The sequence below is a fragment of the Acomys russatus genome, chromosome 32, assembly GCF_903995435.1.
Source record: "Acomys russatus chromosome 32, mAcoRus1.1, whole genome shotgun sequence".
Lineage (NCBI taxonomy): Eukaryota > Metazoa > Chordata > Mammalia > Rodentia > Muridae > Acomys > Acomys russatus.
The window spans coordinates 36,131,671-36,696,987 of NC_067168.1; the positions used below are offsets into that span (position 1 = coordinate 36,131,671).

Consider the following 565,317-nt stretch of genomic DNA (forward strand, 5'->3'; position numbering starts at 1 on the left):
TGATCCCAGCACTTGGAAAGCAGGGGCAGGTGGATCTCTGTGAGTTCGTAGGCCAGCCTGGTCTACAATGGGAGTCCAGGACAGCCAAGGCTACACAGAGAGCCCCTGCCTCAAAAAAAAAAAAAAAAAAAAAGAGGCGGCAGGGGGTGGGGGGTGGGGGAGCTTGACACAGTGGCATTTGCCTGTAATCCTAGCACTCAGGAGGCAGAGGCAGAGGGAATGTAGGTTTTGAACTTTTATAAACCTACTTTATGTCTCTACCTTTAATGTCTATATACTCTTTAATGTCTATACCTCTTTTCCAACCTATCTACCCTAGAAAGGAGAGAAAAGAGGTTAATGAGGACAAGAGAAATAGAGCTTTTTATTTTTATTTTTATTTTTATTTTTTTCAGTTTTTCCAGACGGTATTTCTCTGGGTTATCGTAGCTGTCCTGCACCACCATGCCTGGCTGAAGTAGACTTTTTTTAGACTTAGTTCCTTGGGGTGATTTAAATCTTCATCATCAGGATTCCAGAAGACCCGTTAAACAGCAAACCAGAAATTCAGCAGAAGTGACTGCAACCGCAGCATCCGGAGCCCGAAGCAGCAGCCGGAACCTGGGACCTGGAAGTGTTCCCTGGAGCGGTTCTCTCTAGGAGTGTCTTGAAGTGACGCAATGTGAAGTGATGTAAAAGCCAAAAGCCAGCCGGGCGTGGTGGCGCACACCTGTAATCCCAGCACTCGGGAGGCAGAGGCAGGCGGATCGCTGTGAGTTCGAGGCCAGCCTGGTCTACAAGGTGAGTCCGGGCCAGCCAAGGCTACACAGAGAGACCTTGTCTCGAAAAACCAAAAAAAAAAAAAAGCCAAAAGCCAAGCCTCTGTCTGGGGCTCATATATATCCCCTCTCAGAGCCTTACCAGGATGTTTATCAGCTGGCAAAGACCATGCTCCACACACGAGGCAGTTCTTCTAGCAGACAAACACCATGTGTCCTCTCACGAGTCTGTTTTATATCCTACACTTTGGATCAAAACATAAACACGTTTACATCCATTACAGGGAAAGGGGTTCTTTGCTTCAGGCCATCATGTTCAGAGACTCTCTCTCTCTCTCTCTCTCTCTCTCTCTCTCTCTCTCTCTCTCTCTCTGTGTGTTGTGAAAATAAAAGTTTTACCAGGTGGAGGACATTTTTTTTACTTTTCGAGACAGGGTTTCTCTGTGTAGCCTTGGCTGTCCTGGACTCACTTTGTAGACCAGGCTGGCCTTGAACTCACAGCGATCCGCCTGCCTCTGCCTCCCGAGTGCTGGGATTAAAGGCGTGTGCCACCACGCCCGGTGACATTAAAAGATCTTAATTCTCTACATATAAGTTTTACAAGGTGAGGAGATTTATGGAATATTAGCCCTTAGAGGGCAGGTTACCTTTGAATGAAAACAAACAAACAAAAACCCCCCCATTTCTCACATTTGAGGCCCTGGGCTTGGATTCCCAGAATGGCAAACCAAGAAACAAACAGCCCTGACGAACTAAGTGGGGCTCAGTCCTAGAGCATTCATATAACAGATGACTTAGGTTTGAGTCCAAGCACCCAAAACCACACACCCAACTAAAAAAACTAGAAAGATTTTACATACATTAACGAGGAAGTGAGACAGCGAGAGCTGTGAGAGAAGGAGAAGTGAGTCTGGCGCTTCCAGGCAGATGTGGCCTTTGAAGGGACAAGATTTGGAGGGAGTGATTGAAGCTAGGGCAGGAGTGACCGTAAGCTTCCCTGCTTTCTACTGTCGTGTCTAATTTAAAAAATGAAACAACAACAACAAAATCATTTTCTTTTGGTTTTTAAGACAAGGTAGCCCTTGAGCTGTATAGCCCCAGACCTCGTGATGGATTCACATCCGTTCCGCCTCAGATTGTTGCATGCCTAGCATCGCAGGCATTTGCCGTGTGCCACCTGCCCGGGTGTTTTCCTTTGCTTCTCTGTTGCTATGATAAAAACACTAAGCCTGGGTGTGGCGGCGCACGCCTTTATCACAGCACTCGGGAGGCAGAGGCAGGCAGATTGTATGAGTTCCAGGCCAGCCTGGTCTACAAAGTGAGTCTAGGACAGGCAGGGCTATCACACAGAGAAACCCTGTCATGAAAAACAAACAAACAAACAAACAAAACCCCACTAGTCCAAATCAACCTAAGTTTGGGAGTGGGGCTGGAGAGAGCTCCCTGGTTAAAAGCACTCATTGCTCTCACATAGGACCTGAGTTCTTTTTCCAGCAGCTGCACAGTGACTCAATAACCGTCTGTAACTCCAGTTCCAGGGGGAGCTGAAGCCCTCCTTTGGGGCTTCTCTATCTTTTTTTGGGGGGTGGGTGGGAAATGATAGTGTCCCATGTGTACCAGACTGGCCTCAAACTAGTAGCCTTGGATTTCAGTTCCTCTTGCCTGCACCTCCTGAGGGCTGAGATTATAGGTGTGAACCACCACAGCCAGTTTCCTTGGTGCCAAGGGTGAAACTCAGGGCTTTGTGTTTGCTAGGCAAGCTGTCCACCAACTGAGCTACATCCCTCCTGGAGACCTGCATCCCTCCTGGAGACCTGCATCCCTCCTGGAGACCTGCATCCCTCCTGGAGACCAGCTTTATAGAATGACTCTCAGTCCAAAGCCGAAGCCTGAACACAGGCTCTAATTCCAAAGGTCACCTGGGGCGGAAGACATTTGATTTTGGGTCAGGGTCTCACTGTGTAGGCCTGGCTATCCTGGACTCGCTATGTAGATCCAGTTACCTCCGCCTCCTCAGTTCTGGGATAAGATATTTGTCCTTGATGGTGCTTTATTGGCACAAACTAATAGAACAAGAAGGGAGGCCAGTCTGACATCTGGAAAGGAAATCTAGTTTGGTGCAGAGAGACTGAGAGCCCACTAAAAACTTTTTGAAGAAAGCCTGCGCGGATCATTGGGGTTACCTCCAATTTCTGTTTTGCATGGTGGCTGAACCTATGTTTTCCATTCCCCTACCACTGGTGCCCATGAGTCCAGGAACAGGCTCTATTTTACCTAGGTAGGCCTTGGGGGTGAGAGTGAAATGAGTGACAGGAGCATGTTTAGGGTAGCGAGATGGGGTGGGGGGAGATGCTGACCTCTGACACTCAGAGAGCCAAGAGCCAGGCATTGCTAGTGTGCTCAAGATCTTCCCACAGGTGGGCCAGAGGAAAGGTGGAAAGGCAACAACCAGGGTTAGGGCTACTGCTGGGTGTCTGGGGCCTGCCTCACTTTCCCCTTCTGTGAGAGTCTCCTCTATTTGCAAGGTCAAGTGACAGAAGACACAACACATGCTTGGCTCAGCACTTGACCAGGGTAACCTATTACATGTGCATAATCTGTTCCATGTGCAGGTCGATTGATGGCAGGTCAGCAGGTGGAAGAGCCTCGACCCACTCTAATCCTTTCACCTAGGAATAAACATTGAGTATACATCACTGTCGTCTTCCACCCTACCTTAGGCGTTGTATTTTTTTAACAAAAATGGAATCATATTCGAGCTTGTTTTGAATCATCTTTCATTCCCAGCACGTGCTCATTAAACATCCTTGGTGTGGGTGGCTCTTGTACTTAGTTCATTAACTACATGCGTTTACTACTTAGTCGCTTCTAATTCCATTTTTTTCTTATTGATGATGCTGTGGGGTCCGAGGTAAGTGCACTACCACTGAGTCACACACCCAGCCCCGCTTCTAATCTTCTGCTACCATAAAGCGTGGAACGCGAGCCTCTTGTGCCTCCATGTTCTTGGTTACATTCCGGGAACGTGCTGTCCAAACTCCTAAGCGCTACCTTTTTTCATCTTCAGGCCACAGGCAGCTCCAGTACTTCCTCCCGCGGAGGTGTGGCAGGGGACCACCAGGGGGCGAACCTAAGCCGCCGGCGAAGCCAGACTACGCATGCGCACGCCGCTGGGAACACGTGTGGAGGGCGGTGGCGCGGGAGGGGAAAGGTAGGAGTTGAGAGGTGAAGGGGCGGGGAGCTGCGCGGCGCCGGGCGGCCGGGAAGGAGAGGGAGGCTTCCAAACACCGGACCGAGGGCCAGGAGCGCGCAGGCCGCGCTCTGCCGCTTCGTCGCCGCCGCCTGGGAGCTGCCTCGCTGCCACAGGTACCTCTGCGCGTGTCTCCACGGCGCAGCAGGGCCCGGGCTCCGGCCTCGCGCCGCTGGTGCCAGGGAGTTCCGGGATGGGGGCGAGCCCAGGCAAGGGCGCGCGGGCGTGGGCGCTGTCCAGCAGCCCGAGGGAGGCTTCGGGAGACCGCGCCCCAGCCCGGGCCGAGCTGGCTGGGTCGCGACGGGTTCAGGCTCAATGGGCTCGGGCAGCCTCAGCGCTGGAAACCTGCTTTGGGGGTTGTCTGGGGTTTCCAGAGTGAGGGCTAAGACCCTGTGACTCAATCCATCCCCCCTTCCGAAGATCCGATAGCCAGGCAACATGTGGACTCTGCTGGGCGTGTTCTGTTTCTGGTTTTACGCGTTGCTTCCATCTAAACTTTGCTGGTTTATGTTGCTCGTGTTTACTTCTAGGTGGGTTTGTTGCCTCAGGGTTATAATGTGATAGCGCTAGCTGCAGGGAGCCCCGGGTCCACACTGCATCGGGTCCACACTGCATCACCGAAAGTTGTGCAGATGGAGGCGGTGAAGAGGGTAGTGAGCCCCTGGTAGGGGGTGGGGAGGCTCCGGCTCCGGCTCTCCTCATTTACTCATCTCTTATGGTAACAGAGCTGATGATTAAACTTTTATCTGGTGATCTTGCAATCGTTTTTGTGAAGTCGACCTAAGAACAACAGTCTTTAATGATGTTATCTTTGTGTGCGTTTGTAGAGTTCGCTTATGCAGTGTGCTGCCATCTCAGGGTGTTGTGCTAAAGACTTAAGCTTTTACTAGAGAGTCAGGCTCAAGTGTATCTAGTTAGTGCTGAATGCATTTCAGGTGTTTCCTGAATGTATCTTTTTGTTTTTGTTTTTTCGAGACAGAGTTTCTCTCTATGTATCCTTGGCTGTCCTGGACTCACTTTGTAGATCCCGTTGGCCTCGAATTCACAGGGATCCACCTGCTTCTGTCTCCCGAATGCTGGGACTAAAGGAATGCGCCACCACACCCGTTCGATTGTATCTTTTTAAGTATGTGTTAATGTATTTCAGATCAAAAGTGTGTGTGTGTTTTGTTTTGTTTTTTAAATATATTTGCAACCGGGCATGGTGGCTCACGCTTTTAGTCCCAGCACAAGGGAGGCAGAGGCAGGTGGATAGCCGTGAGTTCGAGGCCAGCCTGGTCTACAAAGCGAGTCCAGGACAGCCAAGGCTACACAGAGAAACTCTGTCTCGAAAAACCGAAAAAGCAAAAAACCAAAACCAAACCAAACCAAAACAAAAACAAAAAACAAAAATAGTTTGCAGTGTTTCTGCTTGGCATATGGTCTTTAAAAAACGTATATACAAGTATAAACATTATTTCTACACTTACTAAATTATTTGGAGATGTAGAACTAGGGCATTGGCCTGCCACTGAGCAACATCTGTAGCTTTTTATTTTGAATTAGGCTTTGTTGCCCAGGCTGACCACAAAATTTCATTCTCTGGCCTCAGTTTCCTGAATATGTGGGGTAGCAGATGGGTGTTACTGGGAGAAGAGGAAGGGAGGGAGGGAGGAAAGAGACTGACTTTCTAGAGCTTTCCATTTCCATTTAGCTACTAGCTAGGGAACTCTACCACCAATTTGGATTACTGTTCTGAGGAGGGTTAAAAAAACAAAACAAAACAAAACAAAACAAAGTCCAAAATAACCTTGTCCTAATTTGTGGCTAGAACACAGCCATAAGAATTGTGATTTGCCTGAGGCCGTATGTAAGCTGCCTAACTGTCCAGTTGGGAAAGGAGCCATGTTTGCTGTACAAGTGTATTTGTTTACGTGGGTGGTAAACTTCAGGGTTGCCACAATTCAGGATTGCTTCACGTGAGTGTGTCTCGGAGAGCCTGGAAGACTCTTAGGATCATGTGCTGTTTGCTCACTCTGACTGTGGGTATCCGTTTATTGGCTGTGACAAGTACTGTATGTGTGGTTTTTGTTATCTCTCCCGTCGAACCAGTGTCCAGGGCCATCCAGCTTAGACATGGAGGATCAGGCCTTCAAACCATGTTTTCCAGATCGCCACATGCCCCTGTGGCTTACAACTGCCCTGAGTTTGCTAAAGAAACAAGATCCAGGTGATTTTACCACCTGAGGTGACACTTGTGGGTAGTATTTACTGATTTTTTTTTTTTTTTTTTGAGTACTTGTGCTGTTGGGCACTGTGCTAGGGCCCAGAGTTAGCTTATCTCAAGCCCCATAATGATCGGATGACATGATAGTGTTGACTCCTTCACGGGTGAATTCAGGCAGGTTTTCTCACTGGCCACGGGTCACTAGCCAGTTACGGGCTGTGCCTGCGTGCAAACTTGCTTGCCTGACAGCAGCCTAACCCTGAGTCTTCCGCAGATGTACCCGCTGACTTCATAGTCTCTATTGTTCTGTTAGCACATGGGGGGTAGTGGGGTGGAGGGAAAGCGGCCTGTGTCCCTGAGCTGAGTCCAAGATGGCAGAGTTCAGAAACAGAAGGCTCTCATCCTGCTTCCCACTCGACTTACGCTTTCCTAATTTAATTCTTTTTTTTTTTTAATTTGGGAAAATAACACATAACATAAAATTGAAAATTTTAATGAATGAATATAGAGTCAGGGAGACTGACTATACTCAGTGTTGTGTAGCTGTCGTTATTATCTGAGTCCAGAACTTCTAATTGATGCTACACAGAAGCGGCACCTCATTTCCCCTGTCTTCCGGTCCTGGCAGCGCCTCTCCTACTTTCTGATTCTGTGAGCTTGCTTATGATAAGTTCTCTCGTCTGAGGGGAATTGTAATATATACTCTTTAGATTATTTCATCTTGTGTGTATGAGTGAGTGTTTTGTTTTTGTGCTTGTATGTGTACCATATGCGTGCCTGGTGCCCCCGGAGGTCAGAAGAGGGTGTCAGATCCCTGGGAACTGGAGTTAGGGGTAGTTTGGAAAAACCATTTAGGTGCGTGAACCAAACCCTAATTCTCTGCAAGAGCAAATGCCTTTAACTGCTGAGCCATCTCTCTAGCCCCATATCTTTAAATTATTTAAAAATTTTTTTACTTTATGTACATTGCAATTTTGCCTGCGTGTATGTTTGTGTGAGGGTGTCAGATCATCTGGAGCTGGATTACAGACAGTGTGAGCTGCCATGTGGGTTTTGGGAACTGAACCCTGGTCCTTTGGAAAAGTAGCCAGTGCTCTTTAACCACTGAGCCATTTCTCCAGCTTCTATCTTTGAATTCTTTTTTTTTTTTTCTTTTAAGATTTATTTATTTATTATGTATACAGTGCTCTGCCTGAATGTACACCTGCAGGCCAGAGGAGGGCACTAGATCACATTATAGATGGTTGTGAGCCACCATGTAGATTGCTGGGAATTGAACTCAGGACCTCTGGAAGAGCAGTCGGTGCTCTTAACCTCTGAGCCATCTCTCCAGCCTCTCTCTCTCTCTTTTTTTTTCTTTAAGATTTATTTATTTATTTAATGCATATCCATGCTCTGCCTGCATGTACACCTGCAGGCCAGAAGAGGGCATCAGATCCCAGTATAGATGGTTGTGAGCCACCATGTGGTTGCTGGGAATTGAACTCAAGACCTCTGGAAGAGCAGTCGGTGCTCTTAACCTCTGAGCCATCACTCCAGCTCCTGTCTTTGAATTCTTACTTTTAGTTCATTGTATACATTCTGCATGTTCATTTGTATATACAGTTGTCCCTCAGTATCCTAGGGAGATTGGTCCCAGAATGCCCTTTAGGCACTAAAATCTGTGGGTTTTTGACAGTTTTCTAGAACTAGCATGTAACTGGGGCTGGAGAGATGGCTCAGTGATTAAGAGCACTGGCTGCTCTTCCAGAGGACCCAGGTTGAGTTCCTAGCATTCACATGGCAGCTCACAACCATCTGTAACACCAGTTCCAGGGGACCTGACACTCTTACACCAGTGCACATAAAATAAAATAAATGAAATAGCATGTAATTTGTAATTTGTATATGACCTGCCTAAATCCTTTCTTATACTTTAAACCATCTGTAGGTTATTTGTCACACTGACCATAAATGAGATTTCTTTGCACATTTTTATATGTATTTAGTTGTAAGGTTTACTTTTTTTTTTTGTTTTTTGTCTTTTTGTTTTTCGAGACAGGGTCTCTGTATAGCTTGGCTATCCTGGACTCACTTTGTAGGCCAGGCTGCCTTGAACTCACAACTATCCACCTGCCTCTGCCTCCCGAATGCTGGGACTAAAGGTGTGTGCCACCACGCCCGGCAGAGGTTTACTTATTTTTATACATATGGGTGTTTTGCCTATATTTGTGTCTGTGCACCATGTACTCATACACAGGGGCAAAGGGGCTGTCAGATGTTTTGGAACTGGAGTTACAGATGGTTGTGAGTTGTCATGTGAGTGCTGGAAACAAACCTCGGGCCTCTGAAGGAGTAACCAGTGCTCCTAACTGCTGAGCTGCGTCTCCGCCCCCTAGGTTTCTTTATATTATTTTTAACTACACGCAGGTGTCTGCGTCTGTGTGTGGGCATGTTCTCACAGTGCAGAGGCTCGAGGTGAGAAGCTGGAGCTGGGGTTGCAGGAGCTTGTGAGCTGTCTAATGTGAGTGCTGGAAACTCAGCTCAGGTCCTCTGCAAGAGCAGTGTACAAGAGCAGTGCACACTCTTCTGAGATAGTTCTGCAGCCCTGCTTATGAATTGTGTTGATTTCTCTTGTTGGGTCATAAAGGTTCTTTATACATTCTAGATGTTAATTTTCTGTCAGATAAACAATATGCAGATATTTCCCTCCCCCCATCTTCCTGGCTGTCCTATGTTCTTGGAGAGGACCTGAGTTTGATTGCAACACCCACAGAGTGGTTCATAACTGCCTGTGACTCCAGCTCCGGGGAGTCCAGTAACCTCTTCGAGACAGATTCCACAGCTCCTGAATTCATGTGTCTCCTATACGGTCACAGTTAAAAATAAAAGCAAAGTTTTGTTTCGTTTTTTGGTACAGGGTTCCTCTGTTTAGCGCTGGCTGTCATGGGATTTGCTCTGTAGACCAGGCTGGTCTTGAACTCAGGGATCTGCCTGCCTGTGCCTCCTGAGTGCTGGGATTAAAGGCATGTGCTACCACACCCAGCTTCAAAAGTAAATCTTAAAAAGAAAATTTATAAGCCAGTTGAAGTTTATGTGTTGGTGGAATGGAGACTAGGAAATAAATTATAGATATATTGCGTTTTGGGATATGTCTTCATATTTAGGCCACCAACACACCACTCTTTCTTTGCCTCCTAGTGTTTAGAAGAAGGGGTTGAGAAGAAGGTGGTGGTGGCGCGGCAGGCGGATCACTGTGAGTTCCAGGCCAGCCTGGTCTACAAAGTGAGTCCAGAACAGCCAAGTATACACAGAGAAAACATGTCTCGAAAAAGCAAAAAAGTTGGGATCTGGAGAGATGGCTCAGTGTTTAAGAGCACTTGCTGCTCTCATAGAGGACCAAAGTTCGGGTCTCAGTGTCCACATCAGACAGTTCACAACTACTTGTAACTCCAGTTCCAGGAAGTGGGCACCATACCTCCTCCTTTGTTCCTTGGGCATCTGAATACATGTCTTCACACACACACACACACACACACACACACACACACACACACACATTTAATAAAACATTTAAAAAGTAAAGTATGTCTTCAGGCTAGCAGTGATGACTCAGTTAATTCATTTTACTAGTACTTCTTGACAAGGTCACAAAGGAATAAAAATGCACCCTTTGTTGTTACTTGATTGTGAAGATGTGTGTGTGGCCGTGACAGCCATCACAGTTAGTGAGTACAGTTAGTTCTTCCTTTAATGGAGGTGTTGCTGTGCCATCTCAGCAGCGACTACAGTGTGGCGGAAACCATCCTCTTTAGTGCTTGTGCTTCAGGCTCTGAAATCCATTTTATTCATTAGCTGAAATGAAAGGAAATTCCTTTCTATTTTCAGTACATTTAGCTTGGTCTGCTGAAAATTCCTCTAGATTATTTGGCTGACTTTGATGCTTAGAGAACCTAAGTTTCCTGCCCTGGGCATTGCTACTTTGCAAAATAACTGTAAAAAAAAAAAAAAAAAAAAAAAAAAAACCAACCCAACTTTTTTCTTCCTGAAGATGAATTGTTTGTACTGGTGGACTAGTTTAGCTCAATGGGAAAGTGGAAAGAGCTGCAGTGACTTTCCATCCTGGTCCAAAAGAGGCACCAGGTGCACGCAGGGAACACAAGGTGACTCACCCGTGACCTCCTCCCTCGAGGGACTGTAGTCAGGAAAGGGCGCCGAGAGTCTCTAAATGAACACTGAGCTGGAGATACAGCCGCAGAAGCTCAGCGGGAGGCTGCTGCACCTACAGGAAAGCTTCCTTTATTATTTTTAAATCTTAGCTCTTGTAATGCAGAACTTTATTTACAGAACACAAAATTCAAGAGTTGTAACAGTTGCCCAGGAAAGTTTCTTGTAGCTGCTCTTGTTATAGAGCTTCTTCCTAGTGACAGTGTAGTCTTCCCTGTGCATTCAGGGGTATTTTATGCACATACAGACAAGTACAGAGAACTCTTCTTTATTTTTTTATTTTTTTGGAGATAGAATGTCTTTATGTAGCTTTGGCTGGCCTGAAACTCACTGTGTAGACCGGGCTGGCCTCATCTCACAGAGATCACTTATCTCTGCCTTTGCAAGTGCTGGAATTAAAGGTGTACAACATCATGGCTTGGCTTCCTTCTATCTTTAAGGTGTGTGCTGGGGATCAAGCTCAGGCCATCAGACAAGTGCCACTGAGCCATCTTCCTAGCCCTGTCTTGTAATTTATCCTTAGATTTATATTTTAAATTGTCATTTAGTATTTTACATATTTTTACCATTACATTTGTTAATATATTTGGGGTTTGTTTTAGTGTAAAATATATTTTTTTCCAGATGTGTACCTATTTGTGGCATATCTGTTGCTGAACAACAAGTCATCATTGAATTGCTTAAGATTTCTCCTTATCCCCAGGTTCAATTCCCAGCACCCATTTGACAGCTTAATACTGTCTGTAACTCCCTTTCCAAGGGATCTGACATGCATGTAGGCAAAACACCAGTACAAATAAAATAAAAATAAATCATAAAAAATGATTTTTCCTTATCATGCTTTATATGGGGTATACCTTATGCTTGTAGTTCTGTTGATGGCCTTTTGTTCTGTTACAGAACTCTGGATATTTATGTGTTAGTGCCCACTTTTTTTTTTTTTTTTTTGGTTTTTCAAGACAGGGTTTCTCTGTGTAGCCTTGGCCATCCTGGACTCACTTTGTAGACCAGGCTGTCCTTGAACTCACAGCAATCCACCTGCCTCTGCCTCCCGAGTGCTGGGATTAAAGGTGTGCGCCACCACGCCTGGCAAGTGCCCACTTTTAATACTCTATAATATGTTTTGATCTTTGGTAAACTTAGTTGCACATACATGCAGACAAAGCACCCATACACATAAAATTAAGTGACTCAAAAAAATGTTTTAAAAATTAAGACCTATATATTTTTTGTTTGTTTTATTTTTGTTTTTTGAAAAAGATTTCCCTCTGTAGCCATGGCTGTCCTAGAACTTGCTCTGTAGACCAGGCTGGCCTCAAACTCAGAGATCCACCTGCCTCTGCCTCCCAAATGCTGAGATTAAAGGCATGTGGACTATGTTATATTTTTAGGTTAATGTAGGAAGAACACTTTCTTTTGAGATAGTGTCTCACTATGCAGTGCTGGCTGACCCAGAATTTTATGTGTAGATCAGGCTGGCCTCCACCCAAGTCTGTGGAGCTGGGACTAAAAGTGTGCACCACCACACCCAGTATGTGATGTTCTTACGAGACCAATCCTTATTGTGAACAGGGCATGACTTTTCTCTTTAAGTCTTTTGTGCTTCTTAGAGTTTGAAAGAACTTTATTTCTCATACCTTTTTGTTTTGCTTTTTTAATACTTTGAATTGTTTATATCTTCTGCTTCTTGTGATAGATATGAAAGCATAGGTTTCTTTTTAAACTTTGCAGATTTATCATGTGTGTGTGCGCGCGCGCGCTCTCACATGTGCTGCCTTTGCTGTGTGTAGGTCAGAGGACAGTTTATCTCTTTCCACCCAGTGAGTTCTGGAAGCCAACTCAGGTCATCGGGCTCAGTGGCAAACACCCTTACCTGCTCAACCATCTTGCCAGCCCTGGCACAGATTCCCTACATGTTGTTTTTCACGGACTATGTGATTCTTTTACTAAATGTAAAAGATTTTTCAGTTGATTTTATTGGATTTTCTAGAGATATGATAATATCTACAAAAATGTTGATTTCACCATTCCTTTTCAGTTGCATAATTAGGAAAGGGTTAGTTTTGTGTGTCAGTTTGATTGAAGTGAGATAGGCACCTAGATTATTAGAACACCTCTGTTTGTGTCTGTGAGGTTTATTTCTAGAGAGGATTAACTCAGGTTGGCCTGTTTAGACAGGTCCACCAAATAGTGCCTGGACTGAGTAAAACGAGGGAAAGGAGCAAGCTCGCCACTGCAGGCGTGCTCCCGAGAAACCCTGTCTCGAACCCCAGCAAACAAACAAATAAATAAAAGTTTGGAGAGCTGGGAATGGTGGTACACACCTTTAATCCCAGAGGCAGGTGGATTCCTGAGTTTGAGGGCAGCCTGGTCTACATAGTGAGTTCCAGCCACAGCTATACAGAGAAACTGTCTCAAAAAAAAAAAAAAAAAGAAAAAGGAAAAAGGTGGTGGTGCTGGAACTGTGGACTAGGGAAACCCTATAGTACTGTCTATAGAACTTGGCGGGTGAATCTGATAGGAACGTAGATGAGATAGAAACATGAACAGTAAGGACCATGCTGGGAGGTTCCGGGTGGGAGTAAAAACCCTGCTGGAATTAGACTAGAAGGCGTTTATGCTGTATCCTAGCAGAAAATTTGTCTACAGTTTGGTTAGGCCGGGTACAGGCTTGTAGTCTCATCTCCTGACGAAGGCTGAGACAGGAGGATGGCAGATTCATTATCTGCCAAGGCAGCTTACTGAGGACTTTAATCTCAGCACTCAGGAGGCAGAGGCAGGCAGATGTCTGAGTTTTGAGGCCAACCTGGTCTACAGAGTGAGCTCCAGGACAGCCAGGCCTACACAGAGAAACCTTGTCTCAAAACAAACAACTCAAAAATCTCACAAAAACCATAAGAAAAACCAAAACAGCAACAAAAAAGGAAAGCTTGAAAGACCAAGGAAGTTGTGTCGGGATCAGGATCCCCCTGGGTGACCTTGAGAGTGGGGTGACTACAACAGTGATGCACTGGCGACCCCAGGAAGTCAGAGATGCCAAGAGCCTGGAAATTTTCCCAAGGAAAGACATGGGAGTGAGCAGAGCCAGCTTGAGAGAGAGAGGTTTGTGGGCTGCGGCCAGCAAGCCTGCAGAAGCAGGTTGCTTTTCAGAGCCAGATTACATCCTGGTTTGAAGCTACAGGGTCTGATATTTAGCCTTTCTCCTTTTCTTTTTTCTTTCTTTCTTTTTTGTTTTTGTTTTTTCGAGTTGAGGTTTCTCTGTGTACCCTTGGCTGTCCTAGACTGACTTTGTAGACCAGGCTGGCCTCGAACTCACAGCAATGAGTGCCTCTGCCTCCCCAGTGCTGGGATTAAAGGTGTGTGCCACCGTGCCCGGCTGTCTTCCTTTTATATACTATAGTTTTTCCCTTTTAGAATGGGAATGTTGGGGCTGGAGAGATGGTTCAGCAGTTACTGTATTTTTCAGACCAAAAGTGGGGCGGTGGGGGGATTAGAGCGCACCTTATGGTCCAATTGCTGTTTTTACTGTTTTTATTTTACTGCTCTAAACACTGGGTGGGTCTGATGGTCAAGTGTGTCTTATAGTCCAAAAAATATAGTAAGAGTACTACTTGTTTTTGCATAGAATGCAGTTCCCATCCTAGCCACTCAGATGGTGACTCATACCATCTATAGCTCCAGTTCTAGGGGATCTGACAACCAAAGGCACGAGGAACACTTGTGGTAAGAGACAAACATGCAAGAAGAACACTCATATAAAACAATAAGTAAATATAAAATACCTATTAAATTAGAATGGGAATGTTTACTCATTGGGGATGTGTGTGCATGTGTGTAGCATATAAACACCCCTCCTCCCTTCCACCAAGGATATGTGTTGAGTGTCAGGACAAGTTTTGAACTTGGCTTTTTGTGTATCTTGGTTTGTAGCCAATTGTGGCCTCAGTCTAGTTCAGGGCAGTCTAGAACAAAGCTTCCTGTCTCAGTCTTCCCAGTGCTTGATTGTAAGCATGTGCCGCCATGTATGAAGTGTTAGAACAGTAAAGACTGGCTACAGCTGAAACGCGTTTTGGTTTATAAGATGCACATGAGCCTTTTGGAGGCTGGGAATGGGCTTTTGTGGGACAGGAGATATGTTTGTTTGGGTATCAGATTGACAATAGTTAACCTTGGTATAGTTAATTGTTATTCTTGATTGAATTAAGAAGCACCAGGATGCATAGTAAAGTACACAGGTGGGGTAGTCTGTAAGGGTTTTCCAGAGTGGGTTAACTATGAGGTGGGGGAGATCTGCCCTAAATGGAGGGTACCATCCTATAGGCTGGGGCCCAGTGGTGTGAAAGGAAAAAGGGCAAAGCCTGGAGTGCATGTATTTTCTCTGCTTCCTGGTTGTGGTGATGTGAGCTGTTCTGCTCAGTCGTACCCTTCCTGCAGTGGAGGCCAGAATCTCTGAAACTGTTGTTTTTCTCAGGTATTTGTCATAGGGGCAGAAAGGGTGACCAATACACTGTTTCCTTCTCTTATGTAACTGTGATGGCTAGAGACTCCACGACAGCAGTAGATAACAATGAGTGAGTGAACATCCTTGTTTGGCTCCTGACTTAGTGAGTGGTCTTCTATTAACAGTATGCTCCATTAGGAGTGACTTTAGCTCTGGGTTGAGAAAAATATAGTTATGTTCTTGAAGTCTGTGTTGTGTGTATATGTTTATGTATGTATATATGTAAATCAAATATAAATATTTCTTAACCTTCTATTTATATTACTACTTTTTTTTATCTATCTATCTCTCTATCTATCCATCTGTCTTTTTATTTTTTTGTTTTTTGAAACAGGGTCTCTCTGTAGCCCTGTACTCACTTTGTACACCAGGCTGGCCTTGAACTCACAGAGCTACCTGCCTCTGCCTCCCAAGTGCTATTAAAGATGTGTGCCACCGCCGCTTGGCCTATTTATTTTTTGAGACAAGGCCTCACTCTAGCCCTGGAACTCACTATATAGAGCAGGCTGACCTCCAGCTTACGAAAGTCCTCCTGCCTCTGCCTCCTGAGCACTAGGATCAAAGGGGTGCATTACCATGCCCAGCCACTCACTCATTCATTCATTCATTTATTTATTTTGAGACAGTGTTTCTCTGTGTAGCCTTGGCTATCCTGGACTCCCTTTGTAGACCAGGCTGGCTTCAGACTCACAAAAATCTGCCTCTGCCTCTGCTGGGATTACAGGTGTGTGCCACTGTGCCCGGCTCAGCCATTTTTTTTTAAAAATGCCAGTTATTTTTATTTGAAACAAAGAAAGTAGGGTTCTCAGTACATTTTGAACATATAATAAAAAAGTGTGACCTCAGACATACAGGCAGTAGACAGCCATTTAAAGCTTTTGTACAAGCAGTGACTGATATTAGCAGATCTTTAATTTTGGAAGCTGTTCCTACTGGTATGGATGGAAGATGAAGCAGATATAGGGGCAAATATAGTCAGCAAAATTAGTAACCGTTAGGATTGTGCTTCCGCTGGGGTGGCACATGTCTTTAATCCCAGCACTTGAAGGCAAAGGCAGGAGGATCTCTGTGAGTTTGAGGCCAGCCTGTTCTACAAAACAAGTCCAGGGAAAAAAAGCCAAAGACAAGCAAGCAAACAAACAAGGTGAAGGGGATTTTAGGCTGGGGCATTTGTGACAGACAGAATGGATGAAGCACTCCCTTTATTAGTTTGTCTATTTAATTTATTGTAGTTCACATGTGTGTATGTTATGTGTTATGTGTGACATTAAGTGTGTGTGTAGGTCAGGGAACAGTGTTTGGTAGCTGGTTCTCTCCTTCCACAGAGGGTTCTGAGGATAGAACTCAGTCAAGCTTGTATGGCAAGCATTTTTACCCACCCAGCCATCTCACTGGCCCAGGAAGTATTCCTTTTTCTTTTTCTTTCTTTCTTTCTTTTTTAAACACAGGGTTTCTCTGTGTATCCTTGGCTGTCCTGGACTCACTAGTAGACCAGGCTGGCCTCGAACTCACAGTGATCCGTCTGCCTCTGCCTCCCAAGTGCTGGGATTAAAGGCGTGCCACCACACCCAGCTCTTTTTTTTTTTTAAAGACAGGTTCACACATAGCCAGGCTGGCCTCAAACTCAGCATGAAACTGAGGCTGGCTTTGAACCCCTGATCCTCTTTCTAGCTTTGAAATGTTGGGGTTATGGCTATACACTACTTAACACAGGAAGCTTTTATTGTACCAAGAACTGTTCTAGGCACTGGTGTACAGTCATGGACAAGGAATCTGTTTATAGCCTTATCGAGGCACAGACCACTCATAATTACAAAGTTCTAAATGCTCCGAAGGAGAATAGGCTCTGTGAGAACAGTAGAGGGACTTACTGGAGAACATACGGCCCTGAGACCTGGTAGGTGTAAAAGAACCAGCCTATAAAGGCAAGACAAAGAAGCAGAGAGAACAGGGTGTGCGGGGCCTTGATGGAAATGAGGCTGGCACCTGGCTTGGAAGAGGACAGAATCAGGGAAGTGATGTGAGGTGAAGTTGGGGAGGACCAGGGCGGGCAGTGCAGAGCCCTTGCAGACAGGGACAGACAGACATCTGGGGTTTATTTTAAGTGTACAAGGAGACTGGCAAATGGTTAAGGTATAATCTTGGGCTTTTTGACCATTGAGAGAAGTAGCTCAGAAGAGGACAGGAAGGGCAGCAGAGGGAACAGTTCAGCTGGAGAGTTGGTGGGGCTTAGAGAAGTTTTGGGAAAGAAGGGTTGAGAAAAACTACCAAGTTCTGTAGTGGAGTCTGTGCAGATGGGAATACAGGATGAGCAGTGAGATTAGAAAGTGTGTTTGTACTGTGAGGTAGAGAGGAGAGTGGAGTTCAGATGAGAGCGACAGAAGATGCATCAGATGTGGTCTGTCAGCGTGAATTAGTTCATTTACAGTAGTAAGCTGAGGAGCAGTTCAGCAGCATGGTGATTGGTGACCTCGTAAATTAGCAGTAGAGAGATTTTTAAGAGTAAAAGCAGCTAGGCGTGGTGGCGCACGCCTTTAATCCCAGCACTCGGGAGCAGAGGCAGGCGGATCTCTGAGTTCGAGGCCAGCCTGGTCTACAGAGTGAGTCCAGGACAGCCAAGGCTACACAGAGAAACCCTGTCTCAACAACAACAACAACAACAGTAAAAACAGCTGAGAATTCTACAGAAGTAAATTTCTGTAGTGCGAGGAGTGAGGAGTGTGGCAGCATTGTCCAGGTCAGGGTTCCTAGGAAGGTGAGTGCAGTGTAGGTGCAGATCCTCCCTCCCTCCCTCTCTCCTTCCCTCCCTCTCTTTCCTCCTTTCCCTCCCCCTCCCTTTTAAAGTTTTACCTTATTTTACGGAGGGATCAAACCCCATGCTTCCACAGCAAGCACTTACACCTGTTGAGCCATTTCTTGGGTTCTAATCACATTTTGTCTTTATAAATAAATGTGTTAGTGAGCTTTCTGTCACTATAACAAAATACCTTAAATAACTTGTTTTATAAAGAGCCAAGTGTTTTCCCTCCTTCCCTCCTTCCTTCCCTTTCTCCTTCCTTTCCTTTTCCCCTCCCTCCCTTTTTCTCTTTTCTTTTTCTTCCAACATGGTCTCCTTCAGTAGCTGTGGACAGACTGGAACTCTGGATCCTTCCGGTTCAGCCTCTTTGAGTACTGGGGTTACAGTCACCAGCCACCATGCCCCACCCCCATTTTTACAGGTCCCATTCCACAACTGAGTTGCTTTGTGGCCTGTAAAGAGGCAACACACAACAGTGGAAGCACGTGGAAGAGCACACCTGTTTCCTTTATTACCAGGAAGCAAAAGAAAATAGAGAGAGGCCAGGGTCCCATAATCTCCTTCAAAAGCCTGCCCCAGTGACCGGAAGACTTTCCATTAGATTCCGTGTCTCAAAGGTTCCATCACTTCCCAGTATCACTGTCCTCGGGCCACAGACATGGGCCTTTGAGACACCTTCAAGATCAAATCGTAGTAAAAACAAAAACAAAAAACCCAAACCAAGTAAACAAGAATTTGTTTTCTATTAGCTGTAAATGTCTTCTAGGAAGAATTGCAGATGCCTGAGTTTGCTGACTGATAATGCAGAGATGGTACTGTCATTAGTTTTCATTAGGATACCACTATTGGGTTATCCTGCCATTCATTGGATTCTGTAGGGTTCTGTGGCCTGCCCCAGTACTGTTGTTTCCTTGGGCTCTGTTTTTGGTGCTTGATTTTGCAGCATGTAAATCTTATTCAGGAATGTGTGTGGTTGCATAGCTGAAATGCTACAGGTAGTGAAATAAATGGTATTAAAACTAGGAGAGGGAAGTAAGGTCAGTTGGTAAAATACTTGTGTGAGCACGGGAACCTGAGTTCAGTCTCTAGCCCCCGTGTGAAAAGCTGAGTGTAGTAGCTGTGCTTTTAATCCCACTGGGGAGGGGAGGCAGAGCAGGTGCATCCCTGGGGTTTAGCCTCATCTTGGCTCTGTTCTGAAGGCGCTAACAGGAGGAAAGGAGAGCACAGTGTGTGCAAAGTGCTTATCCTTGTATTTGGTACAGGATAATCTCCTAGTAAACAGTGGTGGCCTTAGCCCTTAGGCTGCTGTTACTTTGACCTCACTACTTAGTTACTATGCTACTGTTGCTACTTTGTATTGTTTCTTTGGGGAGAAAATATGGACTGTAAAAGCAAAATAAAAACTGCTCATAATTCTACTACCCAGGAGTAAATCCTGCCCATATTTTGAAATTTAAAAATTTTAGTACTATTGTGAACATGTTTGTACATTTAAATAATCTTTTCCTTCCTTTCCTCCTTCTTTCTTCCCCTCCCTCTCTTTTTTTATCTTATGTAGCTGAGGTTGGTCTTACAGTCAGTGTGCAGTTAGAAAGTGACCTGATCTCATCGTCTGCCACCATCTTCCTAAGTGCTAGGGCTATAGGCATGAGCCATCCTGCTCAATACTATTTTCTAAGATGTGTGTGTGTGTGTGTGTGTGTTTGTATACACTTGTGTGTGAAGAAGCACAAGCAAGCATGTGTATACAAGTCTGTGTGAAGGCCAGAGGACAGCTCTGGATTCAGTTTTCTCTTGGCACCTTGTAGGATCCCAGGATCTAATTCACATCATTGTCAGGCCTGTGCAAGCACTTTACCCTCTGAGCCATCTTGCCAGTCCATAAAACATCACTTTTATGATAGATTATTTTAAAATATTTTGTTACGGAATATTTCATGTAGAGAGCTATATAAAACTCCCAAGTACCTGTCACCATTCATCATTTACTAACCGTGCCAGCTCTACCTGAAGCAGCAGCTTCTTTTTATTTGTCTTATATTTTATTCATAAAGGTTTCCAGAGGTATGATCACTTTAATATTCTGAAGTTTATGTATTTTTCCCACATAACCTATACTGTGGGTTCAGTTTTTTATTTTTCTCTTTTGAGATAGGATATTGCTCTTGTGCCCCGGCTGGCTTATATCTTGCTGTTAGATCAGGCTGGCCTCAAACTTGCTATGATCTTGGCCTTTTATTTTGTTTTGTTAATTTTTTTTCATTTTTTTGTCTCTTTGTTGTTGGAGACTATGTAGCCCTGATTTGCCTGGAACTTTGTAGACCAGGTTGGCTTCAAATTTACAGAGCTGTGCCTGCTCGCCTTCTGAGTGCTGGGATTAAAAGCTTGTATCTTGTCTCATATGTATTTGTTGTTTTTCAAAACAGAGTTTCTCTGTGTATCCTTGGCTGTTCTGAACTCACTTTGTAGACCAGGCTGGTCTCGAACTCACAGTGATCCACCTGCCTCTGCCTCCTGAGTGCTGGGATTAAAGGCATGCGCCACCACTGCCTGGCTCCAAATTTATATATTTTTAAATATATTATTTATTCCTTGGGAGTTTGATACATTTATGCAGTGTATTGTGACCATAGTCACCATTCAACTTTTCCAAGAATCTCCCCATATCCTCTCTTAATTTTATCTTTTTGTTGCTGTTCTTTCTTTTTAGTAACTCACTGAGTCTGATCAGTGCTGCTGATATGTGTATTGGTTGGGGCCATCCATTGGAGCATCATGGTCAACCTACTAGGGCCCAAACCCCAAAAGCCAACTGACTCACCCTTCCTTAGCAGCCAACAGCTATCAATAGCTCCTCAGCTGGGGTGGGGGCTCATATGCCCTTTCCCCATCCATGCCGGAATGTTGGTTGGCTTGGTCTTATGTAGATTTTGTTCAGTCAGCCATAGCTGTTGTAGTTCATGAGTGCAACGGTCCTGTCATGTCCAGAAGACACTGTTTCGCCTTAGTCCCATGTGACTTCTGGCTCTTATAATCTTTCTGCTCCTACTTCTGAGATATTCCCTGACCTTTGGGGTATGGGGGAGGAGAGTATGTGATACGGATGGCCCATTTATGCTTGAGCCCCTTGACCAGTTGTGAGTCTCTCTACTATTCACTGTAAAAGGAACTTCTCTGATGAGGACTGAGCGCTGCACTAATCTGCGGGGCAGAGATACTCATTTCAAGGTAATTTGTCACTGTTTAATATAACAATATAATAACGGTAGATTCTACCCTAGGACAGTTCCCCTGCCATAGGTTCTTGGACCATATTTATAATATCAGGCACGATTTTCTCCCTGTTAAGTGGGCCTTAAATTGAAGAAAGTAGGTGGTTACCTCATAATATTCAGGCCATTTGCATCTTCAGGCGCATCTTGCCAGGGCATTGTTCTTGCAGCTCCCAGGCTGCATAGCTGGTTAAGACTGTTGATGAGGGGCTGAGGAGACGGCTTAGTAGGTAAAGGGCACTAGTTGCTCTTCTGGAGAACCCAGGTTCAATTCCCAGTTCCCACATGGCAGCTCACACCAGTCTCTAACTCCAAGATCTAACACCCTCATCTAGACATATGTGTAGGCAAAACACCAATGCACAAAAAATAAAAATGGATTATTTTTAAAAGACTGTTGATAACTCCTACTCCCCCAGCGACCTTCAGAGCACTTTCTGGTGCTGTGAAAGCTGGCCGTTAGGGAGGAAGCTTCTAGGTCAGTGCCAGCTTGGTTTCTCTATATCCTGTCACCAAAATCTGTGATGTTTTCAGCAGAAGGATTTCACATCACGTCCTGGTGAACAACCAAGAGCAATGGTACTAGCCCATGTTGTTTTTGGGGTCTGTGGCACCCATCCTTCCCCTGGCCAACACGAGGAAGGATTCCATACCTGGGACTAAGCTTTTTATTTTTAATTTTTTGGCTTTTTATGACAGGGTTTTTTTCTCTGTAGCCCTGGCTGTCCTAGAACTCACTCTGTAGAACAGGCTGGCCTCAAACTCAGAAATCTTTCTCTGCCTCCTGAGTTCTGGGACCAAAGGTATGCATCAACACTGCCCAGCATAATTATGTATTTTTTAAATATATACTTTTTATTTTTTAATTTTTGTTTGTTTGTTTTTCAAGACAGGGTTTCTCTATGCAGTCTTGGCTGTCCTAGACTTGCTTTGTAGATAAGGTTGGCCTTGAACTCACAGAGATCCTTCTGTCTCTCCCTCCCTGAAGGCTGGGACTAAAAGTGTGTGCTACCATGTCCAGCATAATTCTTATTTTTTAATTTAATTTTATGTTCATTCTTTACTGCATGCACATCTGTGTGAGGGTATTAGAAGCCCTGGAACTGGAGTTACAAGTGTGAGCTTTCATGTAGGTGCTAAGAATTGAACGTAGGTCCTCTGGAGAAGCAGCCAGTGCTCTTAACCACTGAGCCATCTCTCCAGCCTCGTAATTTTATATTTTTAATTTAAAAATGTATTTAAAAAGGAAACTTTAAACAATGTATAAAAAGAGAGTCAGAAGGCAGGCAGTGGTGGTGCACACCTTTAATTAAACCTAGCATTCAGAAGGCAGAGGCAGGCAGATCTCTGTGAGTTCAAATCCAGCTTGGGCTACAGAATGAGTCCAGGCCAGCTAGGGCTCTCTTAAACAGAGAAACCTGTCTCCAAAATAAATAAATAAATAAATAGCCAGCTAGGGCTCTCTTAAACAGAGAAACCCTGTCTCCAAAATAAATAAATAAATAAATAAATAAATAAATAAATAAATAAATAGCCAGCTAGGGCTCTCTCAAACAGAAAAACCCTGTCTCCTAAATAAATAAATAAATAAATAAATAAATAAATAAATAAATAAATAGCCAGCTAGGGCTCTCTTAAACAGAGAAACCCTGCCTCCAAAATAAATAAATAAATAAATAAATAAATAAATAAATAAATAAATAAATAAATGTATGAAAAGAAACGAAAGCAAACCAACAAGCAAACCAACCAAAAGCAGCCTGTGAGCTAAGTGTAGTTCCCTGTTCTTTTTTTTTTTTTGTTTGGTTTTTTTTGTTTGTTTGTTTTTTTGAGAGAGTTTCTTTGTGTAACCCTGGCTGTCCTAGACTCGCTTTGTAGACCAGGCTGGCCTCGAACTCACAGTGATCCACCTGCCTCCCGAGTGCTGGGATTAAAGGCGTGAGCCCCCACTGCCCGGCTAGTTCCCTGTTCTTATCGTTAAGGTTTTATTGGGATGAAGTCATGTTTATTTGGGTACACATTGTCTGTTTTCCTGGTCCAGGGTCAGAACTGAAGTTGAATAGTTGTAACAGAATGTGTAGGTGTCATAAAGCCTAAGTTTTTAAACTTAAAAAAATTATTTTTCTGTGTTGGCACACACCTTTAATCCTAGCACTCCAGAGGCAGGTGGATTGCTGTGAGTTTGAGACCAGCCTGGTCTACATAGTATGTCTAGGACAGCCAAGATAACACAGAAACCTTGTCTCAAAAAACTAAAAAACTAAAAAAAAAAAAAAAAAATCAGATTTATTTACCTATGTTTTTTAATGTATACAGGTGTTTTTTCTTCATATGCACCTGCAAACCAAAAGAGGGCATTGGATCCCATGGGACTATAGTTATAGATTGTTGTGGACCACTGTGTGGGTGCTGTGCTGGGAACTGAACTCAGGACCTCTGGAAGAGCAGCCATCTCTCCAGCCCCAACAAATTACTTATTTTTGTGTTGTGGACTAGGTTCAGGGTCTTGCACAAGTTAAGGGTCATTTTAAGCATATACCCTAAGGCAACAAAGCCTAAAGTATTTTCTGACTGGCACTTCGTTGCAAAGTGTGGTAGCTTTTCATTTAGGTTGAACAATTTAATATTTTACCAGACTGGCTATATCTCTTAAACTGTCTTACTGTGTAGCCCTGGCTGGTCTGGAACTTGCTGTGTAGAATAGACTGGTCTTGAATTCAAAGAGATCCACCTATATTTGCCTCCCAAGTGATGGGATTAAAGGTGTGAGTCACCATGCTAGGTCAAGCAATCATTTGTTTGTTTGTTTGTTTGTTTTGAGGCAGGGTTCTGTGTAGCCTTGGCTGTCCTGGACTCGCTTTGTAGACCAGGCTGGCCTCAAACTCACAGCGATCCGCCTTCCTCTGCCTGATCCCAGTGCTGGGATTAAAGATGTGTGCCACCATGTCCGGCTAAAATGATCTTATTTTTAATGATGAAACTGTATATCATTTCAACATTTTAGTGAACTTTCTCATAGTTAAATCTATACCCACCCACCCCCTCTTTCTCTCTCCTCTTAGCCTAAATGATTAGAAATAGTTACTTTTGAGACAGCTTTGACTGTAGCTAAATAGCCTTGGACTCAGGGGAATCCTCTTTCCTTAATGCCTGAGCACTAGGACTGCAGGCATGATGGGTACCTGAGTCATGACATACTTTTTTTTTTTTGTGGTGCTGGGCATCAAACCAAGGGCCCTGCTGTCCACACCAGGCAAGTGCTGTACTGTTGATACTGTTGGTACTGTTGGTACTGTAGGCTTTGAAATTTTGGGACAAAGTCTCCCAAATAACTCTGGCTGGCCTTAACTTGAACTCTTCCTGCCTCTTATCTCTTTACTTCTGAGATTACAGGCATGTACCACTTATATTTGGCTTGTCCTACTTTATCTTTGTTTTGTTTTAGTCTTTTTTTTTTTTTTGGTTTTTCGAGACAGGGTTTCTCTGTGTAGCCCTGGCTGTCCTGGACTCACTTTGTAGACCAGGCTGGCCTTGAACTCACAGGGATCCACTTGCCTCTGTCTCCCTGCTGGGAATAAAGGTGTGCACCACCACACCATGTTTTAATCTTTTAGAGGAAGGTTTTTACTATATAGCTCAGGCTAGTCTGGAATTTTGCTATGAAGCCAGAGCTGGACCTTAAACTCTCAGCCCTCTTGCCTCTGCCTCCAGAGGACATGCTTTTCTTAACTAGATGTCTTAAAGAGATGTTCCTTGAGTTTCAAGACACTGCATCCTACAGAGGCAGGCATCTCCTCTGTTTTTTTTTTTTTTAAACCACTATCCAGAAGGCTGTCACAGTGTGTGTGTGTGTGTGTGTGTGTGTGTGTGTGTGTGTTACTTTTTGTCCTCTGGGAAGCTGGAAATTGACCCTGCTTGAATACACATGTGCACATAATCTCTCTGTCTGTCTGTGTCTGTCTGTCTGTCTGTCTGTCTCTCTTTCTGTCTCGTGTGGTTGGGGGCTGGGACAAAGGCAGGCCAGAACTCTGAGTTTAAGGACAGCCAGGGACATGTAGACAGATCTTGACTCAAAAAAAAACTAAAATGGGCCAGACATAATGGTGCATGCCTTTAATCCCAGTACTTGGGAGGCAGAGGCAAGCGGATCTCTTGAGTTGGAGTCCAGTCTGGTGTGCAGAGTGACTTCCAGAATAGCCAGGGCTATGCAGAAAGACCCTGTCTAAAAAAACAAAACAAAAATACATTTAAATTTGGAGTTTTTATAACAAAAAATTGGTCAAACTTATTAGATGTTCTAGCAGTGTGGGAAAAAGGGCGTGTCATTGAACTTGAAGATGGCACAATGGGGCTGGAGAGATGGCTCAGAGGTTAAGAGCACTGGCTGCTCTTCTAGAGGTCCTGAGTTCAATTCCCAGCACCCACATGGTGGCTTATGACCATCTAAAATAAGATCTGGTACCCTCTTCTGGTGTGCAGGTGTACTTGCAGGTAGAATATTATACATAATAAATAAATAATTCTTTAAAAAAAAAAAAAAGATGGCACAAGGGAATTATTAGGGCTGTTAGGGGAGATGAAAGTGAAGAAAAGTTAATAGCTCTTGAGGAACCAATAGGATGATGGTAAAAAGCTATTTTGTAGCTAGGCATGGTAGTGCTGGCCTTTAGTCCCAGCACTCAGAGAGGCAGATCTCTGAGGCAGGGAGGCAGGCCTCACAGAGATCCATTTGTCTCTGCCTCCCAAGTGCTGGGATTAAAGGCATGTGCCGCCACACCTGGCCGTCCCAGCATTCTTACTTCTAGGCATTTATTCCAGAAAATGGTTAAAGGAAATGAGGCATTCTAGAAGAGGATAGCAAATGAATTGCTTAATATGTTAATAGACTTGTGTATATGTGTTTCCCCAAACTTCTGTATTTAACAGTCTCACTTGGGGGATAGGTTCGCGGTCATGGGGAGTGATGACTCTTCCTCTTCGCTCACACACCTAGTTCTTTTCTTAGCGCCTTGTACCTTTTGAGCTCTTTAGTGTGAATTGATCTGGGCTTGTCCTCTCCTCAGCCTCTTGTGCAATCCTGTTCTGTGCTAGCAGTGCTTTTCCTTTACACAAACAACTCTAATTTGGGCTTGTAGTAACAAACTCCTTTGTTTTTGTTTATATATAGTTGAAGGCATAAGCAGAATTGCTTATGTTTTTGTTGTTGATTTGTTTTATTTTTTCAAAATAGGGTTTCTCTGTAACCCTAGTCTTCCTGGAACTCACTCTGTAGACCAGACCAGTCTTATTTATCTGTCTCACGAGATGGAACTCAGAGATCCATCTGCCTCTTCCTCCTAGATGCTGGGATTAAAAGCTTATGCCATCATGCCCAGCTTTTTGTTTTGTTTATGTTTTTATGTAACATGGTCTACTTAGGCCCACAGGGCAAGATTGTCTCTTCAAATTCAGGGAGAAGGGCTGTAGATTTTTATCTGAAGCCACCTGTAACTCTGGGGCAACATAGGAAAAACAGGTTAGTGGTTGAGGTTGGGTAAATTTGCTTTGGAATAGCTTTGAGTTACAATCTCTACTGTTTGGTAGAGATGCGGAGTGTCTCCTCTTTCTAGGTTCAGGTAGGTGGATTGTGCCATGAACTAAAATTTAAAGTTGTTTTCCATATGCTCTGATAGTTAACAATTAGTGTAAGGGATAGCCATGAAAGTTGAGAGAGATTTGTATTGGGTACAGAATGGAAGTGAATGTTAGCTTTATTGCTCATCCCATGTTATTCTAAGTGTGAGAGCTGGACAGCAGAGATGGGCCCCTTTCCTGGGTAGCTGTTGTGTGGACAAGAGAGGCAATGGAAGGAGACAAGGATTAGAATTTCCTGGAGGGTTCAGTCTTGGAAAACATTTAAGGGAAGAGACTTGGCCAGCGAGTTAAAGTAGCCTGTCTCCAGGAACCTCTTCCTAGTGTGTGTCCCGCAGGTGTGCCTCTTTGTGTTTGCTTTGCCTTAGGGGCTGGAGGGAGGATAGAGGGATGCTGGAGCAAGAGGTTGCTTCCTCAGGGGTCTTTGTATGTCCCCACTGTTGATCAGGTCTTTTGTTGGAGACTTCACTGACCGGACTTTGAGGGTGAACCACTTGAACAGTTGTGAGCACTTTTGCTCCTTGTATCAGCAGCACCCACCTGCTGCCCCATTTCACTCCCTAGTAAAGAGACCTACAGAAACCTCAGCTCCTAGACTAGAAAGTCACATGTGCACCTTTAAGTCTAGTGCTGTTAGGAAGGTAGAGGGACTGGTGGCCATTCCTACTGAATTGTGAATTGCTTAAGACATGAGTCCCTTTGCTTTTGGTTTCTGGTCTTGGCACTTGAGGAGTCATCTTTATAACCTGTTTGTCATCAGTTAGCTCAATCAAGCCAAGACGCATGTCTGAGCAAGTTCCCAATAGCACAGACCACGGAAACAGCAACATGGAACAGAAATGATCTTTTTGTTTGTTTGCTTTTTTTTTTTTTTTTTTGAGACAGGGTTCCTCTGTGTAGCCTTGGTTGTCCTGGACTCTCTTTGTAGACCAGGCTGTCCTCGAACTCACAGCGATTCACCTGCTTCTGCCTCCCGAGTGCTGGGATTAAAGGCATGCGCCACCACACCTGGACCTTAAACTAAGTTAAGACAAGAAAAAGGATTTATTGGAAGGCTATGGGGTGGCTTATAGGCTGAGGGATAAAAAGTTGATGAGCCAGTCTTCAGAAAGGCCTGGAGCCAAAACAGCTTGGGGATCTTGGGAGCAACAATCTCTGTGAGGGTAAATAAGAGCCACCATTAATAGCCAGCTTCTCCTCTGCTCTGTTCAGAAGCCAGTGTCCAGGGAGTACAGCCCAGCTGGTGTGGCCTGAGTCAAGGCAGTGGGCTTTGACTGAGTCCGTGAGTCCCATTGGGCTGCTGTTACTTGGAAAAGGAGACATCTGACAGTAGGGTTCCTCTGCTGTTGGCTCGTAAGGATCAGCTGTGGGCCCAAGAACAGAGACTGTGGCCCAATACCTTTGAGTAAGTTTAGTTTGGTGACTGTTATTTCAAGGTCCTAAGCTTTTTAGTGTTCTATTTTGAGGACAGACCTTACTGAACAGTCCTTACTAGTAATCACTGTTTGTTCAGGAGTGTGTTTGGGGGTGTGCGTTTCTTTGCCAAGGTTTTTCTAAGGATTTCTCTCAGTATGGCCTGTGCACAGGAGTGTGGAGGGGAGGCGGTGTTCAGGGCAACCATTTGGTAGAGCAGCTGAAGGTGATGTCTGTTGTGTAGGCATGCTTTCCTGTACCCCCTGGGGAGTGGTCTTTCACAAATGCCTAAAATGGGGCTGGACGTGTGTGGCTCAATGGTTGAGCATTTGTGAGGGCCTGGGTTTGATTCTTAGCATCTGCAAAAATGAAAGCAAAAATCCTAATATGGGAAAAAGGTTGAAAGTTGATAGCTAGAGCTAGAAGGGATGCTCTTTGGCTGCTTGGTTAGACTGGCGAGAGTGATTCAGTGTTAGAGAGCAACAGGGCTTTTCACAGTCCTGCTATTGATGACCCAGTGACCTATGATGCCAGACACTCAACAGCCATTTAAAGATCCACTTGAAACAGTTGGCTCCAAGTTGTCATCTCATGCTGGTGAAAATGAAAGAGGTGGATTCTTGGGGGAGTTTGCAAAATAGAAACAAGCGTTATTAACAATTATTACAGAAAAGTAAGACAATGAAGAAATGTGAGAAATTAAAGAAAGTGATGGAAATTCCCAAAAGAGGGAAGGGTTCTTGAGAGAGGAAGAGGCTGCGGAGCTTCATAGTTTAGAGGTTTTATAAGGCCATGGTGAAGACTAGATGAAGACCAAGGGAGCTGCTGTGAGGTTGGTTGGTTCTCTGGGCTACTGTGGATAGAGTCAGTGGAGGGTCCATGGGATCCATGCATGTCCCCAGGCCTGACCAGGGAGATAGTTATGCACTCCCTGACCATGTGCTGCTCCTGAGGAGTAGGTGCAGCCCCTCTCTATCCATCTCCTTTGTTATTGACCTTGACTGTCTACTTGCTGTTAGTTATTTAGCCTGTTACTACCCTCCAACCTTGCAGGTATCTAAGTGCTGTTAATAGTACTAAGCTGAGTTTTCACATTTAGATGGTAGCCTGTAGTTTTACCATACCAGAGTGCTGCCTCTGTCACAGCCACTGTAGCTGCAGTCTTTCTTGGTTGACTCAAGTTTAGGTCCTTGTCTGGGGTGCTCTGAGGTGATCTTTTAGGCAGGATCCTCTTGTTAGAAACCATCCTTACTTACCATTTAGTCTGTTATGATTAGCTGCATTAGACGCAAGACTGTATGGAAGGATCATGGTGTCTTACCTGTACTTCTCACTTGCTTCAGAGGGCTGGGGGTGAAGAGCTGGCTAGGAGCCCCATTCCTCCTCTTAGTGTCTAGATTGGTTATCTTGTACCTAACTATAAGCTCACTTACTTAACGTCCTCAGTGTTGCAGACCTATGCTAACCCTCAGTCTTCTTTTTAATCCTAGCCTCTGTTCTCATTGCAACATAAATGAGCAAGTTGCAGTTTTTACCATGAGTGCTCTTCTCTTAGTATCTACAGAGAGCTAGCTCCTGAATCAAGAGGGCAGCCCATATTCACAATGGTACCAGGGCTGTGTGTGTGCATGTGCCTGTATTGAGACTCATATCTCCAGATCCTACATATTTTGAAACCAGCCTCTAGCCACATAACTGCCCCCTCCATCCCATGGCAGTCCTGGTATACAGGACTAAGTGCTTCTTTTTTTTTTTTTTTTTAAATGTGCATTGGTATGTATGTCTGCTTGCATATATATCTGTGTGAGGATCCTGATTCCCTAGAACTGAAGTTACAGACAGTGGTGAGCTGCCATGTGGGTCCTGAGAATTGAACCTGGGACCTCTGGAAGAGCAGCCAGTGCTCTTAACTGCTGAGCCATCTCTCCAGCCCCTATGTACTTAATGTTAATCGACTTTCTCCCTTCTGGTTAGGTACCTGCAGATGATGTTCATTGTCATTGGTATCCAGCATCTTCCGGGCTGATCCATGGTCACTTTCCGGGATGGCAACAAGGTGACTTAGCTGAGGATGACCCTGACTGAAAGGCTTCGTGAGAAGATATCTCAGGCCTTCTATAACCATGGGCTGCTCTGTGCCTCCTACCCCATCCCCATCATCCTCTTCACAGGACTCTGCATCCTAGCTTGCTGGTATGTTTCTGTTTTGCCCTCTCTGGTAGAACAGTGTGGTGTGACGGTAGATTTCACTAAACCTAACTGTGATGGGGCTCTTGGATGCTGTAGATTTTATGTAGTGGGGACTTAACAAGGATACTCATTGGCGCTGCATAGTAGAGAGTTCTGGGATTCGTTTGTAAAAGCCAATAAAGGAATCTTTTTTATTCTTCTTTGAGACAAGGTTTCTCTGTGTAGCCTTGGCTGTCCTGGACTTGCTTTGTAGACCAGGCTGGGCTCGAACTCAGAGAGATCCGCCTGCCTCTGCCTCCCTGAATGCTGGGGTCACAGGCGTGTGGCACCACACCCAGCAAGAGAACATTATTTAAGAAAGAAAGAAAGAAAGAAGCCAGGCAGTGGTGGCACGCGCCTTTAATTCCAGCACTCGGGAGGCAGAGGCAGGTGGATCTCTGTGAGTTCGAGGCCAGCCTGGTGTACAAAATGAGTCCAGGACAGCCAAGGCTACACAGAGAAACCCTGTCTCGCAATGGCGGTGGGGGAAGATAATATAGTCCAGTGATTTTTTTTTTTTTTCCTTCTAAGAAACTGCAAGAAAATTGAAAGGCATAATCTTCTATTTTTCTTTCCTATCAATGGCAGTTCCTCTTTAGTATTAGTAGCAAGAACCTTTAAGTATTAAAAGATAGAGTGTGTTTGAACAGCTCCTTGGGCACCTTCTACAGGCTGACCCCAAAGACTTGCTTCTCCACACTCTTGTCATTTTGTCATGTTCATATGGAACCTTCTTCTGATCCCTTGTTAATTCTTGGGTCCTGCTGTGTTGCCAGGGTTTGTAGTAAAAGCCATGTGTTTCTTGCCTGTCTTTCATAGACCTCGCAGAAGCCTGAAGACTGACTATGACTTGAAAAATGAGGGGCTTGTTTGTAAGGCAGCCTCTTTAACCATAAGACATTGTCAGCCATGCAAAGGGCCACCTTAATATCATTTATCTAGAAAAATTTTGCTTTCCAGGCTTGGGTGTAGCTCAGTGGTAGAGCTTTGTCTGGCATGCTCAAGGCTCTAGGTTCAATTCCTAACACACACACACACACACACACACACACACACACACACACACACACACACACGAGAGAGAGAGAGAGAGAGAGAGAGAGAGAGAGAGAGAGAGAGAGAGAGAGAGAGAGAGAGAGAGATTTCCCAGATTCACTGTATACAATGCTATGCTAGAAGTCTGGCTCAGGACTGAACCTTTTGTCTTTTTGTGTTTGGTTTGTTTGTTTTTTGAGACAGGGTTTCTCTGTGTAGCCTTGGCTGTCCTGGACTCACTTTGTAGACCAGGCTGGCCTCGAACTCACAGTGATCCACCTGCCTCTGCCTCCCGAGTGCTGGGATTAAAGGCGTGTGCCAGCATGCCCAGTTAGGACTGGACCTTTTGTTCAGATCTGTTGTAAATGATCTCAGACCTCCCCTAGTTTTTACAGTAAGAAAAATGAGTATCATTCATTGAGAGCTTTCTCCCCAGTGCCATGTCTGGAATATAATTTTCTCATTTGTTCTCACAATACTTAGGAAACGGTCCAGTTATCTCTTCTTTCCTCAAAGGGGTAGGAGTTTAGTGACTTACCTGGTCCTTACCACTGCTAAAGATGGAAACTAGGGGGCTGGAGAGATGGCTGAGCCATTAAAGGCTAGGCTCACAACCAAAAATATAAGATGCAAACTAGGCCTCGAGATCTCTGATGCCTTGTTCCTGTGGCCTCTGTTACTGGCCTCTTTATATTCTGGCTCAGTATATATTGGTGTGTAAAATCTACCAGTCTGTGTTGCATGTGATAAAATGCTTACAGTGAGACATGCTACGTGAGGAATTAGGAGTGCTGTGAGAACCTGCTGTTTTAAAGACACAAGCCAACACAATTCTCTGTTAACTGATCTGTCTCTGTAGTGTTTTACTTGTCTAGGCCTGGTCTGTAGGCTAAGGCAGGCTCTCAGATGTGCAGGAGTGTCAGAAACACATGGAAGGTGAACTAAACACAGACTTGTGGGCTCTCATTCATCAGGCTTTCGGTGAACCTAAAAGTGTGCTGCTGTGGCAGATTCCCAAGGTTGGGGACCACACACTGGGAAGCACTAAGATTTTTCCATCTGTGTGTGCTTGGAACTCACTGATATCTGCCTGCCCTGTCTCCCGAGTGTGGAGAGTAAAGGTGTGTGCCACCATACTATGACCCCCCAAAATGCTTTTTGAAGATGAACTACTTCCCACCATAGGAGTTTTAACTAATGCACGCGCGTGTGTGTGCGCGCGCGCACACACACACACATGCATGCACATACACACACACACACACACACACACACACACACACACACACACACACACTATGCCCAGTAGTTTCTTAAGCAGCTTCTCCATTTATATAGCAAGCTACCTGGGTATATAAAAATTATTTGCCTCATTTTTATTCAGTTTGTGTGCTTGTATAGAAATCAAAAGAAAACTTTCTGTCTACCATGTGGATCTGATACATGGAACTCAAGGCCACCTTTTCAGCAAGTGTCTTGACCCACTGAGCCATCTCAGCAGCCTTAACTGAATGAATGTCTTTTGGCGTATTATTTGACATGTTTGGCATGAATCACACACAGGCTGGTGCCTTCAGAAGGCTAACCAGTTAGGCCTTCTGTAAAGTGCCAGTGTTTGTATTCTGGAAACAGATCTGTTTTGAAGCCCTGGGCAATTTCTCACACCTGACACCAGATAAGAAGAGGAGCTTGAGTCAGGAGTTCAGTGGCCTGCTGGTAGCATCTAATCTACGGGGTGGCACTCTGTCAGCCTGTAGTAGTGTGGCCTTGTCACCCTTAGAGTACAAGGTACACTCTAGGGAGGGGATTTAGAAGTCATTGTTCCCTGCGTGCTTTGCCATGGAGGGATTTGGAGATAGTCTGCTCTGTCTGAGCTATGGCATGGAGATAGATGTCCATACTTCTTCCCCTCTGACAGGAGCTCATTGGGACATAAACCTCAGTGTCATTTTCTTTCTTTCTTTCTTTCTTTCTTTTTTTTTTTTTTTTTTTTTTTTTGGTTTTTCGAGACAGGGTTTCTCTGTGTAGCCTTGGTCATCCTGGACTCACTTTGTAGACCAGGCTGGCCTCGAACTCACAGTGATCCACCTGCCTCTGCCTCCCGAGTGCTGGGATTAAAGGCGTGCGCCACCACGCCCGGCTTCTTTCTTTTTTTTTAAAGATTTGTTTACTTAATGTATATAGTGCTCTGCCTACATATACACCTGCACACCAGAAGAGGGCACCAGATCACATTATTGATGGTTGTGAGCCACCATGTGGTTGCTGGGAATTGAACTCAGGACCTCTGGAAGAGCGTTCTGTGCTCTTCACCTCTGAACCATCTCTCCAGCCCCTCAGTGTCACTTTCTATTCTGGAAACTTTTTCTTTTCTCTCTGTCAGAGCCTTGAGTTTCCTAGAGGGGACAAAGCATGGATAGCAGCCAGCGTTTAGTAACTCTGTTAGATATTCAGGCTCCATTTAACTGTTGCTTTTTCCCTTAGATGAGGTGTGTTAAGTTTAGGCCAGATTCAGTAGCTACCTGAGCTATGGCAGTATAGCTGTGTTTACCCCAGGTCATCACCAAGTCCCTCTGGCCCCCTCCAAAAAAAAAAAAAAGAGCAGAGCAGGACTAGATGGGGTGGTGACTAATGACAGTTTAGGAGTGTGCCTTTCTCCATCCGACTAAACAATCAGGGATTGAGAGGCTGTGTAGTGGGACATGGTGGCACAGGCCTTAATTCCAGCACTCAGGAGGCAGAGGCAGGCCAATATCTGAGAGTTGAAGCCAGCCTGGTCTAGAAAGTGAGTTCCAGGACATCCAGGGCTACACAGAGAAACCCTGTCTTGAAAATACAAAACCAAAAAGAAGAGAGGCTGTATGTGTGGGAGTCAGAGTCCTCTCCCACAGCACCAGGGGTCTGATTTTCCTCTCTAAGCTGGTGCCGAGGCTCTAGGTGACAGTGATGGAGAGCCGAGGACACACCTTCGCATAACCCGAGAGCTGAGCCTTGTAAGTGGGCTTTGGTAAATTTTCTCCTGCCTGGCTCATAAGTATAGTAACTGTTACTCCCTCCCCTGGGAAAATCTGATGAAACTTGTAGCAAATAGGCATTGTAGAAAAAGTTGTGTTTATATTTCCTAGAGGTTAGCCTCCTGGGACTCAACGGGGTGGCCCAGCAAGGATGAGGACTTGGCCTTAGACGTTCGCTGTAAGCGTGCGTGCGTGTTGTACTATGAAGTCAGGGGAAGGGTACAGGAAGGTGGAATTCAGCTTAGGAAAGAAGTTGGTATCATGATGAAGTCATACTAACCCTCTTGAGGATGACATCCTGCAGGAATTTGAGAACAGACTTGCTCCCTTTCTCTCTTGCTTTTCTTTTTAGGAGAGTGACTGGCACCTTCAGCTGAGGCTGTGCATCTCAGCCGTGGTCTGTGTTTCTCAACCTCTTTCTCCCTTTCTGCCTACACCTCAGTTTGTTCAATGATTACCCTTGGGATCACACAGTGGGCTATGTAGCAGCTTGTCTGTTTGTCTGCTTAGACACATTTATATGTTCTTTTCATAAATAAGAAAAAAAATTGAGCTGGAGAGATGGCTCAGCCATTAAAGGCTGGGCTTACAATCAAAAATATAAGAAAAAAAATCAGAGTAACTTAAGCCAGTCTGTGCATATAGTTAGGTGAGCCAGATAGGCTGAGATGGAAGTTTCAAAACACTTGTAGGGCTGGAGAGATGGCTCAGCAGTTAAAAGCACTGTCTGCTCTTCCTGAGGTCCTGAGTTCAATTCCCAGCAACCACATGGTGGCTCACAACCACCTATAATGTGATCTGATACATACCGTATACATAATAAATACATCTTAAAAAAACAAAACAAAACAAATAAAGCAAAGGGTATGTGACCTTTAAAAGAAAAAGAAAAAAACAAACAAACAAACAAAAAAAAACAACAAAAAAAACCCCACCTCTAACCTCTGCTCTAAAGTTTGGACTCTGGAGAGGCCCAGTGGCCAGCTCCTTGCATGTGTTCCATGACACTGCCTGGTTGACCATTGAAAGCAAGAGCCTCCTCTTCTGGTCTTATATACAAACCCTGTAAAAACTACCCCCAAAACAGGAAATCAAAGCCTGCTTTATCACCCACGATTCACTCAAGTAGAAGGAAAACATTTCTGTCTTTTACTACCCAACTCTGCTAGTCTAGTGAGTGAGCTTGGTTTGGGGGTACACTTAGGAACTCTGAGTTCAAGGCTAGCCTACTTTACATAGCAAGGCTCAGGCCATCCTGGGCTGTGCAGTGAGACCTTGTCTCATAAACAAAAGCAAAGGGCTGTAGAGATGGCTCAGCATTTAAGAGCACTTGCAGAGAACCCAGGTTTGATGCCCATTACTCACATGGCCGCTCACAACCACCTGTAACTCCAGCTCCAGCAACTCTTTGGCTTCTCTGGGTACCACGTACTCAAGCACTGCATGGACATATATGCAGACAAAATGCCTATACATGTAAAATAAAGTTTAATTTAAAAAACTGGAGAAATGGCCAGGCAATGGTGGTACACACCTTTAATCCCAGCATTCAGGAAGCAGAGGCAGGGGGATCTCTGAGTTCGAGGCCAGCCTGGTCTACAGAGTGAGTCCAGGACAGCCAGGGCGACACAGAGAAACCCTGTCTGAAAAACACACAAACAATTAGATAATGAGAATATGAATCTTTCACCTCTGATATCTCCAAGATGGTGTCTCATGTGACAGCTTCTCGATCATCTCTTGGCCGCAGTGTGTCCAAATCTTCCCAGCAGGGATGACTGGAGGGTGAGAATGGGAGGAGTGAAGAGCTAAGAAGGCTGTGTGGTTGATGGGGCTCACTCTTACGTGAACATGCAGGGCTGCTTATTCAAAAAGCACGAGAAAAAAATACCATGGGTAGTATTAAAATTCGCTTGAATGGGAGCAGGTGACAGACTAAAATGTCTGCCCAGTGTACTGTGGTGCTGCTGCCCTGGAGGCCCATCATTTTTGCCAACTCTGCCTTGCTTTTGTACTCAGTCCTCTGCTGGAGTGTCACAGCAGGAGCAGTACCTGGACAGGAAGAAAGTGGGGACAGGGGAGCTGGTGGCTGAGACCTGAGCTTGAGAGGAGGAGGGAGGCTTGAACCTGTACTTCAAGGCCACAGTGTACCCTGTTGTTCTACGTGCCCTCATTTATAAAGCAGAAGTTTTAGTCTGTGCTTCCTCTGAGACAAGCATTTGAATTTGAGTAGCTTATATACAAGATGAAATGAGCACTAGCCAGGGTAGGAGATAGCAGGGAAGGCCTGTCATCCTGCAGCTTAGCACTCTGAGCAGCTGGGACACTGTCAGACATCTCACAGCACTTCCACCTGGGGGCCCAGCTAGGGATCTCCACTCTATAAAGGGCCAGATAGGAAATATTTTAAGCTTTTCAGGATACATATAGTCTGTTATATTGTCTTGTTTTTTTTTATCATTGCTTTTTGTTTGTTTTATATACGTCTCTAAAAATATGAGAAAATACTTTAAAATATTCTCAACTAAAAGACTGAAAATTAGCAGGCCATGGTAGTGTGTGCTTAGTGTGCATCGAGTACCAAAAACCAAACAAAACCAGGACATGGCCAGATTTGACTTCTGGGCTGTACTTTTCCAACTCCTAGTCTGTGTAGTAGCAGCAGCAGCCACTGGTTGGGGCCTGCGTCCAGTTAGCACTGGCCTCCGGAACTCACGCCTGTCTCACGGAGACAGTGCCCTCCAGCAGCAGCAGAACACTTTCAGCCAAAGAGGGGCAAGTAGTGGCTGTTGAAAGTTGGGCCAGCGTACCCAGAAGAGCAGAAAGGGTGAGTTCATGGTCTGCCAATCCCTGGAGGTGTCTTAGCTGGCCAGATGTAGGCATGAGGCTACACAGGCAGAGCAGCAGAAACAGGTGGCCCCCAGGGGTGCAGGGTGTCAGTCAGGACAGAATAAGGGAGAGGGCTGTAACCTGTAAGCCATACAGAGGAGTGTGAACTTTAGTCCAAACCTGCTTATATACAAGGAAGGGATTTGAAGGCTACACTTGGAGTCTAGTTGGGTTGATAAACCATCAAAAGTTCAAAGCCAACCTGGGAAACATAGTGAGACCTTGTTTCAGAATAGAAAGTAAAAAGAGGGCTGAGGATAGAGTTCCATGGTAGAGCACTCTGCTGCTTTGTACAAGGCCCTGGGCTCAGCTCCCAGCACCACCATTATAACAACAGGGAAAGAAAAACTAAAGCATTTTTAGGAAAACAAAAACTGAATGATCACCTTACCAGTTCTAGTTTCAGTCATTTTACCTTTAAGTCAGCCGATAGTTTCTTATGCCTGCCATATCTGTTGTTGAATTCCGTTTTAAAACATTATTCTGTGTTGGGTATAGTGGTACATCCCTTTAAGCCCAGCACTTGGGAGGCAGAGGCAAGCGAATCTCTATGAGTTTGAGTCCAGATATGTTGAAAGAGCCTGTCTCAAAAAACAAATATTATGGGCTAGCAAAATGACTCACAGGTAGTGGTGTTTACCAACAAGCCTCATAATCTGAGTTTAATCCCCAGGTCCCACATGCTACAAAGAAAGCACTGTCTCCTACAGGTTATCCTCTGACCTACACAAACGTGCGCGCGTGCATACACACACACACACACACCCCTGCACACTGCCACACACACCATTATATACTTAAGATGGCAATTGTAAGCCTCTAGGGTGTCTGCCAATAACTTTTAAGCATAGATGCAGGACAGAGGATGTAGCTAGCGCAGGGGTAGAAGCACATGTGAGGCTCTCAGTTCAATATCTTATACTATAAAAACAAAAACTGCAAATCAGTCTGAGCCAGATATGGTGGTATATACCCATAATCCTGCATTCAGGAGGTGGAGATAGGAGGATCAAAAATTCAAGACCAGGGCCTTAAAAGCACTTGTTCTTACAGAGGACTCAGGTCAGTTCCCAGCACCCACATGGCAGCTAACAGTTGTCTGTAACTTCAGTTAGAGCTCTTCAGGCACCACACACACACACACACACACACACACACACCCCTATATACAAACAAAACACTCATACACATAAAATAAATCTTGGAAAAATGAATTAAAGACCATCCATCCTCACTATGCAGCAGTTTTGAAGCCAGCCTATGTTACTTATCTCTTTTTCAACCTCCTCAGCCCAAACATCTATGGAAAGGAAAGAAGGGCATTAGAATAGCTCATTGTGAGAGTCAGTAAATAAATAGGGGTTTGTTTCTTTCTGGTTTGGTCGGTTTGGTTTGGTTTTTCAAGAAAGGGGTTCTCTGTGTAGCCCTGGCTAATCTGGAACTTACTCTGTGGACCAGGCTGGACTTGAACTCAGATATCTGCCTGCCTCTGCCCCCCCACCCCGAGTGCTAGGACTAAGCTTGCTCCACCACAACCCAGCTAAATAAGTGATTTTTTAAAAAAAGATTTATTTATTACATATACAGTATTCTGCCTGAATGTACAGCAGCATGCCAGAAGAGGGCATCAGATCACATTGTAGATGGTTGTAAGTCACCATGTGGTTGCTGGGAACTGAACTCAGGACCTCTGGAAGAACAGGCGGTGGTCTTAACCGCTGAGCCATCTCTTTAGCTCCAATAAGCAATTTTTAAAGGGAAAAAGTAATGGAAGAATTAAGGAACAAAACCCAAATGATATATATAAAATAAACAATGAAATGGCTGAAGTATATCCTTTATGAGTAATTTTATTAAGTGAACTCAATTAAGCTTTCCTATTAAAAGGAGAGACGGGGGACTGGAGAGATGGCTCAGTAGTTAAGAGCACTATCTGTTCTTCTAGAGGAAACAGGTTCAATTCCCAGCACCCACATGGCAGCTCACACTTGCCAAATGACTTCAGTTCCAGGGGATCCGGCACCCTCACACAAAATATACAGGCAAAACACCAATGCACATGAAGTAAATAAATAATAAAAAAAAATTTTTAAAGGAGAGACTGGTAGATTAAAACATAAGAGTTATCTAAATGCTATCTGTCTACAGGACACTTTAGAAAGCACTATAGGGGCTGGAGCAATGGTTCAGTGATTAGGAGCACTGGCTGCTCTTCCAGAGGACCAAGGTTCAATTCCCAGCACCCACATGGCAACTTACAACTATCTGTAACTCCAGTTCCAGGGGGTCTAATGTCCTCTTCTCTTCTGGCCTCCATGGGCACTGCACATTACACTGAGTGGACATGCATGCAGGCAAAACACAATATACATTAAATTAAAAATAAATTATCTGGAGGCTGGAGAGATGGCTCAGGGGTTAAGAGCACTGGCTGCGCCAGGCATGGTGGTGCACGCCTTTAATCCCAGCACTCAGGAGGCAGAGGCAGGAAGATCGCTGTGAGTTCGAGGCCAGCCTGGTCTACAAAGCGAGTCCAGGACAGCCAAGGATACACAGAGAAACCCTGTCTCGAAAAACCAAAAATAAATAAATGAATAAATAAGCAAGCAAGCAAGCACTGGCTGCTTTTCCAGAGGACCTTGTTTGAGTTCCCAGAACTTGCCTGTGATGCACAGAAATATGTTAGGCAAACACTCATATACATAAAATAAAAATAAATCTTAAAAAATTAAAGTAAAGATAAATTACCTTATAGATAGACATTATAGTTTAAATATAAGATCACAAGGGAGATAGAAAATGATATATTGGAAAAAAGAATTACCTGCAAGTAATAACCCAAGGAGAGCTGGAAGGACTTTATTATGAACTTAAAGTTACAACAGGCAAAGGACATAAAGATGACAAGATGCTGGTGGCCGAGAGTCCCTATGGGCAGTTCCAGCCCAGCTGCTTCTACCGTGTGAAGATGGGCTTTGTCATGGGTTGTGCTGTGGGCATGGAAGCCAGGACGCTGTTCGGCACCTTCTCCTGTCTCAGTATGGGGATGCAGGGTCGGGAACTGATGGGTAGTGTTGGGAAAACCAGGATGCAGACTGGTGGCACCTTTGGCGCATTCATGGCCATCAGAGTGGACATACAATGCTAACCAGGGCACTGATTGCCTCTACATCTATCCTTCCCCATCCAGTTCGACCCTTGTACAATAATAAAGTTTTTCTTCTTTAAAAAAAAAAAGAGGAGGACGTAATAGCAATGAGCATACATAGTGACAGAGAGCCCCAGACAGACCATGTGTAATAATGGATGGATGTGACATCCAGACAGGAGCCAGGCATGTGGTACATGCCTATAACCCCAACACTTACAGGGTAAAGGTAGGAGGGTCAAGAGTTTAAGACAGCCTAGGCTATATGAGACGTACCTCAAAATAAACAAACAGCACACAAAATAAAAAGCAACAACCAGCTATGGTCACTAAGGAAACAGAGGCTCAACACAACTGTTAGAACAATAAACATAACCATGAGCACTGCACCTGACAGCCATACTATCTTTATCGCTGAGTGCACATGTTCCACAGGTAGATAGGGGTTAGGCTTCAAACAAATCTTAATTTAAAACGTTCCCAAAAGTCCCTTTTCTGATCACAGTGGAAACAAACCAAAATAAGATCAGTAACAGAAAGAAAAAAGGAGAATTCACAAATATGTAGAAATTGAAACCAATCGGTCAAAGAAGTGAGGAGTTCGATAGAAAATACCTTTAGACAATGAAAATAAGCATTACAACACACTGTCAGGTGGTGGTGGCATACTCAGGAAGCAGAGGCAGGCAGATCTGTGAGTTCAGTGCCATCCTGGTCTACAGAGTGAGTTCCAGGTCAGCCAGGGCCACACACAGAAACCCAGTCTCAAAAAATCAGAAAAAAAAATTACAATACACCAAAATACTGTACACAGCAAGCAAGTCTTTTTGAATCTCAGTCCTTCCCTGGGGCAGTACTGCCCCCAGTCACCTTATACTGATAAGCAAATGCCTCACGCTGAAAGGAGGTAGTATTTGGAAAACCTGTTTCTGGGGACCTATATGACAGAGCATGTGCGTAACATGTATGAGACAACAAAGGGTAAGATTCAGGCTGGAGAGACAGACACTGAGGCATCCTGACTGCCTGGTGCCTAAGGGTCCTGACACTAAGAGAAACTAACAGAAGGACAGACTGACCGGGTTAAGGTGCTTCTGCAACAATGACCCCTGGGACTAAAGTGACCATTAGACTGGTGACTGGGTGGCCTAGCCCCAAGGACTGTGGTGGTAGGTGATAGACAGGCACAAATGAAGAGTGTAGGACTCAAATGAACAGGAAGTAGTCAGGGAGTATATAGCATGCAGTAACCTGGCCTTAATTCCCAGTTCAGAATTAGAACACACAAGCCCTTGGGTGTGGCTTGGGGTCTTCCCTACTTTCTGAGAAAGTCTCCTGCCCCCTTGCCTTCTGAAGCCCACTGCTCCCTGCTGGATTGTAAGTTTCGAGAGCAGAGATCTCGTCTGTCTTGTGCACCTCTGGGCCTTGCATCATGTCTGGCCCTGAGTTGATGTTCAAATATTTGTTGAAAGAGTGACTACCAGGTCAATTGCCTATTGGTGACACAACTGCCGAGACTGAGCAGTTAGGAAGCCATGTCCAGAAAGGAGGCAGAAGCAAGCTAGGCACAGAGTTCTCGGCCAAGGAAACGTCACTCTAGCCAGTTGCATCCCCCTCGGATAGACATGTCTTGGGTTGTAGGATAACAGCTAGGGGGGAAAGCAGATCTCTATTTCTCAAAGATGCTTTCTTCCTCTTTAGTCCCTTTAAAATAAGGTTGTGCTATGTATCCTAAACTGGCTTGGAACTTACTATGTGGCCCAGGCTGGCCTCAAACTTACCATCTTGTTTCCTGCTGGCTGTCAAGTACTGGGCTTACAAGCGTGTGGCATCATCCTCAACCCCAAAGATGCTGTCATGCAGTGTTGGTCTGTAGTTCCATTTAAATAGTGTATCGTTTTGAAGCTCACTACCTGGATTGGGATTGGTTGGTTTAGCTGGATGATCTCCAGCCAGTTACTTGATCATTCTTGTCTTCTCTATAAATGGAGGGAAGGATGGTGGCACCTGCCTTCTACAAAGAAGTATTTACATAGCTAATACACTTAAAATACAGCTTAGAATGGTTCCTGGCACAGGGGCTGGAGAGATGGGCCAGCAGCTAGGAGAACTTGCTGTTCTTCCAGAGGACCCATGGTTGGTTCCCACGCCCACATGGCAGCTCACAGCCATCCGTAACTCCAGTTCCAGCGGATCCAGTGCCCTCATCTAGGTTCTGCAGGCCCTGTGTGCATGTGGTGCAGAGACATACATGCTGGAAAAACATGCATATACATAAAATAAAAATAAATCAATCTTTTAAAGAAATGGTTTCCAGCACATATTAGCCTCATGTAAGAGGTTCCATTATTATTATTTACTTTCTCCCTGGGCTTCTGTCTCTATGGCCTAAAATTAAAAGTAGATGGAAAAATACATATGTGTAAACCAAAACTCAAGAACCGCAGACAACATCAACACTATATAAAACACTCAAAACCACCCAGCTAGCCAGGCATGGTTGTACACATCTATAAGCTTCAGCAGTGGAAGGCTGAAGGATGTGAGTTCAAGGCCAGCTTGGACTTCATAAGAAGATTGAGTCACTCGGGAGGCAGAGGTGGAGGGATCTCTGTGAGTTTGAGGCCAGCCTGGTATACAAAACTAGTTCAGGACAGCCAAGGCTAACACAGAGAGACCCTGTCTGGAAAAACAAACAAACAAACAAAAAACAAAACAAACAAAAAAAAAGATTGAGTCTTGAAACAAATTATCAATGATTGTAATAACCTTATTTTTTAAGCTGTGGTAAGCAAGATTACCTCTAGATTTTTTTTACCTATAATACACACACACACACACACACACACACACACACACACACACACACACACACACACACACATCTGCGTTGAGTGTATGGCACATGTTTGGGTGCCAGAGTAATAAGCCTCAGACAATCCCCTGGAGTTGAAGTTACAGATGAATGTGAACCACCCAAAATGAGTGCTGGGGACTGAACTAAATTCCGCTAGAAAAGCAGAAAACACTGTTGAGCCATCTCTCCAGCCTGCATAGCTTTATTCGCAATTGTTTCAACTAGAAACAGCCAAGTGTCCCTTAACAGGGAAGTAGACAAATGTACTATAGTATATTCATTCAGTGGAATACTACATATAACATGTGATATCAGGATTTTTATTTTTATTTTTATTTTTATTTTTTTATTTTTTGGTTTTGTAGTGCTAGGGGTTGAACATATGCCTTAGACATGCTAGGCAAGCTCTCTACCACTGACTTACATCTCCAGCCGTAATATCTGTCCATAAAAATGAGTGGCTCACCACCAGGCAGTGGTGGTGCACACCTTTAACCCCAGCACTCGGTAGGAAGAGGCAGGCAGATCTCTGTGAATTTGAGGCCAGCCTGGTCTACAGAACAAGTTCCAGAATTGACAGCCAAAAGCTATATACAGAGACAGGGCTTCTCTGTGTAGCCTTGGCTGTCCTGGACTCACTTTGTAGACCAGGCTGGCCTCGAACTCACAGCAATCTGCTTGCCTCTGCCTCCTGAGTGCTGGGATTAAAGGCGTGCACCGCCACGCCGGGCAACATACATGAATATAATAGATACTTATCTATTGAACCACTTACAACAGAGTACATAAATAGGGTAGATCATTTATTTTATATTTTGTTCAAAAATAGGCAAAGCTGGCCTGACAAGATGGTTCAGTGGGTAGAGACACCTTGAGCTCAATCCTTGGACTCTACATAGTGGAAGAGGTGAAAGAGCCAACTCTGCAGGTTGTCCTCTGACCTCCACACATGCTCTGGAATGTGGGCCTCCCTATGCTAAACACAGGTACATAGACATCAAAACAGAAAAGTCAAAACTGTGGCTGGTGTGTAGCTGGAAGGTAGAAGAAATACATAGAAGCATGAGGCTCAGCACAAAAACAAGTGAGAAAAGCTGAAAGAATCTGTAGCGGGAGAGACTGTAGTACTTCCTGTCGGGTGTGAAGAACATGGGGTGTGTGTTGACTGGCCGCGTCCTTAGGGCTGTCTTCCGAGGTTCTGTAGATGAGAACTCTGTATATCTCATGTGTATGCAATATACTATATGCAAGTTGCTGCCCTTTTTGTTTGTTTGCTTGTTTTCAGGGTCCCATCAGTATTTCAGCATTAGCAGGCCTTAAATTTGCCACCCTTCCGCCTCAGCCGCTTACACAAATTATTTCTGAATATTAACAAATATTTTAAGTGAAACTTCAAACAAAATATACATCCATTTTATAACTTGCTGATGTGAGGCCGGTTTTTCCTTTTCATGTGATGGATCCCTTAACTTCTGTTCAACATGGTCCTGTCCTTCCCAATTGTCATGATCTGTCCCTTTAAGTAGAGCAGCCACTCTGCTATCTGAATCAGAATTCCCCTGGATTTGTATCCTCTCCCCTAGTTCTATTTATTTATTTATTTTTTAAACCTGCGTCTGATCGATAAGGTTCTACTTTGTTTTTAGCATCTTATATCAAGTCTCACAAAACATTCAGCCAGCCTGTTATACTAGCCGGGCTTCCTTTGTAGGGCTTTGTGACTAAAATAAGTTTGAAAAATTCTGATTTAGATGACTTGTGAATTTCAGCTCTGGAGTTTTATGGTAAGTAAATGATGTTTTCCTACAGTTCCAGCAAAGGGGATGCCGTTGCCGCCGCAGCTGCCTCACGGCCGACTCTCCTTCTCATCCCTCCTTCTCTCCTTTCCCTTCTCCCCAGCTACCCGCTGCTGAAGCTCCCCTTGCCTGGGACAGGACCCGTGGAGTTCTCCACTCCTGTGCGGGATTACTCGCCCCCACCTGCGGACTCTGACCACAAACAAGGAGAGCCCAGTGAGCAGCCAGAGTGGGTAGGTGCTCAGCTTGTCACTGAGGAGAGCCCAGACAGAGAGCTGATTGGTGGAGGCGGGCTCTGCAAGTGACAGCAAGAGTGGTCAGCTTCAGCCTAGTGCACATCCATGTACAAAGGCACCAGAAGGATTTAGTTATACATTTAATGAGTAACCTTTATTGAAAGGAAACACTTAATGACGCAAAAGTGTGAATGCCCTAGAAACGCGAGGATTTTCAGTTGCCCTAGCAGTGCCCAGCTGAACCTGGCTTCCTCCCTGGCTGACTCCCACACCAGGCTGTCTTGTCTTTGATCCTGGGTGGTCCTGAGAGCAGCCAAGCATTGCTAGAGTGAGCCTCATTGTCTCAGATTAGTCAGGCGGAGTTTTGATTTTTGTTGTGTTTGTGTTTTTTTTTCTTTTTCTTTTTGAGACAGGGCTTCTCTGTGTAGCGTGTGCTGCCATGCCTGGCTCTTGTTATGTTATCTTATACTTCAACAAGGCGCTTTTTCGTTGTTGTTTTCGAGACAGGGTTTCTCAATCAAACAAACAAAAGTAACAGATGAACAGCCAAAGTTCCTGATCACAGGCACTTATGTGTCACCGTGTGATGAGGTCCTAGGGCTGTTAATGTCAGCTCCTAACAAACAGGGACCCTTTGGACCACAGGAAAGGCCTTTACTGTGATTTCCACAGTGGAATTTGTGATGTCTTGTACAAACTGACCCTTCTCCGTGTCCCTCTGATGTCCTAGTCAACTCCTGCAGGCTAGTGTGTGTTTCTGTGGCACACTGCGCTGCACACCCTCCTGTCTCTGGTGGTGAGCCCATAGCTTCTGTTTGTTGTCCACTTACTGCATCACCCTTGAAGGAAGAATCACTGTTACCTCTTCTCTGACTGCTTAGTGACGACATGCCTGAGAGCTAGACACAAGTCCAGGGTCCCCTGTGCCACACATAAGCCCCCCTGAAATCCTGACTACCCAGGGTCTAGATTCCCATACAACCTCCCACCCTGTGTAAAGCCTCATGAGACATAAGCAGCATGACAGGCTGCCTGACTCAGGGCTCCACATCCGATGCTACAGAAGACTAAAGGGGAGCTGGGGCTGGACAGGGAAGAGGAATGTGCTGGACAGCTGCCACTTTTCAGGTACACACAGCAAATCCAGCTACAGCGACAGACCCTCTAACCTGCCCCAAGAGGACAGAGCCTTGTTTTAAGCAAGGTCACTAAGAAAAATGACTTTTTGTTTGTTTTCGTTTTTGTTTTTTGAGACAGGCTTTCTTTGTGTAGCCCTGGCTGTCCTGGAACTGGCTCTGTAGGCCAAACTGGCCTCAAACCCACAGCCTCCTGAGTGTTGGGATTAAAGGCATGTACCACCACTGCCCAGCCCAATCAAAAGTACGGGTTTTATTATTTTTTAAACAGGAAACAAGGTTGGGACCCAAAGTAACTAAGTGCCTCAATTACTTAGTTCATGAGGGTAATGCTGGGTTAGAATTCTTTGCTTTCCCAGGCCTACTGACTGGATGTACTAGTGACTGGACTGTTGCTAGCTGACTAGCACTGGACTGAGCACTGATGCATATGAGAAAAAATAGTCCCTCTAGCTGCAGGGCCCAGACTTGGGATTCCACTCATTGTGACCTCTGTACTCTGTATTCAAAGCTAGAAGCTTGACCAGCTCATGTCTGGATATTGTACTCAGTCACGTAAGAACAGTGCCTGCTTTTCATGTGTGGTGCTTTGCCCCTGTAGGTTGGTGATGGACTTGCTGGGTTTCTTGAGGAAAAGCAAAGCTTGGCACAGAGCTTCTCTTTTCCACCTGTGACAGAACAGCACCTTCTTTCTACCTCCTTTCTGGTTAATGCCAACTAACTAGTTAGGAGTTCGGCTCTCCTGTTGCTGAACTAGGACACCCTGGTAAGATGCGCATTATAGCTACATACTATGTTGATGATATCTATGCACCCATGTTTACCAGGGCTCTGCCTGCGATCACCAGAGGACGCGTGGCTGAGCCTGGCAGAGCTTATTCTGGGCTAGAGAGATAGTTCAGTGGTCAGAGTTCCTAGCAGGTTTGGTTCCTAGAGATACATCAGGTGGCTCACAACCACCTGTAACTCTAGTTCCAGACAATCTGATGCTCTCTGGCCTCTGAGGGAACCCTCACACATGTGCTGCACATAAACTCATACAGGCATGCACATATATAGAATTTTATTGTATTGTATTTTTAGTTTTTTGAGACACGACAGTTTTTTTCCGAGTAGCTTTGTATGTCCTTGTCCGGACTTGCTCTGTAGACCAGGCTGGCCTCAAACTCAGAGATCCCCCTGCTTCTGACTCCCAGAGTGCCACCACGCCCAGCTATAGTTTTTTTTTAATTAAAAAAAAAAAAGAATGAAATCATTTTGAGCTTCATATCCAAAATTGGCCATTGGTTCACAATGGGTTTTTCTTGATGCAGATATTTTTACCATCATTAACTGCTTAATATAGTTCTACTATATATTGAACTGACTAGCAGAGTTCAGTGGGCCTGTTTATACAGGACAGATGTGTTTGTGGGCTTCCCTTTGTACCTTTCTTTGGCCTTGGGTGCAGACAGTGAGAAGGTGTGTAGAGCAGCTGTTGAGAGGCCTTGTGGGATGGGGGAGGCTTGGGGCTGTGGCCCAATAACACGTACTTGGAGATGAGTTACCAGACTCGTGGCCTCTGTATGATAACGTGTGAGCCCACAGTAGAGTGAGAGCCATTCAGTTATAAGGAACAGAGAACCCAGCTCTAAGCAGAGTAAGTGAGACAGAAGGACCTCACTTAACTCCTGGGCAGGGGCAGAGATAAATGCCCTCTGCACTCCACGGCCAGTTCCTTAGAAATCCATCTCTCTTTATCTTCCTACCGGCCTGTGTTTGTGCAACAGCAAATCCAGTGGGTGACGGGAGTTCATTCCCAAAACAGTCCCCAGGGCAGCCACACTGTGCTGATGTCACCACCAGGGTAGCTGCACTGTGTTGATGATGTCACCGCTAGCCATGAAGGGCAGACTGTGGCTTCTGGAGACAGTTGAAGGCCTGGGGTTAGTGGCCACCACCCACCCGCACCAGAGACCTGCAGCGTCTGCCTTCCTTCTTCTGCTCTGCTGTTGCTTCTGGGGTACACCAGGGTGCTATGGGGACAGCTAGAGGCGCTCGTCCTTGAGGAGATAAGACAAAGGCTTTACAGTGTGAGATACGTGTCAGAACAACATGGTCAGGGTGGGGAGCTGAAGGATGGCTCAGTGGTCAAGGATGCTTACTGTTCTTGAAGATGACCTGAGTTCTGTTCCAGCACCGTGTGTAACTCCAGTTCCAGGAGATTGAACACCCTCTGGCATCTGTAGCAACCTTCACACACCTGGAACACACAATCTCATGCAGATACACACATTCACACTGCACACACAAAGAAAGAAAAAAAGCTGGGCAGTGGTGGTGCACACCTTTAATCCCAGCAATCAGGAGCCAGAGACAGGCAGATCTCCGTGAGTTCGAGGCCAACCTGGTCTACAGAGTTTTAGGACAGCCGAGGCTACACAGAGAAACCTTGTTTTTGTTTTGTTTTTTAAAGTGCTGGATCTACAGACTTGCACTACCACGCGCAGCTTTTGTTGTTGTTGTCTTTTAGAACAAGATTTAGTGTTGCCTAAACTGCTTCAGCCTGCTGTGTAGCTGAGGCTAGTCTTGAACTCCTGGTTCTTCTGCATCTACCCCTGAAGTACTGGGAAAAGGCACGTTCTGCGGCATTTCTCTGCTTCTGACGTGTGGATAGACTTCCTTCCACAGAGCACAGGCAGGGAGGGGTATGTGCAGTGGGAAACTTGACAGGAAGTGCTCAAGAGGGTGATGGAGGTTGGAGAGAATGATGGTAACCTCTGACGTCTTCCTCCCAAGTGTAGAGCTCCAGTCTACTGAGTAAAACATGAAGCAGTCGCAGCTGAGGGGCACCCCACAAAATACCTGACGAGCACTCCTCAACACTTCAAGACCGCAAAAACAAGAAAAGTTTGAGAAACTGTCACAAGCTATAAGAAGCCCTTTTTATTGCTTTGGGTCTTAGATGAGGCAAAACATCATGGTGGCAGCAGAGTGTGCTGGAGGAGCCTATTCACCGCATTGTGGCAGGAAGCAGAGGAAGAGAGGTGTGAGTGTGTGTGTGTGTGTGTGTGTGTGTGTGTGTGTGTGTGTGTGTGTACGTGCATGGGGTAGGGGTGGGGCATTGTATCTGCAGAGGAAGAGGCAGAAAGGCAGGAGCAAGTGTGTGGCAGCCTGCCTGTCTAGCTTCCTGCTGTTTGGTTTGGTTTGGTTTTTTGAGACAGGGTTTCTCTGTGTAGCCTTGGCTGTCCTACACTCACTTTGTAGACCAGGTTGGCCTCGAACTCACACTGATCCACCTGCCTCTGCCTCCTGAGTGATGGGATTAAAGGTGTGTGCCTGGCTCTAGCTTCCTGCTTTGTGAGCTTCCCAGCATGGGTGTCAGGAACGGAACCGTCTTCTGAAAGAGCAGCAAGTACACACAGCCATTAAGCCATCTCTGTAGCCTCACCACAGAGTCCACTCTGTAGTAGACTTAGTGTGACCTATGGCCTTGTAGGGTTGGCAAGGGGCAGTTCCTTCTGGGCAGAGGGCTGTGGTTACAGAGAAAGAAAAACAAAGCAGGAACAGTAGAGACTTTATTTCTCAGTACATGGCCTTGGGCAAATGGCTGTACACTTTTGCACCTTGGTTTCCATGTTTATAAAACAATGGTGATAATTATACCTTTGTTACACATTGTCATAAGGAGTAAATGAGAGAATGCAGACTTAGTGCAGTGCCTGGCCCACCTTTAGCTTTCAGAAAAAGTTTGTGGCTGTCTCCATGCGTCAGGTCTGGCTAGCCTGAGCAGAGAGGAGAAAAAGGAAGGTTTGTATGCTTGGACTGCTCGCAAGGTCACTAGGTGTGTGGGCCTTAGGCCTGTCCTCAGCTTAGTGGATCTTTCTTCAGGAAGCTCATCCTAAGTGCCCTGCTGGTCCTCTGTGCTTGCACTGCCATACTTTTGAGTTATGTTCACTCAGATTTACATAAATGCCAATGTTTTACACACCACAGATGCTCAAGAAAGGGTTCTTGTTGAGTAAGTAAAGAGCAGGATTATTTAAGAGACAGTGAATGTGCCTGCTATTTTATTTTGAGCACTGTGAGAAGGTTGGTGGCTCCAAGTTGTTTTTGCATTCTTGAGTTCAAATCTGTGTAGCTCTGGCTGTCCTCCAGGAGGAAAGAAATGCAGGCCCACGTGATTCTGGGTGGGAAGAAAGGTAGATATGTACTGGGCATGAGTTTTAGCCTGGAAATGGACTGAGAGGTCAGTAGTTCAGATTCTTTGGGACTGAGCAAAGAAGTGCAGATCTGAGAAAGGCAGTGAGCAAAGGTGGCTTGACACAGCTTGACACCCAGAAGGATTAAGCCTGGGGCTGGAATCTCCATGGTGCCATGAGGCTGCTGTGCCCTTCACAAGTTTGGGGATGAGCCCCGAATGGGTGCTCTCCGTCTCTGGGAAGAAGCTCCCTTCACTCAGATAAATTGAGTCAGTGAAGTGCTTTCAAGTTAGAGCCGGTGGCAGCTTCAGTCAGGCTGTGTGTCAGAGCCCTCCCTAAGCTAGCATTGTGAGCAACTCACAGTGCAACTACGTGGCACATACCTGTAATGCCAACACTTGGAAAGCAGAGGCAGGAAGATTGCTACAAGTTCCAGGCCAGCTAGGACTACACCTAAGACTTTGTCTCAAGCAAACTTAATCTGAGCTTCATGAACTTTGCTTCCAAGTTGTTCCTTTGAGCCTAGAAGATGGTTCAGTGGCCTCCTCATCCACTCACCTGCCCTGTGGAGTCCCTGAGTAAGGCAGGCTGTGGCTTGAAAGCAGCCCCTCAGCCCTCAGGCAGGGCCAGCACCCTTGAGCATGCCTGCTTGTCTGTCTCTAGTTACCATTGGACCTCCAGGGCTTTCATTAGACAGCCCCTCCACCTCAAGGACATTTGGACTTTTCTCTGTCATCACTTTAAAGTCCAGAAGGTTTGGCTAGGGTTCCAAGCTGGCTTTCACTTACCCTGACCACCCTGACCACCTTCCAGGGTTCCTCAGTGTCCCTTGCTTCTCAGATGCTCTCCCTGCCTTTCTGCTACCCAGCTTCTCCATTCTCATGGCTGTTCTGCTATGACTGACATAATACACACTTGAGGAATATTCCATGGCACGTTTGTCACTGGGAATTGCACATGTGAATGCTCTCATCTGTACTTTGGGCTTGGTCCCAGTGATGCCAGCATCAGTATGGAACAATTCTGCCAGCAGTTTCTGAGGCCGCTAGCTGGCATTCTCGGGGAGTGAGACAGGAACACATCAAGTTCTAGTAAGAAAAGTGTGCAACGTGTGAAAAGTGAGACTTGAGTCTGAGACACTGCGAGGTTATGAAACTGCCTGAGCAATCCTTGCTTCTTCCTGCTGTTTAGTGCTACTATTTCTATTAAAATTCTACTCTGGGGGCCAGGCAGTGGTCACGCACACCTTTAATCCCAGCACTTGGGAGGCAGAGGCAGGCGGATCGCTGTGAATTCGAGGCCAGCCTGGTCTACAAAGTGAGTCCAGCACAGTCAAGGCTACACAGAAAAACCCTGTCTCGAACCCCTCCCCCCCCAAAAGAATTCCACTCTGGGTGCAGGTGGGCAGAAGACACTCAGAGGCCCACCTGCCACCATGCAGCACTGGGGGCAGGGGCACGCACAACTATGATGAGCAAGTGTGTATTGGGAGAGAAAGAGAAGTGGAACTGTTTGTACCTATGAAGAGAGGTGGAACCGGAGACTTGAGTAGCCTGTCACCTGAGGCTGTAGTGATGTCCTGGCCTGTGCTGGTGCTACTGACAGCCATGGCTGGGCTCATGGTGCTGTAGCAGCAGGGGTCTGTGTCAATGTCTGTGGCCCGTGTTACCAACCAAAGGCCATGGGGATGTCCCTGGTGCTGACTGGGGCCATGCTGATGTCCAAGGACTGCTCAGAGCTGGCTCTGCCCCTCACCTGGGCAAAGCTAGAGAGCTGCCCCAGTGGTGGGAGGGTACAGGAGAGCCGGTGGGCTGACCAGCTCAGCTACCACCCAGGTCCAGATGCAAGGCTTTGAGTTGTCCTACCCCAACATCTACTCCGTGAACTGCTGGAGCGTGTGGAGGGGCTGGTCCTACAGACCCAAAGTGGCAGGATCTTCATGATTCTGGGTAACAACAGCACATTTGAGAGGAGTCCCGGTGAGGATCCAGTGTTCATAGTGTAGCAGAACCCAGAGGCCTCGAACCAGACCAATGAGTGATCGATTGCAATGAACGTTTGAAGGAAAGCCCTTTGGGCAAAGGGTATATTGTATGACATATTGTGATACACCACAGATTCCATGGCGAGATTGATTTTGTTTGTCTTTTCTTTCTTTCTTTCTGTTTGTTTTTTTCTTTTTAGATTTTTGAGACAGGGTTTCTCTGTGTATCCTTGGCTGTCTTTGACTCACTTTGTAGACCAGGCTGGCCTTGAACTCACGCTGATCTGCCTGCTTCTGCCTCCCGAGTGCTAGGATTAAAGCCATGCCCTACCATGCCCAGCTCTGTTTGTTTTCTTTTGCGGGCGAGGTTACAAGGGTGGACATGGAGGGATGGAGAAATGAGTGGAGTTGGGGTGCATGGTGTGAAATTCATAAAGAATCAATTAAAAAAAAATAATAAATGTGCTGAAGGAAGGGAAAGAAAAAAATATCTGGGCTAGATGGTGGCGCACTCCTGTAATCCCAGTATTTAGAAGGCAGAAGCAGGCAGATCTCTGAGTTTGAGGCCAGCTTGGTCTACAAAGCAAGTTTTAGGCCAGCAGGGCAGTACAGAGAAACCCTGTCTCAAAAATGAAATAAATAAACAATAAAACCCATCTCCGCAGATGGGCAGAGCATGTGTGCTCAAACACACGTTCTTGTGTGAGTGAGGTCAGCACACATCTGGATGCTACAGGGTGGCTGTTGTTCTTTTCTTTCAGTGAGGAACCTGGAACTTAGGGAGGTCAGAAGCACTTCTGGTGCTATAGAGTTGGAGAGCTGGGATTGAACATTTTTGTTTGCTGTTTTTGAGACAGTCTGTTGTTTATGTAACCTGGTTGGCCTGGAACTTGCTATTTAAACCAAGCTGGTCCTCAAACTTGGGGCAGTTCTCTCAGTTGTTAGGATGATATCATGCATTATCATACCCAGCTAAAAACTTGGCCTTGATTTTTTTTTTTAAGATGTATTTATTTATTATGTATACAGTGCTCTGTCTGCATGTAACACCTGCCCACCAAAAGAGGGCACCCGATCTCATTATAGATGGCTGTGAGCCACCATGCGGTTGCTGGGAATTGAACTCAGGACCTTTGGAAGAGCAGACAGTGCTCTTAACCTCTGAGCCATCACTCCACCCCTTGGCCTTGATCTTTTAAACACAGTACAGAGTAGTAACTCTGTGGGGCAATACCTGTATATCACTGAGACAGTTGCGTGCTTCTAGGAACTTATAGTTTGGTGCAGCCAGCAGCTGTGCTCTATAAAGGGCTAGACAGGACAGGATTTAGGTTAGGTAGTATGGTAGTCCAGACATCTCTCTTGCAGACACTCAGCTCTGCAATGGTAGTGTTGTGATAGCGTGGGTATAGCCAAAGACCAGTGGTGGTAATAATGGACATAGCTTTCCTTATCCCAGGAAGCGACACAAAATAAACCTGGGCTTTGCTTTGGCCTGTGGGGGCCAGATTTTCCTGATACCCAATTCATTAATGTTTTCCCCCTAGCACATGCTCAGTGCTTCCTTTCCTTTTCTTTTTTTCCCTTTCTTTCTTTAGTTTTTTTTTTGTTTGTTTGTTTATTCGTTTGTTTGTTTGTTTTTTAGTTTTTTGAGACACCACACCTGGCAGTTGAGTCCTTCCTTTTCTACCCTGTCCTATTTCTTCTACAGTATGTGGGTGCCCCAGTGGCATACGTCCAACAGATATATGTGAAGTCATCAGTGTCTCCCTGGCACAGAAATCTTCTGGCTGTAGATGTGTTCCGATCCCCTCTGTCCCGGGCATTCCAATTGGTGGAGGAGATCCGGAACCACGTGCTGAGAGACAGGTACTCCACCTCAAGCCTGCCAGCTTTGCAGCTCTCGGGGTCCTCGTGGGTTCGTTGTGGCTGCATCCTCACAGCTCACAGAGTGGGTATGAATGGGCCTGACGGTAGTGGGGTAGCTGAGAAACAGCTGACCCGTGGCTCCTGCCTCTGTGCTCTGCCAAGATTAGCAGGCTGTACCTGGGGGTACCTTCTGGAACATGCTGGCTTAACAGACTGTCACTGTCAGGTTTTAGTTAGCTAATGACATTGACAAGAATTTTGATGAACTAAAACCCCGTTTTCTTCCTCTCCCACTTGTCCACTAAACTGTCTAAGGTGTTGAGTGAGGGGACAGGGGTTGCATGCTCTCACACTTGCCTTTCCTGGAAGGAAATGGGCTTTATGGCTCCAGTACACTCCAGGCCGGGCAGATGCATGATCTTCTTTTTGACCACTTGGAAGCATTTCCCACAGTGCCCTACTCGTCAGGCTCTTCCAAGGGAGCAGGGGCCAGTAAGGCGTTTAGGAGCCTGAGGACAGATGAGGCCCTGTAAGTACAGTGGGTTGGCCCTGCGCTGGCAGAAACAACAGAGGCCTCCTCCTGTCTTCTGCATAGCTCAGGGACCAAGAGCCTGGAAGAGGTTTGCCTGCAGGTGACAGACCTGCTGCCAGGCCTCAGGAAACTCCGGAGCCTGCTTCCTGAACATGGCTGCCTGCTGCTGTCCCCTGGGAACTTCTGGCAGAATGACTGGGAACGGTTCCATGCTGACCCTGACATCATCGGAACCATCCATCAGCACGAGCCCAAAACTCTGCAGACATCAGCCACACTCAAAGGTACCATCAGCACTCAGAGCCCGTGTGTGGCCGCTGTCTCTCCTAGTGGCTGCTTACCCCTTGCTTCTAACAGAAAGGGCAGAGAAGGGGTCTGAGTAGCCCCACTGCCACTCCATCTCAGTGACTGTCACCCTCTGACAACAGTGCTTGCTTGTTTCTGCCCATAGATTTGCTGTTTGGTGTCCCGGGGAAGTACAGTGGGGTGAGCCTGTACACAAGGAAGAGGATGGTCTCGTACACCATCACCTTGGTCTTCCAGCGCTACCATGCCAAGTAAGGTGCTCAGGCTCCCAAGCTCTGGGGAGACGTGGGCTTGAGTGGTTGCTTCTCTGACCAGCATGGCTCCAGGCCTCCTGTTGAAATGTCTGTGTTCTTTACACCAAAGAATTCTGATAATTTGAACAAGGATGACCTCTAGGCCTGAGAGCAAGGGAACTAAGGCATGCTTGACAACTTTCATGGCGTGGTGTTTTCCTCTGGTTTCTTCTTCCTCAGCCCTGGGCTAGTGGCCTCAGCTAACGATTGAGCTCCATGCAGCCTATGGCTTCCATGTGAGCCACTGCAGACAGCTCTCCACAAGTGGCCAGGGCACTTGAGGTGCCTCTGATGTGCTCTTCTGGGCCTTTGGCACCTGGAACCGTGTATTAGGTCAGGAAAGGAGGTTTGCAGCTTCGTCATCCTTCTGGTGTCTGTGGAGACTAGAGACGATGAGACACCCCAGAGAAGCTTCTGTTCAGCAGGTGGGAGGAGGAGACCCTGCTGGGCCCCTCTAGGGACTTTTTTGTCCTCAGGTTTCTGAGCAGCCTACGTGCCCGGCTCATGCTCCTGCACCCCAGCCCTAACTGCAGCCTCCGAGCAGAGAACCTGGTCCATGTGCACTTCAAAGAGGAGATTGGCATTGCTGAGCTCATCCCTCTCGTGACCACCTACATCATCCTGTTTGCCTACATCTACTTCTCCACACGTAGGTCTCAAAATGAGCTTTTCCATGACACCCACTTCCTTGCTGTCACAGATGGGTGGAGCCGAGGTGTCACTAAATCCAGGCCTTCATTCCCCCACAGATTCTCAGGGGCTTCTGAGGAAACACACTTTGTGGATTAGAGCTCCCAAAAGATGTGCTCCCTTTTCTTCTAGTTAAGCAGGGACTTTCCCTTCCTCAACTGTTGGCATATTCTCCACTCAGGAGCTCGGTTAGGAAGGGCTCCGGGGGCTGCGGTAGGTACTGCCCTAATGTGCCCTCTCTGCTCTTTAGGCAAGATCGACATGGTCAAGTCCAAGTGGGGACTCGCCCTGGCAGCTGTGGTCACAGTGCTTAGCTCACTGCTCATGTCTGTGGGGCTCTGCACTCTCTTCGGCCTGACGCCCACACTCAATGGCGGGTAGGTCTCCCAGGGCCAGGGTGAGCCATCAGGCCCCGTGCATATCTGAGCACTTGTTGACCGTTGGACTAGACGTTTGTTGTTTCCCATTGTCTTTGCCTTACTATTTTTGACATTAAAGAGGTACCTTTCCTTCCTTTTTTAAGCATACATATATGTATGACATGTATATATACAGATACACACACACACACATATATCATGTAGTTATGTGCGTGTATATCTGTGTACATGTGCACACATGTTTGTTGTGTGCTTTAAAGACTTGATATTTGCATATATATATGGATGTTGATGTATATTTTAAATCCGTATGTACACAGCTTTTTTTTTGGATATTTATTTATTAGTTGTTTGTTTTGTTTTGTTTTTTTTTTGAGACAGGGTTTCTCTGTGTAGCCTTGGCTGTCCTGGACTCATTTTGTAGACCAGACTGGCCTCCAACTCACAGAGATCTGCCTGCCTCTGCCTTCCTAGTGCTGAGATTAAAGGTGTGTGCTACCATGCCCAGCTTATTTTTATTTTTATTTTTTAATATGATGGGTGTGCATGCATATATACATACATAAATGAATATATTGAAAGACTTTTTAAAAGAAGATTTACATGCCCAGATAGAGTCTGTAGAGTCCGTGTTGTCAGTGTATGGGGATATACATTTTGCCACCTTCTTCACTGATGCTCCTTTCCCTTCACTCCTCAGAAAATCAGTTCAGGAGCCCTTCCCTGTGTCTGCCCACAGGCTTTGGTCTCTGTGGCTGCCCTGCCTGGTGTTACCATTGACTGGCCTGTCCCTGATCTTGACTTCTCCCGCAGTCATAGGAAAAACCACTTTCCCCTTGTGCTAGACAGTGGTCCACAGCTGTGCAGAAAAGCTACTTCATATTTCTCCTGTTTGGTTCCTCGTCCTAGCCTGCCTGCTTCCTCTTCTGAGCCGCTTTCAGAGCTTCATTTACATGGCTGAGGCTCGCCCAGCAGCCTGAGGCCCGATGGGAAAAGTTACTCTTCTCCAGACACAGCTTCTCAGCAAGGGTGCAGTCAGTTGGGCTGGGGTCAACCCTCCCATTTAGATGAGTGTCTTGGCCTGGAGTGATATGTGTAGGGTCCTAGAAAGTGGTCATTCCATCAGGTGTTGGAGTCTAGTGTGGGAAGGGTTAGGAAACCTGTGGTCTGGCAGTGGGGCAGTTTCCCTTCTACACTGGGTAGAAGAGACACAGGATGGTAGCTGGGGCCTTGGCAGAGCTTTGGTGCCTCCTAAGAGCTAAGCTGTGTCAATAAGAAGCCCTGTTGGATGAAGGCGTGTTAGGGAAGGTGTCCACCCTGTGCTGGAGAAGCCACTTGGCAGCCTCTACTGTGGGCTGGAAGCCCCACAGACTGCCCAGGGCTCAAGCCTGGTAAGAACAAACCCTGTGTTGGACCTGATGGTGCCACCATCCCTTACTGTCTCTTCCTCTGTCCCCAGGGAGATTTTCCCATACCTGGTGGTGGTCATTGGGTTGGAGAACGTGCTGGTGCTCACCAAGTCAGTGGTGTCAACCCCAGTGGACCTCGAGGTGAAGCTTCGGATCGCACAAGGTAACACTGGGCTGATGGGCTGTTCCTCTTATATTTATGCCCAAAGAGATAAGGACCCCTCAAAATGCATCTTTCAGGGTTGTCATCATAGCTCAGTCAGTAAAGTGCTTGCTGCACAAGCACAAGGACGTGTGTTCAATCCCCAGACCGGGGAAAAGGCTGGGCATAGTGCTGCACAGTTTTACTCCTAACAATGGAGGGACAGACAGGCGGGTCTTTAGCTGGCCAGCCAGTTTAACCTAGTCAGCGAGCCTTGGACCAAAGGAGACTCTGTCTCAAAATACAAGATAGATGGCTCCTGATACAGCCTCTGACCTCTAACCTCTACACACCCTTGCATACATATGCACCCACACAACCCTACAACAAAAAATCCTGCCTTGCTTTGGCCTTCAGTGTAGTATGTAATTGGTCACTAGGCCCTGGCAGCCTGTTAGCTTATGTCCCAAAGAACCATGAAGTCCTTACAGTACACTTGGTCCTGGCCCATGTGTCAGTAAAAACGCTAGCCAGCCACTAGCAGCTCTCCGCTGCAACCTGACAGGGTCTCACTGTGTCGCCTTGGCTATCCTGGAACTTGCTATATAGACCAGTCTGGCCTCAAACTTACAGAGATCTTCCTGTTCCTGCTGGGGTTAAAGGTGTGCGCCACCATGCCCTGGTAAAAGGAGGTGGATCGCTTGAGGTACTTTATCCTAGGCCCATTTCTGTGAGAAAAGCCATTCCACCTACCCTTGAATGAACTTCTGTGCTTTGTTACACCTTGCTCTGGGTGTGGGGTCATGAAGAGGTGAGGCAAAGTCTCTTGTGAGTTCATACACACTGTAAATGCAGAGACTCTTTCATATGGCAGCTATGGCAGGGGACATGCTGTCCCTGGGGACAGCATGGGGGAGAGCCAGGTAGCTCCTGCATTGCTCTGGCCTGTGCAGTGCAGACCAGCAGGTCAGGAGTAGCTGTGGTTGCAGTGGGTGGCACTGGGCCTTCTCAGCTTGTCACCTGCTTCTTTACCCTGCTGCATCCCACCGTTCCTGTGTGGCAGCTGCACCGTGCTGGTCACTCCCTAGAGTCTCCCATTGAGTGGAACAGTTGCTCCCTCTTCATGCCTCTGTCTTCTGAGGTATACAGGGTTCAGGGGCAGACATGTAAAACAGTTCGGTCCTCCATGCCCTCAGTGCTCTGATTTTCCCCCTGCAGGCTTAAGCAGTGAGAGCTGGTCCATCATGAAGAACATGGCAACTGAACTGGGCATCATCCTAATTGGCTACTTCACCCTTGTGCCCGCCATCCAAGTAAGGCCCCATGTATGGAAGAGAGGGGGGGGGGGGGGTGTGTGTGTGTGTGTGTGTGTGTGTGTGTGTGTGTGTGTGTGTGTGTGTGTGTGTGTGTGTGTGTGTGTGTGTGTGTGTGTGTGTGTGTCTGTGTGTGTGTGTGTGTGTGTGTGTGTGTGTGTGTGTGTGTGTGTGTGTGTGTGTGTGTGTGTGTGTGTGTGTGTGTGTGTGTCTCGTGTCATCTCGTGTAAGATTTTAATATAGTCTATGTTGCTATGCCAGAGATCTCAAACAAGGCTGGGGAAGAAAACCTAACTCTCAGCAAGTTCTCCTCCTTAAATAGGCCTAGGATGCAAACACCCCTTTCCCATGTGGGACAGATCCCTTCCTCTTTCAGTGGTAACTGGCCAGAAAGGCATTTGAACAGGTCAGGGCTTGTGGAGAAGGGCTCTCTAGGGAGCACGCTGGTGGGCTTAAGGTTTTCCAGTTTGGATCAGACCCTTGTACCTTTCTCAAGGGACTAGAAGATTCTGGGGAAAGCACCTCAGTCAGCTCTGGAGACGAGTTTGCAGACTCTGCTGCCCTCTGGTGAGCTGCTGTCCTGACTCTACTACTAGTCAGCTCCTAGTCTCCAGGCTGGTGGCTGAAGAATGTTTTCCTTTGTCTTTGCCGTGCCCTGCTAATTCTGGGGCGTCTGCTTCCCAGGCATACAGCCGTGCAGCCACAATGCCCCTGCTGTGCTCTCATTCCAGGAGTTCTGCCTCTTTGCTGTTGTGGGCCTCGTGTCTGACTTCTTCCTCCAGATGCTGTTTTTCACCACTGTCCTGTCGATTGACATTCGCCGGATGGAGGTAAGAGTGGCCCTGCCCACTCTCTTGCTTGGTGCTGGCTCTGCTCAGATGGCCTCTGAGTAAGAGAGTGTGGCCCCAGGCAGAGGCAGCACTCCCATGCAGGCATCCTCGGAACAACATGGGATCTGACCACTGTGCACTTGACAGCTAGCGGACCTGAACAAGCGGCTGCCCCCTGAATCCTGCCTGCCCTCGGCCAAGCCTGTGGGGAGGCCAGCACGCTATGAGAGACCCCTAGCTGTACGGCCATCCACACCCCATACCATCACACTGCAACCATCTTCCTTCCGAAACCTGCGCCTTCCCAAAAGACTGCGTGTCATCTACTTCCTGGCCCGCACTCGCCTGGCACAGCGCCTCATCATGGTACCCGTCACCCCTGTTCTGCCTTACAGAAGACAGCATTCAAATCCCAGGGGAGCCCTACAAAGCAGCTCTCTGATATGCCTTTCTGCCTCGTGGCCTGTCTGTGGGGGAAGTAGCCCTAGGGTCAGCAGGGGAGGAGCCCAGGACAGGGATTCTCTAGGAGGAAGCCACTTTGTATGGTCAGTTTTCCTGGGTTGATAAGCAGCAAAGACCAGTGGAAATTTGCTGGCTGCTGGGGTAGCAGGCTCTCTCCTAGGCAGTTGAAAGGAGAGAGGGGCATACCACTGATGAGGCCCTCTGGACCAGCAGCAGGTCAGGTGGTCGGTCCCTGTGACCAAACTGACCAGGGAATAGCATCAGCTTTCTGGGCCCAGCTAAGGAGGGGAGGGGAAGTTCTGTCATACTAAAGGGGTTCCAGTGATTTCTAGCCATGAAACGGTTCCCAGGCATGAAAAGGGAGCCAGGCTTCTAGTGACAAATGTTGGTAGATGAGGAGGTAAAAGAAAGCACAGCTTGGGGGCCATGTCCTGCCTGCACATCCAGGTCTTCCCAGTGTGCAATGCAAGACTGCTAGGGCCCGGGGCTGCCCGTTGCCTACAAGGCCCTACTGAGCACCTGACACCCCACTGCAGGCTGGTACCGTTGTCTGGATTGGCATCCTGGTATACACAGATCCAGCAGGGCTGCGCACCTACCTCGCTGCCCAGGTGACAGAACAGAGCCCACTGGGTGAGGGTTCCCTGGGCCCCATGCCCATGCCTAGTGGAGTGCTGCCTGCCAGCCACCCGGACCCTGCCTTCTCCATCTTCCCACCTGATGCTCCTAAACTACCAGAGAACCAGACATTGCCAGGTGAGCTGCCTGAGCATGCCGTTCCAGCAGAGGGTGTCCATGACAGCCGAGCCCCGGAGGTAACCTGGGGGCCTGAGGATGAGGAGCTGTGGAGGAAGCTGTCCTTCCGCCACTGGCCCACGCTCTTCAACTACTACAACATCACACTGGCCAAAAGGTAAGCTGAGCTGTGCCGACTGTCACCCCGCTCGCGGTGTCAGCTCACCGTCCCCAGAGCATCTCCTCGACTAGGTGAGGGAACACTAGTCTGAATTCTGCATTGAATTTGAAATAGTTGAGAGCGATTCATGAGGTAGTGGTACGGGAGCTAGCACTCCCTTGTTCTCAGGGGTGCTAGTGACAGCAAGATTGGGTGCCAGATCCAGTTTGGGGAGGGGGCTGCAGGCAGTGAGCAGACTACACTAGGAAGGCATCCCTGCTGAGGCAGGGCATCCCTGCTACTCACAGGTACATCAGCCTGCTGCCTGTCATCCCTGTCACGCTGCGCCTGAATCCGCAGGAGGCTCTGGAGGGTCGGCACCCTCAGGATGGCCGAAGTGCCTGGGCCCCACCTGAGCCTTTGCCTGCTGGTCTCTGGGAGGCCGGACCTAAGGGGCCAGGTGGAACACAGACCCATGGCGACATTACCTTGTACAAGTAAGGCCTTGGTGAGACTAAAGGGTCAGAGTGGAGCCAGTGTTGGGATACATACCCTGCTCACACTTTTGCTGTCCCGCACAGGGTAGCCGCCCTTGGCCTGGCAGCGGGCATCGTCCTAGTGCTGCTGCTGCTCTGCCTCTACCGGGTGCTCTGCCCGCGTAACTATGGGCAGCCGGGTGCTGGTCCCGGCAGACGTAGACGCGGGGAGCTACCCTGCGATGACTATGGCTATGCACCGCCTGAAACAGAGATCGTGCCCCTGGTGCTGCGAGGGCACCTCATGGTGAGTTGGGGGGGTGGTTCAGTGGATGGCAGGTCATCGCGGCCTTGGCCTGTGCCAACACAGCACCCTCACGCAGGACATAGAGTGCCTGGCTAGCGACGGGATGCTGTTAGTGAGCTGCTGCCTGGCAGGCCAAGTCTGCGTGTGGGACGCACAGACAGGAGACTGCCTCACGCGGATCCCGCGCCCAGGGTAAGCACCGGTTGGCCCGCCCCTCGCCTGTTCTTGCTGGCTCTGTCCTCAGCTCATACTCTTGTGGTCCCTCACCCTGGCCAGGCCACGCCGGGACAGCTGCGGAGGCGGGGCTTTTGAAGCTCAGGAGAACTGGGAAAGGCTGTCAGATGGCGGCAAAGCTAGCCCTGAGGAGCCTGGGGACAGCCCTCCACTGCGACACTGCCCCCGAGGGTCTTCACCGCCTTCCCTCTTCGGAGACCAGCCAGACCTCACCTGCTTGATAGATACCAACTTCTCAGTGCAGCTGCCCCCAGAGCCCACTCAGCCCGAGCCTCGTCACCGGGCGGGGTGTGGCCGCTCTAGGGACTCTGGTTACGACTTCAGCCGACTGGTGCAGCGTGTGTACCAGGAGGAGGGCCTGGCTGCTGTGCACATGTCTGCCCTGCGCCCACCCTCCCCGGGACTTCCTCTGCCCCAGGCCTCTCAAGAAGAGGGGACTGCTCCGGAGAAGGGCTCCCCTCCTCTGGCCTGGGCCCCCAGCACAACAGGCTCCATCTGGAGCTTAGAGCTGCAGGGCAACCTCATCGTGGTTGGACGGAGCAGTGGCCGGCTGGAGGTGGGCTGAGGGGCTGCCCACACTTAGCTGCGGGGCTCCCACAGGGAGTGGTGCTTACAGCTGCTGCGTTTGCAGGTGTGGGATGCCATTGAGGGTGTGCTCTGCTGCAGCAATGAGGAGATCTCCTCAGGCATCACAGCCCTTGTCTTCCTGGACAGAAGGTGAGAGTCCCCAAATGCTTGCCTCAGCCCATGTTTCATGCCACCTGTCAGGGTCAGACCACTCTTTGCTGAGGCTTGATGCTTCTTTCCTTAGATTGGTGTGGGATTTGGCATATATTTACTCAGTCTGTTACCTGTTGAGATGAATGGTTCAAGTAGTGACCACTTTAAAAATGAGAAGTGTTTGTAGCTGGACCAGGCATGATAACCCAGAGTACACTGGTACATTTTCTTTCTACCCTTCTAAGTCAGTATCTCTTACTGGATTGTGAATACTGACCCCTCTGGATATCTCACTCTTATTTTCAGTTGCAGAAAAGGCGTGTGCAGGTTCTTTGTTTTTGAAACGTGGTCTCATTTGGGTACTCAGAAACCAATAATTGTTTTTCTGAACGTGTTCAGGGTTTTTATTTATTCTTTATTTGTATTTTTTTTGGTTTTTCAAGACAGGGTTTCTTTGTGTAGCCTTGGCTGTCCTGGACTCACTTTGTAGACCAGGCTGGCCTCAAACTCAGAGATCCACCTGCCTCAGCCTCCTGAGTGCTGGGATTAAAGGCGTGCGCCACCACCATCCAGCTAGGATTTTTGTTTATTTAAACAGGTATTTTGCCTGCATATATGTGACTGTGCACTGCATGTGTGTCTGGTGCATACAGAGGCTAGAAAAGGATATCAGGACCCTGAGCTGTTCAGTAGGTGCTGCGAGTGTAACCTGGGTTCTCTGGAAGGGTGCCTCTGAGGGCACTTTACCAGCATTTGGGAAACTCAACTATATAGCCCAGACTGACCTTAAAGCCTCAGCCTCTTGCCTCAGCCTCTCAAGGGTCAGGATTACATGTCTGTTCTGCCCTGGGCTCAGAACATCTTCCTTGTTTAAAGTCTGTACTAGTTTAATGCTGTTCCTCTCTCCTGTGCTGCTTGCCCCTCACACTGTCTTGGGATTCTGCATATAAATTGGGTTGGAGGAAGGGGTATACTACTTCCTCAGTTCACCTGCCTGCTCCATAATGGCTCTTCAAGGGTCCTGGCTATCAGTGCTCTCACCATTTAAGCTAGACGGGGGCCTTTGGGGGAGGTGTGAGGGGAACTCTGGATCTCCATTTTGTCTGCTACCATCTCTTCTGCCACTTCTGGACCCTTGAACAGGCATTTGCTCCATCCTACTCATAACCTGGCCAACCTTGTCAGGTCCCTTCTCTTCAGCTCTGGGAAGAGCTTCCATGTCTCTTGCCTTCAGAGTCCCTGGTTACATGCACTCTCCTCACTCTCCCCTTCTATGCAACATGGGAGTCCCAGATGAGTCTTTTTGATGATGATGGGCAGATGTAGATATCCACTGCCTTTTGCTGGAACAAGATTTCAGAATCCCACCAGATTTGTGATTGTAAGGACCATTGGCAAATATGCCTGCCTGTGCCTAAGAATTCTTGGGAACAAAGAAAATCTCTTGTGGATAAAGGCAACAAGTTAACTGTATACTTAGGTCAAACTTGACTTCTGTCATGAAGATTGCAGGCCCCTAGGCCAGGCGTGGCAGCACGCGCCTTTAATCCCAGCACTCAGGAGGCAGAGGCAGGTGGATCTCTGTGAGTCAAGGCCAGCCTGGTTTACAAAGCGAGTCCAGGATAGCTAAGGCTACAGAGAAATCCTGTGGGGGGAGAAGGGGATTGTAGCCCCCTATAGTGGTTCCATGGCACATCCTCACCCTTGCTCCTTTTCCCTTCCTCAGAATTGACCGTAGTTCTGACCTTAAAAGCTCCAGGCTACAGGGGAACCTTCCATTTGTTACATATATTTTTTAAAAAATAAAAAATAAAAATTTAGATTTTATTGTTCTTCTGTGTACGAATTTGCACCATGTGCCTGGTGCCTGTGATGAAGGTCAAAAGAGGGCATCAGATTTCCTGGAGCTGGAGTTCCAAATGGTCATGAGCTGCCATGTGGGTGCTGGGAACTGAACTGAGGCCTCTGCAAGAGCAGATGCTTTTAAAAGTGCTGAGCCGTCCCTCCAGCCTTGTTTTTGTATTTACCGGGTACCAGGTACCACATTATGAGTTATTAGCTCGTGTAACCTTTACAACCACTTTGAGGTACAGACAGTTAATCTTCATGTAACAGGAAGAGGCTGAGCTGTACTGCACTCGGCAGCTCTAGTGTCTTTTTACAGCACTTTGCGCATCCCTGGTGGCTGTAGTTTCCTGTCTTTCCCTTCTAGGATTGTAGCGGCTCGGCTTAATGGTTCCCTTGATTTCTTTTCCTTGGAGACTCACACTTCCCTCAGCCCCCTGCAGTTCAGAGGTCAGTGGGGCTGGGCTGGCAGGCATTCTAGATGGTGGTGGCAAGGATGCCTGAGAGATGCCTTTTCAGACTCTGCTCACTGAGCCTGTCCTCCTTAGGGACTCCAGGCCGAGGCAGCTCTCCTTCCTCACCCATGTACAGCAGCAGCAACACAGTGGCCTGCCATCTGACCCACACAGTGCCCTGTGCGCACCAGAAACCCATCACAGCCCTGAGAGCTGCTGCCGGGCGCCTAGTAACAGGGAGCCAAGACCATACTCTAAGAGTGTGTATTGTGTGCTTGTTTGTGTGCTGGTGAGCTGGAAAGGGGGTGCGGGATGCGGGGGGGCTAAGCTGGTGGAGTCCCAGAGGAATGATGGAAGACATTTCATAGCTAAAACATGTGACTTGGAAGGTCACAGAGAGCCCAGAGCCTCTCCTCCCTGTCCTAGGTCTTCCGACTAGAGGATTCGTGTTGCCTCTTTACCCTGCAGGGCCACTCGGGGGCAATCACAGCTGTGTACATTGATCAGGTGAGGGACCTGTGGTGGTAAGCTGCCCCAACTCAGTCTGGCCCTTGGAGGATGGGAACACCATTGTCAGTAAAGGCATACCACCCATGATCCAGTTCCCTTGGGCCTCTTTCCCCAGACCATGGTACTGGCCAGTGGAGGACAAGATGGAGCCATCTGCTTGTGGGATGTACTGACAGGCAGCCGGGTCAGCCATACATTTGCTCACCGTGGAGATGTCACCTCTCTCACCTGTACCACTTCCTGTGTCATTAGTAGTGGCCTGGATGACCTCATCAATATCTGGGACCGCAGCACCGGCATAAAGCTCTACTCCATTCAGCAGGTAAGCAGGTGGGGAATAGGGTTGGGTTTTTTTTTTTTGGAGGGAGTGCACCCACATTAAAGACCTCTTCTGGCCTTCCTCCAGGACCTTGGCTGTGGTGCAAGCTTGGGTGTCATCTCAGATAACCTTCTGGTGACCGGCGGCCAGGGCTGTGTCTCCTTTTGGGACCTAAACTATGGGGACCTGTTACAGACAGTCTACCTGGGCAAGAACAGTGAGGCTCAGCCTGCCCGGCAGATTCTGGTGCTGGACAATGCTGCCATTGTCTGCAACTTTGGCAGTGAGCTCAGCCTAGTGTACGTGCCCTCTGTACTGGAGAAACTGGACTGAAGGCAGGCCGACTACACAACCCCCTGGCCCCCACCCCAAGGTGGAGTACTGGGGGCAGCAACTCTTGGACCTAGACTGGAGGCAAGAGCTAAGGCATCTTCTTTGCAGCTGACTCTGAACTGTTGTCTCCTGACTGTGATATTAAACTTTTCTAAAAATCACATTTACTAGGAGCCTGGGCTGCTTGTGTCATTCCACTCTTCCACCCTTCTTTTGAGCACGTGGTGATACGCACAGAGAAACCCTTAAAAAAAAAATGTGATAAGTACAGCAAAGGGAGAGGAGTCTTTGGCATTCTTGAGGCAGCATGGGGGAACTCAGACATTGGCCACAGAATACGTTTATTATTTCAGTAGCCCAGAGCCGAGACGTGTCAGGTTTCACAAAGGAACAGAACCTGACCTGAGTGAGGCCTGCAGTGCATCTCCATCTGGCAGAGCTGAAGGCAGCAGGGATGGGAGATGTAGTGTAAGGACCAGATAGACAAAGCCTGCTCAGGTCTTGTTAAGTGTCCAGAGTGGATCCAGGAGGCTGAGGGGGTCATCCGTAGGCTGGGCAGCCCTCAGACCCTGCCCATTGTGGGCCTGCAGAAAGTTCTGCTTGCTCATCCGCTGCTTTCCCCGTAAAGAGCTGTCCAGTGAAAAGGCCTCTGGAGTCAGAGAGGCCAACAGCTCCAGAGATGAGGAGGGGGGCCCTAGGCTGGGGGCTTCAGGCACTGGTGGCTCCTCCTCTGGCTGGGGGGCTTCAGGCAGAGGTGAAGAGGGTGGGGGAGGAGAGGAGGATGGGACAGGAGTAGGCTCTGGAAGGCTGGCTGGTGGAAGACCTGGGGGTTCTACAAAGCCTGGAAGGCTGGCAGCTGGGGAATCCAAGCCCCCTAGAGGACGGATGCTGAGCTTGGCAATGGTAGCCTGAATGGAACTGATGGATACGTCTCCACCAAGGACCAGATCCTGTGAGTCCTGAGGAGGGTGGTTCTGAGAAGGTAGAGCTAGTTAAGGGTTTCACCGGGTTGTGACCGTCCCAACAACCCTCAAGGAACTGCCCTCACCTTCTGGCTGATGCTCGCACTGGCCACAGGCTTGCCTGGAGGGGGCACGCCATGGCGCTGTAGGACCTGCTCCACATGCCTCACCAATGCCTCATGGCAGAACCTGAGGTGGAGCTGGAGAGAGACATTTGGTCTAGTAAGCTGGGCAGAGGCCAACCTCACCAAGGGCAAGACCCAGCTCAACCCAATCTACCCACTCACTTTTTCCTGCAGCATGTGTTTTCTCTGCTGCCGCATCCGCCTCACCAGCTGAGGTAACTCAGGAATCCCATTCCCAGCCTCGACCTCCTGCACTGCTGCATACAGCAATGCAAAGGCTCCTGTGCGGCCCACCCCGGAACTGTGGCAAGAAGGAAGTGTAAGGCCAGGCTAAGAACCCAAGGGTAGAAAGGCTCACTCAGGTGGCTGCCGCTCCATACCTGCAGTGTACAACAACAGGTGTGTGCAGGGGTCGCTGGTGCAAGTAATGTGCATGCACCTCCTGGATGAAGCGCAGCAGGTTGCCGGGACTATCTGGCAGGCCTCTGTAGGGAAAGGGCACGTATGAACCAGGCCTGAGGTGAGGCCTTCACCCCTAAGCACCCAAGGAGTTTGCCCTCGACCCCACCATCCAGAACAGTGAACGCACAGCTCAGGCCAAGTAGGAAAGTGGAGATGCACAAGAGAGCGCTTGAGGCTCTGATCGCGGAACTGCAGACTCATCACCCGCTCCACATGGGTTTCAGTAGTGCGAACACTGCTCAGTGCCACACTCAGGGCTCCGTGCACCATAGGCTGGCCCCTCTCAGTGGGGAAATAGCGTGCCACCTTTTGCTGAAGGGTAGACAAAATAGTCAAGGGTAGCTTTCTTGGACTCCCTGCCTCCCGACTCCACAATTCTCCCCCGAGGGCCTGTCTGGGCGCTTACCTTTTCCATCTCGGCCTCAGACACCAGCATGACAATGACTGACACTTTCTGTTCATGCACCATGAGCCAGAAATCAGCAGCTGTGCCAGGCAGTGGGGCTTGGGTGGCCACTAAGGGTGGACAGTATGGCGAGAGCCCCTCCACACAGCTAGCATTAATGTAGTCATCTTTGCCTGAGCGCAACACCACACGGTTACTGTCATAGGGCATGACATCCTGGTGCCGGTTCTTCAGGGAGTAGCAGCGGGCAATGGCAATGGATCGGCCTCGGGCATCGTGTTCCTGTGCCTCTTGCAACTCTCTCCACACAGCATCCAGTACTCCTGTGTCCCCGAGCTGGCCCCGAAAGGTCTCCAGCTCCTGCTGCAACTGCTGCAGCCTCTCTGGATGCTCATAGGGGTCCTGCTCAATTAGCCGCAGGGCCTGTGGCCGACGGCCCTCAGCTGCATCCACTTTGGTAGGCTGCAGCAAGGGCTGCCCACCCCCAGGAGGCTGAGTACCTCCATGCTGGCTCTCAGGGCTAGAAGACAGCAGGTCTGCAGCTGCAGCGCCTCGGCGCAAACATGGTGGTGGCTCTGCTGTTGGGGGCCTTGAAGGTACTGGGCCAGGCCCTGGCGATGGGGCAGGTGAAGGCACCAAGTGGGGACTAGGGGTGGACTGACTGGTTGGTGGGGGGCCTCGAATGGAGACAGGGGTTGCCTGAGGACCCAGGGGCCTCGGGGAAGGGGCAGGACCAAATGCCAGGGGAGGATGAGGATGAGGAGGTCCAGGGCTGGGGAAAGGCAGAGGCCCTGAGTGTGGGGGAAGAAGGTCTTGAGATGGGCCAGGATAGAGCTGGGTGTGCAGGGTGGGTGGTGGCTGTCCCAAGACACCAGGCTGAGGGGTAAAAGGGTAGGGGGGTGGAGGGGGGGGGGGGTGGCGGTGGAAGAATTCCTGGGGCCTGAGATGGGAAGAGATGTGGATGCTGGAATGGAAGGGGCTGCTGTGTGGGTTGTGTCCCAAATGCTGGTCGCTGGGGCTGGGGCTGGGACCCAATCCTGGGGGCTGGAAAGCTTGTGGGGATCCCAGGAGGAAAGTGGTGCTGTGGTGGAGGGCCTGTGAGGTGTTGCTTGGTCCCTATAGAGTAAGTATAGGGTGTGGGCAAAGGCTGTGGTTGGGGAACAGGTTGGGGCACTGGAAAGCAGGGCTGGGGAAGAGCTGGGGTAGGGTTTGACCGTGGTGCTGTGTGGCTAGAGATAGGGGCTTGGACACTATCTACTGTGGTGGTAGCTGGCCGAACTGCCATGGCTAACTCAGGCCCTGAGAACTGGGGAGGCGGAGCAGAGGGAAGACCTACAACTGGTGGGGGTGGCCCTACCCCTGCATAAGGACTGCTTACAACTCCATGCTGGGGAGAGGATCTGGGTACAAGGCCCAACTCTGATGTGTAGGCAGAGGCTGGGTAGAGGACCGTCCCAGGTGTCATGGGCACTGTAGCCCTAGGCTGCATCAGTTGAGCAGGGCCTGAATAGGTTCCAGGGGGTAAGGGTCCTGAGAGATAGTGGGTTGCTGGGCCTGTGGAGGTGGGGAAGGGGCCAGGAGAAAAGTGGAGCGGGGCAGTAGTTCCTAGGAATGGGTCAGGCAGTCGTGCGCCAACCACCATGTCAGGGGGCAAGCTACGCAGCTCCTCAGGTGGGTCCCCAACCTCTACTGCCTCACCCTCCTCACGGCGGGACAGCAATGGCTTTGGGGCTGTGGGTCGAGGTGGCGGTGCCTTCTTCTTCAGCTCCCTATGGGACAGGCAGGGAAGTAAGGCCAGCCTCCATAAGCCAGGCTGGCTTGGGCTGGATCCACTATGAAGCCTAAAGCCTACACCCACCTGTCCAGGAGCTGCTGGCGGGCAGCCTCTTGGGCACGGCAGATGGACTGCGCCCTTTCCAGTAGGCTGGCTACCTTGCTTTCCAGGTCTGCATAAAAGTCCTTGCCTTCCTGGGACTTCTTCATCAGGTCCTCATAGGCTTCATAAGAAGCTACCAGGGTCTGCAGCGTGGAGTTCCACCTTGGTGGGCAAAAGAAAAAGCCAGGTTGAGGCAAGCTATGGGGACAGAGCTCCTAATGGAGCCTGGGGTAAGAACAAAGGCAGGTACTGACTTTTGGTCCAGTTCACTAAGCACCCGCCGCACGGCTGCATACTGCACATTGGCCTCAGTCAGTGCGCGGAGGACGTTGTCCTGGGCAGCCAGGTTCTGCTCCAGGTACACCTTCAGCTGGTCATACTTCTTCAGCTGCTCCTCAAACAGTTTCTGAGGGAAGATGGGATCACAATGCCTGAGGGAAAGCCCAGAGACAGAGCCCTTCTCGCTGCTCATCCAACTCACCTTTATCTCTGAGTGGTCAGTGGTGACCAGGGAAGCAGTGATGTCATCCTTCTGGATCAGCTCTCGGAGCTGCTGTTCCAGGGACACACGCTGGTCCCGCATCTCCTGCACCTTGGCTAGGATGCGCTTCAGGTTTTGCAGCACAGCCTTGTCCTCTGGGGGCAGCAGCAGTGAGTGAGTTCAAAGAACTCCCAGCTCAAGCCTTTCCCCAAAGCCAAGGGCGGGACTCACCTGGGGTGAGGGCTGGCGTGGGTAGGGCAGCCCGCACCTGGTCCAGCGGTCCACTAAGCAGGCGCAAGTTACCAACATGCAGATTCATAGCACGATGCAGCTCACTGTTGGTGAAGGAAGCCTTTTCATGCACTTCCATGTACTTGGCCCACTCTCGCCTCACCTCTGCGAGCTCAGCCTTGGCAACAGAGGGGCCAGGGGCAGCCCCAGTCTGGCCCAGGCTCTCCTGCAATTTCTGCTCTTGTAGCTCATCTTCCTCAAGTAGATCCCTGATGTCTTTCAGGGAGGCCTCCACATCCGTGAACACGCCTGACAGCACTGAGGGGTAGTGAGGGTAACCACTGAGGTAGGCAGACCAAGCACCACTCTGCCCTCTGTCCCCAAGATACAGAAATGTCCACTTGGATCAGAGCTTGATTCCCAGCACTTGCTAAACTCTACAAATACAGGAAGTCCATGGTTCAGTGATCCATAGAAGCATTTGGGTGGTACATGCCTGGGTCAAGGCTTCACCAGCATCCTCAGTGGAGGAGGCCATGACAGGTAGCTTGCCCTGCATCTGTCTGCTCTGTGCTTTGCTCACCCTGCATAGACTGGACAAGGTTCTTGACGGTGTCAGGCCGGACACTGAGCGCCGCGCACTTCTCCATGAGCTGGGGTGGGATATGGTTGTAAGCATCTAGGTTGTCTACCGTCTCAGGGTCAAGCTGCATTGAGTCCATGAACTGACTAGGGAAGGGAGAGGGATGATGACAGGATCAGATGGATGCTGGGCTGACCAATTCCTTCCACATAAAGAGTCTGCTAAGTTGATTCCCTCCACTGAGACTATATGAAGATTTAGCAGAAAGAAAATTATGACCTCTATCTCATCTGCTACCACATGCCCAGGCACTGACAGATCGGTGGGCTGGACCGATCCACAGCACCCTGACATTCACCATTCAGATCTAGACTCTGGGCAGGGGAGGCAGGAAACCTGGTGTGTGGCCACCTCCCACTGCTTATTCCACACTTACTCTAGGACCTCATTCTTGTCTTCAATCTTGGCCAACATTTCCCGAAGTAGCTTGGCCTTCTCCTCGCTAAGGAATAAACAGAGCAGTTGCTGCAGACCTGTATTCTTGAAAGACCCCAAGGCTCTCTGACCAAAGAAAGGGCCAGTCCCTCCTACACACCTGTACAGTGATGAGGCCTCATGGGCAGCCATGGGTACCAATTTGGCGAAGATATCAGGACCCGTAACAGCTGGGTCTGTGGGATTTACTGGCAAGGGTTTCACCAAGGGGGCTCCTAACAGCAGGGAGCATCACAGAGATTAGGCCCATATGAAAATGAAAGGCAGCCTCCTCCCTATTCCATCTTCCTCTGCCAACCCCACTCCTCAGCTTCCCCTTGGCTGTCAGACCTTTCACAGGCTGAAGGGTGTCCAGTGCTGGCACAGCCTCATGGTAGATAAAGTCATTATCCTTCTTGGCAGAATTATATCTGGGAGTCAGGAATGCGGAGGGGACAAGGAATCACAAATTACCAAGGCTCCACAAACTAGAGTCCGTGTAAGCCATTGCTCTCTGGCACTGTTAGCTTCCCCACAACAATGCAGGCAGAGGAACAAGATATTTAATAAGGAGCCTGACCACCCTAGCCCCACTCACTCACTTTCCCCCAATGACATCCATAGCAAAGCGAAGTGCATCTTGTACAGTGTCGGGCTGGCCCTGTGGAGTAGAGATAAGAAGAGATAAATAACCAAGGCCAATGTCGAGATCTTTCAGGTCAGCTAGCTTTGCCATCTACCTTCACGGCTCCAAATGCAGCCACACTCACTCAGCTTTACCTTGGCCAACTTGATGGCTTCATTAAGCTTGTCCAGGGCACTCTGGAAGTAGGCCACCTGTGGAGGGCAAAGCCTGGTCTGTCCTAGCCTGCTTGAACCCTAGTGTTCCATCTCCCAACTTTGTCCTACCGGATGACCGGATCATTGAACATAAGGCCAGCAGCTGAGTTAGCAGATGTCAGCCAAGACTATAGCCCCAAAGCAGCTCCACTGTAGCTTACACCTCCAAAGAGCCATCCTCCCTATGGGGAGCCCACCACGCCTCCTGAGACCCCTAAGAATGAGGCTGCAGGGTGGGGAGATGAAAAGCCTGCAGCAAGGCAATGATGACCTGGCACATGGTGTGGGGAGGAAGATGAGGGGACAGGTGTGGGCAGAGAGGATGTAAAGACAGATTCTTAAAAGCACGAAACATGTACTGAGTGCCCCCCCCCCCCCCCGCCTACAGCCCACTCACCCGTTCCCCAAATTTCTGTTGCTCCTCAGCCTGCTTCCCCATGTGCAGCTGGGAAAAAAGAAGAGACATCATGACTTGTCTTCTAAGCTTACAGCCACCTGGCCCAGGCCACACCCACAACCCCTCGGCTTACATGAGCCACAGCCGCAAAGTAGTAGATCTTCATTTGGACCAGCTTCTTCCAGTCCTTTTGGATACGGCCCAGCAGGGAAGCGGTGTCAGGGTTTTCCAAGGCTCGGCACGCCTCCTTATAGTAATCTACTACCTAGGAATTAGCATGAGTCCAGTCATCGAGGGTCAGGGGCAAAGTCCACGCTCGCCCTCAGCCCTGTTCCTACCTGTGCACTGATGCGGGCCACTAGAAAGCTCTTCCGGTTGTCCAGCATGGACTTCTCCAACAGGCACTCCTGAGCCTGGCCCTGGGGCAACAAGTGCAGGTCAATACCCTGCTCACTTGAAGGTCTTTCCCTTCCTGGGAGTCAAGAGAAAGACCAAAATATCCCTTCCTCTAGTCTCCCTACCTCCTACAATTACCACCTGGTGGATCTAGAGCGCAAAAGAACCAGTGCTGAGGCGGCCTCCTTCCTGCCTCTTTACTACCTGCACATGGCTGGCCCAGGATCGAGATGTAACTGCCTGCATGCGCCCCCAGTCATTGCTTCTCCAATACAACCTAAAGTCAGGGGTGATTCATGATTTACCCCAAAAACACTGAGGCAGGAGGACTGCCCTTGATGCTGAAGCAAGCCTGGGCTACACAGCAAGTTCCAGAGCAGCCTGAGCTATGGAATGTGACCCCATCTCAGAACAGAAACAGAAACAGTTCATCTCCACTAGGGCAGCTCCTGCTCACCAGCATGAGGTTGACATTGAGAGTGAGGACCTGGCGACTCATGTCCACACTGAAGGCCTGTGGGAAGTGCTCGCGCAAGTAGGCAAAGGCACCTGCTGCACACTGGAAGTGGGTGCAGGAGACTTTCATGCCCTGGGAGGGAAGAGGGGGAAGAAGGTCACTTCCATAAGGCAGGAACCATTCAAACTCTGGTGGATGAGGGCACTCAGTGCCCTCCATAGCACATCCACATGTCTACACTGCCCTGTGCTCACCTCCTCAGACACCCGTTTGTCCATAGCCCCCAGCATGGAATGCAGTGCACCTAGAGAGGCAGGAGACTTTCTGTTAGGAGAGCCTGGCCGCCTAAAGATGCTTCCCAGGCCGCCTTGTTGGGGCTGAAGCAGAGGCGCACTGTGGTCATCCAGTCAGACAAAGGCTGGGAACTGGGCAGTCAGTGCAAGGATACTCAAGGAAGAACAACCACAAACCCAGCCACATCCTTTCTCCTGTTAGGCACCTGGCTGGGGGGTAGAGGAGGGAGGAACCCCATGCTTTCCCCTCAACCAACAGTAAGATTGACTTGAAGGGCAATCTAAGACCAACCTCGTCCTCCCTTCCTGAAGCCATCTGAAGCCATTAACTGGGGAGTGAGGGCGATACTATCGAAGCAAAGGCATGGCACCCTACTGGAGTGCAGAGCGTCAGCCCAGCAGAGTGAAGCCCTGACTTCCCAAGCCCCCAGAAAACAGCAGAAGCCTGGGTAACTGTGGTAGGCGCAGGGAGGGGTCAGAACCCAGGCATCTCCCTGTCATTCAACCATAGCCTTTTTGGCCATCTGACCTAAGGAACTGAGGCCCTGAGCTGGTAGGGCTTGGAGGAGGGCCCAAGGAGAGCTCAAGCAGCTTACCAAGGTTGTAGAGAATACAGGCCTGCTCATACTTGATGTCCTCATGTGCCACAGACTTGCCGGAGAAGATCTCAGTCCTGCAGGCATGCCATCTCAGTCATCTAGAGGGTAGGAGCTGGCCTGGGCCCAAAGGGTTTATGGGAGCTCACACTAACCCACTCCCTATCCTGTCAGCAAGGAGGGAGGAGAGGGAAAAGGATCACGCCTACCGCCCAAGCCTCCCAGCTGTCCAAGTACCTTCCAAGTTCTCAACTTCCCGCCCTGCCTACCAGCTCTCACCAGGTGACAGATACAGCAGCCTCCTGGCCTGAGCCCATGGGCACCCGACTCTGCAGGTAGTGTAGCTGGCCAAGGTACTTTCGAAGGACACTGCAGCCCTCAAAGTCCCGTGCAACACGAATAGCATTCTGGGAAGCAGATGGAAGAAGCAGGCTCACCATCAGAAAGCCCTGTCTCCACCTACAGCTGTTGGGTATACCACTCACAGCCAAGACTGAGTCAGTCCCACATTTCTAGAAGATACGCTACAAGATGCTTTAAATCTCTTTAAAAATATTATCTTATGTGTACCGGTATTCTGCCTGCATGTATGTGCACCTCATGTATGCCTGGTGTTTGTGGGGACCAGAAGAGGAAAATGCTTCCCTGGAACCGGAGTTATATATGGGTGCTGGGAATTCAGCCTAAGTCCTCTAGAAAGGCAGCCTGTCCTCTTCAGTGCTGATCCATCTCTCCAGCTTCTGTGTTTAACTTTTGACCCATGGTTCTACATCTAAAACTGTACCGTTAGAGACACGCAGGATAGCTAGGCAGGATAACACACAGTTGTAATCATAGAACCCAGGAGGCAGAGGCGGGAAGATCAATCATTTAAGGCCATTCTTGGCTACAAAGCAAGTTTGAAGTCAGCCTGAGTTACATGAGACCCTGCCTCAAAAAATGATGTGTGGGAGGGCAGATATCCAGGAGGATTAGAAAATATATACCCTTGAATGTACATACAAGGACATTTCTCATACCATTATCAGATTAAAACACTGGATGCCAGACTTTCCATTGTAGACTATTTACATAAAGTATGTCAAAGCTACTTACATAAGAAACTGTTCTCAGCTAAACTAAAAACAAAGGTTGCTATGGATATACTAAGATTTCCATGACTACTAGGCAAAAAAAAAAAAAAAGTAATAGATGAATATAGTATGATCTCACTTCTGTAAAAGCTTAGGATCTGCAAATAAACATACAGACCAAAAAGGGGGAAGAGTCAGATGACTGTATCGCACAAAGCTGACACTGATTACTGAAGTGACTTCTGTGTGCATGTACCGTGTACACGCGTGCACATCTGTACAGGTGCGCATACCAGAGGTTGACATCAGGTATCTTCCACCAGCACTCACCACCTTATGTTCTGAAACAGGGTCTCTTAGGAAACCCAGACTCTCCAACTGATTAAACTGGCGACCTATCTCCACTCTCCCAACTGTTTACACACACCACCACCACCACCACCAACTAGGGCTGCAAATGTGCATGACCACGTCTGGTATTTTATATGGATGTTGGGGATCCAAAGCCAAGTTCCTATGCTTGCATGCCTGGCACTTTACCAAATGAGTCCCAGTTTCTTTTAAGTATCTGTCTCTGATATCGTTCTCATCTCCCCCACCCTCCCCCCCTCGCAGCAGGTGCCCAGTTAGGAACTCTCTCTTGTCCCATTCAGCAGAAAAGACCAGAGGCCTCCCTAGGATGGTAATAGACCAGAGGCCTCCCTAGGATGGTAACAGACCAGAGGCCTCCCTAGGATGGTAATAGACCAGAGCCTCCCTAGGATGGTAATAGACCAGAGGCCTCCCTAGGATGGTAATAGACCAGAGGCCTCCCTAGCATGGTAATAGACCAGAGCCTCCCTAGGATGGTAATAGACCAGGGCCTCCCTAGGATGGTAATAGACCAGAGGCCTCCCTAGGATGGTAATAGACCAGAGCCTCCCTAGGATGGTAATAGACCAGAGGCCTCCCTAGGATGGTAATAGACCAGAGGCCTCCCTAGGATGGTAATAGACCAGAGGCCTCCCTAGCATGGTAATAGACCAGAGGCCTCCCTAGGATGCTAATAGCTACAGGGCCCAGAATCAAGGCCAGGCATCCCCAGCTAAAAGAGTACTACCAGTGTGACTGGGATACCTTAGTAAAGATGCTCTCAGCAAGCACACACTCACCCTGTGCCTGGCACAGGCCTCATCCTTTACCTAATACTGACTGGAATGACTATTAGTAATTAAAAAAATAAGATAAGCCAGGCATGGTAGTACATGACTGTAGTCCTAACACTTGACAGGCAGAGGCAAGAAGATCAGGATCAAGTCACATTTCACTACAGAATAAGCTGAAGGTCTGCCTGGACTAATGAAACCCTGTTGTGGGGGAACCCTTCCCCAGATAACAATCAGCAAGGCCTTGGGCTGCATCCTTGTAATTCCAGCACTCAGGAGGATGGAGGATCACAAGTTCCAGGCCAGCCCCAGGCCACACAGTGAGACTCTCAAAAAACAAAAAAGAACATTGGAAGAATAGAAAAATGAGGACTCTTGTGTACTGCTAGTGAAGATGTAAAATGGTTAGCCACTGTGCAAAATTACACAGTGGTGATTCTTCAAAAATCTAATCTCTTAATTAATTCAGTAACTCCATCTCTGAGTATATACCAAAAAAACCCAAAAGCAGGCTGTTGTAATTAATTCCTACCCCTGTTCACACCAGTTTTGCTTTAGCTTTTTTATTTTTATGTTCGTTATTTGTTTTTAGTTTTTCTTTTCTTTCTTTTTTGGTTTTTCAAGACAGAGTTTCTCTGTGTAGCCCTGGCTGTCCTGGACTCGAGGCTAGCCTTGAACTCAGATATCCTCCTGCCTCTGCCTCCACAAGTGCTGGGGTTACAGGTGTGCACCACTGTGATCAGCTTGGTTTTGGTTTTTCAAGACAGGGTTTCTCTGTGTAGCCTTGACTGTCCTGGAACTCACTTTGTAGACCAGGCTGGCCTTGAATTCAGAGATCTGCCTGCTCTGCTTCCAGAGCACTGGGATAAAAGGTGTGAGCTACCACTGCCAGCAAATAGTAACTTTTGGCATGAGGGATGGGGGGTGGGGTGTTTCGAGACAGGGTTTCTCTGTGTAATGGCTCTGGCTGCCCTGGAACTTGCTCTGTAGTCCAGGCTGGCCTCGAACTCACGGAGTTCCCCCTGCTTCTGCCTCCTGAGTGCTAGGATTAAAGGCATGCGCCGCCACAAGTAACTTTTAAAGGCAAAAAATTAGTAATAGAAGAATTAAAAAACAAAAACCAAATAATATATAGAAAACAAACAATGCAATGTTTACTAAAATGAAAGCTGTATCTTTTATGAGTAATCTCATTTAATGAAACCAAGTAAGCGCTCCTATTAAAAGGAGAGACTAACAGATGAAACACGGAGAGCAGCTGGGGTCACAGAACACTGCACCATCAACTCCCAGCACAGCAGCCTCCACTTGTAGAGTTGGCTCTGGACACAGAACCATGGCCTTTCTGCACCCCTTCATTAGGTCATAGCTGTCAGCGGCCATATGTAGCCAAAGCACTTCATTCCAAGCAACAGACACCAATACTGGCTGATTTGAAATGAAAACCAAATGTTATGTATATTTGTTTAAAAATCTATTTTTTACTGGCTGTGGTGGCATTTGTCTTTAACCCAGCACTAGGGAGACAGATGCAGTCAGAGCTCTCTGAGTTCAATACTAGCTTGGTCTACAGAATGAATTCCAGGCTAACTAGGGCTACAAAGTGAGACCTTATCTTAAAAGGGGGGGGGGGTCACTACATGCTCTTAGCTAGTTTGGAACTCACTAGAAGACCAGGCTGGCCTTAAACTTGAAGTCACAGTGACCTGTCTGCCTCTGCTTCGGTTTTTATTTTTTAGTTATGTGCTTTCCCCGCAGAGCGGTTACTATAGGCTGATATGGTGCTGAGAACCAGATTCAGGTCCTTGGAAGCAGTGTGTACTCTAACCGCCGAGCCATCTTTCCAGCTCCAGCAAGTGTTTAAAAAAGAAAACTGCCGTGCATGTCTGAAATCCCAGTGCCTTTGATAGCCCAGGTTAGCCTCCACGTCATTCCACTGAAAATGATCTTGACCTCCCCCTGCCTCCCAAGACAGTTTCTTTATAGCCTGGCTGTCCTGGAACTTAGTCTGTAGACCAGGCTGGCCTAGAACTCATAGACCCACCTGCCTCTGCCTCCTCAAGCACTAAGATTAAAGGTGTGTGCCACCTTTGGTGTGGCTTCATCCTGCTTTAGTTAAGGTAGTTTAGCAGGTAAAAACACTTGCCGCCAAGCCTTCAGACATGTGTTCAATCCCCAGTACAGCAAAATAATTAAGATTTAAACATAAAGGAATAATGCCTATAGTCCCAAAACTTTTGGGACTGAAGCAAGGCCAGCCTGAGCTACTTTGAGACCCTATGTAAAAATTAAAAGAAAAAAAATTAAATTCAAATACGACCACTGTAGACGGTAGACTGCTAAACAGTGACTACATAAAAGTCCTGTCTCCTACCTGCCTGAGTAAGTCCAGCTTCTTCAGCTCCTCGCGGTAAGCTTCCGGGTCCTCTCCGTAGTTCTTCAGGACAAACTGGAGGGGAACAGACGTAAGCAGGATGAGCCGCAGACCTGCCCTGAGGCCGAGGTAGTCACTGGGGAGCACAGCCCCAGCTACAAGCAGACACAGATGCTAATTATGGCGGCCTTCTCTTCCTCTGTTGAAAATTAAGACTGAAGCTGGGGGTGGTGGCACATGCTTTTAATCCCAGCACTTGAGAGGCAGAGGCAGGAGGATCGTTGTGAATTAGAGTTCCACAAAGCTAGTCCAGGACAGCCAGGGCTACACAGAGAAATTCCGTCTTGAAAAACTTAAAAAAGAAAGAAAGAAAGAAAAAGAAAATGAAGGCTGAAAACCCTGTGCAAATACCTCAGCAGGCCCCTCTGTGCTACAGCCTTCTCAACAGACAACAGGATTCTACCAGTTTAGGAAGCAAGCTGAAAATTCTTAAAGGGTCACTAGTGGAAACCTCCTTCAAGGATCCTGTGTGTTCTAGAGTCACAACTCTAACCCTGAACTCAGAGGCACAAACTCAGGAGGCAAGAGGCACAAAACAGGAGAAAGAGAACAACCGTTGCCTACCAGCCCTCCTAGCAGGGAAGGCACTGATGGAAACGGTGCTCCACACTTCCCTCCTCAAGAAAGGCCAGAGGGAGTGCACAGAGAAACAAGCCAGCAAGGAGTGAGTGGCTGTCCAAATCAAACAACAGGGTGAGAGAGATGGTTTGGCAGTTCAGAGAATAGGCCCCTCTTCTAGAGGAACATGGGTTCAACTCCAGTACCCACAGGACAGCTCACAACCATTTGACTTTAGTTCCAGGGGATCCAGTGCCCTCTGCAGGCCTCCATTCACAATGTGGTGCACAGACACACATGCAGGCAAAATACTCACACACATAAATATAAAATTAATAAAAAGAGTAAGCCGGGCGTGGGGGTGCACACTTTTAATCCCTGCACGGGGGGGGGGGGGGGGGGTGGAGGCAGAGGCAGGCAGGTCACTGTGAGTTCAAGGCCAGCCTGGTCTACAAAGCGAGTCCAGGATAGCCAGGACTATGCAGAGAAACCCTGTCTTGAAAAATCAAAAAAAGAAAAAACAGCAACAACAACAAAATAATAATTAGCTGGGCTGTGGTGGCGCACGCCTTTTAATCCCAGCACTTGAGAGGCAGAGGCAGGTGGATCACTGTGAGTTCGAGGCCAGCCCGGTCTACAGAGTGAGTCTAGGACAGCCAAGGCTACACAAAGAAACCATGGGTCAGAAAACCAAAATAAATAAATAATAAACAGTAGGGCTGGGGAGGTAGCTCAGCAGGTAAAGGGCTTCCCTGTCTCCCATGAAGGCCTGCATTTGATCCCAAGTACCTCAAAAAGCAGTTATGGAGGCTCACACTTATGACTCCAGAACCCAGGATGGAGAGAGATCTGTCTCTCATCATAGAGCACTGGTGGGAATACAAATTAGTGCAGCCACTACAGGAATCAGTATAACCTCCCCACCCACCAGAAAATGCCTCAGAACTTGCTGCTCTTCCTGAGGACATCGGCTTAGCCTCCAGCAACTACATGGTGGGCCACAAATGTCTCTTACTCCAATCTCAGGGAGCCGCTGTCTTCTCATCTCCACAGGCAGCAGACACACACTGTGGTACACATAAATGTATCCAGACAAACATTCATAACCATGATATAAAAAATAAAACAACTGCTGGGTGTGGTGGCGCACGCCTTTAATCCCAGCACTCGGGAGGCAGAGGCAGGTGGATCACTGTGATTTCGAGGCCAGCCTGGTCTACAAATCGAGCCTAGGACAGCCAAGACTACACAGAGAAACCCTGTCTCAAAAAACCTAAAAAACAAACAAACAAACACCACTACCAACAACAACAACAAAAAAAACCAAAATAGCTGGGCGTAGTGGCGCACGCCTTTAATCCCAGCACTCAGGAGGCAGAGGCAGGCGGATCGCTGTGAGTCTGAGGCCAGCCTGGTCTACAAAGTGAGTCCAGGATGGCCAAGGCTACACAGAGAAACCCTGTCTCGAAAAACCAAAAAAAAAACAAAAACAAAAACAAAAACAAAATAAAATAAAATAAAAACAACTAAAAACAGGCACAGCAAGTTGGTTTAGTGGGTGGTATCAGGTCCTTGCCATGAAAGCCTAGTGATCCAAGTTCGATCCCCAGAACACAAAAGAAGGTGGCAGGAGAGAATGGACACTACAAGTCGCTGTCTGACCTTACCCTCACAGCCCACATACCTAATTAAAAATAAATAAATAAGCCAGCGCCAAGGCACACACCTTTAATCTCAGCACTCATAAGGCAGAGGCAGGCAGATTACTATGAGTTCGAGGCCAGCCTCGTCTACAAAGTGAGTTCAGGATAGCCAAGGCTACACAGAGAAACCCTGTCTCAAAAAAAAAAAAAAAAAACCCAACTAAATAAATAAATAAATAAATGTGGGTAATAAGAACTTCAGTGAACATTCATTAATCTTTCAATTCTTTTTCAGTATTTCAAATGTGGAAAACAAATGATTTAAGAACTGCTGAAGAACTATGCTATCTGAAAAGATCTCTGTTAGTGGTCTTTTGTTTTGTTTTTTCTTTTTTTGGTGTCTAGAGTTATAGACAGTTGTGAGCTGCCATGTGGGTGCTAGGAATTGAACCCGGGTCTTCTGTAAGAACAGCCAGTGTTCTTAACCGCTGAGCCATCTTTCCAACTGAGAATGTGGGTTTTACTCCCAACATCCACATATTCTAATGGATCCAAAGTCCTCTTCTAGCCTTCGAAGGGCAGGTATGCACATGGTGCACCTATATGGTAAATATAGGTAAGTAATAAGTAAATAAGTAAATAAAATTAAAAAAGAAACAGCTCTCAAGTGAAAATAAATTGAGAGATCAGAGCTACTGAGGGAGAAAAAGAAAAGGAATTGTAGGTGACAAATTCTTCTTCATTTATTTATTTATTTATTTATTTATTTCCCTAGACGGGGTTTCTCTATGTAGCCTTGGCTGTCCTGGACTCTGTAGACCAGGCTGACCTCTGCCTCTGCCTCCTTTCCCAAGTGCTGGGATTAATGGCACCACCGCCCAGTTTTTCTTCTTTTTTTCAAATAATAAAAGCGTCTAGGGCCGGGCGTGGTGGCGCACGCCTTTAATCCCAGCACTCGGGAGGCAGAGGCAGGCGGATCGCTGTGAGTTCGAGGCCAGCCTGGTCTACAAAGTGAGTCCAGGATGGCCAAGGCTACACAGAGAAACCCTGTCTCGAAAAACCAAAAAAAAAAAAAAAAAAAAAGCGTCTATTTCCAGTCTGGTATGGAGGACATACCTATAGTCTCAGCACTTGGGAGGCAAAGCAGGAGGATCATCCTCTGAAGCCACCAGCTACATGAGACCCTGACTCAAGCACACACACAGGGGGTGGGGGGGGGGGAAGGAAGAGAAAAAGAGAAATAAAAAAGAGTGAGAGAGAAATGTTTCATTTCAAGAACCAAAAGGAAAGCCACTTCACTTCTAGTAAGTCCTAGGAGAGCCTCTGAGTCACTTCAGATTTAACGAAACTGGACTTAAAAACTGGGTTGTATCCAGGATGGTATGTCACATAGACCTGTTCTGAATCTAGGCTTGATTTTTCATTGCTTTTACATGTAAAAGTGGTCAATATTACCTGCTACAGGCCAGGTGTGGTGGCGCACGCCTTTAATCCCAGCACTCAGGAAGGCAGTGGCAGGCGGATCCTGTGAGTTCGAGGCCAGCCTGGTCTACAAAGTCCAGGATAGTCAAGGCTACACAGAGAACCCCTGTGTCAAAAAAAGGGGGGAAATTACCTGTTAGGCCTATCTCACAGAGCTGTCATAAAGACTTGAGCTAGCTGCTAAACAAAGACACAGCAGAAGAGGGTGCTCTGCTGAAAACACCCTTATGGTGTGGCCAGACGCACACCAAGACTCAGAGTTAGGAATGCTTCTCAGTGCTAATGTGTTAATCTTTTCAAAATTATAAGATTCCATATTAGAGCCAGGCATGGTGGCGCACACCTTTAATCCCAGCACTTGGGAGGCAAAGACTGGAGGGTGGCTGTGAGTTCGAGGACAGCCTGGTCTACAAAGCAAGTCCAGGACAGCTAAGGCTACAGAGAGGCCCTGTCTCCAGGGGCAGCAGGTGGGGGGCGGGGCGGAGAATGATTCCATATTAGAGCTGGCCATGGTAGTACAAGTCTTTAGTCTAAGCACTAGTGAGACAGACGTGTGATTAGTGCATGATCATTTGCACTGCCGAAGGTCACTCAGCACCGAGGGGACAGGTCACACTTGTTTTGTGCTGTCACTCTCTTATAATAACAAACAACACAATACTGTGCAACTAATGACTCCTGGAAAGAAGAATTCTGAATCATGCTATTGTTTGCGGACTAGAGAAATGGAAAATCGGCGACTAACAATGGGGCCAGTGGGACCCCAAGCTAGACTCCCTGACCCCTGACCTCAGAAACAGTCCCTCTACCTCAGTCTCTTCTAGCCTGTTCTCACCCTGCATTACTCTTAATCTGACATAATGACTTCAAGTTTCACCATGGTAATTACAGCAATAAGCAAAGAAGGCATTAGGAGGTGTCACATGGAACTTTTTAGAAGACTGCCTCACTGTTGTCTAGGCTGGGCTTTGAGTCCTAGGCCCATGTGATCCTCCCACCCCAGCCTCCCACATGGCTGGACTGCAGGCATGCACCCAAACTGCATCAAATATACCTGGATCATCACAAACAATGTTTCTTCCTTTTTCTTTTCTTTCTTTCTTTTTTTTTTTTAACTTCCCTTTCATTTCCAGAGTTGAATCAAATCTAGGTCATTCAGTGGGTTGTACTACAAAAATGCATGTAAAATTGAGTCCTACATATAATGTTGTTATTTTATACAATATATATTCAGTTGCTGAATTTCAAATGAAACAAAACTTTCTTTGTTGCTTAGTCCATACTGGCAAGCCTGAGAATTACAGGTTACTGGTGCAGGGCACTAGCACAGCCTTCTTAATCTCCTAGTCTGACCACACAAAACCCTTTTGTTGTTGTTTTGTTTTTCCGAGGCAAGGTTTCTCTGAGTTAGCCTTGGCTGTCCTTGGCTTTATAGACTGGGCTGGCCTCCAACTTTCAGAGTGACCCGCCTGCCTCTGCCTCTGCTGGGATTAAAGATGTGCACAACCACGCCCGGCCAACACAAAACTTTTAAAGCCTCCCTCACATCCTTCTGACTGGCTCCTTGGTCTGTCTGAACAGCATGAGGAAGATGTAAGTTACAACTCCCAGGGGATGCTAGAAGTAAACTGCTTACTTATTCAACCAACTTCAGGCCCTCTTTGCACACAATAATCACTACTCTGTAAGCTGAGGGTGCTTGCTTACTCCTATAGAATCCTAGCATGAGGGAGGTGGTGACTATATTGAATATATTGAAATTTTGAGTTCTACCTGTATTTCAAGACCCTGTTTCAAAAAGCAGGGTGGGGGGGGGGGAGCTAGGTAGAGACACTTCAGTTGGTAAAGTGTTTGTCTCACAAGAAAGCATGAGGGCGTGAGTTCAATTCTCAGCACCCACATGAACAAAGTACCACAAGTCTGCAATCCCAGCGCTAGAGAGGATATAGATCCTTGGGGTTTGCTGGTCAGCCAACCTAATCAACAAGCCCCAGGTACCAGTGAAAGACCCTTTCTCAAAAGCTAAGGTAGACAGCTCCTTAGGAATGATACCTGAGGTCTGCCTCTGGCTATCACATGCACACATGTGCACCTGCAGACACAATAACATGTACACATGCACACACCAAATCATTTATTACTTTCTTATTTAATTAATTTATTCAGATTACATCTCAATTGTTATCCCATCCCTGGTATCCTACCGTTCCTCCCTCCCCCCACTTTCAGTCTATTCCCCTCTCCCCCATTTATGACTCTGTAAGAAAAGAATCTGGTTTAAAGCTGGACCTGGTGGTGCACACCTGTCATCTCAGCACTCAGGAGGCGCACACCTGTCATCTCAGCACTCAGGAGGCGCACACCTATCATCTCAGCACTCAGGAGGCGCACACCTGTCATCTCAGCACTCAGGAGGCGCACACCTGTCATCTCAGCACTCAGGAGGCGCACACCTGTCATCTCAGCACTCAGGAGGTGCACACCTGTCATCTCAGCACTCAGGAGGCACACACCTGTCATCTCAGCACTCAGGAGGCAGAGGCAGGTGGATCACTGTGAGTTTGAGGTCAGCCTGGTCTATGGAGCAAGTCCAGGACAGCTAAGACTACACAGAGAAACCCTGTCTCAAAAAACAATAAATAAATAAATAAATGAAATGAAAATAAGAAAGAATCTGGTCTAAACCCTGCGTGAAATGCATCCAGGTTTCTGGTGTTTGAAATTAGGTCAGGAAAGACCACGCCCATCCAAGTCATCTGTAACGGGGCCATTCTGCATTGTACACAAGTAGAGAGACAAGTTCAGGCATATCAACCGAGTCCTTCCATCTGTGACAAAAGATAAAACAGATCAACACTGCTGATAACAGACACTATTGTATGTCCTCCACTGGTGAGCATCTAGGGAGAGGTTTTTTTTTGGGGGGTGGCTTCTGTTCTTCTCATTTACCTGTCCTGTGGGAATTCAGGAAGAAAGAAAAACTCCACAAAGCTGAAAAACCAGATGTGAACAAGATGAGGAGGAGGCAGAAGCAATGAGCATGTGCTTTCTTCAGTCAAGTCACCGGACAACACAAAGGACAGGCCTCAACACCAGGCAGTTTTCCAGAGGACAGTGATAGGAAAATGAGCATTTAGAGATCAACTCAGCCAGTGTGAGAGGAGAAAACAAATGAGAAGCATACTGGTACCCAGAAGGCACACCTGCAGTGGATGGGTCACTCTGTCAATCATGAGAAGGTAAGTTCCACAAAGGCTGGACTTTTCAAAACCGTTGTACTCCTAGCTCTTGTTTATACACCAGGCACTCAGGGAAAGAATGAGGATGGATGCACCATATCAGTCTAAGCCAACTTCTTCTCAGTGTAGCTGGTCATGAGTAAGTGTGTGGGTAAGAAATGACTCTCAGTATTAACACATATGGCCAAACTGGTAAAGAGCACAAGAATCTTCCACTCTGAGTGAGTCAGCCCTCTAGGCCTCCAAAGGGTAATACAGAACACAGGGATTGATGATGTAACTCACTGATAAAGTGGTTGCCTTGTTTGAACCCCTGGGTTCAATCTCTAGTGCTGAAAGGGGGAGATGAGGGAGTAACAGCTCAAGGCCAGAGCTTGTCCACTAAAGGCCAACCTAGTGTGGGACTGCAGTTCAAAACCAGCTATTGGGGATGGAGAGATGGCTCAGTAGTTAAGAGCACTGGCTGCTCTTCCAAAGTCCTGAGGTCAATTCCCAGCAACCACATGGTGGGCCCTAACCATCTATAATGAGATCTGGTGCCCTCTGCTGGTGTGAGGGCACACATGCAGGCAGAACTCTGTATATATAATAAATAAATCTTGTCTTTTTTCTTTCTTTTTTCTTTTTTCTTTTTCTTTTTCTTCCAGAGCTGAGGACCAAACTCAGGGCCGGAGCTTAATCCCTAATCCCATAATAAATAAATCCTTTTTTAATTTTTATTTTATTAATTTATTCTTATTACATCTCAATGGTTATCCCATCCCTTGTATCCTCCCATTCCTCCCTCCCTCCCATTTTCCCCTTACTCCCCTATGACTGTGACTGAGGGGGACCTCCTCCCCCTTTATATGCTCATAGGGTATCAAGTCTCTTCTTGATAAATAAATCTTAAAACAACAACAAAAAGAAAACAGCTACTCTTCTCCTGGCTCCTATTTCACGTCCATTAGGAGTGATAGTCAATACTGTTAAAAGAGAAACTAACCTTAAATTTAATGGAGTTTATCTGAGCAAAAGCAAAGACAATGGTTTGTGAGCAGGGCATTCCTCTAAAGAGCTGCTCCAGAGAACTACAACCTACACTGAAGCACAGAAAACCACTCAGTTACAGCATAACCAACCAGCTAACAGTTACTCCTTAACTAGTTGAATGTTTACTGCTTAGGTAATTAGCCACAGGCTTCCTACCAACAACCAAAGCTAATGTCACTGTGATTACCTGACACTGTAGCTGGGGGTGGCTGAGTACACAAGGCCCAGAGTGCGCTCTCCAGCACACCCACCAACCCTAACCCTGACTGTTGGAGTCCTTTGGGTGCAATGCCAGTGCCCACACAATCCTCTTCAGGTGGTGCTTCCTACTCTTACATTAAACAGCTCAAAAGTCCACATCCCCACCAGACTATGGGCTCCTTGTGTCAGTGGTGAGGGCTGTCCTACAGGCATATAGCTCAGTGACAAAGCATGCCTAGCATGCCTAGAAGGCCCTGGGATCAAACCCCAGCTCCATCCCCACCTCAGGACTGTGGAAGACTGTCTGCATTGCCAGGGTTCGGCATAGTTTCACAGGCTGATGTACAGATCCAATCTCCTGCCTGAGATTGAATACAACCATCACCATCAAGTCAGCAATAGAGCTTTGCAATTTAGAGCACAGACAGAGAACAATCAGACCAGAGGCAAAAAGGAGGGCGAGGGCTCTACAGTTCAGGAAGAGTTCCGAGGCTCTCGAGTGGTTTATGCAGCATCCCGTCTAATGTTCAGGGAGGTGCGTGTGTGTGTTTTCTTTTGAGGCAGGGTCTTACTATATAGTTCTGGCTGCCCTGGAACTCACTATATAAACTAGGCTGCTCCTGAACCCACAGAGGTCCCCCTGCCTCTACTTCCCACATGCTGGGATTGAAGATATGTGTGGCCATGCCCAGTAGAAATCATGTTTCTGGAGCAGTACCTCTCACTGCAAGCATATGCTCTGAGGGTCATTCCTAAATACCTTTTTTGGAGTACACGTGAGTGACCAGAAGAAGAAAGTCGCCGGGCGTGGTGGCACACGCCTTTAATCCCAACACTTGGGAGGCAGAGGCAGAGGCAGAGGCAGGCAGATCGCTGTGAGTTTGAGCCCAGCCTGGTCTACAAAGCAAGTCCAGGACAGCCAAGGCTAACAAGGAGAAAGCCTGTCTCGAAAAACCAAAAGAAAACCAAAAAGAAAGTCTACATTCAAACAAAAGTCTCCCGGGCCTGAGTGTGGAGGCACTTGACTGTATTTGGAGAGGTTGTGGCAAGAGAATCAGGAATTCAGGCTTAGCCTCTGCTATATAGCAAGTCTTAGGCCACAACTGTCAAGGTCCTGTCCCTTTTTTTTTTTTTTTTAATATGCAATCACCATATCTAACTAGGCTATCTTTTATCTTCATCTTCATCCTCTTCATCATCATCATCATCATAGTGAATGTGGGTATTACACGCACTACATCATCATCATCATCATCATCATCATCATCATAGTGAATGTGGGTATTACACGCACTACATCATCATCATCATCATCTTCATCCTCTTCATCATCATCATCATCATAGTGAATGTGGGTATTACACGCACTACATCATCATCATCATCATCATCATCCTCTTCATCATCATAGTGAATGTGGGTATTACATGTACTACATCATCATCATCATCATCATCCTCTTCATCATCATCATCATCATCATCATGTAGGTGGGTACTGCATGTGCATGCAGGTGTCCTCAGAGGCCAGAAGAGGGAGTGTGATCTCCTGGAGCTGGAGTTACAAGCAGTTTTGAGCTGGCCACCTATGAGGGTTGTGGGAATCAAACACCAGACTTCTACAAGAGCAGATTTTCTGGGTTTTGGTTTTTTTTTTTTAACTGGCCATCTGTCCAGCCCCTGGGTCAAAATTTTCCCATGTATGTAGGGTCAACATGATCTAAATCTAATTGAAATTCCCTCTAGACCAGCAGTTCTCAACCTGTGGGTCACAACCCTTCGGGGACTGTTCACAGGGTTGCCTAAGACCATCTGCATATCAGATGCATTTATGATTCATAACAACTTTACATTATGATTCATAACAGCAGCAAAATTATAGTTACGAAGTAGCAACAAAAATAATTTTATAGTTGGGGCCACTACACCATGAAGAGCTGTAGGAAAGGTTGCAGCATTAGGAAGGTTGTGAACCACTGCTGTAGACTGTCAGGTATTTGAGAAACATTTTCCTGCCATAAATATTAGATTAAAGGAACATGGAGATGGCCCTCCGGTATCCCAACTGCATATGGGTTAAAATACGGCACATATAGGAGCAGGATGGAGTGGAGCACACCTTCAACACAACCACCTACGATGCTAAAACAGGCCTGTGAGTTTGAGGCCAGCTGGTCTACACAGTAAGTCCCAGGACAGCCAAAGCTACACAGTGAGACCCTGTCTAGAAACAAACAAACGAACAAAACCCAACACATACTGGCCAGAGCAGCAGGGTGGGAGAGGAAGACACTCGCTGGCAAGCCTGACCACCTGAGTTTGGTTCCCTGAACCTCCCTAGTGGAAGGAGAGCACTAATTCCCGCAAGTAGCCCTCTGACCTCCACACAAATGCAGTGCCACACCCAAACGCACACATCCAAATACACATAAATATTACAAATACACATACAGCTATTGTCAAAGGGTGAAGGGAAGGAGATTCAGAAAAGGGAAAAAACTAACTCAGATAAAAAGATTAAGGGAGGGCTGGAGAGATGGCTCAGTGGTTAAGAGCAATGACTGCAAAAAAAAAAAAAAAAGAAAAAGAAAGAAAGAAAGAAAAAGAGCCCTGACTGCTCTTCCAGAGGACCCAGGTTCAATTCCCAGCTACCACATGGTAGCTCACAACTGTCTGTAACTCCAAATCTGACATCCTTACTGAGACATATATGCAATGCAGGCAAAACACCAATGCAGATAAAATTTAAAAATTAAAAAAAAAAAAAAAAAAGATTAAAGGAGGCTTTGTGGAAGTCAGAGCCTCAACTGGACCTCGAAAGCTGGATAGAACCAATTCACAGAGATTTAAAGAATGTCCCTGTCACCACTCTATGGGATGGAAATGAGAACTGTTTTAGGTGGAATAGAGGTCTCAACTTGTAGGCCGCAACTCCTTTTGTGTCAGATATATCAGATGGCCTGTATCTTTATCTATTACCAGATATTTACAATTGATTACAGTAGCAAAATTAACAGTTATGAAGTAGCAACAAAATTATTTTATGGTTGGGGTCACCACAACATGAGGAGCTGTATTAAAGGGTTGCAGCATTAGGAGGGTTGGGAACCGCTGAGGTAGAAGCATTTCCACAAGCAACGGCACATTAAGGAGAAAAGGCCTGTTAAGCCTGTTAAGGAACGGAGAAGCAGTAATTATCAACAGATGTGGAATACCCACATTAGAAACACAGATCCAACATAAAATACAACAGGACTGTGACAAATGCTCAAAGAATGAGGTTCTGTGAGAGACAGTTCCAGAATGAGAAACTAAAGACACTAGCTTTACTCTGCCAGGCCTCAGCATACTGAGTCTATTGTTCTCCGTTTTAATATGTTCAGTAAAATTCACCTTTTTAATGTATTTGCATTAAAAAGAAGATGGGGGGAGAAGATGGGTAAGAATTAGTAAAATTCTGTAAATTTAAACCAACTGGCTTAATGTGCTGGCCTTACAGATGAGGAAGCAGCCTGGGCTGAGGAGCGTAGCACTTGCCTAGCTTCCTGTGCCAGGCTCTGAGCCTGATACCCACCACTTGGATAACACCACACATGCACACCCAGAGCCGGGCGTGGTGGCGCACGCCTTTAATCCCAGCACCTGGGAGGCAGAGGCAGGTGGATCGCTGTGAGTTCGAGGCCAGCCTGGTCTACAAAGTGAGTCCAGGACAGCCAAGGCTACACAGAGAAACCCTGTCTCGAGAAAACAACAACACCACATACACACCCAGCACCTGAACCCATCCAACCCCACCCACATGCATACAACCAATTAGGCCCTGAACTGATGGCGTGGCGCTTAGGAGAATATGAGAGGCAAGTCCATTGGAAACTACTCCCAAACCCACTCACTTTCTCCTACTTCAGAGTGCTAAAGATTCTAGACTGAGCCAGCACTGGTGGCACATGCCTGTAATCCCAGTACTTGGGGAGGAAGAAGGCGGATTTGTGAGTTCGAGGCCAGCCTGATCTACAGAGCAAGTCCAGAACAGCCAAGGTTACAAAGAAAAACCCTGTCTCCAAAACTAAAAACCCAAACAACAAAAAGAAAAACCTAAATAAGAGTGTCTACCCTAACAGCTGCTGTGCTAAAACCCCAAGATTCCTTAGCTATAACTTCCCACTTGTCCATTTCTGCTATAGCCCCCAATGCTATTTAGGGGCCTTTTCTAATGCAGGTACCCAATTCCCCATCGCCACAAAAACCCCTTTCTACAGTGAACACCAAACGATTAGTCTACCCAGCACAATGGCTAGCAGGATGCCTTCAAAAGCTCTAGCGTGACTCAAGCCCTCTTTCCAACGACAAGAAACCGTGTCTTCTGGTCCACAGGAACTTTGGAACAGAAATTTTTTTAAGGAGGCCACTCGAATTGAAGGGTCAGGCAGACCGACTGGACACAGACACACAATCACTCACACATTTCAACTCTCTAGGAGGCCGGCATTCCCGTGAGCCACAGGGGTTCCGGTCTTAAACACACATCCTTTGCTAGTCCGGTCGTGAACTGGGGAGCCCACCAGAGCTCGGCCCTAATGTGGACTCTGCACAACCTGCACCGCCATCGCTCCCCGCGGGAGCTCCCTGGCCGTGGAGGAACAGGGCAGAGCTGGTCCCCTACAGCGTCATACCAAGGAAGCGCTGAACCTCAGTAGGAATGCAGGTGGTCCAGGACAGAAGTCGGAAAGAAGGTTCCCACAGGGATGCAGTCCCAGTCGGAGATAAGGATGATGTGCCGGCAGGGGAGGGGAGAGCAGCCTAAGGAAAAACGCCTGGCCCGACCTGCGACGGAACCCGGGGAGGGACAGGCGCGAGGGGGCGTCACGCGAGGGCAGACGACAGAGATACGCGGCGAAGGTGTGCTCACCTTCTTCACCGCTGACTGGAAGTGAAAGTCGCCGGCCTCCTTCAGGTCCAGCCAGATCATGGGCATCCGGGGCACGGCCTCCATGGCGGACAGCGACTAGCGGCCCCTGGGCCGCTCCCCTCCCAGCTCCAGCAGCAGCCTCTACCGCGCGCGCAACCCCGCCCCTCCACGCCGGATGTTTCCCGTCACGAGGAGCTGACGCACCCCCTACAGCCTGCTGGGAGGTGCAGTCCGCGCCCCTGTAGCCGTCTGCACAGGCGCAGTCCTCTTTGCGCATGCCCAGTCTTCTTCGCGCAAAGGGTCTTGGGTTGGGGGCAAAGAGCCAATCCACGGTGAAGGGGCTTCTGGGAATGGTGGTCTTGTCCATTAAACTGTAGGCTCCGTAGTGGGAATATTGGTCTTCTCCACTAAAATCGAGGCTCCCCTGGGATTTTCTGTCTTGCGTAACGCTGTTCTCCCTTCTGGGAGGGCCCTTCAAAAACTCACCCATGAATTTGTAATCCCAAATCTTGAGATGGGTGAAGGACGGGATGGGTGCTGCAGTAGGAATATGGCGAGTGTGACGCTGGGGAGAGGTGACATGAGGACAGCCTTGAGCGAAGAGTGCAAAATGTACGGCCGGATGGAACCCAGACTTAAAATGCTAAAGGCTTCATTCTGTCAGAGCTGAGGGGACAGGGACACCACCAGCCTCTGCCGCCTGAGGAGTTGATTTTTAGTAGGGTTCATTTAATAGCCAAGTTAACACCTGGGGAGGCTGCGATTCTGGAAGGAACTATACAATGACGAGTATTTGTCTCTGGAGATATCTGTAAAACAGGAATTTTAAAGCTATATGTGTGTGTGTGTTGCTAAATTTTAGACACAAAGAGTGGAGTCGTAACTATAATCCGAACACCCCGAAGGCTGAGGGGGGAGGCTAGGGTCATTTCCAGGCTGCACTAGGCTACATAACAATACATTGTCTCAAATAAAGTTTAAAAATAAGGAAACAGAGACTAGTGAGTGGCCTTTTGTAGTCTTCTAGGAGGCCAGTGATTGGCTTTGGGTGAAAGGTTTAAAAAAAAAAAAGTGGGGGGGGGGGGGCTGGAGAGATGGCTCAGAGGTTAAGAGCACTAGCTGCTCTTCCAAAGGTCCTGAGTTCAATTCCCAGCAACCACACGGTGGCTCATAACTCATCTATGAGATCTGGTGCCCTCTTCTGGTGTGCATGCAGGCAAAACACTGTATATATGATAAATAAATAAATCTTTAAAAAAAAAAAAAAGTGGGTGTGGTAGCACACACCTTTAATCTCAGCACTCGAGAGGCAGAGGCAGGCAGATCATGGTAAGTTCGAGGCCAGGCTGGTCTACAAAGTGAATCCAGGACAGCTAAGGCTACACAGAGAAATGAAGAAGAAGAAGAAGAAGAAGAAAAGAAGAAGAAGAAGAAGAAGAAGAAGAAGAAGAAGAAGAAGAAAAGAAGAAGAAATTGGGTAGATAACTCGCTCTGAGCAACGTCTGAGAAATATTTTGAAACAAAGGCATACTAAATTGGGGTGGGTGGATGTTAGGGAACGAGACCAAAATTTATTTCCAAGTTCCTGCCTGGTGTATGTAGGTGGATGGCTGCCAGGCTGTTAACTGATGAGGAAGCTGGGAGGAAGAGTTTAGAAGGGAGAGTAAAGGTTCAGGTCTAGTTTGTGTAAAGGTGGGGATAGAGGCATGTAGAGGCTAAGAATATAGAATCTGATTCATAAGACAGGTTTCCCTGACCCAGGTAGGGCCCACATCCTTTTTGCACAGGAATACCAAAACCTTTCCATATTCAGTAAAGGGCTTACCTTCATGCCATACGGAGACAGTAAAACGTGTGTGTGTGTGTATATTAAGGATTAAGGACTGGAGAGATCCTTTAGTGGCTAAGAGCACCAACTGCGCTTCCAGAGGACCCGGGTTTGATTTTCAGCATCTACATGGCAGCTCCCAGCCCTCTGAAACTCCAGTTCCAGATCTGACGCCGCCTTCTGGCCTTCCAGGGCACTGCACATGTGTGGTGCACAGACATTCAGGCAAAACACCAGTGCATATACAGTAATAATAAAATGAAATGTAAAGAGCATGTTAGGGTGGGGAAATGACTCAGAGGGTAAGGTACCTGCCACACAGACATGGGGAACCTGAGTTCAATGCTGAGGATCCACCTAAAGGGAGAAAGACTGAGCGCTAGCTCTACAGAGCTGTCCTTTGACTTCCACATGTGCCATCCATCCCGCATACAGTGTGCACACAATAAAAATAAGTTTCGAAGCCAGCCATGGTGGCGAACACCTTTAATCCCAGCACTCGGGAGGCAGAGGCAGGAGGAACTCTGAGTTCAAAAGTTCAAAGCCAGCCTGGTCTACAAACCAAGTCTAGGACAACCAGGACTGTTACGCAGACAGAAACCCTGTCTTTAAAATCCCTAAAAAAAAAAAAGCTGGGCAGCCGTGGTGGTGGCACACACCTTTAATCCCAGCACTTGGGAGACAGAGGCAGTTGGATTGCTGTGAGTTCGAGGCCAGCCTTGTCTCCAAAGTGAGTCTAGGACAACCAAGGCTACACAGAGAAACTCTGTCTTGAGAAACAACAACAACAACAATAATAATTTGAAAGTAAGAAGCCAGCTAGTGCAGGTATCCACTCTCTTTGTCTCTGCTTCCTGGTTGCTGTGAGGTGAGCTGCTCTTCTGCAATCATGGTCGTCCTCCCTACTATAATTTGTTGGAACCATTGAAGCTGTGAGGCAAAATAACCCTTCCTTTAAAGCCTCTCTCAGGTATTTCGTCATAGCAATTAGGTCTGAGAACAGAGGGAGTGACTGCTTATGGGGAGCACTTCATTATGGATTATGACAATGCTCTGGAGGTGGATGATGGCATGGCCGTACGACAGTGTCAGTGCTTAGTACCACTGAGTTGTATACTTAAAATGGCCAGAATGGTAACGGTGACGTTAGATATGCTTTACTACAAGAATAAGAAAGACACAGAAAAAAGAAAAAAAAAGAAAGATGCGAAATCTTGCACTAAGCCAGGGGTGGGTAGCATGCACTTAGAATCCCAGCATGTGAGAGGTGAAGGGTCAGACAGGTCAAGCCTTGGGCTTGGGCTACACGAGAGCCTGCCTACTAACACATACACACAAGCAGACATTGCAGATACTTTTTCTGCAAAGCTTGGGAACAGCAGCTGGGGTCCGGCTGAGAGGAAGCCTGGTGAGCACAGTGCTGCTGGGCAAAGAGAGAGGCAGCAGCTTAGATCCCAAAAATGAGGCCAGGAAGAGATCAGTGTGGGCTGGAATAGGGAGGGGACAGGAGAGTTTCAGGGAGTCTTAATCCTTGTAAGACAGATCATCTACTGAAGGGGCATTCCAGTGCATGGAACCACAGGAAAAGCCCTAGGATTCCAAACATCCAGGTAGCAAGCAGAGCCTTCCTTCCTTTTTTTTTTTTTTTTGTTTTATGTTTTTTTTTTGTTTGTTTTGTTGTTCTTGTTGTTTTGTTTTTCGAGACAGGGTTTCTCTGTGTAGTCCTGGCTGTCCTGGACTCGCTTTGTAGAACAAGCTGACCTCAAACTCACAGCAATCAAACTGCCTCTGCCTCCTGAGTGCTGGGATTAAAGGCATACGCCACCACCGCCCCGCGGAGTGTGCATCTTGAGCATGCTAGCCCTACAGTCTGTCCTTCCCTGGCCCTCAGTACTTACTTAGCAGTGCCAGGCCTTGAAGCCAGGGTATTGTGTATGCTAGGCAAGCCCTCTTACCACTGAGCTCTACCTCTAGCCCTCTCTCCTCCGTAGAATGGCTGCCCCTAGTCCCACATGGTTAAACGGCTACAGGTTAAAGTACTACAGCACAGGTGTGCATCCTAGGGCATGTTGATTTTCTGCAGGTGCCACAACAGAGCACAAAGGACTGAATGAGTCGGATATAAGGAATTTAGGGCTGGGAATGAGGCACAACTGTAGCATCCTTTCCAAGAAAGCATGAAGCCCTGAGCTCAATCCTCAGTTACAGTGATTGATATGAACCTATCAGAGAGCAAGAAATCCTTCACAGATGTCAAATGCTGGGGCCGAGGGCAGGATGGGATGGGGAAGATGAAGCATCAGTGAGACGCCCCAGTTCTGTCTCATCTTTCCTGTGTACCCACTTCCCCAGCAAAGCAGGAAGTTAGAGGGAGGTAGCCTGAGTTCCAGTGGGTAAGAGTCAGCAGGTCAGTCACAAGGGGGCAGCAAACACCACATTAAGCCAGGTGGCTTCCTCGCAGGACCTTCACCCCCAGTAAGCTGCTGACACACAGCCAAGCCTTCTTGTTACCAACATGGAGTCTGGGCTTGTGGATTTGACACCCAAACCTCCCCCAACAAGTGAATGTAAGTGCCCAGGCTGGAGGGTTGATCCTTATTCAGCCAGTTTTACTTGACTCTCTCAGAGTCCCACAAAGTGTTCCAGGTGCTATTGAACAAAACAGGTGAACATCTCTGCTCCCAAGAAAGACTACATAATAGAAAAATGGGCTCAAGGTGAGGTAGTGGTGGAGGCAATGACTCAGCATTTGGAAGGCTGAGGTAGGTGACTTGTGAGTTTGAGGCCAGCTTGGGCTTCTTAGGACAACCCTGTCTTGACAGAAGCAACAGAGGAAGGAGAGAAAGAAAATGGAAAAAATTAGGAGAAGACAAATAGAAAGAGGTGGAGGAAAACCAAGGGAAGGCCAGGCGGTGGTGGCGCACGCCTTTAATCCCAGCACTCGGGAGGCAGAGGCAAGGGGCTCACTGTGAGTTCGAGGCCAGCCTGGTCTACAAAGTGAGTCCAGGACAGCCAAGGATACACAGAGAGACCCTGTCTTGAAAAACAAACAAACAGGGCTGGAGAGATGGCTCAGAGGTTAAGAGCACTGCTTGCTCTTCCAAAGGTCCCGAGTTCAATTCCAAGCAACCACGTGGTGGCTCACAACCATCTGTAATGAGATCTGGTTCTCTCTTCTGGTGTACATAAAAGAATAAAATAAAATTTAAAAAAAAAAAAAAGAAAGAAAAACAAACAAACAAAAGCAAGGGAAACATACCAATTCCCACTAGTAGTTCTATGATCTCTGTAGACATGCTGTGGCAAATGTACACATGTACACACAGACACACACGCACACACACACACACACACACACACACAGAGACAGACTAGGGCGGTGGGGGGGAAGTATACAAGCATATACAATGTGAATAGAAATTTACATGATGACGCACTCCTTTAATCCTAGTACTTGGGAGGTAGAGGCAGGTGGATCTCTGTGAGTTCAAAGCTAGCCTGTACAACAGAGTGAGTTCCAGGACAGCCAGAGCTGTTATACAGAAAAGCCCTGTCTCAAAAAACAAACAAACAAAAAAGAAACTTACATGGACATTCAAAACTATATGGAAAGAGGCCCCATCTCATTTATAACCAGGGAAACGCAAACCAAACTACACTGAAATGCCATTTGGTGACTATGAGCCAGTTAATAATGCATATAGTCCTTGCCAGGAGTGAGTTGCTTTCATGGTATAACTAAACTAACCTAAACCTCGCGCCCCCCCCCCCCCCCCCGCAGCATTGTTTATTTTATTTTTTTTCCGAGACAGGGTTTCTCTGTGTAACAGCCCTGGTTGTACTAGATTCACTTTGTAGACCAGGTTGGCCTTGAATTCACAGAGATCCACCTGCTTCTGCCTCCCAAGTGCTGGATTAAAGATTTGCACCACCACTCCTGCCACCTAAACTAAACTTTTGTTTTGTTTTTTCGTTTGTTTGTTTGTTTTTTTGTTTTTTGTTTTTTCGAGACAGGGTTTCTCTGTGTAGCCTTGGCTGTCCTGGACTCACTTTGTAGACCAGGCTGGCCTTGAGCTCACAGCAATTTGTCTGCCTCTGCCTCCCCATTGCTGGGATTAAAGGCATATGTCACCAGGCCTGGCTCTTTTCTTTTCTTTTTTCTTTTTAAGATTTATTTATTATTATGTATACAGTGCTCTGCCTGCATGTACACCTGCAGACCAGAAGAAAGCATCAGATCACATTATATATATGGTTGTGAGCTACCATGTGGTTGCTGGGAATTGAACTCAGGACCTCTGGAGGAGCAGTCAGTACCCTTAACCTCTGAGCCATCTCTCCAGCCCCTTGTTTTTGTTTTTTCAAGATAAGCTTTCTCTATGTATCCCTGGTTGTCCTGGAACTCACTCTGTAGACCAAGATGGCCTCAAACTCCCGAGTGCTGAAATAAAAAGGCAGATGCCACCATCACCCAGCTCAAATTGGCACTCTTGATTCTCTGGCCAGAGTTTCCTGCCTTCTTGTCTGTGGGCTCTGGACTGGGTGCGAACCACTCCAACCTGGAAGCTTTGCTCCTTCTCCCTGAAGCCTCCCTTGGCTCAAATTCCTGAATCGCTTCTTTATCAGTCAGGGAAACAGGGGCACAAAAGATGAAAGTGACTTCCCAAAACACACACGGTTCTGAGTAGGGCCACCCAAGAGAGAGGAAAGAAAAGAGGGCAGAGTAGGGGTGAAGGGTGGGGGTGAGGATGACAACGCAACAGGACACAACTCTCCTAGCACCCACAGGGCAGCTCACATCTGTCTGGTCTCCAACTTGGCAAAGGGGAGGCTGGAACAAGAGAGTCCACCTTGCATTGCTCCTCTTCCTGCCATCTTCCAGGCTCTTGAAGCTTGGGAGAAAGGCTTCTCCCTTATGTCTAAAAAGAGAGAGGACTTGCCCCAGCAGGAAGCAAAGGAGAGGCTTCTCCCTGCTCCTCTTCCTTCCAGACAGTCCTGAGCCTTTGAAAAACTAACAAATGTTGGAAAAGACTCCAACATCCAACACAGGAGATTTTCAAGGACCTTTGACCCACCCAGGGGAACCAGAGTATGGTCCTGGTGCCTGGGGTCAAGTGGTGCAAAGGCCACAGGAACACTGTAACTCACAGCAGCCTCCTAATTTTGTACAAAGAAGCCCAGCAGATTAAAAAAAAAAAAAAAAAGCCTGGTATGGTTTCTTTTTCCTTTTTTTTTCTTTTCTTTTTAGCTTATATTTTGAAGCATATTTTCTTTGTGTGTGGGGTGCGAGGGTGTATTCACATGTGTCACAGCCTGAGTGTGGAAGTCAGAGCACAAGTTGGGGAAGTTGGTTTTCCCCTTCCACCGTGTGGGTCCCAGAACGCAGAGCCACAGACTTGGAAAGCAAGCTCCTTTCTTGTTTTTCATTTTGAGACTCTGTCTCAGTTGGCTCAGGCCAGTCTCAACTTGATATGGAGCAGAGGATGATCTATAACTCTGATCCTCCTGCCTCCACTTCCTAAGAGCTGAGATTACAGGAGTGGTTAGCTTATCTGTGGGATTCTTTTGGTTTGGTTGGGTTTTTCGAGACAGGATTCCTCTGTGTAACAACCCTGGCTATCCTGGGTTATAAACTCACTTTATAAGCCAGGCTGGCCTCAAAATCACAGAGATCCACCTGCCTCTGCCTCCCGAGAGCTGAGCATCAATGGGATTCTTAAGACTTCGTTTATTGGGCTGTAGAAATGGCTTTGTGGTTAGGAGCACTAACTGCTTTTCCAGAAGACCTGGGTTCAATTCCCAGCACCCACACAGCAGCTCACAATTGTCTGTAATTCCAAGATCTGACCCCTTCACACAAACATACATGCAGGCAAAACTTGCAGAGTTCAGTTGTCCTTCCCCTGTGTTGTAGGTCCTGCAGAGCAAACCCAGCTTGTCAGGTTTAGTAGGAAGTGTCCCTAATCATTCCACCCAAAATCCTGGTTTTGTTTGTTTGTTTGTTTTGGTTTTTGTTTTTCGAGACAGGGTTTCTCTGGCTGGCCTGGGACTCACGGAGATCTGCCTGCCTCTGCCTCCCAAAGGCTGGGATTAAAGGAGCTCACTGCAACCACTCAGTTCCCTCTCCCCACTTTTTTAAAGGACTGTTTTATTTGGGGATAAGGGGTACTTTTGTATTAAAATCTCTGCATGGAAAGAAAACAACAGGGGATTTATCCCTCTCCTGCCTAGAACATAGTTGCAAATTTAAACCACCAATGGGCAGGACCTTCAGGTTCCAGAGCCTTCAATGTTGTCCTCCCCGCCCTCCCCCCTCCATCTGCCTGGAGCCAGGTAGCAAAGAGTAGCTCTGTCTAACATGGCAGAACCTCAAGACATCCTGGAGTTAGCAGGGTCTGCCTACAGGTTGGATAGGACCCTGTTGGGGTGCCAAAGCTACTGGGTCAGCCTGGGATGGGGTTAGCCTGGGATCTCTAAAGTGTAACTAAGGCCTATGCCTGTGGATAACAGCAATCTTATGCCCACACACTGGTTTAGAACATCAGGAATATATTGGGGGGGAGGAGAGAACCACTCTACTGGTAGTTCTGTGATCTTCTTAGACATGCTAGACATGCTATGGCAAAATGTCCACACAACACATAACACACACACACACACACACACACACACTGAAATGTGAGGATGTGAGGAAAAGGGGAAAAAAGGAATATCAGGTATATGTCTCCTTGGGAGCACTGTGCCATCTTCACTTTCTCCACCCCGCTCACCTTACTCAGACCACTTGAGCAAGGCTTCCGGAATCTGTGTTCACCACCTGACCACACATTACAGAAATGAGGAGGGGAGCCCTGAGAAGGCAAAAGGCTTTCCCAAAAGCCTACAGGAGGTGAGATGGGTCTTTCTTCATAATTCATTAGCCCTTATGAAATCTTTTGACTAGGCCTGACATTGTGTGTTATGTGTGGAGTCACTTGAGCTCATCTTCTGAAGTTCACAAGTGGACGACTTTTTTCTGGAGGTGGGGGTACACTTCCTGCAAGTGCCCTTGACCACTGAGCCTCTCTTCAGGCCTTATTTTCTCTGTCAATTTTGGAGACTACACGAGTGTCTCAAAGTTGTGGAGAGCCACGTCTTAGAAATCTGCAAATACTGGTGGTGTATTTCTGTAATCTCAGCACTCAGGAGGCAGAGGCAGATGGATTGATGTGAGTTCGAGGCCAGCCTGGTCTACAAAGTGAGTCCAGGACAGCCAGGGCTACACAGAGAAACCTTGTCTTGAAAAACAAAATAACACAACAACAAAACAAAACAAAAACAAAAACAAAGAAAGAAAGAAAGGAAGGAAGGAAGGAAGGAAGGAAGGAAGAAAGAAATCTGCAAAACCACTAAGTTATCTAAACCCTTGAGATTCTCTTTGAGTCCTGGGGATTGGAACCCAGAATCTTCACATGCCAAGCAAGCGCTGTAGACCAGGCTGGCCTTGAACTCACAATGATCCGCCTGCCTCTGCCTCCCAAGTGCTGGGATTAAAGGTGTGCACCACCACACCGGGCCATACATTATACTTTTTAATTAAAAATTTAAATATGTATTTATTTTATGAGTATGCCTGAGTGTATATAGATGCCCTTGGAAGCCAGAAGAGGGCATCAGATGAGTTGTGACCTTCCATGTAGGTGCTGGGAGTGAACCTGGGTCCCTTTTGTTGTTGTTTTTCAAGACAGGATTTTTCTGTGTAGCCTTGGCTGTCCTGGGCTTGCTTTGTAGACTAAGCTGGACTTGTACTCACAGTGACCTACCTGCCTCTGCCTCCCAAGTGCTGGGATTACAGGTGTGTGCCACTGTACCCAGCCAAATACTTTTCTTTTTTCTTTCCCGTCCCCACCCCATCCTATTCCCTTTTCTTGATGTCCTTTTTTGTTGTTGTTGTTGAGTTCTCCTATATGCATGTACACCTGCATGCCAGAAGAGGGCATCAGATCGCATCATAGATGGTTGTGAGCTGCTATGTGGTTTTTGGGAATTGAATTTAGGACCTCTGGAAGGGCAGCTTGTGCTCTTAACTGCTCAGCTATCTCTCCAGCCCCTCTAAATGTCTTTTTAAAACTATTATTTTGTTTCATATGTATGAGTGTTTTGCCTACATGTATGTCTCTACCACCACATGTGTTGTGGTAGCTGAGGGCAGAAGAGGGCACTGGTTCCCCTGGAACTGGAGTTCCAGAGAGAATCCAAGCATTCCACAAGAGCAGCCAGGGTTCTTAACTGCTGAACCGTTTCTCCAGCCCCCATCTGCTCGCTTTTCTAAATTCTAACTCAAAAAGCATAGCTTTTCCCTTTCCGTCTCTTCTTTGGCTATCAGCCAAAATCTTAAGCCCTGACCCCCTGGCTTTCACAGTGTTTTCTCTGAAAGCTCTCTCCACCAGCACACAGACACGTTCTACAGCTGCTTGCAGACCCTAACTCAAAAGGAATGGCTTTCTCTCTTCTTCTTTTGGGTTTTTGGTTTTGTTTTGTTTTGGCTTGGGTGTTTGTTTGTTGGTTGGTTGGTTTTTGTATTTTTGTTTTGGTTTGGTTTTTGGTTTTTTGAGACAGGGTCTCTCTGTGTAGCCTGGGCTGTTCTGGACTCACTTTGTAGACCAGGCTGGCCTTGAACTCACAGCGATCCGCCTGCCTCTGCCTCCTGAGTGCTGGGATTAAAGGTGTTTTGCCACCACGCTCGGCTTCTTTTGTTCTTTTGAGACAGGGTTTCTCCGTCCTGGACTCACTTCATAGACCAGGATGGCCTTGAACTCACAGAGATCCACCTAACTCCGTGTCGCGGCTTCTCTCTTCCTCTTCTGAGCCTTTTCTTTCTTCCTTCTCTTGGCAGTTGCAGAGACTCACAGCTTGCCTGCCCTGTTGTTTTTCTCTCAAACTCTAGCTGTAAGAAATAAATTGATTGATTTATTTAAAAAACAGAAACTTTGCAAGGATTTGCATAAACATTTCTCTAAAGACAAGCAGGAAGACACTAAGCACATAAAAAGACACTAAAAATTATTAAGCGTTAGGAAACCATAAATCAAAGCCACACTAGAGTAACATTCCATTGCCAGTGCGCCACTGAAGAAGCTGAAGCAAGAAGCCCTTGAATTTAAGGTCAAGATAACCTTTTGAAACAAAGACAGGATTGCAAGATGCTTATTACACTTTTTGAAATAAAGACATGGTTGCCCTTTCCTTGAACAGGCAGTACAGAACCTTTGAGGTTAAGGTTAAAGGTGGTGTGTAGCCCACTCCTTGAGAAACAGGAGTGAACCTAGTCTGTCCTCACTGTAAGATGGCTTTTAGCTGGGTGTGGTGATGCATACTTTTAATCCCAGCACTTGGGAGGCAGAGACAAGCAGATCACTGTGAGTTCGAGGCCAGCCCGGTCTACAAAGTGAGTCCAGGACAGCCAGGGCTACATGGAGAAACCCTGCCTTAGGGTGGGGGAGATGGCTTTTAAGCCTAAAGTGGGGGCTGGCTGGAATATCATCTGCTTTCTTATCTCTTTCAGGGGAACAGTAGCTCCTTGGCCATGAAAGCTAATGGTCGCTCTCACTAGCAAGAAGTCTCCAGAAGAAAGGTGGGGCATGTTCGGTCCCCTTTCAAGCTGCTTCCTAAGACTGCCTATACCTGAAAACAGGAATTTTTGTCCCTCTGGGCCATGAGCTGCTAGAGGCAAAGCACAGTGAGGATACTGATGTCAAAGCTGTGAGGGACCGGAGGGCCATGGACTATCAGGTCTTAATTTTTCAAAGTTTTATGCTTGATCTTAGCCAAAAGACCAAGAACGGCCAACCAGATGGCTCGGTGGGCAATGATATTTGCTGCGCAAGCCCGATGATCTGACTTCTGTCCTGGGACCCAGATGCTAGGAAGCAGGCGCTCTCCCAGCCCACCTTCAGTGGGTCAGCGCCAGTGCCACAGCATCACCAGCCACCAAGTGCGACACATTTCCACTGTTGCTACAGGTTGTTGTGCCCTTTACAAACTCTGTCATGGCTTGCTCTCTCTGTCCATCCCTCCCTCTCTCCCCTTTCTTTCTCTCTCTAACTCTCTCTCTTGTTCCTGCTCAGAGGGCCTCTCCCCTCCCCCCAATAACTCTCCCAAATGAGATTTGTAGTACGGTGTGACTTTACGGCATTCCCTAGCCCTGACCTGCCATGAAACTGTAGCAAGAACTAGCTCCACAAAGTTGTCCTCTGACTTCCGTACTCATGCCATGGCTATGGGTGCATGGGCATATACTAAGTGGTAAAGTTTAATAAGTGAATAAATTTTATTTTATTTTACTTATTTATTTATTGAGATAGGGTCTGACTATGAGTCTTCATGAAACTTCTCATGTAGAACAGGCTGGCCTTGAACTCACAGAGACCTTCTATAAGTCCCTAAAGGTGCAAGTGGCCAGGTCCCCACCCCAGACTTCCACCCTCTTGAGATGCAGGTGGCCAAGCTCCATCCTACAGGGGGGAAAAAAAACCCCAAGATCAGGGCACAAAATTCCACCAGTCCCACGCCACCCTGGAAAGCTCTGCTTCCACAAGAAACTCTATATAGCTGGGTGGTGGTAGCACATGTCTTTAGTCCCTGCATTTGGGATGCAGAGGCAGGTGGATCTCTGTGAGTTCGAGGCCAGCCTGGTCTACAGAGTGAGTTCCAGGACAGCCAAGGCTACACAGAGACACCCTGTCTCAAAAAAAAAAAAAAAAAAAAAATGCAATGAAAGAAAACAAAACCTACCTCCTGCTCAGTTTTTTTTTGCTGTTTCTCCCTCATCTCCCAACAGAGGCAGCCATTTTAGTGTGTCTTTCCCAATAAATCTTTTGCATGAGGTTTGTTGTCCCGTGTTTCTGGCTCCCTACTGCGAGGATATCTTTCCCCTCAGAGCTATACCACCTGTACCCTCTTGCCTCTGCCTCCCAAGGGCTGGGATGAAAGGTGTGCACCACCACACTGTACCTTTATTTTATTTGTAGGAACCAGTCTTACTATGTAGCCCTGGCTGGCCTGAAACTCACTTTGAAGAACAGTCTGACCTTGAACTCACAGAGTTCACACTTGGCTGTGTCTTCCAAGTACTGGGATTACAGATGTGTGCCACCATGCCTAATTTATAAACAAATTTGAAAGGCCAAGAAGTGATGACATTCAGAATTTTTAAACTCGATGCATTTTTAAAATGTATATGACACCATGGGTGTCACGCTGAGTATAGCCTCGAAATGACGGTCCCTTTGTGAACCTGGATGATTAACTTATATGTGGAGTCCATGGGTTCTGGGCAGCTATTTTTGGGGTCAAAACAGAAGAGCCAGGTAGAGAGGGAAGAGCTGTGAACTAGGAGATCTGGAGGAGGCCAGCAGGGACACCGAGGCCCAGAGTAAATAGATGTGCCCACCTGCCCACAAGTCTCTTGCTTCTTGCTTAGGACTGGCTTCGAAGGCCTGGTCTATTGCCCAAACCTTGCCTCTCTTGGCCAACAGTGTTTCATAACATTGGCCAATACTTGATTTCTAGCCAAGTAAAGAAGGGGCCCCCTTTCTGGGGACACCAACCTTTGATGTCGCCAGCCATCCTTGAGCAAGGCAGCCTCAGTATCACCTAAATAAAAGGGGATAAGAGTGGTAATGTGCCAGACACAATGGCAGGACTGTGGAAGGCCTTTGTATTGGTGGTGGCCTTGGCTGTGGTAGCCTGTGAGGCCCGTCGCCGCCTACAGAGTTATGATGATATTGTTGACCTGGCCGTAGAGACTTACAACAAAGGGCAGCGAGGAAAGCCCCTCTTCCGTCTGCTAAATGTCACCGTGCCGTCTAGTCAGGTGAGTGTCTGCCACTCCAGCCTGGGAAATAGGCAGCGTAGAAGGTTTCTTTTACCTAGACACTAGGGATGTAGCTTAGATGGTAGAGTGTTCGCCTTGCATGCATGAAACCCCGGGACTCGAACCCTATCAGGTAGAGGCAGAAGGATTGGAAGTTCAGGGTTAGCCTCAGCTATGTAATGAGTTCTAGGCTCAGCCATTTCTGCTGTCTGGACTGTCAGCCTGTCTCCTGGAGTGAGACATGAAGGGAAGGAATTTGTGTTCCTAGTCTATACAAGGGGATACTGGAGAGCACTATATACATAATAGTAAATAAAGAAATCTTTAAATAAAACGGGGATCCTGAAGTGCAAGCACAAGAGTATCATCGAGCAACCCCTCCCATTTTTTTTTTTTTTTTTTAGACAGAATGGCACATAGTCCAGGCTGCCTGGACCTTGCTACATAGCTGAGAATGGCCTTGAACTCCTCATCCTCCTGCCTCCCCCTCCCAAGGGTTGAGATTACAGGTGTGTGTCACCAGGCCCGATTATACCCTTTACTTTATGTCACCCTGGCTGGCCTGGAACTCACAGAGATCTACGTGTCTCCACCTCCTGAGTGCTGAGACTCAGGTAGGTATTACAATACTCACTGACTTTACCCTTTGGGTCTCGTGTTATTTAATAAAGCCCCAGACTTTGGTGGGCAGTGGAGACCCAGACTAGACTGATGCAGGCAGTATCTTGTAGCTTCTTTCTGCTTTGATGCCTCATCTATAAAGAAAAGATGGTCATGAGTTCTCTGTTGCGTCTTTAGAATCCGACGAGCAATATGCCACTCGAGTTCGTCATTAAGGAGACAATGTGCATCGCCGCGCCGGGGACACGGCCTGAGGACTGCGACTTCCTGGAGGATGGGGTGAGTCTCCTTCCAGCTCCCAGAGTGCCGTGTGGAGGAAGAGAAGTTCTCTCTCCTTCTCCAACATTTCCTGACCATTTCACTGGCCATTTTAATGTTGGGGCCTTTCTCACAATCAAGAGTTTTGGGCCGAGAGATGGCTTAGTGGGTATAGGAAACCTGGAGACAACAAGGTAAAGAGAGCTGACTCCCACCGGCTGTCCCCTGATCTTTGTGGCACCCATTCTCACATACCCCAAATAATTTTCAGAAAAAAAACAAAACAAAACCCTAGACTTTCTTTAATATCTTACTTTAAATGATTGCAATCACTTACTACAACAATATGTGGCTCAGCGGTGGAGTCTTACTTAGCACATCCAAGGCCCTTGGTTTGATTTTTAGTGTCAAAAAAAAAAAAAAAAATTGTGGAAGGAGGCATTACACGCTCAAAGCTACTATATGTATATGTATGTATATATGTATATATGCAAAATGACAAAGTATATCTGTAATCCACCTAGAGATGCTGCTTGGTTTTTTTCCACTGTGTAGTCTTGGTTGTCCTAGACTTGCTTTGTAGACCAGGCTGGCCTCAAACTCACAGCAACCCACCTCTGTGCCTCTCTGAGTGCTGGGATTACAGGCATGCGCCAGCAAACCCAGCTTGAGATGTTGGTTTTTACAAATAGAACTAGAAAGTAACATATTTTAAATGTTCTTTTACCATTCATATTTAAAGCAATGGTTAAATTTACTGATTCACGCTGGGTGTGGTGGCGCACGCCTTTACTCCCAGCACTTGGGAGGCAGAGGCAGGTGGATTGCTGTGAGTTCAAGGCCAGCCTGGTCAACAAAGCGAGTCCAGGACAGCCAAGGCTAACTCTGTCTCAAAAAACAAAACAAAACAAAAATTTACTGTTTCACAACCTCATGACCCACCTGTCGACATGTCTTCACCCACACATCTTCACCTTCAGCAAACATGGTTTTCTCTTGGCGTGGTAGCTTATGGGTGCCCTCTCCTGTAATAATTTTGTATGGGTGTCCTGTCGTTTATGGCGATGGGTGTGCATCTGTCCTTCCTGGTTGCTGTCTCATGTTGCTGGTTCTGGCTTGCATCTCTGGTTTGAGGACATCTCTCCTGAAATGTAGCAAGATGCCTCTAGCTCTTGTCCCATCCACCTGCAGGAGGAGCGGAACTGCATAGGGGAATTCTTCACAAGGCGGAAGTCAACCTCCTTGACCTTGACCTGCGACAGGGACTGCAGAAGAGAGGTGAGCAGCTGCTGCCCTAAACTACTCAGGGCCCAGTCCTGAGGTTAACCATCCGTTCCTGCTGGGCTCTTTCCTGGACTCCAGGAGACACTGAGTTGACTGTGTGTGCTACATATACACGCACGCACATGCATGTATACACACGAATCATCTGAAAAATAGAACCAACCAAGCCCCTTTTAGCAAAAAGTGAGGAGGTGCTGTACCAGCACCAGACCTTCGACCTTCCCACTGTTCGGGGAGGAGAAGCCCGGAAGAGTTCTTGAGGGGACTCTGGTGCTCAAGACAGCCCATGGAAGCTCACCCCCCCCCCCTCCTAATTCAGATCTGCTCAGGCCCTGTGGGCTCCAGTGGATGGAGGCCAGGCCTTCATGTTGTAGCTGATGCCTCTGTCGCCTCACCCTCCCCTTGAGGGAAAGATGACAGGCAGGTTGGGAAAGGACTCTGTCTACTGTTGATGGTGGTGACTGACTTGCATCTCTCCCACAGGGTGCCCAGGTGAGCAGTTTTGCTGATTACGTTGCCTCAAAAGAGGAGGACAAGTTCAAAGGTCTTCCCCCTAGGGTCAGGGACATTTATGAAAACGCCAAGTATGACATCATCGGCAATATCCTGCGTAATTTCTAAGTCTGGCAGAAGGAGAGGAGGCTCTGCCTGCCTACTGTGACCTTCCTCTACCTCCCTCTGCTGTCTCCACGCCCTGGCCCCGCTTCCCGCACTTCCCACGTATGCCCCTCTCTAGAAAACCTCCAGCTTCCAAAGCATTCATACCTTTACACACTGGCCTCCATTTGCCGGGACTTCTTGCCCTACCCTGTATCTGAAACTCCTATTTACTCTTCAAGGCCCAAGCTCAGAAGTCCCCTCCAGCGGGAAGCCTCCTTCCTCACTTTCCCAGAGCCAAAGTGTCCTTCCCGCGTGTGTTTACTCACAACCCTCAAACCACGTTGGTATCACGTGCTGTGTCCCCAGCCAGACAGCACTGCACCTATTCCCAGCTGGGCCTCCGGGCCAGTTGCAGGCGGCTAGAGAACAAATTGTTTGATGATGTCCTCGTGGCATCCTAGCAGGACAGTTCCTTTTGTACCAGACTCTTCGTACCCCTGCCCCCTGCCCAGTCACTGTGACACCAAATGCCCCTTTACATATGGAGACACCTTACCTGGGACGTGTGGAGATGGGGTGGGGGAGGGGTGGTCAGATCACCTTGAGGGAAACATATGAGAGGTTCAATAAAACGCTTCTGAGATTAGTGAGGCTGGGAATGAATGATGAGCTCGGAGCTGGACTGCCTGAACTTGGGGTGAAGAGACAAATGTGTCAGGCCTTGAGAAAATCTGTGAGGTCAGAGAAGGGGCCATAGAGGGAAAGTGAGGGGTCAGGTAGATGGCTCAGTGGGCAAGGGCACTTGCCACCCAACTAGAAAACCTGAGTCTGATCCCAGGACCTACATGATAGAAAGAGAAAACTACTGTAGGTTGTTTCTCTGACCTCTATGCATGTGCTGTGGCATCCATGTAAAATGCACACATGCATGCATGCTCTCTTGCACACACACACACACACACACACACACACACACACACACACACACCTTTTAAAAGTATAAACTTTTCCCCTAATTTTTAAGAGAGGGACTGGGTATGGGGGCCGAGGAGCCCAGGGAGGCAGAGTAAGTTGTCTGTGGCTGCCTTTAGTTCCTTAGCATAAAGTTTCTGTCATAACTTTAAACTTTCACATGCACACCACACTACCTCTTGAGCGCCCCTCCTGTGGGTATCAAAAAGGTCACTATAATCATCATTATCTGAAGGCCACTGCTTGTGTGTGAGAGACAGGATCTTGCTGTATAGCACAGGCTGACCTCAAACTCACACTATTCCTCCTACTTTGGCCTCCCCAGTGTCTGGGTTTCAGGTATGAGCCACCACGCCAAGCTTTACTCCTTTTTTTCATTGTCAACTAACTGTGAATAATGCATCTTGATGATATGTACCCCTTCTTCCTTTTTACTTCCTCCAACTCCTCCCTCCACACCCCCAAAACACCTTCAACATGTTCCCCTCCCCACCTCATGCCCTTGCTTTTTAATGTGTTAATAATAACTCACCAAGTCCAGTCAGTGCTGCCTGTTGGAATGTTGGTTGACCTTTGCAGACGTGAGCTCGTGCAGAGGTAATCACAGCTGCGGTGAGTCCAAGGGTGACGTGGCCAGGCCATGTCCCAAAGACAGAAGTTCACAGCGCTCAGCCCCATCCTGCAGCTCTTAGGGTTATTCCATCCCTTGTCAGCGATGTTCCCTGAGACTGGGGTGTGGTGTGTGTGATACAGATGACCCACTGAGGACCGAGCACTCTGTAGACACTCATTCTAAGCACTTTGACCAAGTGTGAATATCTGTACTAATGCTGACCTCTGGCCAAGGTTGGAAACAACATTAATCCCTGAGTATAAGCATAAATATTTAGAAGGCAGTTCGACAAAATGTCTTTAAGAAGATCGGGCGGTGGTGGTGCACGCCTTTAATCCCAGCACTCGGGAGGCAGAGGCAGGTGGATCACTGTGAGTTCTAGGCCAGCCTTGTCTACAATGTGAGTCCAGGACAGCCAAGGCTACATAGAGAAACCCTGTCTCAAAAAAACAAAACAAAACAAAACAAAACAAAAAAAAAAAAAAAACAAAAAGAAAAACAACAGTAGAAGGGTGTGTGAACTACTGAGCCACGCACAGCTCTTTGACCAGTTTTACAGTACCAGGCCTGAGCTCCTGCAGATCAGGCCTCAACCCAACCCAAAAGCAGCTGGTTACACACATGACCTCTATGCCACTAGAGCAGCAGAGGACATATCTTGCCTGCTAGGTCAGTATTGCGGCATGCGGGGTTGGATGCAGGGACACCACTGATGTCTTTTCTCCCCTAGTGGCCTGCATGGCATGGCACTTTCTGCTAGTGTGAAAGGAAGTTTTAAGGTCAGTTCCAACTTTCTTTCTCTGTGTCCTAAAACCAAAGTGTATTATGTCTTCAACAATGGGGCATCAGCCTGTGTTGTTTGGGGGCCCCTGGGGCTTCCCTGACCGTGACGTGTAGAGAGTTGGTACTGAAGCTTTCATTTAATAACTCGTGGCTCTCATGGGGATCGTTATCTGCCCATTCAACAGCATCTGTGTTCAAACTACTTCCACTTTTTTATTCATAATTTTAGATTAGTTTATAAAGTAGTGAGCTTCCAGCTAGGCAGTGGTAGCACATGCCTTTAAATCCAGCACTCGGGATGCAGAAGTGGGAGAATCTCTGAGTTCAAGACCAGACTGATCTGTAGAGCAAGATCCAGGACAGCCAGGGCTATGCAGAGAAACATGGCCTCCACAACAACAACAACGATGAAAATGACGCAGTGGGTTTCCTTAAGGGTTTCTCATACATCCCACCACCTCTTTGCCTCTTAACACATAGCCTAATCCCTGCTTAAGCCTTTAAATATCACTATTCACACACACCCCTCATGCCGTTATTATCATGTGCTCTACTATCTTCTTTTTGGGAGGCGGGGAAGGTTGTTTTTTTTTTTTTTTTTTTTTTTTGAGACAAGGTTTCTCTGTGTAGCCTTGGCTGTCCTGGAGTCTTTGTAGACCAGGCTGGCCTCGAACTCACAGTGATCCACCTGCCTCTGCCTCCTGAGTGGCTGGGATTAAAGGCATGCGCCACCACGCCCAACCCTATCCTCTTTTCTTTTTAAGTATTCACTTGATTTTGGTTAAATGAGCCTCAAAAAAAACAAAACAAACAAACAAAAAACAAAACAAAACAAAACAAAAAAACTGGTTCTCAGCCAGGGCAGTGGTGGTACAGAGGCAGGTGGATCTCTCTGAGTAAGAGGCCAGCCAGGGCTACACAGAGAAACCCTATCTTGAAAAACCTAATTATTTATTTAAAAACTTGGTTCTCTGTCAACCTCTAACACCCTTGCCACCTAAATCCTGTCATTTTGTTTGTGAAGCAAGTGCTTTAACTACTGAGCCATCTCTCCAGCCCATGAAGCCTTAAAAATATTTTTAATTTTAAAAGCCAGTGTGTGTGTGTGTGTGTGTGTGTGTGTGTGTGTGTGTGTGTGTGTGTGTGTGTGTACCACATGTGTACAATGACCGTGGAGGGCAGAAGAGGATGTTGGGTCATCTGGAAGAGTAGGAGGCTCCCTTACTGCTGAGCCATCTTTCCAGCTCTCTCTTTCTCTTCTTTTTCCTTTTTTTCTTTTCTTTCTTTGGAATAGAATCTCATTATGTAGCTCTGGCTCTCCTGAAACTCACTACATAGACCAGGCTGGCCTTGAACCCACAGATATCCACTTGTTTCTGCCTCTCAAGTGCTGAAGTTAAAAGTGTATGCCAAAAAGAATAAATAAAAATAAAATAAATAAAAGTGTATGCTACTGCACTCAGGAGGCAGAGACAGGTGGATCTCTGTGAGTTTGAGGCCAGCCTGGTCTACAAAGACAGTTCAGGACAACCAAGGCTATACAGAGAAACCCTGTCTCGAAAAACCAAAAGGAAAAAGAATAAAAAGTGTATGCCACCATGCCTGGCCTCACACATCTCACACACTTTTTTTCCATTGACTTTTCATAGTTTTTTTTTTTTTTTTTTTTTTACCACCCCACCCCCTCCTTTTCAGTGACTTTTCTGTGTACTGAAGTTAAAGACTTTCTGCTTGGGCATTTATGGATATGCTGGAGTGGAGGGGAGATGCTAGCTTTATGCAGACAACATGGCAGATGCATCCCATGGGAAACTAGATCTATAGTTTTGTGGCAGTTGAGGAAAGGGAAAACTTGAAAGCTGTGGCAGTCTGGACAGGAGCAAATACACAGCAGTGACAGAGAATCTCTGCATATTTTCCACCAGTATTCAATTGTATGAAATAAAACGCACAGATAACTTGTACTGGCTGCTGCTTTGTTGCTGTGATAAAACACTGTGAGCAAGGCAGCATACAGAAGGAAGGGCTTATACTTCCAGAGGGACAAGAGTCTATCATGCCAGGGAGTTGTGGCAGCAGGTGGCAGACATGACAGCAGGGACAGCTGAGCGCTCACATCCAGGTCTGACCAAGAGGCAGGAGGCAGAGACCTAATGCAAAACTTTTAATACCTCAAAGCCCGCCCTCAGTGGCACACTTCATCCAGCAAGGCCACACCTCCTAACCCTCTCCAAACAACCACCACCCTGGGACCCAGTATTCAAAAGCCTGAGATGTATAGGGGACATCTCGTTCAAATCACATCTCTCAAAGAGTGCTCTTGCTAGAGGTTCATTTGGCTTTCCCCTTATTTTCATGAAAACGTTTGTAATTTGTCCAATATACTTTTCTTATAAACCAAATCAAATAAAAATATAATTTGCAGGCAGGCAGATCTCTGTGAGCTCAAGGCCAGCCTACAGAGTCCAGGACAGCCAAGGCTGATACACAGAGAAACCCTGTCTCAAAAACAAAACAAAACAAAACAAAATTTTACTGGGGCTGGAGAGATGGCTCAGAGGTTAAGAGCACCAGCTGTTCTTCCAAAGGTCTTGAGTTAAATTCCCAGCAACCACATGGTGGCTCATAACCATCTATGAGATCTGGTGCCCTCTTCTGGTGTGGAGGTATGCATGCAGGCAGAATAATGTATAAATAATAAATAAATCAATCTTGAAAAAATATAATTTACTTCGAATACTTAAAAATGTTAGGAGGCCCGGTGTGGTATGCCTTTAATCCCAGCACTTGGAAGGCAGAGGCAGGCAGATCTCTGTGAGTTCAAGGCCAGCCTAGTCTACAAAGTGAGTTTAGGACAGCCAAGGCTACACAGAGAAACCCTGTCTCAAAACAAACAAAAACAAAAAATGAAAATGTCAGGAGAAAACACAAATAGCCAAAACACAAAGAATGTACATTTATATAATTCCTGATTGTGTAATGGTTCTTTTTGCTATAGGTAGTTTATTGTATATACGTGTAATAATATAAATGTATATGTAAAAAAAATGTTAAAAAAAGATGACTGACTTAATTGGTCAAGTACAAAACTGAGGAGCTGTATTTGATCCCCAGCACCTAGGTAAAAGCAAAAACAAAAACACTGGATGGAGCAATGTGCCACCTACAATCTCAGTACTTGGGGACAAAAGTTTGGCAGATCCCTAGGGCTTGCTGGCTAGTCATTCAAATCAAATTGGGTGAGCTTCAAGCTCAGTAAGAGTACCTGCCTCAAAATCTAAGGTGGAAAGCAATCAAGAAAGACACCCGATGTCAACTCCTGGCCTCTACACACATACCCAGAAGAGAGACAACGATCAGGAAAAGGCAGGAGAAATAGGTGTGTTCTCTTTATTTCTCTTTGGTTTCATAACACAAAAGACATGCAGTTTATAAATAAAAAGTTTCCTGTGAAGAGGGACAGCATTCCTACTTATTTCCATCTTTTGTTCCATCAGGAGGCTGGCCTTCAGCTGTCTTCGGCTTGCCATGAAACCCAGAAGAGAGCCAAGACTGAGAAGGACAGTGGCCAGATCCCACGGCCCACCAAGTGGCCTCTGACCTATCTCCTGGTTACATTCCTTCCACAATGTCCTTGGGTGATGTCTGTTTTCCCATGATCCTACTGTTCCAACACTACAGAGTCAGATCAGCCATCTGCCCTCAGACAGGGGAGTATGAAAATGTTCCTGTTTGCTCAAATGTGCTCAGAACCCAAATCAAAACACTGGCTTGATGTGTCTTGAAAACACTGTGTCTGTGTAAGCGCTACACGAGGAGGTGGGGGTGGACTCAGGAAGGCTACTCTGACAGCAGCAGGCCAGGGGAAGATGATGTCAACTCTAGTGACGCAGTCTGCTAGCACCCTAAGGACCAGGAGGCCCACCTGGGAGCCCACTGAGGGTCTCGGCACCTTCATGGTCGGGGCTGGGCAGCACATTCACAGAAGGACTTAAGAAGACGAGTACGGATATACCATACCCCCCCTAACAAGACTAACAGGGAACTAAGACCCATAGTGCCCCGGAGTCTACCTCAGCTGGCAAACTGAGGGGCAGGGAGAAATGCTGGCGCTCCACGGGGAGCCTCGTTAAAATTTATCAGTATCAGATTGTTCAGTCTTTTAGAATAAAAACATTATTTTCAAGTGCTTATAGCAGAGGCCCAGCTCTTCAGCTGCAGGGAACGGAAGCCCTTCCTTCTGGATCCATGGCAATTACACACACTGGTCACCCTGAGGGCCTGGGGCAGGGGATGCCCCCAGGCTTCACACGGCGCTGCTCTGAGCTGGCTTCCAGGCCGCTCCAGGCAGGCCGCAAAGGGGAAGAAGCCAATCAGGTGGAAAGCAGGACCCCAAGACCCAGTTTGGGGCTAAAAATAATTATACCTTTCTAGTCTCTACTGGGAGAATTTTAGAAAACCAGATTTTGGCAGCAGCAGTTGGAGGTCAGGCCCACTGCCCAGTGCACTGGAAACAGAAAATCTCCACCTGGGTCCTTCTGTGCTGTGTCAGGACCCATCAGAGCAAGAACGAGCATGCGTGGCCTCTCTTCACGAGGTCATTTGCCAAGATTAGAGGAAGAAATATAAAATCTCTTCTTTGCAGCAGCAACAGACATGTTTTAGTCTTTAGGCCTTTACATAATGGAGCCAGCGACGCTTGAATGCAAAGGCCCATCTTGCTAGTCACTCTGCCAAGGGCTGGAGGGAAGAGGGACCGTCGGGGTTGGCGAGTGCATGGATGGAAAAGCAGGGGAACAGCAGGGCAGAAGAGTCACCTGACCAGGCTAGCCCATGGCTGGTGGGAGCAAGGCCTTGGTTAGGTCTCAGAGCTACCGATGGTCAGTGGGCTCCAGAAGTGTCACGATGAGGGAGGGTTATTCAAGGATGGCAGACGGGTAAGATGGCCAGACATGCTGTTTCCTGCCGGCCAGAGAGGGAAGGGATGTGAGTGGGAGTGGGGCTCTGGAGGAGCGCTGAGCGGCAGTGGGATGTAACCAGGGGCGACAGACAGCTGGGAGCTCCGGTGGAGATGACTGGCAGCATTCAGCCTCTGATGGTGAATGAGGAGATGAACCCATGAGCACCTTGCTACAGGCCCAGTCAAGAATGTCCTGATTTCAGAAACACTGGGGCTCAGAGGGAACCCCAACTGCTTTAGGACTCGGGACCCTGGGACTCGAATGTGGGAGTGGATACCACTGTTGTCATGTTTGATGGTTTTCCATTTGAACGTGTATTTGCTTTTAGTGTCATTTATGTTTTCTTCCTGTGGAAAATGTTCACTTAAAAATGTCTTTTCCTTCCAGTTTTTCTTGAACATTTTCTTGTTGCCGTTTCCTCCAGTTTCTCTCAAGCATCTCTATTCTCCTTGTTTCTCCAGGACAAGTGGAGAAAGACCTCACTGAATTCCCAAAAAACAATCAGGCATGGCGAAGTCTTCTGTCCTCCCTGCTTGCTGGAGACAGGGACAAAGTCCTCTGTGCTCGCTGCGGAAGGAAAAGCCATATACGCATGCGCACGCACGCGCACCACCACAGGCAGTCGGAACACCAGGGGCTCCCTTCTCTCCCAGCTTTATCCTACACTTCCCAATAGGCTTGGGCACTGCTGCTCCTCGTGGCAAATGGGCCACAACAAGGCTGCAGATAAGCAGGGAAGGAGGAGCGTCGGATGGAAGGCCTCCTGCGCATGGGCACTCATAGCTCTCTGGCAAGTGGGAGCTGGGCCAGCTGCCGCAGGCCTGCATGCTGGGCTTGGATGGAGCCTGTGTGCGCATGGGCCAGCAAAGCACTCCCGCCTTACCGGCTGTGGGACCCAGAGGGACGCTTGCCTTGTGCTATGCACCTTGATAACCTAAGGTCACAAGGGCAGCACAGTGAGGGAAGACTTAAGCACCTGGAATAACTGTCCCTCTGGCAGGCTCACATCTCACCCTGTCTTCTGGTCCACCACTGCCTCTTCCGAGAGCACTTTCCCCTGGAAGGAAGCGCCTATGCTTGTACCAGATCCCTAATCCACCGCATCCCACCCTCTCGTTAGATGGTGAGCAGAGGGATGCAGCCCACACCAACCCCTCCCTCATGGCATGCCATGGGGGCCATAAATGTCCAGCGGTCCGTCTCTGGGTCGTACATCTCCACCGAGCTTAGGTTTGACTGTCCATCGTAACCCCCCACGGCATAGAGGCGCCCACAGCTGGCCACGAGGGAGACCCGACTCCGGCGTGTGTGCATGGGCACTATGAGGCACCACTGGTCTGCCACAGAGTTATACATTTCAGCAATACTGAGGAAACCAGAGCCATCGTAGCCCCCACACACAAACATCTTGCTTCCCAGGGAGGCAGCACCGTGTCGGCAGCGCTTGTTGAGCATGCTGGCTGCTGGGTGCCAGGTGGCCGTGTGGTGGTTGTAGTGTTCCACCTGCAGCAGGGAGAGAGGCGCAGGTATGACATGGTGAGAACCAAGGCCTGGTCTGTGGGGTGACCCTGCAGGGCACAGAAGCCCACACGATGCCAGACTGGGAGAGACTGGGGAGAGGGAGCTCAGTTAGCACGTGCCCTAGCTCTGAAGCCATCTCTTCATATCTGCTCATATCTGCGTACCTGCTGCTCTTCTACTAGGCTGATGCCTTCTGGGCACATGCAAGGAAATGAAGAAAAGATTTTCCCAAGGAAGGGCTTCTGGGTGATGGCGGGGCTGGAAGGAGAGTACTGTCTCATGCAACTGTCACAAGCATTTTCTGTCTCAGTACTCACTAAGCACCACTGCATGGCTGCTGACAATTTTTTCCCCCCGTGAGGCAGGATTTCTTTGTGTTGCCTTGGCTGTCCTGGACTTACTTTGTAGACCAGGCTGGCCTCGAATTCACCGAGGTCCACCTGCCTCTGCCTCCCCAGGTGCTGGCAACACAGGTGTGCACCACCATGCCCAGCTGGATGCTGAGTCTTTTAAAAGAATAACCGCCGGGCATGGTGGTGCACGCCTTTAATCCCAGCACTCGGGAGGCAGAAGCAGGTGGATCGATGTGAGTTTGAGGCCAGCCTGCTCTACAAAGTGAGTCCAGGACAGCCAAGGCAACACAGAGAGTCCCTGTCTCGAAAAACAAAAAACAAAACAAAACAAAAAGAATAATCGTAGTTTCCAGCAGAGTGTACAGAAGAACACAGTAGCTGGTATTCACTCCTCACATGATGGGCTTGTTCTGGAGAGGGCTTTCGCAGGCTTTTCTAGCATCCCGTGGACACCGAATGGGGCAAGTTCAGGATGACTACACCCTCCACTTCCTTGTGTACATGGGCTCTCTGGATGCTGTAGGACACAGGCTGAAACCTCAGTAGATAACCTTAACCCAGTAATGGCAGGGTTAAAACTTTTTTGTTTGTGTGGTGCTGGGGTACTGAGCCCAGGGCCCTATGCTTACTAGACAAGCAATATACAAGTGGGCTACACTCTCAGCCCAGGGCTGAATTAAAAACAAAACAAAAACCAAGGATGGAAGAAGTCACCCGGGAGGGGCCAGACTCACACTGCTGAAGATCTGCAGGCCATCGTGGCCACCTGACACGTATATCCTGCCCTCGAAGACGGTAACCCCAGCAGCACTGCGGTTTGAGCTCATTGGAGTCACTACTGTCCACCTGCAGAGACAGTGGAGACAGGAGGGGGCGTGAGATTCAGAGTTGATGACCTCCCAAGACAGCTTAGCCAGCTTCAGGCGAATTTTTCTATGTCCTCTAGTGTCCTGATAGTTTATCACTTCTCTTATCGCCTCTGCAGATAACGCCGACTACTGCTGCTGCCTCTCGACCGAGCCTCAGATCCACAGCCAGTCACCACGGCATACAAAATCAGCACATCTCAAACAACTCTGCAACTGCTCTGCCTTCCTTGGCCACCTAGCTACTCTACTTATAAAACTTGAGTGAGTGGGGCTGGAGAGATGGCTCAGAGGTTAAGAGCACTGGCTGTTCTTCCAGAGGTCCTGAGTTCAATTCCCAGAAATCACATGGTGGCTCACAAGCATCTATAATGTGATCTGATGCCCTCTTCTGGCCTACAGCGTACATGCAGGCAGAACACTGTATAATAATAATAAAAAATAAATCTTAAAACAAACAAACAAAAAACCCACTTGAGTGAATGGTTCCTTTGGCTTCTCCCTCTCTCAGCATTCTTGTGGTCCCCAAGTCCTGGTTGGTTTATTTCCTGGTCACTGCTTGTTCCCATCCTAATACCACTTGCCTAGCTCTGGCCTCCCACCTGGACCACTGCAATGGTGGTCTTGCTTTTAGGCTAGCTTTACCACCATCCCACACAGGCGGCAGTTATACCGTGGCCCTGAGCTGGAGGCTCACCGCCTTCTTTAAGGCAGTGCACAAGTACTTCAGTGTAGGTTTTGTTTTGCTGGGTTTTCAAGACAGGGTTTCTCTGTGTAGCCCTGGTTGTCCTAGAATTCACTTTGTAGACCTGGCTGGCCTCGAATCCTCTACCTCTGCCTCCCAAGTGCCAGGATTAGAGGCATATGTCACAATGTCCATCTCTGTTTGTGTTTTTGAGACAGGGTCTCACTCGGGTTGGCTTTGAAGTAGAGGCAATCCTCCTGTCTTAGCTCTCAAGCCCTGAGGTGACAGGATGAGCTACCATGCCCAGCTTCTTTATCGTGTGGCTTTTATCCACCAAGAAATGCCCACACCATACAGTGGGGAATTTCTTTTTTCTTTTGTTTCTTGCTTTGTTTTTCGAGACAGGTCTCTCTGTGTTAGCCTTGGCTGTCCTGGACTCAATTTGTAGACCAGGCTGGCCTCGAACTCACAGCGATCCACCTGCCTCTGCCTCCCAAGTGCTGGGATTAAAGGCGTGTGCCACCACACTCGGCTCCAGTGGGAATTTATTTGGACCCCTCCCTGCCTGCTGTCTCCTTGTCTAGGATAAGCAATTACCACTGTTTAACTTTTTTTTAAAAAAGTGTGTGTGTGCAGGTGCACATGCATGTGTGAAAGTGCGCATAGAACCAGATGGCTGTTATCCTCAGCACCGTGTCCACCTCCTTTCCTTGAGACAGGGCACCTCATTGGCCTGGAACTCATCTGTCAGGCTAGACTGGCTGGCCAGCAAGGCCTGACAGCTCCTCCTGTCTCCACCTTCTCATACAGGATTGTGAACAGGAGCCACCACGCCTGGCTCAACTCATGCTTGCAAGGCAAATGCTTTATAAACTGAGCCATCCTCCTGCAGCCTCACTGTCCGTCCTTGTTGTATCTCACCTTGCACCCCTGCCCTAGGGAGAGGAGTGTTCCCAACTCTGCACCTAGAGATCCAGACACAGGCCTCCAGGGAAAGGGGATGACGATGCACTCACAGCCTGCCAAACTGAGCACTGGGAGGACCAGCCTCCTTCCTGCCGGATGATAACCACAGTCAGTTGTTAGGCAACGGGACATTGGGTTTAGAGCATCCTGATAGGTCTGTTCAGCCCATCTGCCCACGTTGTGTTATCTAAGATGGGGGATTCAAACACTAGCATGAGCAATCCAGCCTAACGTTGCCAATGTTTTCTAGTGTTCCACAAGGGCATCCTACAAGATTGCAATGGGTGTCACAGAAAACGTAGGTTTGAACAGGCTTCCTCGCTGCCAGATTTTCTAGAACATTTGATTTGTCACATGTCAATGGAAAGACAAGGGCTTTGATGGAACAGATACCAACTTTCCCCAAGCTTTTCTGACCATATGTTTTCTTGCTTCTGCATTGGCCTCACTGCCTTGGAGCATACTGTCCACGATGCTCCTCACTCCTGCGTTTGCACTTACATCACAATAGAACAACTTAACTAAGACACAGACCAATAAATAAGTGTTTTGGAGCATCACCACCATTTGCTTGTTTGTTTGTTTGAAATGGGTTCACAAGACCTTGAACTCCCAAGCCTCCTACCTCCACTTCAAGTGGAAGTATCGGCATGGATCACCATGCCTGGCTTTAGCTCTTTTGAAATTTAACCAGAAGATTTATTTAACCAAGAATTTTTGTTTTTCTTTTTTGAGACAAGGTTTCTCTGTGTAGCCCTGGCTATCCTGGACTCAGTTTGTAGACCAGTCTGGCCTCAAACTCACAGAGATCCCCCTGACTCTGCCTCCCGAGTGCTGAGATTAAAGGCGTGCTCCACCATGCCCAGCTTGTTTTGTTTGTTTGAGACAAGGTCTCATTTTGTAGCCCAGTCTGTCCTAGAATGTACTATGTAGACCAGGCTGACTTTGGAGTCACAGAGATGCACTTGTTTCTGTCTTCAAGTGGAAGGATTAAAGGTATATACCATCATGTCTGGCCTTTAACCAAAGACGTTTAAAAATCTATGACACGCAAGTATTGTTAAAGTTCCTCCCTGCCCGGAAGAAGCTTCAAGCTGGGCGTTCCAGCGTGTCCCTGGGCTGAGGTGGGATACTGGAGTCCTTGAGTTGGTGACCTCTTCTCCCACAAAGCAAAGCAAAAGTAAACAAAAGGTGGTGGTGGTGGGAGTGGGGAGGGTTGGAAGCCTGACAAGCACAAAGTCTGATCGTGGGGAAAGCTTAGCTGAGTCCATGGTTTATGTCCATAGTTCTAGCACCCAGGAGGCTGAGGCCCAAGGACTGCTGAGTCTCCATCTCAGAAAAGCCGAACCAAACAAACTCAGCTTAAGGAGCAAGCTGTAGCTCTAAGATCCGTACTGGGACTGAAGTCACCCTTACTTGTCTGTCTCGGGTGAGTAGGTCTCCACAGAGTTGAGGGAGGAGTTGCCATCGTAGCCTCCACAGACGTAGATCTGTCCATCCAGCACGACGGTCCCCATGGCACTGAAACAGACAGAATGGTCATTCCAGCAGCCTGTCACACGCATGAAGAAATTAATCTGCCAACTGTCTTTTTCTAGAATAGACCCAACCCCTGGAGCACACCCAGCAAAGGGCTGAGAATTAAGAAGCTGCTAGTGGGTCCTCGGCATCCGCTCCCCCGACATTCCGGCTCAGGACAAGCTACCTCCCTTTCAGGCACTTAGTCCTTGACACGCTCACCTCATGTATGATGGTTTCATGTACTTTTTGTTTAGGTAGCTGAAGATGACTCTGAGTTCCTAACCCTCCTGTCTTGTTTCCCAACTGCTGAGATTTCAGGTGTGCACCACAGCAACTAGCCTGGTTTACTCCAGACTGTTTTTAGGGTAGAGAGATGGCTCAGAGGTTAACAGCACTGGCTACTCTTCCAGAGGACTGGGTTCAATTCCCAGCACCCACACAGTTGCTTACAACCATCTGTAACTCTAGTTGCAGGGAATCTGATGCTTTCTTCTGGCCTCCTCAAGTACCAGGTAGGTATATGGTGCACAGAAATACATGCAGGCAAACATCCATACACATAAAAATAAGTAATACAAATTAAAGTGCTGGGATTAAAGGTGTGCATCACCATTGCACGGCAAAAAATTGTCAAATTTGTTAGGTATTGATACCCTTCTAGACATGGACATGAAACACACATGAAGTAACCATATTTCCCTTTTCTTGGTAATGCCGGGAATTGAACCTATGGCAGTGCTCTTGCTGGAGCAGGCATCCTACCACTGAGCTACAGCCTTAGTCCCAAACACAAGGCAGTTGAGTCAGGAGTTGAATAATGACATGAGAACGAGTCAAAAGGTGCTCCCAAACCATTAGCCACAGTCAAAGAAGAGGTAAAGAAAGCGCAGAGAGAAGGGAAGGTGCCGACTAGTGTGGGCTGGAACAATCTGGTACAGCCCTGGAAGAAGGTGGCCTGCAAGACAGAAACAAGATGGAAGAGAGCAGAAAGGAAGCTGCCACTCACTGGCAGGATGGAGAGCTACGTGGGATGTCAGAACAGATGTGACTAAGAACATTTTAAAGTAACCTGTAATTTAAAAGGGACAAATGGACGTAGGCCCATGTTGCTAATACCAAGGCATTAACCACAGCGAGAGGAACACCCAGAGAACTTTCCTCCCAAATAACACACCAAACCCATGGCCATCAACGCAGGACAGTCTCCCAGAGGAGACACACAAGCACAGCCAACTGACTGCCATGGAAGTAAAAGCCGCCTGTGGGGGGGATGTGGGGGAATGAGCCCCTTGTTCACAAAATGCTGCAAAATATCCAAGGGCAGAGGGGAACTCAGCAGGGTGGGGGAGGGAGGAGAGACTCCGAGAGCATCCTCGGAAGAAGCACATCCTTGCACACGCTGTTTCTTCCAAAAGGCACGAGCACAGACGCTCTGTGTCTCTGGTGTCTGTGCTGCAGGGCAGATTCCTCCCAGCCCATGGCCGCCTGCTAATATAGCCGAGAAATGTGGAATGTGTGTGTCACCTTTATGTGGCAAAGGCCTCTACACTAACTCCTTCCTCGCCACTTAGGCTACCGTTTAGCCTCTTTCCCCACTTCCCAGTCACATGCTCTTCCAAGTAGAGACCCAGAAGTATGGCAAGGAGGATGGGTCCGTGAGGAAAAAGTTAGATCACAGAATTATACAGAAAAAGCATTAAAGAGCAACCGGTTAGTAGGTTTCAAACTATGCTTTAAAAACTGCACAGAATTCTCCTCCCTAAAATTGGGTACATGTCATAGAAGGTCAAAACACAGGCAGATCTGTTCTGGTTAAATGTGCAGGGACCTTGGGCTTCTTTCTGTCCCAGTCCCTATGAGGAGAGCCAAAAGAGCAACATTTGCAACTGTTCATCTGCTGCGGCCGGATGGGACCCAAGAGTGGAAGAACCTGTCCAGTGACACCCTGTAAATGGCATGGGCCCTCCTGCCACTGCAGCGCATACCTGGTGTAAGGGACCATGCTGCCTGTCATCTCTGGACTAAGAAGGCTAAACACGGGCACTACCGTGATGTCTTCTAATTATGTTTCTCACGCCGGGAACGTGAGCGGGCAAGTGGTGGGGGACACGGATAGCTAGACTGTGCTCGGCGATGTATGAGTTCGGTCCACCCTGAGAATGCCCTCACATCTGGGAATGTGGTCCACCCTGAGAATGCCCTCACATCTGGGAATGTGGTCCACCCTGAGAATGCCCTCACATCTGGGAATGTGGTCCACCCTGAGAATGCCCTCACATCTGGGAATGTGGTCCACCCTGAGAATGCCCTCACATCTGGGAATGTGGTCCACCCTGAGAATGCCCTCACATCTGGGAATGTGGTCCACCCTGAGAATGCCCTCACATCTGGGAATGTGGTCCACCCTGAGAATGCCCTCACATCTGGGAATGTGGTCCACCCTGAGAATGCCCTCACATCTGGGAATGTGGTCCACCCTGAGAATGCCCTCACATCTGGGAATGTGGTCCACCCTGAGAATGCCCTCACATCTGGGAATGTGGTCCACCCTGAGAATGCCCTCACATCTGGGAATGTGGTCCACCCTGAGAATGCCCTCACATCTGGGAATGTGGTCCACCCTGAGAATGCCCTCACATCTGGGAATGTGGTCCACCCTGAGAATGCCCTCACATCTGGGAATGTGTGTGACATCACCTGGTTCACGCACCTCCAGGGCAGTGAGAGGGTACGCATAGCAAGAGGAAGAAGGCACAAGGGAAACCTCCCTGGGTTTCCTCCAGTACTAGTGAGGTTAAATCTCCTCAGCCTCAGGTTTCAACTTTAATCCCACCTCTTCCCTGAGGTCTTCCAGATGCTCCAGTCCAGTTCCTCGCCCTCCTGGAATCTTCCATAACACACATTTTCAGTCCTTAGCTGGCACTTACATAACAACACAACTTCCACATGTCCATGTCTTGGCTCCCCAAGTTCCTCAAAGGACAAGGCAGGTATTTTATGCTTAAGCAGATGGGGGCTTGCTCTCAGGAGGTGCTGGCAGTGGCTGGCCTGGCAGCAGGACTTCCCCAGGACAAGACTTGCATTTTACTTTATTATGAGCCCCTACATGGGGCTCCCCAGATGCTCAGTGTGTGTGTTCAGCCTGCATGTGGCGTCCAGAATACCTTCGCTTGCTATTCATGCTCCCCACTCTGGTCCATGTGTCCGTCTCAGGATTGTAGGCCTCCACGGTGCTCAGCCGCAGCTGACCGTCGTATCCGCCAATAGCGTAGAGAAGACCGTTCACCACAGCCACACCCACGCGGCTGCGGGCCGTTGTCATGGGATGGCACTTTTCCCAGCGATTGGCGATGGGGTCGAACACTTCTACCACATTCAGGGAATCACCTGCATAAAAATTTGCTACTCAAATTAAAACAAATGAGACCACTTGTTTAGATCATAGTTGCTGGGTATTGACTTTATGGGACATTGGACTCCGTTCTATTAACTCTTCCCAGTGGGCCCACTAAGGACTCTAGCTATGGTAAAGACGTTAAACATTTGCTTTTTCGAGAGAGTAGTTTTCAGTTATATCAGGTAAGCCTCTTGCTTGAAATCGACATTAAAGGCAAACGCATAGAATGTTTGGCCAGCGCAGGAAGCATGCACAGAGAGGAGGGCAAGGGTCCTCATGCTAACTGCCACTTATTCTAAGCTGCTTTGTGTCCACATCTGGCTTTGAATGTGAAATTAAAGGCTAGCAGAGTTGCCGGGAGGATCAAATGACATCATGGACACAGCACCCAGCACGGCTCTAGAATATACTCAGAACTCAGTGAACAGTAGTCACAGTGACCAGGAATGATGACTTGAACCCTTTCATCCTCCTCAGATTATGATTAGTTAAGCAAACAATTCCCTCCCAGCGCCCCGGTGGGCCAAGCACTTGCTATGCTCTTGTGCTTGTTACTCAAGACTCACCTTTTCTAGGTCATACTATTGCCAAGCAGGAGGCTGCTGGCTACCATTCCTAACCTTAACTGAAACAGAACTGAACTTCCCTCCAGGAGGCTTTCCTAGAAATGTGACTGTATAGAATACAGAGCTACTTTAAGGGGAAAAAAAAAAAAAAAGAGGGTAAAGGGCTGGAGAGGTGGCTCAGCAATTAAGAGCACTGACTGTTCTTCGAGAGGTCATGAGTTCAGTTCCCAGCAACCACATGGTGGCTCACAACCATCTATATAATGTGATCTGATGCCCTCTTCTGGCCTGTAGGTGCACATGCAGGCAGAGCTCTGTATACATAATAATAAATAAATAAATCTTTAAGAATACAGAGCTATGCATAATGGTGGATTTGTGCTGTTTTGTTTTGGAGGCGGAGTCTCGATACCTGTAGCCCAGGCATGCCTGAAACCCAAGAGCCCCTGCCTCACCCTCTGAAGTGCTGGGATCACAGTGTGTGACCAAGCTGCTGACAATGGGTGGGTGTAGGATGTGTTGGGACTTCCTTCCTGGAGGCAGTAGGAAGAACTAGAAAGAATTACAGACCGGGCTCAGCGGCCTGGGGTACTGGATTATCTCAGTCTGTTCCACGTGCAGCTGTGGGCAGTGTCACTGCTGCCCTCGCTCTAGAGCTGAGTGAGCGCGCCGAGGATAACAACCACCAGGAGGTGGGCCTGCTCAAGCATCAGGAAGAACCCCAGTCCTTGCTCCGACAAAGGAGAGTGTATACACTGTCCAGGTTCCCTGGGCTTCAAGTTCCTTCCCTATTTGTAAATTATGTGGCCTAGGCTGCCCTGGCCTTGGGATCCGTCCAAGTGCTGGGTCAGCAGGTGTGAGTGGTACTGTGCCCAGCCCCTCCCTCCCCCCTCTGTTGCTGTTGACACACACAGTAATCTTCCTGCCTCTCATTATTAAGTACTAAGATTCTAAGTGTGTGCTACACTGCTCAGCTTTGTTCTTTCCTGAGGCAGTCTTACTGTGTAACTCAGAGTAGCCTCAAACTCACAATCCTCTTAGCTCCATGACCCAAGTGCAGGGATCACAGACATATGTCAGTGTCCCTGGACCGTCAAGCCCAATTCTTTAAGAAGCCTTTAGCACTGACGTCAGTTCATTATTGTAAGTACATAGCAAGCTCCCCTCTAGGGCAGGAGACAGAACAGCATAAAGAAGAATTCCAACAACCAGGCTAGCTTGACTGCTTCTTCACTCAAGGAGTCCTGGCAAGGGCTCTCCACAAAGGGGAGCTGCAAGGTACCTGCTGAGTTGAGGCCCCCCACGGCGTAGATGAGCCCAGCGATGGATGTACAGCAGCGAGGCCGAGTCCTGAAGGCCGGCAGGTGGGGCCGACGCTCTGGCATGAGGTGATAGTCCTTTGCTTCATCTACCAGGTCTCTGCAATAAGGTACACGATGCTAAGAGAGGAGAAAAGGAGGTACCCTCCCACCTTGGTCCACATTTACACTCTGAGCCTAGCTCCTCCATATATCAGTGTAGGCACATCGAGTCTTCTGGAATATCTGGCCTATCAGTGTCTGTCTGTCTGTCTGTCTGTCTGTCTCTCATGCTGGGGATTGAATGTTCTACTACTGAGCTATAGCCCCAACCCTTAGGTGAGGTTCAGTGTCAAAGAACTCAGGTGAGATCAGGGGAAATCTATGCAAGGCTACTGAGACACGCTCAAAAGTGAAGGAGCAAAATGAGCAGTGGCCACCTCAGCTAGGATGACAGAGCAACTACCTTCTAACAGGTGTGACTTTGAAAAACAGTGTGGGGGTTAAAATGGAAGTGTTGGGGGCTCACAACCTCCAATCAGTCACCCATCTCCTGCACTAACTGCTGCTAAGTGCTCCAGCCGGATTTCCCACCTCGAGCCTGCCTCTCTAGCCCCTCCAAACCACTGACCACTTTGATTTTTCTTTTTTTTCTTTTTGGTTTTTCAAGACAGGGTTTTTTTCCGTGTAGTGTAATGGCCCTGGCTGTCCTGGAGACCAGGCTGGCCTCAAACTCACAGAGATCTGCCTGCCTCTGCCTCCTGAGTGCTGGGATTAAAGGCATGCGCCACCATGCTTGGCCCACTTTGATTTTTCTTTCTTTCTTTCTTTCTTTCTTTCTTTCTTTCTTTCTTTCTTTCTTTCTTTCCTTTTCAAAGACAGGGTTTCTCTGTGTAGCCTTGGCTGTCCTGAACTCACTTTGTAGACCAGGCTGACCTCAAACTCTCAGCAATCCACCTGCCTCTGCCTAAGTGCTGGGATTAAAGGCATGCGCCACCACCTCCTGGCTCCACTTTGATTTTTCTAAGAACCTTCTTTGGTAGCTACTTACTGCTGACAGAATAGTTCCTATGCCCCAATACTACCCTTCAGACTGCTTGTCACAGGGCTCCAGCTCCCTCCAGCTACACATCCCCACTTGCTGACACACTGTCACAAAGCCTGCACCACACCACTGACTTCCCCCTGAACCGGCTGATCCTAACTAGGGGTGAATTAACGCAGAACTGAATGTGTGCAAAAACAATCTTGTTTACAAAGGAAACAAAACAAAACAAAACAAAAGGCAGAATTGCACTGTGACTGCAGCAAGCATCTGAAAAGACAGACCTTTTCTCTGCCTAACTTTGCTGGTGGCTCTGGTAGAGCCTGCACACACTGGTACACAAGACCTCCCTTTTCCATCACTCATCAGAGGCTAGTGCACTAGTTACTCTTTATTGAAGAAGGCGCGGAGCCCCAGGAAGTTTCATTTGTACAATCAAGTCAGCTGCCAGTACGGGCAAGGTCCAGCCAGGGTCATAGGCAGGACACAAACTTTCAGTGGATGAAGATGAAGAACACACGGAGGGGAGGAAAAGCCCCCCTGCTCCTACATGGCATCTCTCTCAGCAATGTGTGCGCATCTTATGCAATTCATGCACCATGAATTAAGACTGACTGCTCCAAATCCTTCCTCCCCTGAGCTAGGACAGTGGTCAACTCTTCTTCTTTGCCTAGACCCCGGGCGGTGTCCTCAGACACACTTACCTGCATTTGTGGCAGCACCGCACCAGGTCATCTTGCTGCACTCGGTCTGATAGGAACTGGGGCCGGCAAAGAGGCAGGCGGATATTAGACAGCAGCTCGGGCAGGCACGGTCCCCTCTGCTCCTGGTCATATCTGACCCAGGCCAATGCAGCTTCAAAAACCTATGGGGCAAAGAGCAGATGCTGTCACAGCTGCACAGAGACCACACTCCTGCCTCCGCAGTCTCCATTCTTCCGCTGCCTACACTGAGACTGGACCTCGGGCGATTCTTCTTCCCTCCTGCTCCTTTCTGGAATCCATAGCTTTCTTTACACTTCTCCAGCTATGCTCTTAGGTCCATTTTTGTTTGTTTGTTTTGTTTTTGAGACAGAGTCTTCTATGTAGCCCAGGCTGCCCTACAAGAACTCAAGATCCAAGGGCTGGAATTACAAGTGTGTGAGACCAAGGCAAGCTGAGGTCCACTCTTTTGTAATGTAAGCCTATGTTACTGTAAAAGCTTCCTGGCTTTCACTGTCCTTTCTTTTCTGCATCACAATAAAATGTCTCCTTCTCTTTCTGCATGCTGCTCTTGGACCCCACCAGCTCTACATTTTCTATACCCTGGCAGGCCAGGCCGGTTCCTCTGCTTACACCATCCAACCTCCAATGGCCATTTTTCTCCCTCTTTTCATTTAAGCCTATCCCCATTCTCTAAACTCTAGCTCGAGATGTATGTTCTCCTAGGAGCCTTCCTTAACACCTCCAATCGCAAGCACATCACCGTCGGAAGCCCCTCAGACCTTACAGGCTGCCATTCAGATGATGGACTGTGAGCTGCCCCAGGACACGCAGGTTACTAAGGAAGCTAGGAGGCAGACACTGATCTTAGGATGAGGTCCATGCTGCCAAGCTCAGGATCCATTTCCCTACTGGTCACTAATATTCAGGGGTGGGACAGAATATCTTCAGATATTTTTGTGCTAACACCTCAATGGCTGCTTCCTAGTGTTGGGAGCAAGGCCAATCCGAGACTTTCTCAGAGGCCCTGATGAAGGGACAAAGGGAAGTCTACTTCTGTCCTTGCCCAGGGGCAGACTTGGCAAAGTCCAATATGGGGCTGGGGCAAGGCCAAGGTATTGAGGTTTTGGTTCCTGGGGAATCGACTTTCCCTCTGAAAGACTGTGGTTGTCAGCCCTGAGGCAGCTGTGTCTGAGGTACCCTGTGTTCTCTTGCCAACACTGTCTGATTTAGCCTTCTGCTGACTGTGGCCCATTTCCCCCTGTAAACAATACATAAGATATTATTCTTGTTTGTTTGTTTGAGACAGGGTTTCTCTGTGTTGCTCTTGCTGTCCTGGAACTCTCACTCTGTAGATCAGGCTGGCCTCAAACTCAGAGATCCACCTACCTCTGGCTTTCCAGTGCTAAGCTTAAAGGTGTGTACCACCACTGCCTGGCAGAATGCTATACTTCTTAATAAATCTGGCATAAGCCATCAGTTTATGCAAAACCTCTGGTCCCAGCTTTCTGTCTTTTTTATTATCTCATCTCCAATCCTCCCCACTTGACACACTCACAGCAGGCCCACTCCCCCCTTCCTGCATTGTGTGCATACATGTGTGTGTGTGTGTGCCACAGCAACATATATATGGAGGTCAGAGGACAATCTTGGGTGTCAGTCCTCGTCTTCTGCTTGGTCTGAGACAGGGTCTTTGTTTTTGCTAACTGTGCACACCAGAGGAGCTGGGCCCCAAGCTTCTCGGGACTTTCTGTCTCTGTTTCCCATCTTACGGTAAGAGCACCAGGACTACAGAGGTCACTGGGGTACCTAGCTTGATGCGGGCTCTGGGGATCCAAATTCAGGCCCTCATACTAGTAGAAGAAGCTCTTCACCACCCACTGAGTCATTTCCTTAGTCCAGGCTAGGGATCTTGGTTGCAAGTATCCTAAGTGGCTCAGATTCTGATTGAACTTCTCAATGGATCAAAGGCAGTAGTGATGCCCCAGGTGTTTACTGTACCAAACTTCTGACTCTGTGTTCACTGTCCAGTCACTGGCAACCCTGGCTATCCTGTCGCAACAGCATGCACTGCCCTGCTAAGCCCACTTGCACTACACCCTTATTGATAAGGAAGAACATCCTTTGCTCTTCTCTGGCTGATAATGCTCTGCTTTTATTTTTTTCCTGACCACTCCAAGAAGGTAAGACTTTTACTTCTCTTTACCAATAGCTCTGCTATGTATGACAGTTATAAACAGCATTTGAGAGCATCCCAATATCATAGTGGTGTGTGTGTGTGTGTGTGTGTGTGTTTTGAAACAGGGTTTCAGATATGAAGATGACCTTAGAGTTCTAATTCTACTGCCTCCATCTCCCCAGATGTGCACAGCCACATCTTTATGTAGCACAGGGCACTTGACTGAGGGCTTTGCTCGTGGTAGGTGAGCACTCTACCAGCGGATCTACAGCCCTAACCCTGATTCCACAGCGTTAAGTCCACCCATGCCCCTTCCAGCTCTCCCAGCTCAGAAATTCCCATCATCTCTCACACTGCCCCAGCTCCATTTCAGCTCTTTGGATCTGATCTAGTTCCTCTCCTCTCTGCTGACCTGTGCTCCAGGGGTTGCTACATGGGTGTCCTCCATTCCTGTGCCAAGCTCCTGCTTCCTTTGATCATGCTTACTTGAAAGAAGAAAAAACTCTAACCTCAAGGCCAGCATTAGCCGGGTGGTGGAGCACCCCTTTAATCCCAGCAGAAGCAGGTGGATCTCTGTGAGTTCGAGGCCAGCCTGGTCCTGAACAAAGAGCGTTCAGGACAGCCATAGCTGTTACACAGAGAGACCCTGTCTTGAAAAACCAAACCAAACCAAAAAAAAAAAAAAAAAACCCTCCCAAAACCCAAACAAACAAACAAATCCAGCATTAAAAAAAGATTTTGTTTGTTTGCTTATTTGTGTGTGTGTGTGCGTGTGCACGTGTCTGTGTGGGTACCATAGGACAGAAGAGGGTGATGGATGGACCCCCTGGAGCTATAGTCAGGTTGTAAGCCACCTAAATTGAGGAAACAAAGCATGGGTCCTCTGGAAGAACAGAAAATGCTCTTAACCGCTGAATCATCTCTCCAGCCTTCAAAGCCCAGCTCTTCAAATTCAGTGTGCCTTTCACTCTCTACCTGCACCACGATATGATGCCAACAGAGAGCACAGCACAAAACTAAGAGCTTTCAGCTTAAGCGTAATGTCAGGCCCTGCTCCCTAGTAAGCCCTCTCCATCTCCCGACCACTGTGCATCTCATACACTTCGTTTCCCCACATTTCTAACCTTCTTCCCCCACGCTCATTCTAAGCTGAGAAGACAGAAACAAACCAGAGAAGAATGTCAATAAGAGACGTCTCCTAGCACCTCCCTGCTGTGTGCACACTGGCTCTCCCATGGCCGCTATGGACGGAGACGGCTTTTGCTCCTATCTAATACTGCTCGAGCCCTGTTGTCTTAGACACTGATTCTTCTGACTTCTGAACACCGCCCAGCCACCATTTTCTCACTTCCCTGTGTCATCAATTTTCCCCGTTTCTCTGGAAAGTCCCATCAACAGCCAGCGATGTATAATTTCTCTTGGCCTTAAAAAAAAAAAAAAACCACCTCCTCCAAATTCAAGTGCTTGATTTCCAGCTTCTAGCAATTATTGTTTCTAATAATAAACATTGGAGGGCTGGAGAGATGGCTCAGTGGTTAAGAGCACTAGCTGCTCTTCCAGAGGGCCTGGGTTCAATTCCCAGCACCCACATGGTGGCTCACAACCATCTATAATGGCATCTGATGCCCTCTTCTGGCCTGCATGTGTACATGCAGACAGAGCACTCATAAAATACATACATACATACATACATATTTAAAATATTGGAATTAACTCAAGCTCTAAGAATAAAGGAAATATAGCTGATAAATATACTATTATTTAGATGCTAAAACATAGGAAAGATGTTAGGAAAAATACATGGAACAAAACAAAACTCCATAATACATAAAAACCATATTCATCATTTGTTGGAAGGAAGGAAGGAAGGAAGGAAGGAAGGAAGGAGCAAGCGTGACCTCTGCTGTGCTCACCCACCTGCTCCTCTGACTTCACGTTCAGCTCGTCCCGAGACACCAGCTCAAGCACGTCTTCCAAGGGCAGGGCCAGGAACTCTTCGGACAGAGACACCTCCACAAAGTGCTGGTGGATGAAGCTGTTGGCTGCGCCATACAGCGCAGCGCACATCATCGCCTCTGCAAACTGGCGCACGCCCAGGCAATTTTTGGGGTGAAGCCTTTGGCATAAGACGAGAAGAAAGGTTAGAGGAAGGAATCATGTTATCTTCGATCATTCTCAAGATGGTTTTGAGCCTCCCCGGAAACCCTCTGTGGTGTCAGGTACCCCCTCCATGACTCAGCTTCTAAAGGTATTAACTGAAGATGGGCTCGCTTCCTGGGTCATGGTCCTGCCATGTCAAAGTGGAATGGACGGTCGGGAAGTCCTGTGAGGTGACTTCTCCCACAGTTATCTTCTTCAATGACAGCACAATTTTTGTCTGTAAGGAGACTGGGGATGTGAATGAAGTCACTGCCTGGTTTCACTGATGCATTTGATTTTTGGTCTAGCTGCAGACTGGTGATGAAGCTCGCTGGTAGAGCACTTGGCATGTACAAAGCCTTGCGCTTGACTCTCCAGTACTCCAAGGGGGAAAATCCCACCAAAAGCAGTCCAGCTCTGGGAGAGGAGTTGGAGAAACTCACTCCAGTGTCTAAAAACCAGGATGCCCATATGGCTCCAGGCTGCAGAAAGGGTCACACCCACACAAGTCAACCTCAACTGCAGCCTCTGGGTGGGAGGAGGCATCAGGTAGTAGAGCCAATAGGCCAGGCAAGCTCAGAACTAGGCTGCCATTGCATCTCTCTGAGCCCTTATGCCCCAGTTGTTTTCCTCAAGGCACTGGCAACCAAACCTTCAAACAAGGAAGCTCACACATTTGTCCTCAAATGTACATGGAAGAAGGGAGCTAAAAGCCGAGCGTGGTGGTGCATGCCCGTAATGTCAGCACTTGGGAGGCAGAAGCAGGCAGATCTCTGTGAGTTCGAGGCCAGCATGGTCTACAGAGCAAGTCCAGGACAGGCAAGGCTATACAGAGATGCCTTGTCTTCGAAAAAAAAAAAAAACCAAAAAAATGTGTGAGCCGAAAAAGCCTCACACATTCCACACCTAAGCTGAAGAAACAGAAACAGTAATTACTGGAGAGAAAACAGAAGGGAGACCAAGCTTCCGGGGCTTATGGCAGGGGGAAAGGCAGTAATGAAGTAGGGGCCTGGGGCCTGGGTAGGTGGGAATAAAAAAACACTGAGGATAGACTCAAAGTATCAGGTTTTATGCTTGGGCACTTGTTCCTCAGATGTGGCCCAGACAAGTAAAAACCACACTAGTCTAAATAAAGTAACTGTTTCTCCAGGTGAGAGGCACACATAATCCCAGCACCGAGGAGGTGGAGGCAGGAGGACTGTCACAAGCTGAAGGCCAGCTTTGGTCACACGGTAAGACCTATCTCAAAAAGAAAAGGAAACAACTGTTTAGCATCTTTGTTGTTTGTTTAAGGTAGAGTCTCACTATGTAGCTCTGGCCTGGAACTGGTATGCAGGTCAGGCTGGCCTCATACAGCTCCACCTGTGCCTGTCTCCTGGGCGCTGGGACTAAGGGTGTGCACTATCACCTCTAGCCAGGAATAGTGGCGCACGCCTTTAATACCAGCACTTGGGAGGCAGAGGCAGGTGGATCTCTGGGTTTGAGGCCAGCCTGGTCTCCAGAGTGAGTCCAGGACAGCCGAGACTATAGAGAAGCCTTGTCTCGGAAAAGCAGGGACAAAAACAAACACAAACAAAACAAAAGAACGGCAACTGGAAAAACCCACTGCTTCTGAAGCCATTTTCCAATCCTATGGAAACAAAGAGCTCAATCAAGCTCAGTCTCTCCTTAGGCCTACCAATGAATAGGAGTGGCACACTTGTGTGTGCGAGTGCATGCGTGCCCATAAATGATTAAGAAAGTGTGTGTGTATGTGTGTGTGTGTGTGTGTGTGTGTGTGTGTTGGTGCGTGTATGTCTGTGTGTGTGCATTTGTGCAGCTGTGTGAGTGTGTGTGTGAGTGAGTGTGTGCATGCGTGCGTGGGAGTGTGTGTGTGTGTGTATGTGTGTGTGTGTGTGTGTGTGTGTGTGTGTGTGTGTGTGTTTGTGTGTGTCCCTCCAGCCTGCTCTGGAGGGTATCCCAAGGCAGGGACAAGCCTGGCTGTGGAGCTGCACTGCTACTAACCACAAGGTTTCCACCTGCAACACCTAACATGGGGCACTGACCTCAAGCTGAAAGTGTCTACTCTGCAGCTAGCTGATGCACACCTCTACAGTTGACGCATCACTACCATGGACATGCAGGTGTGCACATAACAGTGCTCAGTGGTGCCTTGGGCACCATAAAGGTCACACGTGGACAGCCTGCAGGGGCCACAGTCTCATTAAGTAGGACTGGTAGAGTGGGACTGGGGAAGGGAGGTCAGCTCTCAGAGGACGATGTTCTTGAGGTAGCGCTAAGTGGAAGGAATGCTGATCAGCAGGCTGAGTGTGGACATGGGGCCTGGAGGAACAACATATATACAGAGGAGTTCTTCAGGCTTTTCCATGCTTGGGTATGGCCCAGCCCTAACTCTCAGCTCCAAATCTCCGGTGATTAAAAGGGCTTTTGCTTATGACAGTCCCCGTAGGGAAAGAAAGAGCCTTATCTGACCAGTTAGAAGGTCAGAGAAGAACCCATGAAACCCTTTGTCAGGAAGCAGAAATAGTGGGAGTGAAATCCATGGTCATCATCACGCTGCTCCCCATGGACAGAAGTGTAGGTGGCTCCGAATGAGCTGCGGTATAAAAAGGTCAAGAAACTTGTGAAGGCTTAAGTAGCTAAGCAAACATGGAGATGGCGATGGAACAGCTCAGGAGTGCCAAGTAAATGAATAAATTAGTTTGGTGAGAAATTAGCAAAGTTATGAGCAACACTAAATGGACTTACCAGGCTGTATTTAAACACACACACACACACACACACACACACACACACACACACAAATAATATAAGAAAAAAAAGTCATAATTTGAGAGGGAATTGGGGGACATGAGAGGAGTTGCAGGGGGGAGAGGGATGGGAATTATGTAAATACAGAACCGAAATAAGAAATTCTCAAAAAATTTTTTAAAATTTAAATTTAAGGAAAAGAGACGGCATGGTGGCACACGCCTGTAATCCCAACACTCAGAAGACAGAAGCAGGTGGATCTCTGTAAGTTAGAGGCCAGCTTGGTCTACAAAGCAGGTCAAGGACAGCCAGGGCTACAGAGAAACCCTGTCTTGAAAAAAAATTAAGAAAAAGAAAAAGAGAAGGCGGGTGTGGTGGCACATGCCTTTAATCCCAGTGCTTGGGAGGTAGAGGCAGGTGGATCACTGTGAGTTCAAGGCCAGCCTGGTCTACAAAAGTGAGTCCAGGACAACCAGGGCTATACAGAGAAACCCTGTCTCGGGGAAAGAAAAAGAAAATGAAAAAGAAAAAAATGAAAAAGAAGGGTAAATTAGCTAAATTAACAGCTGGTTAGATTGGAGAGGGATGGTCACAAAGGGTCTATATTGTGCCACAAGAGTGTAAGCAGGGCAATGTAAATGCCAAAAGAGATGGGTCCTGCACAGTACTGATCCCAAGAAATGCCATCTCTACAGAGTAGTATTCCTACCTAGTTGTTCAAAAACCTCCAGATACACCATTAACTCAGTGAACTGGCAGGCAGTCCAGAATGGAGCATGGTCCCCACCATCTGCTTTGCTCACCTTTCTCGGAGGAATGTACAACAAGCATCTTTGATGCTCTGCAGCTGCAGGAAGCTTGCTCCCATCAGCAGTGACTGCACATTTTGTTGGTCTATAGCAAGGTTGCCATTATAAGCGAAGTTGATGAGAGCCTCCAGGGCACTAGAAGGAAGAGGAAAAGCATAGGCAGCTCTTCAGAGATGAGCCTTGACCCATAGGGCGCTTGGCCCACACTGAACTGACATGACTCCCTATGGTGGTTTGAATAAGAATGGTCCCACAGGTCCATAGATTTGAATGCTTGGCCATCAGGGAATGGCTCTACTTGAGAAGGATTAGAGGGTGTGGCCTTGTTGGAGGAAGTGTGTCATCGGGGGGGGGGGGGGGGGGGGTGGAGGGCTTTGGGGTTTCAAAAGTCTTTCTCTTCCTGCTGTCTGCAGACCCGGATGGATGTAGCATGTCTGCCTGGCGCCACCATGCTCCTGCCATGATGAGAATGGACTAAGCCACCGAAACTGTAATAAGTCCCAATTAAATGCTTTCTTTTATAAGAGTGGTGGTGGCCATGGTGTCTCTTCACAGCAATAGAACAGTGATGGAAAAAACTACCTGAAGAATAGACGAGCCCTGTTCAAAAATTCATCTAGAGGCTGGAGAGATGACTCTATGTAAGAGTGCTTACTATGGCTGGGCATTGTGGCGCAAACCTTTAATCCCAACACTCAGGAGGCAGAGGTAGGCAGATCGATGTGAGTTTGAGGCCAGCCTGGTCTACAAGGCGAGTTCTAGGATAGCCAGGGCTACACAGAGAAACCCTGCCTTGAAAAAACAAAAAACAGAAAATCATCAAACATTAAAGCCGGGTATGTCGGTGTACACGTAGAATCTCCGCACCAAGGAGGCCATAACCAGAGGATCTCTGCTGAGCTGAAGGCTACTCTGCGCTACAGAACAAGACTCTGTCTCAAAAACCAAGCCAGCAAGCACACGGAGCCCCATCACCTCGCTCACCCGCCTGCTCATCACCTACAGTGTGTGTGAAGCTACCCTATCACATCGCGTGCTCTACGCTTCATACGATCCAAAGCTCAGGTTGAAACCAGCCACGGGAAGCCTAATGGTTTGGTACCTTGGGTCCATCCCTTGCATCACAATTTCGTCCTGCTTGCACTCCATCATGTCATTCGTAAACATAGCGTGGAAGTACGGGATGGAGGCAGCTAAGACGATCCGATGAGCACTGAACTTGTGGTCCCCGATCTGTGGGCCAAAGAAAACACAAAGACAAATATTGAGGAACACAAGTGTAAAAGCCCAATCCTGCCCTTCCAGAACTGACTGCGGTGACAAGGGAGCAATCGCAGGCATGACAGACAAGGCTTATCATCGAGACTCTGAGTACTTAAAACTTAATCTACTCGGTTACGGTGGGGGAACGTAAACACAGTTTAATGAGCTGTAAAGGTGGTAAGACAAATATAAGCCTGGATGAATCAAGTACCAGGTTTTGTTTCCACAGCAGTCTTCAATGGCCCCTGACAACTCCTCCCATTAGTTGAAATACACACTGCTTCAACACTTTATCGGAACTCGAGTTTTATTAAAAGGCAGAATAGAAAATGTCTCAAGCCTAAAAGCATATTTCCCAAGAAAAGCAGAAACAGTGACAAGAAGGGGAGAGGAAAAGTCAGGCCTGACTTGAGCAGGGTGAGTGGGCGGATAGGCCTGAGGACACAGGGGCTGTGGGAGACGACAAGCAGCCCGTGTTGTGTCTAGGGAAAATCCCTGGGTAAAGCTAACAGGAATGACTTAGCTGCAGACAGGCTGGTCCAACAGGTCAGAGTTCATTTTTCTCATGGTCCAAAGGCCAGACGTCATTTCTTTCCCCAATGTGCTCTTAGCTACTGAGCCGTCTTCCCAAGCCTATTTGTTTTTGAGTCAGGGACTCACTATGTAGCTCTAGATGGCTCGGAACTTTCTATGTAAACCACTAACCTTGAACTCGCAGACATCTGCCTGCCTGAGTGTTGGGATTAAAGGCATGTACCACCATGGCCAGCTCTAATGGATTTTAAAAAATATTTATTTAAAAAAGAGTTTTGCCAGCCAGGCAGTGGTGGTCCACACCTTTAGTCCCAACACTTGGGAGGCAGAGGCAGGTGAATCTATGTGAGTTTGAGGCCAGACTGGTCTACAGATTGAGTTCCAGGACAGCCAAGGCTACATAGAGAAACCCTGTCTCAAAAAACTTAAAAAAAAAAAAATTCTGAGACAGAGTTTCTCTGTGTAGCACTGGAACTCACTCTGTATAGACCAGGTGGTCTTGAACTCAAGCAATCTGCCTACCACTGCTTCCCCAGTGCTGGAATTAAAGGTGTGTGCCATTACTGCCTGGCTTCTAGTTTTTTGTTTGTGTATGTATGTGTGCACAGGTGCCCGTGGTGGTCAGAAGAGGGCATCAGATCCCCTGGTGTTGGAGTTACAGGTGGTTGTGAGCTGCCCAATGTGGTCCTTTAGCTTAAGAACAGTGAGTGCTGTTAACTGCTGTGTCGTCTCTCTTGTCCCTGCTATCAGATATTTTTGCAAGAAGGATTCTAGTTTGCTATGTTGGAACATTTTGTGGCTTTCTGAGCACTAACCCTGAGTGAACAGCTATTCACTGTTTTAGACTTTCTCTGTTTCTGGAGTTCTGACATTCCAGGTGTTGCACCTTAGTGCTAGTTTCTCTTGTACATTTTCTCTGCCTTATCAATCTGGAAACATTATTTTAAATTCTGGAAGAGTACTTTTGGTTTTGTTGTTGTTGTTGTTTGAGACAGTGTTTCTTTGTGTAGCCTTAGCTGTCCTCGACTCACTTTGTAGACCAGGCTGGCCTTGAACTCATGTCAATCCACCTGCCTCTATGTCCCAAGTGCTGGGATCAAAGGAGTGTTTCGTACTGCCCGGCTTGGAAAAATATTTTCATAGCATTTCTTTTATTTTTCTTTTTATGTGTGGGCATGTATGTAATGTGTATGCATTTGTTCAGGTGTGTTTGACCATGTACACACATATAGAAAACAGAGGTTGACAGCGGATGGCTTCCTAGACTGCTCTTTATCAGCTTTTTTGAGACTGACCCTTTTACTGAATCGGAAGTTATTGATCCAGCCAGCCTGGCTGGCCAGAGCCACGGGGATCTTCCTGCCTCTGCACCTAGCACAGGGTTACAGATGTACATTGCCACCCTGGCAATGCTGGAGATGCACACTGAAATCTTCATGGCCGCACAGCATACGTTTCGCTCACCACGTCACCTCCCTGCCCCTCATACCACTCCCTTGTTTGTTCACTGTTTCACCATTCTGCATGTGAGTGCTGGTATGCACATGCCACAGTACATGTGTGGAGGTCAGAGGACAGCTTTCAGGAATCAGTTCTTTCTACCTTGGGTTTTACAGCACAACACTCAGGTGGTCAGGCTTGTGTTATAAGCATCTGACGGTGAGCCATCTGGCCAGCCTCTCATGCCATTCCCTTGATGGTTTCCTCCATTTTCTAGTGCTGTGCATGTGTTCCTTAATGTGGGCACATGTGTGTGGAAGCCGGAGGTCAATGCCGGGTACCTTCCTTAATCACTGTGTATGTGTTCATGTATGTATACGTATGTGTGTGCATGCTTGTGTGTGTGTGTGTGTGTAGCCAGAGGTTGATGTTGAGTGGCCTTTTTTTGGTTTTTGGAGACAGGGTTTCTCTGGGTAGCCTTGACTGTCCTGGACTTGCGTTGAACTCACAGACATCTGCCTTCCTCTGCCTCCCAGAGTGCTGGGATTACAGGTGTGTGCACCATGCCCGGCTATTGGATGTCACCTTATTTTTTGACAGTCTTTCTTAGGGAACTTGGAGTTCACAGATCCAGCTAGACTAGCTAGCCGGCAAGCTCCAAGGATCACCCTGTTTCTGCTTCTCCTGCACTGGAACTGCATTTGAACATACACCGCAGTGTACTCATAGAGGACAGGAAACAAAACAAACACTACAAAACTATCCTTTTTCCTCAAAATCCCATGTATTGGATTTAAGGAATTTCATCACCAGGAAGAGCCTTTAGTCAACACAGGTTTTATTTTTTGCTTTTATTTTTGTAGTGTTGAGTGAATTCGGAGTCTCTCTCATGCCAGGTAAGCACTGTAGCACTGACCTACATCCGCAACCTAAGCTGAGGACTTGCTGTGTTGCTCAGGCTAGCCTTGAACCTCCTGTTACACCTACATGCCACCACGTTCAGCCTTGCTCTTTAATATTTATTTGTCAGTGAGGCAGAATGGGTTTTATGCTTTGCGTCCTTAGGGTTTTTTTTGTTTGTTTGTTTTTTGTTTGTGTGTGTGTGTGTGTGCGCGCGCGTATGTAAGAATCTCCTAGAGCCAAGCTGGGCGTGGTGGCGCAAGCCTTTAATCCCAGCACTCGGGAGGCAGAGGTAGGCGGATCACTGTGAGTTCGAGGCCAGCCTGGTCTACAAAGTGAGTCCAGGACGGCCAAGGCCACACAGAGAAACCCTGTCTCAAAAAACCAAAAAAAAAAAAAAAAAAAAAAAAGGATCTCCTAGAGAGTCAAGGATGGTCTTGGACTCCTGATCCTTGTCTCCACCTCCCAAGGGCAGGATTATAGGCGTGCACCACCACCACTCACAGTTCAAAGGAACAGTATGTTTGTGATTTCCAAAACTATGAATAGTGGAGCTACAGTGCATGAGCACATAGGTTACCCATTGGTTTTAGATCCTGGTCTCACTCTCCTTTGGGCAACTCCATCGTTTCTTTTAATTTTCCAAACAGCACATTGACAAGCATGGGAACTGGAGGTTCTTCAGGCTCAGTCTTCAGGGTATATTATGGCAAAGCTTCCCTCAGACACTCAAGGAGTGTCCACTTTTTGTGTAAGTCAAGGGCGGGAATGTCTGCTGCGGCTTTGTTAGAAGGGGTTTAGAATGTCTAGCTTCAGTTCCCTTAGAAGCTGCTAAGAGGATCAAACACTCAGTATCATCCCATGCACATCTTTAAGCATGTGCTCCAGTTGGCAGCCATGGCAGGCAAGTTCTAATTACGGATTATTTTTAGAGCATTTTTTTTCTTCTGGTGTTGGGGATTGAACCTGGAGCCTTATACATGCCAGGCAAGTACTCTACCACTGAGCTATATCACCAGCCTAGTAGCAGGGTTTTGAGGCCAGATTGAACTATACATGTAATACATTCCAGAAATTGTTTCAGCTATGTGGTAAGATCCTATCTCAAAAAAATCCAGGAGCAAGCCAGGAATGGTGGCGCACACCTTTAATCCCAGCACTCGGGAGGCAGAGGCAGGAGTATCTCTGTGAGTTCCAGGCCAGCCTGGTCTACAAAGTGAGTCCAGGACAGTCAAGGCTACACAGAGAGACCCTGTCTCAAAATAAAAATTATAAGAAGTGTGTTTTCATTGTAATCCCAGGCGTGGGGCTACGGGGCTGCTTTGAACTGTCTGCAGCAGCTGACTATGATTTGCCTCGTGCTGTAGCAGAGGCGTGGTTGCCAGCTGTGGATAGTTTCTGCTATTGTATGACATTTGGAATTCTGGGAACTTTTCAGAGGTCCCAAGAGGTGAGGTTGGTGGTTGTTGACCATTTAGGGGGGTTGGTTGCAATTTGTTAGTAGTTGTCTCAAAGAAGAAATAAGAAAGAAATTAGATTCAGGAATCTCTCTCTCTCTCTCTCTCTCTCTCTCTCTCTCTCTCTCTCTCTCTCTCTCTCCCTCCCTCCTTTCTATCCTTCTTTCTCTCCTCTATTGACAGGGGGTGAAACCAGGGCAGGGGGAAGAGTGGGAAAAAGAAGAACCCACAAAGCAGCAAAGACAGGCAACATAAAAGCATCTGCACAGTTTGCAAAGTGGCTGTTGGCACACATCAAAGATATTTACGCAGCCTACAGACTAGTGTACATGTGGAGTTCAGAGACCTGAACCCTTTATCAGAGGTTCCTCCCTGGGTAGTGCAGTTGGAGACTGTGAGTAAACCAAAGCAATCTGGACCACCTGCTGGTCTCCCTCAGATTGGTTTTTACCCACATAAACCTTGCCACGTTTCCTCTTTGGAAAGATGGGGAAACTACATTCCTAGTTCTGAACTGGTGGTGTCTTAGTATCTACTCGGGCACGCAGTCCACACAACCAACAGGGAGGTGCAACTCAACACTCAGCCGGCTGGGTACTCAGGTGGGAAGGACGGAGGGGCAGAACCTGAGTTGGGAGACAGGAGTTCCTAGAGAAAACAAGGGACACACCCAGACCAGATGTCTCTGATGGGAACATCTTGATACTATTGCTTGAATGAGCTCACAATGAACACAAGTGAAACAAACTGTTATGTGCCTCATTAATGTAGGCAATAATAAGCACCCTTGGGGTCAGTGGGGTTAAGACTGAGCTTTTAGGCAGACACAAGGGATGCTGTCGATGCATGACAAACAGCAATCCATAATTGTACTGAGGCACTGAGTCACACAGATTTAAGTTGGTGTTTAAGAATGAATCTAGCGGGGGCTGGAGGGATGGCTCAGTGGTTAGGAGCACTGACTGCTCTTCCAGAGGCCCTGAGTTCAATTCCCAGCAACCACGTGGTGGCTCACAACCATCTATAATGTGATCTGGTGTATACTGTATACATAATAAATAAATCTTTAAAAAAAAAGAATGAATCTAGTTGGGCGGTGGTGGCGCACGCCTTTAATTCCAGCACTGGGGAGGCAGAGACAGGTGGATTTCTGTGAGTTCAAGGCCAGCCTGGTCTACAAAGTGAGCCCAGGACAGCCAAAGCTACACAGAGAAACCCTGCCTTGAAAAACCAAAATAAATAAATAAATAAAAATAAAAATAAAAAAATATATCTGTTCTATGAAGATTCACCCTCACCAGGGCATGGTGGCACACCCTCACCAGGGCATGGTGGCACACCCTCACCAGGGCATGGTGGCACACCCTCACCAGGGCATGGTGGCACACCCTCACCAGGGCATGGTGGCACACCCTCACCAGGGCATGGTGGCACAAGCCTAGAATTCACCCTTAGCCCGGGAGGTGAAGGCAGGAGGATCAGGAGCTCAACCCTGACCTTGGGCACACAGCAAGTCTGAGGCCAGCTTAAGCTATAGGACATTAATTCAAAATATGGAGGATGGAGAAGCTGCAAAGACCTAGGCATGAACCAGGTTTTTGTAGTGCATACCTGTAATTTTCATGCTTAGAAGGCTAAGACAAGAGTATTGCCACAAGTTCAAGACCAGCCTGTATTCTCAGCTACTTGGAAGGTTATAAGGATAACTTGATCCCAAGAGTTTGAAATTGTCCTGGCAACACAGGTAGCGCAAGGCTCAAATCAAAACAAAACAACAAAACGAAGCTTAGCCAAGTGGCACAGGCCTGTAATCTTAGTACTCAGGAATTTGAAGCAAGAAGATGGCAAACCCAAGCCTGGTTTGAGCTTCACAGAAAGTTCAAGGCTAGCCAGGGTAATGTTCAGAGACCTTATCTCAACATGACATGTAAAAAAGACAGCTGATGACATAGCTCAATGTCCAGGAGCAGACATACGCACAAACACGACATCAAAAAGACAAAAACAAAAACCCAAAACAAACAACAACGACAGATATTCTTGAGGCAAACTACCAGGTTCAAATCTAGGTCCTGCCATCTAGTTACATCTACATGTATTAATTATTCATTTGTAAAATATAGAAAACAGCATCTCTCAGTGGTTGTTGTATTAAATTAGCTAGCGTCTGCAAAACATTTTAAACAATGTACACCCCTACTTGATAAATAAACTAAAAGGATGTTTTATGAAAGTTATTTTGATGACTTTCATGGGGAAGTTGTCAAACTATGTCCCGAGTGTCAAATCTGCCTCCTGTTTCAGTATGGCCTGAGGAAAGAGCAGCTTTCTAGACTTTTAAGTAGCTAGGAGTAGGCTGGAGAGATGGCTCAGAGGTTAAGAGCACTGTCTGCTCTTCCAAAGGTTCTGAGTTCAATTCCCAGCAACCACATGGTGGCTCACAGCCATCTATAATGAGATCTGGTGCCCTCCTCTGGCACACATGTGGGCAGAATACTGTATAAATAAATAATGTTTAAAAAAAAGACAAGTGTCTCTGCCAGGCGGTTGTGGTGTATGCCTTTAGTCCCAGCACTGGAGGCAGAGGCAAGGGGAATCTCTGTGAGTTCAAGGCCAGCCCAATCTACAGAGCAAGTTCCAGGACAGCCTGGGCTACACAGAAACCTTGTTTCAAAAACAACCAAATAAGTAGCTAGGAGTAAAAACTAAAAGAAGACTAACACTTCAGGAAGCTATGGACACGAAGCATGGCCCGTGGCTCGTATGGAGGCTTGGTCTTGAGCTCATGGTGCTTTCTGGAAAGGTTCCGGAAGTTGAGATGAGGTCTAGCTGGAGGAAGTGTGCACAGGAGAGTGTTCCTAGGGACAGTGTCTTGCCCTGGCCCCTTCCACTTCCACTTCCTGCTTCCTGTGTACCATGGGGTGAGTGGCACACTCTCCTCACCATGATGGACTAAACCCACCTCTTTCAAGTTGCTGCTGTAGGTGTTTTGTCACAGCAATTAAAAATCTGACACACTGGATGCCAAAGCAGAAAGAAATTCAAATTTTGGTGTCCATATATGGTCTGCACTGTGCTCACACCGTTGCTTCTTTCCTGTGTGGTCTCACACACACTACACAGGCACTCTGCAAACTGGCAAAGTCCAGTAGCTGTGAGTGGCCACTGGTTTACAAAGCCAAAAATAGTTACTATCCGCCCTTTTATACAAAGTATTTGCTCCAGAGTCACAGGGAACAGATACCAAGAGGGAAGTGAAAAGAGGAAGTGGTGATTCTTATTTAAGACCCTCAGCCCTGGGCACTCCTCCCTTAGGACCTCTCCGTACTGTAGTTTTCCTTGGTTTCCCTTAATAAATTATATGTGCTCTGCTAAAAACAAACTAATACCCCTAACCTCATCCCAGTTTCCTGCTGGTGTCATGGACTCTCTTAGCTAAATCAGCAAAAATCATCTGTAGTCTGTGGAATTTTAATCTGACTTTATACAAAATGCCTGTTTCTTTGTGAAGGCAAATAAGCTGAGCCTGAAATAAAGGCATTTATACCTAGACGTGCCTTTTTGTCTAACAGTCTCATGTGGCCCGAGCTGGCCTTGAACTTGCTGTGTAACTGAGGCCAACATGGACTTCGCATTCTCCTGCTTCAGCCTCCCAAGTGCCAGGATTATTGGGTTACCACCGTGCCTTTGCTTTTTGAGACAGGGTCTTGCTATACGGCCCTAGCTGGCCTACAGACTCTAGCCTAGGCTGCCTTCAGCTCACAGTAATCCTCCTGCGTCAGTCTTCCAAGCACTAGGATTATGGGTATGTGTCACCATAGTCACTTCACTGTTTTACAGCCTTCTTACAAACTGTGCATGCACACATCAATATAGATGTCCACAGAGGCTAGAGACATCGTTCCCCCTGGAGCTGGAGTTAACGGTAGCTGTGAGTCACCTCATGTAGCTGCTGGGAACTGAACTCAGGTCCTCTGCAAGAGTAGCATACGTTCAACCTCTGCCCATCTCTCTATTCCTATTACAGTTTCTTTTTATTTTTTAAATGCTATAGTATTGAGCCTGAATATGTATGGCAGCAAACAGAAAAGGCATTCAGGAATGTTTCTTTCTTTCTTTCTTTCTTTTTTTTGGGGCGGGGGGGGACTTTTCAAGACAGGGTTTCTCTGTGTAGCCTTGACTATCCTGGACTCACTTTGTAGACCAGGCTGGCCTCGAACTCACAGCGATCCGCCTGCCTCTGCCTCCCGAGTGCTGGGTCTAAAGGTGTGCGCCACCAGGCCCAGCCTCAGGCACATTTCTATCTTTAATTCCTGCTCCTATCATGTCAGTGCTGAGGCGTGACCCAGGAACATGCTAGACACCATTCCTACCACTGACCACAAGCCTAATATTTACTTTTGCGGGGGGGGGGGGGGGGGGTGCCCTGGAGATATGGCTTACTGGTTAAGAGCATTGCCTGCTCTTCCAAAGGTCCTGAATTCAATTTCCAGCAACCCACATGGTGGCTCACAACCATCTATAATGAGATCTGGTGCTCTCTTGTGGCGTGCAGGCATACATGCAGGCAAAACATTATATACATAATAAATAAATAAATCTTTTTTTAAAAAATTTACTTTTTTGCTGGAAATCGAACCTATGAACTTGCATATACTAAGTAGCCACTCTGTAACTGAACTACATCTCTGTAATCTTGAGATAACACAGCTTCTTTGGGAAGCCTCAAGTTTTTCTCTTAAACTTCAGACTGGGGCATATATTGCTCTTACAAATGGCCTGAGTTTGGTTCCCAGCACATACATCAGGTGAATTCACAACTGTCTGTTTTCCAGCTTCTAGGGATCTGACCACCTCATCCAGCCTGAGTAGTGTACTCATGTGTAGATACACACAAATACAAATAATATTTAAAATCCAAAAGACAAGCCGGGCCTGGTGGTGCATGCCTGTAAACCTAGCACTTGGGGAGACAGAGGCAGGTAAATCACTGCGGGTTTGGGGTCAGCCTGCTCTATAAAGCGAGTCCAGGACAGCCAAGGCTATACAGAGAAACTCTGTCTTAAAAAAAAAAAAACAAAACCCCAAAAAAAACCCAAACAAACAAGCAAACAAAAAGCCAGGCATGGTAGTGCACATCTTTAATCCCAGTACTCAGAAGTCAGAGTCAGGCGGATCACTGTGAGTTCGAGGCCATCCTGGTCTACAAAGTGAGTTCAGGACAGCGAGGGCTACAGAGAAACCCTGTCTCAAATAACCAAAAAGAAAAAAGAAAAAAAAAGGTAATTTAAAAAAATAATTTGTTTAATTTTATCTTATGTGCATTGGTGTGAGGGTGTCAGGGCCATTGGAACTGGAATTACAGACAGTTGTGAGCTGCCGTGTGGGTGCTAGGAACTAAATCTGGGTCCTTTGGAAGAGCAGACAGTGCTCTTAACCACTGCACCATCTCTCCAGCCCAAAAAAGCTAATCTTAAAGTGGCATGCCTGCTATGATTCCACTGATAACACTATTAAATCAGAGATGAATAAATGGAGCTGACTGTGATGGTGACCACCTGTAGTTCCAGACACACTGGATGAGGCAGGGGAATTACCTGAGCTTAGCATGTAATGACTGACTTGAACAACATAGCAAGGCATGAATGAAGCAAGAGAGAGAGCGGCTGGAGAAATGGCTTAGAGCCTAAGGGCACTTGCTGCTCTTCCCGAAGAGCCAAGTTTGGTTCCCTGCACCCATGTTAGGCGGCTCAGAGCCACCTGTAACTCCAGCTCCTGGCAATCATCTCCACCACGAGGGTCCCAGGGATCGAACTCAGGCTTTTCACCCTCTGAGCCACCCTGTCAGTGTAGCAGCAGCTGCTGGGTGAACGCACTCAATATGTAACTGTGTCTGCTCATAGCAATTCCCATTATTTTGGTCCAAACTCAACCTACCCTACCTGTTCTACTGGGCTCTACCCACCCCCATATCTCTCCTTTAAGCTGCTGGCAAGTCCCAAAAAATGTCTCTGTCGCCTCGCCTGGATCTTTATTTCCCAGCTTTCTGTTTAGTGAATTACTCTTCAGTTTTGAAGGTTCAGGTCAAATGCATCAAGGCGCCCTGGGATTTCTAGGCCATCAGTGCTCTCCGTTGTGCGGGAGTGGCACACACCATATTATCCCTTATGAATATCCCTCCAGCCGAGCTGAGCCTTCTCCCCACACAGGAAAGAGTGTATATAGCCCATAACACCCCACAGGGTGATTCGTGTATAACTGTACTTAACGAAGCCTAATGCTTGTTGTATAAAAAGGCCTGCATCTGAGATAAGTAATAGAGTTGTTAATAAACCATCTTTTTAACTGGCCTCTTCTGCTCCTGACTGGTGGAATCTTGCGAAGTCGGAGTTACAGGAGGCATGGTGGAGGGAGTGCTGCTCTTCAACGTCATCTGAAACCTCAGTGGGCGTGGAAGGGCCAGGTTGCAGACAGCCTGAAGAAAGCAAAGAGCTACCCCAGCTCCTTTGCTCAGGTGGGCTTCTAACAGGCTAGTTAGCACATAAGAAACTGTCTGGGGAGAGCGGGAGGCCATTTCTCTTAAGGGCTGGTAATCTGCCCTTGTCCAGACGCAGAAACAAGACTAGCCCTCCAAACTCACAGGGCTGGGAAGTGGGGGTGAGTGTCTTTCAAATACACTAGGTTCAGCCTGAGGTGGTGTCAGTGTTTTAAAGTACATTCCACCAAAACGTGGGCGGTGGGGCACTTGGGAGGCAGAGGCAGAGGCAGAGGCAGAGGCGGGTAGATCTCTTAAGTTTGAGCTCGCCTGGTCTACAGAGTAGCCAGGGCTACACAGAGAAAGCCTGGCTAGAGAAAAAAATCACTAGTTGAGGAGGGTTGAGGTGGGCCCCTTAAACTCTGCGTGTCAAACAGGCTTCGAAGCAATGCGGACGCTACTGGTCCAATGACAAGCGTTTAAAGGCACCTTCAACAGAAGGTGCAATAGAAGATGTGACTGATTACACCGGAAGGAAAGGGAGACTCACAGAGACTCAGCTTTACATAACAACCCACGAGGCTGGGACAGGGCAAGAGAAGAAAACCAAGCGCGGGTCCCTTCCAAACAGAAACACATGGGTCGGGCAGGGAGAGAAGTGTGTGAACCTGTGACCACAGCCAACATAAACACAAGTGCAGAGTGCTTCAGGACCCAGTGGCTGCACATGCCTATGGTCACAACACTTGAGAGATGGTGGCTAGGTCATCTGTGACAGAGCTAGTTTGAGACTGGCCAGGGTGTATGAAACCTTGCCTCAAAAACAACCGTGGAGAGGGAAGGAAGGAGGGGAAGCTGCCATTGGGATGTAAAGTTAATTAATTAATTAATTAACGGGGGGAAAACGGGCAAAGTATGCTCTACAGGGTGGGTAAGGTTTGGTTGTTTTCTGTCTCCTTGAGAACAGATGAAGGGGCCCTGAAGCATGGACATGACCCTGCCCAACAGATGTGTCTGTCATTCCCAGAGCATGACAAACACAAGCCCTGGAGGATACACAGCACAGACCACAGCCAGCCAGTTACTGCAGGAGACTGTGGGCAACCAGCGAGGAAGAGCAAGAGGGGCAAGCGAGAGAGTCTGAGTACGGAAAACACAGCTGGCAGTACTAGAAAAGTCAGCAGGCTGCCAGCCAGCAGGTCCATCCTAAGGGCTGGCCTTATGCTTACTTACGATGAGTCAGCAGGGGCAGAGGAGGATTTTGATGAGCAGCTTAGAATAATGGAGCAGTCATTTCAATCAGCAGATCTTTACTAAATCCTCCCAGCTGCTAGCTGCCACCTGCCGCTTCTGCATTTCCCGCTGCCTCTGGGCAGAGTGATAACTTATCAGCTTACCCAAAATAAGGTGGAGGTACCTTAGAAGCACTGATTGTCCCTAGCTCTGCTCCACCCCCTGCTCCCCTCACCAGTCCGTAACCTGATTTTTAGCATGCAGAACACATTTTCCTGGGGTTGTGGGGATAGCTCAGGGGTAAAGTGTTTATGGTACAGTTACAAGGACCTGAGTTCAGATCCCAGCACCACCTAAAAACCAAGGTGAGGTGGCATGGCATGTGTCTGGAACCCTTTGGGGGAAGGCAGGAGGATCCCAGGAGCTCATTGGTCATTCAGTCCAACCCAGGTAAGAAGCTCTAGGTTTGGGCTGGAGAGATGGCTCAGAGGTTAAGAGCATTGGCTGCTCTTCAAAAGGTCATGAGTTCAATTTCCAGCAACCACACGGTGGCTCACAACCATCTATAACAAAATCTGGTACTCTCTTGTAGCCTGCAGGCAGAATGCTGTATACATAATAAATAAATTAATCTTAAAAAAAAAAAAAAGAAGAAGAAGCTCCAGGTTCACTGAGAGAGCTTGTCTCAAAAACGTACGTAAATAGCAGCTGAGAGAGATTTCCAGTGTTGGTCTCTGGTCTCCATATGCATACACACACACAGGGACAGGTACAAATACACCATACACCGGGCACACACGAATGAACGAAATGAAGTAAGTTAAAAACATAAAAGACCTACCCAGATCTAGCCAATGGTCAGATCATTCTCCCCAATGGTCAGAACATTCTCCACAGTTGAGTGGAGAGTGGGATATGACTTTCTCACGTACTCTGGTGCCTCACATTTGACCATGTCCCCTGGAGGGGGAGACCTGGTGGCACTCAGAGGAAGGACAGCAGGTTACCAAGAAGAGACTTGATACCCTATGAGCATATACAGGGGGAGGTAATCCCCCTCAGGAATAGTCATAGGGGAGGGGAATAATGGGAAAATGGGAGGGAGGGAAGAATGGGAGGATACAAGGGATGGGATAACCATTGAGATGTAACAAGAATAAATTAATAAAAAAAAATTAAAAAACAAGCAAACATAAAGGAATTGCCTTCTTGAGCCAGGTGTGGTGGCTGTGAGTTCGAGGTCAGCCTGGTCGACAAAGTGAGTCCAGGACAGCCAACACTACAATACAAAAAAAAAAAAAAAAACACAAAAAACCCCAAACCAACCAAACAAAAAAGAATTGCCTTCTAGCTCTGGTTATTACCACCATCTCCCCTGAACAAAAAAAGAAGGAAGTGCAGGTAAAATCCTGTGCTCTCCTCATGGAGAAATCCTACCTTTTATTAGGTTTGCCCCTAACACTCTGCCTTGACTCACAGGTAAGTGTAATTACTGCATGGCTTCATTCATTTATTCATAAAGCTGTGGTGGTTTGAATAGGCGTGGCCCCCATAGACTCATGCTTCTGAATGTTTGACCCAGAGGGAGTAGCACTATTAGGAGGTGTGGCCTTGTTGGAGGAAGTGTGTCACTGTGGGGGCAGGCTGCCTGGGGATGAAGATAAATAACTCTCAGCTTCTTCTCGAGCACCAGAGCTGCCTGTTTCTCACCATGATGATAATGCACTAAACTTCTGAATTGTAAGCCAGCCCCAATTAAGTGTTTTCATTTATAAGAGTTGACACGGCTGGGCGGTGGTGGCGCATGCCTTTAATCCCAGCACTCAGGAGGCAGAGGCAGGTGGATCATTGCTATGAGTTCGAGGCCAGCCTGGTCTACAAAGTGAGTCCAGGATAGCCAAGGCTACACACAGAGAAACCCTGTCTCCAAAAAGAAAGAAAGAAAGAAAGAAAAAAAAGAGTTGCCATGGTCATGGCGTCTCTTCCCAGTAATAGAAACCCTGTGTAGCCTTGGCTGTGCTGAAAATCATTCTGTAGACTAGGCTGGCCTTGAACTCACAGAGATCTACCTGCCTTTGCCTCCCAAGTGCTGATATTAAAGGCATGCACCACCACTGCCTGGTGGAACTCTTTAATGAATTAATTAATTTGGTTTTTTTGAGACAGGGTTTCTCTGTGTAGCCTCGGCTGTCCTGGACTCACTTTGTAGACCGGGCTGGCCTCAAACATAGATCCACTTGCTTCTGCCTCCAGAGTGCTGGAATTAAAGATATGCGCCACCACACCTGGCCTGGAATTCTATTTTTATTTTATGTGTATATGAGTATTTTGTCTGCATGCATGCCTGTGTACTCTGTGCACAAGTGGGGTATGCATGTGTGTATGCATGGGTGTGAGGTAAGAGAACAGCCTTGGTGCCACTCCTCAGGTTCAGACTGTTTTTCACTGTCCTGGAACTTGCCAGATAGGCCAGTGAGCCCCAGATATGCACCTGTCTCTGCCTTGCTGGTGCTGGGAGTACAGCACACGCCACCTTGCCCAACCTTTGGGTCTCATGCTTAAAAGTCAAGCACTTTACAGCCGAACCATCTCCCTTGCCCCATTTCAAACACTTCTGCCTATAAATGCCTATTATTCTGCAAGTAGCTTGGCATCCTCAGTTCCAAATGAGACAGAAAGGGAGTTTGGTGCCTTTCATTAGCAATGTGGAAATATTCAGCTTCTTGTGCTAATAGAGATATGACACTTTACTAACAAACTTCAAATGTTAATAGTAACTTCTTCTAGGTGGGTTATTCATTCACCGGCCAGAATAACAGACTTAGGTTCACCTGCAGTAGCCTGGAAATTGAGAGTTTTTCATGAAGTCATCTTTACTGCTCTTCTTCCTGTGGCACTAGAGACAAAGCAGGCCTTTCTTATGCTAACTGAGTGTTCCACAGTTGAACTCCATCCCTAGCGCCTCAGCCACACTGTTTAGAAAGAGATGCTTCCAATTCCTAGATACTGTATGTAGGGCTTGCACAGCAATTGTAACTGTAACCTACAAAGGTCCATCAAAGCACACCGAGGCCAATCAGCTAGAGCCAAACTGTGCTGCACTCGTGCTGTTGCCAACAGCTTTATTAGAACGCAGCCACACCAGTTCTTTTTTGTTTGTTTGTTTGTTTTTGGTTTTCAAGACAGGGTTTCTCTGCATAGTCTTGGCTGTCGTGGACTCACTTTGTAGACCAGGCTGGCCTCGAACTCACAGCGATCCACCTGCCTCTGCCTCCCGAGTGCTGGGACTAAAGGCGTGCGCCACCACTGCCCGGTGCCACACCAGTTCTTAAGTGTATTGTGCATAGCTGCCTTTCAAGCTATGAGGAGCCACGACTGAAACTTACCTAGAAATCCCCACATACTCACTGGGTTTGCTAACTTGTAGCTCACACACATTTTGATTCATTCATTTTGTTCCCATCTAGAATAAATGGCGCAGTCAGCTGCTTGGGCATTCTCTCTACGGTCTTGCTGGCACATAAGCTAACCACAAAGAAGCTGGACGGCTCCATTCCAAAGAGACGAGAGTGCCAAAAGTCAACAAGCCGAAAGTAGGAAGGTAGGGGCCATGCTTGTAACTTAGGGAAGTCTAGGAATCCACTTTTAAAATTTGTTTTATTTTGGTTTTTTTTTTTGAGGCAGGGTTTCTCTGTGTAGCCTTGGCTGTCCTGGACTCTGTAGATCAGGCTGGCCTAGAACTCACAGAGATCTGCTTGCCTCTGCCTCCAGGGTGCTGAGATTAAAGGCGAGTGCCACCATGCCCGGCGGCGTTAGGAACACACTTTTATAAAAACAATGTGGAGCTAGGTTTGGTGGAGCTGGGCATGGTAATGTAAACCTGTAATCCCAGCACTCAGGGAGGCAGAGGCAGGAGGATGTCTGTGAGTTTGAGGCCAGCCTGGTCTACAAAGTGAGTCCAGGACAGAGAAACCCTGTCTCGGGAAAAAAAAAAAAGAAAGAAAAACAAAACAAAAAATAAATAAAAAGAAAGAAAGACAATATGGTTTCATTCTCCCATCATGAAGCTAAACCAGGTGGTGCTAAGGAGCAAACACTGGAGTCTAGTGCAAAAAACAATAAAGTAACTGTCTATAGTGTGACACCCCCCCCCCCCGCAAACATGGGCTTCTGATAGTCACCCAGCCGAGCTCTATAGCATCAGAGAACCCCATGGATGGCACTCCACTGGCAACAGGTTTTCCAGACTGTTGCACCTCCAGCTTTCCACAGCCCCACATGTCAACAGCATTAAGGGCTCTCTCTCTTCCTCTCTTTCCCTCCCTTCCTCCCCATGCCCCTCTTACTCAGTACTTGGGAGACGGAGGCAGGTGGATTGCTGTGAGTTCGAGGCCAGCCTGGTCTACAAAGCGAGTCTAGGACAGCCAGGGTTACACAGAGAAACCCTGTCTTGAAAAACCAACCAACCAACCAAACAAACAAACTGGAGGGAGAAAGTGTTGGGGATAAACTAATCAATGACTAGTCAGAGCTTAAGTTTTCCCATATAACACCTTTTCAAAATCAAAAAGAATCCAAAACAAATGTCTACAGCTGGGCATGGCAGCTCATACCCTAATCAGCCCTCCAAGGCTGGAAGATCACCAAGTATGAGGCAGTCCAGGCTACACAGAGTTTCAGGCCAGCCTGAACTACAGAGTGAGGCTCTGTCTCAAAGCCACCCCCCCCCCGCAACGTACCCACAAAATAAATAAATAAAATACATTTAAAAAGTAAATAAATTCCATCTAGAAAATAGCCTTTATTTTCTTTTCTGCTGCACCAGGTCTATGGTGTTGAACGTAAGACACACTCACCGCCTTCCAGGCTTATAAGTGACACTAAAGGTGGGTTGGTTGTACCCTGCTCTGCTTCATGCCATCCACAGTGCAGGTGAGTAATCTGACAGAGGGCGTAAAAGCATTGCTTCCACCCATACAAAAATAGCTATGTTGGCTCTCGGCTAATACAGGTTTGGGCCTTGGACAAATCCCTTAATAGCTCTAAGCTTCAGGCTTTTTGACCTACAAAATAAATGGTTTTAATAGAGACCTCTATGGATTCCTTTTAACATGGTTCTTCCAGCTCTGTAATTAGCCCTGTATAACATACTGCGCTATCCATGGCAAAAATGGCATGCACCAACAAGTCTGGCTTCCTTTCCCTCTCCACCTACGTTTCTATTACGAATGGGGCAGGACTCTAGACTCGCATGTGCCGCACATAAAGCCAGTTTCAGTGACAATCCTATACCTGACTTCGTGGATCAAAAGAAAATGTTCTAATGCTGCGTGTGTCCTTCACTCGTGGAAAAGACATTACCCCACGGAGGCTGAATTTCCAGATACTAGTTCCAGACTTTGAGCAGGGACAGGAGAGATGGCTGTCCGGCCAAATGGTTGCTATACAAGCCCCTCCGGTAAAGGTGGGAGAGCCAACTCCACAGAGCTGTACTCTGACCCTCACACATGTGCCGTGGTACAGTGTGCGCCCCACACCCACCCATATGTAACACAAACGTGCAGCCCTTCCTTCTCTCCTGGAAGTTGACAAGTCTGTGGATTCTAAGCATGCCGGTCCGGTAATATTCTCTCCATTCCTCTTTCACAAATTTAGAAGCAAGGATTGTGTGAGTTGAGGGGAACATAGAAATAAACCGCCTGTTGGCTGAGAAAGGAGATGGGGCTTCAGCCCAACTGGCCGGACCCAGGTGAACCTGGTATCACGGGCTGAACACTGGGCTTCTTTGGAGGTGTGGGGATGAAGTGGGGACAGAGAACTTCCATGGACAGACTTCTCTAGCCAGACCTCAACCACATCCACAGGTTGCTAAGAAGTCCTGCACCATCCTCCCGGGCATTAAGGGGAAAGGATTTGCCAAAGAGAAGGACCATGGGTTTTGCTTGTCTTGTTTCTAATAAATACAAGTTCAAAAACAACAACAACCACTCAGGAGGCAGAGACAGGCAGATCTCTGAGTTTAAGGACAGCCTCTTCTACAGAGCTAGTTCTAGGACAGCCAGGGCTACACAAAGAGACCCTGTCTTAAAAAAAAAAAAGAAACCCTGTCTTGAATAACCAATCCCCGGGCTGGGTGTGGTGGCGCACGCCTTTAATCCCAGCACTCGGGAGGCAGAGGCAGGTGGATCATTGTGAGTTCGAGGCCAGCCTGGTCTACAAAGTGAGTCCAGGACAGCCAAGGCTACACAGAGAAACCCTGTCTCAAAAAAAAAAAAAAAAAAAAAAAAAAAAAAGAAAAGAAAAGAAAGAAAAACCAATCCCCCCCCCAAATATTCAAGTTATCACAAATAAAAGTTTTTTAGTTCTAATTTTAATTAACTAATTAATTAATTTAGAGACAGGGTCCCACTATGTAGCTCTGGCCTGGAACGCACAAAGATCTACCAGCTTCTCCCTCCAGAGTTCTGGGATTAAAGGTTTGTGTCACTATATCTAAGCTAAAATGTGATTGAAAAGAAAAAGAAAAAAAAACAAAACCACTCTAATATATTATTCTTTTCTGTCACACCCCTCCTTAACTATCCAACAGACTCCCAAGGAATTTAAGTTTAAATATTCCCAAAAGGAAAATTAAATATTCGCAGTGAACGCTGAGGGTGTCAGAAGCCTATGAGTGTTCACACTCTTGCTGGGGAAGAAAGAGGAGACCATGTAGGTAGGGAAGGGTGAGTGCAGCCGCACTGAAGCCCCTTAAGTCAAAGTCGCAACCGCGTAACTCTATCAGGAGCATAGAAACTACAGGTCTAACCGTACTTTTGCTTAATTCAGCCTGTGACCTTGAACCAGCCCTTTCTGGCCTTGGTCTCAACTATTAAATGCAAACTATTGAGGTAGAGCAGTGGATCCCAGTCCCTTGGAAGCCAAGGAACGTAAATAAACTAAGATAAATTTAAAACTGCACACCGAGACCAAGTATGGTGGGACATGATTATAAATTCAAGGTCATTCTCAGTTACATAGCAAATCCAAGCCAAACTCAGCATACCTCAGACCCTGTCTCAAAAAGCCAAACACAAATAGTTGAGCACAGTGTCTCACCCCTTTAATCCCAGCACTTGGGAGGCAGACGCAGTCTGACCTGTGTTAAGTTCGAGGCTAGCCTGGTCTAGACAGGCTGTGAGTTCAAGGCCAGCTTGGTCTACAAAACGAGTCTAGGACAGCCAAGGCTACACAGAGAAACCCTGTCTCAAAAAACCAAAACCAAAAAAACTTATCTCTTTTGTTGTTGTTGTTATTTATACAATAATCTGCCCACATGTGTACCTACCCTCCACAAGAAGGCACTGGATATCTTTACAGATAGCCGTGAGCTACCATGTGGTTTCTAGGAATTGAACTCAGGACCTTTGGAAGAGCAGCCAGTGCTCTTAAAACCTCTGAGCCATCTCTCCAGCCCAAGATCCTATATCTTTAAACATGATTATTATTAAGAGCTGGAGAGATGGCTCTGTGGTTAGCAGCACTGGCTGTGCTTCCAGAGGACTTAGTTTTGAATCCCAGCACCCACAGCTGCTCACAACCATCTGTTATTCTACTTCCAAGATCCAATGTCCTCTTTGGTCTCTAAGGGGACCAGGCACACAGTATATCTATATATCTGTACATGCAGGAAAAAAAATCCAAATACATAAAAACAAATAAATAAATATAAAACTATAGCCAAGGGATGGTGATGCATACCCTTTTTTTTTTTTTTGGTTTTTCGAGACAGAGTTTCTCTGTGTAGCCTTGGCCATCCTGGACTCACTTTGTAGACCAGGCTGGCCTCGAACTCACAGCAATTTGCCTGCCTCTGCCTCCCGAGTGCTGGGATTAAAGGTGTGCGCCACCACGTCCGGCTCTGGTGATGTATACCTTTAATCTCAGCACTTGGAAGGCAGAGGCAAGTGGATCTCTGTGAGTTCAAGGCCAGCCTGGTCTACAAAGTAGTCCAGGACAGCCAGGGATACACAGAGAAACCCTGTCTCAAAAAAATCAAAAAATAAAATAAAGTAAGAAAGAATCAATAAAACACAAATACCTACTATTCCCTGAGCACTTATTACATGAAGTTTGAAGTTTACTAACTAGTTGAATCCTTAGTACTCGGATAGGTAATGATGTCCATTTACAGAAGAATAAACTGACTAACATTTAAGGAATTTGAGTTTTGTCAGGTATGAGGTGGCAGAGCCAGGATTCAGATGCAAGCAGAGCCTGTGCCACACTGCCTCTCAGGCCATCAAAAACAGCAAGATTCCCAAGGAAAATACTGCACAGTGAGAGATTAGAAACACTAACGAATGATTACAAGATGAAAACCAGACAAGGTTGTGCTTGACTTGGAGAATTCTGAGCACTGCAGAGGTCAAGCAACTGCGGAACAGCCTCCAAGTCCAAGCACTGGGAACAACAGTCTCCTCTGGATGTGTGTCATGAGGAGGGGCCCAAAACAGGCAGGACTGGTCCCCTCTACCAGGCAAGCAACCGTCACTGCCCTAACAAAAAACAGGTGGCTTACACTCTCAACAGGATGAACTCGTGACTGCAGACTTGGGTAACTAGGGCATCAGTGAATACAAAGAAGATGCATTGATTCCAAACACATCCTGAAAGGGCAGTGGTTCTCACAATGTGGTTTAGATGGAGACAGCAGCAATGGTGAGCTCTGACGGGGCCTATGCCAGACCTATGAATCACAAAGTCCAGGGTGAGCGCTCACGAACAAGGCCAGCAGGTGATTCTAATATCCATTGAAGTTTGAGACCCACTATCCTAATAGGTGGGCAGCTGGTTACGAAATCATCACATACCAGAAAGCCTCTAGCCGGTTCTTTTAGAGCCTGTTTACTTGAGAACCAGTCTGGACTCACCACAAGTTTGAGGAAAGACTATGAGAAACCGAGACAGAGTCTGCAGAGCAGCTGCTGTGAGTGGTAAGATGCAGAGCTGGTGAGCTCAGCCTTTCTGTGGCTCCCTTCACCACCAGGCTCTCACATGCTACCTAGAGCCACGTCTAGTTCTAACCTAAGCTCTTATGCAGGTCCTTGGAACCCTGGCCTGAAGCTAACAAAGTTACTGAGACCAATACTCTCAATTGGAACGACATTAGAATGATAGAATCATTCCTTTGACTGGGCGGAATTTTCCAGGGGGCTGGGAGGGAAACAGACAAGCAACTTCTGCTATAGGTTTGGTATATTCAGCATTTATGTTAAATGCAGAGGCAAAATGTACTGCTTTATGGAAATAAGTATCTGTGACCACATTCATCTACCTTTACAGCCTAAATCTTTTTAAAAATCTTTTTTTAGGGCTGGAGAGATGGCTCAGAGGTTAAGAGCACTGACTACTCTTCCAGAGGTCCCGAGTTCAATTCCCAGAAACCACATGGGGGCTCGCAACTACCTTTAATGGGCTCTGATGCCCTCTTCTGGTGTGTATGAAGACACAGCACTCATATACATAAGATGGATGAATAAATAAATCTTTAAAAAATGTATTTATCTATTCTGTATGTGTACATGTTTGTGTGTTTTTTGTTTTGTTTTTGGTTATTTTGAGATAGGGTTTCTCTGTGTAGCCTTGGCTGTCCCGGACTCACTTTGTAGACCAGACTGGCCTCGAACTCACAGACATCCACCTGCCTCTACCTCCCGAGTGCTGGGAGGTTTGCACAATCATGCTCGGCGTTTGTGTGTTTGTGCACATGTGCCGCAGCACACCTGTGGAGGGAAGAGGTCAATTTTCAGGAGCCAGGTCTCTCTCTTTCTTTCTACTATGTGGGTCCCAGGGATTGAACTCAAGTCATCAGGCTTGGCAGCAAATGCCTTTACCCTTAACCTAAATCTTCTTTCTTACTGCTGCTTTTCACTGGCCTCTACTTATCCCAAATGTAACTGCCACAATTCGATCACTCTTCTGCTTCCAAATCTCTCCTGGCCTTGCCATCTGCTGCATCCTTTTGTCCAGCTTATTTTCCTTAATCCTCTTGGTTTCCCTCTCTTACCTGAGAAGATCTGCCCCTTCTTCAACCATGCCGCTACTCTAACAGAAAACCATTGCTTTCAGGATTGATGAACAGGTCATTACAAGTGTTACACAAAGAATGAGAAATATCTCGTCTAATCCTCACTAATAGGTGTAAGAATCATCTTTATTTTCACATTTGGAAAATTTAAGCTTAGAACGATAAGTAACTCGCCCAAGGTTATAGCTAGTATCTTAACGTGGATTCTCCTGTCTCCAAAGCCAAACTCTCAGGTTGTTTTACCCGTTCTTTTTTGTTTGTTTGTTTGTTTGTTTGTTTGAAACAGGGTTTCTCCGTGTAGCCCAGGCTGTCCTGGTACTCGCTCTGTAGACCAGGCTGACCTCGAGATCCCGCCTGCCTCTGCCTCCCGAGAGCTGGGATTAAAGGCGTGTACCCGACAGCCATCCTACTCTTACCAGTCTGATTCGAATACGTAGAGAAGAAATGTTTCCATAACCAAATAGAAAATAAAGCTAAAAGGTGTCTGTGTCTTTCTGTTGTTTTGAAACAGGAAGAGGGAGTGTCACGCACAGACACTAGGAGCCTTCCAGGCAAGGTCCAACAGGAAAAACCACAGGCAAGGAACATCTCCCCTCCTGAAAGGGGATCCACCTGGCTCAGCAGTGCTCTCAAGAGGCATCCCAGCATGATTCAAAGCACAGGAGGGGGGACTGGCCATTGATACCAGACCGGAATGCTGGTAGGGAACAGGTGGTGAAATATGTCCCTCTCACCGAGCAGTCCTTTAGCCTGGCCTCCAGGACCTTTTAAGGTGTTGGTGGTAGATTGTTTTCCAGTGTGGAGCCGAGTAGTCCACATCAAGATTTCCAGATCCGATTCTAAAGGCGCCAAGACTCCTGAAGAGAAGGCTTAGCGTTTACAACAGCACTGCCAACTTCAAGGAGCACAAAGAAATGCCTTTATGATAAAATAGGATGTTTTAGTGGTGCCCATCAGAATGTGGACTCAGCCACCGCCCCTTCCTCCATAGACTGCTATTAGAACATTATCTCTAGTCTGTGTGACAGAAAAGGAGGCGGATACCCCAAGGTCTCCAGCTCTTAGGGCGTCAGCGGCACACCTCTCAATCTTTCCTTCCAATGGCTGAACGCCGGTCCCTTTTTCTCTTCCAACTTGGCCTCAATCCTCCTCTGCGCTTGGCACCGCTCTCTCTCCTAGTCTGTTCCCCTGTAACCTTTCTCCACCCTCAGTCTGCTGGACCACTCTTCCCCTGTCCACACCACCCCTCTTTCCTTCCCGCTCAGTCCTTTTCCCTTCAGCCAGCCACCACGGTACCTTGAGCGTCACGTCGCATAGCTTGCCCTGCCGCCGGATCTCTTCCATGACGCCGTAGCCACGACTAGGCAACTCCGACACGGAGAAATGCACCAAGTCCTCCAGCTCCTCCGCGCCGTCCTCCACCATCTTCCCCGGCCGCCGCAACTGCGCAGGCCTGACCGGCGGGCTTCACATTAACCAGGGCGGGGCAAGGGCGCACGCTGACGGCAGCTCGGAGCGCGAAGCCAGAATCACACACAAGCCCGCGCGGCCGCCGTACTCTGCACCGGAAGTCTCCCTGTACCGCTCCATGGTTCATACATTGCCTTCTTTTTCCCGCAACCTAAACCTCGTCTTTGCGTATACAGCTTCTCTAAGCCTTCCAGGTTAACTGACCGCACCTCTGTCTTCTTTGTTCAGCCCTGACTTTACCTGTATTTTCAGCGGAGAAACGTGGACCTAAATTCCACTACTACCCTACTCTACTTCCGGGATCCCTGGCAGCTTCCCGTTGCTATGGCGACTGTATACACAGTCGATCGGCTAGCTGTCCAGGTTGCCTTCTGGACTCTCGCAAGTCTCTGCGGTTATAGCTGTCGCTCTATCAGAACGCCACTGCCTCGCGAGGTGAGCAGTGGTCACGCGCCGGTGGGGTTAGGTAAAAGGGAAACCTGGTGGGTATAGCCACCCTGGCTGCTGGCAGTGGCTGAGTTCCAAACTCCTCTTGGCTCCTTTATTTGTAAAAAACAAAAACAGAAACAAAAAAACCGAGCCACCTCTGGAGAGCGCGTTGTCGCTGTGCCCCTTTCAGCGTGATCGCGGCTTAGAGGGACGAGTATTTTCTGAACTAATGTTCCCTAGTCCCACGAGTCTCCACCGGGGTCCCACGACTCGCCCTAGACAGAGAGGGCGTGAGGTTGAGTGTCAGAGGTCGGTCACACACTTCAGTCTTCAGTTTTCGAATTGGAGGCACCTTCGATGTCAACACTTCGAGCGGTTCGAGCTGCAGAGGAGGAATTTCCTGCAGAGGGGGACGAGAATGGGACAAAGGCCACCTGTCACGCACTCTTTAGGAAAAGATTCCACACACTGGGTGAGAAATGAGAGTGTGGCCGGTTTTGCCTGGATGCCAATTTTGGGTCCATCTCATGGTGTGATACAGTAGGACCCTCTGTGTGAGTTTAGAGGCTGTTGTCCCTGATCTAAGTAAGAGCATGGCAGATAGGAACCTCTAGTGCCTATCAGTCATGCATACCATACCATAGAATGTTCTTCTACCCCTATTGTCAAGCCTTTGTGGTCTTGATGCATACATATTCTGCCCATTCCCAAGCCCAAAACAAATGAAGAAACACTGTCTCTCAGCACAGAGGTGGCTACTTTATCACATGAGAAGTATCTAAGGATTGTGTGCAAATGACTGGGGGTATTCCATCCAAAGTTCTGAGGGAAGGGAACACTGCCTAATGGGAGGGTGTGTTGAAACTGACCTTGGCTTCTTGTACCTGGAGATCAAGTGTCCTCTCAGGAAGGCTGCAAGTTCAGGTTGTTAGTGTGGGGGAGGAGTGACATCATATGCCTTGGAACTCTCTCAGTAGTGACGGAGGAAGATGGACCCACCTATGGAGAGTCACTCACCCTCTGACATCCAGCCATGAGTGTCACCACCAACCACCATTTCTTGAGCACCTGCTGTGTGCTGGGCGCTGCTCTGGACCTTGTGGGGGGAATCACAAGAGATAAAAGGCACGGTCCTTGTCCTCAAGCAGCCTGTAATTTGATTTGGGAGCTGAAGCCCACATAAATGAAGCGACATAAAAACGGTAACAAGCAGTATTTCAGTAAGTGCAAAACGGCATGTGGTTTTGATGCGCTATTGTGTAGTGGGCTCGCGGGAGGAGTGTGGATCATCGTTGCAGGTTGCATATGACTCCGGGGATGCTCATCCAGGCATATGACTCCGGGCATGAGCATCTAGAGGGCCTTGGGAAGATCTGATGGGTGACTGCATGTGCATGTTAGAAATGTTAGGGCAGAAAAGGAGGAAAGCTCTGGAGAAGCCTTTGATCTGGTCTGTGGACCTGCTTTCCAGAACACTCTGGATTCTTTGGGGTTATACTGGGGAGTATACTGGTTATACTCAATGGCACTGGAATCTTCCTGGCCAGGAAGATGGGCTCTTGGGGTTCGTGTTGGGGAGGGTTTCCCAGGGCTGTAGAAATTGAATATTGAGTAAGAAGCACACCTCTCTTCTGGAGGTGCTATCCCAACACTTGGGAAGCTAAGGCAAGAGGATTAGGAGTTCATGGCCAGCCTGGGCTACACAGTGACACCCTATCTTAAGGAAAACATTTTTAAAAATCCTGAACAACAAACCACTTTTCTCTACTCTCAGTTTCTCAGTAACATAAACCAGAGTTAGTTTGGAATTGAAATCTTCTCTTCAGTTTCCTCAGTTTGGGGTTCACGTTAGAAACTGTGTGTGTGTGTGTGTGTGTGTGTGTGTGTGTTTCTAGATTTCAGTTGTGCAGACAAAAATACTCTATCAAGCCATGTTGTTTTCTTACCCCAATATTTTTCAGATGAAAAAAACAAAAAATTATGAAAGATCTAAGCTAGGAAAAGACTTCAGTGAAATAGTGACTTCAGGAATTTAGGAAATTTTCACTCTATGATAGGCAAATGTGGGAGTACTGTATTTGCTTGCTTGATTTGACAGCTGGAGTGCCTATGATGGGTGATGCTTTCATTTTATCCACTTCGTTGAAACTGTAAGCTGGAAGAATAGCACCTGCTTCTATTTCACTTGTTTCTGCGGTATACTTAGCACCATGGTGATGATGGCTAATGTATTTGTAAGAAGAAATGATCCCAAGTTATATCTAGAAATGTGAAAGCCATTAATACTTTTCAAAGCTAGAGTAATTTTTGTTAGGCAGTACCATTGCACCTCTATTAGAAAAGTTCATGTAAAATGTTCTATTTATTTTTAAAGCTTTAATATTTTTGTTATAGTTTATTAAGTGTGTGTATGTGTGGTGTGCCCCTGTGTGCCAGAGTTCATGTGTAGATGCCAGAGAATAACTTGGGGAATTGGGTCTTTTCTTTCACCATGTATGTCCTGGGGGTCAGACTCAGGCCATCAATGTTTGTGTCAGGTGCCTTTACCTGTGCCATCTTGTTGGCCCTTTTATGCCATTTTTAAAAGTTTGCTTGTTTGACACAGGGTCTCACTGTGTAGTCTTGGCTGGCCTGAAATGCTAGACATAGACCAAACTCATAGATCTGAGGGTCTGTGCCGTCAGAATGCTGAGATTAGAGGCATGTCCCACCACATTTGGCCCATTATATGATTTTAATCAATACTAGAAAAAGTTCTGTTTCACATGAGGATGTTTTTCTTCAAAGGTATTAAACATTATTAAATATCCCTTCAGTATGTTAGAAGATTGAATCAACTGCCTTTGTCTGACATTTCCCTGTCTTTTCATAAATTCAGCCAACTGTTTGCTGATATATGCTTGGTTTTCCTCACCCCTTTATCTTCCCCACTACATCTTCCTTGTCTCCTCCCCCTATAAAAGTGCAGGTTACTTTGGGGGCAGGTGTTTTATTCCTTCTCAAACTGGCTCAATCCTGGTGGGGCAATTAAAAGGGAAATGTACACTACAGCCTACATCCTACTCTGTGGACCTTTTCTGTATTTAAATTTTGTTTGTAGTTCCAAAAAGCCAGGTGGTGGTGGTACATGCCTTTAGTCTCAACACTGGGGGGGGGGGGCAGAAGCAGGAGGATCTAAATTCAAGTCCAGCCTGGTTTGCAAAGTGAATTACAAGACATTCAGGGCTACAGAGAGAAAGCTTGTTTCAGAAATATATATATTTCCAAGTGCGTTGTTCTTTTTTGAGACAGGGTCTTGTTTATCTCAGACTGGTCTTGAACTTACCATGTAGCTGAGAATGACCTTGAACTTCCGGTCTTCCTGTCTCCACTTCCCAAGTGCTGGGATTTTAAGCAAGCACAGTGCTGCCACTATACCTGGCTCTTATGAAGGGCCTGCCTTGGGGCTCTGAGATGTCTCACTGGGTAAAGTCCTTGTCGAGTCACACATGAAGAACTGAGTTTCGGTTCCTAGCTCCCACATAAAAGTTGCACATGCTAGAGCAGAGACATGTGCGTCTTGTGGGCTTTCTGGCCAGCAAGTATAGCCAAAATGGTGAGCTCCGGGTTCAGTGACAGACCCTGCTTCAAAATATAAGGTGGAAGCTGGGCACAGTGGCGCACACCTATAATCCCAGCACTGAGGCAGAGGCAGGCGGATCTCTGTGAGTTTGAAGCCAGCCTGGTCTACAAAGTGAGTCCAGGATAGCCAAAGCTACACAGAGAAACCCTGTCACAAAAAACATATATGTGTGTGTGTGTCATATATAAAAACATATGTGTATGTATGTATGTATGTATGTATGATGGAGATGAATAGAGAAGACATCCCGTTTCCACTTCTAGCCTCGACACATGCACTCACAGGTGAGTGTACACACACACATAGAACGCTTCATCTTAAAACTCCACTATGCTAATTCTCCTAATAACAATGAAAAAAAATATATATCACACACACACACACACACACACACACACACACACACACACACACACATCCCACATAGAAGGGGGAAGGGGGAAAACTGACTCCACAAAGTTGTCCTTTAACTGCTTCCACATGCTGAGGCAGGTGTCCCTCATCCCCAGTAATAATAGTAAATATATTTTATCATACATAATAATAAATAATGAAATACATAATATAATAATGATAAATATATTTTATTTTAAGAAATACATATGTTTTTAAAAGATACTTAATCTGGCTGGTCATGATGACTCATACCTTTAATCCAGCACTGAAGAGGTAGAGGCAGGTGGATCACTGTGAGTTCGAGGTCTGTCTGGTCTACAGAGTGAGTTCCAGGATGGCCAAAGCTACACAGAGAAACCCTGTCTCAAAAAACCAAAACCAGCCAAGTGGTGGTGGCGCATGCCTTTAATCCCAGCACTTGGGAGGCAGGGGCATGTGCATCGCTGTGAGTTCGAGGACAGCCTGGTCCACAAAGAGAGTACAGACCAACCAAGGCTACACAGAGAAACCGTGTCTTGAAAAACCAAAACAAAACAAACAAAACAAGATATTTAATCTGTTGGCGGCCAGCCTGGTCTACAAAGCAAGTTCCAGGATAGACAGCCAAGGCTACATAGAGAAACCTTGTCTTGGAAAAACAAAAACAAAAAAACAAAAATGGATCCTTAATCTATTCTGATCTAGTTAGCGTGATGGACAGAGGAGTGAAAGAAGGTCTGTTAATGAGAAAAAGGCAGTTGGCTTTAATGTGTTCCAGACAAGTATATCAGGAGAAAGTGGAACACATGCAGTGAAGCATAATGGGTTCATCTTAGATGCACCCTTTCTAGAAATGTCAGCTAAAAGCAGGCTACTAAAAGGGAGCAGTCTTTTTGCTTTGGATTTCAGTCACAGTGGAGAATGGCAAAGCAGCAGAAAGACAGGAAGCACATGCACTTGGAGGGCAGAGCCCGTGGCTTGCAACTGGTCTCTTGTAGCCCAGGCTGTGCTCCAACTCACAGGGGAGCTGAGGCTGGCCTTGAACTCTGACCCACCTGCCTCCGTCTGCCAAGTGTTAGGGTTGCAAGTGTGCACTACCCTGCCAGGCTTTTATTCTTATTGTGATGAATGGCCTCTCCCCTCTAGTTGGTATTTGATGCTGACTACTAAAAATATTGTTCTCCTCTCTCCAGCTAGAATGGGTACTAGGAAAAAGGTTCAAGCATTTGTCCGCGTCAAGCCTACTGATGACTTTGCTCATGAAATGATCAAATATGGAGGCGACAACAAAGTAAGTGTAACGTGTTTGCCTTCACTTATCTAGTCCTTCCCTTTTCAGATCATTGGGACCTTGTTTCCCAACAGCCATTTAAGGACCAAAACAGAGGGCCTGGAGAGATGGCTCAGAGGGTAAAGATGCCTGCCACCAAGCCTGAGGACATGAGGTCTAGCCCCTGGATCTGCATGTTGGAAGGAGAGAACGAACTCGTAAAAGTTGTCTTCTGAGTTCCAAACGCATGCTGCTGTATGCTATTTACACACACACTCACAGATACATACATACATACATACACACACACAATTTTTAACAGAAACACTAAGAAGTATAGATATTCATGTGGACTAGAGTCGATCAACTCTAAACCATGCTGCTGATGAGGAAGTTCTTGAGAGTCTCATTTTTTTTTCTTTCATTTGTTCATCTGGCAGGAGGGGCACACGTGTGCTACAGCACAAGTGTGGAAGTCAGGCAGGAGCTTGCAAAACTGTAGACTTGGTTCTGCCCTTCTACCACGTGGGCACTGGGGAACCAAACTCAGGTTGTTAGGCTTGATGGCAGGGCCCTTTCCTTACTGAGCCATCTTGCCAGCCCTTCCAGTAGACCTTTTTTTGTTTGTTTGTTTGTTTTTTGTTTTTTGTTTTTGGTTTTTGGTTTTTTGAGACAGGGCTTCTCTGTGTAATCTTGGCTGTCCTGGACTCACTTTGTAGACCAGGCTGGCCTCAAACTCACAGAGATCCACCTGCTTCTGCCTCCTGAGTGCTGGGATTAAAGGCATGCATAACCACGCTTGGCTTCAAGTCCAGCCTTTTGTTTTGTTTTGTTGTTTTTGAGAGAGAGTTTCTCTGTGTAGCCTTGGCTGTCCTGGACTTTGTAGACCAGGCTGGCCTCTAACTCACAGTGATCTACCTGCCTCTGCCTACCGAGTGCTGGGGTTAAAGGTATGTGCTACCACACTTGGCTCCAAGGCCAGCTTTTTATAAGATAAAAATATGTTTGTTGTTGTTGTTGTTTTGTTTTTGTTTTTTAAGACAGGGTTTCTCTGTGTAGTCTTGGCTGTCCTGGGCTTCCCCTGTAGACCAGGCTGACCTTGAACTCAGAGATCTACCTGTCTCTGCTTTTTGATTGCTGGGATTAAAGACATTTGCTACCATGCCTGACCTACAAACTTACAGCTGTAGCCAAACAGCCAGGGCCCGAACTAGAACCATTGTTTCTGATTGCACTGTGACTCCCACCTAATTTAAGGCTCAGTAGTTAAGAGCCCTTGCCGTTCTTGCAGAGGCCCTGTACTTCATTCCCTGCACCCACAAGACAGTTTACAACTGTATGTAACTCCAGTTCCAGGACTTCTGACACCCTTTTCTGGTCTCTGCTGGTACCAGGCACACATGCAGTACACATACATGCATTCATGCAAAACATTCATACATGTAAAAAAAACCCTAAAAACTTTTAAAAAAAGATTTATTTATGTCATATGCAGGGTTCTGCCTACATGTATGCCTGCATGCCAGAAGAGGGCACCAGATCTCGTTATAGATGGTTGTGAGCCACCATGTGGTTTCTGGGAATTGAACTCAGGACCTCTGGAAGAGCAGCCAGTGCTCTTAACCTCTGAGCCATCTCACCAGCACCTAAAACCTTCTTAAGAAAACAAACAAACAAACAAACAAACAAAAAAACTTCACATTGTCTGTTGTCTCTAAGTCAGGCCTCAGTAATAAATGATTATTTATTTACTTGATACAGTCTCCCTATGTAGCCCTAGCTGTCCTGGAACTCTCTATGTAGACCAGGCTGACCTTGAATTCCAGATCCTCCTGACTTAGCCTTTCAGGGGTTAGGATTCAGGAATGCATCACTCACACCTGGCTTCTCCCTTTCTTTCTTCCTCTTTTTTCCCTAGAGCATTGATATTCACTTAAAAAAAGACACTAGGAGAGGAGTTGTCAATAACCAGCAGACAGACTGGTCATTCAAGTTGGATGGAGTTCTTCATGATGCCTCCCAGGACTTGGTTTATGAGACAGTTGCCAAGGAAGCGGTTTCTCAAGCCCTTGATGGATACAATGGTAATTTAATCAACTCTTATTTTATCTCCCACTGTGAGGAGCCCCTCTTGGAGGAAGAGGTACAAGAGGTGCTCTATCCTGAATAAAATAAAACTTAAGAACATCTCCAACATTGTATACTTACTTACTTGTCAGTCTGTGATTTAACGGTAGAACATACATTTTCTTGGGAACATTCTGGAATGGCTCCATCCAGTCTCTTAGTTCTTACCTTTGTTGGGTTGTAAGAAGACCCTGGCTTCATTGGGCATGATGGCACACACCCTTAATCCCAGTACTTGGGAGGCAGAGGCAGACAGATCTCTGTGAGTTCCAGGTCAGCCTGGTCTACAAAGTGAGTCCAGGGCAGGCAGGACTCCAGGGCTCCATGGAGAAACTCTGTCTTGAAAAGCATAGGAAGAAGGAGAAGAAGAGGAGGATGAGGAAGAAGAGGAGGAAGAGGAAGAAGACCCTAGATTTTCATAGGTCTTAGATAGTCAACTATAGTCTTGGGTGTGTATTCGAATCTCAGTCCACTATGTGGCTCTGTCTGCCTAGAACTCACTATATAGACCAGAAATACACCTATGTCTGCCTCTACCTCCTAAATGCTGGGATTAAAGGCAACAATGCCCAGCCTAAAAGCAGCTTTATTGGGAATTTTTAATGAACTTATTCAAAGATTATTTTAAGGTTTTTATTTTGTTTTTTGTTTTTTTTTGAGACAAGCTCTCACTGTGTAGTTTGTTTGTTTGTTTAGTTTTTTTTTTTTCAAGTTGACCGAGTCCAGGACAGCCAAGGCTACACAAGGAAACCCTGTCTTGAAAAACAAACAACAACAAAAAAAAAACAAAACCAAAAAAAAAAAAACAAAAACAAAAAAGTTGATGGGGCTGGAGAAATGGCTCATCACTTAAGAGCACTGGCTGCTTGCTCTTCCAGAGGACCCAGGTTCAATTCCCAACACCCACAAGGCAGTTCACAACCATCTGTAACTCCAGTTCTAAGGGGTCCAATATCCTCTTTTGCCTTCTTTGGATACCAAGCACTCACATGATCCACAGGCAAAACACCCATACATTTAAAAAGAACTTTAAAGCAAAACAAAACAAAAACCCAACACCCAGATAGTGTGACATAGTAGCAAATTCCTGGAATGGAAGCAGGAGGATCAGGAGTTCAAAGTCATCCACAGCTATCTACCAATTAGGTGGCAGCATGAGCTACATGTGGTCCTGTCTAAAAATAAAAATAAAGTTTCCATTTGTAGACTTTGCCATCTGGTGGCTGATCAGAATAGTCTCTAGTTTGCAAGGCTTCTGTTAGTTGCTTGGTACTAGGTGTCAAACCCAGAACTCATAAATATTAAGCACGTGTTCTACCATGGTGCTACACACATAGCTCTGAAAATTTTAGGCTTTTCTTTTTTTTTTTTTTTTTTTTTTTGGTTTTTGTTGTTGTTATTTTGTTTTTCTTCCAAGATAGGGTTTCTCTGTGTAACCCTGCCTGACCTGGACTCACTCTGTAGACCAGGCTGGCCTCGAACTCACAGAGATCCATCTGCCTCTGCCTCCGGAGTTCTGAGATTAAAGGGGTGTGCCACCACTCTAACTAGCTTTAGGCTTTTCTATAGGAAAGTGCATGAAAGAGCCAGGCATGCTTGTCCGTGCTTGTAAATCCCGCACCTGCACTTGGAAGGTAGAGGCAGGAGGATCAGGAATGTGAGAATAGTTTGGATTACACAGCCAGACCCTGTTTTGTTTCTGAAAGACAGTGAATCTGGATTCCCAGCACTGCAGTGGATTCTGCCTGTGGTCCCCGCTGATGTTTTCATGATTCCCTAAGAGGCTATGGCTTGGAGATAACGATGGGGGAATTGAGAACAAGGGAACTAAACAGTCTCAGGCACTGGGTGCTATAGAGCTACAGAAGGGCTCTGAATCCCAGCTGAAGTGACTTCAGGGCTCAGTAGCAGTGGGCTCATTGCTGTTTCCTGCTCCAACCCAGATGCTGAATTAGGACAACTCATCTAAAACCTACTGCCAATCCCAGTGCTGTGAAGCAAAGGCAACCACAGGGCCTAGTGGAGCCTCACCAGGTCTGCCATGTAGACTCAGAGAAGCAGTCTTTGGAGTAGGTCCAATTCTAGAGGAAGGAGTTATAAGAGTCCATGGTGACAATGGTTTGCGTGAGAGATGATGATGATGATGATGTAAAAGTACAAATGAAAGTCTTCCCAGGGTAGGCAGGGGGGCAGAGGTCATGGCCCAGTCATGGTGGTCCGTTTCTGGAAGTGGCAAAGTACTAACTAGGAGCCTTGTAGTCTATAAATCATTCTCTTAGCAAGGTACAGAGTCACAGGGTGGCCATCCCAGCACATGGGCGGTGGAAGCAGGTGGATCAGGAGTTCAAGTCATTCTTGGATACATAGCTTGATGCCAACATGGGCTCTGTGAGACCACGTCTCAAACAGACCAACAAAAAAGCTTTCTACTTCCCAGCATGGTGGCCCACACCTTTATGCCCAGCACTTGAGAGGCAGAGGCAGGTGGATTGCTGTGAGTTCAAGGCCAGCCTGGTCTACAAAGCAAGTCTAGGACAGCCAGGGCTGTTACACAGAGAAACCCTGTCTTAAACAAACAAACAAGACAGCAATACTCTTTCTGGAAATTTGTCTCTTTGGGGTGTCTCTTGATAGTTCTCAAACACATGCAGGTTGTGGCCTTAAGGAGGATTGGGATCTAATGTTCCAATGCCCTCCTATTCTTTACAAGAAAACTTGCAACCATGATGTTCCCTAGCCCTAGGACCAGATCATCTGGGAACAGGGAAGCAGGGGCTTTGTGTAGGTGACACACTGGGTATGCATGGTCATGTTGTAACTGTTTATGTCCCTGCTTCCCCGTGTACCTACTCTCTTCCATGGTGGAATTCCTGATGTCTCTAGATGGTTCTACTGGCCACCTTCACAGCAAGAGTCCCAGATGGCACCAAGGATGTTAAGGGTACATGGCTTGTCCATGGAGTGATTTTTCTGAATGTCACTCAGACGTATTTGAAATGCTTGCAGGTACCATCATGTGTTATGGGCAGACAGGAGCTGGCAAGACATACACCATGACGGGAGCAACTGAGAGCTACAAGCACCGGGGTATTCTCCCCCGGGCCCTGCAGCAGGTAGCATGGGCCTATGGTTGGGATGCCACACAACCACCCTCTTCTCTACCACAGATGCAGCCAACTCCAGGCTGCCAACTAGAGACAGCTGCCTCAAGTGAACTACAGCTGACACTGGTTTTGGAGACAGAACACTATGACTGGGCTGGGGGTAGAGTCAGAGTCCTCAGGAAACTCAGTCTTTGATTTTCCCTGACCCTGTTACCTTCTTTGTGAAGGAAGGAGCAGTCATGCTAATCAGACTCCTCTGCTCCCGTGGTCTAATGCTGTAACTAAGGATTCAGAGGTCCTAATCATGCTCTTTGCTGGTTTTAATGAAGGGAATGCGGCTCTTTCAGAACTTTCTTATTGCCTTGCTGTGGCTTCTTCCATTCAGTAGCTCCTGAAAGAACAAAGGCAAAAGGCAGGCCGTGACTGAGTCTTTAGGACTGTCAGCCATGACTATGGGAAATGAAACAGAAGACTGGATAGAAGGGCCTTCCTTTGGGACCTGCTAGCCCAGGTTTTGGTTAGAGGTAGAATGCAAAAAGCCTTCCAAAGTGTTTTGTCACTCTGATCCACCAATGCTCCATTTCTCTGAAGTAATATGCTTCCTAGCCCATCGTCAAAGTGTTGGACTCTCAAGGCTGAGAGTGTAACTCACTTTGTAAAGGGCTTGCAGACCATGCACAAAGCGCTGGCTTTGATCCCTAGCACTAGGTGGGGAGGGGGGCAGGGAAGGGGGAGAGAAGCATAGCGGCAAGGGTTGCAATCAGGGAAGTGGAGGCAAAAGGATCAGAAGTTCAAGGTCATCTTTGGTTACATTGAGAATTCCAGACGAACTTGGGTCACATGAGACCCTATCTCAAAACTAGCTGGATATGATGGGGTGCACCTACATGTAATCCCAGTACTTACAAAGACTGAAGCGGGAAGATGGTGAGCTAGATAAATAACTGGGCTACATTCTTAACTCCAACTAGCCTGGGACAGAGTGTAGAAACTGCCTCAAAAACAAACAAACAACCCAAACCAGTAAAACCCAAAAGCTGATAATCCTACCCACTAGACTAACAATAATAGCTGTTGTTGAGACCATCACATCAGCCAGACAAGAATGGTCCTCCACTCGCTGGTGCCCTCTGCTGAGGGAAGACATGGGCTGACACTAAGTAGTTAGCTTTGGAGTTGTACTCTTAGTGACTGTGGTCCAATTCCGATCTAGGTTTTTAGGATGATTGAAGAGCGCCCTACACATGCCATCACTGTACGTGTTTCCTACTTGGAAATCTACAATGAGAACCTATTTGATCTTCTGTCCACTCTACCCTATGTTGGACCCTCAGTCACACCAATGACCATCGTGGAGAACCCTCAAGGGGTCTTCATTAAGGGTTTGTCAGTCCACCTCACAAGTCAAGAGGAGGATGCATTCAGCCTCCTCTTTGAGGTGAGATAAGAGTCTCCTCCCTCCTTCCTCCTTCCCTCCCTCTCTCCTCCCTCCCTTCCTCTTTCTCTTCCTCCCTTTCCTTGTCTTCCTCTTCCCTACTTTTTTCATAGTTTATTTTTTATTTTTCATTTTTTGAGACAGGGTTTCTCTGTGTAGTCTTGGCCATCCTAGACTCACTTTGTAGACCACGCTGACCTCGAACTCATAGCTATCCACCTGCTGGGATTAAAGACATGTGCCATCACACCCAGCTTTCATAGTTTTTTATTTACCTTGACAATCAGAATGAAAATTCATATGTGCTTATATAGAAAACTTAGTGTTGAATAAGAAGAACCAAAATTCGTAAGATGTTTTTCATTTAAAGTAACAAAAACATATTATAGATCATGTCTTTCTAGTCCTTTCTGTGAGATTGTTTTTTGTTTGCAGTGCTGGAGACTGTGCAGATGGCTTTATATTCCTAGACAAGTCCTCTGTCACCAAACTATATTCCCAGCTTCTTTTTACTTTTTAAACCATTTTAGCCAGGTGTGGTGGTGAATGCCTTTGATTCTAGCACTCCAGAGTCAGAGGAAGATAAATCTCTGTGAATTCAAGGCCAGTCTGGTCTACAAAGCGAGTTCCAAGACAGCCAGGGCTGTTACACAGAAAAACACTGTTTTGAAAAGCTAAATAAATAAACAAATGCATTTTAGCTGGGCAGTGGGGGTACATGCCTTTAATCTCTGCACTCAGGAGACAGACACAAGTAGATCTCAAAGTCTGAAGCCAACCTGGTCTACAGAGTGAGTTCCCAGGACAGCAAGGGATACACAGAAGAACCATGTCTTAAAAAATTAAAAGATAAATCAAGGGGGCTGGAGAGATGGCTCATTGGTTAGTTATGAGCACCGCCTGCTCTTCCAAAGGTCCTGAGTTCAATTCCCAGCAACCACATGGTGGCTCATAACCATCTATACTGTGATCTAATTCCCCTTTCTGTCATGCAGACAAGCACTGTATACATAATAAATAAATAAACAAAGATACATATATAAATGTTCATAGCAGCATTATTCATAGCCACCAAAGATTGTCACCCACAATATCTGTTAGCCAGTGAATAGATAAACAGCTCTAACAGTGGTGAGCAATAAAAGGCAACGGTGTGGGAAGGACAAACACATGCTGATGTGCTTGTCCTACAGCATAAATAACCCCTGGAAACATTCTAGCCGTCAGCCACAGAAGGCCTCACACTGAGGGAAGTCCATAACAGCCACCCACAGAAAGAGCCAGAAAGTAGCTCAGGGGAAGGAGTGGGAAGGGGCAACGCATGGGCCAGGGAGCTTTTGGGGTGATATAGCAGGTCTAAAATAGGATTGTGACAATGTTGCCCAATTCTGTACATTAATAAAAATCACTCCATTACAAAAAAATAGAACAGTGCCTTTTATGGTATATAACTTATGGTAGTCAGGTGTAATGGTGTACCCCAAGGATCCTAGCACTTAGGAGGCAGAGGCAGGTGAATTTAAGAATCTATGGCCAACCTGTGCTACACAGAAAGATCAAACAAACAAAAATTATAATTAACAAAACTTTTTCTTAAAAGTCACATTGTGGAGCTGAAGAGATGGTTCAGCAGTTGTTTGTTTTGTTTTTGTTTTTGTCTATTTGAGACATGGTTTCTTTGTGTAGGTTTGGCTGTCCTGTACTTACTTTATAGACCAGGCTGGCCTCAAACTCACAGAGATCCACCTGTCTTTGCCACCCGAGTGCTGGGATTAAAGCATGCACCACCATGCCTGGCTTTTGTTTTTTTGTTGTTTTGTTTTTGTTTTTTTGGAGATGGCTCAGCAGTTAAAGGGCGCTGACTGCTCTTCCAAAGAACCCAGGTCCAGTTCCCAGCACACACATGGCAGCTCACAGCTGTCTGTGACTCCAAGATCTGACACCCTCAGACAGACAGACATGCAGGCAAAACACCAATGTATATAAAATAAAGGTAAATCAGTTTTTTGTTTGTCTGGTTGGTTGGTTTTTCTAGACAGGGTTTCTCTGTGTAACAGTTCTGCCTATCCTGGACTCACTTTTGTAGACCAGGCTGGCCTCGAACTCACAGTGATCTGCCTGCCTCTGCCTCCCAACTGTTGGGATTAAAGGCTAGGCTTTCTTTCTTTCTTTCCTTTCTTTCTTTCTTTCTTTTCTTTCTTTCTTTCTTTCTTTCTTTCTTTCTTTCTTTCTTTCTTTCTTTCTTTCTTTCTTTCTTTCTCTTTCTTTTTGAGTCAGGGTTTCTCTCTGTAACAGCCCTGGCTGTCCTGGAACTCTTTGTAGACCAGTCTGTCCTGGAACTCACAGAGATCCGTCTGCCTCTGGGATTAAAGGGGTGCGCCACCACTCCCAGCTTTTCTTTTGATTTTTCGAGACAGATTTCTCTGTGTAGTCTTGGTTGTCCTGGATTCACTTTGTAAACCGGGCTGGCCTGGAACTCATAAAGATCCACCTGCCTCTGCCTCCCAGAGTGTTGGGATTACAGGTGTGCAGCACTACACCCATCTGTTCTGAACATTTTAAGCCTCTTTCGTTTTTTAGTGTTTTATTTTTATTTTACATCTATGGGTTTTTTTACTGGCCATTTGCATTCAGGGTCCACTGAAGTTAGAAAAGGCATAGGAATTGGAGTTAGACCATTGTGAGCTGCCATATGGGTTCTGGGAATTGAACCTGAGACCTCTGGAAGAGCAGCAGTGCTCTTAACTGTTGAGCCATCTCTACAGCCCCCACCTTAACCCTTTTTTAAAATTTTTATTAAATATTTTTACATATGAATTTATATTATTACACATATATATGATAAACTACCTGCAGCAAGAAGAACCAGGAATCAGGAACTATATACATGTTACAGTCATAGTGTTTTGGCTACTTGTGTTTGGCAGCCTTAAAGAAAACCTCTTTCTTAACTTAGTGAGTCTAAAATTCTGAATGTAAATAAATAGCTATCATATTTCATCGTTATCAACTTAAAACATCTATCTAGACCTAAAAACATCTTAACCCCTAAACAACTAAGCTTGATTGCAAAACTAAACTATCTGGTCTTCAGTCCCATCAAAGACTTGAGAAGGAATAAAATTAATTACCTGAGTAGAAAGGAAGTACAGGTTAGCAGCTTCCAAAATGAGAAAATGACAGAGAAACTTTGCTGCCTGAACAGTCACCCAAAATTCTCTTTAACATTGGAGCGTCATCTTCAACCTTCTGGCCCAATATATCTGACAGACATATTTGTGAGGCAGGAACTATTGAGGACTTGCTTACCCTGTCTTAGAAGAGTTTGGCCATCAACTCTGCCTGCATCCAAACTTGCCCTTTTTTAGGCAGAATTCTGTCTGTGGTAGAAACAAGGACATTTTGCCCAGTTGCTTGTGTGTGTGTGTCTGTCTCTCTGTCTCTCTATCGTCTCTGTCTCTTATCTCTCTATGCTCTCTCTAGTGTCTCTGTATCTCTCTCTCTCTCTCTCTCTCTCTCTCTCTCTCTCTCTCTCTCTCTCTCTCTCTCTCTCTCTCTCTCTCCCCTGAGACAGGGTTTCTATGAGCTCTGCCTGTCCTGGAACTCACTCTGTAGTCCAGGCTGTCCTCAAACTCATGGAGATCCACCCGCCTCTGCCTCCCAAGTGCTGAGATTAAAGGTGTGTGTCACCACTGCCCAGCGTGAATCTCTCTTTGAAATAATAAAAACATCTTTAAATGCCATATTCTGTATGTCTCTGAGGTTTTTGAAGACCTTATTTAACACCTTAAGCCTCTAGCCGGGCGTGGTGGCACACGCCTTTAATCCCAGCACTCGGGAGGCAGAGGCAGGCAGATCGCTGGTTTTTTTTTTCCGAGACAGGGTTTCTCTGTGTAGCCCTGGCTGTCCTGGACTCACTTTGTAGACCAGGTTGACCTTGAACTCACCATGCCCGGCCAAGCCTCTTAACTCTTACTGTGTCTCACTTTTCAGAAAACATCAGTTTGGGGCTGGAGAGATGGCTCAGTGGTTAAGAGCACTGTCTGCTCTTCCAGAGGTCCTGAGTTCAATTTCTAGAACCACATGGTGGCTTATAACCATCTATACCCTCTGATGCCCTCTACTGGTATGCAGGTGTACATGCAGATAGAGCAGTCAAATACATAAAATAAAAAATTAAATCTAAAAAAAAAAAGAAAGAAAAAAAGAAAGAAAGAAAGAAAACATCAGTTTGTCCACTTTACCCCAAATACCAGTGGTGAAAGAACAGGACAAACTCCAGCTAGTTCCCATTTTATTAATTTTCAAAAGACATTGCCCAGAAGGCGCAGATGATCATGATGGTATGAATGTTGGAAAATGACTCTACATTGTCTCATACATTTCCCTTCCTCTTTAGGGAGAGACCAACAGGATCATTGCCTCCCACACAATGAACAAAAATTCATCCCGGTCACACTGCATTTTCACCATCTACATGGAGGTAGGTGCAAGTTCTTTGTTCAGCCTAAGAAGGACTGGTGACTCCTGTGGGTGCCACCCAGTCAGAAGGTCCTCCCGGTGCATTCTAAAGTCTGTTTGGATGTTTTTGTAGGCCCATTCTCGGACCTTATCAGATGAAAAGTATATCACTTCCAAAATCAACTTGGTAGATCTGGCGGGCTCAGAGAGGCTCGGCAAGACAGGGGTAAGTCTTATCAACTTACAAGAGTGGCATAGCTTGTTAAGAGGCCATGGGCTCTGTGGTATAGAGCCTGTGTACATGCGTAGCCCACACTGGCTGCATGAGGACAGCCAGGTGGAGTGGAGTGCAGTAAGGAAGAGTTGTTGGAGGTATTGTAGCAGCTACTGGCAATAGTTTGTATTCCATGAGGCTTTTCTAACCATTATGTGAGATGATTCCCCTTAACACAGTGCCTATGTTGGAAATAAGCCTGGGGTTTAGGGACCTCACCTGTATCACACAAAGTGAAAGTAAACTGGCAAGTAAGCTTTTACTTTTGAGAAAGGGTACATTGCTTCATTCAAGTAACAAGCACACCCAGGCAGTGGTGGTGCATGCCTTTAATCCCAGCAATTTGGGAGGCAGAGACAGGTGGATCTCTGTGAGTTCAAGGCCAGCCTGGGCTATAGCGTGAGTTCCAGGACAGCCAGGGCTATAGTGTGAGTTCCAGGACAGCCAGGGCTATTATACAGAGAAACCCTGTCTTGAAAAACAACAAAAAAGTAACAAGCACATCCAACCAAAAATATGGTAGGTTTTTATGCTAACAAGAGTGCTGTGTCCTTTCTTGTTTGGCTGGGGTCTGATCTCACAGTCTTTGGTGACTAGCTAGTTTTGAAAACTAGGGAAAGGAATTAAAGGAAGTGTCAGCCTCTCTGGGTCATCAAGTTTTGAAAGTACAGCAGAGGCTTTGCGTAAACAGTTTTACATGGTAGGGAAACTACAGTGCACCATGAAGGCTTCACTCTTGTGAACATTCTTCTGACAGGAAAGATTTTTGTTCTTTGTAATTGTTCCTTGCCTATATTCAGTAAGTGCCCAGTAAACACTCCACATTCGTATGGCATTTCTCTGTGTATGGATATGAGATTTCACATACATATTTAATTTCAATTAAAATGTATTTTTGCCAACGTTTTTTTTTTTTTTTTTTTTTTTTTTAGTTTTTTGAGACAGGGTTTCTCTGTGTAGCCTTGGCTGTCCTGGACTCACTATGTAGACCAGGCTTGCCTCGAACTCACAGCCTGCCTCAGCCTCCCAAGTGCTGGGATTAAAGGCGTGTGCCACCACGCCCGGCTCTTGCCAAAGCATTTTTAACACAAAATTTCAGGAGTATTTAGATAAGCATTTGGGGGATGGAGAGATGGCTCAGGGGTTGGGAGCATTGACTGTTCTTCCGGAGGACCCAGGTTCAATTCCCAGCACCCATATGGCAGATCACAACTGTCTGTAACTCCAAAATCTGATATCCACAGACATACATGCACATAAAATAAATAAATGTGATAAGCATTTGGATGTGAATATTCACAGGCTTACTTGCTCGGGTATCTCATGTGCATTTGTAGCAGGTAAGCACATATAAATATTCGTGTATGCATTCTTTTGGTTTTGGTTTTGGTTTTGGTTTGTTTGGGTTTTTTGTTTTGTTTTGTTTTTTGTTTTTGAGACAGGGTTTCTCTGTGTAACCCTGGCTGTCCTGGACTCTCTGCAGACCAGACTGGCCTCGAACTACAGAGATCTGCCCGCCTCTGCTCCCAAGTGCTGGGATTAAAGGTGTGTGCCACCGTGCCCAGCCATCTTGTTCATATTCTTCTTCATCTCAACCATCATATGAATCTTCCTGTGAGTTTTACCATTGCCAGTAGCCCAAGATGGAAAACACTTGCATCCTGGGGGAAAAGGCCCTGGTTCTGGAAGGGAAGCTGCAGCCTGGCTGTAGACTCTCACTTCATTGTAAACCAGGAAGGGTTAATAGGTAGCCTTGCCACTCTGTCCAGAGTGACTGGTCATTTTGTTTGCAGTCAGAAGGTAGAGTCCTAAAGGAAGCCACCTACATCAACAAGTCGCTGTCGTTCCTGGAGCAGGCCATCATTGCCCTTGGGGACCAGAAGCGGGACCACATCCCTTTCCGGCAGTGCAAGCTCACCCATGCCCTGAAAGACTCCTTAGGTGAGGGTGTGCTTGGTCCTCAGAGAGGAGGGGGTCTGTGTCCTGGGGAGGACTAGGCCTGGCTCCTCTGCCAGGAATCAGACAATCAATTTGACCCAGGGGAATGAACTTGTGGCTCTTCAGAAGTGATGTCAGTCAGACACACAGACACGCCTTCTTACACTCTTGCTGTTCACGCCTTAGAATCTCTACTCACACTTTTGCCTCTGCTGAGATTTTCTCTTTCCCCTTTGCCCGTAAACTGTTGGGCAGAAACCTTTGTGGCCTTGAAGACCCAGGATAAGGTCCTTTCCTATCATTTCCCCCTTTCCTTTACATCTTCCTGGACACAACAGTGGGGGCCACCTTGCCATCCTCACCTGTTTATGGCTTTGCAGGGCCTAACGACACAGTTTCTGGTCATTAGCCCTGTGACGCCATGAGAAATTCCCTAGCTCATACCTTTGCTCCTGTGTTCTCTCTGCTGTTTTCTCTTGGTTCCTTTTGCGTACATCACATGGTCTCCCACCACCCCGGCCCCATTCTTACCTCTCTGTCTCTTGCCTCCTAGCCTCATGCAGACTAGGGTTGTCTCCTCTGCCTCTAAGTCAACATGGACTGTTAAAACAAAGCACCGTAGTCTGGGAGGCCTAGATGACAAACATAATTTTTGTAGTTATGTAGACTGGAAAAGCTAAGATCAAGGAACTGATGGATTCAGTTCCTGGCTTGCCGATGGCCACTTCTTGGCCATATCTTCATGAGGAGAAAATGAAATGGCTCTGGGTTTTCTTTCTTACCAAGACAGTTACCCCATCATAGGGGCTGCATACACAAGACCTTATCCAAAAGTAATTATCTCCCAAAGGCCCCACTGCAAACATATCAAACTAGGTGTTTGGAGTTGGAATTTTGGAAGTTCTGAATTTTGTGGGAACACAGGCATTGAGTCCATAACAGAACCCTGTCAATCCTAAAGGAGTCTCTCATGTTGCTTTCTGCAGGGGGAAACTGCAATATGGTCCTTGTGACAAACATCTATGGAGAAGCTGCCCAGTTAGAAGAAACGGTGCGTAGAAACAGTCATTGCAACCTATCTAGGGCAGGTGGGTTGCAAGGGAGGCATACACATTAAAAAACCCTAAATAAAGTAGGTTTGGAAAAGGTGAAGCCTACGGTTTCTCCTCATGGGTGCTGGGGGTGGGGGCGGGTGGGGGCGGGTGGGGGCAGAGTGGGGGTGAGGTGGGAATGGGGGTGGGCATGGGGTAGATAAGGTTGTATCCAGACTTGCTTAGATGATGCACTCACTATCCATGGCATTGCCAGAAATGCGGGGGAACGAATATAAGCCACAACAGCTGAGGGTAGCAGAGGCCAGGATCCAGGCAACATATTATATAAAGAAATTATGCAGGGCGTAGTGGCGCATGCCTTTAATCCTAGCACTCTGGAGGCAGAGGCAGGCAGATCACTTTGAGTTCGAGGCCAGCCTGGTCTACAAAGTAAGTCCAGGACAGCCAAGGCTACACAGAGAAACCCTCTCTCAAAAAAACCAAAAATAAAAAATAAAAAGAAGGTTAACTGGGCTGGAGAGATGGCTCAGCCATTAAAAGCTAGGCTCACAACCAAAAATATAAGAAAGTTAAACCTTGGGGCTTACACAAGAAGGGCATAGTGAGAGCAGTTTTGTGAGGATAAAGAACATGTTTTCAGGGTGCTGCTCATATGAGGTGAATGGTTCAGCATTGAGGCATCAGAGCCCTCTGTAAAAAGAGAAGCCCTGGCCCTCCGTCATGTCAGAGTCCTGGGTGGAAGAGGCCTTCAGAAGAGGCCAGGGAGGGGAGAGGACTTTTTCCCCATGAAGCTTAGGTAGGCACTGAGCTGGGTGGCATTAAAATACTGGCAGCAGGATGTACAAGTGTTCCTGGTAGAGGAGACAAGAGGACTGAAAATGTGACTCTTGCCAGGAACGTCTTGCCTACAAGTGGGCTTAAGAAAGAGAGAACAGAAAAGTGCAGGGCTTAGATGGGTCTGGCTAGGCGGGGCCCTTGGCTGCTCTCCTGCACATGGCTGGAACCATGACAGAGTTTGAAGAGGGGAGAGTCATAGACACTGATAAGACTCAGAGAATCCAGTGGACACAGGTGGCTAAAGGGGGGCATTCATGAAAATGTCAGACGGGAATAATTGCTCGGCACAATAACAGGTGGATCCACTCCTGGCTGGGCTTCCCTCTCTCCTTTAAAGTACCTTGGTCTTAAGACAGGTTTGGAAAACAGCCCTTTGACTGGCAAATGTTGAAGGCGAGCTTCAGCTATCTGGAGAATTGACTTAGGTGCAATGGGTCATTTCCAGGGATGCTGTGAGGCAAAACATGCCTGTAGGGCCTCCAGCCTGCATGCATTAGGGATTGTCCCAGCACAGGGAGAGCGCTCTTGCCACACGTTCAGCACCCTGGGACTCGGGAGGCCAAGCCAAAGAGGCCCAGCTGACGTGAGGCAGCAGCCCCAGGGAATCAGTTTAGGAAGCTCTTGGTCTCATCTCATAACAAAGCACAATTGAGCCCCAAGAGGAGCTGTAACAACATTGACCTCCTGGGTTCCTTATTAAGAAGGCTACTCTTAGCTGGGTGGTGGTGGCGTACGCCTTTAATCCTAGCACTCGAGAGGCAGAGGCAGGTGGATCACTGCGATTTTGAGGCCAGCCTGTTCTACAAAGCGAGTCCAGGACAGCTTACACGGAGAAATCCTGCCTTGAAAAACCAAAACAAACAAACACACACACACACACACACACACACACACACACACACACACACACACCAAAAACCAATCCAAACCAAACCAAAAAGGATAAAGAAAGAAAGCTACCCTAGAGAACTCATGCAGCAGCTTTGGGGAGGTCATCACTGATGCTGGGACATACATATACACATACATATAATTTATTTTTATTTCATGTACATTTGTGTTTTTCCTGCATGTATGTCTGTGTGAGGGTGTCAGATCTTGAAGTTACAGACAGTTGTGAACTGCCATGTGGGTGCTGGGAATTGAACCTGGATCCTCTGAAAGAGAAGTCAGTATTCTCAACCTCTGAGCCATCTCTCCAGCCCCTCATGCTGGGACTTTTTAATCATAGACCTAATTTGGGGTTACCCATGTTTGGAGTAGAGTCTGATCTGGATCTCTACAAAACCAGCGCCTATAACAACGATTATGCTTCTTTCTGAGACTCTCTGAACAAAGTATCAGAAACTGCACACTGAGTCTCCTGGGACTCACAAAGCAGGCCTCCCATCCCTGTACAAAGGAATAGGTGAAGTTTCTCTAAGGTCACTCAAATGTCCAGTGGCATTGCTCTTAACCAACAAGCTACACCACTGAGAAAGACCCTTACCAGTCCTTCCTTGGGGCCACAGCGGGGTGACATGTCCCCATCCACGCCTGGTCCTCATCTCAGGGCCTCTTCACTGACAGTCAACACAGCATGATGGGAGATTCCATTCTCAGAGCCTGCCTCGTGCTCCACTGCTCACCTAACATCTGTGCATTGAGGCTGTTTCCTTCTGGTGTGGCTGCTCACTAGAAGGGTCCCCAGAAGTCAGCCACTTTTGGATGGGCTACTGCTTATGGTTTTGTTTCCTCTTTTTCTTCTTCCTCCTACTCCTCTTTTCTTTCTTTTTCTTTTTTCTTGTTTCTTTTCTTTTTCTTTTTTTGGTTTTTCAAGACAGGGTTTCTCTGTGACTGTCCAGGACTCACTTTGTAGACCAGGCTGTCCTTGAACTCACAGCGATCCGCCTGCCTCTGCCTCCCAAGTGCTGGAATTAAAGGTGTGCACCACCACCGCCTGGCTGCCAGCTTTTCTTTTGACACTGCTAGGGATTGACCCCAGGGCCTCACACGTGCTAGGCAGGTACCTTATCACTGAGCTATGTCTCTAGCATGTTTTTCACTTTTAAAATGTATTATTATTTTTTTGCTGGGGGTGGGGTGGGGGTGGGGGGTTGCACATGGCCAGAGGACAACTTTCAGGAGTTAATTCTCTTTTTTCCACTGTGAGTTTCAGGCACTGAATTCAGGTCATCAGGCTTATGTGGTGTCCTAGTTTTCTTTCTTTCTTTTTAAAAAAATTTTTTATTTTTTCTAGATAGTGTTTCTCTGTGTAGCACTGGCTGTCCTGGACTCACTTTGTAGAGCAGGCAGGCCTCAGACTCACAGAGATCTGTCTCCCTCTGCCTTCTAAGTGCTGGGATTAAAGGACCACCACCTCCCGGGTTCCTAATTTTCTTTCTATTGTAATGATAAAAGACTAAGTGTGCAGAGGCCAGAGGAGGATGTTGGATGTCTTCTCCTGTTACTATCAGCCTTATTCTTTCTTTTTTTGTTGTTTTATTTGTTTGTTTTTCAAGACACAGTCTCTCTGTGTTAGCCTTGGCTGTCTTGGACTCGCTTTGTAGACCAGGCTAGCCTCAAACTCACAGCGATCGGCCTGCCTCTGCCTCCCAAGTGCTGGGATTAAAGGTGTGCTCCACCACGCTCAGCTTCAACCTTATTCTTTCATTGAACCTAAATCTTACTGTTCTAGCTAGGCTGGCCAGCCCATGAACTTGATTTCACCTGTCTCTGGGCCCCCAACACTGGGATTACAGGCATACATAGCCAATGTCTGGATTTTACATGGGGGCTCTTAGCCACTGAACTATCTCTTATTAACTTGGAGGTAGCCCTTTAAGGCTAAGACAGCTAGCCAACAAACCCCAAGGATCTGTACCCCAGCAGCTCTGAGACTACAAGATCATGCCTCCACACAGGCTTCTTATGTGCATTCTGGGGATCAGACTCAAGTTCTTGGGTCCTCATGTTTGTGCAGCCAACAACTTTACCAACTGAGCTCTTCTCCTCAGACACACACAAGGCTTTTTTTTTTTTTTTTTTTGGCCAGGTAAGGTAGCATACGCTATTTATCCCAGCACTCCAGAGGCAGAAGCAGGCAGATCTCTGTGAATCTGAGGCCAGCCTGCTCTTCAAAGAGGGTTCCAGGACAGACAGGGCTACATATTAAAACCCTGTCTTAAGAAAACATGCAAACAAGCCGGGAGTGGTGGCACACGCCTTTAATCCCAGCACTCGGGAGGCAGAGGCAGGTGGATCACTGTGAGTTGGAAGCCAGCCCGGTCTACAAAGGGAGTCCAGGACAACCAAGGCTACATAGAGAAACCCTGTCTCGAAAAACCAAAAAAAAAAGAAAAGAAAAGAAAACATGCAAACAAAAGTCAAACAATGGAAACTTTTGATAATGAATGGGATTGCATATTATCTCTTTTAGACTTCACTGAGATAGACCCAGAGAAGTAGCTAAAGAAGGGCAGGGTGCCCTCCTGAAGAGGGAACATCATGCTGGTGCCTTTCATGGGAAGGAGAACCAGAAAGGCTTCGTTCTGGAAGCTGCTTTCTAGTTATGCCTTCAAGAGTGGACATTAGAAAGACAAATAGGGTAGGAGGAGAGAAAAGAGTGCCTGAGGCAGGGGTGGCCTGAGTGCGGGCATCTAGATGGAAGATGGGTAGGTGTGGATTAAGAACTAGAACAACGTGGAGCTAAGGATGCTCATCAGTGTAGAAAGCCTGCCTAGTAAGCACAGGCCCTGGGCGTGGTCACCAGCGCTGCAGAAGAAAAGTAAAAGAAACAGCATGTGGAGGCAGAGGCGAGGCAGGATTTGAGGCCAGCCTGGACTACATATAGAGACCCTGTCTCAAAGGAAGGAAGGAAGGAAGGAAGAGAGGGAGGGAGGGAGTGAGGAAAATGGGGGAATAGGGGGTAGGGAGGGGGAGAGAGAGAGGGAGAGAAGGAGGAGCAGGAGGAGTGAGGAAGACAGACTAGAGTCTGCATAGTGCATTAGACGGAGACCTGGCAATAGCATGTGCCTCTATCAACTTCCTAGTCCTACTGTTCCATTCCCTACCTTACTGAAGGCCTCACTGCCAATGTTTGTTTATTAAGATTTATTTTGTGTTTGTTTATGTGTATGTGTGTCTGTGAATATGTGTATGTGCATGTGAGTGCAGGTACCCACCATAGAGGCCAAGAGAGAGCATCACATCTCCCACCGAAGTTAGAGTGACAGGCAGTTGTGAGCTTCCTGACATGGGCCCTGCGGCCTGGACTTGGGTCCTCTGGAAAGCAGCAAGCTCTCCTAACTGCTGAACCTTCTCTCTGGCCCTATTTATGCATTGTTGATACTGACCCTAATGTAACCGAGGCTAGCCTCCCACTTGATATGTAGCTGAGGATGATCTTAAGCTCCTGCTCCTGTTGCTGCCACCTCATAAGTGCAGGTGCCACCATGCCTGATTTACCCTTTTTAATTTTATGTTTTGGTGTTAAGGATTGAACCCCAAGCCCTTCCACATGCAAATCAGTTTCTGTATCTCTCACCTACATCTTTGGACACTCCGCCCCCCAGACGCCCTTTTGATAAGTGTTCCCTTGAAGAGGCGAACTGATACCAGTGAAGGCAACCAGAAGGGTCTGAAGAGCACATGCCCTGTGAGAAGGCTGATCTCTGGGGTCTCGTGTGAGTGGTGAGCCAGCTGACATCTGCCTGGTCTGTTTTCAGCTGTCCTCACTGAGGTTTGCCAGCAGGATGAAGCTGGTCACTACTGAGCCTGCCATCAATGAGAAGTACGATGCCGAGGTACTAAAGGGCTGGTGGGGATCTCCCCAACTTTGGGATTGGTGTCTGTGGGTTGGCTCCCTATGTGCTTGCTGCCACCTGAGTATCTGGTGGAGGCTGTAAGAGAAGCCAGACTTGTGTGCTTTCTTTCCTGCCTCCACTGAAGTTTTGCTTGGAGTCCTGGGTCAATAAGATAATGTCTTAGCCACAAATTTCGGGAATTCCTTGTTTTTAATCGCTGAGTAGTATTCCATCGTGTAAATGTACCACAGTTTCTTAGTCTATTCTTCTACTGAGGGACACTTAGGCTGTTTCCATGTTCTGGCTATTATGTATAAAGCAGCTATGAACATGGTTGAGCATATGTCCCTTTTGTGTGGTAGGGCATTTTCTGGGTATATTCCAAGGAGTGGGATAGCTGGGTCTTGAGGAAGCCCTATTCCCATTTTTCTGAGAAAGCGCCAGATAGCTTTCCAAAGTGGTTGTACTAGTTTGCATTCCCACCAGCAATGAAGGAGTGTTCCTCTCTCTCCACATCCTCGCCAACATGTGGTGTCGTTTGAGTTTTTGATCTTAGCCATTCTGATGGGTGTAAAATGGAATCTCGGTGTCGTTTTGATTTGCATTTCTCTGATGACTAATGAGGACGAGCATTTCTTTAAGTGTTTCTCGGCCATTTGATATTCCTCTGTTGAGAATTCTCTGTTAAGTTCCAAGCCCCATTTTGCAATTGGGTTGTTTGGTTTTGTGGTGTATAATTTCTTGAGTTCTTTATATATTTTGGATATTAAACCTTTGTCAGATGAAGGGTTGGTGAAGATCTTTTCCCAGTCAATCTAGAAATTATCATAATGAGTAAAGTTACCCAGAAGCAAAAAGAGACAAACGGTATATACTCACTTATATCAAAACATTAGTCCAAGGGATACGTACCATGAAAAACTTTACTTACCAAGAAAGTGGGTCGGTCAGAGGAGAGGACATCCTATTGAGACTTTAGGCGAGAGTAGCATGGAAGAATGGGGAAATAGTAGGATCCACAGGGTCCTGGAAACCTACAAGAAGAACTTTATGACAGGCAGATCTGGGTCCTGGGGTCCTCCTCAAACTAAGGCACCAGCCAAGGAGAATATAGGCAGTAAACTTCGAACCCCTACCAAGACCTTGCCGACAAACATGATATTCTCCACCGTTGAGTGGAGAGTGAGATCTGATTCTCACATGAACTCTGGTGCCCCTTTTCTGACCACGTCCCCTGCATGGGGAGGCCTGGTGGTACTCAGAGGAAGGATAGCAAGTTACCAAGAAATGACTCGATATTCTAAGAGCATATATAAGGGGAGGAGGTCTCCCTCAATCACAGACATAGGGGAGGGGAGAAGGGGGGAAGTGGGAGGGAGGGAGGAATGAGAGGAAACAGGAAGGGTTAATAATCGAGATGTAAAATGAATAAATTAATTAAAAAAAGGTCAAAAAAAAAAAAAAAAAAAGATAATGTCTTAGCCAAGCATGGTGGTGCACGCCTTTAATCCCAGCACTTGGAGGCAGAGGCAGGCGGATCTCTGTGAGTTCGAGGCCAGCCTGGTCTACAAAGTGAGTCTAGGACAGCCAAGGCTACACAGAGAAACCCTGTCTCAAAAAACAAAAACAAAGAACTGGAGAGATGGCTCAGAGGTTAAGAGCACTGTCTGTTCTTCCAAAGGTCCTGAGTTCAATTCCCAGCAACTACATGGTGGTTTGTAACCATCTCTAATGAGATCTGGTGCCCTCTTCTGGCCTGCAGGTATACATGGGGTACAGAGTACTGTATAAATAATAAATAAATAAAATCTTAAAAAAAACAAAAACAAAAACAAAGCCGGGCGTGGTGGCACACGCCTTTAATCCCAGCACTCGGGAGGCAGAGATGGGCGGATTGCTGTGAGTTCGAGGCCAGCCTGGTCTACAAAGTGAGTCCAGGACAGCCAAGGCTAACACAGAGAGACCCTGTCTCGAAAAACCAAAATCAAACCAAACCAAAACAAAAACAAACAAAGGGCTGGAGAGATGGCTCAGAAGTTAAGGGCACTGACTGCTTTTCCAGAGGTCCTGAGTTCAATTTCCAGCAACCACATGGTGGCTCACAACCATCTATAATGTGGTCTGATGCTTTCTTCTGGCCTGCAGGTGTACGTGCAGGCAGAGCATTGTATACACACTAATAAATAAATAAATCTTAAAACAAAACAATAACAACAACAAATAATGATAATTAATATTAATATTAATAATAATAATAATAAAAATAATAATCTAATGTCTTTAAGAGTCTCTGGAGACCCCTGTACTGCCACAAAAGTGAAAGGGCTAAATGACCCACCACTCAGTTCACATGTGGGGCTACAGAGACTTGGTGGCCCAGGAATCCCCATGAGGTTTCTTCAGAATTGAATCACCATGCATTGTCTCTCAGAATTGCCTGCCTGTTACTATAAGAACCCTCTCACACTTAGTTATATGTGTGTGCATATGTGTGCATGTATATGCATGGGCACATGTGTGGAGGTCAAATGACAAACTCGTAGGAGTCACTTTTCAGAAAGGTCATGAGTTCAGAGACAGGCTCCATGAGACAATCTCAAAAATCAACCCAGAGGCTGGAGAGATCATTCAGTGGCTAAAAGCAGTTATTGCTCTTATAGAAGACCTGGATTCAATTCCCAGCACCCACATGGCAGCTCATAACCATCTGTAACTCAGGTTCTAAGGAGTCCAATGTGCTCTTCTGGCCTCCCTGGGAGCCAGGCACAAATATGGTGTGCTCCTGCACACGCGCGCGCGCACACGCACGCACGCGCGCGCACACACACACACACACACACACACCATTCATAATGTATAAAATAAATAAATTGGTTTTTAAAAATCAACCAAAGAGGTGATTGGCATCATGGTTACTGGTGATGTGCATGTGCCTGTGTTCCTAGCAAAGGGTTGAACTGCCTAGGTTCTAAGCCCTGAAGGATGAGGCCATCGTGAGACTAACCATGGTTTAGCAGGAAAGTAGCGGTCAGAGTTCTGGCTCTTTTTGATGTTGTTTTGAGACAAGGTTTCTCTGTGTAATAGCCCTGGCTGTCCTGGACTTGCTCTGTAGACCAGGCTAGCCTCAAACTCACAGAGATCCACCTTCCTCTGCGTCCCAAGTGCTGGGATTAAAGGCGTGCCCCACCACTATGCAGCTCAGAGTTCTGGTTCTTAAACTCAATGAGGGTTAGAAGGCCAGGAGCTGGGGGTGTGGTGGCTCAAGTCTTTAATCCAGGCAGAGGCAGGAGACAGGAGGCGGGAGGTGGGAGGCGGGAGGCGGGAGGCAGGAGGCAGGCAGATCGTTATGGTCTACAAAAGTGAAGTCTAGGATAGCCAGGACTGTTACACAGAGAAACTCTGTCTCGAAAGACAAAAGAAGTAGAAGGAGAGGAGAAGGAGAAGGAGAAGGAGAAGAAGAAGAAGAAGAAGAAGAAGAAGAAGAAGAAGAAGAAGAAGAAGAAGAAGAAGAAGAAGAAGAAGAAGAAGAAGAAGAAGAAGAAGAAGAAAGGAGAAAAGAGGAAGCAGCAGCAGCACCTGGCTGACTAAGCCCCTGTCTATTTTGAGTTCCTGATTCTGTTGGTGATGGGGCCTGAGTGTTTTCTTCCTCTTCCCCCACCCCCCCCCCCCCCCAATCCAAACCCTTACCCCTGTCCTTTTCAGTTCCCTTCCTCCTTGCCTTCCATTTTGTGATATGGTCTTATTATATAGCCCAATCTGGTCTCCACTTCCTGATCCTCCTATCTCTGCTCCCTGTGTGCTGGCATTACAGCCTTGTGCCACCACAGCCCAGTGAGGATTTGTATTTTTGAGTTCACAGCTGCTGCACTTGCTGCTTCTGAGTTGGAGCACTCTTTTTCTTTTTTTAAGGATTATTTATTTATTAATATGTATACAGTGCTCTGCCTGCATGTACACCTGCGCGCCAGAAGAGGGCATCGGATCACATTATAGATGATTGTGAGCCACCATGTGGTTGTGGGGAATTGAACTCAGGAACTCTGGGAGAGCATACAATGCTCTTAACCTTTGAGCCATTTCTCCAACCTACTTAGACCACCTTTTTAAAATTTTTTATTTAATTTTATTTTTTGCACCTAAAGGTGTCAGATCTCTTGGAACAGGAGTTACAGATAATTGTGAGTTGCCATGTGGGTTCTGGGAATTAAACTCAGGTCCTTTGGAAGAGCAGACAGTGCTCTTAAACACTGAGCCATCTTTCCAGCCCCATTTGGACCACTCTTGTTCAGTGACTTGTTCCTTATTAGCTGTGGAGACTTGGCACACAGACTCTGTGTGTGTGTGTGTGCATGTGTGTGTGTGTGCATGTGTGTGCATTATGTGTGTCATGAGGTACAGGATATGCTTTCGGGACCATGAACTGTAGTGTCTGCAGCCCTGCTTCCAGGCAGCTTCTCCCTAGCAGGAGAGGCTGCCACACCTGTCAAGCATTAGGAGAAACAGTCCCTTGTTCTCAAGGTAAGTTGGTTTCCTCAAGAGGGTCCATTACCCCATACATCTTCTGATTGGACCATGCGTCCCCTGTGATGCACTGAACAGAGTCATCCAGCAGCAGCTACCAGCATCACAGCCAGACTTTCTGTATCTGAGCCATAATGGGGAGGATGAGATGGCTGAAAATAGCCACCAAACCTTTCCCCTTGGCCCAAAAGATAGTCCACACCAGAAGGAGGCCTACTTGGGGCTTCCTAAAAGGCTGAGTCAGGATTTTGATTCTGATCACATGCCTTAAGTTGCAGGCTTTGTGTCTAAATTGCCAACAAGCCACCACGATGCCAGGGGTCTGGCAGCCCCCTGTTGCACTGGCAGCATAACAGGTGAGCCTTGGTAAGCAGGTGATACATCTGAATGAGGTTAACCTATAGCAGGCCTGTGGCATGAGAAGACCTTCGGGCCTGTGGTTGGACACAGCCCTGGTCACTTGTTTTGGCAGCATCTCCCTCCAGTGGTTATTTTGTGACAAAGAAAAGCCTGTTCATGGTGAGAGGTCTCAGTGAGAAATTCCTTGTGCCTTTTTTATAAAATAATCTCAAATATCAAATGTAAGTGACATGGCAAAATTTTTTGAGGCAAGATTTCTGTGTAGCCCTGCCTATCCTGGCTGTAGACCAGGTTGGCCTCAAACTGCCTCTGCCTCCCTAGTGCTGGGATTAAAGGTGTGTGCAACAACCGCCTGGCAAATTCTGTTGCTTAAAATTTATCATTTTTCAGAACTTGAATCTATGAGGTGTTCTCCATATGTCAGACACTTTTCTTTTTCCTTCTTTCCTCTCCCTTCCCTCCTCCTCCTCCTTTTAAAAACTGTTGTGACAGTTGCAATACAGCCCAGGCTGCCCTCTATGTTACGTAGCTAAGGCCAATCTAGGCTATTGATCCTTCTGCCTCCTACCAAGTGCTAGAATTACATGCATGCACCACCACACTTGACTTTTCTTTTCCTTTTTTATGGTGCTAGGGCTCGACCCCCAGGCTTACACATGCTAGGCAAATGCTCTACAGCTAAGCCATACCCCAGGTCAAAGATTGTTCACTGATAAACAAATTATTAAAGGTAATGGACCCAGTTGGAGGAAGCCAATCACTGGGATGTGCATTTGAAGAGTGTAGTTTGTTCTTGGACCATCCCTCAATCTCTCAGCTTCCTGGCAACTAGGAAATGAACAGCTTTGCTTCAGCTCCCTCTCCCTCCCATCACGTTACACCTCATTTTTGGCCCAAAGCAATTTGTTCAGATTTATTTGTTTGTTTTTGAGGCAGGGTCTCACTATGTAGCCCTTGCTGGCCTGGAAATTGTTATGTAGCCCAAGCTGGCCTTGAACTCACAGAGATCTGCCTGCCTTTTTACCTGAGTGATGGGCTTAAAGACGTGGACTGCTACACCTGGCTCAGAGATTTTGTTATGTCAACAAAAGTGACTAACACAAGGATCAAGCCTTTACCACATGAGCCCTCATTGGACATGTAAGATCCAAACCGTAAGAGTCAGCATGGTAGCACCTGACTGTAATCCTAGCACTCAGAGGATCAGGTCATTCTTGGCCACATTATGACTTTGTAGCCAGCATGGGCTGCATAAGACCCTGTCTCAAAATTTAAACACACACACACACACACACACACACATTATAGTGATATTTTTAGAAAGAGCCATGTGGGGAGGGGAGGAGATTGCAATTTTAAATAGAGTGATTATGATATCCCTATTTAGAAGTATTTGAATGAAGATTTTCTAGAGTTTGGGAATGGATCATGGAAGTATGTGAGAGGAAAGAGTCCCAGGGCAGAGGGAACTTATTTATGAAGGCATCAGTGTACTAATATGTGGGGAGTGGATTGGAGAAGAACAGTAGGAAAGATCTAATGGAGGCAGAGCATAAAGAGCATCTCAGGCCACTGTTATTACATAAAAATCTATAAGGACATATATAATCCTTGTGACACTGATTATAGCTGTAAAAGGAGGAGGCAAAGACCTGGGGAGGTGGCTCAGTTGATAGAGTGTAAACCAGGCCTGTTGGAGCATACTGTAACCGCAGCATTTGGGGAGTAGGAATAGGAGGTTCAGATGTTCAAGACCATCGTCAGTTACATAGCAAGTTTGAGGCCAGCCTGAGATGTATGATATTACCCTGCATATAAAACTAACAAAGGCCGGGACAGTTTGGTTAGTAAAGTGCTTGCCAGCACCACTGGAGGCGCCTCAGTTAGATGCCCAGGACCACACAGTACAAGTAGGGAACCAAGTCCTGCAACTTGTCCTTTAACCTCCACACATATGCCACAGCCTGGGAAGAGCCATATATTCTGGGAGATGAGAGAACCCCCCTGGAGCTACTGGGAGTTGGGTTTGAAGACGGCCCATAGCTTGTGCATTGTTCTCAGTTTCCTTTGCTGAAAGAAGCCATCTTAGACCATAAGTTCATCCCAGTTGGTGGTAGGATGGAATGGCCCAGAAACAGAGAGCACACTTTATGTATTACCAGGAATAAGTAGGATATATGGATCTAAATTAAGAAACTGAGCATTTGTCTGGCATAGTAACACACATCTTTAATTTCATCATTCTGGAGACAGAGGCAGGTGGATCTCTATGAGTTTGAGGCCAGCCTTCTCTACAGAGTAAGATCCAGGACAGCTAAGGCTACACAGAGAAACCCTGTCTCAAACCCCAAACCAAACTAAGCCAGAAGAAGAAGGAGAAGGAGAAGAAGGCGGCTGGGTGGTGGTGGCGTACGCCTTTAATCCCAGAACTTGGGAGGCAGAGGAAGGTGGATCTCTGTGAGTTTGAGGCCAGCCTGGACTAGAGAGCAAGTTCCAGGACAGTCCAGAGCTGTTACACAGAGAAACCCTGTCTTGAAAAACCAAAAAAAAAAAAAAAAAAAAAAAAAAAATGTTGGGCATTTGATGGGAAGGAACCAGGTATTTTTTCTGAAGACCTTCTTCCCTCCTTCTCATGTTTTTCCTGGCAGAGAATGGTCAAGAACTTGGAGAAAGAACTGGCATTGCTCAAGCAGGAACTGGCCATCCACGATAGTCTGGTAAGGGACTGGATATAGAGGAGGGAAAGTTGCTGGGACAGAGATGAGGGCAAACAGTGTGGTGGGTTGAGGCCAGGGCCAGTAGCACAGGCTAAGTTGTAGGAAAGGATCAGCCGTAGGCATCTGGGGCAGGTAGGGTCCTCCAGTGGCCTTCTTTCCGCTTATGGTCCTAATTCTGATGGTCCTGAAGGCAGAACTGGCATCTCCCGACCTTGTGGTTTGCCGAGACTTGGGTTTGGAGCAGCAGGATTCATCTACAGTGACTCTTTCTTCCTTGTCCTCCCACTGTCTCTCTGACCCCGGCATCTGGCCTGCTTTTCAGGCCTTCCCCACCAGGGCCAGATAGTAAAGCAAAGAGCCAGCAGAGCACTCAAGATCTGTACCCCAGCTCCATACTGTGGCTCTCAGGATGACTCTGCTGCTCTTGCTTGGGCTCAGGCTCTTGTTGCTTATGTAGCACATGTTTTTCCATCCTTCAAGTCCAACCGCACCCTCGTGAATTATGACCCCATGGATGAAATCCAGATTGCTGAGATCAACTCGCAAGTGCGGAGGTACCTGGAGGGGACACTGGACGAGATTGACGTAAGGAGCCCTGTTGTGGGACCACCATGCTCAGCTTGCTTGGTCTTCCCTGTCCTGAGTACTGTCTGCTATGGAACGGGTGCTATAGATGTGAAATGGTGTAGACCCACTGTGCCTTAGCTTCCATGTTTAGGGTTACAATCCCATGGAGCTATACACAATGTCCAGTGGGCTGGAACCTATACCAATGGTAGTCTGTCTGGGGGCACAGGCACTGGCCTTGAAGCAGAGCTGTGCTGAGGGACCTGGGCTGAGTGTTCGGTAGCCTCACTTGTGCAGCAGAGAGGGAACATGGGCTCAGGTCGACTGTTTCCCCTTAGATAAGCTTGGCTGTGCCTGCTGGCATAAAGCTGATAAAAGATGGTGGTCAGGCTGCTTGTTGTTAAAGAAGACCCTCCACCAGAGCCCACTCTTGGGAGTGTGAAAGGAGAAAAGAGCTGGCACGCAGGAAGGGCTAGAGAGGGGAATGAATCTTGCTTTTCACAGTGCAGCCATGAAACCTTCCTCTAGGGAACTACGTGGGCTGCTGTCTCTCTCCCTTAAGTGCCGTGTGGACAGCAGCAAAAGAGGGTCTAGGACAACTGAAGGGTGAGTTAGGTGGCCTTTCTAGCACAAACCAACCTTTAGTCAAGTTAGTGTTCATAGGCTGGTAGCCTTCCTCCAGCAGCACATGTGTGTACCTGTGCCCTGCACAAGAAAGCTCATCAATGGGGTCCATTCGAAGCGTCTGAAGGTGGAAGGAGGCTAGTCACGCAATTGTATTACAGGCTTTTCCTTAGGGAGTATTTGCACTAGTTTTTCTCATTGCCATTATAATGACAATATATCTGACGAAGGCATTGCTAGAAAGGGATGAGTCATTCTGATTCATAGATGATGTAGCTCATAAGGGCAGGAGCTTAAGGCTGGTCAGAGTGTTTACACAGTCAAGAAGCAGAGAGGGACAGAATGCTAGAGCTTAGCTCCCTGGATGTTTTCTTTCTTTCTTTCTTTCTCTCTTTTTTTTTTTTTTTGAGACAGGGTTTCTCTGTGCAGCCTTGGCTATCCTAGACTCACTTTGTAGACCAGGCTGGCCTCGAACTCACAGAGTTCCGCCTGCCTCTGCCTCCCAGAGTGCTGTGATTACAGGTTTTCTTTTTCTTTTTCCTTTTAATTTAGTGTGCGTTGGTGTTTGGCCTACATATATGTCTGTGTGAGGGTGTTGGATACCTGGGCCTGGAGTTACAGTGTGAGCTGCCATGTAGGTCTTGGGAATTGAACCTGGGTCCTCTAGAAGAATAGCCAGTGCTCTTCCCCGCCCCCTCTGGTTTTTCAAGACAAGATTTCTCTGTGTAGCCCAGGCTGTCCTGGACTCACTCTGTAGCCCAGGCTGTCCTGGACTCACTTTGTAGGCCAGGTTGGCCTCGATGTTAGAGACCCAACTGCCTCTGCCTCCCTGAGTGCTAGGATTAAAGGCGCGCAATGATCACCACCAGCTTAACCAGTGTTCTTAACTGCTGAGTTATCCTTTCCAGCCCATATTCTTTTTATTCAATCTGAGCCTTAGCCCATGGAATGATACTACATGTATTTATGGTAGATTTTCCCCATCAGTTGACTCCGTCTAGAAATTCCATCATAGACATGCCTAGAGATCTGTCTCCATGATATTTTAGATGTGTTGGCAGTTAGCCATTATTGTATTTTAAGAAGTATCAAGCACTATCCTTTAAGATTAGAGATTTCCACTCTGTAAGTATTTTTGGTTGGTCATGGTGGCACATGTCCGTATTCCAGAATAGCATTTGGGAGGCTGAGGCAGGTGAGTTCAAGGTCAGTCTGGGCTACATAGTTAGACCCTTTCTCATAAAACAAGGAGGATGGGGAACTGGGGAGATGGCTCAGCAGTTAAGTATACTTAATGTTTTTGCAGAAGACCCAGGTTCAGTTCCCAGCACCCATGTGCAGCTTATAGCAGTCTGTAACTCCAGTTCCCGGGGATCTGTTGCCCTCTTCTGGTCTTTGTCTTTGGGGGCATCAGGCTTACACATACATGCAGGCAAAGCACTCATACACATAAAAATTAATTTAAACTTAAAAAGCAGTTTCTGAGCTGGGCATGGTGGCACATGCCTTTAATCCTAGCACTTGGGAGGAAGAGGCAGGCAGATTGCTGTGGGTTCGGTCTACAAAGTGAGTCCAGGACAGCCAAGGCTACACAAAGAAACCCTGTCTCAAAAAATCAAACAAACAAATTTCTGTAAAGGCTTAGAAAGTACTTAATTTTAAAGCTATTGATCTGTGACTAGGAATGCAGCTTAGTTGGTGGAGTGCTTACCAATTGTTTTGGAAGCCGAGAGTTTGCACCCCAGCATCACAGACACTGAGCCTAGTTGCACATGCCTGTCCTCCCAGCACTTGGGAGGGGGAGGCAGGAGGATCAGAACCTCAGGGACATTCTCAGCTGTACAGCAAGTTGCAGGGCAGCCTAGGATATATAAGAACCTGTCTCAAAACAGACAAACAACAAGAAGCTATTAATCAAGTATATCTATATCTGCTCTTGGAAGTGATATTAATACTTTGCTGAGAGGCTTTAAAAATATTTTATGTTAGCTGGGCATAATGGTTCATGCCTTTAATCCTAGCACTCAGGAAGCAGAAGCAGGCAGATCTCTTGAGTTTGAGGCCAGCCTGGTCTACAAAGAGTCCAGGACAGCCAGGACTACAAAAGAAACCCTGTCTTGAAAACAAACAAGCAAACAAAAAAGGAATTGTTACTTTTAATTACTATGTATATATATCTGAGTGTGGGTTTGTATACTTGCATGTGGTACCCATGGAAGCTGAAAGAGGGTATCAGATCCCCTGGAACTGGAGCTAAAGGCAGTTGTCAGTTGTCTGGTGTGGGCACTGGGGACCAAGGATATCCTCTGCAAGAGAAGTATATGCTCTTAACTGCTGAGAGGCTTCTGCATATCTTCTCAAAGTGAGATGGTGCAGAGTCAGCCAAGGGCTCCTGACTTCTCTGCTTTGACACAGCCTCATTCCTAGGTACCATTGTCTAAACTCTGCTCTCTTCTGCCAGATAATCAATCTAAGACAGATTCAGGAGGTATTCAACCAGTTCAGGGTGGTTCTGAGGTAAGTCTCATCCTACTAGCCCCTCCTCATGCTTTTTCACACTTCTATTTTCATTTTCTATGGCCTGGGCACTTGCCTTCAAGAAAACCCTCACGTGTGTAAGAGGTGTGTGCGTGTTTGTGTGTGAAGAACACTCTCTGCCATGTGAGGAATCAGATCTGAGTGTTTATGGTGTGTGCAGGTCCCTGGTGGATGTTTGCTGAGTTAATCAATTGGACAGGAACTTTCTGGAGTGCCAGCTGTGAGTATGCCCAGAGCCAAGCCTCATGAGTCCTCCATATCTGCTACCTCATGGAGCACTTACCATTTATTTGGGTGCAGATCTACTCATTGCCTGGGCAGCTAATGCTAATTGGTATCAGACTGGTCATTTGATTCCCAGTGGCCTGTTAGACCTAGGTGACAAAGCAGTCCCCATGCAGGCTTACAGGCAATATTAAATGTCTTAGAGCTGATGCACCTGGCATGTAATGTGGCTCTATAGGTTTGGGGACTGGATGAGGAAAAGATTTGTACATTGTGAAAAGGGCCAACCTTTTGTTGGCATTGTCTTTTGGTGTATGATGAGGCTGTGGCTCCATCACCAGGGCTTTACCTCGCCAACTTTTACTCTGGTACTTGGGTCTTAGCTCAGTGAACTCAGCATGGCCCCCATTACAAAGTGCTATCTCACTCTCCCAAGCCAACAGGAACAGGAAGTAGAGTCTGCCTTGCGCAGGAAGTACACTCTCATAGACAAGAATGACTTCGCAGCTATTTCTGGTGTCCAGAAGGTAAGTACAGTTGTCTCATGCTAATATCGCTCATTTCAGACTTTCCATCTTTGGGCAGACTATGGCAGAAACTGCAAGTGTCATGCATGAAACAAGAGCTAAGGGTTCCCAGATCAAGATAACATCAAGATGACCATGGAGCACCCTGTGCAAGGGGAAACCATGTTAGGGGCTGGAGAGAGAGCGTAGTCAGTAAAGCGGCTGCTGCACAAACATGAGGCCCTCAGTTCAATTCCCAGAACCCATGTAACAAAACTGGGCATGGTGGTGCATCCTTGTAATGCAAGCTTTGGGAAGGCATAGACAGATCTGTAGGGCTCTCTGGCCAGCCAGCCTAGCAATAGTTTGTGAGTTCCAGGCCAATGAGAGACCTGTTCCTAAAGAATAACACTCAAGGTTGGCCTCTGGTCTCCATCCATACACATCCATACACAGAAAAAAATAGCATACCAGTTTTGTATTGAAAATGATGTCCACAGCCAGGCATGGTGGCACAAGCCTTTAATCCCAGCACTTGGGAGGCAGAGGCAGGCAGATGATCACTGTGAGTTCAAGTCTAGCCTGGTCTACAAAGCAAGTCCAGGACAGACAAGGTTACACAGAGAAAGCCCTGTCTCAAAAAACCAAAAGAAGAAGAGGAGGAGGAGGCGGAGGGAGAAGAAGAGGTCCATAAATTGGATACATGGCTATAATATATATGACCAATACTTGGAACTAGTGTGGAAGTAGGTCTTAAGATCCTTAGGGAGAGACAGGCATGGTGGCGCATGCCTTTAATCCCAGCACCTTGGAGGCAGAGGCAGGTGGATCTCTGTGAGTTCGAGGCTAGCCTGGTCTACACAGAGAAACGCTGTCTGCAGGAGGTGGGGAGGTGGGGCGCAGATCCTTAGGGAGATAGGTGTGGTGATGCATGCCTTTGATTCCAGCTATCAGGGGGATGGAAAATAGACATTGGTTTTCTAGGGTTCAGGGACAGCTCTACTAAGAACAGACTGAAGCTGGCAGTAGCAGCCAAGTCTTGCTTTGTGTGCAGAGCATGCTCACCCCAAGTTTTTTTTTTTTTAAGATTTATTTATTTATCATGCACACAGTATTCTGTCTGTCTGTATGCCTGCCCACCAGAGAGGGCACCAGATCTCATTATAGATGGTCATAAACCACCTTATGGTTGCTGAGACTTGAACTCAGGACCTCTGGAAGAAAAACCAGTGCTCTTAATCTCTGAGCTATCTCTCTAGCCCCTCACTTCAAGTTTTACACTATAAACACTTGGATTCCTAGGAGGCCCAAACCTCTAATATAACCCATGTCCCTTGTCCTGACCTCTCTATCCAGTCAGGGCTTATAGATGCTGAAGGTCAGCTAGTGGGTGAGCCTGATGGACAAAGCTTTGGACTTGGCATTGCTCCTTTTTCTGTCAAACCTGGGAAGAAACCAAAGTCCAAGAAGACACTGAAAGATCAGATCAGGTGAGCGTTCCTGCTTTGTTTCCTTAGTACCTAGGCTCCTTGGTAAAGGAGGGTACAACATGGCCTTTCGCTCTCCCATTGCACTTCAGCTACCAGCGCTCACTACTGACTACTGCCAGTGTAGTAGTGGGGTAATCTGTGGGGTTGCCACTCATCCTCAGAGCATCCCTATGATGTGGCACCAATGCTTCCATCTTACTGAGGTGCTTCCCAATGTTATGTCAGTGCTGAGTAGTAGGGCTGCAGGGAAGAGCTAGGCCAGCCCTGCCAGTGCTTGGGCACCATTGTCCCCACTTCTGTAATATCTCCGACTCATTCACCTTCACCTGGTGCTCAAGCCATCTAAATCCTAAACTCACCCTTTAGGTGAGAGTCAGTTCTTTTTTGGCAGGGTAGAGGGGAAGGGGGAGGTTGAGAAAAGGTCTTGTACTGTAGCCAAGGATGGCTGGTCTCAGACTCAGGATGATCCTCCTGCCTCAAGCTTAAATTATAGGTGTGTCCCATCCCACCCAGCTAAGACTTTTTGTTTGTTTGTCGTTTTTTGAAACGGGGTTTCTCTGTGTAGCCTTGGCTGTCCTGGACTCGCTTTGTAGACCAGGTTGGCCTCAAACTCACAGTGATCCACTTGCCTCTGCCTCCCAAGTGCTGGGATTAAAGCTGTGCGCCACCAAGCCCGGCCCAAGACTCATTTTTTCTTTTTCTTTTTTTTTTGGTTTTTCAAGACAGGGTTTCTCTGTGTAGCCTTGACTGTCCTGGACTCACTTTGTAGACCAGGCTGGCCTTGAACTCACAGTGATCCACCTGCCTCTGCCTCCTGAGTGCTGGGATTAAAGGCGTGCGCCACCACGCCCGGCTCCAAGACTCATTTTTTAAAAAGATTTTATTTATTTATTATTTATATAGTACTCTGCCCCCCCCCCATGTGTGCCTGCATGCCAGAAGAGGGTACCAGATCTCATTATAGATGGTTGTGACCTACCATGTGGTTGCTGGGAATTGAGCTCAGGACCTTTGGAAGAACAGACAGCGCTCTTAACTTCTGAGCCATCTCTCCAGCCCCACTAAGACTCATTTTTATGTGCAAGTTGGAGAAAACATTTCCCCAGTCTGGTGCCCAGGCTATGCTGGTAGCAGTAGCCAGAGCCCAGTTTTCATAGTTAAGACCTGGGCTCATCTCCCTTCTCTGTGCTTACCCCTAAGAAACCACCTTGTGTGTGAGACATGAGAACTGCTCTGTACCTGTTTCTGTAGCCCTAAACTTGGAATAATGATAGTAATATTGATAGCACAAGAGCTGATGGCCTTGTGAGGAGTATAAGTAAGCATATGCAGTCTTTGCATATGAGCTCACTGGGCTATAGGGAAGTTCCTCATGCAAGGCAGAAGTCATGCAGCAGAGGACATACTGATGCTAGTGACCTCTGACCTGCTATGTCCTTACATGGAGGCTGTCCTCTCAGCAACACTTTTTGTAAGAAGAAAGGGGGCTGGGTGTGTTATTCATGCCTGTAATCCCAGCACCTAGGAGGCTGAAGCCCTAAGACTTCAGCCCTGTGCATTCAGGGCTGGTGAGATGGCTCCACAGATAAAGGTGCTTGCTACACAAGCCTTAAGACCTCATCTGTGGAGCTTAAATTAAAACTGAGGGGAGCACATTATGAAGTTATCCTCTGAACCCTCCCACAATCAAAGACTCTGTCACATGCAGTAATAAGTTTTTCAAAATATATATGAGTTTGAGGCCTTGGGCTACACAGTACAAATATCTTACATACAAACTAAAAAAAAAAAAAAAAAAAAAAAGAAAAAAGAAAAAAGAAGGAAAGGAGGAGGGAAGCAAGGAAAGCAAGAAGAAGGGAGACAAATGAGGGAAAAGATGGAAGGAGGGCTGATAGAGATATGGGGTGTAGCTGTGCTGGTACCCTGCTTACCCAGCATGCACAAAGCCCTGGCTGATAGAGATATCGGACGTAGCTGTGCTGGTACCCTGCTTACCCAGCATGCACAAAGCCCTGGCTGATAGAGATATGGGACGTAGCTGTGCTGGTACCCTGCTTACCCAGCATGCACAAAGCCCTGGCTTTGGTATCCAGCTCCACATAAAGTGAGCACAGTATCACAGTCCTGTATCCTTAGCAGGATGATGACAAAGACAAAAGCATCCTCAGCCTCCTAGGGAGTTCTAAGCCAGCCTGAGATACATGAGATCTTCTTTGACTCTAAAAGAAGGGGGAAATGTGTATTTCATGGGGGAGACCTCAGTTTTCAGTACCCATGTCAGATGGCTTGCAACTGCCAGTAACTCCATCTGCAGGGATATCTGACCTCTCTGGCCTCTTAGGGCACTGCTTTGGTGTACACATGCCCACATGCACACACACATATATATATATATATATATATATATATATATATATATATATATATATATATTTTTTTTTTTTTTGGTTTTTTAAGACAGAGTTTCTCTGTGTAGCCTTGGCTGTCCTGGACTCACTTTTTAGACCAGGCTGGCCTCGAGCTCACAGTGATCCACCTGCCTCTGCCTCCCAAGTGTTGGGATTAAAGGCGTGCACCACCACCGCCCAGCGCACACATACATATTTTTAAATGATAGGAGCTGCCAGCGGTAGTGCACTCCTTTAATTCTACTACTTGAGAGGCAGGCAGATCTCTGAGTTATAGGCCAGCCAGGGCTGCATAGTAAGACCTTGCCTCAAACAAAGAAACAAGTAGATAAATAAATAAATAAACGATGCATGGATAAAATAAGCAAGTTGAATGTAGTAGGCTGCTTGGTATAGCAGGCTTGAGAAAGGTTTTATCTTAGGAGCTCAGTTCCTTACCGGCCATGCCTGGGCCTTGCTGTTTTCCAGCTCCTTAGCAAGAAAGGAAGGTGCCAGCAGCCCTGTGAGTGGCAAGGACTTCGATCTGGTTTCCATCTCCAAGACGCAGCTGATCCTGTCTTCTAAAGATGGGGATATCAAAGACATGCTTACACGCGACAGGGAAACTTCCAGCATTGAGCCCCTTCCTTCAGACTCTCCGAAGGAGGAATCGCGTCCAGTCAGGTAACTGTCTAAAGATATGTCTTCCACTAAATCAGCTAAGTCCAAACCAGAGTGTGCCCACAGCAGAAAAGGAAGAAACGGGAAACAAAGAAAGTCCTAAATGAAGAGACCTAGCAGTGTATATGCATGTAAAATGATCCAACCTCCGTCTGCCAAGAAACACAGTAAAAAAGAATCATTTTAGGAGCTGGGTGTGGTGGCACATGCCTTTAATCCCAGCACTTGGGAGGCAGAGGCAGGCGGATCACTATGAGTTCGAGGCCAGCCTGGTCTACAAAGCAAGTCCAGAACAGCCAAGGCTACACAGAGAAACCCTGTCTCAGGAAAAAAAAAATCATTTTAGGGGCTGGGAAAGTAGCTCAGCTAGTAAAGGAACTTGTCACCAGTTGTGATGGCCTGAGTTCAAATAGCCAGGACACACCTGGAGAGAACTCACTCCCACAAATTGTTCTCTGACCTCCAAACATATGCTTCAGCATGCACATGCGCACACACATCATTTTAGAAGTACCATATATATCAATTATTTTAAAGTGAGATGTCTTTTGCATAAGCAATGCATTCTAGAAGCCTGGCATGGGAGCATACACCTATAATCCTAGCACTTGGGAAGAAGCTGCAGGAAGGTTAGGAATTTAAGGTGATCCTTGACTACCAAAAGAGTTAGAAAGGAGCTGCGATAAATGAGACTTTGGCTCAAAAAGTGAACAACTGGGGCTGGGGAGGTGGTTCAGTGGGACAGGGTTTCTCTGTGTACCCTTGGCTGTCCTGGACTCGCCAGGCTGGCCTCAAACTCACAGCAATCCGCCTGCCTCTGCCTCCCTCTGCTGGGATTAAAGGGGTGTGCCACCACCGCCTGGCACATGAAGAACTTTTGAGCCTGTGTACATTTCAGAACACTGAGATAAGTTAAAGTTGCACAGTGAGTGCCCATACACTCATAGCTCTTTTGTTTCTGTTGGCAGGCTATTACATCTGTTCCATCTTGTGTTGTCTTTTCTTTTCCTTTTTTTTCAAGACAGGGTTTCTCGAGTTGGCCTTTAATCCCAGCACTTGGGAGGCAGGGGCAGGTGGATCGCTGTAAATTCAAAGCCAGCCTGGTCTACAAAGTGACTCTGGTACAGCCAAGGCTACACAAAGAAACCCTGTCTCAAAACAAACAAACAAACAAACAAACAGAAAGACAGGGTTTCTCTGTGTAGCCTTGGCTGTCCTGGAGCTTGCTCCGTAGACCAGGCTGGCCTCAAACTCACAGAGTTCTGCCTGCCTCTGCCTCCTAAGTGTTGGATTAAAGATGTGCACCACCATTGTCTGGCTAGTTTACTGCTTCTATAACTTTGGGAAAGGGGCTTGGTAAATCTTGTTAGTTTCAGGAACTTCCTGAGATTTATAAATTGTTTACTTTTTGTCTTGTATGTGATTCTGTGCTGGTTTGAATAAGAATGGTCCCCATAGGTGCATATGTTTGAATGCTTAGTTACCAGGAGTTCAACTCTTTGATAGGATTAGAAGATCTTTGTTAGAGGAAGTTTGTCACTGGGGATGGACATTGAGGTTTCAAAAGCCCCCTAGGCCCAGATTCTCACCCAGCCTGAGGATCAGGGTGTAGCTCTCAGCTATTTTTCCAGCACTATGCTGCCAGGCCTGCCACATGCTCCCCACCATGCCGATAACACACTAAGCCTCTGATACTATAAGCAAGCCCCAATATCTTTTTTTTTTTTTTTCCAAGACAGGGTTTCTCTTTGTAGCCTTAGCTGTCCTGGACTCCCTTTGTAGACCCAGCTGGCATAGAACTCACAGAGATCCACTTGTCTCTGCCTCCCTGAGTTCTGGGATTATAGACATGTGCCACAGTGCCTAGATCCCCAATATTCTTTATAAAAGTTGCCGTGGTAAACCAGGTGTGGTGGTGCACACCTGTAATCCCAGCACTCTTGAGAGGCAGGGCCAGTCTGGTCTACAAAACAAGTCCAGAACAGCTACACTGAGAAACCCTGTCTTGAAAAAACAAACAACAGCACCGGGCGTGGTGGTGCATGCCTTTGATTCCAGCATTTGGGAGGCAGAGGCAGGTGGATCTCTGTGAGTTCCAGGCCAGCCTGGTCTACAAAGTGAGTCTCAGACAGCCAAGGCTACACAGAAAAACCCTGTCTCAAAAAGAAAGAAAGAAAGAAACAACAACAACAAAAAAGTTGCCATGGTAACCTCAAAGTAATAAAACAGTGACTAAGACAGCTTGGTGTCTTCCTCATGGCCGGAATTTCGGAATTGTTATATGACATGGGGGTGTGAATTCAGTGCTCATACTGGCAGAACAAGTGCTCTTCCCCACAAAGCCAGACCTTGAGGCCCTCACAGGGACATTTTAATACCATGAAATAATACCACTGTAAGAAAAAAAATAATTTATTCTGTGTGGCTTCAACCATTTAAAAATGTATCGAAGGGGGCTGGAGAGATGGCTCAGAGGTTAAGAGCACTGGCTACTCTTCCAAAGGTCCTGAGTTCAATTCCCAGCAACCACATGGTGGCTCACAATCTATAATGAGATCTGGTGCCCTCTTCTGGTGTGCAGGTGTCCAAGCAGGCAGAGCACTGTATACATAATAAATAAATAAATCCTTTAAAAAAATGTATTGAAGAAATCTCAAGAGATTGAACAAATTCTGGTTGCTGATGGGCGATAAATGGTTTTGTTTTCAGTTTCTTTTTAAGGGTTTTTCAAGACAGGGTTTCTCTGTGTAGGCTTGGCTGTCCTGGAACTCTGTAGACCAGGCTGGCCTCTAACCCACAGAAATCTACCTGCCTCTGCTTCCCGAGTGCTGGGACTAAAGGCCTGCGCCACCACTTCCGGCTCTTGTTTTCAGTTTCTTTTCTCAGTTTCTGCAGTGGGCATGGGTCCACAGAACAAAGATGAGGGATTGATTTCCTACAGAGTGACTTAAATAATCTGATATAAATAGTACCCAGGACCTCTACTCTTTGCCCTCAATAGTCACAGGGAAGAGAGATGAAGTGCCCTGTGGCCTCAAGGCAGCTGCTCCAGTTGTTTGCCCTTTGGCCTCTCCCTCTGTTTCCAGACTCAGCACCCCACCCTCTAAGCCTGTGGCCTTTGAAGACTTTAAGAATGAAAGAGGGAGTGAGATCAACCGCATCTTCAAAGAAAACAAATCCATCCTGAATGAACGGAGGAAAAGGGCCAGCGAGATCACCCAACGTATCAATGCCATCAAGAAGGAGATGGATGTGACCAAAGATGCACTCAATTTCCAGAAGTCACTACGGGAGAAGCAAGGTAGATGTGAAGCAAGATGGCCAAGCGAAGTGGGGACTCTGAGTCACCATGCTGTGAGTGCTTGCCTTGGTCATTAAGGGAGCAAGATTGAGAGGGCCAATGAGGACTTTAGGGCACAAGACCTATGTCATCTCACTACTAGGCTCTAGGCAGCCATTTCTGCATGCTAGCCTTTGCCAATGCTTTTCTTTTCCTCCCCGCCCCCTGCCCTGCCCGACACACAGGGTTTCTCTGTGTAACAGCTCTGGCTGTCCTGGACTCGCTTTGTAAACCAGGCTGGCCTGGAACTCACAGCAATCTGCCTGCCTCTGCCTCCCAAGTACTGGGATTAAAGGTGTGCACCACTGCACTTAGCATTGAGCCTTCCTCATATGTACTGTTGTCTATGAAGAAACTGGCCCTTGGCCTGAAGGAACAAAGCCCCCCCCCCCAACTCCTAATGAACACAGGAGGCTCAGAAGAGAAATCAGGCCGTTCACTTCATGAGGCTGCAAAGATGGGTGCCATTGACAGAGATTTAAAGACGGCAGGGTATACTACAGCAGTGCAAACAGTTTTGTTTTGTTTTTTAGAAACAGGGCTTTTCTGTGTGGCCCTGGCTGTCCTAGAAATAGCTCCGTAGACCAGGCTGGCCTGCCTCTGCCTCTGCTTCCTTAGTGCTGGGATTAAAGGTGTATGCCACCCCAAATCCAAAGCTTTGCTATCAAGCTAACCCACTCCATCTTCAGCATCCATAAGCCCTGTGGGATAGAGAGCGCAGGACAGGGCCATGGCTATATTAGAGGTTTGGGCTTCTGAGGAATGCAAGTGTTTATGGCCCAAACCTTGGGGTATGTTCTCTACACACAGCAAGATTTGGTGGTGGCTGCCAGAGCTGTCCCTGAACCCTAGAAAACCAATGCCTACTTTCCATTGGCCTCCTACTAATCCACCTCTAGGATATATTTATTTATTTGATTTAAAAGAAAAAGTCTGTGCTGGACATGCACCACTACTGACTGACTTTTTAATAGTTTTTAATTTTTTTCCTTTTTTTCTTGACGAAAAGTCTTTAAAGTGTGAATGTCTTTGACTAATGTGTAAAGATAAAAATGAGCATGCTACATGGTTCCTTTCTATCCTCTCCTCTGCTCAGCTCCTGTTTGTTCTAAAATACCAGCCAGGCCCCACCGAGCTGACCAGGCCCTACCTGCAGATGTGCTGTGGTGGCCTAGCCTTCTTGTGTTTTACCCACTCCTTGTCACATCCACTCATGCCTCAGGCGTCTGCCATGTGGGATCTGCGAGCATTGTCATCTTTTTGGAACCCTGTCCTTCCTCTACCTTGACTGATCCCCGTTCCCTGACCTCTCCCGTTGCCCTGCAGGTGAGTATGAGAACAAAGGCCTGATGATCATCGATGAGGAGGAGTTCCTGCTGATCCTGAAGCTCAAAGACCTGAAGAAGCAGTACCGAAATGAGTACCAGGATCTTGGTGACCTCAGGGCTGAGATCCAGTACTGCCAGCGCCTGGTGGATCAGTGCCGGCACCGCCTGCTCCTGGGTAACCCAGCCGGGAAGGGTGGCAGTCAAGAGGGGCCTCAGGGCAAGGGCAAGGGTCAGTTCAGGAAGTGCTCTCTGACCTGCTCACTACAGATCAGGGGCTTGGTCAGAAGCCTCAGGTGTGTGCTTCCAGGGCTCTGACAGCTGGAGATGGTGGTGAGAACAGGGACACTGCTGCAGCAGAGTGAACAGAGGCCAGCCCGCCACAGCCTTTGCCTGCTTCCTCACACCTCACAGCGCTCTGTCTCTGACTCTTGCAGAATTTGACATCTGGTACAATGAGTCCTTTGTCATCCCGGAGGATGTTCAGGCAGCACTGAAGTTGGGAAGCAGCATCCGGCCAGGCATGGTGCCTGTCAACAGGATTGTGTCTCTGGTGGGCAGCATGAGGGTACAAGGGTGGTGAGAGTTGAACATAGGGACAGTAGCAGTAATGTGGGTAATTTTACCTCGTCTGTGGATTGATGTCTAGTGCAGCCATTGCCCAGGCAGAGAGGCAGGTGTAAGTTTCTCAGTTACTGAAAGGTGAAAGACAGCTAGAGAGATGGCTCAGCAGTTAGGAACATTGTCTGCTCTTCCAGAGGACTTGGGCTCAATTCCCAGCAACCACATGGCAGCTCATAACTCAAGTTCTGGTGGATCCAACTCTCTCACACAAACATACATGTAGGATAAACACCAATGCACATTAAATAAGGAGAGGGAGGGGCTCAGCAATTAAGAGAACTTGCTGTTCTTCTGGAAGATGTTAGTTTGGTTCTTAGCACCCATGTCAAACAGCTCACAACTATTTGTAATTCCAGCTCCAGTTCCATCACCCTCTTCTGGCCTTTACAGGCAACAACACACGTGTCACATAGTAGCACAGACATAAACACATGAAAGAAAAATTTTCTTTTGAGACAGGGTTTCAGTTTTAGCCCTGGCTGTCCTAGAACTCACTCTGTAGACCAGACTGGCCTCAAATTCACAGAGCTCTGCCTGCCTCTGCTTCCTGAGCGCTAAGATTAAGGGTGTGCACCATGATAGCCTGGTTTACATAAAAAATCTTTGTTGTTGTTGTTGCTTTTTCAAGACAGGGTTTCTCTGTGTAGCCTTGGCTGTCCTGCACTCACTTTATAGACCAGGCTGGCCTTGAACTCACAGAGATCCGCCTGTCTCTGCCTCCTAAATGATGGAATTAAAGGTGTGTGCCACCATGCTCAGCTATAAAAATCTTTATTAGAAAAATCTTACCTCAAGTTTCCAAAGTAACTTTGGGTGGGGGAGGGAGGGTTTATTTCAATTTATATGATGTAGCTGAAGTCAGGGCAGGAACCTAGAGACAGAAGCTGAAGCAGAAGACCGTATGTAGAGACCATGGAGGAAGGCTGCATGATAGCTTGCTCCTTGTTCCCCATGGCTTGCTCAGCCTTTGTCCCCACCCCCTTTGCCTAAGCCTGTTTCTTTCTTTTTTTAAAAATATTTTTTATTTAATTTAATTTATGTGCCTTGGTGTGAGGGTGTCAGCTCTTGGCTTTACAGACAGTTGTGAGCTGCCATGTGGGTGCTGGGAATTGAACCCGGGTCCATTTGGAAGAGGAGGCAGTGCTCTTAACCACTGAGCCATCTCTCCAGCCCCTAAGCCTGTTTCTAAGGTGATGACACATGCCTTTTACACCAGCACTTGGCAGGCAAATCTGCATTTAAGGCCAGCATGGTCTAGAGAGTGAGTTCTAGAACTGCCAGGACTACACTACACAGAGAAACCCTGACTCAAAAAATTAAACAAACAAATGTGTATGGGTCCATGTATGTATGTTCACTATCTGTGCCTAGTGCTTACAGAGTTCAGAAGAAAGAGCTGGTTCTCATTTAGAATTTGAGTTATATACAGTAATAAGCCACTCTGTGAGTGATGAGAATTGAACCTAGGTCCCCTGGAAGAGCAGGCAGTATTCCTAACCAGTGAGCCATCTCTCTAGCCTACTCTGCTAAAGTTATTTTTATAAAACAGTGTTTGAGCCAGGAGTGGTGGCGCACACCTTCAATCCCAGCACTCGGGAGGCAGAGGCAGGTGGATCACTGTGAGTTTGAGGCCAGCCTGGTCTACAAAGTGAGTCCAGGACAGTCGAGGCTACACAGAAAAACCTTGTCTCGAAAAACCAAAACACAAACAAACAAAAAACCCCAAAAAAGTGTTTGTTTCTTTTAGCTTATTTCTTAATCCAGCTATCACACAAATAATTGAGATTCTTTAACAATACAGGGCTTCACAACACAATCTGAGCAGTTTAAGTATGTTCTTAACTCTTTATGCTAGTTTATGTCTTACTCCCAGCAAATATCCCAGTGATACTTGCACTTTCGTAGCTTTCCTCAGCTCCAGCTCCTTTCTCCTCTTCCTTGGACCTCTGCTGGTGGCCCACTCCTCTGGCTTCTCCCCCTGACTCCTCCTGCCTTGGCTGGCAGGAAATCCAGTCCTATTTTCTCCTATTCATTGATTGGCTGTAAGCTGCTTTATTGACCTGACGGGACAATTGGAGAGCAGAGTTTACGCAACATATAGACAGGAAATCAGAATTAACGATAACTTTATGCCTACACTTCTCAAACTTCTCAGTCTGATTTCTTTCTTTCTTTTTCTTTTCTCCTCCTCCTCCTCCTTTCTGTTTTTCAAGACAGGGTTTCTCTGTGTAACAGCTCTGGCTGTCTGGAACTAGCTCTGTTGTCCAGGCTGGCCTCAAACTCAAAGAGATCCTCCTGCCTCTTCCTCCCAAATTCTGGGATTAAAGACGTGCACCCACCACCTCTCAGCTCAGTTTGATTTCTTATAAAACCCAGGACCACCTGCCTGGGGCAGCACTGCCCCCAAAGGGCTGGGTCATCCTACATCAATCATTAATCAAGAAAATGCCCCCAGCAGAGGCAGGTGGATCACTGTGAGTTTGAGGCCAGCCTGGTCTGCAAGGCAAGTCCAATACAGGCAAGGCTACACAGAGAAACCCAGTCTCGAAAAACAAACAAACAAAACGCCCCACAGACTTGCCTCTAGGCCAGCTTGATGGAGGGAAATTCCTTGGGAGTCTTTCTTCCCAGACATGTCTAGGTTTATGTCAGGCAGATTAAAAACCAACCAGTACAAACCTTAGAGAGGGATGTGTAGGGGTTGGAGAAATGGCTCAGTGATTAAGAGCACTGAATGCTCTTCCAGAGGATTTGAGTGCAATTTCCCACACCCACACGGTAGCTTACAACCTTCTGTAACTTGGTTCCACGAAATCCCAATTCCTCCTTCTGGTATACAGATGTACATGCAGACAAAGTACCCATACACATACATTTTTAAAAGTGAGAAATGTAGACAAAGGAATACCTTTTATTATTGTCAACTTTCTGCAGTGCCCAGGAGGCCCTTACAAAGGATTCTGGGAGAACCCTGACATGGGTACTACAGATGCTCTGGGTGCATTTGCAAACCCAGCAAGGGGCTATCCTGCTGCTCAGCACAGGCCCTGCCAGGGTTTTCCTGACTACTCCAGGCTGAGGTACTGAACTGGGTTGGGCCTCTTCCAGGGAGAAGATGACCAGGACAGGTTCAGCCAGCTGCAGCAGACTGTCCTGCCTGAGGCTCCTGATTCTGTCTCCTTCTACAATGCCAAAGTCAAGACAGAACAGAAGGTAACTTGGGGCACTCATGTCTGTGGGGAAGGGGGTGCAGACTTTATTACAAGGATACCTAGAATCACCAACTGTATTAGATAGGCACATGGTGTGTGGGGGAGTGGTGATGGTACCAGCCCAGGGAGACTGAGTGTCACCCTTAGTCCATGGGTATCTTCTGCCAGCTCTAGACTGGAACAAGGCTGGACTTTGAACACGGGAGAAGGAGGATCCCATAGAGCATGGCCAGGTCTGGGCATGGCTTGTAAATGCTAACCCATAACCATGTATGGTGGCTCACAGTCCATGATAGTCTAGGAAAGAGATCCTCTGAGACCACTGCCTGTGGAGAAGGGCCTGTCCAGGAGCCACCCTGCACAAATGGCCAGCCTGGTCTAGAGTTTGTTCTAGGACATCCAGAGCTACACAGAGAAACCCTCTCTCAAAAAACAAACCAAACAGGATGCCATCTCATTTAGCTTAGGCAGGCCTCAAAATTGATATGCGATGACCTTGAACTAATACTCTTGCCTCTACCTCCCAAGTGCTGAGAATACAGGCATATCTGGCTGTTTTTGCTCTTTCAAACAAGGTTTCATATAGTTCAGGCAAGCCTTGAACTTGCTAAATAGCAGAGGGTGGCCTTGGACTCCTACTTCTCCTGTTGGAATTATGTCACACCTTGTAATCTCAGCACTTTGGGGCTGTGGTATATCTTGAGGTCAAGGCCACCTTGAGCTATATAAAGAAAATTCCTGCCAGGTGTGGTGGCGCATGCCTTTAATCCCAGCACTCTGGAGGCAGAAGCAGGTGGATCATTGTGAGTTAGAGGCCACCCTGGTCTACAAAGTGAGTCCAGGACAGCCAAAGCTACACAGAGAAACCCTGTCTTGAAAAACTAAAAAAAAAAAAAAGAAAAAAGAAAAACAAAACGAAAAAAGAAAGAAAAAGAAAACTCCAGCTTCGTGTTGGCAGTACAGGTTCAGTCTCTTACCTTGGGGCCTCTACAGCTCCTTTTCGTGCTCTAAGCTGCCTTTAACATTTGTCCCTTGCCTGCCTACTTTAGCAACAGTCTTTTCTACTTACTCTCAGGCAGCCTAGCAGTGTATTGTTTAAATTTTTTGGTTTTTGTTTTTAGTTTTTCGAGACAGGGTTTCTCTATGTAGCCTTGGATATCCTGGACTTGCCTTGCAGACCAGGCTGACTTGAACTCAAAATGATCCACCTGTCTCTGCCTCCCGAGTGCTGGGATTAAAGGCGTGTGCCACTGTGCCTGGCTCCTAGCCGTGTATTAAAAGGACAGAATTTATTATTTTATTTATTTATTTTTGGTTTTTCGAGGCAGGGTTTCTCTGTATAATAGCCCTGGCTGTCCTGGACTCACTTTGTAGTCCAGGCTGGCCTTGAACTCACAGAGATCCACCTGCCACTGCCTCCTGAGTGCTGGGATTAAAGGCGTGTGCCACCATGGCTGGCTAAACAGAATTTAAATAAATAAATAAATAAATAAATAGTGAAATCTGTGAGTACTACAGCTAGAGGGAGGGCCTGTAATAGTAACAGGCCCCAACCTCTAAAGGTAGAATCCTTGTTTGTCTTAGTTTCCTATTACTATGACATATTTTGCCTGCATGTATGCCTACATGCCAGAAGAGGGCACCAGATCTCATTATAGATGGTTCCTAGCCACCATGTGGTTGCTTGGAATTGAACTCAGGACCTTTGGAAGACAAGACAGTGCTCTTAACATCTGAGCCATCTCTCTAGCCCTCAGGAGATCATTTTATATTTGTTTAATGATAAGCTTCACAACACAATAACTGAGCAGTTATTACTCTATTATTAACCCTCTAATCTGGCTTCCTCCCAGGATGCATTCTAGTGATGCTTTCACTTTGTAGCTTTCCTGCTCCAGCTCCTTCCTGATGATTCCTTGATCTCTCCCATGGCTGAATCCCCACCTTCCTCCTCTTACTCCTCCTCACCCTGGCTTGCAGGAAGTCTAGTCTTATTCTCTCTCCTGCTCAGCGACTAGCTGGAAGCTGCTTTATTGGCATATCAGTGTACAGTTGGGGAGCAGTGTTTACCCAACATGAGAAAGACATGAAAGTGTTTGAATGGAATGTTACTTTTCATAGAATTTGCACTATCCAGAGAATTTTTGTCTCCAGACTGATGTTTGCAGGCAGAATGATGAAGTGACATGGCTGATATAGCTTGTGGGTCCTTGCTAAGACCACATGTCCTGATCCATTTCCCTTTTCTTGATCTTTTTCTTCTAGCACAATTATATGAAAGCCATAGCGGGCCTCCAACAGTCACACAGAAAATAAGTCTCATCAATAGCTTGAAGACCAGCAGTTCCAGCTTGTTCTAAGGAAGCTGCTAGACCACATGCCCAGAGCTCCAGCTACTCTGCTGCAAGCTGGGACCAAACCCAGAGAAGCACACAGTTCCCTGCCCGCGAGGATGGGCATCCTCCAAAGGGTGCCCTTGCCCCTCTCCACAGAACACTTTTGACTTTCATTTGCTACCACTTGTCAAATCAAGATAAAATTATTTTCTAGTTTGGACTTTAAATACTATTCTAAACATTGCTTTATTTCCTGTTTGGAAGGACATCTTCCTTATGTAGAGGTTGTGGCTAAAACCAAGTCCTAGTGTTTGCCTAGCAAGCATCACACTTGAAGTTTGGTTCCTAGCAACATACACAAACACACATTGGATGGGAGAAGAACCGAGAGTGAAGCTCAGTGGTAGAATACTTGTCTAGCATTTATGAAGTTCTTCCATCTCCAACACCACCAAAAAGAAAAATAGCTAATATTGTAGCATGGTGGGACAGGGATCCCAGCACTTGGGTGGTGGCAACAGGGGGATCAGGAGTTCAGAGTTACCCTTAGCTACATCTCCAGTTCAAGGTCAGTCTGGACTATATGAAACCCTCTACCAAACAAAAAATAAAGTCATCTTAGCCTTGAGTAGGATATCAAAACAGCAATCAGGCTTTTCCTGACAAGTGTTTCCCTTCTGTCAGCCTCTGCTCTCTTCAGGGGGCATCCTGAGATGAGCTGGGGCTGAGAATACTTCGTTCAGCCTTCACTCTCTCTGTTCCTGGCCTTGAAGATAGGAGGACATTCTTTCTGTGCAACAAGAACATCAGCCATAGTGACCTACAAAAGGGTGAGGCAGGACTGGGTCACTGTGCCTTAGATCCCACAGCCTTTCTGGCCAAGCACACATGTGCAATAGGTGTTGTAGCTTCTCTGTCTTGACCCCTTCCTTTTCTTTCTCAGTGTGTGACTGTAGATAAACACAAGTGAAAGCGATCAGGTCACTCTGGACAGGAATAGGGATCACACCAGCAGGGTTGGGCAGAGAAGAGAAACCATTACTCCTGAGTCAAGTTCTCAGGCTCTGTGTCCTTGGAGATGGTACCACAGGGAAAGAGCTCACTGCTTTGCTTGGGACAAACACTGGCCCTCTGGGGGCTTCCCAGCTGACCAATGCAATCTCTGCTGAGTGAGATGTTTTGGAACTTCCTTGCAATCTTCCCTCCTGTTGCTGTGGACCAAGGCTTTGACTTTGAACATGGTATGACAGTGATCTTCCATCTGATACCCTTGAATGCCCAGGATGATAAAGGCCTACACTGGAATTACCTGGAAGCCCTGTAGAGGGAAGCAGTATGAGAAAATATTCCAGATCAGACCTCAGAGGTTAGTCTTCAGATTACTTTCTATGAAGAAACCTGAGGAGCTGGGACAGAGGACATGGTTAAGGGGTTAAGAGTGCTTGCTTTGCAAGCACAAGGACCCAAGTCTGAATCTCCTATACATGCATAAAAAACATGGCTGCATGAGTGTTAACCTCAGCACTGGGGGCAGAGACAAGCAGATCCTTGTAGGATGATTATTTTCTTTTATTCTTTTTTTTTTTTTTTTTTTTTTTTTGGTTGAGACAGGATTTCTCTGTGTAGCCTTGTTTGTCCTGGACTCACTTTGTAGAACAGGGTGGCATTGAACTCAGAGATCCATCGGCTTATGCCCCCAAGTGCTGGGATTAAAGATGTGCCCTACCACCACCTGGCATAGAATGGTTATTAATGTGAATATGGAAGCAGTCTATCATTAGCCAGCTATTTACCCAAATAAAGACACATGGAGACTAGTTAATTAGCCTTGAGCACAATACTGAGCAATTATTACTAAAACTTCAAGCTAATCAAGCTTTTTCCCAGCCAAAATCCCCATCATACTTGCATTTAAAAAAATCTTCTCCTGGCCCTGGCCCACTTCCCTGATGCTTCCTGGACCTCTCCTCATGGCTCAATCTCACACTTCCCTCTCTCGTTCTCCTCTCCTTACTGGACCTGGATGTTCCACCCTATTCTATTGGTCAGCATTGGCTGGTTGGCATTGACAACACAGAGAACAAATGATGGGCATGTTTAGACTAACTTGGAGAGTGGAGATACTTAGAATAAACATTACAGTGTCACATCCTGATTGAAACCAGATAGCGGGATAGAGAAATGAGCATTTGTTGACAATAGTTTTAAAACTCTATTTTATGCGGGGTATTGAAGCCGCTACCTCCCTTCCACCAACCCCTTAACTCTAGGTAAGAGTAGTGGGGAAAAGGGGAGCCGACTCCTTTACTTCTACCAGCTCTTTAGGGTCAATGGGCTCTTTTGGGGCCATACCAATCTCTGTCCACAGCAAACACAGGAAGCATTCTCCTCTGAGCAGCTGTGTTGAAAGGTTTCTATCTCCACTGGTCTCTGGTTTCTCCAAATTGCTACATGCGACACTTTCTCTCTCTGGGCTCTTGTATTTATCTTCCTCAGAGTCCTAGACTGACAAAGAGTGGAGGGTACTTAGCCATGAGTATCCATTAGCTGGCTTGGAGATGATGTGGACGAAACTGGTTGCCCAAAGCCATATAATCTGCTGTCTCTTCCTGGATAAACAAGTCTGCAGTCATTTGCCCTTGGTTAGCTTTTACCAGACTTCCAGTGTCCATGTGGTGACTCTGTGCCACTCACCCCCTTGGCCTGAACCCCCTGCTCTCATCCGTGGGCTGGACCCTAGGGAGGAGCAACACTAGATCACAAACCTTTCTGTACTGCATGAGGTAGATAGACTTTTACCAATTGGCAAAGACCACACCCCCCAGGAGGCAGTTATCAGCTGTGGACATACTAAAGCCCAAACTAAAATCCCACACTTAGAATCTAAACAAAAACATATTTACATAACATAACTGAGTTTATAAAGAATCCAAAATTGCCAGTCCAAGCATTTGAATGAACAAGGGTAAACTTTACATAGTGCAAAATAACACTAAGCCAACAGGTTTTGAGAGTTTGTTGGCTATCCAACATATCCTAAACAGCGGGCTTCCTGTTCAATGAGAGACAGAAAGCAATAGTGGAAGACAATTGATATCCTGCTCTGGCCTGGCTGTGGCAGGTGCCCATACCCACACACCTGCATGCGTGCATGCACATCTAAACCCCTGCCCTCCCAAAGCCAATCCCTCTTATCTCCCCTCCTACCTCAGGGTCTCATAATGTAACTCAAGGCTAGTCTGGAACTCACAGTGATCTTTCTGCCTTAGCTTGACCAAATGTTGGTAATTGAGGCATGCACCACCACACTGTCTCAAGGAAAGGTATTTCTTACCTAAGAGGAAGAGTCATGTGACAGTATCTCAGGTGTGGTTTCCAGGTGGAACAGAAGGGGACTTATGTATGGTCCCCTTATCAGGACTGCCGGAGTAAGTGTAGGCTCAGTGTTGTGGTTAATTATTACAGCAGTATTTTCTAACCTGCTAGCAATCAATCAAGACACAGACACCTGTTATATTTTATTTTTTGGTTTTTCAAGACAGGGTTTCTCTGTGTAGTCTTGGCTGTCCTGGACTTTGTAGACCAGGCTGGCCTCGAACTCCAAGTGATCCACCTGCCTCTGCCTCCTGAGTGCTGGGATTAAAGGCATGTGCCACCACCGCCTGGCTTACCTGTTAAATTTTAAAATAGCCTTAGTTAACCTGGGGCGGGGCAGATATTAATCCCCTAACTACTTCTAATAATTTCTATCCGGCTACCTCCCATCCATAATCCCAAATACTTGCTATCATCATCTGGGCCAAATTTCCATCCACACTGGCCATGTGCTTCTCCTCCACCTAACCCATGGTGCAGCCTTCTTCTTCCTCTCCTCTCCTCCGTATCTCCTCCTCCCAAGATTCGGTCTCCCAAAGCCCAGGAACTTTAGCCACACCTATCCATTTGCCCACCCAGGTGTGATGGCCTTTTATTGGTCAGATTAGGCTCTTAGGCAAGGTACAAGGTAGGGCAGAGACAGCAAGCAGTAATTAGCTTAAAAATACATCAGACCAAGCACTTGGGAGGCAGAGGCAGGCAGTCTCTGTGAGTCCGAGGCCAGCCTGGTCTACAAAGTGAGTCCAGGACAGCCAAGGCTACACAGAGAAACCCTGTCTCAAAAAACCAAAAACCAAACAAAAACATCAGACCAACCTCTAACACCCAGACATTAGAGTGCCTACCGCACAGGCATGAGGACACAAGTTTGGATCCCCTGTACCCAAGTAAAAGCAAGGTATGGTGGCATGTGGCTGTAAACCTAGCCCTGGGGTCAGGGGGGCAACAAAGTAGGGATATTGACATAGGTAGATCCTTAGAGCTCACAAATACTTGTTAAAAAAGGAGAGGGAGAGCCGGGCGTGGTGGCGCATGCCTTTAATCCCAGCACTCGGGAGGCAGAGGCAGTCGGATCGCTGTGAGTTCGAGGCCAGCCTGGTCTACAAAGTGAGTCCAGGATGGCCAAGGCTACACAGAGAAACCCTGTCTCGAAAAACCAAAAAAAAAAAAAAAAAAAAAAAAAAAAAAAAAAGAGGGGCAGAAAAAGATGGGTAAATGAGGGTACTGAGAACTGAAAAATTGTCAGTTATTGCTAACCAGGTGCCAAGTAATGATACAAAGCTTTTATTAATATGAAAGCTTGGCTTTAGTTTAGGCTTATTCCCAACCAGCTTGTATAACTTAAATTTACCCATTAATCTATTTGGCCGTGTGGCTTGTTACCTCCCCTCAGTCCCAGCACCTGTTTCTTCCTCAGCATCTGGCTGGTAAATCCCCTGTGCTTGAATCTTTGCCAGCATGCCCCACCTCTCGGGCCTTGCTACAGGCCACTCAGCTCTTTATTACACCCATCAGAAGGTGATGGTGAAAAATGTTATAAAACATCGGGACAGGTGAGACTTCATAAAAATAATACCAAAGTACTGCACTCAACTCTCTGGCCTTACAGAAATTAGCATTTGAACAACATGGAGATGATTTTTACACAGTGCACAAGAGATTATCCCAGCATATATGTAATTTTGTGGTTAATAGATATAAACAAGACAGAATATGTTCTATAACAAAGGCAAATAATGTGAAAGCAGAGGAGTACTCTTGTATTGTTTGGGAAAGAGGAAAAACAATTTATCCTTTTATATATCCAATGCTTTTCCACTAGGATCGACTCTGCTATGGTGAAGGTCTTTGTGTGAGTATATGGAGAGAGATTTAATTTCCCAATGTCACGCTGAGCCCCAGGGTCTTGTTGCTAATGTCATTCTTGCCTGCCTTCTGACAAGGAAAGAAACTACACAAGGTCACTGAACTAAAAACTTATGTGCTTGTCCTTTCAAACTTGAGAATTCCCTCTCAATTCTTTTTTTAAATTTACTTTTATTTCAAGTGCATTGGTGTTTTGCCTGCATGTATGTCTATATGAAGGTGTCAGATCTTGGAGTTACAGTTGTGAGCTGCCATGTGGGTGCTGGGAATTGAACCCAGGACCTTTGGAAGAACAGACAGTGCTCTTAACTTGAGGCATCTCTCCAGCCCTGCTTTAGGAGAGCATCAGTGCTCTTAACCGATGAGCTATCTCTCCAGCCCCCTCCCTTCCAATTCTTTGAGTCTTACTATGTAGTCTTAGGGTCTTACTGTGTAGTCAGGCTGGCACTGAATTCTCAATCCTGGCTCTGGAGTGCTGGGATTACAGGTGTGCCACACTGAACCTCACAAAGTCAGTATCTACTGAGGATGATAATCCTCTGAGAATCCTTATTTGGAGAAAGGATTAGGGAGGTAGGTAGGGAAGGGGTTAAGTGGATAGGAAGTGGCCTCCAACTCAGTTCCTGCTCCAATTGTGGACTCAAGGGGGAAATGACCTTTTGTCTTCCCAGAGCCTTAGTCAGGTTCCCATTTGAGTCAAACCTCTGGCCTGGGTACCTAGAAGAACCCCTGCCACTCAGGAAAAAAAGGTACCAACCAATGTTATCCTAGAACACACCTAATTGCCTGTGTTGCATCAGTCAATATACTATATATTCATATGCATATCAGTCAATATATTAGCTCAAAGTCTTTATACCGGCTGTGGATATAGTTCAGTGATAGGGGCTGCTTGTTTAGTGTTCTAGTTTCCTTCTGTTGCTGTGATTAAACACTTGGGCCAAAAGCAACTTAGGGTTTACACTTCCAGGCCCCAATCATCATTTGGGGAAATCGGACCAGAAATTATTTTAGTTTTATTATATAGCCTTGGACCAGCTATGTAGGCATGTGCTGCCCACGTGGGATGGGCCATCCTCCATCAATAACTTCCCCACAGAAGCACCATAGACCAATCTGATATAGACAATTCAACTGAGGCTTTCCTCTCAGATGACTCTAGGCTATGTATGTCAAGGTGACAAAACTAACTAGTGTACCTAACATACAAGGCACTGGGTTCAATTTGCAGCACTGGGAGGGAAAATATTTACAATAATTTTGGAGAAAGTGCTCAGGGGATCAACTGGTGCTCCCCTGTCCTAAATACATTTCCCATCATTTTACCAAACCCTAGAATTGCCTGTGGGGAACGACCGAGCTTTGGCTTTCTTGCCCTTTTCACGACACACCAGTGTTAACTTTAAGGGTCACTAGTAGCTGCTAGGTTTCATACCTAGGACAAGCAGCTGAGGTGCCTGATATGAATGGACCTGGCCTCCAGATTCTCCCCGCATCCCTCAGTCCCCTATTATAGGGCGTGGCTGGCATTCTCCACCCTCTATGCTGAACTTTCCAGCCCAGGAGCTGGACTTCCTCTCCCTCAGAGCTCTTCACTATATAATCCAGACATTTTGGTTCTCTCAGTATGCCCACAATCTTGCCCCCTACCCCTAACCTCCTTTTCCCTGGGACTGGTGAACCCTGCCTGAGAGCTCCCCCCAACAGACCTGCCTTTGTACTTTAATCTGGCTTGAATTGCTTACTTTGTGGTGGGAGAATCCCTATCAGTAGCCACCCTGGGTCTGCTGGAATGGATGTGATGGACGTGGTCTGGGGCCACAGGAGATACTAGAAGCAACTATGCTGGTATTAAAGGCATGTGCTACCACGCCTGGCTAATTCTCAAGGTTTTTATGGTATTTAGTACCCTTGGAGTGGGAATAGGTTTCATGTTGGGGATTTTGGACATTTTTTCTTTAAATGCATTTGGAGGGCTTTTTGTATAAAAGCATGGAATAGCAGGGCATGGTAGCACACACCTTTAATCCTAGCACTGAAGAGGTAGAGGCAGGTATATATCTGCTTTTAAGGCCTTCCTGGCCTACAAATTGAATTCTAGGCCAGCCAGGCTTACACACTGAACAGAGAATGCCAGTCACAGAAAGTATGGAGAATGAGGATAGGGATTTAAATTTCTTTTTTTTTTTTTTTTGAGATAGGGTTCCTCTGTGTAGCCTTGGCTGCCCTGGAGTTGCTTTTAGACCAGGTTGGCCTTGAACTCAGAGTGATCTACTTGCCTCTGCCTCCTGAGTGCGGAGATTAAAGACATGGTTTACCATGCCCCACAGCATGCAGTTTTTTGAACTTGAATTTAAATTGGGTGTGGTGGTTTGTAATCCTAGTACTTGGAGGCTGAGGCCAATCTGGGACATGCACAGCAAGCCAGATTCTAGATAATTCTAAACACTGTTTCATAGGTGCTGCCTATAAAATTTTGAATCAAAGATTCCCGAGCCTTAGAATTTCCACTGACCACCATGGTTTGATAGCTTACTCTATTGGGTTCTGACCAGACAAATGTTATCATTCAATTGGCAATACCATTAATCTGTCTCCTGCTAGAGAACTGCTTACTTTGTTATTAAGGAAATGGGAAACCCGTATACCTTATCTTTGGTTCCTCTCAACTTAGTCTCAACTTAGTTTCCATGTAAACTAGCTGCCCCATTGCCCCCCAGGACAGGGTTTCTCTGTGTAGCCTTGGATGTCCTGGAGTTGCTTTGTAGGCCAGGCTGGCCTCGAATTCACAGCAATCCGCCTTCCTCTGCCTCCCGAGTGCTGGGATTGAAGGCCTGCGCCACCAGGCCCGGCTCATAAAATAGCTCTACTCTAATCTCAAGTGCCTGCCAACAGCTTATATGGCATTTAAGGCAAAGAGCTCTACTCTATTCAAAATCTAAAAGATCCGAGCATGGTGAACACAAGAGGCTGAGGAAGAACTCAAGCTTAAGGCAATCCTAGGCTGCATATGGAACTATTTCAAAAACAAACAAAAAAACAAAAAAAACTTAAAGATAACTTAGTAAGAGGCATTGTACAAACATGTTCACAATATTATCTGTCAGGTAGATACACTTCTGTTTTATAGGCAAGGCAGAAGCCTGAGAAACAGCCATGCCCAGTGTCATATGACTAGAAATTGGCTGGTATGGCATAGATTTACATAGTGCCAGACAAAACTTACCCATTGGACTATAGTAACGTAAAACGTGCTGACATCTGTTCAAAGTTTAGGATTTTATGGACTGGGGATGTTTCTCAGTTGGTAGAGTGCTTGTCTGGTATGCAGGAAGCACTAAATAACTAGCTGTGGTCTTGTCAGCATACTGTCCCAGTCTGCCTAGCAACCTATGATGTCATTACCTACCTGTCACTAGGCGGGGCCCTACCCAGGATTATAAAAGGGCAAACCCACCTTGTCTCTCTTTCTTGTTCCTCTTGTTTCTCTCTTCTTCTCTCTCTCTGCGTGCTCCCCCTGCCTTCTCCCCCATATCATAGCTGTTTCCTGGCATGTTCTTTTTTAATCATTACAATGTCTGCCTGTAATCTCAGCACTAAGTGGTAGATGCAGAATGAGAAAATGTTAAGGTCATCATTGGCTACAGAGCAGGTCAAGGCCAGCAGGGATACACAGAAACCCTGTCTCAAAAACAAACATGCAAAAAGAAAGTACAGAAAAAGCAGAAGTTCAGGGTTTCACAAGTAACTCATTTTCTCCTCACAGCAAGAGAATCTGTTCATACTATAACTTTCACCTTCAGCAGGTTGTGGTGTCTGGCACCTGTAATCCAGGCGTCAGGGAGGCTGGCGTAGAAGAATTTTGAGTTTGAGGTCAGCATGGGATACACAGCAATTTTCTGGGCAGTAAAGGAAAACTCAAGAACAAAAGCAAAACAATAAAATGGCTGTAGGAGACTGAAACCTAGCGTCTGGTGGACCTTGAACTTCCACCATATGCCTAGTTACCAGGAAGGGGGAAAAAAGCCAGATTAACCTCTAAATGAAATTATAAAAAGAAAATGATACTGATAGCCCACATACAAGTAAAATAACACATTTTAGGAGCCTGTGAGATGGCTCAGCCAGTAAAGGCACTTGCTGCCCAGCCTAATGATGTAAACTACATCCCAGCGATCCACGTAAGAGGGAAAAGAGAATAAACTCACTAATGTTATCCTCTGATCTCCACATGTGTGCATGTGTGTGCCTCAACACACACACCATACAGAAACAATTTAAAAAATACATCTTAGCCGGGTGTGGTGACACACGCCTTTAATCCCAGCACTTGGGAGGCAGAGGCAGGCGGATCGCTGTGAGTTCGAGGCCAGCCTGGTCTACAAAGTGAGTCCAGGACAGCCAAGGCTAACACAGAGAGACCCTGTCTCGAAAATCCAGAAAAACAAAAACAAAAAACCCCAAAACATCTTAAACTGAGAGGTGGTGGCACATGCCTTTAATTCCAGCACTTGGGAAGCAGAAGCAAGGTGGATCTCTCTGAGTTCGAGGCCAGCTTGGGCTACAGAGCAAGTTCCAGGACAGCCAGGGCTACAAAGAGAAACCTGTCTTGAAAACCAAAGCAACCCAAACCAAAGAGCTGCAACCCAAGGGGATGCAGGCAGGAAAGAGGCACTCGAGTGTTCAGGTTAAGTCTAAACTACAGAAGATCTTGGCTAAACGCCACCAACAGCTATTGAAATATTCTTAGATCACATTTCAATTCGTTGTAAAGTCCAATTAAAAAATTAGTGGCTAATCTTCCCCCAAAGAAACTCCATAGAAGATCTGAACTCGCTAACTGCCACTTTCGTGATAAGCAACGGCTATAAATCCAGCGTCGTGTAAGTTAGCTAACAGTCTCACGAAATCCTGCTTCTCCTTCCAGAAACAAAAAACTTCCCCTTTCAAGTTAATCTAACTTTGTTTTTTAAAGAAAGTAATCAAGAACCTTTTCTCCAGGACATTTTCTCTGAGGTCTTAAGAATATAGCCTTTCAGGCTTTTGGGGTGAGGGCAGAATCCCGCGGGGAGGAGGAAGGTAGGTGATGGTGGGGACGCGGTGGTGGGGGCGGCGGGAGCTAAAGACCGGGCGGGAGAGTGGAGGGGGGCCGAGAGGGCGTGTCCGGGAAGCCGGGTCTGAGAAGCATGCCCCCCCACCCCCCTCCCGCTTAAGCTTGGTTTCCTTGCGCGCTGAGAGCGAGATGAAGAAGCAAGGGAGAAGAAATAAAGGAGCAGGAGCGGCAGCTGCGCTACCTCACAACTTAGAGGCCAGGCTCTCCGAGGGCTCCGGGGCTTCTGGCGGCGGAGAGCTTCGAGGGATGAGGGCAGGTAACCTAAGGGCCTCGGGCTGTTCCCCGGGACGTCGCCCTGGGAAGGATAGCGGTGGCACCCCTCCAGCTCCGGGACCCGCCTACAACACTTAGCCCTGGGACTTATTGTTCCGGGAAGCCGCAGGCTAGGCCCGGCCCGGCCCTCGGGTTGCACCCCGCCCCTTGCCAGGGTCGGCGGGCTGTGGCTGGCGCGCCGACTGGCGGCCGGTGGGCTGCCGGTGCGTGTCTCTTTAAGGGGCTGGGCCTGCAAGGCTGCAGGGCGGGCGGGGTGCGCGTTGCTCCGGGAGTGAGTGTGAGAAGGAGAGAGCGGCGGGCGGTTGCGGGAGGGAGGGAGGGAGGGAGGGAGCAGGCGAGCCAGCCAGCCAGCCAGCCAGCGACGCGGGCCGCCCCTGCCGCCGCCGCGATCGGACCAGCGGCCTCCTCCCCTCCGGTCCCCTCCCCCGCATCGGTGGCCTGCCGCGGGGAGGGGGCTAGCGTCGCCGCCTCCAGCTGCTCCTCATGAAGCAGCTGCCGTCGCAGCCGCCACCGAAGATGGGGGATTTCTACGATCCCGAGCACCCGACCCCTGAGTAAGTCTCAGGTCCGCGGCCTTCCCGCTGCCTTTTGGGTCGCTTCAGCCGAGGGGCGGCGCGTCCATGACCGGTGGCGGCGCGCGGAGTAACGGGGCCCTTGGGCGGCTTCGCGCGGTCGTGGTGGTGGTGTTGGGGGTGGGGGGGGGGGGAGAGCAGGCCGGGCACAGCCACCTCGGGCCGCCTCGCTCGGCCTCCCTCGGCTGTCCCGGCGGTTGGGCCTGGCGCGGAGACGGCTGCTCGCGTCGCAGCGGCGGTTGGGGCGGCCCGGTGGGGGAGGGGCGGCCACGGCCTCCACTGCTGTTGCCGCGTCCTCAGTCGGCCCGCCTGGAGCTCGGTGCTCCCCGCTGCTCCTCCCGGGCACGCTGGGGGGGGGGGGGGGGGGGGGGGGTGGCGGCCCGAGCTTCTGTCGCAAACCTGGGTGCAGAGTCCGAGGCGCCGCTGAGGAGGCCAAACCCGGCGAGAGGGCGCCAACGAGTGTAGGCCGAGAATCCCCGGGCTCGGGTGGAAGCTCGCCCCGTCGCCTGGCCTACCAGTGACGGCAACTCCGAGACCGGAAGGCCCTAGCGCGCGTTTCCCCCGCTGCGATCCGCGGACGAGCCCAGCGTTGTGTTCTTGGTTTTGATTTAAAAAACAAACAAACAAACCTCTTCTTGAGCGCTCGACCCTGGTCCAGTATTGCTACGAGCGTCACATTCTGCACCTTTGGCACTTGGGTTTTGTAATGGTGGCGAGGTTTGTCTGGTCCCGTTGTTGAGGTGACACCAGTTTTGTTTTCGCTTTTTAGCCTGAAAGTGAAAATCCGGCCAACATTTTTTTTTCTCGATTATGAGGCTTGAACACTTTGGCATACTATTTCTTAGGTAATAGAATCTTACCTACAAGGATGACTTTTGAGTGTGAAAATTTAGTTGGGACCTAAAATTCTTTGTATTCCTCTCTAAAGAAGATGGTGTTCTTGTAAAGTGAAATACAGAGGGTTTTTTTTTTTTCTTGGTTTGTTTTTTGTCCAGTAGTTTCTTTTCAGTATAGGACATTTTAATATTTCTGTTGGGCAGTATCCGTTACCACAGCAAGGCTTCCATTCCGGTAAGATTTGGTACACCTGAGTTAGGATTGTAGGCAGGCAGCCTCAGCTGCTTTGTGAAGACTTCAAAATGACAACAAAAGTCAACAGAAAGAAAGCTTCTGGAGTCAGTTCCTTCCTTAAGCTCTCACATAATGATTTCGTTGTTTTTTTTTTTTACATAAACGGTCTCACCTTGTTTTCCAGGCTGGTTTTGAATTTACTGTATAGCCTGGCTGGCCTCGAACCTGGGGCCCTCCCCCTTCAGCTTCCTCGTTGCTGGGATTACAGATGCTGACCACTAACATACTTGAAAAACTATTGTTTAACTGGATTTGCTCCTACTGCTGTCTACACTTAGGAGCATACAAAATTCATTTCAAAGTTAACGTTTATGTGGATTTCTAGTGAAACTTAACTTTCATGACTAAATTACAAGAACCTTTGCCAAGCTTTTCCATCTTGGTTCAGAAATGTTTGAGTCTTACTTGATTGTTCTTTGGTTTTGTTTGTTTGTTTGTTTGGTTTTTCCAGACAGGGTTTCTCTGTATAGCCCTGGCTGTCCTGGACACACTCTGTGGAGCAGACTGGCCTCGAACTCAGATCCCTCCTAGCTCTGCCTCTCCAGTGCTGACATTAAAGGCGTGGGCCACCACGCCAGTTCCTACTTCGGTAGTGTGACACAAAAGTTATTTTGTTGGAGTTTTGGTTATCTCCACTTAAAAAGCAAAATCCTTATGTTGCCTTTAAAAAAACCAAAATCTTATTGGGAGAATTTTGACTAGTTTTCAACGTAAGAACAGCCTGAGTAGTTTCACCTTGCTTCTTTTTCAGCTTACAGAGAAGCCCTTTAGTGGCCTTCTGACATTTTAATTTAGTCTGTAGTTGGCAGATAATCTTGATACATAGACTACCTCTGCACAGTCTTGCATGTGGTCTTAAAACAAAATCCATCTCTTCTTTGCAGTACTAAACCAGCATGGCTTTATCCTTTCCTGCTATCTTGATTTTGGATTAACATTTTAATTAGAACATTTGGATTTACTGTACAAGCAGCCCAGTAGCAAAATGCTATTACAGATTTTAGGTTTGAAACCTGAAAAACTTCAGAAGGAATTTATATCATTCAATAAATGTTGATTGCATGCTTATCTTGTACAGAGTAACATGCTAGCCCAGGAAGGGCAAAGAACTTTTCAGTGACTTTTTTCAGGTTGCACAGTGAAGTGGAAAACATTTTTTCATAACATTTGGAAAATGGAGAGTCAGAGGTATATCTTTACAATGCAGGGAGGGTGTTCAGCGTTTTTTCAGTCTCAGATTCTGCTTTTCTGTTTCAGATTTTAATAGAGATGAGTAAGTTCTGCCACATGTATTTTTTTCTGCTTATTAACCTGTATAGGTTATAAGATGTTAATACTGGCCGAAAATGTTGGTAGGCATCTTGAACATTATCACCTGTTTTACATATGAAGAAAATAAGGCCTACCCAAGAAATAAAAAGTGAAGAGATAGCTGATGCTGTGGGGAAGTAGTATTTAAACTAGGAAAGGAACACAGCACAAGGTTAAAGAGCCACATTTCAGAGTCAGACGAACCTGCACTTGAACACTAACCTTGAACAAATGAATTTATCTTTGTTGGGTTTTCCCATTCTGGCAATAGTTATCCTAATGGTAGCAACTTGCTGGGGCTTTGGAGGAGATTGACTGATAGGATAAATGAACAGCCCTTGGGTGTGTGTGTGTGTGTGTGTGTGTGTGTGTGTGTGTGTGTGTGTGTGTGTGTGTGTGTGTGTGTTCCTTTTTAGACTTGAGGTAGTTTGAAATGGTTCTTTAAAAAGGAGAAGTTGAGATGAGATGTCTTTGATTACAGCTTGAGTTGGGGTCTGATGGGCTGTTTTGTTCACTCACTCTTAATCAGATGCTCGAGTGTAGGCCTTGCCTTACAGTATAAATAATTGTATTCAGGTGAAATGATTATAGTCATCTGAGTAACTGCATTAGGTGTTCGTTATAGTGCAAGGGTTGGTATTGAGGGCTTAGCACATCCAATGAGAGTCTTCTAGGACCTGTTATATTGAAAGTCCAGTGCTTTGTTGTTGTGGTTGGTTTTTTGTTTTTAAACATAGGCCTATCTTTACTAAAGGTTGGTGACATAGGAGTCATTGGTATAAAAACAAAAGTTTGTCTTCGTGAAGTTTACATCCCAATGAGGCTAGTATACATTATACAGCAAGGCCAAAGGTGAAAATGCATTGGGAACCCTATAGGATAGGGGGATTGCTACTGCTAAAGCAGCACAGTGTAGAGTGCAGGAAGCTGGTAAGCATCTTTGGGAGAGTAAGTTTAGGGAGAGATGCAAAGTGTGTGTGTGTGTGTGTGTGTGTGTACACTGGGTGGATGGTTGAGAGGGGTGGCAGTGCAGTAGCCATTATAACTCAAGTAAAGGTAATAGCTCCAAAGGGCTGAGGCAATAGTATAAGCTCCTCTTAGTGTGGCCGGAATAGAATGAGAAAGAAAGTGATAGTTAATCAGCACTCAGTAGGAGGGGGTGCAGGTTTCACAAAGTTTTGTAGTGCCATTCTAAAAATTTGGCTGAATTTTTTGTATGATTTTGTTTTTTGAGTGGAACCCAGGCTGGCTTTGATGAATTCTTGAGCTCAAATGATCTTTCTGCCTCAGCTTCCTGAGAAGCTGGGACTACATGTCCACCCCACTGTGAGTTTTAATCAGAGAAATGATATGATTTGCTTTCAGCTTCAGAAGGATCATTTGTAGTGTTGCAGAGAGGAACAGAATGGAAGCCTGAAGACTTGTAAAGAAGCTAGTAGTCCAGAAGAGAGTTGCTGGTGGCTAATACCCAGGTAGTATCTGAAACAGATGGATGCCCAATATATGTTGAGGATTAAACTAATATGATTTGTTGACACCTCTGGCATGTGAGCGAAGTTAAAAATGAGTCTAAGGTTTTCAGTCTGAACAGCTCCCCACACTGAGCAAGGGATGATGTAGAAAGAGCAAATTGGGATTAGTAGTTCCTTTTTAGGCATAGTAAATTGGAGATGCTTATTAGACATTTAGGTTGGATTGGTTATGCAAGTCTGGTGTCTGGTGTTCAGTCAGGGGAAAGTTAAACTTGAGATAAATGTGCAGTATACAAAGCCACCAGACTGGATGAGACATCCACTGTAGAAGAATAAAGGCCAAACATTCATCATGGTTTACAGTTTAGATAAAATTTTAGTATGTCGTCATGGCTAGTGTGAATTCCATAGTTCTTGTGCCTTTGCCTCCTAAGTGCTGAGAGTGTGGGTGTGCCACCACACCAAGCAAGGAATGCTCTTTTGAAGTTCACTGTTAAGATTTAGTGTGTTGCTGGGTGTGGTAGTGCACACCTTTAATCCCAGGATTTGGGAGGCAGAGGCAGATAGACCTCTGAGTTCAAGGCCAGCCTGATCTGCAGAGTGAGTCTAGGACAGCCAGGGCCGTTCCACAGAGAAACCCTGATTCGAAAACAACTTCCAGGACAGCCTATCTCAAAAGCAAATGAACCTGTGCTTGGTGGTGCAGGCCTACAATTCCAGCTGTTGGGGAGGCAGAGGCAGGTGGATCTCTGAGTTTGAGGTCAGGAGGGTCTCTGAAAAAAGCAAACCAAAACAAAAAGATTTAGTGTGTAAGACTCTTGTTGCTGTCTGCTTTGAGACAGGGTTTCACTGCCATCTCCTGGAGACCTTCAACTTTGCCTTAGCCTTCAAAGGGCTAGGATGACAAGAGTAAACCATCAATAGGCCTGATGGTACAGACCAGCACTCCTACCTGAGGCAAGAGCATCAAATACACATATTCAAAGCATGGTTGGGTTATTGAGTTGAAGGCAGCCAGCTTTAGCAACTTAGTAAAACCATGTCTTTTTTTTTTTTTTTTTTTTTTGAGACAGGGATTCTCTGTGTAGCCTTGGCTGTCCTGGACTCTGTAGAATAGCCTGGCCTCGAACTCATAGAGATGTATGTCTGTCGCTTGTCTCTGCCTCCCGAGTGCTGGGATTACAGGTGTGTGTCACCAAGCACAGGTTCATTTTGCTTTTGAGATAGGCTGTTCTGGAAGTTGTTATCCTACTACATTGGCCTCGAAGTGCTGGGGCTGGGAGTACAAGCATGTGCTTAGAGAGCTAGTGACAGAAAAACCTGCTGTCCCCTCCAACATCTCAGGCTATAACAGTAAAACATTTTTTGAGACTTTTCCAATCCTTCTGATTAAATTTAACAAATACCTGCCATGGTATAATTTTAGCCAAGATTAAGCAATGATAGAAAATTTGTCATTTGCATTACCTTCCCCTAGTTTGTATGTGTGGATGTGTATGAAAAAGAGTGAGCAATCTCTGTGTCTGTGAGGTGGGCATGTGAGTGCCGTGCTGCATGTGTGGAGGTCAGAGAGCCACTTTGGGCCTTAGTTCTCTCCTTCTAACTTGAGTCCTAGAGACGAAAGTGAGGTGGCAAGCCTTGCTTTCCACATGGTGGGCCATTTTACCAGCCCCTCAATTTTCTTGAATTTTGTTTTGGTTGAGCTGTTAGACATCATGATTATCAGGAGCCTTCTTATTCCCTTAGTGTTTTAATATATGACCTAAGGCATTCTCTTAGACAGCACATTCAGGCAACTTAATATTTATAACCATACCATTTTTTTTAGTCTCTGGTATTTAAAATTTGGAGGTAGTTTATGGCTACCTATATTTGCTAAATATAAATGAAGCATTTTAAAAACAGTTCTGGTAGTCCTTCCCCCACCCCCAATTTTGGTCAGGCCTAGTGGTTACTTAGTGTCTTTTCCAGTTGAGTTAGTAAATTGGTTATTTAAATTGAATTCTAAAGTTGGTCTGAGTCCCGAAAGCTGCCTTTAATTTTAGAGTGCTTTTTCTGTCAAATGCTAACATCTTGCTAGTGAAAATAGCTTTGGGATGATGTGGGTGTTGATAAGAATATACTTGTGCAAACAGGCTGATAGAAGGGCTGCTTACTGGGAACACTGCTGTGAGCTTGCAAGAATTTGGAGAAAGTGGTGGTTTCTGACTATAGCTCTTGCTACTGCCCACTTCCTTGCCAAGTATAGTTTAGACCTTCTCTTTAGGAACAGTTATATAGTGGTCCTAATTTTTTATGAGAAGATGATGTAACTTATATTTGAGTTTTTTGTCTCTTATTTGGCTTCTTGGTAAATAGTTACCCTTGCCGGGCAGTGGTGATGCACGCCTTTAATCCCAGCACAGGCAGAGGCAGGCGGATCGCTGTGAGTTCAAGGCCAGCTTCGTCTACAAAGCCAGCCTAGGACAGCCAAGGCTACACAGAGAAACCCTTTCTTGAAAAACCAAAAATAAATAAATAAATAAAATTATATGCTCTCTGAGTAGCCAGACAGCACCAGGTTTCACACATAAGAAGTAGAACAGATACACACATGGCCGATGCACAAAGGCTTATTTTTAATTCTATTTATTTGGTGTGTGTGTGTGAGCGCCTGTGCTTATGGAGGCCAGGAACGACTTTTGGGGGTCATTCTCGTCTATCATTTGAGTCCCGGGAATTGGGATCAGAATGTTGCTGCGCCCCCCCCCACCCCCCTTTCTCTTTTTTTTCTTGGCTTTTGAGACAGGGTGGGTTTTTCTGCATAGTTCTGTCTTGAAACTTGTTCTGTAGACCAGGCTGGCTCAAACACTACTCTGCTTGCCTCTGCCTCCCACCATGCCTGGCTGGCCTCAATTCATTTTTTTTTGTCTGCTTAAAAACAGGACTGCCATTAATTTATATATACTTATTAGGGCAACTCTATGAATTCTGAAACATAAACTACATACTTTATAGTATTGCTTGTTTGCTGAAAGTAAGTTCAGTTATAGTAAAGAGGTGAAGCTGGGTGTGGTGGCGCACACCTTTAATCCCAGCACTTGGGAGGCAGAGGCAGGTGGATCACTGTGAGTTCCAGGCCTGGGTTCGGTTCTTAGCTCTGGGGGAAAAAAAATGAAACTAGGCCTTGAACCAGTATCAGCTTCCTGGTTTCATATTGTACTTAAGCTATATGGTTACTGTTGCGGAGAGATGGGTATAGAATACAAGAATACTGTTTTTGTCATTTGCTGTGACTCTTATTTCCTAATAAAGATTTTCTAAGAATACAAGTCAAGGTCACATTGTTGTAAGCGTTTCTAAACTTTTGTGGAGAGACAGGGTTTCTCTGTATAGCCTTGGCTGTCCTGGGCTCACTTCGTAGATCAGGCTGGCTTCGAACTCAAGTTTCTAAACTTCTAAGTCTCAATTTCACTATGTGATAAGAAGCAGTGAGTCACCTTGCTACATAAATGTTCAGGCAGAGTCCCTATTGGTCTTTGCTTTGTTACTACTCATGCTTCGCCATTCTCTTACTTCTCTGTCTTATCTCAGTCTGCATTTTGTTGTTTTGCTTGTTTTTTTTTTTTTTTTTTTAATGAGACAGGGCTTCTCTGTGTAGCCTTGACTATCTTGAACTCACTTTGTAGACCAGGCTGGCCTCGAACTCACAGAGATCTGCCTGCCTCTGCCTCCCAAGTGCTGGGATTAAAGGCGTGCTCCATCACCACCGACCAGTCTGCATTTCTTGTGTGTCTAATTTGTGCCAAAATCCCAAGTTTTTTTTATTTTTTGTTTTTGTTTTTGAGAGAGGATTTCTCTGTGTAGCCCTGGCTGTCCTAGACTCACTCTGTAGACCAGGCTGGCCTGGAACTCAGAGATCCGCCAGCCTCTGCCTCCCAAGTGCTGAGATTACAGATGTGTGCCACTGGACCTGGCTCCAAACATACAGGAAATGAGCAACATATGTTTATTTAAGTAGAGGAGACTGGCGTAATCAAAGAATCCTTTTTAATATACATGTCTAACTGTAATCACTAACAGCTCACTTATTAAACACTTTGTGCCAAGTGCTGTGTGTGTTAGACACATTCTCTCTGTAGTAAATACAGTCTTGCTATCAGTTCATGCATCTCTCTGGAGCCTCAATTTTTGGGGAATAATTTAGTTTAGAAAATGTTAGAGTTTATTCAAATTTAGTCTAACCTTTTGTTGCTCGTTTGTTTTCTGAGACAGTTTCTCTGTGTAGCCCTTACTGTCTGGAACTCCCACTTGTGGACCAGGCTGGCTTTGAATTCAGAGATCTGTCTGCCTCTCTGCCTCCCAGTGCTGAGATTAAAGGTTTGTGCCACAGTGCCTGGGTGACCTTTTTATTTATTTATTTATTTTTAAAAGTTTTTTCGTTATGTTTCATTTTTTGTTTCAGAGTCTCCTGTGATCGAGGCTGGTTCCTAACTGCTTTACAGCTGAAGATGACCTTATCTCACTTTCCTGCCTCTGCCCCGTGCTGAGATTACAGGCATGCATTACTGTATCTGAAGTTTTGCTTTTATGAAGTAGGGTCTATACTATGTCCCAGTCTTGGTTTGAACTGGTGATTTTCCCACCTCTTCCTCCTGAGTGCTGGGATTATAGGATGGCCTACATGGTAGTTTTTTGTTTTGTTTTTCGAGACAGGGTTTCTTTGTGTAGCCTTGGCTGTCTTGGACCCACTTTGTAGACCAGGCTGGTCTTGAACTCACAGAGATCCACCTGCCTCTGCTTCCCGAGTGCTGGGATTAAAGGTGTGTGCCACTACTTCTTGGGTGTTACTCTATAATATGTTTTTAAAGATTTATTATGTATAAAGTGTTCTGCCTGCATGTGTGTCTGCCAGCCAGAAGAGGGTACCAGATCTCATTATAGATGTTGTGAACTACCATGGGGTTACTAGGAATTGAACTCAGGACCTCTGGAAGATTTCTTCACCTCTGAGTCATCTCTCCAGCCCCATTATTCTGTACTTTTGAGCGTTTGCCTGTAAGTACCATGTATATATCTGGTACCCACAGAAGCCCTAAGAGACCATCAGATTCTCCAGTATCTAGAGTTACAGTGGGTAAGCTGTAATGTAGGTGCTAGGAACTAATCCTTGAATATGGGATTTTAAAAGCTAATTTGTGGTCCATCATGTGCCTTTGGTCCCAGTACTGGGGAGGCAAAGGCAGGTAAATGTCTGAATTTAAGGCCTGTCTGATCTACACAAGGAGCTCCAGGCTAGCTAGGTCTACACAGTGAGACTCTGTCTCAGAAAGATTACTGGGACTACAGCACAGGGCTTAGATTTTATTTTGAAAATTGACTCTGACTTCATTTGTTTGTAGCCCCTTTTTAAAAATGTTTTTTTGAAATTAATTAATTTATTGTATATGAGTGCCCTTATCTGCATGTGCACCTGCACACCAGAAGAGGGCACCAGATCTCATTATAGATGGTTGTGAGCCACCATGTGGTTTCCAGGAATTGAATTCAGAACCTCTGGAAGAGCAGACACTGCTCTTAACCTCTGAGCCATCTCTCCAGCTATAGCCCCTTCTTCCTTAAAAAAAAGAAAACTTCAACTTCTTTTTCTTCTTCTCCTCCTCCTCCTTCTCCTCCTCATCCTTCTCCTTTAAAATTTTTTTTCATCAGCCAGGTGGTGGTGGCGGCACACCCCTTTAATCCCAGCACTTGGGAGGCAGAGGCAGGCGGATATCTGAATTTGAGGCCAGCTTGGTTTACAAAGTGGTCCAAGACAGCAAGGCTACACAGAGAAACCCTGTCTCGAAAAATAAAACAAAAAACCAAAAACAAACTTTCATCATCATGATCATGTGTGTGAGAAGGGAGGTTATGTAATGTGTGTGTGGGCTTTGACCTATGGCCTGCATATGGTCAAAGGACACCTGTGGAATCACTTCTTTGTGTCCTTTTTTTTTTTAAACCCCCAGACAGGGTTTTTCTGTGTGTAGCGTTGCCTGTACTCGCTTTGTAGACCAGGCTGGCCTCCAGCTCACAGAGATCAGCCTGCCTCTGCCTCCCTGAGTGCTGATATTGCAGGCCTGTGCCACCAGTCTCATCTTTGAGTCCCAGCTCTTAAAGCAAGCACCTTTATCTGCTGTGTCATCATTTTTCAAGACTACCCTCTCCCTAATGTTTTTCAATGATTCTGTAATTCATACCCCCCCGCCCCCGCCAACAGCTGTATTTAGGATTAAAGAATGAAACAAAATACAGAATGGCTTGTATAGTATGGTTACAATACCTAGGAATATCACAGTTTAAATAAAAAACTATACAGATACTCAAATTGTGTTAGAAGGGTTTGTTAGACCAAGATGATAATAGGTTGGATTCTAGATCTTTTCCTTTTGCTAGTTTGTAATTTTATCTTTTTCTTTCCTAATCTATTAATTTTATTTGTCCGTTTTTCTGGACAGGTTTCCCTCTATAGTCCTGGCTGTTCTGGAACTCACTCTGTAGACCAGGCTAGCCTCAAACGCATAAGAGATCTATCTGCCTGCCACTGAAGTGCTGAGACTAAAGGTGTGCACCACCACCACCACCACCACCACCACCTGGCTTCCTATTAGTTGTAGTAGTAGTACTTTTTTCTTTCGTTCTTTGTTTCTTTCTTTCTGAGACAGGGTTTCTCTGTGTAGCCGTGGCTGTCCTGGACTCACTTTGTAGACCAGGCTGGCCTCAGACTCACAGAGATTCACCTGCCTCTGCTTCCCTGAGTGCTGGGAGCTTTGTTTATGTTATATATTTGCCTCAGCTTCATTCTCAACTGAAAAAGAAAATATTTTATGTATATGTGTGTGAAGAAAGTTTTGAATTCTCTGAAACTGGATTTACAGATGTTTATTAGATATACCCATGGGCGCTAGGAGGCGAAGGGTACATTGCTCTTAACTACAGTCATCTTTCCAGCCCAGCCGCTCATTTTATTTTATTTTATTTTTGAGACAAGGTCTGGCTGGCCTGAAGCTTGATATATAGACCAGGCTGGTCTGCAGCTCACACAGATCAACTTGCCTCTGAACGCTGGGATTAAAGGCATTGGGTTTTTTTAAAAAACTTTTTCTTTCTTAGATGTATTTATTTTTATGAGTATGATTATTTTGCTTTCCTGTATGTGTGTGTGTCAGAGTGTGCACCGTTTGCATTTTTGGTGCTCATGGAGGACTGAAGAGGATGTGGGACCCCTGGAATTGAAGCACAGATGGCTGTACACTACACTGGTGCTGGGAGCTGAATCCAGATCTTCTGTACGAGCAACAGATGCTCTGAACTTCTGAGCCATCTCTCTCTCCAGTGCTAGAGTCTTGTTTTGTTTTGTTTTGGTTTTTGGTACAGGGTTTTTCTGTGTAACAGCTCTGGCTGTCCTAGAATTCTTTCCATAGACCAGAGATCACCTGCCTCTGCCTCCTGAGAGTAGGGTTAAAGTCCTGTGCTACCATGCCCAGCAGCAGTAGATTTTTTTAGTTTATTTTTTGAGACACAGTTTTTCTGCTTAACCTTTGATGTTCTGGACTCCTTTGTAGACCAGGCTGGCCTCTAATTCAATAGAGATCTGCCTGCCTCTACCTACCTAAATGCTGGAATTACAAGTATGCACTACAGTGCCCAGCTGCCTTTTTTTTTTTTTTTTAAAGATTTATTTATTTTATGTATATGAGTGCTCTATCTGGATGTACACCTGCATGTCAGAAGAGGGCATCAGGTCACATTATAGATAGCTGTGAGCCACCATGTGGTTGCTGGGAATTGAAGTCAGGACCTGTGGAAGAGCAGTCAGTACCCTTAAGCTCTGAGCCATCTCTCCAGCCCCCCCCCCCCCCTTTTTAAGATAGTATTTCATGTAGCTTTTGGTCTGAGCTTGTTATGTTGCTGAAGATGATTTTGTGAACTCCTGATTTTCCCTACCTCTCTACCTCCAACTCTATAAAGTTTCAAGCACCCTACCAAGTGAGCTAAATCTCTAGCCCTTTTGTTTTGAGACAGTGTTTGCAAAATGATCCAGGCTAGCTTCCAACTCTGTCCTCCTGCCTCAGCTTCTTGAATACTGAGATTGCAGGCTTATCGCTATACCCATCTAGGAAAAACATCCTTCAGCTAACTATGTTGCCATTGATAGTATATGTACCTTTATGCCTGACAAGATTTTAGTTTTTGTTTTTTTGTTTTTCGAGACAAGGTTTCTCTATGTAGCCTTGGCTGTCTTGGACTCGCTGTGTAGACCAAGCTGGCCTTGAACTCACAGCGATCCACCTGCTTCTGCCTTCCAAGTACTGGGATTAAAGACATGCGCCACCATGCTCGGCCTGGCAAGATATTATATATGAGGCATAGTAGTCACCGGAGCATTGATGAAGTACAGCAGTTTTAAATTATATATGGAATTTCAGTGGTTTTTAGGACTCATTGAAAATAAAAACTGTTAGCCAGGTGGTAGCACACAACCTGTAATGCCCAATCCTTGGGAGAGGCCTGGTCTACAAAGCAAGTTCTAGGACAGAGAAACCCTGTCTTGAAAAACCAGAGAAAAAGAAGGGGGCTTGGAGAGATGGCTCAGAGGTTAAGAGCACTGGTGGTTCTTTCAAAGGTCCTGAGTTCAATTCCCAGCAACCACATGTTGCATCACATCCATCTATAATGAGATCTGGTGCCCTCTTCTGGCTGCAGGCATACATGCAGGCAGAACACTATATATAATAAATAATTAAAAAAAATTTTTTTTAATAAGGGAAAATTATCTTTGGTAGTGCTTCAGATCTAATCAATTTATCATTATAGCATATTTTGTCTGGTGGTATTGCAGTAGTATATCTTCTGTGGGTATTGAGTTTAGGGCCATTAACATTTTAGGCAAGCATTCTGACTGGACTATAATCTGTTATTCTGATTTTGAGGCAGGTCTCATGTAGCTCCGGTTGGCCTCCAACTCTCTATGAAACCAAGACTGCCCTTTCCTTATGTTGTTTTGGATAATAAAGCAATGAAGCACCATGCCTGCTCCTTCTCATTCCTTTTAATTTTTTTATTTTGAGTCAGGGCCTACTAAATTGTGCAGATTCTCTAAAAACTATGTAGCCCTTGTAGTTTTTGAACTTGGAATCCTTTTACCTCAGTGTGCTGTGTATCTTAGAGTACTGGCATTGTTCATCACAACTATCCATTACTTTGTTCTAACTAAATCACTATTTAGATCTAAATTTCTCTCCCCCCTTGTTTTTTCCAGACAGGGTTTCTCTGTGTAGCCATGGCTGTCTTGGAACTCATTTTGTAGACCATACTGACATTGAATTCACAGAGATCTGCCTATTGCTGCCTCCCGAGTGCTGGGATTAAAGGCGTGTGTTACCCACCCAGTTTGTACATTTCTCTTAAGGAGTGCTTAAAACATGTTGTGCTTGAGTTGCTACATAGCCCACAGAGCAGTATACTTAAAATACAGGCCCTTGTTATGCCCTCTCTAGTTTCTCTTTTCCCGTGTATGCCTTGGTGTACTAGTATACACCAGCCTTGGTGTTTGATTCTTCTTATGAATCTGTGTGAGTATCTTTGTTACAACATCAAGTGTTGAGATGTATGAGGTAGTTGCACTGTGCTATGGAATGCAGTGAGCAAAAGGACTGATGAATAGTTACTAAATAAAAAAAATAAGTTGCTGGGTAATGGTGAGGCAGCCTTTAATACCAGCACTCAGGAAGCAGAGGCAGGTGGATCTCTGAGTTGGAGGACAGCCAAGGCTACACAGAGAAATCCTGTCTCAAAAAAAAAACAAAAACAAAAACAAAAAAACAAAACCAAATATAATAAGTTGCTTACATATACATACACTATACATGCATAAAATGTGATTTTCATGAGAAACATGTCCACTGCCCCTTATTTTATTTAATTGTTGCCTTCTTATACCTTATACTTAGGTAATAGTGAATAGTTTTTAGTTTACTTGTAGGAACTCTGCCTTTTGCTTGGGATCACTCTGAAGTACATTTGTTAAAAACTAAGCCTCTGTCTTTGGAATCTTTGCATTCCTGGTTGTTTCCCACTTTGCTGCTACACACTATGTATATTTCAGTTCTTATGTTTACTCCTTTATGTTGGAATTACTTTTGTAACCATTGTATTTTGTTAATTATTAGAAAATGTAAGCTCCTGAAGGTCAGGGATACTGCTTACTCTTTGCTTCTAGTAGTTAACATAGTGTTTGCACCGGCTTCATGAAATAGTTGTTACAAAAATGAACTAAGACAATGAAAGAATGAACAGGGTTTATAAGTTATGTTTTTGTTTTTTGTTTTTTGTTTTTGTTTTCCTGAGACAGGCTTTCTCTGTGTAGCCTTGGCTGTCCTGGACTCACTTTGTAGACCAGGCTGGCCTTGAACTCAGAGATCTGCCAGCCTCTGCCTCCCAAATACTGGGATTAAGGCATGCGCTACCACTGCCCAGCTCTAGAAGTATGTTTTAATAAAGTTGCACTTTAAGTATTTATGATTCTTTTTTTATTCTTTTGCATGTTTTCTTGGCTGAATGGGAATAGAGAAGAAGAAAATGAGGTAAGTGTAATTGGACAAGTCATTCAAGAGATAGCCTTTAAATACACTTCAGAATCTAGCTAAGAGCCGAAAGTACTTGAAGTTAACTTATCATTTTTATTGAGAAATGAAGTTAATAGTTTGGCTCAATTTTATTTTTTTGGAGGTATAATAACTCTATATTTATTTTGTTTTTTGAGACAGGGTTTCTCTGTAGCCTTGACTGTTTTTGGACCAGGCTGGCCTTGAACTCACAGAGATCCCCCTGCCTCTGCCTCCCCAAGTGTAAGCCATCACGCCCGGCTCTAGTGAGTTATTTTTAAATAAGAAATTTAGAAAGGCGACAGAAGCTATCATTTCTAGATTCAGAGTCTTATTTGTTTCTATGTATTATTTCCACATAAAATTTACTTTGAAAAGTAGATTCTGTGTCTTAAATATTTGAAAACCATTGCAATATGTATAATGTGTATATGCAATGTAAAAGCTTTAATTTCCTTACTTGAAATTACTATATACTTTTTTTTCTTTTGTTTTGATTTTTTGTTTTTAAAGACAGGATTTCTCAGCCGGGTGTGGTGGCGCACGCCTTTAATCCCAGCACTTGGGAGGCAGAGGCAGGCAGAGCGCTGTGAGTTCGAGGCCAGCCTGCTCTACAAAGCAAGTCCAGCACAGCCAAGGCTACACAGAGAAACCCTGTCTTGAAACACCAAAAAAAAAAAAAAAAAAAAAGGAGGCCATGGTTTCTTTGTAATAGCCTCAAATTCACAGAGATCCGCCTGCCTCTGTCTCCTGAGTGCTGGGATTAAAAGCATGTGCCTCCACAGCAGGTAAGACAGGGTGTTTTTTTGTTTTGTTTTGTTTTTTTAATCTAGCCTCCTGCTTCTGCCTTTGCCTACCCAGTTCTGAAACCAAAGTAATGTGCCACCATGCCCAGCTTTAAAACTGATTTTCAGTTTTACCATATTCAGGAGAAATATTACTCTTTCTCTCCCACCTCCCCAAAATATTACTCTCTTAAATAGCCAAATAAATTAAAGAACACCTATTAGAAAAATGTAGGTGGCATTTATTGTTCTTGTTGTTTTTTTGTTTTGAGATAGGGTTTTTCTATATAACAGCCCTGACTGTCCTGGAACTCAAATCAGAGACCCACCTTCCTCTACCTCCCTAGTGCTAAGGTTAAAGGCATATGCCACCATACCCAGCTATGGCAAGGTTTTAATTTGGACTTGAGCATCTTGCCATTATCCTATATTAGCATATGGATATATAGAGGCTTGGGACATGGATGTGGTGGTGCACATCTTTAATGATGGAAGGCAAAAGCAGACTTATCTCTGTGAATCCCTGGCTAGCCTGGGCTACATAGGGAGACCCTGACTCAGTGTGTATATATGTGCATGCTTGAGTTTGTATGTGTAGATTTTTGTTACTCTTTTAACAACCTAGATTATGCCTTTTAAGTTCTGATCCCCATAATTTCCATTGGTGATTTGTCAGATAAGGAAGACTTCTTGCTTACCTCTTGTTGTTCACATAGAAATATTAAGGGAATAAGCATTGCCAAAGTGAGTGCAGCTGAGGCAGATATAGCAGTAGTGTGCTAAGGCAGAGTAATTTCAATTTCTAGTATGGCAGAAGGCTTGGACCTCTTTTGACTACTTTATCAACAAAGTGAATATTGTAAAAGGCTAATTTGTACTGGGGAGGTCATTAAAATTGCCTGATGCTTGTTAATCCCTGCCTTAAAAGAAAAATGAACTAACAACAAAAGAACAAATAGCTCTCTCTCTCCAAAAAAAAAAAAAAAAAAAAAAAAGTCTTGGTATCATTAGAAAATAAGTGCCAAAGTGGGTAAAAATCTTTAATGTATGAGGGAAAAGAAAATACAGGTAACCATAGAAGCTGGGGATATATAATTAGTCATTCCTTATTCTTTGTACTTTTGATTATGCCTAAAATGTTTCATAATGAACAACTAAATTCCATTTGTAGCATAGTGAAATTTATACTATGGTTGTTTTTCCCTGACAAACATTTTAAATTGTGATAGTGACATTTTGAAAGAAAGTGTTTGTTATAGTAGTAATTGTTTTGTTTTTTTGTAGGCAAAGATTGAAAATGTGCAGAAAACGGGTTTCATCAAAGGACCAATGTTCAAAGGTGTTGCTTCTAGTCGGTTTTTGCCCAAAGGCACGAAGACAAAAGTTAATTTGGAGGAGCAGGGCCGGCAGAAGGTGTCTTTCAGCTTCAGTCTTACAAAGAAAACTTTACAGAATAGGTTTCTCACTGCACTTAGCAGTGAAAAACAAACTGATTCTCCAAACTCCCCAGTTGCATCTCTTCAAGTAGACTCAAACTCTAAAGTTAAAATGGACACAGGAGATACTTTGCCTGCTACAGAAGAATCGTCCCCACCAAAATCAAGAGTAGAGTTGGGTAGAATTCATTTTAAGAAACATCTGCTTCATGTGACGTCCCGGCCACAGGTGGCTGCAACCACAGCAGTAGCTTCTCCCCCTCCTTCTACAACACAGTTACCAGCCGTCATAGCAGAGTCAACTATAGATTCACCACCTTCATCTCCACCTCCACCTCCCCCACCTCCCCAAGCCTCATCACCCTTACCACCAGCACCAACATCAGAGCCAGTGGCCTTGCCTCAACCCCCAGTAACAGTACTAATGACATCACCAGGACCCTTACCAGTAGATGTGGCAGATAGAGTTCAGAAAGAACCACCAGTTAAAATTGTATCTGAATCTTTAGAGGTAGATATGAAGCAGGATATTGTGTCTAATAGTTTGGAAGAACACACAACTCAAAATTTGAAGGAGCAAACAGATAATCCCCTGCAAAAAGAAGATTCCCATATTGGGAAGGAAGAAGTAGTTTCAGATGGCTCTAAGATAAGTGTCAGCTCTAAAAAAGCAAGTTCTAAGAAGAAATCTTCACAATTTGAAGGCACATTTCTTGGTTCAGAATCTGATGAAGATTCTGTACGGACTTCCTCCAGTCAAAGATCACATGATATAAAATCTTCAACAAGCATTGAGAAGGAAAGAGATTTCAAAAAGAGCTCAGTACCTTCAAAAAGTGAAGACTTGGGGAAATCATCAAGATCTAAAACAGAGAGAGATGATAAATACTTCAGCTACTCAAAACTTGAAAGAGATACTCGGTATGTATCGTCCCGATGTCGGTCCGAAAGAGATAGAAGGCGAAGCCGATCTCGTTCTAGATCTGACAGAACCTCTAGAACTAGTTTGTCTTATTCTCGGTCGGAACGATCTCATTATTACGATTCTGATCGGCGCTACCATAGGAGTTCCCCTTATCGTGAGAGGACACGCTATTCTCGGCCGTATATAGATAACAGGGGGAGGGAGAGCTCAGACTCTGAGGAGGAGTATAAGAAGACACACCCAAGGCGCACCTCCTCCCATTCCTACAGAGACTTAAGGACATCTTCATCTTATTCTAAATCTGATCGGGATTGTAAAACTGAGACCTCTTACTTAGAGATGGAGAGAAGAGGAAAGTATTCTTCAAAACTAGAAAGAGAATCCAAAAGGACTTCAGAGCATGAAGCCATAAAAAGATGTTGTTCTCCCCCAACTGAACTGGGATTCCGACGGGGGTCATCCTATTCCAAGCATGACAGCAGTGCTTCCCGTTATAAATCTGCCCTTTCAAAATCTATATCTAAGTCTGATGCATTTAAAAATTCTTTCTGTTGTACAGAATTAAATGAGGAAAGCAAACAATCTCATCCTTTCAGTTTGCAGACTCCTTGTTCAAAAGGTAATGAATTAAGAGCAACTAATAAAATTCCCGAAAGAGAAAAGACTGGGTCTCCATCTCCATCAAATCAATTAAATAATTCACCTACTTTAAAAAAGCTAGGTGAATCCCCTATTAAGCCTGAATTCGTAGGACATGATAGCCATGATAGTATTAAAGAAATGGAGTCGTTATCAAAAGTGAAAAATGATCAGCTAAGAGGTTTTTGTTCTATTGAATTAAATATAAATGGAATTCCAGAGACAGAATCTGATGTGGCAACATTTTGTACTTCTAAAACAGATGCTACTTCATTGACTTCTGATGATAGTGTGACCGGATCAGAGGTATCCCCTTTGATCAAGGCTTGCATGCTTTCATCAAATGGATTTCAGAATATTGGTAGATGCAAAGAAAAGGACTCAGAAGATACTTGTAGGCAGCATAATAAGTCAAAAAGTCCATTTAGGGAAACAGAACCTTTGTTGTCACCACACCATGATAAACTCGTGTCTTTGCCAGTTAAGACTATTGATTATTCTAAAACATTAATTAAAGAACCAGTTGATAAAAGACATTCTTGCTTCAAAACCAAAGATTCAGACAGATACTGTGCTCCAAATGAGAGCTCTGAAGCTGAAGATACTGAACCTTCAGTTATAAAGATTTCTTCAAATAGCTTTATTGATGTGCATTTGGAATCAAAATCAGTCATATGTGATAACAGAGAGCTGGCAGATCAGCACTCAAACTTTGCATGTGATGAGTATAAGCAGAGCATTGGTAGCACTAGTTCAGCTTCGCTTAACCATTTTGATGATTTGTATGAGCCCATAGGGAGTTCAGGTATTGTTTCATCTCTGCAGAGTCTCCCATCAAGAGTAAGATGTGAAGAGAACACATCTCCAGTTATAGATGCAGTGCTGAGTAAAAAAGGCACAGAGTTTTCAAAGTATGCAGGGAAAGAAACAGTAGAAATGGGTAGTGCACTTCCTGATTCAGGAAAAGGATTTTCTTCTTGGGAAAACAGGCATAATAATGTGTTGTCTGGGCAGTCTTTGCAAGAGGCTCAAGAAGAAGGGAATTCCATATTGCACGACAGAAGAGGAAGACCAGAAATCTCCTTAGATGAGGAGGAACGAAGAGGTCATACACATACTTCTGATGATTCAGAAGTTGTATTTTCTTATGATTTGAATTTAACCATGGAAGACAGTGACAGTATCACTTACACCTTAAAATGTGACAGTAGTGGTCATGCTCCAGAAATTGTATCTACTATCCATGAAGATTACTCCGGATCTTCTGCTAGTTCAAGTGATGAAAGTGACTCAGAAGATACAGAGTCTGATGACAGCAGTATTCCGAGAAACCGTCTCCAGTCTGTTGTGGTTGTGCCAAAGAACTCTACTTTGCCCACGGGAGAGACAAGCCCGTGCTCTTCAAGGAGCAGTCAGAGCTACAGACATTATTCCGACCACTGGGAAGATGAAAGATTAGAGTCAAGGAGACATGCATATGAGGAGAAGTTTGAGAGTATGGCAAGTAAAGGGTGTCCTCAAACTGAAAAATGCTTTCTTCATAAAGGAACAGAGAGGAATCTAGAAACTTCTTACTCACAGTTCAGTAGGAAAGTAGGTAATCACCTGCCTGAGACTGCTCACTCTCAAAGTGATAGTGTTGATAGTACAAGTCATGCAGATTTGAAGTCTGACCCTCTAGGCCACCTGGATTCAGAGACCACAGTACGATCTAAGACATCCAGGCCTCAAGAGCTACCAGTTTATTCTTCCGATGATTTTGAAGATACTCCAAATAAGTCTCTGCAACAGATGATTTTCTCTAACAGGCCAGATAGTAGTAGACTAGGAAAAACAGAGCTGAATTTTTCTTCCTCTTGTGACATTTCCTGCATGGATGGCTTGCATTCATCAGAAGAACTCAGAAACTCAGGGTGGGACTTCTCCCAACAAGAAAGGCCCAGTACCACGTACCAACAACCTGACAGCAGCTATGGAGCCTGTGGTGCACACAAGTACCATCAAAGTAGTGAGCATTATGGTGGGACCCATAATTACTGGCAAGGCAATGGGTATTGGGATCCAAGATCAGCAGGTAGACCTCCAGGAACTGGGGTTGCTTATGATCGAATTCAAGGGCAGGTACCAGATTCTCTAACAGATGATCGTGAAGAAGAGGAGAATTGGGATCAACAAAGTGGATCACATCTTTCAAGCCAGTCTAATAAATTTTTCTTCCATCAGAAGGACAAGGGGTCAGTGCAAGCACCTGAAATAAGCAGCAACTCAATTAAGGACCCTTTCATTATGAATGAAAAGAAAGAGTTTTCAAAAATTTTTGAAAAAAATGATATAAAAGAGAGAGGGCCTCCTAAAAAACGAAGGCAAGAGTTGGAGAGTGATTCTGAAAGTGATGGTGAACTACAGGCTAGAAAGAAAGTTAGAGTGGAGCTTGAACAAGGAGAGACATCAGTCTCCCTACACCCCGAGCTGATGGGGCCTTCCTGTGCTATGGATGACTTCAGGGACCCACAGCGGTGGAAGGAGTTTGCCAAGCTGGGGAAGATGCCTTGTTACTTTGATCTTATTGAAGAAAATGTTTATTTAACAGAAAGGTGAGCCTGACATACTTTTTCAATACATTTTTGGTGTTTTGTGGGGGGAAAAATCGCTTTCCAGCAGTTTAGACTGAAATAGGAGTTGAATGATAAAAGTTAGAGTAATAGACTCTATAAGATGCTGTCTTCTATTTAGATTTACTGATAGATTTCTTTCCATTTTCTTCCATCTTAAGAACAAATGGGGGATGGAGGGATGGTTCAGGAGTTAAGAGGACTGGTTTCTCTTCTAAAGGTCCTGAGTTCAGTTTCCAGCACTCATAATGTGGCTCACAGCCATCTGTAACGGGATCTGATTCTCTCTTCTGCTGTTCATGACAACAGAACACTCATGCATAATCATGAACAGAAAATACACAAATAAGTTAATCTTAAAAAAAAAACCAACAAACTGCTCTGTCTTTCACTTAGGGTTACAATATTTTAGGAGCTGGAGAAATAAATGGCTCAGTGGTTAAGAACACTGACTATTCTTCCAGAGGACATGGGTTCAATTCCAACACCTACATGGCAGCTTACAACTGTCTGTAACTGCAGTTCTTCCATAGGATCAGACGTCCTCACACAGACAAATATGCAGGCAAAACACTAATGCACATGAAGTAAAAATTAAAAAAAAAAAAAAAAAAAAAAAAAAGGAAAAATGTTTAGTTCTTCTATAATTCTTTGGTTTTAAAAAGTATAATTTAAAGCCCGGCACTCAGGAAGTAGAGGTAGGTGAGTCTCTGAGTTTGAGGCCATCCTGGTCTACAGAGTGAGTTTCAGCACAGGCAGTGCTACATGGAGAAACCCTGAGGGGGACAACAAATAAGAAAAAAGCATAATTTAACCTGATTTTTTTCCTTCTAATTCATTTTCTTTCATGTGGTTTTAGAAAGTATAATTTAAGCTAGTCTACATTTTAATTCCTTTTTTATGTGACATTGTGACAGAGAAATGAAAGAAAAGTGCCGTGAGCAGACAAGTGATGGTTCAGTGGAAGCACACTCTTCTCCAGAGGACCCAGGTTCAGTTCTCAGCACCTGCATGGTCAGGCTGCCACTCCAGTCCCAGGAAGTCCCATGCCCTCTTCTGGTCTCCTCAGGCACTGCACACATACACTACACAGACATATATACACGCAAATCGTTTATACACATAAAATTAAATAATAAAAAATTTTAAAATGGCAAGTGGTTGTTAGAAACTTTTTTCTTTTCCCTTTTTTCTTTTCTTTGCTTTGTTTTTCAAGATAGAGTGGTGTGTGTGTATGTGTGTAACTCCGGCTGTCCTGTAGACCAGGCTGCCCTCAAAATATCCTCCTGCCTCTGCCTCTGGAATACAGTGATTAAAGGCCTGATACTTTTATCTTTAAAACAAGGGCACATGAAGTACCTTTAAGTACTATAAAACCATAACTACAGCATAGCATAGTAGTTTTTCTTTTCAGTTATCTTAACAAATTCTTTATCATTTATTATCTTATGTACATTGGTGTTTTGCCTGTATGTACTTATGATTGTGTCCGATCCCCTGAAAGATGCTGAGGCATCTTTCCAGCCCCTTAAAAAACAAACAAACAAAAATATACATTCATATACACACACATATACGTGTGTATATATGTAGGATGCATGTGTGTGTGTGTGGGGGTGGGGCAGAGGTGGGGTATTGCATACCCTGGAGCTCCTCATGTGGCTGTGAGCTCCCTGAGGTACGTGTTGGTAATCAAACTCCTGGTCCTCTGGAAGAACAAAAAGTACTCTTAGCTGCTGAGCTGTGTCTCCATCCCCGAAGGTGTTTATTAATGTGTACTCTCCTACTTACCCATTTTCTTTTATGTATAGTTCTCTACTATTTGAGATTCAGTCTAGCTATCATCCTGTAAGCCCTTTGAGAAATTTGTTAAATTTTCCTTTGTACTGTTTTGCATAAGCTAAAGACTTGATTCTATTTATTTTTGTGACAAGGGCTGGCCTTGAACTCCTGATTTTTCTGGAAACTTCCAGTTCCCAAGTTCTAGGACTACAAAGTACATGCCACTATTATTTCTTTTTATTTGATTTTTTGAGACAGGGTTTCTTTGTGTAGCCTTGTCTGTCCTGGACTCACTTTGTAGACCAGCCTGTCTTGGAACTCACATCAATCTACCTGCCTCTGCCTCTGGAGTGCTGGGATTAAAGGTGTGTGCCACCATGCCTGGCCTACTTTCCCACCCCCCACCAAATGCCAGTGTGATTAATATCTTCATCACACATTTATTTCCAAATTATCTTTTCATTGAGAAAGTTTTCCTCCTGAAATCGTTACCTGATTATTATTCTTTAGATTTTTGCATATATATTGTTGTTTTGTTTTGTTTTGTTGAGGCAGGGTTTCTCTGTTTTAGCCCTGACTGTCCTGGACTCACTTTGTAGACTAGTCTGGCCTCTAGTAGAGACCTGCTCACCTCTGCCTCCTTCGTGGGATTACAGACGTGGGCTGCCGCCGCCACCACCGCCACCATCTGACTGTTGCATTTAGTTTTGAGATTATGTCTCACTATATTGTCTGGGCTGGTCTAGAACTTCTTGCATCTTTATCTTCCTGCCTTTGCCTCTTCTTGAGCTAGTGCTACAAGTATTCACCAACATGCTTGGTTCATGTTGTTTTATGGATAAACTTCATTTAAAAAAATATCCAGCCGAGTTAAAAAAAAAAAAAAAATTCAGCCTGGGAGGCAGAGGCAGGTGAATAACTTGTGAGGCTAGCCTGGTCTACAAAGAAGAGTTCCAGGACAGCCAGGACTGTTACACAGAGAAACCTTGTGTCAAAAACAAACAAAAATTTACTTTTAAACAGATGTGTACGAGTATGGTACCACTAAGGGATCCCATTAAAGATTTGGTTGTGTTAAACATACAGACAGTCTCTCTTTCCCCGCTTCCCTCTCTCCCTCCTCCCTGCCCGTCCCCTCCTCCCCATCTCTCACATGTGGAACATTATTCACTAACTCAGGCTGGCCTGGAGCTTGCTAATTAGCCAAGACTGGGGAGAAAAAAAAAGCCTGGTATTTTTGCCTGTGCTGGGATTATAGGCATCTATCTCTGGTTGAATCAAAGCTCTTGGTTAAAATTTTGTTCTGCTCTTTTGAGATAGCATTCTATGTCTACAAAACTTTTTTTTTTTATAATTTATTTTACATGTGTAAGTGTTTTGCCTGTATCCTTGCATGCACACTGCCTGCGTGCTTGGTGCTTTTGGAGGCCAGAAGAAAGTACTGACATCTGTGGCCACCCTGTGAGAGCTGGGAACCGAGCCCGGGTCCTCTGCAAGACCAGCAAGTGCTATTAACAGTTGAACGAGTATCTCCAGCCCCATACAAACTTTAATTTAGCCTTTGCTCTTAACTTCCTGAGCTGTAGCTGAGCTGTTCGTTCTTCATGAGTTCAGATGTTCTGATTACTGGTTTTGTTTTGTTTTGCTTTGCTTTTTCAAAACAGGCCTTCCTATATATCCCAGGGTGACCTAGAACTTAAGATTTCCTTGCCTTAATTTCCTGAGGGTGCTATGATTATAGGCATATGCCACTTTGGACTAATTCTCAAGCTTTAGCTAACTAGTCACCTCATCATTTGAAACTCACAGCCTTTGCTGTTTTCTCCTAATCTTGGTATGTTGAAATTGCTCAGTCTGGGATTTAGCTGACTTGAAGTAGGAAGTAAGGCTCGGGTTTTAAAATGACAAAACTTGAACTCTATCCTTCCCCTCCCTCCCCCTTTTCCCTCCCTCCCTCTCTCTCTCCTGGTTTCTTCTGGTGTTGTTGAAGAATTGAACCTAGAACCTATTTGTATGCTATTAGCTCAAACTTTGCTAACTGAGCTAGCTGTAGTCCTTTGTTTCCTGTAAACCCCTCCCCAACGCCCCCCCCCCAATACAGAGTCTGGCTGGGCAAGCACTTGTGGTTTAGACAGGCCTTGAACTTGTGCCCTTCCTGAGGCTCTTAAGTAGCTTGGATTACCACCATATGAGGCTTTTATCTAACAAACGCCAATGATTAGATGGGTATTATTTCCTCCTCTTTCTTTTCCTCTTTTTTTGGGCTGGAGGTGGGGGTCAGTGGGATGAGGATGAGGGTATAGTGTCTTGCCTTTACAGTCCAGGCTGGCTTTGAACTCAGTCTCTTTCCACCTAAGTATTGTCTTCCTTTTGAGCTATAGACTTAAGAAATAAATAAACGTGAAACTGAGATTCAGTACTTATTTGATTGAATATATTATCTTCAAGAGACTTACGTAAGTTTTACCCAATAGAAAGAAGAACAAATCCCATCGGGATATTAAGCGAATGCAGTGTGAGTGCACACCTCTTTCCAAGGATGAAAGAGCTCAAGGTGAAATAGCATGTGGAGAAGACTGCCTTAATCGACTCCTCATGATTGAATGGTAAGGAAAATAGTAAACTCTTCCAGTACGTGTCTTTAAATATGAAAAATAATTAATGAAGGATAAAATTTAAACCTTTTTCCTATATGTAAATGAATATTTATGAGCAATAAAATATTTAATGTTTAATAAAAAAGATTTCTACATTTCTCATTATATTATGACATCTGGCACATAAGTGCTCTATAAAACACTTCTATTGCTAATACTGATATTCTATTACCACTTTTCTCTTTCTTTTTCTTTCTGGCTTTTTTGAAGTAGGATCTTTATGTAGCTCTGGTTGTCCTGGAACTCACAATATAGACTAGGCTGGCTTCCAACACACAGAAATCTGAATTAAGGCTTGTACACCATACAGCCAGCCTCTGCTCCTACTGCTTTTAATTCAGTCCTCCTTTTACTTTTGTAATGCTTACTCCCTGAGAAGTAACTATGGTAATTTTAAACTTTGATGGTGAAATGAAACAGTAAATTGAAAACGTGAAAGGTGAAATATCAGCACTTATGAGGTAGAGCAAGGTGGATCTCAGTGAGTTTGAGACACCAGCCTGGTCTACAAACCAAGTTCTAGGATAGCTGGGAGGGCTACAAACAAAAACCCTGTCTCAAAAAACCAAAAACAAGGTAGAAAAAAAGGAGAAAAAAGAATCCCTTTGTAAGTTTCCCCAGAAAAAAGCATTAATGTGTACAACATAGGCATTTTCTTTATACATAGAAATAAAAACACACTCCATATCCTTTTGGATAATCAGACTTAATCAGAATTCCATATACAAACATGCCTATTTGTTTCTCCTACCTGCATTATGCTCTCTGTTCATAGTTGACTCATAGTAATTAATTTTCTATTAACATACTTGATTAGTATAATTTATAAAATGCCAACTATCTCTGTATTAAGAATGTTTCCCTTGTTGTTTGAGATGGTATAGCCTTGGCTGGTCTGGAACTTGCTACATAGACCAGCTGGGCCTAGAAGTCATAGAGATCTACCTGCCTCTCAGTGTTAGGATTGAAGTCTTGTATCACTATGCCTTGCTAAAAATGTTTAAATTTTTTTTTTTTTTTAGTCAATCTGATTAATTATTTTTTCTTATTTTTTATATGTATGGATGTTTTTGCCTGCATGTAAGTCTGTACACTAAAGTGCATGTATGGTACCTGTGGAAGCCAAAAGAGTGAGTCTGATGCCTTGAAACTCTTTTTAGCTGCCATATGTGTGCTGAGATTTGAACCCAAGTTCTTTGGAAGAACAGCTGGGCCATCTTTCCAGCCTGATTATTTTAATACGGAAAAGCTATTAGCCTAAACATGGTGGTGCACATTTTTTCTTAGCACTCAGAGGAAGAGGCAAGCAAACCTCTGAGTTTGAGGCCAGCCTGTTCTACATAGTTCCAGAACAGCCAAGGCTACATAGTGAGTAGATACCCTCTTTTTTGATGATGGCTTTGTAGCTCAGGCTGACCATCAATACTGTGTAGTCCAGGTTGGCTCCAAACTTTATGAGATCGCCTCTTCACAGTTCCTCAATTACAGGAATGAGCTACCACTCCACTCCAAGGTTCCTTATTTTTTTGTTCTTGTTTTTTTGAGATAGGGCTTCTCTGTGTATCCTTGGCTGTCCTGGGATTCACTCTGTAGACCAGGCTGGCCTTGAACACAAAGAGATCTGCCTGACCCTACATCCCCAAGTGCTGGGATTACAGACATTACTATGCCTGGCTCAAGGGGTTCCTTATTTTTATGTTAATAAGTTTTTTTCCCCCCCGAAGCAAAGTTGTGTTTTGGTTTTGTTCACTAGCCGCCCCCCCCCCCCCATTTCTCTATGTTATCTTGGCTGTCCTAGACGCTCTTTGTAGACCAGGCTGGCCTCAAACTCACAGCAATCCATCTGTTTCTGCCTCCTGAGTGCTGGCATTAAAGGCCTGTGCCACCACGCCCGGCTTTGAAGCAAAGTTTTGCTTTCATTTTTGTTACTGTTACAGTCTCACAAGAATAAAATACACATTTCTCAGGAAAATAAAACTCACTTTTATTTCTATTTTTAATTTTGTGTTTGTGTGTGTTTACATGTGCTTAGTTGTGCACATGTGTCTTTGCATCCAAAAGACCAAAGTAATGGTTTGAACAGAATGTAAGATGAAGTGCACTAAAACTAAGTTAACTTAAGCAAAAATAAAATTAATTTAAGTCAGATGTTGTTAGAAAATTAATAACTGGGTGGGCAAGTTGGCTCAGTGGGTAATGATCCTTACTGTGCAAGACTGATGACCTGGACCCCACATAATGGAAAAGAGAACTAACTCCTGTGAGTTGTACTCTAATTTCTGTGTGCATACAAAATAAATATAAAGAATATTAATAACTGTATGATTAAAAAACGTGTATGATAACATAAGAGTTTAATAAGGTCTGTTGGTATAGCTTTGATTAACAAATCAATAATTGTCAGTGTATTCCAAGATTATATACAGATGGGAATTGTATTCTAGACACTAGAAAGTGACAAGGCAGCCTTTCTCTTGATTATCAATTGGCTAGACTATATTGTAGATATACTCTCTCGGGAGCAATATGGACATTGAATTCTAAAGACTGCTCTTGTGATGTAAGTGATAATATTGGTCATTGGTTAGCCATACATAAACTATGTAATAAGGATGGGATATTTGAATGGGAGGGAGGGAAGAATGGGAGGATACAAGGGATGGGATAACCATTGAGATGTAACAAGAATAAATTAAAAAAATTTAAAAAAGATGGGATATTTGTTGTTATAACACATTCTAACCAAGATGCTGCAGTTCTCTATGGCATTTATTTAAAGAATTATCTTTTACTCATTTCTCATTTCAGTTCTTCTCGATGTCCAAATGGAGATTATTGTTCGAATAGACGGTTTCAGAGAAAACAGCATGCAGATGTAGAAGTTATACTTACAGAAAAGAAAGGTTGGGGCTTAAGAGCTGCCAAGGATCTTCCATCGTAAGTTTTGTTTGTATGACTTCATTTTTTGTGTTGTTGAATTTGGGTAGGCATTTTGTAGAAAAACGATTTATTCCATTGATGCTTAATAATGATCATTATGTAGAATGATTACTTGGTAATTGGTTTGTTAAATTGATTTTTAGAAAATTACAAAGACGTTTCATTGTTTTGTTTTGTTTGTTTGTTTTGTGACAGGGTTTCTCTGTGTGTAGCCTTGGCTGTCCTGGACTCACTGTGTAGACCAGGCTGGCCTCAAACTCAGAGAAATCCACCTGTTTCTGCCTCCCAAGTGCTGGGATTAAAGGCATATGCCACTATTCCTGGCCTTTGGAAATTTCTTTTACAATCTTTAAGTTATGATGAATGACTGTGAGGCCTTTCTTTCAGCTGCATCTTCAAGCCTAAATTGTTAGTCCCTGGTTATTGTTATATTCTTCAAGCTCTTTTTTCTTTTTGGTTTTTCGAGACAGGGTTTTTCTGTGTAGGCTTGGCTGTCCTAGACTTGCTTTGTAGACCAGGCATGCGCCACCACTGCCCAGTAAATTCTCACTATTAGACGACTTAGCAGTGAGTTAGATTCTGGTATTTAAGAACTTGCATCAATTAAAAGGGTGACTTGGCTGTAGTGTCATTAGAATAGACTGTTTAGTTTAATACAGCACATTTTAATTTGGAGTGGAGCTCTGACTTTGGGAAGATCACCTAATTGCTTTAAACTGTCATAAAACGTGTGTTGCATAGCTGGGTTCAAAGCTAGCCAGAGCACGTTTTTGAGACCTTATCTCAAAATGACAAGTAAAAAGCTGATTAATGCCAGACATGGTGGCACATGCCTTTAGTTTCAGCCCTTGGGAGGCAGAGGCAGGTGGATCTCTGAGTTTGAGGCCAGCCTGGTCTATAAAACTAGTCAGGGCAGCCAAGGCCTGTCTTGCAAAAAACAAAAGCAAAACCCCCAAAACAAAACAACCAGAAAATACCAAAAATCCCAAAACTGGTGGTGGCGCAGATGCACAAGCATACTGTAATAAAAATAATTTATCTATTACATATACAAGGTTCTGCCTATATGTATGCCTGCACACCAGAAGAGGGCACCAGATCTCATTATAGATGGTAATGAAGCACCATGTGGTTGCTGGGAATTGAACTCAGGTCCTCTGGAAGAGCAGACGCTGCTCTTAACTGTTGAGCCATCTCTCCAGTCCTCTCCACCTTTAATACCAGTAGGGCTTAAGGACAGCCAGGGCTACACAGAGAACCCTGTCTCCAAACAAACAAACCAAATAACAGCAACAACAAAAAAGCCACCAGACCTCTGGCTAGAGAAATGGCTGAGTGGTAAAGAGTACTTGCTCTTGCAGAGGACCACCGTTCAATTCCCAGCACCCTCATGGAGGCTCATACCATCTATAGCTCTGGTTTTAGGGATCTCATGTCAGCAAGCACCAGGCATGCATAGGCTATACAGACATATATGAATGCACAATGCTAGTTCCATAAAATAAACAAATTTTTTTGTATCTATAAAAAAGATATCAAATCTCTAATTGATGTAGAGCATTAATTATTCTTTCATTCCTTGGTCCAGGATTTATAATTTGCCAATTTTGAGCTCATCAGTGTTTTCTTTAATATCCCTTAGGTGTTAGATGTCCATAGTAATTATCGGTTATTGCCCCACCCCCACCCCCCACCCCCGAGATAGGGTCACTCTGTGTTAGCCTTTGTTGTTGTCCTGGACTCACTTTATAGACCAGGCTGGCCTCAAACTCACAGCGATCTGCCTGCCTCTGCCTCCTGAGTGCTGGGATTAAAGGTGTGTGCCACCACGCCTGATGACCCCCTCCCCCCTTTTAAAAAGATATTTATTTATTATGTGTACAGTGTTCTGCCTGCAGGCCAGAAGAGGGTATTAGATCACATTAAAGATGGTTGTGAGCCACCATGTGGATGTTGGGAATTGAACTCAGGACCTCTGAAAGAGCAGTCTGTTCTTTTTTGCGGGGGGTGGGGAGAGATGCCTTTGTTTTTTGTTTTTGTTTTTTTTTCCCAGACAGGGTTTTTCTGTGTAACCCTGGCTGTCCTGGACTCATTTGTAGACTAGACTGGCCTCGAACTCACAGAGATCACCTGCCTCTGCCTCCTGAGTGCTGTGATTAAAGGTGTGCGCCACCATGTCAGGCACGTTAGTGTTTAACCTCGGAGCCATCTTTCCAGCCCTTCTCTCTCATTCTTACAGAATATAGTTTTCTCAACTTTTATTTTATTTTTATTTTTATTCATTTTTGGTTTTTCGAGATAGGGTTTCTCCGTGTAGCCTTGGCTGTCGTGGACTCCCTTTGTAGACCAGGTTGGCCTTGAGCTCACAGCGATCTGCCTGCCTCTGCCTCCTGAGTGCTGGGATTAAAGGCGTGTGCCACCATGACCCGCCTCAATCTTTATTTTAAACATTTTCTAAATGGCCTGCAGTATTCTGTCAGTCTGAAAAGCATTCTGACATATTATAATGTAGGCTTGAAAGTTATGATTTCCAGTTGGCTGTAGAGTATATGTTATCTAAGTTGCTATTACTAAATGAAATCTCATTGGGGCTAGTTGTGAAATTCATTCGTTGTTCTTGCTCATAACAGAGTTAGGCAACTTGCTATTTGGTCTTTAGACCAGATCCAGGTCTGAAGGCATGGGTATTTACTGCTTTATATACTTTATATAGATAGTTTCTTCCTCTTCCCTTGCTTCTTTGTTTCTAGTGTGAAAGTTAACTCTATCTTGGGTTATTCTTGCATAAACAAAGGTTCTTCATTGCCATTTTGTACAGTTTTATGCAAATTCATATATATTCTAGGGAGTGAGACCAGCCAAGAAGCCAGAAACAGATTTGACTTTCATCATCATTAAAGAACTTTGAAAGTAGGGGCAACAGAAGGGCTACTGTATTTAAATTGCCTTGGGGGGGCGGCGTTTTCAGACAGGGTTTTTCTGTGTAGCCTTGGCTGTCTTAGACTCTCTTTGTAGACCAGGCTGGCCTTCAACTCACAGAGATCCACCTGCCTCTGCCTCCCGAGTGCTGGCATGAAAGGCATGTGCCACCATGCCTGGCTGCCTTTCTTTTTTACTAACAATTTTCAATATCATAGTTTCTTCAGAGCTCTTTCTCAGCTATGAGTCACTGATTTTTATATTTGTTAGCCATATTTAAACTCTGTGTGTGTGTGTGTGTGTGTGTGTGTGTGTGTGTGTATGTTGCTGAAGGGTGTAACTCAGGGCTTTGCATAATGCCAAGAATGTATTTTATCAGTGAGCTTCATTCTTAGCACATTTAATATCCAGATAGAGAATATGCATCTTGAAAATATCTATTGTGAGGTGGCGCACGCCTTTTTAATCCTAGCACTTGGGAGGCAGAGGCAGGTGGATCTCTGAATTTGAGGCCAGCCTGGTCTACCAGGACAGCCAGGGCTACATAGAGAAACTCTGTCTTGAAAAAAAAAGTTTCTTCAACTCAATGGTTTTTTTTAATATTTTAGAAAAGAGGTAGGTGATGCATGCCTGTTGCCTTGGTACTTAAGTGACTGAGGCAGGGGGAATCTCAGGTACAAGGCCTGTTTATCATACTTGATAAATATTCCATAATATCTAATAGTTTTGTCTGGACTTGTAAATTTTCAGTATAATTCCTAGGCTGGAAGCGCTTTTTAAAAAAATTATTTATTTATTATTGTTTTGTAGGAACACCTTTGTCCTGGAATACTGTGGAGAGGTACTTGATCATAAAGAATTTAAAGCTCGGGTGAAAGAATATGCCCGGAACAAGAACATCCACTACTATTTCATGGCCTTGAAAAATGATGAGGTGAGCAGCATTGATGTGAAATATATATAAAAACTGTTGCACTGGAGAAGGAGTGTGATAGGTTGATACACTGATTGATCTTTAAGTGACAAAAATTGGGGCCAGAAGAAATGAGCAAAATTAAACAGCCATCTGTGGTGACCCGTGCCTCTAATGTCTGCACCGGGGAGGTGGAGGTAGGAAGAGCAGGAGTTCAAGACCATCCTAATCTACATAGGGAATTTGAGGCCAGCTTGTGCTACAAAAGACTCTGTCTCAAAATAAAACAGAAAGGATAATGTTTATATGTAAATATAAGCATATGTGCTTTATATGACAACTTTAAAAATCATGAGCCGGGCGTGGTGGCACACACGCCTATTCTCTAGAATAGGGTAAGTATCAAAGGGATATATGTGGTTTTTTTACATTAATATTGCCTTAATGCTTTTCTTTTTTAAAGTGCATTGATATTTTAAGATCTTATTTTAAAAGTCTTAAATTTTCTTCTTTTCCCCAGATAATAGATGCCACTCAAAAAGGGAATTGTTCTCGTTTCATGAATCATAGCTGTGAGCCAAACTGTGAAACTCAAAAAGTAAGTTGATGTAAATATACTTAAATTTTGAAATATTTATTGAAGATTGCTGTTTTGACCGTTACTTTTGATTTCTACTTTACTTTCATTTTGGATTAAGTTTATATTTATAAAAATACAAAAATATAAGATTGCCAAAATAGTAGAAGCTATGTCCATATACCACCCCTCACCTAATTTACCCAAGTGTTTATTTAATATAAACCATAATTTTAATATAACCATAATTCAATGATAATATCCAAGGAAATTTTGATTAATCAAAAAAACTGTACTATAAGACGGGCGTGGCGGTGCACGCCTTTAATCCCATCACTCATGTGGGAACTCACTCTGAGTTCAAGGCCATCCTGGTCTACAAAACGAGTCCAGGATAGCCAGGACTACACAGAAACCCTGTCTCGAAAAACCAAAAAGAAAAAAAAAAAGCATTTTAATATTACAGTAAAGTAAGATTTATGTTGTGTGCATGCCTGTGTGTGTGCTCTCATGCATGTGCATATGTATTTAGAGGTCAGAGGAAAACTTCCATGGTTTGAGTCTTCCACTGTATAGGGGATTGAACTCAGGTGATTGCTTGCCACCAAATGCCTTTACCTGATGAGCCATCTTATTATCTTTTTAATAAATTTGTTTGTTTTTTCGAGACAGGCTTTCTCTGTGTAATAGCCCTGGCTATCCTAGAACTCTTTTTTTTTTTAAGACCAGCCAGGCTTCCAACTCACAGAGATCCACCTGCCTCTGCCTCCCAAGTACTGGGATTAAAGGCATGCGCCACCACGCCTGGCTTTAATAAAATTTTTATAGCTGTAATTTTCCTTGTCTAAAAATCCAACCCAGAAGTTTGTTACATTTGATAGTTTCCTCGCCTCTAATTTTCCTAGTTCTATTTAAAACATACCACATAAATCTTAAATCTGAATTTTCATCAGTTCCAGTGATTATTGTCATATTCAGATTCTTTTTTTGTAATTAAAATTTTTTAATATTAAAATTTGTTGCTGGGCAGTGGTGGTACACACCTTCATCCCCGCTCTTGGGAGGCAGAGGCAGGAAGATCTCTGAGTTTGAGACCAGCTTGGTCTCCAGAGTGAGTTCTTGGACAGTCAGGGCTACAAAGAGAAACTGTCTTGACAAAACAAACCAAACAAAACTATTATGTCTGTGTCTAAGTAAGTGTTTTGTTTGCATCTCTGTGTACGAGGTGTGTGCAGTGCTTGCAGAATCCAGAAGAAGGTGCAGGATTTACCTGAGCCTGGAGTTACAGATAGTTGTGAGCCAGTGCTCTTGACCAGCAAGCCATCCTTCCAGCCTTTCCTCCTCTCTCACTTGCCTTTTTCTTTCTTCTTCTTCCTTTCCCGTTCTCCCCTAACTCCCTTTCTTTTGAGACAGCGTCTCATTATATACAATCTTGGCTCATCTGGTACTTGCCCTGTAGACCAATTAGCCTCAAACTTGCCTGCCTCTACCTCCTGAGTGCTGGGATTAAAGGCACGTATCACCAGGCTTGACTCTTATTTTAAGGAGATTTATATTCATTTATGTGCAGTGTGAATATCTGAATATATGCCAGAAGAGAAACATTGGATGTCGTAGAGCACTGAGCCATCTCTCTGGCCTCATATATTCAGATTTACCAAGACTCCAGGTGCAAATTTGACTGTTCTGCAATATTTTTATGACATAAGTAGTCAAAATAGAGAGGGATTAGGTTAAAGACTTGGAGCGATAGATAACTAAGCAGCTTTTGTTCTTCCAGAGGTCCCAGGGTCAATTCCCAGTACCACATGGTGGTTCACAATGTAACTATCTCCAGGTGATCTGATGCCTTTGTCTGTCTGACCTCCATGGGCACTTGGCATGCATGTGGTGTATATATTACATGTAGGCAAAACACATACACAGAAAAAAAAAGTCAATCCTTAAAACATAAAAAGAAATTACGAGTAAGCTATGGTTGAGAGGAGGAAGAAAGCTTAATAGAGAAAACTGCTTGCTGTAGAAGCCTGATGACCTAACTTTGGATACCTGGACTCGACAATTTAAAAAGTCAATGGTGGCATGTAGCTGTGAGTTTAAGGCCAGCCTAGTCTACAAAGTGAGTACAGGACAGCCAAGGCTATACAAAAAAAAATCCTTGTCTCAAAAGCAAAACAAAAACAAAGTTGCATGTGTAGCAGGCATCTGAAATCCTAGTGGTTCTGTCTTTTAAAATCTGCATGCCAGAAGAGGGCACCAGATCTCATTATAGATGGTTGTGAGCCACCTTGCTGGGAATTGAACTTGGGACCTTTGGTAGAACAGACAGTGCTCTTAACTTCTGAGCTGTCTCTCCAGCCCTCACTAGTGTTTCTATAGCAAGGTGGGAAGTGGAGACAGGGGAGTGATCTGAAAACTTGTGGGCTAGTTAGTATGTTGCTGAGTGTTAGAAATGAGATCCTGCTTCAAAACAAAGTGAAAGGTAGATTGGAGATATGGCTCAGCAGTTTAAGAGCACATTCAGTTTGTTTTTGTTTTTGTTTTTTTCTTCTAGTTGGCTTTGTAGACCAGGCTGACCTGCAACTCACAGAAATGTGCCTGTCTCTGTTTCAGAGGGCTAGGATTAAAGGCGTGGGCCACCACTGCTGGGCTATCAGGTTTGATTATTATAGAAGGACCTGGGTTTGTTGCTGGGAATTGGGCTCAGGTTATGATACTTAGTGACACCAAGAATCTGTTTTGCTGGGGGTTTTTTGGTTTTGAGATAAAATTAGCTTTATACATATTGTGTGTGTGTGTGTGTGTATATATATATATATATATATATATATATATATGTATGTATGTATACTAATCCATATATATGAATATACATATACACATATATGTATGTATATAAATTAAAAGCAGCAGGGTTTTGTTTGTTTTTTTCTGTTTGCTGTGCTAGAGACTGAATACAGGGCCTTGTGTTATCTAGACAAGTGCTTTACATTTAGCTACACTCTCCAGTTCAGTAGCAGTTTGTTTTATTATAGGCAGGTTACAGATATTGAATCTGATAGTCTATTAAATAAGAATTGCATATTGGTTAGTTTATTCAAGAAAAATCAACTTCTTTTTGGTTTTGGTTTTTCAAGACAGGGTCTCTCTGTGTATCTTCGGCTGTCCTGGACTTGCTTTGTAGACCAGGCTGGCCTTGAATTCACAGCGATCCACCTGCCTCTGCCTTCCAAGTATTGGGATTAAAGGTGTGTGCCACCACGCCTGGCTTCAACATATTTGTTTTGAGAAAATCTCACATAAAGATTTATATGTGGGGGCTGGAGAGGTGACTGACTGCCCTTCCAGAGGTCCTGAGTTCAATTCTCAGCCACCACATGGTGGCCATCACAACCACCTGTAATGAGATCTGGTGCCTTCTTGTGGTGGGCAGGTACACATGCGGGCAGAATACTGTATAAATAATAAATCTTTGAAAAAAAGATTTATATGTTGTATTCAGTCAGATAATAATGGTCTTTAAACAGATACATGCACAAACATTAGTCGGTTATTAACGTCTATTCTTTTAAAAACATTTCAGTGGACTGTGAATGGACAACTGAGGGTTGGTTTTTTTACCACCAAACTAGTTCCTTCAGGCTCTGAGTTAACGTTTGACTATCAGTTCCAAAGATATGGGTAAGTAATGGTTTTGCTATATTTTGCTGTTTCTGACATGGAAAATAGATGTTCAGATACAGAGATAAATTCTCATGTGAATTATTTAGAAGTTGCGTATACTGTATTACATATATAAATTACTAGTTACATATACAGTTATCTATAGTATACCGTCATAATTTTGTTTTTCCTATTATGCGATATTTATTTCTGGCCACTAAGGGATTTACAGTATACTTACTATGTAATATTCCTCCGAAGTCAATATAATAAAACTTTACTAAAGGATTGGGGATGTAGTTCAGTCAGTAGCATGTGTGAGGCCCTGGTTTCGATTCCCAGAACTAAATAAAGAATGCCTGGAATCCAATCACGTGGGACAGTGGTTCTCAACCTTCCTAAAGCTGAGGCCCTTTAATATAGTTCATGTCATGGTAAGCCCTAAACATAAAATTATTTTTGTTGCTACTTCATAACGAATTTTGCTACTATTATGATTCATAATGAAAATATTTGATATGCAGATTGTCTTAGGTGACCTCTGTAAAAGAGTAGTTCTACCCAAAGTGGCCCTCACCCACAGGTTGAGAATCACTGATGTAGGAGGTGGAGGCAGTAGAATCAGAACTCAAGGCTACCCTTGCCTATGTATCAGGTTGAGGACAGCCTGGCTTTTCTCAAAACAAACAAACAAACAAACAAAAAACCAAAACTAATTCATTATAGAAATGTCAGTGTTGAATGTATATGTGTGAAAAGAATAATACTTTTGTTTATTGTTTATCAACTCTTGGCTAATATTGTTTGACTTATACCATATTGTACTCTGATAAATATCTTTCGGAGGTTGGAGAAATAACGCAGCGGTTAAGAGCACTGACTGCTTGCTTTTCCAGAGGACTTGGTTTTAATTTCCAGCACTGACATGGCAGCTCACAACTGTTTGTAACTACAATTCTAAGGGATCCAACACCCTCACAAAGACATACATGCAGGCAAACCACAAATGCACAGCAATAAAGATAAATAATTCTAGAGTGTTGGGTGTGGTAGTGTGCTCTTTTGATTCCATCAATTGGGAGATAGAGGCAGATGGATCTCTGTGAGTTCAAGGCTAGCCTGGGTCTGCAGAGTAAATGCCAAGACAGCCAGAGTTCTATAGTGGGACTGTTATTTTAGCAGGGCAGATTGGTATATGCTTGTTCTCCTCACATTAAAAAACTGAAAGGATAAAAAATAAATAGAATAAAATTAAAGGGTGGAAATTTCAAGTAAGCTGTAAAACTTTGAAAGCTTCCCTCCTTTCCAGATTATACCTTTGTGAGTTGATAGTTTTTAATGCTTATATTAAAAGGCATACGAATTTAAATTTCCAGGATGTTTTAATATTTTTTAATGCTATTATAGGATAAGATTTAATTTTCTTACTTTGTCCAGTGTGTTTAACCAGTGCTACTTTTCTTGGTAGTGATGCTGTCTGTTTCAAGTATTCCTTCACATATCTCATATTTCAGAACTTAGTGATTCTTCCAGTTCTGAGACTGATTATCTCATTATAAACCAGAACAAATGCCAAGAAATATCCCTGTTCTGACTACCTGCTTTTCTTTTTCCTTCCTTCCTCCCTCCCTTCCTCCCTCCTTTTCTTTCTTGTTTTTTTCTTTCTATTTGTTGTTGTTTGTTTTTGAGACAGGTAAGTATACACCAGGTTCTATGTAGAATTCTTGCCTTTTCCCTCCCTGTGTTTATGTTATCCTTTCTGAGGGCAAAGAAACTGGACATGTTTATAAATCCTTGGTCTGTTCATGAAACGGCTTATTTTTTGTCTCTAATTGGTTGCAGAGATGGTTTACCTGGGGCTGTAGACTTCAGTCAGTTCTTTCCCACCTCTTCCTTTGCCTCCATGACTTCATTTAATAAGCTATTAGTATGTTTGTTGTTATAGGAGCTCATCCTATGTTATGTTTAAATCAAATATTTCTTTTTGAGTGTCATGATATACTTTGTTTTTATAATAACATATCTTATATTTTGGTGTACCAGTTATACATAAATAATAGTTTTCTAAACTGTGTTAGCAATTTTATTTCTAGTACAAATATATTATACATACATGCATACATATATATAGAGGGGGGAGGGAGCGAGCACGCACTTATTTTCATGCTTCAATAAATAGTTTTATAAAACTGAGAAATTATTCTTTAAGTAATTGGCCTATTTTATCTAACAGGTGATAAAAGATTAGAAAAATGATGGAGCCAGTCCTGGTGGTGCAGGACTGTAGTAAAGCTGCACGGGAAACTGAGGCAGGAGACCTGCAGGTTCAGAGCTAGTCTGGCCAACCTGTTGAAATGGCTCAAAAATAGAAAGTAGAAAAGAGGCTGGAAATAAACTTATTAGTAGAACTCTTATTCAACTTGTGGAACCAGTGGATTGTTTATGTATGTCTGTATGTCTGTGTGTCGTCCCCCCCCCCCCCCCCACCTCTGTCTCCCTTCTCTCTGTCTCACACACACAGATTGAGGAAAGGGACTGTTGGTGAAACAGGCATTAATATGTTTTATAAGCAATTCTATTAGAAGCAGGTTTGTAAGAGTCTTACTTTTATATTTCCTATAGGCTGGAATGTATGATTCTTAACATGTTGTCACTTGTACATGCTTTACTTTCGAATAGCTAAGTTCATTCCCATGTTCCCTAACAGCAAAGAAGCTCAGAAGTGCTTCTGTGGGTCAGCTAACTGCCGGGGTTACTTGGGAGGAGAGAACAGAGTCAGCATCAGAGCAGCAGGAGGGAAGATGAAAAAGGAGCGCTCTCGAAAGAAGGACTCAGTAAGTGAGCTGCTGCCTGTTTCCTCAAATTTCATGATAAAAAGTTTTAAGAAAATAGCTTTTCTGATGATTTTAAAAGGAAAATCCAAGGACTGGAGAGATGGCTCAGAGGTTAAGAGCACTGACTGCTCTTCCAGAGGTCCTGAGTTCAGTTCCCAGCAACATGGTGGCTCACAACCATCTACAGTGAGATCTGGTGCCTCTTCTGGCCTGCAGGAGTACATGCAGGCAAGACACTGTATACATAATAATAAATAAATAAATCTTTAAAAAAAAAAAAAAGGTAAAATTCAGGTTTGGATGAGATACTGGAAAAGAGGAATGGTTGGCTGTTTTTATTTTATTTCAATAGAGATTATACCAGAGTACCAGGAACTTCTAAATTATGCTTAAAGTTTTTGGCTCATACTTTTTCTGAGCTTTTTGTTGTTCAGGGCAGTGTGTGTGCATCTGTGAGCAGTTCTGACAAGTGTGAAGGTTAAAGGACAGGCTGCAGGAGTCTGTCGCCTATTGACAAGTAGGTCCCAGGGATCTGACCAGGGTCATCAGGCTAGGCAGCAAGCACCTTTAACTGCTGAGCCGTGAAACCTGCCTTGTATGTATTTCATTGAGTAAACTTAACTAGTTTATTTAACTGTGTTACACAGTGGGATTCAGGTTGTTTATTTGAATTTTGCTATTATGAATGTGACTTACTGAGCATGTATATATATATATATATATATATATATATATTTTTTTTTTTTTCCTGAGCATGCTTTGGGTTTTCTATTTCATATCTTCTTTTTTTTTTAGTTTTCTGTCGAGACAGGGTTCTCTGTGTAACAGTCCTTGCTGTCCTATACTCACTTTTGTAGACCAGGCTGACTTGGAACTGGCAGTGATCTGCAGTGCTGGGGGTAAAGGCACATGCCACCACATTGGCTTCATATCTTCATTTTATATGGTTTACTTTTTAACTCCCTTAAGGACAGCTTTTCAGGTTTTGTTTTGCTTTGCTTTGCTTTGTTTTTCAAGACAGGGTTTCTCTGTGTAACAGGCCTGGCTATCCTAGACTCACTTTGTAAACTAGGCTGACCTCGAAATCACAGATCACTTGCCTCTGTCTCCCAAGTGCTGGGATTAAAGGCGTGTGCCACCATGCCCTGCGCTAAGGACAGCTTTTTCTAAAAAAAAATATTTTTGTGTATATAAGTGTTTTGCTTGCTTGTGTGTCTGTGAACTGCATGTGTATCTGGTGCCTGTGAAGGGCAGAAGAGGTCGTTAGACCACCTGAAGTTAGGAGTTTCATACTGTTGTGAACCACCATGTGGGTCCAGGGAACCAAACCTATGTCTTCTGGAACATCAGCCAGAGCTTTTAACTGCTTAACTGCTGAGCCGTCTCTCTAACCCTAAAGGACAGTCTTTAAACTTTACATTCATTGTAAGGTGTTCCATCTTAGCATCTAGAAGTATGTATGCTTGAACTACGTGCTTTCTCTTCCTGCTTCCCGCCTTGTCCGTCTTTTTTGTTTTGTTTATGAGATTTTCCTCTCACTCTCCTTTTGTGTGTGTGCCTGTGCCTGGGCTGGGGGGTGGTTTAGGGTGAGGGACAGGGTGTAGGGGTGTGCCCTAGGAAGTCTGATGACAATTTGCAGGCATTTTTTTCTCTCTCCTTCCACCGTGTGAGATATAACTCAGTTTGTTAGCTATGGAGGTGCCGTTACACACGGAATCATGTTTCTGACCTGGTAATTCTTGTGTAGCCTGGGCAGGCCTCAACTCTTGGACATCTCTTGCCTCAACTTCCCAAGATCTTGGATTATAGGGCTGATTTACCATGTCCAGCAATGCTGAGTACTGGGAGTCAGACTCAGCCTTGTTGGTCTTTTGCCACTGAACCACATCCTCAGGCTTTAAATAATTTCTTGTTCATATAGTTGATGAATGAATGAAATTCTTTTCAGATTGATCTTATCAATTTATATTTCTTTTTATTTATGTATGTATTTAAAATGTTCAAGACAGGGTTTCTCTGAATAGGCTGACTGTCATGGACTAGCTTTGTAGCCCAGGCTGACCTCAGATTCACAGCAATCCACCTGCTTCTGCCTCCCGAGTGCTGGGATTAAAGGTGTGTACCACCATACCTGGCTATAGCTAGTTTTTTTGTTTGTTTGACACAGGGTTTCACTATGTGGCTATAACTGTCCTGGAACTCACTATATAGACCAGACTAGCCTTGAACTCACAGATACCCATCTGCCTCTGCCTCCTGAGCCAAGATTGAGGCTTCTTCACCTGGCTGTCAATTTATATTTCAACAGTAGATGTGATAATATCAGATGTCCTGTTTATATTTTATATCATTTCCTACCTTCCCTGCTTTATTCCTCCCTCCCTATCTCTTTAGTTAAAAGCACATGGTGGAGGGTCTTACTTCCTTGCTTCTAGACAAAATTACCTAGGCTGGCTTTGAGGAGTTCATAGTCTTCTCCTGCCTTGACTTTTAATGTTGATATTACAGTCATGGCTCAGTGGCGGTTGTGTGTGTACATGCATGATGCATGAGTGTGCATGCTTGCATATGTTCCCTGTCCCCTCCTCCACAACTAGTCTAATAGTGTGGCTAGTTCATGTGGTCCTACTTTTCTGTTTCTAAATTACTTGTGAAGCTGGGAATTTTTTCCCCCAAGTTGTTTGAGTGAGTGAGTGGATTGTACTTGTTTTATAACTAGGTATTTTCTTTGCTGTGGTAGGTGGATGGAGAGCTAGAAGCGCTGATGGAGAATGGTGAGGGCCTCTCTGATAAGAACCAGGTTCTTAGTTTATCCCGGCTCATGGTCAGAATTGAAACTTTGGAACAGAAACTTACCTGTCTCAAGCTCATTCAGGTAAGCACTTTGATACTAAATTAATTTTTATTTCTGAATTTGGGGTGGGATATTTAAAATAAAATTTGGCTAATGGAGAAAAGTTAATTATGTTTTAAATGGACATGCAAGTTCCTTAGGACTTTGAAAGTTTATACCCTTGAAAAATTACTGAAAAGTTACTATCATCATTATCATCATCATCATGGTTTTTGGTTTTTTCGAGACAGGGTTTCTCTGTGTAGCTTAGCTGTCCTAGACTCACTTTGTAGACCCCGCTGACCTTGAACTCACAGCAGTCCACCTGCCTCTGCCTCCCGAGTGCTGGGACTAAAGGGCATGCACCACCATGCCCTGCTGAGTTCAGTATTATTAATAGCAGAGCTGGTTTGCTTATCTCTTCAGTTAAAAGCACATGATGGAGGGTTTCTTTTTGTAATAATTCATGGTACTTACTGTAGCTCTAATGCCAACCTGTTACTAGTATACTAAAACTATTTACGTTATATCAAAGCAAAGAATTTTAGCAGTCATCTCATGTATTCCACTTTACTAAATATGCCATAAGAAAACAGGTAATAAGATGTCTAAAAACATCTTCACAGGAGGGTTGGTGTAGTGCAGTGGTAGAGTTCTTGTCTACCATAATGAAACCCTAGGTTCGAACCCTAGCACTGAAGAAACAAAAATGAACAGCCCCAAATATCAGCAAAGAAAAAGCTTTTTGAATAAGAGTCTGAATGAAAAAGATTCAGCAAAACAAATTTTCTTACCGTTCAGAACAGAATTTTTTTTTTTTTTTTTTTTTAAGGATTTTTTTTCTTTAAAGACAGGGTTTCTAGATGACTTAGAATTCACCCTGTAGACCACACTGGCCTCAAATTCAGGATCTGCTCGTCTCTGCCTCCCAAGTGCTGGGATTAAAGGCATGAACCAACATGAGAGACATTGTTTTTAGTTGTGTAGTTATGTTCTGTCAAGTAACTAAATTCATAAGAGAAGGGTGACTGATTGGAAAGAAGTGTACCAGTGAGAATGGGATGATGAATGGATAATTGGTGAGTTCGATAAAAATACATTAAAGAAATAATTTCTTCAGTATTAAAATTCTTTTTAGTATTTGTTAGATGTCTAATTGTATTTAATAAAAATACTGGAGAGGTGGCTCAGTGGTTAAGAGCACTGTCTGCTATTCAAGAGGTCCTGAGTTCAATTCCCAGCAACCACATGGTGGCTCACAGCCATCTGTAATGAGATCTGGTGTGCACAACATACACGCACACATGCCACATATATATGGGGCTGATATTATCCCACACTTCCTCAAGAATTTGTGTTAATAACTATGAGGGAGGAGAGGTAAGCAACTCTGATGAAGAGAAGAGGGCAGAGCAGATCAACAGAAACAGAGAATGAGAATATTCTGGGATTTAAGCAAAGTCTAATTCTCGCCATGGGCTTTCTCTGACGTTTGGACTGGTATTGCCTCCCTTACACCCTGCTTCATGCCCTTTTCCCCTATGAAAGAACACACACTCACAGTCCTGCCTCAAGTCATTTCTGGAGCGTCATGGATTGTCGTTGTTGTGGATCTGGATGGCAGAGCTTGGTGATGGCCGGGAAAGTAACCAGAAGCTTCAGGAAGAGGTCAGTTCACATTCTCCCACATTTCTTAGACTACTTCTGTTGATTGCTTAGTTGGAGGGGATATGATTTTGGTGATTATGAGTTTAGCACTATGCCACCACCATTGTCAAACAATAAAAATGTTTATTATACCTACATCATTCCTGTAGCTATAACCTTACATATACCTTGGTCTGGTAGTGAGCTTGCCTTTGCTTTTCTTCATAGCATCTTCTAAAGTCAGTTCTATTTACTAGGAACTGTAAGTGATGTATCATGATAGTAATAATTGAGTTTATTGCTAAGACCGTTATTTTTAAATTATGGGAAAAACAGAAAATTTGAATTTTTGAGTTCTGAAAAATTACTGACAAGATTTAGAACATCTTGAAAAGCAAAAAAGTCTTTTTTCTTTTTTTCTCTCTCTCTCTTTTCTTTCATTTTTTGAGAAAGGGTTTCTCTGTGTAGGCTTGCATGTCCTGTAGACCAGGCTGGCCACAAACTCACAGAGATCTGCCTGCCTCTGCCTCCTGAGTGCTGAGATTAAAGGTGTGTGCCACCACTGTGCTGCACAAAGAAGTGTTTTCAAAGGGCTAAGTAAAGATTAATTGGCAGCATTATTAACAGATTTGCAACATCCATGGTAAGTGTTTATAACTTACTATGACACTTGATAGGTAGCTGTTTAAAAAAAAAAATCATAGTTTCTACTATAACCTCAAAGTTAGTTATTAAATAACCACTTTTATTTGTTTTGTTTGTTTAGTATTGGTTTTTGGAGACAGGGTTTCTCTATGTAGGCCTGGCAGTCCTAGAATTCACTGTAGACCAAGCTGCCCTCAAACTCACAGAGGTCCACTTTCCTCTGCCGGGATTAAAGATGTATGTCACCACGCCCAGCCAATAAAAATACTTTTAAAAATGAAGTATTGGAGTGGACATGTAGTAATTTTTCCAAGAGATCTAGCAATAAGAAGTTTCTATAAAATAAACAATATTAGGCAGTAATTTGTAAGAAATATTTGCATTTCAGTTTGAGGAATATGTCTGTGGATAAAGAAAGAGTCTTTTCCCCCCCTAGGTAGTTATTTAACACAGACTACATTAGAAGATAATTTGAATATTTCAGGTGTGAAAACTAACATTTAAATGCATGGTGTTGTATGGTTCCCAATAACGTGGAGAATTTTATAGAAAAAGAGACTGGAAATGAGGACTAGTATTTTTTTTTTTTAAGCTGCATAATTTTGGGAATTCTTTGCTTGTAGAGAATATGTATCAGTCACACTGACTGGTGTGTGTAGTCATTATGTCTATACCCTGTATTTTCTAATTGTAGATTAGCCTTATTAAAAATTTCTTCTTAAAAGGAAATGCTAGAACCTTGAACTGCATATATATTTATGAAGACTTAAGTCTTAATTTAGTAAGACAATACTCCAAATGTACTATTCCTGTATGTGAGTCCTTACCTGATGTTTGAAAGGTCAGCTATACAAAATGGTTGATTAAATTTTTATTATGTTTATCAGATTATAAAGACTTTGGAGCATTTGCCCATTGCTACTAAAAATATGTTGGAAGAAAGCAAAGTACTTCCAATTATTCAGCGCTGGTCTCAGACTAAGACTGCTGTTCCTCAGTTAAGTGAAGGAGATGGGTATTCTAGTGAGAATACATCACGTGCTCACACACCACTTAATACACCCGATCCTTCTGCCAAGCCAAGCACAGAAGTGGATACAGATACCCCCAAGAAACTCATGTTTCGCAGACTTAAAATTATAAGTGAAAATAGCATGGACAGTGCAATCTCGGATGTAACTAGTGAACTAGAATGCAAGGATGGCAAAGAGGACCTTGATCAATTAGAAACTGTCACTGTAGAAGAAGATGATGACTTGCAGTCACAACAGCTACTCCCACAACAACTGTGTGAGTCTAAAGTTGAGAATGAAACCACCATTGAAGTCAGTAAATTACCCCCATCGGAACCAGAGGCTGACACGGAGACAGAGCCCAAAGACAGCAATGGCACAAAACTAGAAGAAACGATTGCTGAGGAAACACCATCCCAAGATGAAGAAGAGGGTGTGTCTGATGTTGAAAGTGAGAGAAGCCAAGAACCACCAGATAAAACAGTGGACATAAGTGATTTGGCCACCAAGCTACTAGACAGTTGGAAAGACCTAAAGGTAAGAAACCATCATTTTTTTCTTGTTCTTGTAACTGAATTATTCAGATTCTGCATGCTGCAAACCTAAATAAAAGATGACAACATTTCTAACCACGAGTATTTCTGAAAAATGGAATATGATCTCTCAGCTAATGATAAATACATCTTTAGCTCTTTAAGATAAATATGGTTCTTTAAGTCTGTAAGAGCCATAACTGTTAGAACATTATACAGATAATGTCCTCCTTTTTTCTCACTGAGAACAGTATATCATATTGGTGATTTTATTAATTCAAGGGCTTGTCATATAAAATAAAACAATCCTACTCCTTATGTATTGGGAACAGATATTTAAATCAAGTGATTGGTTTAATAGAAAATTAATTAACAGTGAAATTAATTGGAAGACTGATAATTTAGGAACTTATTGTTATAAAATGATTATGTGACATTTTATTCTAGAAAATATATAAGGGCACTAATTTATTTGCTTTTGTCTCTGAAATAGCCCTGCCCTTAAGTTTTCCTTTTTAGAATTGGACAAAACATGTTACCTAAAGTGGCAGAAGCCAGGCATGGTGGTACAACATTCCTTTAATCCTAGTCCTGAGGAGGCAGAGGCAGGAGGATCTCTGAGTTCAAGTCCAGCCTGGTCTACAGAGTGTACTCCAGGACAGCCAGGACCACACATATATAGAGACTCTGTCTAGATAGATAGATAGATAAATAGATACATACATACATATATATATACATACATACATACAGAGATAGAGAAAGGGGGGAATTTGGAAACTTTGTCATATATGGCATAAATATATATCTGGATCTTGAATAAATATGAATGTATAAAAGTTTTAAGTGCTCTGGGTCTGAGGACCCCATGGGAACAGGTTATTTTCTACCTTTTATATTTTCGGTTCTGCCTTTCTTCTCTCAGTTAAAGCAATCCAATAAATCAGCAGTCCAGTTTTGTTTTGTTTTTTTAAAAGCAAGGTGACACTGCAAAGCTCATCGCCTTGGATTCTGTGATTTGACCCTGTGGAACTTAGATTGAACCCAATGAGTAGTTGGTTGGTAGTATGCTGTGCTTCCTGTTCCCTGTGCTGAGACCGTTTTCATATACTACTCTGTGCTCTTACTGATGTGTGTTACTCTTGGATTGCTTAAAATTTAGCAGGAACTCAGCTTTATTTAATATGAAACCTGATTTTATATAAATATAAAAGGACATGTCGTAGTAAGGCTATTTATAGTGCCATGTATAAGCTGCACGAATCAGGATTATGGTTAAATCAGAAATACTAGAATGAGCACTTGTTGGACCCTTTTTTTTAAAGCCTGCGTGGTGACAGCAGGGGGTCCTAAAAGAAGTTTCTCTGATGTTTGGAGGCAGCTGTCAGATTGCAGGATGACAGTAATTTAGTAATAATGTTACATAAGTGGACACATAAGACACATAAAGCCACAGTTTCATAGAAGAAGAGAGAGTGCTGTGGTAAAGCCAGTGTTGCAGAGCTGGGAAGTCTCTGGTCAACTTCTCAGACTGTTAAAATCTCATAAACCTGCCTTAAAATTTGTAAAATGTAAGGCTTTTGTGTAGTAGTTTGTATCTGTAATTGTAAATGTGTAATTTCATCTCTGGGATGTATTTAGACTGATTAGATAGAACTGGAGTAATTAACCTCACTTTCTGAACACTCATTTTCAGTCCTACAAAATTATTTCTCTTCCTCTTTTGAACTTCTATCTGAAAGACCAAAGTAGTTTCACGATAATGTGTATGTTAATGAGCTTCTTGACTTCAGGTTTATATTTTATTTGTATTTAAAATAAAATGGATTCTTAGATTTCATACTTTGTACTTTTCAACTTCTGAACATATAGGGAGCCATTAAATAAAACTCTTTCCTTTTTCAAACTTGTTTGGGCATAGCATTGCTGAGAAACATTTTTACTGACTGTGAACTGTGATGTTTTGTTACATATTGGTGCTGGGGTTCTTAATCCTTCTATTTTCATTAGCATATACCATGCCTCTCATTTCTAAACTCTGATTACTTTTGCTTTTTGAGTATAAAACAAAACTGTTAGGTGGCATTTGGCTAAGAGTCTGAAATCAAGAATTGATGTTTTAGAGAAACATTACTTCTCCCACACAGAAATAGGTGCACATACTCCTGCTAAAAATCAGTACTGTGTACTGATTACTGTATACCATAGAGTCCCGGCATTGGAAGAGTTAACTACTTCTGTCTGACTTCACCTATGTGTTCCAGTAGACACAAGCTGAAAAGAAAATGTCTTATTCTTTCAGCTTTACTAAGCACCTGTGACTAAATAGTGTTAGTGGCTGATACTTAGTTCATACTAAAAAGCATTGATGGTGGCTGCTTTGGCCACTCTAACTCTCCCTGATCTTGTGGGGCTACGATAATGTTGCTGAGCATGCATTCCAGTTGTCCTTTCCACACTGGATGAAGTGAAGAACTGAACAGATAACTTCATACTCTTTAATCTTGGTTTTTGTTGGTGGTTTTGTTTTTTGTTTTTGGTCACAGCACTCTATAGGGATCATCAGTAAAATGTAAGAGGGCGGGAGGGAAGGGACTGAAGCTTCATGAATTAGTCTTTGTCCTCCCAGATCTGATGATGATCCCCCTTGTAACTTGAACCATTTCCATCTAGCTTCTCAGGGCAGCAAGGAGCTTGTTAACATCACCAGCTGACCATGTGTCTCCTTTTCTCAACTCCATTTCCAACTTCGTGCTGAAGAAAAACGAGAACCTAGAGTGCATTCTGTGAAGAAACAGGAAGATGGTTGGGAAGTTGGATGATGCATGAAAAATATAATAGGTGAAAAGAGGACAGAGGTGGTTAACTCACTGGCGCCGGCATTATTTTGGTGCGTCCATTGCCAACAATTGTTGTCGTTCCGAGAAAATCCGTACTTCTGGCAAGAAAGAATTAAGTGAGCTATTTTTTCTATACCTTATATACACAGGACCACTGCATAGGCTTGCAAGGCATTTACTATACACATTTCTCCTAGAGTAGTCCTCACATTACCTAGCACATTACTACTCACAGACATGTTCATTTTCACATGCAGTTTTGCTTGGCTACATTTTTAGCAGGAGTATGTGCACCTATTTCTGTGTGGGAGAAGAATTGCTGTACATCATATGCCCTGCCCAAAATGTTGCTTAGATTTCACGAGGCAAAAAGCAGTGATTACAAGTGATAGTTAATTATAACTGGAGTGGAAAATCCTCATTCAATTGGATCATATGAAAAGGAGGTAAGATTCTCATGAATTTGGCAGTTTCAGTTGGTGTTAACATTCAAGAGGTTTTAAGAATTAGTAATCTAAGGAGTTCTTTACAAACGCTTGGATACAGGATGCACATCTGTCTATCCTTCTGGTCACCATGGCCATCTTATTTCTGCCTGGATTAGATGATTTAGGGATAGAAGCTTCCTATAAGTAATAAGTTTGTACTTCTTAACCGCTACTCTTATTCTCTGATTCTCTGATTTCATCTTTTTGTAGAAACTACTTTATTTAAAAATAGACTGTTTTAACCAAGCATGGTAGCTCATGCCTTTAGCCCTACCACTTCAAAGGCAGACGCAGGAAGAGTGTGACTTCAAGGCCAGCCTTGTAAAGTTCAGGACAGCCAGGGCTATGAAGAGAGACCCTGTCTCAAACAAAACAAAACAAAAAATATTTGGCTAGAAAATTTAACATTAAACTTTCTATAGAAACTTGAAATGTGATTACCTAAACTCACTCCACCACTGTAAAAAAAGATTTCAGCAACATTTGAAAATGAAGTTCATGTCTTATGTTTCTGTGGTTAAATTTGATAAGTCTGTAGAGTAAAAGAGAAAAAATACAAAACTTGTATAAAGTTACCTCCAAGAAATGCTGCTGTTTTAGATAGTACTGCATTGAGAATATTTTTAGATGTCTTTTTTGTGGGGGGTCGGGGGGAGAGGGTTGAGACAGGGTTTCTCTGTGTAACAGAGCCTCTGCCTCCTGAGTGCTGGGATTAAAGGCATCTGCCAACACTGCCAGATTTAAGTGTCTTGGTTTTTAAAACACAAAAATGTATTAAAACTTACTGGCTTGTTTATGCATTCTTTTTTGTTGTTAAGAGACAGGGCCTAGCTATAATAATCCAGATGCTAGGGTAAAAGGTGTGTGCTATAGGTGTGTGCCCCTACTCTTAGCTTTGAGGTCCTCTTCCACTTTAAGGTAGGGTCTCACTATGTAGTTCCTGCTGGCCTGGAACTCACTATCCACTGCTTCTCCCCAAGGCAGAGCACGTTTTATTTAGTGGTCCATTTTGTTATTGAAACTACTTTCATCTAACCCAGTAGTCCAGCTTGTTTGGTGGTAGCCTGCAGTCTCCCAGAGGCTGTGGAGAGGGACCATGGGTGAGAAGCCAGCCTGGTTACACAGTGAGATGCTGCCTCAAAAGGCAAAGCACCAGTTAGAGATTGGGGGCACTGCTGGTTTTGTTTCTAGCCACAGCTATGCTCCATGATTGTTACTATATATTGGCTGTGGCTACTGTAGTGGTAGACTTTAGTAATTGCTACAGAGAAGTGATAGATTATAAAGATTGTGATATTTGTCCTGTCTTTCCAGAAAAAAGTATACCAAAACCTATTTCAATGATAAAACACAAAATCTGGCTGCTTTAAACATCTTCGCTTCCTAGCTCTTTTTTTTCCCCCTCCCTCCCTGAGACAGGATTTCTCTGTGTAGTCTTGGTTGTCCTGGTCTCACTTTGTAGACCAGGCTGGCCTCGAACTCACAGCAGTGTAGGGATTAAAGGCATGCACCACCACGCCTGGCTCTCTTCCTAGCTCTTAATTAATCATATTTTCAAGAAGCACTTACTTCTTTCTGGTTTTGTTTTTGTTTTTGTTTTGAGACAGGGTTTCTCTGTGTAACCCTAGCTGTCCTGGAACTCTGTAGACCAGGCAGGCCTTGAACTCACATTGAGAGTTGCCTGCCTCCGTCTCCTGAGTGCTGGGATTAAAGGCTCGCTACCACCATACCTGACCTGTTTGAGTGTGATACTTGGAACCCACATGATGGAAGGAGAGAACCAACTCCCAAGCATTGTCCTGTGTCCTCCATATGCTGTGATGGCACATATGCCCATAGACAATACATTTACACAAATAGATTTCTTTTGTCCTACAGGTTAAGTAGGTTGTACTGATCTCATCTAGCACTTCTAATGAAGCCTTGTCTTGCTTTTACTTACAGCAGACTCCTGTTTGTTCATGCTCTCATTCTTTGTTTTTAATATATTATCCTTGATTATCTTTTATAGATGAGATTAAGAGAACTATGTAGTAGCACTGCAAAAGCCCCTTAACAGAATACAGATTTTCTTGAACAAAGCCTGTGGAAATACTGTTCTGTCTGTCTAATCTTGCCCAACAATTTTTCTTGCACATGAGCCTTGTCATCTGTTCATTTATATTCACCTTTCCCTATCTTCAGACATACTATTCTCTTAATTTGGAATATCTTTTTTTTTTTTTTTTTTTAACCTTCCTTTACAAATTTGATTTATAGCTTTAGTAGTCATCCTTCAATGTAGTAATAAAATGCATTATAGTATTCTTTTCCTTTCTTTATTGTTGTTGCTTTTCAAGACAGGGTTTCTCTGTGTAGCCTTAGCTGTTCTAGACTCACTTTGTAGACCAGGCCAGCCTTGAACTCACAGCGATCTACCTGCCTCTGCCTTCCAAGTGCTGGGATTACAGGCGTGCACCACCTGTACCCTGCTTGCGTTATAGTATTCTTAACAGATTATAAAAGTTACTTGCATAGATGTTAGTTTCTTCTTTTTAAGCATGATATCCTCAAGGGCATGGACCATTTAATGTTTTTATGTTTGAAGTGGTATCTTATAATGTGGCTGACTTGTAACTTGCTTTGTATAGTGCCTGACATCCTTGGTCTGGTGATCCTGTGCCTCTGCATCCTGGGCACTGGGATTATAGTTATAGATCACCTCATAGAGCTGGCATGGTTCCTTTTTTTTGTTTTTTCGGTTTATTTTTGTTGTTGTTTTTTTGTTTATTTTTGTTTTTTGGAGACTAAGGTTTCTCGGTGTAGACTGGATGTCCTGTAGACCAGGCTGGCCTCTAATGCAGAGATCTGCCTGCCTCTGCCTCCTGAGTGCTGGGATTAAAGACCTGTGCCCCCTGGGGGCTGGAGAAATGACTCAGAGGTTAAGAGCACTGCTCTTCCAGAGGTCCTAAGGTCAATTCCAAGCAACCACATGGTGACACACAACCATTTATAATGAGATATGGTTCCCTCTTCTGACCGGAAGGTGTACATACAGGCAAAGCACTATATACATAATAAACAAACTGCCTAGCTTCAGGATGGTTGTTAGCCTAGCCTTTAATGGCTGAGCCATCTCTCCAGCTCCAAGATGGTTTCTTAATAACAGTTAGTTTTACAGTATCTTTGTAGTACTGGTTGGAGTAAGTTACCTCTTAATTGTATTCCCTTAAGAGTTGGTGATGTACTCAGTATCTAAAATCATCTTCTGGAAGTACAACTTTGCTCATGTCTGTTTCCTTTAAAATTTTTTTTAAATGGTTCCACATTTATGTTGTTAAGGTTACAATTTTCTTAGTGGGGCTTGCATGCAGAGTCTGAACTCCACCTATGTCTGTAATTTAATCCCAGATCATTCTAGTCCAGCAGTCAGGTCAGCTTCTAATATTTTTGTATTTTCTTTTTCTTGAAACACTTTTCTTTTAGATTTCTCTTCTAAGATTTTTCCTTTCCCATGGGAAATGTTTGTTTTCCAAGACAGTATTTTTTTCTGCTCTTTGTATATATATTTTTTCATCACATCCTTTCCAGTCATTAACAAATGGTATTTCACAGTAGTACTTGGATCAAAGGCAGTGATTGGCTTTTGTTTTGGCTTCTGGAGTGTCCTCTGTTTTCTGCTTAGTCTCTGAAGAGCCTGGTACATGTTAAAGTTTGCTGCTTTGTGAATGCTGAGTGAAAAAGTGAATACCAATGTTACGTCTTGACTCTCTAGTGTGAGTTTTGTGTTTGGTAGGAAATCAGAAGATATCATGTATTATTGATGATCTGTGAAGTATATGGTGGTGTTTTAACCAGCTGCAAAACAAACAAAAGGACTATGAAGTCATGACTTAGCTTTTGGGTGAGGGAGGTGACTCTGATTTTCTGATTTAAACCTTTTTACCAAGTAGCCCATAGAATTATGTATTGTTGATAAATACATGTTACATTTCTTTCAGTGTGCTTCTCATTTAGAAACTAGTAAGTGAAATTCTTTCTGTAATTGTAGCAACCATTACCTTAGTGTTTACTCAGTATCTTCTCACTTTAATATTGTAGTGGTTTTCAGTCTGTGATCTGTGGTTGAATGTGGGACATTCAAAACTTCTGAAATCACATGGCTCTCTAGGCTTTTCTGTTTAGTACCTAGAACAACTTCTCTAAAAAAATTGTGTATAGGTGTCAGATGGGAGAGGAATGATTGTGCTCCAAAAGGTGTTTCCTGGAGGACTTGGCCATCAGGAGGGCCCACTCTTAAATGGCAGGAGGACTTTCATGAGTGTGTGTTTAAAACATTATAGTGGATAAAATTATATTTGAAAAGTGTAAGGAAAAATCATAGATCTGAATTTAATTTGCCTAGAAAATTTACCTAGAAAAATAAATCTAAAATTGGAGAAACATTTAACCTTGACTGGTTACTCATTAATAATTACTATTCTATGTGAATATGTTTTTCTCACCTGCACAAGTATTTGGTACTCGACTTGGAATATTTGACAGCAGGAACTGTGTTAGCTGTTAACTTTCAATGCTTCATGAGTTATTCTAAGCCCAGCAGATACATACAGAATAAAAGTGAGCGTTGTCAAGGGAGATTCTTTGGATTTTAGTCAGGATGGGCAGGACTTGGGTAGGAGAGGGTAAGAAAAACAACCTTCAATCAAAGTATAAAGAGGTAAGAGGACTTTGCCAAACACCAGCATCTTAGCAGTCGCCTCTTGAGTAACCAGGTCTTACCTCAGAACACGTTTGGTGTGCAAGACCAGTCCTTTGGTACTATACCTAGAGCTGTTTCTGAGATATGTGATCTTTTCCTTTTCTGTTAATTTATAAAAGCCTTCTTGTATGCCATGTAAAATGCATATAATGAAATGTTTCTTCCCTCCTCTTGTCTCCTGTGGTGGTTCTCAGGGGCAATCACATACTTCTGAAATTTTATCTTTTGCAGCCTTCCAGAAAGAAATCATATTATCCATATATGGCCAGCTTTTTATTTTTTATTTTTTAGTCGGGTTTCAGTGTGTAGCCCAGCTAGGCAAGGAACTCAGTCTGTCTTTAAAACTAAGGCCTGCCTGCCTTTGCTTTGTAAGTGCTGGCCACCACCCTCAGCCTGCTTTTTTTACACTTCTAGTTTATATAAACTATAGCTATTTTTTTTATAGTAGCTTATAAAGAATATTTTTTAGGTAAGTATGGTATTTGGTTATATAAATATACCTTAGTTTAATCAGTTTCTTATTATATCCCATGTATATATCCCATTCCTTTCTTTGACTTAACAGTAGATACCTAAGCATTCATCCTTAAGCATTGCTGAGTTGTCTGCATTATTTGTTACTTTGATAAACATCCATATTGTTTGACCTAGTTGTACTGGTTTAACTTCCTTTGGGGCGGGAGAGGTGAGACGGGGTTTCTCTGTGAAGCCTGGGCTGTCCTGCAACTTTCTCTGTAGACCAGGTTGCCTTCAGACCTGCCTGTCTCTGCTGGGTTTAAAAGTGTATACAACCATCGCCTGGTGTGGTTTAACTTTCAGAGGGGGCAAAGAAAAGAGAAGAAGAGGGTGTGAGAGAGAGAACACATACAGCCCATGTTTCATTCTCTCAGAAAGTAAATAATTTTTAACTAATATGGTACAGTACATACTGTTGACAATTAGATATGACGCAGAATGTAGAACTTAAGTCTCAGAACCTTTACAATCTTTATATAGATTTGTTAGCTTTGTCTTCTGGAAGATACTGTTTCAAAACCTAACAAATCTAAGAAATGCCAATTTATTCCCTTTTGTTTGGCAGATATATAGTTACCATTTTAAAATTAAAATTAAATTTTCCTTTAGAATGAAGATACTGAATCTGGTTAATGTTTAGTGGTAGAGTGTATCCAGCATGCTCAAGGACCTGGCTTCAGTTTCTACCCTACTCCCCTGACCCAAAAGACTGACCTGGCTGACCTCAAACACTGTATATCTGAAAGCGATCATCCTCCCCCTACCTCCCAAATGCTGGGATTACAGGCATTCACTTCCATACCTGGTTGTTTGGTGCCTGAGTTTTGCAAATACTAGGCAAGTGTGCTACCAATTAGCTGCATCTCCTGCCCATCTGATGGAATTTTGTGGCAGTTTTTCCAAATTCTATTGCCATGAGCTTAGAGTAATTGTCTTTTGGCTAGTAGGTTTTTTCTTACATTGTTTCCTCTCTTTTTATTACTGAGTATATATTATTAATTATGTTGTCTGTATGTATGTGTGTACATGAGTGCAGATGCCAAAGAAGGCAAAGGTGTCAAACACCTTGGAGCCAGAGTTACATGAAATTCTGAGCCACTTATAAGCATGGAATAGTACATGCTTTTAACTACTGAGCCATCTCTCCAGTCTTGCTTTGTTATTTTTTTCTTCTGACCTGCTGGGTTTCCTTTTTTAGGATGTAGAACAGCCTGCATTTAGGAAGGAGTAGATAATAGGTTTCTGTGTGGGTTTGGCGTCATAAAGTGGAAGATTTAAGTTAGTCAACTCCTAATCTTGCATATATCCTGATAACACTTAGTCCATTTATTTGTAGGTAGTAAATGTTTACTACAGTTAAATTATCAACAGTTAGTAATTTATTTTGTGACTGTAAGAAATATTTGTTTCTTTTCAAGACAGGGTTTCTTTGAGTAACCCTGGCTGTTTTGGACTCAGGCTGGCCTCAAACAGATTTTCCTGCCTCTGTCTCCCTTAGTGGCAGAATTAAAGGTGTGCACCCAACTCAAGAAATACATTTATAAAAATAAACAAACATGTAGTTTGGGCTGAAGAGATGGCCCAGCAATTAAAAACATGTATGAATGGCCCTTGCTCTTCCTGAAGACCTGAGTTTGATTCCTGCCACACATACCAGGTGGCTCATAACCACCTGTAACTCCAGGAGAATACAATACCTCTGGACATCTGTATCATGTACACATGCCTCTTTACACATATACACATAATATAGAAAACAGCAAGTATGTGTATGTACACCACTGTGCATAAGTGGAGCACAGTTTTGTTTTTGTTTTTGTTTTTTTCTTCTACTATGTGAGTCCCAGAAATCAAACCTTTAATCTTCAAACCTTTAATCTTCTGAGACATTTTGTTGCCGTCAGAATATGTTTTAACTTAATAATTAATATAACCTTTTCCAGGCATTTTCTTTTTCTTTTTCCCCCAGGCATTTTCTATTGCACATTAATCATCATAGAATGAATGGGTCACCAACTTTTGAGGTGTGCATAATATTTTATTTTTAGCATTTTTCACGAGCACTTATAATGTCAGGATATTTTGGAAAAAATGAAGCTGTGTTATCTGTAATTGGGCCCTTTGTATATCTATTCTTTGATTTGAGTACCTAGATTACATAGTATATTCAAATAGTTGTTAAACATTTTCAGATTAATTATACAGTGTAGGTTGTTACTGATAAGTAGTAGCTTTACTTTTCTCCAAGTCTGGTTACTGACAGTCAAACGACTAAAGTGTGTTCAAGAGTAGAGCAGCAAAGTGAAATGTGTTTTCTCAGCATGCAAAAGCAGCTCAAGAAGAAAGAGAATCTGCATGTTCTGAGCCAAGGTAGTTCTTTCCTAAAGGTATGAGAACCTTTTTTTTTTTTTTTTAAAGAAAAGCCTGTAAGTAATTCAGAATTTCTCAGATTTTACTGTGGGCATCATTTATAAAAGGAGCTTTTTACAAAGCCAGTTTGTCTTGGCTGTGGTTACTCCAAAAGGCTTCCTGGGGCATTGTGAGCTGTGGTGCAGAATCACAGTTCTAATGGAAGTCCTTAAACACGGGAAGGGGTGGACTGTAGGAGCTAATAGAATGGAGGATTCTACATTTGTGCATTAATCTCAAGAGTATTTATTACTCTATCTCAAATAATGCTATCAGCTATATTTTGTGTCATTTAGTCAAGCAGGTATGTTGGAGTTCGACCCTTATAGCATGATGTGAATAGATAGCTAAACTCGCAAGTAAGTTGCCCTTTTGTAAAATGGAGGGTTCTTCTATGGCTGAATCCTTTCAGTTCTTTTTTTTTTTCCCCTACCCTTTTGAGGGGGTGGGAGAGGTGCTGGTCATTGAGCTGAGGGCCTTGCATATGCTTAAACCAGCACTGTACCATTGGGCTGCTTCCTTTACCCAGAGGTGTAGTTTGAAGCTCAAATTAGATAATATATGTGAAACAGTTAAGAGTGACACATTGTACATAGGGTACGTGCACAGGTAAAATTATCTATTGTGTGCCTATTTTATCGGAGAGATGTCCCTCCCTCCCTCCCTCCCTCCCTCTTTCTTTCTTTCTTTCTTTCTTTCTTTCTTTCTTTCTTTCTTTCTTTCTTTCTTTTCTCCCTTGAGACAGGGATTCTCTGTGTAGCCTTGGCTGTCCTGGACTCACTTTGTAGACCAGGCTGGCCTCGAACTCACAGCAATCTGCCTGCCTCTGCCTCCCGAGTGCTGAGATTAAGGGCGTGCGCCACCACAAGCGGCTTCTTTTTCTTTTTAAAGATACAGTTTCACTATGTAGCTCTGGCTGTTCTGGAGCTTACTATTTAGACCAGGCAGGCCTTTAACTCACAAAGATCGGCCAGCCTCTGCCTCCTAAGTGCTAGGATTAAATGCATGTGCCACCATGCCCCTCTTGAATATTTCATCTTGAATCTTCATTTGTTTAACATGTGGACTGTTTCTCATTTCTCCCAAATGTTACTAGATTATAGTTGAAATGAATTTAATTTTCTTGGAGTACCTTTGCAAAACTGGATCATAGGGTCACACAAGTGATAACCAGGCAGCATGTATGTGGTTAATATTCCACAGTTGTTGTAAAGGGAAAGATAGTGTCCTTGTGTACCGTTGAGAGTGTGTAGGCTCATCATTGATTGACTCACTTCACTTCACTCAATTGCTGGGTAAGAACTTGTGCCCATCTGTATATACCTGGTGGACTGGAATAGTCAGAACAGCAAAGTATGCTCTTAGAAATTACACAGCAGGTAAATGTATTTCAAGGCATAAAAACAGTTCACATTTTTCATGATCAATTTTGGTACAATATTAGATGGATTTGGGGGGTATTGATGACCTGATAATAAATAGTACTCCCCCCTCCCCCCACACACACACCTTTCTTCACTTCCTTCCTTCACAACCTTTTAAAAGTTGATAATTTGGCCATTAATAGATAATTTGGTGGTTTTCCATCCATAGGAAAATACACTGAATTGCCCAGTGTGTGTAAAGACCCTAACTTTTATTTTTTCTAGCATGGCAAAGGATATGGCAGTGGTGGGGATGGAACACAGTTGAGTAATAGAATGCTTGCCTGGGTGTGCGAGGGATCATGGTTTCCATCCTCAGCACCATATCAACAGTGAACATCAAAAAAAAAAAAAAATATACTAAATAGCAGGTATTGTCTTTGTACACGTAACCTTCAAAGTGTTGAACTGAGTTGCTGTGTTAGTTACACACTGACCACTTGAACACCAGACTCAGATTGATGGAAATTTACTGAATGCTGACCAGTCAGGGACACAGTCTGGGCTCAGGAGCGAGACTGTGACACTGAACCACTTTCAAAGTGAGTTTTTAAAGGGGAAAACCACAACCAACCAGGAAAAATCATTTCTACTCCAGGTACATTGTGTCCTTCCAAGCAAGAAGAATTAACTTTCAAGTTCATTCTATCTAGGTAGCTAGATAACATCGTAAGCTGATTGGCTAGGATTTATGGTAGGGGAACTCTTGGTCTTTCCAGCTTTCCCCACCTTTCCAGGAGAAGGAAACATAGCAGGTATTGTGGTTTAGCTTAAGTAGAAATTAAGTATAAATTATTAATTCAAGCAGAATGTTCAACAAGCATTGAATTGTAAGTAAAGGGCTGTTCAAGCTCCCAGGCAGGTGGAGCCTGAGAACCTGAACTTAATTTCACCTCATAATCAAAATGGAGACTTGGAGGCAAAATGGCTGCATCTATGCTGACCATTAAGGTCTAGGCATGTCTGGACATGTTTCAGTGTTGGTGTGCCACAACAGCTGCTCTTATTGGGAATGGTAGGTGAGACATTACAATTGTTCTATGGGTATTCTCAGTATAGAAACTATAGATGACTTCTATTTTATTTTTTGCAGGCAGATAATATATATTAGATTCTTGTTAGAAATATGGTGCCACAGTCCTTTATTCTGCTATGTTGCTCGTGAGATAATACAGCCAACCAGACAGGTGGTGGTAGCACTCACAGGTGGATCTCTATGAGTTTGAGGCCAGCCTGGTCTACAAAGCTAGTTCCAGAACAGCCAAGGCTACACAGAGAAACCCTGTCTCCAAAAACCAAAGGAGGGGGCGGGGGAGAGAGAATGAATATGAATATACAACTTTGCTAAATGTGAAAGAAAAAAATGAATATATATATATTATTCTGTTAATCATATTCCTTGGGCCAGATCCTATTTATTTAAAGCCAAATGTATTAGGTTTTGGAAAATGCTTAAATACCAACCAATCTGTTTTCTTTGTAGTGTGTTTTCCCCGCCTCCTCATAGCTTTATGTTACAGTTTCAAAGCAGCATTTCGTTAACTCACATTAACTCATTATTTTGGTTTTTTTGTTTTGTTTTTGCAGGAGGTGTATCGAATTCCAAAGAAAAGTCAAACTGAAAAGGAGAGCACAGGTAGGTTGAAGAATACTTGTGCAGGTAGCTTTATAAAAATTCTTTATGTAATTGAGGAGTCAACTAATAAAGAACTTTAGTGTTCTTCCTTTTGATATAACATAAAATGAAACATAGCATGTAATAGTTTGCAAACTCCTGTATTCTTTCTTAGTAGATTTTCCAAAGGAGATACTTCTTATGCTGCCTGTGTTCTTGCTTTTGGTGACTTACCTTTCATTTATTTGTCCCTGTAGAATAGAGAACCCTGTTTGTTCGTTTTCTTGATCCTTCAGTGCTGGGATTGAACCTAGGGCTCCTCATATGCTAGACAAGTACTCCACCACTGAGTTTTTCTTCCTGGCCTCAAAGTAGACATTAAAAAAAAAAAATTTTTTTTTTTTTTTTTTTTTTTTTTTTTTGATGTATCTATGAATGTTTTGCCTGTATGCATGTCTGTTTACAATGCGTTTGCTTAGTGCCTATCAGAGGCCAGAAGCGGGCTCTGGAGCCTCTGGAACTGGAGTTAGGGATGTTTGTCAGCAACCATATAGGTGCTAAGAACCAAACTTGCTCTTCTCCAGCCCTTCAATTTTTAAAAAAAAAAGAACTATTCTTTTATCTTTATGGCTGTTTTGCTTGCATGTATACGTGTGTAGTATCTATGTGTGACTGGTGCCCTCAGAGGCCAGAAAAGAGCAGCAGATTCCCTAGAACAGCAGTTACACATAGTTGTGAGATGTCATGTAGGTAGACAAACCTGCGTCTTCTGTAAGAGCAGCAAGTGCTCTTTAACGACTGAGCCATCTCTCCAGCCACAAAGTAGACATTGTTAAACCTGTATTCTTAAAGGTCTGTGGAATAATGTTTATCTCCAGCTGCCCATGTGTAGAGAGGTGTGTGTGCATGGGCATGGTATACGCTTTTAATCCCAGCACTCAGGAGGCTGAGCCAGGTAGATCTATGAGTCTGCGGCCAGCCTGCTCTACAGAGTGAGTTCCAAGACAGCCAGGGCTGTTACAGAGAGAAACCTTGGGTCAAAAGGGGGGCGGGGAGGAAAGGAAGACTTCTTACTTGAAGTCAGCAACTACTGAGGAAGCTCAGAATCGTCGTTACAGCAGATACACAAGTTCCATGGTAGCCTTAGTTCTTGACTTTACTGCCTCACTGTTTTAACAAACTAAGGAACTAAAGCACTGAACTCAATGGGGCATTGGCTGGTTTCTTGCCTCTCTTCTAGTATTGACTCAGGGATGCTAGAGTGAAAAGACCTGTGTGTTGTGTGTTGACCTTTACCTTTGTTTTGTTTGGTTTGTTTTGTTTTCGAGACAAGGTTTCTCTGTGTAGCCTTAGCTGTTTTGGACCATGCTGGCCTGGAACTCACAGAGATTCCTCTGCCTCTGCCTCCTAAGTGCTGGGATTAAAGGTGTGTGCCACCATGCCCAGCTCCTTTATCTTATTTTTAATGAGCATAGGCTCTTACACTTTTAAAAAAATAATTTATTTATTTATTTTATGTGCATCAGTGTGAATATGTCAGATTCCTTAGAACTGGAGTTACAGACAGGTGTGAGCTGCCATGTGGGTACTAGGAATTGAACCCGGGTCCTTTAGAAGAGCAGACAGTGCTCTTAACCCCTCAGCCCGAAGTTCTAATGGTTTATTCTCTTCACAGCTAGACTTCCTCCATGGGATTATAAAGAACTCTAATAAGAAATAAGATGGTTCCGGGCAGTTTTTTTCTTGGTAGAACCATTGGCAGCAATGTTGTTAGCAAAGTTGTTAGGAGCTACCAGTCTAGGGTTACCTGCGTTAGGCAGTTAGCCCTATAGGCAAATCTCAGGGTTACCTCAGTGTTTTCTAAGCATCTAGTATAATATAGCCCTTGGGGAGCTGCAAAGGATGAGCTTGGATTTTTTCATGAGCAACCTTTTATATAGAAACCTCAGCCTTTCTCTTGTTTGTAAAATCTTTTTTGTTTAGTCTCAGACTTAGAATAAGGAAATATGAATTTGGTTTTGATTCCTCAATGTCAAGCAACTAAAACTTAGAACTTTTAAAATTTAAAGTCAACTCTAGATGAAGAGGCCATACATTTCTTTGGGATGGAAGTTTTATTATGTACTTGATGTGTTGTTTTCCTACTAAAATAAACTTGAAGACGCAAAACCTAAAACTTACCTTTCTAGTAACTGAACGAGGGAGAGATGCTGCTTCCTTCAGAGATCAAACAGCTCCAAAGACTCCTAACAGGTCGAGAGAGAGAGACCCAGACAAGCAGTCTCAAAACAAAGAGAAAAGGAAGCGGAGGGGCTCTCTCTCACCACCCTCCTCTGCATATGAGCGGGGAGCAAAACGGCCAGATGACAGGTAAGTGACCTTGCGACTTTTTTCTCATTTGGGCAAATCAAAATGTTTCCAAGTCAGGTCAACAAAAAAAGAAGACATGAAAATGGAGGGGTGGGACCAGTGAGGTGGCTCAGGTAAAGCAGCTTGCTGCCAAACCTGGTGGCCCTGAGTTTAATCCCTGGGACCCACGTGGTAAGAAGGGGAATCACCTCTTGGCAGGCTGTCCTGTAACATCCATGTTTATGCTGTGCACCATACACACACCACTTGCACATTAAATGAATAGGGTAGGATAGGATAGAATTTTTTAAAGAAGGATTTTTAGATGGAGAAAGATGTCAGGAATGGGAGCGTGCACAACTAAAATTCATGGTATATATGCATAAAACTTTCAAAGCGTTTTTTTTTTTTTTAAATGGGGCCACTGAGATAACTCAATGGGTAAAGACGCTAATGTCAAGCTAATGTTTTTTTCCCAGGACTCAAATGAGGGAAGAATACCTAAGTCTCTCAAGTTGTCTCCTGACTCTCTAAACTGTATTGTGGCATGCCCACTCACAGATTCATAAAATAAGTATATAAATATAAAAGGGGAGGCGGATGTGGTGACGCACGCCTTTAATCCCAGCACTCAAGAGGCAGAGGCAGGTGGATCTCTGTGAGTTCAAGGCCAGCCTGGTCTACAAAATGAGTCTAGGAGAGCCAAGGCTACACAGAGAAACCCTGTCTTGAAGAGCCCCCCTCCCTTCAAAAAAAAAAGAAAGAAAGAAAGAAAGAAAAGAAAAAAATACCTAAGTTAAGACTGGGCACAGTAGCATATAGCTATATAATCCCAGCATGTATGTGATGGAGGAAGGAGGATTATTGAAAGTTCAGAGCCAGCTTTGTCTACATAGCAAGTTTCAGACTAGCCAGGGTTAAATAGTGAGACCTTGTTTCAAGAGATAGGTAGACACACACACCCCCACCCACCACTGGCCTTTCAAATTAGTATCTTCTAGATACGTAAGTATACGATCTTGCTGGTGAGTTTTTCATTTGTTCACTTGTCTTAGATAGGCTCTTGCTGTGCTGCCATACTTGGCCTAACGTAGAGCGGTTGTTCTGTCTTAGCATCCTGAGTTCTAGGGTGACAGGGTTAGCTGCTATGCTGACTGGTTTTTGTGTGGGTGTTGAGGTCAGGCTCAGATACTCCTGCCGAACAGCTTGTTGGGCTATTTCTTGACTCATATCACTTTTTCTTTTCTTCATTTATTTACAAAGAAAGAGGTTTTATCATGTTTTTAAACATTTCTGGATTTGCGGTTATTTAAGTTGCTTCAACCCTACGGAAGAATAGGAAATTTGTATCACTAATTCAGGCATCTAAACTCTGAGAATAGAAATGGAATTATTCAAGTGTTAGAATTCCTGGGGCTTCTCGTCTAGGTGCCTGGTTCCTTACTTTTTGTTTTATGGCATCTGGGGATTGAACACAAGGCTTTGTATACGGTGGATACACACCTTGCCACTGAGTTATATTCTCCAGCCCAATGTATTTTAAAGATTGATTTTTAAAGCCAGGCATGGTGGTACAGACCTTTAATCCCTGCGCTTGGGAGGCAGAGACAGGGAGATCTCAGTGAGTTCCAGGCCAGATAGTCTACAAAGCCAGTCCAAGACAGCCAGGACTACAAAAAGAAACCCTGTCTCGAAAAACAATAAAATTTATTTTTAAAATGTGTGTCTGTATGCGGGCAGGCATGTGCGCCTATGTCTTCAGAGTTCAGAAGTATTGGATGCTCATAGAACTTGAGTTGTGGGCTTTAGGCACACTTTTTATAAACTGTTTTATTAGGATTTCTTAATGCCTCTTTTTCTCTTTTCCTCCCCAGTCCCTTCTAACACCCCCAACACCAGGTAGGAGAAAAAGAAAGTGGGGAGAGCAGGAGGAGTTCTCTCTGGCTAATTTCTGCTGGCTAGGGTCATTGGGTTCCTTGGGGCAAGTTATATCTTCATTTCAGGAGGTCTCCAACTTCTCAGTAGCCTGCATCAACAGCAGCCAGGAGCAGCAGGAGCAGGCGCCAGCATTCTTCCTTGGATCCACCACTAGCATTTATTCCCTCTCCAGAGTCCTCAGAATTTAACTATCTGCAGCTGGCAAAGAGCCCCTCTGAGAGCCTGCGTGAAGCAAATAGTTTGCTGGTGTGGACAATCTGAATCAGCCCCATATCGCACTCCTGGGATTAAAACAAAAACATGTTTACCATAACCAGTAAACATAACTAAAAATTTAAAGATACCAAAACTTACAATGGGCCATTGTGAACTACCTGATATGGCTTCTGGGAACTGAACTGCAGCCATCAACAAGAACAGTACAGGCTCTTGACTGTCAAGCCATCTTTTCAGCTTTCTTGTTTTGTTTGCAATGCTGGATATTGAATTTAAATAATTTATTTAATTTTATTTTATGTGCATTAGTGTGACAGTATCAGATCCCTTGGAACTGGAGTTACAGACAGTTGTGAGCTGCCATGCAGGTGCTGGGAATTGAGCGTGGGTCCTTTAGAAGAAAAGACAGTGCTCTGAACCATCTCTCCAGCCCCCCCTGGATATTGAATTTAAGCAAGCCCCCAATAACAACCCTCATTAACTAGTTTTGAGTTTAGGTAATGCCAAATTAGATTTGATGTGGTTAGTGGTTTCTTCATGAATGGTTTACTGTTTTATAAGTGTTTTGATTATGCCAGTGATTTGGTAACCTTTTGTGGTATTGTTTTCTTTGTAGATATGATACTCCAACTTCTAAAAAGAAAGTACGAATTAAAGACCGAAATAAACTTTCTACAGAGGAGCGCAGGAAGTTGTTTGAACAAGAGGTAGCACAGAGGGAGGCTCAGAAGCAACAGCAACAGATGCAGAACTTGGGAATGACATCACCGCTACCTTTTGACTCTTTGGGATATAATGCCTCTCATCACCCCTTTGCTGGCTATCCACCAGGTTATCCCATGCAAGCCTATGTGGATCCCAGCAACCCTAATGCTGGAAAGGTGCTTCTGCCCACACCTAGTATGGACCCTGTGTGCTCTCCTGCTCCTTATGATCATGCTCAGCCCTTGGTAGGACATTCTACAGAATCCCTTGCTGCCCCTCCGTCAGTGCCAGTGGTGCCACATGTGGCAGCCTCTGTGGAAGTCTCTAGTTCACAATATGTAGCTCAGAATGAAAGTGTAGTACACCAAGACTCCAACGTTCCTGTAATGCCAGTACAAGCTCCAGGCACAGTCCAAGGACAAAATTACAGTGTCTGGGATTCAAACCAACAGTCTGTCAGTGTACAGCAGCAGTATTCTCCTGCACAATCTCAAGCAACCATATATTATCAAGGACAAACATGTTCAACTGTCTATGGTGTGACATCTCCTTATTCACAGACAACTCCTCCAATTGTGCAGGTAACTTCTCTTTTGTATTTTAAAGTCTGTTAATGCCATGCTATAAGAAATCCTGTTCATAATCTGATTTCACTTGAGATGCTAGTTAATCTGCTAGGAAGGAAGAAGTCCTGCGGTTGAGTATATTATCTGTCTCTTGGTACTAGGGATGAAACTCAGCACACATCTCCCACTACATTATAGCCCTAGACCTTGGATCCATTGTGACTGCATCGATTGTCTACTATGTAAAATGTTGGCTTGGGCTGGGGACTCCTGACATCTTAAGACAATATATGTCACAGTTTCCATGAGTAAGGAATTTAGAAGCAACTCACCTTGGGTAGTCTGGATCACAGCCCTTAAAATTACAGCCAAGCTATTTTCTAGGACTGTAGTCATCTGAAGGCTAGATTGGGAATGGGAGATTCTTTGCAGTTTATTCAAACCAGGGCTTCCCAGTAGGATTACCCACAGTTCCTGTTACTGTGTTATATTCTGTTCATCACACAGAGAGGTAGGGGAGACTACCTAAGAGAGTGCTTACCAGGTGGTGGTAATCACTGGATGAAGCCTTGACCAGGATAATCTAAAAGGGAAATAGCTACTGACCTAGTTTACTTTACATATCCTTTGTTTGTTTTGGTTTAGTCTTCCCTGGCTGTCCTGGAACTCTCTCTATAGACCAGGCTGGCTTCAAAGTCAGAAATCCACCTGCCTCTGCCTCCTAAATTCTGGGAGTAAAAGCATCTGCCACTACTGCCCAGCTACTTTGCATATCCTTAGTAGTAGACAAATGGCTTCTCTTCTACTCTCTATGAAATTAGTTGATCAGAGCTGATGTAAGGATTTGAGTAATGAGAAACGTGTAGCATGGTTGTTAGAGTTTATTTTAAATCCCAACTATCATTTACTTTATTTTTGGAGAAGGCGCATCTATTTTTGAGTCTTCATTTCCTCATCTGTAAAATGGCAGAATGCCTTAAAATAATTTAATTTTTTTTCCCTAAGATGGTAGGTAGTAATGATGAATTTCAAAAACTTTAGTCATAGCTATTTTTTTTTATTATTTATTTTTATTTTATGTGCATCAATGTTTTGCCTTCATGTGTCTTTGTGAAGGTGTCAGATCTTGGAGTTACAGACAGTTGTGAGCTGCCATGTGGTTGCTGAGAATTGAACCCGGGTCCTTTGGAAGAGCAGTCAGTGCTCTTAACTGCTGAGCCATCTCTCCAGCCCCTTGGTCATACTTATTATTCATTTACTTTACTGCTGAAGGAAGTATTAATTTAATGTTCTATGGAGTACAGCCAGGTCGTGTTCATCTACTGTTATCTAGGCCACAAATACAGTCTCTAGTAAATGGCCTTAAAGTCTATGATGTTCAAATCCTGTTTTTGAACCATAACAACGTATGGGATACTGAGAGTTACAAGTTGTGGATACTCTTGATGATACAATGTGTGACATGCAAAAATTAAATTTGTAGTAAACTTATGGTTTGTACTTAGTATGGCATTTGGAAAAAATTGTTACTGGACTGGAGAGATGGCTCAGCGATTAAGACACTGCCTCCTTTTCTAGAGGCCTGGGTTCAATTCCCAGCAACCACATGGTGGCTTGCAACCATCTATAATGAGATCTGATGCCCTCTTCTGACTTGCAGGTATACATGAGTGATTTAGTGTTACAAACTTGCACGAGAACACTTCAGTGCCTCAAAATATTTTCTTTGCTTTTTCAAGTCAGGGTTTCTCTGTGTAACAGTCCTAGCTGTCCCGGACTCACTCTGTAGATCAGGCTGGCCTTGAACTCAAGAGATCCACCTGCCTCTGCCTCCCAAGAGCTGGGATCACAGACCTGCACCTCTGCTCCATGCTTTCTTTGAAATATTTTCATTTAATAAAATGTTACTCAGCAATTTTCTCTTCTTGAAATAGAGCAGAACAATTGTGTTTCCCCTGGATGTTTAACTTCTCCAAATACAAGAAGCAAGCTGTCAGCCAGGCTTGGTTGCATGACATGTAACCTCCCCACCTCCTTTTAGTGCTGGGAAGTGATCCCAGAGTGTAGTGTATTTCAAATATGCGTTCTACCACTGATTATTATCTGGGTTTATAGGAAGCTTTTTTCCCCCCGAGACAGGGTTTCTCTATGTTAGCCTTGGCTGTCCTAGACTCACTTTGTAGACCAGGCCAGCCTCGAACTCACAGTGATCCTCCCGCCTCTGCCTCCCAAGTGCTGGGATTAAATACCTGTGCCACCACGCCTGGCTATATGAAGCTTTTAAAAAGTCTTTTTGATAGCATATTTCCTGTTTTGGGATCTGAGCCCAACCTGACGTCATGTACCCTCTTTTTTTTTTTTTTTTTTTTTTTTGTGGTCACAATGGTTTTTTTTTCCCTTAATTTTATTTTCTTAATTTATTCATATTACATCTCAAAGGTTATCCCCTCCCTTGTATCCTCCCATTCCTCCCTCCCTCCCATTTTCCCCTTATTCCCCTCCCCTATGACTGTGACTGAGGGGGACTTCCTCTCCCTGTATATGCTCATAGGGTATCAAGTCTCTTCTTGGGTCATGTACCCTCTTATTGTGACATCAGGAAGTAGTTTCTCATTGAATGTTCAAGCTGGGTGTGGTGGCACATACCTGTAATCCCAGCACTCTCGAGGCAGAAGCAGGAATGTCTCCTGAGTTCAAGGCCAGCCTGGTCTACAGAGTTTCAGGACAGCCAGCACTAAACAGAGAAACCTTGTCTCAAAAAACCAAAAAAGAAAGTTCAGTCTCCTATTATTAACCTGTAATTTTAAATGTCAGGTTATATCCAATATTACATTCTACGCACGGAAGATTTGGGTTCAATTCATATTTACAAAGAGGCGGAGAATAATATATATGGGGAAATGACTGAGCACCATCTCAAGGGAATCCACGTTTTCTTCTTTGCTCCTAAGTGGAGGAGTTAAGCTATAAATTTGGATATTTAAGATAGCTTTAATAACTTTGATACTACTTGAGGATTATAATATCTCTTAGAAGTTAGATGAATTCCTATGGATATTACCCTTTTTAATGTTCAGAGACCCACCTGCCTCTACCTCCTGCCTGCTGGGAAAGGGGTGCACCACCTCAGCTTGGCTCTTAGGAGACTTTCGGTGTGAACAAACACTGCGTCTGATTGAGAGGTGGAAGGTCATTCCTCATGTAAAACCCTGCACATGAAAAGTTATAGGTTCATTCTGCGATTTTTGTAGGAGTTTTATTATAGATTGCCAAAAGTTTAAAAACAAGAATTGAGTTCTTATTATTTGATGATTATTTTATTCTGTGAATTATTCTGTTTACTGTTACTTGTGACTAGTTGGTAACAGAGGACCCCAGTAAAGCTGTATATGGTGGTATGTGCTTAAAATTTCAAGCCGTATAAACAGGCAGAAGGATTGAGTTCAAAGCCAATCTGAGCTATAAGGGCAAAAAAAGTTGGAGGGTACTTAAAAACAAAACAAAACAACAACAACAACAACAAAATACCCCAGAATGTACAGATGTGTGTGTATATGTGAGAAAGAGAGAAAAAGACTGACTGACTGACTGACTGTGCCTTTGACACTGTGTGCACGGGGTGGTAGAATTTAAATCCCTTGGGCAGCTCTCACCATTCTAGTTTTCATGAAAGACAGACAGTTTCTGTGAACAACAACAAAAAAGTGGGGTTTTTTGTATTTAATTACTTTTGTGCTAAACACACTGATGTGAGATTAAAGTAAATTAATTATTTGGTGATATACATCTTTATTCCCAGCACTCAGGAGGCAGAGGCAGGAGGATCTTTCTGAGTTGGAGGTTTGCCAGCGATATGTAGTGAAACTGTGTCTCAAAAAACAAACAACAACCAAAATGACAACAACAACAAAAAACCCTTTCATGTTTGAAACAGAACCCAGATATACATATGTCTAATAGGTATCTCTTCTAATGGGGGTGTATACCTGTTTAAGTCTGTGTCATATTGGAAGTCAGTTACTGCCTTGCATAGTATGATCCAGAGAAATAAAAATTATGACTTTGTTCATTTTGTCTTTTAGAGTTATGCTCAGCCAAGTCTTCAATATATCCAGGGACAGCAGATTTTCACAGCTCACCCACAAGGAGTGGTGGTACAGCCAACTGCAGCCGTGACCACAATAGTTGCACCAGGGCAGCCCCAGTCCTTACAGCCAGTAAGAAATGTTTCGCTTGTTAACCCCCTCATTGACTATGTGTCTTGTCCTTACTCCCCCACCACCACCAAAATTTTTTTTTCAATATTCTTTGTAATTGATGTAGCCACTAATTTTTACCTGGATAGCATGAAGTCACATATTCTGTGAAATTACAGCCACATGTATTGGCTAGGTTCCTCTTTGTTATCTACCTTGAATAATTTTATATTTTTATATATTATCAACTTTTAATGTAATAGTTTTTCTAGACACAGCCAGGGAATTATGGTATATACCTGTAATCCCAGTACTCTGGAGGTAGAGGGTTATGAGTTCAAGACCAGCCTGGGCTACAGAGGTGAGTTGACCAGCAAATTGGGTGTCATAGTCAAGATTCTGTGTTAAAAGAACTAATTTTGGGGCCAGTGAGTTAGAAATGTCTTTACTGTCTAGGCCTGACAAGGCTGATCCCCAGAACTTTTGTAAAGGTGGAAGGGGATAACTGGCTCACACAGTAATCTACCCCAATCTCCCCACCGTGTGATGACATGCACATGTCTGCATTCACACACATTATATACGCACAATAACAGCATTTCAGTTTCTCGCTTCTTGGGCTATCTATTTACAATTACTGAGTACTAGAATGTTGAATGATTATTCATATTTAATAATGAATTATTATTTTAGTGAAATCAGCAATTACTCCTTACCAAAGTAACCACGCAGAGAGACTAAGATATATTTAATTAGCCTATAGCACAATTGTGTGTAATAATTACTCTATCCTAAACCTCCAACCTAGTATAGCTCCCTTCCATTCCAATTTCCCATTTTATACTTGCTTTTTATTCATATCCTAGGTTCAGCTCATTCTTCCTGGTGCTTCCTGGTCCTCCCCAGGTGTATCTCTCCTGTCTTTCCTGTTCTTTCTCCTCCCCTTACTGGACTAGGATGTCCCACCTTATTCTTTGTTATTGCTCAGCATTGGCTAGTTGATTTTTATTGGCAATACAGAAAACAAATAGTGACATGTTTATGTCAACTTAACCACAGGAGCTACTTAGAATAAACATCACAATTCAATGTCTGGGTTGAAGCCAGAGAGTGGGGTAGAGAAATCAGCATTTGAATAAACAAGGATAAATTGTCCACTATCCACAAGAACATTATACCAACATAAACAATATTCTACTTACATTTATGCCTGCATACCAGAAGAGGGCACCAGATCACATTATAGATGGTTGTGAGCCACCACGTGGTTGTTGGGAATTGAGCTCAGGACCTCTGGAACCCCTGAGCCACCTCTCCAGCCCTTAAGGGAATATCTTAACTGTAAAAAGCAAAACGCTAGCACATACTTTCAACATATAATGGCACAGGATATACATTACCATTTCAAAAGGAGGAAAAGCAATATAATGAGAAAATACTAGACCAGAGTGAGACCTAGACTAAAAACCAGCCAAGCAAATTCCAAATTCTGTCAGAGCACTCTTAAGATGTTGAACTCCTTTCAGATTTGTTGGCTGCACCACACTTCCCTGTGTGTGTGCCAGCTCCACATCCAGTCTTTAGCTTTCCTTGGCAGGATCTGCAGTACAACCCAGGCTTCACCTTCACACCTTCATGTAATAGCATCTGCAGGCCTCCGTAACAGGGACACCCTTGAAACGTGCTGCAGAGGGAGGTTCCACGCCCCCTTCTCGTGTCCTTGCCTCTAAAGTGGAGTCTGCCAAGGTCTACTGCTTATCTCCTGGTCTACTTACTTAGCTCCATCATACTTCCTGTTGCTCCTTTCTCCTTAAACTGTATTTTGTATTTCTCTTTGTCCAGCTTGATCCTTTTCATTATAGATCTCTGCATATGAGTGACTACGAAAAACCAGACATCACAATCAGTACAAGGCTGTCTTGAAATCTCTTTGAAGGCCTTTGATCCAAAATTCTTCAATTTAGCCTAAGGAGATTTTTAGGGCAATAGTAAAAAGTAACCACATCTTCCCCCACGCCACCCCCCGGGCTGGAGAGATGGCTCAGAGGTTAAGAGCACTGGCTGCTCTTCCAGAGGTCCTGAGTTCAATTCCCAGCAACCATATAATGGCTGACAACCATCTATAATGTGATCTCACTCCCTCTCCTGGGATGCAGGCATACATGCAGATATAGCACTCATATACATAAAATAAATAAATAAATCTTTAAAAAAAAACAAAACAAGAATTGTCACTAATATTCTTCTCTGAAACCTCTTGAACAGGGCAGTCATAATCTGTATTGCTTTCAGCATCACTGTCTTTTATGCTTCCTGCTTAAAACATTCAACTGCTTTTTTAATCTTCTTTTTGGTTTTCTGAGACAGGGTTCCTCTGTGGCTGTCCTGACTCACTTTGTAGACCAGGCTGTTCTCGAACTCACTGCAATCCTGGGAGTAAAGACGTGAGCCACCAAGCCTGGCCTCAACTGCTTTCCTAATCCAGAGTCCACAGTCCACCAACAAGCAGCATGGTCAGGCCTGTCACAGCAGTAGCCTGCTCCTGGTACCAACTTCTATCTTAGCATTGCTATGAAGAGATACCATAACCAAGCATTTAATCGGAAGCTTTGTTATGAAACATAATGCATGGGGGGCTGGAGAGATGGCTCAATGCTTAAAGGTGCTGCCTGCTCTTCCAAAGGTCCTGAATTCAGTTCCCAGGAACCACATGGTGGTACAACCATCTGTAATGTGCTCTGATACCCTCTTCTGGCATGCAGGTGTACATGCAGGCAGAGCACTGGACATATAAAAAAGGAGAGAAATAAAATGCAGTAAGGGATACCATGGTGGACCCATGCAAATGCGTGCCCCTGAGAAATTATACCATGCAACAGATCTGGAAAAGTAGCTTTGTTGGGGGAAGGGAGAGGAGTGAGGACCTGGAGAAGGGGTAAAGGCAGACAAGTGGACATACAGACAGACAAATGGGAGCACAGCCATGAGGGCCGTCCTTTTCTTTATTTTTAAAAAGTTTTAAAAATTTGGTTTTTTTTTTTTTTTTTTGTTTTTTGGAGGGGGGATGGGGGGGGGGGGTCGAGACAGGGTTTCTCCGTCTATCCCTAGCCATCTTGAACTCACTTTATAGATTAGGCTGGCCTCAAACTGACAGAGATCTGCCTACCGCTGCCTCCCAAGTGCTGGGAGTAAAGGTGTACGCCACCTGAGGACGATCCCTTTAGCAGCCGCACACACCTGTCTCACTTGGTGGCAGTGACAGGTCATAATGTAAGCAATTGCTAGGTCCCCGAGGGCAGGCCAACAGAATGGCCTGTAAGATATCAGGCTTGCTTACAGTTTCAGAGGTTTAGTCTATTACCACTATGGCAGAGAACATTGTGGCATGCGTGCTGCTGGAACAGTAGCTTAGATCCACAGTCTGAGGGAAACACCGGGTTTGCCATGGACTTTTGAAACCTCAGAACCTACCCCGCCCCACTAGTGACACACTTCCTCCAATAATCCTTTTCAAATAGTGTCACTCTCTGGTGACTAAGCAGTCAAATACATGAGCCTATGGAGACCATTCATATTCAGACCACCACACTTTCAATCATATTCAAAGTAGTCAAAGTCTAGTGTCATTAAAAAACACTGGTAAACTTAATGAGGTGGGTTGTACTAGCACTTGGAGGATTAGACCCGAGAGTTCACATGAGTTTTACTCCTGTCTGACATATGTAGTGAGTTCTAGGTCACACCTTGTCTCAAAAAGAAAAAAAATATATAGATATTTAAGGATTCAATTTGAGGAAGGACAGAACTGTTTCTAGCTAGGGGAAGGATTAATAATTTAATAGTAATTATTTGGAGTAATCTTAAGGGACACAGATGCTTAAAGGGAAAGGGTAATTTTACTTGACTACATAGACCCATGAGAATTAAGGAAATAAGTGTTAAACTGGGTCCAAACGTTCGACGACACTAAGTTGAGAAGGGATAAACTAAAGAATGGACAAACTAGGAATGTTCAAAGATCCATGATTGTCGAAAAGTAAAAGCATTTCATCTCACTCTGGAGTCTCTGGTCCTTCTTTAACAGCTGAAGCAAACATAAAGCAAAACAATTATTTTTCATTAATTGTTTATATAGAAGAAGCATTGAAAAATATATTCAAATAAGTGGTTGTATTAATTTCTTAAGGCAAAATTGCAAAATACTATACACATGGTGGTTTAAACAAATTTATTTTTAACAGTTCTGGAAACTGAACGTCTATAATAAAGGTGACAGCAAAGTTGATTTTCCCTGAGGTCTTTCTAAAAGGATTTGGAGAAGTGTCCTGACATACTCTGTTCTCTGCAGGCTTCCTCTGTCTTCATGTTGTTTTTCATAAGGTGCTCTTGACCTCGGTGAACCTTAATTACCTCTATAAGGGCTTTGTCTCCCACTAAGGTCACAATGGCATTAGGGCTTCAAAACATCAATTTTGGGGAAACACTTTGCTCTGTTATGGTGATTAGGTTTTTGAAAGTGTAGCATTGTTGGAGAGATGGCTCTGAGGTTAAAAGTGTAGTTATGAAAAACTATGGGTAATAGCTGAAATTTCATAAATATTTAAGAAAAACACAGAAAACATAGAATGGATAAAATGTTACCATTCTTCTTTCCAGTCTCTTTTTTTTTTTTTTTAAGATTTATTCATTTTTATTTATTGTATATGAGTGCTTTATCTGCAGAAGAGGGTATCAGATTACATTATAGATGGTTGTGAGCCACCATGTGGTTGCTGGGAATTGAGCTCAGGACCTCTGGAAGAGCAGGCGGCACTCTTAACCACTGAGCCATCTGTCCAGCCCCCAGGCTCCTTTTTAATGATGTAGGCTTGCCTGAAACCCAGCCATCTAGTCAATCTCTCAAAGTTTTGGGGTTTTTTCCCTTTCCTTTCCTTTTTCTTTCTCCCTTTCTTTCTTTTTCTTTTTTTTCCCCCCCCCCCCTTTTTTTTTTTTTTTTTTTGGTTTTTATTTAGACAGGTTTCTCTGTGTAACCATGGCTGTCCCTGGAACTCACTCTTTAGACCAGTCTGGCCAAGCCAAGAACTCAGATCCACCTGCCTTTGCCTCCAGCGTACTGAGACCATTCGGTATGCACCACCACACACACAACTATTTTTATTTTAGTGTATGGGTGTTTGCTAGTGTCTGTATGTATGTGTGTGTCTGGTGCCACATAGATTACAAGAAACATGAGAGAGAGACAGACAGACAGACAGACAGACACACCAAGAAGAGACTTGATACCCTATGAGCATATACAGGGGGAGGAGGTCCCCTCAGTCACAGTCATAGGGGAGGGGAGTAAGGGGAAAATGGGAGGGAGGAAAGAATGGGAGGATACAAGGGATGGGATAACCATTGAGATGTAATGTGAATAAATTAATAAAAATTAAAAAAAAAGGAAGAAAGACAAAAGAAAGGCTGGAGAAATGGCTCAGCAGTTAAGAGCACTGTCTATTCTTCCAGGGATCCTGAGTTCAATTCCCAGCAACCACATGGTAGCTCACAACCATCTATAATGAATGTCCTCTTCTGACGTGCAGGCATACATGCAGGTGGAATACTGTATATATAATAAAGAAAGAAATCTTTTTTTAAAAAAGGCATCAGATACCCTGTCTGGAAAGTTGTTAGCTGCTATGTGGGGACTGGACATGAAACCCAGTTTTTTCTGCAAGAAAAACAAGTGCTCTTTCCCACTGAGCCCCAATACCCTGGAGGTCTATGCCATTAGCATTGGCTTTTTTTGTCGCCGCTTGTTGGTCTGTATTAAAACTGGTAAACATTGTTCTAGATATAATGAGCTACTAAATATCTTTGACGTGTGATACCTTCAGTTGTGTCTTGGGGAGGTCTCTAAGGGTCTTCGTATGTATTGTTAGCTATTTCCCATAGTGTACATTTCCTTTATCTTTTTAAATGGAGACAAGATGTACACTTTTTATAGTGCTCTAGTGGACATTTTGTCCTATTGGGACATATTAAAAGAAATATCACTGATCAAAAATATATTTATATATTTTTTAGCCTGAAATGGTTGTAACAAATAATCTACTGGATCTGCCACCTCCTTCCCCTCCAAAACCAAAAACCATTGTTTTACCTCCCAACTGGAAGACAGCCCGAGACCCTGAAGGGAAGATCTATTACTACCATGTAATCACAAGGTAAGAGCTTTGCTGGGCATCCCACATCCTCTTTACTTGGTCAGTTGTGCTGCCAGCCTGAGGTCTGATACTTGTGGACTACTGAATTTCTAGAATCCGATGTGGGCCGGGAAGTAGGGGTATGTGCCAGATCACATGGTCAGTCTAAGTTGGTATTCCCCAGGAATAATCCCCCTTGTGCTTTATTTTGCTTTGCTTTTAAGACTCTTATCTCTCTGGCATTTGAGGCTTGCTGATTAGGCTGTGTTGGATATCATCAAGAGATCCACCTGTCACTTTTTCCCCCTCAGTCTTGGGGTTCCAAACCATGTCACTAGGCCCAGCTTTTTATGTGGATTCGTAGGACTGAACCTCAGATTCTCTTGCTTATGCACTGAACACACTGTCTACTGAGCTGTCTCCCCATGTGTGCCCCTTGTCCCTTTTTTAGATGGATTTGTGTAGCCCAGGCTGGCCTTGAATGCCTTAGCCTCTTGTCTCTCTGTCAAGTGCTGGGATTGGAAATATGCACTGCCAGGCCCAGCTTCAGAATCCTGTCTGAAAGCGCATGACAGACTTTAGACTTTGCCCTTTTTAAGTATGCTTTGGTATGTCCACCCATTGCATTTATTTAGAAATAGTAAATGTGTATATATGCATTGTGCATATGCATGCATACATGTAGATGTCAGGGGACAACTTAGAGGAGTTATTTATCTTCAACAATGTGTTTCAGCATCTCAAGTCTTTAGGCTTGAGTACCTTTTAATTGCTAAGCTTAAGCTTGGTAGCAAGCACCTTTTAATTGCTGAGCTATTTAATTAGCCCCTTGGTGTATGGCACATGTTTTTTTTTTATAAGACAGGGCTTCACTGTGTGGCCTTGAATTTACAGAGACCTCTCCCAGAGATCAGAGGTGTGTGCCACCATACCGAGCCTACTGTTAGGTGTGCTTTCAAGATAGAGTAGTCCCATTAAGCCCAGATTGGTCTCCAACTGCATATGACGCCTCTACCTCCTGAGGGCTAGAATTACAGCCTGTGCTGCCGTATCCTGCTGAGGTTATAGAGGGTAAGAGCTTGGTGCATGCTAGGCAAACATTCAGCCAGCTGAGCCCTGTCATGAGCCCTCATTTTGTTTTCTTTTTGTTTTATGAGACAGGGTCTGGCCTTGAACTCTCAGCAGTCTTCTATCTCAGCTTGCAGAGTGCTAGGATTGTAAGTGTGAGTCTACATCCAGCTTGGGAAATTTTAAAAAGGGTAGTGACTGGGCTGGTGAGATGCCTTAGTAGGGTGAAACTGTTTGCCACCAAACCTGATGACCATAGTTCAATCCTTAGGCCCCTCGAGTTGGAAGGAAAGACCTGACTTCTTTAGTTGTCCTCTGACTTTCCACATAGACTATACCCACTCATACACATAACAGGTGTAATTTTTTTTTAAGATAGTGACTTAATCTTTAACAATGTAGATGTCAGTAGTCTCATGCAGACTTTTTTATGTAAAAGACTAGAAAATAATACCTCAAGATTTGCTGATCAGTAGGTTCTTGTCATAACTGTTCAGTGTTTTGCTGGTATCGTATTAGCAATTATAGGCAATATGTAAGCGAATGGTTATGTCTATGTTCTAACTAGATTTCATAGCAACAGGCTAGAGTGGATCATGGACAACAACTTTATATAAAAAAAAAAAAAAAAAAAGAACATGGGGCTGGAGAGATGGCTCAGAGGTCAAAACCACTGGCTGCTCTTCCAAAGGTTCTGAGTTCAATTCCCAGCAACCACATGGTGGCTCATAACCATGTATAGTGAGATCTGGTGCCCTCTTCTGGCATGAAGGCACACATGTAGGCAGAGCACTTGTATGCATAATAATAAATAAATAAAACCACATTTTCCCCCTCACTTTGTTTGTTGGTTTTGGTGGTGGTGGTGGTGGGTTTTTTTTTGTTTTGTTTTGTTTTGTTTTGTTTTTTAAAGACAAGATCTCTTACAGCCCAGGCTGATTGACAGCTTGATATGTAGCTGAGAATGATTTCAGTTGGGTTTCTTATCCTCTTGTTTCCACCTCCCCAGTGCTGAGATTACAAGTGTGCACTACTAGGGCTGTTAAGAGAGTACTTAATTGCCCATACATGCTGACTCTTTCTGTAGAATAAATGTTCTTTGCTTTGAGAGAGGGGGCAGGAGAGGGAGGAGAGAGAGAACTTAACTGTTCTTTGAGAGAATCCAGGCTCAGTTCCCAGAACCCACATCAAGTGGCTTATAACCACCTATAACTCTAACTCCCATCTCTTCCTCCCGCCCCCCTAGGCAGGGTTTCCCTGTGTAACGGTCCAGGCTGGCCTGGAACTCACGGAGAACTACCTGCCTCTGCCTCCCAAGTGCTAGAATTAAAGGTGTGCGCCACTACCGCCACACACACTCTCTCTAAACTAAGGGAGAATTGTGTGTGCATCCCCTCAGCCATAGAGTAGTTTTTAAAGCATATGATAATTCTTCTAGATACTTAAAAGAAAGCAAGTTGTAGCCTGGCTGTGGTGGTGCATACCTTTAATCCTAGCATTTTGGAGGTAGAGGCAGGTGGATCTCTGAGTTCCAGCCAGCTTGCTGTACAGAAACCCTGTCTCCAAAACAAAACAACAACAAAAAATTTTTTAGTTTCCACATTGAAATGTACAGATGCTTATGCTTTACTATTACAATAGAAATGTTGTTTTGCAGTTTCATAGATTGCGTGTAAACCTGATTTTATACTCATCTAAAATGGATTATATCAAATGCCTTTAATGTTGCCAACTAAAGATTAGTGTAGTAGGAAAATAGCGTGTGCTAACTCTTTTGATTTTTGTTTTGTTTTGTTTTGTTTTTTTGCTTATTGTATGCTTATAAGTCTATGTGTGTATGAGGGGAGGGGCTGGCGGGGAGAAAGACTCAGGAGCCAGATGCTAGGGTAAAAGCCTGCTAGCTCAGAGAGGCAGAGAAAGCACCCAGCTGACCTTCCTACTCAGCTCACGTCCCAGAAGGAAAAACCTCCTTCCTATTTCTCCATGCTGTCTTTTTTGTTTGTTTGTTTGTTTGTTTTGTTTTGTTTTGTTTTTTCGAGACATTTCTCTGTGTAGCCTTGGCTGTCCTGACCAGGCTGGCCTCGAATTCACAGAAATTCGCCTGTCTCTGCCTCCCGAGTGCTGGGATTAAAGGCGTGCGCCACCACCCCTGGCCTTCTCCATGCTATCTTAAAGACCCTTCAACTCAATGTCCCTCCTTCCTGTGTTTACTTATGTTCACCCTGTCAATTAGCTGCTAGTTGCTTTCTCTGCTTCTTTATTTGATCCTGTTTATGGAAAGCTCTTGGGTTAAAGATGTATACAAGGGCCGAGCCACACCACAACAAGAAACAGGTTTTTCCAGTTCATAATCTTGGGGTTGACAATGTCATCAAATATCCTGCCATACTGGATAGAGACAGTTGTGAGCTGCCATGTAGGTGCTGGGGGATAGTTGGGTCATCTGTGAGAGCAGCTAGAGAATCAAAGTTTCTACTTCATTTTCCTGTCTCCACCTCCCATCTTGCCATAAAAGTGTTGAGATTACAGATGCACACTACTGCACCTGAGTTTTTAGTTTTTAACTATTTATGTGCATTGGTTTGTAGCCTGCATGCATGTCTCTGTGAGGGTATCAGCTCCTGGAACTGGAGTTACATACAGTTGTGAGTGACCATGTGGGTGCTGGAAACTGAACCCAGGTCCTCTGGAAGAGCAGCCAGTGATCTTAACCACTGAGCCATCTCTCCAGCCCTGCACCTGGATTTTTATGTGGGTTCCATGGACTGAATTCAGGTCATTAGGCTTATTTGAAAAGCGATTTTTACCTACCAAGCCATCCCTACAGCTTCAGCTTTAACCTTTTAACTATTGCCTCCATAGATTATCTGTGATAGCTGACTTCAGACTCTTTTTCTTTTTCTTTTCTTCTTCTTCTTCTTCTTCTTTTTTTTTTTTTTAATGATTTATTTATTTATTATACAATGTTCTGCCTGCATGTGTGCCTGCCTGCCAGAAGAGGGCACTGATCTCATTATAGATGGCTATGAGCCACCATGTGGTTGCTGGGAACTGAACTGAAGATCTCTGGAAGAGCAGACAGTGCTCTTAACCTCTGAGCCATCTCTCCAGCTCTGACTTCAGACTCTTGCTGTGAATCCCTTCTTCAATTTTTACAAGTCTAGCTTTAAAAAAAAAAAAAACCAAGCCAAGTATGGTGGCACATGCCTTTAATCAGAGGCAGGTTTTCTACATGCAGAGCTCCAGGCCTACAGAGCAAGCCTCTGTCTTTAAAAACAAACAAACAAAAAACAAAATAAAACAAACAAAAAAAATCAGGCTGTTGAGATGACCCAGCAGTTAAAAGCACTTGCCACCCAGTCTGATAACCTGAGTTTGATCTCTGGGACCCACATATGGTAAAAAGACTATAAAGACTCCCAGAAGTTGCCTTCTGATTTCCACATGTGTACCATGACATAAACATTCCTCCTCATGAATGAATAAATGTAATTTTTTAAAATTGGGATTGGAGTAGTAAAGTGCACTGGCCGATTTTCCTGAGGACACATGTTTGAGTCCTAGCATTCACATGATGGCTCACAGCTGTTGGTAACTTCAGTTCTAGGGTATCTAACACCCTTCTCTGGCTTCTACCGGCACCAGGCATACATGTGGTACACAGACATACATGCAAGCAAAATACCCATGTGCATAAAATAATAAAATCAACTAAGGGGCTGGGAAGATGGCTGGCTCAGCAGTTAAGAATGTTTACTCTTCTTCCAGAGGACTAGATAGAATTCACTTCCCAGCATCCATGTCAGGTGGTTTACAGGCCACCTGTAGTTCCCAACGCCGGGGCATTCAGCTGCTTTTGGCTTCTGTGTGCACCCACGCTCTTGCACACATACCCACACACAGACATACACACAAAATTTAAAATAAAATAATTCTCTTAAAAGATACAGTTGGTAGAGACAGAAAGATGAGGGATTTACAGCTATTATTGATTCCAGCCTAGGTTATATGTTTGCCTTATTTTGTAAACACTCAATGAGTTAACATGGCTGAGCCCTTTTTAGAACCAGTTGAAGACACTTTGAGCAGACAACAGAAGTTTTTCTAGGCTTTTGGTCGTTAAAGGTGTAGAACTACAGCATGGTCAAGGATTGTAAGGGTTGTGACTTATTTTGCTTCAAGTATGTACTAGATAATAGTTACTGGCTTCTTCATCTGCTCCATGTACTTTTTAAACCTAGGATATATCTAGTACACTAAACCAATTGAGAAACAGAGAAGATGTTTGGTTTTCTTATGGTTGTCAGCATTATCACCTAATTGCCTTCAATTATCCATATAATGGATGGATCCAAATAATCCATCAAACATTAAATTTGGATGGGATTAAATAATGTTAGAAATATGTCTCTAGAGGCCGAGTGTGGTGGCGCATGCCTTTAATTCCAGCACTCAGGAGGCAGAGGCAGGTGGATCTTCGTAAGTTCGAGGCCAGCCTGGTCTACAAAGTGAGTCCAGGACAGCCAGGGCCCACCCTCTCTTAATCCCCCCACCCCAAATATCTCTAGGCTAGAGTCATTACTGATGAGAACTATCAGAAATATGTCTCAATCTTAAAGTTCTGACTTATTTTGTGCGCTGTTACATAGTATAGGTTTAAAACTCTATGCCAGGGTTTTGTGTTTTCTACCCATGACAGTGTGGCTGTTCTTCTCTTCTTCTAGGCAGACTCAGTGGGATCCTCCTACTTGGGAAAGCCCAGGAGATGATGCCAGCCTTGAGCATGAAGCTGAGATGGACCTGGGAACCCCAACATATGATGAAAACCCCATGAAGGTGAGTAACTTTTATATGTGTCCTGGTCATTTGAATATCTGTGTCCTTTGATTGAATAAGGTCAGTAGCCATATAGTTTGGGAATTTTTTTCCCCCCTTTTTGGGGGAAAACTGTCTTACTGTGTCAAAGGAGAGATTGAAGTCAAAGCAAAAGAAAGACCATTGGCACATTCAAGGAATCAGACACATACTGGCTTCCTACTTAAGGAATATATTTAGAAGGGCTTTGAATATATGAATAGACCAGTTATAGAAATGTGTCAACACTAGTTACAGGAGACTAAAGGCAATTATGCTCCATACTTCTTTATGACTTGACTCTTTTCTTCTTCTTCTTCTTCTTCTTCTTCTTCTTCTTCTTTTTTTTTATTTAAGATTTTATTTATTTATTGTATGCATGAGAGCTCCATTTGTATGAACACCTGCAGGCCAGAAGAGGGCACTAGATCACATATAGATGGTTGTGAGCCACCATGTGGTTGCTAGGAATTGAACTCAGGATCTCTGGAAGAGCAGCCGGTGCTCTTAACCTCTGAGCCATCTCTCCAGCCCTCTTTTCTTCTTCTTGATAGTAAGCTGTATAGATGGTTTCTTTTTACTTGTACTTTAGTTGGTTGGGTATTTGGGGTTTTTTTTTGTTTTTTTGTTTGGTTGGTTTTTTGTTTTTTTGTTGTTGTTGTTGTTGTTTTTTGTTTTTTTTTGTTGTTGTTGTTTTTTTGTTTGTTTGTTTGTTTGGAGGTTTTTTTGTACTTTATTTATTTTGAGGCATAAACAATCTAGCCCAAACTATGCTCCATATAGTGATCAGGCTGTCCCAGTGTTGGGATTACAAGCATGTGCCAACATTCTGCTTGTTTTGACACTTTAAATTGAATACTATAATAGATGTTGTAATTTTGAGATTGGTTAACTCTGGAATGAATTTAAACTGATTATGTTAAAATTCACCAAAGGAGGGTTAGAGTGATGGCTCAGAGGTTAAGAGCACTGACTGCTCCTCTGGAGGTCCTGAGTTCAATTCCCAGCAACCACATGATGGCTCACAACCATCTATAATGTGCTCTGATGCCCTCTTCTGGCCTGCAGGTGTACATGCAGGCAGAGCACTATATACATAATAAAAAATAAATCTTTTTTTAAAAAATTCACTAAAGGGGTCTTGGAGATGCATAGTAAAAGAACTCCCATAAAACCATGGTATGCCCATCTTCACGCACACATCATACACACAGGTGAATACAGGGTGGATGAATGAATCTTTAGAAGTGGTGGTACTCCCTACCTGTCATCATTAAGTAGGAGGATTGCAAGTTTGAGGTCAGCTGTACAGCAGGATGCTGTCTGAATGAACCAAAAAATAAGCCGACAACAGCTAAGTCAGGGTGGCTCAGCAGGTTAAGGAGCTTACTCCTAAGGCAGATGACCCATGTTGGAAGGAGAGAACCAAGTCTCAAAAGTTGTCCTGTGCTCTTTCGGGTCTTGGCTCCAAGATGACCAAAAAAAGAGAACAATGGCTGTGCTAAAAAGGGTCGCGGCCACGTTCAGCCAATTCGCTGCACGAACTGCACCTGGTGCGTGCCCAAGGACAAGGCCATTAAGAAGTTTGTCATCTGGAACATTGTAGAGGCCACTGCTGTCAGGGACATCTCTGAAACCAATGTCTTCAATGCTTATGTGCTTTCCAACCTCTACATCAAGCTGCATTGCTGAGTGAGCTGTGCCAGTCATAGCAAGGTGGTCAGGAATCCACCTGTGAGGCTGGAAGGACCGAACACTCCCACCACAGTTTAGACCTGCTGCTGCTGCACCACAGCCTCCACCAAAGCCTATGTAAGGACAAGACAGAAGAAATAATACTTTGGACAAATAAAATGGGAGTTATACTTTAAAAAAAAAAAAAAGTTGTCCTCTGTCTTCCACATGCATTCTGTGGCATATGTGCCTCTCCACCCACCCACCCACCCACCCACACACACACACACACACACTCACACTCACAATGAAAACAATAATGAAAGAGGTACCCTGTGTGATTTTCAAAGATTATAAAACTTTCTCATTTATTAAAGCTATGAAACAGAAGATATTTTGTATGGAAATGCTAGAAAAAATTTAACAGCAAAGATTTTACTCTTCAATTTCTTTCTCTGACATGAAAGTTAATGAGATTAGAGGTGGTATAAATAAAAAACAAGTACTTGCTAGTTGAATTATCCTTTATCCTAACTTATTAATAAGACTAAATTAAGGCTGGGCGTGGTAGCCTATGCCTTTAGCCCCAGCACTTGGCAGGCAGAGGCAGGTGGGTGTCTGTGAGTTAAAGGGCATCCAGGGCTACGCAGAGAAACCCTGTCTCAGAAAACCAAAACCAGCCAAACAAACAAACAAATAAAAAGACTAAATTATCTCTAAGGATGAGTTACTTAAATCAGAAGTCATTCTGTGTGTTTTTAAACCTTAGGATTTTAGGTTTTCATTTTATTTCTCCTTAAGAGCATAAGAAGAGGGACTTAAATTACTATGGACGGGTGGGAGAAAGCTGAAGGAAGAAAGAGAAGTGGGGTAATAAGTGTGAATGGATCCATACCCTCTTTTATATTTCATTAACTTTTCTAGGAAATGTTTTGCTTTTCTCACTATGTATTTGGCAGGCATCTCAGGTTGTCACTGTGCCTGGCCTGGAACCTTCAGTGATCCGTGTGCCTCTGCCTCCCACCTGCTGGGTTTTTGGGCATGTGCTGCTAGGCCAGACTGAACTCAATTTCTGATTTGTTAGGTGTTTTCCTTATGAGCCACAGCTCGGAGGGCCTCAGTATTTTAGAATACAAAGAGATCCTGAGATTTGTAATATGCATATTATCTCAGAACAGGCTGTCATCTTATACTATACCACATTAAAGTGATTACTGGAAGTATTAACTTGCTTTTTTTCTCGAGTGTAAAGAACTTACTTTACTGCTTCTGTCCATTATACTTTTTCATTTAAAGTCTGTTAATGGTAGTATATAACTGGGATTAGTGGTACAGGTATTTGCTATGTGTGAGTGTAGATTCACTTCTTTGCACCCATATCTACAACAATGAAAAGTCTGATAAAATGTTAAAGAAAAAATTTAAACTTTTATTTAGTGAAGTCCTGTTGTTACCCCTATTTAGCATTTCCAATACTTCATTCTTTGGTGTAGAATTCTATTTCTATCTGGATTCTTTGTTTGGTTTGTTTGTTGAGGCAGGGTTTCTTTCTCTGTGTAGCCCTGGCTGTCCTGGAACTCATTCTGTAGACCAGGCTGTCCTCAAACTCAGATTCATCCTCCTGCCTCTGTCTCTCAAGTGTGGGGGTTACAGGCATGCACCCACACCCAGCGCAAAGTAAAATAAATAAACAAACAAATAAATAAAGTACTGAGCAACTTTAGTTCTGTTTTGGTACAGTAAAATTGAGCAGAAAGTAGATAAACATAGAACAAAAAGAGATTCTAGTGTTCTCGTACTCCTCTACCATGTTACATAACCTCTCCCTTTATCGACATCTGGCCCCAGAGAGCTGTACATTGAGGGCTGCTCTGTCTTGTCATGGTCTGGTGTTTGTTTCACTGTGGTATTGAATACTAATCCATTGTCTGAGAGTACAACTGCCTACCCAGTTACTGTTCAGGGACATCTTACTTTGCTTCCAGGTTTTGTGATTATGAATAAAGCTATTGAAAGCACCTATGTGTAGGTTTTAGTGTGGATATGGTTTTTAGTTTCTTTGTGTAGACACCAAGGAACATGATTGCTGAATTACGTGGTAGGAATATGCTTAGCTATTGAGGAAACTTTCAGACTCTCATTTGAAGGGTATTATCACTGGATATAGTATTCTATTCTATTCAGTTCTTTTCTATTGTAATAGAAGTTTTGCCTGCCTGTATGTCTGTGGACCACAAGGCCAAAAGAAGGTGTCAGTCCTCCCTGGGACTGGATCTGCCATATGAGTGCTGGGAATCAAACCCAGGTTCTCTGTAAGAGCAACCAGTGCTCCTAACCAATGAGCTGTCTCCCTAGTCTCTGTATATAGAATTCTAAATTGATACTTTTTCCTACTTTTCAACTCCCCCACCCCCCCTCCTTTTTAAAGATACTTTTCTCTTTTGTTCAGACAGGGTCTTGCTATATAAGCTGATCTTGAACTTGCTGTGGTACTGTTGCCTTTGTTTCCTGAATTCTGGTAATAGGTGTGTGTCACCACACCTGGCTTATAATTTATTCTGATAAGAAAGATGCATTTCATTATTCTCTTCTGTGTGTGTGTGTGTGTTTTGTTTGTTGAGTCAGGGTTTCTCTGTGTAGCTTTGGCTGCCCTGGACTCACTTTGTAGACCAGTCTGCCCTTGAACTCACAGAGATCTGTATGCCCAGCTGTTTATTATATTTCTTTTCTAATAGATGTTCAAAAACTTTATTGCTATATATTTAAGTTTTCTTTGTGTTTAACTTTCTTGTGGTTGTTTGCACTCTTGTGAACCTGTTGATAATTCATCAACGCTGTTGTATCTTAGCCATTTTTTTTTTCAAATCTTTTTTTTTTTTTTTAACGTCTTCTTTTTCCTGTAGATCTCCTTTGTATACATGTTGCTAGACTGCTGGATTTTTCACGGGCCACTGAATCTCTCACTTTCTCTTTTTCAGTTATTTTCTCCTTGCACTTCAGTTTGCATAGTTCTTGTTTTTCTTTAAAGATTACTAATGCTGTTACTTATAATAAGCCAAATTCATCCAGCTACTTTTTTTTTTTTTTTTTTTTTTTTTTTGGTTTTTCGAGACAGGGTTTCTCTGTGTAGCCTTGGCTGTCCTGGACTCACTTTGTAGACCAGGCTGGCCTCGAACTCACAGCGATCCGCCTGCCTCTGCCTCCCGAGTGCTGGGATTAAAGGCGTGCGCCACCACGCCCGGCTTCATCCAGTTACTTTTAAAATTAGAAGTATTACGAGTTATATAAGTTTGCTTTTGTTTTGAGACAGGCTCTCTCTGTGTCTCCCTGGTTGTCCTGCCACTTACCATGTAGAGCAGAGTGGTCTCAGATTCATAGAGATCCACCTGGTTCGACCTCCTTGGGTGCTGAGGTGACAAATGTGCACCACCATCCCCAGCTTGCCAGCCTTACCTTTTCTTGTCTTTCAGGCAAGTGCTCTTTGATATTTCAGCCGTTCTTTCCCTGCAGCATAGGGCAGTTGTCAGTCTTTGGATCCCTTTTCAGACAATGGTCTCTTTAAGCAGGCTCTAGTCTAGATTGGATAGCTAGAGTCTACTTGAATTTATCCTTCTTAACATTTTGCAGTTGTGTAGGCAGGAGAAGGTACTTATGAGGAGCATCTTCATTCCTTATGTTCTGTTTTCATTTCCTTGTGTTTTTTTATTTAGATTATAAGCCCGTCAGAGCTACACATTGCACCATTGTAGCAAGTTTTTGTCAATTTACAAGTGGTGTGCGATACAAAGAAATTGAAAGAGAGCTGAATCTGGGTTTTCATCATCTGAAAATTCATCTTAGAAAGCTACTGTAGTAGAAATTCATGCCTAGTGTTTTGAGGGGCTCAGTGATTGTCAGAGATGTCATAGGATCGGTAATTTTTTTTTTTTTTTTTACCTGTACAGTTAAGAACTGAGCATTTCAGACAGGTTTTGCAAAATCATAAAATGGAAATTGCAAACACTAAGAAACCTGGTATAGTAAGTTTGGTTACATATGACATACTGAACAACACAGAGACAGGAGTAGAATTGGAGGTGTGGGTTACGGCCAGGGCTGCTCTCTCAGTGCACGTCATGCCCCGGTTCTGTTCTGAACATGGTCCCAAAATCGCAAACAAAAAACACACCCTGGGAAGGATGTCAAAAATCAATTGTTTAAGGTCTGTTAATGTGATTAGCGTGCAATAGGTATTTGGGAGCTAGCAACTATGTTTGATGCAGAGGATTCAAATGCTCATCTCTAGTGAAACAGACTTGTTTGAGACAATGACAGATCAAATGTGGAGTGTCGCCATTGCAAAGTAAGGAACTAAGAATAGAAAAGAGTCACAAGACATTTAAGAACTATTATTAAAGTTCAGCTCTGTGGGGTTTGAAGCCAGCCTGGTCTACAAAGTGAGTCCAGGACAGCCAAGACTACACAGAGAAACCCTGTCTCAAAAAACAAACACAAAAAAGTTCAGAAAACCAAGATGGATATGGTGGTATATACTACTTTAATACCAGCACTGAGGAGGCAGAGACAGGCTGAGCTCTCTGAGTTTGAAGCCAACCTGATCTACATACACATCAAGTTCCAGACCAATCAAGGCTATGTGATGAGACCCTGTCTCAAAAAGTAAATAAATAAAAATAATTGAAGTAGATAGGTAGAAGCAGAAAATAGCCCAATATTCTCTAGTTTTAGCATAGGTAGAGAAGGTGCCATCATTCAGTTTTAAGTATCAAGAATGAAGGAGGAAAGAACAAGAGGAAATATGATAAATAATACATTATGGAATCTGAGGTGTTTGAACTCCCTGCAGGATTCAGAACAGGAATAGTGTTGGATTCATGTTGAATCATCAATACATTGGTTCTTGTTGCAACATAAGTGTATATGTGTTTCACAACCCAAACTGGGGCTTTGAATTCATCTGGTTTAGTTGACAGATTCATTAAGCTTATTGTGTGGCTCTGGTACTCACATAGAGAATGTTATGATACAACAAACCAGGGGAAGATGGACAGTGGGCAGAGAATTCTTTGAGAAGTGCTGGGTGGTAGTAAAAAGCTTTTGATGATTAGACTAAGCATCTACTAGAGCCTTCCTTCTCTGTTTCCCTCCAGTGTTGTTCCCTACTCTTGATCATCTTGTACTCTCTTCCATCATCCATCATGTGGTGAGTGTTAAGTCAAATCTTCCTTTGAGAACCTCAGAACTGAACCGTGTTGACAGCTTGCACAAGTGAGAGAGGGCAGTTTATTTGCTTCTACCTCCTGGATTAACCTTCATGCCAAGGTTGCACAGGTGTTCCTGTGTTAATAAAAAAAAGTTGCAAAGGGTACAATATGCAGCCAGGAGGTTTTTCAGTTGTTGATCCTGTTTCATTCTTTTTTAGAGTTGGAACAATTTGCAAAATTGTTCATACAATATCACTTGCCAGTAGCGAAAAAGTAACCCAGAAATCACTTTTGAGAGATTGTCAGAAACAAGAACACCAGTCTCTATGGAGGAGATAGATGGTTTAAGATCCTCAGTTAGAATGGCCACTTATCAGCTGAGGTACAGAGAGAAAGCTCCAGGCCTGCCTTGCACTTGTAGGTGAAATATGGGTAGAGGCCACTCGTTCCTAGTAATGTCTTAAAGAACTTTAGTTCCAGGCATTTTGTAAATTCTGCTTTCCTTTGAATCACCGTTGCTAGAATCTTGTTCTTTAGCTCCCTTTTCTGCCATTCCCTCTTCTTGGTTTTTGTTGTTGTTTTACAAATTAAGGAACAAACGGCAGCCTTATTTAGAAGCACCAGTGGAGTGTTGTTTTGGCCTGTGTTCTGACTGGTAGCAACTCCAAAACAGTATGACGAGTTTGTGTTCTCAAGGACCAATGTATGTTTCTGATGATTGAGCTTCTACTTCTAGAGTCATGCTGTCGCCAAACATACAGTTTCTCATTGAGTAATCTTTTATATTGCACTTTCTAAAGAGGGGTTAATTAAATTCAGGAGAGAAAAGATAGCAGCTGAGTAATACTGTGGTCTCTCCTTTTCAGAGCCCCTCTCTGTAACTTAAGGCCTTCTCCCCCCTTAAAAGGCACAGAGGCCTTTTGACCTAATTGTGTCTGTATATCTAATAAGGACCGAAGTTTGCTTTTGTTGTAGCATTCATTTTCTTTGTGAGTACCTGAGCCACACAGTAAGCTTAAGGCTGCCTGCCAGGGAATGCAGATGAACTCAAAACCTCAGTAATATGAAGATGCTGAGACTTCTTGCCATTTCCAAACAAGATTTCCTGGGAAGTCAAATGTATTACGTAGATAAAGGCTAACTGCAGGGTCCACTTCTAAAACAGTGAGCTCTGGCTTCCAAGCCCTTTTGCCTGCTCATTTGGTTCTGTGTATTCATTTGACTACTGCTTACATAGGCTCCCACCAAAACTTTACATTGACTGATGTAGGACCCAAATCAAGGAAAAAGCAAACTGATATTCGCTGAGGGCCTGAGAGGGCTTTGCTTTTTTGTGTATGAGTCTTCACCCTGCTCTAGCGGTTCCTCAGACTTGAGTGAGGCACCTTCTCTAAAGCATGCTGTCTAGCCTGTCGTGAGCTGAGGGCCATTTAGTCCAGTCTCAGGTCTCTTCTGGTGTTAAAGACTTTTTCATAGGCAAGTTTGTTAGAAATGCTAAAATATCTAGTGGAACTTTTGGGAAATTGGGAGGATCCCCAAATTTTTCATGTCAGTAACAAGTGCTGTCTGGCTCTAGCTTTGCTCCTTTGTCTGGCATTGGGCTTAAGTGTTAGTGCCTGAAGTGATTCCCATGCCTTACAGACATACCATGGTTAGCTCATGAATTTCACTTCTCCTAAGAATTCTTAGTTTTATGTCATTTTGTATATGGTATACGAGTCTAGTGCCCTTCCTTTGAACACTTTTTTTCTCAGTCTAAGCTGCTCAGCATCAAAGGCACCTGAGTGCTCCCTGACTGAGCTCAGTACACTGTGTTCAGAGCTCTCCCAATCTTGCCAAGTCAGAATTGAATTAGAAAGCTACTAAGTGTGCATTGGATTTCTTTAGCTTTCTTTCTTTTTTTAATGTATTTTATGTGTATGATGTTTTGCCTGCATGTGTGTCTGTGCACCAGTTGTGTGCCTAGGGTTCCTATAGGCCAGAAGACATTTGTGAACTGCTGTGTAGGCTAGGAATCAAACCTGAGTTCTCTGGAAGAGCAGCCTGTATTCTTGACTGCCCATCCATCTTTCAGCTTCCCCACCCCTGCGCCACACCTTTTTTTTTTTTAAGACAGAGTCCTGTGTAGACTGGGTCATCTTGAACTTGCTAGGTGGCTAAGGATGACCTTGAACTACTGATCCTCTTGCCTCTACCTCTCAAGTGCTGGGTTTACAATTACAGGCATGCATCACCGTGCCAAGTTTATTCAGTGCTGGAGATCAAACTCTGGGTTTCCTGCCTGCTAGGCAAGTACTCTACCAACTGAGCTATAAACCTAAGCCCAGAGTTACTTAAGCTTTCTAGAAGTACATTCTATTTAGAGCAGTGGCTTTCAACCCTCCTAACGCTGTGACCTTTAATGCAGTCCTCGTGATGTGGTGATCCCAATTGTAAAATTATTTTTGGTACTACTTTATAACTGTCATTTGCTACTGTTACAGGTCATAATGTAAATACCTGTTTTTAACTAATCTTAGGTGACTCTTGTGAAAGGATTGTTGGACACCCACGGGTTGAGAACCGGCTGTTTAGAGGCAGGCAGGACCCTAATCAACCCTGCCTCTTCTGTAGGATCAGGATCCTAGTGATGGCTGTCATATTTTCTGTACACGTATTTTTACTCACTTCTGAGTATATAAGAGAACATCGCCAGGCATGGTGGTGCATGCCTTTAATCCCAGCACTCAAGAGGCAGAGACAGGCAGATAGCTGTGAGTTCAAGGCCAAGCTGGTCTACAAAGCGAGTTCAAGTTCGAAAAAGAGAGGGAGGGAGGGAGAGAGAGGGGGCAGAGGAAGAAAACGAAATCTGGGGGTGTGTTTTCTTCTGGCTTTGTTTACATATAATCTGTCTTAAAAGGTGGTCTCACTCTGTTGTCCAGCTGTACTAAAACTTGAAGTTGGAGCTATCCTCCTGCCCCAGCTTTTCAAGTGCTGGTAGTACAAGTGTAAGCCACCATGCTCAGATATTCAGATAATTCTGGATCTTTGGCTACCTGAGACTTTACTGTGGGATATATGCACACTGGAGGGAAGAGGGGGATATAACCAGTCTCAAGGCAAGCAATGTGGCACACTTACAATCCAGTGTCAGGAACTTTGGACAGAAAGAATTGCAAGTTTTTACTCTATTCCTCCCCCCGCCTCAAAAAAAAAAAAAAAAAAAAATCTAAACAAGAACATTTGAAAATGGAGTTTCAGTTGGGTACAGTGACACACACCTGTATTCCCAGCAATCAGGGAGGCAGAGGCCTACCTGGTCTACAAAGCAAGTCCAGAACAGCCAAGACTACACAAGAGAAAATAGTTTTTTGTGTGTTTTACTTTTTTCCTAGAAGAAGAAAGGGGATCTATTCATTCCCTCAGCTCCACCTCTGCTATAGCCAGAGGAAGAAAGTAGAGAAATTGTCAATAGGTAAATCAGCTCTGGGCAACCCAAAAGCCACCTTTCTGCAAAGCAAGTCTGAATAGAGGGACTTGAACAGCTTCCTCTGCACCAGAGTTTATTGCTGTTTGTGGACGTAGACAAAGAACTACAGCATGGGCAGTGTGTCAAAGACTGCATTGTTCTAAACTCCTAGTAAAAGCCTGGACAGGGCTGGAAAGAAGGCTTAGCAGGTAAGAGCACATGCCTTCCTTATACTGGGCTTAATTAAAGGTAATAAAAATAGGGGCTAGAACCAGGCAGTGGTAGCATACACCTTTAATTTCAGCACTCAAGAGGCAGCAGCAGGCAGATCTATTATAGGCCAGCTTGTCATGTCTACATAGTGAGTTCCAGGGAGTCAAGGCTACACAGAGAAACCCTGTCTCAAAAAAAAAAAAAAACCAAAAGGGGTGGGGGGGGTATTGGAGAGGTGGCTGAATGGTTGAGAACGCTTGTTAGCTCTTAGCAGAGCACTCACGTATAACTCCAGCTCCAGGAGAGACCAGGCATGTAAGTGGAACCCATATGCACATATTAATGAGCATATAAATAAGTCTTTTTTTCTTTTAAATTAGAAAATCTGTAGTACCAGCTGGATATTCCTAGAACATGATAATCTGTATTCCAGTCAGGCACAGTGTTGCACGCCTGTAATCTCAGCTCTCTGGGAGGAGAGGCAGGTGGATCGCTGTGAGTTCGAGGCCAGCCTGGTCTACAAAGTGAGCCAAGGCTACACAGAGAAACCCTGTCTCAAAAACAAAAAAAGAGCTGGGCGTCGTGGTGCACACCTTTAATCCCAGCACTCGGGAGGCAGAGGCAGGAGGCCCTCTGAGTTTGAGGCCAGCCTGGTCTACAAGCGAGTCCAGAACAGAGAAACCTTGCTTTAAAAAAAAAAAGAAAGAAAGAAAAGGAAAAGAAAGTTTGTATCCAAGATGAATGTTCATAATTATTTTTTTCACAGGAAGGGCTTTCTAGTTGTGTGGACATGGCTTTGTATGCTGGGACTGATAGCTCAATCACCTTTTAGTCTTGCCTGAGTAGGAGGAGTTGGTAGCCTCTCTTCTGGCAGTGCAAGAAAGATGTATTTCTAGATTTATCAGCATCTTTCCACTTTGGAAAAAAGATATTAGTGGTTTTAGCATCTACTCGTCTGTTCACTGATATGAATGATACCCATCCCATTTCCACCACCAGTGTCATAACAACTTTGTTTGGGGCTTTTTTTGTTTTGGTTTGGTTTTTGGTGTCTCTTCTCCCCCCCACCCCCCCCAAGACAGGGTTTCTGTGTGTGGCCTTGGCTGTCCTAGACTCACTCTGTAGACCAGGGTGGCCTCGAACTCACAGATCCGCCTGCCTCCCAAGTGCTGAGATTAAAGGCATGTGCCACCACGCCCGGCTGTTTGGGGCTTTTTTGAGATGGGTTCTCATATAGCTTTTTTGGCTTCAAACTCACTGTGTACGTTTGTGTTTTAAACTCCTGATCCTCTTGCCTCTACTTCCCCAAGTACTAAGATTACAGGTGTGCTCTAGAATTCCTTAGTCTTTACATTCCTGAACTAGATGCACCAACCTCCATGGAGTTTCTCCTTGTGTTGAGACTGTCCTGTGTAGTCTGGGCAGCTCCATTCTGGGAGGAAAGAGGGTAAGTACCAAGGATCTTGAGAATGAAGCACTTAACATTGTTCTGGAATGTTAACATGTCAGAGCTTAGAAAGGATAAATGATTTTTAATCTAGATATTGCCCGACAGTAAATTAGTGTCTGTGAAACAACTCGAAATGTGTAGCTACATGAAAGAGGAGCGATGGACTTAAGGTAGAGGATTGGAATTAGGCTTATTAGGAGGCCAGAGTCAGCTGCTAGAATCTGAAACTTTGGTCAGGGTTTGCTCTATGAAGGGAAAGACATGAAATGAGTTCTGGAACAGTAGGATATCACCAACTGACACCTCATGTCAGCTCTATTGTATTTCTTTTTCTAGACATCAAAAAAGCCCAAGACAGCAGAAGCAGACACCTCCAGTGAGCTGGCAAAGAAAAGCAAAGAAGTATTCAGGAAAGAGGTAAGGTTTAGAAGATTGGACAGCATGGTCCTTGGGCTTGCCTTGAGACCTTTATGTCTTGTCTAAGTATGTACGTCTGTCTTGTCTGAAGATGGTTTAGCTTATATCTCTTGGTCCAAAGTGCTACTTTACCTGCCAAGAATCCCATAAAGGTCTCTTACTGGCCTGAGAGGAGTTTATCTGCCAACATATGTGCTCTTTCACTGTGGGCCTGTATAGCATCTCAGACAACAAAAAGCTCTATACAGCATTAGGGTTATTGTAGTATTGAGTGCTTCCTTATTTGTGTAGTTTGACTGTTTAGTTGTTTTCCAATGACACATTGGTATGTCCTTTTACAAGTAGGTAAGCACTCAGGGATTGTTGTTCTTACCTATATTAAAAAAACTTTATTTATTTTTAATTTTTTTTTTTTTTTTTTTAATAGAGAAACTTTTAAGATCAGAACTCTTTAGTTGACTCTCAGGTCCTCTGATCAAATTGTAGTTCTCTTTCTTTTTTTTTTTTTTTTTTGTTTTTCGAGACAGGGTTTCTCTGTGTAGCCTTGGCCATCATGGACTCGCTTTGTAGACCAGGCTGGCCTCGAACTCACAGCGATCCGCCTGCCTCTGCCTCCTGAGTGCTGGGATTAAAGGCGTGCGCCACCACGCCCAGCTTGTAGTTCTCTTTCTTTTGCTGACTCCTGGTGGCTGCCCGCTCCATTTTGACCATGTCTGCCTCCACCCATCGGGACACTAAAAGTTATTTATTGGTTGGGAGAGGGGCACCTTGACACATGTATGGAGGTCAGAGGACAACCTGTGGGAATTGGTTTTCCCCTTTTACCATGTGGATCCTGGAAATTAAACTCAGATTATCAAACCTGGTGATATGGGTGCCTTTATCCACTCTGTCATCTCACCAGCCTCCAGATTCTAAACGCTAGACTTCTTTAACAGACCTGTAAAGAATGCCAGCTGTGTGAAAACCGTGCCATGATAGTGCCAGAGACCAATACTTAGAATATCAGGAAAGCTCTTGAATATAGGGTGGGAACTGGTCAGATGGATCGGGAAGATAAATGTAGCATGAGAGGACACAAGCAAGCAAGAGTGTCACTTCTCTTAGGAAGTCATAAGTAGTCCCTGAGTTTTGAGCGCTGGTCACGGGAGGGTGCTGAAAAGAAGAGGCGCTGCGCATTTTCATGTTGTAGGTTCAGGCTGAGAATAACCAAAGCCTTGGCTAAGTGAGGTGTGGCTTGGAAGGGGAAATATGGAAGCCAGGCAACCACAGAAAATCCTTTGAGTGCAAGGTTCATCCAGTCAGCTGTGGCAGTTAGCAAACCTACAGTTCAAAGGCTTATGTAAAACATAACAGAGTTGTAGAGATGGAGAGGCCTTGCCCTCCCTGTTCAGCGTACTTTCTTGAAGTAGCTGGCAGTGGCCTCTCTTCCATTTCCCCTAGATCTGGTACCATAAGTACTTTTAGAAGTCCTGACCCCGAAGCGTTTTTTGTTTGGTTTGGTTTCTGGTTTTTCGAGACAGAGTTTCTCTGTGTAGCCTTGGCTGTTCTGGACTCAACTTTGTAGACCAGGCTGGCCTCAAACTCAAAGAGATCCACCTGCCTCTGCCTCCCGAGTGCTGGGATTAAAGGCATGCGCCATCACACCCAGCCCCTGAAGCATCTTTTAAGAGTTACTAGGTAGGACAAAATGTAAATAGCCCAGAAGAGGACATTGGAGATGGAGGGTTGAAGAGTCCTGCCCTGGATCATCATCCTGGCTGGCTGTTACCCATGTTTCCATATGCTTTTGGTGATTGTGGTCTGAGTAATACTGACAGGCTTGAAGTATCCTTTAAGGGAAAAAATGCCTGGCTGCAGTTCCTGAGGTTGCAAAGCCTTCTGGTAGCTCATGAGTAGCTAGCTGTTCTACCGTGCCTTTGCCCCCAGGTCTAGAGAACCTAGCCACTAACTTCATAGGAATACACATGCTAAACATTTGCTCTACCATCTGAGCCCTAGCCCCAGCATGAGAAGCTGTGTTTGTGATGGAGAAGCCCTCCTGGCCTAATTACCTCTTACAGGTTTCAGTCCTAACACAATGACCTTGGCAGCATTTGAATGTTACTTGGGTAAAACTGGAGGCTACTTCCAGAACCTAGCTGCTGGTGCCTGCAGCTGCCCCTCTCAGTGAGGCTTGTTGTTGCAGCTAAGGAAGCTCTTTTCCTTTCAGGGCTGCTTCCAGGATCACCTTCTTACATCTCACTGGTTTCCTAGCATTCTGCTGGCTAGACTAGCCCCTGAGGGAGGGAATGGGGGTGGCTGGTTATGCTTTTTGCTGTCTTTTCTGATGATCCCTGAGCATAGCTGAGTAGAGTGTCTCCTGCCTTCTATCTGCAGATGTCTCAGTTCATTGTCCAGTGCCTGAACCCTTACCGAAAACCCGACTGCAAGGTGGGCAGGATCACTACAACAGAAGACTTCAAGCACCTTGCTCGAAAGGTACTTCCCCTGGTCTCTGGTCGTTTGGTGTTCTTAGCAAGTTCTGCACTTTCAAAGATACTCTCCATTAGAAAGGATGGTTTATGTGGCAGATGCCAGCCCAGGAATGTGAGGCAAGGTTCAGAGGTGGGAAAGGAGGTATCTAAGAGGCTTTGGAAGCTGGGTTTCTCTTCCCTGTGTCCCTGCACCAGCTTGTCCCAACCCACCCTTTGATTTAATTCCAAGCTTGTCCTCCTCCCTGTCAAATCATTGTCCTTTCTGATGGTGTTTGTGGTCTTCCTCTGTGCCCTGACAGCTGACTCATGGAGTTATGAATAAGGAGCTGAAGTACTGTAAGAACCCTGAGGACCTGGAGTGCAATGAGAATGTGAAACACAAAACCAAGGAGTACATTAAGAAGTACATGCAGAAGTTTGGGGCTGTTTACAAACCTAAAGAGGACACTGAATTAGAGTGACGTCAAAGCCAGAGTGAGGAGAATATGATCAGAAAAGATGAATCCTGTGGCTTCTGCCCCACCCCATGGCTAGGGCTGTGCTGCTGATGTGATGACCCATCATCCTGAGCAGTGCAAACCTGCAGGTGTCAACTGTAAGCCTAAAAGTGAGCTCTATCTATCTACAAAAGACCCATAGTTGTGAGCTGTTGGGGTGTAACAGATACAGGCCGTCAGAGGCAGTAGCCTAAGAAAGACCTTGGCCACACTTGACCCCGTTCTCAAATCTGGGTCTCCCCCTTGGCGGTGCTGTCAGCGCACAGACCCATGCGCACCCTCCCCCAGGACCCTTTACCCTGACGATCTGTATTATATTTTAATGTATATGTGAATATATTGAAAATAATTTGTTTTTCCTGGTTTTTGTTCAGTTTTTGTTTGCTGTTAGCTTCTATGTGATAGAATCATGGACTTTGTAAGGACAGTATAAATTCTCCTGCAAGGTTTAATTTGTTATCATGTAAATATTCCAAAGCAGGCTGCCTTGTGGTTTTGGCCAGCCTTGTGCTATGTTGATAAGATTGATTTACTGCTTAAGATCACTTTACTTTATCCAATTTTTACTGAACTTTTTATGTAAAAAATAAAATCAATTAAAGAACTTGAAATGGGTGTTCCCTAATACTTAATCAAGTTTGTTCATATTGATGTCATTGGAGAGAAAAAGGATGTGGTGGTCACTGGTGTGTGGAGTCCAAGATTAATCTTTGCTATTGCATTTTATTACAAGCTTTGTTGCCACAGGCCCTTCTGTGTGTCGGGCAGACATTTGCTTGTGGCTCACAACTCTAGATCTTGAGGTAGAGCTCAGTTGAGGCAATGTACAACCATTCCAGACTAGAGGAAGTGTGTCCTGAGACCTCATTGCCACAGGCTTGTTTTATTTTGGTTAGTGGGTCAATCGAGAGGAAAGCCAGATGTCTTTTCTTTGCTGCCTCCTGGCTGGGGAGTGTTAATAGGTCGTTTTGCCTTCAGACTTCATTTCTCCCAGCCTGCAGGAATGTTCATTCATTGTTTGGTCCTCTCTTCCCGCCTTGTTACTTGACACTGGGCCTGGACACAGAGGGAAGGTAGCCCAGGATGGCAGCAGGGGGCCATTGGGTGCTGGCATATGGGGAGAGTGCGCATGCACTCCAGCTGCAGGCTCAGCAGTGCTCTCCTAGCCTGGGGCCTCTCTCTGCAGAGGCTGTGCTAGGCTGAATTAGAGCACCCACAGCCTGTGCTAAGCATTTCAGAGATTAGGGTATATTCATTTAACCCTTAGGTTTTACAGAAATTGGCACTGATGGTAAGACTAAGGCCATGCCAGCTCATTGACAATCCTGTTAGAGGGCAGAAAATCTTTTTTATTTTATGTGATTTGGTATAAGGCTGTCAGATCCCCTAGAACTGGAGTTATAGACAGTTGTAAACTGCAATGTGGGTGCTGGCAATTGAACCCAGGTCCTTTGAAAGAGTAGCCAGTGCTCTTAACCACTGAGCCATCTCTCCAGCCCCAAGGGCAGAAATTCTTTATGGTTGTACATCCCGGGTAGCAAGCCTTCCCTCACTACCTCTATGGGAGATTGACTACAAGTGTGTGGATATTCAAGTACCTTAGATGAAACGGCGTAGTTCTCACTATAGCCCATTTTCACAATCTCAGGCATCTCTGGATCTTCGTACCTAACACCATGCCACTGCTATACAAAGCTACTTGACCGCCAATATATGAGTGTTAACCCTAGGCACCAAGGACTAATGATTTAAAGTCTTTGGTCAATTTATAACTTTAAAGCACATCGTGTGAAGTGGACCATAATTCACCCAACCCTCAACATTTTCTAGTTGTGTCAGCTAAGATGAGCGTTTATGTTTTTCCAAGATTTGAGGCAGCCTCTGTTGAGAGTGATGACTGCCTGTCAAGTGTTAGAAGACATTTTTGAGATGTTTTACTTTTTTGTTGTCATTCCTCCCACCTCCTAAATGTCTTCATCCTCTCCCATACTCCCTCATGTTCAAGTTAACAAAGTTGGGATAGAGTGTACCGGTCTGTTCATGGATAATTTTATCCTCATTGCTGACTCAAGTCCTTGATGCCCCAGCAGCTGACTTGCTGGGGTGTGATATTCCCAGCATGCTGGTCTGAGCCTTCTCTGGTTTTTCTCATCTTTGGGAATTAGCCCAAGGGTCTTCTTAGGATGAAGGCAACATCACTTACCCACGTACCCACCCCCACCGCCATGGTTTCTTTGTGTGGCCTTGGCTGTCCTGGACTCACTGAGTAGACCAGGCTGGCCTTGAACTCACAGCAATCCACCTGCCTCTGCCTCCTGAGTGCTGGGATTAAAGGCATAGGCGATTTGCTGAAGGAGGTGGAGGCAGGAGAATCATCTGTGATGATCTTAACCTTAGCCTCCTGGGTGCTGGGATGACAGGTATGAGCTACCACACCTGGCTGCCATTTATTTGAACAAAGACGGTCAGGCAGCTCTGAGGAACAGCAGTAGAAGCAGCTTGCGGTAAGCTTCACACAAAGTGGTGAATCTCAGGGGCATCTCAGTATAGTGAGGGGGTAGGATCTGCCTTGGGCTCCACTTCACCATGACTGGACCTCAGCTCTTCTCAGTGAGTCTGGATGGACCTAAAGTCTTCTGATCTATTGGCACTGGTCCTTCCTAGAAGGCAGAGTAACTCCGGCTACCTGCACCCACGTCAGGATGGGTGTGTGCATGGACATACAGGTGGTTTGGCTCAGCTGCCCTACCTGAACAGCTTGCTTTCCCACTTGTGTTCAAGCCACATGAGCAACTGTGAGAACCGGTTTGGAATTCCTTAGCCTGGGTTGCAGTCTGGTTTTTGTTTTTCTGTAGCTCTGGAACCTAGGATCTCCTGTGTACTGGACAAGTGCTCTACTACTGAGCTCTATGCCCAGCCCAGAGTCCCAGTGTTGAAATGTCCTTTTCTTAAAGATGACCTGAGGTCTTCAACATCCAGCTCACCACAATTACCTTGCCTCTTGCCTGTCACAGCACAGGTCACACAAACAATCCTGTGGAGAAGACTTATTAAATGTGCCTCCAGCTAAACAAAGGAGACTGGAGTTCAGGAAGAAATGTGGCTTCCTAATGAGATCCAAGCGCTGAAGGACAGGAGGGTGAACTCCAGCCTGGGCCTCCATAGCCCATGTACAGAAGTGTCCTGTCATGCCAGCTGTTGCTTGGAGAGGGTCTTCCCATATCCTAGGGACCTCCCCAAGTCCTTATCTGGGCCTGTTTGACACCAATTCAACTATCTTACAGGCCCAAGAAGCCAAGTCGACTAGAACAACAGTCCAAAGGTGCCTTTAATATGTGATTTTAAAAAAATAATAGAAAAAATATCTGGAGCTTAATAGAGGCAGAATTGATCTATGGACAGTGCCATGCCCCACCCTCTTACCCATCCCCCCTATGTTCCTGTTCCTGTTGGAAAGGAAGGGGAAAAGAGATGAAGTGGCTGGATCTTCTGTGTTCTGCCACAACAGAGCAGGCTGAAGCTAGAAGAACTGGGAAGCTGGTGACGGAGATTGGAGGCGGTGACAATGTTGAATGCAGGTGCAGGCAGCACTGGGAAGTGTCACTCACACCACAGAGCAGCCCTCAGCCGATGAGCTCAAAACCTGGACCACATCTTCTCGGCCTATGGCAGCCAGGGCATCCTCTAGCACTCTGATAGTAGCTCGACTGCCTCCTTGGGCAGCCCAGTCTCTTAGCAGGGTATAGGCTGGCACCTGGCCACGGGCCATGGTTTCTACAGCCTCAGCTTGGTAGCCCAGGTGGCCTGCCAGCCCCTGCCAGCCCTTGGCAGGCTCACCCAACGTCAAGAGCCGCTCGACTTCCTCTTGCTGCTGCTGCGGAAGATGCAGGTAAAGTCGGCAGCCAAGGTCAGGATGCAGTCCTAGGTGGAGAGAGGGAAGCGTGTTAGTAGTGGGGTAGCATTAGTTAAACACAAAGGACTACAGACTACGTGCTCACCCAGGCTGGGGATACAGGGCTCCATACCACGAGGAGAGTCCACGAAGACACCGCTGTCACCGTGTCTCTGGTCCCTGTCAGGGTCCCCCAGCTCTACAGTCCGAGCTTTGGCCAACTGTTGTCTTTGCTTATGGGAGCGCCAACTGTAGGGGGCAGAGGGTACTAAGACAAGGAACTGCCTCGGAGTCCAGGCACGGAGGGGATGCCACAGGACAGTACCCAGACCACCTACCATTTAAAGGCCACGTAGGCAAGCAGACCAAGGACCACAGCAGCTAGGAGAGCACAGTAGACAGGAATGATGTTGCTTGAGGCCCCTGGAGGCTCGGGGGGAAACAGGGAGGAGGTGTTGGGGGCCAGGGCTCCCTCAGCTCCTACCCACACTCCTTCTCTGTCCCTATCCTGCCCCTTCAGGGCTGTATCTGTGAAGATAAGGACAGTGATCAAGAGAGGGAGCCGTGGCAGCCTCGCCTAGTTAGACCAACTGGGCAGGACACCCCAAAAGCATGCATCTAGAGTTGGCTGGCCCTGGACTGGCAAGAACGGCTCAGCAGAGAGACACATGCCACCAAGTATGACAACCTGAGTTTGATCTCCTATGATCCACATGGTAGAAGAAAACTGGCTCCTACAAGTCTCTGAACCTCACATACTTGCTAAATGGTTAACAGTTCCTGTCATATGACAAGAATTCTGTTCCCAGCACCACACTGGATGGATCACAACTGCCTGTAAGTCGATCTCCAGGGGGGTTTGATGGTCTCTTACCGCCTTTCTGGGTACCCTCACACACACATACATACATCATATGTACAGAAATCATTTAATTTTTTTCTGTACACTGTTTTGCTTGTATGTATGTCTGTGTGAGGGTGTCAGATCCCCTGGAACTGGAGTTACAGGCAGTTATGAGCTGCCATGTGCATGCTGGGAATTGAACTCAGGACCTCTGGAAGAACAGCCAGTGCTCTGAACCACTGAGCCATCTCTCCAGCCCCTAATCTTAATTTTTTTTTTAGGTTGACTGGGCCTTTGCTTCCCATTGTGGATGCAGTTACTCCCACATGTGCCTTCCCATCTTCCAGGTCTAGACTTATTGCTACGACACCATCTTCCAAAAACATGGCGGGAGCTCCTCTAGAAGCCTTCCTTGACCTCCCTTCACTCCGGCTGCACCACCTGTTTACCATGGCACTGGACTGCTCAGCTCCCGGAGTGGATTGTGAGAGCACACTGATGCGTGTTGTTTTCACAGGACCATAAAAGCAAAACTTAATTGGAAGTAAATACTGGTGCTCTCTTCTCCCTTATGTCCAGTGACCAGTCCTTATACCCAGTGTAGACAGGGTTCAAGGGTCAAGGACTAAAGAGCCTGTGAGTCGACTTGTACTCAACGCACTCTACCTCCCAAGTCTGTCTGCTACCCAGGATCTGGGTGGAGGAATGCCTACCTGAATAGACCATACCTTTGCTGTGGCTGACGTTGTAAAGCATGGCTCTGCCAGGCGCCCCTTGCTGGGCTGTTTCTTGGCGAAGGGGAGTAAGTAGTGCTTAAGAGGCTGGGAGGCTGCTTTTCGAAGTCCGGAAGGAACTCTGTGCAGGGACATGAGGAAACCCACTGATCTGATGCTGTCAGGAGTCCCTGGGGGGAGGGGCAGTTTGTCCCCATTTCTAACTCACTCCATTCTAATTCACACCAGAGCCGGAGCAGTTTCTCCTTCTGTGTCAACAGGTAGAGGTAACAGGGCTGGCCCCTGCTAGCCAAAGCTGGTGGGGTTGGGGTACAGCTCAGGATTGGATCCTGGATAGGAGGATAGACATCATCCTATCTCAAAGACCTTGGCAAATAACCTGGGTTGAGTCTGGGAATATGAAAAGGAGCGGAAAGATAGACACACCGTGTGAACCCATCCCAGGCTGAAGCATTCCTAGGGACCAGTGAAAGGTTCATGCTCAGAAAACATCTGCCAAAACCCAACATCCTAAGGTCCTAAGGCAGAACCGCCTGTACTGCCTTATGTTCCCACTCTCGCCTCCTTGGCCGGTCCTTTCCTGCTACCCTAGTGGCTCAGCAAGCTCATAGGGCATGTAGATCTCAGAGAGGGCCTGAAATGGAAGAACAGGGCCACTCAGTCCAAGGGCCCATCTGGACCCTACAGCACTAAATCTGCTGAGACCACGTCCTGCAGGCTGGGGAGGAAAGGCTCCAGATCTGTCCTGAAGAGTGAAGAGACTTAGAAAAAGTCCCCAAGGCTACTGCTCAATAACCAAAGGATCTACCACACGGTGTGTCTGTGGTACGGCTGTCAGCAATCTACTGCTGTAGCCAGGTAAGCCGTGGGTGTGGGTGGCCCCTTTATGGACTGTGTACCTTTGTGTCACCGTAGGGAGTTGGGGGCTTCTGGGATCCGAGTTGGTGGGTGGGCCTGTAAACCAGTAGCAGCAGCCGAGCCTTGGAATTTGCCCCACCCATCCAGATGAGCTGCTGGACTGGAACTTCTTCAGGCCCTCCCCACCTATCTCCAAGCCCAAAATGTAAAGAAACAATTCAACAGGCCCGGCAGGCCCAAACATACCCCAACACAGACGCTGGTACCCGCAGATCAGGGCACTAGAAGTGGGAGACAGAGAAAGTTCTGGCCCCTTCCACCTAGCACCCCTCCTGACCTTCTGTGGCCACCCCTCCAAAGGTGCCAGGATCCACTCAGCCAGGAAGACGGCGGGAGTCCCTGGAGAGGGTAGGTTCCGGTCTGCCCAAGATAAAGTGAGCCAAGGCTAGGGGCGGGCCAATTGGGGGGGTGGTGTTGAAGAGGGGAACAGGACAATGAAGAGGCGGGGCTGAGCTCGAGGGCGCGGTCTCGCCCCCGCCTCACGCTGGAGCACGCAAAAGCTGACACCAGCCTGGCTGGCAGAGCTCGGGAATGGTATCCAAATGCCACGCGATGGACCGCGAGAACTGAGAACCTGGAGCCAGGAGACAGCTACACGGAGGCCGGCCTGGCCAGGAAGAAGCGTACCAGGCTAGACTGGGTAACGGGGCGCCGAGGACGACGGGCACATGTATACTCAAGAAACCGAGCAGCTACAAAACTAGGCCAAGTTTATTGCTGAGAAGGGGCAGCGATAGTCACCTTTGGGGATTAAGGCCACCGGCGGTCTTTTGTGCTTCACTGGGACTTGGGGTCTGAAAGTAGGAATTCCCCCTAACACATACACACACACACCCCAGATTGTGCAAAATATGCAGCTGCGGCCTCAGAGGCCGACTCTAGGTCTCCCCCTCAGCCGGCGAGGGGCGGGACTTCCTGGTGATGCCACCAACCAATCCCTGAGCAGGAGGATGGGCCCCGCCCACCCCCTGGTGCAGCAGTCTCCTGGGCAGGGCATCTTGCTCCGGCGGGTTCAGAGCACCTAGACACCAGACTCATCGAGCCTCGCCAGGGTTGTATTCGGTCTCCCCAGAGGACACCTGGGAGATGCGCCGCGAGGAACGCCACAGTTTCCGCGCGAACTGGCTGCTGCGCACCTGGCGGGAGTAGGGATAGGATGGGATGCGGTGAGCCTGGGCAGCCGCTCTCCGCCCAATTCGATTCAATGCCTGGCCGGTATGCTCTTGTCCTCACCTCAGAAGGCTGCCCAGCGCCCACAACTATCAGTTTGCCGTCCTCCAGGCCCACCAGCACATGGCTGCGCTCCTTGGTCACGGACACACTGCGGACTGGCACTTTCATGGGCAGGGGAGGCACAGCAGGCCGCAACCTAAAGCAGGGCATTGGGTATACATGCTCGAAGTCGTAACTGCAAGGAGGCCTTCGACCCAGCTAACAGATGTCTGGCTAAACTGAATCCCTGGTTTATAGGACTTCCACTACTGTGCAGCTGAGGGACGGGCTAAACTGCATCCCTGGTTTATAGGACTTCCACTACTGTGCAGCTGAGGGGCGGCCAGGGCAAGAATCCCCATGGGTAACGCACCAAGAAGAACATGCTGTTGGATTGAGTGTGCTCCCTATTTCGCTGTCCCAACAGCTACCGCCTAGAGGGGGCCAGGAACCAAGAGTGGGGCTCACTTGTGCAGGTGGAAGATGTGCAGAGAGCACTGCGCTGTGCCCAGCAGAACAAAGTCGTCTGCCACCGCCAGGGCTGTAGGCTGCTCTGTGAGGGGCAGCGAAGCCCGCAGTTTCCCATTCACCGAGTACAGGTGCAAGGAGTAGGTGACCTGGAAGCAGTGGGACCGTCAGCAACTGCCCCACCATTCCAGCTGCCCAGTGTCTTTGTCAGGGACCCCGTCCCCATACCTGAGCCCCAGGACGTTCACAAGCGGAGCTCTGTACAACAATCTGGCCTTCAGACCCCAGCGCCAGGTGCAATACAGGCCCAAGCAGTGTGGCACCGGGAGGCCTTAACCCTGCCACAAACTGGCCTTGGCGTACAGTGTGTATGATCACAGTTCCATCCTACAGAAAGGCAGATTAGGGTGCCGAGAAGAGGACTGGGGTCTCTGGAGACAAGTGCCTCAGTAAGCTCAGCCTCCCAGGACGTGTGTCCACATACCTCAGATCCAGACACAGCCATGTCAAGTTCAGTGCTGATAGCCACACAGCTCACTGCAGCCTCATGTCCGTACAAGACCTGTACAGGCTTTGGTGCCAGCCCTACCGACAGACCACCCTGTGGGAAGCCAAGGCCAAGTGAAGATTTTATCCAAACCAGAGGGTTGGAGGGTAATGGAGCCCCAGACTTGCTCACAGTTGTAAGGGGGAAAGGAATGACAGGAGGGCAACCCTGAAGGGTCCCGGCGGGGCAGATGGACTTCTGGTCTGGGATAGAGGGACCTCAGAGGACTGCCCGGCAGACTCACTTGCTGCAGAAGACGCCACACCATGCACGTGGTGTCCCGGGAGCCTGAGATGAGGTAGATGCCACAGGTGTCCAGTGCAAGGCAGGTCACTACATCTGCATAGGAAGTGGAGGATGCAACAGAGTCGGGGCACCCTCCCAGGCCCAGCTCGGAACCCCATTCCATGTCTGCCTGTCTCATTCTCCCTGGCCCCCGGGGCTACTTACCAAGGTGTCGGCTTAGCTGGTTCAACAGCTTGCCACGGGGCAGTGTGGTTACTCGTAGGCTGCCATCCCAGTGACCGCCACTGAAGAGCAGCTTTCCGTCGGGAGCTACTGCTAGTGCTTGCCCACTCATGCCACTGCCTGGCACCCAGGGCCCACTTAGTAGCTTGTGCATCCTAAACCGATGGGAAGACGGTCGGTAAGGCTGGGCTACAGGGGAGAGGTCTAGGCTAACAGGAATCTCAGCCAGACCCCTCCCCTGCATTCTGTTTAAATGGGGAGGTGGTTCCAGCCATAGGGCATTTATAGCCCACCCGCAGCCCTGCCTTACTTGGGGTTCCCCATGGTGGGGTCTTTGCTGAAGCTGAAGTAGTTGTTTATGTTTCGGTCATAGGGCAACCAGCTGTGAGTGCCCAGCAGCCCACTGGCACTCACAGTGACCTGTGGGTAAGAGTGTGCTAAGATGGTTTGGGGTCAAAGGCAGAAGGGCTGAAGCTGGAACCCTGCCCAGTGTACTTACCAACATGTCTGAGGAGCCCTGGGTGATGAAGGTGTGGGGTTGCCGGTGGGGTACCAGAGCCAACACCAGAGGTACACCTTCACTGACAACCTGTAGAAAGATGTGAAAGGCTGACTGAGTCGAGGGGCAGCAGAAACCCCAACCAAGCAGTCTTGTCAATGGGTACCCTACCCTCTCTCTTCGTCCTTGACCCCAGGGATACAAGCACGGGTGTCATGTGGAGAGGTGAGTCCTAGAAATAGACCTGACAGCAGTGGGCATGTAGGAAGGTATCACAGAAAGACAGGAGAGGCTGGGGTAGACACAGAAAACCCCAGCATCCATCAAGGTTGAGTCTAGCCTTGATTCTCTTATCCCATCCCTCCTTGGCCTCAGCCCTGTGACAGGAGGAACTAGGAAGCTATGTGAAGCTGCAGGAAGGGGTCTGAAGGTAAATGCTCTCTGTCCTGACCCTACACGGGTTCCCAAAGTCACAGCTTGCCGGGCCCTCCTCAGGAGAGTCCCCCTTCCATCCACCTCATGTCTCCATGATGTCTCTAACCCAGTGTTCCCACCCGCCTGCAGAGGTGGTAAGGATGGTGCAGTTAAGCCCACCTCACAGAAGAAGCCAAGTTCCTGCTTGCTTCTCACCTCAGCAAAGAAGGCCTTGAGCTGGTCCAGGTTCTGGAAGATGCTAGGAGAGTTAGTGTCCAGACGAGCAAGGCGATTGGCTGCTTCCTCAGCTGAGAGCCGAGGCGGATGTGGCTCCTATAGACGAGAGCTGGTCAGCACCCTGACATGAGTGTCCTTGACTGCTGTATGCAAAGCAGCTCTTACCTTCAGCAGCTGACAAGGAGTCTGCCCAAAGTTGCTGATGATGCCTTCCAGAGCCTTCCGTTCCCGTTCATCTGCCACATGGTCCAGGTCTACGGCCCCTGAGAGGGAGACAAAGCCGTCAAAACTCCTTCAGTGTCCTCTGTAGTGCCGCCTCGCCTGTTCCCTGGCCCCACCTTATGCGTAGCACACTGTCTACCTTCATAGGTACAGTAGTAGAAGACGTTGAGGGCCTCCTCAGCCGCCGGACCCCGCTGCTTATAGCCAAAGATGAGGTCGATCCACTCATGCAGGTGGGTGGACACATACTCCGACTCCTGAGGGCAGGAAGTGGTAGCCAATTCAGGGACTGAATCTCACCACAGGTCAACCCTGGCTGCCTGACTGTATGTGGTCACCTCCTCACCAGAGCCTGGCGATGCTGCTGGATGAAATCCTCTGGGCAGCTGGCCCATGGGGGCAGCACCACATCACCCACCTTCTCATTGGTCAGCTGGAGGCAGCCCAGGTCAAAGCCTAGCAGAGGAGAAGGGTTAGCAGTGTGCCTGTGTATTGCTCGCCACCCCGAGCCACCCCATGCCCAAGCCCCCGCTCCCACAGCCAGTGCTGCGCGCGCTACCTACCATTCTGGTTCTCCAGGAAGTCAGGGAAGTAGAAGAATTCTGGGATGAGCTCCTTCACGTCGGCAGGGCTCTCCAGGCGTGCCTGCCAAGCTGCTGCCACTGAGTGAAACTGCCGGTCAGAGCAGTCAAAGCTGGCCAAGAGACAGACAGGCGTAGCCAAGGTCACATGACAGATACAAAGGAAGACTGTGTCCCTGCTCCCCGCCCTCCCATCACCCCTGGGCGCACCGGCCACTCTGCAGCTGGACATGCAGGGAGGTGAAGGGTTCCACACGGATGAGGTAGTGCATCACGCCTGCTGCGTTGGAGTAGTGGGTGCCGTAGTGGAACTTGTCGATGGTGCCTGCTGGGTCCTCAAAGCTCTCGTATCTAAAGCCACAGGCAACCCAAGTCAGCAGAAGCCCTACGGCCCACCCATCCCCAACCCACTGAGCCCCGCCCTGCCCACATGCTCACTTCTCCCTCACGAGCTGGGCATGCTTGGGGTTCACCACACCGATGGGTTTGGACAGGTCCCGGAAGACAGCTGGATTGCTGAGGTCCAAGATTGGGGACACGTAGTCCTGCAAGACCCAGGGGAACTGGCCGCCCACCCAGGAAAGGAGCTGGATGAAGACCCTGATGGCCCACCCTGCCCCGCCCTGCCCCCAACACTCAGGAAGATGGGTACAGCCTGCTCAAAATACCAGTTGGAAGGGCTGCAAGACTACAGATGGTCTACCACAGACACTCCTTCCAGGGAGACCAGGGCTCAGCAGCAAGAGGAGAGGGCAGGGGAGTGAGGCAGTGGCAGGGACAGATGCCAGATCTTAGTCCCAAGCAAACTATTCAGGAACTGTGCTTAGGCCTGGCCCATTAGCTGCGGGGAGGGGGGTGAAGAGCAGTGGGGCCCTCACCACAGGGTACTGAGACAGGTCGTTATAGGTGCGCCCTGCAATTGTGTTGAGTTGCATCAGGTATTCAAAGTTGGATATCTCTCGCTGTACCCATTTCTGGAGGGCGGAAAACAAAGGGTGGACAATGAAGTTGCCCAGAAGCCCCTACTTACAAAGCTCTTACACTTCACACCAGCCTACCTAGGGCTCTCACCTGTGTAAGTCCCGAGGCACGAAGCATCTCCTGCGGGGAGCGGCTGCTTAGGTAGCCTTGGCTGGGTGGCCGTAGTCGCAGGAGCCACGAGTACACCTGGTTCCGTATCTGGGTGTGGGGTGGGACTGGGTAAAGCTGGGGCCTAGGAGCCTGGCAGGTAGGTGAAGCCGAGGGCCCGGCCACCTTGCATGGGAAGTTGAGGAAGTAGTTGGACTGGTCGATGAAGAACAGCTCAAGGGCTGAGCGCCGCAGGTTGAAACGCCGCAGGTGGACCTCGCGCAGCTGGGCCAAGGGGCGCTGGAAGTCATGGCCAATGCCTACAGATCAACCGGACACAGTAGGTGAAAGGAGCCACTGACTCTGACTCCAACCCAGCCTGGGGCCTTGGGAGTTCTCTGCCACCCCCTCAACCAACTCCCATCAGAATGCACCTTCCTCAGTTTCCACACGTTCCGTGCTGCCATCATAGAAATACACGTGCTGTGTGGTGACCTCTAATAGTCCTGGGACCACAGCCACCACTGTGACGAGCTGGCACTCGGCTGACAACACCAGCTTCTCACGTTGCTCATCTAGTTCTGCTGCCTCCATCCTGCCAGGGGGGGTGGGGGGGGGGGGAGGGCGGGGTCAGCATACACCTCTCAGTGGTGCTGGGAGAGCCCTTCTTGACAAGCTCCAAGGGCCAATGAGTCATGAGGTCACTTGTTCACATGTCTCCGACGAAGAGGACTTGCCCAGGACCCATTGCTTGCTGACCCTGTGACCTAGCTGAACCTAGAAGTCCCTCTGTCAGGCCACCCTCCTGCTGCCCTGCTCCTCCTCACACACCCCTGCCATTCTCCAGGTCCCCACATGGTTCTGGTTTTTCTCAGCCTTGGTCATGGGTACTTAGCTACTAAAGACCACCGCCCCCCACCCTATTAAATAACTACCAAGTTTTGGGTTGGAGAGTCCCTTCAGGGTACTCAAGTTAGACAGCAAAAGACACAGACGCAGACTCGGCCCCACAGAAGGTATGTGTCCTGGGCCAGCCCCAGACCACCCACTCACAGGGTCTCCAGCACAGCCAGGTCATCCTCCTCTAGCTGCTCTTCAAGCAGCTCCTCCGGAGGGGCGCTGATTTTGGCCTCTTTGGTCACTGCTAGAGGCAGTGAGGCCTCCTCAGTGGGTGTCATGGGAGCTTCACCTGCAGGAGGCCAATGGGACTTAATCAGAGCTAGGCATGATGGGAAATACTAGCTGGGTGGACCAAGCACAACACACTTACCTAGATTGTCCCGTAGGGCACTGGCTTCCAGGTGAGGGTCGAAGTGATGGTTGGGTACCAGTTTTAGCCGCATCCGTGAGTATGTCTCTGCACTAGAGAGCTTCCAGTGGGGGGTTGGAGGGATCCTGCAGATACAGCACCAGGGATTGTCATGGACCAGCAAAAGTCTACAGAGTTTTAAAACTGATGTTTTGTTTTTCTGCACTTTTGAGACATGGTTTCTCTATGCAGTCTTGTATGTTCTGGAACTCATTCTGTAGACAAGGCTGGTCTTGAACTCATAGAGGTCAACCCTCTGACTCTTAAATGCTGGGGTTAAAGGTGTGCACCACCACAACAGAGCTAAGACTACTGGTTTTTTGTTTTGTTTTGTTTTGTTTTTCCTGAGACAGGGTGTCTCTGTGTAACAGCTCTAGCTGCCCTGGAACTTGCTCTGTAGACCAGACTGGCTTCGAACTCACGGAGATCCACCTGCCTCTGCCTACTGAGTGCTGGGATTAAAGGCGTGTGCCACCAAGCCCAGCAAGACTACCGTTTTTTATACGTGTTGTATTACTTTATTTAAGAGCGTGAACTGCAAGCTGAAGGCAATCTGGCACTCTTAAATTGTTCCCTTTCCACCAAGCCCAGCTCCTCCATCAGCTCAGCCCACCTTAGTGCCCAGGCTCCACAGGGGCTGGAAAGCTGGCGCCACAGTGCCCCCCAGTGCAGCAGGGCCACTGAGTGCTGTGACGCCTGCTGCTTCTGCACCGCCGCGTAGCGCAGCCCTTCCAGGCGAGCCCTGCGCTGGGCAGGCTCTTGGACCAGCTCCTGCGGTGGGAGGAATAGGTCAATCCCACTGGCTGCTGTTTCTCCAACCCTGCCCTATTAGCTGCCTCCCAGGCATATAGGTGAGGTAGCACACTGTTCCTCAGTCTGGGCTGCACACCTGGAAGGCCTGACGACTCTGGACCCGTTCCCGCTGATGCCGCTGCCCACTGCTCATAAGTGTGTCATAGCAGGCATTCCAGAAGCCAGACATAAGGTCATGACTCTTGGCATATGTGTCCATTTCAAACTTTGACATAGTGGGCTGCACCTGGGGGATTAACAGAGAGAGACCAGTGCTCGAGGCGTGCTCTAGCCCCCATTCCTCTTCCTCGATTCCCACCTCCGTCAGGCACCTGCTTGTCAATGAAGTGGCGCCATTCAGGTGTGACACAAAAAGCCTGAAAGTCCTCAAAGAAGGTGGGGCTTCCATTGGTGGGTGGTAAGGATGGCAGTCCCCACTGCAGTCCCAGGGGCCCGTAAGCACGGTCCAGCAGCGTGCGGACCAGGGGCACCAACCACGAACAGCGCTCAGAGGCTGCCACGGCTGTTGACGGAGGCTGCACATGCTCAGTCTCAGCAGAAGAGGTGTTGAGTGCCCGGCTGAGCGCGGCCTCCAGCTTGGAAAGCACATAGCATGCCTCCTCACGGCGGGTGGGCACTGCAGTCTGCAGCAGTGTATGCAGCTTCACATAGGCCTGGGCATGCAGCTGTAGGTGCAAGGCAACAAGGGTGGTACCAACTGCTATACCTCCGCCAGCTACTCCTCCACTCCACCCCACCCCGCTGCCCACCTGCACCAGCTCTACTTCTTCTGCCCGCCCCCTCCCCCGCCCACCTGCATGCTCACCTGTGGGTCCTCCAACAGGATGTATCCAAGCACAAGACGCAAGCCGATCTGTGCCATCTCACGGAGATCTGCTGTGCTATTGGCTAGATGCGGCCAGGCACCCAGGCGATCCAGGAGGTTGCACACACCTTCAAAGAGCTACCACATAGAACAAATTTCTAACATGTTACCACATAAGGCCAGGGATACTTGGGGAGAAAACAAGGTGGTAAAGTTTGGGCTGGAGGCTAAGTAAGGTTTGAGTTGAGGTCACTGCCCTTACTGCAAGGAATACACAGCTCAAGTCTGACACTGCCATCCCCCTAACCCTTGGCCTGAATGCTGATGCATCCCAGACTTCCCTGTCTACTGCCCCATCTCCTAGATTAGATAGCCTCGGGTTCATAAGGACACAAGAATGCATGTGGCTCCCGCCCCTTTGAATGGCCGCACCTTCTCACTCCACAGCTCCTGGTTACCGTGGCCCTCAGCACACAGGAAATCCTGCAGTAGACGCAGCAACCACAGTGCCTGCTGGGAAAGGCTGGCCTGGCTTCCTGGAGGAGCCTCCTTGATGTCGGTCAGGGCGGACTCTAACATCATCTCTAGGAGGCTGGCCGGCCAAGAGAAGGGATCAGCACCCACCTTGCAGTTCTCTGGCTCCCAGGTTCCCAGAGACCCATCACCTCCCAAGGCAACCCTCTTACCTGCGCTTGATGCAGTCTGGTGGGCGCACGAGGGTGGCTGAGGCCCCCAGCTGGGTAAGTACGGAGAAGACCTGGCCACGCTCTCGCCAAGCGGCCTCATCACTGCCCTCCACGCCCCGCCACGTCACTGAGAAGAGCACGTTGGTGAGTAAGTTGCACAGCTCCTCTTCAGGGGTTTGCTGTGGGGACAGGAGGGTGGTGAGGGCTGTGCGGTGGGAAGGCAGGGCATTCCTGCTCGGCACCCCTTGTCTACCCACTGGCAGGAATGGTAGGAGGCAGCATTCGGCAAACAGCCAGCCTATCACCAAGGCCTTAGAAAAATGGCACAGAGGCTTCAGCCACTGTCTGAACTTCTGGGGACAAGCCTGGGGTTCTGTTGGACTCTGGAGAGGAGAGGAGATATTCACAAAGGCATTTACCCTGAGTCTTCAAGGCTGCCTAAGGAATTCTCAAGGTGGCACTGGGGCCGGATAAATAGCTTAGCAGTTAAGAGAGCTAGCTGCTCCTCTAGAGAAGACAGGCTGTCCGTAGGCCCTATAAAGTCTGGGCCCTGTGTGGCTGCTCTTCTCCACTGTGGCTCAGCACAACTGCATGTGAGAGCATCACCCTGATATCAGCCCGCATCTTTGGAAAGGTCACACTACCAAGCCTAAGGAGTTCCCTGAGGTGTCATCTCCTGACATAGGGCAATGTCAGAAGGTGGGCCCAGCTCACCTGGGGGTTGCTAGCGTTAGAGGTGTCGTCCCCACTGATGGTGGGTTCCAGCAGGCTGCCATCCTCTAGCACATTGGAGAGACTGGAGCTGTGGCGGCCTTGGGCAGTAGGGAAGGGCCGTGGCCCATCCAGCGGGGAAGGTGTGCCAGGCTGGCTGGCTGGAGTAATAGTCCCGCTGCTGCTGCTGCCGCCGCCACCAGCAGCAGCAGTGCCTGAGCCGACGCTGGCCCGTTCCAAGCCCAGGTCAAGGGGTGTACTAAATGGAGAAAGGGCATGGTAAAAGGCATCCGGGTCAGGGCAAGGGGTCTCTGAAGGCAGGAAGACATCTGAAGATTCAGCAGGCAACTCAGTAGGTGGTGAGGACAGGGATGGCTCCAGGGAGGTGGGCAGCTCTGGGAGGAAGCGTGGGGGACCGTTGGCTGTGGCAGCCTCCAGGACATACAGTCGGGTCAGTACATCTTGCCAACCAGCTTGTCGCGCCAGCAGCCGCACTACTTCCGGCTGCCCGTAGATGAGGTGAAAGAGCTGCCAAACCAGGGTACAGCAAATGAGGGGTCATCCGAGTGCTTCCCTAGATTCTCATCCCAAGGTCTTAACAGCGGGGACCTCCAAAGACACTCCCATCACAGAGAGGCAGAAGGAGCTCCAGGAAGCAGAGGCCATTCCTTCACCTCCCCGAGCTTTCCTTTCTTACTCACCTGACGACAGATGTCCAGGCGGATGCTGAGGTCAGCCTGGAGGGATAGCTGTACCACAGCCAACAAATCGGAGAGATTCAGGCAATCTGGGGGTGCAATCTGAGGGACTGACAAAGTAGGAGGGGGCTATCTCAATCCTGCCCTGCGTGAACACTCCCTTTTTCCACCAGCCCCATCCCCTGTTGCTCTCTTCCCTGGTATGGGATTTTATTTTTTTATTGTTGGTTTGTTTCTGTGTTGGGGACTGAACACATGCCCTTATGCATGCTAGGCCCAGCACCCCACCACTGAGATGCACCCCCCTCCATCTGATCTGCCTCTTGGTCCCAACCAAGTCATACCTGCCCCTACAAACAGCTTGTAGAGGCCCTGGCAGAGCTGGGGAGAGATGCTTCCTTCAGGCAAGCTGGCAACAAGACCCTGGAGACCACAGTCTCGCAGCCGAAGCCTCTGGCGGTTCCTCTCAGGTAACCGCTCATTCTGCTGCAATCTTCGCAAGATCTGTGTGAGGGAGACCCCAGGGGCTGTCATCGCAGAGGCCATAACATAGGAGGAGTCACTGCATGGGTGTGTGGCTCCAGGAGAGGCCTGAGTGGCTTTATTCACTGGTGCAATGATTCTCGAGGTTCCAGCCAGGGGCCTCAATAAGTAGAATGAGGGGGCTAGGTATACCTTGCAGACCCTGTCAGTCAAAAGGGGCGGTGACTTTGGCCGCACCAGCAGTGACAGCAGCACCTCGAGGTTCCCCAGCTCCAACAGAAAGATGGCCAAGGGCTCTTGTGCTGGAGAACCCTGAAGCAGAGCCAGCAACAGGTCCAGGGTACCCACCACCTGAGGATACAGAATGTCACTTTAGGATGGGCTTCCCACTTGGCCCATACACCTCTCACCCAAGCCTCTCCCTCGCAACCTCCATCCTACCTGGCCATCATCACTGCTGGCTGCCAAGAAGCTCAACACAACCTGCAGGTCATCCACCGAGAAGTTCCGAACCAGGAACTCACGGGCCAGACCCAAAAGGGAAGTCTGTACTGTGCGCAGGTCATCGGCCGCAAGGGGGCGCTCCCGCTGTGGGCTGGCAGGTCCAACAAGCACAGCCAACAGGTCCAGGAGGCAAGATCAGGAGGGAAAGGGCAGGTAAGCTGGGACCCTGTGCCATCCTGTCCCTGACACTGAGCACTGCTGTGCCAGGCCCCCAACATCAACCTGGTCCCATCAGCCTAACCTGTAGTGTGTGCGAAGAGCATCAAGGATGAACTGCACTCCATATTTCTTCCTAAGTTTCTGTCTGTGCTCACGGACGATGCTGGACATGTACTGGATGTGACCTGCATGGACATCAGCAGGAAGCTTCCTTCACATCCTCTAGGGCAAGGCCACAGCCACGCCTCCCCGGCACCATCTTGTTCCCTCACACACTCTGGGGCAGAGCCCCGGCCCTGCCATATGTATCCCCCTCGGATTATCTAGAGCAAGGTTGTGACTTCCCGCCCTGCCTGCCCTGGAGCCAGGCCTCTTTCCCAGGACCCTCACCTACCCAGGCGCACAGCAAAGTCACTGAGGGTCCAGAGGTGAAAATTGAAGAGCAGGTGCTGGTAGAGTAGGTAGAGGAGAGGCCCACTGCTATCCGAAGCCACCTGCTCCATCAGCAGCTGGGCAGACATGAGCACGTTCATATCCATGGCCCAGCTGGGGACCTGCAGGGAGAAGGAACTGGCTGAGAAGCTAGGTTCTGCCTACCTGCTGCCCCAGACACCCAGTTTCCAGTCTTCCCAGCAGGAGGTATGAATAACCATCCTTGCTCATACCCGAATCTGCCCCATCAGGCCTAATTCAGATACCACTGTCCAGAAGGCCTGCTGCCCCCGTCCCTCCCACACCTGCTCACCAGGCCTCACCTTGCGCAGGAGGGCCCCTATGATGGCTGGGCCCTGGCATCGCACCAGGCTCTCCTGATTCACAGTGTGGCCCTGCAGGAAGTTCCGAAGCATCAGGAGAAAGGCCGCCACTGCATTCCTCTCCATCCGTTCCTCTGCCGACCACCAGGAAGAGGACAAAGAGGTTGGTCAAGGGCATGCCAAAAGCCACCACCATACCAGGACTCTCTCCCCAAATCCAGGCACGAAGGGCACTCACCTGAAGACTTGCCCAGCGAGAGATGCAGGCGCTGAGTGTTGTGGCCTGAGGTCAGCTCAGGCCCTACAAGGTCGTGCGTTTCACCCGGATCTGCCTCAGCTTCCTGGGGCTGCACAGCCACTCGATCCAGCAAGGGCAGCAGGGCACCCATGCCCCCAACGCAGTTCACCACATCCTGGGAGGAGGGGCTAGTGATGAGAGAACAGCTCCCGACCAGCATCTTGCCTAGAAGCCCGGACTCAAAAAGCATGGTTCTCTTGAACTGGTCTCCGCGGGCCCTGCTAGGGCCCAACACTGCTACCCATTAGCCCAGTGGACACTATACACATGGACACAGGTACCTTCACATCCCACGTCTCCACCCTGTATCCTGTCAGGCGGCCATCCAGCCCATGGCCAGGGGACAGGTCCAGACAGATATTGTTCTTACAGGCCTGGATCAAACGGGAGAAGGGGAGTGACAGATTGAAAGTAGGAGCCAGAGGGCAGAGCCAGAGGGTTCTGTATGGACTCTAATCCCTAGGTACCTGAGGGGAATAGTGGAGGAGCAACTTGACACCAAGCTCATGTAGTTCACCCTCAGGCTTGAAGGGTGCTGGCTCATTGGGCCCTGGAGAGAAGAGGCCAAGCATTTAGACCTCAGGTCCTCTGGCTAAACAGTATCCATAGTTTGCCTCCTCCCTGCCTGCCCAGAGGCCAGATTCCCAGGCTGCCATCTTCCCTGGGGACCCCTGTGCACTTTGCACATCTGATGCCCTGAACTGGGACAATGGGGTAGAAGCTGGGACTTGGGGGGGGGGTCGGTAGAGGGGGAATGTGTGACAGACAACAGGTGCTACATACCCAGGATACACAAGGCTCGGAAGGCAGGGGCTTGCAGGGCTTCATGGAAGATGGCCACCGCCCCCAGCTCACCCTCTAGTGATGTGGGGCTTCCCCACCGAGTATCCTGGGTGCCTGCAAGGGTGGAGCTGATGCTGCCCTCCTGCAGAGGGGCCCCCAGCCCAGGCCCCCAGCCCAGGCCTGTGGTGGCTGGAACTGACTGGGAGCGGGTGAGGGAAGGGTGAGTGTAAGACAAGGCGGTAGGGGCTGGTGGCGTAGGGAGCCCTGTGGTGGTCGTCGTCGTGCGGTGCCCGGCAGAACCAATACAGCAGGAGGAGAAAGGCTGCAGGGTCAGGATTGGGAGACCTGTCAGGTCCCAGCAAAGCCTGGCGTTCCACCTACAGCCAGCTTACGGTGACTCCCCAAACCACGCACTTCACAGTGGTACAGGCTGAAGGCACACAGGGGTTCCAGACCACAACGGTCCAAACCCCTGCAACCAACCCAAGGCCTCCCAAACCCTGCCTGGCACACCTCACTGAGGGAGGGGAAGCGAAGAGGAGCTGTCTTGACCAGATGACCGTCTTTGAAGACGTTGACCAGGTTCTGACTGAAGGGTCGGCGCCCGGGCACGTGCACGATGGCCACACAGTGCTGGAAAAGAAGCTGAGATGACGCCTGATGCTCGCCATCCCATGCTGGGCCGTGTCAGAAGGATGGTGACTCACCCAGGAGGAGTCGGCGAAGGACACTTCGGGCAAGCTCATGGTCATGTACTCCTTCCGCGTGCACACGGCTACCACCAGGGTCCCAGCCGCCGTGAAGAAGGCCTCGAACCCTGAGCCGCTGCTGGTGAAGAAGCTGAGGGCAAGCAAGCCAGTTACGCCGGCTTCTTCCTGCTCACCCTCCCGGTTGGGGTCCTAGCCCTTGGCAGTTACCCACCTGTACAACTGTTTTCGCTGGAGGGGCCGGCTAGGAGCTGAGGTAGGAGCTGCCTCTGTGGGGTGCAGACAGAGCCAGGCATGGAAGGTAAAGGCAGGTCCTGGCCATCGCTGCACAGGTGGCACCATGATGCCAGCCATGCTAGGTGTGAGGTCAAAGTATCTCAGGGCGCGCGCAGGACCCCGGTGCCGGGCCATGCCTGACAGCACTCGGATGATGGCACCTGCATGTCGGGCCTTCTGAGATTCAGTTCCACATGATTCGGAGTCCAGCCCTGGTGGGGGGCGCAGCAGACGACGGAGCTCCAAGGGCCGAAGTGACACGCGGCCCAGAGCTTGCAGCAATGCTAATAGCTGCTCCTGGCAGTGGGGTCCCAGGGCTATTCCTGTGCTAAGTGTCTCTAGCAGGTAGCCCACCAGGCCTGCTTGTACACAGGTGGCACGGCTGGCAGGACAGCTGTCACAGAGCCACCAGAGGCGTTGTGCCAGGAAGAGGCGCAGCTCAGCTGTGGGCAGTGCTGGTAGCCACTGCATCAGCACCAGCACTGGCTGTTCATTGCGGATTGGTGGAGGCGGGTTCATGCTGTGGTCACCCTCTACAGCCTGTAGGTAGAAAGAACATGACAGTCAAATGTGGCCCCTTGCCAGCTCTGAGACTTCCTGGTGCCTACAGTATGGGAAAGCAACATATGCCACCCCATTTTGGAGTCTTGCCAAAGGTGAATGATCAGGACCACTAAAACAAGCATTTAGCATCACTGATTTCCGCGCTTTAGCTCGTAGCCTAGTCTAGGCCCCAACTGCATGTTCCTGGGATAGCCCTGGAGTCCTATTCTGTAGAGGTCTCACCTCAGGGCACTGGCATGTATAGCTGAGCCACCGGCTCACACTGTACTGGCCCATAGTTAAAGGTCTTTCAGAGCAGGGACCTGCCTCAGGCTAGCTGCCTTTGTGACCCGGGACCCAAGCCCAGTCCTCACCATGTTGAGCAGTTCCTGCAACAGCCGGTGGGTGGGGGGCCCATGGCTCTGCAGGACCTCCTGCAGGTGCTGGTAGCCAATGCGTTCCTTGAACACCTCCTGAAAGGTAGCGTGGAAGTAAGCAAAGCTGTGGGCTCTGTGGCCAACTCCCACCCGTGGGGACCCTTCCCTTCCCCTCACTAGTTCTGCCTGTAGGTCACAGTACAGAGAGGTTCAAGGCCACGTAGAGGCTGGAGCAGCCTGTATCGTCATCTCAGAAGGCAACAGATGGTGGTCGCCTCACAAGCATCCTTTTCCTACGTGGCCCTGACTCGGGACACATGATGACCACACCCACCAAGCATGTGGAAGCACACCCTACAGACAGACAGTGGCAGTTGTGCACTCTCTGGGGACCAAGATTTACAGGCCAGTTTTGGAATCGCTGAGGACAAGGAACTCCACCTCTGACGCCTGCTGCAGAAAGTCTGAAGCATACTCACCTTGGCCGAAGCGGAGCCACTCATGATGCAGGTCAGCACTCTGACCACATGGACTGCAATGGCATCTGCATCCTGGTCCAGCACCTTTCGGGAGAGAGGGAGTCAGGAGAAGTAGCTGCCAGGGTGTCATAGCTGGCGGTAAAAGGGGTGCAGGGCCAGGCACACCGAGGTCCAGAGCATCTGTTGGATCAGCAGCCCTCCATGAACAGCAAACCCTCTACTTGCCCCACAAGCTGTGTTGCCCTGAGCTGGATAGCAGGTAGGCAAGACTGCCTCTGGCAAAAAGGCCTGGAAAGAAACTTAGGCTGCAAGCCGGGCATGGTGGTGCATGCCTTTAATCCCAGCACTTGGGAGGCAGAGGCAAGTAGATTGCTGTGAGTTCAAGGCTAGCCTGGTCTACAAAGTGAGTCCAGGACAGCCAAGGCTACACAGAGAAACCCTGTTTCAAAAAAACAAAACAAAAAAACAAAAAACAAAAATAATAATAGAGAAACTCAGGCTGCAAAGGGCCTCTGGGATAGACTAGGTGGTGCCTGCTGCCTCTGCACCCCATCCTGTTCTCTGGTGGACTTACTGAAACTTGTCCCCACATCCCCACCCAAGGTGGACACAACGTGCAAGCAAGCCATCAAGTGTCCCATCACCCATGATGATTGACAGACACACAGCAGTATAGGGGCCATCAATCACAGGGCATTAGAGCCAGGAGAACCTTCGAGACCTTTAATCCTACCCTGTCCCTCATCCCCTAAATCAGTGAGGACCCTGTGGCTCAGCTTAGTTGAGGCTGACAGTCAGAGGCATAATGCTCATGGCCCCTGAGCCGTTCTGAGGGGTGAGGGGCTGCAAGTTTGACAGCAGGTACTAAGCCATGTTTGAGTCCTGTGGGCCCTTTGCTCCCAGCACTACCCAGTCCCCCCCTGAAATGTGATCTCTGACAGCCTTTCCTTCTCCAGGCCTATAAATAAAGTCACAGATGTGGAGCTGAATGGACAGGTGAGCTCTCGGAAAGTCCACAGACAATAAACATGAGGCTGCCTCATGGAGACAAAGCCAGGGCAGAGGCTCTGGAGGTTGGGGGCCCAGGTGTAGAGCCCCACCTGACACCCTACAGCTGACACCCTACAGTGAATAGTGAACCATGAGGTAATTATAAGGAGCCAGATCTGTTTAGCATAGGAATCAGGAGCCACAGAAGAAATGGCCCCTGGGGGACCCCTGCCTTAATAGGTGATGACAATCAAACCTCTTAGTGTCTGTACTTCTCTCTCCTTCTGAGAAGTAGGGGGTGGGGTAGGTTGTAAAGAGTTTCGAAGGTTCCTCCCAGCCACACCCCAGCACCCAATTCTAACACCAGGTGAGCAAACGACCACTTCCTGTTCCAGTCTCTAGGATAGGACCTTGGAAGGGAGGGTGAGAGGGCAGTCAGAGTTACCCTCACTGCCAGATATGTCAAACGTATCTACTCATCAGCCCTTCAGAAATACAGTAAATTGGTCAAAGAAGGAGCCCAGGGGTGGGTGGCCCAGGGAGGTGCTGCCTGAGTTGGTCAGCTCCGGGGGGGTGATACCTTCTGGACATCGGGCTCAGTCAGTAACCGGGTAGCCAGGTCACTGTCCCCCTCAGGGGGCGCCCGGGCCTGCAGGTACAGCTGTGGGGAGGGGCACAGTGGAGGAGGAGGAGATGAGAAGGAGAGGTTAGAGCAGGACCAGGGGGTGCAGGCCAGGGCTCTGCACCAGTGGGGAATGGCCCACTGAGTCCTAATCACCGTTCTCCTATCACAGTTAGGGCTGAAACCCAAAGGGACAAACCTTGTCCAGGCCCCAGGCCCTCCCACTGAACATAGCCACCGCCATGTTTACTCAGAAGCAACCTGGGATGTCTGTGTGATTCCTCCTGGGTCCCAGGCCTTACACACACACACACACACACACACACACACACACACACACACACACACACACACACACACACACGCCCCAGGCAAAAACCCCACCCACCTTGCTGTTCTGGATGAGGCGAATAAGATGTTCAAAGCAATTGTTGCTAAGGAAGGTGGCTTGTAGCACTGGCCGGTCGTCACACGCCAGCATCATAGGAATGGCATCTGTGCAGGGGTCAAAGTCATACTCCCCTCCAGGCACTCCCCTTCCCACCGTCCTGCCTTCCCACCGTCACACAGACATTCCCCTCCCTAAGGGCCTGGGAACCCATACCTACCAAGCATGCTGACCCGCAGGGTGACAAGGGCCTCTTCAGGGCCTGAACTTGGACTAACTGGCCAGTCAGCGTTGAGAATTCGGAAGTAGCCCTCAAGTAGGGTGCGCAGCTCTGGTCCCCGGGGTGGTGCTCGGCTCCCGTGCAGGACGTGCACTGCACCCACCAGTGCCTTCAGAGCCAGCAGCACCTGGAGGGGGTCCTGAGCTGGGCCACAGTGCCAGCCCCGCACCACACCTAGCAGTCCCTGCACAGAGCCAGGACTCACAGCCAGCTGCCCGTTTTCCTATGGGTGAGGAAAGATGGCAGTAGGCTCACCTAGAAGCAAGATACTGAGAAGGCCACGCCCTGATCCACAGGCTCACTACCCAGCATACCTTTCCTCCTGCAAGGACAGCACCAAAGAGGTGGATGAGCCGCACCAGCAACGTGGGAGGCAAGCGCTCGGCATCCTGCAAGCTCTCTGGGTAGTGGGTAGGGCGGGACAATGTCACCAAGGTTGTAGGACTATAGTCCAGAGGACTGCACAAAAAGTGGGGTATCCTAATGTGGGGGTGTGGGATAGAATGCCGACCTAACGGAGGAGACCTCACCCTGCTTTAGGTCTATGCTATGATGGGATGTAGGGCTACATTAGTGCTTGAGGGACATATGCTCCAGCCCCAAGAGCCTAGGCAGCTTCCTAGATCCTTACACCCATCAGTGAGGGTGTCCCAGAGTGATTCACAGCCACTGTGCTTCCTCAGAGAGACTGCCCTCCCCCGCCATGTTTGGCTTCTCAGATGCAAACCTGTTTTTTCTGCCACTCTCTGACAGGTGGGAACTTTGGGTGCACTACTCTAGGGACCAGGCTACATTTTACTGGTATTTCCGCCTCTCCCACTGGGGACTTCTAGGGACTTTCACAGCCTTACATGTGGCCTTACTCCAGCCAAGCTGGACAAGGTGTCAGACAATGAGCTAAAACCTAGAGTGCAGAAGGGTCCAGGCCTGAGTCACATGGTGGGAACAGGTGGGCTTGGGTAGGGATGGAGCCTCCCTGCACTGGGGCTTCTGAGGCAAGACCTGAGAATAAAACTACGCCATGAGGGGAGAGGACAGGGTGTGGGCCAGTACCCCAAGGAGTGACTGATGGCGTTCTAGGGATTTGGGGACAGGAATGGGTAGGAATGAGAATCAATAGTGAGGATATCAAGCTCCACTGAAGGGTCCTACCATCACACACACACACTCACGTGCGTATACACGCACACACACCACATACACATGCACACACTCACACATACCACATACACACACTCACACACACACACTTGCACCACACACCACCTACTCATGCACACACACACGCGTGTACACAGACATACACACACACACACTTACGCGCGTGCACGCGCGCATGCATGCATGTGCCAGACTTCATCCGAGTTCTCCCCTCCTGTGGCCATGTACCACTCACTGACTTGCTAAATGATCCAAAAGGATCCACCTACACACAGGCCTGCTTGTCTCTGTCCAGCCACTTCCTGCTCTGAGCATATCAAGTGGAGGGAGAGAGAGACAGAGACAGAGAGATAGAGAGTCCAGAAGAGAAGAAACAAATAAAGCTAGGGAGAACAAACGGCCAGAGGGGTTCCTGCACTCCACTCCTCCCAGTGAGGAAGCAGATGGAGACAGCTGGGTTACAGAGGCGGGAGGCAGAGTCTGGGTGGAGGCTACCTGGCAGAGAGACTGGAGAGGAATAGAAAGACAAGTGCCTGAGAGGAGCGAGGCAGAAGGAAGATGGGAAATTCAGGAGACAGGTCAACACCCCACCTGATAGAAAGTCCTCATTCCAGCCTAGGAAAAAAATTACTTTGCTCAGACATGCCCTTTCTCTTTTCTCTACCCCTAAACGTCTACTTGGCTGTTGGAGGTTCCTGTGTCTGTCCCAGGCCACACCACCAAGGAGTTCCTCCTGTCTGGCAGATGGGATTAGGGAACTACAGGAAGGGAACCTGAGCTTGGGGGCGACCCGGTGGGACCTAACCTTGGAAGAAGGCTCCGAATTCACTGGGCAAAGCAGCGGGAGGAAACTTGTATTTGCTCTTCTCCTTGGAGCTGATGACTTCCCTGGGGGGTGGGGGTGGGGGGAGAGTTGGGATGAAGCCCAGCTCTGGGCACTGGGAGCCATTGGCTGAACTCTCAGCTCTTCTTGGTCAGGTCCCCCAGTGTGTGCACAGGCTAGTCCCACAAGGCTTCAGAGCAACAATCCCATCCCTCTCCTTTCCCTGGCCTGCTGTAGGACACCCTGTCTGAGGGCTGGGTCTCACCCACTGTGCTGGCGCCGCCAGGTCTGGTAGGGGTCAAAGAGCTCTTCACAGAGGAGCAGAGCATGCAGGGCCACGCTCTCCAGCTGTGTCCCATGGCCCTCCTGTGAGGATGATGGGGATCCTTTCAGCTGCAGGGCGGGGAGAGAGAAGAGAGGGAGGGTTAGTCAGCCATACCTGCAGAAGCTGTCTTCACCCTGTCCAGGCAAGCCCCTCACCTCAGCCAACAATCCAGTGAGCAATGCCAGCACGCGGGGTACCAGTACCTGGCCCCAACCAGCCTCTACATTCTCCAGGTTCCTGGAGTGGGGGAGGGGGAGATGGAGGGGGTGAAGAACAGGATAGGTCATGCTAATGTCCAGGTCTCCCTCACTCCCAGGCACAAGCAGCCATGCAGCTGCCCACCCTCAGAGGGCACCAGGGAGGAGCCACCTGCAGAGGATGATGAAGAGCTTCAGCAACAACAGGGCCTGTTCCAGGTTGTCCCGGCCTAGCTGCTCCACCAGCACATGTAGAGCATCTAGCGGCAGCAGAGGGATGTCTGCACCTGCTTCCTCTGGCCTGTAAGACGGGAGAGTTGCTGAGCACCGAGGACGGTCCTACCTGCCTGGCCCCGGCCTCTGTGCAGATCCAGCCTTACCTTCGAGGTTCCAGGGAGGCTAAGGAGATACTCTTCTCGAAGGTGCTCACAAAGGACTTCAGCCATTGCTGCAGGTAGGCAAGGTCCTTCTGTTGACAAAAAAGTTCAAGAGAATGAGAAGGGAAAGAATGTCGCAGAAGGAGGCGAGGCAGGTGCAGTGTGCAAGCAGAGCCAGATGACAGGTGAGACGACTGCAGTGAAAGAGGTGGGATGAGCCCTGGAGCACAGGAACTTGCAAGGTCAGAACCAGAAGGCCACAGTAAGGCAGGGACAGGTCACCTCTAGGACCTCATCTTCTCTCAGTCCAACCTGCAGTCTTTGTTCCCACCTTTCTAATGGCTGGGACCCACCCAGACCTGACACAGGCAGAGGAGGAGCTTAAGTGGGGCGTGGCTCTATCCCACACCAGGGCTGCTGTGGATCTCCCACTCGATAGCTACCTGCTGTCTAGCCAGAGCCTTGGGCTGTGTCCTGTCCTGCCACCTTCTCTCCTAGTTCTGCAACCACCACCTTCTGGAAACCTTCCGGCACTATGGGGCCCGGGATGTACATCCATTGCTGGACAGTCACCCATGTCACACTTGTACCCTAACACTACAGCATCCTTACACAACAGCCCGCCGCCCCTTGCACCGACATGTCCACCCACCCTTGCTGTTTACCTGGACCCCAGGCCCCAGAGTTGGTTCCATGGACAAGAGAGGTGGGTAATGGCTGAGCGCGTGGCGTATGGGCGCCGCCAAGGAAAACTATGGTGTGAACAAACATAAAAAGAAAGAAAGAAAGACACAAAGAAACGTTTCCTCTGCCCTGGCTGGGGCAGGAAGCGCAGAGTCATGGTGGGGGAGGGCAGCCGCTTCCTCCTAGCAGACCGCAGGGATGTGGAGGGGCCCTGGGGCACCCTGAGCTGCTAAGGCATCGTGGGCAGAGCCTACAGCGTATATGGTGGGGTCACCTTGCCCTGGGTGCCATCCTTACTGTTAAGATGCCAGGTACCCTTCATTCAAAATACCCACATTTCCTGACCTCGCTTAAAACCTCAGGCCTAGGAAAAATATGCAAGGCTTGCCCATATCTTTGGCCCTTCCCAGGGCCTCGCCACCTACCTGGATTCCACAGGTCTCTTGCTCAGTGACACAGCTACACATTTGCCCTAACTTGAGGCCATTTCCAGGACACAAAAGTGGGACCTGGTCTATACATTAGTCCCTCCCTCCCATCTGGAGCCTAACCTGCTGACACCAGAGAGCAATCACCTTTCCCAACTTAAAAAGGAAACCAGAACCACAGCAGAGACGGACATGAGAAATGGCACAGCTCAGTCAGTGCTCACCAGCCTGAGGGACAGGGACCTCATACCTAAGGATCTGCAGAACTTTATTGATCCGTGGTTCTCAACTTCCTAATGCTGCAACCCTTTAAAACAGTTCCTCATGTTATGGTGACCCACCCACCCCCAAGCCCCCAAGCATAAAATTATTTTCTTTGCTACTTCATAACAGTAATTTTGCTACTGTGTTGTTTTGTTTTGTTTCTTTGGTTTTTCGAGACAGTGTCTCTCAGTGTTAGCCTTGGCTATCCTGGACTGACTTTGTAGACCAGGCTGGCCTCAAACTCACAGCGATCCGCCTGCCTCTGCCTCCCGAGTGCTGGGATTAAAGGTGCGAGCCACCATGCCTGGCTCGGTACTGTGTTTTATGATGGTCTGAGGCTAAGCCTGTGAAAGGTTGAGACCCACTGTTATAAAAGATGGTTGGCTTGTTCATGCTGCCTGTGGCTCCCATGGAACATGCCCTGACCTGGATAGATGCCAGCAGAGTTGGGGCAGGCTCCCCAAAACCTAGTAGGAGGTGGGAGCAGCTATCCACTGTGTCTGGATGTCTTCTTTGTCCATTTTATCTATTATCATGTGTGTGTGTGTGTGTGTGTGTGTGTGTGTGTGTGTGTGTAGACCAGAGGTAGCTAGCTATATGATGTCTCTATCACTCTCCACCTCCCCCCCCCCCCTTTTTTTTTTTTTTGACACAAAGTCTCTCATTAAAGAGGAGATCACCATTTGGGTTATAGGCTAGTCAGAGAGCCCCCAGGGTCTGCCTGTTTCTGACTCCAAGCACTAGGGTCACAGCCACACGATGCCATGCCCAGCTTTTACAAGGGTCCTCAGGATCCTAACTCAGGCCCTCAGCTTGAGAAGCAAGCACAGTGTCATCTCCTCTGGCTTTTATTGCTATTCTTGTTCTTGCTGCTCTCCTTCTGCCTTTGAGACAGGGTCTCATATAGCCTCGGCAAACCCTAAACCCTCTAGGTAGCTAAGGCTACTCTTGAATGTCTGACCCTCTTGACTCAACTTTTTGAGAACTGGGACACAGCTCAGTTCTTTTTGCACAGCTCAGGCAACCCAGAGCGGGACCATAGATGTCAAGAAGCAGGACATGAGTGAGGCGTGGTGGCGCACGCCTGTAATCCCAGCACTCGGGAGGCAGAGGCTGGGCGATCTCTGTGAGTTCGAGACCAACCTGGTCTACAGAGTGAGTTCTAGGACAGCCAAGGCTACACAGAGAGACCCTGTCTCAAGGGGGGAAAACAAATAAGAAGAAGGAGGAGGAGGGGGGAGGAGGGGGAAGAGGAAGACATCACTGTACCTTTTTGTCTGTCTGGTTACCTTTGGCCCTTCTGGCAGACTCCATCAACCAGGAGACCAAGATGCCCAGATTCTGAACCACCTGAGAAGGCTAGGCTGGACCTGACATATTACCCCAGAGGCTCATGTGTTGAAGGCTTGGTCTCCAGTAGAAAGGTGGGGTTTTTGTTCGTTTGTTTGTTTGTTTTGTTTTTCAAGCCAGGGTTTCTCGGTGTAGCTCTGGCTGTCCTGGAACTTACTCTGTAGACCAGGCTGGCCTTAAACTCACAAAGATCTGGCTGCTTCTGCCTCCCAAGTGCTGGGATTAAAGGCGTGCACCACCACCACCCAGCTCTAGAGGGGGTTTTAGGGTTTTAAATAATTGGATCAGGAGGGCTCTAACCTTGTCAATGGATTATCCGTTAATAGGTTTATAATCTGATGGGCTCCTGGGAGAGGGTGGAAGCTATACCTTGTCCGTGTGCACTTACAGATGACTTGTGCATATTCTCTTCCACCCAACCCCACCCACCACCACCCTTTCTGGTTGACATAAGGTATGGCAGCTTTCCTCTGTAGAGTCCCTCTGTCACCAGGAACCAGAATAAAGCTTTAACCCTTTAAGGTGACCCTCCCAGACGTTTTATCAGAGAGATGTATCAGGGCTTCTAAAGCATTTCCTCTGAACATGTCACCTCTGAACTTGGCACCTAGGCTCCAGCTTACCCTTTCAGGAGAATGGAGCCAGATCTTTGTTGTAGGCTGGGGAAGCTGGCCATTTGACCCTGACCCTACATCTATGGCCTCATAGACCTCTTCTGGTTTCAAAACTGGAGATGGCTTAATCAGAATGCTTGCATATAAGCACAAAAATCTGAGTTTAGATCCTCGCATCACATAAAGAGTCAGGGTTTAGTGGGCAGTGGTGGGGCACACCTATAATCCCAGCACTCAAGGAGGCAGAGGCAGGCAGATCACTGTGAGTTCAAGGCCAGCCTGGTCTACAAAGCAAATCCAGGTCAGCCAAGGCTACACAGAGAAACCCTGACTCGAAAACACCAACACCAACACCAAACCCCACAAACAAACAAACCAACCAAAGAGTGAGGGTCAGCAGTGCATGTTCTAATCTCAGCAAAGGGGAGGCAGAGGCAGGCAGGTTCATGGGGCTTGAGGACAGGCCAGCCAAGTTGAATCTATGGGCTTTCAGTGTAGTGAGAGACTCTGTCAACCTCTGACCTCCTAGACACGCGCGCACACGTGCGCGCGCGCACACACACACACACACACACACACACACACACACACACACAGGCTTCTACACCCCACTCTACCCCACACACCCTCAGTGACTTGGGCTTGGGGTACTTAAGCAGGGTCTTCCCATCCTCCTCAGGGCCACTCCAGCTTGCTTTCTTTTTCTTTTTCTTTTCTTTTCTTTTTTTTTTTTTTTTGTCTTTTTGGTTTTTCAAGACTGGGTTTCTCTGTTTAGCCTTGGCTCTCCTGGACTCGCAGTGTAGACCAGGCCCCTCCAGCTTTCTAACCCTTGAGCCATACCCTTTGCCTGTCTAGTCCTGTAAACTCTCCAGATTGGGCTGAGCCGGGTTCAGGGCTCGGCCAATTAGGGCAGGCTTCATGGATTCTGAAGGGGCATGAAAGAGTCTCAAGAGCACAGAACAAGTGATAGGAGTAGTTGCCTGTGCCCTTCTTCTGGGTCTCACTCCTTGTCCCTAGGAAGCCTCAGGACAGCTCTGACCTGAACGCCATTGCTTGAAGCTACAGTGCTAAATATCAGAGTCCCTACAGAAGCGGTGTAAGAAAGCAGGACAGGGCGGTGGCCAGGAGCAAGATGGCTGTCCTGTCTGTGACAGGGTCCAGAGCCTGGAAGTTACGGCTGTGGCCTTGAGATCTGTATTCCTATCCCAGAGCCTCTGCCTTTTTGGCTCCTTCAGGACTTTTCCAGCTCTTTATAAAGGGAGCCTTAGGACAAATAGAGCACCCACACAGGCCATGCCCACCCAGAGACCTTCAGCCCATGAGAAAGTACTTGGGTCTTGCTACAGGGGAGAAAATAGAGGCCGCTGTCTCTCAAAGGATGGATGCTAATCATCATCCCAACCTGTGCCCCAACCAGCCCCAAATACACTCAGAGAATATCGGGAGGAGCTGGGTGATGGTGGCTCAGGCCTGTAATCCCAGCACTCGGGAGGCAGAAGCCGGCAGATCGCTGTGAGTTCGAGGCCAGCCTGGTCTACAAAGCAAGTCCAGAACAGCCAAGGCTACACAGAGGAACCGTCTCAAAAAACAAACAAACAAACAAATGAATATTGGGAGAAAGAGCTCCCACGAGCTAGAGAGGCAGTTTCTTAGAACTCTGGGGCAACTGGAGAGCTGAGGGCCGGTCTGTGTAGCATTAGTGGTCGAGAGAGCGTTCTACCAAAGGGACAGGGCCACTACACTACCTCTGCCTAACACCACACTGCCTCTGAAGCTATGAGAAGAAGCTCATGGCCAGCACAGGAAGGCTATAGCAGACATCGTCATCACCACCGAGTCCAGCAGTCACTGCTCTGGCAGAGGCTCCACCTTCAGAGCAAATCAATATTTTCCTCTGACATTTTTTGTTTTGTTTTGTTTTGGTTTTGGTTTTGGTTTTGGTTCTGGTTTTTCGAGACAGGGTTTCTCTGTGTAGCCTTGGCTGTCCTGGACTCTTTTTGTAGACCAGGCCTGGACTTGAACTCACAGCGATCCACCTGCCTCTGCCTCCCGAGTGCTGGGATTAAAGGCATGCGCCACCACCACCCCCGCTTCCTCTGACATTTGAGGCTTGCACAGGTACTCCCCCTCATTTCCAGTCTCACGCCCCAAACCTACAAGTTCGCATCCCATAGGGCTGAACACACTTTATTTTCCATGTTTCCTCTTGAAATGCCCTCAGTCAGGACCAGAACCTTTTGAAGCCACAGCCCATTGCTGTACAGGTAGGAATTACTAACTGCTAATGGAAGTGGTGGCTAATGCTATGAGATTTGGAACCCAGGCCCTGTTTTAAACACTGGGTAGCTCACTTCCTAACATAAAACCCGCTGAGCCTCAACTATCTCTTTTTGTGGGGGCAGAAGGAGTTGAGACAGGGTCTCACTATGTACCTCAATCTGGCTTCAAATTCACAGAGAGATCGGCCTGCCTCTGCCTCACTAGTACAGGGGAGTGTGCCCCACCATGCCCAGCTTCAACTCTCTCTAAAACAGTCTTTGCTTAGTGCCACCCAAATCACCACCAAAGGGTGGAATGATTGACTGGGAGCTCCAAACCAGGGGTCTGGTCAGCCCAAAGTCCTGGCATTCCAGGACAATTCTCCCATCCCAATTTATGAATGAAAGCAAGAGGCAGCCCATGGCTCAGTGCAGAGCTGAGGCCCCCAGGGCAACCTCAGCTTGCTGCCTTGGACAGGGGAGGTAGAGTGCATTCCCCAGAAAAGAATTCCAAACAGTACAGAGAGCCACCACAGCTCAATACTGGGTCGTTGATCCCTTTCAGTCAGAGCTACCTCCACCTCCAGGAACAGAGAGGGAGAAGTCCCGACAGCATCAAGAGGAGAGAGGGCACTGTCAGGCCAAAGTGGCTTCTAGCTACATTGTAAGGACTGTAGCCATGGGATGAAGCTGGAAGCTGGCAACTTTTCTGGGGAGCAGAAGCAACTGAGCATAAGGGCCTGGGTGTCCAGCACTGTCTCTGGCCCCTTACCTGAAACACAAAGAGGAGCAGACCTACTGGTCCCCATAACACCCTTCAGAGTGCTTAGCCATTTTCCTTATCCCATCACTATGGAAACTGAGAATTTCCTGCCATGGTCCCCATAGCAACTGACCCTGTTTCCATGGGGATCGCACTCTTCCCCATCAGTTCCTCAGTTGTCATGACAACCTCAAGGTACCAACCTTCGCCCCCCCCCCTCCAACCCCAGGCTCTATGTTAACTTTTCTACCCTTAAAGTTCCTCCTGAAAGAGGCAATAGAAGGCTGGAGAGATGGGTCAGAGGGTAAGAGCACTGGCTGTTCTTCCAAACGTCCTGAGTTCAATTCCCAGCAACCACATGGTGGCTTACAACCATCTATAAGGAACTCTGGTGTGCAGGTGTGCAGGCAGAACACTGTATACATAATAAAAAAAAAGGAGAGAGAAAGAAAGAGGCAATTGAAAGATTGCCTTAGCAACAAAAGCAGAGAGAAAACAAAACAAAAAACTCCAGTTGCCCCTCAGGTGTGAAAGGGACCAAGAGCTGGGTATATTCACTCATTTAAGAAAGTAAGTAAGAGTCAGGCAGAAGTGGCGTGCACCTTTAATCCCAACACTTGGGATCTCTGAGTTCAAGGCTAGCTTGGTCTAGTGAGCAAGTTCCAGGACAGCCAGGGCTACACAGGAAAACTCTGTCTCAGAAAACAAAACCAACCAACCAACCAACCAGCCAGACAACAACAATAACAACAACAGAAAGTAAATGAGAGAGCTGGGAATCCAAGTCAGTAAAGCGCCTGCTGCACAAGGGAGTTTAGATTCCCAGCATCCACAGGAGCCAGGGTATGTACCTACAACCTCCGCTCTGAGAGGGGAGGCCTAGGATGTGATGACAGGCAGATCTCCTAAGCTCACTGGCCAGTCTAACTTAACCAATGAAGTGGAGGTCTGATGAGATGGCTTCACAGTAAAAGCACCTGTCACCAAGGCTGACAGCCTGAGTTCAATCCCTGGGCCTGACATGGAACTCAAGAGGCAGAGATCCTATCTAAATAAATGAGTAAGTAAGAGGTGGCTCAGTGGCTAGGAACACTGGCCATGTACATGATGCACAGACATACATGTCTGCATGTGCAGGCAAAACACTCATACACATAAAATAAAAGTAAGACACATAATGTCTTTCTTTGGCCTCCACATGTACATACACACACACACACACACACACACACACACACACACACACACACACACGAGGTAAACAGAGGCCTGGTCACGTTCCCATGAGACAGGAGAGATCATGGGGTCAAGGATAAAAGACCAGAGGAAGAGCGGGGGGGGGGGGGGGGGGGGGGGGGGGGGGTTGGCAGCGCACGCCTTTAATCCTAGCACTTGGGAGACAGAGGCAGGCAGATCGCTGTGAGTTCCAGGCCAGCCTGGTCTACAAAGTGAGTCCGGGATAGCCAAGACAACATAGAGGAAAAGGTGAATTAAACTAATGAACGTCTAGTCTGCTCTAGCCTCTGAGTCCTTCCTCAGGGGCACAGTTGGAGAACTGAACATGGTTCCCTGTTCTGCCACACTCTTTGTGACCCTCGGCTCACCCATCAGTGGCGTAGGGGGTTGGGGGTGAGTAACCCCACTGCTCCAGCCTGCAAAGGGGTTGTTCATTTACATGCCGTTTTGCATTCAACTTTCTATGCTTCCCAAGTGCCAGCAGGCCAGGTGTTGCCCCAGTCTCCTGGTCTTCCTCGAGGAAACGAGGACATGAGGCGGGTGTTCCACCCATTCACCATGCCGGTTTGTCCTGCTCCCTGACTTCCGACACCTTCCTGCTGTTGCTGCTGCTGCTGCTGCTGCTGCTGCTGCTGCTGCTGCTGCTCCAGACAGGCTCTCACTTTGTAGACCAGGCTGGCCTGCAACTCCTAAGAGACCTTCCTGCCTCTGCCTTCTTAAGTGCTGGTATTAAAGGTGATGGGACAGGGTGTGTGTTGGGGGAGACATGCCCTGCCACCATGTCTGGCTGAAAGCTTGCTTCTTGGCTGAAAGCTTGCTTCTTGGCTGTGCTGTGTGCACGCTCCGCTCCTGTTGTTCTTGGCCTTCGGCCATCGAAATCCCAACTCTGCCCACTCTGGGATAACTTCTTTATTGGTCGCTACACTGGTCATCTTCTCATCCAGTCAGTTAGCTAACACCCAGGAACACTTACTAAATCTTAGGTTCTGGGAAGCTGAGGAGTGGCAACCACAGTGAAGGTTAAGACAGGCTCCAAGCAGAGGCACCAACAGGTGATGTCCCAGGTAAAGAGCCACCTGGCTCTGAGGCTTCCGGATCACAGGAACGCTCCTGATAACCTTGCCTTGGTTTCCCCAAGAGGACCCTGAGGAGCTCCAACTGAGTACTATGCAGGGGCACTTTGATACCGTCCCCTCCTCCCAGAGCCCACCAAGAGGGCAGGGTTCATGCAGATGAGGGAAGGCAGGTCTAAATCTGGGGTCTTTCAGGGGAAAAGGAAGGACAAGAACTGGGGTGCTTTCCCCTCTGTCCTCACCCAGACCCACAACTGGGGAAACAGGTTTACCAGCAGACTGGAGTTCTTGCCGCTGGAGGGAGGGGCCACCTGTGTTGCCGGCTGGTTGGCTGTGGACTGACAAAAAAGGTCTTTTTTTTTTTTTTTTTTTTTTCTTTCTTTTTGAGGCACGTCTCAAAGGTCTATAGCCCAGATCAGCAATCTTCTTGCCTCAACCTCTCTCATGCTGGGATTACAGGAATGGGCCATCATGCTGGGACTCTGAGGGTCCATGGCAGCTCTATCCTTGCTTTACACACCCACCGACACAAGCACAGTGGGTCCCTAGGAGTACTATCTCTCCTTGGGATCCCAGCACCGAGGGGGCGAGACAGTGTTCTTGGAGCAGGCAGGAAGGCTGCTGTACTGGGAGGCTGCCTGGCTTCCTCTCCCCAGGCAGCCTGGCCCCACCCAACTTTGCTCTCACATCCTGGATTTATTTGTTGGCTTGGTCCCAGGCTGCCCCCTGCCTGTCCAGGCTTCTACAACCAGCCAGCTTGTGCCCTACACCTGAGCCCTCTGGGAGGAGGTGGGAGCTCAGCAGACTAGAGTGCTGAAAGGCTCATAACCGTACAGCCCCGCAAATATGAGAGGGAACAGTCCTGCGAAGCCGGACCAGGTCATCTCCAGCAGCCTGCCACACAGCCTGAAAAGCCAACAGTGACATCTCTGCAGACTCATCACCTGGTCATCTCCCATGAAGATGGAGACATAGAGCGGGAATAGATGAGAGCCAGGCTTTTCTCCTACCCCAGCCACAGTGCCTCCCTCCCTACAAAGCCTAGGTGGCCGGAGGGCAAAATTGTATTGATTTTACAGACAGGGAAGTAGAGGCTTGAAGGTACAATGAGCTTGGACTGGGTCACCCTCGGTTGGGACTCTACACATGCCACCAGCCGGAGACTAAAGAAGCTGTGGCCCTTCAGACTTAGACCCTATGTTCCTAGGGGACAGACCAGCCCTCTTCAGAGGGCCAGGATTAAGCATGAACTCTCCCCGTATCCCTGCTCTCCCAGTGACAAGCTGTTCAGGGTCACACAAAGGACCATTGTGTCCAGGGCACACCTGAGCTAGGCACCTAGTGCCAAGCAGGTGCAAGGGGGGAGGCGTAACCCCAGGATCACTCCCTGCTTTCAGTGCAAGGAGGAAAAGTGGAGCTTCTAGAGTTTGACTCACAAGAATCACAGTGCCTCCCCCTCCCCTTCTGATACCACCTGAGGCGGCCTGAATCGAGGGTTCCTTTCAGACACCCTTCCTGGCCTTACCTCCGGACCCTGCCCCGCTGCAGGCTAAGGCTGCCCCAAGTACCGCAAGAGTTCATCTCTAAGTACTTCTCTGGAGAAGTCTGAAGTGACTAAACGTCTGTAAGGGGGTAGCACCTGCCGGGTCCCTCCGCCTACATGACATTCTAGCCAAGACCACTTATCGCGAATGTAGGCGAAGCAGCCTACATGCGAACCAAGTCCCTTTATTTCCAGGTCTCAGTTTACCCAGTTGTGAAAAGGGTAAGGAGTAAAGTGACTGGCCAGGGCAACTGAGGCTGCGCGGTTTCGCTGGGGACTTGCAGTACAGTGCGCGCTCGCGAACACTGTCCCACTGGCACAAATGCCCGAGGAAGGGCCAGGGGCACGCACGTGTAATCGGGGCTGGTGCCCCGGGTGCGCGCGCCCATCTGCGGCCCGGGGGGGAACAGACGCAGGTGCAGCAGGCACGGCGCGCGCGGATCTGGGGGCCCAGCGGACCAGGGGCGGGACGGGCTCACCTGCGCGTAGTAGAGGAGCCACAACTCGTAGAGCCGCTCCGAGGCGGCCATGGCCTGACCCGGCTCTGGCCCTGCTGCGCGCCACCTGTCGCCGCCTCCTCCGCGCCGCCCGCCGGTTGCCCCGGGCCAGGCCCATGGGCGGGAGGGCGTCACTCCGGGGCGGAGCGGCGCTGCACTGCTTGGGGAAGTCCGCGGCTCTGGACCCGGTCGCACTCAGTCACCAAAGTCTACACGCCCCTCCTCCTCCCCCTCCCCTGGCCCGGCCACCGCCAGGCTTCCGACACTTAGGTGTCTGCGGCGGTGGCGGCCACCGCCCCGCCTCTCCCTCCCAGGACTGTGCAAAGGGCGGGGAGTCAGGCTGGAGGAGGAGCCTGGGGTCAGGGCGGCCCGGGAAGTCGCTCAGAGCCCCGCCCATCGCAGGCAGCGTCTTTTGGGAGCCACTATAAGATCGTTTCCAGCCTCCAAGGCTAAGGATAGCGGGTCTGGGCGTCTTACATTGTCCATCCAGTACAGAACATATCGGGTTTGGAATTATCAATATTCCGGGAAGGGACTACAGTTCGCGCGGGGATGTCTAGGGTCCTTCTAATAATATAACCTCGTCCATGAGGACCACTTGTGGTGCTAACTACGTAAGGCTCTGATCTAAGAGCTTTTATGCAAGGCAGTGCCACCTTTGGGTTCTTGCAGAGCGTTGAGCTGTATGCGAAGAATCATGAGCCGGCCGCAGGACAAAACCTACCTGTAAGGAGCGGCGTCCTTCCATTAGGCAGATCCTTACCACGTTTAGGATACCTCTGGCCCACTCACTCCCTCTAGGAAGCCTTCCCAAGTTCCCAAGTGCTCCACTGGTGGCAACCCCTCCTCACAGGGCCCAGCCCTTGCTTGTCATCTTTTGTTCTTTTGAAGCTGTGTGCCTCATGCCTAGTTTTTGCTGTTTTATTTGTGTGTGTGTGTGTGTGTGTGTGTGTGTGTGTGTGTGTGTGTGTTGGTTTTGTTTGTTTGTTTTTTGAGACAGGGTTTCTCTGTGTAGTCTTGGCTGTCCTGGACTCAATTTGTAGACCAGGCTGGCCTCGAACTCACAGCCATCTCACCTGCCTCTGCCTCCTGAGTACTGGGATTAAATTAGTGTGCCACCACTTCTGGCAATGCCTGATTTTAGAAATGGAGAGACTGAAGCCAAGACAGGCCGAAGGAGGATTACAGGGGCATCAGGAACAAGGAATCTAGGCTTGACTGAGTCTTCCCTGGGCACTGTCTCTACCATCCCGTCCTTTTCCTTATGCCTAGACTGCTTGTGAGGTGAGGGAGCCTCTGGTGTTGGGTAGGACCTAGGAGTAGGGAAAGGTTGCTAGGTCCAGCCAGCTCATATTGGTCCTAAGAAGACAGCCTCTGTCCCTATTCCTGTTCTGTTTTGTACTCTTGGAGTGGACAGTCCTTTCCCTCTGGCCTTTTTTTCCTCCATCTTGCCCTATGCATCCTAGTCTGAGTTTACATTTCCTAAACACAGAAGGTCCTAGACAGAACCAGGTTAACCTAGGAGGTTAACCCAGTGAGGTGAGCGGGCTGCGGCATTTGAAGGGAGCTGGGAGGGAAGATCATTCACCTATGGGTAGACATGGCGCAACATTGCCAATGGGATAGTCTCCCTGGAAGAGGAGTGGGGAAGGAAGCGATGCATGCCGCTGTGACCATCTGCTAAAGTCGACACAGGATTTCTGTCTTGACTGTCCTGGAACTGGCGCTCTAGACCAGGCTGGACTCACAGCGATCGGCCTGCCTCTATCTCCCAAGTGCTGGGATTAAAGGTGTGCACCACCACCACCGCCTGGCCAGTCAAACTTTCTTTTCTCTCCTCCCCCTCCCGCCCCACCATTGGTTTTTCCAGACAAGGTTTCTCTGTGTAGCCTTGGCTGTACTGGACCCACTTTGTAGACCAGGCTGGCCTCGAACTCACAGAGATCCACCCGCCTCTGCCTCCTGAGTGCTGGGATGGAAGGCGTGCGCCACCACGCCTCTTTCTATACTAGGAGGAAAAAGGAGTTCTGTGGCTCTTACTTGGCCTTGGGTTATGTTTGCACTTATGCAGGGAAGATAGCCTGACCCTGAGTATGCTGCCACTTCAGAAAGGGATGAGAGAGAGTTCTTGAGTTCAAAGGAAAAGGTCATGCTGCCAGGCCTCGAACTGTGAAGGTCTGGAGCAGAGAGTAGACAGCAAGGCTTAGGAGCGTCAGGCGAGTCCGAGGTGTCACTAGCTGCTGTCTGTAAAAAAAAAAGGGAGAGGCTGACCTCAGAGTGAGATAGGAATGAGAAACCAAGGAAGGTCTCTGGGTGTTTGTTTGGAGGCGGTGCTTTAAGTCAAGGTTTCCTTACGTAGCCCAGACTAAACTCGACCCCATAATTTTGCTGCCTCAGCCTCTGAAGTGTTGGGATTACAAATTTGCGCCACCACACCCGGCTCAGGGAATGTTTCTCAAGGCATTAAGTGGATAAGGATGGTTAAGTATTCCAAGAGCGCAATCAGGAAAGCTGGGTGGTGTTTAGGCAAAACCAGAGCAATCGACTCACTCTATTCTCTTCCTCTCAGGTCTGATTCTACATGCTTTCTCACTGATAAGTGTCGGACAAACCGAACCTTAACGCCTTTCCCTGAACCCAGCCGGCTCATTCGCTATACAGGTTGTTCTAGATCAAAGGGCGTATCCGCCTGTAGCAACTCAGCATTGATTGGTTCTCAGGGGTTCCGGCTTTCCATTCTCGCCCTTGGATTGGCCATACGACACTCTTCTACTCACTGGGCCTGCGCAAGCCGGAGAGAAAAGGAGGGGGCCTCGGGTAAGATGGCGGCTGCTTCTGCCGGTGTGGGCCGCCTCGAGGAAGAGGCGCTACGGCGGAAAGAACGGCTGAAGGCCCTCCGGGAAAAAACCGGGCGCAAGGTGAGGAACGTGGAGTCAGAGCTGCAGGCACCGCGGCCAGCGCTCTGGGGGCAGTGGAGGGCTGAGGACTACCAGGGAACCACTATAGCCAAGGTGCGCGTGCGCGGGGGTGGCGCATGCGCAATAGGACAGCGCTGGAATCTGCCGCTGAGATAGGCTCCTTTCTTAAGCCCAGGGGCGGACCTCGCGCGTGCGCTTTGGGCAGTGGTTCCGGGACCCATGCAAGTTGCTGCCGATTTAATTTTTTACGTGTTTGTTGGGTTCGGCGTATTGTTTGGTTTGTTTGTTCGTATTTTACGTTTTTGGTTGGCCCACCGGCCTGGCCTTCTGATGCCTACAGGGCTCCCTTGGGGAAGACAGCCAGTGACTTTGCTGTGGACGAGCAGCCGGAGTCGAGCCGGCAGTCTATAAAAGATGTCCGGGTGGACTGCAGGGGAAGAAGGCACCCTTTCCTTTCCCAGCTTGGCTTTCTAATCCTCGTAGTTAGCAGATTTGGAAGCAATTTTCCTAACTTTCGTTAGCCACCAAGATAGCCTAGATTCATCTCTACTTGCTGGTCTTTCCAAAGTAATAGGAGAGAATTCTCAAATTGATTATTTGTGTAAAGACTTTGGCCTTGTCACTAGACGCTATGAGACTTAGACAGATTGTTTCATGCTCCTAAGCCTGTTTTCTCCCACTTCTCCAGTAGAGGAATAAGAAAAAATACACATTCACTCTTTGTGGGTGATTTCGAATATAATAGGGAAAATCAATAATGAAAAGGCGCGAGAAGCTGTAAGTTGTGAGCTCTGTTGCTTTACAGGCAAGAACGATGTCCCTCATTCAACAAAATAAGATCAGAGGCTCCACATCCGACTTAATAAACAAAAACCAGATTGGTCGGTCTCGGTTGGCTTTTGTTTTCCTTTCGGAATAGCAGTATACTATACCGTGTACTATATACTGTGAGAAAGCGAAAGGGGAAGTAGTGAGAGTGGAAGCTGGCCAAGTTGGCTTTTGTTGGCAGCCTGTGAGACCCATCGGATAATTACCCTCCACGCCTGACCAAGGGAAGCGCAGGGTAGACCCTTACCCTCATCTGCCACTCTCTGTGCTACTCATTTTGTTTGGGGGAGGCGCTTTTTTTTGAGACTGGGTTTCTCTGTGTAGCTCTGGCTCTCCAGGACTCGCTTTGTAGACCAGGCTGGTCTCGAACTCACAGCGATTCGCCTGCCTCTGCCTTCCGAGTGCTGGGATTAAAGGCGTGGGCCACCACGCCTAGCTTCTCTGTGCTACTCTTGAGGCAGGTTCTCTCCTTGAACCTAAAGCTTGTGGTATTGGGTTTTTTTGTTTGTTTGTTTTGCTTTGCTTGTTTTGGGGTAGGCTGGCAGGCAACAAGCTCTAGAGATCCTCCTGTAGCTGCCTCTCCACCAAGTCTGGCCTGCAGTAAACTTTGAAATTAGTTGAAGTGGTTTAACTTATTTCCTTTTCAAGATGTTTTCACCATTGAAATTCCCTTAAGATTCCATAAGAAGGGCTGGAGAGATGGCTCAGAGGTTAAGGGCACTGACTGCTCCACCAGAGGCAACCACATGTTGGCTCACAACCATCTATAATGAGAGCTGATACCCTCTTCTAGCCTTCAGGTGTATATGCAGACAGAGCACCATTATTCATAATACTAAATAAATCTTTAAAAAAAACAAAAAACAAAAGATTCCATAGCAAGCAGGGTGTGGTGGCGCATGCCTTTAGTCCCAGCACTCGGGAGGTAGAGGCAAGTAGATCTATGTGGGTTTGAGTCCAGGACAGCCAGAGTTGTTACACAGAGAAACTCTGTCTCAAAAAAAAAAACAAAAAACAAACAAACAAACAAAAAAAAACAAAGAAAGAAAGAAAAAGAAAAGAAAAAAAGATTCCATATAAGGAGCTGAAGAGAAGAAGGCTTGGTGGTTAAGAACACTCATTGTTCTTTCGAAGGTCCTGAGTTCAACTCCCAGCATGCACATGGCAGCTCACAACTATCTGATTCCGTCTTCTGGTGCGCAGATGTACATTCAGACAAAGTACCCATAGACATTCAATAAATAAATACTTTTTTGGGCGGGGGCTTGGTTTGGTTTGGTTTTTTGAGACAGGGTTTCTGTGTATAGCCCTGGCTGTCCTGGACTCACTTTGTAGACCAGGCTGCCCTTGGACTTACAGAGATCTACCTGCCTCCCTAGTGCTGGGATTAAAAAAAGATTTATTTAAGCTGGCTTGGTGGTGTATGGTTGTTACCCGAGCACTTCAGAGACTCAGGCAGGAGGATTGCTATAAGTTTAAGGCCAGCTTTGGAGGCACATCGAAAGAAACCCTGTCTCAGAAGGGCAAAATAAAAAAGATTCCATCTGAGTTTTGGAATACGTTTTCCTGTTTTTGTAAAGAGCAGTGCTGAGATTTCGTAGAGATTGCCTTGAACCTGTAAATCATTGGGACAATGTCATTTTTACACATGTGAAATTTACCAGCCTGTGAATGTCCTAGTGCCTTTTCACTTAAGTTGTTTTCCATTTCTTCAGCTGTGATGTTGCCTTGCTAGGCTTTTTGTCTTTGGTTTGTCTTTGAGGTGGGGTTTCCTGTTCCTGGGACAGACTGGCTTCGTACTCACCAAGCAACAGAAGACAACCTTAAGTTTCTAATCCTCCTGGCGCCAGCCTCCTCATGCTGGGATCATAGGCATGACCCACCAAGCTGGGCTTTATAGTGTATGTAGTTATTATAAAGTTGGGGCCTTTTAGTTGTGTGCTAGAATCTGCTACTGATTGTTTGTTTGGTTTTTCAAGACAGGGTCTCTCTGTGTAGCCTTTGCTGTCCTGGACTCACTTTGTAGACCAGGCTGGCCTTGAACTCACAGCGATCCGCCTGCCTCTACCTCACAAGTGCTGGGATTAACTGTGTGTGCCACCATGGCTGGCAGAATCTGCTACTGATTTAGCCTGCTTTATCTTTATTTTGGCCAGGAGGAGCATGTACTTACTGTTCATGTGTCTCTGGACCTGTGTACATGTGGAGGCTAGATGTCAACATTAGGTGATATCTTTGTGTGTGTGTGTGTGTGTGTGTGTGTGTGTGCGCGCGCGCGCGCGCGCGCGCGCCCACGTGTGGTGCTTGTGGAGGCCAGAGGTTGCCATCAAGTGTGAGATGGGGTCTCTCTCTGAGAACTGGTGCTCAGATACTGGCTAGGCCTGCTAGCCAGCAGCAAGCTGCAGGCAATGACCTGGGTCTGCAGCCTCTGCACAAGGCCTCTAGGTCTGTGCAACCTACGCTCTGCTCTTTTCTTGTTCTGGGTTCTGAGTTCAGGCCCTCGTGCTTGCAGAGCATGCCCTCTAGTGACTGAGCGCGTTCCTCCGCCCTCCCTATTATTTTTTGAAATGGACTCTTCTCACTGAGCCTAGGACTCATCACTTTGCTTAGGCAGGTTGGCCAGGGAGCTTCAAGGGTACTTTCACTTCGGCCCCCTTAGTGAGGGGACTACCTCCACTGCTGAGGTTACAGGTGTCCACACACCTGGCTTTTAAGTGGCTTCAGGGTACTAAGGATCTCAGGACTTAGGTCTTCATGCCTGCTACCAGGTACCTTACTGGTTGACCCATATTCAATCCCACTTTTTAGAAAAATCTTTTTGTGGTGCTGGGATGAAACCCAGGGCTCTGTAAATGCTAACCAGAAGTCTGTGTGCTGATTTGTTATGCTTACTAACTATTCAGATTTTTTTTGTTTCTTCATGAATCAGTTTAGATTGTGTTTTTCTACGAATTTGTACATTCATCTAGATTATCCAGTTCTCTGACACACTGATTGCTATTTAATTGGGTTAAAATTTCATAGTTCTGGTTTCAGAAAGTTTCTGGCTTTTTCCAGAAAGTTTGCATGTGGTAATCTTATGGCTTCTGCATTAGAATTGAGAGCTCACTGTTGGTCCTCAGCAGTTCTCTTGTTCCTGGGTTCAGGCCCCAGCACCCACATGGCTCCTCAGAGCTGTCTATAACTCCAGCTCTAGGGGGTCCAGTGCCCTCTTCTGGCCTCCACAGGCACTGGCTGCATGCATGTGGCACACATACAAGCATACAGTGAAACACACACATAAAAAAGTGAGTAAATTTAAAAAAAAAGATAGCAGGGCGTGGTGGCACACGCCTTTAATCCCAGCACTTGGGAGGCAGAGGCAGGTGGATCTTCGTGAGTTTGAGGCTAGCCTGGACTATAGAGTGAGTTTCAGGACAGCTAGAGCTCAGAGAAACCCTTCTTGAAAAACAAACAAACAAACAAAACCCAATAAAAATAAAATAGAAGTAACTGCAAAGCATCCATCTTGACTCAGAGTTTTGCCTTTTTCCTATCCATGGGCTCTTTTGGAGGGGGTAGAGGATGTTGGTGTTTTGTTTTGTTTTTCCAAGACAGGGTTTCTCTTGGCTGTCCTGGAACTCACACTGTAGACCAGGTTAGACTCAAACTCAGAAATCCACTTGCCTCTGCCTCCTAAGTACTGGGATTAAAGGCATGTGCCAATACCACTCGGCTTGGGTGTTGGATTTTTTTTTTTTTTTTAAAGACAGGTTGTCTATATCCTTGCCTGGCCTGGAATGCATACAGAGCTGCCTGCCTCTGTCTACCAAGTGCTGAAATTAAAAGACGTGTGGCAACAGGCTTGGCCCTTTATAGGCTCTTAGTTTTATATTCCCACCCCTCCCCAGCCCTTTTCTTTTTATTAAGAAAGGGAAATTAGAATTTTTTTTCTTGACTTTTCAGTTTGTGTAACAAAACGTTTGGTTTGATTCCAAACCCGTCGTTGGAGCTGGCAGTCTCTTCCTTTCAGGAATATATACTGAGCACACTGTGCAGGCTCCAGACACTGTAGTGTAGAAGTGGGGAAAGCGGCCTCTTCCAGTTTTCTTCTGTTTAGCTGGGGAGTCAAATACCAAGTAACCTAGTGTTAGATGGAGATAGCCCAGTAAAGGAAAAGGAGGAGAGGGAGCTGGAAGTTCCTGGAGCCTGGTTTTTTTTTTTTTTTTTTGTTTTTTGTAACTCTAATCGGTTCATTTATTACTAAATGCAGCAGCACTTTCAGGGTTAACTGGGTGAACGTATCACCAGCCCAGCTTATCTTATCTGGTCTTGATGACAACCTGATAAGTCAGTGGGAGGAAGGAAGGTTTTACTGTTGTTCATTTATGGGTGGCAGCTCAAAGCCTGTAAGGTTTCGGTTATTTGTCCGAGGTCACATGACTAAGACCAACGGAGCATTAGAGGAAGGAGATACCCTGAGAGCTCTTGTTTTTCAAGATAGGGTTTCTCTGTGGAATCCTTCTTTGTAGACCAGGCTGGCCTCAAACTCACGGCCTCTGCTTCCCTAATGCTGGGTTTACAGGAGTGTGCCACCACTACCTGGTTGATGACAGCTCTTTCCCACACTGAGTTTTTACCGTTATCTTTTGTGATACTGATGATCACATTTAAATCCTCAAGCCAGTTACGCATTCAGCTCTCCGCTGAGCTGTGTATTTCCAGCATTCTCGTTCTGAGACGGGGTCTTGTTAAACTGGCTTTGGATTAATTCTGTAACTCAGGCAAACCTTTTGACTTCATAGTCCTCCTGCCTCAGCCTCCAGAGCAGTTGGGATTCAGGCCTGTGCCGTCAAACACTGCTGCTGCTGTTCCTCTTTTTCCTCACGTGATTGGAAATGGCTGCCGAGATAAGAGTAGGTTTGGAAACTCCTTACTGTATAATCTCTTTTCTTCTTTGTGGTGCCCGGATAGAGATCAGTCAGCTCTTGTGCATCCTAACCATATACTTTCCCACTGAGCTACACCCCTAGCCACTGTGTGCTCTCTCATACGTTCTGAGTGTGGTGAATTATCTGATTTTTAGCAAAAATTGGGTTGGAGAGATGGCTCAGTTGGCATGGTACTGTGGTGCTCAGTGAAATGAGATGCTATCAAGAGTTCAGTGAGCTGATCTACAAAGTTCTACCATCTGGTGTGAGAAATCATTCATGACTTCAAAACCGATTTGTACATCCATAGTGTAACTATTGGTGCTTTTCAGATAAAATGGAGGAGATGAGGCCTGTCTGGCTGAGTCTCTTTGAAAATACCAGCCACGGCTGTCTATGCCAAACCTGAAAACATGATATGCAGCTGCCATATAGGCTGAGAATAAGCTAAAGAATCCACAGTAGGAGTTGGAGAGATGGCTCAGTGGTTAAGAGCACTGCTTGCTCTTCCAAAGTACCCAGATTCAATTCCAAGCACCCACCCAGCTCATACCTGTCTGTAACTCCAGTTCCAAGGGATCTGATACCTTCACAATAATGCACATAAAATAAAAGTAAATAAATTATGTAAAAAAAAAAAAAAAGACTCCACAGTAGAGCAGGTATGGTGGCGCACGCACTTGGGAGGCAGAGGCAGGTGGATCTCTGAGTTCAAGTCCAGTCTGGTCTACAATGTGAGTCCAGGACAGCCAGGGCTACACAGAGTAACCCTGTCCCTAACCACCTCCACCTCCCCTGTCAAAAAAGAAAAAGAAAAAAGAATCCACAGTAGAGGGCTGAAGAGATAGTTCAGCAATTAAGAGGAGTATCTGTTGCTCTTGTGGAGGACCTGGGCTCGATTTCCAGCAACCACAGGATAGCTAACAGCCATCTGTAGCTGGAGTTCCAGGGAATTGGGTACCCTCTTCTCACCTTGGGACACTAGATGCATGTGGTGTACACAACCTGCATGCAGGCAAACATTCATATGCATACAATAAATGAAGAATACATTTTGAAAACAGTAAAGAAAAAAGAGCTACAGTCTTGTCACAGCTTCTCTTCTCTTGGCTTATGGCTGCCTTCCTTTCTGTGCCACTTTGTATGTGTGTGGTAGACTATATAAAAACACCTGCTGTTTGACTCTTTTTTTCAGTTGTACTAAGTTTATGCAGCGTTGCATAATCATCACCACAGTTTCCAAAGCTTTGACCAACTTCTGCAGAACTGTTATACCTGTTAGGCAATAGCTCACATTTCCTTCACTCCAGCTCCAGCTTACTTTCTGTAAGGCTTGGACTTCCCAGCTCTAGATAGTTCATTTAAGTAGGATATGCCTGTTGGGTTTGGATTACTTTGCTTAGCATAAGTACAACTTTTTTCTCTTAAAAAAAATATTATGGTGATGGGGTTAGATGTGCAGGAGGTCAGAGAACAACTTTGTGGAGTCAGTTCTTCTGTGGGATCCAGGAATCAAACTCAGGTCATAGGGCTTGCGCGGCAAGACCTTTATTCTCTAAGCCACATTGCAAAGGCTAGTGGGCACGGATTTTCAGTGTTGCTTAGTATTGTACCAAGCATCAGGCTTTTGTTTCTCTTTAAAGCTAAATAGTAGCAGATGGTGCAGATGTACCATGTGTGTTTTGTGGATTTTGGTTACTGAGGGTTGAACCCATGCTAAGTTCTGCCACTGAGCTTCACGCCCACTGGCTCTGCCTCTCACTTTTTTAATACCCAGTGGTGGACTCCTTTTGACTGTTGCTTGACTACGGTTTTAGTGCTTTTGGATACATACTGAGGTGTGCAATCACTGTACTATACGCTAATTCTGGTTTTTGTTTTGTTTTTTAAAGAGAGGGTCTGAGTATGGAGTCCAGGCTAGCCTCAAACTTGCTGTTGTATTGTAGCCCTGGAAAACACTTCAGACTCAATATGCTCCTGCCTCAGCCACGCAGGCACTGGGGTTCTAGGCATGTTCTGGTTTCCCGTTTATTTCTTAGAAACCAAACTGTTGACCTCAACAGCCACACCACTTCATCTCCTACCAGGGACGCATGAGGGTTCTGGTTTCAATTTATATTCTCTCTTCGCTTTTTTTCTTTCTTGCTTGCTTGTTTTAAAACTATATCCATCCCTAACAGGTAAGTGTCCTATGGGTTTGATTTGCATTTCCTCAGCAATTAGTGATACTGAACATCTGTGCTTATTTGCTGTTTGTGTATCTTCTTTGAAGGTATGTCTGTTCCTGTCTTAGGCTGTGTGATTTTGATCAGCTTGTCATTTGCTGAGGTAGTTAAGTTGTTTATATATTCTGAACATAAAACCTTTACTAAATTTGAGATTTCTTAATATTTTTCTCACTCCCTAGGTTTTCTTTTTGTGGTGTCCTTTGGTCATGTCCCCTGAAGTACAGAAGTTTCTAAGTTTAGTGCAGTCTGACTCGTCTGCTTGTGATAATGTTTCCTGTGTGTTTGTTGTCAATCATGCTTCTGACCCGCCTCCTTGTGATTATGTTTCCTGTATGTTTGCTGTCAGTCATGCTTCCTCCAGTATTTTTTATTTGTTTTTAAATGTGTTTATATGTATGAGAGTACATCAGAACCTCTAGGACTGGAGTTACAGGTGAGCTGCCATGTGTGGGTGTTGGGAATTGAACAGGGTCCTCTGGAAGAGCAACCAGCGCTCTTAACTGCGAGCTGTGTCTTCAACCTGGGTTTTTTGTTTGATTGTTTGTTTTTATTTTTGAGACAGAAGTTTTTGCTACATAGCCCAGATTGGCCTGGCCGGGATTTTGTGATGGTCTTTTCTTGTGTAGCATAGGCTACCCCAATTGCTTCGGCACAGGATCACCTTTAGTTTATAATCTTCCTACTTCAGTTTCCCAAATCCTGAGATTATAGATGTGGACTCCCACACCTGACTTCTAGCCTGGGCTACACAGCATGTCTAGAACAGCCAGGGCTACACAGAGAAGCAACAAAAACAGCCAAAGAAAGAAAACATGTGTCTGTTATGCTTTTTTTTTTTTTACGTGTGTGTGTGTGTGTGTGTGTGTGTGTGTTGTGTGTGTGTGTGTGTGTGTGGTGTGTGTGTGTGTGTGTGTCTATACAAATGCCAAGGCACCAGTGTGGAGGTCAGAGAAAGACTTTTCAGAGTTGGTTCTTTCCTTTCATCATGTGGGCCTCAGGAATAAAGTCAAGTTGTTAGGCTTGTTTGGAAATTCCTTTATTCACTGAACCCGCTCCTGCTCTGGAGTTTTTTTGTTTTCCAAGACAGGGTTTCTCTATGTAATAGCCCTGGCTGTCCTGGAACTCTCTTTGTAGACCAGGCTGGCCTCCAAACTCATGTCGATCCACCTACCTCTGTCTCCTGAGTGCTGGGATTACAGGCATGCACCACTATGCCCGGGCTCTTAAGTGACATTTTTTCCACCTTGTTCTGTGTGGTGGTGTGTGTCTGTCACTGCGCTACACTCCTAGGCCTGGTGTGATTTTTTTTTTTTTTTTCATTAAGATGAATGCTTGCAGGGAAGTGTTACAGAATTAATATGCCTTTCCTGTGAGAAATCACTCTGACCACTTAAAGATTACCAAAGGAAAAAAATTTTTTTTTCCAAGACAAGGTTTCTCTCCATGTAGACTTGGCTGTCCTGGACTCACGTTGTAGTCCAGGCTGGCCTGGAACTCACAGAGACCCACCTGCTTCTGTCTCCAGTGCACTGTGATTAAAGGCGTGCGACACCATGTCAGGCAAAGAAAACCTTTTTAATAATAGCATTCGACAAGTTCTGACTAACACACAAAAGAGGAGCCAGCCTTAAACAGACATTTTACTTCTACAGGCCTTAGGCTAATTCATTCCACATTCACTGTCACCCCCAAATCTCTTCTCAGCTTTCTTTATTATTATTATTTGCTGCTTTGTTGTTGTTGTTTTGTTTTGTTTTGTTCAGTAACATTTAAACACCTATTCCTTCAGCAACTGGGAAACAATCCAACCAAGAGACTGCTGTGGAGCAGGTAGCATTGAACCCTATGTTCCAAATAACACGTACTCAGAACACGAACTCTCCCAGTTCTCCTTGTATCTGGTAACATGTTAGAACTCCTTCCTGGCCCCCATTTGACAACAAGGTGGTTAGATGCCACAAATTGGTGGCAGTGCCTTAACCGTATGCCTGTTGTTAGGACCAAGGGCCTCTTCTACCCTCGTCAAGGGGAGTGCTAACCTTCTCGCCTTTCATACATCTTTTCACAGTTCTAGCAAGTCTGATTACTACTGAGTCCTGAATTATATTGGAGGCAGTTCTCTTTTAGCTAAATTCTACTTTGTTTGACTTAGGATCTCCTAAGCAGGTTTACTATTCCCAGTTGTCCTGTGTCAGCAGGACAGGTGTCTAAATTACTTTGAGTTAGTTTTCCAGCCCACAGTGGCTCCTTGTACAACAGGGTAAGTGGGGAGATTGGGAGGAAGCGTGGACTGTCTGTTGTCTGCAGGTAAGCCCCCAGGAGGCCCCTCCCTTAGGGAGGAAGCGCACTACATTTTCTATTTCAGCCCTTTGACATAACAGTAGACTACAGGGCTAAGCACTTTCTTACTAGTTAGGAGCTCTTTGACCTTTAGCACCTGTTCCTTGATGGCCCCCAGCAGTTGGACTCTGGTGGGTTGGTTTCTCCCATGGTTTTGTGCCCACCCCAGCTATAAGCTTGTAACTTAGTGGCATTGAGTCTGAAGCCCTTCTTACACTGTGGGAAGTGAGGACAGATGGGATTTGGAACCACGTCATTTCTGTGTATTAGGCACACAGCTTTGTAGGTTTACCAAACACTTGGAGGTGAGCTAACCTGCTCACTTGTGACAGGTTTGTGAGGGACAAAGCACAAGAGGCTCAGGTGCTGGACTGCCAGGGTCCCGTTGGGGAGGGCGGGGAACGATGTTGCCTGGAATCTAAGGCCTGCAAGTCCTGTGGGGTCACCGTGCCACCTAAAGCAGTGTCCTGTGGTCAGCCAGCCCTGGTGGGCAGTCAGGAAGTCTGAACACGATGTACCGTGCCCTGGGCCTTCTTGTCTCAGGGAGCCTCATGTCTGAGGCAGCCTCATTGGAAAAAAACTTGAGCTTAGCCGTGGAGTGGGAGGTGAGCCGGAAGGTGAGGCTTCCAGGGGAGCAGTTCAGAGATGGGAACATTTAGGGGCACACAGGTGACAGCAGAGACACTTTGGAAGATTTGATAGCAAGTCCTTGGCAGTGATTTAGGCAAGGACAGAGTTTGCTCCTCAAAATGCTGAGTGAATGGTGACCTAATTCTTCTGGAGCCAGGAGATCAGCCAGCCTGGGCACTCTTTCCTCTATCGTAGTTGAACTCCTCCCCCTCTCTCCCCCTCCCGCCCTCCTTCCCTCCCGCCCTTCACACTAAATGGGTAGGTGACCAGTTTTAAGGCTATGTGGATGGATCTCTGTGGCTCTCCTTCAGTGCTTTTCAGCAGGGCAGTATGAGGCCACTTTGTCCTCCTTTGACCCTTTCTTCCTCAATGTCCACATGTAGTCATTGTAAAAGAAACTTGCACAAACACCCATGGTGCTTGACTTTCTGGATCCTTAGGCTGTCTCTTGCTTCCATGACATGAAGAGAGACCAATGCTGTTGCTAGCCCATCTTTAAGGGTTGGATGCAACCTTGAAACCAAGAGCTGATTGACAGCTTGTAAGCTCAGCAGCAACTCCTAGCCTAGCAGCTGTAGGAGCAGAGCAGGGCTGTGCAGTAGACTGTGTGTAGTGATGGCTATCTGTAGTCACCACTGTCCCGACCCACAGCCACAAGCTCCACATAGCTTTTAGCCCTTGACATGTGGCTAGAGTGAAATTCAGTTTAAGTTAATTTACAGTTAAATAGCCACCTGTGACTCCTGGGTACCTTATTAAACAGAACAGCTCTGAGGCCCTAGCTCAGTATATAAGACCTATTTTTCTGCCTGAATTGTGTCTACTAGGATTTGAGGGAAGAAAGTGAGTAGAAGCCAGCAGCCCCCAGGCCAGCATTTGGGAGCCAAGGGTTGGCCAGGAGCCTTGAACTGATGTCCATCTTCAGGCTGGTACCTCCAGCAGATGACAGTCTCAGGCTGCCTGTGTGGACACCATAAGAATGGAGTGCTGTGGCCGTGAGCTGCACACCCAGGACACTCATAACACAGGAAGGACAGTACCAGGGTAGATATGCACCATCCAACCTGTGAGTAGCAGGGAGGGAGCCTGGCCAGTGTGGAAAAGAGCAAATGTTGATGGAATGAGAGCAGTTGGGAGGAGACATAGAGAACAGCACGTGACATGTGCAGAGTCACGCTGCTCCATGGCCACAGACTGGGCAGAGACAGCCCAGGAGGTTGTCCTGAGTTGACAGCCTCTTGCAGACTGGCAGTCATAACATTTGCATGGCCATTTAAGACAGTGTCTCACCTTGTGTTCAGTCTCAGAGCTAGATATTAGTTCGCTCCTATTTACCAGACCAAGAAATCTGGGGTTTAAAGAACCTGCCACAGGGATGTTTGAATTATTGCTGTTCCTATATTGCACCTTAGGACCCGGCCTCACATTCCTCCATGTCCCACCTCCAGTGCATAGGGCTCTGCAGTCTCCATGAAGGAACCCCCTGCCCTGTGATCAGAGATTGTCATCAGGCTGCCTGGTGTAGCACTGGCCCAGTGGTGTGGTGGAGACAGCATGGGTATTGGTGCCAGGCAGAGCTGGCTGAAACCTCAGCTCTGTTCATCAGTGCTTTTAGACCTTGAGCCAATCTGTAAAGCTCTGTCTAACCCCACCCCCTTGTCTGTTGGATAGAGATGTGGCTTCTGCCCTCACTGGCAGCTGGGAGATAAGAGACAATGGAGGCTACAAATGTCTGGCCCAGGACCTTTCTTCCTTATCCTTTTAAAGGAGGGAGGCCCAGGTAGCCCTCTACCCTCTTTGCTGGGTGCCAGTTGGTGGGGCTGGCCTTGCTATGGTGGAAACAAAGGGGTCATTCTCTGGCCTTAGCTTTGCTCATCTAGACCTAGTTCCTCGAAAGTAGAGTTCATTTTGAGGGCAGCATGTTAATTAGGAAGAATGTAAAGGCCTGGAGATATGGCTCAGTGGTTAAGAACATGCACTGCTCTTGCAGAGGGCCAGCGTTCCATCCCTAGCACCCACGGTGGTGGCTCACGGCTGCCTGTAACTCTAGTTCCAGGGGAGCTGATAGCTTCTTCTGACCTCGTGACTATTGCATACACAAGCATATTACTGCTCCCCCTACCCCACCCCAAGATACACATAATTTAAAAAAAACATTTTTTAAAAAAAAGACAGGGTTTCTCTGTGTAACAGCCTTGGCTGTCCTGGATTCTCTTTGTAGACCCAGGCTGGCCTCGAACTCAACAAATATCTACCTGTCTGTGCCTCCCCAATGCTGGGATTAAAGGTGTATATCACCATGCCCAGCTTAAAAAATTTTTTAAAAGAGGAAGAGGAGGAAGAAAAAGGAAAGGAAATCCCAGCATGGTGATGTCTCATCTCTGTTCTTAAGTGTCCTTTTTTGTGAGTTCTCAGACCTGAGATCAAGGAGATAGAGAACCTTATAGTGGAAGTTTTGGTTTCTTTAAAAACTCAGTTATGGTCAGGTGGTGGCAGCGCACACCTTTAATCCTACCACTCAGGAGGCAGAGGCAGGCGGATCTCTGAGTTCTGGGCCAGCCAGGTCTACACAGAGAAACCCTGTTTCAAAAAAAACTACAAAGCAAAGCAAAGCTCAAGTTATATTATGTAAATATGTTTTTGTTTTAATTCCAAGTGTGGGATCTGGAGCTGCTTTTAGTTTGTCCACAGCTGTTAACTATGATTGCTCATGCTGGTGCAGAAAGGGGTGTGATCTTTGCCAGCTGTAAATAGCTTAATTCTGAAGACTCTGGGAGGGTATAAATGCCAGAGCCCTTAGAGGAAAAGGAGTCTAAGGAGGAAGAAGGCTGCTCCTGGTTTGTCTGGCTGCTGCATTTGCTGTTTGCTGGTTAGCTGGACTGTTGGATAAACTGCCTGCGAAGATTGGAATTGCCACTGGGTGCAGTGGTGCAAACCTGTAATCCCAGCACTTGGGAGGTAGAGGCAGGCAGATCTCTGTGAGTTCGAGGACAGCCTGGTTTACAAAGCAATTCTAGGACAGCTAAGACTACACAGAGAAACCCTGTCTCAAAAAACCAAATAAATAAATAATGTAATTGCCCCAAGGAACTAACTCTAAAGAGGTCTACGTCTCCTTTCTATTCTAACCTTCTTTCTCTCCTACCTAGTGTTGGTGGGTTGGAAGGTTATAAGTAACACTAGTAGATAAAAAGTACACGTCTACAGAACCTTGTGGGTGTCAGCTTTGGGGATCCATCAGCACCTCTTGATGAGCCAGCATGACAGTTTGGATGGACTCACCCTTCCAAGGGTGTGCGTGTGTGAAAGCAAAGGACAGTATGAGTCAGAGGTCAGACCTACTTGTGTGTCAGGATCATGGGGAGACAGTTTGCAGCTCTCTGGCCCTTCTTCTAGCCCCCTGTTCTGGCCAGCCACACCCTGGACACCTGGCGTGCTTGTTCCCCAGGGGGCCCAGTGCTGCACTTTTCTGCGACTCTGATAGATAGCTCCCTGGCATTCTGCTATTGGAAGTAAGATGGCGTCTTTCTCTGGAATAGTAGTCATGCATTCTCACAGCAGCCACTACCAGCTTCGTACTAGGCCTCGGGGTGGCTTTACAGTGCAAACCAGACAGACTTCCCACCTCAAGGCTTTCTCTGAGGTATGTAGGCAGGCCGTCAGCAGGGAAGATGATGCTGGCAGAAACTCAGGGCGACTGGCCACGTGGTAGGAGAGATTGCACACTGCTTCTGGGCGTCAAAGATCCCTCTGCCTCTGAGGTAGGGGTGGGTGTGGGCCAAGGAAGGAGCATCTCAGGATGAGCAAGAACTAGCTCAGCTTAGTGGGGCGGGGGGGCAGAACAGGTCCTGGAAGGCCGGCGTGGTAGCTCAGCTGGGAGAGCACTTGTCTAGAAGGAACCAAGTCTTCAGTGCAGTTTGAGGCTCTACATAAACCAGTGTGGCCATCCACTCCTTAGTCCCAGGCCTCATATGTTCCTTTATATCTTGGCTTTTCGTCCATCAACTGTTGGGAGTTTAGTAGCTTATTTATTCCTTTAGGGGCATGGACGGCAAGATGGGTCTTGGGTAGTTCCACCTCACCTTGAACTCACCATATGGCCCAGGCTGGCCTCACAATCAAGCAGATCCTCCTGCATGAGCCACCATGTCTGTGTAGGGGTGGGGGTGGAGATAAAATCTCTTGTGATCTAGGTTGCCTCCTCTGAATCCTAAAGATGACCTTGGATTTCTAATCCTCCTGCCTCCAACTCCTGAGTTCTGGGATTACAGGTGTGAACCAACATACCCAGTTTATGAAGTGCTAGGATTCAAACTCATGGCCTTGCTTTGTGTGCCAGGCAAGCACTTCCACTTGAGCTCGCCCCGCAGCCCCAGTTTCTCAGGTGTCAATTGCAAGTGTGGTTTGCGTGCAGCCGGAGGTCAGCCTTGAGTGTTCCTGAAGCAGAGTCTCTCATTGGGACCTGGAGCTTGCTGACTAACATAGCTGGTCAGTTAGCTCCAAGGGCCCGCCTGCCTCCGCCTTCTCAGTACTGGGATGACAGGTGTGACCATGCTGGCTTAAGGCAGGTCCTCGTGCCTGCATGGGAAGCACTTTACCAGCTCAGCTTTCTCCCTGGCTCCTTAGTTGCATCTTGTTTTTAAATGAAAAAGTTCTAATTTTAAAGTAGTCCCACATATTAATTTCCTCACAATACCTCATGTGTGGGTCTCTTATGGCCATATGAATATAGCCAGATTGTGATGATATTTTCTTACATCGTTTTGTTTTGCCTTTCACCTTTAGATGGCCAGTCTATCCAGAATTAATTTATTTTTCTATGGTGTGAAGTAGAGATCAAAGTTTTGGGAGTGATTATTTTGCTTTCCTTCCCTTGTGCATGACATTGATTCGGTGCTAATTTTAAGTTAGCATTGGGTTTTGTTTGCTTGTGTGTGTTGGCTCGTTTTTGTTGTTGTTATTTTTATTTGTTTGTTTTGTTTCATTTTAGTTTCTTGATAGTTTCACCTCATAGCCAAGTCTGGCCTTGAACTTGAAATCCATTTACTGTAGTCTACAAAATGCTGGGATTACAGTCATGTGCTGGATGCCCCTCCTGGGTGGAGTGTTTTCAGTGGTCATTAGCTTTCTGTTGCTGTCTGCAGAGCTCTGGACCATGATGCCGTTGACTAATAGCTACACCCCAAGCCTCTTCTGATCCAGGCTTCAGAGAGCTGTTCTGTCTAAAGAGAAAATGCTGGGGATGGAGCAGAGCACGCTTGTCCTTCGAACACCCCCTGCAGCCCTCAGAGATTTTAGAGCAGGGCAGGGCAGTGGTGGGATTCCTTACACCTGGCCAAGCTTTCCTGTCCTCGGTCCTAGAGCTGTGATAGGCAGGTCCTCTCTCCACAGGAAGTGAAAGTGAGTGTATGTGAGGTCATTCTCGTAAGGTTCACTGCTGGTGTGGGTGTGAGGGATGGCATCATGTTTACTGTTGAATGCCTCTGTGCACTGCGCCTGTGTGTGTGTGAGAGAGAGAGAGAAAGAGAAAGAGAGAGAGAGAGAGAGAGAGAGAGAGAGAGAGAGAGAGAGAGAAGGTGCAGGCTGAGCCCCACACACTAGTACACTACCCAGTGCTGTGGAGGGGTGCAGAAGCTATCAGCCTGTTGGAGGGAGGGTGCTACTTACATACAACAGTCACATGGAGGTGGAAGCTTCTGACTCAGTGTGGGTGCATGTATCCCACCTTTTCTTATTAGTTAGTTTACAGCTCTCGTCCTCTTCTGGGGTCCTTGTCCCAGGCTGAGTAACTCACAGCTTTACCTGGCTGGGACTGGAGACGCTTGAGGGACTGAGTGGAAGGTATGGAAGAGGAGGAAGGACTTTAGGCTGAGGAACGGTAAGAGCTGAGCAGGTGGAGTGGAAGCCTCTAGATTCAGGATGTGCCCTCCCACCTCAGTGTCCCTTGCATATTCTGACTAGCTTTGCCTGGCTTTCACTCAGGTTCTCTGTATCCAGCTAGAGTCTGTGTCGTCTTCAGGATAAGGGCAGGTCCTTCTCCTTGTGACACTGAAGGGATGAGGGGTACATGCTGGGATACTTTAAGGGGTTGCATTTTAGTGTGTGTTTGTGTGTGCACATGCGCATACCAGTGGACAACCTGCAGGGTTTGGTTCTTTCACCCATCCGATGGGATTAAACAGGCCTGCTATAAGCACCTTTGCCCACCAGCCTTTTTTTGGTGGAGACTGAATGACTTCCAGGTTGGCCTCAAACCTTGAACTCTTGGCCCTTCTGCCTGCTGAGATTACAGGTGTGTGTCACTGAGCCTGGTCTTAAGTGGAGAGCTTTGTTAGGTGACCTGGGGACAAGTCCAGGAGGGTGCCACTCTGAAGACATAGGTGAGTGCTGGCTCTGCTGTGCCCATCTCTGGGGATTGCTGCCTCTTCCTTTGATGACTGGTTCTGTGCCGGCCACAGGGCAGAGCAGTCAGATCACAGGCGTGCCTCACGTTTCCTTCCTTCAAAGGTTGTTGTCACTTGGCAGTTGGAGATACTGCAACTCTGAAAAACCAGAACCTCACCCGAGGCCCCACAGTAGACGGAACTGCATCTAGTCCTCTTGTGGCCTGGCTTTCTCGACCTCTCAGCTGAGCACACGGATTAGGTGAGGATTACAGGCCTTGTTAAGTAGTCCGGTCCGTGCCCCCCCCCCCCCCCCCCCCCCCCCGCAAAAAAAAATGTGCCAGTTCTGACTTGTGCTTTAGTGGCTTTAATTAGGATTTTATCACTTGTAGATCACACCAAAGAGGAGACAGCTGTCTTCCTGTCTCAGACTGTGACACTGAGAAGCAGATGATCAGACCCGAGGTTAAAATAGCTTGCCGTCTCCTAGGAGCTCAGATGCACTCCCCTGCTCTGCAGCCTCTGACTTGTCTGGAAATTGATGTGAATTTTGCTTTTTAAACTCTGGATTCTGAGAGGGTTGTGGCTGCAGGGTCTGTCGTCCCACTGGCCACAGGGTTGCTTTTGCTGACCTAGCTAGCTACGTGCCTGGAGCACAAGTGTCCCAGCAGAGGTGGCTGACACAGGGATCCATGCCCCATCCCGAGCCTCCTAATCTCCAGACAGTCTCAGAAACTCTGATGCCCGGTGTTGTGGCCTATTTTGTACATGGTTCTGTGTTAGAACGGAGGGGTTGGGATGATGACCTGCAGGCTACAGGAGGGTCTTAGCTTATATCAGTGAGGGGCCTTTGTGGTAGTCAAACATGGAGAGCAACCGGGGTCACAGAACACTGCACTGTGAACTCCCAGCACAGCGGCCTCCACTTGTAGAGTTGGCTTTGGACACAGAACTGTGGCCTTCCCACATCCCTGTGGAAAACAAGGCCCTTTCACCCTATACACTTCATTAGGACACAGCTGTCAGTGGCCATATGTAGCCAAAACACTTCATTCCAAGCAACAGAAATCAAGCTGGGCGTGGTGGTTCACGCCTTTAAACCCAGCACTTGGGAGGCAGAGGCAGGTGGATTGCTGTGAGTTCGAGTCCAGCCTGGTCTACAAATTGAGTCTAGGGCAGCCAAGGCCACACAAAGAAACCCTGTCTTGAAAAGCCAAACAAAAAACAAGCAACAAATCAATGCTGGTTGATTTTAAATGAGAACCAAATATTGTGTATATTTGTTTAAAGATCTATTTTATTGGCTGTAGTGGCATTTGCCTTTAACCCAGCATTCAAGAGACAGATGTAAGCAGAACTTTCTGAGTTCAAGACTAGCTTGGAAGCCGGGTGTGGTGGCGCACGTCTTTAATCCCAGCACTTGGGAGGCAGAGGCAGGTGGATCGCTGTGAGTTCAAGGCCAGCCTGGTCTACAAAGTGAGTCCAGGATGGCCAAGGCTACACAGAGAAACCCTGTCTCGAAAAACTAAAAAAAAAAGACTAGCTTGGTCTACAGACTGAGTTCCAGGCTAACTAGGGCTACAGAGTGAGACCTTATCTTTAAAAAAAAAATGTGGTTGGGTAGGGGGTCGGGGTTGGGGGGTGTCTTAGCTAGTCTGGAACTCACTAGAAAACCAGGCTGGCCTCGAACTTGAAGTCACAGTAATCTGCCTGCCTCTGCTTCAGTTTTTTATTTTTTAGTTAAGGGCATTCTCCTGTGGTTGTGTGTGGGGTATGTGCATATGACTGCAATTGCCCTCTAAAACCAAAAAGGGCATCAGTTCCCCCAGAGCTGTTACTATAGGCTGATATGGTGCTGAGAACCAGATTCAGGTCCTTGGAAGCAGTGTGTACTCTAACCGCCGAGCCATCTTTCCAGCTCCAGCAAGTGTTTAAAAAGAAAGCTGCCAAAAAATCAGAGAGAGAGAGAGAGAGAGAGAGAGAGAGAGAGAGAGAGTGTTGCCATGCGTGTCTGAAATCCCAGTGCCTTTAGTAGCCCAGGTTAGCCTCCACCTCAGTACACTGAGGATGACCTGACCTCCTGAGCCTCCTGCCTCCACCTTCTAAGTGCTAGGATACTGGCCACCATTTCAACTCTTTGGAATCAATCTGGGATCCATTTTGTTGCTGTCAGGGAGATGTCCGCACCCTCCCTCTGCCGGGCATCATTTCCACTTCCCAGTATTGTGTGGTATGGAGGATCAGCAGGGCCTGATCTGCAAGCTATGCAGGGAAGCGAGTGTGGGACACTTTAGGTTTCTGTTGTGTACACTGGGTCATTCCTTTCCTCTCTGGTAGACAGGAACGAGACTCGCTCTGGCCTGGTTTCTGCACTCCTCTTGCTGTGTACTTCATTTGAACCCCTGCAGCCCTTGAGACATTACATCACTCGAGTGGTTTCTCTCTCTCTCTCTCCTCGTCCTGCCTGCTCTGTGTCCAGAGCCCACTGTGGTGACCACAGTAAACCCTCAGACAGTTGTCCACTTCCTCCTCTGGCTCAGCTTGAGGGGGGATGTGCTCTGACTTGGGCTCTCAGCCAGTCTGTGTGCTAGAGTTAGGTGAACTCGGGTAGGTGGGCCAGTAAGCAAGCTGGTCCTCAGGTCTCGCCCAGGAGCTTCTAATTGGGTAGGTGCTGTTTATCACAGGTTTTCCTGGATACTGGGTTCAGTTATTCCTTTGCAGCACCACAAGTTGGTGATTTTCTTTTCTCTTGGTCTAAGAATGGGCTGTGGATATAACTCTCTTGCTGTTGTACAGGAAGACACCCAAGCTGCAGCACTTCGAGAATTCTCAAAGTGTGATGTGTGCAGTCAGAAAGCATCAATAATCAGGCTGGCCCAGCTTTTATTTGCTGTGAGCTGAGTTAACTACTAGTGCCTTAGTTGTCCTGACCCGGGCTGTTGGGATGGGATGGGATGATACTGGATCCCAGATATGGACAGGGTCTAGAGAGCCTGGTGCGTCCAGAGGTGAAGTGTGAGCAGATGTGCCGGCAGTACATGGCACTGCCCAGTTAGAAGGGACCAGACAGACTCGGAGAGACCTCCTGCTATCCTTGAGTGGCTCTCCTGACCCACATTGATCTTGCTACTTAAGTGGCTTCACCCAGTGACCTTTCCTTCCTAGCTCTTGTTAAATGCTCTTAGTAAATACCAGTGTTTACATTGTTGCCACCGTCTGTCTTCCCTCTTAGCTGGCTTCTGCATCCTGTCCAGCAGGACCTTCCCACTGCTCCTGTGCCCTTGAACGTTGTCCTGTTCCCTCTGCCTATCTCATCGTTCCTGTTCCTTGAGGTGTCCACTTGGGCTCCTGGCGGGGTAGGGGGGGGTTGAGGGCTTCAGCCCTCACTTAGCTCTCCTGATCTGCCCCCAGCTCCCTGAGGGCACAAGTCCATTCACTTCAGCTCCTTTCACCCTTACCTCATGACATGGCTCAGGCACATGGCTTTGGGAGTCAGCTGGATTGAGATTTTTCTTAGGGAAAAGCAGACTTGCCTTTTGGACAGTCCGGTGCTTGTTTAAAATCCTGCAGGCCAAAGTCACTGAAGGGCTCTAGTCAGCCCGAGCCAGACAAACATGGCTCTTGCCCTCCCTCTTCCCTCCTCCTTGTAAGCTGTTAGATCACATTCCTAAAGCTAGCCACCAAGGTCTAGTCCCTTATTTGGCCACTTCCTCCTCCTGAGGCTGACCACCAAGGTCCAACTATCAAAGTACTGAAGTCCAGCAATCAAAAGCCCCCTTTTGGCTCATCTAATTAACATGCCCAATTAAAATTAAACACCTCATCCTAACACAGGTTTCTCCTTTTCCCTTTATAAACCACCATTGCCTATGGCCATGTCCCCTTTTCTCCAGAGACTGTCCTATCCCTGTGTGACAAATACCCCTGTGCCCTCTCTCGTTCCCTTCCCCTTCTCCCTTGACCTTTATCTCCTTTGGTCATTGTCTTTTATTCCCTGTCCTTTGTCCCTCTGGGGCAAATCTCCTTTGTGCTGAGAACTTGGTCTTGGTGTGTCCTGCAATCCTTTTGGTAATATCTAGCAGGAGGAACTGCCCATGGAGGCAGACAGTGGGACTGCCACAGTCTTACACAGCTGTGTCAGTGGCCCATAGGGAATAAAACTGGGGGACTGTTGGGACTAGACTTTGAAGAAGATGGACACCAAAAGCCCTAATGTCCTAGCTGTGGCATTGGCCGGTGGGGGTGAGGTTAGAGGTAAACCTATTTAAGAAAGTCAGTTCTTACCGAGCAGTGGTGGGGCTCACCTTTAATCCCAGCACCCGGGAGGCAGAGGCAGGTGGATCTGTGAGTTCGAGGACAGCCTGGTCTACAGAGTGAGTTCCAGGACAGCTGGGGCAACATGGAGAAACCCTGTCTTGAAAAACAAAGGAAAAAGTCAGTTCTCTGCTGCAGGGATCTTGTGCCCTCCATGGGATTGGACTCATGCCACTAGGCTTGTGAGGCAAGTTCTTTTTAGCTCCTGAGCCGTCGTGCCCTGTGTTTTGTTTGTTTCTTTTAATTTTGTTTTGAGACAGGGTCTCTTGAAGCTGAGAATGATCATGATTTTTTTTTCCCTCTGAGACAGGGTTTCTCTATGTTATCTTGGCTGTCCTGGAACTCTGTAGACTGGACTGGCCTCGAACTCACAAAGATCTGCCTGCCTCTACCTCCAAAGTGCTAGGATTAAAGGCATGTGCCACACACACACTACATACACATGCACACCGGCTGACCTTGAATTCTTGATGCTTCTGCCTCCCTATTTCTGAGATAACAGGCATGTGCCACTCATGCCTGGTTTATGTGGTGTGGTACTTAGTATCAAATCCAAGGCTTCTCCCTTGATAGAAGTACTCTGCCAGCTGATGTACATCCTGTTTAAACAAAAAGGTTTATTATTTAGAAGGGGACTTGTGTGGAAGTCAAGGGCACCTTGTGAAATGGGCTCTCGTCTTTACTGTGTGCATCCTTTTATGCACCCTACTTCAACAGTTGATTGTGCCCGGGTCATAGATGCTAATGACATTGGTGCCTCTGTTGCCCGGCAAGAGTGAGAGCTGTCAAGGAACTGTTTGGGAGGACCCGGAGATGTGTAATCAAGCAGAGCTGGCTCAGATGTGTGGGAGGTGGAAGGTGTCATCTGCAGGGCCACGAGGTTTCTGGGTCCTTGCTTATTATTTGCACAGGATCCCAGGGTGGTGAGGACTGGGGAGATGGCCCTCACCTCCCTCCTGAGAAGTGAGGCCAGGTGAGAAGTGGGAGAAATGACCTCACTGTTTAGCATCAGTTAGCATCTTAGCTGAACATTTTAGTCCTGCTTAATGGAGGTGTTCCTGCTAATTTAGGGGGCCAGGCCTGTGGTGTGGCTGCTGGGTCTGCTCCTGTGTATAGTCCAGGCTACAAAGGGGCCTCAGCCAGCCCTCTCTCTGTGCCCCAGCAATGCTTCAGGTGAGGTACTGTTGAACTTGCAAAAAGTCCTAAGATACTGGCTAGGCTTTTTGGGGTCTGTCCACCATTCACTGTCAGGAAACGATTAGGGTTAGTGTGGCCAAGATAGTGAGCTCCTTGCAGCTGGATTCTCTGGGTGGTTTTTTGTTCTTTTCTTTTCTTTTCTTTTGGCTTCTGGTTTTTTGAGACAGGATTTCTCTGTGTGTATTCCTGGCTGTCGTGGACTCACTTTGTAGACCAGGCTGGCCTTAAACACACAGGGACCTCCTTCCTCCCTCTGCCTCCTGAGTGCTGGGATTAAAGGTATGCACCACCACGCCTGGCTCCCTAGGTGTTTTTTATTTAAGGTAAACGTTTGACAGCAGAATTAAGCTGGAAGAAGGTTACACACAGTTGTGTTGGTCAGCTCCAGCCCATCGAGATTTTAGCCATTTGTAAGCATGGTATTACCATGGTAGCGACCTTGGCTCTGTAGTGTGGGACTCAGCTGTGCCCTCACATTCTGTGTCTGTTTCACTGAGCAGCTGGCCCTCTGGACTTTGCCCAGCAGGCTGAACGACATGTATGTATGTATGTCATCCACGTGTGTGTGTGTGGGGGGGGACAGACAGACAGACAGACAGAGACTGAGAGACTGACTGGGGCAGGAATTGAGCCAGAACGAAGAGTAGACATTGAGAAGGGAGCAGCCAAGGCTGGAAGGCCGCCCTCCCATTGGGGTCCTGGCAAGCCCAGGCAGTGTGACTCTAGATGAGTTACTTAATTATACTGTGCCACTGATTTGCTCATCCATGAAAACAGGAAGGAATGCTGACCTTATAAAAAGTTTGCAGTAGTTAATTGGATAAAATTGATTACATTCAGTAATGTTAGTAGCATTCAATTAAGTAAGTTGCTTACATACTGTTGTCACTCACAAGTAGGAAAAACAAGACAAATGAATGTTTGCCTCCAGCTCTCAGCAGAGCTCTCCTCCTAACCACAGGGAGCCTAATGTGGTGCCTTCTTGTTTTATTGAACCTACTTAGGTTTTCTCTCTATCATTTTCTCAAGAAGTGGGCAAGATGTGCCTCAGTTGGAAGCTTGCCTAACTTTCACAGAGGCCTAGGTTCAACTTCCAGAAGGGCATAAAACCAGGCATGGCGGTGCAGGCCTGTAATCCCAGCACTCAGGAAGTGGAGATGGAGGCAGGAAGATCAGAAGTTCAAGGTCACCCTCAGCTACATAAAGAGTTTAAGGGCACCCTGGGATACAAAGCCAGGGAAATCAGTCACTAAAGTGTTTGCCCTGTAGGATGGGCACCAAAGCTTGACCCCAGAACCATTCTAGGATTCCCTTGGGTCCTAGAATCAAAGATGCAGGAACAGGAGGATTCCTGGGGCTCACTGGCCAGTCACTTTAGCTTAGTTGGTAAGAGAAACAGACAGCTTTCCTGAGGTGTGTCTTCTGGCCTACACACATGCACTCAACCTGCACATAGTGATAAGTTCTTAGCAGCAGGAGAGGTTAGTTCTGCATGAGAGAAGAAGAGCTTTTGGGTAGGAGTGTAGAGTAGATGAGACAAGGGACAGATGGAAAGGCCTAATGTGCAGACAGACACCTAGAAGAAGCCCAGCCCCTCACTTTGAGCCCTGCTCAGTGGGACAGGTGGGAGGCCTGACATACAGTTGGGTATTGCCATGCCTCTGTTCTCCGTATACGCAGTGCTAGGGGGCTCAGACGGCAGACTGTCTCTCACCTTCCCCAGTGGTCCACTTAGTATTGGCTCAGCTGCTGTTGTGGGCCAACCTCTGCTAACTGTAACTGTCACACATATACACACAGAAAGCCCCAAGACAAACAGAAGAGTATATTGTTTTGCTATGACAGGTGTGGGTGAGTTTCCATTTCCAGGACCAGGGTCCTTAAAACTTAGCTCTGTTGCGGTCTCAGTGATTGAGCTGGCTTCAGCTTTCTTGAGTTTTCTTGAGCAGGGGCTTTGGTGGGTGGGAGTGAAAGAACGGCTCATTCCCTCGAAGGATGCCACAGTCAGATATGAGCCTGGCCCATCACTGTCAGACAGCAGGGTTTGGACTTTGCCAAGATGCCAGTAGACATAGTAAGCACTCCCACAGTGGGCATCGTGAAGCAGGAGGGTTGCAGTGGGCAGTGAACCCAGGTTCCCTTACTTAAGCCTCAAGTGTCCCTGCTACAGGGCCACCTGTCCCCAAAGGGTCCTGCAGTGAGTAAGAGTTGGTATCAGGATTTTGGCCCCCTTACCACTACCACCCCGAGTCCAAGCCTGTGGTGTAGGCTTCCAGTATACCTCAGGACTCCCAACAGGGAGAACCAGGTGGGGGTTCGGAGCCTCTCAGAGTACTAGGCTGCCCAGATGAACTAGTCTACGCTGGCTCTCTATAAAGGGAAAGGGGGGCTGTGATTTTTGCTGTGCCCTCTGCCTAACCTTCTAGTTGGCTACTTCCTGCTGCCACTGGTGAGGGTGAAGCCCTGGGCACTGGGAGGGACCTGTGCCTACTCAGCTGTACCAGTTTCCCCCTGTTCTGCCTTCTCTCTGCTCCCTGCCCTCTCCCATTCATAGTTTAACAGGCAGGACAAGTTAGGTATACTTGGGAGGCTCTCCCCAGCCACCTAGACAGCCACTGCTGTCTTGTCATCCTGTCGATACTGTCCCTCCCCTTCTGGGTCCATGTGTCACTCCATACCCTCACCCCTGCCCTCTGAGAATCTAAAAGAGTCCAGATTTTTCTCCAGAAAGCTGTACCTTCTAAAACATGACCTGTGTGCCCAGGTAAGAGTCCTCATCACCCTGAGTCCTCTGCAGGTACTTGCTCTTTTTCTCCTTGGCTCCCAGCATGCAGTGCAGTTCCTAGCACTAGGGAGCTGGTCAATGTTTGTGAACTAATAAAGGAAATATGCAGGGGAGTTACCTGCTGCCTCCCTTGCACTGGTGGCAGGATGCCCAGTTGCACTTCTGTCAAGAACAGGAGCTGACTTGGCTTGAGGCCAGCGCCTCATGTTCCTCCACCACACACAGGATATCAGTGATCCCAGGACCAAGGTCATGAGATGCCGGCAGGAGCTGCGTCGGCCCTGCGTGCTGCTGCCTCAGTCTCAATCGACAGTGGGGCTAGCCCTACCTTTCCTCTGCAACCAGGGCCTCTCTTTTCTACTGCTGAGGACATCTTAGCCAGCATGGACCCCTCAGCCTCTGTACACACCTCAGGCCTCAGCTCTAGTCTGCCTGAAAGCTGCCACCCTTTTTCTTTGTCCCCTCAGCACTGCCACCTCTGTCCAAGGCGCCCTCGTTTCCCAGTGAGTCACTAGCAGAATCCTCAGCCTTGCTGCCTCCTCCTGGTCTCTCCACAGCTTTCCCGTCTGACTTCCGGCCTAGTTCCAGCTCTTAGACTGGGACTTATCTCCTGCCTCCTTGCTGCTCTCCCAGCTGCCAGTCTTTTGTTCTTTCCTTCTCTGTCACGAGCCTCTTGAGACTAAGCTGTACCCACAGGGGAGCTGTAGCTCCTGCTGTGACCCACCTCTGGCCTAGTGGTCCCCAGGGTGCCATGCCACACTGAGCTCTGAGTGAGGGGCCAGAAGACCCATGTGTATGCCTGGTGCCAATATGGAGTCCCGAAGGGGGTGCCTGAACCCCTAGAAGTCAAGTTAGGGATAGTTTTGAGTCACTGTGTGGCTGCAGGCGTTAGGACAGACAGTGCCCTCCCGGCTCAGAGGTTTGCTCAGAGCATCACAGAAGACCCATGAGAATGAAAGCCTGCCCTGACCTTTGTAGATGCAAGCTGTCAGGCCCTGTAGCCCTCTCCTCCCTTCCCTTCCGGGAGCTGCTCCCTGCCCACTCAAGCTGCAGGTTTTTCCTTTCTCCCTCATCATTTCCTTCTTGTAATACTTTGATGATGTCACCCTGACTGTCCTTGTTTTCAGAGATGAGGAAACCAAGGCCAGACCTGCCCACAGCCACACAGTAGAGCCTGGTTTCCCACTGGGCTGTAAGCTAGAACGCACATGCTCTACGGGTAGCAGGTGTCAGGCCTGTGGGTACAGACTGTCAAGGCAGGTCCCTTCCCAAGAACTCACAGGCTGCTTGTATTTGGGGACCCAGAAGAGGAGCACAACAGCTCAAGCTATCAGTCTGCTTGGGAAAGTCAGAACCTTTGCTGCGATCGCCCTGCTCTCTCCCACCAGTCTCTGGTCAGTAAAGAGCAGTTTCTGGTCCCAAGCATGGTAGTGTTTGGTCCAGGCCTTATCACTGCATCTTCAGGGTGAGTCAGATGCCAGTGGCTGCCCTACCCCAGGAAATGCCCTCATAACATGGCTCCCAGGCCACCGCACCCAACAGGAAGTCCCTCCACCCCATTCTGAGGTGGCCCTGGCTCCCAGGATAGGCAACAAGGTGCTGTTGTGGGCGCCACCAGGTTTGCCAGCTTCTTCCTGCCCCTGCCTCGGGCACTGTTCGTCATCCCTTTTCCGTTCTCTGACCTTGAATTAGAACTGCAGAGGCTCACACTCTCCTCTTAGGGGACTACAGTGTTCAGGGTTTTGTTTGCATGGAAGGGGAAGGATCTTTAGGCCTTGTTTTGTAAGGTCTTTTAAAGGTGATTTCATTTCTGTGTGGAGTGGGGTGTTGGTATGTGCATGCCTGGAGATTGTTCTCTCCTTCACCAAGGATCAAACTTAGGGTACTAGGCTTGTCCATAAGTACCTTTTACCCATGAAGCCATTCTGCTGGCCCAAGGCCTTGTTTTCTGTATTGGTACAGAGAGGGCTGGTCTCTGTGAAAATGTAGTGGGCTGGTGAGGCATGTGTGTCTGTGCATTGAGAGGTGGTCTGCGCTCTGAGCTCTTGCTGGGTCTCCAGCTGCTTCAGGAATGAGGTAAGGGTAGGGAGACAGTCCATCAACAGCCTAGCATGCCTCTCTTCTAGCTGACCTGTATGCCTTCCCCAGGCTGCAAAAAGCTGAGTTCTTGGGACATCTCAGCATGAGAGATGACCTTGTTCCTTCACCACTCATTTCAGATCCTTCCTCTTTGGGGCACTTGGCCCTGGGCACAGTTTCCATCTCTCACTTTAACCTTAACCACCCTTCAAACACATACCCACAAGTAGCAGCAGGTTGGGGCAAGTCTGGGCTGGGAGTGGACATCTCGCCTGACTCTGATGTCCTCTTCCTACAAGTGCCGTCAGTATAGGCAGCACCTGAGGAAAACCATGTCACCAGTTCCTGACCTCCTTAGGTCTCAGCAGGGCCGGCCACGCGGGTCTACCCTACAGGCCATGACAGTTTTGCCAAATAGTCACCACTCCTGGGAATGTGCTTTAAGCACTTGTTACCCTGTCCCGTGAGTCATCTAGAGTTGAGTTGAAGGGTTGCCTCCCTTCTGACAGCTCCTTGCTAGTTTCCCAGATGTCCACAACCCTCAGCAAAGCCTTCCTCACCAGGTCTGCTTCTTTGGGTACACTGCAGAGCCTCAGAGGCGTAGCAGCGGGGAGAGGAGCCACTCAGTGAATTGCTGGCTGCACAAGCACAAAGACCTTAGTTCAATCCCCAATACCGTGTGAAAAAGCCAGACCTGGCTGGGCTGTGGTGGCTCACACCTTTAATCCCAGCACTCGGGGGAGGTAGTTCTTGGCCAGCCTAGTCTACAGAGTAAGTTTCAGGACAGGCAAGGCTATGCAGAGAAACCCTGCTTCACAAACCAAGAAGAAAAAAAAAAAAAGAAGAAGAAGAAAGAAAGAAGAGAAAAGAAAAATCCCTCAAAACAAAACAAAAAAACAAACCCACTTCATTTCATAACCTAGAGTTGTCTTGAATCCAAGGCTGGGTATTTTTGACACCATTGACACGTGTAATGTGACAGCATGAACAAGGCAAAGTGTCCAAGCTGTGTGTTCAGAACCGAGGCGGTTCCATGCAGCACAGGTGAGCACTGCCAGAGACACGTTGAATTCATAATGTGTTAAGTTTGAGTTGCTTCTTGGTTAGTGTGTGTTTTGCTAAATTTTTCATGACTTCCATATTCAGTGATGTGGCCCCATAGGGAGTCCTGATGCACAGTTTAAGAAACTGAATTCTAGAGGAGAGAGTTCTTTCTTTGGCTAGTGAGGGTAAAGAACGGCTGGGGACTTGGTTGTGAGGACCTGGGGGAGGATGGAGACTAGAAGGGCTGGAGAGATGGCTCATGCTCAGGAGCATGTGCTGCTCTTCCAGAAGACCAGGGTTCGATTCCCAGCACCCACATGGCCGTTCACAACTGTCTGAAACTCCAGGCCTAGAGGATCTAGTGTCCTCTTCTGGCTTCCATGGACATCAGGCACTGTGATGCACAGACACATGCAAGCAAACACATACATAGTGTGTGTGGGGGGGGCGGGGCTAGAAAGATGGCTCAGCAGTTAAGAGCACTTGTTCTTGCAACCATCTGTACCTCCAGTTCCAGCGGGATGTGACTCCCTCTTCTGACTGCCACGAGCACTAGACACACACATGTTGCACAGACATACTCATAAAATAAATAAATCTAGAGGGGACAATGGTAAAAGGGAAGGGTAAAAGGGTAGGGAAACTTGGGAGGAGTGTGGAGACAAGGGTGAGGACATGAAGCTGATTTAGGGGGTTCTAGACGCAAGATCCCCTAAGCCTCCTGTCTTGCCGGGCGTCCACTGGTGCCTCAGCCTGGCCTTGGGCTGCCTATGGCTGCATCTGCACACGTGGCTGCATCTGAACTATGTGGGGAGACAGGAAAGGTGGCTGGGGTCAGAGTCAGTTTTAGAAACTCAATACTGCTCTCGATAGGCTGCTTCTAATCTTGGCGAGAACTCTCTGGGCCAGGCCTGGAGGACCATGATTCAGATCTGCTGTCAGCATGGACAGGGTCTGTGCCTTTGGGCAGCTCTTCTCATTTTTCCTTTCTCTTTAGCCATTTCTTAACTATCTGTCCCCCGTGTTGTTGAACTGAGAACCTAAGTTGGGCACTCCTGTGACACCTCAGTTCTGAGCTCCTCTGAGTGTCTCAGGTGGCCTATGCCAGTGGGGGTGGGGCAGAGAATTCTCAGCATCCCTGGCAGGGGAGTGGAGTGGGGTGGGGCAAGCTATGCCTGTGACCTAAGCCACTATTGGCCCAAAGCAAAGCAATTGCCCTTCTCAGGAATGCTTGCTGTCCTACCTGAGAGTCACTCCCCCGCCCCACCTCCCCGCCAAAGACAGGGTTTCTCTGTGTAGCCTTGGCTATCCTGGATGCACTTTTTAGACCAGGATGCCCTCAAACTCAGAGATCTACCTGCCTCTGCCTCCCAAGTGCTCTAATTAGAGGCATGCACCACCATTCCTGGCTCTGAGAGTCACTCTTTAATGGGGAGGCCAGAGTACGCCTCATCCCCCACCTGTCTCCCTTTCATTTGCTCACCTGCTCCTGCCACCTGTGTCTGTCTGTCCACTGCCTGTGCACTCTGTTCCACCAGCATCCCAGATGGGGGCCTTAACTGGTTGTCTGTAGACAGCTGCTGCCCCTGCCTGCCAGATGGCTAGGAAGTTTTAAAATGCCACGTGGATATGTGTAAGTGTTTTCTTATGCGTTAATCAGTAACTTGGCCCTTGCCAAGGCACTTGAGTGTTTCTGGGGCTCTTGGAGGTGGCAGCGGCAGCCTGGCTCTGACTGAGTTTAACCTTGCCCTTGGTTAAGAAGGGGTGTGGTATGGGCAAAGCACCTCTCCCAGAGGTGGGTCCCTCCTACATAGATCCTGCCTCCTCTGTGAGCAAAGCCCTTCCAGAGAGAAGCTTCCTGGTTGGAGGAGGTGGGGTAGTGGGTGCTCAGCCTACCATAGGAAGGCTGAGCTCCCTGCTCTACCACTACCATCCCAGGGGACAGGTCACCAGCCCCTTCCCTTGAGGCAAGCACTTCTGGGATTTGCTGTTGGTAGGGGTCTCTTTATTAGAATATCGGTGTGCTTTTAATCCTAGCACTCGGGTGAATGAGGCAGGTGAATTTCAGTGAGTTTGAGGCCAGCCTGGTCTCCGTAGTGGGCTCTAGGCCAGCCAAGCCTACCTAGTGAGACCTTATCTCAAAAAACAAACAAACAAACAAACAAAAACAGAAAGAAAGAAACCTGGTAGCTTTGTGGGCAAGCCTTTAGTCAGGGAGGGAGCCCTTGCAGGCCCCATCCCAACCTGTGAGCTACTCAGAGAATGCTAACTTGTTTCTCAAGCCCGAACCTCTGTTCTTCAGACACACTACCTTTTCTCAAGTTATACCCTGGGAATGCCTTTCCCAATCCTGTCCCTGTGTCCTCAGGAACCCACATTCTCCTCTCCTAAGCCCTGGAGAAGCATGTTTGTCTCGCTCTGTTCATCCCTCCTGCCTCATGAGACTGGGCTGCGTTGGCTTGGAGCAGCAGGGTCTCCTATGTGTTCTATTGTGGAAGGCTTCATGAGTCAGGCCCCATAGTCATATGGCCAAGAAGTGGCAGTGTCTGTTGTTGCCTTGGCTCTCCAAGGGGAGCAGTGGGAGACTGTAACACAGGGCAGATGTCACCGCAGAGGGAGGTAGCTGTGCAGTGGTATGTGGGACTTTGGAGGTGAGGAAGTGCAGGCAGCCACTTAAAATCCGGTGTCAGCCATCACAACAGGTTGCAAGTAGAAGCTGCCAGGTTTCTTCTTAGAACACCACACCCACAAGAGTCCATTGCCAGTGACAAAGTGAGTGTGACATCTTCTAGAGGGCTAGCCGTGGCATGCAAACTTCAATCCTAGGCCTTGGTTCGTCCTGGGCCTGTGGCAGGGTTCAGTATATTTGGTCCTGCCCACGTGTACACATATCTGTGGTCAGTTTGTCCAGCCACAGTGATGCTGGGAAGCAGAAGACCCAGGAGCACTTCCTGCTGCAGTAGGCAGGAGCAGCCCTTGTAGTGCCCTTGGGTTGTGGTCCTGGGGATACTTGGACCACAAGCATACTGTATCTAGGCTTAGATGAGCAGATTTAGGGGCTGGCAAGAGAGCTTAGTGGCTCAAGTGTTTGTCACCAAGCCTGTCAACCTGAGTCCAAGCCCTGGACCCACATAGTAGAGAAAGAAAACCAATTCCTGAAGTTTGTCCTAACCTCTCAGATCACTGGAGGTTGGTCTCTGACTTCCAAGTGCACTATGGCATAATGTTCGTATAGACAAGGGGGGTGGGTGCGGATTTTAAGGGAGGGAGAGACAGAGAGAGAAAGGGGGAAAGAGAGAGAGAGAGAGAGAGAGAGGAGAAAAGATATTTTAAGAACCAGATTTAAAAGAAAGATGTCTCATAGACCTGTTAAATGAGTTCTTTTTTCACCTCCTTAATACATCACAGACCTGGGCAGTGAGTCTTGTTCCAAGCCTGGTCCTGAGTTACTTTACTTCTGAAGGGATCCAAATGGGTCTTTGTGGAGAGGTCTCTGGGCTGGAAAGAATGCCAAGAGGCCTGCGTTCTCATCCTGCCCTAGCTGTTGGTGACTGTCTTCCCCCTATCTCCCCGCAGCCCAGCACATGGTTCCATCCACATCCATAAGGTGGCTGGTGGCTGGTGGCTGTCAACCCTGACCAGCTCCATTCTCACCGTCTAAGACCTTCAGCTCTTCCTGCTTGCCTCATGGCCTGGGCCTGTGCTGGGATCATGGAGGGTGTTGTTTAGTTTAGTTTTGAGACAAAGTCCCTCTGTGTAGCCCTGGCTGTCTTGGAGCTCGCTCTGTAGAGCAGGCTGACCTAGAATTCACAGAGCGAGTGCTGGGAGGGTTGTGGAGATTTAAGTACTGCCCAGGGAGGCAACATGGAAGACCAGGCTCCTACACAGCACCCCTCAGATAACTGGCCTGATTGCCCTTCCCTATCAGCTTCCCCTAACCCTGACCTGACTCCCGTAGCAGTGTCATCTGACCAGCCCCTTGCTTGCTTTCGTTACAGGACAGGGAAGATGGGGAGCCACAGACCAAGCAGCTCAGAGAAGAAGATGACGAAGATGAAAAGCACAGGTAGAGAGAGCCTGTGGGGTTCTCCCCACACCACCCTGCCCTACTCTCCCCACACCACCCTGCCCTACTCTCCCCACACCACCCTGCCCTGCTCTCCTCATACCACCCTGCTCTCCCTATACCACACTGCCCTGCTCTCCCTACACCACCCTGCCCTGCTCTCCACCTTCATCTTTCCAGAGCTGCATTCAGGCCTGAACATTGCTCACATGACTGCCTTGTTCAGACCTGAAAAGATCAACCCTATCACTAGTTAGAACTGTCCCTATATTTCTTCGTTGCTTACTGTGTAACTCAGTGGTTATAGCCTAAGGTCTTTCTATGCCCACTCCAGGTCTTAATAATTACATGGAGACTTATTTATTTATTTATGCTTTTTTGAGACATATTTATTTATAATAGCTTTAGGCCTTAGCTTACTCTGTTCCCAACTAGCTGTTTTGGGGGGTAGAGAGTGTTTTGAGACAGGGTTTCTCTGTGTAGCCTTAGCTATCCTGCACTCACTTTGTAGATGTGGCTGGCTTCAAACTCAGAGATCTGCCTGCCTCACCCTCCTGAGTGTTGGGATTACAGGCTTCCTGCTTCCTAACCAGCTTTTATTATCTTGTTAACCCATTTATATCAGCCTGTGTTCTGCCACATGGCTCGGTACCTCTCCTCAGTTTCATATGGCTGACCTCTTCCTGTCTCCTAGGAGAATTCTGCTTCTCAGCTTCTTTTCCCAGAGTCCTTGTCTCTGCCAGAAGTCCTGTCTTCCTCTCTTGCCTTTGCTATAGGCCACTTTGGCTCTTTAATAAAACCAATCCCAAGGTGTTGGAAGGAATGTTTACAAACTATAATAATACCAAAGCCTGGCCTGTGATCATCTCTCTGCTGGTTCAGAAATTAGCATTTGAATATACAGTCTTTACCCAGTGCGTAAAATGATCACCCCAACGGTGGTTCTCAACCTTCCTATTGCTGTAGTCCTTAAATACAGTTCCTCATGTAATGGTGAGCCCCAACCATATGATTATTTTTTGTTGTTGTTCATAACCATAATTGTGGTTATGAGTTGTAATGTAAATGTCTGTGCTTTGCAATGGTCTTAGGTTGAGGACCGCTGGTCGAGCTGTTAGCTTGCGTTACAGTCTAACTGCTTTACATTCAGTCTTGTCACATGCCTTTTGTGTGTTCTACATCCCTGCAAAAATAGGTCCTAGTTCTTCACCTGTATGTAAAGCATGGTCCGGGCCACATGGTCCAGTGAACTCATGATCCTTCTGCCTTCACCGCTGGGATGCTAGGATTGTAGGTGTGCACCACTGTCCCCAGCTGGGGTCCCGCTCTGGCATGTGGCGCTCAGCTCAGAGCCCACGTCTGCCCTCCCTTTGCTTCTTCTCCTTTTGTAGTTAGAGCGTTTGCCTTACTTTGTGAGACATTGTCTGGTTGAGTCGGTTTAAGTTAACCATGCTCAACACATGTGATGGGCTTGGCCAGTCTTCCATCATGACCACAGACATGAGGGCTTCCCTCATAACTTGGGAGTGCTCTCCACAGAGTTCCCCATGTTGACTTTGCTTCAAAAAGATCATGGGAATTCTGCAGGAACCAACGTGTAGAGCTGGGAAGAGCTGTGCCACTGATCCTATGGGCCAGGAAAACCTAACATCCCTGAAGTCTCATGCTTACCCCTTCCTGCTCTGCTCTGCGCTGGGATGTGGCCGCAGTTAGACTTTGCATTTTTATAAACAGACATCTTTGGTTTCCTCTGTCCCAGATAGTGTCCTTCATGTGCAGGTGCTGCTGCTTGGAGGATAGGTCTTGGTGTAGAAGGTGGATGGCCCTGTGGGCAGGGAGGGCTCCCCAGATGAAGCCAGGATGTCACACTGGAGCAGGCTTTCCTATCGCCACAGCCCTTAATCAGCCTCACCAGGGTGAAGGAATGTGTCAGAGCAGGCATCGGTCAGTTAGGAAGTCCTTTTACACCATCCTGTTGGCAGCCCTTCAAGGTCTTGCCGTCTCTCTTGGTTTCAGAGTATGGCAACGGCTTTCTAGTCTGAGAGGTCTTGTAGTAGTAGAGTCAGCTCCGCACTGCGTTCTGTGGTTTGGGGAGCCCCTAGGACCTTGGGGTTTTTTTGCCAAGTGCCCCTCAGACTTGTATAATTTTGGGTAGGTACCTGCATGGTCTCCCCTGCTCTTACTCACTGCTTAGAAGCCAGAGGTTCATGGGTTCTAGCTGGAGCCCTGAGTCTCATTTCTGGGCTGTCTGATACGCTGGGTGGTCTCCTCTCACCTTCTTCCCTGAGAAAGAAGGGTCACTGGTTAGCAGTAGGCAGGTTGGTGAGTAAGAGACTCAGCTGTTAGGCCACCATGTGGCAGAATCTCAGAGATGGTGCTGCTGCAGCAAAGAGAAAGTTGAGGATTAGGACTCAAATTTAGAAATGATGCACACATGTTACCCAGTCTGTACCAGCTTCACAGCTATCTGCTGTGTGCTGTGCAGGATGACACTGCAGACACCTGGGAGACAGCAGTAGATGGTGGCATTCCCTAAGGGACATGGGCTGTTTACAAGAGGAAGTGTGATAAGCTGCTAGATTCCGAGAGAAAACAGTGCGAACACAGGGAGAGATGGCTGCAGACAGACACTGACTGTAAAGAGTCAAGGCAACTGGCTCCAAGATGGCTTTAACTATCAGTAATGTGTGCTTTTATTTTTAAACAGAGACCAAAGGGGAGGGGCAAACCCATGTCACAGTACAGCAAAATGTGGCTTTTCTCGATTCAAGGAGGGTGAGGGCATAAGTTATGACCCTCTTCCTAACTGAGAAAGAGGATGAGATGCTTAGTTCCAGGCTCCTGTCAGTAAAAGGTCCATCCTGCGAGGCCATGCCAAGGCCCCCTCACCTGCCAGGTTTGAAGAGGTCGTGTGTGCTAGAGCTAAAGCAGCTGAGAACCAAGCCTGTTAGATACCGGCTGAAGTTCTGTGTCAGCTCGTGTGGTCTGCTTTTCTCTCGTCTCTCCTCTCTGGAGTACTGTACAGCTTGTCTGGCTCGAGAATGGGGCAGTTAGCCAGGAACTGCAGCTGCCTTTGCTGCTCCCGGAGAACGGCAGGCTCTTCCTCCTGGAATGCCTTCAGAGCACAGGGCGTGTCCCAGGTAGACATGGCCAGTTAACAGGAGGCCAGACCCTTGGGCTGGCCCCTAGACTATGACGTTCATGGCTTGAGTTCTCCAGGAAGGGCAGGACGAAGCAAAGGGTGAGCACTCCATGCAGGATGCCTGTGGACACCAGCAAGGCCTCCTCAGGGAGCAGGGGTGACCCTCAGCTCCACTGGAGGGCTGGGCTCTGGGCTGGTCACAGTTGAGCAAGTTGACTTCGTGGCCTCCTTGGAAGTGAAACCAACTTCAGAGCAGGTGAGCTGGAGGGAGGCCTGAGAGACAGCAGCCTTGAGTGTCCTGTGGAGAACGGTGGCTACTTAGACTGTCTTCAGCTGAGGGCAGCAGGACGAGGCCTCAAGGAGCACATGGCTTGAGTTAGGATGGAATTCAGAGGCCTAGACCTGCAGGGTGAAAGGGTAGGAGACATAAACCCTGGCTGGGAAGACAGAGAGCACTTCTAAGACCTCTATCCAACCTCCCCCCAGCTTTACAGTGTCTCTGTGGGTCCATCCTGGGACTGACACTGAGGGACCTACAGAATCAGTGCCTGAGTTCCGGGCTGGATGGGACAAGGCTGAGCTGTGCCTGGCGCCTGCTGACCCAGACTCTCACGGGGAGGAAAGGGCAGCCTCTTTTTCCCCTTCCTTCCTTCCCCACTTCTCCTTTGTCCTGACCTGGAGACTTCTCCCTAGCCATTGCATCTGAACTCTAATAACCACCAGATGACCCCAGGGACCGGCTGTCCCTGAGCACCTGAGTGCTGGCAGCGAGATCCACCTGTCCCAGTGGCCCTGTAGGTCACTTGGCACTGCTCTCAGAGGCCAGATTACCTTGACACTAACACTTGGTTGGCAACCATTTCAATTGATTTGTATAGCTAGATCATCATGCACTTTAAAAAAAAAAAAAAAATCAGCAGTAGGCCCTGAAAGAGTAGGACCCAAGCAGATAGAGTGGCTCTGGGTTTGAAAGTCACATCCAGAGTAAGGGTCCAGGCCTACATATTATATATAGCTTTTTGCCCTAGGGTAAGTCACACTGCCTCAGCTGAGCAATCGGAACTGAAAGCGCAGTTGCTTTCCCTGCCTTGGCTATTCTAGGCCTTTCTTTCCTTGTAAAAACTTTATGGTTAAACTGGATGTGGTGGCTCACCTGGCTTCCCAGCACTTGCAAGGCCGAGGTAGGAGGATTGTTGTGAGTTTGAGCCACCCTAAGCTACCATGAGACTGTCTGCAAACTTTCCTCTGCCCCTGCCCCCACTCCCCCCCCCCCCCGCTAACGGCCATCTTGTTGTTGTCCACTAAAGAAAAACCTGCTGGCATTTTAATTAGCATTTCATTGGTTCTATGGATCAGAAATTCTGATCCCCCAGCCTCAGGCCAGGTGCCAAACACTTAATGCTGGCAGGTACTAGGCTTCTCTTGTGCAGACTGGGTTCCATGCCCCATTGCTTGCTCCACTGTCTTGTTCACCACAAGGCGACTCCCACCCTCAGCTGCAGGTGTCTCTGTCACAGGCAGTGGGATGGCCCTGGCTCCCTCTCTCACCAGAGCTACAGCGGGAATTGCAACACGAAGCACCACTTTCCTGACTCACAATTCTCAGGGGCAGGCTGGGAGTCAGGAAGACCAAATTTAAAAAGGGCTGGTTTAGGACAGCGGAGAAACTGAATCACCTTGTGACTTGCAGTGGGCATGACTCTACTGTGTAGGAAGAGGGTGGGAGCATCGCTGGAGCCTTCCCTTTCTGTGTGAAAAAAGGACCTTACATGTCATAGGCTCTTCGTGCTTGTACTTTCAGAGTCCTTTTCTGAAGTCTTCTGGCCGCTCTGGGCTGGGTGTGGTGTACCGATGGGGTAACCACAGCCAGGCAGGTGAAGTCACTTGGCTAGCTAAAATGTCCCAGCTGAAAGGGAGTAGGGCTGACTCGGGCCCCTCCCTGCGTCCTATCTGATATGTAGGGTGGGAACAGTGAGCTCATACAGCCTTCTGGGTCACCAATGAGAAAATGAAGCCGTCCCTGCCCACTGCATGGTCCCCAGGTGGGACATGGCCCCCCCCTCCTCGGCCTTCAGTGTTCCTCCACACGGGAAGGGTCCTGCCCTCCTCCGTCCCACATCCTCGTGGCTCAGGTCAAGGGTGGGCTACAGTATGCAGCAGCTCTGTAGAGAACCAGGCATTTTCAGGCCAGGGTGGTGGGGTGAACACCACTTCCTCCCTTAGTGTTCTGTGGAGTTATAGCTGGGCCTTATGGTGAGACACACTGGACTTTGCAGGCCTCTGGAACCCTGCAGACTCATCCTAGCCTTGAACTTACCTGAACTCTATTACTGTGAGCAGAGATACAGCTTGTCTCTTACTGGGGAGCTATAGCTTCTCAGGGAACTAGATGATGGCGGGGGTGGGTACTGGGGAGTGGGGGATTGGGGATTGGGGGATGGGGGTGGGGATGGGGGCTGAGGGGATGGACAGACACCCAGGTGGCCAACTGAGGAAGCTATAATCTTGTAAGCGTGCCACAAGGATTGGCTGATCCAGTCTTGCCATCTCTCTACAAGGGTTCATGGCAGTGGGATGAGTTTGAAGAACCCTCAGGATCTGTTGGGAGAGAAGAGGGCCTGGTGCCTAAGGGTAGGCAGAAAGCATGGATGGGGAGGTAGGCAAAGACAGTGAGGCCTCCAGGAGCAAGTTCTCTCTTGGATGCTTGTTTGCCAGTCATAAGATTGAGCTGGATACATAATCTCAGATCCCTTTCACTCCTGGCTTTACAGTGCACAGGGAACACGGACTTTGTCTGGCACATAGGAAGGTATAGAAAAAAAACACTCTAAGGAGTGATGTCCCCTGACATCACCCCTCCAGGCTAGCCCAAACCCAGAACCCCTGCAGCTGGCCTGGAGGAAGACTTGTTGTGGTCACTAAGCCTGCTGCAGCACCATTCAGGTCTTTAAGATACCAGGTGAGGAGATAGGGAAAAGAGATACAAATAAATGTGTCTGTTTTAGAAAATAACTCAACAGGATGTCAGCCTGGCCATTGCCCGATGACTTGGCCATAAAGATTCCTAAACGTAACTTAGAAGTAGCTGTTGTGACGCAGCCACACTCCTACCTGTGCCTGGGTTCATAGTAGCTTCTCAGATACTTGTCTCTTTCATGCCTCGGACATAGCTGGGCGTGGTGGCACACACCTTTAATCCCAGCACTCGAGAGGCAGGCAGATCTCTGTGAGTTCAAGGCCAGCCTACTCTACAAAGTGATTCCAGGACAGCCAAGGCTACACAGAGAAACCCTGTCTCAAAAAACAAAACAAACAAAAACCCAACACCCAAGGACTACTGTAATGTTCTTCCCCAAGCACCCCTGAATTCCTTTCCTCAATGGGTGGCGGTGTAGGCCGAGTGCTGAGCTTGCAGGGCAGAGCCTAGAGCCACGTGCATAGTGTGTGGTTGCCTATTTCACATAGGGAGGGAGGGCATGTAAGGGAAGAGGGTGCTCAGTGCCACCTTGTGGGGCTGAGGATATTAGTGGAGGCTGTTAAGTGAGGAGGCTGTGGGGCCTGTCTACCTCCTGTAGAGAAATAGCAAGGCTTAACTCAGACACTGGCTGCCAAGGCTGAGGGACCTTATGGGAGGTCCAGTGCATGTGATGCAAAGGTCACTGTCCTAGAGTTATGGGGCTTACTGGTCTCTTAACATATACGTCAGGCCTGTTCTCTGATTCTCTGATCCCAGGAGCTTGGGTCCTGCTGTGGGCCTTCCCTGCCACTGTAGAGAGTCTACTTAGCTGTGAGCACTGCCAGCATTGCCCTGTGCATCCCCCTCCCACACTGAACCCCGTGCTGACGTTACTTATGGTTGTGTGATGACCTACCTCAGAACTGCAACTATCTGGACGTGACTTTATACATACATCTACTGGGGTGAGGAATTTGTGTTTCAGCATTTCAAAGATGTTAAAGGGACACCGGAAATACCTTCCCCGTCTAAGTCAGGAGTCTACCTCTAAGGCTGGCTTCTTAGCTCTTTCCATGGGCGGGCCATTCCTGGGGTAGGCATGTCCTTTCTGCAGGCTCATTTGTACACAGCATTGGCTGGCACACCTGCATCGCTCACTTTCTCTTCGTGTGGTGTGTCTTGGTGTTCATTCTAGAAAGGCCATGGTGTCTTTATTGTTACTTTGACCATGAGACATTCTGCTGCTGCTACAGTATGGGGAGCTGAGGAAGCCCTGGGCAAATGAGCATTATTGCCATGGGCTTGGCCATATCAAGGACCAAAGCCTCAGACCAAAGCCATAGGAGTGGCAGAGCCTTCTCCAGGTGAGGAGGCTGGGAGGGGTAGCAAGGCTTTCTCTTGGTCCAAACATGAATACTTACTTAGGCAAATGTACACAAACTAGCAACTGCAGCCTCCTCCTCCTCCTGGGTGCTTACAGCCCAGGGCCGCTCATCTGCAGAGCACTCCTACCTCACCAGCTTACCCCTCTGCACTGGCTGTAGGTAATATGCATGCTGAGGTTCCGGATTGTGCAGTGAGTGCATATACATCCCGCCTCATCCCAGCTTTTCTGTCTGTGTGTCTGTCCTTTTTTCATTCCCCCCTCAGCACCCCTAGTCAGGTCGCACTCTTGGTCAGGTCACACCCCAGTCATATGGGACATGGCAGCACAGAGCCAGGGTTTGTGTGACGCGTCCCCTTCCCTAGGGGGGTAGCTCCAGCAAGGGGCTCTAACAGGGCTCCGCCTCTTCTGTCACCTTCAGTTCAAACAGGCTGGCTCTCCTCTGGCCTGTCTCTTCTACACCTCTGCCTTCTCCTACTTGAAAGCTGGGATTAGGAGGGGCCCATGGAGCTGGAGCCCATCTTCCCCTTCCCTGTACCCCAGTCCCTGTCATCCTCACATCCAGTTCAGAGGAGAAAGGGCTACAGCAGCCAGCAAGATAAGCCCGGCTGGCCCAGTTTCCAGAGCTCACTAGTAACTGATAGCAAGCTGGTGGAGACCAGACAAACTGGAACGGCGCACAGGTAGAAAGGAAAGAGGCCGTTGGGCTGAGCATCTGCTACTTGGAAAGTGTCCTGGGGACCCTGTTTCCCTACGGGCAGCACAAAGACCACTTTCTGTCTGCTCCATTAACCGGCTATGAGGGGCACTGAGGGGCCTGGGCAGGCCCTGCCCGTGTGTGCTGGGTGGCTTGTTGCCAGCTGCGACAAGCCTTTGTCCCTTGTGCTGTGGGTCTCCTTTGTTTCTGTCCTGACAGGTGGTGTGGATACGAGATGCCTGTTCTAGAGGGCTCTGCTGTAGTCAGTTTAGGTGACTTGAGCCTGGAGAGATGGATAGCTCTGGCTTTCATGTGGATACTAATGGTAGTATGGTCCTGCCCAGGTCTCTAAAGCATCAAAACCAAGATGCGGGCCCAGGCCATATTGTTAGGAGTCCCGGACTCTAGACTCCCTGCCCCTGGTAGCTACCTTCTGCTACTGGGGGTGAGAGAACCACTTAGCTCCCATGACCCCAGAAGAATGGCTAACCGCTGTGTGAGGACACAGCTGGCCCACTAAGAAGGTGATAGGTGGTGGCTTGCCTGACGGGTCTGGCTGGCACTGTTAGTCGCACCACACCCAGTCTGCAGAAGGAAGGCTGCTCAGCTGTAAGGAAAGGCCCAAGAGGCAACTGGCTGCTCCTGAGAACCTGACGCCCTGCCTTTTGTCCCTTTTTCTTTCACTTCAATCATAATTTTTTAGATTTTTTTTTAAAGTAACCATTCCATTTCCTTTTTCTCTTACCTTGTTAATATGATCTATTTTTTCTCTTTCTTTTCAGTGTCTTTCATAGACAAGATGGCATACATACTTAACAAACATCTGAAAAAGTAGTTGATTAAAAAGTAGTGCTAGATGGACTGGAGAGATGGCTCAGTGGTTAAGAGCACTGACTACTCTTTCAGAAGACCCAGGTTCAATTCCCAGCACCCACATGCCAACTCACAACTGTCTGATCCAGGGTATCTGACACCCTCACATAGATATATGTGCAGGTAAAACACCAATGCACATAAAATACAAATAAATAAATTATTAAAAAAAATAAGTAGTCCAGATGAGGGTGTTGTAATCACTCAGGAGGCAGAGGCAGGCAGATCTCTGGGTTCAAGGCCAGCCTGGTCTACAGAATGAGTTCTAGGACAGACAGAACTACACAGAGAAACCTTGTCTCAATAAACCAAAAAAAAAAAAAAAAAAAAAAAAAAAAAAAAAAAAGCAAGCAAAGGGTCTTACTGTCTAATCAAGACTGTTTAGAACAGTCTACCTGCCTCAGCCTTCCATGTGCTGCAATTACAGGCCTGCCCCTCTGTGCCCACACTTCACTGCCTTAGTTTCCCGTGCCATCAGTGGAGACATCAGCTGTCAGTTTCTTCACTGAAGATTGGTGTCTTTAATTTGTTTTAGTCTCTTGACAGTGGTTTGCCTACATATACCTTTCTTTGAGATTCATGGTTTTTCTCATTTGTTTGTGACAGCATTTTATGTATCCTGTCCTGACTTATCATTCACTATGTATGTAGTCTACCTTGAATTCTGACCCTCCTGCCTCTGCCTCCTGAACACTAGGACTACAGGTGTGCACCACCATGCCTGGTTTATGTATAAACATAGGTGTTATGCACAAAACTTCTGGAGTCATCTGAAGTTCTGGATTATTTCTTTTTCTCCTGAGAGAAGCTATCGTTCCTCTCACCAACATCTGGCCTAGGGGTTCCCTAAGTTCGAGGCCAGCCTGGTCTACAGAGGTGAGTTCCCTCTTGGGACTGAAGGAGTATCCAGTTACCTCACAGCCCCTGCTGAGGGGCGACTCACTTGACTTGGTGGCAGAGTGACATGCTGCAAGTTCACCCTGTTCTTGGATGGGGTCACAGCGGGAACCTGGAACTTTGCCAGGGTCCCTCTCCTCCTTGGCTCCACTACGTTTTTCTCTCTCCAGCCCGTGAGATTGCAGGAAGCTCAGCTTTTCAGATGTTCAAGGGGAAGGAGGTGGCCCTCCATATTTACTTCTTATCTCTACTTGCAGCCTCTGCGGTCCTGGCCGTCTTGGCGCTTCTCCAGGGCGGTCAGTGGATGTTTAAACTGTCTGTGCTTGGCTTTGTTAAGTTGTTTGTGGAAAGGGAATTAAATCTTGGACCTGCTTAGAAAAGGCCCCACATAACCCAGTATTTCTTTCCCAGAGACTCCTGCCTTTTGGCAGTGAGCCAGGGAGAGCTATTAGGACTTTATTGGAGAGGGGGGACAGGGACAGCTATTTGGGCTTATGGGGGGGGGCACTTCCTCTGCCTTCAGAGTGAGTCAGGTGAGGGCTTGAATCTATCTTTTCTTTTCTTTCTTTCTTTCTTTCTTTCTTTCTTTCTTTCTTTCTTTCTTTCTTTTTTTGGAGACAGGATTTCTGTATAGCCTTAACTGTCCTGGAATCACTTTGCAGACCAGGCTGGCCTCAAATTCACAGAGATCCTCCTGCCTCTGCCTCCCTGAGTGCTGGGGTTACAGGCGTGCGCCACTGTGCCCAGCAGACCTGTTTAATCCAGACACAGGTATGCATCACAGCCTCCATGTTCACTGATATGGAAACTGAGGCCTAGCACGGGGCCCAGGTGTTGTTGAAAGCTAGACCAGGGCTTACTCCATGAGTCGAGCTGCGCAGGAGCACAGGGCTGTTGCTGTGTGACCACTCTCGCTTCCTCCTCCCCTGCTGGGTCCCCTTCATGCAGTGTGGCCTCCTGAAGAAAAGGGGCCCAAGTGGGGCTTGTTGCTGCAGAACTCCCTCTTCTGATTAATCATGGAACCTGCATCTAGTTGTGGGGTTCGGGGTGGATTTTTTTTCTTCCCTCACTAATCCCTGCCATTTTCTTCCCACACCCAGTTTCTATTCCTCTTTTCTCCCCCACCCTGTGGTGAACAAAAGCCATGGCTGCAGAGAGGCTCCAGTTTCTCACTGTGTGCCCCAGTGACCTGCTGCTTACCCCAGGCCTGAGCAGGCCTAGGGAACAGGGGCAGGCTAGCCCTGAAAGAATGGGATGGGCTGGGGGGACTGACACTCCCCAGGTTCAGCCCAGCCGCAGGGCCCTTGGCAGGAGGGAGGAGGTAGTATGTGAGCTGGGAGCAGGGCACAGGCAGAGCTAAGTTCAAAGCACTGTGAATTGTGTGGCCACCAGCATCATGCACCTCACCTGTGGAATGGCTTGCCCTCTTAGGGACTGGGGAAGCCACCAGTGCTCTTATCTAGCTTAGGCAGAACTCTCACAGTTGGAAGACTATCCTGAAAACCGAGGACTTTGTGAGGGGCCAGAGTTCAAGGACCCAAAATAGAATAGGGAAAACAGGTGTTTCCTCTGTGCCTCTCCGGCCTAGGGGGTCTGTCCACTGTCTATACCTCCCTTCATTAAGCCTAGCCCCCCTCCCCTAACTCTGACCTTGCTGCCCTATGGGGTAGCTAGAGTCCCCCTTTTCCCAGGGACCGCCCTTGACGGATGTGATTGGGATTTGATGAGCTGCTGAGCTGGAAGATTGCCTGCATACTGAGATAGAAGACCTGGGTTTGGGCTCCTGCTGGGTGCCTCTCCCCCGCCCCCCCCCCCCATGATTGCACACTCCCAGATTGGGTTTCCTAGTTGCTGTTCAAAAGACCTTTCAGGGTATGAGCTTTGTAGGTCTCACCAGCTTGTAAGTTGTATGTGTCCCTGTGGCCTTTGTGGGCCACTCCCATCAGGTATGGATCAGATCAGCCTCTTGGTCCCATCCATTATTAGCCTCAGGCCCAGAAGCCATCTCCTGGAATCTTTGTATATCTTACAAAGGCAGTCTGCCTTTTTCAAGGTACACACACACGTACACACACACACACACACACACACACACACACACACACACACACACGCATGCATTTTCTCTATCCCATCTTCATGTCACTTGGCTGCATACACAGACCCTTTCACTGACGGTACGGACTAGGTGGCATACATTGGCTGGCTTTGGAGAGCTAGTATGGAGGGCTTTCTCTCTGAGGAATGATGCTAAGGAGCTCTGCTTTAGCCTTGCTCTCAGATGTGCAGTCGCTGCTGTGTGACCTCATAAAAATGGCACAGCCTTGACCCTCAGTTCCAGTAAATGTCCCCAGTCACCCTGGCCACAGCCTCTTGAGAAACATGTAAAAGAGAGGCTGAGGCTTAAGTCTGTGCAAATTGTGGGAGGCAGAGGAGCAGACCCCACCCCGTACCCCACTCTCGTACTTAAGGCCCTGTGTTGTGCTCTCCCAGGCCACTCAGGCTTCGGAACTATGTTCCAGAAGATGAAGACCTCAGGAGGAGGAGGGTCCCTCAGGCCAAACCAGTGGCAGGTACGTGGACACCTTTTCACCCCATGTCCCTTCCAGTCACCCTCAGAGAAAAGCAGCCCTTTCAAGCCAGAGACTGGGGGAGGGGTGCTCTGGGGCAGGAAGGAAGCCCCTCGCACCTGCCATCCTCCAGGGAGCCACAGGAGTAGAAGTGGTGAGTCTACAGGTAAGGCGGTGAGTCCTGTGCCCTGGGGAGAGAGGCTGACCACAGACGCAAGAGAACAACAGGCCTTGCTGCGTGGTGAGAGTCCTTTGTTGTGAGCAGGGGTCTGGCTTTGTTTAGTTTTAAGACAGGGTCTGTCTCACTGTGGAGCTCACTGTGTAGATCAAGCTGGTCTTGAGCTCACAGGCGATCCACCTGCCTCTGGATTAAAGGTGTGCACCACCTTGCCTAACCTTATTTTCAATACCAACTTTTCATTGTACAGGTAATAAATGAATAGATAGCTCATCCAGAAAAATAAAAATCCAGAGGTTCCCAGTTATTTCTTGTTAATCCACTTTCAACTCGGTGGAGCAATGGTAGGGCCGGGAGGACACCCGTATGTAGGAGAGGCGTGAGAAACCAGCCCCTCGCCTCTACCAGGAGGCCACCCAGGACTTATGTCTGGCGAGAGAAAGGAAAGGCAGAAGGACACATCCCTTGTGACAGAGTGCATAGTTGCTAGTGTTTCGGACATCTGTCCCCAGAAGGGGCCACCCAGAGGCCTAATGGCATGGTGGGGGCAGGAGGTGCCTGTCAGTGTAAGTCTGAGGACCTAGAGGAAATCCTTAGGGCCTTCACTTTTTATGCCACACTCCCCGTGTACAAAGCCACCTCCCATTTCACGGCTGCAGTCTGCTGCTGTGTCCCTGTCTGCACCCTGGCTCTGCCTTCAACCTGGGAAGCCAGGTTTCTCTTCCAAGCTGCTGCTGAGCCTGGGAACTGGGGTGGGGCCCAGGAGGGAGGGAGGAGCAAGAGCGCTTGGGTTCCTCCTCCTCTGGGGCCCCTGATTACTGTGGAGGGGCGGTGCCTATCCTAACCAACAGGCCTGTGTTGTTCCTGCGCCCTCTAGTGGAAGAGAAAGTAAAGGAGCAGCTGGAGGCTGCCAAGCCAGAGCCGGTCATTGAGGAAGTGGTGAGTCCCTGCTTGTGTTGCCTCCTTCTCTAGATGTCTCTGTTCGCGCCCTGCTTCCTTCCTTACCTGTCTGCATTTTTCTACCTCTGTGCCCTGTCTCTCCACGCTCCCTCAGGCTGGGCCTTCGCCTTCATGTCTCTCTCTCCCTAGGACCTGGCCAACCTAGCACCCCGGAAACCTGACTGGTAAGTGTTGTCCATGCAGGCGTATGTGTGTGTTAGGGGTGGGGGCGAGAGCATGTCATCAGCCTTGGCTGGGACAGGTAGGGGACAAGCAGTGCAGGATAGCTCTGCACAAGAGTCAGAAATAGGGCTAAGTGGGATGTGAATGGTGGCCAGAGGGTGAAAGTCTGAAGAGGGGCCCAAGGGATGAAAGAGCAGCTATCCCTTGAAGGCTCTTGTGGAGAGTGAAAGCTCACCTGCTCTGGAGGCCCCATCTGAGCAGCACACCCTTTTGTGCTCAGGATACCGCAGTGAAGAGAGTGGATGGACAGACAGACATGGCTTCATGTCCCTGTTCCAGCTGTGAAGTAGAGCACCCAGTCTCTTCCAGCCTGCAAGCCTCCAGGGCCCTCTGGCTGCGCTGAGAGATGGGCGAGGGAAGGGCCGGGGGCTGCAGGCGTATATCTCTGTGCCTGGGGTCAGAGGTCAGGGCTGTTCCCTCGTGCCTGAGAATCTGCTCTGTGCCTGGGGTCAGAGGTCAGGGCTGTTCCCTCGTGCCTGAGAATCTGCTCTGTGCCTGGGGTCAGAGGTCAGGGCTGTTCCCTCGTGCCTGAGAATCTGGGCACAGCGCCTGCTACAGTGCTTTAATTTGGTGAAACAGGCACGAGGTATGTATTGTGGGGACCACAGAACCAGAGAACTTGGGCTGAATTTATGTGCACATCTGGGAGCCCCAGCAGTGGCTGGGGGACTGTGGCAAGAGTCGGAACAAGGCTGACAGCTGGCCAAGGCAAGTTTTTCCCTGGTGCTGACTTAGGGGACATAACGGGAGAATCCCAAAGAGCCATCCACCATTGTGCCTCAGTCTCTACCTTGGCTGGGTCTGTAGTGCACATCCCCTTCTCTGGGAAGGATGGTGGGTCCTGGGGGCCAGAAGAGCAGAGCAGGCAGCATCCTGGTCTCCCCAGAGCAGCCCCTCAGGCTGCTGAGGACATAAGTGCCAGAGCACTCAGGGAGATCCTAGGGCCACAGCATGCAAGCCCTAAGCTTCTCAATTCCTCGGCTTCCCTGTTGCAGGGATCTCAAGAGAGATGTGGCCAAGAAGCTGGAGAAGCTAGAAAAGCGGACCCAGAGAGCCATCGCAGAGCTGATCCGTAAGCACGCTCTGGCAGTGGGGTCCCGCCCTCGGGAGTAGGGTCGGCGGTCCTGCCCTCGGCAGTGGGGTCCAGCCCTCGGCAGTGGGGTCCCGCCCTCGGCAGTGGGGTCCCGCCCTCGGCAGTGGGGTCCAGCTCTCGGCAGTGGGGTCCAGCCCTCGGCAGTGGGGTCCAGCCCTCGGCAGTGGGGTCCCGCCCTCGGCAGTGGGGTCCCGCCCTCGGCAGTGGGGTCCCGCCCTCGGCAGTGGGGTCCCGCCCTCGGCAGTGGGGTCCCGCCCTCGGCAGTGGGGTCCCGCCCTCGGCAGTGGGGTCCAGCCCTCGGCAGTGGGGTCCCGCCTCGCAGTGGGTCCCGCCCTCGGCAGTTGTGTCCCGCGCTCGGCAGTGGGGTCCCGCCTCGCGTGGGGTCCCGCCCTCGGCAGTGGGGTCCAGCCTCGGCAGTGGGGTCCCGCCCTCGGCAGTGGGGTCCCGCCCTCGGCAGTGGGGTCCAGCCCTCGGCAGTGGGGTCCAGCCCTCGGCAGTGGCTTAAACACGGCCCTTTACCACTCGTTTGCTATCCACCAGGTGAACGACTGAAAGGCCAGAAGGACAGCCTGGCCTCTGCAGTGGACGCCACCATCGGACAAGAGGCCTGTGACTCTGACTGAGATGTTCTCCGTGCCCCATCTGCCCAGCACTCATCCTGTGGGAAGATGGACTTAGGCAGGGGTGGGGTTAGGCTGCCAGCACTTCAGGTCTTGAGAACTGAGCCAGCCCAACCGCATCTCAGCCTCTATGAGATGAGGCCAGTTGTCTCCCAAAGGTGCCTACCACCCTGAGTGGGTCTGAGCTGAGTGAGGTCTGTACATATGTATGTATATTGAGCTTTTTTTTTAACTTCTGGAAGTAAACTCCCATGTGTTAAAGGCCTGCCCTGTTTCCTGTTTGCTAGGTACTCTGGGTTTGGACTCTTAGAATGCAGAGGTGACTCAATACCCTTACCCCTGGCTGGGGTGGGCCAGCCATGTTGAGGTTGGAGGGGTGGGCGGGGCCAAGACTGTCCTTCAGACTCCAAGTCCGTATTGGTCATCTCAGAACTCTTACCGCAGATACAGGGACAGGAACTGTCCTCTAAGACCTCTCAGGGCCTGACAGTAGGAATGCAGGAGAGACTCTCACATGATTCCTCGGGACCCCTCCCAGTGTGAGAGTGGAAGGCATTCCATGAGGAGGGGTCCTGTGTGACAAGCTTCCACACAGAACCATCGCAGCTGTGAGGTCACCACACTGCTTCCCCCGAGTCTGCCCTGCTCCCAGCATTACATCTCTTTCCTCTCCCAGTCAGAGCTATGGGTCCCCTGACAGGACTCTGTCCTGCTAGAGATCGAGCTAGTGGAGGCTAGGGTTTGTGTGGGTGTGATCTTGGAGCCTGAACCTCTGACATTCTGGCTGAGCTGTGAGCATCTGAGCTGATTCTCCAGATGACAGACTGGCAGCCATAACACTGGTTCTAGGCATAGCCGTGTGGTGCTTCTCCTCCAGAAGATTGCACTGCAGTTTATCTTAGGGCATCCTTCTACCCCAGCTCACTCAGTGTGCTTGTCACTCTGTGTGATGTGTCCTTCACACGGTGGCCCAGGTTTGACAGGCAATGCTGAGGACTTGAGTCATGGAGGTAAAGTGGGTGTGTACACGCAGAAGTAAATAGTCTTTTACATGAAAGTTGTGGATCTGTGTGTGGCAGCAGATGCCCGTACTCCCTCACCCAGGAAGGAGGTAGGAGGATTGCAAATTCAAGGGTAGCCTTAGCCACATAATGAGTTTGAGGCTCTCTTGGGCTACAGAACCGTGTCTCAGAAAATAGAGGGAAGGTGGTTGAGGTGGGGCAAGAGAGGGGAGAGGAGAGGAGATGCAGGGCTTGGGAAGGTTAAGAGACAGCAATCAGAAGGTCTGCGGGGCTCAAGGGGTGAGCACCAGGCAAGGCATCGAGTAGTCACAGGCTGGGAGGGACTCTGGCTCCCTCCAAAGCCGTGGCCACAGCTGTCAGGAGTGGAGCTGGGAATGAAGGATGAAAAGACTTTCCATACCATCTAGGATGCTTATCTGTGGGGTGGAGTCAGACTGAGGCCCCTGGCAGCCCTAGCTCTGGGACTGGACTACTGTTTGGAAAACTGACGAAGTGGTGCACCTTAATCTGATCTTTCGGGATTCGGCAGAGAACTGCCTAATAAGGAAAGAGGAAAAGCAAAAACTGCCATGCCAGTACACATCAGACAAGAATCACAATATGAGCCAGGTGGTGGTAGCATTCCCAGCACTCAGGAGGCAGAAGCAGACAGACTTTGGGCCAGCCTTGTCTACAGAGAGAGTGCCAGGACAGCCAGGGTTATATAGAGAAACCCTGCCTCAAAAAACAAAAGAATCAATCACAGAAAAAGAAAGAAAGAAAGAAAAATTCTAGTGCTTTGCCTGGCATGTTGGGACATCTTTGTGATCCCAGCACTTAGGAGTCTGAGGCAGGAATTCAAAGACTGCCTGGGCTCTACAAGGCCTCGTCTTAGGAAAAAACAAAAAAAAAAGTCAAAGTCTGGGATATGTACCTCAGTTGTTACAGTGTTTGCTTAGTGTGCACAAAGCCCTCGATTCAGAGCCTGTCACCACAGGAAGCAGCTGGGGTAACATTCTCCCTGCACTTGGATGCAAGATCACTTGGTGTCATCCTTGGCTATGTAGTGAGTATGAGGCCAACCTGATCTACATGAGATGCTGTCTCAAAAAAGGAAGAGGGAAGGGATAAGATGGCTCAGCAGGTAAAGGCGCATGCCACCAAACTGATGACCTGTTCCCGGAAGTCATGTTGTAGAGTTGGTTCTGCTCATTGTCCTCTGATACCTGAGCTTGCAAGGGCATGGTGTGTGTGTGTGTGTGTGTGTGTGTGTGTGTGTGTGTGTGTGTGTGTGTGTGTGTGTGTGAGAGAGAGAGAGAGAGAGAGAGAGAGAGAGAGAGAGAGAGAGAGAGAGAGAGAGAGAGAGACTCCCATGCACACAAATGGATCAATTTAAAGTCTAGTGCCCAAAGAATAGCCAATAACCCAGGGTAGACTGGAATTCATTAATCTTTTATGTGTTTTACCTGCATCCATGTCTGCACTCCATCTATGCCTGGTGCCTGTGGGAGCCAGAAGAGGGCATCAGATCCCCTGGAACAGGAGTTCCAGGTGGTTTAAAGCAAAGGGGGATACATAGCCAAGGAAGCTGAAACGATAGCCCTAAAATGAATGCTTCATTATCAGAGAAATAATTTTAATAATTACTTAGTTATCAGAGGGTGTTACTCAACAAGACTCAACTGTAAGAACTGATTAGAAATCTTGAAAATTAGCCTGGATGATATTACACACCTGCCCAGGTCTCTTAGATTGAGGCAGGAACTTGAGGTCATTGGGCTAAAGAGATCCTCTCAGAAAAGCCTAACCTCAGATTGAATGTAAAGGACCAGCAGAGCACCGGTGAGCACAGGACGGGCAGGAAGCAGCAGAGGTGGCTGGGGTGATGTCAGTGTGATGGAGACTCGCAGGCACGGGTGTTCTCAGCTGCACTGCTGTGCTGGGTGTGGGGATCAGAAAGGTTTGCACATGGTGGTGGGAGATAGACCACTTTGGGAAGCTGTGTGTGTTTACTCTGACCCTTACTGTCTTGGTGAACTGTTACACATGTCTACTGGGAGACTGGCACTGGGAGAAGGACGGTAGCACATGCGTGCCCACTTGAAGCCAGCAGGCATGTGTGAGTCCCTTTTCTGTGTCTTCCCTCAACCTCCTCCCCAACCTACCCCCCCTCCAACCTTCTCATGGTTGCATCTGCATTCACCTCAGCTCCCACCCGCCACACTCACATTACTTCTAATTGGCCATTAATGTATTGGGGTTCCCGCAAGCTGCAAGGGTGTGAGGAGACTAGGGGAATGGGGGTGATTTAAGTGAGGCACATTACCCATGACTGAAAGGAAGGCAGCCAGCAGTGCTTACTCAGCATGTGGGAGAAATGGCAAATTGTCGTCTTTTAGGAAGATCTGTAAGGCTGACTGTTGAGCAAGACTGACAGAAGACATTGCAAGTACCAAGCATGAAACGAGGATGTCATAATTCACAGACATCCAAATGCAAAGGTATATTACAGATGTAAAAGCAAGCAAGGGCTGGTGAGATGGCTCAGTAGGTAGAAACTCTTGCTGCTTGATCCTGTTATCCTGAATTGGAGTCAGTCCCAGAAGCCACATAGAGGTGAAGAACTGACTCCACCAAGTTGTCCTCTGACCTACAAAACACACACACACATGCATGTGCAATGATTTTTTTAATGTATAAGTGTTTTGCCTGCATGTATGTCTGTGTACCACCTATGTGCTTGGTGCCTGAAAAGGCCAGAAGAGGGTATCAATTCCCCCCAAAAACAGAGTTACAGATGGTTGTGAGCCCCAATGAAGATGCTGGGAATTGAACCCAGTACTATGGGAGAGCAACCAGAGCTCTTGACCACTGAGCTGTTTCTCTAGCTCCTAAAGTTTATGTAAAAACAGAACAAAAGCCTAATTTAGCGGTTTATGCCTATACTCTCGTCACTCAAGAGGCTAAGGCCAAGGCTGCTGTGAGTTCAAGGCCAGCCTGGACTATACATGAGTTCTAAGTCAACCGGAGCTAGTGTAAAATCTGTGTCTCAGGAAAAACTAGGGCCGTTGAGGATTCAGCAGCTGAAGATGGCTGCCATCAAGCCTGACAACATGGTCTCATGGTAGACAAGAGCTGACTTCTACCCTTCAGTTTGTCCTCTCACCATGGCACACCATGGCACATAAAACACACTATTTAAAATTACTAAAGCAAAAGACCACTTTCCTCAGAATCCCCAGCACCCTAAGAGGCTCCTCAGCCAAGAAGAGAGCATGTCGTGGGGTCTATAATCCTCGTCTGTCCTCACATGGCCACAGGGTGGCAGCAGAAGACACCACACTGGTTGGCTAGACCGTCCTTCAGCACTGCCTGCTCTCCCACGGCCACCAACAGAGCCTGACACCCTACCACAAGACACATCCTCCCTTTCCCATGGGCCTGTGCTCCTTGTTAAGTAGCTAGTCGTCAGAAATGGTCTAGAGTGGGATTCAGACAATCTGGACCCAGAGCAGTGGTGTGGCCATGTCCTGGGAGAGCAGGTTCCAGAGGGCCAGGCTGGGCAATGCCTTCAAGTGTCCTAATCTTAGGGGCAAATTCAGCCCTGCCAGGATCACCAATCTTGCTTTGCCCCTACTTGAGCCAGAGAGATGACTGCATGGTGTGTGTGTGTGTGTGTGTGTGTGTGTGTGTGTGTGTGTGTGTGTGTGTGTGTGTGAGAGAGAGAGAGAGAGAGAGAGAGAGAGAGAGAGAGAGGAGAGAGAGAGAGAGAGAGAGAGAACGAACTCGTGGGTGCGTGCACACGGGGGATACCTGGAGATATGGACCTCCTGCAAGCCTGACTGAGGAAGAGCTCCTTGCCTACGCACAGGCAAGGTGGCATTCCCTCACCTTGCCCTGAACACACTGCTTACTGTTAACCCGGTGGGGTAGTGAGCTTGCCCAGCAGATGGCTCTCAGTTGGCAGACCTAGGCAGTCCACAGAGTGCGGGAAGACATGCTGGACCCCAGGCTGTTTCTTCAGACCTGGCCTTGGGCTCATGCTGCTGTGGGCCAGGCAGGGTATCTGAGCTGAGTTTCCTAGCCAGACTGCCTCTTCCGTAGGTATTTCTGGTTTTCTTTAAATGTTCCCATTACTCAGGCCTCCAGTGGGCACCGAGACAGAAATAAATCCCACAAGGCAGCCTAGCCAGAAGCCGGGAATCCGATTCTCCCTCAAAGGCCGGAAGAGGCCCCTGTGCAGAGCAAGCCAGACCACAGTGGCCCACACACTCCACATGCCATGAATATACCCCCCTTTGTGCACACACACAAGCACATGCATAGTCTTATATACATTTCCCATACACAGTGGCTTCACACACGTGCATACACAGACACTGGTGTACATGCAAGCATTCAGATTTGTCTCAGACACAGAAGTACCCCATGTACACATGTAGGTTTCTTGTATGCACATACACACTCATACACACGCTCCCCAAAAGGCTAACATCTAGAAGTGACCACACACTCCGGGTCACAACCTCAGCCATCCTCAAGGCAACGGTGGGCAAGAGAAGCAAGGCCGAGAAAGCTGAAGGAGGAGGCTGGCCCTGTGCAGCTTAGGAGGAGAGTGGCCTCATGGGAATCCTGGTCTACGGCTTCCAGGGCTTCTGAATTTTTAAGAGAAGTTGGAAAGCTGAATTTTTATGTGAAATATCCTGATTTTTAAATGCTGGCTCAAGATGTTGAAAATACTGGGAATGCCAAACCAAACATGTCTAAGAGCCAAGTTCCACCCACAGGCGGCATTCGCAGACCACGGGTACACACACACACACACACACACACACACACACACACACACACACTACACACACACACACACACACACAGAGACACTGACATAAACAGTCTCCCAGATGCACTAAAAGACACAGGTATGTACAAAGGCATGCAGACATATACACACATGCTATAAATATACACTGGCACATATACAAACTGCACGGGTATAGATGCCAAGAGAACCACAAGCAGACACAAATACAAATATAATACACAAGTTCACACATACCCACAAATATACATAGAAATCCATGCACAATGAACCCTCTGTCTTAGTGATCTAGGTGATCTCACTGGACACGTAGTGTAGCAGCATAGCCTTTGGGGGCAAGAACTGTGGTGTCTGCGCTCCACACCAATATTGCCCTTTGGCTCACAAATGCTGTAGAACCTGGGTCAAGTTGACTTGGATGGGCAAGTGCTTCACATAACTAGTAAAAGGATTCTGGCAAAGTGCCTCCTGTATCAGGCCATTACAGGAAGTGATTAGATCTACAGAAGTTGATGAAGGGGTCTAGGGTGGCCAATAGCCCATCTTCTTATATCCCAGGACCCATCCTCCAGCCTGGCCTTAAATGCCTCCCCTGCCTGCAGGGCTGTGATATTGAAGTGGGAAGATGTTGTGGATGATTTACCCTTGAGTTCTTGAGGGTCGCCAATCTGCACAAGACAGGAAGACAAGAGCCCTGTGCAGGAAGCTGAAACCTAGCCTGGGGACAATTGAGGGTGAGAGGTTCTGAGTGCTCAGGTCAGGGAAGGTGAGCAGAGCCTGACCTCTGAGAAGCTGCAGCTCAGAAAGGGTAGCAGCTTGCCCAGGGTAACACAGCAAGCCAGGGCCCAGACCCCTGCTGGACTCCAAAGTCCCTTTCTCCCCTGCCTCTCCTGGCCAGTGGGACCAGCCCCACAAAGCCAATGTTTATTTCACTTTGCTGTGGTAGCCTCAGGCTGAGCTCATTCTATGGCTGGCCAGGAAGGCATTAAGGGCAAAGAAAGAGCTAGACCCTACCTGGAAGTCACACTGGAAGCTCCGTATCCCTAGTCCCCAGAGCCAGTGACCTCTCAGGACCCTGGGGCAGGGTTGTGCCCCTCAGCAGGACTGAGTTTGACCCATGGGACACAATCATGGCCCTCTTGAATCTCCAGAGAACTCAGTGCCCTCCTCCCAGTCGGCCCCTCAGTCACCTTGCTGAGGTGACGACTAGAGAGAGAGGGGACCATCATGACCTGCCCACTGCAGCCTGCGGGCCAGGTGTCCCCTCTGGTCTCCAGCAGGGCTTGCAGGCTGAAGGCAGGCAGCAATGGAATCTGTAGTTCCATGATTCCATTCTGAGCTGACAGTGGTAGGCTCAGTCCCACCGAGGCCAAGGCCGTGTGTCTTCCTTCAGAGCACACAGTACTTCCAAGGATCTTCAGAGAGACCCTTGAGGTGCGGTGCGCTCCCAGCTTGTGCTGAGGAGACAAGCTCAGAGAAGGGCAGAGCCCCTCGGCGTGCTCAAAGCAGGTGAGAGCTGACCCTGGCTACCTCACTGACCAGATGATCCAGTGGCTCCTGTGAGGCGCCTGGATAGACTCCGGAAACAGTGGATGGGGTCTCTTGATGCCCTCCTCGTCTGCTCACTGGCCAGCCCTTGGTCTGTTTATGTGTTCCCTGTGGCTTGGCTGGGCTGTGTGGGGCCTTGCAGGGAGAAGTGACCACCTGGCTCCAGTGGCTGTTCAAGGCAAACAGGGCCCTGACCATCTGCCAGGCCTGCTGAGGGCTCTCACTGCTTCTCCCAACACCTGGACAGCCCAGGCAGGGCTTGGGGCCTCTTGAGTGGAGGCCAGCCTCAGGCCTGAGGCTCCCAGTCCAGAATCAGGGAGCTGGTCCTGGATGATGGCCTTGGGCTGATGGTGGCCAGGTAGTTCTGCCCCACATATCCAGCCACCGGGAAGTGACACCCAACCAAAAGAGCAGATAGAGCACAGCTGTCCCTGTCCCAGGAGTGAATATCCCATGGAGGAGCCTGGTCTTTGCTGAAGAGGCATCCAACTGAACACAGGAGGCCTAGTCTGACCTGGGGACACCATGCAAGATGGAATCATGGGGCATCTGACCCCTCTAAAGGAGGACAGGCCAAATTTGGGGACCCAAAGGGAAGATGATAGCTGAGAGGGGGAGACACAGGTAGGCCTGGGGGTGCTATCTGATTGTTTCTAGGTAAGTGGGTCCCCTAGCCTTCTGACAGCAGTCTGGGCCCCATGAATAGAGTAAGTAGCCGTGAAGGCACAGTGGCCTGGAAGCCCTGAGCTAAGCTGACAGGTTACTCCAGACCATGTACAGAGGTAACACATCCCCGAGGAAGGAGAATAGGGTTTTGTCCTGCTAGGGACTCCTTTCCCAGCCACTATCTCATTCAGGGTCTTTCCTGACAATAGCATGGTCCTATTGCTATCTTCCAACCTGGTCTCCTGCCTCCTGACCCTTATGTGGCTCCCTCTGGCCTCTACATGGAAGCAGGGACTCTGACATGTTCCTCAGATCTAGAGGCTTTACCTCTAGAAGGTTGTGTCGCCCACTCAGTCTGGCTCAGTCGCCTTTGAGGGCCTGGCCTAGGCCTCTGATAGCATCCACAGTGCTCCGTTGGAAGACCATCTGTCCTGCTGGTCATCAAGAATGCCAGGTGGGGCTTGGCCGAGGCGTGCTCAGTATATGGCCATACCACCCGGCACCTGGCTTAGATGGCTGAGGCCTGGGGGTGGACAGGAGCTAGAGGAAAAGCAAAGTGGTTTGAACTGACCGGCAAAGGCGGGAGTTGACAGGAGCACCAGCTGGTCCAAAAGCCGGATGGCACAGTGAGCCAGGCAGCCTGTGCACAGTAGGCATGTGGCCTCAGCGTCAGGCCTTTTGAGGGCCCATGCACGGTTGAAGACAGGACTAGGAAGGCCCGGAGGGTGAGGATGGGGGAAGGGAAGTGTTGGACGAGACTACTGGGCAAATGGTGTGTGTACTAAAGTGAATCCGCAGGTCTAGCTCTGCAAGCCTGCACCCCAGCTAACCCTTTGGGCCTAAACTCCTAGCTTCCAGAACCAGGGCAGAGACAGCCCATCTTCCACTCTCCCTGCAACCTCTGCCTGGTGGCTAGAAGTGTTGCCCTTCCATTTGGGAGCCGTGGTCATGCATGGAGGCCACCTGATGTGAAAGGCTCACCTGGTGGCATGGCCCCAGCCTTGAGAGTGGAGCAAGGACTTGAGAGGTATCTGCTGTTTTCCTTGGCTAGGCAGTGAGTGGGGCTAGCAGGTAGTATGTTCCAGAAGAGCTTGACTCCAGATGTATTCATGACAACAGGAGAAGGCTGGCTGTTCCCCTCATAGGTCCACCTGGCTGCTGAGATTCCTGAAAACTTGACCCTTTCTGGGCAACGACTACTTTTGCTTTGTTTTAGTTTTGGTTTTTTGAGACAGGGTTTCTCTGTGTTAGCCTTGGCTGTCCTGGACTAACTTTGTAGACCAGGCTGGCCTCGAACTCACAGCAATCCTGCCTGCCTCTGCCTCCTGAGTGCTGGGATTAAAGGTGTCTGCCACCACACCTGGCCCTGTCATGGTGTCATGTATCCCAGGCTACCTCCCAACTTGATTTATGTAGGCAAGAACGTCCTTGCATTTTTGATCATCCTGGCTCCACCTCCTGATAACTGGGATTTCAGATGTGACCCTTGTTTATGGGATGTTGAGGACAGAACCTAGAGCTTTGTGTATGCTAGGCAAGTGCTCTACCAATTGAGCTACTGCAGAAGGCCTGTCCTCGAGAGCAAAGTGCCCCTTCTGTCGGACAGTGCTGAACCCCCAACTCCCAGACACTTCCTAGGTAATGAGACCCAGACCCTTCTCTCAACCATGTGATGAGCCCCGCCTTCCTTGAGTGAAACACAGGAAGCCACACACAGCTCCCTTTTTCTTTTCTTTTCTTTTTTTTTTTTTTTTTCTTTTTTTTTCTTTCTTTTATCTTCTGGTCCAGTCCTGAATGGACAACCAGCCAAACATTGGCCTTTTGGTCCATCTGTCCACTTGTCCATTTGCCAGCAGCAGTCCAATCCCTGGTACCCAGTCACATGACTGTCTCCCACTCTTCCTGCAACAATGGAGGTGGCCGTGCAGACCCGGAGGTCTCCTCATCCAGGCCTGAGCAGGAGCCGTTAAGGAATCCATCGTCCTTGGGAGCCGCCATGGTAACTGGTACAGTTTCATTCTCAACGGCTGGAGCCCCTGGCTTGGCATGACTGGGCAGCTGGGAGTGGCCATTGGTGGTGGTGGCAGGCAGCAGGCGGGGGCTGAGTGGAAGGCCGAGTCCTGCACGGGGGCCTACATTGGTCATGCTCGTGTGAGACACCATGGGGCCATAGCTGTAGCTGCTGCTCCCGCTTCGTGCTTTGCGCTTGAAGTCCAACGCCAGTGTCCAGCGGCTCCAAGACTTCCTGATCTCTGCTTGTACCTTGGGGAAGAGATGGGTGGCAGTCAGGTGTCTCTTAGCCCTTGTGCCAGATGTTCCTCCTGCCACTGGGAAAGGGCAAGCCAAATAAATGACCCCAACCTCAGAATGGTGATGTTTGGCAGCCAGCAACTGACACAGCCAGAATGCCGTCAGCCTCCAAATGGCTGAGCCCTCAGACTGAATTCTAAAACAGTTCTCTGATGCTGAGGGACACTTTGCTATGCCACCCATGGAAGATCTCACACATCCCAGTACATTCTGAGCCTGGACCATATTCGAAGTCTTGTCTATAACGTCACAATGTGATTAGGAAAGGTTTTTTAAAAATAATTACTTATTTTTTATTTTTATGTACTTTTTGTGTGTGTGTTTGGCCTACATGTATGTCTGTGTGAGAGTGTCAGATCTCCCTGGTACTGGAGTCACAGACAGTTGTGAGCCGCCATGTGGGTGCTGGAAACTGAACCCAGGCCCTCTGGAAGAGCAGCCAGTGCTCTTAACCACTGAGCCATCTCTCCAGCCCCATCAGGAAAGATCTTTAGGAGCAAAGAAAGAGTGGGGACATGGGAGGGAGTGGGGGACAGGGCTTGAGGAGCCTCAGCCCCCCCACACCTTGTCTCTTTGCCACATGCTGCTTACCTCACCATTGCAGAAACAGTATATGATGGCGACAAAAAATCCCTGTAGAGAGAGACGCGTGCAGTCAGGAACACATCTCATCCCCCACCCTGTGCCCCAGGACCTCAGGCAGGCCACGCACCTGGAAGGAGTTGAAGAGCATCTCATAGTGCATCTGGATCTGCCATAGTGTCCCTGAGACCTCAGTGTACGGCAAGGCCATGAAGACAGTGTAGTGGACACCAAAGAGTGGCACGAGCACCAGCGTGGACCTGAGCAGCTTCCTGGCCATTGGAGCATGCAAGTAAGACCATGGTCTCTGCCCCACAACAGCGCTTCATCCTCCCATCCCCGCCCCGAACCACGCCCAGGCTCCAGAAATGATGGAAGGGCTACTGTGGCTTGCAACCAAGTTCAGCCAGAATGGCTTCTGCCAGGAGGCAAAGTGTTATCAGACCTTCTCTGTCATAAGGGGTGTCCTTGAGTAGACCATGTGCACAGCTGCTTGGTACTTGGGCTTTCTGCACCTGCTGGCATCCACTCGTGACCCAACCCTTGGGTTTCTCCTGACCTGATGTCTTTTTGGAGACAACCTCTACCCATCTGTCCTTTTGAGTCCCCAAATCCAGCTGTCTGAGGGTGGCTGGGTGTGTACCACACTAGCAGGCCCTAGTCTGGTACAAAGCTTGATACCACAGGGCAGAGCGTGACCCAGCACTGCTGGGCAGGCAGGGCTGAAGTGAGTCGGAAGTTAGCAGGAAGCCACAGAGACAGAGTTTCCTCTCACAAGACCAAGCACGGGACCTTGTCTTCTCTTGGGCACAGTGCTGGCAGCCATGACCCTGAACGCCATCTCAACTCCCAAGAGCTGTAACTCACCGGTACTGCTGCCTCGTGTCACACCGGCCCGCGTTGGTCTCCCGAAGCTTAGTGGCAAGCACCCGGATGATATTGATGAAGAGGATGAAGTTGAGCTGTGGGAGGGAGGCTGCGTTGGAGACCTTGTCCTAGTAGCATGCCACAAGCCCTACTCTGTCACTGCATCTCTAGATGACTCCTAGGGCATTTAATTTCCCCGTCTAGACTGGAGTAGGGATCATCTGGTCTTCAGGTCTTTGGGTTTCTGGTCCTTGGGGCTTCAGGGAAGCTCTCATAGATGCTTTTGTTAAGAGCTAGTCACTAGGGCTCATGCCCACACTAACCCCAACCCCTGCTCACCACAACAGACGCCAGGATGGGCACCTGGATGATCCACTTCTTGTGCCCGGAGCTCAGGTCCCAGCACCTACAGGAGGATGCAGCATTAGCCACTGGCCCCTTCCTTCTCAGCCAGCCCTCGTGGGCCCCAGACTTGGCCTGCTCTGGCAGGAGGGTACAGCATTAGCCACTGGCCCCTTCCTTCTCAGCCAGCCCTCGTGGGCCCCAGACTTGGCCTGCTCTGACACAAGCTGTCAAGGACACAGAATGTTCCTGTATCCAGGCCTAAGGCACTCACGGGACTCTTTGGAAGTCACCCCCTGTGACTCTGAGGTGGTTCCTAGCTGAAGGCTGATCAAGAGTGCCTGAGGCTGGAGCTGATGGCACACAGAGTCTCCCCACAACTCACAGAAGTGGAAACCAGAGCATTTCCAGCCTGTGTCAAGGTCCCTGCCCACCCCCACCCCCCAACAGGTACATTTTGCTGCTGGACCTACCCAGTGTTGGCCAGCGTTGCTCTGACACCAACCCACACAGCCACGAAGACAGCTGGCAGACCTGTGTGCACAGGGGACTGTGTGAGGGTTGTGTACTTTGCCCCAAACTCCATGACTTTCCTCGGCTCACTGCCCCAACCCCTCACCCTAGGCACAAGGGCATTCCACCCTAACAGCCTAAGGTGGCAGCCGTCAAGACTCAGTGCAACTCTTCGCCCCATTTAGGTTCTTGGCTTCCTGCGAGTACCTGCACATACCTGCCGGGCATATGCCGAAATAACATGGTATCAACACCTTATTCTAGTTCATTCTGCTTTGGGCTTGGGAGCACCCATGGGGACAGAGCCAGTAGCTAGCATTTTTCTGTACTAAAACTCCCTCTCCAAGCTTGGCTTGGAAGGCCCTAGCCTTCATAGATAAGGGCAAAGTGCTTGTCTTGCCCAACTGGTTAGAGGCCACAGGTGAACCTCAGGGTCCTGACACATGGTAGTCTGAGTGACGGGAACCTGGTTCCTCTCCCCCAGCTCTATTCCCAGCCCAGAGGTCCTTGGAAAGAAAGGATGTCACCTGGGTTTGTGGTAAGGGTGTGACATTCCCAGATCATAAGGTCCTGTGTGCTCCCTACTCCACATGTTTCCAGCCCACTCAGATACCCTCTAGCCCAGAAGCTTCTGTTAGTTAGTTCCCGGAACTGGAAGCAGGCCCAGATCGGCCCAGCTCTGGGACTTCCACGCTGAGGTCAGGGGTAGGGCATGTGCCAAGGGCCAAGGAGGCTGTGGAGACCAGGGCTTTCTAGGTGCTGAGCCCAGGAGCCTCTAAGCCACTTGGCCCACCCCTCTACTTTCTGGCAGCTTTCCCCAGAGCCCAGCCAAGTTCTGGAGCTGCCAGCAGTAATGGACAGTTATCAGTAACTAGATCCCAGGGCCCATGGGGCAGGGGGTGAGGGACTGGTAGGATTGCAGCATCCCAGGAACCCACTGCAGAGAGGTTGCAGAAACTAACTGGTACTGAGCCGCTGGGCCTGTGGCTCTGGACCTCACCTCCTGGTAACAGATGTGAGCCCCTCCCACAGGGCTCTGGGTAGAAGGAGAGCCCAGACCACACCCCCCCCCCCAGCCCCAGTCTAACTAGTGACTGAAGATCTCACTCTGGTCTCAAGTTTAACCTCATCTCAAGCCCAGCAATTATCACCCTAAGTGAGATGAAATGCCAGGTCACGCCAAGAGCACTGTGTGAACCCTGCCCACAGCCAAGTTGAGTCTCCTAAACCTGGAATGGGGTCAAAGTCACAGCAGGATGGGCAGGCCTCCAGCCTGCTACAAAATAAGAGGGTAGGACATGACAGTGCGGGAGTACCTTACACTCAGGTTTGCTTTCACCCTACCCACCACACTGGTCTCCGTACCCCAGCCAAAGATGGTGAAGCCCCACAGGTACTTCTTCTCTGAGAAAAAGGCCATGAAGATGAGGCTGTGTAAGTACAGCCCCTCCACCAGAATCCAGTAGTAGTTGGTGGCCAGGAAGTAAAGAAAGAAAGTCACGGCCACACGGCATCCAGCCTAGGAGACCAACAACAGTTAGGCAAAGGTAGAGCCTTCATCTTATAGGCAAGGTCTGGTCTGAGGGGAGAAGGAGCGCTTACTCTGGGCTGCTGGCCTGGGACTGGTGCCATAAGCTGTTGGGACCTGGTGTGGGGGTGGGGTGTTAGCAGCAGATGGCAAGGTGATGATGATGAGAGGTTAGGGCACTCCAGTGTGCAGAAAAAGGGGACACTCGAGAGAGCCGTTAGCAGTAAGGCTGGGAGCCGAGCTGAGGCGGGTAAGGGTCCTTGTGAGTGAGTAGATTTGCTGGCCTGAAGCTGGAGTGGGTAGCAAGGGCCGGGCTGCAGGTGCAAGGGGCGGAGCCTGAGGGCGGCCGAGGGGCACTCACGTAGCCAACGGCGGCAGCGGCGGGCGGAGGAGGCACCTGCGCGATGATATGCAATTCTTCCTCTGTGAGGCGCTCGGCCTCATCCAGCGTGAAGCCAGAGTATAGCACCGCGTCCTTCACGAAGATGCTCGCGGCGCGCAGCATAAACGACAGGAACATGTGCATGTGTATGTAGTTGCGCGTGCAGTGCAGCCGCCTGCGGGGCGTGCAACATCACCATGGGTGAGGGGGACGCGGCGGTGGGCAGGAAGCTGGGCTGTGCGCCGTAGGTGGGGAACATCACGCAGGGGAAAAAGGGAGGCTCGCACCCTGTACCCCACCCCTGACCCGGCCCTACCACGCCCCCCGCCCGTTTTTGCCCTTGCCCCGCCCCTCCCCTTGCTCCGCCCACCTAAAATAAGCAAGGATGAGCACGGCCACGGTGAGGGAGGCTAGGGACATGGAGTATCCCACGGTGTAGATCATGCCTAGGCGGTCAAATACCTCCTGCGCAGATGAAAGAAAGAAAACTGGGACTCAGAGAGGACAACACTAAGGGGAAAATGAAGCACAGATGAAGGTTGCTGAAGTAACGGCTAGGAGTGTCGATGGGTCCAGGTTCACTGATGGGGTAGGTATGGTCTTATGGGTCAAGCTTGGGAGGGAGAAAGCGCGCACCCGTTCCCGAGTCTCATTCGTCATGAACTTGAGGCACTCGCTGTAGTTGGCCCACGTCCGGTTGTGCCCGGGAACCACCTCCCAGCTGCCATTGCGGTCACAGCGTCTGTAAGCATGGCCTGTAGGGACAGTTAGGGCGGGTAAAGGTGGTCTGGAGCCGCTGAGGCCCTGAACTCCACTTCATGGTGTCCCTGTGTTTCCCCAGCCCGTTTGCCTCGCCTCACCTTTGTGATTGAAGTCATAAATGTAGTCGGGACAGGGGACTGCCACCACTTCACCAGGAGCCCCTAGTGGCCAGCAAACGATGTTGTCCCATTCTGGCAGGCAGGGACGTCCTGTGCCCAGAGAAAACACGGGGCGGGAGATAAGAGAGGAGAGTCCGATCCATAGTTTAGACCCAGGGACATGAACACGCTCGTGGCTTGATTCCCACGGGAGTGGTGTGCCCTGTGACCAGAAACTAAAGGCTCAGGGCAATCTGGAAAGAACATATTGGGCTCTTACTTTCTCTTGCTCCCTAAACTCACTGTTAAGAGAATTTATTGCAGTCCCTGTGGTGGAAGTACTAACATGGGCCCAATCTTCCTGGAAAAGGACAAGAGAAGTGGATGACATACTGAGGTTACACGACACAGGTCTTGGCCTCTTGGTCTCACCTTTCTACATGTCTCTGAAGAAGGGACTTAAAAAAAAAAAAAAACATTGTTTCACTCTGTAGATAGACCAGGTTGGCCTTGAACTCGCAGGGATCCACCTGCCCCCACCCCCAGAATTCTGAGACTATCGAAAGCTTGAACATTTTTTCTCAGATTTTTCCTCAGCTGGGAGGCTTCCTATGTGACGCTTCCCTAGAGACCACAGAAGGAAGTCTGGCTCTCGGTGCCAGCTGGGCTTCTAAAGTGCTGCTAACCTCACACAGGTGTCCCCACTTTCTGTGTTTCCATTTCCTCATTGAGAAGTTGACAGTATCAGCCTAGAGTTCCGCCATCCAGGGCTGTACGGAAGACCCATGGCCAACCACTCAACAGATAAACCATCCTCCAAATCCAAGTGCTAATGTTGTTTCAAAGAACTCACTCTGGAGCCCTGACAGCCATGCTAAGTGACCTCAGAGGGTCCCCAGCCTCTAGATCACCCACATTCCACCTCCAGATTACAGCCCCCTTCTCCCCCACCGCAGGACTTTGACCACAGGACGCTCTAACCTCCCTGGAAGGCAGCCTTGAGGGCTGGACCCACCCAGCTCAGTGAAAGGCTCTCTGTCCTGGGCGCCATATTCCCAGCCCCACCCGGCAGGCCCACAATTCCCTCTGGTCCCTGGGGAGCCACAGGGTGACCACAGGCTCCCAGATGTGGCCCATCTGGAATCTGCTGCCCACCCTGCTGGCTCTAACTGGCCTTGTGGCCACAGCTTGGGCTCTGTTTGTCTCTCCTCACCTCCCTGAGGCAACCCTGTTTCTCCTGCTCTTCTCTTCTCTCCTAAGTCCCACTGTCTGTCTCCACCCTGCTGAGGCTGCCCTACTCTCTTGCTATTTCTGTGGCTCTTCCCACTATGTGTCTGTCTTTCTGTGGCTCTTCCCACTATGTGTCTTTCTGTGGCTCTTCCCACTATGTGTCTGTCTTTCTGTGGCTCTTCCCACCATGTTTCTTTCTGTGGCTCTTCCCACTATGTGTCTTTCTGTGGCTCTTCCCACTATGTGTCTTTCTGTGCCTTCTTTGATAGGCCAGACTCTTGGTTTGAGCATCTTGTTCCCTCTCTGTCTCTTTTCATCTCTCCTTGACTCTGTCCTCTCTCTTTATCTCAGTGGGTCATGGGTTTCCTGTGGCTCTGGTTCCTTTTCTGGGGAGTGCTGGGTGAGTCGACTGTGCACATCTCCTTGTGTCCTGAGGCCACCCAACCCACCTGGCCCAACCCCCCAATCCCCAGGCTGCCTCTTGGACTGTCTCCTGGCCTGCTTTTCTGGGAAGGGAGCTGTGGTCTGACTTCCCCTTAGGAACTCACGGGGTTAGGACAGACAGTGGAGACAGGTGGAGCTGAGCCCAGCCACGCGACTGCATAGGAACAGGTAGGGGGCAGGGCAGGCAGACATACCTCTGTGCCTGCTGCCAGCAGGCACCTCCTTGTTCTCTTTAGACTCGGGGTAGAACTTTCCTGGTGCCTTCTCTTTCCTGGGCTTCCCTGATGTAGACGCTGGGGTCCAACCCTTGTCTGATTCCATTATGTTGGCTGGAGAAATCAGGACGGTTCTAGCCATCAGCTCTGCTATCACCACAGCCCTGGGTTATCGCCTTGCCCCCCCCACACACACACTCCCCCTTTTTACAACGACCCTACCAAGGATGCTTGATACTCAGGCTCTTGGGACGTCGGAGATGAAGGACAACCAAGTGACTCAGAAACTGTACCGTGTTTGCCGGGTGGAGAAACAGTCAGGAAATAGAGTTAGTCAGCGGAGATTCAAATGGGGTAAATGACATGCGAGTGTGGGGTCAGCTAGAGTGAAGTTGGAAAGGCTGGGCAAACCGGGGAGCCAAGACCATGAAGGAGTGAACGGCCCACCAGAGGGCGCATGACAGAAACTGGGAGAGATGGGTGGCGAGGTAATGAAGGAAACCAAGTCAGGCTAGTGTGCTGTGCAGGGGAAGAGTAGACAGTGCACTGTGTTAGGAGCGGACCGTTGAGTCCCGCCGGCTGGTCCTCCGCCCTAGGTCAGCCTATACAAGTGCCCTTGAAGTCACCATCCACCTGGCTTTTCTTCCTTGGAAAGACACCGGAGGCCTCTCCCCTTAGCTGGAAAGTCCTTCCCACTATCTGACTTGTGTGACCACAGCTGTAGCCCAAGCCGGGACACCTTGGCCCTTCTACATCAGGCTCTGTGGGAAGCTGGGTCTAGGCCCCTGGACTGGCATGAGAATGACATTCTGGATGGATGTCAGTATAGCCCATACCTGCTTCCAGAGAGCGGACTCAAGGGAGTGGGCAGAGAGGAGACTCTTGAGCCAGGGCTCAGAACTGTGAGAGTGGATGGCAGACACCTTCCTTTGCCACGGCAAAGGTCTCTTAGAGATGCTATGGGGCCCCCTCTCTCCAGGCTATAGGCTAGGCACACCCCTGAGCCCCTATCCTACCCACCCTATCTAGTTCTAGGGACTCTAGTCCTCCGATGGAGCTCTGTGTTCAGAGTTTCCAATATTCTAGGGATCTCCCCATCTTTCTCAACAGGGCTTGGCTATCTTTTCTTTAAAAGAAGTTGACCCAGCCCACCCTGTAAGGGCCCAGCACCCTCATCGAAGCTCCTGGCTTGCCTCACCCCATCTACATCCACTAGGACTCTGTGCCTTATCTGCCTTCACCCTTCCATCTGCAAAGGAGAGACCCACATATCTTTTAGCCGGTCTGTCCAAAGCCCCCGCGCCCCCTCCCCACAGCCATGTCTGGATCTGAGGGCTGTCAGTGAGCACACAGCACCTCCATGAGTCCAGGAGGGTAAGGACCACCTGAGCCTGCTGGTTTCCCCCTTGTCTGATCCATCTCATTTTACACCTTTACTCCGTTACTTGGCTGGGTGTCCCGTGACGGAGCCCACCCTAGGTTAACACCTTCAATCCCTTCACCCATTTGTCTCTGCTTCCTAGCCTCCCCACACCCTTGCCCCATGCTGACCTCATGCCCATCTCATTTCCCCCACCCCCACCTGCTGTGTGCAGAACTTCCTTGAGCAGCTTGTCACACTGGGCCTGGGCACGGTGCAGCAGGAAAATCTGTTCCTCTTTGGTAAAGACATCGTCCGCATCCACCTGCCAAGCCAAAGACCAGACTGTAGGCAACAGCTCCAGGTGAGTCAGCTGATCCCAGAGTCACCCAACTTCCCCAGGGATTTCTCCCTTTCCCCTTTGGAGGGAAATGTGGGAAGTCTGCCCCATGGGGAGCATCTGCACGGCAGATGCTCCCCTTTTAAAATTCTAAGCCATGGCAACACAATGGAGGAGAACAGAGTGGGGGCTGTCCCCTGTCTGTCTACCAGTAACCCAGGATCCACGGACATTCTTTGTCTGGTCCATGCCCCTGGGGCACATGGGAACTGGTGGAATGTCCCAGGAAGGAGCCTCACAGGATCCCGGCTGCCTGCTGGGGTCCTGGGGTTGGATCAAGAGTTGCTGAGCTCTGAGGAGACAAACTCAGCCTAAATTCCTTCAAGTCTCAAGGCCCCCCTGGGACCACGGCAGTCACCATTTTCCATCCTGGCCCAGCATTCAGTGAGCGCTTTTCCCAGGGTCAGAATCTCACCCTTCCAGGAAAACTTAGGGTGAATGGAAGAGGGAGAGAGCAATCGCTGGGCTGTGCGGGACCCCCACATGCAGTACTGGGGACCCTTTCCTCCCACCCGAAGCCCCTCCGTCCCAGCAGATGCTGTGGAGGACATGTGTGGCCTTCGCTCCTACTGACCGCTCTGAGAATGTCTTCATTTGCTTCTTTCCACTCTGTACACCCACTGGGACCCAGTAGCACCATTTTAACCCCGGAAAAGGAAACAGTGTAAGGGTAGGACTGTCTCATACTGAGCTGGTGGCTGACGGTGAAGATCTAGGTTTCCTGTCTTCCTTGACTTGGAAGCTTGGGGCCAGCATCTTGGCCTGAGAGCTGTCCTAACCCCACTCTGAGTATGACCCCCTAAGGGAATCACATCCCAGAATAGGATGTGATGCTTTGGGACACCCCAGGGCAGTTAGAGCCATGTACCCTCAGACCTCATGGCCCCTGAGGCTCCCCTAGAAAGGCTACATCTCCCTTTAAACTCCAGGGAACACAGCCCGATCTTCCTTGAGCAGGCAGCTCAGCAAGCCCTTGCCTGGCCATGTAGGCGGGTCCCTTTAGTAAAGGTGGAGCTAAGAGGGGCGGAGAACTTGGAGGCCTGGGAGGAAGGAGGCGGGCCCGGGTAGGGGAGGGCCGGCGGGAGGGGGCGGGCGGCCCCGGGTCAGGGAGTCCGGCTGCAGGGAGAAGTTAATTGACCGCGTCTCTTGGCGGCAGCAGCTCGGGCTTCCAGGCCAAGGAGTCTCCAATTGGCTCCGCGGAGCTCCAGTTTTGCTGGTTTTACTTAGCGGAGGAGCGCGGGCATCTTTGCGCGTGCGTGTGACTGGCTGCGGGCACACGCTGTCTCGCCCGTGTGTGAACTTCTGTGTGCCCCGTTTCTGTAACCCCTTACGTAGGAACTGCCTAACGTGTGAATTTAGGCCTTGGAGGCTGATGCGTTTGTGAACATGCTTATGTACATGTCTGTGGGGAAAGGAGTATGTGTGGGCCTCTGGACGTGTTGTAGAACTTCTCTAACGCGCATGCCTGTGTCTGCTGGGATCTACAATGGACACCCAGGACTCAGCTGGCTGAAGTGGATTCCTATGTGCTGCTGGCACCTCAGCCCTAACCTCCAACTGTTCTAACCACACCTATGGCAGAGCTGGCAGGGGCAGGGTAATTGGGCTCAGGGAGGACAAATTGGCTTGCTGAGATCCAGGGACCTCCAAAGCCGCCCTGAAGCTCTCCTTGTGTCTCTGATGCTGGAGATCCGGCTACTAAAGGGTCTGGTTCTTACCCACCTCCTATTACAGCATCTACCCTCTACCACTTGTTCTATCTTCGAGGTTAATATATCTGTCAGTTACCATCAGCACCAACATAACCATCACCACTCCCAGTGATATACATCACCATTGCTGAAAAGTACCATTCCCACCACAAACACTGCTGTTACCATCAATAGAACCACCATTATTACTGCCATAATTGGGCCAAACACCATAGACATCACCATTACTAAGAGGACCATCACACCATCTCCAGAATGGCTACCCCCACCACCTGCCTACCTCATCACCACCAAGACCAGCACCACCTCAGGCAACATCAGCACCATCACCAATATTACCACCTGCCCCATAACCAGCATCCATACCACTGTCCTGCCATTTCTCCTTCCCATGTCCATTCTTCTATGATCCTTTCCTTCTGCCCATCCCCACGGAGTGCTCTAGAGTGACTGACTGACTGAAGCACCATCTCTGAAGACTTAATGCATTAGCTTCCTAGCGCCCTGGCTAGCCACTGATGTGACCAGGGAGTCTAAGCTGATGCCCAAACTAGAGGTCAGCGGTCACGGGTTGAAAACTGTCCTGATGACAACCAGAGACAACCAACATGACCATTCAGCAGCCTGGGGTGGGTGGCAGTCTAACCTTCCACCGGTTCCTTTTTCCAGAGTCTCTCGTCTCCTGCCCAGAGAAGGCCACATGCTTCTAGCATCCTTCCCCCAAGGCCTTGCCTCTGACCTCCCTGGGCATTAAGACCTACTTGTCACCCCACTCAAGACAGAGCTGCTAGGCAGGACGAATGTGGCTCAGAGAAAGGAAATGACTTCCTCAAAGGGAAGAGGCAGCCCCGATACCTAGGGCTTCCTCCTTGCCAGCCTCAGAACACAGCTCCTCATCGCCAAAGCCCAGACAGCCCCTTTAAGCCTCTTTCAGCCGCATGTCAGGGATTCTCTCTCCACTAACACTGGAGCCAAATCCCACCTTGACCACTGACTAGTGCTTAAGCCCAGCGCTTTAGATTTCCTGTAAAATCAAAAGCCAAAAGCCGGAGCAGGGCCGGCTGAGGAAAGCTGCTTGCAACAGTGAGTAGTAATGGGACTAATTCAACTCTCCCATCCCACTCCAACACCCTTGTCTGCAGGGGTCCACAGCAAGGGGCTGATGGGTTGTGGAACCCTAGAGAGAACTGGGGGCCAAGAGTGGGAGCAGTGCTAGCTGCGGTGGGCCTGGATAGCCCCCAAGTTTGGGCTGGAGGTAGGTGAGCTCACCAGTCCTTTTCCTGGTTGATGAGGGGGAAAAACAGCTGACCACTCTGACTAGCCAGACAGAAGCACTGTCTGCTGCTCCCTCCTCCTCCCCCATCACGTCCCCCGCCCCCATCAGAGCGCCTGTCTTCTTGGCAAAGCTCCAGAGAATGAAGATCTCAGGCAGCATCGTTTTAGATCCATAATCTGTACATCTCAGATCTCAGGGGCAAGACTGAGGAATTAGGAATGGGGTCAGATGTCACCTAGTTCAGACTCACCAATGACAGGGTCACCTGCCCTGGCACCAGCTGTCTGAATACTTTCTCCCACCTTATGGATTAAGGCTGACAGTCTCTCTGATTCACTTATCATAGCATCCCCCACCTCCAGTAGCGCAATATAGCGCCTTCTTGTGCATTTAACAAGCATGTCTAGAGTGTGTGAACTTGCAGGGGCTGATGTGATACCACTTTAAGCCCTGAGCTGGGAGGGCAGCCTGCAAACACGGAGGTGGGGGGTGCAGGGGTGTGTGTTTGTGTGTGGGGGGGCACAGGTGATGCTTCAGGCAAGGTATAGACAGATAGGAGCTGAAACTGGCGTGTCACTTACAAACCGGGACGTTGCTGACTCGGTTGTGGAGGTGTGCTGTCAAGAGACTGACTGGATGCATTTTGTCATCAGAGTTCAGCTCGGGTGGGGTGTCAGTCACATGATCTGAGAGCTTCCAGCCCTCTGCACGCTGAGGGTACAGGTGGACACCACCATGCCCAGCTAAGCTGATCTGATTTAGTATTGCTCCCAGGGGGGACCCAGTAAGAATGGCAAAGTGGGAGGTGGCAGGGTGCCGCTGAAGGCATTATTCTGGTGTGTCAAGGCTGGTGAATGTGCTGGTGGTAGAAGACTGCACGGTCCACACCATCGCCCAAATGAGGGCCACTCCCCTTAACTTCCTCTCCTCCCTGCCAGGTTCTACACATTTGCATCTGTGGTCTCAGCCATGTCAAGATTCTGCCCCTTCAGACAAAACTGGAGGAGATGCAAGAGTTCCTTTTCCAGTTCTGACACTTCTGCACCTGTGCAAGGTGCTTCTATTGCATAATATTTTCTTGGCAGGACGCCCTCTTAGGCCACATCAGCCACCCCCTTACCAGGGTCAGCATGGTCCCCTAAGGGACAGTGTGCTTTACTTCCTTGCCTGACACTGGAGAAGCCAGCTACACTTGGTTGTTCACCATGAATGTTCCCATCACACAGGACCCTCTTCATCGGCTGGCACTCATGTCAACCTCACCTTCTACGACATAGCCATTTTACAAAAGGAGAGACTGAGGCCTAAAGAACAGTTAGGAGAAGAGGGCCAGGAGAGGAACTACAGTGCACCTTACAGCAAAGCATCAGTCCTGAAGCAAAGGACGCACAGCTGCACAGCTGCACAGCTACATGGATGCCATGACATCATGTCTCCAGTGCCCTGGATTGCAACCTTTGCTACATCAAGTATCTACAAAGGGAGCAGAAGTGCCCACTGAGGCAACAGTGGCACTGAGGTTGGGATGTGGCTGACTCCTTGAACTCGGCAGAGGATAATTGGGCCTTGGTGTTAAGGATGTGAATGCCTCTGGCAAAGTGAAAAAGAAGTATTGGCTCTCGGGAGATCCCCTTGTGACCTTCTGGCCTTCCTGCACCCTTTCTCCAGGTTCTACTACTGGGACACACACTGGCACCTCTCGCTGACCCGTGCCGGCTGGCTGGCTGGGACTGCTCTCTTGTACCTTGCTGTCCTCTGTCCATCTGGCTGGCCACAGCAGGCTGGGCCGGGCTGCTCATTTTGCCCCGCCACCACTGACAAGTGCTGACTTTTCCTCCCCCTTGCCAGGCCTTCTGAACAGGCTGCCTGTGTTTGGGGCTGGGAGGGGTTGGGGGGGGGGGAAGGCACTGTGACGCCTCTCATCCCAGCCAGCCAGCCAGCCAGCCAGCCAGCCAGCGTGGCCGCCTTTGGGGCAGGCGGTGGGCTGGGGCCTGGGATGGCAGAGTTGGCCGCTAGGACATGGTGGATCTTCACAGGCAGCCTCTACCTGAGCTAGGCAGGAGGACCAAGGCCCAGGAAGATGGGATGACCTAACCTAACCCTGCCAGCGTAATGGCAGCTAACTAGTGCTCAGCACGGGCACAAGGCTGTCCCAGAGCTGGGGTTCTAGAGGGCTTGGGAGGTCTCCGACGTCTGCCAACCTGAGCACCATTTGTCTTCTCCCAGTCACTTTAAAGACAATTTCAAGGTTCTGCAAAAGCCCCACCATACCTTTTATTATTCCTGGGGCTCTCTGAAATAGCTCCCTTCCTGATGTGGTAGCTAGCGGGACAAGCAGTGTCCCCAAAAGACCCACAACAGGAATCTGGGGGAGGCTGCGCGACGCCTCATTAAAACATTCCGAAGAAAACCCAAGTTCCTCGGGAGGGCCCCGTGCCCCGCCTCGCTCTGTCGTTAGGCATTTCTGGGAGTTGGGGGGGGGGGGAAGGATGTGTTTAAAGGCAGGTGATATAAAAAGCTCCTGGCAAATCAATACATGCAAGATAAATAACCCATAGAAAGATGGGTAATGGCTCTGAGAGAGCTCTCTGAGTAGATGGATAATAAACAAGCATCAGGTCCGAAAATCGTTGGCGGAGGGTAAATTAAAATGACAGGAGACACCGTTTTTTTTTTTCACCTATCAAAATGCTAAGATGAAACAAAAGAGCCCCCTCATCACATCCTGTGAGAGGGCCCTGCGGTCAGTTCTGGTGGGTATAAACCAGCACAGCTTTTTAGAAGGCAATTTGGCCATGCCTATTAAAATAAAAAATGTGCATGTTCTTAGACCGAGCAAAGACAAATTCTAGAAATATCCTAACGGGAAATGGTCACATGGTGAAACAAGAGGGCATTTCAAGGAGCTTCTCTGCCACCAGCTGGAACGCCTCTCACACGCACACACTCTTGTGCACACTCGAGAGCACGTGTGAATGCACGCACACAGACATGGGGGTGGGACAGAGGGGGGGACTGGAGAAAGGGTCTGAATGTGCACAGCTTAGGGGTGTTTAATGTTCATACTTTGGAATACTATACAGGATTAAAAAGGACACAGAGAGATGGCTCAGTGTTTACAAGTACTAGCTGTTCTTCCAGAGGACCTAGGTTCAACTCCCTGTACCCATTCCAGGGGATCTGACGCCCTCTTCTGGCTTCCTCAGGCACCGCATGCATACAGTGCACAGACATATGCAGACAAATAAGCACACAATAAAAATAACAACAACTAATGATGATGATGATTTGGAGGCTGGAGAAGATGGCTCTGTTGTTAGAGCACATACTGTCCTTGCAGGAGGACCTGAGTTCTGTTCCCAGCATCCACTTTAGGTCGTTCAAAACAGCCTGAAACCCAGCTCCAAGGGATCTGACACGCTCTTCTGGGCCTCCTCAAGCATTACGTGTATTCACAAAACCTACATAAAGCTGCACAAGAGTAAACACATACTTAAAAAGCACAAAGTATATATTTTTAAAGATTTCACAAACATGAAGACATACCTTTAGGTACAATGATGCCTGTAGAAAAGCTAAGTGGACTTATCTTTAAAAACAAACAAACCAAACAAGGCACGGCCTTCTCCTTGCTACGTATACAGAGAGGCGACGTTCAAAGCACAGGGAAAGAGAGATGACCCGCCCTAGACTGTAAGGAGGACTTTCTCTAGAAAGGGAATGGCGATTTGGCAGTGCCCAAAGAAGGCTTCTGCTCAATGTCAATGGTTTGAACTCCTGAGCTGGGGAAGGTCCTCGGTGCTCACAAATGAGGGCTAGATTCCCAAACCCACATCAAGATGAACCGGAGAGTTCTCAGAAGCCCGAGAGCCTGGTGACTGTCTCAAGTGCTGTGGAAGATGAGGACAACACCCGGCTGTCCTCAGACCTTAAGAGCCCACCACCACCACCTCACACACCTATACACACACACACACATACACAGATTAAAATAATACAGAACAATTATAAAATGCGCTCCTACTTTAGTCATGAAATGAACACGGTAGAAGGTACAATAATAGGTTTCATTTTCTAAAGAAGAAAAGCCAAAGGGACACGTAAGGACCTCTTGTCCAGAGTTTACTCCCATCTCACTTATCGGAAAAAGTTTTCCTGTAGAAATCTGAGGTCCTGGGTTCAGATCCCACCTCTGCCAGTCTCACGATGCAAACCCCCAAAGGTCATTTCCCCATAACGTGGCTGGGAGAATGGGTCGGGACGAGACAACATATGTAGCAGGTTCTAGCTCAGACTCTATGAAAGCCGCTGCTGGATACATATTCTCTCTCTCTCTCTCTCTCCCTCTCTCTCTCTCTCTCTCTCTCTCTCTCTCTCTTTCTTTTTTTAAGCAAGCACCCTTGGGCTGAATTCAATACCTGGAACATATACAATGGAAGGAAAGAACTGACTACCGCAAGCACAGCTAAGCACACACCAACACATAATAAACATAAAAGTCCCCCCACCCCACCCCCAGTAGATGTAGCCTGCACTTTTGGCCTAAGACAGCATATACTGTCTGCGGGGCCTGCTCAGGGGTCCTATCCCGCACCCAGGCCTGCCTCCTGCCTCTGTTTCTACAATTTGCTGTTCACATTCATATCGCCTCCTGTATGTAAAATCCACTCCTCCCATGCTGTCTCCAGGTTACTCTTCGTTCTGAGGAGACGATGGACCAACTGAGTACAGCTGTGGTCAGTGTTTCCCCAGTAGGATGCTCTGTGGTCCCCCACAGAGGTCATGGGCTGTGCTGAGCATGCAGCCTGTAAGTCTGGTGACGGCGGAGATGGATGGGCTTTGTCCATCCCTGTGCACATCCAGGCAGAGCAGTGGCCCCTAGACTTAGGAGAATGGGCAGGGTGCCAGTCGTTTGCTGGCTCCAGCTGAGCCCAGGGATCCCACAGGGTGGTGTGTGGTGGGTGGGTGGGTTGGCTGAACCCCAATCCCTTGGACTACATCCCTTAGACCTGAAGCGGGAGACAGTTCAGTGTGCTCCCACGCCACGGCAAGGTCCCTGCAGAGCCACGCTGGCATCTGTCCGTCTGCCCTTAGCTTGGGATTGAGACCCTTCTAGATCAGGAAAATTCTCTGCATATACCTCAACTCCTCTACCAAGAACTATGGAGCCCAGGGGACCCCATACCACCACACACTGTTAAGCACAGAGCTTGGCAGCTGGCTAACATAAGATAGACAATGGCCGGAGTGATTGTAGATTTGGGCGAGTGAAAAAAAAAAAAATAAGAAAAATACCTTTCTCTGAGGATTGTTGGGAAGACTAAACTAGCTGATCTGCGTAAAGAACGCAGAACAATGGACTGACAAACAGAAAACACAAAGACTTGTGCTAAATACATACAAGCAGACAATAGACCTGTGTGCACACACATTCGCAGGGTGCACACGTGCACGCACACACCTGCATATACAACTGTGCTACCCTCAACGTCATGTGCAGAGCCACAGCTTCAGGCACATGGGGACTCGAATACATATGATCCTATGGACCAAACCAGATGCCGACAAATGCTCATGAACTTTCAGGCACACACTCAAGATGCCGTACCCATCAGTTAGTCTAACCCATGAACACACACTGAGGGAAGTTCAGCAAATAGCTCTGTCGCGCCCTGTGCTTGGAGCACCTCCTGGACGGCGAGTTCAGGCCCTCCGAGCTTGCCTCCTTGTGTACAACTTCTCTTCTGGGGCAGTCTCTGGCTTTGGTTGTCCTTTGCTGGACTAGAATTGTGAGGGTTCGGGCACTGGTAAATAGAGCGCTGGCACCAGAGAAAGAAAAACCAAACTCTAGGATGTTAGGTAAATGTTTCTTCCATGCTCCCTTTTCACAGATGGGCAACTCAGGTGTGTAGAAAGACAGTCCAAGGTCACACAAAGTGAAGGCTAAGTCCCTGACCGCATGTGCCCTTGGATGTGAGGCTCTGTCCCCGTGGAGGAAGCTGCCTGCCCTGTCTCCCTAGACCTGGGTCAGAGCTGGGGTACGAAGTAATGAGAACTTCAAGTCAGGCACAAAAGCTGATTCAGGAATAGGTTGGACATTTGGGTTAGGGCTACTGTGGTATATGAGAGGACGGGAAAACTCTCTTCTCTGAGAAATGGCTCCCAGACCCTAGCCCAAGATGGGTTATGATTTCCCTTGAGTCTCCAGCGCTCTATTTGTCGCTCTATTTGTCTTTGCTGTCCCTGCTGGGGTCGGGGTTTTCATCCTAATCCTTTGTCTCTCTCCCTTTAGCCCTCTCTACTTAGTCTCCGCTCTCACACCACCGCACAGTACCCCCCAAAGATCAGCTCACCCGCCAGAATGCCCCCACAGCATGTATCTTTTGCAAGGTGTACTGTGAGGTCAGTGTCTTCCAAGGGGACCTCCACACCACACCACACCCACCTCCCTGGGCAAACGACTCCCACTTTGGGTAAAGCTGTCCCATTCGTACCTACATCTGTGTATCTGGTGGGATCCTGGGAGCTGGAGAGGGCTCTAAACCCTACCCTCAGTCTAAGTGAGTTCTTGCACACAGCTTTGAACGCAGGAGCAAACAAAACTTGCAAAAGTGGAGGCCCCCAACGCAGTCCTTGAGACTTCCACACCCAGAGCCGGCTGAATCGCACTGTCACCATCGAAAGAGATGCATACTACCAGAGCCGTGTGCTCACAGAAGCACGGTGCAGGGAAACTCCAACCACAGATTTCCAGAGCCTGGACCCCAAGCCAAGTCTTCAGAAGTGGGGAAACTTCAGGCGTCTGGAACCTACAGTAAGACACCTCAAAGAGAGCAGGCACCAGGGTTACTGGTTCAGAGCAAGGGGGAGGGGGGTGGTCCCATCCCAAAGTTCAGACTATTAGAAGAACCCAAGCCTTTGCGCCTACACTCGTCCCAGGGACCCCAGAACAACTCCAGGATTCCTGTGTTGGAGTGTGGACCGGGAGGGACTTACCAGCGCGTACGCGGAGCTGAGCATTGGGCAGCAGAGCAGGAGCGCCAGGCCGGGTGCGATCCGGGCGGCCCCCATCGCCACCGCCTAGGGCCGCGTCCCTCGGGGCAGCCGCCGCCAGCCCTGGTGATGGTTGGAGGGTGCAGAGCTGCGTCAGGCCGGGCCGCCCCGCCCACGCCCCGGCCTAGGGGACCCCAGCGTCCGGGCGGCCCGAGGCCCCGGAGCCCGGCGCGGGGCCCATACGCCTAGGGCGAGCGAGAGAACGAGCCGGCGTAACGGAGAGAGGGAGGGCGGAGGGAGGGAGGCAGCCTGAGGCCGGGCGGGCGGCGGGCGGGCGCCGAGCGCTGCTGAGCGGCCTGTCTGCCTCGGAGCGGAGAAATCACATCCATATGGCTGGGCCCCCCGCCCCCGGCCCGCCCCCCGCTCCCCTCCCGCGCCGCCTTTTCTTTCTTTCTTTCTCTGTCTTTTCCCCCCCTCTTTGGGGGGAATTGGGAGCAGTGGCTTCGCTCCACGCCCAGTGGGGGAGGGTCGGGGGAGGGGTCGGGGTCGCGGTCTGCGGGGGGCGACCAGGCTGTTATTTTTAGCTCCGCAGCAGTGGGCAACAGGGGAGTCCGGGCGGGGCGGGGCGGGGCAGGGGGCGCGTTTTGAGTTGCGCGGGGCGTGCAACTAGGGGATGCCTTCCCGACTTTTGCAACGACACTGAGCCTTTCGGTGTTCCTGCCCGGGTTCCCGGCGCTACCGCAGCACAGTGGCCCAGCTCCCGGTCCAGTCTGGACCCCCATGCCACCTCCTTCACCATTTTTTCCATTCTCTGAACCCGCGCCGCGTGCGCCCGAGCAGCACCAGCGCTTCTGCTGCCCCGATGCTGGGGCTGCCTGTCTGCTTGTCAGTCGGCCTTTAGCTAGCCCCCCCCGCACCCCCTCCCCCTGGGCGCGCTCCCCGGCCTTGGCCTCTGCTATTCCAGCGGCCCCAAGCTCGGTTTCGGTCACTCCCTCGCTCCCCCCTCCCCTCCTCTACGAAAACATTTGCAAGTTTCCAAAAAAGCCACCGAACTGAGCGGCAGCAGGGCTGGCGACTCCACGGAACTCGGAGGAGGCGCCGCAGACTGACACAGAGACGGAGTAGCCGGGTTCGCCCTAGCCGGGCGCCGAGTCTCTCCTGTCCCACTCTGGCCTCCCATGCCCCGGCCCCCCAACTCCTCACCCCAAGTCCCGACTTACTCCGAGCTCGCCGCCGCGGCCCCCTCCTTGCCATGAATGTCGGGGTCCCCCCGACAGCCTCCCCAAGCCAGCCTTCAGTCCGCAGCCCCGGGAGGACTTCATGGAGCTCTCGGGATTCCCCCCTCCCCCGGCCTGCCTGGCCTCCAGAGCCCCCCGCCCGGCCGCTGCTCCGAGCCGCCGCCCGCCTCGCGCGTCCCTCGCCTAGGCGTCTGCCGCTCCCCTCCCCCCGCGGCCCGAAGCCTCTTCCCTCCCCCGCGCCCTCCCCGGGCCTCCTCCGCCCCTGCCCCCTCCACTGCCTCCCGGGCGGGTGTGCGGAGGACAGAGCCGAGCCTGCCACCCCCAACCCCGGGACATCTCTCCAGAGACACGGTCCGGGATATTTCAGCAGGAGAATGAATGCTGGGGGTAGAGGGACGGAATCTGGGCGCTCTGACATCGAGAAGATTCCGTGGCTGGGACGCTGTCCCGTCCCAGCTTTTGCTTTATTCTCTCCTTTGGAAAAGCACAGACCACCCACTACCCTAGATCTTCCGGCCGTGGCTGATGAGCAGGCGGGATACACGAGGGGAGCCACTGGGGAGGCCGCCTAGTATTTCGCACTCCACGGGCCGCGGCGCTCTCTGTGCACCCGCGGGATTCCTGTTCTGGCTGTGTGGGGACCCTGGGGAAGCTGTTCCGCCGCCAGCTAGAGCCAGGCTACGCAGCCAACGCCCTCGGGTCCCGCCCCGCCCTTGCCTGGTCCTCCATCCTCTGTCCCATCGCAAGTCCAGGTGTCTAGCTAACCTGAGACGCGCATGGTGTTTCTCCTGCCTAGGTCTGGACCTTTGTTGAACCCTGCTTAGAGGGGCTCCTGTCCAATCCGGGTATCCGAAGATATGCAGCTGCTTGCCAGGCATCTCCATCCAGCTCAACCATCCTAGCCCCAGTTCGGGGAAATTCGCGGCTACAAGATTTGGGGATCGGCTAGGACACCCACTTTTGTACTTCACCTCCCTCCATCATGTCATTCTCCAAATGCTGGTGGCTGTCCTGGGCCCCTGGACCCCTGGACTTCGGGGTGTGTGTGTGTGTGTGTGTGTGTGTGTGTGTGTGTGTGTGTGTGTGTAGGTAGGTAGTCTGGAGTAGGGGTTGGAGCTAGTACAAGGGGTGGTGGTGGTGGAGGAGTTTATGTATTCTATGCTTGCGTTCTAAGATTTTGGGCTTCTTGCGTCCTGTCCCGGTAGGGCACATCAGGCACCAGAGACGGTTGGGAGTCCTTGGAACAGAGGGCTGTAGAAGGAAGCCATTTTAGGTGTGGTGACCTGAAAATTACCACCAGGTGAAATGGCACCTTTGCTTGCTTACTTACCAATTGTGTGTCCTGCTCGCTAGGACTCTCTGGGTATCTCGGTCTCAGTTTTCTCATCTGCAAAAGCGGAGAGATGTCCAGCTGACTCAGAGGGCCCCCTGAAGGTTTGTGAAAACACATGAGCTCCAGGGGTTCTCCACAAGCCCCCAAAAACCTGCTCTCCATCTCAAGGAGATGGCCCCCACCGCTCTGTGAGAACGGCCCTCAGGTCCACCCTGCCTGCCATGCCCCGCTTCTGTGCCCACACACACCATCCCTAGCATGTGCAGTCTTCGAGAGGCCGTTCACATTCACTTCTCTGTATGGTTTTTGCAGTTTCCTTGTCAGGAGCACACTTTGGTATGGAGGACAGTACTCCCTACTTGTGCCTCCATATCCTCCTTGGTAGTGCCAGATTGTGAGTTCCGGTCTGTGTGGCATGATCTTTGAGAAAGGAAGATGCCCATCCCCCCCACCCCCCTCACAATCGGCTTGAGAATGGAAGACCCACAGTGCTATGCTTTGATGGTCTCTGATGTTTCTTTTTCTTCTTCTTCTTTTTTAAATTAATTTATTCATATACCATCTCGATTGTTAGCCCTTCCCCTGTTTCCTCCCATTCTTCCCTCCCTCCCCCCCCTTTTTTTTTTTTTTTTGGTTTTTCGAGACAGGGTTCCTCTGTGTATCTTTGGCTGTCCTGGACTCACTCTGTAGACCAGGCTGGCCTCGAACTCACTGCAATCCTCCTGACCCTGCCTCCCGAGTGCTGGGATTAAAGGCGTGCACTACTATGCCCGGCTTCTGGGCTGTTTCTAAATGACACAGATTTCATGTGACACAGATTCCATGTGACAATGACCACGGACTGCCCTTTCCCTTGGTGATGAGCAAAGGGCATACATGGCAGAATCAAGAGTGAGGGGATCTGAGAGCTGGTGGGGCAGAGTTCTTAGTTCTGACAATAGACCGCTCTTGACTTGAAGACAAATTAAGATCTTTGCATTTGAGCCGGGCATAGCGCCACACCTTTGTTTCCAACACTTGGGAGGCAGAAGCAATTCAATCTCTGTGAGTTTGAGTCCAGCTTCATCTCTATAGCAAATTATAGGCCAGAACTACAGAGTGAGACCCTGTCTCAAATACAAAACAAAATACCCCCCACAAAACAAAACAAACAAACAAAAAACCAAACCAAATATCCTAACAAACAAGAACAAAAGAAAGAAAAGATTTGCCCTTGATTGGACTAGAGTGGACTGTGCAATCGCTAGAGTGGTGTGAGGGTCTCGGGGTCCCTAGCTGGAACTCCTGTACCTCACTCCTGTCTCTACTAAACATTCCATACTATGGTCACCTATCTCACCCCCAGGCCTCTGGTTAAACTGCCACCATGGGAATGAGGGGCAGAATCACACATTAACTAGTTAGCACGCAAAGGTTGGGAAGAGCCAGCCTTACCCTTTGATGGGCAGGCTCTAGACTGTAGGGTCTGTTTCTGTTCAGTTTCAGATTAGTTTTCGATGGAGTTGGGGCAAAGTAAGGCTAAGGGTAGGGAGTGGGTCTGTGTTTTGCTCTTTGGGCCACAGCCCAGGCTTAGCAGGAGGAGATAAAGTGATCCTTGGAGCTCAGAACCAGGGAGCAGTGGCTGGACTCTGGCCCTGCCTCTGCTGGTGTGGCAGCCTCAGGCTGACAGGCTTCTGCTGCTGCCATTCCAGCCAGGGTACACAGACCCCTGGGACCGAGTCGGTCATCAGACTTGAGTAGGTCTTCCAGTTCTGTTGCCTGGCCTTATTCTCTCAGAAAGCTCTCTGTCACCTGCCTGGAGGCTCTGTGGCATCACTAGTCCACATCTGCTTCTGAGCCCCCCTCCCCCTCCCCCCTACTTCATCTCTAACTTAGCCCCAAAGTCACTTGCAAGCTAAGAATAGCTCTACTCCCAAACTGCTCTGCCCCCACTATGAACCTGACCCCAGGCTAAGACTTCATCCTAGTCTGACTTACAAGCGGTGGCTGAATCCTGACCTTAGGCTGAGACTCCTTCAAGGTTTCCAATCCCGGACATTTCTCTAGTTACAGGCCCTTTTGGAAAAATTTGAGTCAAGGGGCCAGTGTAGGTTAGGGTGGCCAGGCCGTAAGTGAAGCAAGGTGCCATTTTTACAGCTATTTCGGCTGCTCATAAACACTCCCTATCCAGCTGAGTCACTGAAGGCTCCCATAGCAGCTGGCTGGGCAGCCCCCTCCTCTTGCAGCAGGGTCTGACTTTCTCACCCCAGGAAGGTGAAGGGAGGGAGGAGGGGGGCGGCCCAGGAGACCAGGAGGCTTTGTTTCAGTCAGGACACACTCCGAAGGCATCTGGAGTGGACTTCCTCTGGCTGATATCATGGTCTCAGGTGTCTTGCTGTCATGACACCAAGGTCCGAGGCCATGAGGGCATGCCTTGTCTGTCTCAGGGACACAGCACAGGCACACGAAAGCTTGCTGCAGGGGGCAACTCAACCTTGTTTCTTTCTCCCAGCTGCACCCTGGCCTCCTAGCCCTCCAGTCCTACTTACCTGGAATCCACAGGTCTTTCAAATGGGGCCTCAGGTTGAGGAGCAGATTCAGGTTGGCCCTGAGAAGGCCACGGACCGCCAGAGGAACTTCCCCAGTTCAGGCCTGAGCAAGGACACTGCTGGTGAGGACAGGATAGGCCCCAGTCCCAGCTCTGGCTTAAAAAGAAAAATTAATTATTTTTACCAAGCCCTGCACTGGCTCAGGACTTTGTCCCAGACCCCAAGCCTGCCAGTGTTCTGATGTCTTGGGCTAGGCCCTCCCCTTAACCTCATGCATCTGCCTTCCAGGCACCAGGCCAACTCAGCCTCCGGAGAGCCTGTGCCTCAGTTGCTGTCCCTCACCCTGCCAAGTCTCGCTATGACTAGTTCCCCATTTATCTAACCCATCTCTGTCTAATCCTTCTAGTCCTTTCTATACCTCAGATATCCAAAGCTGCCACCAGATATGCACACAGCATCTATGAGTAATTTTATTCAAGGTTTAGGCATCTTAGGGAAAAAAAAAAATGGGGCCATGGGCTGACTCATATCTCAGGGAGAAAAACCTGACACCTGAGCTGGAGACGTAGCTCAGTGGAAAGAATGCTTGTTTAGCACGAGGGAGGTCTGCACTATATAGAGAGACCCTGTCCCAAAAATAAGTAACTAGGGATTGGAGAGATGGTCAGCAGTTACGTGCACTTAGTGCTCTTGCAGAGGACCAGGATTCAGCTCGCAGGATGCAATCAGGCGCTTCATGACTACCTATAGTTCCAGGGTATCTAAAGCTCTCTGGCCTGCTCAGACAGTTTCGTGCACAAAACGGTGCACATAAACTCATATACAGGCACACACATACACACAAAGTAAGATAAGTGAATAGAGGTTCCAGCCAGGACTGTAGCACAGTTGGTTTAGTACCTGCCTAGCGTGAAGAAAGCTCCAGTACCATTTAAACTAGACCAGGTGGCAGCATCTGACTTAAATGCCAGAAGTGGGGAGTTGGGATTAGGAGAATCAGAAATTCAGGTCCATCCTTGGCTTCATAGTGGGTCTGAGGCTAGTTTGAGTGGGATACATGAACCCTTGTCTCAAAAGAGGTGGTGCTGGGGCGTGGGGTCGGGATAGGCAGGGAGATGGCTCAGCCAGGAAACAAACCTAGCAGACTTGAGTTTGGCCTCTGAGGCTCACATAGTGAAAGGAGAGCATTAACTTCGGCAACGTGTTTGCTGATCTCCATACATGTGCTGTGTGTGTGTGTGTGTGTGTGTGTGTGTGTGTGTGTGTGTGTGTTTGCGTGTGTGTGTACTGAGAGAGAGAGAATATATGTAACTGAAAATAAAGAAGAAATGAAAACCAACCAATCAAACAAAACAAAACAAACAAACAAAAAATTCTTGAGGTCTCAGCTAGGGCAGATGCAGAGACTCCGGCTTTAGCACTCACCCCTGCAGCCTTACAGCCACCCATAGCTGCCTCCTTGCCCACTGGAATGTGACTCCTGCTATGAATCCAGAGGGCCAGGAAGCCCTCTCTGGCCTCACATTGCTATACTCCCCAGACTCGGGGTCTGATTGTGCACAGTGGCGGGGGGGGGGGGGAAGCTATCCACAGGGTGATCCTCCTTTGTGCGTCTGTAGAACGGGCTGTGTCAGAACCAGGGGCAGATGCTGAGGGTGAAGATGTAGACAAATACGAAAACAGAGACCATGCAAGATCCCAGAAACTTCACCCCAGGGTCTCCAGGACCCAGTGACCTGGGCTGGAGACTGGCCTGCTTGAGCCCAGTCTGAGCTGGTTTATGTCTGGAAGGCCCAGCTGGGCCTGAGGAGGTATAATGATTCACATAGCTGCTGCCGCTCAGCACATTCCAAAGCCAGCCTCCAGTGCCCAGCACGTGAGGTGGCTGCCTCACACCACCCTTCTGCCACCAGGGCATGTTTCTAAGACCCTTGTCTCCAAGAGTCACCTCTCCTTAGACCTTCTGGGCTCTTGGGTACCATATTGTCTTTTGTTCTGCTTTGCTCTTTGGTTTATTTGGTTTTTGTGAGGCACGCTACTGTAGTTATGTAGCCTAGGCTGGCTGAGAATTTGATTCATATCTTGAGCTCCTGATCCTCTTTGGCCTTGGCCCTCTGGGCGCTGGTATTATATAGGTGAGCACCACCAGTCAACCGTTATGCTGGATTTGAACTCCCGGCCTCCCTGCATCAGCCTCCCACGCGCTGCGATTGTAGGCAGCTACCACCTTGTCCAGCTTTCCAGTGTACTAACTACTTTGGTTCACAAGCTAGAAAAGGAGACAAGGAGCTTGCTAACACCTGGTCTCCAGGTGGAGGGACTGAGGCCCGAGAACAGAATAGATTGTCCAGGGCACGTAGCAAGACCCTGAGAAACAGCTTGTATAGGTATCCCGTCCCTACTCTAAACACCCTGTTCCTCTGACTCAGAAATGTCTCCCTTGCCTTGACAGTCTTTGCTTTTCCATGGGACAGGAGCCTGGACCCATTTTGCTTAGTCTGTGTGGCAGCCCTGAGCTGGACCCCTCCCTCTTCATGGCCTCAGTTTCCAATCCGCCATTAATAAGTGAAAGGGTTGAGAGTCAAATTGACCAAAGATTCATTTTGGATGCAGGCAGAACTTTGCATCTGAAAATGTGGCATCCAGGCCAGTCTGTGTTCCTCCAGTAGGCCCCAGCCTAAGGCTGAGAAGGGTGATTCTGGCCCTTAGCCTGGGGACAGGAAATCGTATTTTGGTCCTGGGTCCTGGGTAAGTAGGCAGGGGGAGAATGGCAGCTCAGACCCAACTGTGTTTACTTGGGCTGGGCCCCCTCAGAGCTCAACAGGCTCCCATTCATTGGGAGCCCCATAAACCCTTTGGGGCTCCTTGAGGTTCAGAGTGCCTGGATGCCAAGTGTGGCTGCTTCCCCCAGACCCACTAGGGACCAGCAGGGGTATAAGAAGATGAGGGAGGGAGGACTGAAGACAGTAAGTAGAAGCTTGGCCATTCTTCCCTCTTTGCCTTTTTGCGTGGGTGTTGTAGTTTCTGCCCCAGACCAATTGGAGGGCAGTTGGGAAGACCCAGGGGGGTGATGGAGGCTTATAATCCTCCCCCTAGCTGTTTTATCTCGGATCGGGTCCCTGAGGACAGAGCTGTATTCCCTAAGCTCTAGAGCATAGCTCCAAACCTTATCGGTCTTTAAGGCAAGCCTGAGACCACAGTGTCCCTGGCCATTGACCTGCTTGTTGTGAGGCCTTTGGATCCTGTTTTGAGTTGTTGGCAAATTATGCCCCCTTTCACTCTGACGTAAGGGAGTCTTCCTGTCCCTAGGCCTTCTCTTCCTCGACTGCCCAGCAAGAGGAGTTTTTATGTGTTTGTTTGTTTGTTTGTTTGTGGCAGAAGCATTGGGATCAGATCCTGTAGGGATGGCTGCCGTGAGTGCCTCTCTTTTGGACCTTTCCTGTTGTTTGGGCTGGTTAAAGTCCCTCTGAATGGAAGGGCTGCAGCAGTGGCGGGAGCATTCCATAGAAAGAATTAGGGCCTGTGGGTCTACAGATTGCCTGGCTCTCATGACTTTAAACTAAGCCCTCCTCCTTGGTCCAAAGGGCTCCTGGCTGTTGAGTGGAGTTGGAGTGAACACTGTAGCAAGCCCCCTTAGCCCTGTGTGTACGTCTTTACTGGTAAAGTCCCGCTTGGTGTGTGTATGTGTGTGGCAGGATGGCTGGGGGATGGCTGGTGGAGGAAGAAGGGAAAGAGAAACTTCACACCCAGATCCCCTTTCAATGGTGCCCCCACATGCTCGTGGTAACCTATCCAGCCACCGGGGATCCCGCTTGGGGAATAGAAGGGGTCTTGCTTCCTAGACGCCTTCCAGGTGGGGTGTGACTTCCCGCTCCAGTGGTTGTAAAATGCCCAGAAGCCTGGTGGGTCCAGTGTGTGTGTGTGAGTGTGTGTGAATGTGAGTGTGTGTGGGGGGGGGTCGGGTCTGTGCCTTGGAATACCCTCCTCCCAGCGTATTTGACACGTGTTTCCGCCTCTCCCGGCATGGGCTCCCGCGGTTGCTATTTATAACCTTTAAGAGCTCCTGCCGACTGCAAAGTTTTCTTAAACTCAAAATATCACTGAGGTCCTGGGCACGCGTTCCAGAGGCCTCAGGGCACTGTGGTTTGAAGGGAGGAGGTGGCTGAAGAAGGAGGAGGTATGAACTCAGACCCTGAGTCTTGCTGGGGACTGTGACAAGGACTTGGGTGAGGAACCCTAGTCTTGATACTCTGGCCTGCCTTTGGCCTGAGGGATCCTTTATGTGGGTGGTCCTTGTCCGTGCTGGGCCGTTTGAGGTCTCCGGGGCCCACTCTGGGATTACTTCCTGTCACCCCAAATGCCTCAGTGGACATTATCTGGGATAAGGCCATAAATTGGCACATCCTGGGGGGCATCTCTGAGGCTGGGATCAGGGCTGCATCTTCATGGCTGGATCAGAGATGAGTCTGTCTGTCTCTCTGCCCAGTGGCAGAACAAGTGGCAGGCGACAAGGACTAGGGCTGAACTGTCCAAAGAGAAGAAGCACTTTGAGAAAGTTTGTAAAGCAGTGTGTGTGTGTGTGTGTGTGTGTGTGTGTGTGTGTTTAGACAGGGCACCTAAATGCTACAGGTCATCCTATTCATTCATACCATGATCAACATACCCTCTGAGGTTCCAGGTAGCAATGCAAGAAGCTAACGGGAAGCAGCTGCCTTGTAGGAGGCATCAGAGCTACCAGGCGAGAAGCCAATCAAGGCGGCTCAGATGCCATGCTGAAGCTGAAGCTGAGGGAGACATCAGCAGCAGGGTCGTGGTCAGGCAGGGCAGGATACTCTTCTCCTGCATGGCTTTGTCCAGCTTCTGTCTGCCTTGGCTAAGGCTGTTTTCCTGGGGTCCCTCAGGCTCCTCTGGTGTAGATTAGAAGCCACGAGCCCTGGGCCTCTGTCTTGCACTGCAGGCCGTCCAGCTTGTCCCTTTCGTTCCTCTATATGCGCTTCCTATGTCTCCTCCTCTCAGAAACCGTCCAGGGCGTAGAGCCTGGCACCAGCAAAGTGAGACCTATAATCCTGGTTCTTAGCTAGGCCGTCTATTTTGTGGTACTAGGGGTGAATGCAAACTTCCAGCTTCAGCCTCAGCTTCAGGCTCATTTCCCTGGCCTCAAGGACAGCATGGGCACTGGCTGGCTCTGGACTCCCAGCACTCTGCCTGGCTCATCCCTTCATCCTCCAGTTGCCCTGGGGAGGGGGTCTCCCCAAGAGGAGGGGGGCCAGATCCCAGGATCTCAGAAAGCCTCTCCTAGGCCTCAGGTCAAGTCTCTGACTTAAGTGTTCCTCCGGGAAGCCCTATGACACTGACTCCACCTGACGGCCTATCCTCAGAAAGCCAAGGATCAGCCCATGGGACAGGTTGTGAAAGTGGAAGACTGTAGCCCAGGAGCCCTCAGATTGGAAGAGAAAGATCATCAACTAGTCCTAGCCCAGCTATCCCTGAGATGGGACTTCGGGGGTGGAAAGAGTGGTATGCTCTCTTTCTGGACCCGAGAGTCAGGAAGAGGAACCTATCTATCTATCTATCTATCTATCTATCTATCTATCTATCTATCTATCTATCTACATGTATATACATATATATACTGTGTGTGTGTCTGTATGCACACCTAAATGTAGATAAATGTAGGTGCCTTTGGAGGCCAGAAGAGGGCATAAGATTCCTTTTAGCTAGAGTTACAGGTGGTTGTCTGCAGTACAGTGGGTGTTGGGAACCTAACTCTTGTCCTCTGCATGAGCAGCAAGTGCTTTTAGGCACTGATCCATCCCTCCAGCCCCTCTTTGTTTTGCTGAGCTGAGCCTACAGTGATTACAGGCTAGGAGAAGGGTGTGACCATGCTAAATGGGAGTAGGCTTATGGAAGGGTCTCAAGCTGCACCGTATCCCCTGCTACACCCACACCAGGCTCTTCTGCTTATCACACAAGACCTGGACTCCTGAAAGACAGACACTAATCATGGGTGGGAGTCGTTCATTGTCCAGTCCCTGGGCTGCAGCCGTTTTTCAGTCCCTCCCAGCTTATCTGCAGCCTAGGCTGGGCCCTTTGTCCCAGCCCGTTCATTGTCCCCTTGTTGACAGAACTCTAAGCTCCAGCTCCCTGTCCCTCACTAAAATCTGGACAGGGGCAAAGGTTGGCAAAGTGGGCAACAGGACAGGATTCAGGGACAAGGATGCCTCCGAAGCACAGCTGATGATGCCCCTCCTGATCCCCACGCTACAAAAGTGAACGCTGGAAACTGTCAGGGCAAGGGGCTCTGGGGATCAGTGAAGGGGCTAGCTCCCTGGTCCCCAGCTGAAGCCAAGCCCAGCCCCAAATCTGCTTTGATGAAAGTGATGAAGCTGCACTGTTTTCTAACGGCCCAAAAGGATGCCTACAACACCTAGCTAACCAAGGCACTGACCCGAGAGACCTCAGCCCCTACTGCAGAACTCCTTAGAGTTCCCTGCAACGGAGGGGGAGGGCCGAGCTGTGTGCCTTGCACCACCCTTTCCCATTTTCTGCAGGTCATGCATTTGGGGGTCTCTGGGCAGGTTTTAGGGCTCACTCCCTGTGTCCGAGCGTGTGAGTCTCCAAGTCTTCTGTAAGCTCCCCATAGCCTCAAGGTCGCTGCAACAGGAACTTTCCTGTCCCCCAACCACCCCTCCTTCCCGTTTGCCTTCCCTCTGCTTGTCCTAGGGTCCACAATATGGGAGACAAATGGGTCGGGAACCATCCACAGAGTCCTTTCCCATGAGAGCCAAATTCTGACCCCATCCTTATCTGGCCTAGACATGCCAAAAACAACACAGATGCTGTGGCTCAGAAAGGCCTGAACTTGGGGATGCTGACCTCCCCAGCCCAGCTGCTCTCTCAGGCCTCTGTTTCCCCTTCTGTGAGCAGATTTCCATGCAAGACTCCAAAGTGGTGGAATGGTGCGGTGAGCTCCACGGGTGTGCGGTAGGAGGCATTGGAAAGACTCTAAAGACTGGACACACACACACACACACACACACACACACACACACACACACACACACAGAGAGAGAGACAGAGAGACAGAGAGACAGAGAGAGACAGAGACAGAGACAGAGACAGACAGAGAGACAGAGATAGAGACAGACAGAGAGACAGAGACAGAGAGAGCACCACCAATTTGTGCAGATTCTTGATGTTGGTATAATAGAGCTGGTGACAGTTGGCCCAGTCAAGTATGAGCTTGAAAACCTGCACATAACAGCCTGCGAGCTCAGTTCTGAGCAGCTGAGGCAAATATTCATTCCACAAAGGTAGGGTGGGGAGTGTTGATATCAGGTTAGCTGACTGTGTGCATGTACGCATGTATGCAAGCTTGTGTCTGTGTGTGTGTGTCTGTCCATCTGCATGTCTGTGTCCGCGTTTTCTGCCTAACCACATAGGGCGAGTGGGTAAAAATATAAATAGCGACTAAGGCAGGTACCAGAATCAACCTTAACTATTCCTGGCTGGGGGCTTGGGCCATTTTTAATGCAGCATCCACACCCTGCACCACAGAGGGTTTTTGTGTGGCCTCTGGAGGCAGAGACACAGCTGGCTCTGGGTGGGGCAGAGAGGGGACAGCCCTAGGTCTGGTGAGGCCATCACAGCTAGGAGGGGCTTGTAAGGGGACAGGGAACTTCTCCTAACCCACACGGCTTTCCCTTTCTGTCTCTCTTTGCATTTTTGTCTTTTTGAGACGGGGTCTCCTGTAGCTCAGGCTGGCCACAGTTCACTATGAAGCTGAGGAGGACCTTGAACTCCTAATGCTCCTGCCTCCACCTCCAGAGTGCTGGGGTTACAGGTGTGTGCCACCACACTTGGCTGTACTGCCTTTAAATTTTAAAAAATTGTTTCTGTGTATAGGTGTTTTGCCTACATGTGTGTCTGTGCACCGTGCGCCCATGTGCCTGGTACCCTTGGAGCCAGAAAAAGGCACTGGATCCCATGGAACTAGAGTTATAGATGGTTGTGAGCCACCATGTGGGTGCTGGGAATGACCCCAGGACCTCTGGAGGAGCAGACAGTGCTCTTAATTGCCGAACCATCTCTCCAGCCTTGGTATTGCTTCTTTCAAAAGCATTGTCACCTTTGCGCACTCACTGCTGCCACTGTTATCCTTGTCCCCTGCCCTGCCTCCTTTCTCATTCCTGTTGTCCCTTATATCACAGTTGTGCATGCCAGTCCTCGCTTCCTGCATCACTGTCTTGCCTCCACTTCCTATCCACACTGGCTGCTTGAGGTTAAGAGGTGAGAGTAAAGACTCCTTGTCTTTGGAGCTGAGTTTAGGGGTGACAAGCTGTGTGGTCCACGTGACTGCATCTCTAGCCTACCTTTATCCCTGACCCACTTCAGCAACCTCCTGCTTCTGAATCTGCCCCCATCTCTCTCTCTCTCTCTCTCTCTCTCTCTCTCTCTCTCTCTCTCTCTCTCTCTCTCTCTCTCTCCCAACCCTCCTGTCTCTGCCTTGACGTCTGCCATAGTCAAGGGTCCTGTGTCCAATTTCTCATGATGGCCCCAGGGAACTGGTTATTCCTTGCAGCCAAAGTGAACTGTTTGCCTGAGACAGTTGATCCATCCAGTCAAACAACCGGTCAATTCAGGCTCCTCGTATGACTGACTTTTTTTTTCCCCCTCTCTGCTAAATTTACTTACATTTTGGACTGAATTGGCCATTCAACGAAGGTTGTGTCCACATGGCCCACCCGACTCATGCCAACAGATGAACAGGCTCACAGACAGGCATGCACACAGGAGCAGGAGTACCCAGACATGCTTAGACCCATGCGAGATCACATCGTGGTGACGCATATAAGCATACAAGATCACACACTTCCCCACAGTCACACATGTGACCGCCCCCCATGCCCATACACCAAGCCACATAACACATAAGCCACAAACACTAAGCAGCCACACACATTCACACCTCTGGGCAGTACACACACATTCACACCTCTGGGCAGTACACACACATTCACACCTCTGGGCAGTACACACACATTCACACCTCTGGGCAGTACACACACATTCACACTTCAGGGCAGTGCACACATTTACTCCTGATCTAGGAAAGACTTGGAGAAACAGAGGCAAGAGGAGGGGAGAGTGTGGCCCTGGGTCTAGAGCTGAGCAGAGCCTCACTGCAGCAGTCTTGGGCGGCCACCAGCTCCTTCTCTAAGACCAGCTTGCACTGACAATGTTTTCTCCCTCCCTCTCTCATCCTTTCCAGGGGGTTTCTGGTCATCTCAGGCCACTGCTGAGCTCTTGCAAACCTCAAATACAGCAGCTCCCCAGACCCTGATCCTAAAGCGGACTCTTTTTTTTTTTTTCCCCTTCTTCTTCTTCTTCTTCCAAGGATCCTAAAAGGGGACTTTTTTTTTTTCTTCCAAGGACAATAAATATTTGCTCTTTGGGAGACTGCTGGTGGGAGAGAACAGGGTTTGGCGGGATGGCAGGGAATGTCAGAGCAGTTCAGGGCGGTCACAGGCTGTGTTGGGGGAGGGGCAGGGCTCTGTCCATAAGCTACACCAGCAGTCTTAAAGGACCTGGAAGCTCAGAAGTACAGCCCAAACCCTAGGCCATTTTCTCTGCTGCCTTAACCAGCATGTTGACAACCTTACTCTTTTTGTTGTTGTTGCTGTTTTGATTTGTTTTTTTGTTTTTTGAGACAGGGTTTCTCTGTGTAGCCTTGGCTGTCCTGGACTTGCTTTGTGGATCAGGCTGGCCTCGAATTCACAGCGATCCACCTGCCTCTGCCTCCCGAGTGCTGGGATTACAGGCGTGCACCACAGCGCCCTGAGACAGCCTTCCTTTTTAGAAGATTTTCTCCTGCTTTGTTCACCCTAAAATAAAATAAAATAAAATAAAATAAAATAAAGAAGATTGCAGTAGACTGGAGAGATGGCTCGGAGGTTAAGAGCACTGGCTGCTCTTCTAGAAGACCCAGGATTTGAGTCCCAACACCTACATGGTGACTCACAACCATCTGGAACTGCAATCTCAGAGGGGTCAATGCTGTCTTCTGGTCTCTGTGGGCATCAGACATGTAGTAGACAGATACCCATCCACATAAAAATTAATTAAATAAAACAGTTTGGTGTGTGTGTGCTGGTCATGTGTGGAGTGTGGGTGCATGCACACCATGGCACATGTGCAGAAGTCAAAGAACAACCTCTGGTATTGGCCAGGACCTTCCATCTTGCTTGAGGCAGGGTCTCTCATTACTTGTTTCTATGTACACCAGGTTGTCTGTTTTCTATCTTCCGATAGTAACATTGGGATTACTGTGTCCAGTCTTTATGCGGAGTCTGGGGATCTGAACTCAGGTCCTCATGGTTGTACAGCAAACACTTTACCCTCTGAGCCAACTTCCCAGTCCTCTCTTCACCTTTGGCAGCTCCCATCGCCTTCTCATTTGCTTAGACTACATAGCCCCCAGCTTGTGTTCCTACTCTTTGGATCCAATAAGGGGGTCAGTATTTTCAGACACATTTCCAGTGTCCTTCCTTTGGTGAGCTGTGAGGGGCAGAATCAAGGTCCCTCAAGCCAGACTCATGAGACCAGTTCGTCCCCTGAAAACAAGGGTGTGCCTTCCTTCTATAATGGGTGCAAACTGGACATTACTGTCCCCACACTGTCCCCCATGAGGCCCTAGGCCTTGGAGGCTCTGGCCTGCTACCTCTTCCTTCATGCTGAGTTAGGATCCCAAATATAGCGGCCATGGCCACAGCCGGCCAGGACACCACAGCCCCAAAGCGTCAGTCCTGGGCCGGGATCAGAGGGGCAGGAGCTGATTATAGGTCCCTGGGCCAAACCCAGGACTTGTCTGCCAGCCCGCTGAGCCCTACCACCCCCACCCCTAGAACCACAAGGCTGGAGCATCTGGTCCCCGTCAGCACAGTGGGCAAAGGGAGGGGCCTGGGAGTTGTGCTTGGCCTGCCCGAGGACAGAGTTGTCTGTGTGTGGTGGTGAGGATGGGCCAATACTCAGAGCATCAACTTGCATCCATTGGTTAGGTGGGGAAACTGAGGCCAGGAGGAAGAGAAGCCAGGTTGGCTCACAAGAGCATGGAGGGCCTCTTCTGCCTCCCCTTTAGGCACCATTTTCCCATTTTTCCAGGCCTGAGCTGTGCCTTGGGAAGCAGGCCACATCCTGTTGTGGAAGATCAGCTCTGCTAGGAAGTCCTCCTTGGAGTCAGACTCTCACCCAAGGCCATAGGATGGTACAGATACAGTCATTTGCTTTCTTGGGCCTTTGTTGATACCTCTTGCCCATTGCTAGGCAGCCTGTGGGGGCCACAAATCCTCTATCTGTGAAACTGAGGCAGGACCCAGGGACCCCAGTAACGGTCTGTGCTCATGGAGACTCAACATACTGGTCATGAGTTTACAGCTCTGGCCACACATGTGTGCTGTGTGTAGTGGGTGAGATACACAGCCCGTGGACCTGCCTGGGCCATGACAGGGTCCCCAGGACCTGCTGCACAGCAACATTTGACCTACTTCTAAGGCTCTGGGTCTGGCCCAGGCCGCGTTCTCGACTCCTCCGGGAAGTGTGGGCTTGTATCCCAGCCCAGAGGCCGCAAGCCAAGAGGGGCGGGCCAGGATGGCCTGTGGAGCCTGTGGCTAAGGGACAAGGACACAAGGGGAGCCCGACCCTCCTTCCCTGCCTCTGGCTCTTGGGCCCAAGGGACATTCAGTCCTCCTTCCCATGTGGCCACCATACTCTTAGCTACTCATATTGACTCTGATAGGTTGAGAGGCATTCCTCGTGCCCTCTGAACTCTGACAGGGAGGTCTGACAAGCACCCATCACCGACTGCCAAGAGTTTACCTTCCCCATAGCCTGCCTTGTCCACTCCATGCAGCAGGCAGTGTCCACGTGGAAAGCCGTCATCAGCCTGTTTTGAGGCTAGGGTTTGCATTCAAAGTCCTAGGTTTGAATCCCCGATCTCAGATCTGGCTTTAGAAATCTCTGTCCTGGGTCTTGGCGGCTGGGTTTAAGGTCTAGGTTTGGCATTGTAGGATTTAGAGTCTGGATTCAGGGTGTGAGTCACAAGACTTGGGTCTGGGTCCTAGGCATGCTGTATTTTGGGGTCTGGGTTCAGCCTGTGAACACTTGGCTTCTGGTCTGGGTTTAGGCTTCCAGGCTTCAGCTTTAGGGTGTGCTTAGGATTCTAGAGTTTGGGTTTCTGGACCAAAGGCTGGCAGTTCCCATGCTTTCTGTGCCCCCTGCTGGCCAGTCACCTGCACCACATGTTGGGCAGCCTTACTCTTAACAACTCTTTAGGCTATGACTGTAGTCTCAATCAGTAGCTAGGAGGGAAGAGCAGTGAGCAGAAGGCCTGAATTGAGTTAGGCCCTGGAAGAGGAAGGGCACAGTAAGTAGATGGTGGGTTTGAGGACTGTTGGCTCCTCCATACCGTCCTGGGGGAGAGAACTCTGTAGTCATTGAGGAAACCCCTCCGTTCTCCCCAACTGTAACTCCAGGGATGGGCTCAGGACTTAAATTGTTGTTTTTTGTTTTTCTTTGCATGTGTGTGTGTGTGTGTGTGTGTGTGTGTGTGTGTGTGTGTGTGTGCACGCATGCGTGAGTGTGCCCCACATGTACGATTACCTGTGGAGGACAAAAGATGTCAGATCCTCTTGAGCTGGGCTCAAAGGCAGATGTGATGTAGACCAGGCTGGCCTTAAACTCAGAGATTTGCCTGCCTCTGCCTCTGAGTGCTGGGATTAATTTTTTTTTTCCTTTATATATTGAGTTAGATAAGGTCTCATGTATCCCAGGCTTGCCTCAAATTCACTTGCGTAGTCACAGATGTCCCACCTCTGCCTCCTCAATGTTGTGACTATGGGGATTACAGGTATACCCTACCATACATGGGGCTGTTAATACCCTTTAAGAGGTGGGTGGACTCAGAAATTTGAGACACTGGCTCATCCAATATTTATTGAGGACCCGCTGTGTACCAGGCTCTGGCAAACTATAACAGTGGAAGAAGGTTCCTGCTGTGATAGCTGGCACTCGCGGAAGTGGGGGCCACACCTGTAAGATAAGACAGTGACTAAGGTGAGCAGGGATGAGGATTGGGGACACAGGGAAGAGGGAGCATGAGAGTCTTAAGGAAGCTTCTCAAAGGTGTTGTCGTCTGAGATGGGTGGTGTGTGTGTGTGTGTGTGTGTGTGTGTGTGTGTGTGTGTGTGTACAGGAGCTAGCTGTTGCCAGAGTTCTAAACAAGGCCACCAGGGAGGGAGAGGAACCAGCCTGGTGTAAAGGAACTGAGAAGGGCCTAAAAGGATGCCACTGTGCCCCTGGCTCTCCTGCCCAGATCTGCAGGCCTCTTGGGCTGCCAGGGCCTGGGGGTGAAGGGAAAAGTAAGGGGGCTGCCCTCTTCACCCCAGGACTGTAGAGTCCCACTTGCAATTCCGTCATCTGCCTGGACTATAGCTCAGTCATCAGAGCTGGGGGTGGAGGTGGGGATCCAGACTCCCACTCTGTGGTTCTCCAGGCCCCTCAGGTCCTGCCAGAATCCTGCCTGCTCAGCTGTCCTTCCTGGAGGACACAGAGCAACGGTGTGGACCTGGGAGCTGAGTGCTGGCATGTCCTGTCCTCCCTGTCACTTCCAGACCCTTACCTGGCCACCATAGTTTTGCTCCTGGCTTCAGCCAGCCAGCCCCACTGGCTGTAGTGAAGCTGGTCTTGGGGGGGGCTTTAGAAGAATCCCTGCTGGGTGCTGCGTACCTGTCACAGGGTGGAAGGCACTCTTGTGCACAGGCCTGGGAACTGCTACTCCAGGAACCAGCAGGGCAAGCTGAGGGTCAGAGTTCAAGCAGAGGCGAGCCTTAGAACTCCCCCCCCCCCACTCCCCCTGCCTCCGCTAGCCCTGGCAGGGAGAAAGAAGTTCTGTTTGTCCTCTACATGACCACAGTTGTGCTATGTATGAGGGGATGGCATCAAGATACTTCTCGCCATCCCAGGGAGGGGAAGACAGTGCCATGAGGCTCTGACTACACAAGCCTCCTTAGTACAGGACACAGACTTGAAGCCAGGATGGATTTGCTACGCACTTACAGTTTGAGCTGTTTTCCAAGGGGGTAACAGTGTTAGGGTAAAAGGAGTGGCGTGGGAAGTCTGGGTCACCCTGTGCATATGTCCTCGGCCCTGGGCTCTGGTAAATGAGAGGTGGCATCTTGGCTATGCTTGTAGGTGTATGATGCCACCATCTAGAGTCAGTTGTGCCAAGGAGTGTCGTTGGGGCAGTTGGGCTGTCCAGAGCACTCTCTGCCTCTGTCTGTCTGTCTGTCTGTCTGTCTGTCCCCCTTGGACTGTCTTCTCCCTTGTGGTATTTCTGATGTCTCTGTGGACCCTCCCCCACCTCTTTCTTTCTTAATACTCTTGCCAAACATCTGGGAGAAAAGTGAAAAACTTGTCCCACCCCCCCACCTCCCCCCCCCTGCTTCCAGCCCCGGATGTTGTCAGATTTCCAGATGTGGGGTGTTCTGCCCTCCAGATGAAGGGAGGAACAGTGTTGCAGCCAGGGATGGGGATCCAGCCCTGGGACTGCTATCCCTTCACTGGAAAGCTGGGTGACGAGATGAGAAGAGCCAGAAGGCAGGAGGAAGATGGCGGGGTGCCCCAGGTTGAGGCCTTGATACCTTGTCTCAGCTTGAGGTCTACTCTTTTTCATGCCTGGGAAGTCCCATGGGGCTTAGGGTGGGAGGCACTGTCTCTGAAGTCTCTATCAAAGGCTTCAGGCACTTAAAAATAACTAGGAACACCCCTTCCCCCCCCCCCCCCCAGGCACAGACGCTAGGCGGGAACAGAACTCAATGTGTTTGCAAGATGTCTTCACTCTGCGTTTGTGCTGGAAAGGATTGATGCCACCTCAGTCTCTCCATTTCTTCAAGTGGTGGCTCAGCCAGGCTGTGCTACGTAATAGCTGTTTGCCAAGGGCAGGGGACCGAGGGCCCTGTGGCTTGTGCCCTGGGAGTGTGTGTGTGTGTGTGTGTGTGTGTGTGTGTGTGTGTGTGAATTTTGAGGGGTATAACTGGGATGTGAGTGTTAGATTGGAGCTTAAGTGCAAAACTTGCCTTGACCTTCAGGTCTCTCAGAGCTGCAGGATCCCCTGGAGCAGAAGGAAGCATTGCATCATGGGAGTAGCCGGAGAAAGCTTCGGAGAGGGCAAATGGAGGGGCAAGCAGGAAGGAAGAGAGGGTGCAGTGGGTAGCAGGGTGAGCAGGAGGCTGGACCCTGGAGTACGCAGGGGAAGATGGACACTGGGCATCAGAGGGAGGGGCAGAGAGAGGCAGGGAGGGTGTGAAACTTGAGACACTAGTCTCAGAGGTTGGCAGGAACTGTAAAAGGAGCTGGAGGACAGTTCTCCAGGGAGTGTCACTATGCTTGGGGTGTTCCTGGAGACCCTGGACCCTGGGATGGGGGGGGTGGGGTGGCTGCAGCTGCCTGCTGTAACCAGGCACTCACACGCCAGCCCATGTAAACACCCAGACATAAACACACAGAGGCCACGTCACAGGCCCACAGACCCACAGATGTACACAAATGTGCACACCTGGAACCGGACCCACAGAGAGAAGACAGACTCTCCCCTCAGACCCAGCCTGGCACTCACAGACCCTGTCACAGAGACACTCAGACAACACATACAAATGTCCAGAGACCTTCTACCACACACATAGCCAGGGGAGCTCACCCCACCCGGAAAGGTGCCTGGACACAGATCCACACCCACCTCCTTTTGTTCTTGAACACAGGACCTGGGATGCCCAGGTGCAAAGTTTAGCTCAAGGATGACCCCTCGGCCATTTCAGCCCCTACCAGCTTGTGGCACACACTTTTCTAACCTTTACCTGTCCAATTTTATTGGCCTGAAGAATAATAATTCTGTGTGTGTGTGTGTCTTTCTGTCTGTCTGTCTGTCTGTGTCTGTCCCTGTCTGTGTGCCTGTGTGCTCAGAGCCCAGGCTCAGCAATGGCTTCTGTCTCCCTCTCCCTCCCTTTTCCCAACAGGTGACTGAGGGACTGGAGCACTCTCCCCTCCCCCACCCATTCCTGGGCCTGAACAATGCCCTCTCCAGGACCCAAAATAGCCCCTTGAGCACAGCCAATGCCCTTTTATGGCCCTGTCCCTATTGTGCATGGCAGGGGTGGGGCTGGGGTCATGAGGTATATGGACAGGATAAAGCTCAGGGTGACAGGAGGCTCATCTACCTACGTCATCTTTCCTTCTTGCCACTTCTCTGTGATTGCAGCCCCAATGGCCCCCAAAAAGCCAGAGCCCAAGAAGGATGATGCCAAGGCCGCTGCCCCCAAGGCAGCTCCGGCCCCTGCGGCTGCACCTGCGCCTGCACCTGCGCCTGCACCTGAGCCGGAGCGCCCCAAAGAAGTGGAGTTCGATGCCTCCAAGATTAAGGTAAGTGAGGGAGCAGGAGGGATGGAGCAAATGAGTGGATCTCAGAGTAGGCCCTGCCATGGCAGGTAAGGCCCTAGACCCGAGTTGAGCTGAAGCTGGCAGTTCTGTGCAGAGCTTAAGGGAGACCCACTTGTTTCAGACATCTGCAGGACCAAAGGAGGAGGGATGGTGGTCAGACACTATGAGAGTAGAGTCTGGACGAGGAAATGCCTTTTTGGTGATTTTGAAAACTCCCCTTTCAGGGGCGTGGTGGCACATGCCTTTTATCCCAACACTCAGGAGGCAGAGGCAGGTGGGATCTCTGTGAGTTTAAGGCCAGCCTGGTCGACAAAGCAAGTCCAGGACAGCCAAGGCTACACAGAGAGACCCTGTGTCATAAAACCAAAAAAAAAAAAAAAAAGAAAGAAAGAAAGAAAGAAAGAAAGAAAACTCTCCTTGCTCTTCTTTCTGGATTTCAGAGCATTAGGGACTCCTGGTGACAGCTGTCCCCCATTCTACTGAGCTCTTCTTCTCTGAATGTGGGGCTCTCAAGTCCACACCAAGCATCCTTGGGTAGGGTAATGTGTGAGGGAAACCAGAGCCTTACCCAGGCTGGGTGACTTCACCCCGTCCAAGATCACCAAGCCCAGAGCCGGCAGAGCCCTCCTGGAAGCCTTCACCTTAAGCTGGGAAAACGGAGAATCCGGCTGGAAAGGGAGGCTCTGAAAGTCATGCAGGAAACTGGTTGTGGAGCACGACCAGGCAACACCAGGAGCCTTTCCTGGCCCAGTTGTCTTTCCCAGAGTCTAAACTGGGAGGGAGGGCCATGCCTGCCACCTGTGGCATCCACATAGCAGCACGCAGCCTGTGTCCTGTTCTCAGCTGGACAGTGGCCACTGCTGCTCTGGCTGCCTCATGAGAGGCCTGTGGAATCCTCTCCACCCACACATATCCACCAAGCCTTGTGCCATTCTTTTGGTTTTTAGTTTTTAAAAATTTAATATTACATGTTTTACTTTTATTTTGTTCATTTTACATCCTGACTGTAGTTTCCCCTCTCTCCTCTCTTCCTAGCACTCCCCTTATGTTTTTTGAGTTTTTTGTTTTGTTTTGTTTTTTTGCTTTTCCAAGACAGGGTTTCTCTGTATTAACAGTCCTGGCTGTGCTGGAACTCACTTTGTAGACCAGACTGGCCTTGAACTCAAAGAGATTCACCTGCCTCTCCCTCCAAAGAGCTGGGATTAAAGGTGTGCGCCACCACCCCTGGCCCTCTGAGCCATTCTGAAGGAGTTTCTATCTGGTCATAAGCCCTTCCCAGAGGTACCTGCCCATGTTCCTTGGGTTCATATCCCAGCTCAGCTCCACCTTAGTCACTCTAATCCTTAGTTTCTTCACCTGTGAAATGGTATCATCAGCCCTCCACTTGCCGGCAGCTGTATCCCAGAGTTGGCTCTCTGTTCTTCTGTTACCCCAGCCCCAGACTTGTGTCCTGTGGGTGGCTTGTAAGGCTCCAGCTACCTTGGGACCTACGGTGGCATTGCTCAATCTCACCAAGCATTAGATTGGCGCAAACATGTGCCTCAAAAGAGGGCCTTCTCCCCTGCCTTTCTCTCTTCCCAGATGGCAGAAGGACAGAGCCTTTGTCAGAAGCCAGGGAGCCCTGTCTCCCCAGGTTTTCCTACAGAAAGTTCCCAAGGAGCTGTGAATGATGGATTTTTTTCCCCAATACTGGCTTGAGTCTCAAACTAGAGTGTTAGCCCCAGCAAATGACAGGAGCGGGGTGACCTAGTGCATATTGCTGTGCACTATGGAGGCTGGAGGGGTTCTCAGGCGCCAGCCACACCCTCTTCCCCCAGCTCCTTTCCCTGGTATGACCTTGACTTTGGGGAGAGTGACTGCAGTGATAAAAATAGACTGGCATCAGATGAGGAGGGGGATACCAGGTCCCCGGAGGCCGTCTGACCTCAGGGCGGCCCCATTGTGGCCTCAGAGTGCTGCATAGCCCTATCTCTGTGCTATGCAGGAGTCCGGGAGCTGCCTTGGGGTCACAGGCAGAATATGTGCAGGACAGGTACAGGCGGGGCTCTGTAGGTCAGTGTCCAGCCTTGAGGGCCCCAAGGGGGATCTGTGAGGGACACACACACACATACGTGCACAAGCATGCGCACTAGGTTACCCACAGACATGCTTCCGTGCTGACACAGCCTCTGGCTTCAAGCCGTATGCTTGCTCCTCCCCTCAAAGTCAGCTTGGTCAGGCCAGTGACATTGAGCATATCCATGAAGAGCCAGGGGATCAGGGGAGGTCCACTGGGGCTGGGGCCTCTGTTCCTATTCCCCTCTGCTGTGGTCTGTCTGGTATCACAATCTGATTACACATAGACCCGAAGCCTTTAGGTTGGACAGGTGTATATAGGGGGTCGTTGTAGCAACAGGAGGGTGTCCAGGTAGACAGCATGAGGGCCTAAGCAGCAGAGGCTGTGATGCCACCATGAAGACAGGCTGGCACAGCCAAGGGCCCGAGGCCTAAGCTTTCCAAGATGACCCATAGTCTTTGGACTTCCTTGCAGATCGAGTTCACGCCTGAACAGATTGAAGGTAAGCAGGGTTCTGAGCCCAGGGTAGGGGTGGACCAGGGTCTCCAAGCCAAACCACTGGGCTGGAGGAGTGGGGGGCATCCGTCAGGGAAGATTCAGAAATCAATACTCACTGGACGGTGGTGGTGCACGCCTTTAATCCCAGGCACTTGGAAGACAGAGGCAGGCTAGCCTGGTCTACAAAGTGAGTCCAGGACAGCCAAGGCTACACAGACAAACCCTGTCTCGAAAAACCAAAAAGAAAGACAGACAGACAGACAGAAAGAAAGAAAGAAAGAAAGAAAGAAAGAAAGAAAGAAAATAACTTACTACCCTTTCCCACAGAGTTCAAGGAGGCCTTCCTGCTGTTTGACCGCACACCCAAGGGCGAGATGAAGATCACATACGGGCAGTGTGGGGATGTCCTGCGGGCTCTGGGTCAGAATCCTACCCAGGCCGAGGTGCTCCGGGTCCTGGGCAAGCCCAAACAGGAAGGTAACACACCCTGCCTGTTAGTGCCAGCCCCAGGGGAGACTGCCAGGGTGGGTGGCTGGCTATCGGATATTATGGGCACCTTACAGGCCTGTTTCCTGACTTCCTCCGGCTGGTATGGTGAGGATATAAGAGGCTACCAGGTCGAGGTTGGAGGAGATAACTGGGATGGGTCTGCTGGATGGACCCTTTGGCCCAGGACTCCTGGCCATTAGGGTTGGACTTAATACTAGCCAGAATCCACACTGATGTAAGGGTGGGGCAGGGACATAGGTGCTTCCTGTTTTTTAACCTTTTCTAGTCTCCCCAACATCCCTTTGTGAGTCTTTGTCCTCTTCCTTCACCTTGCCTGACTCAGGAAGAGTGAACCTAGTCCCTCATCCTAGGTCTGGGAAGCCCTGTGATAGGCTCAACTGTGTCCGTAGGGGGTGGACAGAGTGAGGTCTATAAGAAGTGAGACCTGGGCATGGTGGTATAGGTCTACAAACCCAATAATCAAGAGGCTGAGGTAGGTGGACCACCATGACTTGGAAGCTAGTGTAGGCTATGTAGCTCCAGGCTAGCCTGGGCTATAGAGTAAGACTGTCTCAAAAAGGGGGTGGGGTGGGTACTGGGGGTGTTTTTCAGTTGGCAGAGTACTTTCCTAGCTTACTTGAAACTGTGGGTTTGATCCGTGACACTACATAACAGTGTAGGCTGGTATGTGCCCAAAGTCTAAAAACAACAACAATAGTAACCCCCCTAAAACCCACTCCCCCAAAACCCCAAAGAAATTGTAGTATATACCCCTAATCTCACCACTGAGGAGTACCATAAATTTAAGCCAGCCTGGTTTACATTGCAAGTTTCAGTCTGGCCTAAAATATGGAGAGGGAGGGAGGGAGGAAGGGAGGGAGGAAAGGGAAGGATGGAGGGAGAAACGGAGAGAGAGAGAGACCTTGGACCCTACTTGGGATAGCAAAGGTCTATGTAAACCAAGCATTCCTCAGTAGACTGTCAAGTGCCTCATGGTGGTGATATGTTTTGTACATGGCACACGGATCAGAATGCTCTGGAAGCATGGGAGGGGACTGGCCCCTCAGTGTTAGGCACAGGGAGGTTGTACCTGTCTAACTCAGGACTTGGGACCATCTGTTTGCAGAGCTCAATTCCAAAATGATGGATTTTGAGACGTTCCTGCCCATGCTCCAGCATATCTCCAAGAACAAGGACACTGGCACGTACGAGGACTTCGTGGAGGGGCTGCGGGTCTTTGACAAGGAGGGCAATGGCACAGTCATGGGCGCAGAGCTCCGCCACGTGCTGGCCACTCTGGGTGAGGGCAGTTTCCTCTTCTACCCATCTCCCTCTCTGGGGGGTATCCTGGGGGAAGACCGTTGTCACCTGCCACGGGGCCTGTGTCTTGTCTGTGAAACTGAAACAGAATGACAGTCAAGGTGCCATGTGGGCAGGAGGTAGAGATGCCGTGTAGGTGTGATTGAAGGAACCAAAGCGAGGGTGGGACCAGCTCTGGAGTTGGGGCAGGAAGGCATTCCAGAATCAATAGTCCTAGCATTCATCATTCTCTGTGGCCAAGGAGGTGACATCCTTGTGATATCTGTAGTCCCTAGGTGCCTCCCACTGTCGTCTTCACCATCAGGTACCTGGCCACTTAACTCCTCAAGATGACTTTTTCTTGCAGAAAATATTTATTGAGCCATTGCTGTGTTCAATCCTATGCTGGCTTTAGGGTTCACACGCACATTTGTATGTATGTGAAGAGCGCCATGGCTGGTGCTCTGCCAGTGGACAGCACAGTACAGTGTAATCGGAAAGTGCCAGACTTTGGCTGGGAATGTGGCTTGCCTAGCAGGCAGAAGGCCCTGGGTTGGGTCCTGAGCACTGTGGTGAATACATATATAATGCCAGACAGCCCTTGGGAGATAGAGGCAGGAGAACTGGAAGTTCAAGGTCACCCCTAGCTATAGAGCCTGTTCAAGGCTAGCCTGGGATACGTGAGACTATCTCAAATGAAAAAGAGAAAGAAAGGAAAAGGGATAGAGTTTTCAGACTGTATGTGGGTCAGGGAGAAGTCTCTCAGTCTCTTCCGCAGTCATCTGTAAACGTCTCCAGCTTTACTCCACGGGCCCTTCTACCAACCTCAAAGGGCTCCCCCAAAAGACTGCTACCAGAGAGGCAGGGGACTCCTGCCACCCTAGTGGGGATAGAGGACAGTGTATACATGAAGATGCCTAGGCTCAGAGGAGGCACCAGGTCTCCACCTTAAAGTCCTGTACTACTACTTCTTCTACTTCTTCTCCTCCTCCTGCTCCTTCTAAAAACTTATTTATTTATTGTATATGATTGATTTATCTCCAGAAGAGGGCACCAGATCTCATTATAGATGGTTGTGAGCCACCATGTGGTTGCTGGGAATTGAACTCAGGACCCCTGGAAGAGCAGGCGGTGTTCTTAACCACTGAGCCATCTCTCCAGCCGGGTTATGCATGTCTTGACCTATAATTGGCTATTCCAGCCCTGGAAACAGGAATGATGGCCAGCCGTGGCCTTGGGAACAATGCTGCTATGACCATCCAGAAGGACTCAGTAAGTTCCCCTAGACCCGGTCACATCTCTGGGTACTGTGACTTAGCCTCCCGCCCATAACAGGTGAGAGACTGACAGAGGACGAGGTGGAGAAACTGATGGCTGGTCAAGAGGACTCCAATGGCTGCATCAACTATGAAGGTAAGCTCCTCTGGGGGCAGGGAGGGGGACCTGGCTTTGTGTCTGTGTGTGTGGGGCACGGGTGGAAGTCTCCTGGGGAGGAGATGAGGGGACCCAACTCAGAAGGTGGGAGTCTCTTGGGGAAAAGACATCGGAACCCAGTTCAGTGGAGGATCTTCTGCGGGAGGAGTTGTGTGCCCAGCTCCACCCCGGCTGCCCACTCGGAGTCCCAGACACTCATTCTCCCTTTCCTTCCAGCATTTGTGAAGCACATCATGGCCAGCTGAGCCTCTCACGGGTGAGACCCTCCCTTTCTTTAACACCCTCACTGCTGCTGTTCACCCCCCTCCCCTTCTCCACCAACTCCAGCTCTCACTTGGTGTTCTGCTATCTTGACCCAGCCCTTCCTCCATAACCTGTGGCCGCTTTTGCTCTAGGAAGCCGAGGGCAGGCCGAGCTGGGCACATCTCCTCTCCCAACCATGATGCTGACACCAGGTCTGGAGCTTCGGGAAGGAAAGGAGTGGGCCCTACTCCGGCACACCGACCCAGACCGCTCTGTGTGAGGCTGTCTTCTCTGGCCCCTCTTGGGATGTGCTTGCCTACCTGTGATAGGCTTTCTGTATCCCCCCGCACCACCACCCCCCGTCGCCTTATGAATAAATGATTTCCTTCCTTCCTTCCTCTCCGTCCCTCCATCCTTCCTGCCTTTTCTCCTTCTTTCTTTCCATAACTCTCTAGCTCACCCCCATCCATTTTGTGGTGTTCCTCCTCTTTTGGTCTCACCTCACTCCTGCCTCCAGGAGATGGCAGCCACACTGGCCCCCTCAACCCAAGGATGCCACTGGGAGCCGAAGAGCAATGTTTGAGCAGTTAATCAACTACAGGCCATTGTCCCTGAGTCACAAATGTCACGGAAGCCTAAGTAAGCTTAAGCCCAATGCAGGGAATGGCCAATTTCCATGGCCTGTCATGTGTAAGTGTGTCTGCATACAAGGTCCAGATCTGGGGTGTTCTACAGCGAGCCTGTAGGCCTGGGGGTGTTGGTGTGACAGTGGTGGAGTCTGAGTGTGTTAAGGACTGTGAGGGTTAATAAGTGTGTGAGGGTAGGTGTGTATGTGAGAGGGTATTAGTGTGTCACAGAAGTGTGTTGCTGCTTCTGATTTTAGCCTTTTGGTGTGCTAAACTATTTAACCTTACACTGAGCACCTGCTGTGTGTCAAGGTTCTGTTCCAGGCACTAGGGACATGGAGCTCGGTTTGGGAAGCCCACACAAAGCATAGATGGATGCCAGGCTGCTGAGGGTCAGACAACAAGGGAGGCAGAGGTGCCCTGAAAGAGCTGGAAAGAGTTAGAACTCTCTCTCTCTCTCTCTCTCTCTCTCTCTCTCTCTCTCTATATATATATATATATATATATATATATATATATATATATATATGTGTGTGTGTGTGTGTGTGTGTGTGTGTGTGTGTATGTATATGTGTATATATATATATATGCCTGGGGGTGTTGGTATGTCAGTGGAGACACACACACACACACACACACACACACTTGAGAGCACAGAGACTGAAGGGCAGAAGGGAAGGAGTTGGGAGCTGGTTGACTTGTAAAATGAGGCCAGGGATTATACGAGAGGGTAAGAATGTGACAAAGATTTGACGGACAGGAACTAATATTCACAGTATGTAAAGAACTCATATAAATCAGCTCCTTAGAAACAGTCTGATTAAAAACTGGGCAAAAGACCTGAGTAAACATCTATAAAGAAGATGGACACAAGCAGGCATTGTGGCACATGCCTTTATGCCAGCACTCAGGAGACAGATTGGTGGATCTCTGTGAGTTTGAGCCAGCTAGGTCTATGTAGTGAGACTCTGTCTTGGAAAATAAAGATGAACATGGGTCTGGGGATACAGCTCAGTGGTAGAGTGCTTCTACAAGGCCCAAGGTTCAATCTCCAGGACCAAAATCAAGATTAAAATAAATTTTAAATAAGATATGCATTGGGGCTGGAGAGAGAGAGGGCTCAGTGGGTAAACATGGTAGTCGCCATCTTTGAGTTTGACTTCCAGGATCTAAGTGGTGGAAGGAGAGAAGCAACTCCTGAAAGTTGACCTCTGACCCCCACACAAGTGTGGTACGTGTGTACCATCTGCTCCAATACAAACAAATGTGATTTAAAAAATTAAAGACACCCAAGGAGCCAATCACCCAGGAAAAAGGTACTGAGGGCAGAGCTCCCCACTCACGGACCTATGTCTACATCTGTTAGACAATGGGATAGTACACACATTAAAAAAGGTTTATTTCTTTTTATTTTAGGTGTATGAGTGTTTCACACACACACACACACACACACACACACACCACACCACCCACCCACCCACACCACACACACACCACACCACCCACCCACACCACACACACACACACACACACACACACATACACACACACGATAAAAGCTATCACTCAACATAGTTCCAATTCTGAGTTTATATTCACTCAAATTAAGGACAGGGTCTCAAATATATAATTTGCATTCACCTTTTTGGCAGCATTTCTCACAAGTAACACATGCTGGAAACAACTTAAATGTGGACAAAATGCAGTGTAAACATAAAAGAATGTTACAGGACCGAGGACCAAACCCACGGCCACACATTTGCTAGGCAAGCAGCATTCAATGGATCCACCCAGTCTTCTCTTTCCTTTTTAAAAATCAAGACTCCCTAGGTCATCCTGGCTGTCCTTAAACTTATGGTGATTCTCCAGTCTCAGCCTCCTCAGTGCTGGGATTACAGGTGTGTGAGTCATAACCTGACTTAGGGACTGGGTTGGGTGGTCTCAGCATTTTCCTGCTGGTGAGGTCCACCTTGGGGAGGAGTCCTGAGCAGGAAATGTACCTGCTTTTAGTCAATTCTAGGCAAGAAGTGGCCCAGTTGCCAGGTTACCATACGTCAGTCAGGAAGGTGGCACTCAGAGGTTGAGGTGACCTTTCACCTTGTTCAGCATCATCCAGTGCATCTAGTTGTGGGGACTGTGTGTGCATTTTGGTATGTTCCTGTGTGAGTGAGCGAGTGAGTGTGTGTGTGTGTGCGCGTGCATGTATGTGTGCTTGAATGTCCACAAGTGTGCATACATCTGTGAGTGTATCCTTATGCGTGATGTGTGTGTGAACATCTGAGAACCAGTGGGTACTTGTGTGCTCATTTATCTGTGCATATGTACATGTATGCTTGCCTCTGTGCGTGACTGTGCTTGTCTGTGTGTTTGTGGGTGTGTCTGAGGGTGGACGTGCTGGGGGGCTCTGCTGAGTTAGCACTGGTGTTGGGCAGGCAGCATTGCCAGCCAGGCTGTGGCCTCCCCACAGTTACATAAACACTGGTCCCAGCTCCCCCCCTCAAGCAGGGTGGTCCAGCCTGTGTCCCTGCTGCTAGTAGAAAGGGATATAGAGGGACGAGGGCTTTGTCCTCCCATCAGCCTAGTTCCCTCCAGGCCTAAGTGTTAGGTCATGTGCACCATAAAGCTGGGGTCCAGTCTGGGCTTTCCCTGTCTCATGTCCCTCGTCTGGCCTCAGCTGGCACCCTGAGTTCTTTAGTAATAGCTGCCTCTCCAGTTCTGAGTCAGGCAGAACCAGAGGGCTGGCCAAGGGCAGGGACCAGCATCAAGATTCCAGACAGGGCCATATGGTCCCCATGAAGCTGTGGCACTTAGCTCAGGAGGTCCAGCGACAGTGAAAAGCAATGGGCCACTGGAACTCACATGCTTAGAGGCTGGAACTTGAACCCGAAGGACAGAGAGTTAGAGAAGCCGGGCCTGTGATGTCTCCCTGCTCTGATGTCCCTCAGGACCACCCATGGCTACTGGCACTCTTCCACATCCTGTGTTCTCTCTTTCAGACACCATTCCCAGGGACTTTAGGGTCACCAGGGGGACATGGATTAGGTCACACAGTCACATGACACAGAGGTACAGGAAGGCCAGAATTCAGGCAGAAGGCAAGTCGGGGAATGGGGGCTGGGTGGGGGTGGGGGTGTGGTGTCTTGAAAAAAGCTAGGCGTGTTGCAAAAATTTGACCAGGTTAAAGAGCTCGGGCTGCTTGGTGAAAATTGGACTGTGGGGCTCAAAGCAGTCAGCTACAAGGGGACCAACCAAAAGTTGATGAAGGCCTGGAGAACAGTCAGGGTGTAGAGTAAATGGGTCCAAATAAAGGAATGTATGAAATTGAGGGGGGAGGGGAGGAGCCACAAGGAATTGGCGGTAGCCCCCACGTCCCCCAACAGCCCCATTGCATAATGGGTGCTTGGAAAGCCAGGCTGCTGTGGTGCTGTGCTGTTGGTCCTGAAGAGGCCTTGGATGGTGTTGATAAGGATTTGCAGAGAGGAGGCACACGTATGGCTGCGTGAGGGGACAGAGTCAGCCTCACCTTGGGAGAGCTAGCCCACTCCCCTGAGGGAGCTCACCAGGTCTTGAACTCATGACCTTGCACAGAAGTGGCTCCTGGGGGGTTCCCTCCAAAAGTCCCTTCAAATAGCTCCTGCGCCACCTCGCTCCAGTTTAGGGGTTATTTGTTCCCCACCCTCCCAAAGCCACACAAATTTGGGTTTGCTCAAATGCTGACAGAGCCCGGCTGGAATGTGGAGCGTATGTGCCTACAGGCCAGACCGCCACAGCAGGCCCCTCCACTGTCGGCAGCCAGGGTCTGGGGCCTCATGGACTGAGAAGGGCCTAGAATGTCAGGGCTCCAAGGGCCCCTTCCAGCTCCTTCCTCTCCAGCTGGCTGAGCACACCAGGGATTCTACTGTTCTTTCCATGTTCTGGTCCTTTTTCTGTTGTGTAGGCCCAGGGGCCTTTGGTGTCACTTCTATACACACCTATCATATCCACTGGTGTCTTAGTGTGTCTGAGCTTTCCAGAGAGGTTGTGGGAATGGAAGAGGCCAGAGACAGGGAAGATGATGTAGGGTGGGCGGGGTAGGGTGGGGGAGGGCTCAGTCCTTGGCCAACCTCTTCCTCTCTGTCTGTCTGTCTGTCTGTCTGTCTGTCTCTGTCTGTGTCTGTCTGTCTCTGTCTCACTCCTTTAAGACAAGGTTTCTCTGTAGTCCTGGCTGTTCTGGAACTCATGTTGAAGACTGGGCTGGCGTTGAATTCAGAAATCCGCCTGCCTTTGCCTCCTGAGTGCTGGGATTAAAGGTGTGAGCCATCGTGTCCCACTTCCTTTTTCTTTATTTAGGTCCAGGTATATATGAGTGTCCCCTTTCCCCACTACTCCAGGACCCGAAGTCTGGGAGCCTCTGTTTTCTCTTTGCTTGTCCCTTCTGCCACCTTACCCCATTCCTGGTCTTCTTGCCTCTATCTCATAAAAGGTGGAGAAGCCATGTGGAGCTGCTTTAGATGGCTATGCCCAGCTCCCAAGGCCCTGAGGACAGGTAGTGATCAGCTTGTCCTGAGAAGTGTGCAAGCAGAGAAGACTCACTCTCAGGCAGGAGGTGTTCTTGCCTTGGTGGGCATTGAAATGACTTGGATTCCCTCAAACTTGTGGCCCCTACTTGTCACAATACCCAAGAAAGTTCTCATGTGAAAAAAGTCCTATGTTTTTCATGGGCTTCAATATATGCATTTTTGAGGCTTTTTTCTTTCTTAACATCACGTCCTATTTTTTTCTTTTTCTCCTCCTCCTCTTCTGTCTCTTTCTTCTCTTCCTTTCTTTTTTTAGACAGAGTCTCAGTCCATAGCCCTGGCTGACCTCTAACTGATTATGTAGCTAAGGATGACCTTGAACCCTGATCCTCCTGACTCTACCTCCCAAGCGCAGGGATTATACGCATGCACCACCAAGCCTGGTTCTCTCCTGACCAGCCTTAGCATCTTGAGAATACTCTTTTGTTTACAAAACAATGGAGACACTTGCTGGCCACTGCTGTGTTCTGTGCCTTCACTTAGCAAAATATGACTTCTCAAGTTGGTATTTAAGTTTTTGAGGAAATTTGGGTAGAAACTCTTGAACAGGGTGGATATGTCCAAGGAGCTAGATGCTTTTGAGCCAACTGGTCAACCCACCAGTAGTCAATCTGTCTATTACGGACTTCGCCATGCAGGGCTCGTGATGACTTCACCTGGGATTACCAATAACCAACCCAGCCAGTAGGAAGGAGTGGATGGAGCCTTGACAGGGGAGGCATAAAGGAATCCTGAAAGCTGGAGGTGATATCAGGGCACATGGGTCGCCTCACTTCCCCTCCCTTTTCATGTGGGTCTGGTTCCTGACATTCTGAGTGTCCCTAAACTACTGGATACCCATGTGCATTTTCACCTCTGGAGCCTGCTGCTGAGATGAGGAAGCTGGCGACAGTCATTTCTCACCCCTAGCAGGTCGGTGGCAACTATGGTGGGAAGGTACAGAAAAAGGATGGTGCTGAGGCCTGGAGCAGGTAGCTGGGCTTCCCTCTGCCTGGCCTGAGGGAGACCTGGACAATGATATGGCCACTTGCCACAGCTCCAGGCTAACACATCTCTAATCCTGGGGTGCGGGTGTGTGTGGGAATCCTATTTAAGGGCCCACAGGCAGCTGCTGTGGCTGAGGTCGTCAAGTGAAGGAGAGATAAACCTGTTTTTTAGGATCCCAAGTGCGGGATTGGAACGGTCTTGTGAGAGAACAGGTGAGGTTAATCCACTAGAAGACCAACCACCTCGTGCGGGAGCTTGATTGTTGCCAGCTGAAAAGATCCCGTGAACAGGACATATGTAAATGAGCCCAGAACTGGAGGTGGGGCTTTTTTGGAGACTTGGGATGGTTTTGGCTGTTTATCGCTGCACTTCGAGCTGCTCCTAGAGAGAACCGCTCGAGGGAAGGCTTTGGGGTTCCGGCTGCTGCTGAGGTTTGGGTTCTTGGTTATTCTAGGTTCCAGCAAAAGAAATCCTACTGATTGTGCCAGGAGAATAGTTCCTCGGAACTGATATCCTTACCGGTTTTGTTATTGTGTCCATTAACCCTCATTTCCTATTGTTTTGGTTAGTTGGGTTATAAGTGACGTTTGCTTGGTCACTAAGTTGTTAATAAAATATATTGGTTAAGAAAATTGAGCCTACAGTCAGGTCCTGTGTAGTTCACCCTCAGTGGAGCCCCATTAAAAGGGGGGGCTCTAGACCAGCTCTAGGGAGTAGAAGTGTGGGCAGGTCCCAGGCTTCTCATTTGCTGCAGTCTCTCAGGCCCATGTCACAGAGAGACTCCTACTATTTATTCTGATTACCTCAGGATGTTTTCCTCAAGTCTGTACCTAGGTAGACATGCCTGGCTGCAGGGTCTGTGGGGGCAAGATGGCCTCCATGTGTCATGTTTTGGAGAGTAACCAACAGACTCATCCCTCAGCACTCCAGCTTGAGCCTCAGCCAGGGTCCCTCCCAAGACACTGCCCTCCCCAGCCTCCTCTGCAGCGGCCTCCTCTTCAAGTTCTTTGTAGAGGATCCAGGCAAAACCCACCTCAACTGTCGGCATGTGGATAGTCCATTCCATCGCGTTGCAAGCCTTTGCCATGTGTCAGGCTAGAGAATTAATAAGAAAAAACACGTTGGCCTAAGTTCTTAGGTTGCCTTTGTGTCTTGGCCTGTGCTTCCAGATCTACCCGGTGGCCCCTCCCTCGTGGAGTGAAGAGGAAACCTCCCCTTCTCATCTGCCTCATCAATGCCTGTCAGCCCCCAGACTTTACCCTAAAAGCTGGGCAGGAGGAGGTCTAGGACATCTGAACCAATCTCTCTCCCAAGCTGTCCTTGCTTGAGTGCTCCTAGTAACGGGATCCCATCCATTGTTGAGGCATCTGTGCATAGACGGCTAACTCTTCTGGGGAGGGTAGAAAGCTGTCCAGTGCTCCCCCTACCCACCCCTGGTCTCTGAAACTGAGTCTCTAGAACTATTCAGTGATCCAGAGGTAAACAAGAGAGGAAGGTGATGTGACTGGGATGGTGACTGCGCTCCCCCCACCCCGACCGCCCCCCAGCCCCCTCTCCTTGTCCCCAGCAGTGGATAAGCTCAGGTGCTGGTTTCGGCAGAAGGTCCCTGCCTACTTCCCCCCAGAGCTTTAGTCAGCCTATCACCGGGCCTCAGTTGGACTAGACTAGGGGAGACTGGAAGTGTTGGGAACTTTTTAGAGACCCCTTTTAGACTATGAGCCTGGGGTTGGAGGTGATTAGGAGAGTCGACAGCTGCTTTGAAATGTGCGGAATAATAAAGCAAGGAATGTCTGAGCTCAGGGGAAAAAAATAACCCGCCCCACTGGGCCTCCCACCAGGCTGGGTGTAATGAATTAAGCACAGGGAGGCACGTTTCGTGTGGGGGTGTGAGCTGGGGGAGGCAAGGAGGCGTTTAATGAGAAACAGGGTCTTGGGTGGAAATGCTAAAAGCTAGGGTTCTGGGCCATCTGAGCAGACCCCTTGGGACTGCCTTTTCTTCCTGAGGTTTCCTTTCCATTTCCGCTGGTCGGTACTTACGGAGTTGGGTGTTGTCCCAACCCTATGCTGACATCTGACCCTGAGCTGCGCCTTCATGCTGCTGTAGATCCCAAATGACCAGAGAAGGCCTTCTTCCATTTTCTTTCTTTCTTTTTTCCTTCTTCCATTTTCATCCATCAACCCACACTGATGATGGTGCCTCATCTGGAGCCAGTGCTGACCCCTACTGGACTGAGTGTACAGCTCCACTTGTGGGCCTCTTCCGAGCTGACCCAGAGCTCTCCCGACTCTTCTTCCTCTTCCAGTCTCTACAGAGTCCCTTCCCTCTGGCCAATTCCTCACATAACCCTCCTCCTTAGCCTCAGCCTGTATCTCTCCTGCCTCAGCATCCCTGGGTGTCCACATCAGTGGCTCCCAGACGCATCTCTGCCTTTCATTCTACTGCGCTTGGTCAGAGGTAATCTGACTTTTTTTTTTTTGTGACTTTACAAGGCACTCCTCCTGGCTCTCTAGGAAACTTCACTCAACATGTCGCCACCCTCGGGCTGTGGTCCTTTTCTGCTCCCTTATCTGCTGGACCCCTTCCCAGGACTGCATTTTGGAAGACTAGTCTCATTCCCCGCCCCCTCACCACCTCCACCCCTGGCCCCAGTTGCTGGGTGGCAGGGCTAAACTGTAAGAAGGGCAAATTCGCTCGGCGTGGTGGCGTAAACCTTTAATCCCAGCACTTGGGAGGCAGAGGCAGGAGAACTGCTGTGAGTTCAAGGCCAGCCTGGTCTACAAAGCAAGTCCAGGATAGCCAAGGCTAACACAGAGAGACCCTGTCTTGGAAAAAGAAAAAAAAAGGGGGGGGGCAAATTCTTAGTAAGAAGGCTGGAGAGGACAGAAGTCATCTGGTGCTGTTCTTAGGCTCTCCGAGGATGATTCTCTCTTCTTGGTTTTTCCCTTAGCTTGGGGTAGGGCTCCTACTTTTTATTCTCTCTCTCTCTCTCTCTCTCTCTCTCTCTCTCTCTCTCTCTCTCGTTTTTTGAAACAGAGTTTCAAAACTAGCCTTGGCTGTTCTGGACTCATTTTGTAGACCAGGCTGGCCTCGAACTCACAGAGATCCTCCAGCCTCTACTCCAACCCCCCAGCCCCCATACCTCCCACTCCCCCACCCTGTGCTGGGATTAAAGGCATGTGCCACCACACCCAGCTTATTTATCTCTTATTTTACTTTTATTATTGTTATTTTTTTGAGATAGGGTCTCACTGTATATCTTTGGGTGGCCTGGAACTCACTAAGTAGATCTGACTGGCCTCAAACTCACAGGCCTCTGCCTCCCAAATGCTGGGATCAAAGGTGTGCACCACCACACCTGGCTTATTTATTTCTCTTGAGACAGCATCTCAAGAGAGGCCTGACCTCCAACTTGCTATATAGCCGATGCTGGCTTTAAACTCCTGATTCTCCTGCCTTTGTGTCCTGGGTGCTGAGACCACAAGCTGCCGTGTCCTGCCTCCCACTTTATTTTTAAAAAGTCTAGGCTGGGACTTGGAGCTGCTTGAAATATTCTCTGCATCGTCCCTTCTCCCCTCCATCTACTTTAATTAAAACCATTTTTTTAAACACATGTTAATTAAAAAGCAAACTTGTTTTGCTAAGTAATTTGGAAGCTCTGGTTATGCAAACCATAGCCATTCCAGTTTAAAAAAAAAAAAAATCCTTCCTCCAGCTTGTACCAGTCATAGGCACTGAGGACCCCAATGCCTTCTGTGGCTGCCCACTCCTTTATAGTGTGTGTATCCCATGGTGGGTCAGAGCAGGGTGGCCTCTGCGTCTCACATGTGGGGACCTGAAGGACCAGAGCTGCTAATGAGCACAACCTTGTGCAATTGTGCACACACCAGCCAACCTCTACACTCTTCCCGAGCTCGCCCCTCTGTTAGGACTTCTGGTCGTGAGGCTCCTGGAGCCTGACACCCTTCATATTCTGAGCAGCAACCTCCGGGACCCCCTTAAGGTACAGGGCCCACCGACCTTCAGCTCAGCTGGTTCCTGTACTCGGGCAAGGTTAGGGGTGTCTGAGAGAGAGAGAGAGGGAGGGAGAGAGAGAGGAAGGGAGAGGGCAGAGGGCAGAGGGCAGAGGACAGAGGGGAGAGGGGAGAGGGGAGAGGGAAGAGAGGTCTTTGCTAGCCTAATCATCACCCTGTACTCTGCCTCCATCTAATTCAGACCCTAGAGTGGGAGTGCCTTCCTTGTGTGTGAGAGAACCCCTATGCAGGTATGTCGTTTCCATGATCCTAGTGTCTCATTCTGAAAGTGGAGAGTTCTTGGGGGTTAGAGGAAGGTCAGATAAAGAGTGACTAAGAAGACTATATGTGAGTCTTGAATATAGAGGTAGGTCCTAGTTGGGCACTGCGGACACGGCTGGCCTGGACCGTCTGCACGCGTTCAGGGACACAGGCTCAAGGCTAGTAATCGAATTCAGCTATCTCTTCTGTACTCCTGGCTGCTTTTTCAATGAAACCAGGAGAAAGTGCTTCTGGAGGGAAGGGTGCAACTTATCCCACACGCTCGCTCTTGCTTCCACCGTGAGGCACACATGGTCTCACATGCCAACGACTCACAGTGGACAGCAGCGACACATGCTGGTGGCTGTCTCTCAAGGCTCAGTCTGACGGGGCGAGTGCCAGAGACACACACTGCAGTTTCTCCCGCTCAACACCCACAGCCGGGAGCAGCCGCTGCAGCGCTGAGCTGCCCCAGCTCCTCGGCGCGGCGCTTCTGTGTGGAGTCCGCTTAGCAGAGGCTGGGAAACCGCAGCGGGGCGGGCCGGGATGAGCTAAGACCGCCGCCCGCCAAGCAGCGCAGCCCTAACCAGCTCCAGATGCGGCGAGCGCGGGCCTCTGGCGCCCCCTTCAGGGCCTCGTGCGCCTGGCTGGCTATGGGCGCGCAATCCTGATAGAGGGGCCTGGTGGCTTCTGCGCTTTTCCTCCAGGCTGGTCCGCTGTCTGTGTTCCTTCCGCGCGGGTCACGACCCCTCGCTGTCCGCCTGAGCCTCCGCGTGGGGGTGATCGGCTCCTTGTGTTCTCCGTCCGTCGGATCGGGTCCTGCAGCTCTCCTCGCGCCTGGCGGTCCCGGCCCGGTCCTGCCCTGCCCCTGCCCGTTCTTCCTCCTCTTGGCACAAACACCCAGGTTTCTACTGGGAAAGCAGCGGGGGCCTGACCACCGCCTGTTTTTAATAAGCAGCTGGTATTTCCCCGAAATCGCCGGCCCTGGCTGACCTCATGGGGATGACGGCTGGCGGCATGCCAGGTGGGGGCGGGAGCCGGCTCCCGGGTGAGCCCCTGACGCCTGGCTTTGCAGAGACCTTGGCCGGGAGGCGGAGCTCTGGCTACTCATCTGGGCCCTGCTGCCCGTTCATCCAAAAATCAGCCTGTTTGTGCATCTACTTTGTGAATACCGGGCCAGGAGCCACTGCTCCTCAGTCTAGGCTCCGCATTCAAATCCAGCTTTACGTGTGATCCTGGCAAATTGCTTTTATCCTCTCGCCAGTCATCCCGTCTGCTGCAGGATGGCACACGTGGGGATTAGAGGGACCAACGTGGAGAGAGGAGCTGGACCTCCGGAATATTCCAGCGGGCAGCAAGAGGGGCCCAGACACAGGCCCGGGAGCAGGGGCAATATGGGGGAGAGAGGGGGGGTCTTGGGTCTGGATTATTATCTGCCTAGCGAGTAATGGCAGCAAGGTGCCCCAGCTGACCAAGTGCATAAGCAGCGAAGGATCCGCACAGGAGACTGTGGGACCCCAAAGGCTAGGGAGAGGTGAGGGCAGGCTTTCTGGAGGAGGGGCAGTTAGGCAAGTTTTGGGGGGGCGTGCAGAATCGTTAGTTTAGGAGGTGGGGGACCCCCATCAGGACCAACGTGTACTAGATATACAGGGGGACGTTGAAACACTGTGGGGAATAAAGGACCTTAGGAAATGGCCCAGAAGCCTTATCTGTGATGGTGGGAGAGCAGGAGGGAGACTCGCGGTCCAGTGAGGTGAGGGATGAAGCGCTGGGGCCAGAGAAAGAGCGTAGAGATAGGGTGTAGAAGGCAGCAGGTGTTGGAACTCTAGCAATGAGCGAAGCGAAGAGACAAAACCGCTTACTGCATAAAGTTTACGGGTGAAGGGGGACTATGGGCCAGAAGCATAGTTAATATACACAGAACTTTAAGAATTTAGGTTTTGAAGAGGTGATTGCTGGGCTTCTTAAGGACCTGAGTTTGGTTCACAGCACCCAAGTTAGGCAGCTCACAGCCTCCTGTAACACCAACTCCAGATTTGAGCCCTCTTGTGGCCTCAGAGGGCACCACACGTGAGTGAACATAAATATACACAAATACGTTCTATATATGTCAGATTGTGTGAAGGACTACAGGGAAAATTACAGGGGATAGGGCAATTGTGAAGGGAAGGGGGCGTGGTATAGTTTTTTCATTTTTTTTTTTTTTTCATGATGGGACCCGAACTCACCATAATCCTTCTGCCTTAGGCTCCTGAGCGGTGAGATGTTAGGTCCATGTCATCAAGCCTATTTATTTAAAGACAGGGTGTCCTTCTGTAAGGCACACGGGCCTTAAGATCCACCTGCCCCAGCCTCCCTAGTGCTGGGATGAGCCACTGAGCCACTCAGGGGAACAGTTTTTGAGGGTGCCCAAGTAAGGACTCACTGAAGAGGCAACTTCAGCCCTGGCCCCACTGCTACTTAGCTGAACTAATTTTTATGGAACATTTGTAATTACTTCAATGGCAGAGAACACTTTGATGGTATCTCCTTTAAAACATTCCATTCTTTTCCTTAGCAGACCTGTAGGCCAAACAAAACAAAAGAACCCAAAAGCTCAGATCTTATATTTTGAATTTAATCTGTAAGATGCTCTGGAGAAATTGGTTTTTCCTTTCTTTCTTTCTTGTATGTAACAACCTAACATTTTAGTCTTAATTTTGTTCCTTTGCCTAAAATACAATCTGGCTATCTACAGAAAAAGTTTGCAGTTTATGGCTCAGACCCAGAAGAGAAGAAAAGGAATTACATGGAATATCTGGGGTCATGGGGTCAAAAGGTCAGTGCATAGGCCCAGAGTCAAGAGCCAGTGCAGCTAGCAGCCAAAGAGGGAGGAGAGGGGGAAGGCAGTCAGAGGACCCAGTAATCTTGGCTCTTAAGAGTGTGTGGCTTTATTAATTGAATATCTTTTCTAATTTGTTATTGATACTGTTTGTGTTTCGTCTGTATGCTGATTTATTCCTCTTAGTGATTTAATTTTTTTAGAGGTTCATTAATTTTTTTTGGTTGGCTCACTTGCATTTGTATTAGAAGATCGTATCTTCCTCCAATTGGTATATTTTGTGCCCCCCTTGCCTATATATAACTTAAAAATGATTTATTTGTTTTTAATTATGTATGCTTGTGTGTTGGTTTATGCATGTGAGTACAGGTGCCCACAGAGGCCGGAAGAGGCTGTGGAATCTCCTGGTGCTGGAGTCCCAGGTGGAGCATGAGCTGCCTGGTGTGGGTGGTGGGAGCTGAACTCTGGTCCTCTGTAAGAGCACTATTCAACTGCTGAACCATCTGGCCTCCATCAGCTGCCCGAGTCATGAGGTAACAGGTATGTGTTACCAACACCTTCTTCAATCATCTATTTGGATTATCCAAATAAGAAAAGAAACGGAAGAACCAAATTCCCTCTGATGTTGGAAAAAGCAATAGAGTAAAACATATTGTTGTTGATATTTAAACTGCATTTTTCAACAATATTGACGAAAACAGCAACCCCACAATCCTCCTACAGCAGTCTCCTGAGGGCTGGGATTACAGGCATGCACCACATGGCCGCCTTCAGTCTTTCATTTGGGACAACCAAAAGAAGAAAAAAAAAACCAACAAGCTCCCTCTGAGGTTGGAAAAAATGAGAGATTATAAAAAGAATACTATGCTATTGATATTTTGACTGCGTTTTCAACTCAAGGCAATGTTGACTAAAGCTCTGATGTTAAAAAAAATGTTCGTATTACTCCTGCTAATAGACTTTTGCTCACTTTAATTTCATATACTTTCAAAATTTATGAATTTTTTTTTTTGAGACTGTAGTCCAGGCTGGCCTAGAACTTTCTATGTACCTAAGGATGACCTCGAATACTAGACCCTTCTACCTCCACCTCCCCCAAAGAGCTTATGAAATTTAAATTATTTCTTTTAGATAATCATAAAAGACTGACTAATCCTTTTCTTTTTCCCAGTAGAATCCTGGGTACCACGAGAGTAAGGTGGAGGGCCTAGGGAATGCTCAAAAAAGATGGGACAGGGGCCCAAGAAAGCCAGCCGCGCATTCACGGTGTCCCGGGATGCTGGCACGCTGTCTGGACTGCAGACTCCTGCTGATAATGTCTTCCAATGGATGTCTGGCCTCCATTGCCCTCCAGCCACCAAGACCACCTCTGAGAGCCCCGCCTGGCTCATCACTAAAACAGTTCCTGTTGGTCCCCAGCCCTGGACCTGCGGCACTCCGGACTCGTTCAGTTTCCAGTTGCAGCCAAGTGTAACGTGTGAACAATGAATCATGTCCTCTGCCATCCCGGGCGAGGAAGCAGAGACAGGGATTTTTTTTTTTTTTTAAACCATAGTGTGTATAAATGTTTCAAACAATGAATGCATGATTAGAACAAAACAAAGTGAACAAACAAAAAGAGAACCTTCAGTGATGTGGAAGAAAACAGCCCAGGGAGGCATTTGGACCGCCCAGTTTAGAAACAACTCTCTGAGCGGACAATGCCTGAACCAAGGGCAGAAGGCTCCCACGATGCCGGTTCTGAACAGATCTGAGTGTACTGTGCCTCCGCGTGGGGCGCTTTGGTAGCAATTTCCAGGGAACATGCTGTAGTCTTCCCATCGGCAATTACTTTTTTCTTTTCCTCCCTCCTTCCCTCCTCCCACCCTCCCTCCCTTCATCCCTCCCTGTCTCTGTCTCTTTCTCTCTCCTGTCCTGTGTGTCTCTGTCTCTGTCTCTCTCTCTCCTACTCCTTCCTTCCTTCTTTTTTTTCCCCAAGACAGTTTCTCTGTGTAGCCCTGCCTGTCCTGGAACTCACTCTGTACACCAGGCTGGCCCTGAACTCACAGAGATCCACTTGTCTCTGCTTCCTGAGTGCTGGAATTAAAGGTGTGACTTTTTTTCTCCTCTTTACACTTCTTTGTTTTGTGTGTAGGTGGTGTGGTAGGAGGTGGTGTGAGTGTGCCATGGTGTGTGGATGAAAGTCAGAGGACAACTTGTAAGAATCTCTCCTGTGCTTTCTACCATGTGTGTCCCATGAATTCGGGTCATCAGCTTTGGCAGCAAGTGCTTTTACCCCTGAGCTATCGCTTCAGTTCTCATATGCAAATAAAAAATCATACCCGGGTAGTGGTGGTGCACACCTTTAATCCCAGAACTAGGGAGGCAGAGGCAAGTGGATCTCTGTGAGTTTGAGGCAAGCCTGGTGTACAAAGAGATTTCCAGGATAGCCAGGGCTGTTACACAGAGAAACCTTGTCTCAAACAAAACAAAACAAAACAAAACAAAACAAATCAAACAACCTCCAATTTTCTACATTGTGCAGAATTCTTTTTTTAAAATGAATTTTGTTAGATTTATTAATTTATTTAATGTTATGTGTCTGAGTGCATGTGTATATGTACCACAGGCATGCAGTTCCCTCAGAGGCCAGAAGAGGGGGTCTGATCCTCTGGAGCTGGGGTTAGTGACAGCTGTGAGCCACCAGTGAGTGCTGGTACCTGAACACCAGTCCTCTGCCACAGCAGTAAAGTTCCTCATCGCTGTTTAAAGTGCTGAGTCATCTCTCCAGCCACCCTGAGGCATTCTTGCTTTTTTTTTTTTTTTTTTTGGTTTTTCGAGACAGCCTTGGCTGTCCTGGACTCGCTTTGTAGACCAGGCTGGGCCTTGAACTCACAGCGATCCACCTACCTCTGCCTCCCGAGTGCTAGAATTATAGGTGTGCGCCACCATGCCCGGCTCATTCTTGCATTTTAAAAGCACATTTCCTCCTATATTTATTGAAGTCTGTGTTTTAGAGACCCCATCTTTCCTTGGCTGAGTTACTCTTGATTGTTAATGATATCCCAATTCATTTAATCCTCATTTTCCTTACAATGAATTATTCTGTGATGACAATCTTTTTAAGTTAGAAACTTTATGTTAAGAACACACTCCAGGGGCTGGAGAGATGGCTCAGCATTTAAGAGCTCTTTCAGAGGACCCGTGCTCAGTTCCAAGCACCCACATGGTGGCTCACAACTACTCATTGCTCCAGTCCCGCAGGATCTGATGCCCTCTTCTGGCCTCCACTGGCAACACACACACACACACACACACACACACACACACACACACACACACACAGTGCATGGACATATGTGTAGGCAAAACACATGTACACATAAAATAAAACTTTTAAAATTAAAAAAGAAAGAAAGAAAAAGGAAAAAAAGAAAAAATATAGTTCATTCTTTTCAGTTTTTTTGTTTGTTTTGTTGTTGGCTTCAGTAAGGCTGTTTGGGGCTGGGGAACATTAATAAAGTGCAGGCCTTTCTAGTGTGAGGCCATAAGTTCAACTACTGGCGCTACTCTTGGTGACACATGCTGGTAATCCCAGCACTGGGAAGGCAGAGAGAACACTTGGTAGCCAAGCATAGTAGCCTACTTGGTCAGCTCCAGGAAGGAATGACACCCAAGCTTGTCCTCTGCTCCCCATATATACATATGTATGCACGGGTGTGTGCATACCCATATCTGAACATGGTCACATGCAAGGTGCTTAGATCTTTTTTTTTTTTTCCAGAGCTAAATCCCCAAACCTGGATCTTTTATTCCTTTAGTACTGAAACTTTCTTTTCCCATCTATTTTATGTTTTTACTATCTCATTTTGAAACTTCTAGTTGTTGTTATTGCTTTATTATTATTATTTTGTTTTTTGGAGACAGGGTTTCTTTGTATAGCCCTGGCTTTCCTGAAATGTGCTACGTAGACCAGGCTGGCCTCTAATTCATAGAGATTTGCCTGCCTTTGCATCCTGAGTGCTGGGACTAAAGGTGTGTACCACTGTGCTCTTTGAAGCCCCTTGTAGTTCATGAATGAGCTCCTAGCAGGGCTTATGAGATGTCCCCTTCTGTGGCCTTGAACTCCTAACGTTCTTCTCTCATCATCCCAAGTGCTGGGAATATAGCCGTGAGCCACCACTCCTGGCTCAGGATTTTGGTTTCTTCTAAGCTGCCTTTCTGTGCTGTTTTCCTAACTGTTTCTGTGGGTTTGATGTGTTAACTCTCTTCTCCCTGTCCTTGCATCTGCCTATGTTTTTGGCTCCGTTTTCTAACTGGCTTCTCTCTGCTCGCCCGAGAGCTGTTTGTTCCACCCTTCACAGTTGTGGTTTCAATGCTGGGCACTTTCTGTTTTCTTAAATATCTTTATTGGGGTATAATTCACATATCATACAACTCACCCATTTCAAGTGTGCATTCCAATGGCTTTCATATGTTCCCAGAGCTAAGCAACTATCACCACAGCGCATTTTAGAACATTCTCAGCACCCAGGGAAGAAACTCTAGAACCGTTAGCAATCTGTCCCGATTTCCCACTGTCCCCAGCCACCTACCCTTTCCCTGTCGTCCTCCTGGCAAGCCTTGCCTATTTATGTCTCTTTGTGTTGGCCTGTTTTGGAATTTCTTTCTCCATACTTTTCGCCTGTGATTACATATCTTTTGGCCAACTTCTTCCCTCTCTGCCTCCTCACTAGCCACCTAAACCTCTGGTATCCAGGATTATGTCCTTCTATGAGATATCCTGTTTAATCACCTGACTGGTTGTTTTTGTTGTTGTTGTTGTTTTGTTTTGTTTTGTTTGTTTGTTTGTTTTTTGAGAAACAGGGTCTTGCCTTGAACTCAAGATCCTCCTGCCCCTACCTCCTGTGTGCTGTATTCTAAGTGTAACAGTCTGTTTTGTTTGTTTGTTTTCAGTTAGGTTCTATTGTAGCCCAGGCTGGCCTTGAACCCAACTTAGAGCAAAGAATGATCTTAAACATCTACCTCCTGAGTGTTGGGATTACAGGAATGTCTGCTATGGGCTCCATGCCATGCTAGGGCTTCCTGAGTGCTAGGCAAGCACTCTACCAACTGAGCGGCAATTCCTGGCACCCCTCTCTTGTTTTTGATAGAGGGTTTGACCCTGTAGCAGAGGCTGCTTTGAATCGCTCTCTCTAGCCCAACTTAGCCTCCAATTCCCAGAGCCCCTCCCATCTCAGCCCCCCAAATGCTGGAGTTAGTTGTGAGTCACCGTGCCTGACTTGTTTTGTTACTGCATTTATTTACTTACTCATGGAGGAGTTTTGAGACAGGGTCTCATGTAGCACAAAGTGGCCTTGAACTCCTGATTGTTCTCCCTTCACCCCAGAGAGTGCTGGGATTACACGTGCCTGGGTCATGCTGTCGCTTTTAGAACTGTCTGCCCGCTTGTACAGTTTGAATACAATGTGCTCCGTGGAGGACTTTTTTGGATTGAATAGATTGGAGACCTGTAAACATCTTGGATCTGGGTGCTGTCTGGATCCCTGCCAGGATCTGGGGAGTTTTCAGCTATTATATTATTAAATAACTGCTGTTTCTTTCCTCATCCTCTCAATCCCCATAATGTGCATACTTTGCCCAATTGGTTTTTTTGAAAGATTAAAAAAATAATTTATTCAGATTATATCCTGATTGTTATCCCTTCACTTGTATCTTCCTGTTTCCCCACTACCACCACCACCCTCTTTTGCCCTATTCCCCTCCCCTAGACCTCTGACAGAAAGGGACCTCCTCCCCCATCATCGTAAGACCACAGCCTATCAGGTCTCATCCTGATAGCCTGCTTCCCCTTCCTCTGAGTGGTGCTGGGCCTCTTCACCAAGGGGAAGTGATCAAATTGGGGGCACCAGAGTTCATGTCAGAGACAGTTCCCACTCTCCCCGCAGCTGTGGAGAATTAGCTTTCCATTGGCTAGATCTGAACAGGGGGTCTAGGCTTACTGTACACATTGTCTTTGGTTGGTACAGCAGTCTCTGCAGCCCCCCTGGGTCCAGATCCACCAGCCTTGATGGTCTCCTTGTGGGGCTCCTGGACCCTCTGGGTCCTTCTATCCCGCATTCTTCCATACTACTCTCACCTGGAGTCCAGCTGTGAGTCCCAGCATCTGTCCTGATCCTCCCCAGAGTTAAGACTCATTTATGTTGGGTTAATATTCAGTTATAAGTGAGTATATACCATGTGTGTCTTTCTGGGTCTCGGTTATCTCACTCAGGATGATCATTTCTCGTTCCATCTGTTTGCCTGTGCTCTACACAGTGTGGACTCCTCTCACCCAGGGCACGCCAGCTCGTGTGGTCTGCAGCTCCCAGATCAGTCCCTAGGCTCAGTCCTGCCAATCAGACACAGTGCATGGTTGGTGTCACCATCTTGTGTAATAGCCCTGGCTGTCCTAGACTCACTCTGTAGACCAGGCTGGCCTCAAACTAACAGAAATCTGCCTGCCTCTGCCTCCCTGAGTGCTGGGATTAAAGGCGTGTGCTACCATACCCAGAGTCCCTATGGGTTATGTCAAAGGACCTTTCTTCATGTTCAGACATTGTTTTCTTCTGCTTGACCCCATCTATGGCAAAAAATCTTGGATCTCTCTGTGTGTTTGTGGTTATTTAATTTGTTGAATTCCTCAGTTTCAGTATTTCTACTTGGTTTATTTTCATGATATCTGTCACTTAGCTCACTCCAATTAAATACATTGTTTGCCTGATGGCATTGAATTATCCATATGCATTTTGTACACTTTGCTGAATTTCTTGAAGATAATTATTTTGAACTCCTACTGAGGTTAATTCATAAATTTCTTTTTTGCTGGAATTAGTTACTGGGGACTTGGTGTTCCCTTGGTGGCGTGCTAACTTGATGTCTCATTCTGTGTCCCTACACTGATGTTGCACGTCCAGTGGGACAGCCCGCTCTTCAGCTTTCTGTATCAAGTTTCGCAGGGAAAAGCCTTTCACTGTGGATGGATCCTGGATACCAGTCCTCTGGGCAGCATGCATCAGCTTTGAGTCTAGACAGTGTGGAAGTATAGGCTCTGCATCTTCAGCTATAATTCACATCAGTAATGCTCGCAGAGTTTAGACTGTAGGAGTTTGTGATGGCGCAGTACAGCTTTCAGAGGAGCAAAGGTGTGGGGCTTATTTATATGTTCAGTGGGTGCATGGGGAGTCCACTACTTTGGGGTACAGACTCACCGTCAGGCAAGATTCTAGTCTAGCCTGTCCACCAAAGGAGCACACAGTGTCCCTGAGTGCCTGTATTTCACTGGGAATAGGGTGCCCCGTGTGCTCGTGTGCCAGGGTGATTCTTCTGAGTCTAGGCTCTGAGTGTCCAGGGTTAGGCCACTGCAGCTCACTTAGGTGAGTACTGGGCAATGATGGGCACATCTCACAGATGGAGAGGTGTCCTGCTGGTGTGCCAGGAGCAGAACTCACTCTACCAGCGACTCTAATTTCGAGACGACATTGTGCTAGCCATGGAGGTCTCATCTTTAGTCCCAGTACTTGGGAGGCAGAGGTAGGTGGGTCTCCGTGAGTTCAAGGCCAGCCTGGTGTACTCAAGAGAGTTCCAGGACAGCCAGAGCTACATACTGAGACTGTCTTTAAAACTAAACTAAAAAGAAAAGTTTTTTTTCTTTTCTTTCTTTCTTTTCTTTTTTTTCCCCCGTGCGTGTGTGTGTGTGTGTGTGTGTGTGTGTGTGTGTGTGTGTGTGTTTTGAGACAGGTTTTTCTGTATAGCCTTAGCTATCCTGGACTTGCATTGTAGGCCAGGTTGGATCTTGAACTCACAACGATCCACCTGCTTCTGCCTCCCCAAGTGCTGGGATTAAAGGAGTGTGCCACCACACTTGACTAAGCATTGTATTTCTTTTAAAAATAGTTTCAGTTAGCATGAAGAGGAATTGATTGCATTGACTATGTTTTCATGCACCTGTATCACTGTGCTTTGTTCTCATCCCCACACTGCCGTCCTCCATCCCTTCTTCCTACCTTGCGCTCATGTCACTCCTCCACTTTCATGCCGCTGTGTATAGCTGTTTAAATCAAGATTCAGCCTAAAAGAGAAAACATGATATTTTGCCTTTCTTCCCTCCATTATGCCCCATTTTTTTTTTAAAAAGGTTTTTGTTGTTGTTGTTTTTGTTTCTGTGGCCTCAAAGTCACAGAGATCTGCCAGTCTCTTGCCTCCCAAGTGCTGGGATCAAAGGCATATGCCACTATGCTTGAGATATGGTTCTTCATTCCTCCTCCTTGTCCTCCTCCTCCTCCTCCTCCTCTTCCTTGTTTTGTATGTGTGAGATGAACACTAAGCACCTCCAGTCAATTAGCTTTTTCTTTCTCCCCTTTCTTCCTCCTTCCCTCCCTCCTCTATGCACCCAGGGTAGGCAAGTGCTTCACCACTGAGCTGCGTTCTTAGCTTTGAGAATGCCTTTTTTGTGGCGGGAAGCACTGGGATAATCAAATGAGAGTTTGTGGTTGCCATGGTTACTCTCATAAGTACAGGTTTCAAATTCTTATAGTGTTATTATTGCTTGCCTATATTGGTGGGTGGAGAGCTGTTGAGTTTTTCTTGGTGTCTGTTCCATTGTAAGTTACTGGCTTTCTCTCTGTGCCTCAGGGAGGTGGCTAACCCACACTTTTGTAAACCCCTCGTTGTTCTTGGGTACTTGTGTGTGTGTGTCTGTGTGTGAGCATGAGTGTGTGTGTGCATAAATGTGTGTGTCTGTGTGTGCATGCATGTGTCTGTGAGAGTGTGTCTGTGTGTGTGCATGCATGTGTCTGTGAGTGTATGTATGTGTGTGCATGCATGTGTCTGTGAGTGTGTGTATGTGTGTGCATGCATGTGTCTGTGAGTGTGTGTCTGTGTGTGTGCACGCATGTGTCTGTGAGTGTGTGTATGTGTGTGCATGCATGTGTCTGTGAGTGTGTGTGTCTGTGTGTGTATGCATGTGTCTGTGAGTGTGTGTGTCTGTGTGTGTATGCATGTGTCTGTGAGTGTGTGTGTGTGCATGTGTGTCTGTATGTACAGGAGTATGTGTGAAGCTCAGAAGGAAACTCTTTGGAGTGAGTGTCTCTTTCGAGAGTGGGTTCTGGGGGTTCACTTCAGGTGGTGGGGCTTGCATAGCCAGTACCCTCATCCTCTCAGCCATTTGACTGCTGGGCACTCTCTAATCTTAATCTCTTGGATTAAGAGGCTCTGTGAGGTTTAACCTTATGATTAAAAGGTTATGAAGGAGCCTTGGTGAGGTGGTCCAGGCCTTTAACCCCAGTACTTGGGGAGGCAGAGGCAGGAGGAGCACTGTGAGTTTGAGGCCAGCCTGCTTCAGTTTCATCACAAACTAGAGCTTGATGAGTTTCTTACATGAAATTTAAGGCACTAATTGAGGGGAAAGTGAAGATGATTTAAATGAGGCACGTTTGGACAGATGTGTGATATCCCAACCTGTTAGCCACATCGAAATTCTCTTGCCAATCAAAGCAGTTGGCCTCACTGATTCCTGTGACAGGTCTTGCCTTTTTTTTTTTTTTTTTTGTTTGTTTGTTTGTTTGTTTTTAGCTTGGAGATGTCAGAGCTTTAGTTGAAGAAGACTTGACAATTCTGTACCCTGTACCATTTCAATCCGCCTTCACGGTCTCGGGTCTAACGGCCGCAGTCACATCCCAGCACGTTCTAGGACAGGTGCACAGTGTGAGGCAGGAGGAAAAAGCTTCCTTAGAAAGGGAATTCCCATGGGCTTTCAGTACTATTGGGGAGCTATGCTTGAGCCCAGGTTGGGAGCATGCCTACCAGAAGCTCAGCTTGTTGGTTCAAACAGCTGGGGGTAACACATGATGCTTCCCACAAAATGTCAGAAGTTCTTTGCTGGGATGGGGTTTAGCTCAGTTGGTAAGAGTACTTGCCCAGCATGTTGGGAACCTTGTTTTTTTCTGTTGTTGTTTGTTTGTTTGTTTTTGGGTTTTCAAGACAGGGGTTCTCTGTGTAGTCCTGGCTGTCCTGGACTCACTCTGTAGACCAGGCTGTCATCGGACTCACAGATCCACGGACTCTGTCTCCTGTGTGCTGGGATTAAATGTGTATGCCATCTCCATCTTGTGTTAAAAAAAACAAAAAAACAGAAAACAAAAATTCCCTGCATAAGCTTGGTGTTGTGGTACCTTTGCCCCACAGTCCCAGAACTTGGGAGGTGGAGATGGAGGATTTGAAGTGCTAGGTTGTTTTTTAGCTATAAAGAGAGGCTTCTCTGGATATGAGACACTGTTTTTTTTGTTTGTTTGTTTTTTTGTTTTTTTTTTTGTTTTGTTTTGTTTTTTTGTTTTTTTGTTTTTCGAGACAGGATTTCTCTGTGTAGCCTTGGCCATCCTGGACTCACTTTGTAGATCAGGCTGGCCTTGAACTCACAGCGATCCACCTGCCTCTGCCTCCCGAGTGCTGGGATTAAAGGCGTGCGCCACCACACCCGGCTCGACACTGGGGTTTTTTGTTGTTTGTCCATTTTGGTTTTTTGTTCTTTGTTGTTGTTGTTTGTTTGTTTTTTCTGAGACAAGATTTCTCTGTGTAACAGCTCTGGTTGTCTTGGACTCTCTTCGTAGACCAGGCTGGTCTTGAACTCACAGCGATCTGCCTGCCTCTGCCTCCTAAGTGCTGGGATTAAAGGTATGTGCCACCAGGCCCAGCTGAGATGCTGTTTTAAAAGGATTAAAATTTGAATGCATAGGATTTTTGGTAGGTAGGGGTGCAATTATTGGAATGTATGACATGCTTGCCCACTCCTCTTATGACCAAAGAATATATTAAGGAATGTGCCTCTTTCCCAAGTATCTTAGTCAGGGTTTCTATTGCTGTGAAGAGATGCCATGACCATGGCAACTCTTTTTGTTTGTTTGTTGTTGGTTTTTTTTTTTTTTTTTTTTTTTTTTTTTTTTTTTTTTTTTGGAGACAGGGTTTCTCTGTGTAGCCTTGGCTGTCCTGGACTGGCTTTGTAGACCAGGCTGGCCTCAAGCTCACAATCAATCTGCCTGCTTCTGCCTCCCAAGTGCTGGGATTAAAGGCATGCTTACAGTTTCAGAGGTTTAGTTCATTATCATCATGGCAGGAAACATGGTGGTGTTGAGGCCTGTTCCTTGACATAGCTGCAGCCATTTCTGTATTCACCTTCTATTTTGTTTATAAAGTGAAATTACGTTCTTTTTTTTTTTTTTTTTTAACTTTATATCTCTGTTTCCTAGAAGCAGTTATTCATAGCTGACACTGAAATTCCCCACTGGAGGGTCAAGTTAGCCTACACTAGATGGTTCAATGTCACACATAATTCATCTTTGCTATCTACACACTTGGCCACCCTCTGGCTGCACTCTTGTTATCTGCACCCTTGGTTACACTGTGGATGTCCTCTGAAAGACCCTAACCACCACCTCGCTACCTCACTTGGGACAATCAGCTTAAAGGTTAGCTGCTACTACTTACGTCTAGCTAGCCAAAAATGTAATATTGCTTTGTACAGTTAGCCAGAATGTCTTGCTGCCCTCCCCGTGTCTTCTGCATTTGGTTTCTGTCTGAGAGGACTGCCCTGAAAGCAGGCTGATGTCACAGTTAGACTCCCGAGTCCTTTCTGTCGCCCTGACCGTGATCGGTTTGGAAAAGGTGTTCAGCAAACCATCAATATCTCACTGAGATCGGTTCTCATGTGGCTTGTGTGGCAATTCCTGTACTGTAACTGGCGTGCAGGCAGATGTGGTGCTGGAGAAGATGCTGAGAATTCTATACCTTCATGGGTAGGCAGCAAAAGCGACTGTAATCCACACTGGGCATAGCTTGAGCATATGAGATCTCAAAGGCCACCCCCAAAATGACACACTACCTCCTAATTGTGCCACCCCCTGTGGGCCAAGCATTCACACACATGAGGCTATAGGGGTCATTCCTATTCAAACCACCAGAGCGATACGTTGAAAGATAAATTGATGAGGAGAGTGGAGGGCCATCATCCTTGAAAAAATGCAATGGCTCTCTTCCTTCCGTCAGGAACTGTGAGAAGCACAGGCTGCTGTTATGGTCCCTCCATTCTCCCACGTCAACAGCAATGCTGCTGCTCAGAGGCAGAGGCTCAGTGAGCATCCGGGCAACAAAGAGAAAATTATGAGTCACCACAGAGACCTCAGGGATATAGAGTAGTAAGGACAGATGAACTTGCAGGTAGCTTTGGTGGCTAACTTAAGAACATATATTTATTCCTTTTTTTTTTTTTTTTCTTTTCAAGACAGAGTTTCTCTGTGTAGCCTTGGTTGTCCTAGAATCACTTTGTAGGCCAGGCTGGCCTCAAACTCACAATGATCCACTTGCCTCTGCCTCCTGAGTGCTGGGATTAAAGGAGTGCCACCACGCCCGGCCATATATTTATTTTTATTTCATGTGTCTGAGTGTTTTGCCTGTATGTATGTGTGTATTTGCCTGCCTGGTACCCACAGAGGCCAGAGGAGGGTATTGGATCGCCTGGAACTGGAGGTAAGAATGGTGCGAGCCTTCACGTTAGTGGTGGAAATTGAACCCCAGTCCTCTGCCAGAGTGTCGAGTGCTTTTAAATATTGAGCCATCTCTCCAGGCCTGGACATTGCTAATTTTGTTTCAACCTGTCTCATAACTGAGATAGAAGAATAGCTTACAAGTCTAGGTGTAGTGAATGAATCTCGTTTTGAAGTAGCTTTTTGGAGAGCCAAGGGATCCCCTTTTCATTTTCAGAGTCCAGTCCTTACCAGTTCCATGCCAGGCTCCACGGGAAGAGTGGGTCCGGAAGTGGGAAATCTCCATCAAGGACGTTTGTCTCCCCTGTCCCAGTCAGGGCTATGCGTGTGCACATGGTGGGGAGAAGAGCTGAGTGAAAGCAAGGACGCATTTCCCACCCAGGAACATGCCCCACTGTTGCTGTCTCTGACTCGATGGCGCCTCCTGTAGTCCTTAGAGAGCCCGTTTCTCCTGACAGAACCAAGGGTGGCCACGCGAGCCTGGGAGCGGGTGCCATCTTACCGGGAGAGGAGCGGTGGCCTATGTGGTGGCATGGCGTCGGGTGGTGGCTTCCTGGGCCTCTTAGCCTGCCTCTTGCTGTTTCAGTCAAAGCTCTGTGAGGCTCGGCCAGATGCCTCTCAGCTCTCTACTTCCGGTTTCCCTTCAGGGCACAGTGACGGCCCAAGGGAGAACCCATCGCCATCCCCCTGGGTGCGCATGCCCAATGTGACCTACCAGGAGCCTACCAAGCCCTCTCGTTTCGTATTTACTTTAGGTAACTTTGCAAGGGGTGTCTGTGGCAAGGGCAGGACTAGGTCAAGGTCCAGAGTGGGAGGTAGTGACACCCTGAATCCGTGGGACATGGGTACAGCCCAGGCCACTGCTGCGTAGAGTCTGGTTACCTTGCCTGTGGCTTCTGAGGGAGGACATGACAGCCGTGGGGGAGTGTACGACATCGTAGCCTTGAGGGTATGAGGTGCCCACGGTGTTCAACAAGACACAGCCTCCTTCTTGGCTGTCCGCGTTGCTTTCTGTGGAAAGGCTAGCATAAAGAGAGGGCCTAAATCTTTCTGAGCTCTTCTCACATTGTCTTCACTCAGTGTGTGGCCAACCCTTTCTGAAAATCATGGGAGGAGTGGACGCCGAAGAGGGAAAGTGGCCCTGGCAGGTGAGCGTTCGGATCAGACACATGCACATCTGCGGAGGTTCCCTCATCAATGCCCAATGGGTGCTGACTGCAGCCCATTGCATTTACAGGTAAGAGAGTGATAGAGGACAAGTCAGTGCTCTGGAGGGGAACCCTGCTGTCTAATCCTCCTGCCTGACAAACTGACAAAGTTCCAAAACAAGATACAAAAGAAGGGGGTGGCTATGCTCTCACCATCTTGTTACTAGAATTATTCAGGGAGGGTACATGCAAAACAATTGAGAGAGTGATAAAGAACTGGGGCTGGAGAGGTGGCTCAGAGGTTAAGAGCACTGGGTGCTCTTCCCAAGGTCCTGAGTTCAATTCTCAGCAACCGTGTGGTGACTCACAGCCATCTATAATGAGATCTGACGCCCTCTTCTGGTGAGCAGGTGTTACATGTGAACACAACATTGTGTACAAAATAAATACATAAATCTTTAAAAAAAAAAAAGTATAGTGGTAGAGAGTAGCAAAAGAGGTTGGGGCCATGTTGAGAAATGGGGAGCGAGTGGAAGGGGTGTAAGAGAACTCTGTAGGGTCCTGGCTAACGAGGCAACGTGTCTTCTCTTCCACAGCCGAATCCAGTACAACGTCAAGATGGGTGATCGGAGTGTCTACCGCCAAAATACAAGTCTGGTGATCCCCATCCAGAGCATCATCGTCCACCCTAAGTTCTCAACTACTGTCGTTGTTAAACATGACATCGCCCTTCTCAAGCTCCAGTACCCTGTGAATTTCACCTCTACCATCCATCCTATCTGCATCCCTAAGGAGACTTTTTATGTGGAAGCTGGGACCACCTGCTGGGTGACGGGATGGGGCTTACCAGACCCAAATGGTAAGACCTGGCAGCAGCGGCAGCGCTCAGAAGGAAGTCCAGCCTTAATCTTAGAATAGAAACAAAATACAAAGGGATGGGGGTGGGGGATGGGACAAAAAAGGGCAGGTGGGTGGGTGGCAGGCGCCAAGGTAATGGTCAGCTTAGGAGACCCCAGATCTGGTGTTGAAGTCTCTCGTTGCGACAGAAATATCCAATGACAGCCAAGAAAAGGCATACCTCTCCTGGGAACGGGAACTGTGCCAAATCTCCCTTTGCAGATCTGTAGGACAATGTGCAGAGTCCCTGTGGACAAAGGCCTGGTGCAATGGAACTTCTCCTGGCTGGATTTTCAAATTTGATTTATTTTATATTGTGTTGCAGGGGTGTTTTGCCTGCATGTATGTCTCTGTAACAAATTCCTAATTGGTGCCCACAGAGGTCAGAAGAGAGTGTCAGATCCCCTGGGACTAGAGTTATTGTGAGCCTCCACGTGGGTGCTGAGGGAAGTGCACCCCTCTTGGGGTCCTCTCAAGTGCTCTTAACTGTTAAGCCATCTCTTCAGCACCTTGGGTGTGTTTTTGTGCATGATGTGATGAGCTGCTGGGCTATCTTGTACCTTGTGCCTAGGGGTGAGCCACATGGCCTCTGTTGCTACACCTCTTGTCCCCAAGAAGAAATCACATGGGATCCTTTTAGAGCTCCATCTCTTGAGAGCCTTGATTGCGTCCTAGGAAGTGAGGGAGATTGGCAGGATGTGGTGTTACATGCAGAAGCATGGGCAGTTCGAGACTAGTCGGGACTAAAGAAAGAGCCCCATCTCACCAACAAGCCAAAAATAACAAAGAGAAAGCTGCACAGGGTGTCTCCTCACCATCACACTGACCCCAGTAATGCACGCTACAGGCTGCCATTTCTTCAGCCTCTAAGGCCTTGCTTCTCCTTCAGAAATATTATCCTTCTCCTGTCTTAGTTTTGCCCTTTTTTAAGCACTGAGAATTATACCCAGGGCCTTGAACATGACAGGGAAGGCTCAGACACTAAGCTATACTCACAGTCTTTTCCATTTTGTGTTTTGAGAGAGTCTCACTAAATTGCCCAGATTGGCCTTGAACTCAGTAGCTCAGGCAGGCCTTACAACTTGAGACCCTCTTGCCTTGGCCTCCCAGGTACTCAGACTTGTGCAATTCTCTGTTACTTAAGCCTCTCCTGTGACAATTTTGAGTCTCAGTTTCCTCGTGTGTCAAATGGGGACAATATCAATGTCCCTGCCTTTGTCCGGGGGGATTCCTGGGGTGCCTGCATGCCTGCTTGCCACCGTGCAGATTTATACACTGTTCGTCTTCTTCCTTAGCACCCAAAGTTCCGACAGAAATTCTCCAAGAAGTGGACCAAAAGGTCATCCATTATAACGAGTGTAACGGTATGTTGAAGAAGGCTATATCATCTTCTACCGATCTAGTCAAGAGAGGGATGATCTGTGGCTACAAAGAAAAAGGAAAGGATTCTTGCCAGGTAAACTCCTGGGCCCCTTCTTCAGTCTCAGCTGACAAAGCCTGAGTTACTTGCCGTTTCTTTTACTCAAGACAATTCATGAGGAGAGCTCTACACCCCATGGCTCCTGGAGCTGGCCTTGCCTGACCTTTCTATGTAAGCACAGGATGGCCTTGAACTTGAGAGATCTGCTTGCATCAATCTCCCAAGCACCGTGATTATAGGGCGACAACTGCCTTGTCCAGCTGGGTTGGTCCTTTCTAAAGGACGGAGCCTTGGTGTGTAGGTTGATATGTGGGCTCCCTGTTTATATATGTTGAGGCTGGGGATTGGTAATCTAATGCATTGCATTGAGTTTCCCTATGTGGCAGTTACCACGACAAAGGGAACATCAACCTGTATTAACTCAGTTAGCCTGTATCATAACCCTGCAACAAAGCACCATATCTATCATAGTGCAGTGGAAGGCGAAATCCAAAGATAAGAGCTCATGGTCCTCTTGTGATATGACTTTTACAGATAGGGGGCAATATGTTTAGGGGATCAGAGGCCTGAGTGCACTTCTTATGTTGTCCAAGTGTGTGGCTTATGCCTGTAATCCCAGGCAGGAAGATCAAAGGAAAAGGCCAGCCTGAGCTATATCATGCATTTTAGGTGAGTCTGGTTACGCAGCGAGACCTTGCCTCTGTTTCAGGGATGGGAGGTGAAGAGCAAGTGGGCAAGAAGCCCTGGGTTTGTTCCCTAGCACTAGGGCAATGCTGGTGTTTTAAGTACTTGCAGTAATAGGACAGGATATGGAATGTGGCCAAGTTTCTAGAGTGGTCCAGGCAGGCATGGGCACTTGAGTGCTATCCATTGTGAACATGGATGAACGTGGTCAGATATTCCTCTTAGGACAATGGCTCCCTTGGATGCGTAGTTCCAGAATGAATGTCTTTAGAGCTTGTAGGAAATGCCATTGAGTTCTGAGCAGGGTCTGGGGCAACCAAGAGTGTCTGAGGTCAAATTACCAGTCCATGTGAGGTTACAGGTGGTGAGAGATACTGAGGGAATCCTGTGTGTTTCTCGTGGAAATGATTGTTAGCATCTCTGTAGTGGTTAGGGAGAGGAATATGTATGAACAGACTCTATAATGCAGAAGGTTCTTGCTATGTAGGTTAGGGGCTTCAGAGGAAGTTGTGTTAAATGTAAGAATTAAAGCTGGGCATGGTGGCGCACGCCTTTAATCCCAGCATTCGGGAGGCAGAGGCAGGCGGATCATTGTGAGTTCGAGGTTAGCCTGGTCTACAAAGAGAGTCTAGGACAGCCAAGGCTACACAGAGAAACCCTGCCTCGAAACAAAACAAAACAAAACAAAACAAAAAGTAAGAATTAGTAGCTACTACATAGATATTTAATGGGATTTTAAAAAAAATTTTTTTTTGAGACAGGGTTTCTCTGTGTAGCCTTGGCTTCCCTGGATTCACTCTGTAGGCCAGCCTGGCCTTGAACCCACAGAGATCCACCTGCCTCTGCCTCCTGAGTGTAGGGATTAAAAGTGTGCACCACCACTCCTGACAAAGGATTTGTTTTTATTTTATGTGTGTGAGTGGTTTGCTTTCATATATTTATGTGCACCATGTGCATGCAGTGCTTGGAGAGGCCAGAAGAGGGCTAGGATCCCCTGGACCTGGAGTCGCTGGTGATTGTGGGTCACCATGTGGGTGTTCTCAACTAATTCAAGGTCCTCTGCAAAAGCAGCAAGTGCCCTTAACCACCACGGAGTCTTGTCTCTAGCCCCTCAGAAGTGGAATTCAGCATTTAACACCACTGTGGCTCAAGAAATGACCATGATAGCCTCAGAGGGTATTAACATTTTCCCACTAACTTTTCAGCGGCTGTATTTATATGCCCAGTTCTGGTATTTGTGTATTAATAGAAACTTGGGCCTGGCAAGGATGCTTCCCACCCCCTCTTCTGAGGCAGTGTCTTGGTATGCAGCCAGGTAGGCTTGAACTCCCTGAAATCCTCCTGCCTCACCCTCTTAGGGCTGATACTATATATAAATGCCATCTCAAGTGGCTCTGGCTGGACCTTTGGGGTGCCTAAGGAAACCCTGTATGTCTTCCAGTATAAACAACCGAATCCACTGGGGGCCAATTCCATCCTTGCCGTGTGTTTCTTTCTCTTTCATCAGGGAGATTCTGGAGGCCCTATGTCCTGTGAATTTAATGACAGATGGGTGCAGGTGGGAGTCGTGAGCTGGGGCATCAGCTGTGGTCGTGAAGGACATCCTGGAGTGTATACGGACGTTGCCTTCTACAGCAAGTGGCTGGTGGCAGTGGTGAACCAGGCTGCCCGTTTACATCCAGCGGTCTTCCTCATCTCACTACTGTGTTTTCTGACCTTGTGACTTCTCATGGACATGGCGATGGCTCATCATATCCCATCCTCATTTGAAGTCTCTCCTTTGCCTTCCCTTGCCTTCCCTTGCCTTCCCAATGCCCTTCCTTCAAGTTCCAATTTGGGATCCCTTACCCTGGAGAGAGCCCACAGTGAAATGTGTCAGGCATCTGAGAGACTTCAAAGTGTCCTGCCTGCTGCTCTTGTCATGATCCTTGGCCACATTACTCCTGAGGCGGGCTCTACCTGGCAGGAATGAAGGTGAGTCAATTCTGGTTGGAGCCTGCCAGGTAAATGACAGTGACCCACGCAAGGACTCCATTAGTGGTGGAGGAAGTGCTAGACCTGGCTGTGGTGTCAGGGTTCTCACCTCTGACTCTGTCACACTAGAGCTAGCTTGGTGATCATGAGAGAGAGAGAGAGAGAGAGAGAGAGAGAGAGAGAGAGAGAGAGAGAGAGAGAGAGAGATCTTAAGTGTTCTAACTATCATTGTTCTCTCTCTATGTCTGTCTATGCTTTTGTGAAGTTACATTTCTCATTGAATGTAATTTGCAACCCTGTTCAAAGGTAAAGTGAAATTTGAAAAACAAGTAAATATATGACAGATTTCCTTATTTCCCTTAAAGAATTTCCTTTTATAAATAAAACTAAGGGCATTTATGAAATGCCCTACCCTGTTCGGGCCTACTGGCTGGAGGACAGTTTGGGAACATTGAACTCAAAGATCCTATGCTCTGGCCTTGAACAAGCATGGTGCCCTTCTAGCCTTTTTTGTTTGTTTTTCAAGACAGGGTTTCTCTATGTGTAGCCTTGGCTGTCCTGAAGGAGCTCACTCTGTAGACCAGGCTAGCCTCAGACTTACAGAGATCCGCCTGCCTCTGGCTCCCAAGTACTGCCATTGAAGGCATGTGCCACTGCTCCTGGCTTGTGTCACCATTATCTGGCTGCACTTGTAGTGTTTAACACTCTTGTTTGAGATGTCTCTAAGAAAAACAAATATTGTCTCTGTACTCTTGATTTTAATTGTTGAGGACATTTTATTCTCAGCCAGCAGGAAACACACACGAAATCCCAGAGTAAGGTCTTTCTTTTTCTTCCCATGTTATCTTAAATATATTTGAGCCTTCCTCACAATTGGTCATTTGTATATTCTCTTTTGTGAAGTGTCTTTTCAAGGTTTTTTTTTTTTTCATTTTAAATACAGATTTTATTTTAATTTTTAATTTTTGCTGATTTTTAACTCTTCTTTGTATAGAAAAAGGTTTCAGGCTTTAGTATTGACACACACTTATGTCTACAATCAAAAAATTAATTTTTGTTCATGGCATAAGAGAGACATCAATGTATATATTTCTATGCCTATAATGTTCATTAAATTGTTACAATATGATTTATTAAAATACATTTATTTCAATATCAATTTATACTACCAGTTGACAGTGTATTTCAGCACCTGTTTCTTGACTCCATCCAGCTCTGTATCTGCCTACATATTCTTAAATAAAAGGCCACTCTGTCCTGGCTACTGTGTTTTCTAGTCTTGAGATTCAGTAGTGTTGTACCTACAAATTTAGTTACATTTTTCAAGCTGCAGTCTTCTTGGAACTTACATGGTGATTCTAAACTGTACATGTGGGCCTTGGTGCTTGCTTAGCTTGTAACGTGCTGTCTGCATGTGCAGACATGATGGTTTAAGTTCAGTCCCCAGCCAGGCATGGTAGGATGTGCTTGTAATCTCAATGCTGGAGAGGCAGAGACCAGCAGGCCTCTGTGACTACTTAGGCAGCCAGCTTAGCCTAACAGGCAAACTCCAGGCCCAGTGAAAGACTCTGTCTCAAAAATAAAAAGGGGACAGCTTCTGAGAATCAGAACCCAACTGGGATTATAGGCATGTGTCACCATACACAATTTCATTTATAAAGGTTTTTTTTTCTCCTGAGACAGAGCTTCTCTGTTTAGCTCTAGCTGTCCTGGACTTCCTTCTGTAGTCCCGGCTGGCCTTGAACTCAGAGATCCACCTGTCTTTGCCTCCTGAGTGCTGGGATTACAGGCATGTACCACCATGCCCATGTGATTTATACGTGTTTAAAGGGCCATATTTGTTATTTAGTGTGTGTGTGTTTGTGTCTATGCACATGTGCATACATGCACTGGCCAGAAGTCAATGTTGGTGTCTTTTTTTAAAAAGACATTTATTTATTTATTTATTTATTTTTTATGTGCATTGGTGTTTTGCCTGCATGTGTATCTGAGTGAGAGTATCAGATTGTGAAGTTACAGACAGTTGTGAGCTGCCACAGGGGTACTAGGATTTGAACCCAGGTCCTCTGGAAGAGCAGTCAGTCCTTTTAACCACTAAGCCATCTCTCCAGCCCCGGTGTCTTCTTTAATTACTCTCCATCTTATTTTTTCAGGACAGGGTCTCTCATTGAACTTGGAGCTCACCAATTTGGCTAGATTGGCTGGCCAACAAGCTTGAGAGGCCCTCCCATCTCTGCCTCTGAAGTTTTGAGGTTGTGGGCATGCATTGAAGTACCTGGTGTTTTACCTGGTCTCCCTACACTTGCATGACCCCTCCTCATTTCCTCGGCCCCTAAAAGGCTGTGTTTTAGAAAAGGATGCAGTTGGGACTATGCGCGACCTACAAAGTCGAAATATTAACTAGAAGCTTTCTGTTCTGGGAAGTTATTGATACTTGATACATGACTTACAAATAGGCAGAGAAAGAGTTACAAAAATGTCAATATGATCCTGTAACAGGACCCCAGACCTTAGCACAACTGACTCCATGATGGGAGTGCCATTCAGGCTGTAGAACTCAACACATAGACAGCACCACCTGCCAAAACGAAAACAAAGGCCTAATCCACCAAAGCCCGTTTAGTTCTGGGAAAGTCTCAAAATGTACTAACCTTGACTTTCAGCTTTTGTAGTTCAGATTCTGGTTAACTGTTCTTGTTTATTTCTTGTTTGTTTGTTTGTTTTTTGGTTTTTGGACAAGGTTTCTCTGTGTGGCTTGCCTCCTGCCCCCCCCCACCCCTGCTCACCCACTCCCACCCCCCACAACCCCCCCCCCCCAGTGCTGAAATTAAAGGCGCATGCCACCACTCCTGGCTGTTCTTGTTAATTGAAGTGTGTCAACCCAGAAAATGTGTTTTTGTTTTTGTTTTGTGCTTAAAAGCCCACCAAGACAGGCTCAGGGCTACCCTGGGAACCTCCAGTGTAGTCATCAGCCTGCTAATAAAGACTTTCTATTGGCTTAACCCCATGTCTGAGCAGCCTTCTCTGGTGAATATCCCACAACAATCCCTCTTAATCTTTGAGTGGATGCTGATCGTCACAGGCATTTCCAGGGCACTAGATTAAGTGAATGCCAGACTACTAGAAGTTGTACGGTTCTTAGAGGTCACACATTTGTGGGAGACATCCAACCACAGAGGACACACTGTTTAGTAGCCTGTTAGTCAGCAGCAGAGACACTACAAAACTGAACTGTTAATGTCCAGGCAGGGGTAGCCCAAGTGCAAAATAACCTCAAGTAAAATACTCTTAATAATGTGAGACCAAAACAGGAACAATATATTTTGCAGGTTAAAGTTTCTGTTTGTAGTTAAAGAATAAGTTCCAGGGGGCTGGAGAGATGACTTAGTGGTTAAGAGCACTGACTGCTCTTCCAAAGGTCATGAGTTCAATTCCCAGCACCCACATGGTGGCTCACAACCATCTATAATGTGATCTGATCCCCTCTTTTGGAGTTCAGGTGTACATACAGGCAGAACACTGAATACATAATAAATAAATAAATCTTTAAAAAAAAAAAAAAACAAAAAAAAAACGCTGGTGTGCTTTCCAGAGTGGCTGTGTTTACATTCTCACCACAGTATGTGGGCAGTCCTTTAATCTCTGTGCCCATGTCAGCATTCAAGGTTGTTACAGGTTTGTTTTTGAGAGCTTGATACTCATGTCTCATTGTGGTTTTAATTTGCATTGCGCTGATATGGCTAATGGGTTTTGAAAATCTTGTGAGTGTTGGCTTTCTTTCTTCCTTTTTGGTTTTTTCGAGACAGGATTTCTCTTGTAGTCCTTGCTGTCCTGGACTCCCACTGTAGACCAGGCTGGCCTCGAACTCACAGAGATGCTCCTGCCTCTGCCTCTTGAGTGCTGGGACTAAAGGCGTGTGCCACTACGCCTTTTCAAAAAAGGGTAGCAGTGTCCACCCTGATGCAGTGGTTAGTAACCTTAGGTACAACATTTCGGCTAAGGAGTTTTGCGATTACTCTGCCTATAAGGGAGTCAGTCATGGATCAGGCTGAGGGAACTCCGCTGTGGGTCAGGTGAAGCTGGGAAGGGAGGGGGTGGGCGGTGAGCCAAAGGAAAGCGCCCGTTTCCCCCAGAACTGTGCGCAGCCTCAGTAACCACTCGCGAGGAGGCGCAGCCACAGAGTTCGAGGCCTTGCTTGTGGCAGGATGGCCTTGCAGGGCGGTGACTCCCTGGGTCTCTTGGTCTGGCTCTTGTTGCTTCAGACGCGATTGGGCGAGGCCCGGATGGTTCCAGGGCCGCTGTCTCCTTCTCCCCTCCCCTCAGAGGATGGCCTCAATGACCCACAGGAGAGGCCACTCTCAGAGATGTCTGAGACCTCGGGGGCCCCTGAGCCTGGAGGCAGCATAATGCCCCTTGATTCGATGACATTTGCTCCCCGTCAGTTTTCAACCACGCCTCTGTCACGGAAACCGTTTCCAACATGGATTCCAGGTGCTTTAGGTAAAGTTTCTGGGCCATGGGCCTCCGCAGAGAACTGCCCTGGACCATGGGGATGGGACTCTGACATAGAGGAGTATCTTAGGACCTTGGGTGTGGGGTGTGGGGTGTGGGGTGTGGGCCCAACCTACCCTCGAGATCTGAGAGGACAACCCCCACTCCCCGATGGGTCTTAGGGGATTTGCAGGGCCAGAGCCTTGCTCTACAGGTGCTGAGGGTCTGGCTGCTGGTGGCTCAGCAACAGCTTTATTTTCAGCCCGTCCCTTCACTAACTTGCTCCAGCTTGTGGCCACAGAACTGCAAGGATAGTTGGTGGGAAGCTTGCGGCAGAGAGGAAGTGGCCCTGGCAGGTGAGCCTGCAGGTCTACAGACAGCACATCTGCGGTGGTGCGCTCATCAGCAAATGGTGGGTGATGACTGCAGCCCACTGTGTATATGGGTGAGTGCTTTGGGACCTGGGGTCTATGGCCTGTCCCTCTTGCTTTCTGTTTGGGAAAAAAAGGAGCCTGTGGTGGTGGCAGCGGCTCATGCCTCTAAATCCGAAGACTTGGGAGACTAAGGCAACGAGGGTTGCCAGGAGTTAGAAGCCAGCCTGGGTCACAGAGTGAGAGAGCCCATCTCAAAACTAATGGGGGTGGGTGGGTGAGAGAGGACAGTCCCAGGGTTGGTTGTTTTTGTTTTAAATTGAGTTTCAGCAGACACCTGAACATTTGGACTTCCAGTATATTCCCAAGTGATACTGATGAGACAGGATACTTGAAGAACCAACTGGTGGCTGCCTAGGATGGTTGGGGTCCCCAAGAGAACTCAGTTTGAGCAGAGGGAGGTAGCTGATGGCTGCCACGGGAGGGGAGGGGAAACAGGTCAGGCTGGGGAAGCATTTGACTGCGGGAGGGGAAGTGTGTAGACTCTTTTAAGATCTCTTTACAGCCATCTGGATTACGAAGTGTTGATGGGAGAGGTTGACCTGTTGTCCCCAATGTCCGTCAAGATTCCAATCCAAGACATCATCGTTCACCAAGATTACTCTGTTATGGGGCCAATTGTGCACGACATTGCCCTTGCTCTGCTGGCCTTTCCCGTGAATTACAGTGTCTACATCCAGCCCGTGTGCCTCCCTGAAAGGTCTTTCTCTATACAACCCGGGACCCTGTGCTGGGTGACCGGATGGGGGAGAATAGTTGAACAAGGTGAGCCTGAAGTAAGACTCCAGTGACTGCAGACCAGGGATCAGATGACTTAGCATCCTGGGAATGGTCTACAAGCTAGTGGGACAGGGGATCAGAGTTTCTAGCACTTGGGTAAGGAAGGGAAGAGAGAGAACCTATGAGGGAGCAACTGTTGGTGAATTTCTATTGGTTTGTCAGGACTTGAGGACCTAGGTACCAGCCAGGGTGGATACTGAGCAGGGTGGAGTTTAGGTCAGGGCATGTCTGTCTGTAAGCTACAAGTATCTACCTTGGGAGCCTAGGGGGGGCTTCTTGTATGAGGCCAGGAAACTCAGTGAGTCTATAGGGCAGTGGTTCTCAACCTGCTGGTGGAGACCGCTTTGGCGATCAAATGACCCTTTCACAGGGGCCGCCTAAGACCATCGGAAAATGAAAACATTTACCTTATGATTCATAACGATAGCAAAGTGACAGTTATGAAGTAGCAATGAAAATCATTTTATGGTTGAGGGTCACCACAGCATGAAGAACTGTTAAGTATTAAGGGTCGAAGCCTGAGGCGGGTTGAGAACCGCTGCTCTGTGGTCTCCTATTGCTGGGAAGATTTCAGTTTGGTACTTTGGGGGTACCACCTGTCCAAGAGGTTGTGACTGGATCCTAGCAAGTTAAGGATGCTTTACGCATTATCACTAGCACTCGCGAGAGTATATCACATGTTCGTTACCTAGCAGGCTGGCAAGGTTTTGCCCTCCCTCCTTTAGGCTGTTCTTTCTTCTACTCTTAGTGGGGTTGGGCTGTGTTGCCCTCAGTGTTAGATCTGAATAATAGCTGAGGGCCACTCAGGATCCCTGAGGTGTGAGCACTGCATTGAGACGGAGAGGAGGTCCAGCTGACTCATGCCATCCGATGTAATGTAGATCTACTCTCTCCAAACTTATCTCTTTGCAGGTAGACAGTCAAGAGTGCTTCGGGAGCTTGAGCTAAGAATTATTCATCAAGAGGAATGCAATCAGATTCTCAAGGACAGCCTAGGAAGCATATTTACCTTAGTCCAGGAAGGGACAGTCTGTGCCTACAGTGAGAAAGGAGATGCCTGCCAGGTCAGTTCGTGGGTCTCTTCCCGCTCTGCTCTGTTGTTCTTTCCCTAGATGTTTCAAACTCTCAAGACATTAGGGTCTGGGTCGTGGCCCCAGATCCTCCGTTTTACCGTTGTTCAAGCTAGTGGAATGTCAGGACGAGCCACCACAGCCTTCGGGCTAGCTTGGCACACTCCTCCAGGAGAAAACAGCTGATGCTGTCTGCAGTGGCTGGGGGAGGGGAGAATCAGGGAGGGGCTGGCACAGGCCCTTCTGTGTGACATCCCATGCACTTAGGTAGGGGGTTTACTCATTGTTTCAAAGAGGGGGCATCATATTGGTTTACACTCAGTTAATCTCTTTGACTAGGTAGACATTTTTATTTGTTAAAAAAAAATTTTTTTTCAAAGAAATTTAGGGCCTAGCAGGCGTGTGTCACTCTCTCCAGAGCCTTGGGGTGGAATCTGTTGTGCTATGAATCCATATCTTTCCTGTCATTTGCTCCTCTCTCTTTCTCTAGGGAGATTCTGGGGGACCCATGGTCTGTGAATTAAATAAAACATGGGTGCAAGTGGGGATCGTGAGCTGGGGTGTTGGCTGCGGTCGAGAAGGCCATCCCGGAGTTTACACTGAAGTCAGTTACTACAAAGACTGGATCCTTAGAGAACTGAGTGGAGCTTCGTGTTGGGACTCAGGCTTCCACATCCTAAGCATGTGTCTGGTGCTTCATCTGGGTGTCCTGGTGACCCTGTGATCCCCACAGCCTGCGCTCCTCTTGTTTCTGAGCCTTCGCTGGCCTTCCCCCTCTGACCTTCTTTCTCTGACAAAGCTCTTTCTTCAAATTCTACTTGGGACCTGTTGCCTCAGTGGAGCATGGCAGGGAGTTTGGGGCTTGCAAAACATCCTGCCCCGGTGCTCTTGGTCATCTGCCACAGCTACCACTGTACTGGGGCTGGGCTTTGCCTGGATCTAAGGAGTGTGACCCACTTCCAGACAAAGGACTTTCTGGTCTGCAAGGTGAAGTGAGCTAACTCATGAAGGTCTTGGAGAACACCTACAGAGGAGAGACGTTATCAACACTGAACAGCTGCTCGAACTAACTGGTTACTGAGAATTCTTACCAGAGATTCTGCCATCCTGAGGACTTCTGTGATCACCCACAGAGAGACAGAGGAGGCATTTCATGCAGAGGTGTGAGGCCAGGATGTGTACAGCTGGCTTAGTTGTGGTTGGCAGCATTTCCCCTGTGCCCCAGTGGAAAGTATGAAACTTTTGCTACACGGCATCCTAGGAACGACCCCGTCCGGTGCCCTCTTCCTCAGCTCTGTCACAGCCACTTCCGGCACCAGCCTAAGTTGTATTGATGCAGTTTTGGAGAAGGCTGGTTTTAGATTTGAGCTGAATAAATATATCTCATGTGTTCTGAAGTTTTTGTCCATCTGAAATACTTGGCTGCTTATAGCGTACTTTAAAGAGAAATGGGCCCCATTTGCCTAGGGAAGTTATTCACTGTTAAATCCTGGAGGAGGCCGTTCTGTCTGTCCCATTTAAGTTTTCTGGGTGGCTTAAGCACCCCACTGCACATATCCCAGATCCATCCGTCAGTTTGTAATGCGCTTCCTTCTGGGTTCCCCCGACCCTGGAGGCCCCGTCCCTGTTTCTTTCTGTCTTCATAGATTGGTGTTCTGTTGCTCTGGGGCAGGGGCATTTTATATCTTCTGTTCTCTGGCTCCTGGACCAGAGCAAGGAGGTCGGGAGTCATCTGGTGAAGGACTGGATTAATGGATGGGTAAAGGAGTACTTACAGATGCTCTGTCGCCCTACTCCTTCCTCTCAGCCCATTGCTCTGTCCTCATCTTCCTTTCCAGGTTGCCTTGGAGAAGGAAAGAAATATTATAGATTAGGCAAAGGTGTTTATGTGCTGGAGGACACATCCCAGCCTCCAAAGAAGGTCTGTGATTTGCGAGGGAATAGGAGTGTAGTTCAAGCATTTTTGAGGAAAAGATAGGCACTTACCCTGACGAAACAGAATAGCAAACACCAATGCTGACATTTTTACTCTTTCTGGCAAAAATCTGTGGATTATTTTTAATGAGTCGGGCACCAGTGGTGGACTGCACACAAGATGTGGGTCATAGGTAGGAAGGGATTTTTTTTCGGGGGTGGCGGGGGTCGGGGGGAGACCTGTGGCTCCAGGGCATTGTGACTGGATACAGCCTCTGTCTCTAAGAGGAGGTGAGTGGTAGACGGCACTACTGAACTTCCAAGACTTTACAAAAAGTGTGACAAGACATTCAGAGATGCAGTTTCTATAAGGATCGTAAGGGACAACTAAGAGAGCAGTGGCCAGATTTTGTGGTCCATCAAAATGAAACCAGGTTGCCTGGAGAAATGGTTTGAAATAGACATGTGTGGAGTAAGAAATGCCTGATAGGAGCCTAATATTTTCCATCTTCCCAGGGACTCCGGAGATCACAGGTAAGACCCGGGAACTAGTTAGAGGGTGTCCTCTGTCCAGCAAAAGATGGGACCATACGAGTTTCACCAGACCTGAGGAATCTCATGTGTTTGTGATACTACACTTCAAACACAGTATCTCCATAGATCAGTGTTCCTCTGTGTTCATCATTTCACTGTAGATGTACAGAGCAGTGGAGACACTTGGGTCATCTGGTATCCATGCTCCAAACAGAGCGGGATATAGTGATGTTTTCTCCTCCATCTCATTATAGATGGTTGTGAACCACCACGTGGTTGCTGGGAATTGAACTCAGGACCTTTGAAAGAGCAGACAGTGCTCTTAACCTCTGAGCCATCTCTCTAGCCCCTTTCTCCGCTTCTTTAGCTCCATCTCTACAGCCACATTTTTCCTCTTACTTTTTTTTTTTTTTTGTAGATTTTGCTGATGATTTTATGGTTTTAAAGGGCCCCAACCACATTCTCCCCCCGCCCTGCTCCTTTGGTTTTTCAAGACAGGGTTTTTCTATGCAGTTTTAGCTGTCCTGGCACTCTCTTTGTAGACCAGGCTGGCCTCCAACTCATAGAGAGTCACCTGCCTCTGTCTCCCAAGTGCTGGGATTAAAGGCTTGCGCCACCACTGCTTGGGCCCATCCGCATTTTTGAAATGTTGTTTGGCACGGGAAGGTTACTTTTGATTGACAACTTGAATTAGTAAATTCCTAGGAGATTGGTGAAGCAAACCCTAGGTGTATCTATTAGAAGCAACTCCAGAGAAGATTAGATTATGAGGGCCAGGGATGTATCCGTAATATGGTGGGGGTGTTGGGAGGTGAGGAGATACATCACGGAGGGTGTGTCCATGAGAACCATGTCTTTCCCTGTCTCCTTCCCATGTTCCCAACGTTTGCTGCACACTGCCACAACGTGAGCTGCCCCACCTTGCCGTTCCCACCATCTTAGGATGAACCCTAAGAAAGTGTAAACCAACAATAACAACAACGACAACAACAAAATTCCTTACCTTGAATTGTTTCCCTTGGATATTTGTTAGTAGCAGTGATGGACCTAATTACCATGGTTCTTAAGTGCAAGAAATGATAGGTCTAGCAGAAAAAAAGGAGTGCGTTGGAGCATCATAAGTAGGGCTATGAATTCAGCCATTTAACAGAGAGTACACGCCACATATTACAGAGATGCCCAAGCACAGGCTGTTGAATATAATGTTTAGTTGATGAGGATATTTTCGACGGAAGCTTATTGGGAACCTAAGCCTGTCTTTCTAGGAGCAATGAATGGGTCAGTGCGCATGGTGACGGTATGATGTTATGAGTCACCACTCCTGTGGATGACACTAATTGAACTGGGCATCTCACAACTGAACAGGGGAAGTGAGAAATTCTTGCTGCCCCAGTGGGAGTGCAGATCTGTGGCACTTCCTTGTGGCAGCTCTACCAGGGCCATGATACCCCGAATGGTCTTGCTCTGTGGTGAATAGTTACCCGAGGGTATGGAAAGATGCCTCCGTTTCCCTGTAAGGGGCTCTCATCTTCCAGCAACCGGCCTTAGGACAGTGTTCCAAGCAGGTGGAAGCAGATGCTGCCAGGACTCTCAATATCTACTTTCGGAAGTTGCTCAGCTTAGCTTTGCTTCTGTCATATTCTGTTTACCAAAATAAGTGACAGTTGGTCGGGGGGTGTATTGTATCCCAGTAGAGTGTTTGACTAGCTGCTATGCCATGTAATCCCTGACACCGCCTAAACTTGGGTGCAGTGGTGTACACTTGTAATCTCAGCATGTAGGAAGTAGAGGTAGGAGAACCAAAAATTCAAGGTCATCCTTGGTAAGCTGGAAGTCAATGAGGGCTCTACCTTGCCTCAAAAAAAAAAAAAAAAGCCAGATTTTTTTGTTTTTTGGGTTTTTTTTGTTTTTGTTTCTGTGTTGTTTGCTTGTTTGTGATAGGATCTCACTCTGTAGCCCTGGCTAGCCTGGAGCTCACTATGAAAACCAGGCACACTGATGGCTGGGGACTCATAGAGATCTGCCTGTCCCTGCTTCCTGAGTGGTGGTGGGATTAAAGGCCCTTTTGTGGGTAATTTAATTTCTTGGTGGGTGGAGACACAACATGCTATGCTTATATTTTCTAAACTATTACAACAAGGATAATAAAAAAATTCTTTAACACCTCTCAAATGAACTAGCTTCTATTATTCTCTCTCCTCTCTCTCTGTCTGTGTTTGTGTCTGTCTGTCTGTCTCTCTTTCTCTCTCTCTTCCCCCTCTCTGAAGATCAAACCCAGAGCTTTACACATATTAGACAAAGACTGTTCCTTCTGCCACTGAGCTATGTACAGCCTTAGTCCCACCTCCAAAACCTTAATCAGACTTTTTCCAGCAGATGTTGCCAACCCAAATGAATTAGTGTTTCTCGGTAAACAGGCTGCATTATTCCAAAAGGAGGCCACCATCTGATACTATGTCTCTCAGTGGCAGAGCGCAGCATGGATTCTCTTGTTGACAAAAGAATCGAACCCAAGTCCAACTGTAGACAAGTAGGAGATAGAGGAGGCAGAGGAGCAACCTGGAGGGAAACTCACAAAGTCCAGACTGTAGGAGTTCTTCCTAGGTGACACTCAAGGGACTGGGAAGCAGTTGTCATGGTTCTAGAGATAGGTCAAAGGCAAAAGAGTCCTACTAGACTAGAGGGTAGAACCCAGGGAACCGTGTTTGAGAGCTAGAACCATGAAAAGGGCACAGGAGTAATGACATAATTATAATTAACGTTTCATTGAGAGCAGTAGGGAACTGTGTTATAGGAGGCCTGTGGGAGGGCTTCCTGGCTGAGTGGCATGCCCTATGACAGTATAAGCACTGTTACTGTACATAGTTGCCAAAGCTGTGTGTTTACTTGATCCGGATTTGTATGTCAGTGTTATTACATGGAGAGTAAAGAGATAATGATAGAGCCCATTAATAAAACTACTGGTGTGTAAGGCTTTGAGGGGTGGGTCTAAGTAGATTTTACTATCATTTATTTAATGCTTATTGATCTGTGAGCTGATAATTTCCTCCTTTGGTATTATTCTACCCTCTTAATATATAGTGATTAGGCAAAGAAGATGTTATAGTCTGACATAAGATATTATATTCTAACTTTTTTTCTGAAACAGGGCTTCTCTGCGTAGCCTTGAATGTCTTGGACTCGCTTTTGTAGACCAGGCTGGCCTCGAACTCACAGCTATCTACCTGCCTCTGCCTCCCTAGTGCAGGGATTAAAGGCATGTGCCAGTGCCACCACCACCTGGCTTCTAACATCTTAATATGTTGTAAGTGTTTTTCAGCAGCTTTGTCATTATGTGTATGATGAACAGATAATAAACTGTGCTCATTTAGTGTGGTCAGTAAGTTGTGATATATGTGTGTATACATGTGCAACTATTACTGCATTTATTTTATGAGTGTTTTGCCTGCGCACATGTCTGAGTAGCCTGTGGGTGCCTGCTGCCTGTGGAAGTCAGAAGGGGGCATCAGATCCTCTGAAATCAGAGCTACATATGGTATACATAAGCTACCATGTAAGTCTTGGGAACTTAACCTGGGTCCTCAGCCACAACAGCAAGTGCTTTTAACTACTGGGCCATCTTTCCAGCCCTGTATTTGTATTTTTTGAGTGCTCTCTACACATTTGTTTTTTATATAATTTTATTTTATGTGTATTGACACGAGGGTGTCAGATCCCTTGGAACTGGATTTATAGACACATGTAAGCTGCCATGTGGGTGCTGAGAACTGAACCCTGCTCCTTTGGAAGAGCAGACAGTGCTCTTATCCACTGAGCCATCTCTTCAGCTCCTGTGTGTGTGTGTGTGTGTGTGTGTGTGTGTGTGTGTGTGTGTGTATTGTCAGAGGACAACTTTGGGAGGAGTCAGTTCTCTCCTTCCACCACGTGGATTCTGGGGATCAAAGTCAGGCATCTAGTTTAGGTGTACCTTAACCCACTGAGTCAACTTGATAGCTCAATGTTTTGATTTCTTGAAATGCTTTTTTAAAAATCAGAGGAATTCTGGTTCTATAGAATTGTTTGGAAAATACTTTTTTTTCTTTAGTTATTGTGAAAAACTTGTATAGAATTGTTATTTTTTCCTTAAGTGTTTGTTAGAACTCACCAATGTACCCTTTCTGTGTAGTAAGGGTGTGTGTGTGTGTGTGTGTGTGTGTGTGTGTGTGTGTGTGTGTGTGTATTTCAGGTAATCTGTTTTTCTCCTTTTTAGTTTGTCTAAAAGTGTTTCCAGAGGTTAAGTTGCTTGCAAAGGACCTAGGTTTAATTCCCAGCACCTACATGGTGGCTCAAAGTCATCCTTCAAAATTCAGTCCCAGGGAATTTCATGATCTCTTTTGACCTTTATGGGTCCATGCAACCAAAACACACACACGCACACGCACACGCACACACGACCACTGGGATCATAACCAAATGAGTCTTGTATACAGGTTGGAACAGGCACTCCTTGGTGGGCAGTAGTGTACCTGTTAGAGGCCATTGGCAGAGAAATTACACCTGCCTCCAGTTGGCCTCTCAGAAAAAAGCATACATAGCTGCTAGGAACTCTCCCCTACTCCCCAAGATAACTTCTCCCCAGGCTTAGCCCTGAGAAAATCAGTCATATGCAGAGATGGGGTGGGAGGCCCAGCCCCTCATATTTCTTAAGACTTGACAGAGCCTCTGGTGAATCCAGCAGAGACTTCAGCCATAGCTGCTTGTAGCTCAACCCCTCTGAATGTCCAGTCCTGCCTCAGGGCGTGCATCTTCCCGTGACCCTGAACTTCTCCCCAGCCCGCTGTGGTCATCGCTGTGAAGGCTGCTTCCAGGAACCATGCTTGGCAAAAATGGAATAATACAAGCTTCAGCAAGGGTTTGAGGGACCCATTGCTGGTGACATAGCACCCCAAATTTAATGGCTCAACATCTCCACGCGCAACGCTTCACTGCGGATATACACAGAGCAACGGAAACCTGAGACATCTGGTACGCACGCTCCTCAAAAAAGCTGAATTGCATGATGACTTTTCAGCTTCCTTCAGCTCTCAGTTAAACAAGTGTTTACTGCCACATTTTTCTTACATATTTGTGGGGTTTGCTGGGTCTTTTTTTTTTTTTTTTTTTTTCCAGTTTCAAAGGACCACAACAATAATACGAAATGCGGCGTAACATTCCTAAGCGCAAGAACGCTATGCCGTACGTCACCGAGAAGCGTTTTCTTGAAGCAGTGTTCCTTACGCACCGGTTAAAGTGGGCTGGGAGTGTAGTCAGCTAATAGAGTGCATGTAAGGAGTTGTGCTTACAACACACTTACAAACGGTGACATGCCGGCTCAGGGAGCAGAAGCCCGTGTTTCCAACAAGAGCAAGGGCTCAGCGTTTGTTAACTGAGCACTTATGTCTTTTTTGGGGGGAGGGGTTGAGACAAGGTTTCTCTGTGTAGCCTTGGCTGTCTCGGACTCACAGGGATCCACCTGCCTCTGCCTCCTGAGTGCTGGGATTAAAGGCGTGTCTCAGTTTTCTTGAGAAGGGGCTCTTCCTTCCCCAGGACCACAGCTCTCAGGACAGTGTCTAAATGAGCGACGGCAAAAACTTTAAGGACTCTGAAGGCCTGGCTCAGGAGTTGCACAACTTTGCTCCTGTTGGCAGGAGCGGGTCACGGGGGAAAATAAACCCACTCTATTATTTGAGGCAAGGCCTTACTTTTTAACACTTGGAAACCTTGAACGCACTATATAGTCCAGGCTGGCCTTAAACATCCCGTTTTACTGCCTCTCACTCCCGATCGCTGGCATTACAGCACACCTGGACGAATTCCATTTCTTGGTGGGTAGAGGTGCAAAATACTGTGGCTGAGTTTCCTAATCCACCACCAGAGGGATGGTAGGTGTAATTCTTTAAAACCCACAAAACGTTTTACTATCCAAACTCTTGATAAAAGAGTCCCAGTTGACAAGTGAGAGGAAAATGCTATAATTATGAGATCACTATTTTCAACCCCCCACTGAGGGATTAGTGTTTCTAGCAAAATCATCAAACCATCTGTAAAGTCACAGAAGGAAACCATGTGGCGGGGCTGGAGAGACGGCTCAGCAGTTAAGAGCACTGGCTGCTCTTGCAGAGGATCCTGGTTCAATTCCCAGCAACCCCATGGCATCCATAACTCCAGTTCCAGGGGATCTGGTGCTCTCTTGTGGCCTCTATGGACACCAGGCACATATGTGGTACACTTAGATACATGCAGACGACACACTCATGCACACGAAATACAAATAAATATTAATAAAAGAAAAGCATGTAGATACCATGTGTCTTCAAAGAGAATATAGCACTTGCTGTCTGGCTGACAAAGGGCCGGGACCTGGGTCCCACTGTGGACTTGCAGGGAGATGGAGAAGCCAGGAGAGTAAGAACGAGAGCAATTCAGAGTCCAGACTGCAGGAGACTACACACAAACAACCCAGCGTCTTCCGCACAGGAAGTGTGAGGCGCAGAAGGAAAAAGTACGGTTAATCCCAGCACTCGGGAGGCAGAGGCAGGCAGATCGCTGTGAGTTCGAGGCCAGCCTGGTCTACAAAGTGAGTTCCAGGACAGCTAGGGCTACATAGAGAAACCCTGTCTCGAAAAACAAAAACAAACAAAACCAAAAAAAAAAAAAAAAAAAAAAAAGTGCAAAACAGTCCTCCCTGACTCAAGTGCAGTATGCAGGCAGCTTGGAGGTGGAGACTACAGAAAACATAACTAATTACATGAAGGTAATCAGTGAACCACTCGGCCTGGATTGTAGGTACACGCACCAACACTTCACCACGTTGACTACCAAAGCTGTGTATTTCTGTGCTTATGTGTATGGGTCTTAGTTTACCACCAGAGGTTAAAAGGGAAATTATCAAACTCTTAGGATGTTATGTTGTCTGGGACAGGGGTAGGCTTTTTATTTAATGTTTTAAAAATATTTTTATGTGTATGAGAGTTTTCTCTCTCTCTCTCTCTCTCTCTCTCTCTCTCTCTCTCTCTCTCTCTCTCTCTGTGTGTGTGTGTGTGTGTAGAGTGCACGTATGTGCGTGAGTGTACATAGGCACCTTGAGCATGCTTGGTGCTCACAGAGGTCAGAAGAGAGATGGGATCCCCTGGAAGTGGAGTTATAAGTGGTTGTGAGCCACTTAAGTGAGCCATGTGGGTGCTGGGAACTAAGTCAGGGTCTTTAAGAGCAGAAACTGCTCCAGTCCCCTTTTAATTTAATATTAATTTAATTTAAGATCTAATATGCCTTCAAAGTTTCTCTGATGACAGTCCGACCCAGCTAGTTTTTTGGTGGATGACTCAGGCATCAGACATCTTAGGGCGAAATTCTGAACCTACAGGCACACAGCTGTCCTGCCCACAGGAAGGCCACTGCTGTGGGTAGGGGCGGGGCATTCAGGAGAGCGATTGACTGAATCCAAGGCTTAGACGGGCCTCTTCCATGGTGGTGACAGGGGCGGCTTCCTGGCCCTCCCGGCCTGGCTTCAGCTTCTCCAGCCTCTGTTCATTGAGGCCTTAGGTGGGGACAGGGGTCCTGGTCTGGCTCCGGGGACAGCCCCTGTTGGGTCAGTTTATGAGCCCCTCAAAGGCTGGAGTTACCGGCACCATTCCCTTTTCAGACTGGGTTTCACTGTGCAGCCCTGGAACTCACTCTGTGGAGCAGGATGGCCTCAAACTCACAGAGATCCTTCTGCCTCTGCCTCCTGACACTGGGATTGAAGGTGTGTGCCACCATGCCCGGCTGCTACATCCTGCATAAACCTTAGTTAAGGCTTATGGAGTGGCTCTTCCATGCTTCTCATGAGTTAGCCTGGCTTGGTCCTTCCAAAAGGGCTAGCCTCTGCTGCCTAGGGGCTAAAGCATTTGAATCCGAGGAGGACATAGTGCAAGCAGTGTTTTGCACTGAGTTTTATGTGGCACTCAACCATGCCGATGTGAGCATTCGGCTTATATTATCTTAGTTAACCCACATCACAGCCTTGCTGCAGAGACGTTATAAACCTCTGGAAGACAAAATCCAAGGAGATAAAAATGAAGATCTTTCTGTGAGTACCTCTAGGGTCCCTAGGCCTATTTCTTCCCTTTGCATAAGCCTGTAGTTAGTGGATGCACATTTGAATTTCTTGAAAAGGACAGGGTATCATTGTGGTGGGGCGCTGTCATGTACAGGGTTCAGAGGTCTTATACTGAAGAGCGTTTTATATGCATTCGGAGCAAGGGGATAACAAATGTGGCTACACAAGTGGTTGAAGTTGGACTGTCTGCAGCCTGGGGTGCTAAGTCAAGTTTCTACACTGGCCCAGCCAGGATTGGGAGGTGAAGCTGTGTGAAGCGGCATCTTCTAGATAAATAACTCCCTTGGGCGTACGGTTCCTGGGCTGAAGTCTTTTGAGCTTGTCCCATCAAGGTCCTAAGCAGAGCCTGAGGTAGCGAGGGAGGCGTGTTTGAGGCTGCTGGTTGTGGGGCCTTGGGTTTAGGTTGGGACAAGGTCATGCAGAGCTTATGCAGGAAGTCCGGACAATTCTCACGCTCTCGAAGGCAGTGCAGGTGACCAAGGGAGGGAGTTAGTCAACAGGGTTAGGGCAGGGAGAACTTCTAAGGCAGCGGTAAGGATTCTAGTACCTCCACGCAACGAGGAGGCTCAAAATATTTAATGTTCTTGAAGACCCGGGACCAACCACTCTAACTAGACACTGGCCCTGATGCTGTCATAGGCTCTGCAGGCTACAATCTGTAGAGGCCAGGGTTCTCACAGTGGCAGAGTTATGAGCTATGAGGCTTAGAAGTCCATCAGAAAGGGTTTGGTATCTGTAGATTGGGGACTCTCAAGGTAAATCTCAATATACAGCTGGTGTACTGGGCGCTCCTGGCTTTGTCTCTTGTGCATGATCACCAGAGAGGGTGCACCATTGCTGAGGGGATGTTACAGTTCACATGAGCTTTTCATCTGTCAAACCTCAGTCACTGAAAGAAACCAGGCCCGGGAAGAGCCTCTGGGTGCCAGAAAAAGTCTTACCAGGACCTTGCAGACAGCCCACTCTCTCTCCCTTCCCTACAGTTGGTTTTTTCTCCTCTTTTCCAGAGAGATTCTGGGAGCGCCCTTGTCTATGAAGGTGAAAACATGTGGACCCAGGTGGAGATTGTGGAGTTGGGGAATCAACTGTGGTCAAGAGTCTGTTTCTTCTGTCTACACAGATATCACTGAATATAATAACTGGGTCAAATATATTTTAAGACAGGCTTCCCATATGGATTTCATGGGGGTCTTGGTTCTACACCTGTCTCTGGAGCTGCACCTGGCCACCCTAGCTACTCTGTGACCTACTTAGCCCCCTGTCTTCCTGATGGTCTTGAATACCTCCACCGGGCCTCTTTCCAATCCCTGTTTCCCTTTCTCTGCCCTTTCTTTAAATTCCAGTCAGGATCTATTGCTCTGGGGAGAGCCATGGTGGACTGGGACAGGGAGACCTGGGACTGCAAAGTGTCCTGACTTGTCCCAGACACAGCCATACCTGCTTGTTCTCTTGCCTGGTGGGAATGAGGGTGAACTGACCCCTGCTAGAGGGCCTACTAGGTGGAACATAACGGCGCATAACATCTTGGAGGACATCTGCCGGGAGAAGAGACCATCATCGGAGGGTCAGGCACTGGACGGGCTCTGTTTATGTCACACAGCTCAGTGGCAGCTGAAAGAATGGGCAACAGGGAGGGAGGGGTGGAAGGAGAAAACACTGCTAGCTCCCTGCTGCTAGGAGGATGAGGCTGGGACTTAAATATCTGGGGCTGACAGACATTCCCCTTAACCCCTTGGGGGGTGGGGGGGTCTGCCAGTGAGTGCACAGCCCCTGCCTTGTAGGCTTCACGGGAAGGCAATCCAGCCTGGCAACCTCTTCCTCGGTATCTTAATGGTCACATCCAGGGTCACCCCCAAGTTGTGCTGAGGCAGTGCCGGGTAGGGATATTCCAAATGTGAACTGAATCAATGTTTGGAGTGTGTCCTGTGTGTTCTGGTGCTCTGCTCACTTGGGATATTTGGCTTAGAGAACTGGACCCCTGCTCACCTAGGGAAGCTACATGCAGTGCCTGTTAGAGTACAGAAGAGATGAGGCTGGGCCTCCTCAGGCCTGAGCCCTCCCTGTGTGTCTGGGGTAACATTGGTATAGCACCTGGGCAGGAACTTTAGCTGAGCTTTGCCACATTCACAGCTCATGGGAGGCAGGAACTGGGAGCAAGAATGAAGCCGGGGCATAAGAAACCATATTTCTCTTTTTGCTATTCACCTGGCTTTATTTCCAAAGGTTGTGCTCCCAAAGCCAGGAGGATTTTTTTTTTTTCGAGACAGGGTTTCTCTGTGTAGCCTTGGCTGACCTCAACTCACTTTGTAGACCAGGCTAACTTCGAACTCACAGCGATGCACCTGCTTCTGCCTCCCGGGATTAAAGGCATGTGCCACCACTGCCCAGCAGCCAGGAGGATTTTTAAAAAGATTTACCATGTTACATCCGGCGTCTTCCATTTCATACAGGGTCTGGTATTCCTGACTGACTGGTGTGTGTGTGTGTGTGTGTGTGTGTGTGTGTGTGTGTTGTTTGAGACAGGATATCACTGTGCAGCCCTAGATGTCCTGGAACTCACAGAGATCTGCCTGCCTCTGCCTTCTAAGTGCTGGTATTAAAGGCATGGACCACCACACCCTGATGCCAGACCCATCTCTTAAAGAACACATACATCACTGAATATATATATATATATATATATATATATATATACACACACACATATTTTTTTTTAAGCCACTGGACACTGAGCTGGTGAGGTGATATATGGCCATATCCCCATCGCTTGGAAGGTGGCAGCAAGGATAGTCAGTTGTTCCTTTGCTACAAAGTGAGTTTGAAGCTAACCTGGCATATATGAAACGCTGTGTCAAGACAACAACAAGAACAGCAACAACCCAAACTACCTTCACCCTCCAGAATCCACTGGTTCTTCATCATCTAACAATACAAATGTAACCTTGTTTGCTGCAGCAAGTTGTTCTGTGTTAATAGGCAGCTTGCTCGTATTCTGTAGCCCTTCCCTTAGCTTCGTGGCCCATTCTCCACATGCGTGGGCATACCCTGAGGGCTTGTTAAAATCGGAACTACTGCCAGGAGCGATGGGGCCCATCTGTAACCCCAGCACTTGAGAGGCAGAGGCAGGAGGATTATCACAAGTTCAAAGCCAGCCAGGGCTACACAGAAAGGGACCCTGTCTAAAAAAAGAAATACAATCCACATTACTGGTCTCACTAAGGGAGTTTTCAAGCCTGGAGGTCTGGGCCAGGGCTAGAGGAAAAAGGTTTCTAGCAAGTTCCCAGGTGCTGCTGGTGCAGCGGCTGTGGTCACCTACCTTTGGGAACCAATTGCTGGCAGAAAGACAACCTTCTCTTGCCTGCCCTGACATGGAAGTGACACAGATTCCTCATTCAGCCTCATTTACATGCCAAGCTGGGGGCTGGAGAGATGGCTCAGTGGTTAAAATCTTCTTTAGGGCTGGAGTTTGATTCACAGAACCCAAATGGTGGCTTCTAACCATCGGCAACTCCAGCCCTAGGGAATCTGATGCCTTCTACTTGCTTCTGTGAGCATCAGACACGTACTGTGGTACACAGACAGACAGACAGACAGACAAAACACCCATACACATAAAAATAAAATCTAAGTGACAGATTGGGTGATGGAGTTCCCAGAGTTCTTCTATTGGACACCTGGAACCAAACAGAGGAAGCAGGATTTAAAAAAAAATTATTTATTATTATGTTTAGTGTTTTGCCTACATGTACACCTGCACTCCAGAAGAGGGCATCAGATCTCATTATAGATGGTTGGGAGCCACCATGTGGTTTCTGAGAATTGAACTCAGGACCTTTGGAAGAGCAGACAAGTGCTTTTAACCTCTGAGCCATCTCTCCAGCCAGGAAGCAGGAATTTTGGTGTTCACCTTCCACTCTCGGCTAGACTCTGCAAATCCAGAAAGATCATCTTGTTCTCTTTTTGTGCGAAAAGCCTGTTCACGCCCAAAGCCAGGCAAAAAGAGCCATGCCTTTCCAGCGGCAACACTCCTTCAAATTGCTAGTCTGTGGAAGAGGACAACTGGGCCCCTTCCTCACGCAGCACCTTGTTCCCTCCTTTACTTGATCTTAGATCCAGTTCAGCCATTACGTTCTCAAAACCACCTTCCCTACCAATATTGGAGTTTTCTTCTTCTTCTTCTTCTTCTTCTTCTTCTTCTTCTTCTTCTTCTTCTTCTTCTTCTTCTTCTTCTTCTTCTCCTTCTCCTTCTCCTTCTCCTTCTCCTTCTCCTTCTCCTTCTCCTCCTTCTTCTTTTGTGCTTTCCTGGTTCTTGTCAATAGTGACTGTGAAATGCCTTGTGCAACTGGTCCAGAGAACAAGGTGCCATTCCCGGCCCAGGTTTCCTTCCACAGTAGGCTTTTTTGTTTAAGCTACCACACTCTTAAAGACCCCCCCCGGGGGGGGGGCTTACATCGGTCTGTAATCTGAGACCCAGTCTGGGTCAAGGGATCTTAAGTCATCTTAAGGACCGGACTGGGTCGAGGTACGAGAACTCAAAGGCCCTGAAGAGGCTTGGTTAGGCTCTCGGCGCCATCTTATCAGTGCCGTGTCTAAGACGCCATCACGTACTGGGGTGTGGGCACGTGACAGGACGCTAACGCTGTCTCCGCTGCCCATAGGTACTTTCTTCAGGGTTAGCTATGTCGTCATCTATATCGGACGCTGTGCCTGGATCCTTGAGGCGCTGGATCCTAACCTGCTTTGTGGGGCTACTGTTGCTGCCTCTGCCACCAAACATAGGTGAGGCAGGGGCCTCCTTTCTCTGTCGTCCTTTCATTCTGTGTCCTCTCCCTCCGATCTTGTTCAGATGGCTATTCCTTTCCACCACCAGGATTGGTGCGCCATCCCCACGCCGCTGTCACTTCTCTTCTGCTACCCATGCTTAGGTTCCTCAGGCCACAACTGCCCTGTGACCTCTGGAGACAGCAGCCCCTTGGCCTCTCCCTTCACGCCCAGGTGCCATCCCGCATCTCCGTCCTCTCAAAAGGATGGTATTCTAAATATTGGTTTCTTCCTGTCACCAGCAGAGGACAAGCCCTTGAATGCGGTCTTCTCAGACTCTTCTCCCCAGCCCCCAGAGTCTCTCCAAACGCGACTGCTCTGTAAAACTACCTATACCGGCTTCTTCTTTGTCAATAGGGCTGTGCCTCCTGAGCAGGGTGGGCGCTGGGGGAGCGGGGGAAGGGCCCTCCCTGTGCTGAGAGGCAGGGCTTACATCCGACCTGCTCACTCAACCTAGTCTGCTTTACTGCCTTTCTCCAGAGCTCCCTCTAGTTGCCCGCCTTCCCCAAGACTCATCACTTCATGCTTCCTGCGAGGACTTCTTTATTTCCTGCTAAATCCGCAGCCCGTTCCTGACTTGACCTTTACTTTTATTGTTCCTAGTTTTGTTTATTTCCTTATTTTTTGTTTTGTTTTGTTGGTTTTTTGAGACAGGGTTTCGCTGTGTAGCCTTGGCTGTCCTGGACTCACTTTGTAGACCAGGTTGTTTTGTGTTTTTATATCTCTCTCCTTTTTTTTATTTTCTGTGGCTTCTCCCCCAAACTCTTCCCCCACCCCATCCCCACCCCCTTTCCCCCTCCTTTTATTTGGGAAAGAGGGCAACCTCCTTCTGAACCCTAGGGTAGCCTTAACCTTTCTGCGTAGCTGAAGATAGCCTTGAAGCCCTGGACCTCCTGTCTCCACCTCCCGAATGCTCCCAGCACCCCGATTCTTGTGTTTGAGGCAGCATCCCTCTCTCCTCTGTGCCCACAGCTGGCTACCCAGTCTCTGCTCATCTCAGACAGAAGGATGTTTCTGAAGGTGCTGTTTGAATTCTTGCCTCTTCTCTCTTTCCTGCTCCCTGGGTGAACTCAGTTACCCCAGGCATTGGACTGCAGTTGCATCATACCACCTGTCCTTGGCCTTGAGCCGCCGTTGTGTGTCACACCACCTCATAAAGCAATGGCCCGAAGGTGCACCCACCCGTTGGACCTCTTCTCTACCCCTATCCCCCTCCCACCCGCAGCCATCCTGAAGCATCTCACTTCTTTGGTGTCCACACCAGCCTCTCCTCATCCGCCCCCCCCCCTGAAATTGGCTTTCTTTCTTAGTTGTCTAATTTAGTAAAGTGAGCAATGGCCATCTCTTTTGTCAGTGTCACTCTAGACTAGCGCATGTCCCTTAGTCTTGCATCAAGCTTATCATGTCTGTTCTTGGAGCCTCCTTCAGATCGTCTCACTGCTTGCCTGGGTCCTGCAGAGTCGCGTGGGCATCTCACTACCGTTCATCTTGTGATGGCCACACCTCTGCCGGCTTTTCAGACTGCCTCAGTGGCCCTCAGTGGTCGGCCCTTTGTGCTCCTCTCCACACATTCTCTTTCTCTTCCACTGCAGACGTTGCTTTTATCCTCTGGAGTATACTACTATGTTTCTCCCTGGAGGAGTTTTTTTTTTTTTTTTTTTTTCTCCCCTGAGACAGGGTCTCTCTACGTTAGCCTTGGCTGTCCTGGACTCGCTTTGTAGACCAGGCTGGCCTCGAACTCACAGCGGTCCGCCTGCCTCTGCCTCCCGAGTGCTGGGATTAAAGGCGTGTGCTGCTGCCACCGCCCGACTCCAGGAATTTTTTAAAAATCAGTTTTTATGGTTTTCTCCTCCTCTTTGAGACATTTCCAGTGTTCTTTCGGCTGTCTCCCACACTGCCACCTCTTCTGGATTCCCCTTCACCTGATCCCCCCAGCCTGGGCCCCGCCTTGAGCTCACTTGGTGGTGTAACATATTAACTGTCCAGAACAGCCTGGCAGCATGACTTCCCTGACAGGTTCTGATACAGTTGTTCCCAGTCTGTGACTTGAGACTGGGAACAGCATGAGTTTAGGGACTATTTGGTAAATGAGTGAATGATGGACTAATTAATAAAACAAACAAACAAACACCCCTTTCCTGCCATCCTGCCACAAGCTCTTGCCTCATGTCTGTCCTTTTTTTACCCCCCCCCCTTTCAGGTTACATAGAGGACAACACCCAACCAGGTGGGTCTGTGGGTCCCCGTGGCAGGGAAAGTTTCACTTGGGGGGCGGGAGGTGTTATCAAAGTATCTGCCTAAATCGCATTTCTGGACTAGTAGGAAGCAACTATTGGAGGTACTTCCTGAACAGCATTCATGGCTGCCAGGACACTGCCCCTAGCTGTTTAGGATGGAGAGTCCTTGGGTTGTCCATGGGAATGCAGAGCCACTTTGAATTCAACTCAGGCTTTGAGCCTTTCCCACAGTTGCATAAGGAGCCTCCTGGGACGTTATGCAGAGCCTGCCTCCCGGGGCTTCCGGCCTTTTTCCTTAGATCCAGAGAGTGCATGGTTGCGTTCATAGGCCTCCACTGCCTCGGGTTATGTCAGGGCTCCACTGAGGTTCACTATTGACTATGTGGTTGATTTACTATGTACTTGCTTCTGTCCAAACCTTACTCCTTTTCAATTTTTCAGTTTTCCCTCTGTAATTCAGTCTCGTTTGAAGATTCTCTTTCTCTCTCTCTCTCTCTCTCTCTCTCTCTCTCTCTCTCTCTCTCTCTCTCTCTCTCTCTCTCTCTCTCTCTCTCTCTCTGTGTGTGTGTGTGTGTGTGTGTGTGTGTGTGTGTGTGTATGAATGTAGGCAGAGACCAAAAGTCTAACTCGAGTGTTGTTCCTTTTGCACTGCCTACTTTGTTTCTGGAGACAGTCTCTCACTGGTTGGGAGATTACCGATTAGGAGAGACTAGTGACCATCTCCGACTTGCCTGTCCCTCCTCCCGAGCACTGGGGTCACAAGGATACATGTACCACCATGCCTGGCTTTACTTTGTGCTGGGGATTGAACTCAGGTCTTTGTGCTTGCACACCGAGCACTTTGCCACCTGAACTGTCCCTCCAGCCCCTAAAGGTGTTTTTTTTTGGTTTTTGTTTTTGTTTTTTAAATTTACACATAAAATTGTTTTTTTCTGGGGCTGGAGAAATGACTCAGTGGTTAAGAGCACTTAACTTTCAGAGGACCTGGGTTCAATTCCCAGCACCCACACAGTGGCTCTGTAATTCCTGTTCCAGAGGATCTGACACCCTACACATAGACATACCTGCAGGCAAAACACCAATGTACATAAAATAAATAAATTAATTTTAAAAAAAGGAAAATTAGATACAGAGTTTTTTTAAAATTGGTTTTGTTATTTTATGTGCAACAGAGCTTGTCTCTCTCTCTGTGTGTGTGTGTGTGTGTGTGTGTGTGTGTGTGTGTGTGTATGTGTGTGTGTGCCTTGTGCCGGAAAAGGGTGCTGAATCCCCTGGAACGAGTGTTACAGATGATTATGAATGAACACATCAGTGCTGAGAACCTAACCTTAGTCTCTGGGAGAGCAGCCTTTTTTAAAATTGGTTTTTCGAGACAGGGTTTCTCTGTGTAGCCTTGACTATCCTGTATTCGCTTTGTAGACCAGGCTGGCCTTGAACTCATAGCGATCAGCCTGCCTCTGCCTCCCAAGTGCTGGGATTTAAGGTGTGTGCCACCACTGCCTGACTCATCAAGTGCTTTTAATTGCTGGGCCCCACTCAAGCTCCTTGCTAATTTTTTAAAGTTAATATATAATTAGTTTGTTATGACACTTTAAAGCATGTTTGTAATTTTGCTTTGCCACTTTCTTGCCTGTTGCCCACCCTTTCTTTTTGTAAATGTGCTTTGAGACTTTTTCCTCTTCTTTCTTTCTTTTTCTTTTTCTTTTTTTAAAAATTTAAAAAATTTTTATTATCTTGTATATTGGAGACAGAGTAACCCTGGCCATTCTGGAACTCTCTGTGTAGGTCAGGCTGACCCTGAACTCACAGAAGCGTTTGCCTCTGCCTCTGAAGTGCTAGGAATAAAGGCTTGCGCTACCACACCCCACAGCACATTGTACTTTATTTAGAACCTCTACACCTATGTTCATTAACTAACTAACTCACTCACTCACTCATTCATTCATTATTTATTTATTCATTCATAAGCCTTGACTAGTAGACCAGAGCTCCAGACTGCTTAGGGTAAAGACCTCCCATAGAGAAGTTCATAGCCTTTTTTTCTTCTTCTTCTTCTTCATTAAAGAGATATAGCCAGCAGGACAGCTCTTCATGGACATGGCCCAGTGCAAGAAAAGCTTTTCTTATCTTGAAACTCTTGCTCTGTTTCTGCATTGTCTTGAGGCCCAGCATAGATGGCCCTCTGTCAATCTCGTTCTCACTCTCAAGCTGTGAGGTCTCTCTGTCTCTTTCTCCATGCTCTCATCTCTGTAACTGTCATTTTTTGTTTAGTTCCCTACCCTTGGGGGTCCACTAGCTTCTACCCCTCAGTCTCTTCTCTTTGAAACGGGAAGAAGCCCCTGACGTCATAGCCTTGGCAACTTGACCCCAAGGGTGACTTGTTCCTTGTCACTCTTCTTTTCTTCTCTGTGGCCACTGCCCTCTCTGCAATGCTTCTTGTGAAGTCTGTGGCACACCCTGGTGGCTAGACAACTCGGAGAGGAAGCACCACTGGCCCTGGCAAGTGAGCCTTCGCTCAGAAAATGACCATGTGTGTGGAGGGGCCCTCATTGATCTCACATGGGTGGTATCTGCAGCTCACTGCATCCAGGGGTGAGTGTGGCCCATGTATCCAGGGTCTGAAGACAGAGCTACCCTGGGCAGTCCAGCTTCTCCTGTGAAGCAATGCAGGAGGTGGGATGGAGGACAAGTGGGAAGGGGCATCCAACCCAGGGGAACAGTCAGTCTTAGGCTCTCCCAAGCTCCTTGGACCAGAGTGGGGTGAGACCCTAAGCAATAGAGACTGTATCCTAAGCTGGGCAATAGGAAAACCCAGACCCCAACCCCAGGAGAATATTTATGGGTACTGACACCCGTACACCTTGGCTCAACGTGACTGTGAATGAAAGCCTGGTGTATCTTTGACTTTGAGCACCCCGGGGCTGGATTGATCCAGACTGAGTGGACAGAGCATGTCAGGCAGGACTCCCAGGAAATGGTCCTGGGAGGAGGAAGGTGCATAGCTGTTCCGGGAAACGGACGTCTACCAGGTGGGCTTCTGTATCTCCTGCAGCAACAAGGAGTACTCAGTGATTCTGGGTAGTCACAAGCTCCAGGCCCCAGCCCTCTCCTGGATCTTGAAGATTCACGTGGGAGACATCATTGTACATCCCAAGTACTGGGGCGGGCGCCTCATCAGAAGTGACATTGCCCTTCTCCGGCTTCGTACTCCTGTCACCTTCAGCAAGTATGTGCAGCCTATCTGCATCCTGGACCACGACTTCAACCTGGAGGTTGGGTCGCAATGCTGGGTGACTGGCTGGGGCCAGGGTAAGCAACAGCCCTCCGGTAAGTCAGATGGGGTTGAGGAATGCCCCTTTGGGCCTTCTCATCTTTTGGGGTGCCTTGAGGAGGCTATGGCTGCGTTTTGGAGCATGTTAGGCTCCCCTCATACGGCGTTCACTGTCACAGCTCACCCAGGCGCTGCGGTCAGTCTGGCACTGCTTGGGCTGGTGGGCATAACCATCTGCCTCTTAGAGAAACTCAAGAATTAGGGAGTCATCAAGTCCCCCTCCTCTACCCTGGGACACAACGGAAACAGTTGCCATACTCTGAGCCCTTGGCGCTGGAATGCATGCCCCACCTGAAAGGAAGTCACAGGGTAGGGCATTGGGGTGGGTGGTACAGAGGCTGACAAAAGAAAGTGTCGAAGTGTATGCCAATGAATGCCACCTGTAATCCCAGCATTAGAGTGGCGAAGCCAGGAAGTGATGAGTTCAAAGCCAGCCTCAGGCACATAAGTTCGAGACCAGCCTGGACCGTATGAGACTGTTTAAAAAACAAATGAATCAAGGGATCCTGAGATCAAGCTCAGGTGGTCTGAGCTGAGCCCTGAGTAGACAGGTGACATGAAATGCTTAGAGAAGCAGCTGTCAGCTGGGGTTGAGGGAGCAAATGCCGTGGAAAGACAAATAACAGCTGTAAGTGGCTGTGCCTGGACTTGGTAGCCTTCTGGGTTCAGCAGCAATAGCTTCCTAGAGAAGAGGCTCCGGAACCAAGGCTTTGCATGTGGAGTGGGGTGCTGTGTCATGTCTGCAAGTCAGAGAAAAAGTGCTTGAAGGAAGGTGCACAGGGGTGGTAGGGGAGACCTCAGCTGACCTGCAGAGCAGGACAGTACAGGACACTGGGCGGAGCCAGGGCTGAGTGGAGTGCAGGCTCGCAGCTTATTCTTCACGCGTCCTTAGCCAACAGGACACTGACTCCAGAGCTTCAGGAGACCAAGGTATTCATTCTGGACAACAAGAAGTGTGACCGTGTTTTACACAAGAAGTCCTTCTATCTCAAAGTTACCCATTTTATCCAGAGGAGCCTGATCTGTGCCACCAGTTATGGAAATAGCTCGTGCTCTGTGAGTGCCTGGGAGCTTCTGGCAGCTCTCTTTCTGCGGGGGGGGGGGGGGTCCTGGGGTGGGGCCCTGCTTCCTGGGGGTTTGGCCGCTTTCCTCTGTACCTGGCTGTGCTCTTACTATTCTTCCTCTATGACGGCTACTGGCTGCAATTCATAGGTGTGGTCTCCAACTGAGAGGCCAAAGGGGCCCCAGCCAGCAAGCTGCTGAAGTGACTTCTTCAAGCAGAACCCAGGGAGTGGGCAATGTAGGTCCCAGCAGAGCCTCCATCACTCCTTTGTCTTTGTCCAGGGGGACCGTGGGGGGCCATTGGCTTGTGAAGTTGATGGCAGATGGATTCTGGCTGGGGTGTTGTCATGGGAGAAGGACTGCATCAAAGGACAGAGTGCAGGTGTATACACTCGTCTCAGCAGATACTCCACATGGATGAAGGAACAAATGAGCCACGGGGCAGTGTTGGGGCCCTGCAGGGCCTCCTGGCTTCTATTCCTGTTCTGGCTGCTGCAGCTCCCAGTGGGCCCATGACTTCTCCACCCTGCCTCTTCCTGCTTTGCCCCTGCTGCACGTCACTAGGTAGATGGTTGAGCAAGGTTGTATGTCCATATGCCACAGGAGTCAGGGTGGAGATGGGGTGGTCTCTGGAGAGCTCGGGTCCTGCCACAGGAGTCAGGGTGGAGATGGGGTGGTCTCTGGAGAGCTCGGGCCCTCCTTTGGCATCCTAGCAGGGAGGGGTGTAGTGGATGAGTAGGCCTTGAGTGCCCACCACGAGAGGAGTATAACTCAGAAGCAACATTCTGGAATGTAAGACCAAGAGCAGAGATTAAATTTGTGTGAGCATGAACTGGCTCTCTCTCTCTCTCTCTCTCTTTTCCCCCCCTGTCGTTTGGGGGTGATTCTGGGAGCTGGAGTAGATGAGAGGTAGGCTTACCTAGTTTGAGGGCTCATGGTTTCTGCTATGTTTCTAGAACTGGGACATAGGAATAGGGGCCTGGTCTTGGTCTCGGGTTCCTCACCTGCATAGTGGTCACAGTGTCAGGGGACAGTTGAAATATGCCTTGCGTGCCGACAGCCAGAGTTCCAGACTCAGCTGTCTAGCTAGCTAGCTTGCTTGCTACCTTCCTTCCTTCCTTCCCTCCTTCCCTCCCTCTGTCCTTCCCTCCTTCCTACCTCCCTCATTTTCTTCCTTTCTTCCTTTCTCTTTTTCCCCGTAAACTGATTGTGAAGAGTGTGACATGGCCAATCTGAGGGCTCCATGCATTTTCATTGAAAACACTGGCTGAACAAAGTTTGAGCTACAGCTGACTGTTCCCTGCTTGTTCTTCAAATCTTGTCGACGCCTTGAGTACTTTACACTTGTACAGTCTGTGGATTTCTGAGAGTCTTGCCACAAAATAAGGGTTTGTCTGATTCCTCTTAGAGTTCTGTTTTGTATGGTTTGGAGAATGATCTGCCATGGCCATACTTTGGGTTTTGAGTGAGTGAGTTTACTAAATGTATAACATGCCAAACTAAAAGGATGAATCGTAAGTGATAGGCAGATGCTTGGGTGATAGGTAGGTAGATAGATAGATAGATAGATAGATAGATAGATAGATAGCTGATCGATACCTACAGACATCTAGATAAATGATAGATATGAGAGAGGAGAGAGAGAGAGAGAGAGAGAGAGAGAGAGAGAGAGAGAGAGAGAGAGAGAGAGAGAGAGCGCACCCAGCGGAAACTGACTAGGGAAGTGCTGTTGCAGCAGTCAGCTGGACTTCCTATAGAGAGTCCCAGGCAGAGCAGAGTCTCCCCTCAGGTAAGTCTCCCAAGTAAGAGAGCAAATAGCACCAGATACAGATATCACTATCAAATCCCACACCCACGGGGCAGCTAACAGCCATTTATAGTTCCTACTCCGGGAACCTGACATCCTCTCTGGCCTCCTTGGGTACCAGGAACAGAGACACACGTGCAGGCAAAAGTACCCATATGTGCATAATAATTTTTCATAAAATAGAATTTTATACATTTTCATTACTTGATTATGAATGTGCTTGGTTTTTATTTTATTGTCTTTGTCTTACTGATCAAATACCCTCTTCCTTCTCAGAAGAAAGTATTTTGAAAGATGGGGCTGGAGAGATGACTACATGTGGTGCGTGTGTGTGTGTGTGTGTGTGTGTGTGTGTGTGTATGTTTCTTTCAGGCAAACATACATAAATCTTTCTTAAAAGAAAGTATTGTTTTCCACAGAGGCAGCGAGTTTCTTTTGTTTGTTTGTTTGTTTTGTTTTGTTTTTTTAGCGTTCTCTCTCCCCTTTCTCTCTCCTTTCTATGTTTTCTGGCTGTGTCCATGGCATCAAACTGTAGGAGTCACCATTTCCTGCATTTCCTACCACACATCCCTAAGAGTTTGATTTGCTTATTTTTGAACATCACACAGCAAGTGTACTTCCATTTCTGAGTCCTTTCTATCAGGGTGTTTATGGGACTTCCCACAGAGCCACCTGTGCAGCCTAGACTGCTCAGTGCCAGGGAGCCAGCAGGTGGGCAGCGGGTGGGCAGCGGGTGGGCAGTTTTCATGGAGGCTTCCACACAGCCCCCTGTGAAGAGTCTTGTCCTCCTGACAGCTCTATGCTGTTTCTAGGGGGTGACGCTCGGGTTGTGGCTTCACTAAATAGCTCTCTACAATGGTCACACCAGCTCATCTCCCTCAGCTGCGGGTGAAAAATGTGTCACTTTGTGCCTTCACCACCACTGGTGGCAGAGTGCAGCACAAGTGGGGTGCAGTCATGGATGCTGTGAGGAACACAGATCCTTGGGGAAGAAGATACCTCAGGGGAAGGGGTGGGGGTCCCTAGACCCCGTTAATTCTGTTGAAGGATGGAGACTCAAGCCCACGAATTGCTGCTTCCCCGGCAGCCTGACAGCCAGCCCCCCACTTCCCACCCTCCCCAGGACCTGAAGTAAGTCCCTAAGGAAAAAACGGGATTCCCCAATTGTACAGCAGTCTACACTCTGCAAAGGAGTCCTGTCTCAGTTCCCATAGTAGTAGAGGTGGCTGAGGTGAACGCTATTGGGAGTTCCATAGGCTAACTCCAAGGCACTGTCACAAAGCCATACACCTGGTGCTATCAGGAGCCGACAAGGAACAAGGTCTCAGGTTCAAAGGTAGATATGAGGACATCAACAGGGACATTGTTGACAGCTGGCCACAGGGCCTGTTGTAATGGACCAGACATGGCTACAGGCTCAGGGCTGAGATCTGCAAAGCATCGTTCCGGGGAGGTGTCCGACAGCCTCCCCTCATGGCCATAGCAGGCCCTCGAGGCTGCCTCAGCAGGGTGAGTAAACACCTGAGTTCTAGAATCCTCGCACCATGGAGACGCCCCATCTTGTTCTAAGAAGCGGTAAGGGCTGGTCGTGTCCTTGCCATGGCGTGTGGCTCAGTGGATCCTCAGGGTCTTCTTCCACCATCACTCCCCTCTGCCAGATTCGATAATATGCCGTTTGTCGAAGGTAGGGTGTGGACAGAGACCAGGAGGGATCTGACAGGCTGCTGTCGACATGGGCAGTCCTCCTGCCTGCAGGGCTTCTGTCAGTACTGAGATGGGTACAGCGGTAGGACTGATGGGATGGGTATGCACTGTGACCATTCATGACCCACAGGACCCATACCTGGTGGGGCCAGCTCCGGTGTTCTGGGTGACCACAAACAGATGAAGGGTGAAAAATGGGGGGGCAGACTAACATCTGACATCCATGGAATAGATGAGCTTGTCTGGGGGGGGGGGCTCTCAGGGCTTGTGACAATGACCATGCTGTCTGAGTGTCCCTCACTCTACATCAGCTCCCCGATGATGCAATCGACACCTCAATGCTGTGTGATGGGGCCTCTGTTCCACACCGGTCCAGCTTTAGTGGTTTGTGACTGGTACAGCCAGGACTCAAAAAACAGTTCCCAGTAGACGCTTCGGGGTTGAAACTATTTGGGTGGCAGAGGATACCCTTCCCGAGAAAGGTAGTTTTTGTGGTAGGGAGCCCTACCTTGAGTCACTTGCTGGCTGTACATTTTGTGCCTGACAGAGAGCTAGCTGGGGCGGTAAGTGGGAACGGGGAACATACTCCACCTCCCACGCCAGCTTGGGCCCTGTCTTCTTCTATCACGGTGTGACCCCCTCCCTCCTGGACTCGTGTGGTGTTGAATGAGTGACTGACTGAGCAAGTGAACGTCTACCCAAGGGGGTTAGGGTGTGTGCAGCTGTGGGCACACGCACGGGAGCTCCCTGTTGGGCCTCTCTGATGGGGGATGGGGCGGGGAGTCAGGTCTGACCTTAGGGGAATGGCGTCACAAAGCCAATACTCATCCTTCCTGGTGGCCGCCTTTGGATCCAGGAAAGAGTTGCCAGGGCCCTGTTTGCAAGGGGTGGTGCCTAGCTTCTAGGACTTCAAGCAGGGTTGCCAAGTCTGAGGTGGAATCCACGTAAGTCCCTGGATTCTGCTACAGGTGGAAGGGTAACATTGTGCCTGGGGCAAGGTTGACCTGCAGAGCCCTGCACCTACAAATAACCCATCATGGCTGGAGAGATGGCTCCATGGCACAAGAATGTACTGTTCTTCCAGGGGACCCAAGTCTGATTCCCAGCGCCCACATCTGAGGCAGCTCACACCTACCTATGAACCTAGCTCCAGAGGCTCCTGCACCTGCGTTCACATGCACATATCTACACACACACACACACACACACAAAAACCCACAGAGTTTAAAAATAGAAATCTTAAAAACAGCCCATGGTGCTCCACTTGGTGCTGGTACCTGGTGTCAGCATCTCAAGGCTGAATCCCATGAGTCCTGTGTAAGGTTTAAAGGAAATTCTGGGGTCACCGTCTTGCACACAAGATCTGGAAAGAGCTGTTCTTTGAGACAGAAGGATCTTACAGAGGGTGGGGAGCTCTGAGGAGAAGGCGATCCTCGCCCCCAGAGTTGTCACTGTAAGCACGATGCCGCCCTTTTCACAGCCCCATGGCACTCTCTGAGCTTTCAGCATTATGGGGAAGGAAAGGGCAGACATCTCAAGCCCTCTCCTGACTACCAACACTGAACAGCCTTGGTTGGGATTGACTGGACTCAGCAACAGAAAAGGTCTTAGTTGCTGTTCTATTGCTGTGATGGAACACCTGTGACCAGGGCAATTTATGAAACGAAGCATTTAGGGGCCTGGAGAGACGGTTCAGTGGTTAGGAGCACTGTCTGCTCTTCTAAAGGACCTGGATTCAATTCCCAGCACTCACATGGCAGCTCACCAACTGTCTGACACTCTTACAACAATGCACATAAAATAAAATTACATATATATAATATATGCTATGTATCATATATATACATATATGGAAGTATTTATTTTGAAGGCTTGCTTACAGTTTCAGAGGGTTAGCCTGTGACCATCACTGTGGGACACATGGCCATAGGCAGGCAGGCGTGGCGCTGGAGCAGTAGCTGAGAGCTCACCTCTGATCCTCAAGTTGCAGGCAGAGTCCGGGCCTAGTGTGGGCTTTTGAAACCTCAAAGCCCACTCCTCCAACAAGGCCACATCTCTGAATCCTTCTCAAACAGTTACCAACTACAGAAAAAGCATTCAAATACATGTGCCGATGACGGCCATTCTCATTAAAACCCACCAGAGTGGCCATGAAGAAGCAGCAGCAGCAGCAGCAGCAAAAGATAGCCATGGACACACCAAGGTGTGTGGGAAAGTTCAGGAATGTGGCTCTCTGGGGTGAGGGTGGGGAAAAGGCAATAGGAGATGGGATGTGTAGACATGAGTTGAGCAGTGGAGACTTCGGGTTTTGTACAGTGCTTGTGGATCCCTGTGGAAGGCCCGTAGTTGAAAGTAAAAATCACTCTGCCCACTGGAGTCTATGGCAAGGGAACAGGCCGTTTACCTCTCATGTAGTAGCAGGGGCCGGGCACACATGGTAGGAACGAACTCAAACATCATGGCCTTTGCCCTAGCTTTGTGTTGTTACATGAAAACGCCTGAGATGGGCTTCAAATGACATAGAAAGGTACATTTAGTTGACAGTTTTCAAAATTAAAAGTCTAAAGAATTGACACACGGGGTGAAGGTCAGGGACGGGAGAAGAAACCTCTAATTGAAGACAGCTACAGCCTGCCTGCGAGTGGGCGCTTTAAAACTCAGAGAGCAGAGACAGGCTGGGTGGGGTCCTAGTTTCCTTTGAGGACGTGTCCTCTGTGATCTAAAGACCACCCCCCCCACCAGACCCCACCTCTGTGTGTGCACGTTTGAGCATGTGCAGGTTGGAGGTTGACATCAAGATCGGTTTTTTTTTTTGTTTTTTTTGGTTTTTTTGAGACAGGGTCTCTCTGTTAGCCTTGGCTGTCCTGGACTCACTTTGTAGATCAGGCTGGCCTCGAACTCACAGCGATTCGCCTGCCTCTGCCTCCCGAGTGCTGGGATTAAAGGCCTGTGTCGCCACCACGCCCGGCTCAAGATGTTTTTCTCAGTCACTTCCCCACCATAGATTTTTGAGACAAGGTCTTACATGACCCGTTGGAACTCATCGTTTCGGCCAGAATGGCTGACAGAAGTGGTCCTAGGATCTACCTGTCTCTGTCTCCAAGCATGGGGTTCCACAGCTCTACTGCCACAGCTGGTTGCGAATGCAAACTTGCGCGCCCAGGCCTTACCCACAGAGCCATCTCTCCAACTCTAGACCCCTCCTCTTACAGTTACCCCCCCCCCAATATCTCTCCCCGTGATTTCAACCAGGGAGAACCTTGTTGATGTCTCTGCTAGTGTATATATAATGTATGTATAATGTATTATAGTGTTATCTGTCGCTCCCCACCCCCGCCACCCCCCACAACCACCACCACCATTCCCACACAGTCCCGCAGATCTGCCTTGGCTGTCGCTATTGGGTCCTGACACTGCTCCGCACTGCATGACGTCCTGCTGAGGGAAACAGTCTCTATATCATGGCAGCTTGTGATGGTGTACAGTAGGTCCATTTCCACCTGTTTGAGGAGCTCGGTGACCACATATGATAGCTCCTTCAACAGCCGAAATGGGCAGAAGATGACATCAGTGTCCCCTCCTTCCTATCTTGACAGGGTGACGCTATGTAGCCCCAGCTGGCCTTAAAATCACAGAGGTCTTCCGGCCTTTGCCTCCTAACTGCTGGGATTAAAGGTGTGCATTACCATGCCCATGTCATGTTCTTTAATCTTGTTCTGGAACCCTCATTTACAGAATAACTAACCCCCTTCTTCTCTTTTGTACTATTCAGTTATTAGTTTTTGGAAACCTCATGAAGATTTATTATTAAATACCAACCCAGGCTGGTCCCATTTAATGACAAAAGCAACACCTCACTCTCACTGGTGATGAGGGCACCCATCAGTAATCCCAGCACTTGGGAGATAAAAGGAGATCAGGATTATATCACCACCCTTGGGTATTTTGGCTGGCTAGCCTGGGGTACATGAAACCACGTCTTTAAAAAAAAAAAAAAAAAGAGCAGGGACTAGTGTCATTCCTTGTTCCCTGCGTTGCACCGGAAGTGCACACTTCTCTCACCTGGCTGGTCTAGGCAATGCTGGCTTCCAGGAGGGAGCAGATGGAACCTCAGAGTCTCAGGTGTCACTTCCATGCCATGATGTGTAGACATGCAAACAAGCAAAACACCGCACGTGTAAAAATAGAACAAAATAATTAACGTGCAAAACTAAATAAAATCTCAATCTAATCTCCAGTTCAGTGCAAGCTCTTATCCTGCCTCCCTGTTCTTGAGGCCAGGGAGAGGTAGGCAAGCTCTTCTGTCTCCTGGGTATGAGCTATGGCTGCAGGCTGTAGTTGTACAATAAACATCACTGTTAGAGAGAGAGGGAGGGGGGAGAGAGGGAGAGAGAGAGGAGGAGAAGAAGAAAGAAGTTGATAGCTGGACAGTAGAGTGGTCCGCACCTTTAATCCCAGTGATTGGAAGGCAGAGGCAGGCAAATCTCTTGTGAGTTCAAGGCCAGCCAGGTCTACAGAGTGAATTCTTTGACAGCCAGGACTACATAGAGAAACCTTGTCTCAAATAATGAAGGGGCTGGAGAGATGGCTCAGAGGTTAAGGGTACTGACTGCTCTGCCAAAGGTCCTGAGTTCAATTCCCAGCACCCACATGGTGGCTCATAACCATCTATAATGAGATCTGGTGCCCTCTTCTGGCCTGCATGTGTACATGCAGGCAGAGTGCTGTATACATAATAAATAATCTTTTTTTTTTTTTAAAGAGACTGTCTATGTATTTTTAGATACAACCAACAGGAGTCTTGAACACCAGGCCACATCACTTATCCATGGCTGACTATCTCACCCTTCTAGTGGCTCTCTCCTCCTCTGTTGCCCTGAGTCATCTGTATAAACTATAAGCAAGAATGGGCCCTGGGGTGATTGCTCCTAGCCACAGCAAAGACAAGTTGTCTGGTCTCCATTGTCTGGGGCTTTCTTTATAATAAGGCCACCTGCTGCCTCTGGCGCTGTGGTTGCGAGTTTTGAGGTGGTAGCTTCAGTCCCTCCCAGCTTGAGCAAATGGCAGTGGCTGCTGGGGACACAGCTGAAAGATGCTTTGACAGTCTGCCATAGTCTGTGGGATGAGGGGTCCCTTTTGCATCCCTCTCTCCACCTCTTTCCTCAGGTCCCTGGTTCTGGTCCTGTGGTCAAACCAACATATCTTGCAAGGTGGTAAATGGAAAGGTGGTGGAGGTAGGCAAGTGGCCATGGCAGGTGAGCATTCTTTTTCTGGGAGTGTATGTCTGCAGCGGTTCCCTCATCCACCACCAATGGATTCTCACAGCCGCACATTGCTTACAAAGGTCAGCCTGGGGCATCTTGATCTAGGATCTTTGTTTTCAGGCATGGGTGGGGATGGGGGTGGGGTAGGGGAAGGGGTCCTGGCAAATCTGGGGATCTGGGAGTGGAGGACATGACCCTAGGCAGCCTAGTGCTTAGAACCCTACCTCTCTAGTCATCCCTGGCCTCACTGCTGGCAATCTGACTCTTCTCTGGGCCCGCAGATCCAAGGACCCGGCTAACTACACTGTGAAGGTGGGAGTCCAGAACCTTCCAGACAACAGCTCCTCAGCGCTCATGGTCACCAGCATTGTGATTCACGAGAAATTCATCAACCATATGTCTCATGACATCGCCATCCTGAAGCTCAAGTACCCTGTTCTCTGGTCCCCCCTCATCCAGCCGATCTGTCTCCCCACCGTCAATTTCAAGCCAGCTGTTGGCACCATGTGCTGGGTCATCGGGTGGGGACAAGAAAAGACTAAAGGTCAGTGAGGCCGGAGCAGAGGTCTCAAGACCCCTGTTTCTGCAGAACACTGTCCTGGGGTCACTCATTCACTTCATTTACTGTCACTTGCAAGCATTTCCTGAGCTTAAAGATATACACAGTGTTTGAGTATAAGAGAGACAAGTGGCCTGTGAGGACCTCAGCTTCCAGAGTTAAAATACCTGTCTGTCTGTCTGTCTGTCTGTCTACCTGTCTGTACTTGAAGGTCAGAGGACAACCATGAAGTAGTTGGTTCTCTTTTTCTATCATATAGGTCAGGGGGTCAAGCTCAGGCCATCAGGCTTGAGGTCCTTGCCAAGCCATCTCACCAACCCCCAAAGTCAGGTTAAATCCTACACCAAGTCCTTAGCCTGCATCATAGTATGTTGGACTCCATACCTGGCTTTTACTTCAAGCTCCTTAGGAGACTTTGGCTTAACTTTTTTGGTTTAAAGTTTGTTGTTGTTGTTGTTGTTGTTTTTGTTTGTTTGGTTGGTTGGTTTTTGGTTTTTGGTTTTGTTTTGTTTGTTTTTGAGGCAGAGTCTCTCTACATAGCCCTGGCTATCCTGGAACTTACTATGTAAGTGAGGCCAGACAGACTGACCTCAAACTCATAGAGATCCACCCACCTCTGCCTTCCAAGTGCTGGGATTATGGGACGTGTGCCATCTTTGGTTCTTGACTTAACTTTCTTTTGAGTGGGGGACACTTTTGAAAGTCAGGTTTCAAACTGCAGCTTTTATGACTGCACACCTCAGATGACCCTGGCTCTCATGTGCTCAAATGTGAATGACTCTGAGTTGATAATCAGTTCTAAAGCTGAGGTCATAACTAGATCTTTCTCTCTACAGGGGCCCCAAAGACTCCCTACAGTCTCCAGGGCTTGGCTGTCAGGGTAGTGGACAATGAAATCTGCAACCATCGTTACCAGTTCCTCCTGATGGATAACCAGAAGAAATTCATTGGGGATGACATGCTGTGCACAAGCTCAGAGTGGGGCCTGGACACTTGTCAGGTGTGGAATGTGCAGAAGAGCTGGGGAGCAGGGGAGTGTCGGGGTCACACCGCATAGCCCTCATTGTCCTGGAACTCACTGTGTAGATCAGACTGGCCTCAAACTCACAGAGACCCACCTGCCTCTGCCTTCCAAATGCTGGCATTGAAGGCATGTGCCATCCTCAGTTCTTGGCGCTTAACTTTCGGTTACATGTGGCCATCAGAGACCCAGTGCAAAAGTCTGAGCTTCTGTTTTCCTGTATGGAGGGGGGAAAAAAAAAGGAGGGGGCTGGAGAGATGGCTCAGTGGTTAAGAGCACTGACTGCTCTTCCAAAGGACCCAGGTTCAATTCCCAGCACCCACATGGCAGCTCACAACTGTCTGTGACTCCAAGATCTGACACCCACCTACAGACATACATGCAGGCATAACACTATGCACATAAGATAAAAATAAAATAAATTTTTAAAAAAAAGAAAAGAGAAGAAAAAGGAGTTGTATTAGTTATCTATGACTGTGCTAAACCATTATGACCAGGGCAATTTATAGAAGAAAGTTTGTTTGGGGCTGATGGTTCAGGAAGGATGATTGATAGTCCACCACCATCACATGGGGAACATGGCGGGGTAGGCCAGCAGGCCTGTCTTTGGAGCAACTGTTGAGCACTCACATCTGGAATCCCAAACATGAAGCAGAGGATGGTGGGAGGGTGTCTGAAACCTCAATACCGGCCCCAAAACATGCTTCCTCACATGAGCCTATGTGAGCCATTCTCACTGAAGCCACTGCAGGGGCGAAATGTTTTCTCTGTGTCCCTGCCCATGGACAGTTCTTTATGTTTTTTTTTTTATTTTTAGTTTTTAGAGCAGATCTCACTATATGGCCTGGAACTCACCATTTAGCCAGGCACACTTGCCTTGATCTACCTGCCTCTGCATGCTGAAGGTGTGGGATTAAAGTCCCATCACTTGTGCCCGGTTCTGCAAGCCATTTTTATTATTATTTATTATTATTATTATTATTATTATTATTATTATTATTATTATTATTATTATTATTATTTTGCTTTTTCGAGACAGGGAGACAGGGTCTCTCTATGTAGCTTTGGCTGTCCTGGACTCACTTTGTAGACCAGGTTGGCCTCCAACTCACAGCGATCCGCCTGCCTCTGCCTCCTGAGTGCTGGGATTAAAGGCGTGAGCCACCACTGCCTGGCCTGCAAGCCATTTTAATGCTCCTGAGTACTAGCCACATGCCTACAGCTCTGGGTCAGGCACTGCAGACAGTTTTGCAGAAAGTACTATCATTCTGTAAGCTTTAGCTACTTGCTGCTTCTAATTAATATTGCTTTTGAGATGCATCCATCATTTTCTTATTTAAAATACTTTATTTTCTGTGTGTAGGTGTTTTGCCTGCATATATAGCTATGTCGTATGTGCACGCCTGGGCCTTGTAAAGCCCAGAAGAGGGCATTAGATCCCTGGAAGTGGTGTTACAGGTGGTTGTGAGCCACCAGCTAGACACTGGGAACCTGGGTCCTCTGCAAGAGCAGCAAGTGCTCCTAACGGCTGAGCTGTCTCCCCAAACCCCAGACTCGTCACTTGTAGATAATAGGTTTCCATTTTTTTCTCTTAAGTCCTGATTCTCCTGAATTTAAAAGACAGAACTCTTATTGGGAGACAACAGAGCTCTTCATATGGAAACACATTGTTTACAAGTAAAAAGATAAGTAGCTCTGAGATCAAAAGCTTATATACCCAAAAAGTAACTTTAGTACCTCACAGAATGTCTGTGAAGATAAACGAATGCATCAAAGGATTATGGGAAGGTTACCCACAATGTAGGCTCTGTCTTTAACTTAGCTGCTTCTTTTTTTTTTTTTGTTTTTTCGAGACAGGGTTTCTCTGTGTAGACTTGGCCGACCTGGATTTGATTTGTAGACCAGGCTGACCTTGAACTCACAAAGATCCACCTGCCTCTGCCTCCCTGCGTGCTAGAATTACAAACATGCACCACTGAGTCTGGCAACTTAGCTGCTCATATACCCTAAGAAAACAAACATTATCTAGATTTCCCAGTATTCTAGAAAAAATAGCTGCTTGGGTTTAATTTGTTTACATTTAGCAAACACTGCTGGGCTCTACAGTAGAGGCAGGTCCAGGAAAGGTCCTGGCCCCAGGGAACAACCAGGTATGTGGATTAAACTGTATGGCCCTTTTTTACCCCTCCTCCCATAAAGGCTGGGCTCCCCTTCTGACTCTCGAGGGCATACATGCAAGCAAAACGCTCATGTACATAAAGTAAAATAAATAAATCTTGTTAGGCGTGGTGGTGCATGCCTTTAATCCCAGCACTCAGGAGGCAGAGGTAGGTGGGTCTCTGTGAGTTCAAGGCCAGCCTGGTCTACAGAGTTCTAGGACAGCCAGGGCAGTTATACAGAAAAACCCTGTCTTGGAAAAATCAAAGTAAGACGACTACTAATACTACTTACTAAAAGTAGTAGTAAAAAAAATTTTTTTTAAATCTTTTTTTAAAAGCTGTTTAGAGGAAGTCACTCCCTTTGTTAAATTAACTACATATGCTTCGCTTGGGAAAGAATTTGTTCATGTTTTGGAGCATTTGAAGTAGCAGAAGTTACCTTCTCCTTGAAGGTTGGATTGAAGCTGCCACGAGGACATAGACATGTTTTCTATGAGAGATAGTTCTCAGACAATATTTTAAACTGTTTCACACATAGCTATTGGATTAATGAGATTGCCCATCACTCTTCAACCTTACATTTTAAAATTACATTTACTATTTATTTTTATGTGTGGGGGTGAAGGTGCATGGATGCTATTGGGCACAGAGAACAGCTTGCAGGAGTTGGTTCTCTCCTTCCACCGTGTTGGTCCCAGGGATTGAACGCAGGTCATCAGGCTTGGCTGCAAGTGCCTTTACCTCACTGGCCCGATATCGCTTTCTGAATTAGTTTAAATCATTTGCATTTTCTTAGAAATTTCTCACCTCAGGCAGAATTTAAACCCACAAAATAGAGTTGTAAGCAGTCATAAGGTTCTGGGAGAGAACATTTTTCTCTGGTTACAGGTTTTCTATTCTTACTCAAACCACGAGTTAATTGTGTCCCCACCCCCAGATTCATTTTACAAGTTAATGGCTCCTTTGCTTCCTAATACATGAGTTACCCTCCTAATTCCCTTTCAAGTATTTGAGCCTAATGTTCAGTGACAAATGATCGTCGATACTAATGTATAATTTATTTTCCTTCTCTCGTTTGATGTTAAAATGTTTTGCAGTCCCTAACTAAGACTTGTGATGTTTAGGCCACATACTATATGGCCTTTGCAACACACAGCATTCTACGCATCTACATTTAATTAAAGATTTAAATTCTGTTTCCATTGTAACATTTTTGTCTTTCCATTGGGGGAAAAAAAATTTGTTGCTGAGTTACTCTGAGTGCTGGGATTAAAGGCTTGCACCACCACCGCCCGGCTCCATGAAAGCTTCTTTTTAAAATGTGTTTCAGTGCACTAGTGAAGGTTTCCTCTCTTGTCCTTAGGCAGAACTTTATCATTATTTCCCTTAATTGTCTTATGTGCCCTTCAGACCTGGCCTGGGAATCTTTTGTGTATGGTCATATATATATGAAATCTTTCCTGCTTCATAAAAGTTTCAAATGTGACAGAGGAACACTGACAGACTCTGCTCCCTCTTGTTCTTATGTTAGAGATAGAACCCAGGGTTCTATACATCCTATGTGAAGGTTCCATCACAGGATGACAACTCAAATCCATTAAAATATTTTTAGGGAGCTGAAGAGTTGCCTCAGCAGTTAAGAGCACTAGCTGCTTTTCCAGAGGACCCGGTTCAATTCCCAGCAACCACATGGTGGTTCAAAACCATCTGAAATGGAATCTGATTCCCTCCTCTGGTGTGCATGAAAACGGAGCACTAGTATACATAAAATAAAGAAATCTTTTTTAAAAATTAATTGTAAGGAACAATCTACTGTTACCTTTTGATGTACAACAGTATAAATGTTATTCTTCATCATATGCCTGTCTGTGCACACAAGCAGGGGAAGTGGCCAGTGCTTCTGAGATTTCCTCTGTAAGCGAGACAGTTGGACCTTAGAGGCCCACCTGGGCTGCAGGCGGGCTTAACAGTCAGACAGCTAGCAAACTAATGAAGAGGCCAGGTGTGGTCCCAAGCTTGAACCTTAGTACAGAATTTCTGTGTCACAGAGCAGGTTCATAGCCAGGTCTCACTCTTGAGGATAACAAAGACCTAATCTAGCAGATGCTGTTGCTGCTACATGGAGCCTCCCTTCCTCTCCCGTGCAGGACACTTCCGGCAGCTCCCTGGTTTGCCAGATGAACACGACCTGGATCCAGATGGGAGTGGTGAGCTGGAACTTCGGCTGTGGCCGCCGCCATTTCCCAAGCATCTACACCAGTACCTCCCAGTTCACCCATTGGATCAAGAGACATATCGGTGACTTGAGGTTTGCCAGCATGGCTGTCCCTTCCCTCCTGAGCCCACTGATCCTCACTGGCTACATTTTGTTCGTGTCCTTGGGCTCCCTGTGGCTCTTGTGAGCTGTGTTTCTCGAACAGTCACTCCTAGGGGGCGACTTCTCCCTCCTCTCAAGAAGTGGACACCAGAGGCTGAACAGGACTTCGGGACAGAGGGATTTTGGGGAAGGGTTCTAGACCCACTGTGGGTTTTGGTCCCAGTTGTTCAATGAAGATGCCCTTGAGCCTTTCGAGCCACCTGAAGTTATTGCATTCTTGACTTTGACCAAAGCCCTTTAGAACACTCGCCTCATAAAGCCTGGCTGCTTCTCAGGCAGCCTGTCACGGTGTGTTGTGTGACCTTGGGAGGTTCTTCCCTGTAGTTTCCTCTTTTAAAATAGTGTGTGTGTGTGTGTGTGTGTGTGTGTGTGTGTGTGTGTGTGTGCGCACAAGAGAGTGTCAGATTTCCCCCCAGTGGTGGTGGGCTACCCAGTGTGGCTACAGGGAATCAAACTCAGGCCCTCTGAACGAGCAGTGCATACTGCTAACTACTAGTCCATTTCTCTGGCCTGATGCTGACTGGGACTTGAAATCCCTGTTCTGTGAACCCAGCAGTTCTGTAGCTCCCATGTTCCCAAGGCCCCTTCCCTGTGTCTCAGAGAACATTTCCTGAGGCCCTTCCTGTAAGGGCTAAGTTCTAGGAGGCTTTCTAAGGCTAGATCACAGACTCGCCTCAACCAGCTGTGTTCTGGTGCCTCTGGTCTCTGCCAACCCCTAACTTTCCTCTGAGAATCTCCAGATCCTTCTCCGCTTCTGGCAGGACTTAGGGTTGTGGATGTCTGCTTAGAGATGTGTGAAGTGACTATCCTGGGCTCCAGGGCTGCTCTGGTTACCTCCATCAGTGACCTTAGGTCTGCCGCCTCAGAGCAGGAGCTTCCCTTGCCCTATTGGGAGGTCAGAAACAAGGCAGCGCAGTTTGCTTTTTTCCAGCATCGGAGCACTAAATTGCCTACTCTCCCAAGAGAATAGGCCTCAACAAAAGTAAGACTGTTCCAACTTGATCCTACTTTCACTTTGTCTATTAGAAAAAGAGAGAAAAAAAAAGTCAGTCAGTCAATATCCTTGTACCAAGGCCTTCAGTTGTACTCTACATTACTTTTTTTTTTTATTTAAGATTTATTTACTCATTATTTTCACACACTCTGCCCACATGTGTGCTTACCAGCCAGAAGAGGGCACCAGATCTCATTGTAGATGGTTGTGAGCCACCATGTGGTTGCCGAGAACTGCACTCAGGACCTTTGGAAGAACATCTTAACCTCTGAACCATCTCTCCAGCCCCTCTCCATTACTTTTTAAAAATGCATTAACTGTGTTGCTGAACCATTAACATGTTCCTCAAATGCCCAAGCACAGTAACCTGCCCTCGCGCTTGACCAAGGGACAACATCACATCTCCCTTATTCTCAGTAAGTGGATCTAGATAGCACACTGGTTCAAGCGTTGCAGCCTTTAAAAACTGTTATTGAGGTCGGGCTTGGTGGCTCACACCTATCATCCCAGCACACGGGTGGCCAAGGCAGGATTGCTGTGGGTTTGAGACCAGCCCGGCCTACACGAGCATTTGCCTTAGCTTCATCTGGGTGCCCTGGGACAATGGCCTGTGCTGTTAGCATTCAAGGCAGAGGAATGGGTGTCAGCAGAGGGGCGTAGGGGGACTGGCAGGTCTGGTTGGCCTTCCTCTCGCTGCTGCTGCTGCCGCTGCTGCTGCTGCTGGGGGTGTACCTCCGACGCTTAGAAACTAGCGGAGGTGAGGCAAAGTGACCCAGAGAAAGGGCCCACAAGATTGAGAAAGGACACCAGCCAGGGGAGCAGACACAGCCTGCAGGAGCGCCCCAGCGAACGGCACCCAGGGGGCGCCACGCAAGGAGGAGCGCCAGAGCGTCCTGAGGCGCCCGGTGGGGGGCGCCATTGTGGAGGAAGCTAACGGCGGCGCAATGGAGCCCTGGTGCTGGGCAGGGGTCCGTGGGCAGGGCCCTCAGGGTCCCCGAGTGCCTGGGGCCCGCCGCACCCGCACTCGCACCCACACCCGCACCCTTCTCCTGCTGTTGCTGCTGCTGCTGCTGCTCCTGCCTCGGCAGCCGACAGGTGAGCTCCTCCCCGACGCCCTCCCCCCGCCCCCCCCCACCAGCGCCCTCACCAACACGCCCAACCCTGGCAGCCTCTGACCCGGCTCCTCCGTGACCTTCTTTCCTCAGGCTGCTTGGCTGCAGGCGAGTCCCCGAGGACGCTGTCCACCACAGTCCCGACCGGGCCTGGAGTCTCCTGTGGCCCCAGAGCCACCTGTCCCTCAGACAGGCTTCGCCTTCCCCGGCAGGGCCAGACTCCACCGACGACCACAAGTGCTGCGGGCGTTCTTAGCACGAAACCCACCAAGCTCCCCTGTGAGTACTGGGCAGGAGTGGTCAGAGAGCTCATACGGATTTTTTTGATGCCTGAGACTGAAGGGTCGAGGGATATCAAGGGTCCAAAGGAGAGTAGGTGGAAGGGGACTCCCCTGTACAGCCGTTTGTCGAGTGCTGAAGGTTGGGCCAGGGACTTGGCCGCAATTGCCTTTCAGGGTCCCTTGCTCACAGGCCTTCCACTAAGGTGAGGTAAATACATAGGGGGCGAGAAAATCAAAGCCAGAGCAGGGAATGGTGACTTGGAGGGTGGTGTTCAGGTGCCCAGAGCTGGCTGCTGGCCCGATGGCTCTCTGGCAGCTGCAGGCCCACCTCTGACCTGTCTCAGGTTCCCGGGCCAGACCTCACAGCTCAGCACCAAGGGGTCTGGGAGAGACTTCTTGAGGTGTCTTCGAGATACACCTGGTATTTTCATTTCCTTCATGTTTGTGTGATAAAGCAACTTGGGAGTGGGGAGCTTTATTTTGCTCACACTTCCAGGTCACAGGCCATCACTGAGGAAAGCCAGGGAAAAGAACCTGAAGCAGAAACTATGGAGAAAGCTCACAGGACCAGGGTTAGCTAGCTAGCTTATGCAGCCCAGGACCACCTGCCTAGGGATGGTGCCACTCCACACAGGGCTGTGCAATTCAGTGTCAAGACAAAGCCTGGCGTGGTAGCACACTCCTGTAATCCCAGCACTCTGGGAGGCAGAGGGAGGTGGATCTCGTGAGTTCAAGGCCAGCCTGGTCTACAAAGCGAGTCCAGGACAGCCAGGGCTACAGAGAGAAACTCTGGAAAAAAAGAAAGAAAGAGAAAAAGAAAGAAAGAAAGAGAAACCAAAATAAACAAATAAATTTAAAATTAAAAACAACAAAAATAACCAAGACAACCCCCTCCTCCACTGAATTACCCCCAGGCCAATCTGATTTCGACAATTCACCAGGGATGGCTCCATGCGTGTCAAGTTGACAATTAAACCTAACCAGTACGCCAATGTACTTTCACATGAACTGGTCTGAAGTTAAGACCCACATAAGAAATAGTTATTATCCTGGCATTCAATGCCATCACTTTAACTGCCTCAAAAGGTCTAGCAGGAGGCATCCAGGTACTCTGTGTGGTATGTCTGACAGTCTCTTAGCTGAGTATCATATAAACAAATATGTGAATATTCTGGCCAGGGCCCATTTACTTGGTTTCACAATTTACTGATTTGTTTAGAAAATAGTTGAGTGGAAATAACTTGGAAGGCAGGTATGGGCTCTTTAATTTATTTTATTTTTATGCATATAGTGTTTTGCCAATATGCATGTCAGTGCACTACTTATGTGCCTGGTACCTCTGAAGGCCAGAAGAGGACACCAGATACCCCCCCAAACTGGTTGTAGGCCACCATGTGCATGCTGGGAGCCCAACTCCTCCACCTCAGCAGAGTAGCTAGTGCTCTTTTTTGTTGTTTGTTTTTTGAGACAGGGTTTCTCTCAGTAGCCCAGGCTGCCCTGGACTCGCTTTGCAGACCAGGCTGGCCTCAATTTCATAGAGATCTGCCTGCCTCTGCCTCCCGACTGTTTGGATTAAAGGCATGCATGCGCCCATCGCCAACCAGCGCAGCCAAGCGCTCTTAACAACTGAGCCATCTCTCTAGCCTCCATGTTCAGTTTTCAAAGCTTTTTCCAAAGTGCCCTCAGCAGTTGGCAGTCCCCTCTGCAGGAGGGTACATCATGGCCTAGAATTCTCACCAGCACTTGGTAGCATCTGGTATCACAAACATGTAGCTTTTGGCAGACAGGTGTGTGATAAAGCTTAAGGCTGGATCTCCCGAGTTTTACTGTTGGGTCATCTATCTCTGACTCCATAAATCACAAGAGGGGATTCCCAGAGAGGGGACAGAAGCCGACATTGGGTCAAGTAGGGAGAGCAGTCTGCAACCAGATAGAAGAAATACAGGTGCATTTGTGAAGGTTCTGGCTAAGTCATGCCCTAGGCTAGCCATGGGGGTGTTCCAGGACCCAAGCTGTCGGAACAAGGAAACAGGGTGGAAAACACTGGGCTTTTATGAAGCTGGGGGTGTCCATAGGTGAATAACATCATTTCATAGTGACCAGGAGAAAAGACTGGGTGGGTGCGGGTGGGTGGCTGGAGAGGCTGGAGGGCGGGGGAACAGGGACAGAGCCATCATCCTTCATCAAGCCTTTTTCTTCCTCTTTAGTCTGTGGCTACTCCCACGAGCCAGACCCTACTCTCAGGGACCCAGAAGCCATGACTCGGCGGTGGCCGTGGATGGTCAGTGTGCAGTCTAACGGCACACACATCTGTGCTGGCATCCTTATTGCTTCCCAGTGGGTGCTGACTGTGGCCCACTGCTTGACCCAGTGAGTTGGGGCCCAGGTGGGTGGGTGGAAAGGCATTTGGAATGCCAGGGACACAGTCAGTCTTCCAGGGGGCGGGTCAAGTAGCAATTGCGTCTTGTGTGGAGCCCACAGAGCCAGCCCAGCCTCATCCTCACTCTGAGCAAGGGTTGAGTCTCACAGGCTCCTTTCCTGGGGCTCGGCCTTCAGTGCGTACCCACCCTACTGTACCCTTTTACCTTCCCTTCAGTCCTGCACGTCATTCCATATGGGAGGAGCCTAGGTCTTCATAGGGGAGGAGCCGAGGTCTTCATAGGGGAGGAGCCGAGGTCTTCATAGGGGAGGAGCCGAGGTCTTCATAGGGGAGGAGCCTAGGTCTTCATTCCACACTCTTTGCTTCCCATTATTCTCTCTCTCCTTCTGTCAGCCAATAGTTTCTATAGTTCCACTGAGAGGCTTAGAGCCCTTCAAGTGGGTTAGAGACAAGAAGATGGACAGAAATTGAATTGGGGACAAAAGGGTAGGTGTGCCTGTGTCCTGGGGACCTGGGAGTTCCTGAGCGTAGCATCTGTGTTTCCCTTGAGGACTGACCAGTGAAGGCACGCTCCAGGTTGACATAAGTGACTTCAAGCGGTGGGAGGTGGCTTGAGATCCAGGCCATGGTCAATATGTAGGGGCTCTGTTATCTTCCGAGGTGCAACATAGGGTTAAAAACCCAGAGTCTGACTAGCAGGAATGGGGTCCATATCCCAACTCTACCATCCCTAAGTGTACATCCCTGAGCGGGCCATGGCTCTTCTTTGAGTCTCCATTTTTCTCCTCCACCCGATGAAGAAGGCCACACGGTGTGTGCAGGACTCTGCCATAGAAGGGAGGTTCAGGGGGCCTTGAAGCAGGAGGTGGCCTGCCTGGGTTTTCTTAGAAGGCCACAGTGGTATGGAGGCACGGTTGGGGGCAAGAGCTGATGAAAGACACTCACCCTGTTTCCCTAGGTCCCACCATGTTAACTATACTGTGAGGGTGGGGAGTCCATGGATTGACCAGAAGACAAGAACCAGCTCAGACGTGCCAGTACATCAGATCATTATAAACAGCGGGTACCAACCCAGGCGCTACTGGTCTTGGGTTGGCCGGACCAATGACATTGGCCTCCTCAAACTCCAGTGGGGGCTCAAATACAGCAAATATGTGTGGCCCATCTGCCTGCCTGACCTGGAATTTGTGGTGGAGGACAGTTCTCTCTGCACTGTGACAGGCTGGGGATATCCCAAGGTTGATGGTGAGTAAGAGCCATGCCCCTATCCCAAGGGGCATGATGGGGAGAGAGGACTTGGGGCACCCCACGGACAGACATTTCTGGAGTACCTTTTAAAAAGAGCTGACTGGTCCAGGAACGTTTCTGTTGGTTTCTTATCTCTGAAAAGTCTGCCCCTTGAGGGTTTGTCAGTGAACAAACATGTCATGGTCAATTAGGCCTCTGGGAACCACTGTTGCCCTGAAGTCTCAGGACCAGTGTAGGAGCAAGGCCCTCAGGACAGGCATGTCTTCTCATGCCCATCCAAGGGATCGATCACTTTTCTTATGGGTTCTGGAAATATCTACCTCCCCACCTCCCCTCTTATGGCGCCACCAATGCACTGTATCCTCAAGGACCCAATTTACCCCCTAAACAGCCCATTCTGTGGCCTCTCCAGGAGTGATCGGAAACTTCCTGTGCTCCAGGAGCTCAGACACATTTTTGGATGCGATGAAAGATAATACTGGATCTGGGGGTGGGGCTGGGGCTGGGGCGAGTGGGGGTCTGGGGAAGTTTAGTGAGAAAGAGGCTCTAGGGACAGCATTGAAAAGAAAGGCTCCCCTCCCCCACCCTGAGAGCGCTGGCAGGCACCTGGAAGGTGACCAGCAGAGCCAAGAGGTCAGAGTGGACTATATGTTCTGGCGTCTCTGTATGGGGGCAACCTCAAGACCCGCTGGCCAGAGGGGAAAATACCCACAGCCACGGAGACCTATGCAAACAAGACAGAGCTGGTGGCTGTGGGCCATAGCCAGTGCCTAAACCTGAATGGGGGGGGGGGAAACCTGTCCCCCAGGCATGTGGCCCCAGTTCCGGTCCCTTCAGGAGAAGGAAGTCTCCATCCTGAACAGCAGGAAATGTGAACACTTCTACCACAAGTTCTCCAGAATCCCCTGGCTGGTGCGGATCATCACCCAGCAGATGATCTGCGCCTCGGACACCAACAGGGAAAAGTTCTGTTATGTAAGGACCAAGGACAGGGGCGTAGAGACTCCAAAAGGGGGTGGGTTGGGTAAGATGGGGAAGAGACTGGCCGGGAGTGGGGCGTGGAGGCGTGAGTGTCCTATGAGGAGGAAATATTGGGTCAGGAGCACCTACCGGCTATGTTCATACTAGGGGGGCAGGAAATAGAAAGAATCTGGTGGGAAGCATCCTGGGCTGGCTCCCTGAGTGGGGTCACGTCCCCCTCGGGCATGGCTTCACCTCCCTTACCCTTTCCATTTCCCCCCTTCCTTACAGGAGATAACTGGTGAACCCTTGGTCTGCTCTTCAGACGGCACATGGTACCTGGTAGGCATGATGAGCTGGGGCCCAGGCTGCAAGAAGAGCGAGGCCCCGCCCATCTTTCTGCAGGTCTCCTCCTACCAGCCGTGGATCTGGGACCGCCTTAGCGGGGAGGCCCTGGCCCTTCCAGCCCCACCCAGGACCTTGCTCCTGGCCTTCCTTTTATTCCTCAGCCTTCTTGGCACTCTGTGACACTGCCAGGTCTCTCCTTGCCTTCCAGAGTGTGGGGGTGGTGCTCCAGCAGCAGGGGCGAGCAGAGATTAAACACTTCTTTTTCCCACATTGCCTCCTTTCTGAGCCTGCTCTAGTGGGAAGCGGGAATACACAATGGGGTGGGTGAGGGGCCCTGGGCACTTATACTGAAGAGTGTAGAGCCTCTAAAGGTTTTGGGGTGACTCCTGCAGAAAGCAGAGGGCGCGTGTGAAGGGGCAGTAGGAAAATTGGGATGTATTACCCAGGCTGAAGCTGGGGCTGCCGGAACCTCCCTTCCAGACCCCTATATAGACAGTGACATGTCCCTTCTGTGATGCTTGAGTGGAAATTGGACTCTCCCTGGTCTTGGCTTCCTTTTGGCCAGTGGCCAGAACTTTCTAGATTATTGTCCCCAAAGCTCCATAGAGTTCTATGACTCTCTAGTCCTGCTTCCCCCCTGGAGGCGCAGGGACACAAAGGACTTGGGAGTACAGACACACTGCATCATGAGGCTGTGTCAGCTGCTACTCTGAGTGACCTTGTGTGGCCTCAGCCCCTCTGGACTTCCACTGCCTTGCTACCCAGAGGAGTTCTGGTCTGTCTGGGGAGAAGGAGCCCATAGACTGGACTCTGAAGGTAGAGGTCAGCCAACTGCACCTGCCTTGTCAGTGATCTACTTCCATGACGGGCCGTCTGGGATCCCTTCCGCACCCCCTCAGTACTCCTTCCTCATGCCACCCAGGCATGCTCCTTGTAGGATGATGATCTGGGACCAGGTCAGGAATGAGGGATGATTCTTGGGAGTCCCAGCGCCAGGTTCAAACCATCAGAGGCCTGCTGAGAACATGACATAGGATGGAGGACAGCTCAGCTTAGCCTCCTCAATGTCTGTCCACTTGGTGGGATGGGGGTGCGGGCTGCAACTGCTCCTCAGCCTCTGGGCTGTGTGTGTGTGTGTGTGTGTGTGTGTGTGTGTGTGTGTGTGTGTGTCAGGGGTCAGGGCGAGGACTTCAGGCTTGTCTGAGGAACCTATTATTATAGATTATTGTGTCACCTTCTACAGGAATCCTCCAGGGCCTGGCAAAGCATGGGGCAGGAGTAGAGTTGATCTCAGGATGAAGTTTTATATGTCCGGGGCTGAGAAGGCCCCCAACTTTATTTACAAACCGTTTCAGGCCACCTTTCTAGCAGGCTTCCCACCTGCAAGGTCTTCCCAGGGTCTCAGTCCCCGGCCCTGGTTGGAGCTCCTCATTTTGATGCTGGGAGCGCCTCGCACATCTCTCTTCTCTAGCATCAGCCCCTCAGTGGCGTTTGAATCATTGTCATCTTGGCAGGGGACGTGGCTGAAGAGGAACTGCACAGCGCTGTGTTCGGCAGGCAGACGGCTGACCGTGCCTCTTGCCCTGATCCACACGAGTCCTGGCCATAGGAAAGGCAATGCCCTGCCCTGCTTCCTAAGTGTTTCTTGATTCCCACGAGGAGACCCAGGCCTTCCGATCAGTCCACGCTGGCTGCGTCTTTCAGACCCCACCCCTACGCCAGAAGCCTTTAGGTCCTGGGCCTTGTGCCAGCAGCTCAGCGGCCTCAGCCCCATCACACCGACACCTTGTTTTCAGAGCTTGGCATCTGCCAGGCCAGGGACTCTCCTGATAATGAGGCCACTTTGGCAGCCAGGGACAGATTCCTGTCGAGCTTGGGGCAACGTCCTTGCTATTAGGTCTGCCATCTAGCTATGTCAGAGAGTCCCTCGTGTCACAAGTGTCCCTTCTGCCCTCCCTCCATGCTTCACACATAACCTGTTCAACCCCGCCCTCCTAAACTGCCAGCCTCTGAGTCCTTCATAGACACCTCTGCCCCTGGCAAAAAGGGTGGGTCAGAAGCCTCTCCGGGTGGGGACTAGAGTCTGAGGCCACTCTATATCTGCAAGAGGGACAGTGGCCCGAGAGAAGTGCCCAGACTGACGATGTGGAAGGAACAGAGGCCAGGATGGACACTCCCGTGAAGTCTTGTCCCTACATCTTTTGAGCCATGCGGTAATGGCCATGGCTTTCTTTGGCTTCTCCTCAGACCAAAGCTTCTGCGGTCCACATATGAACATGGAGTCCTGGTGCCTGGATCCTGGCCCAAACTTGTGCTTCAGGGCCTGGGAGCCCCGGCTGCCACCTGCAGGACACTCTCCTCACTTCTCTCCCTTTTTCTTCTTGGCTTCGTTCTTCTCATCCTCCTCTACTTTGATAGCCACCGTGTCCACACTGTCCTTTTTCTTCTTCTTCTTGTCCTCTGAGGAGATGGGGGAAGAGAGGCCAACAGTGGTGAGACAGGGAAAGGTTGCAGGACCACTCCTCTCCTGCCCTTCTTAGATATTTTTTATTTGCGATGCGTGGATGTGAAGATGAGTGCACGTGTGTGTGTGTGTGTGTGTGTGTGTGTGTGTGTGTGTGTGTGTGTAGAAGACCAGAGACTGATGTTGCATGTTCTGTGTAGCTTTGTACCTTTTTGGGGGGGCATTGGGGGAGGAGGGTCTCTCTCTGAGCCTGGAGCGCACCCATTTGGCAAGACTAGCCAGCCAGTGAGCTTTGGGAAAACCTCTTTTCACCATCTCCACAGCGACAGGATTTATACTAGGAATTTATTTTATTTTATTTTAATGTGAGTGTTAGAGCTTGTTAGGAAGAGACCTTACTGACAGAGCCACCCCCCAGTTTTCCTGCTAGAAAACAAGCTCTCTTTAGTTGCCTGGCTCTGACCAGTTTCTGCACTCTGGCCTCTTGGGGTAGTGCCCAGTCCTTCTCCAAACCAGCTGTAGTAAGAGGGCAAAGACAGAGTCAATGAGAACAGTGGGACTGAGGGGCTGGCTGGCTACAGGTTCAAGTGCTGGCTTCGACGGGACTGGAGTCCACTTACCTCCAGGGATTTCTGTGAGTTCATTGAGGGGAGGCACAGTCTCCAGCTTGTCCGTGTACATCTTGGCTGCCTTTCGCTGTAGATACCGAGCCTCGATCTCCTTCCGTGTCCGTGGTACACGGCAGTTGAAGACACAGCACAGAGTGATGACTGTATGGATGTCAGAGCAGGTTTGGCTGGTGTAAGGCCTCACCCAGATGAAGTGGTACCCCTAACTCCTGCGTAGGCATGTCTTCTGCAAAAGCCTAAGATGACCTCCTCAGAGTGAATCTCACTTTACCCAACTGCGCATGGCCTGCACTAGGTCTAACGGTTTACTGTCAAATCCTTAGCAACTTGGTAAGCCTGGTTTTGTTTTTTTGTTTTTTGTTTTTGTTTTTGTACTAGCCCACAAATTCTATAGCCAGTCTTGGCCTGATAGTCTCTGGTCACACTGGGTACTGGGGAGGGTAAAGTGAAGGCTTTAGGTATGGTGCTAGCCACAGCTACATAGGATCACCCTGTGCTTCTGACCTCTATGGGTGCCCCTAAGATGTCCCAGGTTCCTCTTTCCAGCCACCTGATCACAGAGGCAGAGGTACCTCAAACATGCAAGGATGGGGCTGCATCCTCCTCAGCCTCCTTGAGAACAAGCCTTGAACCCCGGCTAGGGAAGAAACTGGTAAGAAGGCCCAGACCCTGTCCTGGGCATTGACTTCTGAGGGAGTTATCCTAATAGTGTTTTTCTGGTTAAAGGCAGCTGTGCCCACGTCAACTGGGCAGAGCACGGAGCTGGCCTGTCTAGTGATGGACAGGGCTAGGCTGCCAGGACCTGGCTGGCTGGGCCGAGTTTATTTTTCTAAGGTTCCCACAATCTGACCACTGCGGGGCCCCAGCCCCTGGAGAGGGGGTGGGGCTGGTTCCTATTATAAATAATATGACCAGACAGAACTTCCTGGCAGGCTACTGAGGTGAAGAAGGGCCCAGACATGACAAGCCAGGTCTATTTTGAGGAAATAGATCAGACCTAGGTAGTCTAGGGTCATCTTGTTCAACCAAAGCAATGTACCTTGAGCCAACTATTTGGTTCCGTTTGTCTCACCCAGACTTTCGAATAGGAGAAGCAGCAGAACAGGATGGGATATGCCCACTGCTGGGAACAAGACTGGGTCCCTGAATGATTGGCTTTGGGAGCCCCCAGGATCCAGGAATATGCTGGGGGTGGGCAGGGGTTGGCTGCACTAGGGCCCCAGTATATGGCTCTCTGGGGTTATACCTGAGCCAACAATGGTCTTTTTATTACCCGTAGTGCTTTGTCCTGGTCTTTCTCAGACCCCTGTGTGGATTCCTGGGAGTCAAGATTATCCTACCGGCTTGGGTCACCTTTCCTAGCCATTTCAATGGCAGCCTCAGGACCCTGCCTGCTGAGGCTCCATGCGGTGGGTGGCAGGTCCTGGGAGCCCAGGGCTTCAGAAGAGGCTGTTGACAACTAGAGTAGGGATAACATACTGCTTGCTTCTCTTCAAAGAAAATGAATAGCTAAGGATTTGGGGTTTTGAGACCCAGGAAAGAGCTGGGAATGCAGGGGACCCCCAGGAGCAGTTTATTTAGCCTGCTTCCCATCTCTGAGGGGATCTGTGGGGTGGGGGGATGCTCCACTTATAGCTGCCTGGGTCCAAGCAGTCTGGGAAGCAGAGATGTTTTCTTACTGTCACTCCCAGGAGCCATGCTATGGAAGGTAGGTGCCGCTGACCTGCTGCTCAAGGGACCTTCTGTTCCTGCCCTTTCCCATTCTAGAGTGGGTGGGGTGCTCTGTACGGATGGTGTCCACATAGCTCTTCAGTCCGACTGCACACTTCGGGTGCGGCCCCAGGCACCTCCACCATTCTCCCAGAGCGGGGCCTGGGAGAGTCCTCAGGTCCTTAGCTGTTACCCTCAGAGGTGGGGGTACCCCAGAGCTGTTTCCTTCGCCGCTCTGGGCTTGCTCCCCAGCCCTGCCTCTTGATAAGGGTGGTCTCTGTCAGGATGCAGGAGAGCTTGCAGGCACACCTTTGTCTGGGGCCATCACTGAGCTGCCTTCTCTGGGCCGCAGTCAGATCTGGGAGGAGGGAGTGCTCTCTCTGGAGAGGATATTCTGGGTGCCAGGAGAAGCATGTGCAAATCAGATGTCATCTTCAGAGCCCCTCGCATCTGGATGGTTTCTCTGTGGCCACCCAGATCTCTTGGCAAAGCCACCACTGGAACTCAAGCGTCACTTTAGCCTCCATTTTAAGTGCATTTTGGTGATGTCCCATAGGTTTTATCTGAGACCTGGCATAGAGGCCAGCTTCCTTCCTACCTTCTGTTCATACTGTCCCCCTCTAGAGTCCCCTCCCAGCCACCCTTCCTCTGATCCACAGCCCAGAAGAGCCTTCCTCTGTGGGGCCACTGTGAGTGGGCTGGGTTTCCTCTTTCTCTTTACTCCTGCCCTTGCTTTGTGGCCTGGTATTCTCTCCCACCTGGCCTGCCTTGCATTCAACTCTTTGTTATCGTCCCCCCCCCCGCAACCCCCTCCCCCACCGCTCCCCTTCACATTGGGAGAGAGGCGAGGGGGCACATGCCAAGCCGCACCCAGCTGTGTCTTTGCATCAGTAAAGAGTCCAGACTTGAGGAGAGGAACAGACCCTCTGCTTTGAAAGAAAGTAGGTCTGAATCATTTCTGAAAAATGGCACTTGAGGAGGTAGGCCTTGCAGGGGCCTGGAAGCCACATCTGCTGGGCGGCTGGGGAGCCTCTGGCGGAGGTTGGCCTTGCTGGGCCCCTTGGGTGTGGGCTCTCTGAATTGGCCAAAAGGCAAGAAAAGCATCAGAAGGCCAGCCATAGGGAAAGATGACACGTCCTGCATTCAGTTGGAGTCCCCTATAATTAGCATAATTGCCATGTGGCTCCTTCCCTGGGTCCAGCAGAAACCTTTGGGTCACCACTGGCCCATCAGCTCTCCACAGGGACTTTGTGTGAGTGAGGAGGTGCCAGGGACCACTGTGGGCCTCTTGTGAGCTCCTGGTCTACTTGAACTGCCTACTTGAATTGCTGCTCTGAACTTAAGGGGTATTGGAGGGACCAGGGGTGCTAGAAGGGCTGTGGTCCTCCAGCAGTGGGGTGGAGAGGGCAAGGTATGGCTACTCACTGATGGACAACACGAAGAGCGAGAAGATGCCCACCACGTGCCACAGACGCATGTCCCAGAACACCACGGTCTCCTTGGTCAGTGGGGGTGGCTTGGGCTTGGGTGGGGCCGTGCTGGGCTGTGGGTCAAGAGAGAAAGGAGTGAGCCAGACACAGCAGGCTGAGATGGGGTCAGCAAGGACTCAGCCCACACATTTTAGAATCCCCAAATGTTTCAGACATTTACAACCACCACCCTAGACCTCAGAAAGTCCCAGATTTAGAATAAAAGCAGTCATCAGAGTTCCCAGACCGTGGCACCAGCGACTTGGACTAGAAGAGTGGTTGGTGCTTGGGGAAACAAAGCTCAAAGGAGCAAATGTGGACAGCCTGTCCTTGCCAGCTTGATGGGGGTCTCAAGACCAAGGCCAGAGACAAGGCAAGGCCTGTTTCATGGGCCAGGTGCTCTGCCCTAGTGGACAGGCTTTGTTCTCACTTCCCAATAGAGCGGTACTGCTGGGCTACATGGGTAAGACCCTCCTCATACAGGTGTCTCCACACTAGCTCCTGCCCCTGCTCACTGATAGCCATGCCCCCAGAAGGCTAGGCCTGCCAGGATAGGCATAGAAAAATAGTAACATGGCGCCACCAGGTGGCTAAAAGTATGTAAGTGCAGCTAAGAAGGAGACAGACTCTGTGGGCTCCTGCTTTAGGAACACCATCATGTCTGTGGCTTCTAGAAGGTACAGTGATGTGTCTGGTCTAATGCTCCAGGGCGTTAAAGAATAGTATCCTGCCTTGTGGTTCTAGAAAATACAGTTTTCTCTGGGGGAACGAGGGGACATCACTGATCAGGGTGTTTTGGAGTTATGGCTTTGTCCGGGGTGTGTGTGTGTGTGTGTGTGTGTGTGTGTGTGTGTGTGTGTGTTTATAGATGTTGTGCTGGGGATTGAACCCTGGATTTTTGTGTGTGCTAGGCAAACACTCTACCAAGTTGGTTCCATTCTCAGCCTGTCCTGAGTGTTAGGTTATATTACTTTGTCCCGAGTGTCTACAGGAACACGGCTGAGCCTAGCTTTTTTTTTTTTTTAACCAGAAAGAGATATATAATCCTGTCTCTGTCAGAAAGTTTGGCTAAGGGACAAACAAAGGGGTAGGACCAGGCATTTACACAGTTTGTTGTCTCCTGAGTGATCGGTAAGGACAGGCTTGACGTGTGCCATGTAGCTGTCCAAGAAAGAAAAGCCACCTGTCACTCAACCTCTCTCCTGCTCACCCCCCCCCCCACTGTGGTCCATATAAACATGGATAGGCACCTACCAGGAGCCAGGTACATCCTCACATCACAGCTGCCACCTACAGGGCAGATGGCTCTCATGGGGTTGGGGGCGGGGGGATCACCGACTATGCTAACCAACACAGAATCACTGGGCTGTTGACTTGTACATGACTCCCAGCTCGTTTCTGCTCACTAGGGAGGCGAGGGGTAGGGACTCCTTTCTTTACTCTGGACCTCAGTTTCTCTCCCTGTTATTGGAGTTGGGCAGTGCCAGCTGCCTACGGGGACTCTCCAACCTGATGGCAAAACTGACAATAAAGTACCACTAAGCCAGTATCACCCCTTTGGCGGATTGGGAAACCCCCATGGAGGGCAGGCATGTGGGGGGTAGGGGTGGGAAGACACCACAGACACAGACATACACACACACACACACACACACACACACACACACACACACGGAAACACATGTGCGCACACACAGACACACACACACACACAGGCAGAGGGCATCATATGTGCGGTTGGAGCAGTGTGTATGTGGTTAGGTTCATGAGTGCAGCATCGGAGTTAGGGGCTTGGTCGTGACTGCTCCCTGTTTCCCAGGCCTGGTGTGTTGGCTTGTCTGGCTGGAAGATCCTGATCATGGTATAGGCTAGAGGGTACCAGGCGACAGTCAGGCATCTTATGGTAGACCCTGACAAAGACAGACACTCTGAATCACGGAGGCCCCGCCTCCTCTAGAGGTACAGCCTGGTGGAGAAGAATGCTGCAGGGCTGGGCTGAGAAGTGACACAGATCCTGGCCCTGCCCATAGTATTTCTCATGCTTCCTTGGGAGAAAGGACTAGGCCTTGCCTGAGATGTAAGCAGATGGACTCCAAATGTGATGTCCACTGCTGAGCTCCTAGGAATGGACAGGCTCCTTGCCTCAGAACTGACTTGCCCATCGCTGCTGCCTTTGCTCTGAGGACGGCTCAGTTTCCGTGCCTGGGGTGCCTCTGGGCAGTTGGTAAGAGGCCTTCGTGTGCCCCATGGGGCTTAAGCCAGCTTGGCTTCCCTTACAGAGACTGGGGCCGACACCTGACTCCCTGGTCAGGTGCAGAAGGAAACATCCTTACGGTGGTACAGTTCTCTGTACCTTGGGGTGCTGCCCTCAGAGTCACCACTTCAAAGCTATGTCCCTCTGAGTGTAACTGGCTCTGTCTTGGATCCTAACCTTGTCCTTTATCAACTGCCTCCCAGGCCTCCACTCCACTCATGTCTACGCAGCCTCCACCCTCAACTTCTCCTTGGCCCTGGCTCGCAAACCCCCCCCCCCCCCCACTCTTTTGCCTCTAGCTCCTGACCTCTGAGACTGTTCTGCTACCTCCAGCAAGAGAGGTTGCAGGTGGCCCCAGCCAGGCACCTGGCCAGCTTGCCCCATCCATTTTCTCCACCTCCTTTTTGGGCTGTCTCCTCCCAGTTCTCCCACTCCGTGCCCTTTTCTCACTTACTCTCTTCTAAAGGACATGTCTGCTCAGAAACCTTCCACCGATCCAGCATCACTGGGACCTAGTTGGATCTTTCCAGTCCCTGGTCCTGTCTTGGGTAAGGGGCCCTGGAGGAGCCTTGTAAAGAAAGGCCGGTTCCCCCAGCAGGCCCTAAATCCAGGGTCTGAATATGCCCCAGTAGACTAGAAGTCAAGAAAACCCATCCTCTAGGAAAACAAAGACCTGCTGGCAAGGCTGTTTTCCTCCTCTACACACGGAGGCACAGAGATTCCCGTTTCCCTGATGTCTGAGGCCCCGCTCTACAATTAAACTAGTGAGTGAATCTGAGCGTGAAGGGCAAAGGGGCCGTGTCACCACCACCAAGCACAATGAAGTGATAGAGCCAGCTCCCCGCACCCGCAGGCCCCTGCCTAGACCGTGCCAGCATCCTTCGCCACCCCCGTGATGCGGTGCCTCACCTCCACCAGCTGCGTGGCGACCCCCGCCAGGCAAGCCCCCAGTGCGGCTCCGCCCAGCGCCCAGAGGCGGCCCGCGCCTCGCTGCCTCCCGGCCATGTTCTCCTGCCTCGCTGCGCTCTCGCTCTGGTGCAGGTCCTGGGAGCTGAGGGGCTGATGCACAGGGCTACCAGGGGACTGGCCCTGGCCACGGGCAAGCGGTGACGATGGTGGTAGCAGCGGGCGAAGAGTTCTGGCCACAGGCAGTTGAGTCTGCATTATTTATTCATCTTGGGTGTCAGGTTCCCGGGACACCACCTGCGCCATCACTGCTGGGGTGAGGGTAGATGTGGGTGGCACCCTGCTATCTGACTTTTAGACCTCCCACTCCACCCCAAGGACACTGAGGTAGGGGGAGCAGGGAGAGAAAGACAGGTTGCGGGTAGGTCCTTGATCAACAGAGCCCCTCCTCCCCACCCCCTGCTCTTCCCCCCTTAGGTCTCAGTTTCTCTACTTGGAACAAGGGGAGGGGCTGAAATCGACTGATCTAGGAGGCCCTTCCTATTCTGACGTCCTGAGTTTGGGGGGGAAATGGTACTGGACTTGGGAAGGGCAGAGCAGGCATGTTGCCATGGTGACAGGCACTGAGGGATGTCCTGGGCTTTCTGGGCTGGCTTCCTGCCCAGAGGCAGCTCTGGTCACCCTGGACACCAGAGCAGAAGGAGGGGGTAGGGGGGGAGGAATATGGAGAACAACCAGGGATAGTATGGTTAGAGCTAGCCAGATGTCAGTGTTGTGGGAGGAGCCAGCCGCATCTGGTCAGCTATCCCTGGAAGAGCACTTTCTGACCCTGCTCAGTGTCCTGGGTCTTGACTCTAGGAAGTCCCTGAAGTCGGTCCTCTACACTGCATTGTGGGTGACTACCTGGGGATGGAGTTTCTGAGCAGCCATAAAGACCTGGGGGAGAGTGGGACAGTTGGAGCTTAGGGATGCCTACACACAGGTCTGCTTGATGAGTGCTAGGAGAAGCAGGCCCAGCATCTTTCTCTCACCAAGAACAGCAGTGGGCTAGCCCAGGCATTCTCTCTCTCTCTCTCTCTCTCTCTCTCTCTCTCTCTCTCTCTCTCTCTCTCTCTCTCTCTCTCTCTCTCTCTCTCTCTCTCGTGTGTGTGGTGGGGGCTCCTTAGCAAGGTCCTTCCAACTGGGTCTCATAAGGCTCTATCCTGGATGTGCCACTGATGGATGCGGAGGTCGGCCTCAACTGGGAGCAGAAGGCCAGCTGCCCTTCAGGGACGGCAGATGACAGGGCAGGCAGGAAAAGCAGCTGCTGTTTGAAAAGGGCTGCAGGCTGGGGAGATGGTGGGGGGGGGCGAGTGTTAAAGATAATCTGAACAGTAAATGGCAAAATCTAGGAGTCCCTTCATCCAAAGCAAGCAAGAAACAAAACAACGCAACAGGGACCACCTTCTTCCTCAGGAATGCTTCTAAAATTAAAGCGTTAGCAGCAGGACTCTGCCTCCTACTTCCTCCAGCCCCAGCCATAGGCCCACAGAAAGCCACCCTCACTGCAGGAGGTGGGGCAGGTGGGAGTGTGGAGGTGGGGATAAGCACCCTCAGGGCACAGGCTTAGGGAAGTAGGACTGAACTCTGACCAGGCTAAGCCGACTGTGGCTTTGGGAAGACTATTGCTCCTCTCTGCCTGGGGAACAAAGAACCAGTGGCCATCCCAGGCCTAAAGGGGAAAGGGGACAGTACAGTTGGCTGATGGCTTGGGAAGCAGGCTCACCTTAGCAGGACACTTAGGACTGCTGCTCACTGGGATGCCCCTGATGCTCAGATCAGGGGGAGGGGGGTACCCCTGTTCAAAGTTCATTGAAGAGGAGCGATGGCTCAGAGTTTAAGAGCGTTTGTTGCTCCTGCGGAGGAGCCAAGTTTGATTCCCAGCATGCACAGGATGGCTCACAGCCATCAGTAACTCCAGTCCCAGAAGATTTGACACCCTCTCCTAAATGCTACAGGCATGTGGTGAACATACAGGCAAAACATTCACATTCACACACACACACACAAAATACAAATCAATTCCTTTTAAAAAGGAAAGTGCATTGTCTTGTTTGTCCACTGAGAAGTAGGACAAGCCGGAATTGTGGCTCAGTGTCAGGGCGCTTGCCTGGCATGCACAAAGCACTGTGTTCAATCGCCAGGACTAAAAAAATAAAGTAACTGGAGGGAGGAAGGGGAAGAGAGAAAAGCATGCTATACCTCTGCAGGGTCTCTCTCTCTCTCTCTCTCTCTCTCTCTCTCTCTGTTTTAATGTAGGTT

General features: G+C 47.8%; 18 protein-coding genes, 1 non-coding gene and 1 pseudogene across 25 annotated transcripts; 13 read left to right on the forward strand and 7 right to left on the reverse strand.

Moving 5' to 3' along the window:
* Positions 1–3,969: 3,969 nt before the first annotated feature.
* On the forward strand, positions 3,970–66,965 carry Scap (SREBF chaperone). The gene is made up of 23 exons (XM_051140046.1): positions 3,970–4,124; positions 30,009–30,227; positions 45,106–45,235; positions 54,251–54,408; positions 55,004–55,224; positions 55,392–55,497; positions 56,016–56,188; positions 56,480–56,606; positions 58,069–58,181; positions 59,379–59,473; positions 60,205–60,303; positions 60,451–60,669; positions 61,302–61,678; positions 61,969–62,157; positions 62,242–62,443; positions 62,520–62,635; positions 62,720–63,233; positions 63,309–63,394; positions 65,610–65,692; positions 65,791–65,957; positions 66,124–66,204; positions 66,323–66,529; positions 66,614–66,965. Exons 2-23 carry the CDS (start codon positions 30,106–30,108, stop codon positions 66,857–66,859), a joined length of 3,831 nt encoding a protein of 1,276 aa, XP_050996003.1. The 5' UTR covers positions 3,970–4,124; positions 30,009–30,105; the 3' UTR covers positions 66,860–66,965.
* Positions 40,110–40,349, forward strand: LOC127183917 (reactive oxygen species modulator 1-like). The gene has a single exon (XM_051140047.1). The coding sequence runs from the start codon at positions 40,110–40,112 to the stop codon at positions 40,347–40,349; it is 240 nt and encodes a 79-aa protein (XP_050996004.1).
* A 210-nt stretch (positions 66,966–67,175) lies between the features above and the next one.
* On the reverse strand, positions 67,176–93,330 carry Ptpn23 (protein tyrosine phosphatase non-receptor type 23). Its single transcript, XM_051140147.1, is given in 26 exon segments — positions 67,176–67,833; positions 67,908–68,021; positions 68,109–68,247; positions 68,327–68,431; positions 68,536–68,720; positions 68,815–69,723; positions 69,725–70,583; positions 70,673–70,852; positions 70,945–71,096; positions 71,172–71,326; positions 71,403–71,720; positions 71,986–72,131; positions 72,422–72,487; positions 72,581–72,695; positions 72,811–72,890; positions 73,062–73,120; positions 73,240–73,296; positions 73,697–73,744; positions 73,830–73,961; positions 74,035–74,115; positions 74,550–74,681; positions 74,804–74,853; positions 75,439–75,515; positions 75,718–75,845; positions 80,031–80,105; positions 93,154–93,330. Coding segments are annotated over 26 exon segments (4,926 nt in total). The 5' UTR covers positions 93,238–93,330; the 3' UTR covers positions 67,176–67,353.
* A 13,220-nt stretch (positions 93,331–106,550) lies between these two features.
* LOC127184048 (neutrophilic granule protein-like) lies at positions 106,551–109,682 on the forward strand. Its single transcript, XM_051140267.1, has 4 exons — positions 106,551–106,835; positions 107,634–107,735; positions 108,906–108,992; positions 109,482–109,682. The coding sequence occupies exons 1-4, from the start codon at positions 106,656–106,658 to the stop codon at positions 109,617–109,619; spliced, it is 507 nt and encodes a 168-aa protein (XP_050996224.1). The 5' UTR covers positions 106,551–106,655; the 3' UTR covers positions 109,620–109,682.
* An 8,103-nt stretch (positions 109,683–117,785) lies between these two features.
* Positions 117,786–162,579, reverse strand: Klhl18 (kelch like family member 18). 2 transcript variants are annotated; one of them, XM_051140204.1, is made up of 10 exons: positions 162,392–162,579; positions 138,827–138,957; positions 137,719–137,859; positions 133,943–134,141; positions 129,850–130,010; positions 128,085–128,221; positions 126,004–126,241; positions 122,735–122,839; positions 119,536–119,647; positions 117,786–118,430 (listed from the first exon to the last, which is right to left on the reverse strand). In XM_051140204.1, exons 1-10 carry the CDS (start codon positions 162,518–162,520, stop codon positions 118,044–118,046), a joined length of 1,740 nt encoding a protein of 579 aa, XP_050996161.1. In that variant the 5' UTR covers positions 162,521–162,579; the 3' UTR covers positions 117,786–118,043. The 2 variants fall into 2 exon arrangements, with proteins under 2 accessions (XP_050996161.1, XP_050996162.1); XM_051140205.1 differs by having other exon boundaries at positions 126,004–126,226; positions 162,392–162,578.
* A 5,610-nt stretch (positions 162,580–168,189) lies between these two features.
* Positions 168,190–215,976, forward strand: Kif9 (kinesin family member 9). The gene is made up of 20 exons (XM_051140740.1): positions 168,190–168,282; positions 170,180–170,345; positions 173,395–173,501; positions 174,706–174,930; positions 179,327–179,410; positions 179,522–179,614; positions 181,456–181,603; positions 182,587–182,651; positions 188,199–188,276; positions 195,806–195,874; positions 196,355–196,459; positions 199,527–199,582; positions 200,265–200,355; positions 201,691–201,824; positions 204,701–204,895; positions 207,979–208,193; positions 209,559–209,735; positions 209,995–210,110; positions 213,290–213,394; positions 215,659–215,976. The coding sequence occupies exons 1-20, from the start codon at positions 168,190–168,192 to the stop codon at positions 215,707–215,709; spliced, it is 2,373 nt and encodes a 790-aa protein (XP_050996697.1). The 3' UTR covers positions 215,710–215,976.
* Positions 215,977–226,712: 10,736 nt separating this feature from the next.
* Positions 226,713–324,921, forward strand: Setd2 (SET domain containing 2, histone lysine methyltransferase). Its single transcript, XM_051140722.1, has 21 exons — positions 226,713–226,910; positions 241,431–241,446; positions 243,537–247,846; positions 252,121–252,252; positions 255,112–255,240; positions 258,973–259,096; positions 259,596–259,673; positions 263,236–263,333; positions 266,023–266,149; positions 268,890–269,024; positions 270,531–270,650; positions 272,162–272,824; positions 286,826–286,874; positions 289,043–289,223; positions 291,973–292,642; positions 296,710–296,844; positions 302,890–303,029; positions 308,801–308,912; positions 321,256–321,336; positions 323,716–323,817; positions 324,113–324,921. The coding sequence occupies exons 1-21, from the start codon at positions 226,840–226,842 to the stop codon at positions 324,272–324,274; spliced, it is 7,635 nt and encodes a 2,544-aa protein (XP_050996679.1). The 5' UTR covers positions 226,713–226,839; the 3' UTR covers positions 324,275–324,921.
* Positions 310,413–310,746, forward strand: LOC127184431 (40S ribosomal protein S26-like; annotated as a pseudogene).
* A 2,709-nt stretch (positions 324,922–327,630) lies between the features above and the next one.
* Positions 327,631–331,103, reverse strand: LOC127184147 (death domain-containing membrane protein NRADD). The gene is made up of 5 exons (XM_051140394.1): positions 330,885–331,103; positions 329,760–329,901; positions 328,541–328,730; positions 328,309–328,451; positions 327,631–328,231 (listed from the first exon to the last, which is right to left on the reverse strand). The coding sequence occupies exons 2-5, from the start codon at positions 329,800–329,802 to the stop codon at positions 327,915–327,917; spliced, it is 693 nt and encodes a 230-aa protein (XP_050996351.1). The 5' UTR covers positions 329,803–329,901; positions 330,885–331,103; the 3' UTR covers positions 327,631–327,914.
* An 11-nt stretch (positions 331,104–331,114) lies between these two features.
* On the reverse strand, positions 331,115–362,874 carry Nbeal2 (neurobeachin like 2). The gene is made up of 54 exons (XM_051140738.1): positions 362,656–362,874; positions 351,967–352,055; positions 351,759–351,887; positions 351,545–351,626; positions 351,330–351,457; positions 351,047–351,129; positions 349,395–349,480; positions 349,021–349,303; positions 348,801–348,907; positions 348,371–348,451; positions 346,801–346,884; positions 346,319–346,417; positions 345,340–345,941; positions 345,126–345,258; positions 344,932–345,051; positions 344,419–344,740; positions 344,103–344,185; positions 343,917–344,009; positions 343,576–343,750; positions 343,338–343,471; positions 342,977–343,136; positions 342,665–342,767; positions 342,361–342,514; positions 342,112–342,270; positions 341,781–341,940; positions 341,440–341,546; positions 340,742–341,266; positions 340,028–340,206; positions 339,774–339,933; positions 339,342–339,479; positions 338,848–339,201; positions 338,613–338,762; positions 338,337–338,494; positions 337,685–337,809; positions 337,468–337,603; positions 336,849–337,009; positions 336,418–336,734; positions 336,225–336,320; positions 335,785–335,909; positions 335,557–335,697; positions 335,329–335,459; positions 335,112–335,221; positions 334,905–335,022; positions 334,709–334,806; positions 334,523–334,639; positions 333,893–333,982; positions 333,704–333,813; positions 333,376–333,548; positions 333,170–333,264; positions 332,863–332,979; positions 332,607–332,765; positions 332,379–332,527; positions 331,932–332,067; positions 331,115–331,834 (listed from the first exon to the last, which is right to left on the reverse strand). Exons 1-54 carry the CDS (start codon positions 362,704–362,706, stop codon positions 331,733–331,735), a joined length of 8,277 nt encoding a protein of 2,758 aa, XP_050996695.1. The 5' UTR covers positions 362,707–362,874; the 3' UTR covers positions 331,115–331,732.
* Positions 362,875–365,273: 2,399 nt separating this feature from the next.
* Positions 365,274–414,271, forward strand: Ccdc12 (coiled-coil domain containing 12). The gene is made up of 7 exons (XM_051140741.1): positions 365,274–365,591; positions 398,328–398,395; positions 410,838–410,917; positions 411,970–412,031; positions 412,182–412,216; positions 413,270–413,346; positions 413,908–414,271. Exons 1-7 carry the CDS (start codon positions 365,496–365,498, stop codon positions 413,988–413,990), a joined length of 501 nt encoding a protein of 166 aa, XP_050996698.1. The 5' UTR covers positions 365,274–365,495; the 3' UTR covers positions 413,991–414,271.
* Positions 375,494–375,618, reverse strand: LOC127184470 (U6atac minor spliceosomal RNA). The gene has a single exon (XR_007830116.1). It is a non-coding gene; the product is annotated as a U6atac minor spliceosomal RNA (small nuclear RNA).
* Positions 414,272–423,801: 9,530 nt separating the features above from the next.
* Positions 423,802–448,304, reverse strand: Pth1r (parathyroid hormone 1 receptor). Of its 6 annotated transcripts, XM_051140725.1 has the most exons (16): positions 448,138–448,301; positions 445,607–445,663; positions 443,042–443,161; positions 432,880–432,982; positions 431,277–431,411; positions 429,409–429,519; positions 429,185–429,303; positions 428,919–429,013; positions 428,528–428,723; positions 428,004–428,157; positions 426,599–426,659; positions 426,123–426,189; positions 425,784–425,878; positions 425,047–425,188; positions 424,926–424,967; positions 423,802–424,286 (listed from the first exon to the last, which is right to left on the reverse strand). In XM_051140725.1, the coding sequence occupies exons 3-16, from the start codon at positions 443,114–443,116 to the stop codon at positions 423,903–423,905; spliced, it is 1,779 nt and encodes a 592-aa protein (XP_050996682.1). In that variant the 5' UTR covers positions 443,117–443,161; positions 445,607–445,663; positions 448,138–448,301; the 3' UTR covers positions 423,802–423,902. The 6 variants fall into 6 exon arrangements, with proteins under 6 accessions (XP_050996682.1, XP_050996686.1, XP_050996684.1 ...); XM_051140729.1 differs by lacking the exon at positions 443,042–443,161 and having other exon boundaries at positions 448,138–448,304; XM_051140727.1 differs by lacking the exon at positions 448,138–448,301 and having other exon boundaries at positions 445,607–445,687.
* A 16,100-nt stretch (positions 448,305–464,404) lies between these two features.
* Myl3 (myosin light chain 3) lies at positions 464,405–470,705 on the forward strand. Its single transcript, XM_051140736.1, has 6 exons — positions 464,405–464,607; positions 467,156–467,183; positions 467,507–467,656; positions 468,795–468,968; positions 470,303–470,380; positions 470,618–470,705. Exons 1-6 carry the CDS (start codon positions 464,452–464,454, stop codon positions 470,644–470,646), a joined length of 615 nt encoding a protein of 204 aa, XP_050996693.1. The 5' UTR covers positions 464,405–464,451; the 3' UTR covers positions 470,647–470,705.
* A 26,287-nt stretch (positions 470,706–496,992) lies between these two features.
* LOC127184370 (serine protease 42-like) lies at positions 496,993–502,346 on the forward strand. Its single transcript, XM_051140732.1, has 5 exons — positions 496,993–497,215; positions 497,541–497,697; positions 498,205–498,467; positions 499,801–499,961; positions 502,117–502,346. The coding sequence occupies exons 1-5, from the start codon at positions 496,993–496,995 to the stop codon at positions 502,330–502,332; spliced, it is 1,020 nt and encodes a 339-aa protein (XP_050996689.1). The 3' UTR covers positions 502,333–502,346.
* A 4,442-nt stretch (positions 502,347–506,788) lies between these two features.
* LOC127184369 (serine protease 44-like) lies at positions 506,789–510,326 on the forward strand. Its single transcript, XM_051140731.1, has 5 exons — positions 506,789–507,083; positions 507,363–507,519; positions 508,011–508,270; positions 509,198–509,349; positions 509,846–510,326. Exons 1-5 carry the CDS (start codon positions 506,789–506,791, stop codon positions 510,077–510,079), a joined length of 1,098 nt encoding a protein of 365 aa, XP_050996688.1. The 3' UTR covers positions 510,080–510,326.
* Positions 510,327–524,598: 14,272 nt separating this feature from the next.
* LOC127184372 (inactive serine protease 45-like) lies at positions 524,599–531,888 on the forward strand. Its single transcript, XM_051140734.1, has 6 exons — positions 524,599–524,698; positions 526,941–526,967; positions 529,422–529,569; positions 530,030–530,304; positions 531,201–531,364; positions 531,653–531,888. Exons 1-6 carry the CDS (start codon positions 524,599–524,601, stop codon positions 531,884–531,886), a joined length of 948 nt encoding a protein of 315 aa, XP_050996691.1. The 3' UTR covers positions 531,887–531,888.
* A 2,888-nt stretch (positions 531,889–534,776) lies between these two features.
* LOC127184371 (serine protease 46) lies at positions 534,777–546,349 on the forward strand. Its single transcript, XM_051140733.1, has 5 exons — positions 534,777–534,861; positions 540,048–540,225; positions 540,427–540,689; positions 541,541–541,704; positions 546,032–546,349. Exons 1-5 carry the CDS (start codon positions 534,777–534,779, stop codon positions 546,284–546,286), a joined length of 945 nt encoding a protein of 314 aa, XP_050996690.1. The 3' UTR covers positions 546,287–546,349.
* A 1,850-nt stretch (positions 546,350–548,199) lies between these two features.
* Positions 548,200–553,790, forward strand: Prss50 (serine protease 50). The gene is given in 6 exon segments (XM_051140730.1): positions 548,200–548,353; positions 548,356–548,646; positions 550,856–551,018; positions 551,987–552,273; positions 553,085–553,251; positions 553,528–553,790. Coding segments are annotated over 6 exon segments (1,299 nt in total). The 3' UTR covers positions 553,765–553,790.
* Positions 553,791–555,412: 1,622 nt separating this feature from the next.
* On the reverse strand, positions 555,413–563,559 carry Tmie (transmembrane inner ear). The gene is made up of 4 exons (XM_051140737.1): positions 563,020–563,559; positions 559,813–559,930; positions 556,669–556,818; positions 555,413–556,044 (listed from the first exon to the last, which is right to left on the reverse strand). The coding sequence occupies exons 1-4, from the start codon at positions 563,272–563,274 to the stop codon at positions 555,944–555,946; spliced, it is 624 nt and encodes a 207-aa protein (XP_050996694.1). The 5' UTR covers positions 563,275–563,559; the 3' UTR covers positions 555,413–555,943.
* Positions 563,560–565,317: the final 1,758 nt, after the last annotated feature.

Coding starts and splice junctions, on each gene's coding strand:
- LOC127184371 (XM_051140733.1), top strand. CDS start 534,777: ATGGCGTGTGGCTCAGTGGATCCTCAGGGTCTTCTTCCACCATCACTC. Junction 534,862..540,047: donor TAATATGCCGTTTGTCGAAG/GTAGGGTGTGGA, acceptor CTCTTTCCTCAG/GTCCCTGGTTCTGGTCCTGT. Junction 541,705..546,031: donor GGGGCCTGGACACTTGTCAG/GTGTGGAATGTG, acceptor TCTCCCGTGCAG/GACACTTCCGGCAGCTCCCT.
- Setd2 (XM_051140722.1), top strand. CDS start 226,840: ATGAAGCAGCTGCCGTCGCAGCCGCCACCGAAGATGGGGGATTTCTAC. Junction 269,025..270,530: donor CCTGTCTCAAGCTCATTCAG/GTAAGCACTTTG, acceptor CCCCTATGAAAG/AACACACACTCACAGTCCTG. Junction 272,825..286,825: donor ACAGTTGGAAAGACCTAAAG/GTAAGAAACCAT, acceptor TTGTTTTTGCAG/GAGGTGTATCGAATTCCAAA.
- LOC127184370 (XM_051140732.1), top strand. CDS start 496,993: ATGGCGTCGGGTGGTGGCTTCCTGGGCCTCTTAGCCTGCCTCTTGCTG. Junction 497,216..497,540: donor TCGTTTCGTATTTACTTTAG/GTAACTTTGCAA, acceptor GTCTTCACTCAG/TGTGTGGCCAACCCTTTCTG. Junction 498,468..499,800: donor GGGCTTACCAGACCCAAATG/GTAAGACCTGGC, acceptor CTTCTTCCTTAG/CACCCAAAGTTCCGACAGAA.
- Klhl18 (XM_051140204.1), bottom strand. CDS start 162,520: ATGGTGGAGGACGGCGCGGAGGAGCTGGAGGACTTGGTGCATTTCTCC. Junction 122,840..126,003: donor AGCATGAATAGCAAGCGAAG/GTATTCTGGACG, acceptor TGTCTGTTTCAG/TGCCATGGGGACCGTCGTGC. Junction 119,648..122,734: donor TACTCACCCGAGACAGACAA/GTAAGGGTGACT, acceptor CTGTCTCTGCAG/GTGGACAGTAGTGACTCCAA.
- Pth1r (XM_051140723.1), bottom strand. CDS start 445,771: ATGGAGAGCAGGTTTTTGGGGGCTTGTGGAGAACCCCTGGAGCTCATG. Junction 429,304..429,408: donor TTATGACTTCAATCACAAAG/GTGAGGCGAGGC, acceptor CTGTCCCTACAG/GCCATGCTTACAGACGCTGT. Junction 426,660..428,003: donor CTTCACCATCTTTGGCTGGG/GTACGGAGACCA, acceptor CTGTGCACACAG/GTCTGCCAGCTGTCTTCGTG.
- Kif9 (XM_051140740.1), top strand. CDS start 168,190: ATGGGTACTAGGAAAAAGGTTCAAGCATTTGTCCGCGTCAAGCCTACT. Junction 173,502..174,705: donor TCCCCCGGGCCCTGCAGCAG/GTAGCATGGGCC, acceptor ATTCCGATCTAG/GTTTTTAGGATGATTGAAGA. Junction 201,825..204,700: donor ACACTGAAAGATCAGATCAG/GTGAGCGTTCCT, acceptor GCTGTTTTCCAG/CTCCTTAGCAAGAAAGGAAG.
- LOC127184369 (XM_051140731.1), top strand. CDS start 506,789: ATGGCCTTGCAGGGCGGTGACTCCCTGGGTCTCTTGGTCTGGCTCTTG. Junction 507,520..508,010: donor GCAGCCCACTGTGTATATGG/GTGAGTGCTTTG, acceptor ATCTCTTTACAG/CCATCTGGATTACGAAGTGT. Junction 509,350..509,845: donor AGAAAGGAGATGCCTGCCAG/GTCAGTTCGTGG, acceptor CTCTTTCTCTAG/GGAGATTCTGGGGGACCCAT.
- Ccdc12 (XM_051140741.1), top strand. CDS start 365,496: ATGGCGGCTGCTTCTGCCGGTGTGGGCCGCCTCGAGGAAGAGGCGCTA. Junction 398,396..410,837: donor GACGAAGATGAAAAGCACAG/GTAGAGAGAGCC, acceptor GTGCTCTCCCAG/GCCACTCAGGCTTCGGAACT. Junction 410,918..411,969: donor TCAGGCCAAACCAGTGGCAG/GTACGTGGACAC, acceptor TGCGCCCTCTAG/TGGAAGAGAAAGTAAAGGAG.
- LOC127184048 (XM_051140267.1), top strand. CDS start 106,656: ATGGCAGGACTGTGGAAGGCCTTTGTATTGGTGGTGGCCTTGGCTGTG. Junction 107,736..108,905: donor GCGACTTCCTGGAGGATGGG/GTGAGTCTCCTT, acceptor ATCCACCTGCAG/GAGGAGCGGAACTGCATAGG. Junction 108,993..109,481: donor ACAGGGACTGCAGAAGAGAG/GTGAGCAGCTGC, acceptor TCTCTCCCACAG/GGTGCCCAGGTGAGCAGTTT.
- Nbeal2 (XM_051140738.1), bottom strand. CDS start 362,706: ATGGCCGCCTCGGAGCGGCTCTACGAGTTGTGGCTCCTCTACTACGCG. Junction 346,885..348,370: donor CTGAGCCCGATGTCCAGAAG/GTATCACCCCCC, acceptor CTCTCCCGAAAG/GTGCTGGACCAGGATGCAGA. Junction 345,259..345,339: donor CAGCGAAAACAGTTGTACAG/GTGGGTAACTGC, acceptor GCTTGCCCTCAG/CTTCTTCACCAGCAGCGGCT.
- LOC127184147 (XM_051140394.1), bottom strand. CDS start 329,802: ATGCTTTACAACGTCAGCCACAGCAAAGGTATGGTCTATTCAG. Junction 328,731..329,759: donor CAAAGGTATGGTCTATTCAG/GTAGGCATTCCT, acceptor TTATCTTCACAG/ATACAGCCCTGAAGGGGCAG. Junction 328,452..328,540: donor GCCTACGTGGCCTTTAAATG/GTAGGTGGTCTG, acceptor TGCCCCCTACAG/TTGGCGCTCCCATAAGCAAA.
- LOC127183917 (XM_051140047.1), top strand. CDS start 40,110: ATGCTGGTGGCCGAGAGTCCCTATGGGCAGTTCCAGCCCAGCTGCTTC.
- LOC127184372 (XM_051140734.1), top strand. CDS start 524,599: ATGTCGTCATCTATATCGGACGCTGTGCCTGGATCCTTGAGGCGCTGG. Junction 524,699..526,940: donor GCCTCTGCCACCAAACATAG/GTGAGGCAGGGG, acceptor CCCCCCTTTCAG/GTTACATAGAGGACAACACC. Junction 526,968..529,421: donor AGAGGACAACACCCAACCAG/GTGGGTCTGTGG, acceptor CTTCTTGTGAAG/TCTGTGGCACACCCTGGTGG.
- Scap (XM_051140046.1), top strand. CDS start 30,106: ATGACCCTGACTGAAAGGCTTCGTGAGAAGATATCTCAGGCCTTCTAT. Junction 58,182..59,378: donor GAAGCTTCGGATCGCACAAG/GTAACACTGGGC, acceptor TTCCCCCTGCAG/GCTTAAGCAGTGAGAGCTGG. Junction 66,205..66,322: donor CAGCTGTGTACATTGATCAG/GTGAGGGACCTG, acceptor CTCTTTCCCCAG/ACCATGGTACTGGCCAGTGG.
- Tmie (XM_051140737.1), bottom strand. CDS start 563,274: ATGCAGACTCAACTGCCTGTGGCCAGAACTCTTCGCCCGCTGCTACCA. Junction 559,931..563,019: donor TCGCCACGCAGCTGGTGGAG/GTGAGGCACCGC, acceptor CTTGACCCACAG/CCCAGCACGGCCCCACCCAA. Junction 556,045..556,668: donor ACTCACAGAAATCCCTGGAG/GTAAGTGGACTC, acceptor CCATCTCCTCAG/AGGACAAGAAGAAGAAGAAA.
- Myl3 (XM_051140736.1), top strand. CDS start 464,452: ATGGCCCCCAAAAAGCCAGAGCCCAAGAAGGATGATGCCAAGGCCGCT. Junction 467,657..468,794: donor GGGCAAGCCCAAACAGGAAG/GTAACACACCCT, acceptor ATCTGTTTGCAG/AGCTCAATTCCAAAATGATG. Junction 470,381..470,617: donor TGGCTGCATCAACTATGAAG/GTAAGCTCCTCT, acceptor CTTTCCTTCCAG/CATTTGTGAAGCACATCATG.